This window comes from Oryctolagus cuniculus, chromosome 15 (assembly GCF_964237555.1).
Source record: "Oryctolagus cuniculus chromosome 15, mOryCun1.1, whole genome shotgun sequence".
In the NCBI taxonomy this organism is placed as follows: domain Eukaryota; kingdom Metazoa; phylum Chordata; class Mammalia; order Lagomorpha; family Leporidae; genus Oryctolagus; species Oryctolagus cuniculus.
In genome coordinates this window covers 43,219,368-43,625,152 of record NC_091446.1, presented here as the reverse complement: position 1 = coordinate 43,625,152, position 405,785 = coordinate 43,219,368, and the positions used below count along the sequence as shown (strand labels likewise).

The following is a 405,785-nucleotide window of genomic DNA, read 5'->3' as shown; positions in this document are numbered from 1 at the left end:
TGAGGAAGCTCATTACTCAGATATATGTAGTTTTTACTACATATATGAGGTATATAACACATATACATATATACACACAAACATATATAAACACATATATCATATGTATATACATATGTACTTTGTTATATGTAATATGTTGGTACAGTTTATAAAGCTGTTTTATCCTGTAAAAAGGATGGCATTTTGCCTAGTGTGTAGGAAGCCCACATGCCTTATCAGAGTACCTGGGTTTGCATCCTAGCTCTGACTCCCAATTCTAGCTGCCTGATGATGCAGATCTTAGGAGGGAGTGGTGATAGCTCAAGTAATTGAGTTCTTGCCACCCACATGGGCCACCTGGATTGAGTTCCTGGCTCCCTCCCAGCTTTGGCCTGGTCCTTCTTAGCCGTTGGTGGCATTTGAAGAGTGAACCAGCAAATGGGAGCTCTGTGACACAAGCTGGCAAAAATTAGGAAAGTTATTAACTCATATAACTAACAGTGCAAGGAAGGCAGCCCCAGAATTGGTTGTTTCAGCCTCCAGTGGTATGATTAAGGACCTAGGTCATTTGCTTGTGCCTGCCCTGTCCCTAGAGTTGCAGAAATTCTAAGCATCACATCTAAATACAACCTTACCAGGACAAAGAGGGCATTTCCAACTGTGGGTCTCCACGTAAGATCAAGAAAGCTTTTCTAGAAGGAAATCTGCTAACTTCCTGTGAAGGTAAACATACTGACACATTACCCACCAATTCTACACCTGGATATTCATTCATGAGAAATGAAAACATTTGTGCATACACACATGTGAGCACACAGACTGACATACAGAAAACCTATACAAAATATCCTGAGTTGTGTGGAAACAATCTGGTTTCAGTTTACAGAAAAGCACATAAACAAACAGTAGCACATTAATGTAATGAAATGTGGCTCTGTAATTAAAAACATGAATTTGTAATACACAATATAGATGAATCTAACAAAGACAGAGGGAAATAAGTCATACACAAAGCATGCATTTATAATCCATAGTAGGAGGGGAAAAAAACATGATGTGGAAAAAAAGGGTGGATACAACGGATGTTTACCTCTATGAGGGGTGAAGTGGAGTGCTGGCCAGCACTAACTGGGAGGAGGCCTATGGATATTTCCGGGGAGATAGCAATGTTCTCCGGATAGGTGTTTAGGATATACAGCTGCATGAATTTGTTAAAATAACACATGTGGGACCGGCGCTGTGGCGCAGTAACTCCCTGGCCTGAAGTGCCGGCATCCCATATGGGCGCCAGTTCAGTCCCGGCTGTTCCTCTTCCGGTCCAGCTCTCTGCTGTGGCCTAGGATAGCAGTAGAAGATGGCCCAGGTCCTTGGGCCCCTTCACCAGTGTGGGAGACCTGGAGGAAGCTCCTGGCTCCTGGCTTCAGATCGGCGCAGCTCCAGCCATTGCGGCCATCTGGGGAGTGAACCAGCAGATGGAAGATCTCTCTGTCTCTACCTAACTCTTTCAAAGAAATAAAATAAATCTTTAAAAAAAATACCACATGTACGCTTAATATTAGGCATTTCACTGTCTGTAAATTTTACCTCAAAGGAAAAAGAAACTTAACAAATTTTTCATCTTAGTTGAGGATGCGTATGTCAAAGTAAGAAGGAAATTCTTATCTTCAAATTACCTTGAAATGCATCCAAAAGTAAGACAGAGAGATGGATAACGTGTAAACAAATGGATTGATAAGTGGTAAAGGAAGTATAGAAAAAAATGGTAGAAATTAGATGTGGTTATGGCAATTGTTATTATTAAATTCTTACAAATTTGTCCTATACTTAAAAATTTCATAATAAAATATTAGAGGGAAAAGGGGTTTGTACAGAAAGGGCTAAGGTCAAATAAAGATGGAAGGATACTGGCCTATTGAAATTTTAAAAAAGGTTTCTTTAAAGGAAGATTTGTCAGTGTTAAATACGCTGATAGGCAGGCTGGTTTTATATACTTGTTAGTCTGCGTGTGTGTTCCCTGAAGGATTTTTATTTCCCATCAAAACCATACTGAAAGGATAGAGAACACAGAGTCTGTGTTCTCCAGCACCCAGTGTTCACCTGCTGTCCCCCTGTGCTTACCACTGAAAGACTCCATCCTTGGGGCTTCTGGTCTCATCCCACCAATTCATTTCCCCCATGTTCCTGGGCATAGGAAAGAAGCAGCTCCAAATCAGAACAGAGCCAGCAGGTCTTGTGGGTGAGCTGGGCGACTTTCTTTCCTGCTTTGACCTCCTTTTAGCAGCAGGAAGACTGCCATCAACTTCTCGTCATTGTTGTCAAGGAAAAAAGACTTGGATGTGGGCCCCCTTCAGTTCCAAGAAGAAAATGGATTTTCTGAGGCCTGGGCAAGTTCATTGTTGTCACTGTTTTTAATTGGTGATTTAACTCTGAACATCTTGAGAATTTAAGCCAGTTTTGCTAGCTCAGATCTGCAGGAAGCCCAATTGTCACAGTTCTTCATTCTTGGCATATGTTAAAGTGACATTTCAGATACCTTCCCATCTAATTTCGGTGACTTTTTGTTTGAATTTGCACTTGGTGAATGTTAATAGTACGTGGGGGTAATGTGTGCTGAATACATTGACATTTTCTCTCCTGGAGGAAGAATCGTTTTCTCCCTTCTCACACACCCCAAGAATGTTCACTACACAGCACCGTTGGGCACAATTGGAACAAAGGATTCTGGGACAAGACCTTCTGGCTATATTCTCCCTTCAATCTCTGCCCTGCTGCAGTTGGATCCCTCTGTGCTAAGGTACCAAGAGACCCTGGGAAACCTCATTAAGCAGCTACTTGCCCTGGGGGCTTCAGGGCATCCACTGTAAGTTGCATGGGAAGGGTGACAGATCAGCCTGTGTGGAGTCATCTGGTGTCATGAGCACAGGAATGTGCACCCGGATGAGTGCCAGTGATGTTTCCAAAGGGAACGGGTGCCAGTGGCACTAATTGGACACCACTCTTTTTCAAGCCATTTTCTGTACACGCTCATCCCTGGAGCCTGTGGAGAAATGGAGTTAGCAAATGCCTGCAAATTCATCTGCTGGCCTCTGGTATGGAGCCCGTGAGGCTTACTGAAGCAGATGTAATGTGCTCTGCTAATGCTGCCTGCTGTGAAAAGGAAGCTGGTGTTTGGAATACACACAATGTCCTCAACGCTTACCCACTGCCTCTCCTGCGTCGCCGCCCAACCCACCACAGCCAAGCAGCACACAGACATCAAAGGCTCCCCTGGCCAATGGGGCACATAATGAATGCACTTTCCACAAGCAGGGCCATGATGGGATTATGGCCTCTTGAAATGCAAAACCAATGATTGCAGAGAAACCTTCAAACAAACATTCTAACCACCAGATTTTGCCTGTTCCAAAATGAGTTTTGCATTTGTTTTTTGTTTGTTTGTTTGCCAAAACATCCTAAAATATCAGTAAATTGCTATACATCCACTAAAGGAAGACAAGATAGGTGCCTGTGGCCAGTGTTGTAGTACACCGGATGAAGTCACTGCCTAGGATGCTGGTATCCCACATGAGCACCAGTTCAAGTCCCAGCTGCTCCATTTCCAATCCAATTCCCTGATAAGGCACCAGGAAGGCAGTGGAAGATGGTCCAAAACCCTGGGCTCCTGTTACCCATGCGGGAAACACAGACTGAGTTCCAGGGTCCTGACTTTGTGATTGTGGACATTTGGGGAATGAACCGGTTAACAGAAAATCTTTCTCTCCCTGTCTGCCAGTCTGCCTTTCAAACAAACAAACAAACAAACAAACAAGATACCCACCTTTCCATGGTTGCAGGCTCTTCATTAGAAGAGAATGGAGGGACCAGAGCTGTGGCGCAGTAGGTTAATCTTCTGCCTATGAGGCTGGCATCCCATATGGGCGCCAGTTCTAGTCCCAGCTGCTCCGCTTCCAACCCAGCTTTCCACTATGGCTAGGAAGGCAGTAGAAGATGGCCCAAGTCCTTGGGTCCTTGCACCCACATGGGAGACCTGGAGAAAGCTCCTGGTTCCTGGTTTTGGATCCGCACAGCTCCAGTTGATGTGGCCATTTGGGGAGGGAACCAAGAAGAGCTTTCTCTCTGTGTCTCCCTCTCACTGTCTATAACTGTACCTCTCAAATAAAATCTTTAAAAAAGAGAGAATGGAGAAGAGATAGTGTCCTATGTAACCTTCCTCTCTTCCCCTTGCATGCTAATAAATACTATTAGCAGGAGATAATTCAGATAGTACCAGTTCTTTCATGAGATGCACAGAGCTGGCAAGTGGAACAGAAACCGGGTGCCAATAAATCACGGTGGGCACATGCATCTCTGCTTCATTGCTTTCCTAGCTCATCATCTAAAGACCTGCGTTGTGCTCTGTGAGGGTCCATCAGTATTTGAACATCAATCACCCACACATATCAGACAGCTATTTTTCCAAGGACACTAAGATATAAATGTGTCCAGAATAAGAGTGTATATTCAGAAGTTCAAATAAAGGTTGAATCTAGCTGGAGTCACCCTTCCCATTGGTTTGAACTTCTTTCTTGGCTTTACAGAGTGGGGCTTGCTCTCTCTCTCTTTCTCTCTCTCTCCTTCCCTCTTTATAATAATGAACAATGGGCCTTCACTGAGTACTGAGCCAGTATTCCCAGGCCATGACTGCTCCACATTATAGTCCAAGATGCATAAAATTGTCCCTATTTTCAAGTGAAGAAACCCAGAGAAGATAATCATTTTCCCAGGAGCACAGTGCCCATAAGCAGCAGAGCTGAGATTTGAATTTGCATCTGAGTTCCCAGCATGTACCCTTAGGGATACACCTGGTTTCCTCTACCTCCTTCTAAAGTTTCTGCCTGCCACCCCTCACCCCTAGTTACTTTATTCATAAAACAATGAAGCCATTCATTCATTGATTCCTTTAACTTTCCAATCTGTATTCAATGCCTATTATACAAGTTAAACAGAAAGATATTTCCTTTAACCATTCCCACAAGCCTTTTTGGTTCTCACAGACACACAGGTATTTACATAACCCACTATGGTCTGGAGATCCATTCTATTCCCATAGTGCACAGATAGCCATTAGCACCGATTTCAAGGGTTTCTTGTTGTGAAGGTGTAAACTAGAACAGATTCCAGGATCACATCTCTGGGACATTGATTGTTCTAGCAATGCCTTGAATGAGTCATGTTCTTTGAGGAACTGTCTGGGTTTATACTTGGAAATGACATCTCCAAGCACTACCAAGTCTTACTTAGACTCAGGTCCATGAGAAAAGATCTGGATAGAGCCCTAAGAGTGAAATAAGTGTGTGTAGTGTCCTGTTTGAAGTGATTGTTAGAAATAAAGTAGAATGGGGTAGCTAAAGGAAGAACTAAAGCAGGAGGTTAGCCTAGCAGTTAAGATGCTGAGGTCTCCCAGACCAGAGTGTCTCTCTTTGATACTAAGCTCCAGTTCCTGAGTTCAGCTACTAGCTAAGGCCGATTCTGGGAGGCAGTGGTGATGGCTTAAGTAATTAGGATCCTGCCATCCATGGGGAAGATCTGCATTGAGTTCCCAGCTCCTGGCTTCTGACCCAGCTCAGTTCCAGATGTTGCTGGTACTTGGGAAGTGAACAAGTGCATGGGAGCTCTGTGTTGAGAGGAAAGGAGAGGGGAGGGGAGGGGAGGGGAGGGGAGGGGAGGGGAGGGGAGGGGAGGGGAGGGGAGAGGAAGGGCGGGGAGGGGAAAAAATGAGAATAAGAATGACCGCTACTCTTTCATACTTCCAGTACAAAAAGCTTTGGAGAACCCTAGTTAGTTGAGACTCTGTCGTGGGTCACATAAGAACCATCCCCTGACAATAAGAAGCTTCACCCAAAAGAATAAGAGAAAAGGGACTGACTAAACAAATTGAAAATATTGTACACTATAACCTTGAGCAAGCATTGTACATACCAAAATAGGTCAAGCATTGCAGACTATAGGCACCTGATATGTGCTCTTAGTGTCCTGAAGCTCCTTCTAAGCAAATGTATTTGGTGCTAACCAATGTTTCTGACAATTCTTTGCAAGGCACCAGCTTCACACATAACGCACTGCTCTCAGACACCTAGAGTAGTCAAAACAAAGAAAGATTTAAGTTCTGCTCTGGTGTTTGGCTTCACTTTAATGTTGGAATTCTGTCAAATAAATGATTTTTCTTGCTATAGGCTTATTTCTAATCTCAAGGGACCACTTCCACCTGGAGACAAGGGACGTTGGAGGGAAATCCTAACACGCTTATTTTCCCTTGGCCTAGAATTTCCCATTACAGAAGAAGCCTGGGTAGTTATGAAATTGCCTAAAAGGAATTTTTCCATTAAGCTACAAAGATGGCATTTAGGATATTCCTTGCCTACCTTGTCAGAATGATCCCATACACCTAAGTTACTGAGTTACTATTAAAAGAAAATGAAGGGAGTGGGAGTTTAGCCTAGTGGTTGAAATACTCACCTCTCACATTAGAGTGCCTGGGTTCAACTGCTGGCTTCAGTTCCTGAGTCTAGTTTCCTGAAAGTGCAGAACACAGGAGGCAGTTGTGACGGCTCAAGTCTTTGGATTCCTGACACTCACATGGCAGACCTGGATTGAATTCCTGGTTCCAGGCTGCAGCCCTGGCCCAGCCTCAGGCATATGGACATCTGGAAAGTGAACCATTGGATTGGAGCTATGTGACTCCACTTCTTAAATAATAAAGAAGAAATGAAATTCCAAAATGGGGTTCTGTTACTAGCTAAAGCCTTGAACAGTTCAAAGTTTTTATTGTGACTCATTTCAATTTCAAAATCCTAAAAGTTCCAGATGATCTCCAAAGTTATATCTCAGGTTTTTTTTTTCACATTCTAGGGAGAGATGTAATCACCAGCCACCTGGACTGGTCCAGACCCTACTGCAGAGCAAAGCATAATAGCTCAAAAAGTACCCAATGGTCACCTTTGCTTCATTTTAATAAGCTCTCTGTCACATCAGAACTTAGGCCTTATTACTAAAACATAAAAACTTTATTGACAGATTTATGTGTCTGCAAGGACTTGTGTCCCCCCACATGTGATGACATGTAGAATTTTCCCTCTTATATATTCACTCCCCCACTCCTCAAAAAAGAAAAAAAAGGAAAGAAAGAAAACAAAATATGCCCATCTCCCCTGCTCAAGGAGGCACAGGTTTGGAAGCTGTTCCCCAGGCTCTCCTTTTTGTAGTAAAGAAATGACTTTCTGTGACAATTCCTTTGGGTATGTTTCTTAGAACTCACTAGGAAGTGGCACAAAGATTTGGGGTAGGTAATTATTCTACTAGGGAAGACACTAAAGAATTGAAAGAGTGAACTCATTTATGGAGAAGAGTCGTATCCATGGAAGAGAAACTGAACAGTACCTTTAGGTCTTGGATCACCCCCATGTGCATGAATGGGCTGGTGCCATGGTGTAATAAGCTAAGTTTCTCTTGCGTTGCCAGCATCCCATATGGGTGCCGGTTCGAGTTCCAGCTGCTCCACCTCCAATCCAGCTCCCTACTATTGGCCTGGAAAAGCAGAAGAAGATGTCTCAAGTTCTTGGGCCCCTGCACCCACATGGGTGCAGCTCCTGGCTCCTGGCTCCTGGCTTTGGATCAGCGCAGCTCCAGCCATTGCAGCTATTCGGATGAACCAGCAGATGGAAGTGGAAGACCTCTCTCTCGCTGTCGCTCTCTCTGTCACTCTCTAACTCTTCCTCTCAAATAAATAAATCTTAAAAAAAAAAAAAAAAGAGTATAGGAAGACTGGACTGAAAGTCTCAGAGTGGACACTTTTATTTTGCTTCTGCCCAGGGCTGGGACTTACAGACATTAGACAAACCCAGAAAGCAACTTCCTTTCAGGGAAGACTTTTCTGCAATTTAGAGCAGGAGAAATAGGAATTCTGTAAATGCTTTCCAAGACTCTCCCAAGAAAAAGTTATTCAGGCCTGTGCTGTGGCACAGTGCACAGTGGATTAAGCTGCCGCCTGCAAGGCCAGCATCCCATAAGGGTGCCAGTTCTAGTTCTGGCTGCTCCACTTCTGATCCAGCTCCCTGGAAATGCACCTGGGAAAGCAACAGAAGATGGCCCACGTACTTCAGCTCCTACACCCACGTGGGAGACCTGGATGAAGCTCCTGTCTCCTGGTTTCAACCTGGCCCAGCCCTGGCCTTTGTCTCTTCCTTCCTCTAACTCTTCCAAATAAATAAATATTACTAAAGAAAAAAAAAAAAGAAAAAGTCATTCTGGGAACAGCAGAGTCAAAGTAATTTTCGTTGGCAGCTGGAAGATGTTCCAATGTCTAAACATCAGCTCTCTCTGTCCAGCGCTGAAGACATATGTATCTAGGTGTCAAAGTTGAAGAGGAAGCCCAGGGCATCAAACGAGATTTTCTGAGTATTACACATTAGTCTAAAGTTGACCTAAACTTATTCCCATGGAAGTTTCTATTAAACAAAAGCTAACACAAAGAACTAAAAAACAGAGCCTGGAGCAAAAGGAAAAACAAAGGGATAAAACCAAGATTACAGATGCATACTCTGAAATTTGGCAGCTGTTAGGGATGCACAATAAAGTAGACTGAAGTTCCCAAACATCAAAGCAAAAAGAAAACACATTTAGTGTAAAACTTAATGTCCTGAGACAAAAAACAAACAGTGGCAGGGAAGAAAATCAGCTCTACTTTGTATTAAGGCTAAGAAAATTTACTGCCTCTGATGTAACACAGCAGTAGTAAACAAGTCTCTCAGAATCCTCTTCGATGAGTTTTAAAAGGACCTCACTTGTTGATCTGGCCTGACTGGGGTTGTGGAAATGGTAGCAACACAGACTATCTTGGTGTGACTCACTGCAGGTGATCTTTCATAAAATTCTGTCTGCGTGGTAAGTTACAACCGAGCTTCCGACCAAAGTGCAGCAGCTGAATGAGGACATACCTGTTGACTCTGTACCAAGAGCAATCTTGCCAATTACAAGGCACTCCCACTTCTGTCTTTGGATAATCAACCCTAGGGCAAAGACGGGATTTTATCCTCTTAGTGAAAACCAAGGTGGTTGATCAGGGCACAAGCCACTACCTTGAGGTTCCAGTATTTACAAAAACACTCTGATGCCTTCTGAGGCAAACACAGGACGAACTGCCAGACGTAGGCCCAAACACCCAGTTGTTGATAGCTGAGGCTTGAATCTCACTACAAAGGAGGCTCCCTCAGAGAAACTTTCCATTATCTTTAACCTATGTTGCTGTATTTCATGGCATATAGTCACGGCTCCCATCACAGTTACAGGGTTTTGATAATTCCAACTGAGTCTTTGGGAAGTACTATTTTCCCTTGATGAAGTTATTTCAGGAACATGGTTTTTCATAGAGCATTATGTCCCTACCTCTTTGTGTTAAGCCAATGGGTTTTCACTGGACACTTGGCTTGTACATAGCCCCTTCCTGCAAGAGTCATCAGAACACAAAGGATCTGATAAGCGTCAATTCCAGTGCATGTGAGTCAGAAGATACCTGAATATAACCTCTCCATCTTTGCTGTTTTCTCAAGTTCTTCTGGACATGTATGCTGAATTGGAAGTGATTACAGCAGCCTCAAAGAGCCATTTTTAGTTCTTCAACTGCTGTTAGGACAGGAAATTGTATACCCAGTTGTTATAGACCCCCTTTAGGTAACTGCTGATTTGTTGAATTCCAAAGGTATTTGACCATGAAAACTGTGTCACCAGGGCTTCTGGCATCAGCTTCAACATGGATAGAGCTTGGACATCAACTCTCCAACACTTAGAATAAAAAGCTGGATGAGCTGAGAAATGACTCACGCCAGCAGCAGGCATTTGGCCTATTGGTTAAGATCCCTGTGCCCCACACTGGAGTGCCTGGGTTTGATACATGACTCTGGCTCCAGCTTCTAATGCAGACCCTGAGAAGCAGTGTTGATGGCTCAAGGAACTAGATTCCTCCCACTTCATGTAGGAGACCTTGAGTTCTTGGCTGCTGGCTTTGGCTTGGCCCAGACAAGGTCGGTGCAGGCATTTGGCAACTGAAACAGTGGAAGATGGCCCAAGTCCTTGGGCCATTCTTCTGGGGAAACCCAGAAGAATCTCTTGGCTTCTGGCTTCGGATTGGCACAGCTCTGGCCGTTGTGGCCAATTGGGGAGTGAAGAAGTGGATGGAAGACCTCTTTCTCTCTGCCTCTCCTCTCTCTGTATAACTCTTTCAAATAAATAAATATTAAAAAAAAAAAAAAAGTGAACCAGTGGACCAGTAGATGAGAGCTCTGTCTTTCAAAAAAAAAAAAAGCATTTTCTTTTTTAAAAAATATTTATTTATTTGAAAGTCAGAGTTAGAGAGGGAGAGACAAAGAGACATCTTCCATCTGCTGGTTCGCTGCCCAGCTGGCTGCAACCCCCAGGTCTGGGCCAGGCTGAAGCCAGGAGCTTCATCCAGGTCTCCCACACAGTGGCAGGGTCCCAAGCACTTGGGCCATTTTCCACTGCTTTTCCCAGCTGGACTGAAGTGCAGCAGCCAAGATACAAACTGGCACCCATATGCGATGCCAGCCATTACAGGCAGCAGCTTTATCAGCTATACCACAACACCAGCCCCAGAAAACATTTTCAAAAACTGACCCATCATAGAATTGAGGCCACAGGTTCAAAGACCAAACCCAGAACTGGAGAGAAAGGCTTATTCACTGTCATAGCCAAGATTTGCTTACATGGAACAAAAATCAACCACGAGCCCTGCTCTGAACGTCTCCACGGTAATGGATGAGTTGCTGGAAGCTGCTCCTCTTACTCCATTCCCTCTGGTCTTTTCACGAGACTCTGGGAGAAAAAAAGAGTCAAACAACAGGGGTTAAGGCTGCAAAGAAATAGATTGTGAATGCTGCAGCCAGGGAAAGAAGTAGGGGATGGCTAAAGGGAACATTTAATGCCAGGCTGCTGCTGCTGCTGCCTTTTTTTTTTTTTTTTTTTTTTTTTGACAGGCAGAGTTACACAGTGAGAGAGAGAGAGAGAGAGAGAGAGAGAGAAAGGTCTTCCTTCTGTTGCTTCACCCCCTAAATGGCCGCTACGGCCGGCGCGCTGCACCGATCTGAAGCCAGGAGCTAGGTGCTTCCTTCTGGTCTCCCATGCGGGTACAGCGCCCAAGAACCTGGAATCCTCCACGGCCTTCCCGGGCCACAGCAGAGAGCTGGACTGGAAGAGGAGTAGCCGGGACAGAATCTGGCACCCAACTGGGACTAGAACCTGGGGTGCCGGCGCCGCAGGTGGAGGATTAGCCTAGTGAGCTGCGGCGCCGGCCAATGCCAGGCTTCTGAGTGTCAAGTCTGGAGATACAGGTCTACTGAAAGACTTAATCAGGAGGTTTTAAGACAACCTCAACCCACTCACCCCGTACCTTATCACCATACCAGTGGTCCTCTAATGTGAAAACCAGTGGATTAAACAAGCTGCAAGACACAGAATCTGAGAGGCCTACTCAACGTAGGGGAGGTCAAAGTTAAGAGGGGTAGTCAAAAAAGTGACTACAGGAATCTGGAGCCTCTGGCACCTACAGCGACACCAAGCACTGAATACAGCCCAACTCTCAGACTAACAAATCCTCACACAAAAGGCCTATTTACCTCAATTCCTATCTCCCAATACAGTATATTCATCGTTCACCAACAAAATTAGGAAGCGTGCCGAACTCCAAAGATACAAGTATCAAAATGAGACCCAGATAAGGCACAGACATCAGAATAACTAGACAGGGAATTTAAAATCACCAATCATCACTTTAAATGTGAAAGAGCCCTCTAATAAGAGGGATCACTTGGTTTCCTTCTGACTTGCACCCTGAACTAGAAGCCACATTATTTATGATACCAGCCAGTGAGTAGGAAAATCAACAATTTCAATTTGTTCAAAGAAAGAAGATAAAAGGAGATCAGTATGAAGCAATCCAAGCCACATGTTTTCTAATTAATTCAAAACCTGGTTGACTTTCTGCATGTGGTGTTCACATTAGGACTGGCATGCATTCTCATTTTATGTGGTACTGACTACATTTATGAGGTATTTATCTAATTAATCAATTTTGAAATGTGCTTGGGATACAAAGAAAGCAATGATTAGGAAACTGGCAAAATTCTCAACATCTCAAGATGTAAATTTCCTACCATTTCATCCACAGTCAGGTTTGTGCCCTTAACTACCCCCAAAGGCAGCCTTCTCTCAGTGCATACTCTTACCGTGGGCTTTAGGAAGGCTGACAATATTGGTGGAGCAGGGCAGAAACTTGGATCCCAGTTTCACCAATTACCAGTTGCATGCCCTTGGGCAAGTTCTTTAGTACTTCTGAGTCACCTTGGTGGGTGGTTTATGTGTAAGTTGGAGGTAATACCTACCCCTTGTGGCTGTGTGAGGGCTAACAAGCAACACACTTAAAGTGAACCAAATGAACGACGCTGTGGCCTACGGCCTTAGCTTAGGAAACTAAAACACACTCTGGCAGTTGTTACCAAGTGTACTACAACAGTCCAGAACACAAGGGTGATTTCTCTTTGTCTTTCTTGGGATTTGCAGACTAGAGAGCCACAAGACACTGTCAGTTCAAGAATCAGCAGTCAGGCATGAAGATCAACCAGCAGGGTGGATGTCTTGGTACATACATGGTATGGAAACTCATAATAATGAATTTTTCATGTAATTTTTCAACTTTCTTAGAAAACCAAGAAACTAGTTTTAGCAAGTGTTAATTCATTTTTAGTGACTCAATTTACATTCCCTTTCAATATGAAGCACCTGGTTGCACAGCTAACTACAGACTCATCCTAGCATGTCATACCCAAGTTTTCTTTGCCATATCAGGATTAATAAAAATCTTTCTCATTTTTAAAAAGTTCTCTTCCATGACTGCTGATTACCAAAGTACTAATACTCTATCTTTTCTGATTCACTTTTCCTTTCCATCTAAACTGGGAGAGCTACATTACTTCCAGTTACAGGGAGAAAAATTAAGTTACTAACTTGGTTAAGAATTCAGGAATTCAAAATTATTTATAAATAATAGTTTACAATTTGAATTTAACATCTCTGTACTTCTTTTAAAATATACTGGAAAAAAAAAATACATCCAATCTGTAAAGGACAAAGATTAGAATTCATTCTAAGAATCCCAAGGAAAAATTCAAACCAGATGATTACTAAAAGATCCTGTGTCAAACATGCAAATTCAGTGAAGCAGTTGTGAAGCTGGGATTCCTGTCTTGCTTCAACGACTTCACTTACTTCTGTGGAGAAATGCGAACACATTAGTCGTAAGAGCCATTTATTTTAAGTATCAGTTTTTATTAAAAAGTGCATTTTGATTAATTTATGGTCTAGATAAGCTGTAAGATATCAGTATACTCTCTGGAATAATAACTTTACAAAGATTTTAAACAAACAAAATTTTAAAAGCCTTTTTATTTCCTTCACCATTATTGTTTTACAATACAAATATCACCTTGTGAATACACAAAAAAAAACCCCTACAGAAGATAATTCTGTTGCACATAAAATACAGAATGGATATATATACTTCTTCATTCTTAAAAAACTATTGTGTTCTCCACATTGGCAAGTATAGAATAGAATACTTCCCCAAACATACGCATGTTAGGAGTGAAACTTAGAATTACATGCAGTTTCTGCACAAATATATTTTAAAGAAATAGATCTCTGTTTTGTTGTTCACCAACAAAATTGCCATGAGTGTATGGATAACTAATTCGTAGCTGTCAAGTTTTAGGTAAGTGATCATTTTCAAAACTCTCTTTAAAAAAAAAAAAAGATATTCATGGCTGTTTTCATTGTGTAGTTAAAATCAAACTAACTACCAAACAGATGACAAAATAATTTAAGTGGTACAATGTCATTGCCACCTGCTCACAATATGTGAACAGGCTCTGATTCTTTAATTAATATCCCCATTCTTTAATTCAGAGCAATTTTAAAACCATAAGCAGTATTTGATTAATTTAGCTATAAATGCAAAATTTAGTAGTGTATACATACATTTATGTTTTCATGGAATACTTTATTTTAAATAAAAACATTTAAGATTGCCTACTGACCATACAATCAAGACAAGAAAAGGCACTAGAAACATAGACAAATTTCTCTCCCAAGAAGCATTTTTATATTTTAACTCTCTTCTCTCTGACAAGTAAAAATCTTTAAATTTGGTTTTCATAACATCATTTTGAAAAATAAAGTTAGGAAATACTTAGAAAATCACTTTATAACAGAATCTTTTTTTTTTGCACTTTTTGACACACTATCTGTATTGATTTTACAAAACCCAAAGTTACCATACCTTTCTGTGTCTGTCATTTTTATTTGAATATCGGTGCAACAGGTAGAAAGATTTCAGAAGCGAACCCCATTCAGGTACTTAGAAACCTTCATAGAGACATTTGCTAGAAAATGGCTTACAGCCCAATCTTTGGGGCAAGAGATATGAAAAGTATGTTTTCCCAAGAAAATAATACGCTTTATTTCCAGATGTGACTGGAAAGACCAGAACTTATGATATAAAAGCTTACATTTATGCTGCTGCATCATATACAAAGGAACGTGGTGGTTGTGGGTTATTATGCAAATCCCAGACTATGAACAGGAAATGTGTACAGTGCATGATAGGTGAAATTTTCTTTATTGTTGTCCAACGCAGGTCCTTTGGAGAGAAAAAAAGATCACAGTGCTGACCAGGTAACTCGATAGGTTAAGTCAAGGTAACTGTTGAAAGGTAACAGGATAAGGGAGGTGTTTGTTTATGGCATCTTCTCTCATGGAGTTCTTAGCACTTCGGACAGTTCTTCCCCGATGTGTACAGCTGTTACGTGTCGTTCACCAGTCGGCTGTATTTCACTTGCCTACTGAGGTGCACCACAGGCCAGGGAAAGGGCCAATGGTAAGATCGAGGTACAATTCCTTGGACATTCTTTTCAAAGTACTGAAATGGCCTGTACCACCACACCCTGGCCAGGAGGTTCATCTGGGAAGCTTCCTTTAGCACCTAAGATAATAAAGAAACAAATCTTTTGCTTCAAGTTTAAATATTTCCTCTGTTAAAATTCACAAAGGACCGCAGACCTGTCCCATGCTCACCAAACAGCTTCACTCACATTACCACCATTCTGCCGTTCTCAGTGCTCATCCGGGAACTGAAGCCACACCACAAACAATCCCAACTCTCGGAGCCCAAGGAGAACTCGTGACTCACTTACCTGGCCTATCAAAACCTTAGCTAGCTTCTTATTTATTCACTTCCTATACTAAATATGGAAAGACTTAATTGTTACAGTATTATACTGGTGAGGGGACCAAGGTAGAGAGAAGAGGATGGGAATGGAAATCAAGCAATGAGTGGACATGGGCTTAGAAAATATTTTTTCATGGATAATGAAAGTGACAGTATTTTTTTTTTTTTTTGACAGGCAGAGTGGACAGTGAGAGAGAGATACAGAGAGGTCTTCCTTTGCCGTTGGTTCACCCCCCAGTGGCCGCTGTGGCTGGCACACCGTGCTGATCCAAAGCCAGGAGCCAGGTGCTTCCTCCTGGTCTCCCATGTGGGTGCAGGGCCCAAGCACTCAGGCCATCCTCCACTGCACTCCCGGGCCACAGCAGAGAGCTGGCCTGGAAGAGGGGCAACCGGGACAGAATCCGGCGCCCCGACCGGGACTAGAACCCGGTGTGCCGGCGCCGCAAGGCGGAGGATTAGCCTAGTGAGCCGCAGCACTGGCCTTGTGACACTATTCTTGAAAGAAGTAATCTCCTATTTCGTTATATTAACACATTTTTTCCTTCTTGATTCAGAAGAGGATCCGTATTGCAGAGGACAATATATCTGTAGTTGACAACACTTCAACAAACACTTAAGACATCTGCAGATTTGTTTGTGTGTCCTTACCTCCACCCCTTGGCCCAAGCAGGGAGTAAGAGAAGTTAAAATCTAGTGGGGGAAAAACTCACTTGCTGATTGGCCATAGTGTGATACCACCAGAAGAGTCTCGTGGTGATATAGTACGCCACCACCACGTCCACAGTGTAGTGGTCATGCGCTAAGAGAATACAGAAGATTCCAACTACGCTGAGAAGCCAGCAAATCCAGTGGTACCACCAGAGTCGTCGGGGGGAATCTGAAAAGAGGAGACATTTGCAATAGTCCCATTAGTCTAATAATGCTAAGGGTACCCAGCCATACCCCTACTATGACTTCTGAATCCAATTACCTTGAGTCTTTGCTTTTTCTTTTTTAAGACTGATTTAATTATTTGAAAGGTAGAGTGACGGAGTATGAGAGTGAGAGAGAGAGAGAGAGAGAGAGAAATCTTCCATCTGCTGGTTCATTCTCCAAATGGCTGGAAAAGCTAGGTCTGAGCCAGGCTGAAGTGAGGAGCTAGGGATTCCATCCTGGTCTACCATGTGGGTGACAGGGGCCCAAGTACTTGAGCCATCTTCTGTTGCCCTCTCAGGTGCATTAACAGGAAGCTGGATCAGAAGCAGAGTAGCCAGGACTTGAACCGGCATACAGAAGGCTGGCATCATAAGTGGCCACTTAACATGTTGCACCAAAATGCTGGCCCCAGATCTTTCCTTTTGAAAGCATACTTCCTGGGCTAGCAAATCTTCAGGGATTTCACTTATGCATAACCACGGTTAGAATGTGAACAACTTTTTTGCATAAAATGATTTCACTAGAAATAGTAATTAATATTTGGTTATTACTTTATTCACATGATAAATATAGTTTAAAGATGAGCCTAGCCAATCAAGGACATGACAAACCATGCTCCATTAAAAAACAAACAAACAAACAAAAACTGTTTTACCTGTAGCTAATTGGAGTTAATGCTCTATATAAGAATCAAAACCTATGAGCCCATAGAACCTTATACATGGACAAAGCAATTATAAATGATTCAATGCTCTTATCTTCTTTCCAAGTTGTGGAGCCTCATACCAACCTGAAGGTCTTTGAGACTTCCACATCTCAAATACAATTAGAAGAAAATGCAAATGCCTAAGAATTTTAGTCCAAAAGAGTCTTCCCAAAAAAAGGACACTAATAGATAAGTATTTGTCTGTACCCCCTTTTGGGAGATCACCTGAGAGAAGCAACAACATCTCCATCAGTACAGGCCTTTCTACCTTGCATTTTCTATGGGTAGGGATTCAGAGGGCCTGAAGTTTTTGGCCACATGTTAGAATGCCATCTACCCTGCCCACAACAGGGGAGAAAGTTTCAGTTTTTCTTGGGTTCTCAAGGGGTACAGGAATCAAGTCATTCCTTCAGTCACTAGTCAGCAAGCATCTACCATAGATCAGGCACTGCTCTGGGTACATGGATCAGTGAGGAAGAAAAAAAGAAAAAAAAAAAAAAAAGAAACGTGCAAAGAGCCTGCCTATGTGAGGAGATCCCTTCCTGGGAGGGAAGACAGGAGATAATGATTACAATAAATAACTAAATTGTATACAATATTAAAAGTTATTAAAAGCTTTGGAAAAAATAAAAAGTTGAGTATAATCAGGGGGATCAGAAGTAGAACAGGAGAAGTGCAGTTTGCAATGTTCAATGAGGTGATGAGGGCGGGAATATCTTCCAGGAATATTGGTATTGGTATTGGGTACCTTACCGATACAACAACAAAGGACACTCATTCTTTGAGCAACTCTCCTGGTGTTCATATAGGCCATCTATTTTAATCTTAGTCCTCTGAATCTCTTCTCCATCCATGAATAACTCATTCTAAAGATGAGGAAACCAGGACCTAAAGAGGTTCAGGTCTTTTTCTGGGGTCACACAGTTAGTACGGGATAGCACCAGGATTCAAAATCAGTTTTGTAACCCACTGCCTCTGTGTTTCCTGGTGTAGCACACTGCCTGACCATCAAGAAGGTTAAGCTTTGACCCCACTGAAGGACTTCAGGTATCAACCAGCAGGGACAGGAATGCCTTCCCAGGGTTGCTGATACCTGGCTCACAGCTTCCATTTTCCACACCAGGGTACATATGATACACAGGCTAGCTAAGCCCTAAACATTCTGAATGGACATGGCTAGAATTCACTCTATTTGGTCACATACTAAGCACAGGAAGAAAGAACATCTATTGCCCTTCTCTCTCTCTGTGTCTTAAATCCCACATGTTCTCCTCTTTCTGTGTTCCCTTACCTTAGTTTTTCAAGACCCAAACTGGGCTTTCACCTGGCCTTTCACCTCTGTCCTCTGCCCCCATAGTCCATCCTATTTTGTGCTACCTGTTGGATCTTCTTGGTCAGTCTCTCTCAGGACCCCTACTTCTCTCTAGCCTGATGCCATCATGCTAGGTCAGTTCATTGCCTTCCCTTCCCTTGATTACAGCAGCAACAAATCTCCTAACTTTTCTCCTGACCTCCTGTCTCACTTCTCTCCAAACCACCCTTAAATCTGCTGCAACAGTGCTGTCCTCTCCTCTCTCTGAAACACAAATAAGGCGCCACTGATCCTCTACAGGCACCGTTTCTATCACATGGCAACTCAGACTCCTCATTGCTTAGGATACCCTCCACGACCTGGTATTCCTACTTCCCCCTCCATTCCCATTCCTCAAAATGATCCCTACACCACATAAACCTCCAGAAAGTTCTATATGCTCCCAAGCTACCTCCAGATTGCAATGTGTGCCTTACTTTGTGAGCAAGCCTAGAGCAGCCTGGTTTAGTTTACTGCTGTTTGTGGAAATGGACTGTATAAGGCTCATTAGACTGTTTTTTCACAGTAATGTCGAGAACAACTGAATTTTCTACACAGTGAAAATACCAACAGCAATTAAAATGCAAAAACCAGAATCTCAAGTCTCAAAAACATGTTTTAGGAGAAAAAAGTGGCACAAGAACATACAAACATATATACATGTATAAATATGGCGCATATATACATGTAACCACTTATGTAAGTTTTTAAAAACCACAGAACAACACAGAAGTACAAAAAGATGCTGGGAAGTGATAAATGAAAATGGGAGAGTGAAAAGATGAAAAGGCTTTAATCATATATTACCATTTTATTTCCTCTTTAAAAGAGTTATTTGAATTGAATATAGCAAATATATATGAGTATCTGAAACCTGCACAGTATATAGTTAACTATTGTATCTTTTGTGTGTTTCATAGTAAAATATTTTAAGTACATCTCCAAAAGGAAATTTCCTACTTCGTGTTTCTGTCACCCACGGGCTCAGGGGCTTTCGCGGGCAGAGATGTCACAGGACCTTCCCGCACCCTCAGCGTACAGCACCGTGCCGGGGCGCGGCAGAGTGGCTGCTGAGCTAACATGATCCACCACCATCCCACTGGGTCTGATTCCGGATTTTTGTATCCTCGCAGGATTCCCTTCTGGTTCCTTACAGTAGCTGTGTAATTAGCTCACAACACAACCTGCATACTACACAGAATTGAAATTGCTTTCACCCCAACATTACAGGTGATGCTCCAGGAAACCAAGACATTCCTTCAAGAAGGGCAATTACGTCCTTGCTTCCACACATTTCCCTGGGTGCCGGCTGCGTGCCAGGCACGGTGAGGAGGTGGAGCTGCCGCCTTCCTGAAGCCCCAGTCTGGCTTCAGCACTTCCTGAAAATGTGGTTTACCAAAGACCAGGGGCCAGGGAGACGGTGGGGGAGGAAGTGACGGTGGAAGGCCATTCTAGACTTACACTCTTTGATAAATAAGTAGGTGAGTGTGAGCATGACCGTGTGGCCGCTGTATAGGTAGTCCCCGCACATGTTGTGAGAGCCGGTAATGGACAGGCCACCTCCAGCAATGAGCTTCATTATTCTCCGCAGTTGGGCTTCCCAGTCTCCAAAAAGCTGGCGGGAAAAGAGAAAAGAAGGTTCATTATTAGTCTACTTGAAAGTATACTCCAGGGGCCGGCACTGTGGTGTGGTGGGTAAAGCTTCTGCCTACAGAACCATATGGTGCTGGTTCGAGTCCCAGCTTCTCCACTTCTGATCCAGCTCCCTGCGAATGTGCCTGGGATAGCACTGGAAGATGGCCCAAGTGCTTGGACCCCTGCACCCACATGGGAGACCTGGAAGAAGCTCCTGACTCCTGGTTTCTGACTGGCCCAGCTCTGGCCACTGCAGCCATTGGGGGGTAAACTATAGATAGAAGATCTCTCTCCTCTCTCTCTCAATCTCTCTCTCTTTAATACACTGGCAGAGAAATACTGACTGATTTGGTTTAACTGCCATTTTGAGAAAAGAAAATTTAAATTTCCAGCCTAGGAAAAATTTAGAGATGCATTTTTGCCATGCTTGGCCTAGGATAACTGTTCTACTAACTTAGCTGAAGCCACTGGAGGCTGGGGTAAGTCAAATGTGTCATATTTTTTGGTGATTTTGGGGACCACACTGAACCAAGGGACAGAGCAGGCTGTGCTCTCAGTCTTCAGAAATTATGTGCGCAGCATTGGATGTTTCTCCTTTTACTCAGGGTGAGGAGTCCAGGGAATCATAAATTTACATGTCTATGATCTAAGTCTGGACCAGACACTAGAGTAATAAATGACTTAAAAACTCATTCATTGAGACTTTTATTTGCTCTGTCAAATACAATGTGTGATTGTCTACATGTTCTTTTGTCAGCACTTGGAATTTCTCAGTGGCCAACGTAAACATCATGATCCCTTTTGGACATTTAATTTACAATATTCCAGATCTGGGAAACACACACTTCACTGAATTTCCCTTTAAGGTTTGTTTTTCAAGATTTATTTATTATTCGAGAGACAGAGTTACAGAGGAGGAGAGAGACAGAGACAGAGACAGAGACAGAGACAGAGAGAAAGAGATTGATCTTCCATCTGGTGGTTCATTTCCCAAACAGCTGCAACGGCTAGAGCTGGGCCAATCTGAAGCCAGGAGCCAGGAGCTTCCTACAGGTTTCCCATGTGGGTGCAGGGGCCTAAGCAGTTGACCAGTATTGGCTGGTGACACATGCATAGGCTTAACCTACTATGCCACAGTGCTGGCCCCTGTAATTTCCTTTTAAAAAAGTTACTGAGATTTCTAGTTACAGAGGCAGGTGGAATACAGAACACAGAGGATATAAATCTCAAACCCAAAGGGGTCACACTGAAGGCGCTGCACAATACAAAAAGATCTACTTAGCAAGACTCAGCATCACCGAGTTTCAGAAACTGGGGACTAAGAAGAGATCCTAGTGTTTCCAGGGATGAAAGAGAAGCTTCATACAAGGGGTGGTTAGAATGAGACTTTCCAAAAGCAACACTGGAGAACAAGACTTTGGAAATATGTGTTCAAATTCCAAGGGAAAGTGATTTCCAAATTAGAATTCTATGCTTATCTGTATCACAACCAAGCACAGACTCAAGGATAAACTAAAGCCTTTTTGTACACGCAGGTCTGAACAACATCTACCACCTGCAGACCATGTCCCAGAAATCACCAAGCATATGTTCTAGGAAGCAAGGGAGCAAACATAGTGACGGAATCAAAGGACAGGCACAGATGCCAGCGAAGGGACAGCTGGGAGCAGGGGAGCAAGTCAGGAGCTCTGGAGGGGACGTCCGGGAGGTGAGACCAGCCCACAACCAGTGCCTCTGACGGGATGGGGAAGAGTCATCACGTGCAGGCAAGTTCATATAAGATGCTACAGCGAGGCAGCTGCCAAATCCACAGGAAACAAAATCCAGCACAGAGAACCAGGAGACGGCACGGCGTGGCTGTGAATAGCACCTACAGAACTGAGTAACGCAAGCCCTGGACTGTGAGCCAAACTAAGGACAGAGAGCTGCACAGAGATGACAAGACGCTTGAATGCAGGCAGCCACGACGGCAGGAGGGAGGGGGAAGGGAAGGAGAGGGCAGAGGAGGGCAGGAACGCTGTGTCTTGCACAGCAGGACATCAAGAATGGAGACAACCTATCTTCAAAGGTCCCCAAGCACCGAGCACCAAGTCGCTTAGGGACGTCAGAACACACACACACACACACACACACACACACACACGAAACATCTGTAAGCAGAGATAAAGACACGGAGGTAAACACCACAGGATGCAGGTAAAAGGCTGGGAGGGAAGTGAGAAAAGGGGGCCAGGGGTAGAGGACGATTGCTACTCAAAACACGGGGTGAGGAACCATTTTATTTTTGTGATTGCATGCAGCTATAAAATTTTTGAAGTTCCAAATGAAAAGTTTGCCTAGCTCTGCCCTAACGATGGATACTTCACAGGAGACAATGACGGCAAACATGCTTCATCTTCCTCATTGGAGTTATTCTTCCAAAACACCCTCCCTATTTTGAGAGCTATAGATTGTGTTCCTAAGACAGCATTAACCCATAATTCGTCCTCTCATCCTAACAAGAAAATCTGTGTGGGAAAACTGAGCCTGTTGAGGCATGGGATGAGAAACTAAGAAGTCAACATGGCTGAACTCTTTACCTAGTATAGAGTTGGTATTCTATGTACAATCGAAAATGGAGGGGCCGGCACGGTGGCTCACTTGGTTAATCCTCCGCCTGCAGTGCCAGCATCCCATATGGGCGCCGGGTTCCCCTCTTCCAGTGGCCTGGGAGGGCACCGGAGGATGGCCCAATGCTTGGGCCCTGCACCTGCATGGAGACCAGGAGAAGCACCTGGCTCCTGGCTTCGGATCAGCGCAGCGCCAGGCGTAGCAGCCATTTGGGGGTGAACCAACGGAAGGAAGACATTTCTCTCTCTCTGTCTATAACTCTACCTGTCAAATGAAAGAGAGAAAGAGAGAAAGAGAGAAAGAGAAAGAAAAAGAGAGAAAAAAAGAAAGAAAGAAAGAGAAAGAAAGAGAGAAAGAGAGAAAGAGAGAAAGAGAGAAAGAGAGAAAGAGAGAAAGGAAGGAAGGAAGGAAGGAAGGAAGGAAGGAAGGAAGGAAGGAAGGAAGGAAGGAAGGAAGGAAGGAAGAAAATGGATCTTAGTGGAGAATGGGACTGGGAGTGGGAGAGGAAGGAGGAGGAGTGTAGGTGGGAGGGCGTGTATGGTGGGAAGAATCTTAAAAAAATAAATAAAATAAAATTTATATTATAATAAAAAAAGAAGTCAGCATGGCATCATGGAAAATACAAAGAAAACAAAACTACATTTCTTGCAGATATTCTTTTTTTTTTTTTTATTTTTTGACAGGCAGAGTGGACAGTGAGAGAGAGAGACAGAGAGAGAAAGGTCTTCCTTTGCCGTTGGTTCACCCTCCAATGGCCGCCGCTGCAGCCGGCGCACCGCGCTGATCCGATGGCAGGAGCCAGGATCCAGGTGCTTTTCCTGGTCTCCCATGGGGTGCAGGGCCCAAGCACCTGGGCCATCCTCCACTGCACTCCCTGGCCATAGCAGAGAGCTGGCCTGGAAGAGGGGCAACCGGGACAGAATCCGGCGCCCCGACCGGGACTAGAACCCGGTGTGCCGGCGCCGCAAGGTGGAGGATTAGCCTATTGAGCCACGGCGCCGGCCTCTTGCAGATATTCTGAAAACCCCTCTGCTTTTTCTTTTCAAATACAAGTATTGTCTCAATCAGCTCTTAGTAAAGATAAAGCAAACTTCTGCAAGGAAAGCATCTTTAAGCTTAGAGGGGAAACAGGAAAAGAGGGTAGATATTTATAGCTACATTGAAAATTCAAATTATGTTTAAAAAAGCAAGCAAAGTTCAAGAAAAATTACAAAACAGTTGCACCAAGACATGTTAGTATCTTTTTTGTGTATACAGCACATAGATATCAAGTAAAATAAGACCAAGTTAGGGAACAAAATTCAACAAAGGACAAAGGAAGTGACTAGAGAAGGCAAAACCACTGTCAAATACACAGAAATAAAAAATAATGGGGGAAGGGGGCGGTGCTGAGGCCCAGAGGGTGAAAGCTGCGGCCTGCAGTGCAGGCATCCCATATGGGCGGAGGTTTGTGTCCCGACTGCTCCACTTCTGATTCAGCTCCCTGCTAATGCACCTGGGAAAGCAGCAGAAGATGGGCCAAGTCCTTGGGACCCTGCACCCATGTGGGGGACCCAGAAGAAGCTCCTAGTTCCTGGCTTCGGATTGGTTCAGTTCTGGCTGCTGTGGCCGTTTGGGGAGACAGGATGGCAGACCTCTCTCTATTGTCTCTACCTCTCTCTGTAACTATTTCAAATAAATGAAAAATAATTTTTTATAAAAAAATTACATTTATGAGATAAAGTTTTAAAAAAATAGAACAGAAGCTCATGTTATCACAAATCAGAACTTTATTTATTTTTTTTTGGTAAAGAGAGCTGAGAATGAGGCAGGTGGCATGACAATGATCTCCTCAATCAGGTTCCCCACAGGAGTGGACAGGTGAAAGCAGAGAGGCTCTCCATAGAGCAGTACAGGGAAGAGCAGGCCCTGGAAAGACACCAGGGTTAAGTTCACTGTGGACTGGAGAGAGCCAGACCATCCCAAGCCCTGATTTCCTCACCCACATCTTGGGATGACAGATTTATCGCCACTGGAAAACAATCCTCTAGGAAAGTCAGCATCTACAGTTCACCAGCAATGCCAACATAACCTCTGTCGCAATTACACTAGAAGCGTATCTCAAATAAATGATAGTGGATATGAAGGAAAGCTTTCCAGACAAACAACACATGACTATGACATTATGTTATAACAACAACAAACTGGAGACAACCAACAGGAACTGCTAAGTAACTACTCCCTGGGTATTCACAGCCTGGTTCCGGGAGAGTATCGGCAAGACAGGAGGCTGCTGTAAACACATCCTTAGCCCTGAGCTACACTTCCTGTCCTAGAATCTGAGGTGGCTCAAGCCCACGTCAAAGGTGGACAGCACTGAACCAGGCTACAATGCTGAAAAAATCATTAAAGCACACCTTTACGATGACTGTGTAGGAAACTCAGATCATAAATATGCTTGTCTGGTTTCCAGGCTCCTGGCTCTGGCCTGCTCCAGCCCTCGCTGTGGCAGTCTTTTGGGAGTGAGTCAGCGGATGCATGATCTCTTTCCCCTTCTTTCTTCCTTCCCCTACCTCATCCCTCTCTATCATTCTATCCTTTAAATAAATCTCAAAAAAAAAAAAAAAAAACTCACAAAAACAAAAACAACTATGCACAGAAAAAGAATAGGACGTGACATTCTAAATATTAACAGGATTGGCATGGACACTGGTGGGATTTCTACCAGTCTGTCCCAGGGCAGCTTCCCTTCCTCTTTTGGGGAAGAAAGAAAGGGATTCTTGGAGCGTTTTCTGTCTGTGCCTAGGGTGTGGTTCTGGGATTTGCAGGAGACAAAAACAAAACAAGATAGGAAACTCAAGGCTGGACCTTTCCAATTACGCATTTTGGCTTCCTTCCTGAACCTGTCACTTTTTTTGAGTCCTCCAAGAGCTGCTCCCTTTATTCTTGCAGCGTCCCCGGCTGCGTGCAGTGGAAAGGAGGGATGGAATGTGCTTTCTCCACTGCAGCAAACACTAAAACTTCCGCCCCGCCCCCAGCAGTGACATATCTGCGTAAAGGCTCTCAGCAGACACTCCAAAGCCATGACGAGACAGTCTATCTAAATTAACGACGTGAATTTTGGTTTCCTAGGGTCATAGAAAAAAATCAATTCACAATAAAAATAAAGCCACTTGGGAACCGGTGTTGTGGGGTAATAGGTAAAGCTACCGCTTGCAGCTGGAGTCCTGGCTGCTGCACTTCCAATCCAGCTCTCTGCTATGGCCTAGGAAGGCACTGGAAGATGGCCCAAGTCCTTGGGCCCTTGCACCCACGTGGGAGACCTGGAAGAAGCTCCGGCCATTGTAGCCAATTAGGGAGTGAACCATCAGATGGAAGACCTCTCTCTCTCTCTCCATCTCCTTCTCTTTCTGTGTAACTCTGACTTTCAAATAAATAAATCTTTAAAAAAAATAAAGCAACTTTCATCGTATTTAAATGAAGTCAATAACTGACAAAATCAGGTGAGCAATGCCAAAGCACAGAGAGAAACTGAGCAGAGGGAGGGTGGGCCACCAGGGAGCCTTGGGACCAAGGGCTCCTCGTACCACTGAGCCCTTGCTGGTCAGAGGACAGGATTCGCCCAAGAGTTTCTCAACACTGGGTCACACCATGGTCCCCACCACTGTCTGCAGATGGCCCCTGGGCACTGCTGCTTTCTAGTGGTACTCGAGGAGCAAGGGCACTTACTGCACTTCAGCCCCTCCTGGCAGGAGCGAGTGTATTGCCAGACCACCCTGAACACACCCGATCTCATCTGGGAGGAGGAAGAGGAAACCTGCAACTAAAAACCCATCAGATAATACTGCACAGACCCCAGCGGAACAACTCTGAGTGTGAAGGGGCAGAAATGCTCTTCAGGATAACCCTGGACTCTTCCTGATGCTTCATCTGAGGGTAGCCCAGAGACGGCAGCAAGCAGCTCCTACACCAGCCCTAGGCTTGCCAGTGTCATGGCTGGGGCTAGCATCCAAGTCCTCCGACTCCTTTTAGGTACTGCTGGCAAAACTACGTGGTACCTCATGCACTGCCAGTCCCTCACACTCTTGGATAAACTAGGAGCTGAATACATATAAAGTAACCATTTCTGCAGCAGCCAAGGTCCCTCAGGGAAGTGATACACTCGGCACCACAATCCAACCACCAGGAACAGCCGGGCAGCCCTCAGAAAACACATTCATTCAGGTCTCCTACCTACCAAGGCGATTCATTTGGTGTTGTTTCTGGACAGTCTTCTTCCAAAACACAAAACTGATCATCATCCATGAAACACCCCCCCCCCCCCCCAAACTGCCTGCAAACAGCTTGGTCAAGGATCAGACCTTCTGAAGGAATGGAGCAGTGTGAACACAGCTGTAAAACCCTCACCCATCCTTGTGCTGTGCAGCCTGCAACCGGGAAGCACGTGCTACATGCTGCAGTGTCCCTCAGCATCAGCTCCCCAGCGACCAAGGCCTCAAACAGCAGGCCGCCGCCGCCACCCTCCCGGATTCCAGTGGGTGTGCAGTCCTCTTGACCAATGACAGGTACTTAAACATTGGTCTAAGTTAGGGAAATTTCCTGTAGCCTGACCTCGGAGCCCCACTGGGAAGGCAGTATGTTGAAAAGTGTGACCAAGGCTTTAGATGTCATAGCAGCAGGGAGAGGCTCAGAGCAGCCCCCTACCAATCCTCCTGCCTTATTTTATTATTAGTTGGCTGGGCAGTAAGAAATAATAAAATAGGCAGGTAGCTTTTACAAAATAAAAAGATAGCTTTCCTTTGCACAGACATTCATACCTTTTTGAGAGTTTCGCACTGGTTATCTTCTGTCCTCACAAGCCTGCCAGTTCATCACCATGGATGCTCTACTTACTTTACAGATGAGGAAGTAAACGGAAGGTCCACTTAGCAGTACCTAAGGGCTGACCGAAGTAATTCAGGAGGACCAGAGCCCAAATGTCTTACCTCTCAGCCAATCTTGGCTTTTAGGTCCCTACAAAGAGCCTGCTCTTGTTGCTAACACCTTTTTAGGATGACAAGGAGTGTTCAACAATAGTCAATGTCTCCAAGGTCACTTTGTGCCATTGTTCTGGTAAGAGTTAATCAATTTTATACATGTAATTTAAATGCAAAGTTGATTGCTAAAGCAACATTTATTCATTACTCATTAAGGATCCATTTTTCATTTGGCATTTTCTACTTAAATCAAACTTCCCAATCTCTATAGAAGTTATTTTTATGGGATTCCTTCACAAATAAATTGCACATTTTCTGCCTTCTGTAGGCATTCTCAATTTGATTTTTAACTTTCTTTGCTTTATACTTAGATACACTGGTCTTTAAGTTTACCTTTTTTGTTGACAATTATTTATTTATTAACATTTGATTTTGACATTGTTTTAAATTTGCAAAACAAAAATTGTAAGATGGTAATACAAGAGTTCCCATTCAATCTTTTCCCCACTTCCCCTATTAACATCCCATGTTAGCATCTTCGTCTAAATTTAATTTTGCAAGAACAATAAAGAGCACAAATCTGCCAACCCCAGTTTTAGGTTAACCACGTAGGTGGCTCCAGACAAACCACTGTACCCGTTCTAGCCTCAGTTTTCTTACTTGTACAATGGCAAGAATAACACCTCCTCATGCTTAACTCTACTCACGAGAGTGAGATAAAACGTTACACAACAGCAGCATTACTATTACCAAGCTAGATCCATCTCTTTGGAAGTTCTTATGTGAGAAGGCAATGCCTGATAGCCAACAGGGAATTGAGATGATTCTCCTTAAACACACAGCCCTGCAGGAGGCTCTTCCATGAGCCTCTCTTGATCATTCACAAGGACTCCCGGAACTATCCCTCCATATGGTAACTGCTTCACTTCTGCAAAAATGTGGGTTCACCCCCAAACAGGCTGACCACAACTGATCTGAAGTAGATTTCACCATGTACCCTGCTTAGAACCTTTTTTCAAGACTTTTCCTTCCATTTTCCTCTTTTAGACCCTCTCCACTTCTGTATTCTCACAAGTACCCATTAATCTCTATACTACATGGGCTTGGAGGGGTGGTACCACTTGAGTAATGATTAGCAATAAAACATCAATTCCTTAGCAGCCTCTCGTTCTCCAGCAAAAACTGTTCCACAGGGGCTGGTTTTGTCACACAGTAGGTTACACCACAGCTGCCATCCCATATCAGGGTATGGGTTCAAGTCCTGGCTCCTCTGCTTCTGATCTGCATTTGGGCCAATTCCTCTGCTTTCCCAGGTGCATTAGCAGGAAGCTGTATCAGAAGTGGAGCAACTGGGTCTCTAACCCACCCTCATACAGGATGCTGGCATGGCAGGTGGAGGCTTAACTTGCACTCCACGATGCTGGCCCCAGCTTTTGTTTCTTTTAGATATATTTATGTATTTGAAAGGGAGGGAGAGGGAGAGGGACAGGGAGAGGGACAGGGAGAGGGAGAGGGAGAGGGAGAAGGAGAGGGAGAGGGAGAGATCTTTCATCTGCTAGCTTATTCAAATGCCTGCAACTGTGAGGTCTGGACCAGGTTGAAGCCAGGAGCCAGGAACTCCATCCAGGTCTCCCATGTGAGTGGCACGAACCCAAGTGCTTGCGGCATCATCTGTTGCCTCTCAGCCACATTAGCAAAAAAGCTGGATCAGAAGTGGAAGTGGGATTCAATCCTAGGCATTCTGATATCAGATGTAGGCACCTCAAGTGGTGGCTTAACCCAGTGTATTACAATGCCTGCTCCCGCCCCCAAATCTAAATCTAAAGAACTATAGAATGAACATCACAAACTCTTTGATTTGGCTCATTAATTAGCAGCATTTTGCCATATCCTCTTCTTTTTTCTCCAGGCCATGTGAGAATAAGTTGACTACATCACTAACATTTCCCTCTGACTATAAAAATTAGGACATTCTTTCTTCCATAAACACACTCACAAAATTTAACAATGATGTAAGATTACCACGCTTGACAGTCCATATTCAGACTAATCAACAGTTTCAACAATGCCCTGTAGGGCTTCCTTCTTCAATCGAGGCTCCACACAGAGAATATACATTGAAGTTTCTTGTTAGGTCCTGATTTTTTTTTTTCTTGATCAATTACAATTCTTCTGTTTTTGTTTCGTTTTTCATTACGCTGATGGTTTTGAGGAATACAGCTTGGTATCTTTGTAGAATAGCCCTCAATTTGGTTTTATAGCAATGTTGTCTTTTGTTTAAATTCAGGTTACCTCTTGTTAGCAGGAATGTTACCAAGGTGACGTTGTATCCTCCTCAGTCCAGTGTGTCTCAAAGCACTGGAAGTCATCCATCAGGCCACTGGTTTGATCATTTGGCTATGGAAGTGCCTAACAGACTTCTCTCCTAAGTGCATACATTTATTTCTGAATAATTAATAAGCAACTTGTGATGTTTTGAAGTTATGTAAATATTATGATTTTTAACCCTTTACTCAGTAGCATCCACTAATGACTATGAACTATGACTCTTGAATTATTACTACGATTGCAAACTAGCGTTTTTACAATTTTTTTATATTAGTTGATTTTTTTCCTCCAAAGAGCCTAATTCTCAATTATTTATTATAATTCCACATTGTCATTATTCATGGCGATGCTCAAATGTCTCAAATGTAGCCAATGGGAGCCTCTCCAACAGGACAGCATAGCTTCCGAATGGAGCCTACTGGTGCCCTGAGGTGCCTGGGAGCTCTGGCAGCCTGCCCCCGATCAGCGGCCCGCTGTCCATCCGCTTGCACTCCGACAGCCCGGATAATGTTTCCCACACACTCACACGCTGTCCATTGAGGCTCTCTGGGATTCCTCAGTGAATGCTTTTGACTCTGGTGGCCTCTTCACACTAGACAGCTGTTGTTCTCACCTTCCCAGCGTCTCCCAAACTCACCCCTCTCTGCCCTGTCTGGGCCTTCCTCACCTCTAAGTCAGGCAGCCATGCTAAAGTATCGCTTATCTTCCTCAAGGGGAGAAACAAGAACAGACACTTGGTCCATCTTTTTGCTTCTGCCACTTAGCACCTCTGAGGCCTGAGGCAGGTCAGTATCTCTGAACCAAGTACAATTTCCCCCCACTCAGTATTGCAGGAATGAAATGACAAGACATTTAGAATCGTATTTGGCACAAAATGGGTGGGCACAATCTGGCAGCACTGTAAGTCCGGCTCCTCCCTGCACCCTTCCCCAGTGCCCTACTATCTGTATTACTGGAGACATAAGCTTCTAAAAGACAGCGGTGATCCTATAATGTCCCCTGCTGGAATCTTTCCTGGCTCTCAAAATCTAAACTTCTTTGAAGGGTCCCATGGCCGCTGGCTACACCCTATCTTCTGGCTAAGACCTCATGCCCAGGCACAACCAGCCTCACCTTATTCCTCAATTCCCTTTTGCACCTTTATGTCCTCCACCTGGCAAACTCATCATCTCTCTGCATTCCACTTGGCTTACTCCTGTTCATCCTTTTGAGCCTTGATCATATGGCACCTCCATAGTGCTTGCTTGGCAAGTGAGCTCCACATACCTACTACAGGGAGAACTGAACAAGCCAGAGGGTGACTACTGAGTCAAACATTAGTTCTGGCTCCTGGGTGTCCATTTGTAAGAGAAGGGGATGCTTGTCTTACATGTATGTGTATCCTTAAAATTCACCCTTATTGGGGCTAACATTTGGCACAGCAGTTAGACACTGCTTGGGATGCCTGCATCCCAAATTGGAGTGTCTGGATTCAGCTCTGCTTTCAATTCCAGCTTCCTACTAACACCCGCTCTGGAAGGCAACATGTAATGGTTCAAGTATTTGGATCTCTGCCACCCACATGGGAGACCTGGACTGAGTTCCAGCCTCCTGGCTTCCATCTCACCCAGTTCCCACCATTGGGGGCATCTGGACAGTGAACCAGCAGATGGGAGTGCTCTCCCTCTGTCTCTCTGCTTTTCAAATAAATAAAAATTAATCAGTATTGTCCATAAAAAGCAAGTTCTCCAGAAATGTTTAGAAAATAAGCAACTTGCTTGTTCATCAAATGAAATCAGGTCAATATTCTGCCTGCCTCACACTCCCAGAGAATGGTGGTATCTTCCCTTCAGTAAGGAAACCATTTAGAAACGTTAAGGTCTACATAATTATATACAAACGTATGTAGCAAATGTTAAATATAAGGAGACAGGAATAATAATTGTATGGATAGTATGACCAGAATCATGTAAGAAATGTGCTAAAGGACGAATATGCTGAAGTATTAGCAGTATATAGAGCCATGAGTGATTCCAAAAATTTTTCTCTCAATGTATTGATAATGAACATGTGCTTTGTTTACAATGGGAAAAAAAAATAACCTTTAAGAGACAGAAATGGTTTCATACAGAAAGAAAAAAGGGAAAGTGAAGAAGAGACTTGGGATGGGCAAGGTTATCAGAAACTATATGCAGGGGCTGGCGTTATGGCACAGTGGGCTAAGCCTCCGCCTGTGGTGCTGGCATCCCATATGGGTGCTGGTTCGAGTCCTGGCTGCTCCACTTCCGATCCAGCTCTCTGCTGTGGCCTGGGAAAGCAGTGGAGGATGGCCCAAGTCCTTGGGTCCCTGCACCTGCCTGGGAGACCCAGAAGAAACTCCTGGCCATTGTGGCCATTTGGGGAGTGAACCAGTGGATAGAAGACCTTTTTCTCTGACTCTCCCTCTCACTGTCTGTAACTCTACCTCTCAAATAAATAAATTAATTAAAAAAAAGAAATTATATGCAATAAATAGAAAAAAATGAGAATAAATAAAGAGGAAAATGGTACTGATATTAAGAAACTAGGAGGCGGGCCGGCGCCGCGGCTCACTAGGCTAATCCTCCGCCTAGCGGTGCCGGCACACCGGGTTCTAGTCCCGGTAGGGGCGCCGGATTCTGTCCCGGTTGCCCCTCTTCCAGGCCAGCCCTCTGCTGTGGCCCGGGAGTGCAGTGGAGGATGGCCCAGGTGCTTGGGCCCTGCACCCCATGGGAGACCAGGAAAAGCACCTGGCTCCTGGCTCCTGCCATCGGATCGGTGCGGTGCACCGGCCGCAGCGCGCCGGCCGCGGCGGCCATTGGAGGGTGAACCAACGGCAAAGGAAGACCTTTTCTGCCTGTCAAAAAAAAAAAAAAAAAAAAAAAGAAACTAGGAGGCAAGCAGGAAATTAGATAAAACCAAGCACTGGTGATTTCAGTTCCTCAATGCACAAAGATGGCATGAAGTTATTTTGGTAATGGAACAGGAGTCAGGCTCTGAAAGGGTCAGCAGGAGCTGATCAGAATATCCAAATCTGTCAGTGAGAAGGGCACCTGGAATATTCCAACTGCCACCTGATAAAGGAAGAAGCAAGGAGAGGAGGTGATGAAGCCCTGAACGGAAGCGAGGCTTTTGCCTTGTGAGCCTCAGCTCCTGCCAGCAAAGGGACCTGGCAGGCTGATGATTAGTGTATCACTGCTCAGCTGCAGCTCAGCTGGCGGGCTCGTATTGCCCTAATCCGCGCTCCGTTCAAGAGCAGACAGCGGCAGAGAGCAATACCAACCGGGGCCTTTCTGCCGCTGCATTTGCCACCCACACGTGACTGGTGTCCGAAAGTGGGCTGTGTTCATGCGTTCAGGGCAAAAATCAGTCTTTCAAGATGAAGCGAATGTCACCAGAAACTCCATGGCAGACTAATGCATCAGCCAGCTAAGTGCTCTTGCTGGAACGTAATCTCTTTCCCAAGGTTTTCAAATCTAAGGTCACCATGGAGACCAAAATACAGAATGTATTATAGTATTGCTTAGTATTAAATGAACTCATGTGATTCTTAAAACTTGACTTGAAAACTATGTTACTCCTCTTCTTCCACTGGCATTAAGCTATCTGTATCTGGGGACTGGGTGAGTATTTTTTTTTAAGGAGTTTGCTAAAACAAAATAAAAACTTTGCATTGGAAATTTCTGAATACCAAAGAATTCTTATATGTTTCTGTCTCATTTCTTTACTGAATCATAAATGTTCACAGTTGTAACCAGAGAAGGGGTTGTTTTTAGGACAGAACGTATGCTCCCGGGAGAAGAGCTGTAATGAGACTAATGCGGGCTAATGAAGGAATCAAAATCTTGGCAAGCTCCAGTTCAGCCCTGCATGTATGCTCCCTAGAAAACAGCACAAGCACTTCCCAGAAACTCATCATCAGGGAAATGAAAACGCCTCCTTCCCTTTCCACGCCGCCCAGCGGCTCATCATTGTTGCAGTGCCATCGGAGGGGAGGCCTATCCTCCATCCCTCCTGATCATCTCACCATGATAATTCCTCCAAGCAGTCACATTTTGTGATGTGATCTGCTCTAAGATGAATGAAGAGTAAGACCAATTTCCATAATTACTATTGCATATTTGTGGGAGCACTCTTCTTAGAACTCATGTGTTTTGAGACTTGGTGTGGAGAAAAACAGTAGGTATACTACAATTAAGGGGAATACCTGATGGTGGAACAAAGCTTACGTTCATGTGACTTCAAAAAGTCACATTCTAAAGGTCCAATCTCTCGCCTCATGGTCTGGTGGAGACTGAGTAATGTCAGAGTATCTACCAACTGGCAGGTCTTAAATAGTGTCTCAAATCATGAGATACTCCATACTGAAAGCGCCATACCTTCCGTATCCAATCTCCAGGCCATCTATTTCATACCCACAGCTTTGAACCTCTCTCTATTGTACGATGATCACAAATCACAAACATTTAGTTTCTAGCCCTAGTTTTCCCTTCAACTTTAGACCTATGTTGCCTACTGTCCTAGACAATACCACTTAACTGTTTCACAAGTACCTTCAGCTCTGCATGCTTAACCCAAGACTCTAGTCCCTTTCATCCCAACCTGTAATCACCCCAGTGATAAAATCAGTCTCTGAAATCTTCCCATCAATTCTCATTCCCTATGTGAACCTTCTACCAGGTTGAACCCATCTGTCCTCTTAAATATTACTCCAATCTGTCTCTTCATTCTTAGAACCAGTGGTTGAGCATTTGGAAATTGATTAAATAAGGGGAACAAGTCTGTACTGGTGATTTTTTAAAAGATTTATTTGAAAGGCAGAATTACAGAGGGGCAGAGAGAGAGAGAGAGAGAGAGAGCGAGAGTGAGGCAGTTCTTCCATCCACTGGCTCACTCCCCAAATGGCTGGAGTTGGGCCAATCTGAAGCCAGGAGCTTGGAGCCTTCTTGGATCTCCCACATGGGTGCAGGGGCCTGAGCACTTGGGCCACTTCCCATTGCTTTCACAGGCCATAGCAGAGAGCCGGATGGGAAGTGGAGCAGCTGGCGCCCATGTGGGATGTCTGCACTGCAGGCAGTGGCTTTACCCACTACGCCACAGAACCGGCCCCTGGACTGGTGATTTCAAGGTGCTTCCACAAAGGCAGGAACTTTACCTACCTTGCTCTACTCTCTCACTAAAGCAACTCAAACACCCACATGCTTGCTACATCAGCTCCCACTGGATGACTGAAGGGACTGTGGCAGGACGACAACCCCAAGTTCCCTTCTGATTTCTGGATGGCATCTTATATCGACAGTGCCCCTGGATACTGTCTCCCTTCAAGTTGACAACTCCTTAAGACAGATTTTAAGTGCCATTAGTTTGGTTTTTTTTTTTTTTTTTTGGTTTGTTTGTTTGTTTTTGCTGATAAAAGAATTGAGGCGCTGAAAAGTTTAAAAGACCTGCCCAACGCATCTGCCACACAGCTAGTAAGTGGTCTCACAAGACCACCTTAACCCCGACCTCAGTGTTCTTTTCAGTACTAGATAAGTTTGTATTTTAGAGGGGTTAATAAGTCCCCTTTCCCATGCAATGGTTCTTTCTTTTCTTTTTTTTTTTTTTTTTTTAAGATTCGTTTATTTTATTTGAAAGACAGAGTTACAGAGAAACAGAGAGAAAAGGAGAGATAGAGAGATTTTCCATCTGTGGGTTCATTCCTCAAATAGTCACAGTGGCTGGAGCTAGGCCGGTCTAAAGCCAGGAGCTTCTTTGGGGTCTCCCATGTGGGTTCAGGGGCCCAAGCATTGGGCCATCTTTGGCTGCTTTCCCAGTTGCATTAGCAGTGAGCTGGATCAGAAGTGGAGCAGCCAGTCTCAAACCAGTACCTACAAGGGATGCTGGCACTGCAGGTGGTAGCTTAATCCACACCAATCCTCCATGCAATGGTTCTGAGAGACATTAATGATGTGGATATCAAGCTGAACATTGGATTGAGTGCCTTGTAATAAAATTCCTTTCGGTTCTGGTTCTCTAAGACCCAGGTAAGACTGTCAACTACACAAAGCTGGTCTCTGAATTCTCTCTCAAGTACTGCCCTTCTTCCCTCTGACACTGATCTCCAGTCAGCACGGATTCCTTGCCTGACTGCTGATTTCTTAAGCTTGACTTGCCAAGCATGGGGCAGTACCCAGCCTTCAAGGCCTTTTCCAACTCTTTGTTGGACATCTTTTCAATCTACCTGCAAAAGGAATCTGAATGTAATCTGAATTACTGAATGTAATTCAATCTCCAGAGCCAAACTGCAATTCAGAGGAACTATGGAGGAAAGAGGCACAAGCTAACTGGCACCATAATGAAACAAACAGGTTAAGCGTACCACATGTTCTCCAGGACAACTGATCTGATCTCCACAAGCTGCTGGCAGGGAGGAAAAAAGGAGAAGGACTGCTCTAGAGTTGAAGACTGAAGAGACAGAACTAGCAGTTGTAAAGGTTTTAGATTCTAATTTATTTAAACGAACTTTAATAATAATTCAAAAGGCATTTTAGAAATCAGTATTCTCCATGAACTGGTATTTGTGGATATCAAAGAATTAGTATTACTTTGGTTGAATACCATTAGCATTATGACTATGCAATAAAATGTTCACAGTATTGAGATGCATACTTACACAGAAATGAAATAGTGTTGCCTGGGAGTTATTTTAAAATACTTTAAAAAGAAAAAGAAAAAATAGACATTTACTTATAATTATTAAATCTAGCTGTTGGGCATACGAGGGTTCCTGATGGTAGCTCTTCCACTTTGGTGTACATTTAAAACTTTCTAGAATTGTGAAATTGTATCCCGAATCCTTTCTTCCAAGAGTCCTATTCTACCAAAGAGGGAATCAGATTTAGTGAGTTTTAAACACTAATTTTTGCTGGGATGTGCTAGTATTTCACTCCCTTCTGTCATGGAATGATGGGCTCAGTGGGGATTTCTGGCAACACAATAAATAAATGACACATTTGAGTTGAGCATTTGTGCATTGTTCCTGCTGTTACCTCTGCCTTTATCAAGACAACCACAAGCTATTCATAGCCACAGGATCTTGGTGAGATAGACCAGTGATTCATGCTCACGGCCTAAAGGTTCACCAAAGTCTGGGCCCTAACAGCAACTGGGTGGAAGTACAGAGGTTCTCACGAAGCAATAGGGCCAGACCAAGAGAAGCAGAAGGGCTGCATAGCACAGCCCCTCAACTTTTGAGTCCGTCTTCAGTGTGTACTTAGCCAGAACCCACATCTGACATTCTATCCCCTGGCAGTCAAATTTCCCAATGCACAGACTTTTTAATGTAGCTGCACTGAACTTAGACATGTGTCAACAACGTCGGTTCACTACCGACAAAATGCTGCTTTTATCAAGCCAGCCTCCCAGCGGGAGCCTACATCACCGAATTTTCAATGATACCATGAGATTTCCTGCGACCCAGGAATTGAAGATGAGCAAGTGCCTGAAAGCTTTCATAGAGGATGAAAAAGATGTGAGGCTGGCTTCTTCGGAAGGGCTCAGGAAACAGCAGGAGATAGAGACTAGCAGGACTGCTGACACAGAGGAAAGGAATGTTGGGAACATTCATTCTCCATGACAGCTTCTCTAGGGTAAAGGAAGCAGCGTTTGACAAAAAACAGACAAGAGTTCAGAATCTAGCCACTTGTGGAGGCACAAAAATAGCTCTAGGAAGGAAGGAGGACCACAGTACACAAACTAAAGGGACCCAACTTTTTCTATGATCACGACACCACTTCAAAACTTCAGGGAGGTTTTTTTCAGCTCCATTTCCAAAGCTCCTATCAGAAAGAATGTAAAAAAAAAAAAAAAAGAAAAAAAGAAAGAAAGAAAGAAAGAAGGAAGGAAAGAAAGTTTCTTCCAGAAAGTACAAAAGCACAGAGGAATGAGACTGAAGGAGACTGAAAGAGTCCGGCTCTTTTGCCAATACAGGTGCAATACAAAGAAATAATGTCAGACACAACAAAGTGTTCCATGCTTTCTCCTGCTACCATCAAGACGAGAAATTAGTTTCTTCTGTTTCTTACTGCATTACCAAGTTTTAATGTATGCAAACATTTTAAAATTTACAACCTTTGCTATTTCATAAAGTTCCAACCAGCTCCCTAGTTAAAAATCCTTCCAAAGTAAATGTTAGGGGGTAAAGAGTGCCATGGGGATCTGATGGGAAGCTAGAAATTGTAAGTGAGAAACAAAGTTTATTTTTAAAAAATTTCTATCCTACTAGAGAAGATCAACAAGGCAAAAGGTACCTCCTGACAATAGTGATCTTATATGAATTGGTGGAGTGTTGCAAAGGCATATGGATATTTTTCTCCTGCTTGCTCTACTGTGGAGATTAATAGAAGGAAAAAGAAAAAAAATCATTTGAAACTGAGCTTTCCATCTAAGAGAGGAAGAAAGCACACAAAGGCTCTGGATCTGTGTCAAGGGGAGTGAATGATATTTTAGAAGTCTGGCAGGAAACCAAAGTGCTACACCCACATACAAAGCTCCACTGCTTTCAACATGCTAACTAGCCCACAAATTTCTCCAGCTGGGAAGCAGTGTCAGGACTTGGAAATTGTGAGATGGGTGAGGCTGCCTGGCCCCATTGCTCACTAACACTCCAAAATGAGAATGGAGGGACTGTATTTTAAAGAAATTTTCACTTTTGGCCTTAGAGAATCCCAGGGAAAAAGGAGAAAAAAACAGAAAGGAAATTACAGTGAGGAATAATTTACCTTCGGAGAACAGTTGAAATGCATACCGGGTACTGGGAGTGTGGTTACATACATTGTAATACACCGATACAGGTACAGCGTGCCAACTATGCAGAAAAATCTTCTGCTAATAATAGACCTAGAAAAAGGGAAAAACAGGGCAGATTCTCAGTCAAGAAGTTCTGCAGGTTCATTAACTTTATGTTTGCAATGACCCAAAAAGACAAACAAATCCAAAAAAACTACTTGCAAGCTTGAAACCAGAATGCTACAACTACAAAATAGATTAAGACAGAGTTTGAGAATAATGTGAGGGGTGTGTGTGTGTGTGTGTGTGTGTGTGTGTGATTTTTAAAAAAATACTTACTGGCCAAAAGAGTTTAAACCACTGTCAACTGCCCAGGTTGCATGAGGGTTTCATGAGTTGTGCTTGGGTTTCATGAAACGTTAAATGTTATCTTGAGTTGACATTCAACTGATACACAAGTGGACCCCACTCTGTCAGGTCAGGCCCACTGAGTATCTACAGCTACACATTTAGAGAGTTTTTCTGTCATAAGAGGGAAGATGTTCAGAAAACCTGAGTAACAATAGAATGAGAATTTAAAACATTTATGCCATTTAATAAGTCAAAGTCATTAAGAAATTTTACTCACACACTTCAGACACTGACACTGATTATCTGAGGCAAGGTGATGCCAAGAAAAGAATCTATTCAACAACATCCAACTCCCATCCTAATCCCTACATACTACATGGCTGCATGACAGAAAACTTCTCTAAATCTCAATTTCCTTATCAGTAAAATAGGATTAAGAGCATTAAAAATAATGGATGGAAAATATTTACCATAAGGTAGGTATAAATGGTAGCTATCAAGTGTGTAAGTTATGTGGATGAATACAAAAGTAAACAACAATTAGAAATACTTTTGTAAGTGGTTTGCATTAAAATTATGTTGTATATACATGTAAACATGTATACTGAGTCTGATAACTTCTCCTAATGAATATCAATTTACTTAATCTCATGAAGGTAAACCTAAGTGAATCCTGGACAAGAACACTCTTTCCTTCTCTCCCTTTCTCCTATTCTGTTCAACCACAGGCCAGGCCAGAATCACTATCCTCTGGGTCTCCTCTTCCTCAAGCTTGGGGAATTCGTTTCGAGTTTTCCTTGGCCTAAGACCACCTGAGTTAAATAAACAAGAAAAATTCAGAAAGAGTAGATAGGCCTTCCTCTTACAATGTTCAGCATTCAGTCACTCTGTAATTGTATGGTATCGGAACATTATTATGCAGGACAGGCATGCCTACTCAGTATGGTAGCGAGAGGAGCATTTGTCTCACTTGAACAAAAGGAACAAAGTGCTACATTACTTGAGTGAAAAAAAAAAAGAAATTTAAAAAAGCATGCAACTATATCTATGTCACATTCCAACCTACTCAGTCCATGTAATGTCACTGGGCTTTTTGAGAAGAATTTGGGTATTTCATCACCTTAACTAGAGTTCTACCACTAGGTCAGAACTGTTTACCATGGAAGTGGTCTATTTTCTTCTAGTGAAGCTATGTATGACACCTCCAGACACAAGAAGCTATTGACATTAAGCTGTCTTAGAAAGGTACAGGTCTCTAATTTCAAGTATAATGAAAAGCACTTTATAATTGAACAATATAATGAGGAACAATACCAGAGGAAAAATTCTAGTCTATAAATGCCTCTGTTGAGAATACCAACAAAGAAATACAACCATGAGTTGCACAGTATAATTGTCATCTTTCTTAAAAACAAAATATCCCCTTTAGCCATCCTCTATAAACAAGTAGGAATTGTTTGCAATCTCATTTGAACTATACAAGAAACACTCAGGACAGGGGCTGGCATCCCATATGCGCACCAGTTCAAGTACCGGCTGCTCCACTTCCGATCCAGCTCTCTGCTGTGGCCTGGGAAAGCAGCAGAAGATGGCCCAAGTGCTTGGGCCCCTGCACCTGCATGGGAGACCCAGAAGAAACTCCCAGCTCCTGGCTTCGGATCTGCACAGTTCTAGCCATTGTGGCAAATTGGGGAGTGAACCAGCAGATAGAAGATCTCTCTCTTTCTCTGCCTCTAATTCCGCCTTTCAAATAAATAAATAAATCTTAAAAAAAAAAAAAAAGAAATGCTCAGGAAAAAATTGTCAAGTCTATATCTGTTGAACTTTTTAAAAGGAAGGATAATAAAATTACTGCACTTGGAAAGATTGTGAGCTTAAAATAATTTTGCCTGATCATTTCATACACAAAGATAGATATAAACCCCAATAAATACTTCTGTTCTTTGAAGTTACCCTTTTAAAAAAAAAAGATTTATTTATATATTTGAGAGGTAGAGATACAGACAGGGAGAGGGAAATACAGAGAGAAATGTCCTCCATCTGCTGGTTCACTCCCCAAATGGCCCCAATGGCTGGGGCTGGGCCTTTCTTTAGTCAGGAACCAGGAGCTTCTTCTGGGTTTCCCATGTGGGTGCAAGGGTCCAAGCACTTGGGCCATCTTCCACTTCTTTCTCAAGTCATAAGCAGAGAGCTGGATCAGAAGAAGAGCAACTGGGACATGAACTGGCACCCATTTTGGATGCTGGCGCAACAGGTGGAGGCTTAGCCAACTACGCCATAGTGCTGGCCCCCAAAAACTATTTCTTTATCTCAAATTTGAATCACATGTGAGTACCAATGAAATGATTTCAGAATTATCTGAGAATGAAGTAAATAAAAGGAAAATATTGATGGCTCAGTCCCATTTAATATTTGACTTGAAGTGAAAAAGTCAAATGAAGTTATCCATGTGAATTTGTCAATGTTGACAACAGGGTAACAAGTTGGATGAGGCTGTTTCTAACAAATTTTTGATCTCTGGAATTTATTTAAATCTTTTTTTTTTCAAAACCTTTTTGTTTAGGTTAAACAACAATCTGTTATCATAAACTTAAAAAGGCAGAGCAAAAAAGTGTTTCAAAGAATTGTATGAAACTGTGGGTATTCATTCCCTTAACCAAAAAATCTCATACATTTAGAATTCTTATTTACTTAAAAGTTTAAAAGCTCGACATGTGTTTTAAAAGAAAACCACAGAAGAAATACTAATGAGCTATTACTAGGCTTGAAGCAAATGCCAAAACAGAAGATGCATGATGGAATTCTCAGAAGCATATGATACTCTGCTGTGATGCACACCTCTCCTTTCATGCTGGGGAGAAGTCTGCTTCCCAGCTGCTCACACTTTACAGTGACTACTTCTCCGGGACCTATGCTTGGCTAGTTAGCTATTCTTCTCCCAAACTTGTTTTAGGGCACATGTTCATTACTACTTTTTCTGGGAGCAAAGAAAAACACCTATGAAATCTAATGTCAAGGGAAGATGAGTACAAGTACTAATATTCTATAGAGTATAAAGGTTTGCTATAATGGTAGATTATTTCCAGTACAGGTGACTTAAATATCTTAAATATCCCCTATTCAAAAAGGAAAAAGTGCTCAGCACTTGATTGAGATTAGTTTTAAAACAGCAGTGGTAGGGGTGTGGGTTCAGTTAAGACGTTAGTTAAGATGTCCGTATCCCACATCTGAGTACTTGGTTGGATTCTCAAGTCCACTCCCAATTGCAGCTTCCTGTTAACGTGCACCCAGGGAGGTGACAGGTGACGGCCCAAATACTGGGGTTCCTGACACCCACGTGGGAGGACAAAGTTCTCGACTCCTGGCTTTGGCCAGACCCGGCCTGTGGGAAGTGAACCAGTGGATGGGGGCTCTATCAGTGTCTGTCACTCCCTCACTCTTTACCTCCCTCCCTCCCTCCATCTCAAAACAAACAAACAAACAAATAAGGTAAACAGCAGTACTACAATGCTTTTGGTGTTTGGTACGACAGTCTAAAATTCTAACATACAAATGGTGAAAGAAACTAAGGTGCTGGAGTGAGACTAAAATACGGGAGGTCTGTTTTACACAACTTGTCTCTTCCAACAACTCCACGACAGGCAGACAGACCAATTCTTCATGCTCAGACCTGGTCTCTGAGCTGTTTAAGGAAGCTGTGGCTTTTAGAAACAAACTGGCTCCGCTATACAGCAGTGGAACAAAACAACAACTGAAAACCCGGGGCAGCACACGAGGCAGAGCACACGCAGTGGAACCCAGAGACGAGGAGACGGAAATTCAGGCAGCGCCGGGAAAGCCGGTGTGCGACTTAGCCAGTGACTTCGGTACGTGAAACACGGGCAATGCATCATCGAGCTGTGTCTGTGTCTGTACTCAGATGCCGGCTCTAACTCTAACACTTAGTGACCTTGGCCATCTCGATCAATGTCCTTCAAAATTAGCTTCCTCAACAGCGAGGGGGAGGAAATGGACACTGCTTATGAATCAGAGAAATGGACTAGAAATACGTAGAAAGGCTATGAAATAGGACCAAGAATGGGGCATCGGGCTATTCATTACGTATACTTTCTTTAAACATTTGCTTCTAAATGCAAGAGGTTAGAAAAACAAAGTAATTTTCTTTTGAGCCAATGACCACACAACTAAAACCTTGTGTGTTTTTTTTAACTGATATATTTCTTCAGGGGTGGTATAAACAGCAGCAACTGTTTTGCCAAATTTCTCCTATATGCCAAGCTCTGGGCCACTCAGTTCTTAAAACAAGCCAGCAATGCACGGCTATAATCCTGATTTTACAGCTGGGGAAACTGTAGTTCAGAGAGTTTAAATGGAAATACATCATGCAAGACAAAAATATCCAAGAAACTGCTTTACATTATGGAAGAAATCCCAATTTTGATGCCCTATGGATGAACATTCTTTGTATTTCAGATATATTACAAAAGCTACTTGACTCAAATTTTCACTAAGTTGGTGTTTTATGTCCTATTTTATACTGACCAGAATTCTGTGAAATAAGCAATTTGATACTTTAATAACTATATTAGTCACTAAAGTACTGAAAAGAATCCTTCTACTAACAGACATCCAAAATCAAATATGTCACTTTTTCACTGTTGACACCTGTGATGAGTTAATTTGCCTATTACTACTTCTATACATTGTTATTGAGCAGTATCACCCATTTCTCAACACTCTTATCTCACCTGAAACTCCAAATGACCTTCTTTCTACCTGTTGTCCCAATACTGCTTTAGCCACTGGCTAGGGTCCGAATGTGTGTCCCTTACAGGAGTAGTACCTCATAAAAGAGACCTAGCCAGCCTCTTCCACCATGCGAGGACACAGGTGTTCTCAGTGAGCCAGGGAGGGGCCCTCAGATGCCAACCAGTCAAAGCCTTGCTCTTGAACTCCACAGCCCCTGGAACTGTGAGAAGTCAATTTCTGTTGTTTACCAACAACCCAGCCTATGGTATTTTGTTAGAGCAGCATGGACATATCTCCCCAAAATTCACGCTGCAGAACAGCAGCCAGACTCCTAACAAGGCTCCTCCACGTGCCCCCAAACTCCCATGTTCTATGGAAGCTCACTTCTTTCCACCCATTATCTCATTGCTATTAGCTCACGATCCTTGGATTGTGAACGTCGCTCGCCACCACTCGAAGTCCAAACTCCCCACACTCCCCACAGGGCTCTAATTCGACATGACTCTGAGCTACCTCTCTGTCTGATATCTCATAGACAAGAATCGCTTGGCCCAGGACAAAAGGAATCATTCATGCTCCCAAAACACAACCCCAGTTTCTCCCACATGCCTGCCAGTCTCCTCCCCTCATTATCCTGCCCTCTTACAATCCTATCCATCCACTTCATGCCTTCGAGAAGTTACCATCTGGACAGAGCCACCTCATCCTCTGTTCACCCTGGCACTTTGTTTCTATTTTCTGGTACTCTTAATAGTGAGACTGGCATCGTCACTACCCACGAAGGCGATGTCCCAATCCCTTTATCAGAAGAAACTCCCACAGAGCTGTGGCTTGGTCATCCTGTAGTCCCAGTGAGACATGAGAGATCTGTAATACAGGGAACACCATACAGCTCCATGCTGTAGAGCTTGCTTTGTACTCACTCCCTCTGATAGTCTTTTCCTATTTATCTCCATGTTTGTCCTGCAGCCTTTCTCCTATACCTGCCCTGATGCTCACTCTGCAGTCACATTCTGATTTAAAACACTCACTGAGATCCCCCCACTCAACAAGCAGGAAGGTAAACCCCTAGAGACGGGGACTGGGCTCTGCTTTCTCTCTTCTCTCCTGTGTCCTCATGGTCCCGTGTGAGTTTTCCAGCCAGTCTCAGCACCTCCAGATAAAAGATTATGAAAACCCAGGGTTTAATTCAGGGCTTTAGGAAAAAAAGTTCCAAGGCCAAGTTAGTCAAACAAATAAAAGGACAGGGCTAAATGTCACAGAAAAAAAAAAGTCAAAATTAAGACTCTCCTGGAAAATTGAGAATTTGTTTAATATTCTTGGGTACCCACTGAACTCAGGGAGGTTGGCAGTCTGAGACACGCTCAAGCAACTAGCCCAGTAATGTATCCATACACACAGTGCTTGCTTTTTTAAAATCCAACTCAAAGGCACTTCCATCTCCTAAATCCTGTGTAGAAAGTCTGTAATACAGTCCAATAATTGACTAAGTTCAGGAAATAATCCATACTGGTTTGGGAAATCTGCCAAGAATAGATCCCATTATAAAACTGTTTCTAAATTGTCTTTTAAAAAACTATTATTATTTCGTGGGTTACTATAACATAAATTAAGAAAAAAAGTTACCCCATGATATACTAAAGAAAACATTATATACTTGAGACAATGAGTAATTAAAATTAGGTATTCTCCAAAAAATACCACATAAAATTGTACAAAAGGAGTAGTATTTCTTTTTGATATTTTAGGCTATCAACAAAAGTACCACAGCCAGCAGAAGTGATCAGTTAGTGTTTGCTCTTTGGCAAGTGGATTATCCTTAAGAGTAACACACTCTCATTTTAACAGTTTCTCAAACAGTAACAACCATATATATTACTAGCAGTTGCTAACATGCATTGAATTCTAGGCAAAATAACTAGCATGATGCAACATTCAGTATATATGAGCAGCTATTAGTGTTAGGTATTCATTCATAGAATGTGTGTGTGTGCATGTGTGTGTGTTTTGTAGGCATTACTGTAGGCACTGGGCTACAGCAGTGAACAGAATGGACAAGAAGCCTGCCTCATGGTGGTTATTTATATTCTTGTGGAGGGGACAGACAATAAACAAGTAAAATATACAACATGATAGATACAAGACAAAAGGTAAAACAAAGCCAGAGTGGCACTGGGGAAAGGGGGGTCACAATTCAGGGGTTGCCTGGTCAGAGAGTCTCCTCCTCTGTTAACCATGAAGAGGTCTGGAGCGGAGATACCAACGACTACCATGGTAGGTATCTGCTGAGCCGCGAGGGGTTCAGGGAGCAGAGAGCATCAGGCAAAGAGGTCTGGTAGGACTCCTCAGTCACCAAGAGGACACTGGCTTTCACACTGGGTGAGGTCAGGGAAGACTGACTTGAGTATGTAAACTCACTCTGACAGGGCCATGCTCTGTGTGTGCCCAACAGAGACGTGGCTCGGGGGCTCCAGGAGCAGACACAGAGATTATCTGTAGGAAGCTCCTGCAGTAACTCAGGTAAGAGAGGATGGTGGTCAGACTTTGGCTGCAAGGGGTGGTGAGAAGGGCAAAACCTGCAGAAACCAGATGTGGAGTGGAAGAGGTATCAAGACAAGACCCCAGTATTCTGCCTGAGAACCAAGAAGGCCAGAGATGCCATTAACTAACACGGGGACAGGAGTGGCCAGGCTTGGGAATCACGAGGATGCCAAGTTCTCTCAAACGCTTCAGATGAATGATTTCATTCAATTCTCACAATCAGCGAAATAGTCCACTCAATATATGTTAGCAACTAATTTGAGAAACTATTACAGTCGGTCCTCTCTAAGCTGGGCTCTGCATCCACAGACTGACCCAACTGCAGAGGGAAAACACCCAGTGAACTGAACGTGTGCAGACTTTGCATCCTTGTCATCATTCCCTACACAACACAGCATACCCAATACCGACACAGCATGTACACGGTACTAGGTATCAGCAGTCATCCCGAGATGACTTGAAGTGCATACAGGACCACGTGGGCACGTTATCTGCAATCCTAAGTTATTTTATGAAAGGACTTGAGCATCCATGGGTTTTGATAGGTGCATGGAGTTCTGCAACCAATCCTCTGCTGATACGGAGGAACAACTGTCCCTCACTGTACAGGTGAGGAAGCATTGCGACTATAGTAGCTAAGGAATCTGTCCAAAGTTACTGCAAGGGGGCCGGCACTGTGGTGTAGAGGGTAAAGCCACTGCCTGCAGTGCCAGCATCCCATATGGGCATCAGTTGGAGTCCTGGCTGCTCCTCTTCTGATCCAGCTCTCTGCTATAGCCTGGGAAAGCAGTGGAAGATGTCCCAATCCTTGGGCCCCATGCCCACGTGGAAGACCTGGAAGAAGCTCCTGGCTTTGGATAGGTCCAGCTCTGGCCATGGTGGCCATCTGGGGAGTAACCAGCAGATCGGAGATTTTTCTCTCTGCCTCTGCCTCTCTGTAACTCTGCCTTTCAAATAAATAAATAAAATCTTAAATATTAAAATAACAAAAAATAAAAAAGTTACTGTAACTAGGTGGCTGCCAGGATCTAAATTAAGGATGATCTTTAAGTGTTATGATTTACAATAAAACTGCATGCTTAACTCCTTCTGTCATGGAAACCAACAGGCTAGTAGGAGATGTGATGACTCCTAAATCATATCATGAATAATCAGACACCAGTGATGGTTTGCTAAGAAGTGGGAAACAATCCCTGGGCATGTCGTAAAACAAGAGGAAAATGAGAGCATCTAGAAATATGCATACACTGGTACACAGACTACTCATTTATGAGCATATACAGAAACCTGTCAGTAGAGGTATGAACCCAAGTATCAGCATTATTTGTCTCTGGTGAGTGATAGATCTCTTCTTTCTGCGTGTTGTCTGTTGTAAGAATGTCTGAGAACGCTGCATTTATAACTAAGTGTATTTGGCTCACAGTTCTGGAAGCTGGGAAGTCCAAGGAACACAGCTCCAGCATCTGCTCAGCATCTAGTGAGGACTCAAATCACTGCGATGTGGCAGAAGACGAAACACTGCAATGGCAGCAAGTGTGCTGGTGAGTGTGGCTCTCTTCCTAAAAGGCCCTTGATGCCTTCCCGGGGGCCCTACCCTAAGACCTCACCTAATCCTACTTATATTTCAAAGGTTCTACCTCCAAATACTATCAACATACTCGTAAGAATCTGGAGATTATGTTTCCAGCACATGAACTCTTGGGGGCACAATCAGGCCATGGTCTTTCTCTTCTAATCTTTAAGATTACAATAGTGGGTCTTCTAAAAGTTCATGGAAAATAAAGATTTTGAAAAAAAAAAATGACATGTGCTATTCAAAATGTTTTTTCTCCAAAATAAGCTTACCTGTTAGTTCTAATTTCCATGAACTTTTAGAAGACTCCAAATACACATGGATTTCAAAACTTTCTGCATGAATATAAGCTTACCTTTTTTTTTCTTTTTACAGATAGACTTAGACAGAGAGAGAGAAACAGAGAGAAAGGTCTTCCTTCCATTGGTTCAACCCCCAAATGGCCACTATGGCCGGAGCTACACTGATCCGAAGCCAGGAGCCAGGTGCTTCCTCCTGGTTTCCCTTGCGGGTGTAGGGGCCCAAGCACTTGGGCCATCCTCCACTGCCTCCACAGCAGAGAGCTGGACTGGAAGAGGAGCAACCGGGACTAGAACCTGGCACCCATATGGGATGCCGGTGCTGCAGGAGGAGGATTAACCAAGCGAGCCACAGTGCCAGTCCCGCTTATCTTTATTTTTAAAGATTATTTATTTGAGAGGTAGAGTTACAGACAGTGAGAGGGAGAGACAGAGAGAAAGGTCTTCCATCTGCTGGTTCACTCCCCAAATGGCCGCAATGGCCAGAGCTGAGCTGATCTGAAGCCAGGAGCCAGGAGCTTCTTCCAGGTCTCCCTTGAGTGTGCAAGGGCCCAAGGACTTGGGCCATCTTCTACTGCTATCCCAGGCCATAGCAGAGAGCTGGATCAGAAGAGGGGCAGCCAGAACTAGAACCAGCACCCATATGGGATGCCAGGCGCGGCAGGCAGAGCCTTAGCCTACTGTACTACAGCACCAGCCCCTAAGCTTATCTCTTAAATCCATGTTCCATTAATCTTTGGAAATACCTTCATATATTACTTAGTATTATGAATAAAAATTAATTCATGGAAACTATCATTTACTCTGTATCTGTTATTTTGCGCACGCTCTCTCTCTTTTTCCCTTTTATCTTTTCAATTTAAAAAGGACCATTGTAATAATATTTATGGTAACTTGAAAGTCAAATTGCTGGGACTACTAAATTTCAGAAGTGATCCAGGGTAAATTTACTTTCAGTATACTTCCAAGGGTTTAGGCCAGTAGTGGTCATGAGATCTAATGTGGAAAAAATGAGAAAATGTGAAAGCAGCTAAGATCACTCAGATAGCTAATGTGAAAAAAAAGAAGCAAGCAATAATCTGGGAGCACATCACCACTGAGTCCCTGGAACACTCTTCCCCACTCCACATGCCCCCACACCCCAGTAAAAGAACGGAGGACACAAGGCAGAAGCCCAGAGGAGACCTGGGAAGAGAAGGGGCAGGGAAGGTCCCAGGAAAGGAAAGGAAGGATCTTAGCCCAGACCCCGAGCTTGGACAGAGACAGGTCAGAATTGATGGGAGGGTTCAGGACTTGCTAGACATAGGAGGAGTGGGGAGTCAGTACAGCTATCATACATGGTCAGTGGTCCTCAGTGGGGAAGCATGACTGAAGCTGGTGGCAAGAGGTAGTTCCAGAACTGGCATGAACAGGGCCTGTGCCGCACCGAAAGGTTACAGTACACAGCAGCTAGGACAGAGCAGAGCGCATTTTCGACATCTTACAGGGAAGCGGCCAGATGTGACAGTGTTCAGGATGGGCAGGGCCATTCTGGGGCACATCCAAGTGTCTTTCAGATGGAATCCAACACTTAAACCTTAATCTCAGAAAAACTGATGTTTTTTTCTGTCTTTCCTATGTACACGGATTCTATGCCAAGGATCTGATAAGAAAATACGCTGACGAGGACAAGCACTTGTTAAACCAGGGAATTTCTAGACTGGATTTACACTAAGAGCACACAGTCCCCAACACAGGCCATAGTAGGACACTGAACAACTCAGTAGCTTCTGCGAGTCTTGGTTACCTTCGCTGACAGAAGAGAACAGCACTACTTAAAGACTGACTCAGTCAAGTGACACAATGCATGAGAAGAAATTCCTGGCGCTAAAACCAAAGCAGCTTTGGAATCTGTCTCCTCAACAGGGTGACAAAGGCTTTTGACAACATGCATGAAAAAGAGCAGAATGAAGCAGATGTTGAGGAAGTACACAAGTAACAGATGCAGCTACAAATGTAGAAGGACTAAAGACTAAGAGATGAGATAATGACAGCTTGTTGGCCAATTAAGTAACGGGAGAGGTGTCCAAAAATGCTACAGGCACTTGAGGGAATTTTGCCCTCCTGAGAGCTTTTTACCTGGATGGAGTTTGGACAACATGTTTTCAAAATCTAAAGTACTTCCCTAAGAACAAAAATTCCCCAGAATATCATTTCTATGCAACTGCTTTGCTTGTTGCTGCATCCCTAGCACACAGTTTCAAATAATTCTTGGTCACGAGCTAAAAACAAAGGCATTCTCAAGTTCCATTAGAGACCAGCCTTGTGGCGTACAGTAAAAGGCTAATTTATAACAAAGTGAAATGATCTTAAGGGGGCTCTTCTGGAACTTACAAAATAAACTCTATTTACTAGGAACCCTGAGAGACCTGCTTCTTATCCCGTGTTCCATATCAAGTGCTTTTAAGAACTTTACCTAATCACATCCATCAACGATATAAAAATAATGGCAAAAACATGACAGCATCTACAGTCATATAAACTACCTTTAGAATTGGAAGAGGAAAAAATATTCTAATCTAAGCAAGTAAATGTGAAAAGAAACAGTGTCGGAGTTAAAATTAGAGTAAGACAAAAAATAGATGTTAGTGGAGAGTCTGGTCTGCAGAATAAAACACAAACCCAAAACAATTAAATTAGCATAAAACAGAAACAGCTGCCAATCAGTCCAATGACTATGGTCCTGGAAATTAGATTTCCTTTAAATAAGAGAGGTAAATGCTATGTTGGCAGACGCCAACAAACAAGGCCCCCAAAGCACAGCCTTTACCAGAGATTAAAATACAAAGTGAGTGTTTCCCAAAATGACTGAACATAACATATGCAACCCTGGTAAACATCTTAAACTAACCCCCCTCCAGGCCCTCCCCAGTACTCTCAGAGTACAATCTCAGAAAAGCCACACTGGAAAGTTTTATCTGTTCCTTCCTGCAGGATCAACAAGGCCTATAAAACAGTTCCAAATATAGACATCACGCCAGGTCCTAGGCAGGATCTGTCAGCTCCATTTCCCTTCTTCAGTTCCTTCCCTTTTAGGCATGGGGTCAATTTGCAAAGAATCCACTCAGTGACCATTTCCATTCTCCTTGAGGACGTAAATGTTAACGGGTGAGATAGTTCTGCCCTATCACCCAAATCCCTCTCCCATTAAGCTCTCTGGACTCTATCCTGTATCTCCACTGTCCAGTAGTGCCCTTCTCTCTTCTTCACATCTTTTCCCCACCAAAGGATCAGTATACCTCCACAATATTTAATCATTCCTTACACAATCTACCCTACCCCCAACTTATTCTAGTTGATTAATGAGGAATCAGTTCTATCTCTCCATTAAATCCATTTTATAAAAATCAAGGGACCACAGAGACTCAAAAGCCTTCTATGAGAAAGACATGCAACAGAAGCCAGTCCTGTGGCTATAAAAGATAAGCAAATCTAAAAGTGTAACAAAAGTCATGGTTTCTAGAAACAGCTCATCCTTCTCACCACCCAGCACAAAACACACTCATCACACAAGCATTAACAGTCTAGGTTGCCATCCTCTCCCACCACCTGGACTACTGCAATGGCATCTGAACCAGTCTCGTTTTGACTCTTGCTTCCCTACTCTCTATTATGGCAGCCATAGTCATTCTCTCATTGCATGGATGTGATCATGTCTTTCTCCTCCAGCGACTTACCATAGCTGTGAAAAAATCCGCACTCTTGACCCAGGATGGTCTCCTGATCCGCTGCTCCCAAACTGCTGCCTGCTGACTCCCTGTGTCCCAGCACCCCCCAGCTAACCTGGCCACACAAGCCTTGCTGGTGCTCAAGCAAGCCACAGACATCTGCATTCACTGTGTCTCCTGCATAGGTGTCCCTTCCCTCAATGCCTGCATGCCTTCCTCCTTGTTTGATCCAGCGTCCGCTCAACAGTGACCTCACTGTAGGCCTTTGCTAATCACTGAATCTGAAATGTCACCCCCCTCCACACTATCTCCAATATTGGCCAGCCATTTATACGATCTTACTCTTCTCAATTTCCCTCATGCTAGTTAGTATCATACTTTGATTTGTTCCCTGCCTTGGCCATAATATAACCTGGAAAAGGGTGTCCTCTAATCAGTGGCTAGGAATTGAATGGGTTTTAAATGAGCATTTTCTATATGTTTCTATGTGCCAGGCTCTCTATCAGGCACAGTGGTATAAAGATGAATGAGGGATGGGATCCAGTGGTTTTCTCTTGTGAAACTGAGAATCCAGCAGTAAAGAAATTACACACACACATATACACACACACACACCCCCTAAAAGCCTGGAATGAGATATGAGTAAGATGTATCTGTGGAAAAGTGGGAAAGAAGGTAGGAGAGACTGGGACTGGACTACGAAGAACCCCGAGCTTCATGCCACAGAGCTGGTTCTTCATCTAAAGCATCCCCACGGGGCATTCTATAGGAATGGAAAGAGGAGATAGGCCTGAAATCAAAACTGGCAAAATTAGAACTGGCAGTACTTGGTGACTCCGGAGAAAAAGAAATGACTCGGCCGGCGCCGCGGCTCACTAGGCTAATCCTCCGCCTTGCTGCGCCAGCACACTGGGTTCTAGTCCCGGTCGGGGTGCCAGATTCTGTCCTGGTTGCCCCTCTTCTAGGCCAGCTCTCTGCTATGGCCCTGGAGTGCAGTGAAGGATGGCCCAAGTTCTTGGGTCCTGCACCCCATGGGAGACCAGGAGAAGCACCTGGCTCCTGGCTTCAAATCAGCACGATGCGCCGGCCGTAGCGCACTGGCCACGGCGGCCATTGGATGGTGAACCAACAACAAAAAGGAAGATCTTTCTCTCTCTCTCTCTCTCACTGTCCACTCTGCCTGTCAAAAAAATGAAGAAAGAAGGAAGAAGGAAGAAGGAAGAAGAAGAAGAAGAAATGACCACTTCTCCTAGGTTTCCAAGAAGTGTCACTGGCAGACAGGGGAAGAACAAGTTGGAAGAAGTCATTACCAAGTCTGGTTTTACACAAGTTGCATTGGAGGTACCGATAATCACCATGCCATATGGCAATGACTTCCCTGCTGTCTAGAGAACCTGTGACTTGGAAATTCTACTAGGTGGCTACTTGTCTGCCTTTTGTCAATGGTATCCAGGGTCCCTGACACAGGTGGCACCGTGTTAGCCATGATTCAACCATGCAAGAAAGTCCTCATGTCTTCAGGCTTTATCAAACATGAAGCTTAATTATTCTTCATAATGCTTTTTTTGTTTTTGTTTTTGGACAGGCAGAGCTAGACAGTGAGAGAGAGAGACAGAGAGTAAGGTCTTCCTTTCTGTTGGTTCACCCCCCAAATGGCTGCTACGGCCGGCGTACTGTGCCAATCCGAAGCCAGGAGCCAGGTGCTTCCTCCTGGTCTCCCACGTGGGTGCAGGGCCCAAGCACTTGGGCCATCCTCCACTGCCTTCCCGGGCCACAGCAGAGAGCTGGCCTGGAAGAGGAGCAACCGAGACGGAATCCGGCGCCCCAACCGGGACTAGAACCCAGGGTACCAGTGCCACAGGCGGAGGATTAGTCAAGTGAGACGCAGCGCCGGCCACATCATGCTTTCTTAAAAGAAGGGATACCTGTTTTACCATGAAGTCTGACACAGATGCAGAGACGTCTCAGGAATTTCCCTAGTCACTGGCATCGAAGTCCAAATTTAAATGTGGATACTATGTTGTTTACAATTTTAAAAACTAAAGAAATTCTCAAGAAAAGTATTATTGTGGCTTGACTCTGCAATGTCATGGAAATCCCATGTGGATATATGTGTATGTAAACATATACACATACAGACATGAGGACAGATGTTAAGAATGAAAAGAGGGGGAAATTTTTCCAGTACAAAAAAGCAAAACCTATGTTTAACAGTAACAATAACTGAATGCTACATAAGGATAGAACCAAGTATCACAATGTCATAAATTCAGTATATCAAACATCTGGTTAAAGTGTTTTTTTTTTTTTTTTTGAAAGATTTTATTTATTTGAAAGACAGAGTTACCGACAGAGGTAGAGACAGAGAGAGAGGGGTCTTCCATCCACTGGTTCAACCCCAGATGGCTGCAACGGCTGGGGCTGTGCCACTCCAAAGCCAGGAGCCAGGAGATTCCTCCAGGTCTCCCACGTGGGTGCAGGGGCCCAAGGACTTGGGCCATCTTCTACTGCTTTCCCAGGCCATAGAAGAGAGCTGGATCGGAAAAGGAGCAGCCAGGATCAGAACCGGCGCCCATAAGGGATGCCAGCGCTGCAGGCCAGGGCTTTAACCTGCTGCGCCACAGCGCCGGCCCCTGGTTAAATAATTTGTTGCTTGGAATGTTGCTTAAACATCTCTCTTCTCAATTAAAAAGTCTTCCTCTACAGTTTCATCCTGTGATTCTTCTCTAAAAAGTGAAAAAGAATAGGCTGATTTTTTGTATGGGCTCTAGGATTCTCAAAGTTAAAGTAAACTGTCCCAATGGGACAGTCTGAATTCTGAGACATTGTATAAAGTGTGCTCTGAGGTGGCCCACCTCTTAGGTTGGAGAGAAGGGTCAAGACTCCCAAGAATCCCACACAAAAGAGAAGGAGGTCAATTCTCCTTAAAAAGAATATAGTATAATCAGAAGTATCCATTTCTCCAAAATACTAGCAAAATAAAACTGCTATACTGCACCAGCCAGTCAACTAGAAACATGGGGGTCTCCCCAACACTACAAAAGATCTCAATGTTCTCTACAAGAACCAGAGAAAGGTAAGGTCATTAATGTCTACTTTTTCCACTTGCCCATTTATATTTTTCTCCATGTCTCTTAACAGGCTTGGTGAGCCACATACCTGAGGACAGGTTTCCTGGAGGGAGACTGGAAACCTGGGATGTGTCCAGTGGAGGGAGAAGGGGTAGGGGATATTCAGAATTCTTTTACCAATCTGCTTCCATTTTTCATGTTCCTAACCATGCCACACATAGAAATTAGAGAGAAGACTTTAAAGAACTCTTAGATGTATTCCAGACAAAAATGCTAAGAACCTGATAAAAGCCAAACATAACTGGTCCATCCAGTAATGTTAGGATCAGACAGAACACAGTTGTATACGACAACAGAAATCTGTTCGACTAAGAGGCCCTAATTTGATCTGCAAGGTCATGGCTGGGGCCAGAGCCCAAGCTGCCTGTTTCCCAGCACGAGGTGAATTTTTTCTAAGACACAATCAACTGGTCTACTGCTGCTCAACAATATAAAGAAATAAATGACTAGTTCTGGCAATAAGGACCAGAGAAACATGGAATTAGACAGCTTAAAGATAATGAGAGTGAGGAAAATTTTCTGCTGGGAAAAAAATACACAGTAATACACCTTTAAAAAAATTAGTTCTGGGGCTCGTGCTGTGGTGCAGTGGGTTAAAGCCCTGGCCTGAAGCGCTGGCATCCTCTATGGGCACGGGTTTGAGACCCAGCTGCTCCATTTCCAATCTAGCTCTCTGCTGTGGCCTGGGAAAGCAGTAGAAGATGGCCCAAGTCCTTGGGCACCTGCACCCTCATGGGAGCCCTGGAAGAAGCTCCTGGCTCCTGGCTTCAGATCAGCTCAGCTCCAGCCGTTGTGGCTAATTGGGGAGTGAACCAGCGGATGGAAGACCTCTTTCTTTCTCTTTCTCTTTCTCTCTCTCTCTCTCTCTCTCTCTCTCTCTGCCTCTCCTCCCTCTATGTAACTCTGACTTTCAAATAAACAAAATCTTTTAAAAAAATTAGTTCTATGGCGAGGACATGTGCTTTGTTAAAGAATAACATAACTTAAAAGTTATAGTTCTGTGAATGATTTGGACTTGTACATGGTATGCTTTACTCAAACTTACACTCAAGGGCAGTAAATTATTCCAGAAAACAAGTTCACAAAAACAAAACATCAGAAAAAACTCAGGAAGCATTAAATTGAGTTGGCCTTGCCTTTGTGGAAAACAAACAAAAAGTACTGGCATTTAAGGGGCATTTAAGGAAAAATTTAAAAGTCAAAAAAAGCAAGACTGAACCTTAGCAGCTGAAATAATGTAATTGAGGGGCCTGTGCTGCAGCATAGCAGGTAAAGCCGCGGCCTGCAGTGCCAGCATCCTATATGGGCGCCAGTTCAAGTCCTGGCTGCACCACTTCCAATCCTGCTCTCTGCTACGGCCTGGGAAAGCAGTAGAAGATGGCCCAAGCCCTTGGGCTCCTGGACCCCCCTGGGAGATCTAGAAGAAGCTCCTGGTTCCTGGCTTTAATCTGGCTCAGCCCTGGCCATTTCAGCCATTTGGGGAGTGAACCAGCAGATGGAAGACCTCTCTCTCTACCTCCGCCTCTCTATAACTCTGCCTTTCAAATAAATTTAAAAAATCTAAAAACAAAATAATGTATTTGAGAAAGAAATTCTAAGCATGTCATATAAGTCTATTCCTATTTATTCAGCCTCTTAAAACTAAAGCAACAAAAACAGACTTTCCACCAAATCAAATGCAGTCCAGATGCTTAATTCTATTTCAAATTTTGCTTAAACTCTAGGATTGTCAAACCAGCCCCAAATATACAGTGGCTACTTAAATGCCTCTCTTTGTACTTGTATAAGAGGGTCCTTCCCTGGCAGAGTCAGAACCTGCATTATTTCCTTTTATAGATAAATAATTTATAAGGTTAAAAAAACATAGTCCTTATAAAATATACTAGGACAAAACTCACTGTTTCTGTCAGAGAAAGTTGACTAAGGATTTATGGTCTGTTTTTGTTTCCTTAAGATGATGAATATTCAACCAACCCGTGGATCATGAAACACATTTGACCAAAAAGAAATGTGGTCTTTAAACAAATTGCTTCCAACCTCTATGCAGGGAAGCCATAAGAATGTTCCACTGAGGAGAGAAATCACACACCAATGACAAGGGTACTGTAGGTTTAATCTGCTATAGGCAACTCAAGTACTCAGCTTTCTTGAGGCAATCCATGCCGAGTTTTGAGCAAGGGATGTGAAAACTATGTTCACCTGATGTTAAAGGAGGTGCCTATGTACAATCCCAATAAACGAGAACAGAACAGCCACATGCTGCCTGAAGTGCCACACATTCTAGAAGATGGAAATCCAAGCAGGTTCATCTATATCACACCCACCCAAGCGACAGCATACCCCGAGGACATCATTTTCCCAACATTCCCAGTCACTCTGGAATAGCTACTCTAAGTTTTCTGTGTGAAATATCTTTATGTGCATATGGCTAAGGTCCCAGCTGTCTGACTATGTGGGAAAAGCTACCCAGCCAGTCATAGGGCTCAGGCCAATCGTCAACAATTTCATGGGTTAACAGCACCAATCAGGACTAAGTGGTTTATCTGTTGTTCAACAAGCTGTACTTTCTGAAGATGTTTGAAGGTTTTCATTCTTCGTAAGTGAAAATAAAAGCATCATTTCTAATGGTCCTATCCATTATTCTGTATAGAACTGGCAACAAATACCGCACTTCCTTAAAGATGCCAGAGCCTAATTTAGTTCAACAGGATGTGTTGTTCAAAAAGAAAAAGAAAACAGGAATGAATATACTTTACAGCCAATTGCTTGGTAAATGTAGCTTCCAAATAACAGTTAGATGTCTGTAATGCAAACCCTGCCATCATTGAATCTCTCTCTGCGTTTTACTTTACTTACTTGTATTTTAAGAGCAGCCACTGAATTAACCAGAGTCCTACAAGGATCATGCCGTTAATTTCACAAATAGAAAAGGCCCACTGCACCCGGTTAAAATGGTCAAAAAACGTGTCCGGTAGTGGAGGCTGCACCTCCTTAGGAGGTACTCGTTCATGGACGACCGAGATCATCACTGTGGTGAGAATAAAACAGGAAAGTGCATAAAGAAAGGCCAGAAAAGTCTTGCCCCACTCCATGGGGTACTGGGAGCGCTCTGGTTCTGGCATGGGGATCTTTATCATCTCTTTCCTATACCCATTTGGCATCCCATTGGGTTTAATCTTGATGCTGAAGCTGCCGTCAGGGGCGGGGAGGGCTACACCAATGTTGAGGTGCCCGTTGGCATGGCCGTTCTTGTGTGCTTCCATGTGGTGCTCCATTTTCAGGGTCTCTATCATGTCCAGGAGCCGCTGCCCGTTGTCGGAGGAGACCCGGCACAAGGGGGGTTTTCTGAAATCCTCCTGGGTTAGGTTGATCAAATCCCGGCCTGTAAAATGTCCCAGAGGCTCACAGTATTCTGGCATGGCATGCTCCAGCAGCCAGTCTGCCACCTTCTGGGGTGACCAATAAACCACTTCCTTCATTGTACTGGCAGACGACATGCAGCCTCCAGCTCGCTCTCGGCAGGTCAGCAGTCACTGTTCCTACAGGGCAGGACACTGTCCCTCCTTGGCTCATTCATGCTGTCAGCTCCCATGAGCGGAGACTTGTTTGGCAAGATGGTCAGGGCAGGTATTAAACACCTCATGTAGCTGTCCAGGGTTCCTGAGATCCCGAGCACTAATTCACCTCATTTTTCAACACGAGTCTTCCTTCTGCAGAGGCAAGAGAAAAGATCAAGATGGTGGGACTCGCAGACCAATCACCTCAAAATGCAAAACCTTAGAGGCAACATGGAAAATGGAAACTCTATGATTGGTAACCCCACAGCATTCAAACACATATTATTATTATTTTTTTTCCTAGGGACCATGGATTCCCTGGTTACTAGTCTTCCCTGACACTGCATCAAACTGGATCTGAATATGGATAAGGTCAAAGGGGACATGTTCTACAGGACTTCCAAGGGGATGTTTTCTAGGAAATAATTCAACGGTGCTTTAGATACTGTCCACACAGACCAGCAATTCTCTTTGGACTTACATGCTTCTGAGATAATCTGAAAGAACATGGAAAATTTGTTTATCATTCTTTCTGGTGAAGACTGTTTTACAATGTGCATAATCCTCAGCAACTTAATACAAAGGGCCTTCAAAAAGTTCAGGAAATATGTTTATAATGAACAAAAAACTATTTGTACACTTCAGTCTTTTTTGCACCAAAATAAACTTATCTTTTAATTCTCTTTCCACAAGTATTATGAAGAAAATTAATAGGAACACTGAACTTCAAGATTATTTGGCCCAATAATTCTGTACTCCTTTATGAAAAAAAAAATCATTGAATTCTCTTTTCTAGATGTTCTCAGGTCCTGACTGTGCAGGGTTATCAGAGCAGGTGTTTGGGTTGAAGGACAGGTGGAAGGAAGGGCAAAGGTCCTGCCTGCTCTGTTGATCTTTCTACTCCCAGCCCCTAGGATTTCTGTGGAACCACAGTTTGAGAATCCAGGATCTGACCTATCTCCCCATTTATAAATGAAGAATCTGACTTCTAGAAAGGTCAGGGAACTTGCCTTATTTCAAGTCACTTTTCAAGTGACAGAGAACCTGAACAAGGAAATTAAAAGTTAAATTTCTGACTCTTGGTTCACTTTACTTATTAAAATACTCAGCCAATAATATGGCAGTAACCAAATACATTCTGCTGTCCAAAAGCAGGATTAAACCATTTATAAAAAAATATTATAAATGTAGTATATATTACCCTTTCACACTGACACTTGGTGAACTCAACAGTGCATAAAACAAATGGAAAGAAATGCATCAGTTATTAATTGAGGTTAACATGATGGTGATTTTTGGAGTGTTTTCTACTTTTGTCCAAACCATTTTTCTTTAAAATGAAAAACAAGAAAAGTTCACAACAAGAGCCCTGATTCCCCAACAAAGCATCATGGTTAATGGCACAGGGCCTGTGGCAGCAGCCCATGCATAACCCATTAGGCAAGCTTCAGTTTTTCCACCTGTAAAGTGGGGAGGATCATCAATGTTTCCCTTACAGCGTTGTCAGTGCTTAACTATGAAAGCGTATTTGAAAGCTGATGAAACATAACCTAGCTTTCAAAGCAGTGCTTCTGAAGAGTCTGCCGGTACACATACCACTCTGTTCCTTCTTCAAATTGTCTATCAAATCCAACAGCCACTCTCTACTCTATCTCACTACGAAAATACCCTCAGCACCAGGGGCTGAAATAATCAACGTTAACTACAAAACAAATAGCACGGACAGATCTGAAGGTTTAAGAGCTGAGAATGACTAAACGACACTGGCTCCTTAAGTAAGTTCTTGTGGCGTAATCACCGGATAAAATGTTCCATGCTTTATTAAAAAAACTAAAGCCAAATAAGCCTAGGAACTGCACAGTGAAATCTCTCTTGGCAACAGCAGTACATTAATAGGATGTTAAAAGCTCAATGAAATTTTCCAGTAAAGAAACTTCTCACCAGGATTTCTCAAATTGATTCCATCAAGGCTGTCTTACATCTTCATCTCTGGCTCATCCCTACTAAACCCCAAAATTTGACTATGGAATGAGGACAAACACTATGTTTCCTGCTCATTTCTTCATCCAAATAACAACCAATCAGTGGCAGCAACAGTTTTCAAAGATATTCCAGGACATACAAAAGAACTGGGCATTCCCTCTGGCGAGCATCGCCAGTGTCATGTGCCCTCCCTAGTACCCCTTCTTGTGGCCAGGTGTTTGTCTAGACTTCCCCAGGAACCTCTGCAAAACTGTGGAAGAGCTATAACCTCCAGCACCACCACATGACTCACATGTCCAGGGCTCAGGAGGTAGTCAGTGTGTGCTCACATCTCTGAGAATCTGACAGAACCAGCAACGCGTTTCACAATCTCATGGAAAGCAAACCAAACCTATTGAAAATTCACTGAGGTAAAACAACTGCTTTTAAACAACCTGGATGGTCAAGGACAATAAGATAGGCATTCTCTGCAGGGAAATATATAAGCAGAGTGAACCTCTGACCACTTCTAGTGCCACCAGTACTGCCCATAGAGCGACGAGAAGACACTCCTGGCACAAGGTCTTGCAGGTAAGGGCATGTCCTTGGCATCAGACTCAAGGCATCTTCTTAAATTCTCCTCAGCAGGCTTTGAGTGACAGCCAAGGTAACCCCAAGCCCAAGATCTTGGGTTGGTGGAACATTCAGGCCCAGAGGAAGTGAACTCACAGGCTTAACACCTAAGCTCTTCATTTTTCTCCTGACCTCATAGAAACTCTGCCAGGACAAGAAACCCCCTCAGAGGCACAGAAATTAGACCTAGGCTAAAGCACTATTTTACTTCTCTCTGATGAGAGGAACAGTCACACAGTCTCCTCTTAATGACTAATAAACTTTAAAGCAGAAAAAACAACCACATAGGAAAAGACAATTTAATGTAGGGCATCAAGCATCCATCTGGCACTGCAAGCATCCAACTAATCTTGCAAAGGTGAGTTGTCAAGCAGTTTCAGAGAGCCAGAGGAATGCCCAAGAGACAGCAAGATAAGTTTGCGACGCCCATCAGTATTAAATCAGGCAACAAAATCATTGCCTCCTTTGGACAGTCCCTTTGCATCCCTCTGACTTTGGACTCTCCATCTCCTCCTCCTCAACAAGGCCCAAGTCTTCCCTTCATCTTTAATCGAGGCTCTATTCTGTACAAGCTTTTCTGGCCACTCCACAATTTCCTTTTCCCGTGCCCAGATGTCCACCTAAGTGACCCCTGTCAGGGAGAGGGAAGGGGGGGGGGGAGCAGGAGAGGGGGAGGAGGAGAGGGAGCGGGAACAGAGCAGGAAAGGGGGAGAGGATGAGAAGGTAAAGGCAAAGTATTATTTTTACATCTAGACCCAGCAGACTGCATGTGAGGCTGGGTTCAGAAAACAACCACTACACCATCACTGAGAAAAACACTGAATTTATTATTGGAAGAATGTTCAGAAATAACACATGGCCCAAACTATTAGATTTACTTCTCAGAACTGGGAAGAATAAAAGAGAAAAACAGTGTACATAAACTCTTCACCCCCAGATATCACAGAATTTGAGATATAAGAAGTGCTGGGACTCTTGTTTAACTATAATTTTGAGATAAAGAATAGTCCAGTGAGATTATAAATTATCTAAAATCTCATACACAGCAAAAAGTTGGCCCTGAGGCTACAAGAGACTCAAGATGCTTTTTAGCACGCTTCTACTGTAAAATAGTCAACAACTTCAGAGAAACAGAGTTCAAAAGTTCTTTTAAAAACGGCGATAGCCTATAGGATAGGAGGCAGAAACAGCAGCACATGTTCATAAACAACTAAGCAGGATTGTCTATCTGGCTTCAACTGAGTCAAAGAAAATTTACTCAAGTCAATTTGGCTCCAATTCTTAAAATAGATATTTTAGTCCTAACATTAAAAACTCATCAGATGATGTGCCATGACAGAGTATGAGTTATTTAAATTTAACTGTCAGTACAAGGCCTTTAAAACTAAAAAACAGGTTAAAGTAATTATTTTAGCAATGGAATAAAAATAGCCAAGCAAAATCATTAAATAATTTATAAATATTTGTTCACCTTTTTTAATGAAAGTGTTATTTAATTCTTTGAAAGAGTTACAGAGAAGGAGACAGAGAGAAAAAGAGAGATCACCTACTACCAGTTCACTCCCCAAATGGCCACAATGGGCCAAACCCAGCAGCCTGGAACTCCATCAAGATTTATCCTTTCTAAAACAATCTATTATCCTGTTATCTGGCATTGTCTAGAAATAAGACAGTGTTGTGCTAAAATAATCTACTGTCTGAATTACAAACAACCCAAGTTTTTGAGAATTAGAATGTCACAAAGTAAGCCTTAGAACTATCCATGGAGCAATTGCTCAGAAAACCCCACTGTAATGCTTGTTCTATCATTGACTTGTACTCCAACCCCAGTGCCTTATTCCAGCCTCTCATTCTATCAGTTAAGGGAACAAGTCCCTAAAGGTGATCTGGAAAACATAAATCAATACACAAAATATAAGAAACTATTATACTGAACATAACTTATTCTTTCCTTGAAGATTCAATGGACTTTTGAAATGGGTGCCATGAAGTTAAGAACTGAAAGTTAACATAATTTTCTAAAGTATGATGGACCGAAATCTAAGCAAACACAGCTGGCATGACAGTGAAGAAACTGCAGGGAAACTACAGGGTTCTGGAGGTCTCTAAATGCTGATCATGACAAACAGAAGTGGGAAGCAGTGCATCGTTAGTCTTAGATGCACACGTACAGTGAACAGAACTTTCCACTTCTCCTATCCCATCTCTAACAACAAAAGCAAAGCTAACACAGAGTATCCATATGCCTTTAACAGCTCATAATAATAATTTGGTGGGCATTAACATTTTGCTCAGACTTCATAACACACAACTATCTGTGGGTACTTTGCCAAGAGTGCAATAAAAATCAAGAATTGATGCTATTTTGAAACACCCCGGCTGCCCTATTGTAAAAGTTTCAATTTTAGATAAAGGTCTATACATTTACTAGAACCTTCTATAAAAGTCAGTAATAAGCTAAATGACCTTTTAAGACAATGCAGCCCACTGAAATACTCGTGAGATAAGTGTTTAATTTTTCTCTATTTCAATTTGGATAGCTCCTGGATGCCTTTCTCCAAACCAATCTAATAAGCTTATAAATTTGTTATTCAGCATTTGGAGAGTTAACTTAAATATGCAGAGCCCACAAAACTGTATGTATCTGAGCAACAAAAATGGTTATAGTACCAACCACTCAGTTTCAGCTGAAGAACTTACAAATTTATTTGAATCTGCAGTGGAGGAAGCTTTAGAAGATTACTTTTGATGCTTTAACCTTTAAATTGCCCTTTATTTTAAACTGCTATAAATGCAGTGTTCACAATTCCACAGTCCTTCTCTGGTTAGTAAATAAAATCATTGCATATGGAACAGGCTCCTTCAACTAAGTGTATGCTGACCTACTTTGCTTAGATATGAGAAGGGCTTGCTCAAATCTGCATGTTTGTCATCTGGTCTACTTGGGCTGTTAGGGCTCATGTGATACATCATTTGCTCTCCTCCACACCTTACTTAATAACGCTTAACATCAGATTTTGCAATATCTGAAATACACTCCTTCTCAGAAACCACCCTGTAAGTTACCCAATGGGTAGTCTTCCTCTCAATGTCCTTTCCCAAAATATATGCACTTCCCCTGGAATACAGTGGCCCTCAATGTTCCAAAAGGAAACAGATGAATTTTGGTTGACACGATAGATATAATGTCAAGAAATCAGCCATGCCAGTTGTATGTTGTATGCCAGAAATCATAACTCTAATTATTCTCCAAGGGCATGAAATATAAAACTGTTTTGTCCATTTCACAGAGTTCTTAACCAGCAAACACCAGCTAATTCTTTTCCATATCCGAGCCTCCATTTGAATCACTTTGTGACAGGATGCATGTAACCAGAAAGCCCAAAGAATCATCTACTATGGCAAAAAAAAAAAAAAAAAAAAAAAAAAAAAACAGAAAATAGGGCAAAGGGCATTATGGCACAGCAGGTTAAGCTGCTGCTTGAGATGCCTGCATCCCATACCTGAGTACCAACCAGAGTCCTGGCTGCTCTGCTTCCAGTCCAAGTCCTGGCTAACACACTTGGTAAGCAGCAGATGATGGCTCAAGTAGTTGAGTCCCTGCCACCTGCATGGAAGACACAAATGGAGCTTCTACCACCTAGCTTTCGCCTTGCCAAGCTCTAGCTGTTACTAACTTTTGGGGCGTGAACTAGCAGATGAAAGATCTCTATCACTCTGCCTTTCAAATAAATAAATATTTCTTAAAAATATCTAGAAGCAACCTAAAGGTTCCAAGGTGGTAATTAGAATATCATTGCACAATAGAATGTTAAGGCTCCACTACAGATTGTACTGTGTTTCTATATTTACAGGGATAAATATTTATAGTTTTGTTAAGTGAATAAACAGATTACAAAACACAGTATCATTTTTATAAATATCATAGGGAAAAAGTTCAGAAGTCTATATAACAACTTCTTAACTGTTAGCTTTGAGTAATAAGATTATGAATAATTTTGATTTCTTTTTTTACCCAGTATTTTCTGTTTCTCTGATAAACGTATATTACTTGTGTCTGGGGAGGGGATTGGTGTTTTTAAATGTATTCTGTTTTTTAAACATGTAGGCTGTGTTTTAAAAATAAAAATCAGCGCTTCCTACAACAGCTTTCTTTAAAAATATGAAATGGGCTTTCAGATTTCTCTAAGTAGTTGGAACATTTGCCCTCTGTGCATAATTAGGTTCCCAAATCCTTCATTCTGGTCTTGAGAATTGAGTCCAATCATCAACAAAGATGAAGCTAAAATCTGAATCTACATGCGTAACGTAATTTCAGTCTTAAATATCCCCCGAAAAACACCATCTGAATTACAACTGTTCTGTCATCTAGATTTTCTTCCATATCCATTCACCCATGTCATTACACAGTAGGAAAAAACTCTGTCATCATTACCATAAGGACAACTTTGCATAGCTCTGCTGATAACTAATCATGACAGTTTTCCCACAGGATTTCACTCTTAGATCTCACTCTGAGGATAATCTATTCTCATTCAATGGACGAACTGCCTCTCTGGGTCCGAAACCAGCAGGACTATTATAATATTTGCCTAGTTAATCTGAGAACTTGGGCACAGATCTTTTTAGCAGCACTCAAGAATGTTTGAGCAGAATCAGTGTTTCCAAATCCCATGAGCTCTCCCACGAGCTGATGTGCACAAGGCTGATCTCATTTGCCCTGAGAACCCTGGGAAAGACTAACACAAACTCTCTATCTCCAGTATAAACATTCTGTTCCTTTCTTTTCTTCCCATTATTATATTTTAAAATGGAAGCTAAAATGCTTCTAATTTACTACTCATTTAGCTGGAACAAAAAGATTTTGTGCCTCTGAATTAGTCATAAAAGTAAATCAGGGTTGTGAGAAGTCCAATGTTTTAGGTAAAGGATGTGTTCCACACTTTACTCTGCTGTTCTGAAGAAATTTCACCCTAGTCTCATGGGGTCTATTAGCAGTGCCCTTGGCTGACATTGTTCTACAGTAAAAGGAACCCTCAATTCCCACAGAGCTGCAAAGAAGATTAGAAATCTGATATGGAATTTAGTAGGTATATATTAACTGGAGCTTTTCAAGGCCTCTATGGGAGAAAATGTTCAAGTCCTTGCTCTGTTCTTCCCTTCCCTGCAAAAAATCCAACAATGATCAGTCAAGAGATTGGGGGTAGAGTGGAGATAGCAATCAGATGTTGGAGATGCTGACAGAGCCAGCATCAGGAGAGACAACTGAGGTCTCCCTGCCTTAACTTTTCTTTAGTCTTTAGGCATCTGTCTCTTCCCACATTCCCAGGACAAGCTGACAAAAATGGGGCCGGGGAAGGAGGGTGGAAAAGGCTGCCCAAGGAGGTCATTCTACCAGACTGTCAACTTCGGATACCTTCAAGGGACCAGGCACAGAAAGTCAGGCTGGTCACAGAGAAGAACAGGGAAAAGTGATGAGAGTAACAAAAGGGACAGGGAAAACCATACTCAATGCAGTGATATTTCATTTTCCTAAGTGACAAAAATAAACCAAAAACATGCAAGCTGAATGTGGTCTATGGATCGGCACTTGGCAACTTCACTCACTCTCCCACCCACTATGTCTAATCCACCATTAATTCCTGGAGATCCTACCTTGAAGGGTCTCTCAAATCTGCACTCCTTGTCCTATCCCATTTGCTTGTTTTGTTTTTTTTTTTTGCCTCCAGCCTGGCTCAACCACAATCCAATTGGCATCCTGTTCTCAGGTGGGCCTTTTTGGTGCTGTGCGTAATCCCAGCTCCTCACCTGACACTCAAGACCTGTGGTGGCTGCCCTCAACTCTAGGGACAATGTTCAGACTCCTTGGCCTGACCCCAAGGCCTTCCGTGATACAGCTATCTCTTTACCTTTACCTTTCAGTCTTTCCCTTTAAGCTCTGGTCCTGTGTTACACCCATACTCACACAATTCATCTGTTTCCCTCTCAAATCATTCACTGTACACTTCACCAGTTGTTCTTCCTATCTCTCAAACCATTCGCCACATACCTTGCCAGTTGTTCTCCTACCTTCTGCGACAGTACTTAAAAAGTTTCTGGAGAGTGCAATTAAAGGTAAGTTTAGGCACTGGTATTGTGGTATAGCAGGTTAACTCACTGCCTGTGACACTAGCATCCCATATGAGTGCCGGTTCAAGTTCCGACTGCTCTACTTCCAAAACAGCTCCCTGCTAATGTGCCCAGAAAAGCAGCAGATGGTCCAAGTGCTTGGGCCTTTGCCACCCAGGAGACCCAGATGGAGTTCCAGGCTCCTTGCTTCAGCCTGATCCAACACCAGCCATTGGGAACATTTGGGGAGTGAGCCAGCAAATCAAAGATCTCTCTCTCGCTCACTCACTCTGCCTTTCAAACAAATAAATAAATTTTTAAAAGAACTACATAAATATGTTTGCTTAAAATTTAATATCATAATAGGTTTCAAGATACAGAAAAAAAACTACTTGTGTATTGAAAGAATAGTCTAAAAGCCAAAGTGGGAAAGACAGAAGTGAATATTTGGGGTCCAGAGGGGCACTAGCCTTAACTCCAGGCGCTAGGGATGGGATCTCAATATTCCAACCAGACAGGGAACAAGGCCTGTGGCCAGATTCTGCAAGGGAATTGGTACTAAGACTCTTAAATAAAGTAGGCCAGCGCCGCGGCTCACTAGGCTAATCCTCCACCTTGCGGCGCCGGCACACCTGGTTCTAGTCCTGGTTGGGGCGCTGGATTCTGTCCCAGTTGCCCCTCTTCCAGGCCAGCTCTCTGCTATGGCCCGGGAGTGCAGTGGAGGATGGCCAAGTGCTTGGGCCCTGCACCCCATGGGAGACCAGGATAAGTACCTGGCTCCTGCCATTGGATCAGCGCGGTGCGCCGGCTGCAGCACGCCGGCCGCGGAGGCCAATGGAGGGTGAACCAATGGAAAGGAAGACCTTTCTCTCTGTCTCTCTCTCTCACTGTCCACTCTGCCTGCCAAAAAATTAAAAATAATAATAATAATAATAATAAAAAGACTCTTAAATAAAGCAAGGACCCTTTTAAGACCAGAAAAAATAGACCAATGAATATGGCACACAATGTAGAGTCCAAAGAAAGCAATATGGTGGGAGATTTTCATACCAAGAAATTAGTGTAAATGCAAAAATGCTCCTTGCAGTCCCTAGTAAGCAAGGCTCACAGGACTCCCTTGGAAAAAGCAACCCTGCAGGGGATGAATAGAGAGTTGAACATTGTTAAGTCATGAATAAATGACTGACCAGGAGAGATTTGGCTAGTATGACAAGCAAGAAGTTTATGAAATCATGAAATTGAAGAAAGAAAACAGATCCGAAAAGACTGAGAAATTAATATAACAATGAGATAAAAGAATTGAAACCATAAAGAACATGGCATGATTTAAAAAGAAAATATTTAAAGACAGAACAAGAAAATCCTATATTTTCTCCTCTAGCCTATGACCCGCAGATAACTCAGAAGGAAAGACCTGAGAGCAAAGCTTCCTTTAGAAGGTCAGTGGGGAGGACCCATCAGCAACAATAGTAAGTATGTAAACACAGTGGCAACTGGTAAGTTTTTCCAGACCTCAAAGATCCGGAGCAATCCAGCACCCCCATCTTCTTTATTCGTGGAGAAAGAGAAAGAGAAAATGAATCCATTCCATCAAAAGAGGATTCAGATTTCAAAAAAAAAAAAAAGTGCCTTGCCTCTGGAAACTCCCCTGAAATGATATGAAAGCAAAAATGGCAAAGTAAAAAGAGGAAAAACACAACTTGTGCAGTTGGGAAGCAGGTGGACTCATGATGAGTGATCTGGCAGACCCAAGAACAAGAACCCGAAGCCAGCAAAGCGGAAAGACAGGAAGCAATGGGATTTATGTATCCGAAGCCTTAGTAAGTAGATAAGGAATGGGTGGCATCAGGTAACTTTTTTTTTTTTCCCAAAGAAACCTTTTATTTAAGGAATACAAACCTCATGCATTTCATAAGTACAGCTTTAGGAATATAGTCATTCTTCCCGCTGTGTCTGCCCTCCAACCCACGCTCCCACCCCTCTACTTCTTTCTCTTATTCCGAGTCTTACTTTATACTAAGATCTATTTTCAATTAACTTTATACACCAAAGATTAAGTTTATAGTAAGTAAAGAGTTCAACAATTTGTATGAAAAAAGGAAAAGAAAAAAGAAAAAAAAAACTTTCTCATCAGCTGAGACAAGGGCTGTTCAAAATCATTGCATCTCGAAGTTAATTTCACCTTTAAAAAAAAAAAAAAACACAATTAACTTTAAGGAAGCACCCAAGAACGATAGATCTTTTGTGAGCACTTAGACATAACTGTAGTTTATGAGATGTAAGAACATCCTCCATTTAATACATTAAAAAAGAAAGTAAGTATTTGGGAATATGTTTTATCATTAATTAAAGAAGCACCTAAGAAAACAAGCAATGGGGTTGGACACTTTGGCATAACTAAAACTTAGAGACATAAGAATGTCCTCCACTGAATACACTAAAATGGAATCAATCTTTGAAAACAAGTTTTACTGCTAACTCTCCTAATAACTCTCCGCTTTGAGGGCAGAGGTCCTGCATGGAAGTTAAGGCACAGTGACTCCTGTTGTTAATTTAACAATTAATACTATTATGTTTGATGTCAGTGATCACCTGAGGCTCCTGACATGCGCTGACTAGGCTATGGGAAGCCTTCTGAGCCCACAAGCTATCAGGTAATTTTTGAAACAGAGCTAAAATCAGAAGGATTGACTGAGAGCATTCAGGAAGGTGTGGCTAGATTCTCCCTCTTCACAGCTGGGTAGTCACCTTTGCTGTACACCAAAGAAGACTGAAACTGACTATCTGGAAAGAGAAGCGGACAGTTTCTAGAATAGGGGATGTCAAACATAGTTGAAAACAGAGGTCCCTTGCTAAAAACAAGGGTACAAGTTACAAATAAATGTTCGGGTAGGATCTGCCCTCACTTGCAATCTCACTAGGCACCTGGAGTAACTTCCAAGAGAAAGATCAAAGAACACTGAACATCTTGTGTTGAAACCCATATGAGCCGGCGCTGCAGCTCACTAGGCTAATCCTCCGCCTTGCGGCGCCGGCACACCGGGTTCTAGTCCCGATCGGGGCGCCGGATTCTGTCCCGGTTGCCCCTCTTCCAGGCTAGCTCTCTGCTGTGGCCAGGGAGTGCAGTGGAGGATGGCCCAAGTCCTTGGGCCCTGCACCCCATGGGAGACCAGGAGAAGTACCTGGCTCCTGCCATCGGATCAGCACGGTGCACCGGCCGCAGCGCGCCGGCTGTGGCGGTCATTGGAGGGTGAACCAACAGCAAAGGAAGACCTTTCCCTCTGTCTCTCTCTCTCATTGTCCACTCTGCTTGTCAAAAAAAAAAAAAAAAAAAAAAGGAAACCCATATGCAGAGAGCTTCCAAACAGCTTTACTAGTGCCTATTTCAAAATACAAATTACAACTAAAACAAAAAGAAATCCAGACATTAGCTTTGTAATGCATACAAAAGCTAGAGATTAAAAGAACACAAAACCATTGAAAAATGGAAGAAATATATCCCCAAGGAGTTAGGTTTTCAACAGCAACAAGATGATACCAAAGGAAAGACAAAGAATACTAAAAAGAACCATCTCAGAAATTCATGGTAAATATGAAAAATTCAATAGGAAACAAAGCTGAAAAAAATCTCTTAGAAAGTAGAACAGGGGCTGGAGCAGGGCATTGGGATCATATTAGCATGCAGAAGACACTGTCCAGTTCCTGGGAGAACACACTTGAAGGGGCACAAATGCAAAGACTTCACATGAAGGGTTTTCCCAGGCAGATGCTGATACATTCTTGGACCAGAACAGCAGCAGAGGAGTTATAGAGCTCTCTGCAGATGCTCCTGGGAAAGGAGTGAAAGATGGCCCAAGTCCTTGGGCCTCTGGACCCATGTGGGGACCAAGAAGAATTTCCTGGCTCCTGGATAAGGCCTGGCCCAACACCCTGGCCATTGCAGCCATTTGAGGAATGAACTGGCAGATGAACGACATCTCTCCCTCCGTCTCTCTCTCTCTCTCTCTCTCCCCCCACTCCTCCCACAGCTCTGCCTTTCAAGTAAATAAAATAAATCTTTTTAAAAAGTAAAAAAAAAAAAAAGAAAGAAAAAAAAAGAAAACAAAACAAAACTATGGACTGGGACAGGTGTTAAGCCTCTGCTTAACTCTGAGACTTTCTAAGACTGATTTGGGTACTCCGTCACCATGTCTAACAAAGATAATAAAAAGCAACTATTGTAAAGTACACTTTCGGGTTTTTAAATTGGAGACTGCCTAGAGCAGGTAACAGATTGATAGAAGGCTAAAACAACATAATTTCTTGATTTATATAAAAAATTCTTAAGTACTATGTACAATTTAGTCAGTTTTTGTAGTCACTGAGGATCAGAAATACCCACTAACTTAACCAAAATCTCACAGACAAAATGTTGACCAAACTACACAGACAAAAATAAACTTGGCTCACTGAGGTGAAAGGAAATCTAATTTAAGGACCACGACCCTTGGGACTAACACTGTGTTTCAAAATTAGCAACAAATCATAGGTCCACATAGGAGAAACCACGTTTGTCTCCCTAAATAAATTCCTAATACTCATCTTGTAGACAGAAAAGTTCAAACTATTTTCAGATCACAGAGCATTCAATGGGAGTAAATTCTAAATTGATGGCACTTTGGTGTACATCTGGGGGGCACCCATGGCCATCTTCCCACCATGTACAGATCCTCCTGTTGCCTGGTCTCCTATAAGTAAAAAGCAATCATGAATTTTTTTTTTTATTTCTCCCAAACTTCTGTGGTCCACCTTTACCAACCTTCTTTATCTTTTTTTTAAAGATTAATTGATTTATTTGAAAGAGTTATACAGAGAGAAAAGGAGAGGCGGGGGGCCTTCCATCCACTGGGGGAGAGAGGGAGAGAGAGAGAGAGAAGAGAGAGAGAGAGAAGACAGAGAAAGAGAGAAGAAAGAGAAGAGAGAGAAGGGAGAGAGGAGAGAGAGGGGAGAGGAGAGAGAGGTGAGAGGTGAGAGAGAGAGAGGGAGGGAGGGAGAGGGAAGGAGGGAGGGAGGGAGGGGTCTTCCATCCACTAGTTCACTCCCCAATTGGCCGCAACGGGTGGAGCTGTGCCGATTCGAAGCCAGGAATCAGCAGCTTCTTCTGGGTCTCCCACATGGGTGCAGGGGCCCACGGGCTTGGGCCATCTTCTACTGCTTTCCCAGGCCATAGCAGAGAGCTGGATCAGAAGTAGAGCAGCTGGGACTCGAACTGGCGCCCATATGGGATGCCGGCACTGCAGGTGGCGGCTTAAGCCGCTATGCCACAGCACCAGCCCCTGCCTTCTTTATCAACTGACTGACAACTGCTAGCAGCAAAGCTTAACTTCCCAGAAGGGACATTCCTGATCCATGAAACAGGTCTGCATGGAACACAGGCTGTGAAGGGACTACATCAGGTTTGGAATAAGGTACATCACCACCAGGGGGCAGTATAAAGTCAATGAAATAACATCCCAGCACTCATTTCCAGTTAAAACCAATGCTGGAGTTAACTTCCAGCAAACGTCCTGGGCCAAATGACACCATTAAATAATGGAATTGCAAGAACTAGAACCCTGTTTTCTTAGTTATCAATTGATGCTATCTCCACCATACCCGTAAGATCTTATCGCACATCCAGTGGCTATAATTAGCAACATGGCCATTTCGAGTTTTTCTTGCAAACTTAATGCCCTTCTGAGCTATCCTGCCCTCCCACAAGACTGCTGAGGGTGTTAACAAAATAAACATTAAAGAGCACACAATTTAGCAGAAGGACTTATCCTATCACTATAAATATTTACTGCTGTTTTTATACAAAATTTTAACAAGCTTTATTCTCTGGTGTCTCTGACTATAACTTAATGCAACAAATTTAAAACCATGCAACTAATCAAAGATGACTGACAGATTGTAAAGAATTTATAAGAAAATGATCAGGAGAGGCAGCAAGATGGTGGAACAGGGAGGGAGTTTACTGCTCTGGTCTGGGGAAAGATAGTTAAAAAAAAAAAAAAACGTGGAGAAAGTGCAATTTCAGGAAAGAGTTAAGGAGAAAACAGCAGAGGAAACTCCATGCAAATCAAGGGACACTGTAGATCCACGTGGAGGGTGTGGACGTACACAACTCAGAACCAAGCAGCTGAGAGCCCCAGCACCAGCTCCGGATAGTGAGGTGAGACCAGATGGCAGATGGCAGCAGCCCAAGCCACTGCAGATAAAGCTGAGGGAAGAGCCTGGTGTAAGTCTGGCGTGCAGCCCTGTGGGGGACAGTGTACCTGCCAACCTAGAGGGAAAAAAACGGGGGCACGTTTCGCTCTCCCTGACCACCTGGCACTGATGTCCTCTAACTAGCACAAGCTTCTCTCCCTGTGCCCAACAACCAGCCAAGAGGAGACAGGGGCCTGGGAGCTCGTGACTGTGGCAGCCTTGTGTGCTGGGACTGTGAAAACACTGAGGCTGTGTGTGAAGGAGGAGGGTGAGGCTGGGACTTCGGGCAGTCACTGTGGATGGCTCAACACATTCAGGGCTCCCTGATTCCCTGGGGAGGATCACTGCTGCAGGATCTGTGCTCACGCCAAGGACTGCACGGATCATTTGTGTGGTTTTAGTGGCAGAAGAGGTGAATATCGTACCCAGCGGGGCTAGCGCCCAAGCATTGGTCTCCTTGGAGGTGAGCATGAGATTAGACCAACAGAGCTGAACAAATCTCCCCTTTTAGAAGGAAAAAAAAAGAGAGATTTACTCCTAATTTGGGAGTCACCTTGGACACTCCCCTCACCCTGGAGCACTGAACAGAGCTCCCTGGCCATACCCAGCACACACCTCACTCAGGGTATTCACTGAAAGAGCAGACACTCCACTAATCCACAGAAGCATAGTCCAAAGATAAAAGTCATCACAAGGAAAAAAAAAAAAAAAACAATAAGTATTTCCATAAATGCCTAAAAATAAATGCAGCAATTCAAGAAACAAGAATAGGGAAGACAACATGATGCCCACAAAGGACTACAACACTTCAATAATAGAATGTGAAAATGAAGAGACTGATGAAATGCAAGAAATGGAATTCAAAATTGATTGTAGGATTACTTAGAAGTAATCAGAAGCAAATCCACAAACTAAAGAAATCTATACATGATATGAAAGAAATTTTTTTCTTGTGAAATTGAGATTAAATAACAAAATACTGGAAATGTAAAATTCAATTAAAAAAAATGCAGTGGAAAGCCTTAACAACAGAATCAGTGAGGAAGAAGAAAGAATATCCAAGTTAGGAGAGAAACCTCTGGAAATTTTACAGTCACAACAAAAAAAGAAGAGGAAATTAGAAAACAAAAAAAACAGTGTTGGAGATCAATGGATACTATCAAACTACCCAACATACAGGTAATCTTAAGAGCTCCTGTAGGCATGAAAGAGAGAATGGATTAGAAAGCCTTTTGGGTGAAATCATTACAGAAAACTTCCCCAATTTGGAGAAAGGAAGGGACGTCCAAGTACAGGAAGCATATAGGATCACTAATAGACAAGACCAGAAAAGATCTTACCAAAACACATTGTAATTAACCTCACAGTAAAACATAAAGATAAGATTCTAAAGTATGCATGAGAGAAAGAACAGATTGCTTTCAGAGGATCTCCAATTAGACTCACAGCTGACTTCTCATCAGAAACCCTACAGGCTAGGAAAGAATGGCGAGATATATTCTAAGCCTTAAGAAAAAAAACTGTTAACCCAGAATATTGTACCCTGCAAAGCTCTCATTTATGAATGAGGGTGAAATAAAGACCATATGGAATGCTGGCACTGCAGGCAGTGGCTTTACCCACTATACCACAGCGCTGGCCCCTCCTCTTTTTCTGTAACTCTTTCAAATAAATAAATAAATAAATCTTAAAATAAAAAAAGAAGATTTCGACAAGCACAGCCAAGAATTCTATACTTTTAAAAAGCTTTGAACATTAGAGAGAGCTTTAAAAAGCTCATTGATATGTGGAATTAAGAAATGAACTTATTTTGGTGTGACAATTTTTTGAAACTCATGTACACTATTTGAATAATATGTTTTTTCCATAAACTTTTTTAAGATCATTCTGAAGCATGGATTTCAAAAAATTTTACAGCAAAATAAACTCATGTTCTAACTCCATTTTCCACAATACTTTCAAAGTACCCTCAAACAAGTTCACTCTGTTATGTTGTGCTGAAATATTTAAGGTTCAAAATGAGTTATATTTAAAAGTATTCACTCAAATCACACCATTTACAATAGATCTCTAATGGCAACATAGAATTGATATCAAGTGTATAAACCATAGATCTAAAAAAATGAAAATGTACAAACACTGCACACAGAATAAACCATTTTATTCTGCCCTTAATTGCAATATGAAGAGCTTTTAAAAATCTGATACGAAAAAGGTCTTTCAACAAAGATTACAAATAGGCCACACACACACAGAGACACACCCCACTAATAACTGGGGAGAGTACAATCTCATCAGTTTAAAAAACAAAAATTAAACAAGAGCATGATGCAATTCTTTAGCTATTCAGTTGGTAAAGATGGAAAACAGTCATATCGAAAGTAACCGGTGTCACAAAAGGATTCTAACTTTTCAATATATCACAAGTCCATCTACTTCACTTCCAATGCAGCCTCCATGGTTCAGATTAATACCACTTTCCTCTGAAATCACCACTAAAGCTTCCTCATTACTATCCTGGGTAAACTCCACCCCACGCAAACCTTAACTGTGTAAAGCAGTCAGAAAACTTTTTTTTTTCTTTTCTTTTTTTTTTTTTTTTTTTTTTGCCAGGCAGAGTTAGACAGTGAGAGAGAGTTAGAGAGAGAGTTATAGACAGTGAGAGAGAGACAGAGAGAAAGGTCTTCCTTCCATTGGTTCATTCCCCTAATGGCTGCTACGGTCGGTGCTGCACCGATCCAAAGCCAGGAGCCAGGTGCTTCCTCCTGGTCTCCCATGTGGGTGCAAGGCCCAAGCACTTGGGCCATCCTCCACTGCCTTCCTGGGCCACAGCAGAGAGCTGGACTGGAAGAGGAGCAACTTGGACTAGAACCCGACGCCCATATGGGATGCTGGCGCCGCAGGCGGAGGATTAGCCAAGTGAGCCACAGCGCTGGCCCAGAAAACTTTTAAAACGCCGTTTCCAATCTTTGAGATCTTGCAATGACCTCCTGCTGTTCTTAGAACAAAATCTAGAAATAAATCTTTTTTAAAAACTGCACTAAATTGTCACATGTAGTACAAGACCCTCTGCCTTTGGACAGCTGAATCCTCCCTGACCACACTCCACACAGCCTACTACCCATCACTGATCCCAGCCCACTTCACTGCCTGGAGGCCTTTGAACATGTCATTACTTCTACCTGGGACACCATCATCTCATTCTTCACACGATTGGCTTCTGCTCAACTCTAAGACCTCCACTCCTAGGCTGTCTCTTTAGGCCTTCTCTGATCATTTCCTTTACCCGAGTCCATGTTGTGCTGCTACAACAGAATAGAGTAAATTGCCTAACTAACAAAGAACAGAATTTTTTTCCTCCAGGCTGGCAAGTCCAGTAGCAAGATACTAGCATCTGGTAAGGGTCTTCCTGTGGCAACATCCATTGAAGAAAGACAAAGAGAGGTGGTAGGGGTGGGGGTGCAGAAACTCATGCCTTCATATGGAATTCACGTCCACAATATTGGCAGTAATCCACTCAGGAAGGCAAGCTCTCAAGACCTCATCACCTAGGCCGGCGCCACGGCTCACTTGGCTAATCCTCCACCTGCGGCGCCGGCACCCAAGGTTCTAGTCCCGGTTGGGCACTGGACTCTGTCCCGGTTGCTCCTCTTCCAGTCCAGCTCTCTGCTGTGGCCTGGGAAGGCAGTGGAGGATGGCCCAAGTGCTTGGGCCTTGCACCCACATGGGAGACCAGGAGGAAGCACCTGGCTCCTGGCTTTGGATCGGTGCATCGTGCCGGCCGTAGCAGCCATTTGGGGAGTGAACCAACGGAAAGGAAGACCTTTCTCTCTGTCTGTCTCTCACTGTCTAACTCTGCCTGTCAACAAACAAACAAAAAAACAAAACCTCACCACCTATTCAATGCCCCTTCTCCCAACACTGTTCCTCTGGAGATTAAGTTTCCAATACATAAGCTTTGGGTGACATGTTTGAACCACAGCACTCCTACCTGTATCACAGTCCTTGCTGAACATCTGTCTGCCCTACCAGAATGGAAGCTCCTGAGGGAAGCTCTTGGTTGTGCTCTTCATGATCGTATCCCCAGGAGCAACCACACTGCCCAGCACACAGCAGACACTCACTAGCTATTCTGTGAATGAACTAGGGAAGAAGGGGCCAACTACTTGTGACGCTAAGAACATGCTTTCTCAATTCCAGACTCTTCACAGTGTGAGACTGATCAAATTATTCTCTTTAAAACTAACTTTTCTCCACCTATAAAAATGAGTAGTAAACCACTTAGGGATTTCATCAAAATAAATTTTTAAAAATTAATCTCAACAACACAGCTAGTAATTTTCTGCTGGGGAAGAATGTTTCCTTTAACCAGACCATTTCTCTGTTCTAGCCTTGCTGTTGTAGCACAGGAAAGCATCAGTGAGCCCTCTCAGTCTCTGCTAACAACTTCATTTCTCAAATACTTAAAAGGAATCAGCTATCCAATTCTTACACTAAATGAGGTCTGGAAAGGTTTCCCAAATTTTTACTTTTTTTTTTTTTTTTTTTTTTTTTTTTTTTGACAGGCAGAGTTAGACAGTGAGAGAGAGAGAGAGAGACAGAGAGAAAGGTCTTCCTTCTGTTGGTTTACCCCCAAAATGGCTGCTACGGCCAGCGTGCTGCGCTGATCCGAAGGCAGGAGCCAGGTGCCTCCTCCTGGTCTCCCATGGGGTGCAGGGCCCAAGCACTTGGGCCATCCTCCACTGCACTCCCTGGCCACAGCAGAGAGCTGGCCTGGAAGAGGGGCAACTGGGACAGAATCTGGTGCCCTGACCGGGACTAGAACCCGGTGTGCCGGCGCCACAAGGCGGAGGATTAGCCTAGTGAGCTGCAGCACTGGACCAAATTTTTATTCTTTGCAAAGGAAACAAAATTCAGAGTCAATGCTACAATATAAAAGCTAATCATTTTTGCTAAATAAATAATTTATCAAGCAAATAATTTATCAAGAGGGAGCCCCCACGAAAGGTGCTGCTCATCCTGTGGCTTGCTGGGAGTCTAAGCATGCAGCTTACCTTGCTAAGCATCAGAATCAACTCTGAATCACACAGTGGCTCTCGGTGGCTGTGGATGAGTACAGGAAAATGCCGGAGCTGTGCATGCTAGACTTTGGTGTGTCTGCTTCCCCACCTTCCCTCCTCCTGGCTTTCACATGGGCTCAGATTCCAAAGCCTGCCCCTAGGGAGGCTCTGGGAGTGACCCTGCCCATCTCTGGCACCTCAGGCAAGCCTGGAAATGCAGGCTTGGCCCAGCTTCCAGTCCCGCTCATCAACCCTTCTTCAAGGAGGAAAAACTCCTTTCCATTCCTGGCCCTTCCTCCAGCTTAGGGGTCGGGTGGGGTGGAGGCACCCCAGCTGGGCTCCGCATCAGCAGCCAGAGACCTCATTACCACTCTGGACTTGTTCTGCCAGGGATCCTTATGCCGTACAGGCTGGGAAATTTTCATCCACTGCACCCAATTAAGCCCTTCCCTTACTGGCGGGGCTCCCGGGAGGTCTAAGGGTGCAGTGATGCCTGTCGCGGCGGCACTCTAAGATCCACAGAGACTAGAGCTGGGGCCACTGAGAGCTGGGGCTGGAGAGTACAGTGGTTCTCAAAGTGAGGGACCCGGCTGCAACATCCACACCACCTGCAACCTGTGGGAAACAAATTCCTGGGCCTCATCAATGACCTAGGTAACCAGATACCTTGCAACCTGGAACACAGGTATTAAAGCTATTTAAAGTAAAAAAAGCTTTTGGAGCCAGTGCTGTGCATAGTGGATAAAGCCGCTGCCAACAACACTGGCATCCCATAAAGGTGCTGGGTCAAGTCCCAGTTGCTCCACTTCCAATCCAGCTCTCTGCTAAATGTACCTGGGAAAGTAGCAGAAGATGACTCAAGTGCTTGGGCCCCTGCACCCACGTGAGAGACCTGGAAGAAGCTCCTGGCTCCTGGCTGCAGTCTGGCCCAGCTCTGGCCATTGCAGCCATCTAGGGAGTGAAGCAGCAGATGGGGGAATCTCTCTCTCTCTGTCCCTCCCTCTCTCTCTCTGTAACTGTGCCTTCAAATAAGTACGATAAATCTAAAAAAAAATTTTTTTCCCCCATTTTACTTAAAAGAGAGGGAGAGATCATCCATCCCCAAATGCTCACAACACTGGATCAAGGTGAAGCCAGAAATGATTTAGTTTTAGATAAATTTATTTAGCCAAAATGATTTAGTTTAGATAAATCAAAATTTATCATTTCACATTTCTACAATGTTGAATTACATTTATCCTCCCCTTCCAAATTGTATACACAGCCATTTTGCCTCCTAAAATCAAGCCCTCATACTTTTCAAAGTCACTAAAATCCTCCTCATTTGGTATCTAATCAGATTTTTAAGGGTATCATATGTAAGGGGAAATACGGACTAAACACAGGACCTCCCAGATGTTTCCCAAAAGCGTCTGGAGGCGTAATTTCAGTATCCTTTTGGGATGAGTTGTTCATTAATCTGTAGCAACAACTGAGACATTGGTAGGAATAATACAAGAATCACAGACACACCTGAGTGAACATAATACCAAGATGGTACATCTCTAATTATTCCTCATTTATTAAGTCCTGGATACTCAAAGAAAACTGCAGGCATCTCTCTCCCAAGTTGTTTTGTCAATGCCCAGTTCATGAAATGTTCTACTTTTCATAATTTTCTATGTATTGGTACCTAACTCACTGGACAAAAAGTCAACTTCACAATGAGAGCATTATGCTACTATAACCTGAGAAGGCAACACAGCTCATTCAAAGTACTTCAAAATCTTGTTAGATGATCTAAAGCTGCAAACTGGGAGATCAAACAATTTAACTTTCAAATGCCATCCATTATTTCAGTATAAAAGAGAAATAAAGAGCAAGGGAAAACATGGATTTCTTTTGTAAAAGAGCCACACGCCAGTCATGAAGATCAAAAAAAATGACTACGAACAGCAATTATGTACTACACCTGGAGGAAAAGCATCTTTCAGTAAGGAGGGTAAAATGTAACACTGAAAAATGCCAAATAACGGCTTTTTAACTTATTGCTGGAAACCATTTTCTTACCATAAAGTAATTTAGTGGCAGTCTATATCCTGATCCTGTTTTACTCCTGTGATGGAGGATTCATACTACACACACAATAAAAGGGTCTCATGGCCTAAAATAAGTTGTTTTTATAGAGCTAAGTATATACCATAGGGAGACCCTGTTCATTAGAGGAGCTTGATCTTCTGCATTCAGAGAACAGATTAACAGAGCACTCTGCCATGGCCAGAGCCACATCCATTTCACTAAAGGCACAATTCAAATTTATCTTCTATTTACAAACCTAATGAGCTTTTCTCTTTAGTATAATGAAGCTACTACTAAGGAGCTAAGGAATACACACACACACACACACACACACACACACACCTGCCAGAGAGTCGAATTAAATAAAACTAAATATTTATTAAGCAACTGTTGTGCACAATGCATCTGGGCATTCTGTGAGCCAAGAAAAGAACCACGGTCTCCATGGCTGCTGTCTAACTAAGCTAAAAGGTCCAAATGCAAGCTCTTGCTCTTCTCCCCCAAACTCTGCCTCTTGCATGCCTTCTTCAGCTTAGTAAACGGCAATTCGACCGTTCATTTTCTTTGGCAGAGACTCTCGGTAGTGAATGCTCACCTATTGTGTGCACCTCTGCCCATTCCACGCCTGATCCCATCAGCTTTACCTTCTAATCATACTCACCTCTAACATCCTTGTCATATGGTCTTCCTGCTTCCTCCTTTGTCCCCTCTGCTCAAATCGTTTCTTTGTTCAAAACTGTGTGTATTGGATCTCCAAGGAAAAAAATCAAAGCTCTTACTCATGAGGCCCCACAAAGTCCGTGAGATCTGGCTCCTGCTACCTACCTGACCTCATCCTCTTCCCTCCCCTCATCCTCACTCATCCAGCCAACTCGTTCTGCCCATTTGCCCCTTCCCTCTTCAACCACACTAGCCATGTCACTTTCTCAAATAGCCACACGTGCGTCTAGACTTGGGGCCTTTGCACTTGACGTCCCTACCCAGAAGTCCTCACAGCTCCCTCCTTTGCCTCCTTAAAGCCTCTGTGCAAAAGCCCTTTGTATCAATAAATCTTCCTTGACTACCAAGTTTCATGCTAATGTTCAATAAAAATTATAAGAGGCTATTCTTTTCAACTAAGCTGTTGCACTAGGCCTCAAAAGACCAGACGAAAAATCAAAATGGAATCATTCATGCTAAAGTTTTATTAAATTGAGCTGTTTACTTTCCTTTCTAAGACAATACTAAAGAGGTAACAGCCAAATTTCCTACACAGGCCAGTTTGAACTGGAGTGATACAAAGTTAATCCTTACATAAATGTTACCTGAAGTAATACGTTAACTGACCAATTATTTTTTTACTGTTTTGTCACATTGTCCCAGCCTTTTAAAGGAAGTAACTTTCAAATGACAAATCTACTTTTTTTCCTGTTTCTCCAGCCTTTCTCAGTGTACAAAACCAACCTCTTCTGCTCAGCCCATCAGAACATTTATTCTGTTAAATGAAGCACTGCCCAATTCTAGAACAAAAAGTAAAGCCAACTAAGATCTTGAAATTGTAATTTTCTCCTTTAACACTAATATTTTACTTAATGTCTTTGGAGTCTGAGGTAGGCAAAAAAAAAAAAAATTACCTTAGAGGTTTGGGACAACAGAATCTGCAGAATTCAGGACAGAGGCAACAAGAACTTCTAAGGCTGTAGTCAAGATGGTGTTCTGATAGCTTGGTTTTAGGAAGTCAGAGCAACCAAGCAGGAAGCAGTGAGGAACTGGGACTACAGTAACTCCTGGGAGGCTTGCCAAGAGAGCAGGCTGGATGGCTATCCTGGGAACTGGCATTACAGTAACTCCCTGGAGCTTGCCTGGAGAACAGGCTGAGTGGCTTTCCTGAGGGAGAGGTGGGAGGCAGACCAAGGTAGGGATTTCCACACCAGTGCTATCTATGAGGGAAAAACATGTAAGGGTGTGCCTGTTGCTTGTCATCCAACTCTCAGAGCAATGAACACAAGGATCTGTAACAGAGATCACCAATGATACTGAAAGTGTCAAAGATGATGCAGAAGAAAAAGCATCTTTAAGAGGTGGGCACTACCATGTAGCGAACGTGGCCCATCATGGTTCCTCAACCACAGTGGATCCAAGTGAAGACAGAGGGTTGGAGGACTGTAATTTAATAGTTGGCAAGGCACAATCCATGAGATGGAAGCCCACCCTCTTCCCATCTACAGAGCAGAGTATGAAGACATCAAGGGAAAGACTGAGCCGGGGACAACCTATTTTGCCTTATTCCTCTCAACACAGGATGGAAAAGTGAGGCACTGGGTGAGATCAGCTGGAGAAAGGCTTGCCTCGCCCTGCTCACAACCTTACTGAAGTTCAACACTGAAGTGAGAGAGGGGAGGTAGTGTAATATGGAGGAAGGCAAACTCTAACTTGCCCACATTAAAAAATTTGATCATAGGTGATAGTGTACACCTCAGAACAGCAAGTAACAGAAGAAAGAAGTGAAGACTTATTTTGTTGCTGTTGAGTTTCTTGAGCTCTTTGTAGATTCTGGATATTAATCCTTTATCAGTTACATAGTTTGCAAATATTTTCTCCTATTCTGTCAGTTGCCTCTTCACTTTGTTGAGTGTTTCCTTTGCAATCCAGACGCTTCTTAGCTTGATGTAATCCCATTTGTCTATTTTTGTCATTATTGCCTTGCGCTTCTGGTGTCTTTTCCAAGAAGTCTGTGCCTATGTCAATGTCTTAGAGTTTCCCCAATGTTTTCACTAGTAATTTGATGGCATCAGGTCATAGATTTAGATCTATCATCCATTTTAAGTTGATTATTATATATGAGGTATAAGGTAGGGGTCTTGTTTGATACTTACACATATGTAGACCCAATTTTCCCAGCACCATTTGTTGAAGAGAGTATCCTTTCCACAGATTGATTTCGGTTCATTTGTCAAAGATTAGTTGGTTGTGCATTTGTGGATTAATTTCTGGGGATTTTATACTGTTCCATTGGTTTATATGTCTATTTTTGTGCCAGTATCAGACTGTTTTGATTACAACTGCCCTGTAGTATATCTTGAAGTCTGGTATTGTGATGCCTCTGGATTTGTTTTTGTTGCTTAAGATTCTTTAGTTATGGGCCAGCGCCATGGTTCACTTGGTTAATCCTCCGCGTTCAGTGCTGGCATCCCATGTGGGTGACGGGTTCTAGTCCCAGTTGCTCCTCTTCCAGTCCAGCTCTCGGCTGTGGCCTAGGAGGGCAGTGGAGGATGGCCCAAGTGCTTGGGCTCCTACACCCGCATGGGAGACCATGAAGAAGCACCTGGCTCCTGGCTTTGGACTGGCGCAGTGCCGGCCGAGGCAGCCATTTGGGGAGTGAACCAATGGAAGGAAGACTTTTCTCTCTGTCTCTCTCTCTCACTGTCTATAACTCTACCTGTCAAAAAAAAAAAAAAAAAAAAAAAAAAAAAAAAAAAAAGATTCTTTAGTTATTTGGGGTCTCTTCTGTTTCCAAAAGCATGGAAGATTTTCCCATTTTTTGTATCTTCTTCTATTTCTTGAATTTTTTACAATTTTAATTGTAGAGATTTTTCACATCTTTTGTTAAATTTATTGCAGGTATTTAAAATATTTTGTAGCTACTGTGAATGGAATTGATCTTACAAGTTCTTTCTCAGTATGGCATTGTTTGAGTATACAAAGACTATTTTTATGTGTTGATTTTACATCCTGCAACTTTACCAAACTATTTTATGAGTTTCAATAGTCTCCTATTGGAGTCTTTTCGTTCTCCTGTATATATATAGAATAATGTCATCTGCAAACATGGATAATTTAACTTCTTCCTTTCCAATTTGATTTATTTTTCTTGCCTAATGGTCTGGCTAAAACTTCCAGTACTATATTGAATAACAATAGTGAAAGTGGGCATCATTGTCTGGTTCTGGATAGAAAAGGGCAAAGGACATGAACAGGCATTTTTCAAAGGATGAAATTGAAATGACAAATAGACACATGAAAAAATGTTCAGGATCACTAGCCATCAGGGAAATGCAAATAAAAACCACAATGAGGTTTTACCTTACCCCAGTTAGAAAGGCTATCATTGAAAAAAAAAAAAAATGCTGGAAAGGATATATGGAAAAAGGTACACTAATTCACTGTCAGTTGGAATGTAACCTAGTACAACTATTGTGGACGATAGTACAGAGTTCCTCAGATAACTGAAAGTAGACCTACTATATGACCCAGCCATCCTACTTCTGGGAATCTAAACAAATGAAATGAAATTAGTGTATGAAAGAGTTATTTGTACCCCTGCATTTATTGCAGCTCAGTTCACAATAGCTAAGATATGGAATCAACCCAGATGTCCATCAACTGATGACTGGATAAAGAAAATGAAGTATATATGCACTATGAAAAACCACTTAGATATAAAAAAGAATGAAATCCTGTCTTTTGAAACAAAATGGATGCAACTGGAAACTATTACATATGATATAATAAACCAGTCTCAAAAGGACAAATATCATTTTTTATATGTGGCAGTTAATTTAGAATACAAAAGAATGTATAGGAATGAAATGGTCATTTTGGGATATGATTGTTATTTTTAGCCCTTGTTGATACTTCTGTGGAACTGTGGTCTTCCTGCTTTTTATGTGTTGAATATTATGTTTAGTGGCAAATTAAGCCTATGAATATAGAGTGGATTAAAAGTATCTCTTTGCGGGGCTGGTGCCGTGGCTCACTTGGTTAATCCTCCGCCTGCGGCACCGGCATCCCATATGGGCACCGGTTCTAGTACTGGTTGCTCCTCTTCCAGTCCAGCTCTCTGCTGTGGCCCGGGAAGGCAGTGGAGGATGGCCCAAGTGCTTGGGCCCTGCACCTGCATGGGAGACCAGGAAGAAGCACCTGGCTCCTGGCTTCAGATCGGTGCAGCTCCAGCCATAGCAGCCATTTGGAGAGTGAACCAACGGAAGGAAGACCTTTCTCACTGTCTCTTTCTCTCACTGTCTATAACTCTACCTGTCAAATAAATTAAAAAATATATATTATATCTTTGCAAAAACTGATGAAGCAGGGAGGGGAGGAGGAGAATTGTGGGGAGCAGGGAGGTGAGGAAAGGGTAGTCATCTTCTTGGAAGTTACCTACTGAATGCATGAAATCAGTTCTTTTTATATTAAACAAAATTTAAAGAAACAGATTTTTTTAAAAGCCTTATTAGCATAGAATGAACAGAACATTATCCCTTTCTACTAACTAGTTTTCCTCACAAAATTTAAAAAAAAAATTTTTTTTGACAGGCAGAGTGGACAGTGAGAGAGAGAGAGAGAGACAGAGAGAAAGGTCTTCCTTTTCTGTTGGTTCACCTTCCAATGGCCACCGCAGCCAGCGCGCTGTGGCCGGCGCATCGCGCTGATCCGAAGCCAGAAGCCAGGTGCTTCTCCTGGTCTCCCATGCGGGTGCAGAGCCCAAAGACTTGGACCATCCTCCACTGCCTTCCCGGGTCATAGCAGAGAGCTGGACAGGAAGAGGAGCAACCGGGACAGAACCGGCGTCCTGACCAGGACTAGAATCCAGTGTGCCAGCGCTGCAGGCAGAGGATTAGCCTACTGAGCCTTGGCGCCGGCCCACAAAATGCTTTTGTACTTCTTTTTACTCTGTTACAAGTCAGAGGTTATATCTTTCATTTTCTTCCATTTATTTATTATTTTTTAAAGATTTTCATTTATTTGAGAGGCAGAGTTATAGACAGTGAGAGGCAGAAAGAGAGAGAGAGGTCTTCCTTCCATTGGTTCACTCCCCAAATAACTATATCAGCAAGATCTGTGCTGACCTGAAGCCAGGAGCCAGGTGCTTCTTCTGGGTCTCCCATGTGGGTACAGGGGCCCAAGCACTTGGGCCATCTTCTACTGCTTTCCCAGGCCACAGCAGAGAGCTGGATTGGAAGAGGAGCAGCCAGGACTAGAACCAGTGCCCATATGGGATGCTGTCGCTGCATGCAGAGAATTGACCTATTGTGTCACAAGGTCAGCCCCTTTCTTCCATTTATAAGATGGATTTAATAGCAAAGTCCAAGAGAATACTGGGTAAATTTGTTTTTACAAGGTGCAAACACTTTCATGTGTGAAGTGCCACAAGTCACGGCCCAATACGGTGTATGCAGTGTGGGGAAAGAGAAAAATACACATCAGACTACACACACACACACACACAGAGGATACTGCTCTGGAGTGAATTATCTGCAGCCAATTCCTAATGCTGTGCTATGTTCCTGCTGGTTTCTCCCTAACAGGGGTCTCCTTGTGACCGCGGACCTGAGAGTTCCTCAACCTGAAGGCTGTTAGCTAAGGCAGTCGGTTCTCTAAAGTGATTCTCCCAACCTCTATGGATAGGCATTTATGAAGATGGGTAGCTCTACTTACAGGATTCTATGAAAAAAGGCCACTCAACTCCAGAGTGACCATGCCACACACCAGGAATAGAGAAAATTATCAGTTGAGCAACTTCCTGCAACAGTCTCCTTTGGAAGGCTCTGACACATTCTGGCTGCCTAGTGGGTCTTCTATCCTCAGCTGTGTGCTTTCCTCACAGCAGTCACTCCCTCCTAGTCCCTACACTCCACTCAGATAGCCCGCGCACTCTGGGTTAAACTGCAGCGGGTTGAGATTTGGGGAATTTCTTAGGAGGTTTTTCCTGTGCAACTGTGACAACAAATAAAACTGCATGGGAGGCTTTATACAACAGAAATTTCTTCTCACAGTCTGGATTCCAGAACTCTGCAATCAAGGTGTTGGTAGGACGTGCTCCCTCTGCAAGCCCTGCGGCAGTACCCACTCCCTGCCTCTCAATCATCTGGCATTACCCGGGCTTGTGATGACGTCACCTCCATCCCTGCCTCTGACGTGGCACTGGCTTCTCAGGGTCTCAGCCTTCTCAGGTCTCAGCCCTGCTTTCACAAGAACACATGTGACTGCATGCAAGGTCTCCCTGGATAACCCAGGAAAAGCTCTTCTCAACAGCCTTAATCACATCTCGCCCGAGAGGCTTTACTCCTCTCCCAGGATATCCTGATACCAGTTCACAAAATATTTTCAGTGGTTTTGTTTCTACATCAGATTCCTTGGCCATAATTTCAAGACTAATGTATCCCCTTATAAAGCCATGTCTGTATTTACGCATTTCACGTGCATCTTTTACACTTCATTAATGGAGTCCCTCTTTCTTTCTTTTTACTTGATCCCTCTTACTTAGGGCAAAATGACCCAAACAAACAACTCTTCTTAAACTAAGGGCACACCAGAGAAAGATGTGCAGACCTAGACTAAGAATGTTAACTTTAGTTTTATATTTCATGGAGGGCCTAGTTTGGAAAACATACTCTCGATATAGACACGCATATATAGACAGGCAGGGACTGACAAGAATGAGCCTGAAAGTCTGTTGTAGGTAAAGCTTCTTCATTCACAGCCAACCACAGCAATAAACCTGAAAATGCTTTAAGAACCACTGGAAAGCACATCTGTATAAGAATTGGAAACTCATTCAGAAGTACTCCATACTTGCATGCAAATGCATACTCAAACTAAAACTTTCAGCAGATGAGTACAGCATTTAGGACCAAAAACAAGGTTCTTAATAAATATTTGTTAAATGGATGAATAAGTGCAATTAATCATTATTAATGTGTACCCAATCTGAGCACTTCCTCTTCATAGCTTACTTAGTTCCCATCTGATGGTTATTATTCCCAAATGATGAAGAAAGATTTGTGTTGCCAAACCGTCTATTGTACACTTACTACTGGAACATTGCGTATTGCTGACAATGAACAATTCACAAGCTAGGCAGGGAAACAAGGAAAACACGTTAAAAGCAGTATACATGGAATAAAATGTGCCAAAGTGTGAAACTGTAGATAAGTACAAAGATACATATTCAGATTAACTAAAGGCAAAATGTAGGTGATCATCTTTATGTTAGGAAGGAAAATTATTTACCAAAATCTGTAATATGCTTTCTGTCCAAGAAAGTCAATTTCTTGCGTATAGAAACACTGAAAAGTGAGTCAAGAATGTTCACTGCAGCCCCATTTATGGAACAGAATTTCCAAACCTCTACAACACACTCTTCACAACAGCATAGGATGCAGTAATTTCTAAGAAGGTATATGCATCCATACCAGCATGTTTTGATCCAGGAATACATATACTATTTTTAATATGTTTATCACTTGTGTGGTCATACACATGTACATGTCTGCATGTGTATATGTAAGCATACAAAGTCTAGAAATATACACATCCACAGGCTAGGGCAGGAGGGAACACAGATACACAATGAGAGAATAAAGGGAATTTCACTTGTTCACACTTGATTTGTATATAATTATGTATCATTCTTGGCTTTCAAAACAACAGAGATTAGAGAGAGAACAGGAGAAAAAGGAGGGGGAGGGGAGAGAAGGGGAAAGAAGAATGATGGGATGGCCTAAGAATCCTCGAGCCCCGAGTGAAGTATGTCCTTTTTAAAAAGTGGCCATTGGGGGGCCGGCGCCACAGCTCAATAGGCTAATCCTCTGCCTTGCGGCGCCGGCACACCGGGTTCTAGTCCCGGTTGGAGCACCAGATTCTGTCCCCATTGCCCCTCTTCCAAGCCAGCTCTCTGCTGTGGCCCAGGAGTGCAGTGGAGGATGGCCCAAGTGCTTGGGCCCTGCACCCACATGGGAGACCAGGAGAAGCACCTGGCTCTTGGCTTCGCATCAGTGCGGTGCGCCGGCCACAGTGCGCCGGCCGCGGTGGCCATTGGAGGGTGAACCAACAGAAAAGGAAGACCTTTCTCTCTGTCTCTCTCTCTCTCACTGTCCATTCTGCCTGTCAAAAAATTAAAAAAATATTAAAAAAAAAAGTGGCCATTGGGAATAGCTGCCATGCAGTCAGGAATTCACCTAGCCTTACAGCCCTATGTCCTTGGGATTTCCACTCTCCACCCTCTGAGAAAACCTGTGTTGCTTGGGAGCTGCCCAAATCTTGCTGGTTGTGGCAATCATGGCAGGAACAACAGGAAACAAAAGCAGAAGGCAAGTAAGGAGAACAGCTTGCTGCCCTCCTTCTAACCTTCTGCAGGTCCTGCCTCCCCAGTCCTGGGGCTGAGGTCACCCATCCATCCTGAGCCCTGCAGTGTGAGGGAGAGACAAAGTTTCCAGCAGACTCCCAGCAGTGTCTGGGCACATTTTAGAAAAACCCACCCATCCAGGGCTTATCATAGTCACCAAAAGAAACCTTTCTTTCTACTCAGGATCTGAGCTGGACCAGACAGGTTTCCAGCACACAGACTCTCTTACCCTTTTTTCCAATGTCCTGAGCAGTGAAATCATCATCAGTAAAACACAGCGGGCACCAACTCTAGAGCAAGTCCCTGGGAAACCAGGCTAGAAGGAGACCTGGGTTTTCTCAGCTTCGCCAGGTCCTTGAGCTGCTCCGCAGCCTTGAGTAGAGGCGGCAGTGGAGTGAGGCGCCAGCTACTCAAGACCATGCAGAAATGCTATATACTGGTATCCCAACCGACCACCTCCCTATACCCCAACTATTGGTATTAATGAATAATGTCATTTAAATTGGTTCACACTCTTTTTTAAAACCAAGCCTTGTTCTAGGCAACAATATGGGTGAAAACAGCTGTTGAATGTACTGTCTATATAATTTTTAAAGTAATGGGTATTAAATTTTACTACTAAGAACTTAAAAAGCACCCATGTCTCATGGTATATGAAACAGCGTTTGAGTACACTGCTCTAAAAAACTCACTCGGGGAGAATGTTCTGAAGTGCAAGCAGGAACACCACAGATAACTCTTGAAGGTCTATTTAAGCACAAGTGGGGTGCTCCCGCCTATGACTGCACAATCTGCCTTTAACCAAAAAGGTACTTGTAAATGGATAAAGAAGGGGCCAAGCTCTGCATCGGTTTCCTCTATCTCTATCCTCAGTTCACTTCAGATCAAATTGCTTTTGGCCCTAGGGACACATTTTTCTTTAATCTTTCAAAAAGATAGGTTCAGGGGTGGATATTTGGTGCAGTGGTTAAGATGCTGCTTGACAACTGCATCCCATATTGGAGTGTCTGCGTTCAAGTCCCAGCTCTGCTCCAGATTCAAGCCCTCTGCTAATACACAGGCTTGGCAGCAGAAAGTAGTTGGGTTCCTGCCACATACATGGGAGACTTGGACTGAGTTCTTGGCCACTGCCTTGGCCTGGCCCAGCCTCGGCTGTTGTGAGTTTGGGGAGTGAGTAAACTGATGGGAGACTTACCTGTCTGTCTCCCTGAACTTCAAATAAAAATAAAATAAAAAGATTCAGTTTGAGATGATGAAAACATTCTGGAGATGGTCATGGATGTGCAACAACACAAATTTACTTTATGCCACTAACTTGTGCACTTAAATGTGATTAAAATGGCAAATTTTATGTTATGTATTTTTTACCACAATAATAATTTTAAAAAGAGTTGCTTATACTTAGCAGATGAACTGAGGAGTTTGCAAAGAATCACCCCACAGCAGGCCTGGGAAGGTTCTAAAAGCGACCAGGCACAGATATGTGAGCACGTGTGATTAGCCTGCAAAGGTTTAACTACAGTGTAGAAGAGGAAATAGAATGATTCGGGGAAAGAGTAAAATGCAGCCAGCTAGCTGGCTGGATGGTGGCATTCCTTTGCTGCTGCAAGATTTACGGAAGAAGACAGGGGTATGGTGTTGCTCCCCCTCTTCGCGGAGGAACGACACAGGACCCTGCGCTGTTCTTTCGTCTGCTCGGCCCTCCCCGGGTTTGCTGCTGGTTCTTCCCGGGTTGGCTACTATCCCTTCCACCTCCGTGGAAGGGCAGTTCCCCCTGGCCGCATTCCCCACTTCCGCAGGGGAGCAGCACACCACCGGCCGGCTCTTCTCGGGGGCTGCACGGGTGTTCCTTCAGCTAGATGTTCCCCTTAGATGTTCCTGGTGCATGCCGTCTCTCTCCTCCTTTATAGTCCTCCTCTGCCAATCCCAACTCGGCTGCCCACACACCGAGTACGCTGCTCTCCTCCAATCAGGAGCAAGTCCTACAGTTTATTGGTTGAACTGGAGGCAGCTGTGCAGAAGCTGTTTACTTCTCTCCTAGCGCCATATTGTGGGAGAGCAGATGCATAGAATAAGTCTTAATTCCAGTAACTCAGTCTAGTCCGGATTGCTCCCCACAGTATGGTGGGGCAGGGCAGGAACTCCCCCCACCCTCCTCCAGCTACAGAGCATACGGTGGGATGCAGGTTATCTGTTTTGAAAATACCTTCCTGAGACAATGGAGGTTGCAGTTAAGCCATGAGGTTAGCAACCAGACTGTTAGGTCATTTTTAAATGGCAGCAGCTTTAGGAATGAAGAATTGGGATTAGATTTCATTGATCTCTGACTTGTGAGTTTCACTTGGTGGAGGAGGGCTACTTAGGAAGGTAGAGGTTTATTTCAGCTTAGGAGGTTCACAGTTCAAGACTGGGAGGCCCCACTGGTAAGCATCTGGTAAGCAAGAGCATGGCACAATCACATGTGAGCCAAACAGCAGAGAGAGAAGCTATGCCAAACCCAGTTTAAATAAGCAACCCTCACTGGTGCTGGTGGTGTGGTATAGTGCATTGAGCCGCTGCCTGTGATGCCAGCATCCCATATGTGTACCAATTCAAGTCCTGGGTGCTCCACTTCTGATCCTGCTCCCTGCTATAATGCACCCGGGAAAGCAATGAAAGATGGCCTGGGCCAGCGCCATAGCTCACTTGGTTTATCCTCCGCCTATAGCGCCGACATCCCACATGGACTCCAGTTCTAGTCCCGGATGCTTTTCTTCCAGTCCAACTCTCGGCTGTGGCCCAGGAGTGCAATGGAGGATGGCCCAGGTGCTTGGGCCCTGCACCCGCGTGGGAGACTAGGAGGAGGCACCTGGCTCCTGGCTTCAGATCGGTGTAGCTCCGGCTGTAGTGGCCATTTAGGGGGTGAACTAACGGAAGGAAGACCTTTCGCCCTCTCTCTCTCTGTCTATAACTCTACCTGTCAAATAAGAGAGAAAGGAAGAGAGGAAGGAAGGGAGACAGGAAGGAAGGGAGACAGGAAGGAAGGAAGGAAGGAAGGAAGGAAGGAAGGAAGGAAGGGAGGGAGGGAAGGAGGAAGGTAGGTAGGCAGGTAGATAGATAGATAGATAGATGGCTTAAGACTGTGGAACCTTGCACCCATGTGGGAATCCAGATGGAGTTCCAGGATTGTAGCTTCAGTGTGGCCCAACCCCAGCCACTGCAGCCATTTGGGGAGTGAACCAGGAGATGGATGATTCTCTCTCTCTTTCTCCCTCCTTCCCTCCCTCCCTCCATCCATCCCTTCTCTCTGTAACTCTTCTGAATAAATTATAAATAAATATTTAAAACAAAATAAGCGGGCCGGCGCCGCGGCTCACTAGGCTAATCCTCCACCTTGTAGCGCCGGCACACCGGGTTCTAGTCCCGGTCAGGGCACTGGATTCTGTCCCGGTTGCCCCTCTTCCAGGCCAGCTCTCTGCTGTGGCCAGGGAGTGCAGTGGAGGATGACCCAAGTGCTTGGGCCCTGCACCCCATGGGAGACCAGGAGAAGTACCTGGCTCCTGCCATCGGATCAGTGCGGTGTGCTGGCTGCAGCGCGCCGGCCACGGCGGCCATTGGAGGGTGAACCAACAGCAAAGGAAGACCTTTCTCTCTCTCTCTCTCTCTCACTGTCCACTCTGCCTGTCAAAAAATAAAAAATTTAAAAAAATTTAAAAAAAAGAAACTTTAAAACAAAATAAGCAACACTCTCATGGAGACTGCCTTCCAAGGGCAAGGCTCCAGTGATCTAAAGACTTCCCACCAGGCCCACCTCCTAGAGGCCATAATTAGAAAAAGTCTAATAACCATTAATGTAAGGCTTGGGGATCCAAGCCCCCAACACATGGGCCTTTAGAGGATATCAAAACTATTATTCAAAAGTCAAAATAGACAAGTCTCAGCTAGTCTCAGGTGGGAAAAAAAAATACAGTAAGAAATTAATCAAAGTACCTTATGAGCTAAGTATTGTGATAAGCAATCCATCCAATAATACACTGTCTTCTTGAAAAATGTTCAGGGAAGTGGAGAAACATGTGGTCTTCTATGTAAGTTAATTTTGAGCAAGTTTACATTTAGTGTATGTATGGCACAATTCAGGTATCGATTATCAGATATATATCCATAGAAAATAAGAAATTACATACCAAACTAATAAAAGTTACTCCTGGTGACTTAACAATTCTGGGTATCCTTTCATAGTTCAAAATTTATTGCACGAACACTTCATACTTTATAATCAATAAAAGACTATAAACATGAAAAGATGTTTTAAAGTTAGATGTCCTCCCCCAAAACACACACACCCACACCCTATCCTCTATTATAAACAGAAACTGAGATCAGAGACCTGGCAAGCTGAGAGACTAAATTTAGCAGTCAGATCTAAGTTACAGATCCTCTCAGAAACAGTCCCTGAAATAGTTCTAGCCTTATGAAAGGAAACTTCACAAGCCTACCACTCTGGGCTTCACTTTATGAGCCTCTAGTTTTATCAAATGGTCCCAGGAATTGATAAATTATTAAAAATAGCAGCACAACACGAGAGCTGACGCCATGTCCTGGCATCCAGCAACTTGTTTTCTGTTTCAGTGAAACACCTAACACTTGTGAATCAATTTAGCAAAGGTCAGAGGCTTTAGAAGCAGGTTAATAACTCTAGGAGTCATAAAGAAGGGTGCAAACAAATAAATCTTTTAAAAAATACGATTCATTTTGAAATAATTTTAGATGTACACAAGAGGTACAATAACGAATACAGAGAACTGAGGCATACCCTTTACTGTTTCCTCTGCATCAGCAGCTCAGATAACACAGTAGTACAGGGCTCACAACCAGGAAACTAGCAGTGTTATACCACGACCAACTAAAGAACACATCCTATTTGGATTTTACTAATTTCCCCCATAACATCTCTTTGCTTTTCCCAGAACCATGTTGCTTTCTGTCTCGTCAAACCCTGCTAACCTCCAGAAGTACCTCCCTCTTTCCTTGCCTCTGACACACTTTGACAGGCTTGAAGACTACTAGGTATTTTGCAGAATGTTTCTGAACTTGGGTTTCTCACACATTTTCTCATGATTAGAATATTCCAGAAGTGCTGCTTTGTTGTACTCAGGGCTATGCTGGTTGTCTTATTCCTGTGACACTGACCTGGATCCAGTGTTTAAGGTGGTAACCTCACAGAGTTGTTTTTGCAAACATGACTCTGGAACACAGAAGTCTGATCAGTGGCAAAAATTCGAATGGGAAAGCTCAGACTCAGAACAGAAGTTTCAGAATCAGGTAGACAGACTTGGGTTCCTATATACTTCCTTCTATTTTCTACCATGTGACCATGGGCACTTCCTTACTCCTCTTTCCGCTGGTATACCATAAAAACAAAGTTACCTGTGAAGCTGTTTTCTAAAACTGTTACAAAGATGAAATCAAATAATACAGGTGAAGCATTCAGTGCCTGTAATTTATAAGTGTTACATGAAATCAATCACGATTATTACTTGAGATCTGAGAAGGATGGTGATTTGGGGGTAGTCTGGGGGTGAGATGGAGGATATCAGACAGAAGGAGAGGGCACGGGAGAGCCCTAGCTAATAGCTCCTCTCTTACTCCTTATCTCATTTTTTCCTTGCACAAACAGGTTTTGTAATTAGAGCCCAAGAACACAAAAGGTATTCAGACTAGCACATTAATCACAAGATGGCAGAGTCAAACCCTTGCTCCATGCCTTAGAAGGTCCTCTCTCATTTGTTAGCTCTTGTAAAATCACTACCCTGTCTTGCAGGGATTTTTGGGCTGTGACACGGGGCATCAAAACTTTTCTTCTGCAGCTTGCCTCTGCTGTCTAGATGCTAAGGCAGCAATTCTAGAATGCCTAACTTATGGAGGTAAAAACATCAAAAAAGCAGTCCTTCCTTTTAAAATACAAATCTAACCCTTGAGAAAACAGGAAATAAAAACTAACATGGAGATCTGGAGAGGCAGTTGAAATTTTTAAACACTCTTCCATCAGGCTACATGAAGAACTATGACTAACCTCTGCCCCACTGCCTTTGTGGATTTAACCTCAACTTTGGAAACCCAAGTCATTATGTATAAACATGAGAGTATAAGAAGGCTGGCTGCACTGAAGGATGACTATGACTTCATGTGGCTTATAAGGAAATTACAACATCACTATGTGTTGAAGTAATTAAGAATCAAATGTCTTTCTCTATAGGCTTCTGTCATTTCCATCCCAAGCTCTTCAGCATCCACACCTTGAAGACCAGGAACTTAACAGCCATTTATGCTTTCCCAACACCGAAGTAGGAACCTATAAAATAAACGTATGCATAGTGCTTGGCATAAACCAACTGGGCACAGGAAATTAGTGCTCAGTTTCCTGGGCCAGGATCAGGAACACAGCCCATTGATTCCTCAATGACTTTGAAGGGCACGCAATGTTGAGAGGTCTACACTGCAGTTCAGGCAGACAACTGAGGAGGAGTTAAGAGTCCAAGTTCTCTTCTCAGCACACCCTGTCCTGCCTGTGGGATGCAGGGTCCATCACTTCCTTGCTTTCCCACATTCCTGCTCCTCCTCTTCCTAGCAAGGAGGAAGAGGTAACAGTTAACTGTCACCTGAGCTTTGTTCAGGAATAAACTTGTTCAAAATGCAAAGCAATCAGAGGTTAGGGACCCAGGCCCTGTGAAATGAGATACTCAAGGTCACAAACTGTCACAGACCCCAACAGTAGGCTCCCAAGCCTGTGCTCTCCCTTCGGGGAATGTCATCACTGCACTCAACTTTCACATACTGATGCTCTATTCCACTTCCTTAAAATGGGGTGCACTAGGGCTGGCATCGTGGCACAGTGAGTGAAGGTGCCACTCCTGATGCTGGCATCCCATATTGAAGTACAGCTGGAGTCCTGGCTAACTGGCTTCCAATCCAGCTTCCTGTGGACGTGCCTGGGTTGTTACATGGGCTCCTGCCAGCTCTGTGGGAGACCAGGATGCAGCTCCTGGATGCTGACTTCGGCCTTGCCCAGCCCTGGCTGTTGCTGCCATTTGGGGAGTGAACTAGTGGACGTTTACTCTGTCCTTCTCTCTCTCTCTCTCTGCCTTTCAAATAAATAAGTAAATCTTAAAAAAAAAAAAAAAAAAAAAAAAAAAGAAGATGAGGTACACTGCAAGCACAGCATGAGGTGGTTGTTTTCAGTACTAACAATCCCTCCTCCCCCAGCTTTCAGGTACACAGGGATGGATCAAACATCCTCCCAGGGCTCTCCTGATGCTCCCACTGTTCCAGGCTCATACGCTTCACTAGCCGGGAGACAAGGGCAGCTTCCCTGCCGAGCCTGAGCTGGGGACAGAGCCGTCCTTTCCACACTGCCTCCCATTCTGCATCTACCACACTATTCCTGAGCACGACCCACCTGTGCTGCAGCCTGGGACACAGCTGAGGACAAACCCTGCCCAGAGCAAGAAATTGAGTGGAGTTGCAGTGTCCTTAACACCAAGGCAAAGTTATGGAAACATTGCTAGAGGACTCTTTCAAAGACTACCCAGGGTCCAACAGCCCTCAGCAAACACATACGTTCGCCAATCTCTCAGGCTCTCAGTCTGGATCAAAATCCCAGCTTATGAGTGTTTGTGTAAATTTATCATACACTCTTTCTTTAAAAAGGACTTTCCTACTATTATCATAAAAACAACATATTCTCCTTGTAAAAAGATTCAAATAATACAGAAGCATATAAACTTAGAGCAAGCTTCTTCAACCTTACCCTACAGAGAGAATCGGTGCTAACTGTTTGGTATATATCCTTCAAAACAAGTTTAATTGTGCAATGGAAATAGCCAGGGTACAGATTTTTATGTATTATATGTACAAGAGGAAGGAAGGAGATAAACTGATACATCTACATGCTATTATGTATTATATATAGTTATTATGTGTCATATATATTAGTGTGTGTGTGTGTGTGTGTGTTTTAAAGGGCTCCAAAACTCAACATCCATTGCCTCCAGGGAGTAGAGCTAGGTGACAAGGGACAGGGTGGGAGCTATGCTTGTCACTGTATTTTTTTACCTCACGCTGTTCGAATTTTGTACCATGTGAATGTATAATCTACTCAAAATATTAACTGAGTTAAATATTAAAACAAAGAAAACGCTGCATTGGTTGAATGTCTAAAACAGTGCCTTGCATATAGCAGCCACTAAATAAACCCTGCAAAATCAATGAAAAGAAACCAGCCTCTATATTTATTTGAACATAATTGGAATTACACTACTCAGACGACACATGTAGTTTTAAATAATCTACTAGAAACATTTGATTACTGACATGGAACGGCATTGATGAGCTGTTTCTAGAGGGGAATGGTACAAATCAAGAACGAAACAATTTTAGATATCACCCACCAACTGGCAAAAACATCAACTACCATTCTGAACATTTTCTCTCAAGACTCCTATGGTCTGAGGGCAAATACAGTTGTCAAAAGCCTGGGTACATGGCCCCAAGAGGCTAATACAAGGGGTAGTTTTTTACATTTATAGATTATCTTGAAACTATACATTCTGTGTTTTTCTCTATAATACAGTCATGATTCTACTATTAAAAAAAAAAAACCTTCACTGTCTTTGCTTAACCTCAGCCTTTATGAAGCATGTGCTCTATGTGGCATGTGGTTTCACACCTCTTGGCCCATCTCCTATCTGGGCGAGTTGAAGCACCCTAACTTGAAAGTCACAGATGATGGCTGAATCTTCAAATTTTACATAAACTGGGGTCATCAAAGCAAAATGCTTTACTCCAGGTCGTAGGACAGACCCCAGCAAAGCTGAGAGTAGGCACTGAGAAGCAACTTCTCAGTGGGGACACAGACACAGCTCCTAGCCAGTTCTGCCACTCAATAGCCCCGATGTCTCATCCAGTTCAGAATACCCCAGCCTGTGTTTGTCCCCTCACTACAACTGGCTAACTCAGCCTGGCCATGCCTGCAGAACATAAAATATCTACCAAGCTTCACATCTCATTACACTTTCTATGATGCTTTCTGCTTTCCAAAACCAATCTGTGTGCATTTTAGCAACCATTTGGGCTGTACCATTTGCATTCTGTTCATGTATTAATTTCATATCTGCTTTAAGTATTTATGTGTAAAAATCAAAACCTTGGTTTGACAACATTTGGTTAACCAATCATTTTGTCTACTTTGTTTGAAAAGAAAACTGCCTATTATTTGAAAAATTCCAAAGGGGCCAGAGGCATTGTGGTACAGCAGGATTAAGCCTCTACTTGTGACACCAGCATGCCACATTGGAGTGCTGGTTAGCGTCCTGGCTGCTCAGCTTCTAATACAGCCTCCTGCTAAAGTGCCTGTGAGGGACGCTGAAGATGGCACAGATACTTGGGCCTCTGTCACTTACACGGGAAACCAGGATGGAGTTGTTGGTTCTTGGTTTCAGCCAGGCCCAGCCTTGACTGTTGCAAACCCTGGGGAGCAAATAAGAAGACAGAGATTTCTTTCCCTTTGTGTCTCTCTTCTCTCTTTCTGCTGCTCTGCAGAAATGTAAGTGTTGTTGTTTTTTGTGTGTTGTTGTTTTTTTTTTTTTTTTTTTTTTTTTGACAGGCAGAGTGGACAGTGAGAGAGAGAGACAGAGAGAGAAAGGTCTTCCTTTGCCGTTGGTTCACCCTCCAATGGCTGCCGCAGCCGGCGCGCTGCGGCCGGCGCACCGCGCTGATCCGATGGCAGGAGCCAGGAGCCAGGTGCTTCTCCTGGTCTCCCATGGGGTGCAGGGCCCAAGCACCTGGGCCATCCTCCACTGCACTCCCTGGCCACAGCAGAGGGCTGGCCTGGAAGAGGGGCAACCGGGACAGAATCTGGCGCCCTGACCGGGACTAGAACCCGGTGTGCCGGCGCCGCTAGGCGGAGGATTAGCCTAGTGAGCCGTGGCGCCGGCTAAGTGTTGTTTTTTAAAGATTTATTTATTTGAGACTTACACAGAGAGAGGAGAGGCGGGGGTGGGGAGGTGTCTTCCATCCAATGTTAACTCCCCAATTGGCCGCCACAGCCAGAGCTGCGCCGATCCAAAGCCAGGAGCCAGGAGCCTCCTCCAGGTCTCCCACGTGGGTGCAGCGGCCCAAGGACTTGGGCCATCGAAATATAACTATTTTTAAAAATATAATTTCCCAAACGGTCCATCAAAGAAGGAGGTACCTTTCTCTGAAGGGAGGTGAGAACTTCCACTTTGACTATGACCTTGTCTAAATATGATCAGAGTCAGTGAACTCAAAAGGCTTCCATAGCCTTGGCAACTCATGACAAGAGCCTAGAGTGATTACTGAGGCCATAAACAAGAGTGTCAATTTGTTAAGTCAACAACAGGAGTCACTGTGCACTTACTCCTCGTGTAGGATCTCTGTCCTTAATGTGCTGTACATTGTGATTTAATGCTATAACTAGTACTCAAACAGTATTTTTCACTTTGTGTTTCTATGTGGGTGCAAACTGTTGAAAGCTTTACTTAATATATACTAAATTGATCTTCTGTATATAAAGAGAATTGAAAATGAATCTTGATGTGAATGGAAGGGGAGAGGGAGTGGGAAAGGGGAGGGTTGTGGGTGGAAGGGACGTTATGGGGGGGAAGCCATTGTAATCCATAAGCTGTACTTTGGAAATTTATATTCATTAAATAAAAGTTAAAAAAATATAATTTCACTTGATTTTCACTAGCTTTTCTTCATATTTTCCAAAGCAACTTGAAAAATTACATTAATCCACTTTACATTAAAAAAATCCCTTAATGGGGCCGACACTGTGGTGTAGTGAATAAAGTTGCTATCTCCAGTGCCGGCATCCCATATGGGTGCTGGTTCAAGTCCCGGCTGCTCCACTTTCAATCCAGTTCTCTGTCATGGCCTGGAAAAGCAGTAGAAGATGGCCCAAGTCCATGGACTCCTGCATCCGCATGGGAGACCCAAAAGAAGCTCTTGGCTCCTGGATTCGGATTGGCACAGTTCTAGCCATTGCAGCCAAATGGGGAGGGAACCAGAGGATGGAGGACCTCTCTCTCTCTCTGCTTCTCCTTCTCTCTCTGTGTAACTCTGACTTTTAAATACATAAATAAATATTTTTAAAAATCCCTTAAATAACAGTAATGAATAATAAATATTAAGATATTGGTACTGAAATTATGTTCAATGCCTACTTAAACTATTTGGTACTGTAAATATGTGTAATGTCTCTAAATGAAATGCTTAAACCATGTTTTAAGAAATACACTGGCTGGCGCCGCAGCTCACTAGGCTAATCCTCTGCCTGTGGTGCCGGCACCCCGGGTTCTAGTCCCGGTCGGGGCGCCAGATTCTGTCCCAGTTGCTCCTCTTCCAGTCCAGCTCTCTGCTGTGGCCCGGGAAGGCAGTGGAGGATGGCCCAAGTGCTTGGGCCCTGCACCCGCATGGGAGACCAGGAAGAAGCACCTGAAGACAGGAAGGAAGGAAGGAAGGAAGGAAGGGAGGGAGGGAGGGAGGGAGGGAGGGACGGAGGGAGGGATGAATACACCTGCAATAGGCAGGGCTCTACAGCAGAAAATGAATATGAACTGATGAATACACATGTGTGTAGGTGTGTGTATGCACAGACATCTTTGAAAGAAACAAAGTATAGAAAATTTTAGATTGCTATTCCAATAAATAAATAAAAGCCTAAATAAAGCATAAATCCCCAAAGAATCATTCTACTCCCTCAGGGGATTTAAACCAATGGAATGGTTCATATCTATAAATAGTTGAAAAATCTTTTTTGGAATTCCTCTTTTTTTTTTTTTTTTTTTTTTTGACAGGCAGAGTGGACAATGAGAGAGAGAGACAGAGAGAAAGGTCTTCCTTTTTGCCGTTGGTTCACCCTCCAATGGCCGCCGCGGCCGGCGCACTGCGGCTGGCACACCATGCTGATCCGAAGGCAGGAGTCAGGTGCTTCTCCTGGTCTCCCATGCGGTTGCAGGGCCCAAGGACCTGGGCCATCCTCCACTGCACTCCCAGGCCATAGCAGAGAGCTGGCCTGGAAGAGGGGCAACCGGGACAGAATCCGGAGCCCCGACCAGGATTAGAACCTGGTGTGCCGGCGCCGCAAGGCGGAGGATTAGCCTAGTGAGCCTCGGTGCCAGCTGGAATTCCTCATTTTCAAAGAAACTGAGCAATTTGGTGCTGGCGCCAAAATTTCAATAGAGGTAGAGAAATTCTGAAATAATTTCTCTTTTGTATAAAATATCAAATACAGACATTTTAGGCTCAAGTAAATTCTACCACGATAGTACCTGGAACACCAATGTACAGGTCCCTGACAATGCTTAGAGCCCAAGTTTGGAGAAGCAGAGGACACAGCTGGAAACCAATGTCACTGGGGAGAGACTATGTCAGGAATCAAACAGCACCAAGAGAAGCTGTGCTTGCTGTCCTGGCCCTGCCATGGAATGGGATGCAACAGGAATGTGGGAACTCCTCCAGTGCCTTGTTAGAGGTATTGTGAAACTCTCAAACATCAGATGCCACAAGTGTGAAGATACAAGCACAGGGCTGGGAATTTGGCACAGTGGTTAAGACACCAGCTGGGACACTCATCCTATATTGAGTGCCTTGCTTGAGTCTAATCCAGCTTCCTGCTAATGCACACCACGAGAGGCAGGAAGATGATGGCTCGAGTACTTGGGTCACTGTCACTCACATGGAGGCCAGGACTGAGTTCCAGCTCCAGGCTTCAGCCTGGTCCAGCCCTGACTGTTGTAGGTATCTGCTGAGTCAAACAGCAGAGAGGAGATCTCTGCTTTTCTCCGTCTTTCAAATAAATTCAAATTTCAAAGCATATTCCAAAGCAACTCCTAACACATTCCAAAGAGACAGACATCTAGGCTACAAGACAGAAGGCCCAAAGTCAAGTCACCATCCTCTCATCTTTTTCTTCTCTCTTAACTGGAGGAATTTATTACTTTTCCTTATTTAAAAAATGCTATTTTGCTATTTCCTCAAAATATAATGTATACGGACACCATTTTTTTTAAAAAAAGGAATTTTTCACAAATACATTATTGTTGTACTCAAAGAAGAGAAAAGTCATAGGTGATCAATCTGTGATGTCAACAGTCTTCTTTACCTAGAAAAACACAGGATCTTAGCCACATCCTCTAGAGAATCCTATAATCGAAACTATATTCTTTGGTGAGTTTAAGAAATGATGCAAGTTACTAGAACTCAGACTTAATCTACATTTAAACACAACATCATGTGATTAGCCCAGCCTTCCACCTGACTTGACTAGGCAAGGAGGCACTCGCACCTCTGAGTTCCACCTGTCACTGAAATGTGAACCCCAAACCAGCAGGCCAACGTCCTCAGGACCTCTGCGGACAAGCCCATCAAGCACCATGCAAAGGGTAGCACAACCAGAGGAGTTCACCTCTGTAATCTCAGAGCACAGTCCAGGTGTTATTTCAGAAACGAGAAACAGAGAAGTCAACAGACGAAAGGTCAATAATTGAATAACAAACATGAGGACAAAGTCCTAGAGTGAAATGGTATGATGTTCGAGATTTACTTTTTTTTTTTTTTTTTTTTGACAGGCAGAGTTAGACAGTGAGAGAGAGACAGAGAGAAAGGTCTTCCTTCTGTTGGTTCACTCCCCTAATGGCTGCTACGGCCAATGCGCTGCACCAATCCGAAGCCAGGAGCCAGGTGCCTCCTCCTGGACTCCCATGCGGGTGCAGGGGCCCAAGCACTTGGGCCATCCTCCACTGCACTCCAGGGCCACAGCAGAGCACTAGACTAGAAGAGGAGCAACTGGGACAGAATCCGGCACCCCGACCGGGACTAGAACCCGGTGTGCCGGCGCCGCAAGGCGGAGGATTAGCCTAGTGAGCCACAGTGCCGGCGAGATTTACTTTCAAATACTGCCTCCTGCTCCCAAGAACCACAGAGATCTGATGACTGGTGATGCTGATGCCGGCTCATAAGGTCATGGAGTTCATTTTACTATTCACTCTAGCTTCTATATCTTTTTCATTATCATAATAAAATTGTTTTTAAACAGTAAATCAATCTGGTAAGAACCTAATTTGTTTTTAAAAAAAATAATACACACACAGAAACATAAAATACACAGGAAAGAAAGAACCAAAAAATTTATGGTAGGTGGTGGAAGAAATACAGCAAGTCAGCTGCCTCCACACAACCACGAAGCAGGGAGCCACTGCTCGAAGCAGCAGCAGCTCTTCCTGCCACACCTCACACCTTCACCGCCTTGCTTATGAACAACCCACCTTCAGCGAGGTGGGGCCTGACCTGGGAAGTGCACCACACCACCTTCCTATCACCTTACATGGTTAGTAGAGTTTTTACCCACTGGCCCCCTCCTGAAAGAAGAAGAAGAAACTACACCCAATTTCTCAGACTAAAAACCACAGGAAGTCCATGGAAGAGAAAAGAAAGGCAAAAAGATCAAACCCTAATGTACCACACTGTCACAGATGGAAGATAAAAGTCACAGAAGCCAAAACCAATGCATGCCAGTTAGTGGGAAGATGCTTGCACACACTGAAGTTTTACTCTACCTTCTTACCCTGTATTTCCCCACTCACTCTGTGTTTCCTTTGTAGCTCTAGAGGCAGATAAGACAGCCAGGAAATATCTGAGAAACACCACAATGGCAGATATGGAGGCAGGGCAATTTGACAGTATTCTTAGAAATTCCATTTTGTGAACTCACTGATTGATTACTCCATTGATCACCAGGGCTGATAAGGGCACTATGTTCTTAGACTAATTGCCAGGGGTATCTTTATAAAGACTGTGGACCTTTCCCAGTATCCAGCCTCCAAAGAGACAAAAGAATATCATAGAAAAATATTTTTATACTAGTGTGGACAACCAAGATTCAGCTAGCTTTGGCTGAGCAATCCAGCTTATGATTTTGTAGGTGAGCCAATGAAGGGCTGAAACCCAAGCCAAGGAGGCTTCTCTGATTTTTTTATGTCCTAGCAACAACATGCTCCGTTCTTCTTCCTAGAGAGCAAGGTACTCATTCCCCAAAAGTTGGGACTCCTGAGCTTTGCCATCTGAGAATTACACCCTATCACTATATCAATACTCGAAACAGAAGGGAACAACCACATAAGTCAACCCTCCGAGCTGAAGGGGAAAACTTACATCCCACTCTGACATCCTTCCTTTCCAAGTCTTAGAGAGAAGTTTGCTTTTCTTAAAAATCAGTCCATTCCTATCTTGTAGGTAATATGAAGCTTACGGTGTTTTTCATTTTGTGATATTTCTACCTTGTTTTGGTACAGTAAATCCCCAAGCCAAATGTGCCAGCCAAATCCAGCAACTGGACTGAACCTAAAGATTCAATGCAGATATCTGACTGGTCCTAAAACAAAACCTTCTTCAAGTACCATGTATGGTCCTAGTTTAGGAAAGACAGTGCCAGGGACAGTAATAACGTTTATGTGCATAAAGCATAAAGCATAAAGGATTATTCTCCCCTGAAACCATAGGTACAATCTGTGGCATATTTTATAACACATGATAAGGCAGGATCTATCCCTTATTTAAAAAAAATTCACAGCCAGTCGGAAACCCAATTTGCCGTTTCATTATCCACAACCGACAATACTGTGAGTTTTCTCAGAGGGTGTGGTCTTCAAACAGGTTTGTACAAATTCTGGTGCCAGGAACCATGCAACAGAAACCAAAATATATCTGAGGTTATAGTAAATAAATACGCAACAGCAAAAGACTAAGTTTTGCTTGCTTGATTTATATCAGCCTTTTGTCTTACTCATACAATTTAGTTTCAGGGGCAGGAGAACAAGGAAACTTTGACTCCAACTTTTGAGCTGTTAGAGCCACTCTAAATTGGTCCTCCCCCTGCCCTCCCCCGCCAACCAGGTTTTGCTTTTCATTCAATACCGAATTGTTTACAACTAATAACCAGTACGAATCTTTTCTACCTAACCTAAAAGGAAAAATTCTGAAATTGATGACTATCAATACTTCTTAAAGTAAGTCAAGTAATTAGCAAACTACTAAAGCCCTGCCTGAACTAATTATCACATTCAAAATCACTTTGCAATCTGCACAGATTCTTTGGAGCTTTTACATAACAGAGCTTGGTGGAAGCACTCAGGTGGCATTTGAGTAAGCTCACCTCTGACAAACCTTGAGATAATGGCAAAATATATTTCTTGTTCGCTGGTCATACATCTACCTTTTGGTGATTAGACCCAAAGAACACCTTCATGGGTGTTATGGTTTGGGTGTGGTTCATGAGTTGAAAACTTGTTCCCAGTGCGGCAATGCAGGCAGGTGGTCTGGGCCTTTTAGAGGTGAGGCCTACTGGGAAGATGTTAGGTCATGAAGAGGATTGAGGTTCCTAGTTTTTCCAAGTCTTGCCTGCTCACATAAGCTCTTCCTCTCATACACACTGCTGCCATTTGGATGCCATCCATCACAACCAGAGTTCAAACCAGTGGGTGTGCAAGGTCTTAGACTTTACCTTCCAAACTGGACAGGCAGAGTTGTTAGACAGTGAGAGAGACAGAGAGAAAGGTCTTCCTTCCGTTGGTTCACCCCCAAAATGGCCACAAGGCCAGAGTGCACCGATCCAAAGCCAGGAGCCAGGTGCTTCCTTTCCTGGTCTCCCATGTGGGTGCAGGGCCCATGGACTTTGACCATCCTCCACTGCCTTCCCAGGCCACAGCAGAGAGCTGGACTGGAAGAGGAGCAACTGGGACAGAACCGGTGCCCCAACTGGGACTAGAACCCGGTGTGCCGACGCCACAGGTGGAGGATTAGTCTAGTGAGCTGTGGCGCCGGCCTAAACCACTTTTCTTGACAAAGTAGCCTGTCCTAGAGATTTCCTCATGCTAACAAAAATGGACCAATACAATGGGTTACTGTTATCGTTTGTATATTAAAAGTTTACAATCCTAGATGCCATTCCTAATAAAAATCAAGCTAAACAAGCTGGGGGTGGGGGTGAGGTGGTCCATGGGTTAAATGAAATGCTTTTAACCATTCAGGAGCAGGGATGAAACTGTACAACAGTTTCAACTGTAACCAATCTCTACTTACTCCAACTGAATAAGTTACACCCTCCCAGAAGCCTGCAACTCTTCCCTTCTCTAGTACAACCTCCACTATCTTAGGTCCAGGCACTCTCAGCTGGGAGGTGACTCCAGCAGGGTATAGGCCAATTCACACTACATGGTAATTCTCTTTCCCTAGGATGATTTCATTTCACAAGCTCTACCATGGTCAGCATCTATAATGGTAACAGTTCTTAAGCAAACACAAGAGAAGTAGAAAATCCAGGACTGTGGGAAGGGAGAGATTTGAAAACCACAGAGAACAAGGAACAAATTGGATTAATTTTTCAACATGGAAAAAATTATTTATTTGAAAGGCAGAGAGAAAGAGAAAGAGACAGATACAGAGATCTCCCATCTGCTGTTAGATTCTCCAAATGCCTTTCATCAGCCTGGACTGAGCCAGGCTGAAGCCAGCAACCTGGAACTGAACGTGGGTCTTCCATGTGGGAGGCAGGGACCCAAGCAGATGAGCCATCACCTGCTGCCTGCCAGGGCTGCACTAGCAGGAAGCTACAAAAGGACACTCCAATACACTCCAATACTGCGGGTGTCCCAAGCAGCATTTAAAAGCTGCGCCAAATCCCACGCCAACAAGTTAGTTTTACGGCAAACAAGTTACAAACCAGACTTAAACTCCAGCCAGGTTCCCTGTCTACAAAAACATGGATAACATCATCTAGTTCATAGAGTTAAATGAGAGAGTAGCAAAATACCTAGTACACTAGTGGCACACAGCAGGAGCTCCACAATCCATGGCTGCTGTCGGTAGGCTACCTTCTCACATGAGGCTCCACCCTACTCCCTACTCTATTTCACAACTTGTTCCCTACTCCAATTTCAACGCCCAAATGTTCTCTTAAAAGTAGCTGGTCCCCACCTCTCAATGGCTCCTAAAAGCAGTAGTTTCAAAGGCTCTCTTACAAAGACGGTGCGTGGGCAAAGGTGTTACTACTTGAAGATAATGTTCTCTGCCTCTCAGCACACTCTTCATAGTTTTGCAGGGCACTCCAAATGTAATTATCAGTTAATTTATTAAATTTACTCAAAATTAATTTACAGTAAGAGCAAAAGCAAAAGCAAAAAGCAAAAAGCCACGTTATTCTCTTCGTGCCACAACTGCCAACCCATTCTATTCCAGTGAATCATCACGAAAGCTCTCTGCTGTGCTTATGAGATTTAGAGATCCAAGTTGTGCATTGTTGGCCAAGAGCAGATTATTGCCCTGAAATGGTTTGCTACACTCTCTGGTCTAGATTTCATTCAGTGCAGGTGTCTTTATACTGTCACCCCCATTTCAGGAGAAGGATCTCGAATCTCATATACACAGGCACAACAAAGCAAGATCAGAATGTTGAAGAGCATGGGAAAGAGCAATCACCCGAGCCACCACCTCCTGCCCTCCAGGGTCTGCATTAGTAGGAAGCCGCATCAGGAACCAGAGCCCAACAGCAAACTCTGGAATTCCAACTTGGAGCAAGGTGTCTTAGCTGGCATCTTAACTGCTAGGCAAACACTTGCGTCAGAAACCGATTTTTAGAAGTTCTGAAGGACAAAGTTTATTTACATGTCTGTATCTCTACTTCTGTGCTCCTAAGTTATCTTTTCAAGATAATCTTCAGTTGCTACTATTGCTTTGGTGTTCCCTTTAGAAGACAAACAGCAGCCGAAGAAGCTGTCTGTCTCATTTGCCAAATATGGTAAAATGCAACAGCTGTTACCTAAGCAACCATTCAGGATTCAAAGGTGTTCAAGATAAATCTGTTATTTCCTCTAAAAAAAAAAAGCTTTTTCCTCCCAGGTGTTGATTACTGATCCACAAAGAAGCCACCAAAAAAAAAAAAAAAAAAAAAAAAAAAAAAAAAAAAAAAGGGTTATGGGGCCCATGACAGCCAATGGTGACAGAAATCTGTCTCAAAGAAGTGGAGTGGTGTGAGAGCTGTGCTACCAAAAAAACCACCCCACTTGTCTGCAGCAGCTGACTTGTGAATACTTTCTGCATACTGGGTGCCTTTCCCCTCTCCCCCAAAATGTTTGTTTACAGAGGCAGAGGCAGAGGCAGACAGAGCTCCCCTCTAGTAACTCATTCCCCAAATTCTGGCATGGCTGAGGCTAAGCCACATGGAAGCCTAGAGCTGGAAACTTAAATCCCAGTTACATGTAGGTGGCAGGGTCCCAAACTACTTGAACCATTGGCTGCTGCCTTCCAATGTGCACGTCAGCAAGAAGCTGGAACTGGGAGTGGCTCTGGGACGTAACCGGTATTCTCATAGGGGATGCGGGTGTCCCAAGTGGTGTTGAAACTGCTACGCCAAATGCACCTTAACTAGGTGCCTTTCAAGACTACACAGAGAAATCTTTCCACCCCCAAACTTTGTACTCTGGCATGCTCCCAGTCTAGAATATGGTCAACAACATTCCACCTGGCTTGTTTTTTTTTTTTTTCCAGGAACAAAAGAGACAACAGGCTTATTGATTATTCCTCTACATTCTCTGAGCTTAAAAAGTAGAGGGCTCTGGAAAAGAGTAATTATCCACTTGAAATGACAATTAAAAATAAATATGCATACACTTCAAATAGAAATCTCAAAGCAGACTACAAAAAAAATAAAGTACAAGTGCAGAGTAGGCATCTAAAATACTTGCGGGGACCAGGTGCTGTGACACAGTGGTTAAGCTGCTGCTTGAGACACTTGCAGCCCATATCGGAGTGCCTGGGATCAAATCCCGCCTCTGCTTTTAACCCACCTTCCTGCTAATATGCCTGGGCTCAATTATTGAGTCCCTGCTACCCGTGTGGGAGACCTGGATCCTGGCTGATGTGGTTCTTTCGGGAGTCTACCAGTGGATGGAAGATACCTGTCTCACTCTTGCTCACTCCTCTCTCTCTCTCTCTCTGACACTTTTCTATTTATTATCAATAAATAAATGCTTAGAAACAAAATGCTTGCTGGATCTACAGAATGACTTCAAAACCTGCTTGATTCAAAATTGTTATAATAGCAATAGCAATTAAAATTTTAAAAACTATTTTAACATTATGAAGTTATTTAATCCAAAGCAGTTGTGCAACTTTTTTTTTTTTTTTGAGCAACTTTTCTAAGTGATGTAGAGATAACACTTAGTGCCAGAAACAGGTTTGGATTATCAGTGAGAACTTCTTAGCGTTACTTCTCACATGGGTGAGGCTGCAGGATGTTTTGGTAACATGTTTTCTGTGAAACCAACTCACATTTAAAGTAAGCCAAGAGTTTCAATCACAATCAAGCCATTACATGAATAAATTATTTAAACAAGCTGAAAATCATTCAATAGTTCGATTTTAATATGCAAGTTTTCCTGAGGAAGCCTTATAGCCAGAGGAGCATCGTTTCTCTGTGAAATGGGAGAAAAATTCTCCTTGGAATAAATTTATTCAAGATGGTTCTCAGTCCTAATGTAACCAACAGTTCTACCCAGGAATTTTATACAGGCCAAATTATTCAAAAGAATAAGATAAAGAAATATTTACTCATGCACATCAAATTCTTCTAAGTGACAGGTTATATGAAATGTACAGGACAGGCAAAAGTATACCAACAAAAAGATTAGCAGTTGGCTGGGCGTTGGCATGGGAATAAACTATCAAAGAGGAATCTTACTTTACAGATGAAAATGACCTAACACTGGCTCACAGGGCGGGATGCAGAACTCATTCAAGGGGCTGGTGCTGTGGCGCAGCAGGTTAACGCCCTGGCCTGAAGTGCCGGCATCCCATATGGGTGCCAGTTCGAGTCCCAGCTGCTCCACTTCCAATCCAGCTCTCTGCTATGGCCTGGGAAAGCAGAAGAAAATGGCTCAAATTCTTGGGCCTCTGCACCTATGTGGGAGACCCGGAAGAAGCTCCTGGCCCCTGATCGGCACAGCCAATTGGGGAGTAAACCATCAGATAGAAGACCTCTCTCTCTCTCCCCCTCTCCCTCTCCCTCTGCCTCTTCCTCTGCCTCTGCCTCTCCCTCTGCTTCTCCCTCTGCCTCCTCTCTGGGTAACTCTGACTTTCAAATAAATAAAATAAATATTTTTAAAAAAACAAACTTATTCAAGTTCCTACAAATCACTGAACTGTACACTTAACAAAAGTGACTTATACAGTAACTTAATAAAGTTTGCTTCTTTGTTTAAGTGACAGTTTGAGCATTTGTATGTAGCATTTTGAATGGGACTGGAAAGTAAGTAAAGAAGTGCTAAAATTCCCAGTTTTGAGAATGCTCCTCCCATACCTTCAAGTAATCTGAATTTCAAAAGAAGGAAATTATAATACTTTCATGCAAATAAATATTCAGCTATAGAAAATGATGTAGGGAAAAATATCCACAGGGAGAATGGCACACTGGGAACAGGCATTTAGTACAGTAGTTATGATGCTGCCTGGGATGCCAGCAACCCATTCTGAAGTGCCTGGTTAAGTTCCAGTTGCACTCCCAAATCCAGCTTCCAGCTACTGCGAGCCTGGGAGGCAGCAAGCCACGGTTTAAGTACTCAGGACCCTGCTGCCTCCATGACATACTCAGATGGAGTTCCTGGCTCCTGGCTTTGACTGGGTCCATCTCTGATTTTCGCAGACATGTGGGAAGCAAACTGCTGCATGGAAGATCTCTGTCTCTCTGTGCGTGTGTATGTATCTCCACCTTTCAAATAAGTAAAAAGTAAATTTTCAAAAATCAAGTGGTACACTAAAAGAAATGATGGTTCACCCATAACACAAAAATGGTACATTCCATACTAAGCAGTCAATTTAAAAATGTGTCAGATTACCTACAACAACATGCATAAAAATATGTCCAGAGTATATGGAATACACAAGAGTGTTTAACAAAATGGTATATACAGGATTCCTGTGAAATGGGTATTGATTACCTATCTATGTACAATGTGCACAAATGCACATTATATATTGGGAAAAGATAACAACACCACTTGGCTGTTCACTGTCCTTAGCCCTTGGACGGAGAAGCAGGAGAGGAGATGCTGGAGCCATATAGAGACTGGCTTTAAGTCTCAGCTCTTCTATTTACTTGTTGTGAGATCCTGAGCAGATTATTCAACTTCTGGGTTAGAGTTTTTTTGCTTATGTACATTAAGGATAATAACAGCACCTACACCATAGCTTGTGAAGTATATTATACACCCAGGGCACATACAGTGAGTTATGCTCTGCTAACTTTAATCAGCATGTATACTGTGTCTTTTTATTAAGATGAAAATATAAAAGCAGCTTTATTGGAGGGGGTAAAGAACACAAAAACACAGGCACTGACTGTTCTTGTGCTCCTAGTATGTTCATCATCAGCATGTGAGCAGTATTAGGCAACCAGCACAGACTGGACAGATGTGAAACCCTGCTTTATGGCTAACATTGATGTAAGCCACCTCCCTAAGGGCCACAGCCAGGCCAGAGAGTACCTGGGCAGGAAGCTCCCAAGTGTCATGGTTCAAGTGTTGTGACAGCAGTAGGATACCGCTACCCAGGCAACTGCACTGGCTCACAATGGCGATAATTAGCGTGTATGGCCAGACCAATGACAGAGGACTCCTGAAACACAAATGCTCTGATACAAACACATATGCCCAATAATTGACCTCAATGGGACTTCTGGTCTCATCTCAAGACATGCAAAATAAACCAGGGTCAATTATCTAAAACTTGAGCCAACAACAGAAAGTCATTAGTTGTCACATTCTAATAGCACAGAGTAAATCACTGCTTTGCTGAACAGCAACCTCCACTCTTGCCCTATGTCCCATACCACATGTTGGAAGAGGTATTTCCAGTTTTGGATAGTCTCAAAAAGATTTTCCAGTGGCCATCCTCACAGTATGTACAGCACTATATACCCTTTCTTAAAGGAATAACTTGTTTTTGAGTGATTGTTGTGTAGCAAATTTACCTATTCCTCTACAAAGTTTTTCAATCTCCATTTACACAAACGAAAAAACCCGGGGCTCACAGGCTGTGCCCCTTTCCTGGGCCCAGCAGTGAGCGGCAGCACTGAGAATCAACATTTCCAAAGCCTCTGCTTTGCCCCTCAACAAATTTCTGGAGCTAGACTCTGAAGTGGTTCGTGCATCTCAACTGCAATGCATTCCTCCAAAAGGTCCATCTGCCAGTAAAATCCACTGACCAGAAATACTGCAATAAAACTCTTGAAATTGTCCTGAATATGTCTGATATCTGTCGCAGTCAATACCAAAATTTGTTTTTCCTTTTTTTTTTCTTCTCCAAGGCCAAGTTTTCAACAAAGCACCAAGGTCTTCCCCATAGACCTGTCCTCACCAAGTACAACAAATCACAGAAATTCATGCTTCCAGAACTTCATTTTTCACAGTAGGTTTTATTGTCTTATTCATTTATATTCCTGTACAAAACACCAAAGACAAATTCACAAATGAACGTCTGTCAGCCTCCTTTAGTAAACGATCTATAAACTAGAGCTGAAGAGGCAAGGTGGGCCAAAGCCATAAGAGACTATTGGAATCAAGGAATCATTTGTGAACTTTCCTTTAACACACGGCATTTTAAGTATCCTCCTTTACCCTTCATTTCAGTGTGTTGTTTAGAAAACTGCCATGACCAGACTACAATAAACTTGTCTGGCCCAAAGCCTAAGTAACAGCAGCATTCATCAATTATTTCATCAGTCCACACTGAAATGGAGGCTTAATAAGCACCATGACGGTTCAAAACAGCAGCAGCAGGTTCTCTAAGGTTCTGGCATCCAATTATTTTTGCTTTGAATGAGATAGAACAGTAATAGAAGTCAATTCTTACCATTTGCTTTCTCAAAAATGAATCTATTTCCCTACTGTGGGCTTTTATTTCAGTAAATTCAAATTAAGAGCCAGCTGCCTTATGCAACTGTGTGAAGTAAACAAAGCTATGAAACATCTAATCTCAGGTCAGACAGCAAGAGAAAGAGGGCATGATCCTATCAGAACCAAGGATTTATTCAGTGTCAGGAAATGCTAAATACCAAACCAAGAAAACACTGCATCACAATATTGTCCCTTATAGGATATAGTTAAAGGGCTTTCCATACGCATAAGTAAGTATATAGAAAGAGATTATTTGAATTGTCAGGAAACTCTTAAACTCTTCTCTGGAGATATTCAATAAGGAACCAGCAAGCTATTTTCTCAAGAATGAGATTGAATCTAAGCTTACATAGTACATGTAACAAATCATTTGTATACTCAATCTTTGTTACAATCATTTTACATGTTCAAAGGGAAAGTGTGCTCTTTGAAGCAATCTGGAGAAAAATCCATTCATCTACAAATATAAAATACCTTATTCCTAACGAGTGACAAGTAGTTTTAATAACACTAATAGTTTTCACAACACTAATCCCAACAGAATAGATAGAATTATCTCACTGCCCAATCTAGACAGATAACCATGTAAGCACAAAGACAGAATAGGTTAAATCAAATAACCCTTAACACAAGTACACTGTTGCATACTCAATGTTCTATACAGATATCTTAGAGTCCACCCAGCTGACAGGAACCAGAGTAGGGTTATGAAGACAGGAAATGGAAGTGTTCCAGCTACATGCTAGCAGTACATTTGTGGAGCATATGTATATCAGGTTGACTAAGGTTATTCCAAAGTGAATCTTTACTTTTCTGTGTTCCTGCTCATTCTCCTCCCAATATTCCTTGTACCCATCATTCCACATAGTTTTATGAGCCAGGTCTTATTCTAGGTGCTCAAGAGTCACAAGGGAGAGTTACCCACAAATTCTGGCTGCAAGGAATGATTTCATTGGTGGCTAAATTCTGAAGTTTATAGACAAGGAGCTCATAAGTTGGCTTACTGTGGGGAGCAACTCGGACTAGACTAAGTTACTGGAATTAAGACTTATTCTATGCATCTGCTCTCCCACAATATGGCGCTGAGAAGGGAGAAACAGCTTCTACACAGCTGCCTCCAGTTCAACCAATAAACAGCAGGACCTGCTCCTGATTGGAGGAGAGCAGCGTACTCAGCGTGTGGGTAGCAGAGTTGGGATTGGTGGAAGAGGACTATAAAGGAGGAGAGAGACAACATGCACCAGGAACATCTAAGGGGAACATCTAAGGGGAACACCTGTGCAGCCCCCGAGAGAGCCGGCCGGCGGTGTGCCGCTCTCCCGCGGAAGTGGGGAATGTGGCAGGGGGAACCGCCCTTCCACGGAGGTGGAAGGGATGGTAGCCAACCCGGGAAGAACCAGCAGCAAACCCGTGGACGGCCGAGCAGACGAAAGAACAGCGCAGGGTCCTGTGTCGTTCCTCCACGAAGACGGGGAGCGACAGCTTACTCTTAAGAGACCCAAGAAACTAATGAAGGTCCACCAAGTGCAAAAGGAGGAGGACACCAGTGCCTAGTATTCCTTCAGAACAGTCTTGGTGAGATAATAGAAGGTCTCCATGGAACAGGACTTATCAGGATCAGCACAGATAACCATTAGTCCCAAACTACAACTGCACATCCTTAAAAACAGCAGAAAGTATGACCAAATTTCCTCAACCTACACCCTTTTCTTTTTTCAAACATGTCTAGTATTCTCTATATCATAATAAAAACAATGTTTTAGAGGAAAATCAAAGATTAAAGAAAACATGGGGGGAGTATTTGCAAACTGTGAAATAATACTAATTTCTCTAATTAAAAATGGATTTAAAGTCAGTATGATAAAGACAAGAACACATAGGGAAGAAAAGTAGGAAAAACAAAGAATAGGGACAAAGAAGAAGAAGCACAAAACAAAGGCCAAGAACAAAGAGTGACAGAAAAAAAGTGAATGGCTAACCAATCTATGAACAGATCCTAGCCTTCACTCAGAATTTTAGATAAGCAAGCAAAAACAGAGATACACTATTTTTAATTCACCAGATTGTCAAAAATGTTAAACCTTGGTGATATACAATGCTGGTGGGGCAGGGGACAGAATACAAGCTTGGCTAACAATACCATGAATATTTCAAAATAACTAGAAGGGAGGATTTTGAATGTTCTCTTCACAGAAAATCAATACACGGAAGAAGTGATGGATACGCTACATATCCTGATTTGATTACTACAAAATGTATATGAATCAAAGTATCATACTCCATCCCAGAAATACATATAATCACTATGGCCCAATCAAAAACAATTCTTAAAAGTAAAACAAAAAGGCTAACTTTTATACGATATAATTTGGCAATGTCTATCAAAATGCATTTGCCCTCTGACCTACTAATCTCATTATCAGGAATTTATGCAACAGACATCAGCAAGATGTTTCTACACAAGTATTTAAACAAAGGCAGACTACAGTCAATCCAATATCTAAAAACAACACTCCCTACAACCTGGTAACTACTAAAATAGCTAGAAATAAGGCAAAGGTGAAATCAATATTGTATATCCATTTAATGAAGTGTTGTATATCCATTTAACAAAGCATTATACCATCATTAAAGTGAAGAAGGAAGATTTGTATGTGTTGATGGGAAAAATTTCTAAAATACATTAGGGAAAGTACAAATAAAATCTACAGTACAATTTAATCCCTTTTATAAAAGGGACACAATTAAAAAAAAAAAGTGGCACAATAAGTTAAGCTACCACTTGGAACAAGGACATCCCATATGGGCGAGAAGGATCAAGTCCCGGCTACTCTGCTTCTGATCCGGCTCCCTGCTGATGTGTCTGGGAGGCAGTGGATAAAGGCCCAAGTACTTGAGTTCCTACTACCCAGAGGGAGACCCACATGGATTTCCTGCTTCCTGGCTTTGGCCTGCTGTATCTTTGGCTACTGCAGCCATTTTGGGGAATAAATCATGGGATGTAAGATCTCTGTCATTCTCCCTTTCAAATAATTCTTTCTTTTAAAAAGTATAAAAGACAGAGAGCCACATAATGCAAGTATGTGGCAAAAATATTTTCTTTTCTAAAAGAAATCACAAGAAATACAATATTTATATGTGAGGCTGGCTTTAACATCTCTTTCTGTATTTTGGCCTCCATTTGTATACTAACCACGTGTAAGTACTGTTTTCATTTATTTTTAATGCCATCATGGTTACCTGAATATAAGATGATGCACAATTATCTTCTCCCTGTATACTCTGTTTTCCACCAAATCTAATTAGAATAAAAATCAGAAAATTTAAAGCATTTATAATAAACCTTAACATATGAACCTCCCCAAACAGCAAGTGAGTTTAACTTTTTTTTAGGAGTACTCCAAGGAAGAGAACAAGAGGCAAAGTGGAGAAAAAGACGTCAATGCAGGGAGACAGAGATAAGATGTCAACCTGGGTTCAAGGACAAGGCTAAGTATTTCTCCCTTTCTGATGTTTTAAGCAAAATGATACATTATGCATCGTGTGGTGTTTTGGAGCAAGAAGCCACAAAGAAATCTAGCTGTTCTAAGCTGTGGAATGTGGAAAACAGCCTGGAGAAGAAAATCTTTCAAAGTCTTTCTGCTGTGTATCCCACTTCCCATGGCAGATGTCCTAAACAGCACTCTGGCCTCAGAATCAGCCCTTAAGGCACTCGGATCTGGCTGAAGAGCCCATGAGAGCATTTTAGGCATGGAAAGACAAGACACTCTGGAAAAAAGAAAAAAAAAAAAACCTAAATGAAAGATCTCTGCGAATGAGATCCCAGTAGAAAGAACGGGCCATCAAAGAAGGAGGTACCTTTCTCTGAAGGGAGGAGAGACTTCCACTTTGACTATGACCTTGTCTGAATAAGATCGAAGTCAGCGAACTCAAGGGGCTTCCATAGCCTTGGCAACTCATGACTAGAGCCTAGGGAGACTTCTGACGCCATAAACAAGAATGTCAAATTGTTAAGTCAACAACAGGAGTCACTGTGTACTTACTCCTCATGTGGGATCTCTGTCCTTAATGTGTTGTCCAATGCGAAGTAATGCTATAACTAGTACTCAAACAGTATTTTGCACTTTATGTTCTGTGCGGGTGCAAACTGTTGAAATCTTTACTTAATATACACTGAATTGCTCTTCTGTATATAAAGATAATTGAAAATGAATCTTGATGTGAATGGAATGGGAGAGGGAGCGAGAGATGGGAGGGGTGTGGGTGGGAGGGAAGTTATGGGGGGGGGAGCCATTGTAATCCATAAACTGTACTTTGGAAAATTATATTTACTAAATAAAAGTTTTTTAAAAAAAAGTCTTTCTGGAAGAACCATCATCCCAATTCATGAAGAAACAGTAAAGAAATGCACTCACCAAGTAAAAACAAAACCTATTGTGTACAAACAAAACCAAAATCCTAGGATACATTATGAAATCCTTTGAAAAATATTTATAAAGCCTAAGAGATAAAAATTCCAAATTGCTTTATTTCACATGCAACTGTAATCCTAGGGTGGGCTGCACATCTTCACAGCAGTGAGCAGAGAGCTGGGAACATCCCCCAGCTTTAGGTCACCTCACTGATGCAATGCTAGTGTCTGATCAGCCAGCAATTTGTCTAACATGGGAGAGGCAAACAATAAAACCAGGAAATTAAATCCTCAACAGTCTTTCAGTGCAGAGTTACTGTATGGGTAACATGGCTAACAAATGGAACCATAAAATGCTCACAGTGTGAGGAAAATAATGAAATATCCCTGGGAGAAAAACCCACCCAAGTCCCTATAAATACATCCTGGGCAAGTGTCTGGCTAAACAGAAGAAAAATAAAGGCTCTAGAAGGGTGCCCTTTTTTCTCCCTGTCCAACATTCAACTTACTGCCTCTCAGCTGCAAATTCACCCTTTGCTGCTTGATCTGCAAAGAACAGATCTGGGCTTTTCCAGATTTGTGATTTTGTTTTTGTTATAGTTGGTTGTTTGTTTTGAGAGAGGAAAGAGAAAAGACAGAAACTCAGTCCAGGTCTCCCACATGGGTGGCAAGAACCCAGTGATTTTAGTAACCTCTGCTGTCTCCCAGGATCTAAATTAGGAGTCTGGAGCCAGGGGCATGAATCAAATCCAGACACTCTGAAGTGGGACACAGGTGTCTTAACCGTGAGGCCAAACACTCATCAAGTATATTATTATTACTTTTAATTTGCTAGTTAGCATTCAGTTCTGTCAGTGGAAGGCTCTGGAGAGACACTGCTGGAGGAGGTTTTGCTTTCAGGCTCCAGTGTCATCTCCCAGCAGGCTCCTATAGCACATGTACCTTCTCCAGCATCTGGTGCTGTCACCAGCAGTTTCATAGTACAGTGCCTCCAGTCAAACACTTCCCTGTGAACAGCATTCCCTGGTACCCTAAAGGTTGGATTTCTAGCAACGTTGGAAAGATGGCTTATTACCAAGTTCCACTGGTGTGGCACCACAACTTTCCGTACACATTAGCAGGAAGCTGGATCAGAGGTGGAGAAGCTGAGGCTCAACCCAGGCACTTAGATATGGGATGCTGAAGTCCCAATTGGTGATTTAACAACTGTGCCAATGCCCACCTCCACAATTTTTCTGCCAGGAGCCAAGGCCATGTCCTCCCCAGAAAAGTATGGATCAAGATCTTGATCTCAGCACTGGGAGGAGGAAGAGGGTAGTCTCCTCGGATATTCTACCTCGGTTATGGTCAGGGGTAGCATTTGTTCCCACTATCTGCTATTCTATACTCTCTAGAATTCTGTTCACTTACCAAACTCTCAGTGCTCCAACCCCCTGTTAACAGTTCCTAAGTCTTACTAGTAAACTTCCCCTGATCAAATTATTGTGTAGTTTTACTGACTGTGTGAGATAAAACTGACACAATCCTTTTACCTACTAGTATTCCTGAACTAGGCTCCACAGCAAGGTGCACAAGTAGAAGAAAGAGCAAGGATTTATATTTTTTGAGTTGTGTCCCTAGCTGCCTGGCCTTTAACTACCTAACCTCTAGCAGTTTGCTAAGCATCAATGGAGGAGGTGTCAATGAAAACTCAAAGAAGTGCATAATCGTGCACACCTGAACAAGAAATGGAGCTGCTGCCAGGAGCACATCTCACCTGACCCTCTGATCAATGTCTGGATCTCCTTTGTGGCTTCAGCCCCATCTGCCCCATCTCCAACAGCAGCCTCCTCCTTTTGTCCCTGCAGCCCTTGGCTGATGGTGACTTCCTGTGACCACTCATCTCTTGGCTTTTGCAATTTCTTGGTTTCTTCACTGCACTGTGTTTGGCTTCCCATTACACTATCACTTTGGAAATAACTCCACTCAATTCCCTGTTTTAAATAAAGGTGGCTTTTTCCCTTGGTTAGGACCTGACTAATCAGATAGAATGGTTGTATATACAAATGTCCAAGAGTGACTCTGTTCTTGAAATCCATCATGCCCTGCTGAGAGCCACAGTTTAAACTTAAGGAAACCCAATATACTTTCATTTGGCCTCAAAGAACCAGAGTTAAGCCCTTGCAATGTGTTGATTTATATAGGAATTCCTTCAAAGTGAATCAAATGCCTAATAGTTATTTTATTTCAGGATGAAACTTTGTCTAAATTACCTTTCCCAAATTTTTATTCACCCATTGAAAAATTCATTTTATACAAGCAGCTCCCTTATTTAGCTAGGCTACAGCATAAGGCTGAAGGGAAGAAATTTCTGAGATGATGGAAATGTTCTGTTTCTGTTCTGCTCAACTCTGTAGCCAGTAGTCATGTGCGGTTATTGAATGCTCAAAATACAGTCAGTGCAATTAAGAAATGTGTCAATTTTAATTTATTTAACCAGAGAAGCATTTGGCCTGGTGGTTAAATGCTCTGAGGGACACCTGCATTCCATATTAGAGTGCCTGGGTGGGATTCTTAGCTCAGCTCCCAATTCCAGCTTCTTGCTAATGTGCACCCGAGAGGAAGCAGGTGATGGACCAAGTAGTTGGGTCTGTCCTACTCAGATGGGGAGACCTGGAATCAGTTTCTGGCTGCTTTAGGAAGTGAAGCAGCCTATTGGAGTGTTCTTTCTCTCTCTCTCTCTCTCTCCTTTACTCTCCCTTTTAAATAAATGACACACATTTTAAAAATAAAGAAGTATCTTCAGTTGGCTACTGACTTCCATACTGGACAGAAGTCTAACACAGGGTCCTAAATATTACAGAAAAGACTTCTGCTGCTGGTGCTGTTCCTGTGTGCTTTGCCAGGGAATGCGTAGAGTATAGAGAAGCAATGGTTAAGTTACCAGCCCTTTTATTCTATCTTGGCTTAAAAATATTATAAACACCCAAGCCTACCTACCCCATTCACTTCCAACCATAGCTACCAGTTAGAGGAAAAAAACCCATTTGAACACAACAGTAGCTCCAGAATGAAGGGTCAGGAGGAAACTGTTGGTGGAAGAAAGGAGCAGGCTGGAACCTGGACCCAGTACAGGGAGGTGCTGTCTTCAGAAAGAGGCAACGTTACAATTCTTGCTTTGTTTTTCCTGTTCTTCACTCCGGTAGGAATAACACCCTGTTTATTCCCTAATGAACCGTCCCAGGGCATTCCATACTCTTTTCCCAAGAGGATCGCCTTGGCGTTTTACTGGGTATATATGGCTTTCTCATGACCTCTCCCCATCTATGCGGGCACTGTAAATGGAAAGACACTCTCGTTGATCTCTTTGATGTGTAGTCCCTGAGGTAACAGTTAACTTCACTTCTCTAACCTTTATATGGACAAAGTCAAACTAAATGACATTAAGTTCTCAATGCTTCTGAGAATCTTGCCTAAAAGATGCTAAGGATTTATGGAAGTAGCTCTTCTAGAACATTAGAATCAAATTTATCAAATTACTGATCAATAAAAAAAAATCACTTGCTACCAAAACCACAGCAAAGTGTCGGTAGTAGAAATATAAGAACATTAAATGGGGCCAGCACTATGGCGCAGTAAATTAAGCATCTGCCTGCAGTGCCGGCATCCCATATGGGCACCAGTTCGAATCCTGGCTGTTCTACTTCCAATCCAGTTCCCTGCTGATGGCCTGGGAAAGCAGTAGATGGCCCAAGTGCTTGGGCCCCTGTACCCATGTGAGAGACCTGGAAGAAGCTCCCAGCTCATGGCTTTAGATCAGCCCAGCTCCAGCCATTGCAGCCATTTGGGGAGTGACCCAGCAAATGGAAGATCTCTCTGTCTGTAACTCTGCCTCTCAAGTAAATAAATAAATCTTAAAAATAAAAAAAAAAAACAGTAAATGGATGGTCATTTATGAATAACTTTCAAAGTATCACAGCTTCTAAGAACGCAAATGCCCCAGAAATTACATACAGCCTATTATCCTGAGAACTAAATAAAAGCATACATCAGAAATCTACAAGTTTTGCAATACAAAACCCCCACTGAAAAATTCTGGGAAATTTTGGCTATGAACTGTTCTCATGGGGATTTTCTATAGCTTTTAGGAAATTTGTCCAATTTAAAAGAGAATTATAGGACATGCTAACTAGCAAAGTAGGACTCAGTTAGTTTCCCTTGTAATTGTAACCATAACAATGTACTCTGGTTTGCTTTACTCATGCTTACATGAGTCACTGCCAGAACAGCACAGTACAGCTCACCACACCACACCACATTTCCAGCATGAGTAAGCATGCACTCAGGAACACTCATTTTTCTGCTCAGCATTTTATAAGTCGCACAAAGACAGTATTTTAAAGGTCATCACACTCATGTGTTGCAAGTTGAACAGAAAAGGCCACTCACAAAGAAGACACAAAACCCTGGGGAAGGCAGCCAGTCCTTGGAGCACAGCATCACCTTGGTGGATTCAGTACAGTCCAAGGTTGGCCCTTAATCTTGCAAATTCATAAACATGATGATCCAGAAAGGGCTCGTGCTAACAACATTCACAGTGACACTAAAGGAAAAATGCCAATTTAATACCTTCTGTGTTTCAGAAACAAAAACCATAATGTAGGTTGGATACCAGCACTGGAGATTCTGTGTGTCTCCCAACAGTATAACTACAAGAGGAGGGCAAATTACAATCAGACAAATATACAGTAGGCACGGGGCTGAAATACATTCTGTGGTTTCCTGCTGTGGCCTGACACCGTGCACTGTGAGATTAAGATAGGCTCACTACTGTACACTAGGAGGGCACGACCACACTTGAAGTCAAGTTTGGAACCCAGGCAGCCTGGTTTCAAAAGCCAAAAGAGAGACTCACCAAGGGGTAAGGTCTGGCTGTAGGCCTGATGACCCCACATCGGGGTGCCTTCTCTGCAGGCAGGCCTTTCAGATCCAGTTTCCAAGTTTCACTTGTTAAAATTCCTCTTCAAATAAATTCCCATTTGGAATAACATGTTAATTCCTTTAATTCTTTTATAATTCTGCTCTGTAAGCCATTTAATTACTTTACTTACTTTGTGTGTCTTTGCTGTGATCCATGCATGACAGCTTTGTTTTACAGGGATTTTTTGGGGGGAGCAGGGGAGCAGTGGTTTCTGATTTTTTTGTCCAATAAGAGAGGAAAGGATCTACCTTTTGGACCCCATATAAGGCACACAAACACTGCACCTGTGCTAAGAGCCAGTAATTCCACAGTGGAATGAAGGCGTAAGGAATTTCAGAAAAAGGTGAGGAACCTCTTGAACAGAAGAACTAAATCTATTTCCTGTATTTGAACAATACTTTAAATGCCAAGCTTAAACTCTAAAAACACCCAAGCTAACAGATCTGTGACATGGGCAATGAGGCATACTGCTCCACTGGACCATGACTTAAATCTCTTTGTTCTATGCCTACAACACGTACAAGCCTTTTGGTGATATCTTCACTTCAAAATGCAAAGAAACCCATTGTTACATCTGTTTACCTAGCTTAAGTCTAGAATTTGAGATTTTTTAAGTTAAATTTTGCAGCATTGTACCAAATTGATGCCTGCAGTCTTACAAATACATAATCAGACATCAATCACTTTCAGCAGCACACGGTAATCTCTTGTCTCACTCACATCTGAGAAATCAACGTTAACAAAATGTACCTAAAGTGCAGAAATCATCCACCAGGTCCCCAGAACTGTGATCATGGGCACCATCTACAAGTATAATTTGCCTAACCCTTCCTTTTGCTAATTTATTATTGATCTGAGTTTAAGCTTGGCTTGAATGTCAAGCTCTTGGCTTCTGATCCCATAGAAGCATGCAGCTTTGTGTGACTAGTTCAGGATTCTCTGCTGGAATCACTAAGTTCTGTTTAGCTTGGGTCAATACTGCTTATGCAGCACTTCAAGGGCAGTAGGAGGCCCTGAGAACGAGGCAGACCACCTTCTGGCTCTCTATGATCACAAGGGTAAAGTACACGTGAAGGTTAGCTTAATGAAAGCTCCAAAAACGAACAGAGCTTGCTCTGTGTTAGAAATTTCTCATTCCACTTGCCACCTGTCCTGCTGGGCTTCCTTCCACCTGGGCTGCCACCTCTGGGTGCAGCCAGGAACTCAAGAGAGGCAAGCTGCTGACGGGACAGAAGACTAACATTTCACCCAGGTGAGGGCTGGTTCAATTCACAGGTTTATGCGAGGCTTACACAATTCAGTTCAAATGCAACAGGCACAAAATTAAGGACAAACTCTTTAAAGAAAAAAAAAATCATTGAGCAACTGCAGTTCTCCAACCTAAGAGCCTTTTCCTAAGCCAGGCAACCTCATTGCTGAGCCTCTTACTCATACCTCCCTAGAAAATTAACAGAACTGCAAAAACAGATGAACCACGAGCATCCAAACCCCAACACACTCACAAAGTCACACCATTAAGTCCGTAACACGCACTGTCGACTAGCCTTATGGAGAAGCCACACACTGCTGCGGGTTGTTACAGATACACAAACACGGCGGGCCTCCAGACTCCAGTTCCACAGCTGACACACATGTAGACTTGATAATATGGAAGAATGAGCACATGAACACTTTATTTGCAGGGGATGGAGGCAGTGCTGAGGACAGTAAATCAGTAAAACAAAATCAACATATTTGCACATACGCTCATTGGGTGTGTTGCTTATTTCTTAAGGCACTGTAAAATGTATTAGGAAACATCAATACCAAGAGTAGGATAAAAAAACAGAATTATACAGCCTAAGAACAAACATTACAAGTTTTTACAGTGGGGCAATTCACAAACACAAAAACTCTATTCTCAGCTAGATCCAAACTAATCCCCTCCAACAATGCTTCTTACCTAAGGATACTGTTCATTCTTGTCCTACAAGGCCAAAGCAACATCTCCAGAGACATTTACCTCTCCTAAGATTTCATCCCCTTCTAAAGACAAGAACCTTTTTCATTTTTCATCTCTTACCTACTAAAAAACCCAACTTCTTTTTCCATCTTCCCTCCAAATCTTCCATTTTAATAAACACTACTCAACTCTATTAGCCTCCAAAAGAATGTAACTTTAAAAAACATTAGCTATCATTTACTACTGAGTCCAAGGAGATGTTACCAAATTTACATACATATCAGCACATTTCTCTCAAGTCCATGAAGTAGGGATGTGGTTCTCACTGATAAACAAAATTTGCCCCAAATCACACAGCAGGTGAAATCAGCAGGGCTGAGATTCGAGCACACAGTTATCCAACTACCAAATCATTGTAATATAGTCCTCCAGGGAGTGGAGCAAAGATATTTTGGTATGCTGCTGCTGATAAAATGTATGTGCTGTATATATGTGTGCATTTCAGAATACATTTCCTCTTCAAGGTGCTTTCATAATCATATTCTTAAAGCTACTCAGTAGGGCCAGCATTGTGGCATAGTGGGTGGGACTGCAGCCTGCAAACACTGCTGGCAGCCCACAGGGGCACCAGCTCAAGTTCCAGCTGCTCCACTTCTGATGAAGCTTGCTACCAATGGCAAGTGTTTGGGCTCCTGCCATGCATGTGGGAGCCTTGAACAAAAGTCCTGGCTTCAGCCTCGCCCAGAGTTGGCTGTTGAAGTCAACTGGGGAGTGAACCAGTGGACGGAAGATTTCTTTCTCCCTGTAACTCTTTCAAAATAATTAAGTGAATATTTACAAAGACTTTTTAAAATATTATAAAATACTACAAAAGTTTATATAACATATATTATAAAAATATATCTGAAAATATTATGTAAGAAAGACTTTTTGTACCCATGTGAGAGATCTGGAAAAAGTTCCTGGCTCCTGGCTTTGGCCTGGTCCAGCCCCAGCCACTGTGGCCATACAGGGAGTCAACCAGTAGATGGAAGACCTCTTTGTCGTTCTCTAAGATAAATAAAAATAAATCTTTTCTTTTTTTAAAAAAAAGCTACTCAGTAACACTGCTAAACAAAAGATCAGCATTCAAATTTCTCAAACAGAAACACATATGTTGAACTGCTAAAAGCCATGGTTTCTCAACAGCAATGCTCAAGACATGTTTTACAGGATAATTCTTTGTTGTGGGGACTGCCCTGTGTACTCCAGGCTTTTTCAGAAGCACCCCGGGTGGAAGGTCTTTGGCTGGTTGTCTCTGTCTCTTTGCCTTTCAGGAATTTTTTTTTAATTTGTTTTAAAGAAGAAGTACCCCTTACCTTGACCCACTGAATGCCAGTAGCCTAACACCCTAACCCCAGCTATGACAATCAAAAATGTGTCTAGATATTGGCAAATGTTGCTTGGAAGATAAAACAGCACCCTGTGATAAACCACGGAGTGAGGTCAAATGCCCAAGAACACACAACTCATGACTGTAATGATTCCAGGAAAGAACTTTGCCAAATCCTAGGTAGGGTAGAGGTCTCTTAACAGCTTTCAAGAAAGCACCAGTGAAACTGAACAAAATGTACAGAATTTAGAATAGGACCACCTCTATCACTGGAAACACTAAATAAATACCGTCTCAGCTTTTACACTAAGGTGAACATGCCCAGTGTTTCTGGACCAATGTGTCCACATAACGGTTTCTACCTAGACCCTCTCCCAAACGTGATAAGCCCGAGCTGGCCAGATGTTTAAGCTCAGATGCAGAAATGTGCACAACACTGCCTCAAGTAGTAGCAGTCAAAGCAGTAAAAGCAGTAGCAAGAACAAAAGACAAACAGCTAACATATCATTTACTATCAGACCTCACTTGAACTGTTTAATCATTCAACATCTTCAACAGCCTTATGAAGTAGGCCTGACTATTACCTGAAATTTATGAATGAAGAAACTGAGGCAGAGAAAGGTCACATAACTTGCCCCAAGTCTGGTTCTCGGATCCAGATTCTGTTCTTAAGCACTACCTACAATGCTTCTGAGAAGTGCAGAGCTGTCACCTCCTTGGTTGTAAATACTCCATCTAAAATAATGTGAGTTTTTCTCTATGTTTATCAACTTCCCTGGTCAAGGCACCCTTCTGTCACCTTGCTCAAGTCTGATGTGACTCTACTGATCCTTCCTCTTTGGAAGCAATGCACAAATCCACTTATCTGTACTGCCGTCCGACTCATCTTTTCCACTTTAAAAACAAGAACAACAAAAAAGATGGGGGCCAATGTTGTGGTGCAGTGGAGTAAGCTGCCACCTATGATGCTGACATCCCATATTGGAGCACTGGTTTGAGTCTTGGCTGCTCCACTTCTAATCCAGTTCTCTGCTAATGTGCCTGAGAAAGCAGAAGATGGCCCTAGTTCCTGGGCCCATGAATCCATGTGGGAGAACTGGATGGAGTTCCAGGCTCCTGGCTTTGGCCTGGCCCAGTATGGGCAATTGTAGTCACTTGGGAAGTGAACCAGCAGATGGAAAGTATCCACTCCACCGTGTGTGTGTGTGTGTGTGTGTGTGTGTGTTACTCTGCCTTTTAAAGGGAGAGAGAGAAAGATTGATTGATATAAGCATTAATGAAAAACGCAACAGAGAATAATGTACTTTCACAGGCACATCAGCAGGAAGCTAGAGCAGAATCTGCGTAGTCAGGCCTCGAACTGACACATGGGATGCCAGCAATGCAAGCGACAGTTTAACCTGCTGAGCCACAACACCAGCCCCATGTTTTCCATCTTGAGTAAAGAACCTGGCTAAACGTCTCACTGAGGCAGACACAGTACATCTACAGTGATGCCCTGGTATACTTGTCCAGTAACTAGCAAAAGAAAAGAGATTAACTGGATATTGAGGGATCCTCAGCAAATATGCTAGATACTGAACGACACTTTTTCCTGAGTGATCCCGATCCATTTTTCAGAAGTGTGACTTTTCATTCTGCTAGACATCAACAGAAGCTCTGAATCACAAATTATCAGGATTTACCACTTTCCATTTTTGAAAATTGAATCTTCCGGTACAATTCCCCCTCCCTATCATTTTTCCAAGATTACTCCCAAGTGGTGTATCATCACATCAGAATGTTTCTCTCAACATTCTCAAGAACTCAAGTCACTGAAGGCAGCTATGATACAGAGACTGAAGCAGGTGACAACACATCCCTGTTCCACCTGGCAAGGTGGGTGGGTGTTCTGTGTCAACCAGACAGGGAGGGCACTGAGGTGGGGCTGGAGCAAGCCCCAGGCCCAGAAGAGATGCAGGAGTGGATGGTTGTTCTCTTGCATTCTGACATCTAACAGATACTCCCAGCAGATGGATTCTCGCAGAACTGGCTGGCCCTGGTGAGACACAGTCTTCCCCAACTCCTTCTTTCAATAGGTGAAGTTTTGGCACATAAAGTATGCCTTTCATCTTATCACCATTCTTAAAAAAGGGATTCAACATCAACCTCAGTGCTAACAAAAACTTAAGATCAGTTCAAGTGGTATATAATATACGGCAGGGATGCCTCCCCGCAAGATCCAATCACTGGAGGCCCGTGGATTCATCCAGCTCTGGGTTTTCCCATCAGAGAGCCTGATTTGCACTTTCTGGGGAGCAGGAAGAATACATTCAGAACTACGAGGCATTCAGAAAAAGAGCAGCAGAAAATCAACAAAGATTGGCAACTCTAAGGCAGCCACGTGTGTTAACTGGCTCGTCCAAGAGTAGGGCTTGCTCAGTTAATATTTGAAAACCACAAACTTCCAGAGTAAATCTACCATCCCTTGAACTTTGCTATTTTGGCACTGGGATAATAAGGAGCTTTTAAATTACTTAAAAATTTGCTTTGAACCAAGAATGTCCTCTGGATCATTTCACACAGAAAAATTAACATTGTTTTAGGAGTGATTGGAGCCACATGGGAAAACCAACAACCTTTAAATGCCAACTTCTAATGTAAACTAGCTGTGCAATTTAGAGTAGGTTATATAACCTTTCTGAGACTGGTTTTTTTTTTTTTTTTTTTTCACCATAAAGTAGGAAATAATTCCTCCACCTTTTAGCACTGATGTGAAAACTCAAGGAAGTCACAGGTGCAAAGAACTTCAGTGTCTGAGTGAGACCTGGAGAGCCTGAAATGTTCAGCTTTGTCACAATCATTTGGTGAAACTCAAAAAAGCCCAATTTAGTTACCCTTTCAGATTCCCAGATATCTTAGATTGCTTAAAGTATTTTCTCATTTTCACCACTTGAGGGGGCTTTTCTAGTTGCCCCATGAACTTGAGAACAAGTCGCTTTACGGCCACTTCTCGCAGCATCACACTGTTTATTGTAAGGAAGAGGATTCCAGGCTGTCATCTTTCACACTGAGGCACTTTATCAGGTAAATGCAAAGCAATTGAGCTTAACAATTAGCTTGTGAGCTTGAAAACAGCATTCCCAGGAGTTCATGGCTGTAACTCAAGTTTCAACAATTTTCATTATTCCATTTAGAAGTTACTTCTTTCTAGTGAAATTCCCCACATAACTCTTAAAAAAAAAAAAAAAGAAAGAAAAAAGGAGATTGGGAAGACTTTTCTTTCCCCCTCTCTCCCTGACAGCCTGCCTATTGTCTGCATCAGGCTGTGTATTCATGAACACACATGTGTGATACCTCTCATAACCTGGTCATTTACGCTCGTAATCTTATAATCCTGCTTACAATTTTCCGGCACCCTTTATGCTACCAGACCGACATCAGCCTGCCTCTCCACACACCACCAGGGTCCCTGGTGATGATCACGTCTCTGTCACAGTTGTGTGACTTTACTTAGCCCAACACTGCTCTCTCCATCCCCTACTTCCCAATCTCTGCCAAGTCACTTGTACCATACAGATGCGCTCCCTAACTTTTGGCACAGGAAAGCAGATTTTTTGAAAGAAGCTCAGAGTTTCTTTGTACATTATATCAAAGTGATCATCCACTTAAATGAGTTAAAAGTGGGATGATAACTTGTAGCACTGAGAGGCAAAGAATTTATTAGGGCTCCTGATTCCTCTGAGTCCAATTTAAGTTAACAATTACACACAGCAAAAGCCAATGGGGGCAGGGGCAGATGCCATGCACTCTTTTCCATGAATTGATTTCTACAAATTCCGCAAGAGCAATTACCTGGGTACACTCAACAGAAAGCACAGCAAGAACCAACCAACCTGCTCACTCCAAAACAAGGGGAGCACGTGCTTCCCTCCAGCACTGGACACGGGGCTCACTCAGGAGCTGGCTTCTACGCACCCGGAGAACTTTCGTGCAGGGACAGTTTTGCCCTAGGTCCGCAGCTGAAGGAAGCGGGGAGTCCCAAAAACCTGGTCACCAGACTATAAATACAAACCAGCTCTCAAAACATCCATTGGGAAGCTGGTAATCTCAAACTGAGCCACCCTGATCCCTGGCTATTAGATCCCAGCAGTCGCTTCGCACAACACTGGGACCCTGGCCCCCCGTGAGCACCTGTGCGGGGCGTTCCCAGGTGCAAACCGCCCTTGCCGATTGTATCCTTAAAGAAGCGGGATCTCGTACAAAACGAAGGTTCCTTTCTCTTCTCCGGAGAGACCCAGCTCGGACTGTGATGGGGGTGTTTTCTGGAAGGCGAGAACGGTTGTTTCTTCCCTGCTTTTCATCAGGTCCCACCGCTTGAGTGCCTCCCCGGAGAGCATTTTAATGAACCACAACATCCCAGAAGGAGCAACACTTACGGTCTCTTCTCTCCAGAGGCAGCCTCTCCTGGAAAGTTCCTTGCGACTTGAAGTTGCGCGCGCTGCCTGCCTCGGCGCAGACCGTAAGGCGAAACGTGAGCAGCAGAGGCGCAGACCTTCTCCCCGAGTCTGCCCGGCCGGCGCGGTCCCCCCGCGGCGCGCTCGCCGGCGCTCGGGGCGGGACGGCGGGGCGGCGGGCGGACGCGCGGAGCCTCTCCCCGGGGAGCACTGCCTGGCGCTACGCCGCTGAGCTCCAGCAGCGAGGCCAGCGGGTGTGGCCGGACAGCAGAGGGTTTTTGGAATGCAGGGTGTGGCCCTCTACCGAGGCAAAAAAGGAGTGAGTCAGCCCGTTCAGTCCTAACCAATAAGCACGTTCTCTGTTGGTGAAGGCGGAACTTTCCCTTCTTGATTTATATCAGACTTAGCAGCTTTTTACATCCTTTTTTTTTTTTTTTTTTTGGTTTGGTTTAAGCCTTTTAACAATTTTATTGTAACTTCCAGAAAACGGTAGGTTGCCTTCTAAACACTCTTAGAAAACAACAATTAACCACGTTATGATAGATACATGACCAGTGGATATACATTCAGGTTCTATGGGTAAAAATTCTGGAGTGAGGCAGCGATGCAGGTGCAAAGTGTGTGGGATCTGACCTCTGAGACTGTATGACCCCGTTCCAGTTCACCGTCGGCAGCGAGGCGGATGAACTGCCCATTTAACGTTATGTGAAGAGATTTTATGTAATAATACAAGCAAAGCGTTTAGCACCATGCTGGACAGAGAATCCAAAGAATTTCAGAGCTGAACTGTTTCTTTGCTTTTCCCTGGTCCTAGTCCTTTATTTCACTGCTGAGAAACTTAAGAATTCTTGCTTTAGGTTTAGGATCCTTAGACTTGATATTATGATGCAACAGAAATTTTATTAGTAACATAAGCCCACAGGTAAGCCAACTTTTTAAAGAGTATGATTTTGGAACTATTTTATCTGGATAACTGTGCCTTAAACATTATTTTGGAATAAAAACATTTAAAAGAAACTTTAAGTAGTATAGAATTAGCCAATTATAGGGGATGATAGAACTTCTCTTGCTGAGGGCTCATTAAGAAATGAGTTTCTTCATAGGGCTGGTCAAGTTTCCACAGCGGAAGAAAAACTCTTCTTCAAGTTACCCAAAACAAAACAAAACTTTCTCTTTGGAGCAGATCTCAAATTCAACTTCCTCATATCTGTTTGGAGCAAGATTTATTTAAAACACTGTTTTCTCCAGAGCAGGACAGTGAGGCAAGCACACTGCAGCAGAAGCCCAAGGCCCCTTCCCAACCCCAGCTCGGCCAGTAAGCGGCTAAGGGAAGTGCCTCATTCCTTGCGGAGCATCCGGCAGGAGTTCCCCAGCTGGGAGATCAAGCTGTGGCCAAAAGGAGCAAAAGTAAGCTAGGCCTGTGGCAAACAGGCCCCCAGAAGGTGAATTTGGGATTGTGTCCTAAATGACAAAGCTGACAAACGGCTTGACTCATATTCCTCATAAAGGCAATATTAATCTCCTGACACTTTAAGGTAAATTCTGCAATTACCTGAGCTCCCTTTTTTTTTTTTTTTTTTTAAGATTTTATTTGAGAGGTAGAATTACAGACAGTGAGAGGGAGAGACAGAGAGAGGTCTTCCATTCACTGGTTCATTCCCCAACTGACCGTGATGGCTGGAGCCGAGCCAATCTGAAGCTTGGAGCCAGGAGCTTCTTCCAGGTCTCCCCGATAGGTGCAGGGGCCCACCGTCTTAGGCCATCTTCTACTGCTTTACCAGGATAAGACAGAGAGCTGGATCAGAACAGGGGCAGCCGGGACTAGAACCGGCACCCATATGGGATAGCAGCACGGCAGGTGGAGGATTAACCTACTGTGCCACAGCACCAGCCCCTCCTCTCTCTCACCATCAAGAGGTGTAATATGGAGGCTGCTTTCACATTGTACCATTTTTCCCATTCCTGGTTCAGGCGTTCGTCATCCCCTGACTCCAGGGGCACTGAAACTGAGTGGATCCTAACCTCTGTTCCAGCTCGCAGGCCCCACCTCCCGTGCCTCCCCACGCATCAGAACCATCACATGACAGATGTCAAAGTCCAGCGTGCCCTCATGTCATAAACCTTTCCTCTCTACATCAGATAAAGAACCGTAATTTTAGAGTGGAGATCAAAAGGAAAACAATTTGCTTCATGGACAACTTTACGCAAACATTCCCATAAAATTACTGTTTCTTTAAGAGCACTGATTTTCTCTTTGTAAGACTATTACAACTAATTACACTGGATGAACTAATAATATGTTGGCTGCTATACCAGGGACAGCAGCTCTTTAACATGAGAAGACTACATAAAACCCACGTGTATATGAATTATGAACAACTCAGCAAACTTCCTAACACTGCAGTCTGAAAAATGCAATGGTGTGTGTGTGTGGGTGTGTGTGTGTGAACACACAGATGTTCTGAGATGGGGCAGAGGAAGGGCAGGAAAGCACATATAGATACACCCCCATTTATGATGGTGTTATGTCCTGATAAATCCATTGTTAATCCAAAGTATCTTCAATCTAAAATGCATTTAATACATTTAACCTCCCAAACATCACAACGGTAACATGAAACACTGTAGAATACTGCCTACCCTTCATGATCACATGACCTGCTGGGGGGCGGTCAGCTCACTGCCACTGCCCAGCATTGTGAGAAAGTATTGTACTGCATCTTGCTAGCCCATGACAAGATCAAAATTCCAAGTACACTTTCTACTAAATGCATATTGCTTCCATATCACTGAAGTCAACACGTCATCAATTGAACTCTCCGAAATTAGGGAACGTCTGTAGTTTGTTTAGGATCCAGCCAAACTTAAAATTCAGAGTAGGTGCTCCATCAAGGAAGAATAAGACTCCAGAAGAGTAGCGCCAAGCCCTTTAAAGATGTTTGTAACAACCTTTGGTGCTTCAAAAAACACCATTAGCAATGTGGTCAGAACATTCTCAAAAGAGAAAAGGAGTAATCATTTATGGGATGCCTTTGGGACTTCAAGTCAAAACGTTAAGGTACAAGGCTGCTGAAAACATTTATTCCAAAAAAAGTAGCAGTTATCCACAGTCTCCCTGCCATCAAATTCAAAACCTGGCTTCCACCTCTCCAACCCCTGATCTTAAAAAAAAAAAAAAAAAAAAAATCCTCTGCCCAATGCCCCAACTGGCCCACTTGCATTCTCCTCCATACCATTCCCTCCTGAGAAGGACCCTCTCACCTTTTTACTAAGTGTCCCATTCCAGATCCACGCACTCTCTCCTCCTAAAGCCCTCGCCCCTGTAGCCCAAGCCCTGAGGGTCTCTCTTTCCTCCGAGTGCCTTCTTCATGCCTCCATTTTACAACTAACTGATGATGTCTGCACCTCCCTGACCTTTCGCTCTCTCACCAAATAACAAAAGCGCACCTGAGGCAGAGACTGTGTTTCAGAGGCTTTGTGTCCCCCAGCACCTCGCAGATTCTGAATAGTCAGTGTTGTTGATTGAATGATGGTTAAGTTATATAAAAGCCACAAAGGAGAAAGGAAAACTTTCCCTTTGACTGCTGACATATCAAGAATAAACAAATATTATAGCTGTTCAAACCAGTTGGCAAGGAGAGCCCAAGCAGCAGATGCGTTTCTGCGCTCTTCCCAACATGTTCCAACAATGCAAAATGCTACTGAGAAAGCAAATCCACACTTCCTAAAAGGAAGTGGAGTTTACAAAACAGTGTCATCACACAAAATCTCAATTCCCCTAACCATGACCCCCTGAAGAGAACGCAGGCAAAAAAAAAAAAAAAAGAAAAAAAGAAAAAAAGAAAAAAGGCATTCTGTCTTCCTTTTTACATAAGGGACAATACATACATACATATTTGACAATTTTGCCAAATTACTTCATGTACACGTCCTAACTCCAAACACCCATGTGTTTACCTACAAGTGCTCTTAACCATAAATGGTTAACAGAGGACAGTTCTTGAAGATAACTCAAAACTACCAGAACCATCATGAGGTAAGCATCTGTTTCAATAAAGTCAAAAGCTTTAGGGTGTTTCCATTAAAGCCTGTATCAAGATCATTACCCTCCCACTTCCAGTCAGTAGTATCTACTGATGACTACTGGTGCAATTGCTTTTATAGAGATGAGAATAAACATAACCACTAGTCTCAGAAAGCTACGTCATAAATCAGATGTTCTGCTATGCAATTAAATGCTTTATTATAATTGCCCATGACAAAGACACTGACTTCCTAAATAAATATTCCAAGTATAAACAATCAAATGGATTAGTCAGCACTGTTCAACTGGCAGTTAATAGAAATAGCACTTGAAGCAGCACAGGCAAAAGCAAGTTGGAACCGACTGATTCTAAATTACCCAGTGTGGGGCCAGCGCCCTGGCTCGCTTGGCTAATCCTTCACCTACAGCACCGGCATCCCATATGGGTGCCGGGTTCTAGTCCTGGTTGGAGCGCCAGATTCTGTCCCGGTTGCCCCTCTTCCAGGCCAGCTCTCTGCTGTGGCCAGGGAGTGCAGTGGAAGATGGCCCAAGTGCTTGGGCCCTGCACCCGCATGGGAGACCAGGAGAAGCACCTGGCTCCTGGCTTTGGATTAGTGCAGCGAGCTGGCCATAGCGGCCATTTGGGGGGTGAACCAACGGAAGGAAGGCCTTTCTCTCTGTCTCTCTCTCTCACTGTCTAACTCTGCCTGTCAAATAAAAAAAAAAATAAAATAAATTACCCAGTGATAGGAAAGACAGAGGGGTAAGCTAGGCTTTAGGGCCTACTAAAAACAGAACTCCATGAGGACAAGATGGCATCTTGGCTTCCATAGGCTGGCTTTGTTCTCCCTTCCTGAAGTTTGCCTTCTATTTAACTCTCAGTTCTGCCACTAAGAAGTACTATTAGTCCTCTTTTATACAGCTGTAATTTTCAAAATTTCCAAGAAAAACTCACATTGGTCCAGCTTAGAGCATGCACCAGCATGCACTGGCTGGTCTACACCGGGAACAACTAGTTAGATTGGTAGCAAGAACGAACAGTAAGTTCTCCCAAAAAAGGTAGCTTTAGTTTCCCAAAGGTAGGGAGAAGGGCTCATTTGTCTGCTGAAAAACTACCTATCAAGAAATTCCATTTTATGCCTAATGTGAGAGCTTATCCAAACAGTCTTCAACCTGGTAATAAATTACCTTTTAGAAGCTCTCTTCTAGAGTCTAAAGTCAATGAACTCTTATGTGGCACTTAGAGTACATTCACTTATGACAAGATATCTACATTGTAGATTATGGCTTCCTTGGCCAGTCCTTAAAAGCCTATTTAAGTCATGATTTATCTGAAACATAATATCAATATTTCTAATATTGTGTGCAAACTCAATTTCAACATTGCTCCTGAAGGAAAATGTATTTGAATTTCCAACTAGAACAAGGAAAACAAGCTCAACTTAATTCATTAACTGAGTACTACTAAACATAGTGTCTTCTGTTTTACCCAAGTATTTTGCATGTAATCCATATGTAACAATGCAAGGCAGGTGTTAACAGCTACATTGAACCCATGAGCATACGGCAAATCAGGAACACTATAAATGTCCAAGGCCAACTGTCAGTTTTAGGCCAAGCTAGCTTCAAAGCCAAAAGTCTGGCACCACTGCATTTAATGCTCAGAGCAGCCAGACAGGAGGGAGCTTACAGTGAGGAGACAGTGAGAATTTCAGACTGAATGCTTAAAGCAATAAAGTACTAGTAGGCAGTCCCATACACTCAGCAGACTTGTACCTTCTATTTTCTAACAGAAGGTATTTCACTAGGTAAGCTTTAAACTACCCCGACACGTCTAGTTACAAGAAGGTCAACTGAAAACCAAGGATTTGCACATAGTATTCTCATTTAAAAAATCTATTTTGTCTTTTTTAAAAAAGGTACCACCTGTATTAAAATACATGCCTAAAGTGTTTTAAAAGAAAATATAAATGGGGGGGGGGCATTGCAATCCATTAACTGTACTTTGAAAATTTATATGTACTAAATAAAAAATTTAAAAAAAAAGAAAATATAAACTGGAAAAACTGACAGTAAGGTGACTCAGATCTGCTAATATAAATGAAATGGACATGTTTAGCAGTATTAACTGTTTCATGCCTTTAAAAAATGTTTGGTTATTCAGTATTTACAGCCCCAACCTCAGCTGACCATTTATGATAAAACATGGCTGCCATCCGAGAACTCCTTCCCCTGTCTGACCTCGTGAAACTGACAACCACTTCTTCTTTTAAAAAAATAAATAAATAAATAATTTTTTTTTAAATTTGAAAGGCAGAGTTGGAGAGAGACATAGGAAGAGAGAAAGAGCTTCCACCTACTGGGTCACTACCCAGATGGTCACAATGACTAGAGCTGGACCAGGCTGAAGCCAGGAGCTTGAAGTTGCATCTTGATCTCTCATGTGGGTGGCAGGGGTCCAAGTACTTGGGCCACCTTCCATCGCTTCCCCAGGCACATGAGCAGGGAGCTGTATCAGTCATGCAGTGCAAGTGTCACACATGCAGCAGCTTAACCTGCTGCACCACAATGCTGGCCCCATGACAGCCATTTCTTTCCATGCATGTTGGACAAAGTATTTGAAACCATGACCCAAGACATGGCTTTACTAACAATCCATGCCTTCTGAAACCAAAGTAGAGCCAAGGTCAGAAGTAATAACAAACAGCTGAATTCAGCCATGAACGAAGGGGAACAGCTAAATTGTCTTAACACAGAAACTACTAGTCAGAGAGGGCTCTATAAGCTCTGCGGTCCAAAGTCAGGACTAGTCATTAAGAAAACAAAATTAAGTAGGTCTCTTTGACACATGTAAGGTCAATAAACATGCAACCTGAAATTGTAAGAGATCAACTCCAAATTATTCCAAACTGAGGCCAACAGCAATCGATTCTTCCATGACAGAGCCTTAAGCATCCTAAAAAGAAAACAGAAGGCGCTTCCCAATTAACAACAATAAACTTCACTTTATATATTAGTAAATCAAACTCACTAAGGGCTTCATATTTTGTGATTTATTTGGGATGTAGAGCTACTAGAGAGAGAGAGCTCCCATCTATTGGTTAACAGCTGGGACTGGGCTAGGTCAAAGCTGGGAGCCAGGAATTCCGTTCAGGCCTCCCATGGAAGAAGCAGAAGCCCCATCAGTTGAGCCATTATTGCTGTCTCCCAAGTCTGCATTAACGAGAAGCTGGAGTCAGGAACAGAAGCTGGGTACTGAACTCCGGTACTCTGATTATGGAATGCAGGCATCTTAACTGCTGGGCTAAGGGCTTAATTTTGTTGTAACAGTGTGTTGAGTAATTTATATGACAAGAAGAAAATTAACATGTCATCTGAAATTAAAGAACTTACAGTATACAAGGGTACTGCCAAAAGTACAAGAAAATGGGATTAAAAGACAAGTTTATTTTGATGTAAAATATAAAATCTATGCACAGTTTTTCATAACATACATTTCCTGTGTACTTTTTGAAGATCCCTCACATTTCAAATAAGGACACACACACTAAACTTGTCATGGAGTCAGTACCAACTGATTAAAAGCTACAATTTAAGAACATGGCAGTTTAGCATGCAGTACAAATTGAATGGCACAATAAATATTTACTAACAGAGTGGAAGAAAGGGAAGATAAGCTGATCTAACAGAAAGCAATGAAGCTTAGAGAACATCTTAGGCCAGCCTACAACGAGATGGGGATACCTGCGCGAACGGCGTTTATTGATTACAGCAGGGGGCTTTCTCTCCCTTAGCACCTGGCACTTACCGCCAGATTTTCTAGCTACGTGGATCCACAGGAACCACTGTACCATAATCTTAGATTTCTGAAGAGAAATCCAGACCTTGATGGGCTGTGTTCTATAAAAGGGTGAGGAATAAAATCAAGGGTCATCCTGGTGAAGTCTCAGGACTTGCCCAAGGCCCCAGCAGCACTGAGGTGAGCAACGTGTCCAACAACATGTGCACTCACCCACCTTAAGCAAGTCAGTCTTTGCAGCCTCTGTTCCACCTGCAAAATGGAGATAATCCTAGAATGGCCCTAAGAAGGTTGTTGTGAGAATAAATAAAATGATGTATTTTAAACACATAAGCCACATATTTGTACAAGCACTCAGTAAATGTAAAGTCGTGTTATGATACTTGTTCCTAATCCACATCTTTCCCAGATTATCTTTAAATTTTAATCATAATTTGTTACAATTCCTTCAGTATAAAAATAATTCATTGATGTTCCCTTCACTTTCCAAAACCTCTAAATTTTTTTCTACACACACACACACTTTTACCATGACCTGTATTACTTGTTCATGCTCTGGTTAGTTTCCTAAGGTTCATGAGAGTTTTAAACAGCCTCGTCTCAGGGCCTAGGCAATCAGGTTAAATTGCCACCTGTGCCACCTGTGGCACCCTAAGTTGGAGCACATATCTGAATGCAGGTTCAAGTCTCAGTTACTCCACTTCTAATCTAGCTCCTGGGTAATGCACCTGGAAAAGTGTAGAAGATAGCCCAAGTACTTGGGCCTCTGCCGTATTGGTGGGAGACCCAGATGGAGTTCCAGCTCCAGGCCTGGACCAGCCCAGCCCCAGATGTTGCAGATGTTTGGAAACTGAACCAGTGGATGGGAGAGTGGTCTCCTCTGTTTCTCTGTCACTCTGTTTTTAAAGAGAATAAAATAAATTCTAAAAATAAAGATGAAAGACCCAGTCTTTCTGGAAATTTCAAAGAATATTAATTATTTTTCTTTCTTTCCAAAACATGTGTAATTAAGGACAACTGAAGATTTTCAGTAATTCATTTAAAGTATGTCATGGATTCCAAAATGGCTCCCAACTGACAATGAACATGAGCTTACCATCAAATAGCCTCTTGTCTTCTATCTCCAGCCCTAATTAGCACTACTCCCCTTCTCTTTTCGGGATCTATTAAATTACAATTCTTTGCTTTTATTTGAAAGAGCTAGATAGAGACAGAGAGATGGAGAGAGATCTTCCAACTGGTGGTTCACTTCCAGTTGGCCACAATGGCCAGCGCTGGGCAAGGCTGAAGCACTTGACCCATCTTCCACTATGTTCCCCAGGCCATTAGCAGGGAGCTGTATTGGAAGTGGAGTAGCCAGAACATGAATCCGTGCCCATGTGGGATGTCAGCTTTGCAGGAGGCAGCTTCACCAGCTGCGCCATAATGCCAGCCCCTAAATTACAATTCTAACCTTTCTCAAGAATGTTTCTGGAGTGTCCCCTAAGCACTGCTCCCAACTATCTACAAAGATTCTGTATGGGGTGGGAGTTTATCCTTGCAGCTAAGACACCCGCAGCTCATTTCTGAACACCTAAGTTCCGTATCTGATTTCAGCTCCTGACTCCAGCTTCCTAGTAATGTAGACCTTGGGAGGCACCAGTGATGGCTCAAGTTACTGGGTTCTTGCCACCCATACGTTAAGACATGGATTGACTATCCAACTCCAGGCTTTGGCCCCACTATGGGGCTGTCTCAAGCACTTGCAAAATGAACCTAACAGATACATGCATGTTGGTGTTCTCTCTTGAAAGAAAGGAAACAAAAACAAAAACAAGGATTCTTTACAGATAATTAGATAAGTGCACCATGTTGGATGCACAAAGATGCTCCCCATAGTGGCTTTATAAGGATGAAAAGTTGAAAAGCAAATTGTGCAGTACCAGAGAACATTCTAAACCACACATGAGCACACATGGAATGTTATGTAACAACAACACTTACACAGGTTACATTTATTACAGGTGTACACTGTCTCAACGTATTGTCAATGGAAGCAAACTTCAAAACAATAGTTATACTTTGACCCATGGGGCAAGAATATGGCAGAAAACAAAAACTCTTAATGATAGCACTGACAGGTATTCATAATACTGATGAGTTTTTAATTTAATTATTTCTACATTTTTAAAAGTTTGTCCCAATTAGCAGTGTTAACATCTGTAACTTAATAAAGGGCATTTTGACAAAAAGGCATCACCTATTAAATAATCCAATGTCATCTGTTCTTGAAGCCCTCCCTGATCCAGCGCATTCCTCTTGCTACTCAGATCATTTCTCTCTCTCCTCTATGTCCTATGAATTTATGCAGCTTCTATAATATCTAGCACATTTGGTTTGAAATTATCATTTTCTATCTTCAGGCTTGATTATCAGCTCCTAAAGTATAATAAGCCTGCTTTAGTTGTTTTGGAATCCACTTTTAAAACCTGTGACTCCTATGTATCCAGCCAACCTCAGGGTTTGTAGATCTGAATATAATACAAGACTGTAAAGGGTACACATCTAAAGACTATCTACCCCTCACAGCTCTCAGATTGAAAAGTCATTTTACTGTGGATGTTCAGAAACAACCCAAGGTGCATTCGGGGGAAAGAAATGATAATATTTGTGAATAACAGAAATTTTTTACCTGTAGCAAAATTTCTGTAATTACTGTTCCCATGTTTGCTTTTAGAGTTGCAGAAACAGCCTACTGAACTTGATGAAGCCTCAGGGCATTATTTCATAACCTAAAGGCAGGTCTCTCAGATTTAATCATGAACCTTCACATGAAATGTGCAAAAATTACTTTTGCAATGCCTAATAATCCCCTGACTCAGTGGAAACTATAAAGACCTTTTGTTTTAAGAGGAAATAAAGCATATGAATGTTTTCTAAGTCTGATTCTGGGATCTGGTACAAATCAATGTTTTGAAATAACCAAGGCATTTTTTTAAGATTCAACAAAGAGTTTTAAGAACTAGGTGGGTGAGTACAAAAATAAAAACAAGCACCACAATCTCACCTGACACTTAGCAATTTCAGGCTTCAACTGTTCCTTTCTAAAGAGCAAATTAGAGAAGTGAAGGAGAAACTAGGCCCAGAAAACACTGAGATATCTGATCTACTTTCCATTCTTCCTCCAGTTTACTTCCTAATATTTTCATCAAGCCAAGATGAACTTCAAACTGCCTGGGTTTTCTTCTGTTTTTTTTTTTATCTTTCAGGAGGCAATTCACTTTTCATCAGCAATTCATTTCTCAATCAAGAGCAAAGCTACCTGTGCCTAGTCGGGAGCAACCCCGTCTATTCCTCCCAGAATTCAGATCTGAGGGAGCAGGGGAAGGAATAGAAAGGAGTGTAGGAGGTTGCCAGCAGTCTGGCCTATCTCCCTGTGTTCCCACTCCACAGCCCGAACAGGTAATGGATGAAGCTCAGTCAACACCTCAGAAACTTTGGTCAGAGTCGTCAGAAAATAGACATAAATTCTAAATTGGTCTTTGTTTACAAGAGCCCTTCAAAAAGTTTACAGAAAATGTATACTATGAAAAAATAATGCATGTATTTCAAAAATTCCCATACCACAATAAACTTATCTTTCAACTGCATTTTTCTGTGAGTTTTTAAAAGTCCCCTCAGGAGGCTGGTGCAGTGGCACAGTGGGTTAACACCCTGGCCTAAAGCGCTGGCATCCCATATGGGTGCCGGTTCAAGACCCAGCTGCTCTGCTTCCTGTCCAGCTCTCTGCTATGCCTTGGGAAAGCAGTATAAAATGGCCCAAGTCCTTGGGCCCCTGCACCCATGTGGGAGACCCAGAAGAAGCTCTTGGCTCCTGGCTTCGGATCGGCACAGTTCTGGCCGTTGCGGCCATCTGGGGAGTGAACCATCGGAGGGAAGACCTCCCTCTCTCTCTCTCTCTCTGCCTCTCTCTCTCTCTATCTTTGTGTAACTCTGACTTTTGAATAAATAAATAAATATTAAAAAAAAGTCCCCTCAGATGTTCCAATTTCAAACTTCACAAGCACAGAAACTTTCATTACATCAAACACTGATTTAAACCAAACCTTGTTTTAGAACCAAAGCAAACTCTCAACATCTGCCAAGACAGATAATTGAAGAATTGTGGCTTCCAAATGTCTTTCCAACAGGAAACCTACAATTAGTGTGTGCTAGACCCAGCTCATGTCAGTTTGCTGGAGCCAAATGTTCATTTATCAGGATTTTTAGCATTCCGATTATAAAACACAACCATCCCTAAAAGTTAAATTATGTAAAATTAAAAAGTGTTAATTTATTACAAATAAAGGTAATTCTCACAACTCATCCCTTTTTAATTATTTTACTATTATCTATGCTATTGCTGTTATTTGCAACTAATATATGTGATTGATAGAAAACTATTTAATGGCATGCTACTTCTTTCAATGAAGTATGAAAGTGAATGTATGAAGTGTGAATGTGAACTTTCCTTCACAGCTGGAAATCAGCCACGGTGGCAGTATTTACACATGGGAATTGGCAAGCACTAGAATCCTTTCTGGCAGAGTCTTCTTGTTAACATTTATCTGTGTACACTATCTACACCGTTAGCCATCACTGAATTCTATCTGGTCGAACTGTGCAGTCAGAATAAAGGCTTGTAAGTTGTAAAATCATAATATACATGTAAGGAAAGAAAGTAATTTCATTTACTGTAGTCCTATAATGCATCAGTCACGGCATAAAGTATTGCACACAGCTTCTCATTTCTTAGAAGTTATTATCAATTCCAATATATACATGAGTCAACTTAGGTTTTAAGAGGCTGAATAACTACTAAAAAGTACAAGAGCAAGAGTCAAAACTAGGGAGGCTGGTGCTGTGGCATAGCAGGTTAAGCCGCTGCCTACAGTGTCAGCATTCCATATAGGTACCGGTTCAAATCCTGGTTGCTCCACTTCCAATCCAGCTCCCTGCTAATGCACCTGGAAAAGCAGTGGAAGATGGCCCAAGTGCTTGGGCCCCTGAACTCACATAAGAGACCTCTAAGGGCAGGCGCCGCGGCTCACTAGGCTAATCCTCCACCTAGCGGCGCCGGCACACCGGGTTCTAGTCCCGGTCGGGGCACCGGATTCTGTCCCGGTTGCCCCTCTTCCAGGCCAGCTCTCTGCTGTAGCCAGGGAATGCAGTGGAGGATGGCCAAGGTGCTTGGGCCCTGCACCCCATGGGAGACCAGGAAAAGCACCTGGCTCCTGGCTCCTGCCATCGGATCAGCGCGGTGCGCCGGCCGCAGCGCGCTGGCTGCGGCGGCCATTGGAGGGTGAACCAACGGCAAAGGAAGACCTTTCTCTCTGTTTCTCTCTCTCACTGTCCACTCTGCCTGTCAAAAAAAAAAAAAAAAAAAAAAGAGAGAGACCTCTAAGAAGCTCCTGGCTCCTGACTTTAGTCTATCCCAGCAGTGGCCATTGTGGCCATTTGGGGAATGAACTAGTGGATGGAAGATTTCTCTCTCTCTCTGCCTCTGCCTCTCTGTGAATCCGCCTTTCAAGTTAGCAAATCTTAGAGAAAGAGAGAGAGAGAGAGAGAGAGAGAGAGAGAGAGAGAGAGAGAGAGAGAGAATATCAAAACTAGGAATTTCATATTCCAAGTATCTTATCTTTCCACTAAGCTAACCCATGTATTCATGTTATCATTATCATAATGAAACCAAAACTAACCATCTGTAACTGTTAGATAACTAACAAACATTAACAGCTTCTGATGTGTAAAAGTGACACACATAAGATATAGTTGCAAATATAGACAAGTATCTCGATTTTATTCATATTCACCAAGCTTGCTCATATTTATTTCTAAAATGCACCCACAAAAGGTATCTAAATAAGAAATAAAATACAAGGAAGTGCTGGGACCAAGAGTTGTGAATTTCAGAAGGATCATTCCAAGTTTAGCTATGGACCTTGTGAAAGTCTTCCTTAATCACTTTTTCAGATACTTACGTTCTAGCTCATCAAATCAATGTATCCAGCTTGAAATAATATACCCTACACCAAAAAAATTATGCGCACACAGTATTTCTCAAATGTTACCATCAATTTTCTTGAGTGCTTGGGTATTTACATTCAAGATATTTTCCTTTTATTACTTGAAGTTATTTGATTATAATATCTTTTTTATCATGGTTTCTTAAAGAAAATTCAATCAATAGTTACAAGAATTTCAAAGGACTAGCCAAAATGTACTCACGGATTATGTTTAAAAATTCTTGTCATCTTGGCTTCCTATGAGCTACTGGCTTCTCCCATGGTTCCAGTACATTTCCATCATCTGTCAGAAGAAAGAATCTGATTAGTTGCATGTCCCGTAAAAGCCGTCTCTTGATCTCCACTACGTTTGCCTTTTCTTTAAAGTACAGTCCTCTTTTTCCTTTTTTTTTTTTTCACAAAAGCAAAATGGAAGGAGAGGACAATAACATAGGTCACTTAAAAGAAGACAGGTAAAGGACAGTATTGCCACCATTGTGATGAGGAATCCTTAAAATGCCCTCCATTTTGTGTTCAGGAAGTGATTTTCGGTCTGTTTCCTGAACTAGTAGAATAACACACTTCTCTCTTCATGTCTCCTTCCCCACATCCTCATCCTTACTTATTCTCAAAACAGGATGAATAACTTGCCTGGGAGGATTAGCTTAGTGCTTGGCCACTGCTCTGAGGCAGGCAACAAGGGCCTCCCTCTTGTTCTCTCAAACACCCCTGGAGCAGCCAACTCCACTCAGTAGCCAGGACAATGGCTGCCTGCTTCTGTCTCTGTTCCCACTTCTCTCCAGTGGTCACTGGAGGACAGGACAGGGTTCCTAGTGCAGTTTCAAAGCAAGTGGTACTGACACTTCTGAGTTCTCTAATCCTGCTTTATTAATAATTAAGCCGATTCCCTTTTAATTCTTGCTCTGTTTCCCAAATTATTTAAAATGGATAAGACAGGGAAGGTGAGTAACCAAAACCACCACCATCTCCCAAAACTCATCACACAATTTAAAAAATCTTGGTTCAATGTGCTACCACTTACTAGTCATATGACTTGGGGAAAAATCATCCATGTTTTCCCAGCTTCAATGTCCTTATTTCTAAAAGGCAATGAACTACCTCCTACTACACGGTATGGTACTGAGTATCAAAACAAATTGAAAGAAATAATCCACCCAAGTCAAGTATGCTTTGTCCAAGGAAGGTTATCATCCCAGTACAAGGAACACCCAATGCTTAATGATGAGAATTAACACACTAACTGTCCAATTCATCAAATTTCAGATTCATATAATTCATGGAATAATGGAAATGTCCAGCCAAGTGCTTTCTTTTTTCCAAGAGGAAGTCATTTAGCCTATTTTTGCTTTTTAACTTCATAAGATTTTAGGGTCAACAATCTATGGGTAAGACTCCTGCTTTGTTTCTTTTCACAGAAAAGACCCAAACAAAAACAACCCACTTCCATCAGGTATTGCAACTATTGCTCATTTTATGTGAAGAGCGTCTGACTTCAAGTAGACAACAATGATTTAACAGCAACCTAAGTTAACTTTTGTCACCTGAAGAGTAAATGTTAACTCAAACAGAAGACTAGTATGTGAGGCCTTCAACAATTCATGGAAAATGAAATTAAAAAGCATCTTTTGGTGCAAAATTTTTTTGAAATCCATGCATTTTTCCCATATATATATATTTTTTTTTTTTTGACAGGCAGAGTAAACAGTGAGAGAGAGAGAGACAGAGAGAAAAGTCTTCCTTTGCTGTTGGTTCACCCTCCAATGGCCGCCGCGGCCGGAGCACCGCGCTGATCTGAAGCCAGGAGCCAGGTGCTTCTCCTGGTCTCCCATGCGGGTGCAGGACCCAAGCACTTGGGCCATCCTCCACTGCACTCCCTGGCCACAGCAGAGAGCTGGCCTGGAAGAGGGGCAACTGGAACCGAATCCGGCGCCCCGACCAGGACTAGAACCTGGGGTGCCGGCGCCGCAGGCAGAGGATTAGCCTGTTGAGCTGCAGCGCCGGCCCCCATAAATGTTTTTAATATCCCTCTTTTTAATTCTAATATGGCTCCATCCATACACTGAGGGAACGTGAGATAATATCACCTCAGTTATCTGAAGAACAGAGAGAAACATCAAGTCATCCAAACCATAAGGGGAGCAGGGTAATGTGCAAATAAAGAGGAGAGGGAACGGAACACACTCCCATAAATCTACAGCTTCCTTAGTAACAAAGAAAGAATTTGCCAACATTATTAAAATAGCTGGTAAGAGCCAGAAAGTCAAAGACCAGCAGAATACACCCAACTCAGAGAGGAAAATGTTCATTGGCTGGCTTTGGCTTTATATGCTGGGCCACAATCCATGAAGTCATTTTTAAAAGAATGAGGAATGCAGTAAGGTCTCATACAAACTTAAAATACATAGGCATGAACTACACATGGCCATTTAACGTTGCACAGTAATTTACTCTTTCCAAAGACTCCAGGTCTGTAACATAAGGACAATAATACCTACATTAAAGAACAGTTACATAAAAGAGATAACGTATGAACAGTGTCCAACAGAGAACAGGTTCTCAAAAGACACCTGCAATCATTGTGCCTCCCAGGACAATTACAGCAGTGTCTATTAAATTCTTGGTTACAATTGCAATTATGGTATATAGTCCATTACCTTCACAGACTTCTTCCCTAGGCAAACATTTTGGAGAGAGATTCCAACCATACTTTTGACAATAATGTAAAGTTTTTCTAACCTGATCTGAATGGAATGTTAACAAAACCCCCCACCTTCATTGACTACCATGTACAAACAGAAAGCTCACTGCATGACAGTCAGGATTCCTATTAAGACTTTTTTAGGGGGAAGGGGGTGATAAAATCTCTTTTCATACATGTTTACTTATTTATTTTCTTCTACTTGAAAAGCAGAGCAAGAGAGAGAAAAATATATTGTCCATTAGCTGCTTCACTCCTCAAACGTCCACAACAGGCCAAAGTCATGAACCGGAACTCCTAATGGGTTTCCCATATGAATGGCAGTGGTCCAAGCACTTGAGCCTGCCTCCAGGATGCATCAGGTTGGATGGGAAGCAGAGTGGTGCCTTAGTCTGCTGTGCCATAATGCCTGCCCTGATGATAAATTTGTAGAGAGAGAACGGCCCATTTCCATCAGTGCTAATTCTTTCTGGTGTACACTGTAATGCTGAGGACTCTACAGGTATGTGTGGGGATAAAGGCCACAATGATGACCACAAATAGCCCACCACCAAAGCTGTCCTCAGCACCATGTAGGTTCACTAACAGTTAAGACCTGTTGGCTATGAGTGGGTGTATCTTTTAATATCATCAAGGGGCTGATGGTGTGGCAGAAAATGCTAAGCTTCTACCTGCAGTACTGGCATCCTCTATAGGTGCCAGTTTTAGTCCCAGCGCTGCGCCACTTCTGATCCAGCTCCCTGCTACTGCTCCTGGGAAAGCAATAGAAGATGGTTCAAGTGCTTGGGCCCCTGCACCCATGTGGGAGACCCAGAAGAAGCTCCTGGCTTCCAATCAGCCCAGCTCTGGCTGGGACATGCTCAAGCTGACTTACCTCAAACGGTAGAGTTAGAAACATACCAGGGGATTCCAATTCAATCCCATCAAGGTGGCATGTCCCAATGCCATTTCACTAGTCCCGGTGATCAATTTCTGTTCCCAATTGATCATAATGATAGGACTAAGAGCCAAAGGGAGCACTTAAACAAGACTAGTGTCTGCAAATACTAGCTGATAGAATAAAAAAGGGAGAGAACGATCCAACATGGGAAGCGAGATACACAGCAGACCCATAGAATGGCAGATGTCCTAAATAACACTCTGGCCTCAGAATCAGCCCTTAAGGCACATGGATCTGGCTGAAAAGCCCATGAGAGTATTACAGGCATGGAAAGCCAAAACACTCTGGCCAAAAAAAAAAAAAAAAAAAAAAACTAAATGAAAGATCTCCGCGAGTGAGATCCCAGTGGAAAGAAAGAACAGGTCATCAAAGGAGGAGGTACCTTTCTCTGAAGGGAGGAGAGAACTTCCACTTTGACTACAACCTTGTCTAAATATGATCAGAATTGGTGAACTCAAAAGGCTTCCACAGCCTTGGCAACTCATGACAAGAGCCTAGGGTGATTATTGATGCCATAAACAAGAGTGTCAATTTGTTAAGTCAACAACAGGAGTCACTGTGCACTTACTCCTCATGTAGGATCTCTGTCCTTAATGTGCTGTACATTGTGATTTAATGCTATAACTAGTACTCAAAGAGTATTTTTCACTTTGTGTTTCTATGTGGGTGCAAACTGTTGAAATCTTTACTTAATATATGCTAAACTGATCTTCTGTATATAAAGAGAATTGAAAATGAATCTTGATGTGAATGGAAGGGGGGAGGGAGAGGGAAAGGGGAAGGTTGCGGGTTGGGAGGGAAGTTATGGGGGGAGGAAGTCATTGTAATCCGTAAGCTGTACTTTGGAAATTTATATTCATTAAATAAAAGTTAAAAAAAAATATAAAAACAAAACAAAACGTTAAAACAGCCTTTTAAAAAAGCTAAAAAAAAGAAGAAGAAGAAGAAGAAGAAGAAGATGATACCAATTGAGTTCCAGGCTCCTGGTTTCAACCTGGCCCACCCCTGGCTGTTATGGGCATTTAGAGTATGAATCAACAGATGGAAGAGTCAGTCTCTCTCTCTTGCTCTCTCTTTCAAATAAAATGAAAAAAGTAAAGAATATTTTCCTTTTTTGAGTGAACACTATCTTCTAGGACATGGACAAGCATGCTCCCCTATGTGGAAGGAGACTGGCCAGCCAAGAGCATCCAAAAGCTATGTGTACCTAAACCTAGAAGCTATTATGGATTCTTACCTTCTTTCTCTTGAAGAGCTAGTTCACTACAGGATTTGGGTTCCTCAGTGAGAACAATGTTGTGTGGTCATGAAAAACATGTGCTTTGCAGTCACACCTAATTCGATTTTCCAATTTGACCCTGAGAACCTTGAGCCGTTGATCAATTTTTTTAATACCATCAACAAATAAACCAAAGGGAACTTGCTGAAGATAATAAACACCAGCAGCTGGGATTCAAACCTAAGCATCCAATGTCAGTCCTGTTCTTAACCAGCACAGGGACTGTCTTCTATGCTGTGAGGGAGAGCCACACCCAAAGACTTGTCTTCTCTGCTGTGAGGGAGAGCCACACCCAAAGACTTGTCTTCTCAGCTGTGAGGAAGAGCCACACCCAAAGACTGAGACAAGGGTGGAGGAAAAAGCAAGAAACATTACCCAGCAGATGACTTCAGAGGAAAATCATACAAAAGAGCAGCTAACAGGCCAAAGAATAAAAGAAGGGAACCTGGTAATGACTCTAAAATCGAACAATGCAGTGAAAGCAAGACATCTTAAAAGGACAGCAGTGTATGGGACCAGTGCTGTGGTGTAGCATGTAAAGTCGCCACCTGAAGTGCTGGCATCCCATATGGACTCCAGTTCAAGTCCTTGCTGCTCCACTTCTGATCCAGCTCTCTGCTATGGCCTGGGAAAGCAGAAGATGGCCCAAGTCCTTGGGCTCCTGCACCCACATGGGAAGACCTGGAAAAAGCTCCTGGCTTCAGATCAGCACAGCTCTGGCCATTGTGGTCATCTAGGGAGTGAACCAGCGGATGCAAGACACCTCTATCTGCCTTTCCTTCTCTTTCAAATAAATAAATAAATCTTAAAAAAAAAAAAAGGGGGGGACAGCAGTGTAAAAGTTAGCTTGCTTTGGAATTCAGCACTGGCATAAAGAGAACAGTGACCAGCAGACAGCAAAAGCTGAAAAGACCTCACTTGGGTCCTTGACGCAAGAAACAAACATCCGGGGACTGGCGCTGTGGTGCAGCAAGTTAACACCCTGGCCTGAAGAACTGCCATCCCATATGGGCGCTGGTTGGAGACCCGGCTGCTCTACTTCTGATCCAGCTCTCTGCTATGGCCTGGGAAAGCAGTAGAAGATAGCCCAAGTGCTTGGGCCCCTGCACCCACGTGGGAGACCCGGAAGAAACTCCTGTCTCCTGGCTTCAGATCAGCGCAGCTTCGGCCGTTGCAGCCAATTGGGGAGTGAACCATCGGATGGAAACCTCTCTCTCTTTCTCTCTGCCTCTTCTCTGTGTAACTCTGACTTGAAAATAAATAAATAAATCCAGAAAAAAAAAAAAAAAAAAAAGAAACACACATCCGTGTCTCAGGGCCTGCAAGGCATGTGAACTACTTCCTAAGGCTGAATTTCTGGTTTTTGCTTCCCTGCATTTCTACAGCAAAAAAGAAGAGGAAAATAAAAGCACCTAGAGCCATTGAACTCTCTGTTGGCCAGAAGGAAGAAAAAAAACCTAAGGGATGAGGAACACGCTCCCACTGGGGTAGGGGAATACAAAGAGACTAAAGCCAAGAGCAGCCTCAGGTGGGGCCAACCCTAAAGTGGTCTCTGGATCTCTGTCCCTGATTATTTCTGCCTTGGGGAATAACCTCCTGTTAGGAAGGGAAAGGAATGTAGAAGGGGAGTGTGGTCCATGTGCCTGGCACTACTGTGTGTCCTTCTGAGAGATGAGAGGGAAGGAAGAGAAGGCGCAGGGTCCAGGACCCAGCAGAGTGGTCCTGCCTGTAAATCAGCACACACCTTCCTCTTCAACTATCTCTGATGCAAACCCTCCATGTCATCCCTTACCCTACAGGCCTTTCTCATACTGTCCTCGACATTTGGAGGATATAAAAATGTGCTGTTTTTACCAATGAAATAACAATCTTTTATGTGGTTCTCAGGCTCCCTGGCTAGCTTCAGTGGCTATTCAGCATGCCAAACACGGACACATTTAGAATAGCCAAAGAATTCTGACTATTTTATGGGCTGCACCATGACTTCACCCTTCATAAAACAAGTTTCTAAAAGATTTCTTTATTTGAAAGGCAGAGAGTGACAGAATTCTCTCATCTGCTAGTTGACTTCCTAAATGCCTGCAACAGCTGGAGCTGAAGCTGGAGCAGGTTGAGGCCAGGAGCCTGAAACTCCGAGTCTCCCACATGGGTGGCAGGGACTCAAGTACCTGGGTCACCATCCACTGCCTTCCCGGGAGCGTTAGCAGGAAGCTGGATTGGAAGTGGAATAGCTGGGACTCCAACCAGACATTCCAAGTGGTAGTTTAACCCACTGTGCCACAATACTCACCCCTTTCATAAAACAATTTTAGCAAGAGTATTTTTAATGTGACAGATCAGACTTAAACACTGTTCAACACATGTGTTCAAAGAGAAATGTTGGCGATATTCTATATTAGTTTTGAGAACTGAGCGCAAATTAAAACATCCAAAGTCTAATCTAAATTTTACTAATAGACACTTTTTAAAAAACCAACATATGTATTCTTCAATCTTCTGAACTACCAACAGTTTCTACAAATTAATTCAACTGACAATTCTCAACCACATGGTAGACAGCTAAGACTGACTCACTGAACCACAGACCTCATACGTCCACAGATGCCTGGCTACAAACAGAAACTGGTTAGGGAATCTTAATCATACCATTTGAAAGCTTCAATACTTCATTGATTTCTATGTCCAGCTTCTCCCTCAACAGATGACAATGCCAAGACCCACAGAATCTCAGAGACTTGTCCAGGGTCACTATGTTAGCAACACAATTTTGGCCTCCTATTGCGTCCACCAAACTCGAGTGGTAACACAAGAAATACTGAAACCACACAGCAAAAAAGAACTAACTTTTCATGACATTATGAGCTCCTATTTCTAAAAACTAAGCCTTGTGACAAGAGGGAAAAAAATAACGCTGCATAAAGCATTCATATTAAATGTTCAATCCATTTTCAAAAACAATGCACGGCATTTACTAAGTAAACTGAGATGTTCCTAAAATAGGCTGCCTCTTCTCATGAATGATCTGCGGCTTTTTTTTTAAATGAATATTAAGTAGGAATGAAAATCAAAAAGGGCTGGCATAGAAACTTGTGCAGGCACATCTATTCTGTTGATTTATATATCTAAATTCTTATATTTATCAACTCATTCAGCAGATATTTTGGAAACATCTCTGATCCCAAAGCACTGTGGTAGGTGCAGTGTGGAAGGAGCTTGTCTGGACACAAGCAAAGGATGCTTACCAGCATTTACAGCAGAAGTAACCACATCTAAACAGACAACCAATGCAGAAACATTTCCCGTATTTATTTTGGTAGGCTATTAAGAATGCAGACCAGAACTCTCTTTTCTCCCTGAAACATCCACATTTAAAATAAATAGCAGAGCAGACATGTAGTCCTGCAGTGAAGACACAACCATGCGGCACACTGGAGTATCTGGGTCCAATTCTCAGCTCTGGCTCCTGACTCCAGGTTGTAGCCAACGTGCACCCAGGTGTGAGGGGTCAAACAACTGGGTTCATGCCACCTTCATGTGTGACCTGACCAGGATTGCATTCCTGGCTCCTGGCTCCTGGCTCCCGGCTCCCGGCTCTGCCCTTTGCAGGATTTCCGGGAAGTGAAGGAGCAGAAGAGCAGATGGGTGCTCTCTTTCCTTCTCTAATAAAAACAAAATAAAGATAGCAATTCCTTTTTTCTAGGCAATGATATGCCATTAAGGTAGCAGCGGGAGTTTTCAAAACAAAGGGTTCAAATACCCTCAGGTGATCCCCCCCCCAACTCCTGTTAAGGAATTTTCTCTGAAAGCTAAGAGCATTTTTTTTAAAGAAAGTGGCCTTTTTGCCAGTGCTGTGGCTCACTAGGCTAAGCCTCCGCATGTGACGCCAGCACCCCCGGTTCTGGTCTGTCCCAGTTGCCCCTCTTCCAGTCCAGCTCTCTGCTGTGGCCCGGGAGTGCAGTGGAGGATGGCCCAAGTCCTTGGGCCCCGGACCTGCATGGGAGACCAGGGGGAAGCACCTGGCTCCTGGCTTCAGATCGGTGCAGCGTGATCACCATTTTGGGGTGAACCAACGGAAAAGGAAGACCTTCCTTTCTCTCTCTCTCTCTCTCTCTAACTCTGCCTGTCCAAAAAAAAAAAAAAAAAAGTGACCTTTCATTCAACACTGTCCTTCCTAGTTTAAAACAAACTAAAAATAGGGGCTAATTTTTCCCCCTAGAGCCAGCTGTTGTCTCTCAACAGGAACCTACACCTTGACAGAAATTACCATAACTTGGACATTATTTAACCTTTCCCTATTTTAAGTGCACCTGAATCCTTTGACCTGATGTCTCTAAGACTAATACTACTAAAGGTAAAAGCAGCACAAACTCTCTGTCACATGCTAGGCTTGTTTCTAAACAAGCTAATCCACGGGTGCTATTTCAGTTCATCTTGCTAATAGCGCCGTGAGGCATGTTACTATTGCTATCCCAGTTCTACAGATGAGGAAGCTGAAACAGACTTGCTGAGAAAACAGGCAGTTATTTAGCAAATAACAATGAATGAAATGCATGCAATGCATCCATTCAACAGTGAGTGGGCAGGCTCCACTCCTTCAGTTTCCTAGCTTCATTTGGAAGGTTTCCCACTGGCTTAACAGCCTGGTCTTCCCCCACCTTCTCAGTGCAGTGGGGAAGAATAGGTTATGTGGGCAGCGGATTTAGGAGAAGGGCCAGCCTGCCCATGCATCCCATGCTGCTCTCTCCCACTCTGTGACGGGAAAACCAGTCCCACTCAAGCAGGAAACACCAGAAAATCACTGGCCACAATTTACCAACAGTTTCTCAACTCTCTAACTCCCAGTGGTCTATCCAGTGGTTAAACCGGATAAGAAAGAAAAGTGTTCTTCAACTGTCCACTTTCCTAATTCTAACACAAAATAAGTTTGCATTTATTCATTTATTCACGAGACAGAGCACTCCCATCTACTGGTTTAATCTCCATAGGCCCACAACAGCTGAGGCTGGGCTGGGCCAAAGCCAGAAGCCAGGAACTCAATCTTGGCCCCCCACAAAGAGTGGCAGGGACTCAACTATTTGACCTATCACAGCATCTCCCAGGATCTGCATTTAGCAGAAAGCTGAAGCCAGTAGACAGCCAGGAGTCAAAACTCAGGCACTTTTATATGGCATGTGGGCTTCTTACTAGGCATGTAACCACTAGGCCAAATTCCAGTTCCACAGATAGAAAAGCTTTAATACCAGACTGGATGGTGATCAAGAATCTACAGAGGGGATCGTCAGTGAGCCTGTTCTCTATCTAACTCATTGCCAAGTGGCATCTAAAGGACAGGTTATGCCATTATTTTTCCTTACTATCTTTCACATGAACATACAATTTCTTTCCAAATAAATAAATGGACACCGGTTTAGCCTTTTCTATTGTAGTACCATAAATTAAAGTACTAGAAAATTCCATAGCAATATTTTCATTTTCACAAAACAAAGTACTTCAATAGTGCATGTTATATGACTAGCAAAGTCTATCTTAAATCACTGCATGATACTTCTACCATAAAGTACAGTGACAAAAATACTACCTATAACTCTAATAGAGGAATAAAAGCATCTCTAATCTATAGACTTAACATTTGATCCTTCCTGACACCCTCAAAACGCTTTGCTTCTGGTTTTAAAAATACAGAAAGACTTTCATACAGTAACACTGATTTGTAGTTACAGTAATATTTAATGCAAACAATTTGAGCTTCACACTTTCCTATTCAAGGTGCATTTAATAAGTACAGTTTCTTCACTGATATCTGAACAAAATTTTTAAAAAACAAGCCACATTTAGAAGTAAAATTCAGGGGCCGGCGCTGTGGCGTAGCGGGAAAAGTTGCCGCCTGCAGTGCCGGCATCCCATATGGGTGCCAGTTCGAGTCCCAGCTGCTGCACTTCCAATCCAACTCTCTGCTATGGCCTGGGAAAGCAGTAGAAGATGGCCCAAGTTCTTGGGCCCCTGCACCTGTGTGGGAGATCCAAAAGAAGCTCCTGGCTCCTAGCTTCAGATAGGCACGGCTCTGGCCGTTGCGGCCAACTGAGGAGTGAACCAGTGGATGGAATACCCCTCTTTCTCTCTCTCTCTGCCTCTCCTCCACTCTCTGTGTAACTCTTTCAAGTAAATAAATAAATCTTAAAAAAAAAAAAAAGAAGTAACATTCATTTTTTCATAGATGCGTGCAGGTGAAGGAAGTCAGCCATCCAGCACTTTCAGTGATAAATGACAGGCACACTCACACTTCGGTGCTCTGACCCTTACAACAACCCTGATGGAGGAAAGCATCGACATTTTTTGAAGAACAACCTGACATTTTCAGAGAAGCAAAGAGACATTCCTGAGTTAACCCATTTCTTAAGTGGCAGGACTCAACTTTATTTATTTTTTTTTTTCATGACTTATTTTATTTCAAAGGCACAGAGAGAGGAGAGAGAGAGAGGAGGGAGGAGAGAGGAGAGAAAGAGAGAGAGGAGTGGGGGCAGGGGGGAGGGGGAGAAGAGAAGAGAGGAGAGAGGAATCAGAGGAGGAAGAGGATTAAGAGGTAGCTGAGGAAGAGGAAGGAGGAGGAGCTGGTTCACTTCCCAAATGGTCATAATAGCCAGGTCTGCACCAAGCTCAAGTTAGCAGCCAGGAACCCCTGGTCTTCCATGGGAGTGCAGTAAACCAAGTACTTGGGCCATCTTCTGCTGACTTCCCAGGTACATCAGCAGAAAACTAGATTGGAGAGGCCAGCATTGTGGCCTAGCAGATAAAACCACTGCCTGTTATACCAGTATCCCCTATGGGTGCTGTTTCAAGTCTTGGCTGCTCCAATACTGCTCTAGCTCCCTGCTAATGCACCTGGCAAGGCAGCAGAACATGGCCCAACTGCTTGGGTCCCTGCACCTACATGGGAGACTTGAATTGAAGTATGTGGCTCCTGGCTTGGGCCTGGCCCAGTGCTGGCTGTTTTGGCCATCTGGGCAGTAAACCAACAGATGGAGAATCTCTCTTTCTCCCTCTTTCTCTGTAACTCTTTAAATAAATTCATCTTAAGCAAACAGACAGACAAAACCTGGATCGGAAGCAGAGCTCCATGGACTCAAACTGGAAGCAGTGGCTTAATCCACTGTGCCATAACATTGCCCCCAGCTCTCAACTTTAAATACAGTTCTTAAACTTGAGTGAAAGTTTTTGCTTTTCCTCCTCTCGGCCACTAAAAATCAGGAAATAAGGGAGAAAGGCTGATGTGGATGATGGAATGTGCTCCATCATCCCTGTTTATGTACTTATTAGCACATCCTGGGTTGATCACTAGGAAAGGAGAGTGGAAAAAAAAAAAAAAAAAAAAAGCAATGAAAGAAAGAACTGGGAGCCAGCATGCACCAGGCATCAGTTTAATTCCAAGCTGCTCCACTTCCGATCCAGGTCCCTACTACTGCCCCTGGGAAAGCTGCAGAAGATAGTCCAAGTGCTTGGGCCCCTGCACCTTCGTGGGAGCCCCGGAGGAGGATCCTGGCTTTGGTCTGGTCCAGCCCCGGCCATTGCAGCCTTCTGGGGAGTGAACTAGCAGAAGGAAGACCTCTCTCTCTGCCTCTACCCTCCCTACCCTCTCTAAATCTGCCTTTCAAAATAAATAAAATAAATCTTTAAAAATAAAAACGAAAGAAAGAAGGAGGAGCAAACACCAACCAGAAGAGAAATTACAGGGCACATTCGCTTATGCATTCTGCTGAGACCAGCACTCAGCAAGTGTTTTCTGTAAAGGAAGAACAAGAATTTTAGGCTTTGCAAGACTTACGGTATCTTTTGCAAATATTCAATTCTGCTGTTACAGTGCAAAGATAAACCTCAAATGATTGAGCATGGCTGTGTTGCAACACAACAGTATTTATAAAAACAAGTCTCAGATTCGGCCTCAGGCTATAGTTTGCAGCCACCTGGCCTTCACAGGAAACCTACTTCATAGTAGCAGCAAAGAAGATGGCATGGCCAACATAAAAAAATCTGGAGATATCATAGTCATTTAGCTGACAAGAACCCTGCGGTATGTGTAAAATTAATTAATTTTTATCTTGGTTTCATCCACGATCCCTGGCTTATGACTCCCCCCGCCAAGACAAGCCACAGAAACCAGAGTTTCTCTTCCCCAAGGCAGGTCATAGAAACTTCCTCCACCTAAAGCTGGCCGGAAAGCAATCCTCTCCCCACCCTAACAGTAGATCAAGTAGATCATTAGACCCTCCTCCTTCCTTAGGGTCCTGCCCCACATCCATGAGGAAGGACTGCTCAAGAATCTCAACAGACAGGCCTTGCATAGTTCCCCGACCTGGTCCATCAGAAGTCATGCCTGAGCAATGAGGTCTCCTTACAACCCCCACAGGAGAGGGCGTGGAGAGCTTCTGGATGGTTCAGTGTGTGGCAGTTCCTGAACTGCGAAGCACCCAGAGACAGCATGAAAGTTCCATGCCCCTTCCCTCCAATCTTGCTTGATAAAATCTCTTCATTTGTATTTGTAATGTCCTACGTAATAAACCAGTAAATGTAATTGTTTTCCTACATTCTGGGACCTGCTCAAGCAAACGAATGGAACCCGAGGAGCTAGCTGTGGGAATCCTGACAGCATCTAAGGTGGGATAGGACAGTTTCGGTGACTGAGCCATTGACCTGTGTGACCTTATACTACCTCCAGACAGACAGTGAACTGAACTGGAAGACACACAGCTCGTGGACACACAGCTTGTTACTGGTTGGCTGGAAGAAATCCTCACACCTTTTGGGGGTCCAGAAGTCTTCTGTTTGTTGCTATGTGAAAGCAGTGGGAAAAGGGTTGGTTTGTTCACTATATCCTCAGAGATGCAATTCCCATGATCACCTTGTCTGGGGTGCTTAGCAGGGCTGAGTGATTAGAACAGCAATGTATTTGTTCAGTGTTATTTTACCCAAAGCTACTAACATTCAAAGAACCATTCTGCAAAATATTTTTAGGCCATGATTCCCAGAACTGTTACACCCTTCCTCACTACTACTGTATATGGATGTATATGGGGAAAATCACTCCAATGTTCCAGAAGCAACGGAAGACAATGTTCTTGAATGGAGACGACTAAATGAATCTTGATTTCTGTCTGACAGCTCCCCTGACTTTCCTTGACTTTCCCTGCCCCGTTTTTCTACATAACTCCTTATTTAGGAGTCAATTTAAATATCTTTTCCTCCAGAAAGCTTCCCACAGACATCCCGGATAAGGTCAAGATACCTGTCATTCATTTCTCTGACAATGAACATCCTTACTATCAGTATCCATATAATAATTCCTTGTTCAGTGTCTCTGCTAGATAGCAAACTTCCAGAAAGTGGCCCTGATAAGTGCCCAGGCACATGGCTGATAAGGAGACATATCACTTGATTATCACTTATCACTTGACTTCAATACATAGGTGATCTTGCTGAGCCACTTTGGGACTTTCTCAGTTGACAGCCTGGAAAGGGTGGTAAGGCCAATGAAAGAGGCTGCGTCTAGATGCCAGTAGGCAAACTGCCCCCAGACCTAAACAAACTAAGGGCAGGCTACCCATTCTTAGGTTTCTTGGAGTAGAAGCTACAAAAGAGTTTCTCTCATGTTCTTTGACTTAAAAAAACAACAACAACAACAAAAAACCAAGCACTCTTTCAGTGAATGATACAATCTGCATTATCCTAAGCCCTAGGATATTCAAAGTTATTTGACTGCACAGATTTAAAATAAGTATCTGTGCAATTTGCTTTTGCTCAAGATACTTTCTTTCCCACTTTAATCAAAGTACATCTCCAAATCATGCAGTGCTTAAATAAGTATTTACACCATAAGTGCACAAACATTTGCACAAATATAGAACTGTTTGGGGGCCAGCACTGTGGTACAGCAGGTGAAGCCACCACCTGCAGTGCCGGCATCCCATATGAGTGCCGGTTCAAATCCCAGCTGCTCTACTTCCAATCCAGCCCTCTGCTATGGCCTGGGAGAGAAGTAGAAGATGGCCCAAGTCCTTGGGCCCCTGCACCTGTGTAGGAGACTCAAAAGAAGCTCCTGGCTCCTGCCTTCAGATTAGTGCAGCTCCAGCCATTGTGGCCATTTGGGGAATGAACCAGTGGATGGTTCCCTCCCTCCCACATTCCCTCCCTCCCTCCCTCCCTCCCTCTGTAGCTCGGCCTTTCAAATAAATAAGTAAATCTAAAAAAAAAATACTGCTTGAACTAAGTAAGGGAAGAAAAGGCAGTTTATAACATAAATACTCTGTGACTCACTTTTATAAATTAAAACAAAAATGATTTAAAGGATTTATATTCCCACAAAGTGACTGTATCTGTAGAGGGAGCAGGTTTACCATAATTTAACTTTCTTGTTAAACTTTGAAGTTATACTACCAACACATTTTTGTAAAGAGCTTCTAACAGTTATTTCAAATAAAAAACTCTGATCAGACAACAACTCAAAGATGTTTTAAAAAAACATGACATACAGGGAATACATGAAACAGGGCAATGCTGTTGTTGTTTAACTGAGCTTTGCTTGATTGCCTTAGATGCTCATCCACTGAAACTGGTACCTTAATAATGATGCACCTTACCACGGCAAGCAACAACAGACAAAATCAAGAAAGGACCAATGCTACCAGTGCTCATTTCATTTCAAACTGCACTCTTACTTTTCCAGGTGCATGACGTCTTTTAAGTTGGCCTAATTTCTCTGCTTCTGGACTCTGAGAACTGTGTCAACAAATCTGGCTGATTTTAGTGAATAAAATGTATTAGGGGCTGATAAGAAACTTCAAAAGTTAGCTCTTCTCTCTTTTTTTATTTGAAAAGCAGAGAGAGAGAGAGAGAAAGAGAGACTGGTTGAGCAAAGAGAATGATTCTGTCTACCTACCTACACCTATCAATAAATACCACTTTTGCTTCAAATCAGACACAGTGCTCATGATGTATTATAACTCACTGTGCTAGGAGCTGGAAGGCTTCCTAATACCAACAATAATTTCTTTCTAGAGTCACCTGGGGTAATGGAGAACACACAGATTGGACTGTGACAGATCTGGGTCTGAAGCAGAGGTTCAGCATTTATGAACTGGACAGGGCTGAGCAGAGGTTTTCGGCAGCATAGGAAAGGATCAGGGCCTCGCTGTGTCTCTTATCCCCTTTCAGAGGGTGCTGCTGTCCCAGATACAGCAGGGTCCCCACCTCCTCTCCTTATGTCCTTATCTGGATGTTTTCCTTCACACAAATGCCTTTCCTGGTCTCCCTATTTGATACTAGAGTGCTTACACTTGCACACCTGCACACATGCACAAGCACACACACACACTTACACTAGCACTATCCATTCATTTCTCTGCTCTACTTTTTGCTACAATCCCAATCACCATCATTTAGCACACACAGACGTTACTTACTCATCTCATTTATCACCTTCTACTAGACTGTAAGCTCCACAGTGAAAGGTTTGGTTGCTCCTTTTTCCTCTAGCCAATTCTGTTCACGAAAGTGTCTGAAAGAGGATCTATATATCAAAGTGTCAACAAAAATTTGTTGAACCAAATAAAAGTCCGTGAAAACTTTCAAGGTTTTCCACAGACATCATGCAAAAAAGACAGTTAAGAAAGAAGAGACAACTGGTTGGTAGCAGACATTATCTTTAAATAAGAGAGTGTATCAAACTGGTAAGAATTTATTTAAAGAGAGTACAATGTCAGAAATGATACAAGACAACCAATTACAGCAGAAAAAAAAAAGGAAAGAAGAAATATAGAAATTCATGGACTGAGATTCTTCTGGATTATTCTACACAGCAAAACTAAAAGATTTACACCCTCCATTAGCAGAAACAAAGTTTAGGGGATTTGAAAACAGATTATGAATTACAAGTAGATGCAGTTGATGTGAGAAAAAGAGAAACAGAGCACCCACCCACAGTCAGGCCCAATAGCAGAAACAGAAAACTAAGTATTAATTTACTTTCGATGCATTCATTTTGACAGCAGCAAAAAGCAACAGAATGTGAGATGTCAGAACAATAATCATGCCTTCAAGTGTTTTTCTTCACAACTGCTTTTCCTTGTGGGAGTTTGTAAGTGAATGCATTAATTAATATTTTTCAACCAAACGTCTTAGAAGAAAAGGATTCCACAAATGAGTTAACTAATCTTTGTTTTTATTTTAGTTTATTTCCCAAATTAATGAGTATAAATAAATATGTAAAGTCAACACAAAAACATTTTAGTGTGATATAAAATAATTATCAAGAGTGCCCCAAGATCTAAAATTCCCTGTAATAAAAAAAAAAAGGAAAAAAGACTTATCCACTTTAAGAAAACTTTCTTGGGACAGGCATGTAGCCTAGTGGTTGGGATGCCCGTGTCCCATATTGGAATACCTGGGTTCAGTGCCTCGCCCTGACTCCTGACTCCAGCTTCTTGCTGATGTAAACCCTGGGAGGTAGCAGCAATGGCTCAAGTGGTTGAGATCCTGCCAGTCACACGGGTGGCCTCCATCTTGCCAGGATCAGCCCTGCCCATTGTAGGCACTTGGGGGATGAACCAGTGGATGGAAGCTTTCTCTCCCTCTGTTAATCTGCTTCTCTGCCTCTCAAATAAATTAAAAAAAATTCAAAAGAAAACTTAAAAATTAAAAATAAATTTTCCTTGTCAATTTATTCAATTCATTAAAATATAATTTATAGGGGATGGTGTTGTGGTACAACAGATTAAGCCATTTACCTGTGATGCCATCATCCCAAATGAGCACTGATTTTAGTCCTGGCTGCTCCACTTCCGATTCAGCTGTTAACGTACCTGGGAAAGCAGTGGAGGATGGACCAATTGCTTGGGCCCCTGTATCCACATGGGAGACCTGGATGGAGTTCCAGCACCTGACTTTGGTCTGGTCCAGCCCTATGTGTTGCAGCCATTTGGGGAGTGAACCAGCAGAGGGAGGATCTCTGTCTCTCTTTTTCTCTGTGTAACTTTTCCCTACCAATAAATAAATCACTTTAATACACACACACACACATATAATTCATACTATTTTCAGAAATGCCCTCGTTACATGAAAAATTCAAACAACAGGGCAGGTGTTGTAGTGCAATGGGTTAATCTACTGCTTGGGATGGCCACATCCCATATCCACATGCCAGGTTCAAGACTGGGCTACGATACTTCCAATCCAGCTTCCTAGTAGGGAGGAAGCAAATGAACAGAAATGGGTCAAGTTCAAGTGAGACTTTGATAATTTTAAGATGCAATATATTCCCTGGGAGATGAAAATCAAGGACATTATTTTCATACAATTGCCTTTTTTTTTTAAATAGCATTTTTTTTATTTGACAGGCAGAGTTAGACAGTGAGAGAGAGAGAGAGAAAGGTCTTCCTTTTCCATTGGTTCACCCCCCAAATGGCTGCTGTGGCTGGCGCGCTGTGCCGATCCAAAGCCAGGAGCCAGGTGCTTCCTCTTGGTCTCCCATGTGGGTGCAGGGCCCAAGCACCTGGGCCATCCTCCACTGCCTTCCCAGGCCACAGCAGAGAGCTGGACTGGAAGAGGACCAACTGGGACAGAATCTGGTGCCCCAACCAGGACTAGAACCCAGGGTGCCGGTACCACAGGTGGAGGATTAGCCAAGTGAGCCGTGGTGCCGGCCAGAAATGATGTTCTAATGTAGTTATGTAGACTGACAGGTAGGCAAGTGTAACATGGGATTCTGAAAACAAAAAAGATTAATGGTCACAACAGAGCATGTGATTCGTTTGGGTGAGTGAGTGGCACACAGACATACTGCACACTGTCACCAGATATCAATACATCATATCACGTATACTTTTACTCAGTGCTCAGAGTATAGTCAGTTGAATTTTCAAATCACAAAACTAATTCTGCAGATGTGTGAATTGTACACTTAAATCATAACATTAAAAATATCTTCTCAGGGGGCCAGCATTGTGGCAAAGCCGGTCAAGTTGCTGCCTGCAATGCCATATCCCATGTGTGCTGACTTGTTTCCTGGCTGCTCCACTTCCGATCTACCTCCCTGATAATGGCCTGGGATAAACAGTGGAAAATGGCCCAAGTCATTTGCCTCAGCCTTCCTCATGGAAGACCTGGATGAAGCTCCTGGTTCTGGCTTTGGCCTGGCCCAACCCTGGCCACTGTAGCTATCTGGGGATTAAACCAATGGATGAAAGATCTCTCTCTGTGTCTCACTCTCTCTATATATAACTCTTTCAAATAAATAAATAAATATTTTAAAAAACCCTTCTTGATATCAATTTTTCTTTAAATCATGGGCATATTCTGCTAATTCCAAATATTTTCACTTACAAATACTGTCCCACTAATTCAGAATCAATTGAAATATCCCTAAACATAAGGACAAAAGGAATCAGAGCCTCTCTCAGGACATTGCTATATGGACCTACAGCGGATAGTGGATAGCATGCAACAAACAATATCCCTCATAGTTGGGCCATTAACTCAGAAATCCATTCCTATTTAGAAGGGTAAAACTACACAGTAAATCATTAGACAATGAATCAATAATTCAACAACAACAAAAAAATCTCATTTCAATAAAGAAAATCTCCAAAACACTGAGGTCTCAACCAACTCAGAAAGTGTATTACAAGGGATTATTCTGCACTTCATTCTTAACCTAAACCAATGGCATGTAGCAGATATTCAAAGTGAAAGAGGAGGCAGGGCCATACTTAAGTTTTTAATAACTTTTTAAACTCTGCTCAAAGGTATTTCCACCTTGTCTATCTGAAGCACTACTAAAAATGGAGCAACAAAAATAGGTCTTCCATTTTTGCAGAATGACACACTAGATACTTTAAACTATTCTCCTTACAACAATAATCAAAGAAGAGTAAAACAACACATTTTTAAATACACCAATGAGGTGACAATAAAGCAAAGGATAAACAGACCAAAACGAAGTAGAAACATCAAGGCAAGACTCTGGTTACCTTAAACTTCCATTACAATGATAACATAGAATAAGAGGAGAGGAAAAAAAAACTAGGACTGCTCAAGTTGGTAACTTAATAGACCCTAACACAGTCCTGCAACCTCACAAAACTAAACCCTCAGTATAAGGGTAACTAGAAATAAACCTGCTGAACCAAAACAGAAATCAATTTTTTTTTTGACAGGCAGTTAGACAGTGAGAGAGAGAGACAGAGAGAAAGGTCTTCCTTTTCCATTGGTTCACCCCACAAATGGCCGCTACGGCCGGAGTGCTGCGCCAGTCTGGAGCCAGGAGTCAGGTGCTTCCTCCTGGTCTCCCATGCGGGTGCAGGGCCCAAGCACTTGGGCCATCCTCCACTGCACTCCCGGGCCACAGCAGAGAGCTGGACTGGAAGAGGAGCAATTGGGACAGAATCTGGCACCCCAACTGGGACTAGAACTCGGGGTGCCGGTACCGCAGGCGGAGGATTAGCCTATTGAGCTGCGGCGCTGGCCAGAAATCAATTTTTAACCCTAGCTTCTTTGGTGAGTTGGGGCAAGGGTGGTGGAAATTTTTTCTTGAGAATTCATAACAACCAGTATCCATGCAGTTTTGTAGTCATGCTGTATGCTTCAAAAAACCTCAAGCACGTCATTTAATTTTAAGACTGTCCAGATTGATAGCGCACCTGGCAGAAGCCAACATAAATATGCTTTGGAAAAATCCACCTTCATTCTAGGACTCAAAGAACTTGCATTGATAAAACTTCCAAGGAATATAAGTTCCTGGTCAATGCTCGAAAGCATAAGGAAACATGACACCATGAGTGAGAACCAGCAGAAACAGAAGAGATTTCAAGTACTAAAATTGGAGGTGGGCATTGTGACACACAAGTTAAGATGTCTGTGGGATGCCTGGATCCCATATCAGAATGTGTATGATCAAGTCCCTGCTTTCCTTCTGATTCAGCTTCCTTCTTGCATGTACTCTGGCAAGCAGCAGATGACGGCTCAAGTGCTTGGGTCACGGCCATCTAGATAGGACTCCTGGATAGAGTCTGAGCTCCTGACTTCCATATAGTTCAGTCTCAGCTGTCGGAGGCATTTGGGAAGTAAACTAGCATGGAAGATCTCGATCTTAATCTTGAACTTGAGCTTGATCTCTCTCCCTCCCTGTGTCCCTCCCTGTCTCTCTCCTTCTTTCAAATAAATAAATAAATGAATTTTAAAGACTTTTTAAAAATCCTAGAACCATCACTAAAATATATTTAACCTATTTCAATAAGTAAGAGAGAGATATCTATTTAAACTGGACACTGAATATCAAAGAGGATTTACAAAGGGAATTTTAATGCAATAAATGGAAGAATTTTCCAGATACCTTGATCAAAGGCATTAAAATGAAGGAGAATAGAAAATCTGGATGTAGTTGAAAGTCTACACTAGGTAACAAAGCAGGGGTAAGCCTGGAGAAGCAGGTTAGGGCCAGATCAGAAGAATCTCAAACGCTAGGCTAAAGAGTCAGGTCTCTATCCTGAAACAAATAGGCAGTTATCCCTAAAGCCTTTAAAGAAGGGAACAGAATTAAGAATGTAGCATCAGGGGGGCAGTGCTGTGCATAGTGGGAAAAGTCGCGACCTGCAGTGCAAGCATCCCATATGGATGATGGTTCCAGTTCTGGCTATTCCACTTCCAATTTAGTTCTCTGCTATGGCCTGGGAAAGCAGTGGGAGATGACAAAAGTCTTTGGGCCCCTGCACCCATGTGGGAGATCTGCAAGAAGTTCCTGGATTCAGATTGGCCTAGCTTCACTGTTGTGGCCATTTGGGGAGTGAATCAGCAGATTGAAGACACCTCCCTTCCCTCCCCTCATCCTTCCTTCCCTCCCTCCCTCCCTCTCCCTCCCTCCCTCCCTCTCTCTCTCTCTCTGCCTCTGCCTCTCTGTAAATATGCCTTTCAAATAAATAAATAAATCTGAAATCTAAAAGAATGTCAAATCAGAAAATCAAACCCATCAGCTAGACCAGGAGCAGACATCAAGGCAGAGGCTATCATTCTAATATTAGACCAGCCTGAGTTAATAAGTGCTTCACTAGGGTGGAAACAGAGCAGTGAAAAGGACCAAGAAGAAAGAAACAGGCAAAGCAAAGATACTCTAAAAGGGGGAAAAATCAGTAAGATTTAGTGACCTACTTAACATTGGCAACAGTGAGTCTAAAATGCTTGAACCAATCCCAACCTTTATGAGCAGTACATTTTATCTTATCCTTAACAGATATGAAATTCCTTTTTATATGTTATAGCCAGCAATTAATTATTACATTAAAATTATATCTCAACAAACTGTTTAAGAAATTATGTAATTGCAGTTTTCACCACTAAATGGTTACTCTTGAGAAATATCTGAATTCCTTAATACTAAAAAAACATAGCTTTGATAGAGGAAATCTCACCCCTTCTCAAGGTTATTTAATGACAGAGTTGGCCAAAGTAAAAAATTTATTCTGTGGGGCCAGTGCTGTGGCATAGCAGGTAAAGCCACCACCAGCAACATATATGGGCACCAGTCCAAGTTCTGGCTATTCCACTTACTGTCCTGCACCTTGCTAATACACCTGGGAAAGCAGTAGAGGATGGTCCAAGTACTTAGGCCCCTGCACCAATATAGGAGAACTGGTTCCTGGCTTTGGCCTGGCCCAGTCCTGGCCATTGGCAGCCACTTGGGAGAGTGAACCAGCAGATGGAAGATGTCTCTCCTTTTCTGTAACTCTTTCAGACAAATACATAAATCAATTAAAAAAATGCCATGTAAGAAAAAAACAGCCAGGGCCAGCACTGTGACGCAGCAGATTAAGCCACTACTTGCAAAGCCAGCATCGCATATCACAGTGCCAGTTCGAGAAGCAGCTGCTATGTTTCCAATTTGGCTCCTTCCTACTGTGCCTGGGAAGGCAGCAAATGGCAGCTCAAGTACTTGGGCCTCTGCCTCCCACGTGGGAGACCAGGCTGGAGTTCCTGGCTCCTGTCTTTGATCTGGCTGTTGTGGCTATTTGGGGAGTAACCCAGCAGGTGGAAGGTCTCTGACTTGCCCTCTGTCAGGCTGCCTTTCAAATAAATAAATCTTTCAAAGCAAAAAACTAAAAAAGAAAAAAAAACTAAAAAATAGCCAGTAAGCACACAGATTGCATATTTTAGACCCAATCTATAGTGAGGTTCTTAGCCCAAAACACTGCTGCTCTAATTCGATTTGCCTTGCGCCATCATATCTGAAATGTTATTTATCTACTGCTTTATTACTGTCTCCCTGAACTGCCATTCCCTAACCCATGGGACTGTAAGTTCTACAAGAGAAGACAGTATGTCTGCCTTGTTTGTTATTGTATTCTAGTACCGAGAATAGTGGCCAGCACAGAGAAGCTGTTAAGTAAATGAATGACGGAGTGAATGAGTATGCCCAGGCCTGCAGCATTGCACAGTCCCTGGAGTGCCATTTGTTCCCATCTTGTTGATTGTGAATGTCACCCCAATGGTTGTTCAGTGCCCAAACTGTGGCAGGAGACAGGCCAGGAGCTGTGGCAGCCAGCCAGAGAACAGCTCAGGCCCATCTGATTCTAATGGGTCCTATTACATTTGCAAAGTGAGAATAATTTACCCCTCTTCTGAAGGGGAAAACAAAAATTTTCTCTCCAGTTTTCACCTCAGGTCTGAATGCATTTGTTGAATAACTGATGATGTACTCACATCAAGGTCTTCATATATGGATATCGCCGCGTCAACTGTTCTGTCTATAAACACCGGATACTTTGAACAGTTGATTAAGGAGTCTGAGCATCAAATGTAAATTAGTTACTGCGAGTTCTCTAGACAATTCCTCAGTCTTTGCTGGTTAAAAATATCTTTAGAGAAACTCCTTTGGAGTTAACCGAGCTGTGGTACAAACGCTGCTCAAGTTCCTGATTCGGGAGGGGTCCATTCTGTGATTCACTATTACTAACCTCCAGAGTAAGAGAGCCCACCAAGGAGCCGGCACTGTGGTACAGCGGGTAAAGCTGCCGCCTGCAGTGCCAGCATCCCATGAGTGCCGGTTCGAGACCAGGCTGCTCCACTTCCGGTCCAGCTCTCTGCTATGGCCTGGGAAAGCAGTCCTTGGGCCCCTGCACCCAGGTGGGAGACCAGCAAGAAGCTCCTGGCTCCTGACTTTGGATCAGCACAGCTCCGGCCGTTGCAGCCATCTGGGGAGTGAATCAGCGGATGGAAGACCTCTCTTTCTCTCTCTGCCTCTTCTTCTCTCTCTGTATAACTGTGACTTTCAAGTAAAATAAATAAATCTTTTAAAAAAAGAGCCCACCTAAAATGTTTTCAAAGGGTTCGGAAGTGACTCCTGAAGAGTTCACAGTTCTCAGGCTGGATTTCAGGTCCCCCACAACACTCTCTGATGGAGATAACCTTGTCCTGTGGTAACCCAATCATCTAGAATACAGAGTCCAGTCTTCTAAGCCTTTGAGAGTTTCAACTTTGTACAGCTCACCAGCCTCAACACCAAAACATTACTTTCTACCACCAGAACTTGTGGCACTGACACTGCATCTCTCCCAACCACAGGATTTCCAAGTTACCTCCATGGAAATCACCTCCCTCAAAGCAGGTCAGTCTGTGCGAAAGCCAACTGGAGAGCCTAAGATAAGCACCAAACCCACGGAGGCCCATGTCACCACCAGAGAATTACAGGTGTAATGGGAACTTGGAAGTAAGACTCTGTACCTCGATGCTGTCACCCTCCCAGAGGAGCTACATGCCACAGTGATTAACACAGTCTCTGCTTTCTTAGGTAGCAGATTACTTTCTTTCAAAAAAAAAATCTGCAGAAGTTCAAGCAGAGCTATTGGTTGAGGGACAACAAGGAGTTCAAAAGTCTTGTCCTCCTCCCTCAGCCCTTTGCCCCTGACTACCTCACCCCTTCCCCATGGCAATTTGGAATCACAAAGACTTTAAAGAAAAGCAACGGTGTGGTGAGGACCAGGAAGAAGATTTAACGTACTGACCTGTCTATAAGAGAGAATAGGTGGCATGCGTCACAGTTCTAGCATCCAATGAGCCTTTTCTAAGGTTGATAATTCCAACCCCTAGGGTACAGAACTCTTCAGTCCAGAAGAAACCAAATCTGCACTGTGTTGTGAATGTCCCTCAAAAATTCAGGAAAAAAAAAAAAAAGGTGGGGCTGGCACTGTGGTTCACTTGGTTAATCCTCTGCCTGGGGTGCCGGCATCCCATATGGGCGCCAGTTCTAGTCCCGGTTGCTCCTCTTCCAGCCCAGCTCTCTGCTGTGGCCCGGGAAGGCAGTGGAGGATGGCCCAAGTGCTTGGGCCCCTGAACCCACATGAGAGACCAGGAAGAAGCACCTGTCTCCTGGCTTCGGATCAGCGCAGCGCCGGCCATAGCAGCCACTTGGGGAGTGAACCAGTGAAAGGAAGACCTTTCTCTCTGTCTCTCTCTCTCACTGTCTAACTCTCTGTCAAATATATAAAAAAAGGCAAAAGTAGCATCACTCATGAGGTGTGGGGATTTCCCAGGTGAGTGGAGTGGAGCTGCCTGGCTCAGGGTTTCGGCCACGTGAAATACTGAGCCAAAAAAGAAGGTAGGAGAAGGTTTCATTAACCATGATAGTCAGTAGAAGGGCTAAACCACCTGCAAGTCAGGGTTTGAAAGTTTCATTTAACTGAAAAGGCGGAAGCTACTTGTCACAGATGGGCCAAAGAAAGAAAAAGGGAAGTTGCAAACGTCTTTCAGTCAAAGGAAAATTTCAGTGCTTCATTCATGCACAATATTCATACTGGGAAACTGACAAGTCAGGTTCTTTGCATGGTGTGACAGAGGATGTGATGAAAACTCAACAATTATTTTATAAAATGTGTTTAAACAGGTGGCAATGATGAAGCTCTTGCTTGTTTTAATACCTATGTCTGACCACGGTGGCCTACGCTGGAGAAGTTCTCACTGAGACCAGGGAGGATAAGGTCTGTCTCATTTTATGGGATAGCACTACAGATACTGTTACCCATAAGGAAGAGCCACTGAAAGTTTGTAACAACAGAATATTTAGGCTCATGGGGGAAAATTCTGCAGTTGTGCTAATAAGCAAAATCGTATCTGGAACCCTATGATTGTATATTTTTTAAAAAGCATACATATTCAGAGATAAATAGTGGAAGCATCTGCTTCAAAACATCATTAGTGGCTGTCTCGGGTGTTTTCCATTTTATTGTTTAACCTTTTCAATATTTGCCAAGTGTTCTGTACGGAACCAGGGGGAAAATATATTTAAAAACAGAAAGAAATTTCAGTTATTGAAAAGATATAGTAGCCTAATGCTGTTAAATTCTGAGGTTCATCTAGAAAAGCCAGAGCTGTCCTTCACCGTGTGATTGTGTGGCTTTGGAAGAAGCAGCTGTTCAAGCACCTGCCACAGTGAACAGAGCTGAACTGCTGCAGCAGTGTGGTGAACACAGAGTGGGGAATGAGGCACAGACTGAGGCCCACACCTCCCACATCACACAGGGGCTCAGCCCCTCAGGTAACAGAGCCGTCACTGTCCTGAAGCCCCGTCACCAAGCAGCACCACACGGAAGTCTTCCCTTCTATGTGGATGGGGCTTACTTCACTGTTTTAGAACTACTGTTGTATGACTGCAAACTTAAACAAAACAAAAATTCTTAGACATGTTAAGAGATCTCAATGCCACTGCTGGGGCAGGTGTCATGGAGCTGCAATTTGAGCTAATGCTTGGGATGCCTGCACACCATACTGGAGTACCTGGGTTCAAGTCCCACCTGTGCTGCTGATCCAGCTTCCTGCTAATGTGCATCCTGGGGTCAGCAGGTGATGGTTCAAGCCACTGGCTCCCTGCCACCAACATGGGAGACCCAGATGGAGTTCCCGACTCCTGGCTTTGGTCTTGCCCAGCCCTGGCTGTTGTGGGTCTTTGAGAAATGAACCAGTGGATGGAGAATTAATATCTGTCTGTCTCTGTCTTTCAAATAAAGAACATAAATACATTTCAAAATATATATCACTGCTTTGTGTAATCAGTGAGGCAGTGTAACTGTCAGAAGCATAGTCCATGAAATCAAACAGACCCAGGTTCAGATTCTGGCTCCATCACTTCCTACCCACATGAGCTTGGGCAAGTTTCATGATTTTGTAAGCCTCAGGCTGCTCTCTCTCAGTAAGACTCACCACATCTGACTCCAAAGATTTTATTGAAGCTTTAAAGTATTTATCAATATATGCAGCATCTGCTAATTTAATAAAAACACTCTAGAAATCTAAACACATATAATTTTTAAAACAAGTAACCCTTATTGAAAAAAATGGACACCATATATTCATAAACTTACAAACTTAAAATCCATTCTTCATGGCATCTTCCCAGCTACACTCACTGAAAGGAGTCACAGAACTCTCACTGAGCATGTGAATAGATCTTCTCTGTTTTAAAGGTTTCAGGCCCTAAACCACCCTGTGAAGTTCTTGAGAGGATTTCTGGCACCATTTTATCCTTTCTCTTCACTAATTCCATACTGACAGGAACCAAGCAATCATACAGATGATGTCACAGACACGCTCAACTACATTAAGAATAGAGAAGTCCCGTCTGCCTCCCATACAGGCCTCAGAAAGGTCAGAGGAGTAAAAGTATCAGAGCCCTGGTTACAAAGAGGCGTATTTTAATGATGTCACATACTAATAATATACTCTCACTAAGATCTTGAGAACAATGTTGAAAATATTTAATAGGCTACTAATTAAATATTGCAAATATAATTATAAGCCAAATCAGATGCCATAAAATGAATAAAAACTAGCAAATAATAGTGAAAAAAAGTCGAGATTTTTTTTTTATTTGAAAGTCAGAGTTACAGAGTAAGAGAGGCAAAAGTAAAGAGAGAAAGAGTGTGCGCGTGTGTGCACATGCAAGAGAGATCTTCCATCTGCTGGTTCACTCACCAAATGGCCATGAATGGCCAGGGCTGGTCCAGGCTGAAGCCAGGAGCTTTTTCCAGGTCTCCCATATGGATGAAGGGGCCAAAGAACTTGAGCCATTCTCTGCTACTTTTCCAGGCACATTAGCAGGGAGCTGGATTGGAAGTGGAGCAGCTGGGACTTGAACCAGCACCTATTTGGGATACTGGCACCCATAGTGCCAGCCCCCAAGCAGGAGATTAAAACTCAAGAATTAAAACTCAAGACAGTGGGGCCAGCATTGTGGTGAAGTAGATGAAGCCACAGCCTGAAGTGCAGGGATCCCATTTGGGTGCCAGTTCCTGTCCTGGCTGCTCTACTTCTCATCTAGCTCCCTGCTAATCTGCCTGGGAACAACAGCAGAAGATGGCCCAAGTGATTGGGCATCTGCCACCCACATCAGAGACCCGGAAGAAGCTCTCGGATTCAGCTTGGCCCAGCACTGGCTGTTGTGGTCATTTGAGGGGAGTGAATCAGCGGAGGGAAAAATCTTTGTCTCTTTGTCTCTCTCTGTAATTCTGCCTTTCAAATACATAAATAAATAAATCTTTTTATAAAAGAATTAGGATATTTTAAAAATTGCACTTCACAGAGCCAGTGCTGTGGTGCAGTGGGTTAACGCCCTGGCCTGAAGCACTGGCATCCCATATGGGTGCCAGTTCGAGTCCCGGCTGCTTCACTTCTATCCAGCTCTCTGTTATGGCTTGGGATAGCAGTAGAAGATAGCCCAAGTCCTTGGGCCCCTGCACCCACGTGGGAGACCCAGAAGAAGCTCCTGGCTCCTGGCTTTGGATCGGTGCAGCTCCGGCTGTTGCGGCCATCTGGGAAGTGAACCAGTGGATGTAAGACCTCTCTCTCTTTCTCTCTGCCTCTCCTCTCTCTGTGTAACTCTGACTTTCAAATAAATAAAAATAAATCTTAAAAAAATGGCACTTCACAAAGGGAGAGACAGCATCATATAGAATTTCCACAATAACATGGTTTGGGACAGGCCAGTTCCAAATCCCGTTTCTGCTACTTTGTCTCAGGGAAACAGTAGGGTGGTTATGTAAGTACTTGGAACCTCAGCTTCCTCACCTACAAAACAAGACTTGCTCAAAGCTCTCATGATGGTGTGACTATTCAAGACATAAAATACTCGCACAGTGTTGTGTATGGTGAATGAGAAAATTTAAAAGTCCCAGAAGGATCAAGGTGACACAGAACATGCAATAGGCTAGGCCTTTAGAAAAGAGCCATTGCATCAAAAGCCAGACATCCACCGAAGGTCACAGGGTATGAAATAATGGGTGACCCTGACATTGACAATAAATATCATTGAAGAGACAAAACTTTGAGACTACATCTAAGAAAATGAAGTCAATTCTGATTAATATTTCAACTTGGAAGGGTCAAGGAAGACAAGCAGGTCAAAGTACAGGACTGGCAGGGGATGGGTCATTCTGATGCAACTGTCAACCAATCAGAAAAGGCCTTGATGATGGCCAGGGTAAGAGTAAAGCTAATCAATAACAGTTGGTTCAAAGGGCACAGACTTGCTGAGCTTTGCCAGGACTTCTCTACATCCAGGAAGAAGGGGATGAGGTCTTTGGCTAAAAATTTGCCATCACTTTCATGTGGCCTGAGTCTAAAGTTACCTCTATGGGTCTTACTGTCCTGCAGGCCAAAGGAAGGACTCTGAAGGGGCTGAGTCAGGGCTGCTCCCAGGAGTGAGAGCTGCACCCCAGCACACAATCAAATATGCGGAAAAAACATGGGTGAATCTGAGGCCAGAGGGTCTGCCCTAAGAACAGTCTCCATTCCCTGGGAACGATTCGGCTGGACTCTCACCACAGAGCGGGGATCCATCAAGCACTCCAGTACTACATACCTCCAACTGCTACTGTTCGCATTTATCGATAGGCTCCTTTGAAATTATTCGCATGCACGCTTCCTGAGGCAGGGCCTTGTCTTGTATTTCATAAGCTTCCCAACCAGACACTTTTATGCATCCCAAAGAACTCAATGGTGTGCCTAGAACAGAGGAGTAATTGAAACATATTTACTTTGAAATAATTCTAAAGCTGCAAGAGAATATACAAAGTTTATTAACCTGGGAATAAAAAATTCACAATAAGGTCATAGGGGTCAATGCTGTGGAGTAGTAGGTTAAGCAGCACCCCATATGGACACTGGTTTGAGCCTCAGCTGCTCCACTTCCAACTCAGTTGCCTGCTAATGGGCCTGGGAAAGCAGCAGAATAGGGGGTACGTGCTTAGGCCTCTGCACCCACATCGGTGTTCCTAGCTCCTGGCTTTGGCCTGGCCCAGCCCCAGCTATTGTGGCCATTTGGGCAATGAGCCAGTGGGTAGAAGATTTCCCCAGTGGGTAGAAGATCGCACTCTCTCTTTCCCTCCCTGTCTGTCCTTCTCTCTAACTCTACCTTTCAAATAAATAAAACAAATCTTAAACATATGGATATACACATATACTAAAATATACTACTTAGGGGTAAAAAAGAAAAATGAAATCCTGTCTTTTGCAACAAAATAGTTGCAACTGGAACCATTATACTTAGTAAAATTAGCCAGTCCCAAAAACACAAATACCATATGTTTTCCCTGATCTGTGATAATTAACAGAGTATCCAAAATGTAATGTATAAGAATGAAATTGACTTTTTGAGATTCGATGATTGTTTACAGCCTTTGTCTCTACTGTTGAGGAACAGTGTTTTGTTTTTTCCTTCATATTATTTGTTTAATTCTTTACTTACTGTAAGGTTAATCTTATGAGCATAAAGGAAACTGGAAATAGATCTTAGTAAAAATTAAGAGTGGAAATAGGAGAGAGAGGAGGAAGAAGGGTAAGAGTGCGGGCGGGAGGGAAAGTACAGTGGAAAGAATCACTATGTTCCTAAATTTGTATATATGAAATGCATAAAGTTTGCATACCTTAAATAAAGTTTTTTAAAAAAGGTATTGCTACCTATTTTGATTACACTCAATTTAATCAAGAAACATTTTTTTTTTCCTGCTTAGGAACTTCTAGGTACAAACTTGTAGATTTAATTCTATTAAATTAGAACATTCTTAGAACAAAAGAAACTACTACTCTTGATCATCCTTAAGGACCTAGCTATACTAGGCAATTCCACCATTTATTCGATCTTTTTTTCCTATTTGTAAAAAACAGTGGTATGTCTGCAAATAATGAAACACAATCATTAACAACAGTTATCACAAACTAAAACCAAAAAAAAAAAAAACCTTAGTACCTTGCTACATTATCTTAAAAATGTTCAATTGAAGTTTCAAAGTAAAATATATTTGCATAAAAGGATATTTCTTAATGATACCAACATAGAGTTTATAAACACCAAGATAAAACCAAGGGTTTTTAAAAATTATACCTCAGTACTGTATTGCATTTTTTTTATTTTCTATTTTATTTTTTATTTAATGAATATAAATTTCCAAAGTACGGCTTATGGATTACAATGGCTTCCCCCCCATAACGTCCCTCCCACCCGCAACCCTCCCCTTTCCCACTCCCTCTCCCCTTCCATTCACATCAAGATTCACTTTCGATTCTCTTTATCTGTATTGCATTTTAAAACCTGACTAGGTTTCATAATACCTAAAGAACCTCAGTGTATTCAAAATAATGAAGCACTACTTGGGAGGGTAAATAACACTATCTTGGGCTGCTGATACAAACTGGATACTCGAAAGAAATTGGTTCATGACAAGAAAACAGAGAAATAGACTTAATTATTTTTGGGATACTGGACCTAATGATAGGAAATATGAGTCACCATTTTTAAAAAGTCATTTAAATATCATTTAAGAAAGCCATATGGGGATGAGCGGGGGAAAGCTGCCACCTGTAGTGCCGGCATCCCATATGGGTGCCGGTTTGAGTCCTGGCTGCTCCACTTCTGATCCAGCTCTCTTCTACAGCCTGGGAGAGCAGTGGAAGAAGCTCCTGGCTTCGGATCGGCAAAGCTCCAGCCATTGCAGCCAACTGGGAAGTGAACCAGAGGATGGAAGACCTCTCTCTGCCTCTCCTTCTCTCTCTGTGTAACTCTGACTTTCAAGTAAAATAAATAAATCTTTAAAAAAATAAAGCCATATGGATATGTGGGTTATAGATGGCTAATGGAATATACACACTTATCTCTGCTTCCTGATTAAAGCTTCAGAAAATGATAGGAAAGAGAGAAAAAGGATCTAAGTCCAGAAGGAATTTATATTAGAGCATATAATAGACACTGAGGGAATTTCAGAGGCTGAGGAGCAGAGGGCAGAGCAGAGCAGGCTGGAAACTTACTGCTTGGGAAGCAAACAAAAAGCCAGTGGATGATTCCAGAAAGACTCAGAAAATGGAGGTTGTGGTTCCTCAGAAAGACATGATAATGGGTAGGAATGAAAAGTCTGGGGTGTGAGTTTAGTCTGGGGGTCAAGAAACCAGATGGAGTGCCTGTATCCTCCATCGCAGAGCCAGGGTTTGATTGCAGGCAGCAGTACCACCCACGTGAGAAGATGCTGAGTCCCCAGCTCCCTGCTTCAGCAGCTAAGCCCCTGCAGCTGCAGACAGGAATTCTGCCGCTGTCAGTGTCTCCCCCTGTCTTCCAACAGATAAATAGGTTTGTTAAAAGATGAAGTCTGTTTAAAAGTCTATATAGAACAGGTAGGCCGTTACCTTATACCCTAAACATAAATTACCTCAAAACGGATAAACTTTCTAAAAGAAAGACCTGAAACTACGAAATTTCTATAAGAAAACATGGGAGAAAAATTTCATGACTTTGGATTTGGCGATGATTTCTTGGATGTGACACAAAAAGCACGCATGTAACAAAAGCAGATTAGACAAATAGGACTATAAAAAATACGTCAAATGTCCCAATATGAAACTTCAGAATTCTGAGGATAAAGAGAAGTGTTGAACAATTTCCAGACACATGAAATGTGTGAAATAGCTCACATACAATCAACCGGGAAGCAGACTGGCCAGAGACATCTCAACTTACTTGTGGCTCATCCATAAGGAAATAAAGTCATAATAAAGCAAACATTAATATTTACTCAAACACTAAGTGGAAATGACTACATTAAGAAAATAGACAAAAAGAGGAGGTATGTACTAAGGGTTGTCTGTGACAGGTGTATCTAGCAGGAGATCAATGTATGTCTAACAATTTAAAAGAAATCAATAAGTGGTGCTTAAAACACATAGTGTGTTGTTTAGAAACAGGTTGGCGAATACAAGAAATAGAATTGAAAGAGCAGAAAAGTGCTATCTTTAGACAACGGGACAATAGACTTATAAAAAGAACAGGGAGTAGAAATTACAGTACTTTTTGAATTATTAAACAATTATTATTTATTACTATTATTAATAATTATTTATTAAACAATTGTTTAATAATTCCCCCAAAATAAAAGAATCAATGACAGAGATTGGTTAAATAAAGCAGTTGTATAAACTATTACACAGCACAGATATCTTCAATAGTAAGCTACACCCAAAGAATGAAGACATGCATTCCCAAATATTATGTACATGATAACTTGTGGTGTGGAATAAAATGTCCAATTACAACATCACACATGAATTTCAAAACTGCTATATTACAAATAACTAAAATGATAACAGGGTGTGTAAAATGGTGTTGAATTCCTACAAAATGTCACTCTAATAAAGAAGAGACTGATGTCCAATATGTATTTAAAGAACTGGAAGAAAATTACTGTGGGGTAGGAAAAAGCATTAGTTATATAACATTCTGTTTTACATAAATACATGATTGTTGAATATATATTAACTATATTAATTAAACGGTATAAATGTGTTTGGCTATTTCTTCTATAGATCTAAAATATTTCTTATACATTCAAATTAGCTACAAACAATTGTTTAGAACTTCTGGTTTGGAAAACAACACAGAAAATAGAAACTAAGTAACAACATACATAAAGTAGTTAAAAATCTATTTACCTGAATCATGTTGTTATTTTTCTTCATCAGTCTTCTTACTAATCTAGAAGAAAACAATAAACATATTAAAGAGCATTAGTCTTTTTTTTTTTTTTTTTTGACAGGCAGAGTGGACAGGGAGAGAGAGAGACAGAGAGAAAGGTCTTCCTTTTGCCACTGGTTCACCCTCCACTGGCCGCCACGGATGGCACGCTGCGGCTGGCACACTGCGCTGATCCGAAGGCAGGAGCCAGGTGCTTCCCCTGGTCTCCCATGGGGTGCAGGGCCCAAGCTCTTGGGCCATCCTCCACTGCCTTCCCAGGCCACAGCAGAGAGCTGGCCTGGAAGAGGGGCAACCGGGAAAGAATCCGGCGCCCTGACCGGGACTAGAACCCGGTGTGCCAGCGCCGCTAGCTGGAGGATTAGCCTATTGAGCCGCAGCGCCGGCCAAGAGCATTAGTCTTGTAATGAGGTGTTTATAAGGAAAAAACTAAAATGCAAGGTAACTATTATTCATTTCTTGGTGTATATATATGGGGCAGAGGATGTTCTCCCCAATTTCCAGTTAATTTCTGGCTGCCATGGTGTTCACCATACGCCTCCATTAGGCAAAGCCAACCAGATATCAGCAGGTAAATCCAATGTGAATAAAAAACACCAAGGTCATCTAATGGCATGACATGAGTTTTTAAATCACATACGTTGTACATTATCTCATCTCCAGTCAAATCAATGATTGGTATTTGACAATAGAGAAAGGCATTCCTTTTTTTTTTTTTTTTTTTTTTTTTTGACAGGCAGAGTGGACAGTGAGAGAGAGAGACAGAGAGAAAGGTCTTCCTTTGCCGTTGGTTCACCCTCCAATGGCCGCCGCAGCCGGCGCGCTGCGGCCGGCGCACCGCGCTGATCCGATGGCAGGAGCCAGGAGCCAGGTGCTTTTCCTGGTCTCCCATGGGGTGCAGGGCCCAAGCACCTGGGCCATCCTCCACTGCACTCCCTGGCCACAGCAGAGAGCTGGCCTGGAAGAGGGGCAACCGGGACAGAATCCGGCGCCCCGACCGGGACTAGAACCCGGTGTGCCGGCGCCGCAAGGCAGAGGATTAGCCTAGTGAGCCACGGCGCCGGCCGAGAAAGGCATTCCTAATCCATTCTTCCATGCCTTCCAAAGACCCTTATTATGTTGGGTTTTCTGATAGTATCCCTTAGATCCAGAACATTATTTTTCAGTTTTCTAATTTCTTCCTGCAGCTTTATCATCAGTGGCTTGGGATGCTTCAGTCTCGTCTTAACTCACTCTCCAAAGCTGGTGCTGAAGCTCTTGGCTTCTGGGGTCCTGAGTTGTGTGTGTTCACACCCTCCACATAGATGCACACTGTCCCTCTAATTTGCATGCTTTCCTCTGCCATTTTCTGCATAACTTCTTCCCTAAAATTGCACTCTCTCCATGTTTGTTTAACTATCTTCCCCTAGACTAGAGCAATAAGCTTCCTCCCTATTCAGCCACCTTGGTGCCTCTCCACTATCATATTTTCTCAACAATGCCTTCTTATTTCATGAAATACTTTCAATTAAAAATGAAATATAACCCTCCATCTGTAAAATATACATGTGAATTAGGATATCTGCAGAAGGGAAAAGGGGCTCTTATAAAAATTAATAAACATCTCTATTAATGTATGGCATACAGACAGAAAAGTCAAGAAATCTTGAATCATGTAATAAATTTTTCTAAAATGAACACCACTCTCCCAAAAGGTCACCATTAACCTGACTTCCGATATTATACATTAGTTTTGCCCATTGGGCAAAGTATTATTATTCAGGGAATTTCTCTGAGAGCCTACCAATCCCTGTGACTAGACAAATAAAATGCTTTGAGGAGAGAGAAGCAAGTGGTAGCTGACTGCAGGATGGCATTATTTCCAAAAGATGCTAATTTGTGTGAGAAAGGTGTTTTCGTTGGCTGGTAGAGATCAACTTGCAAGTGCTTCAGATACAGAAAAGCTGTTTTATGGTAGTAGAGTGGAGAGGACCTGGTACAGGATGAAGGTACTCCTGGAAGTCAGGTGAGGGGAGGCAACCAAGGAGCAAAGAGGAAGAGAACCAGAGAAAGCCTTGTCTCTTTTCTTTAGGTACAAAAACACCTACCAGATGAGTACGTGCTACAACCTAGAACTGGTTACTAAGGTGTCACTGCACCTGATCTTCCACATCCTAGGGAGTGTGTTTCACTGCCCCAGCCCACAGCGGATGACAGTCTCACGGCAGCAGTGTGCCCTCTGAAGTTTGAACAGTTGGTGAAACAAAGCTATTCCTCTTCCCAGCTTATACGCAGGGCTAGAGATGTCACCCACAAAATGAGGAATGTTCACAGAAACAAAAACCATGTCATCAGATAAAGAACATATCACATCATCCCTGCCCACCAGTCACTGAAAGCAAGAGCATCAACTTATTCAGGATCCAAAAGTCTTCTGAATTACCAGAGAGTTCAATGATTTTGTCACTGGTAAAGTGGACCCATTCATCTTTCTGCATCTGAAAGGAGAGTTTCATAAGAAAGCATTACATTTCATGAAGTACAGTTTCCTGACATGCTAACTGGTTTTATTGCACTGTAGACTTCCCCACACAAGGGGAGAAATCAGAACACAATGTTCCTCAAAGACAGTCACAGATGCGGAGGGGCAAATTATCACCATAGAACTACTGAGGAACCTGAGAATGCCTCCTTTGAATGAAAAATGACACTTGCATGAATATTTATTTCCTACAAGTATATCCAAAATGCAGGGACCTGTGGGGAGCAACTCGGACTAGACTGTTACTCGAATTAAGACTTATTTTATGCATCTGCTCTCCCACAATATGGCGCTGGGAGAGGAGGAAACAGCTTCTACACAGCTGCCTCCAGTTCAACCAATAAACAGCAGGACCTGCTCCTGATTGGAGGAGAGCAGCGTACTCGGCGTGTGGGCAGCCGAGTTGGGATTGGTGGAAGAGGACTATAAAGGAGGAGAGAGACAACATGCACCAGGAACATCTATCTGAAGGAACATCTGAGCAGCCCCCGAGAGAGCCGGCCGGTGGTGTGCCGCTCCCCCGCGGAAGTGGGGAAAGTGGCAGGGGGAACCGCCCTTCCACGGAGGTGGAAGGGACAGTAGCCAACCTGGGAAAAACCAGCAGCAAACCCAGGGAGGGCCGAGCAGACAAAAGAACAGCGCAGGGTCTAGTGTCGTTCCTCCACGAAGAGGGGGAGCGACATAATGGTGCCGTGACTCGGATATGAAGCCTAGGCAGGGTCCTGTGTCATTCCTCCACGAAGATGGGGAGCGACAGGGACCAAAAGGAAAACACAGATCAAAAAGGGAACTTTCTGTCCTGCTACCTGAGAGAGCAAGGAAATTAAGACATATCTAAGGTCCTAATTATGTGCAACCAAAAAGGTCTTCTTGTTATCTTCACAGAGCAGTATGTCAGCAACAATGACTTGGCTTTCAGACATCACAGAATGATGATGAGAAGTCTGGAGTGTGTGTTTAGTCAAAAAAAAAAAAAAATCAAAAGCATACCATGGAATGAAGCTGGAAATCAGCAATTCAAGAATCTCTAGAACATATGCAAAAACATGGAGACTGAACAACATGCTCCTGAACGAACAGTGAGTCATCGAAGAAATCAAAAGTGAAATCAAAAAATTTCTGGAAATTAATGAAAACAATACAATATATCAAAACTTACAGGATACAGCAAAAGCAGTGTTAAGAAGAAAGTTAATAGCAATTAGTGCCTATATCAAGAAATTGGAAAGGCACCAAATACATGAACTATTAGTGCATCTCAAGGACCTAGAAACACAAGAGCAAACCAAACCCAAAAATAGGAGAAAAGAAATAATTAAAATTAGAGAAGAAATCAACAAAACTGAAACAAAAAAATTTAAAAGATCAGCAAAATGAAGAGCTGGTTTTTTTTGAAAAAATAAACATTGACACACCACTGACCTAACTAACTGAAAAAAAATAAATAAATAAAGAGAGGGAGAAGATCCAAATCAATAAAAGTAGAGATGAAAAAGGAAATGTAACAACAGACACCACAGAAATAAAAACAATCATCAGAAATTACTAAAAAGATTTGTATGCCAACAAACAGGGAAACCTAGAAGAAATGGATAGATTCCTGGACACATACAACCTACCTACATTAAGACATGAGGACACAGAAAACCTAACCAAGACAGAATCTGAATCAGTAATAAAGACCCTCCCAACAAAGAAAAACCCAGGACAGGATGGCTTCACTGCTGAATTCTACCAGACATTTAAAGAAGAACTAACTCTACTTCTTCTCAAGTTATTCAAAACAATTCAAAGGGAGGGAATCCTCCCAAATTCTTTCTATGAAGCCAGAAACACCTTAATCTCTAAGCCGGAGAAAGATGCAGCATTCAAAGAAAATTACAGACCAATATCCCTGATGAACACAGACGCAAAAATCCTCAACAAAATTCTAGCCAATAGAATCCAACAACACATCAGAAAGCTCATCCACCCAGACCAAGTGGAATTTATCCCTAGTATGCAGGGATGGTTGAGCATTCACAAATCAATCAATGTGATACATCACATTATAAACTGAAGAACAAAAACCATATGATTATCTCAATAGATGCAGAGAAAGCATTTGATAAAATACAACACCCTTTCATGATGAAAACTTTAAGCAAATTGGGTTTAGAAGGAACATTCCTCAACACAATCAAGGCAATTTATGTCAAACTCATGGCTAGCATCCTATTGAACAGGAAAATGTTGGAAGCATTCCCACTGAGTACTGGAAGTAGACAAGCATGCAACTCTCACCACTGCTATTCAATATAGTCCTGGAAGTTTTAGCCAGAGCCATTATGCAATAAAAAGAAATCAAAAGCATACTAACCAGGAAGGAGGAAGTCAAACTACCCCTATTTGCAGGTGACATAATTCTACATATAGGGGATCCAAAAGCCTCCACTAAGAGACTATTGTAACTCATATAAAAGTTTGATAAAGTGATAGGATATAAAATCAACATACAAAAATCAATACCCTTTATATGCACAGCCAATGCCACAGCTAAGAAAGAATTTCTAAGATCGATCCCATTCACAGCAGCTACAAAAAAAAAAAAAAAAAATCAAGTATCTTGGGACAAATTTTACCAAGGATGTCAAAGATCTCTATCATGAGAATTACAAAACATAAAGAAAGAAATAAAAGACACCAAAAAAATGGAAAAATCTGCCATGTTCATGGATGGGAAGAATCAATATCATCAAAATGTCCATACTACTGAAAGCAATTTACAGATTCAATGTGATATCAATCAAAATACCAAGGACATTCTTCTCAGATATAGAAAAAACAATGCTTAAATTCATATGGAAACACAGGAGACCCTGAATAGCTAAAGCAATCTTATGCAGAGATATAAGCTGAAAGCATCAAATTACCAGATTTGAAGAAATACTACAGAGCAGGTATAATCAAAACAGCCTAGTAGTGGTACAAAAACAGATGGATAGACCAATGGAACAGAATAGAAATGCCAGAAATCAATCCACACATCTACAACCAACTTATGTTTGACAAAGGAGCTAAAATCAATCCTGGGCAAGGGCAGTCTCTTCAACAAATGGTGCTGGGAAAACTGAATCTCCACATGCAAATGTATGAAACAAGACCCCTACCTTACACCTTACACAAAAAGTCCACTCAAAATGGGCTAAGGACCTAAATCTATGACCTGATACCATCAAAGTATTAGAGAACACTGGGGAAACCTTGCAAGACATTGGCATAGGAAGAGTTCTTAGAAAAGATTCTAGAGGCACAGGTAATTAAAGCCAAAATTGACAATGGGATTACATCAAATTGAGAAGCTTCTGCACTGCAAAAGAAACACTCAGTAAAGTGAAGGGCAACCAACAGAATGGGAGAAATTATTTGCAAACTATGCAACTGATAGAGGTTAATAAACAGAATATATAAAGAGATGAAGAAACTCAACAACAAAACAAACAATCCAGTCAATAAATGAACAAACTACTTAAACAGGCATTTTTCAAAAGAGGAAATCCAAATGGCTAATAGTCACATGAAAAAATGCTCAGGATCATTAGCAGTCAGGGAAATGCAAATCAAAACCACAATGAGGTTTTACCTCATCCTCAACAGAATGGCTTTCATACAGAAATCAACAAACAACAAATGCTGGCAAGGATGTGGGGGAAAAGGTACCTTAATCCACTCCTGGTGGGAATGTAAATTAGAACAGGCACTGTGGAAGACGGTATGAGGATTCCTCAGAAATCTGAATATAGACCTGCCATATGACCCAGGCATCCCACTCCTGGGAATTTACCCAAAGGAAATGAAATCAGCATATAAAGAGTTATCTGTAGCCATATGTTTATTGAAGCTAAATTCACAATAGCTAAGATATGGACTCAACCCAAATGCTGTCAACTGAAGACTGGATAAAGAAATTATGGGATATGTACACCATGGAATACTACACAGCAGTAAAAAAAAAAAATAAGTGAAATCCCATCATTTGCAACAAAATGAATTAAACTGGAAAACATCATACTTAGTGAAATAAGCCAGTCCCAAAAGGACAAATACCATATTTTCTCAATGATCTGTCATAACTTGCAGAGCACCTAAAAGGTAATCCATAGAAGTGAAATTAACACTTTGAGATACAATGACTTTGAACAGTCCTTGTCTCAACTGTTGAGGAACAGTTTTTTTTCCCCACACTATTTGCTAAAGCCTTTACTTAGCATAGGGTTAACTGTATGTGTATAAACTTAATTGAAAATAGATCTTAGTAAAAACAAGAATGGAATAGGATAGGGAGGAGGAAGGGGGTGGGAGCGTGGGTAGAAAGGCAGGTACAGTAGGAAGAATCACTATATTCCTCAAGTTGTATTTATGAAATGCATGAAGCTTGTATTCCTTAAATATAAGTTTTCTGGGGAGAGGGAAATGAATAATATTTCACCCTCGGGGTCATCTGCATACCAAAAAGGTGACATATATTATACCTCATCAGTATATATATATTTTTTTCTGCTGTGGCATTTCTCATTTCTTTTTTTCTATATCTTGTTCCAGGATAATTATTTAGATTTTATGATTAAAACATGTTTAAAAAAAACTGAATCAGAAGTCTGTTTTCCCTATACAAATCTTACTTAATAAATAACTTTTTATTGATGTCCAGATATTTCAAAATAATATTTAATCAGCTCTCCATATGTAGATTTTAAAAAATTACTCAGCATTCTTCCATGAATTCATTAAGAATTTATACAGTTATGATATAATCAAGGCATTTGTGTAAGACCCTATAACGATTATGGCACAATTCACCTCAAAATAGCCCTAAATTATAGTATGAAGGTGTTAACTGCATATTGGATAACTGTGAAATCAGATGGCAAAATATTTGATGGGAAAGCTACAAGTGTTCTATCAATTACCCATTATTCTCAGAACAAAGGGCAATAATAAAGGTACACAGAAACAATGAAAAAAAATCTGTCTAAGGTCACACCATAAGGAAGTGGGACAGGGTTCCAAATCAAGCCTGCTGGGTGCCTTTAGGACACTGTATTGAAAACAACAACGCCGGCCCTACCATACATGTATCTGAATCTGCTTTTCAATTCCAAATCACTTAGTGATCCCTTTTGCTATTTTCCAGATTTTTTTTATATCAACCCGAGCAAAGGATACCCCTTTCTCCTATGAAATGGAATAAGTGTCTTGTTAGCTAGTGGTTTGAGGACAGGGAACAAAAAACTGGTTTAGTTGGACTCTTTAGAGATGAGATCATCGCCAAAGCCACTACAGCACCCTGGTGATCCTCTTTATATTGGATCTCACACAGCAAATGACATATGCTGCCATAGAGACGTGCCACACAGATGGTGCAAGAAGTTCTTCCTGGGAGTCTATGGTTATGCAAGTCAACTGTGCTACTGTGCACAGTAATACTTTTAGGGGATACAATTACCTAAATTTACTTAAAAGGTCATGGCTCCAACTTTCCATTGGGACTAAGTAACATAAGGCAAGAATCTTTGTGAATATTGATCCAATGGCAGAAGTTTAGTGGGAGGAAGGGATACGACAGGGTATTCTCCCATTTCCAACAACACTAGTAATGCAACACTCAGACACCTATGTGTTTATGACTGGTGGGTTCCTCTCAAGAAAAACAAACTGGAATAAGAGAAGTTTTTAAGTGCAAAACCGGGTATATGCAAGAGCCAAGGCTGAAGAAGAAAAGGATAAAAGTTTACGAGATTCTGCAAGGCACTGGCAAACTCCCACTTACAAGCTTCCATATGCAGGGCCAGCCTTTCCAAAGGCTAATACTTTCTCGTGCAGCAGGCAGGGCAGTGGTGTCATCCTGGGGGCCCCTCTGATTGACTAGATAGGCAGTGTCTGGCTAGAAACAACACTGGGAGGCAGGGCCAGAATCAACTGGCATTGTCTGCAAGGATCATTGACATGGACATTGTAGCAGACAGCCTGTGTTTTTGACAGCTCTGTCCAAAACCATATTATTATAGTTTCATTGCTGCTTCTCAGGGGGACGATGGTGTGCTTTTAGACATGAATAATACAGAGACATCAGTAATAGCACATGATCAATTCAATTATATTTTCTATTAAAATTGCACTTCACTGGAATAGCAAGAAACACTGAAAACTTTTCCACTCTTACTCATAAACAGTCTGTTATGCAAATTAGAGTTTGGGTTAACAGAGTATAAAACACAAAGTTCATGTTTCCTTCCTTTAATGTCTAACTCTCCCTTTCCTCTGTTCTGAGAACCTTTGCTCTCTCATGAGGCTCCTGACTTCTGCAGAAAGTCTACCTCCAGCTGCTGGTGGCTGCAAGTTGCAGAGCCACACGCTGAAGCCACCCAGGCAATTCCTGCTGTGGGCAGTTAGAACCAGCTCCCTTCATAGGGCAGGCAGAAGGACTTTCATTACACTCAAGGAAAACCTTTGGAGTTTTCCAAAATGCAAAGAATAACACGACAGTAAACACAATATCTTCTTCTAGCCCTTCCTCAAGCCTGCCTCAAGTTACAGCCAGTTGTGATTCTCTTGAGTAAGTAAAGAGATCTTCTCCTGAGGCACTTAGCTAACGTGTTAAAGAAAAGCCAACAAATAAAAGATCATTGATTAACTACCCAGGGAGTTCAGCAACTTCCCAGCTTGTGTTTCACAGAGCTTTCCTTGTCCTCTGTAAAAAGGTGCATGAATGGAGGAAGAGGTTCACCCAGCCACAAAAGACAGATGCACAAATTCCAATCTACCAACACACAAGAGCCACAGACGAGAACTTGGGGGACACAGAGGTACGACAGGAAAAGACACGGGGGACACCTAAGGACGTGGTGACTCCAAGAGATGACAGGAGAGTGACAGCATCTATCCCCAGGAAAGGGTGGCATTCGTTCATGGGAACAAAACAAAACTGGTGAAAGCCTGGAAATGAACCCAGTTTTCAGTGAGACCTCACAGCAAACAGCTCCTGTCTCCTTCCCACAAACACTGCTGACACTTGATGCTTTCTTTCATTCAGCAGGCATCTACAGGTGTCAAGGCAGAATTATAGAGACAATGAGAGGCTTCCCAGAAGGCACTCACGGTTCAGCGAGGAGGATTACACTGATGTGGTGCCCTCAGTGATACCACTGAATTGGATGCAGCATCAACAATCTCAAGCCCTTCCCTGTAGGGGGATGCACATCATTGCCAGACCTTCCTGGACATGAGTCTTTCTGACCTTCACATACCCTTCCCCAGTTCACTGAAAGAAACATGGAGGTACGGGACCCAGAAAAGAATCTTTCAGGGGAAAAAAAAAAAAGGTTTTTACCCAAATTCAATCTTCAAGTTATACACCCTCTCCAAAGCCAAATCACAATCCCTATTTTGCTTCACATAGTCTGCCAGCGGCGTATGAGGTTCCCAGAACTTTTAGTGAGAATTCATAATGGAAGAAATAATGATTGAGGGGCTGGTGTTGTGGCATAGTAGGCTAAGTATCCCATATGAGCTTCATAAGGCCAGTATCCCATATGAGCTTCAGTTCAAGTCCCAGCTGTTCCACTTCCAAACCAGCTCCCTGATAATGGCCTGGGAACAAGCAGTGGAAGATGGCCCAAGTGCTTGGGCCGCTGCAACCACCTGGGAGACCTGGAAGAAGCTTCTGGCCCCTGGCTTCAGATGGGCTCAGGTCTTTCCATTGTGGCCATTTGGGGAATGAACCAGCAGATGAAAGATCTCTCTTTTTGTCTCTCCCTCTCTTTGTCTGTAATTCTGTCTCTCAAATAAATAAATAAAAAAAAAAGATCTAACATCCCAAGTACTGTGGTGGTAGACCACGTGGGCAATGCCTGCCTCCAGCTGAAAGGGAGCATCTGCGCTGCTTTTACATGCCCTCCCACAGATGTGGCCAGAATAGCTTCCCTTGTGTGCACAGTTTCTTGGGGGCAAAAGCCACACTACCTCTGTGCTAAAATGTTCTCAGTTCTCTGTCTCTCTAACTCTGCTTTTCAAATAAATAAATAATTTTTAAAAAAAAATTATAACCCAGGGAATGATAGCCATACCTTCTAAAAGTACTTTTGGGGGCTGGCGCTGTGGCACAGTTGGTAAAGTCACCGCCTGCAGTGCCAGCATCCCATATGGGCACCAGTTTGAGTTCCAGCTTCTCCACTTTCCATCCAGCTCTCTGCTATGGCCAGGGAAAGCACTAGAGGATGGCCCAAGTGCTTGGGCCCCTGCACCCACATGGGAGACCTGGAAGAAGCTCCTAGCTCCTGGCTTCAGATTGGCACAGTTCTGGCTGTTGTGGCCATCTGAGGAGTAAACCAGCTGATGGAAGACACCTTCTCCCCGCCCCCCCCCCCCTCCGCCTCTGCTTCTCTGTGTAACTCTGCCTTTCAAGCAAATAAATAAATCTTTTAAAAATTTAAAAATAAAAGTACTTTTAAAAATGGGGAGGGAGAGGCAGGAATTGTGGCATAACAGATAAGGCTGCTGCCTGCTTTGCTGGCATCCCATATGGGTGCCGGTTGGAATCCTGGCTGCTTCACTTCTGATCCAGATCCCTGCTAATGTGTCAGGGAGAGCAGCCGAGGATGGCCCAGGTGCTTGGGTCCCTGCACCCATGTGGAGGACCTGGAAGAAGCTCCTGGTTTCAGTCTGGCCTGGCATTAGCCACTTGGGGAGTGAAACAGCTGATGGAGGATCTCTCTGTCTCTCCTTCTTTCGGTGTCAATCTGCCTTTCAAATAAGTAAATAATTTTTTTTAAATAAGTAAATAAAATGCTCTCAGTAATCAGTCTAGGCACTAGTAGGCACTCAGCAGAAAACTATCATTTTCTTTTTAAAGATTTATTTATTTGAGAGGCAGAGTTACAGAGAGAAAGGGAGACAGACAGACACACACACACACACACACACAGAGAGAGAGAGAGAGAGAGAGAGAGAGAGAGAGAGGTCTTCCATTTGCTGGTTCACTCCCCAAATGGCCACAATGGGTGAAGCTGGGCTGATTTGAAGCCAGGAGCTTCTTCCAGGTCTCTCACATGGGTGCAGGGGCCCAAGCACTTGGACCTTCCTCCGCTGCTATCCCAGGTCATTAGCAGAGAACTGGACCACAAGTGGGGCAGCTGAGACTTGAATGGGCACCCCTTGGAATGCCAGTCCCATAGGCGGAAGCTTAACCTACTATGCCACAGTGTAGGCTCCAACCTATCATATTTTAAAAATGATGTCAGGAAAACCTGCACAAGACTTGAGAATGGTCAAAAGAGATTCCTGGGTGCTCCTACACTGGTCAGCCACACATTATTGAGAGGGACTTCTGGGGATTCCCTGAGAAAACAGAGCTCAATACATTTGACGTTCTTTTCACTGGCTATTTTAGCAGTTCGAGATAATTCTTATCCACAGCAATGTATATAAATGTTATCCAACAAAGATACAATTGATTTCTGCCTGGAAAAATATTTGGACTATTTTCTTCCACAGGTATTACTCAATTAGTAATTGAGTCAATTACTCAATTAGTAATAAATTTGTTTCAGCATTCCTGGATTTTAATAATCTCAGTTCCTTAAATTCTCCTTTAATTCCTTTATTAACTGCATTGAATAAAATCTTTTTTTAAATATTTATTTTATTGATTTGAAAGTCAGAGTTACACAGAGAGAGAAGGAGAGGCAGAGAGAGAGAAGTCTTCCATCTGATGGTTCACTCCCCAGTTGGCTGCAATAGCCAGAGCTGCGCCAATCCGAAGCCAGAAGCCAGGAGCCTCCTCCGGGTCTCCCTTGAGTGTGCAGGGGCCCAAGAACTTGGGCCATCTTCTACTGCTTTCCCAGACCATAGCAGAGAGCTGGATCAGAAATGGAGCAGCCAGGACTTGAACTGGTGCCCATATGAAATACTGGCAGTGCAGGAGGCGGCTTTACCCACTATGCCACAGCGCCAGCCCCATAAAATCTTATACTATACTCAATTTACAGCATACAATAAAAGTTGTTGATTTTTTGAAAATTACCCTTTAGCAAAAATGGCCATTTTATTTTTTTAAATTCTTAAATTTATTTGGAAGGCAGAGCAACCAAGAAGGGAGGAAAGGGGCAGGGATAGAGAAAGAGTACACCTCTCCACTGCTTCACTTTTCGAATGGCCAAAAACTAAGTCTTGGTTAGGCTGAAGCCAGGAGCCAGGAACTCCATCCTGGTCTCCCTTCTAGATGGTAGGGGGTCCATGTTCTTGGGCCATCATCCACTGCCTTCCCAGGCACATTAGCAGGAAGCTGGATTGGAAATAAAGTAGGGATGCCAACAATGAGTGACTTAAGCCGCTGCACCACAACATCTGCCTTGATGGTCTTTTTTAAATCATTCCATTATATCTGAAAAATACTTGTTAAGAGTTCACAACGAGTGGTAAATTTGTAACTCACCAGGCTGTGAGTCCATGTTATTTGGAAGCCAGATTCTTGAAATCAGAGTACAATATAGCTGATGATAATGACATCACAACAATTTTACCAGCAAAGCAAGTTACATGCTCAATTTTTTATGTATGTCAATCAGTAGTAACTGATGTATGGCCTTGAATTCCAATTACAAAGATAAGTATCATGTATCTGCTTCTTTATAGATATAATATAAAGAAAATCCAAGTAAGGTATCAAGATGTTATGGGTATGCATGTCTAATGCACAGAGCTAAAAATACAATCAGATCCATGCAATAAATACAGAACAAAAATGTGAAGTAATCAATTTATTAAGGAAAAAATATCTTCATCACAATCTAATGCCCTTGGTAAGTTTTCTGACTGAAGACCTACATACAAGTTTCATAGGCAAAATTTTTCATTCCTCCAAATCTTTAAATTCTCCAAAAATATGGCTAATAGTCTCTATTCATCCTTTGATAATGCCTTTTTAAAGGAAATATTACAGATGTTAAGAAAAAAATAGGAAAAATTGATTCTTCTTTATAGAAACAGTGCATAGGAGGTGTATCACTCGTGTTTTCAGAGTTACAAGAAAGCACTTCAACTGAAAATCAATAGGAGTTTCTTATTTTTTATTATTTTTATTATTTTTTGTTTCTTTGTTTTTTTGACAGGCAGAGTGGACAGTGAGAGAGAGAGAGAGACAGAGAGAAAGGTCTTCCTTTTGCCATTGGTTCACCCTCCAATGGCCGCCCCGGCCAGCGCGCTGCGGCCGGCACACTGCGCTGATACGAAGGCAGGAGCCAGGTACTTATCCTGGTCTCTCATGGGGTGCAGGGCCCAAGCACCTGGGCCATCCTCCACTGCACTCCCGGGCCGCAGCAGAGAGCTGGCCTGGAAGAGGGGCAACCGGAACAGAATCCGGCGCCCCGACCAGGACTAGAACCTGGTGTGCCGGAACCACTAGGTGGAGGATTAGCTTATTGAGCCGCAGTGCCGGCCTAGGAGTTTCTTATAATATATAAACAAACCTGCTGCATGAAAACACCTAACACAGAGAATTTACACAGCAAAAATCACAAAGATTCTTTCAAGTAACTCATTTCCTACTGAGATTAAAAGTTGGGATTTACTTATGTCATCTACAAAAAGTACTTTCTTATAAACAACTTTTCAAGTCTACAAAAATTTATTCAATTGGGAAGCTATTTCAAATTTCATGAATACACCAAACTGCCCCTGATGTAATCCCATAATTGAGCTCAGAGAACTAAAGATTTCATGTTACTCCCATACCTGAACAGGAAGCACCTTGATCAGTAAAGTTTCCTCTTCCTCTTCAATTTCTGTTCTTTCAGGAACCATTCAACTCTCCTTTTTGTCCCTAGTTGTCAGTTACATTCCCTTAAAACCCCTGAATTGGCTGCAATTACCCTTTACCTTTGCTCCTGAATTTTTCAGAGCCTTGACAATGGCCATGAGCACTGTAAATATCCAGAAATATACTGCTTCTTGCCTCTCCAAACTCCAAGGACCTTGCCTTGCATATTATGAGGTCTTCAAACAGCTCATGAAAAAACTGCAGGGAGTTCAAATATTTTTGCATCAAAATAAACTCACATTAACTTATTAAAACAGGTCTGAACAGGAACAAGCCTGAGGAAAAAAATAGTCCCTATCAGAGCAATGTGAATTCTGCTAAACTTGAAGCAAAAACAAACAGCAAACTGATGGTAGAGCTTCATAGTAGAATGATGAAATAATTGATGCTTTACAAAAGCTATGAAGACAATTTCCCCAGTAAATCAGTTGTTTACAAATAAATCTCTTGTTTTAATAAGAGGGACAGACATTTGATGCAGCTCTAATACGACTGCATATGATGCCTGTATCCCATATTGGAGTGCCTGGGGTTAGAATACCAGATTCACTTTCCATTCCTCCTTCCTGCTACTGTGTACCCTGGCAAGCAACTGGTAATGGTTTAAGCACATGGGTCCCTGCCACTCACATGGGAAGCCCTGCCTGAGTTCCTGGATCCTGGCTTTGGTCTAGAGTAAATCCGCAAACGTGAGAGATCTCTCTCCATCTCTGTTAATAACTAAAAAATTAAAGTGGAACAAACCTTCTCCTGGATAAGTAACAAAACTGATGGGCCCAGCTCAAACATGGACAAGAGCAGAGCATTCACTGGATATTTTAAACAAATGGGATTAAGATCCTGAAGCATTTCTTTGAAGAATTAACAGGAGATGAGGCTGGCGCCACGGCTCACTAGGCTAATCCTCCGCCTTGCAGCGCCGGCACACTGGGTTCTAGTCCCAGTCAGGGCGCCGGATTCTGTCCCGGTTGTCCCTCTTCCAGGCCAGCTCTCTGCTGTGGCCAGGGAATGTAGTGGAGGATGGCCCAGGTACTTGGGCCCTGCACCCCATGAGAGACCAGGAGAAGCACCTGGCTCCTGCCATTGGATCAGCGCGGTGCGCTGGCTGCAGCACGCCTGCCGTGGCGGCCATTGGAGGGTGAACCAACGGCAAAAGGAAGACCTTTCTTTCTGTCTCTCTCTCACTGTCCACTCTGCCTGTCAATAAATAAATAAATAAATAAATAAATAAAAAACAGGAGATGAATCATGACTTTATCAGTACAATCCTTAAGACAAAGCACAATCAAACCAATGGTTACCAAGTGGGTAGAAATGGTCCAAAGCCAACAGGAGGGCAGTCAAGAGCAAAAGACATAGCAATGGTTTCTGGGGGAATGCTCAGTGCATTTTGTTTGTTGATTTTATAGAGAGCCAACAAACATAGCATCTGTTAATTAACAGAGTGTTTTTGAGAAAAAGTTAAAATGTCAGTAGAAAAACTATTGGGAAATTTTCACCAGAGTCTTCCTCCACCATGCTAATGCTCACTGAATAAAGCAATATGATGAGAGCTTCAATGAGAAATTATCTAGCATACACCTCACAGTCCTTATTTGGCTCCTTCTATTTGTTTTTTAATCTTCAAAACATCTTTACAGGGCATCCATTATATTAGCAAATAAAAAAAAGACTACATGGACATGGTTAAATTCCCAGGACCTTCTGTTCTTTAGAGATAGACTAGATGCCCGGGATTACCTCTTATGAAAGTGTCTTGATTTCGATGAAGTTTATGTTGAAAAACAGAATTTATATATTTTTAACTTTCAATCCCATTTTCTGAGAGCCCTCTGAAGTCCCCTTAAATATATCATTTCATAATATTTTCATGCCATTCCTAGGTGGTTAATCTGCTAAATATTCTTCTATACCATTGTCCGGTTATCACCTCATACTCATCCCCCTACACACACACCTTTTCTTTTTAGGTTCACTATGAAATTTTAGAAAACACAGTTGGGATTTTACCAAATTAAGAGCACACATATATGTCATTTTGCAAATTCTTTTCACTAAGAGTCTATCTTGGACATTTCCCCATCTCCTTAGATATATTTTGGGGTATTTCTTGATTTTTAAAATAGGAACCCCTGGAATTCTATGTAATGTGGTCTTTATGAATTATCATGAAAAACATTATTATAATACACTATAGTTATGGGAACTGTTGATGTATACAAATCAGAATTAACAAACTCAACAAATGCCCTAAATCTGTTCTATTTTTTTAAAATGAATTTTCTGATATCAGTCTCTTTTTCATAAATATAAGAATAATTTAGGATAGCTCTCAATCCAGGCCTCTACCAAGTGAGTTAATAATACAGATTTTTCTGAAAAATGCTCATTTACCATGTAAGATTAAGAAGGAAAGGGAAGAACTGACTTGCATGATTTCAAATCAATCTCTACAATTTATAAATCACTAATGAAAGTCTTTGTCAACAGCTTCAGTGAACTTCTCTTTCCCACAAGCTGGAAAAAATACATATTTCTCAAAACTTCCAAAACTGCATAAGGATATTTGGCAAAAGTTTTTGCCAACACATGCAAATTCTTTCCCATCATTTATCAGAAGACATTTCTGCACCAGCCATAGATTCTTCAAGCGCTATGCTTACCTGACTATGAACCAATTTCTGGCCCAAGTACCTCCATGAGATAAAAGATGCATTCTAAAAGGATCTAATTGCTCAGCGGCCTTCCTGCATAATTAATCAACTTCTTCATTAAATCTGCTCCCAGAAAACATCCCATGTTCTATTAAACAAATGAGGCCAAACAGTCATGCAAGCAAGGATATGTTTATCAGAACTAACCTCTAACAACTCTGTTCTAGCGGATAAAAGCAAGTGATCTGTCAATTATCTTTCACTGAAAACGCAGAAAGGCAAAAACCTAAACCTGATTTCATCCAGAGCACTTACAAGTCTGTCTTCTACAATCAGAGACAGTCAACAAATTCTCCAAAACAAGTGAATGTTCTCACAGTAACATTTTTCGTTCACACAAAATTCTTTTTCTCTACAGGAACCCTCAAGATTAGCATATAGAAAAATATTCAGCCTGCCTTTTAATTTACTTAAATTCTGAGGGAGCCTGATTCACAAACACCTGCTAGCGTAGAACCGACACATCTCATATAAACATCCAGTTCTGTCAGCATTATAAAGCTGCTTAAATGAGAGACCATGTTTGAAATACCTTTTCCAAAATAGACACAAACTGGTTCTGCAGTTTCATGGTGCACTGTTTCAACTCAATTACATCAACCCGCCAAATGTCTCCCTTTGAAAGGTCAAAATCACTCACTAGAAAATAAACACAGCTCAGTCAAATACATTTGCCTGAAGCAAACTGGTAACAGCAAGAAAATGGCCCCAGCCTTGAGTTCAGAAACACAGGCAGAGTCCAGTCAGCTGCCAACTTGTTTGTGACATGGAGAAGGTCTTTATCATCTCGGGACCTTTGTGGGACAGTGAGAGAGATGACTGTAATCTACAAAACAGGCAGTTGGGTGAGATGCCGTTTCTCATATGTGATTCTGTAATACATGATTTGCATTTCCAATTATTCTAATTATTCTAACCATTCTAAATTATGAACAAGAGTTGAGTTTGATTACTGTTGATTTAAAAATTGCCATGGGAGGAAATGTAGTATAATGTTGGAAGACAAGCTTTGAAATTAAGAAATGTAAATATGACACCTAGTAGAAGGCATTTGAACTATGTCCCCACATAGTTCTAGATGGCACAGCCACTGGGGTCTCTGGTATTCAGTGGGTGGGGTTCAGGGAAGCTGAATGTCCTGAAATGTGTGGGGCAGGCCCAGGTGTGAGGTTCTCCCTTAAATAGTATCTGTGAGCAACACTCAAGAATCTGGGTTTCAGACCATAAGGTTTCTCATTAGCTGTGTCACCTTTAATGACCTATGACTGTGTCACTTAATTCTGAGCTTCAGGTTCCTCACAAGTAAAATGGGAAAAACATTACTGAGTTCAATGAGATCTTGCAGAGACTCAAGGAAAACATCCCGGTGTAGACTCTTAAGTAAATTCTGGCTCTACCACTCACTAACTATGGGTGCCTGTTTACTCAGCTTAACATCTCCAAATTTCCTCATCCACAAAATTCAGGCAAAAAAAAGCTACAGAGATTTGATAAATAGTAGCTCAAGACATGCTAGCTGTTACTAGTATCAGTACAGGCCTGATTATTAAGAGGGGTGCAAGAGGGTGTTTCTTCCCCTGGCCTCTGCGGTCCATGTAATAAAAACTAGATACTTTCAAAAGTTCATAACTATACTCATCACAGATCATTCTTGACAAAAACAATTAGAACAAAGGAATAGGGCTTATTCACTAGTGAAATTAGCTGACATTTTATAGCAAACTGTCTTTCAGAACAAATCTGCAAGTCCATGTCTAAAACATAAAACAGATACTAACAGATTGACCAGTGAGGCACAGTATACACATACATTTCTAGGTATATTCCACAATATAACTAATAGTCTACAGGATTAAATGGCAAGGCCCAGACTCCAAACTCCAGGTCAAATGCTGAAACATCTACCCAACAGCAACCATAATAATAAACCCAGTACCAGTTTCTCTGAACATCTTCACACCCTCACATTGAGAAAAAACTTTGGAAAGATGGTGAAAACTAAAGATGGTATTTTCAGAAACCCACTAAATAAACAAGAAGTTTAAGGCCTCCCTATCAGACTGGTTAACATGGATGAAGCTGGGAGAAAGTCTCAAGAATTGATGGCACTCAGGTGTCAAGGCACAGAACGATGCAGTCCCTTAGCTGCAAAGAGGTACAGAGATCCTCAGAAGCTTAGGATTTTACACTATTGGACATTCAGCACATCGCCATATTTAAGTATCAAAAGATCTGCCTCCAGTGACGGGAAAGGTCCCCATGCTCACCAGGGTTAGCTTGCAGTACTGAATTTTAATGGGGAGCAGGGTGGGGTCAGAACATTGTGCTGTATCTGTTGAGGGGTATATATGTGTGTGGAAGGGGGCCAAATTAATGATTAAACTGTAACTTTATTAAATAAAATTGGGATAAAAAACAATCTGGTGAGAAAATATTGAAATAGAATGTGATGTATTTTTATCAGTCCTTTTGCACAAATGCAAGCCGGATGGAAATTATGTTAATCAAGCTAAATGCTCTAAGATTACCGGTCATTTATGCAATAGCTATTCAAAACCCAGTTTTATAAAACCTGACAGTAAATCTTCCAAGATTTTAAATGTACATAAACTTTGACACAGAAGTTGATTTCACAGATATACTGAGGTGTTACAAATGCTTTAATGTCTAAATAAAGGGTTGATTAAAGTAAACTGGTCATTTCATACAATGAAATTGTACAGCTATTGAAATGAACAGTAAAGGGTCAGGCTTTGTGGTACAATGGGTTAAGTCACCACTTGGAACACCTAGGATCAAGTCCTCCTACACTTCTAATCCAGCAACTGCTAATATGCCTGGGAGGGAGCAGATTATGCCCCAAGTACTTGGATTCCCACCACCCACATGGGAGACCTGGATGGAGAAGGTCCTGTCTCCTGGTTTTGGCTTGGACCAGCCCTAGCTGATGCAGGCATTTGGGGAGTAAACCAGGAAATGGAAGATCTCTTTCCCTCTGTTGCTCAGCCTTTCAAATAAATAAAGCTTTTTAAAAAATGAATGATACCGATTTCTATGGGCTGACATGTAATCATCTCCAAGAAGAATTCGAAAATGAAAAGAGTAAAGTTTAGAGTGGTGTGCACATTATACCCAGAATATGCTTTCATCTGCAAAGAACACATGTGGAGGTATGCAGACGATAAGCGAAACCACCTCTGCAGAAAGCAAGGGAGAGTTGAGATTAAAGAGACGGTTTTCACTTTCTGTATTTTTGTTGCTTAGAAATTTTTTAATCCATGTGCATATACCTAATTCTTCAATTAAAATCGTAAAATAACTTCATATTTAATAAAAGAACAAGTGTTCTCTGAGTTTTTCTTTAATGTAGAATCTAGTGTATCGAATGGTAAGCATGACTAATATTACATATCACAGTTCCTTTGTTTCTGCAAAACTGCTAATCAACTTTCCTAAACTTGAGTAGATGAGGCATGTTCTTTGCACAGCTGCCTGCAGCAAATGAGCCTACAACCACTGGAAAAGTCTGTTTTTGTATTCTGGTATAAATAATGGCTCTCAATTTCTAACTGCCTTTATTGTCAAGCAGGTTGTAGTGCCAACACATTGTCTTGCTGAAGTAAACACCACAAAGAGCACTCTGCTGGTTGATAGCTGTTCTTTATTCCACAGCCAAATACCAAGGATCTGGTTGAACCTGTTCACATCAATAAATATCACGGGACAGCTTACTTGCTAAATAGAATCACTTCCTGCACAACCCCACATCAGACCCATCACCTGCCCCTACCTCCACTGCCACTACCAGACACTACCCAGAGAAGTAACAAGGCACATAGCACTGCTAAATGCCTCCAACTGGCTCCACTCTTCAACAAAACTCAAGCCAACCCAGTTGAAAATGGACAGCATCTGCCATCTATCCCAATATAGAATAGGTATGGCAACAGGTGCCCCATGGTTTCCACACCTCAGTTTAAAGACAACCAACCACCTGTACCTTCCTGTAACTCATTCCAGGTGACCACATGGCCTTGGAAGAATAAAAACAGCAGCCCCCTACCAGAAGCTAGTCCTGGCTACCATCCCTGATCCATTCAGGATGAGCCTCATTCATTCAACATATTTTCATCTGCAAAATGGTGCCAGTAATGCCATCCATCGATAGCTCATAATGCTGCCATAGGACAGGGCATGTAAAGCCTGGGGCAGGCATTATGATGCAGCAGGTTAAGTCCCTGCTTGAAATACCCACATCCCCTGGGATCAAGTCTCAACTCCACTTCTAATCCATCTTCTTGCTAATGTGCTTGGGAGGCTGTCAGTAATGGATCAAGTAGTTGGGTCTCTGTAGTCCACATGGAATTATTCCTGTCTCCTGGCTTTGCCCTGGCCAGTACCAGCCATTGTAGGCACCTGGGGAGTGAACCAACACATGAAAGGTCTCTCCATCTTTCCCTCCCTCTATTGCTTGCTTTTCAAATCAAAAATAAACCTTAAAAAAAAAAAAAAAAGGCTGTGGCACACAGGCAGACCTCTGTGCATGTCAGCCAGCATGGTTAGCATCACCTGTAACCACCAATCTGCAGCAGCCTCCTGTTGTGTTTTCTTAACTCCACTCTAGCTTCCACTCCTTTATAAAAGTAAACCTAAAAAGATCCTCGTTAGCTCTCCCCTCCATGCTCCACAAAAAGTGACAACAGCTCCTCACCGTCATGAGAGTGAGATCTAGGATTCTTGATGCCCATTTCTACAAGAGGCCCGTTAAGCATCATTAACTGAGGGAACTCTGACTGCATCCCCCTCTTCTCCAAAAGGTAGAGTAGCTTCTGCCAGATGCTCCCAATACTCCTTTGTTTAGATTCTGAATATTTCGTGATAGGGCCCATTCTGCACTAGAGAGCAAGCTCCACTCACCTCAACACTACTAGTACAAATACTGACCCATAACAAGTACTAGGACCCATGTGTCAATCCAAACAACCCCCAGCAGTGTGAAAGCTAGAAGGCGGGACAAAGGAGCTTCACTGTTCTGTCCCACTAATCTTTCCTGACTGGAGTTTAACACAGTGAGTTTCTGTGAGATAAAACCTCAAGTTAAGTGGGTATTAGTTGAATTCCAACCTTCAGTTGAGCAGCTCAGACTAGATGACTCATCGAACACCAGGCTTAACTGAAATGCACGATTTTCATTACAGGTTTCACTTTGGAGCTTGTTTTACCTACTGGAATATGAGCCCCAAGTTATTTCTGCATTTTGCTTTTGCTCTGAGGCTGAGAAAGCTGCTGCTAAAAACACTCAGAGTGAAAGTGTGCTGATACCACCCTCCAGGGAGTCCAGTTTTTCAAAAAAGCCCCACTCATTTTGAATTGAACAGGCTGAGCATTAGAGAAATAAGACCCTATGTCTCAATGACTTCCTACCACCCTTGCTTTTTCCAATAACTCTCCTTTGCTGGGAGAATTGTAATGACTTGATAAACATGTGACAGCATAAAATCCTTTGTATCCTCCAGAGGGAACATCCACAGTCCATCACTTCAATTCTTTATTTTTCCCTTTTGGTTTTTAACTTTTAGTTTCTTATTTAAACTTATTTGAAGGGCACAAAACCACAGAGGGACGGAGGAAGAGAAAGACCTTCTACCTACCTGTTCACTTCCCAGGTGGCCACAACAGCTATGCTGGGCCAGTAGTCCGGAGCAGAAAATCTATCCTGGTCTCTAACATGAGCTTCAGGGAGCCCTAGCAGTTCTGTAACTTAAGTACACTCGCACTGCAGTGCAAAACCATCACCATGGTTCTTTTCCAGAACTTTTCATCATCCCAAACAGGAATTCTAAACCCTTAACACTAACTCTCCATTCTCTTAGCCCCCAGTTGCAACCAGGATTCTACTTTCTGTCATTACGAGTCTGAATACTCTGGGTACAAAAAATAAGCAGAACCATACAGTGTTTGTCCTTTTGTGCTTGCCTAATTTCATTTAGTAGGCTGGCTTCAAGCTCTTCTATTCTGCAGCATGTGTTAGAATTCCCTTCTTTCTAAGGCTGAATAATATGCCATTGCATGTATATATCATATTTTGTACAGTCATCTACCAACAAACATCTGGGTTGCTTCTACCTCTTGGTAGAACAATGCTGCTATGAACATGGGCACGCAAATATCTCTTCAAGACTCTGCTTTCAAGTCCTCTGGGTATACACCCAGAAGTAGGATTGCTGGATTATACTGCATCTCTATTTTTAACTTTCGGAGGAACTGCAGCACTGTTTTCCAAAGCAGCTGCACCACTTTACAGTCTCACAAATAGTGTACAAGGGTGCCAGTTTTTCCATATCCTCACAAGCACACTTGTTGCTTTGTGGGTTTTTTTGGTAGTAGCCATCCTAATGACAATCTTCTGTTTAAATTTTCTAACTGGTTATCTGAATTAAACTTATTCATAACTATACATTTGGTTAAGAATGTCAAAAATTGTGATTTTTCTGAGTCTGCTAAATATTTACCTGCTGAGACTTTTTTTTTTTAAATGCATTTATTTATTTGAAAGGCAGAGAGAGTGGAGAAGGCATAGGGGAAGGGGAGACAGAGACAGAGAGATCTTCCAACTGCTAGTTAACTCTCCAAATGGCTGGAACAGCAAGGGCTGGGCTAAGCTGAAGCCAGAAAGCAGGAATTCCATCCAGGTCTACCACTTGGGTGGCAGGGGCCTGATTTCCCAGGCTCATTAGCAGGAAGCTGGATCAGAAGTGGAGCAGCCAGGAGCTAAACTAGCATTCCGATGCCAGTGTCACTAGTAACACTTAACCTACTGTGCCATACTGCTGACCCATGAGTGACAAGTTTAGTAACACACACACACACACACAAAACTTTGGACACAAAACCATCTTACATTCAAATCTAAGACAATTATTTCTTTTTTTTTTTTTTCTTTTCTTTTTGACAGGCAGAGTGGATAGTAAGAGAGAGAGAGAGAGAAAGGTCTTCCTTTTGCCATTGGTTCACCCTCCAATGGCCGCCGTGGCCGGCGCGCTGCGGCCGGTGCACTGCGCTGATCTGAAGCCAGGAGCCAGGTGCTTCTCCTGGTCTCCCATGGGGTGCAGGGCCCAAGCACCTGGGCCATCCTCCACTGCACTCCCAGGCCACAGCAGGGAGCTGGCCTGGAAGAGGGGCAACCGGGACAGAATCCGGCACCCTGACCGGGACTAGAACCTGGTGTGCCAGTACCGCAGGTGGAGGATTAGCCTATTGAGCCACAGCGCCAGCCTAGACAATTATTTCTGAAGTTAAGTACTCTTCCTAAATCTCAGTTTATTTGTAATGCTGTTAAGTTCAAAGTTTCCCTCTGAAGATTCAGCATTTAGTTGTTGAAAAAACTGACAACAGACAGATGAACAGGCAAAAAACTGCCACAGATTTATTCACATGCATAAATAAGCTTAGGACCCATACTAAACATGAAAATTCAAAGACGGGCCAGACGGCTGAGGCTTAAATATCCTCTTCATAGGAGAGAGAGAAATGGGAGATGTAGGCAACTTAAAGGAGTAGTGAAGATTTTCAGGCAGCACTAGGGAGCAAGGTAGAATTTCAAAAGAATACATAATTGTCTGGGACAAAGTTCTATGGGTTCTAGGTGTGTGATAAGAGTTTAATTTGCTGTGGTGAATGAAGTTTCAGTAACAAGATCCCCCTCAGAGGTTCCAATCTTTAGATGATAAGGCAGTTTCAGGGAAAGCTCCTTCCTGTGCTTGGCTGGACAGAGAAGATACAGAGCAAGAGGGACAGGGGACAGGGCAGATGCCAGCAAGACAGCCCTTTAGCTCAGCATGCCACAGCACCATACTTCATGGTATCTTTTTTGAGCCCCAAAACTGCAAAGAGCCACAGAATGGGTGGCATTGTGATATAACAGGTAAAGTTGCAGCCTGCAGCACCGGCATCCCATATGGATGCCAGTTCGAATCCCGGATGTTCTTCTGATCCAGCTCCCTGCTAATACTCCTAGAAAAGTAGCAGAAGAGGACCAAAGTACTTGGGCTCCTGCCACCCGCATGGAAGAGCCAGAAGAAGCTCCTGGCTCCTGCATGACCCTTCCAAGGCCATTGTGGCAATTTGGGGAGTGAATAAGCGGATGGAAGATTCTCTCTCTCTCTCTCTCTCTCTCTCCCCCTCCCTTCCTGTCCCTCTCCCTCCGTAACTCAGCTTTTCAAATAAATAAATAAATAATTATTAAAGGAAAGAAACAAAGAAAAAAACAGAGAAAGGAGTCACTAATACCCATTTCTTAAAAACTTCTGGGAATTAAATTACAAGGTAAGCACTTAGCATGGTGCCTGACACCTAACAAGCACTAAAGAAAGACAGGTGATGACTGCTGGAGTATCACTAAAATTAAGTCACAAAAAGATCTTGTATTTAGCATTTAAATGCACACATCCTTTCCTCATCTATTCAAGTGATCCACCCCCCCCCCAACCTCAAGGTTGTCATTGTAGCCAAGATAACATTTTCTTAAATATCAGCACTTTAAATATTTTTTCCACAATAGCCAGGATGTCAGAAAGTAAGCAGTGATAGTATGGCACAAAATTACACCTTTTTTCACGGTCTAAAAAGAATGGTGACAAGAACTTGTCACATACTTTAAATTATACTAAATCTAATTATAGCAAAAGGGAAGAGCACACCATGAGACAAGATTGTTTTTCCCTCATCTCTTGGTGAACTAATTAAAAAGTTAATGCCAAATGGCTGTCTTTTAAACGTATGGCTTAGACTAAATTTGCATACTGTATTTTCTTTTTTAAAGTGTGAGCTGCTGAAGATTGTGTAGTATCTTTGACTTGGAATCTTTTTCTAGCTTCTCCTGCAAATTCCCAGAACCTGTGGGGAAAGTCTTGGAAACTACTTATTCCAAACTCTCACCAACATAATTTACTAATAAATTATAATAAAATACTAAAAATACTTGAGAACCTGATACAGTAATAAAAGATGTATACATATTTTACATTTACACTATCAAATACATGGAAATAGATTTTAAAATCAAAGTTAAGTCAAAAGTGTGCTAATTTATAATCAAAGCATTCAAGACCTTTACCTGTGTGCACCAGGCATTTTTCTAGGCTCTTTACATTTATTAACACTTAGTTTCTACACAAGGATTCTGATTTGGGTTCCTTTAATACTACAACTCATTTTAAATTACTCCTTAAAAGTCTGACATATTTCTTCATTTGTATATTCAACAGAGAAATACTCATGCAAAATACCCAAAACTTTAATTATGTGCTGGCTTCAGGTTTCCAGACAATCTTCATCTTTCCATCTTGGCTGATATTAGCCCACACTAACCACTTTCTCTCATCCATCCATAGTGGTTCTAAACATTGGGATGCCCTGATAATGGCCATGGTTCAGGTTTAAACAGGAAAATGGTCTCTATTTCTATTTATGTTCTGTTAAAACACTTTAAAATTGCTCTCTTGTGTCAATAATTAAAGTATGTAAATATGGAATATTAAATCTTTCTTTGGTGGTTCAAGATTTAAGAAGGGATCTTAGCTGATTTTTCAAAGAACTCTTTAACCAAACCTAGAAAGGCTCAAGGTCACAATACCAATATTTACCCTCCAGCTGGCATTGTGGCACAGTTGGTTAAGCCACCACCTAGGACTCCAGCATACTAGTTCAAGCCCCAGCTACTCCACTTCTAACACAGCTCCCTGCTAATGCACCTGGGAAAACAGAGGAGGATGTCCCAAGTGTTTGAGCCCTTGCATCCAAGTGGGAGACCTGGATGCAGCTCCAGGCTCCTGGCTTCAACTCCGCCCCACCCCAGCCATTGTGGTCATTTGAGGCATGAACAGTAGATAGAATATATCTCTACTTCTCTCTCTCTCTCTCTCTCTCTCTCTCTCTCTCTCATGTGTCCCTCTCTTTGTAACTTTTTCAAATAAATTAAAAAAAAAAAAAAAAAGGACATGGGTGAGTTTCTTGGCCCAGACAGAAGGCTGCATGCCTCTGACAAACACACTAGCTATTGTTTGGATATGATTTGCTCCTACTTCAACTCAGGGTGGAGTTTGGGTATGGTTTACATCTCCCCACACCCCCAGAAGATTTATGTGCTGAAATTTCACTCCCATTCTGATGTATTATGAGGGTAGTTCAGAAGGGGGGGCCTTTGGGAGGTGATCCTAGTCAACCAGATAAGGTCATCCGAGAAGCCCCTAGGACTGAATATGGTGGTTTTTAAGAGGGAGAAGGATCAGAAGAGCCACACGAGAGCTCCCTGTCCCTCACCACAAGATGCTCTGCACCACTTTAGGACTCTGCCAGCACGGCCATCAACAGATGTGGCCCCTCAACCTTGGTCCAGAACCATGAGCCAAAAAAAAAGTCCTCTTCTTTTTAGCTTACTAAATCTGTGGTGATGTGTGATGAGCAACAACAAAAGGACCAACGCAATGCCCTATCGATGCCTGAAATTAGCTTCACCACTCGAAAGAACAGACATCACGTTCTCTCCAAAGCTGCAGGCTCTGAATACTTGGCCTCTCTCTTCCTCCTCCTCCCTCTTGGTTTTCGCTATAACTTGACCACCAAGGAAAAACCACTAAGAAAGAATATGTCAGCACTAACAAACTGAGTACCCTGTCAGTCACTGTGCTTACTTTCTCTCCCTTTTTATTGGCTTTCAGGATCCCTCTTGGGGCAGCCTGAGTAAATCCTTTGGTGTTGACATCATTCACCTAGGTCTTCTGTTCAGGTTCAAAGTCATGAAACAGGCAGAGAGTCTGAATCGCAAAACCGCAGCCTCTTAAGTGGAACTAAGGCCACATAGCCTGGACTAGAATCCAGCTCTTGTACCAGTGTATCTTTCTACTGTGTCCTGAGGCATGGCCCAAGCCACCTGGAGATGCCATGGCCTATCAATCCTGACCACTTCTCCAGGAAAGCTAAATCAGACCTCAGCTCTCACTTGCCCTCTGTTCCCCCTTTACATATTCAAGTTCATCAATTATCTTCATATCCTTTAGAGCAGTTTTCTTTTCTCAGTACCAGACCATAAACTGCATGTAGTCATTGCGTCCATCTAATCTCTGAACTAAAACGCCTCTTCATCTTTTGGGCAACTGATATTTTTGAAGACTGCAACCCAGTTGTTTTAGAGAATATCCTTCAGTTTGCATATTACTTACATCTGCTTCAATTTGTTTCTTCACAATTAGATTCAGGTGACACATTCTAGTCTGGGGTCTGACTTAAGAACATCTCATGATGCCCAGGATGTCTCCTTTGTGATATTAATTTGCCTCCCAGTTTAGGGTGTTACCTGGTTTCCCCATCAAATTGGTAATATTTGTAACATTCATCATCAATCAGTACATTTATGGGGAGAACAATAACACACTGATTTCAGAAGCTCATTCATTCATCGACTTGTTTACTAAAGATTCACAGAGCACCTGTAACGTGCCAAGTATTACGGTGGCATAGAGATACTGCTGTGGAAAAAAAACAAACTCTCTACCCTGGGTGAGTTTACATTCTAGCTAGGAAAGGCAGACAATGAACAAGTAAACAAAGCAAGCATATACTGTGCACACTGGTGACAAAAGCTTCCAAGAAAACAAATCGGAGATAGGCGGCACAGGGAGTGCTGTAGCAAGAGATTTGATCTGCAACTGTTACCGTGGCATTTGGTCCACTAAAGAAAACAACGCAGAAGAAATCTCCCTAAGCAGAAGTTGACTCTTTTCACAGGCCAAAGTCCCCTGTAAGCATTCAGGGTTCCATGGAATGTCCCACCAGCCTCCTCGACATTCAGCTCTTGTCATCCTCTCTTGCAACTGATGGGTTTAACAAACATACCCTTAAAAAAAAAAAAAGGCCAGCACCATGGCTCACGTGGTTAATCCTTCACCTGCGGCGCCGACATCCCATATGGGCGCTGGATTCTAGTCCCGGTTGCTCCTCTTCCAGTCCAGCTCTCGGCTGTGGCCTGGGAGGGCAGTGGAGGATGGCCCAAGTGCTTGGGCCCTGCACCCCATGGGAGACCAGGATAAGTACCTGGCTCCTGGCTTCGGATTGGCATAGCTCCGGTCATAGCAGCCATTTGAGGGGTGAACCAACAGAAGGAAGATCTTTCCCTCTGTCTCTCTCCCTCACTAACTCTAGCTGTCAAATAAATAAATGAAAAAAAAAAAAAAGCATACCCTGCTGTGGCCCCCCTCACCCCACTTGCAGTAACTTCTCTTTCTCTCTCCCTCCCCCTTGCTCCTCTTCCACCCTTTGATAACATGTCCCTAGACAGTCCCTCAATTCTAAGAAGTGGAGAAAGGGAGGGAATGACAAGCTGACAAACTCCAAAATCCCAACAAATGAAAATTGGGCTAACAATTATCTGATAAGTAGAAAGGCAATTATTTACATGATCTATTTTATATACTGTATACAAAACTTTGTATGATGTACAAAGGAACTTTATTATATTTAAATTAGGGAGAGCACTTGGTGAAACATGTTTAATTTTTCCTTCTTCTCTGAGTTCATTAAGAGAATTAATTTGCAAAGACAATTCTATGATTCACACACAGACTAAAAAAAAAAAAATAACAGGCAACTCTTGACTAAAAGAGCTTGTAAATAAACATTGAGAGTACGGACAAAGTGTAAACACTCCTAAGACAAGTACTGCAGAATCCCACCTACATAAATCTGAACCACACCTCAAGCCAACAAATCACCTCTAGGTACTTACAGGGGAGTCTTTCCTGTGTACCTCCTACAGAGTTCCCATAAAGTGCATGATATGAGCACCACTTTCAAGAAGCTAGAAAATGTGATAATAAAACACATGGTCTCATAAGTACATGTATGGGGAGAACAACAACGCACTGATTTCAGAAAAAGGAAAAATAGCATAGGGTAACTTTTTAGGTGATTAGACTTAATTACAAAATAATGACAATTTTAAGTGTGGGTATTTAGCAGAATTTCACATCTTGTTTCATGGTCCATTTCTGTTGCAAGAAATGATTGCTGGAGGAAGGAGAAAATGGGGTTTTTGTTTCTTTGCACAGAGCCAGGTTTCCGTCTTCACGACATACTATATTTGCATTTTAGAAACATCTGAAGGAAGACAGTTAAAATGCCAGTTGAGAAATCCGTGTCTAGGAGCTGGCGTTGTGGTGTACAGGATTAAGCCATCACTGGTATAAGATGCTTAGCCCAGATCAGTTTCTCCCAAGATAATGCAAACAGAAAGCAGAAACAGTTGAGCCAAATATGAAGTGGAGTGCACTCAACTATCAACATGGAACCATGACACACACACACACACACACACACACACCCCGCAATGGCTGCCAGAGTAAATGCTGTCAGTCTTCACAGAATCATGTGAGAGAAAACCAGCCCCACTCCATCTGTGTAGGGGCAGGTGGGGAAGAGGGTAAAGCACCTTCCTGAAAATGAGAGCCTGTATCCACAGAGGTGTGGACTCCCCTTGAAATGTCTACAAAATCCTCAGCCCTAGGACTCAACTTTTAAGTGTTCACCTCCCTTTTCATTGGTGGAGCAACCGATTAGTGACCGCCTGGTCCAAAAGGGGAAATGAGCTTGCAAATTTTTGTGAAATCAACAAAGTGCTGTTTTCCCAGAAGAGTTGAGTAAGAACAAGTTGTTGCAAGTGCAGTGCAGAGAGACACTGCTTCCTGGTTCCCAGCTCTCCCAGGCAGGAAGAGCAGCTCTGTGGGCCTGGTGGGCTGAGCTCTGAGAGACTGGACAGGAACAAGGCTGTCAACACGTGTCCACCATGTCATTGCATGTATAAAGAGCAACTTATCAAGAATGCAAAGCTTTGTGAAGGGAAAGGCAGGCAGCCAAGCCAGCAGAAGAACTTCAGTGACATGCTACTGTCTTGTAGCTACACATCCTCCCGTGTTCCTGGGAACCCGGGTGCATACTACATCTGCCTGATAAGAAGAAGATTCCGAATAAGATGCTCTACCTAAATGGGGATCATACTTCCCGTCTGAAATATGGGACACAATCTGACAAGTGAGAGCACACATATGGGATTCATCATGCCGAGTTATCTGAAAGCAGGACAGGCTCATGAAACCCAGGTGTGTTATCACCAGGCCTATGTAGCAAAGTTCCCAGGCCCCTCCTCTGAAGAGCTGAGTCAGCCAGTCTGGGTGGTGCCTGAGAACCTGAGTGATTAACAAGCACCCTGAGGGAATCTTAAATCTCAGGCAAGTTAGGGAAACAGGGTGGACCAATTATATTGTACCCTCTAACACTCAGTTCACTGTAAGGTAAATTACACTTAGTAATAGCATCAATTATGATAGCTTATAAATGGTGACGATAAAGAACATTTGCCTTCTCCTAATCCCCCAAATCACAACACTATTGTGATAATATTCATTTTAAACAAAGAGGCTAAGTAACCCCTGTGAGATTACAAACGCAGTGATTAAGGATTCAAAGAGTCTAACAGTTCTACTAATGATTACTATATACACCAACCTTCAAGAGCATAAATTCTGTTCCTTTGTTATTTTTTGTTTATTTGTTTGTTTTGAGAAGCAGAGAGAAGGGGCAAAAGAGAGGAGAAAAGTGGGGAGAGGGAAGGACAGTGAACTCCCATCACCAGTTTTCTCCCAAAATGCCTGCCAAGATCAGTGCAGGGCTGGGTCAATATTGGGAGCCAATAATTCAACCCAGGTCTCCATGTGGAGGGGGCAAGGACCTAACTACTTGAACCGTCACTCCTGCCTCCCAAGGTCTACTTTAGCAGGAATGCTGGAATCAGGAGCTAGAACTAGGAACATAATCCAACACTCTGATCTGGGATACCACAGGATGCAGCAATTTTAACCACTAGGCTAAACACTCACTCCTCCGATCTTATTCATTTCCTTTCAAGGAACAGCAGTTGATTTACTGTAAAAAGTCAAAAAGATTTAGAAAATATTTTTTGAATTATTAGACTTTTCAAATTACTATCTATGTCTACACTCAGAAATTCAACAATCTCAGGGCTGGTGCTGTGCCGTTACTGGGTAAAGCTGCTGCCTATGACACCAGCATCTCATATGGTTACCAGTTCCTGTCCTGGCTGCTCCACTTCTGATCCAGCTCCTTAATAATGGCTCAGGCAGGCTGGCGCAGTGGCTCACTAGGCTAATCCTCCGCCTGCGGCGCCGGCACCCCGGGTTCTACAACCAGTCGGGGAGCCAGATTCTGTCCCGGTTGCTCCTCTTCCAGTCCAGCACTCTGCTGTGGCCCGGGAGTGCAGTGGAGGATGGCCCAAGTCCTTGGGCCCTGCACCCACATGGGAGACCAGGAGAAAGCACCTGACTCCTGGCTTCGGACCGGTGCAGTGTGCTAGCTGCAACGTGCTGGTCATAAGCGCCACTTGGGGGGTGAACCAATGGAAAAAGGAAGACCTTTCTCTCTGTCTCTCACTGTCTTACTCTGCCTGTCAATAATAATAATAATAATAATGGCCCAGGAAAAGTAGCAGAAGATACCCCAAGTGCTTTGGTCCCTGCACCCACATAGAAGAACTGGTAGAAGGTACTGGCTTCAGACTGACTCAGTCCTGGTCATTATAGCTAACTAGGGAGTGAATCAACAGACAGAAGATCTCTCTTTATCTGTCTTTTCCTCTCTTTAACTCTGATTCTCAAATAAATGAATAAATAAATAAATAAATCTTTTAAAAAGTAAAGGAATGAAGGAAGAAAAGAGAAAAACAGAGAGAGAAAGAGAGGAAGGAAGGAATTAAGGAACTCAACCATCTGGGGGCCGGCACTGTGGCACAGCAACACAGAGGGTTAGGCCACCACCTGTGATGCTGGCATCACATACAGGTGCCAGTTCAAGTCCCGGTTGCTCCACTTCCAATCCAGCTCCTGCTAAAGTGCCTGAGAAAACACTGGGTGGCCCAAGTGCTTGGGGCCCTGCCACATGTGTGGGAGACCTAGAAGAAGCTCCTGGCTCTTGGCTTCAGCTAGGCCCAGCCCCAGCCATTGGGGTCATCTGGGGAGTGAACCAACAGATGGAAGGTCTCTCTCCATTTCGTCTTCTCTATAATTCTGCCTTTCAAATAATAAATCAATCTTTAAAAAAAAAAAAAAAAGGAATTCAACAATCTAACAAGTTGCTTTTTAACTTTTACTTACGTATTTAAAAGGCAGAGATAGAGAATGCCTGTTGGTTAATTCCCCAAATGCCTTCAATAGCTTGGGCTGGGCCCAGCTGAAGCCAGAAACCAGGAATTCAGTCTGAATCTTCCATATGGGTGGCAGATGCACTACTCAAGAGTCATGACTTGCTTATTCCCAGAATGCACCTTAGCAGGAAGCGGGAATCTAGAGAAGAACTGCTACTCTAACTCAGGGAATGTCAAGTGGGATGTGGGCCTCCCAACTGGCATTGTAACAACTAGATCAAATGCCTACCCCTCCAAAAAATTATTTTTATTGAATGCTGCCTTAAATTTCTCCCATATCTATGTTTGTGGTATATCCTAACTGCCATGCTTTTCCCCAGAATGTAAAAATATGTCATCAAAAAATCACTGGCTCCTCAAAAACAACATACTAACTTAAGGCAGGAGTTTGGCATATAGTAGTTATTATTATAGTGGCTATTATTATGTCACTTGGGAGCCTGCATCCTACATCAGAGTTCCTGGGTTCAAATCCCAGCTCTGCTTTTGATCACGCTTCCTACTAATGTACACCCTGGGGAACATCATGTGATGACTGAAGTACGTGGGTCCTGGCCACCTAGCTGGGAGACTCAGAGTTCTAGGCTCTCAGCTTGGGCCAGGTCCAGCCCTGGCTGTTGCAGGAATTTGGGAAATGAAACAGCGGATAGAAGATCTCTCTGTCTCTTTGTGTCTTTTTCAAATATATAAAATAAATCTTTAAGAAATTTTAAGTAAATAAGCTCACTATTTTCAAAATTAATATATACAAATTGCAATGTGTTATAATCTAGCCCAAAAATCTGGTATCAGGTGAACGACTAAAACAGAATGTCTCTGACTTAGAACTGCTCAACTTATAATTTTTCAAATTTATGATGACACAAAGGATACACACTGAGTAGAGACTGTACTTCAAATTTTGAATTTTGACCTTTTTCTGAGCCAACAATATGCAACACAGTACTCTCCTGAGATGCTGGGCAGCAGCAGCTCCCAGGCAACCCCAGCACCATGAGAAACAATAACCAACACTCTACAGTGTACTGTATTGCTAAGCTAGGATGCTGGATATAGGTCAGGTGCAGCAAAGGCATTTCTTACAACAGTTTTGAGTTATGAGTTTACTGACACATAATCACATCATAAGTGGTAGAGCATCTCTATTCAAACATTCTTCTCTCCTATCTAACACTGAAATCTTAAAAAGGTAGAGAAGGATCAATCTTCTGAGCTCATCCTGCCTTAAGGAAAAAACAAACACCTGATATGTTAACAATACACCTACACTCATGCCTTCTCAACATCAGGGTAATTTAAAAAGTCATCCAAGTGTGAGAAGGACAGAGACCAGAACCAAAGTCAAACCCATGATTCCTTCAGCAGGTAGTTAAGGGTCTCTAAATGCCATACAGCGTTCCATGAACTACAGATACAGCATGGAACAAAACAGAAACCTCCTGTACCCCAGAAGCTCCCATCCTGAGGTTGGCATAGGCTATAAACCAGGAACAAACACAGCAAACAGTCTGCCAGGCAGTGACCGGTGGTGTGGAGTAAAAGAGAATGTGGCAAGGGGTGGAGCCTAAGTAGTCAAGGAATAAGGGTCCACCTAGGCAAACCCCTGAGGGAAATGGGGAGCAGGCCACACAGTATCTGGGGGAAGTGCATGCCCCAAAGAGGAAAGACTGTGCAGCTCACTTCAGTCCCCCTGGCCTGCCATCTTCTGCCTCCCATCCTTATCCTTCAACCTCAAGCTTGAAAGTCATTCCCTTAGGATGAGGTTTCTGACTTCTCATTGCACACAGCTCCTCCACTGCACCTTCATCATCGCGAAGTCATTGTTTCTGTAACTTACACTCTACCCTACTCCAAGAAACTGACGTCCTTCAGTGCATGAACAATACAGGTTGCACTCATTTTTGCATCTCCGATGCCTGAAAACCAGTAGCATTCCATAAACATTGGGGAGAAAATTAATTTTCTTCCTCACGCTTTCATGTTTTCACCAAGGAACACAGAGCAGTGTTGTCTCACTGTATCATCCAAGCCACACAAGTTTCCTCCCTAATAACAAAAGTTGGGAGCTATGAAAAAAGCCAGGCTGAACTAATGAAGCTCTCAACTGAACCGTTGAGAGCGTTTTGTGCTCAGTTTCCTTTCATGTTACAAAGCAGTAACCTGAAAGCGAGGCCAGCAAAGACAGCTGCCCACTCCTAAGATCAAGGGGGCCATCACCAGTGCTCCTCTAGGAGCAAATTAAAGTGATGTGCCTGCTTGCCCGCAATCATCAAAAACAGAAAGGAAAGGTAATGGGAGCCACTTAGTCTGCCAGGAAGTAAAGGGCAGTGTGCTGCAAGCCTCCCACATACCCCATAATTTCCTCGTTGACAGTAGTGTCTGCTGGCTGCACCCATACCACCCATGACCTTCTAAGTGCTTCCTACACTTGCCCCCCCTCCTCCATGGCCCAACAGAACCTGTGCAACCACACTGCAACCGTCCTGAATCAGTGCTCCACCCAGGAGCAGGGAGTGGTGCTGTCAGGCTCCCAAGCCTCCACAAAGCTTGTCAGGAGCCCGTGTTCTAGTATGGGATATACCAGCACCCAAAGCACAAACCACTCAGCTGCTCTAAGCCAAGTTTCAGGTTCAGAGACGGCAAGTGACTGGCACAAGATCACATAGCCAGGGTAGATAACTAGGTCTGGACAACAATCCAACCCCTGTCAGGTCATCCTTCTGAGAGGCTGAACCACCCCTCACAGAAGGTCCCTAAAACCCTCAGAATAAGTGCCCTCTAAGTCAAGCATTCCCAAGGAATATTGCAGTGTTACGAAAACCCTTAAAGTACTGCTGAGAACTGAGCAAAAGCCAAACAGAAGGGCTTTATCACTCTGCTCTTGTGGCTGCCATTGGTCTGAATTTGCACAAGGAGCCTCTTGTCTCTGTGCTCCCAGGCAGCCCTTGAGCAGCAGTAGCCCAGGAACACCGAGGTCCTGGGCCCAGGCCAACCAGAGCTGAGCTCAATAGGCTTAAAGCAGGCGGCTGTAACACTCCTTTATCAAACACTCGGCAGTGCCAGAAACACAATTTTGCGCACACTATCACGTATCTGTGCAACAAACAGCAGGGCCAGTGTGAGCCAGGGGTTTACTCCTCCACCCTGCATGACACCCTGATTTTTGCGATCCCCACAGCAAATCTTTTTCATTTGCACTGAAGTGAAGGGACTGTGGAACCCACCTCTCCCTCACTGCTCCCCCAAAGTAGCCAGGAAGCAGCCAATAGTCTGGGATAATAACACTGCTTACCAACAGCCACAGGCCTGCCAGGCCACACTAAGCTGCCAATCATACACTCTTGCTGATAAGCTTTCAAGGAGAAGTCATCCTGAATGGCCTCATGCCATCCAAGGGACTTGAAAGCCAATACGGTAGCACCCCAGAGTGGCCAACGTCCAAGAGCAATTTCTGTTCAGCCTAGAGGCTTCAAACAAGGAGGTGCCCTGGGTACGGAAAGGCCCAGCTTAGCCTGATGCCTGCTTAATGCCACACATCAAATCTCATCAACAAAGATTCCTTGAGTATCTGCTAAACCATGTCCCACTCCCACTCCCATGGGCCCCAGCCACTAAGCCCAAGCCCCCACGTCAGGCTCAGGCAACACATAGATCCCCCAAGGGTGCTATGTAACAACAGCACTCTATTTACAACTACAGTCACTTAACACGTGAGTTATTTGTTGTTTTTTTTTTTTTGATTGATTGATTGATTTGAGAGGCAGAGAGGGATCTTCCATCTGCTGGTTCACTCCCCAAATGGCAACAACAACTCGGGCCAGACCAAAGTCAGGAACCAAGAGCTTCATCTGGGTCTCCCACGTGGGTATAGCGGCCCAAATACTTGGACTGTCTTCTGCTGCTTTCCTAGGCACATTAGCAGTGAGCTGGATCAGAAGTGGAGCATCCGGACTCAAACCAGTGCCCATATGGGATGCCAGCGCTGCAGACAATGGCTTAACCAACTGTACTACAACGCTAGCACCTATTTGTTGCTTTTTTAATAAAAAATCAAGGAAAAAGTACCCAAAAACACTGCAGATTTTTTTATAAAATGATTTCATTTATTTATTTGAAAGGCAGAGTTACAGACAGAGAGAGGGAAAGACAGAGACAGAGACAGAGAGAGAGGTCTTCCATTTGCTGGTTCACTCGTCAAATGGCATCAATGGCCGCAGCAAGGCCATTATGAAGCCAGGAGCTAGGAGCCTATTCTGGGTCTTCCACATGGGTGCAGGGGCCCAAGCACTTGGACCATCTTTTACTGATTTCCCAATCCATAAGCAGAGAGCTGGATCAGAAGAGGAGAAGCTGGGGCATGAACCAGCACCTATATGGGATGATGGCTTAGCCTACTGCGCCACGGCGCTGGCCCTGAGCATGGCAAACATTGAAAGAGCTACACAATTTAAGAGCAGGGCGAAAGTCATCCCTCAGGATGCTGACCACGCCTGAGGATGCAGATGTAGGGACACGAGTTTCTGAGGTCTCTTTCTAAGGACAGAAGATGTAGTCTAACACCGAATGAGTCCTAGAGCTGCACCCTGCAGCAACTGGCTCCAGCTTCTGTCGTCCTCTTCTCCAGCAACAAACTGGGCTTACATCCCTCCTGGTGTCACAGTGAAAAACCAAGTGAGAAAAAACAAGTCACTGCTCCATCATAGTGTATGGCACAGAATCAGTCACCCCATTAATACTCTTTGCTTGCAACACTTTTAAAAAACTTCCTTTCTGGCCGGCGCCGCGGCTCACTAGGCTAATCCTCCACCTAGCGGCGCCAGCACACCAGGTTCTTGTCCTGGTCGGGGTGCCGGATTCTGTCCCGGTTGCCCCTCTTCCAGCCCAGCTCTCTGCTGTGGCCCAGGAGTGCAGTGGAGGATGGCCCAAGTGCTTGGGCCCTGCACCCCATGGGAGACCAGGAGAAGCACCTGGTTCCTGCCTTCGGATCAGCACAGTGTGCTGGTCGCAGCGCGCCAGCCGTGGTGGCCATTGGAGGGTGAACCAACGGCAAAAAGGAAGACCTTTCTCTCTGTCTCTCTCTCTCTCTTACTATCCACTCTGCCTGTAAAAAAAAAAAAAAAAAAAAATTCCTTTCTTCCCTATTGAACATTCCTATTCTTTTCCTGATTATTAATTTCTCAAATTCTTTCAAAATTAACAAGTTGGAGCTGGCATTGTGGGCAGTGGGTTAAGTCACTGCTTCCAATGCCATCATCCTATATTAGAGGGCTAATTGAAGTCCTACCTTCTGTACTTCCAGTCTACCTCACTGCTAATGTGTCTGGGAAGGCAGCAGAGTATGGCTCAAGTAGTTGGGCCCCTGCCACACATGTGGGAGACCTGGATGGAGCTCCTGGCTTCAGCCTGACTCAGCCCTAACTACTTCACCATTTGGAGTGTAATATAAGCTCACTTACTCACAATCTCTCTCCTCCTTTCACTCTTTCAAGTAAATAAATAAATATTTAAAAACAACTAACAGTCCACAAATCCTCTTATTTCAGCAATTTAATGTCTGCTAAGGGTAGAAAACTTCCAGTCCTCTGTGTCTGTCAGTTCTGCATCCATGGACTCACCCGATAGTGAAAGTACTCGGGGAAAATAAATTGCATTTGTACTAAACATGTATTGGCTGTTTTCCTTGTCTTCACTCCCTCGACAACTTACTGTGACAACTACGCACATAGGATTTACATTGCACTAGGTTTTATAAGTAGTCCAAAGTGATTTAAAGTGCATAGCTATAGTATAATCTATGGAAGGATGTGTGTAGGCTATATACTAACAGTTCACATTTTACATAAGAAACTTCAGCATCCTTAGGTTTCAGTAGCCTGGGGAGAGGGAGGGAGGTCCTGGAACTAATCCTCCAGAGATACTGAAAGCCAACTGCTATGTCATTTGCTGGTCACTCCACAATCGTTTGTGACCTTCACTTAAAAAAAAAGAAAGACCCACTAACTACAATACTAATGTAATACTTACAATTAAAAAGGTAGTTCATTTTGAAGACACCAGTTCTAGGTATAAAACTGTGGATATTTTAAAATTCCCCCCAACAATTCTACATTTAGTAGGCTGATTGTCTGAATAGTTTATCAGTGGGAATTGAAAATGGAGGAATACAGATTCAAGACTGTGGTAGACAAAATCATCACCCCAAATTCCACAACCTAACCCCCAGAACCTGTGAGCATATGTGACCTCACAGGGGTCACAGGGTGTGGCTGATGTGATTCAGTAAGGATCTTGAGATGGGGAAGAGCAACCCGAGTTATTCCCATGGGACCAATCCAAACACGTGGATCCTTCAAACCAGGGAACTCTTCCTGGATTTGACCACAAGAGGAAGGATCAGAAAGAAGTCAGGGAAAGATGGTGGAAAGGGACCTGAGCCCAGGAACACTGGTAGTCTCTACCTACTATAAAAGCCTCGCCTAAAGCCTAGATTGTAACCCAGGGAGGCCCATATCCTGACCTGCAGGAGCCTAAGATAATAAATGTGTGTCATTTACAGCACTCAACGTTGTGGGGATTAGCTACAGCAACAATAGAAAACTAACAGAGAGAAAACACAAGTTTGTTAACTTATAATTTTAAATCTTTCCAGAGGGTCTGCATCTTTACTGTATTTGCACTGCTGTAATTTTAACTCTTCCTTAGGCTTTCTCCCTTCCACACCTCACCCAATCCTACTTGTGTGTTCAGGAACTTCCTCAAGAGTCACCTCCTAAGGAATGATTTCCACTTTTTTTTTATTTTTTATTTTTGCCAGGCAGAGTTAGACAGAGAGAGAGACAGAGGGTTATAGACAGTGAGAGAGAGACAGAGAAAGGTCTTCCTTCCGTTGGTTCACTCCCCTAATGGCCACCACAGCCGGTGCTGCACCAATCCGAAACCAGGAGCAGGGTACTTCCTCCCGGTCTCCCATGCGGGTACAGGACCCAACCACTGGGCCATCCTCCACTGCCCTCCCGGGTCACAGCAGAGAGCTGGACTGGAAGAGGAACAACCAGGACTAGTACCCGGCACCCCAACCGGGACTAGAACTTGGGGTACCAGCGCTGCAGGCAGAGGATTAGCCAAGTGAGCCACAGCGCTGGCCAATTTCCACTTTTGGGCTCTCCCTGTCACTGATTTTAAGCTGTCTGTATGTGGTTTGGTTTGGTCCATGCCGTTGGATGGGAAATTCTCTAGAAACAAATCTTAAGACACTTGTCAGTGTAAACTCAACACCCCTTAACTAGCTTGGTGTATGCTTAATGATTGTAAGTGCTTTACTGGATAGCATTAAAGCCAAGCCAATTGAGTAAATCCTGTTTCAAATTAACAGTCTCCTGTTGGGGTCAAGACAGTTATGATCTCCAGCATATTATCCAGATATCCGTTCCACAACGGTGGAAATCACATACATATAACTTCTCTGGCCTCACAAATCACAGCCAAGAGTTCAGAGTTTAAATCCTTCAAAATCACAAAGGATGCTGATTATCAAGAAACACAGCTTAAGAGCTCCAGGGCATCAGATTTCTAGTTTGAATCCTCCAGTTGGTGCTGTAAAGATTCTGAGTTATATTTAAATGAGACTACTGGCTATAATATTGAAATTAGACCTCCTGCCTTCCACCAAGTTAAACATGTTGGTTTTCCCAACAGGACATCTTATAATCCTTTCAACAGGCCAGGAGGCAAGGTCACAGCACAGTTGTTACGACTGAGATTAAAAACAATCTAAAATTCTAACTCTGCAAGTGATGACTCTTTCAATGGCAATGAACCAGGAGAGGAGACAGAGCAAGATTTGACAAATGCTCACATACTAAAGGCTGCAGCCACTAAAGCCAGAGCAAGCAGCCTTTGTTTTAACTTCTCAGCAGCATTCTGTTACACAGGGGGTCATTAGAGCTTTTGCCATTCAGTAATAGTATTTTCTACTGTTCAATCAGAGACAAAAGTACTGAAGGGGCTACACCCTGTCTTTCAATCAGGCATTCTGTATAACTGATGACTTAATAAATCCTTATCCAATCACTGACAAATGGCAGACAGTGAATTCTTCTTGGTTATTTTAAACCAAAACCCATCATTAAATTTTAATTCTTGTTGTTGTTTTCATTGTACAGTCACATCTATTCAGGTATAATCTGCATGCAGTAGTCTACCCTTTTCCGTGTGGAAAGCTATGAATTTTGACAAACACATAATTACCACCACAATCAAGATACAGAACATTTCATTCATCCCAAAAAGTTCCCTGTGCCCTTTACAGTCAATCTTTTCCCACATCGTCTGCTCCTGGCAGTCACAGTCTGTTTCCTGACTCCACACCCCTCCCTTTTCTAGAATGTCATTTATATGGAATTACACAGTATGTACGAAAGGGTTTGGCTTATCTTACCTAACAATGCATTTGAGATACATCCAAATAATTAAGTTGTTCTTTGACAGAGATGTGCAGTATCCCACTGATAAACATACTAGTTTGTTTATGTATTCACCAGCTGAAACACATTTGGGTTTTTTCAAGTATGGACAGTTATTTTAAAAGCTGGGAGCAGGCATTGTGATACATTGGTTAAGCCACCACTTGGGACACCCACATCTCATATTGGAGTGCAGGATTCTAATGTCTTAAAGACTATACAAGGTATGCGGGAATGGACCATAAGATAGGTGAGTCTTATAGAAAAGTAGAAAAGTTATCACGGGGGGCTGGCATTGTGGTGTAGCAGGCAAAGCCACCACCTATGACACTGGCAACCCAAATGGTCGTCAGTTCATGTCCTGGTTGCCCCACTTCTGATCCAGCTCTCTGGTAATGTGCCTAGAAAAGCAACAGAAGATGTCCCAAGTGCTTGGGCCCCTGCTACCCACATGGAACATCCAGATGCAGCTCCTGGCTTCAGCCTGGCTCAGCTCTGGCTGTTGCAGCCATTTGGGAAGTAAACCAGCAGATGGCTGATATTTTCTCTCTGTTTTTCCTCTGTTCGTAGTAACTCTTATCTGTCAAATAAATAAACTTAAAAGAAAGAAGGAGAGCAGAAGAGAGGGGAGGGGAAGAAAGGAGAGGGGAGGGAAGAGGAGAGGGGAGGAGAGAAGAGGAGAGGGAAGAGGAGGAGAGGGGAGGAGAGGAGAAGAAGAAGGAGAAGAAGAGGAGGAGGGGAGGGGAGGGAAAAGGGAGAGGATAGGCAAGGGGAGAGAAGTTACCACTGGGAGACATAGGAGAAGCAACCCAGTTCAAGGAGTGAACCACACAGTAGCAGGTGATGGTTCAAGTACTTGGGTCCCTGCAACCCATGTGGAAGGCAGGAGTTCTAGGCTCCTGATTTCAGCCAGGCCCAGCCCTAGCTGTTGTGAGCATTTGGGGAATGAAACAGTAGATGGGGGTTCTCACACTCTCTCAAATAATAACAATAAAAAGAAATCAAAACATTAGAAATAATAGCTTAGAGGCTTTTGTGTGAACAGAGGTTTTTGTCTCTCATAGATAAATATGTAGGAGTGGAATTGCTGGCTTATATGGTACATATATGATTTTCTTTGTAAGAAAACTACCTGCTTTAAAGGCAGCTGTACCATTTCACATTCCGATCAGCAATGTAAAAGAGTTCTAGCTGCTCTTCTTTTGTCAGAATGTGGCATTACCCAATTTTGTCTGTTCTTAACCTTTTAATAGGTGTACAGTAGTATCTTACTGCTGGTGGGGTTTTTTTGTTTTGTTTTGGAGGGGTTAACTTTGATTTTGAAATTACTCTAAACCAACATAGAAAGCGAAAGATAGTATAGGGGTTAGCACTGTGATATAATGGGTTAAGCCGCTGCCTGCAATGCTGGCATCCCTCATGGCCATTGATTTGAACCCTGGCAGCTACACTTTTGATCCAGCTCCTTGCTAATGCACCTGGGAAAGCAAACGAGATGACCCAAGCAATTGGGCCCCTACAGCCACATGCAAGACTGGGATGAAGCTTCTGGCTCCTGACTTTGGTCTGGAAGAGCCCTGACCATTGTAGCCGTTAGGGAAGTGAACCAGCAAATGGAATCTCTCTCTGCTTTTCAAATAAATAAATGAATAAATAAATCTTTTTTTTTTAAAAAAAAGGAAAAACAGTGAAGTGTTCCCATGTATGCTTCACCCAGCTTCTCCTCCGTCCTCCGGATCTTACATAATCACAATACAATTATCAAAAACAGAAACTTGACACTGAGTACCATGCAATTAAATAAAATATGGGTCTGTTTAGATTTCACTTGTTTTTATGTGTTCTTTTTTATTGCATATAGTTCTGTAAAATGTAATTGTATGTTTAGATTTGTATAACCATGACCACAATCAGGATATGAATCTGCTACATCAAAGCATGTATATGTTGATAAACATCTGCTGGGGACTTTGATAAGTGATGATGACTTTCTTTTGCCCTTTTCCCTGGCCAAGTTAAAAACCAATGATCTCTTCTCAGGCTGCCATGTGCAAACCACAGTCAACGGAGAAGTTCACCCATCCATCCTGTTCATTTTTCCTTTATGAGAACAGGATGGAACAGTGAGCAAAAGAACAGATCTTGCCTTAAAGAAAAAAAAAAAACTTAGGGTAGGACAGACACCCATGCAATTATAAACTATGAAAAGTACTTTTCATGAATAAAAAGTACAATAAAAGATTACACAGAATAGGCAATTACCCATGTGAAGTTACCTTAGCACCCATAGGCCCCCAAAAAGTTTTCTCCATCCAGCCACCACAGGGAGCCAAACTCACCACAAGAGTGCCTACAGTTCCACAGTTCCAGAAGTCTTCTATATAGACAAGCCACAGTGAGATCCCAGCAGACTGGGGCACACAGGAACCACCACTGGCTTCTGGCTAACATCTGGTCATGACCCTCTGCTCTTGTCAGAGGGACCTATACTTACAACACCTCTCCTAATAGCCTATATCTAGTTTTGTTATTAATCCCTAACACTATCTGTTCCCATGCATCTCTCTCTCTTCTAAACCAATAGTCCCAGTAGTCTGATTCATCTCTGTATCTCCTGGCATCTGTTCCCCAGTTCCCACACACACAGTAGGTAGTCAATAAATGTCTTGAGATTACACAAGGTGTGACTCAGATTATAATGTTCACAGTAGGGCTTTGGGGGAGTAGACTGTAATATGAGTGGGTTTCAACAGGAAATCCACCAATGGGAGGCATGGGACAAGCAATCCAGTTCAAGAAATGGAGCACAGTGTACATAAATCTAACAACAGGATGCCCGGGCACCTGAGAGAGGATGGGAACAGGACCAGAGGATATGGCAGGAAACAGACATGGTCATGCACACTAAAGCTCAGGACCACCCTAGCCTGGCACCTGTTGGGAAGCCAAGCAGACACACTGCTGGTAGAGAAGGGGCTAGGTAAGGGTGAGCTCTGGCTATACGACTTTGTTTGAAAAGGCATTTGCCAAGAGCTGGGCTAGAGAAGACCAGGAACTCAAAAAGCAGCAAGCAATTGCAACAGCTGCAAAGGCAGTCAGCTAGGAAATCACTAAGAAATGAAAGCAACTAGGGGGAAAAAAATCTCTCAGAACACAGGTAGTTAGTTATACATATGACTGGCTTTTTCCCCCGACAGGCTCTAATCTTCCCTAAACTATCAGGCTCCATTTCCAAATCCTCTGAACACAACGACTGGCCTGGGTAGACCCCTCCTGCAAGGCCTCTTGGGCCAGCCAAGCGAAACTCGCAGCCATGGCTCTCAGCTCTGCACTGGTGGAGCCCCCACACATAGAAACTGTTTATATTTAGTGATTAGTAAGCCCAAGAATCTCTCAAACCAAATCACTGAATGCTCTGCAATTTTAAAGTCTCAGAAAATGATTCCAGCCTTTGTTTCCAAAACTACCAGCAGTTGCAGCATCACCACACAGCCTGGATCCAAGACTCTTCATAACCAGGACGCTGAGCTTTGCCACCTGCCACGGCCCAGGGTGCTCTGTGGACTTCTGAGAAGAAGGCAGGCCCTGCAGCCAGCCAGAACCCCCCTCCCGGAACATCTAGGAGTTGTGAGATCCCATACAACCTGCAATATACCCCCAAGATGAAACAAGGATGCCCTTGTACCAATTTCGCTTATAATTTTTCTATTACACCCATATGTGGGTAGAAAATGCTACCATTATGTTGCTGTTTGCTAAACACACTGAGCTCCTCAGATTCAAGGTGTGAAGTACCAGCCAGTCCCAGTCACACAGGTTCAAGCTACACCAACTGTTTCAGCTCTCACTGTGTAATGAAGGTTTCCACAGAGAAAGACTAGCTTCCCGGTCACACCATGCACTGCAAGGTAAAACAGAACCTGGCAACTCTAAGAGGGTCAGTGGCTTCTGAGCAAGACAGCGACACAACTGCCCTTCTGAGCTCCTGTGGGAAGGTCCCCAGGATTCGATGCAGGCCTCTGTCCACCGCAAAGACCCCAGCTGTGGCTCCCAAACCAGTGCCCCCTCCTCCCACAACAGCTCCTGTCTCCAAAACTGCCTTCTCTGACCCTATCCCAAATCAAAACGGCCCTATCTCAACCATTCCAGTTAGGAAACAATCTACAGTGTGAATGACACAAGGGCTTCAAGGTCATAGACAACACGTTAACACCCCCTCCCAGGCTCTCGCTCACCCAAAAGCTGCATAATAATTAACAGTGAGGATAACACTGAAAATTCATTAAGCACATACTCTTCAATTTAGAACATTATCATTCAGCTTTATACTAAACTCAAAATGAAGCCACATAAGCCCAAACTGCTGAATTGTATTTAAAATCATTTTTAAAAATACAAGATACTTCTCACAGATATTGCTGTTATTTCACATCAGACACTGGAACTGGGTTATTCTGCAATGGCACAACACTGCCAGAAATCGGCAGAGACTGCGTACAAAATGACCCCAAAGGAAATGTTACACACCCTATGTATTTTAAATCACAAAGAACAACTATGACTCAAAGCTGAGTTTTAAAATCTCATTTGAATCTCAACTCTCCTCCTACCCAAGAAAAGGAAACATATTGTTGAGTTCAAAAGGCCCAAACAAGATATCAAAAAGCTCAATGTGAACACCAAATAAAAGAGATTTTTTAGAATTTATCTACAAATGCTAAAACCACAGCTATGCCGCTGCCTACATGCCACTGTGTTTTATCGTAGGTATTTCTGCCTGATGCAGTCTAAGTGAAATGCCCATTTTTTCCTAGCTATCCAAAGAGCAAGGAGAAAGGACCTAACTTGTTGGTGATTATCAACTGCTATAATTGAATGTGTCAAGAAAATCCTCCAATTCATGTTTTGTTAATGATATTTGGAAGTGGGGTCTTTGGGAAGTAATTAAGATAGGTCCCCCATGATGGTGTTAGCAGCTGAAAAAGAGGAAGACAGACCAAAGCCAGACCACTCACTAGGTCTTGCCATCTGATGCCCTCCATCATGGCGACACAGCCAGAAGGCCCTTGACAGATGTCTGAGCCATTTTCTCACACTTCTCGACTTCCAGAAGTCAGAGCCAAGTACACTTCATAGATTATCTGGTTTCAGGTATTGATCTGAACAGAAAACAGAGTAAGACATCAAACCTTGGTATGACACATCTTAGAGACTGCTAAATGCCTCTTAATATCCATTCTCTTCTCTTCCTAAATTACAGAACCCCCAGCTGGTTTATTGTTGTTGTTGTTGTTATTTGTTTTTCTAACTGATAACCAGCATAGGGATCTCAGCTTTCAAGCTCTTGCAGCAGGGTGTGGTAACCCGGCTGGGAGTTAACCCAGCAGTTTTCAAAGAGTGGTCCAGGGCCGCGAGAGCCCCCAAAGCTTTTTTTAGATAGTCCCTGAGGCCAACATGGTTTTCAAAATAATACTAACACAGTATTTGTCTTTTGAATGCTCATTCCTTGCTGAGTGCACAGCGAGGTTTCTGAGGCCACTTGACAAATGGTAACCACAACAGCCTGCGTGCAGCAGCAGGCTGGACAGTTCAGTTGTCTTCTGATGAACAGATACTAAGGAGACTTACAGAAACGCCACGGAGACACAGTCTTCTCACAGTTGGAAAGTCGTTATTTTTCATTAAAAATATAATTTATGCACATCTGTAATGGATTTATGGTTATTTTTAAATGGATTTTTAAAATTTCTCATTTGATTTCTAATATGGAAAATACATGTATTTGCTTCCAACAGCTGTTTAAAATTTCGTGGCTTAAAAATAACACATATTTATTATCTTAGTTCTGGAGGTCAGGAGTCTAAAGGAGGGTCTTACAGAGCAAAAGTCAAGGTGTGGGTAGGCTGGGTTCCTCCTGCAGGCAAGAGAGAATACATCCCTTGCAGAACTCTGAGTTTGTGCTCCACCTTCCAGAAATAGTATCACTTTTTTTTAATGATTTATTTATTTATTCAAAAGTCAGAGTTACACAGAGAAAGGAGAGGCAGAGAGAGGTCCTCCAACTGATGGTTCACTCCCCAACTGGCCACAACGGCCGGAACTCTGCCAATCCGAAGCTAGGAGCCAGGAGCTTCCTCCAGGTCTCCCACATGGGTGCAGGGGCCCAAGCAGTTGGGCCATCTTCTATTGCTATCCCAGGCCACATCAGAGAGCTGGATTGGAAGTGGAGCAGCCGGGTCTCAAACCCACATCCATATGGGATGCCTGCAGGCCAGGGCGTTTAACCCGCTGCCCCACAGCGCCGGCCCCATAGAAATGGCATCACTTTGACCTCTGCTTCTATCCTCATGTTGCCTTCTCTGTGACCCTCTGCCTCCCTCTTACAAGGACTCTTGACTATATTGGGTCCACCTGGCTAGACCCCATGTCAAGATTCTTAACTTAATCACATCTGGAGTCTCTTTTGCCTGGTGAAGTCACATGTTCACAAGTTTCAGGGATTAGAATGAGGATATATTTGGAGGCCATTATTCTGCACTGCTATAGGCTATATACAACCCATACAAGTAAAACTCCTTGGGGTCCTCAGTATTTTTTAAGTTTATAGAGGGGTCCCAAAATCAAAACATTTGAGAATCATTGGTTTAGCATTTGAATAAGAGTAAGCTGGTTATTAAGTGGGAAAAGGAAAGCTCAGAAAAATTAAGTGATTAGCCAAAGTCACACAGACTGTTGATTGAACTTCAACTTGAGCCCATGCAGTCTGGCTACCAATCAATCTAGTGCAGATCCTTCTGTGCCATGAGGCCAACCATCAAACATCCAAGAGTGTAGCAAAAGTGAATAAAAATTATTCCGTGGGAATTTTTCTAGGCATCAAATAAAGAGTACAAAACAAGTAAATATTCAGATGTAAACTTGGTGGGCAGGAGAGAGAACAAGTTGGAAAGGAAAGCATTTAAAATAATCCAAACTTTTCAAATCTTTATTTAGAAATATACTAATTTATTACCTCAAGTGAGAAAGGAGGTCAATGACGAGATTGGCCAAGTGCTCCAGGGTTGAGGCAGAGACACACACCTAACTATACTCAGTCCACAGGTACACATTTATTGATCAGTGCCCTGAGCCTCAGGAACTAGGCACAGGAAAGCGCTGTATGGGGTTAGACCTGGAGACCACAGCAGATTCACAGTCACTCACAATACTGATGTCAAGCCCCAGTTGTTAACAGTCTAACTGACTGTGACATCTGAAAGATCACCTTCTTGTGCTGTCTCTCCCAGCTGTTTTGGTGTGACCAGAATCACAATTCCACAATTGGAAAGAAACTGCACTCAGCCATACTCTGTTAAAACCATGCTAATGATCCAAATCACAATCTTCAGAGTTTACAATAAAATAAAAATATTTACAATAAAAGAGAAGATCTAGAAGGCGCAAAGGGCCACATACAGTGTTCTCAAATGAACAGCCTACACCAAGCCAACAGAACCAGAGGAGGGGTGATTGGGTCCCCGTCCCCACCCCTGAGAAGTGTACACTTGTGAATGACAGCTCCTGCCCAAGTGAAGCTTCTCAAGTACTCAGCTAACCCAACCATTTGGAAAGTAAAAACCAGCAGAAGATGCTGAACTGAGAGCCAACAAAAAACATATTTAAGGAACTACAAGGAATTTGCTATCCAAGGTAGAAAGAGCCCCAAACTAGCTAGTTTGATACCAACATTTTCTACGTGAACATATGAGGCTAATGCCTATGAAATTTTTCAGAGAACCTCTAGTCACAGAACTCAGTATTTTTTACAAAAAGAAGAAACGTGTAGCCTGTCTTATGATTACATTAGTATCCCTCTAACCTACAAAACATAATCTGCTGTTTAGAGACATCCTAATGTGTCATTTTCATCACAAAACCCCTGCACACACCTGTCAAATCTGTACAGCCTCTAAAAAGGTCTATAGGCACATATTCTGCTACAGATTAATTGCTTGACATTAATTTTAAAATAACTCTTTTCATGTGCCAAAGCCTAAGGCAACTTAACATTTTGTAGACCAAAAATTTCATGCTGCTTTCTACGCCTATTAAGGAGATGTAGAATGTAAGGACATGGAGCTTACAGGAGATGAAGCTGTTAATTCACAACAGCAAACATCTATTTTTTGCACGCCACAACTAAATCTTTTAAATCCAGCATCCCATATAGAAAGAAAAATGACACTTTGACAGAATACAGATTAGAGGTATAATGAATTTATGCTGATAAGTACTCTGTTCTAGTGAGTTATTTCAAGAATAGTAATTCTGATTCCCAAGGGAGTAAATGTTCAATAGATTAGCCAGAAAAAGAACTTGGACAAAACTGCATAGATATACTATGTGGTATGAATACAGATATGGCCTAGTAGTTTTCAAAGAGATCACTATTTCGGTATTTTCTTTATCCTTAGGTGAAATAAATGAAAGCAATGTACATGTAAAGTATGAAGGATTTAAGAACATTGGTAAAGGCATATTTTAAAAATCATCTGAGGAGCTGGTGCTGTGGCATAGTGCGTAAAGCCATCGCCTGCAGTGCCAGAATCCCGTATGTGTGCCAGTTCGAGTCCCAGATGCTCCACTTCCACTCCAGCTCACTACTACACCCTGCGAAAGCAGTAGAAGATGGCCAAGTCCTTGGGCCCCTGCACCCACATGGGAGACCCAGAAAAAGCTCTTAGTTCCTGCCTTCAGATCGGCGCAGCTCCAGCTGTTGCAGCCAATTTGGGAGTGAATAAGCAGATAGAACCCCTCTCTCTTTTTCTCTGCCTCTCCTTCTCTCTCTGTGTAACTCTGACTTTCAAATAAATAAATAAATCTTTTTTTAAAAAAATCACCTGGGCACTCATGATTCAGGAATTATGGGCATTAAGTATTCTCAAGGTCCTTCTACTATACTATACTACAATTAAATTCTGAATGAACCACTTTTAAAAACACTTTTAAAAATATTTTATTTATTTATTTGAGAGGTAGAGTTACAGACAGTGAGAGGGAGAGACAGAGACAAAGGTCTTCCTTCCATTGGTTCACTCTCCAAATGGCTGCAATGACCGGAACTGCACCAACCCAAGGAGCAGCTGGGACTAGAATTGGAGCCCATATGGGATGCCAGTGCCGCAGGCGGAGGATTAACCTACGGAGCCACAGTGCCGGCCCCTAAAAATACTCTTTAATAAAAAGTTTTTTTAAAAAGATTTTTCATTTATTTATTTGAGAGGTAGAGTCAGACAGAGTGGGAGAAAGAGAGCCAGAGAGAGAGATCCTCCATCCACCAGCTGGAGCTGGGCCAATCCGAAGCCAAGACCAGGAGTTCCTTCCGGGTTTCCCATGTGGATACAGGGGCCCAAGGACTTGAGCCATCTTCTACTGCTTTCCCAGGCCACAGCAGAGAGCTGGATCGGAAGAGGAGCAAGTTTGACACAAGCCAGAGCCTATGAGGGATACCGGCACTACAGGTGGCGGTTTAGCCTACTACACCGCAGCACTGGCCCCTAAAAACCTACTTTTAATGAAGTGGTTAGTTCCAGGTAGAGAAACAAATACAATGAGAATATGGCAAGAACCATGGACTCAAACCTATGCAAAGAGTACTGAAGGGTAAACGAAGGCTGGAGTTACCTGGGTGGCAACTATGAATATAGCAATGGGACGGGGAGGCTAGCCCTCCAGCTTCCAGCAAGGTAGGAAAGCCCAACCTGGATACCAGGTTTCAGAAGGGAACAAAAGTGGTCCCGGGCCGAGAGTGTCCTCCTGGCCCCAGTACAAATTCAAATCTTGCAAAGTAATACTTCAAGATTCCAGGATATAATTATCAAGGAAATGTTAACATGTAAACAAAATTTACCATGCACACCAAGAAAGAAGCACAAACACAGATTTAAATCATCAAGGATTAAAGAGACTGGTATTATCAAATATAGGGTATGAAATAACTCTGTTGAATGTTGTTTAAAGATTAAAAAAGTTAAAAAATGAATAAGCAAAAAAACTATCAAAATATATTCAGACAGATTTAAAGCGAAGCTAGAACTTATAAAAATAAAAAAGAAATCACTGAAATTAAAAATTCAATAGATGGATTAAACAGAAGACTCAACAAAGCTGAAGAAAGAATAATTGAACTGAAAGCTAAATCTTAAGAAATCATCCAGAATGCAGCAAAGAAAAAACAAAGAAAGCAAACACATTAAAAGACGGGAAGAGTAAAAAGAGATCTAACATCCACTTAATCAAAATACAGAAGACAACAGAGAGTGAAGAAGAGACAGTATTCAAAAGCATCAATATCTGAGAAATTTTCAGAACTGATAAATGGCATGAATCCACGGACACATGCAACACACGGAATACAAACAGGATTTTAAAAAAAAGAGATACATAAATACACTGTAGTGAAACTGCAGGAACAAAGACAAATAGGCAATCTCACAGTAAGTCAAATCTACCAAATAATGGCAAATGAAAGCCCAACAGATGTCCTAATAGCAAAAACAGAAGTCACAGGGCAATACAACAATATGTTCACAATGCTGGAAGAAAATAACTGTTAACAAAGAAGTGTAAGAGTGAAATAAAGGTATTTCAGAAACCAAAATTGACAGAAATTACTACAAAGAAATTGTCAGGAGAGAAAATTCTGAAGGAGAGGACAGGGACAGTGTAGAGGAAGCAAGGAGCAAGAAATGGTTTACATATAAAATTAAACAAATATCTAAACAATAACAAGTCCCTAATTTTTCTTTTTTTTTTTTAACAGATGTATTTATTTGAAAGAGTTACACAGAGAGAGAAGGAGAGGCAGAGAAGAGAGAGAGAGGTCTTCCATCTACTAGTTCACTCCCCTATTGGCCACATCAGCTGGAACTGTGCCAATCCGAAGCCAATAGCTTCCTCCAGGTCTCCCATGTTGGTGGCCTGCTTTCCCAGGCCACAGCAGAGAGCTGGATTGAAGTGGAGCAGCCAGGACATGAACCGGCGCCCATTTGGGATTCCAGCACTGCAGGCGGCAGCTTTATCTGCTACACCACAGCGCCGGCCTCCCTAATTTTTCTAATACAAATTGTCTAATTGTATGGTGAAACAAATAACAGGACTGAAATACTGGAAAGAACAAATAAACACTGAAGGACAAAGCATTCATTAGGAATCCTATGCGTTTTTTATTATTGTGAAAGGGGATCAGAATACCTTATACACAACCAACTTCAAAACTGTTAAGTGTACACAGTGATCTTTTTTTTTTTTATTTTTTGACAGGCAGAGTGGACAGTGAGAGAGAGAGACAGAGAGAAAGGTCTTCCTTTTGCCGTTGGTTCACCCTCCAATGGCCGCCGCGGCTGGCGCGCTGCGGCCGGCGCACCGCGCTGATCCGATGGCAGGAGCCAGGAGCCAGGTGCTTTTCCTGGTCTCCCATGGGGTGCAGGGCCCAAGCACCTGGGCCATCCTCCACTGCACTCCCTGGCCACAGCAGAGGGCTGGCCTGGAAGAGGGGCAACCGGGACAGAATCCGGCGCCCCGACCGGGACTAGAACCCGGTGTGCCGGCGCCGCTAGGCAGAGGATTAGCCTAGTGAGCCGCGGCGCCGGCCAGTGTACACAGTGATCTTGCAGGGTAATCATTTTTTTTTTTTTTTTATTTGACAGAGTTAGACAGTGAGAGAGAGAGACAGAGAGAAAGGTCTTCCTTCCGTTGGTTCACCCCCAAAATGGCTGCCACAGCCGGAACTGTGCCAAACCGAAGCCAGATGCTTATTCCTGGTCTCCCATGCGGGTGCAGGCACTCAAGCACTTGGGCCATCCTCCACTGCTTTCCCGGGCCAGCAGAGAGCTAGACTGGAATAGGAGCGACCAGGACTAGAACCCGGCACCTATATGGGATGCTGGCACTGCAGGCGGAGGATTAACCAAGTAAGCCACCACGCCAGCCCCTCCAGTGTAATCATTATAACAACAGAAATAAAATGTATAATCTCCCAACCAGCAAAAAGAAAAAAAAATTGAATGAGAATATAAACCAACAAGATCTTCAACACCCTCCCCACAAAAAGAAGGAACATTAGCAATGAAAATGGACCACACCCACACAGTTAAAAGAAACTGTCAAACTGTCTTTCCAAAAACAAAACAGAAAGAGAAACAAAATACATTAGCCATACAAGTAAAGACTGAAAAATCTGCTTATATTAAGTCATAAACATTACTTTCCAAAGATGTTCAATCTTACTACAAAACAGAAAAAGCAAATTAAGACAATGATATGCTGGCAATAAAATCCCCCCAGATCCCAAACACTGGTGGGCGGTGAAACAACAGATCAACTGTGACATATTTTCAAAGAATTTTATTGCTAATTTATTATATTATATATAATATATAATTTATTATCATTACACACACATAACAAGTAAATCTTACAACATAATCGTATGAAAAAAAGTGCACACTATACCATCTTCATCAAACTTAGAAACAGATAAAACCAAGCAATATATTGTATGTATGTAGACACACGGAGAGACATAGTAATCGTGTGCTAGAATGGAGAACAATGATTAAAAACACTATTTAGTTCAGCTGGCTTTTATGTTCTAGGTCAAGCTCTTTATCTCATTTCAGACTGGTACTCTGAGCAGCACTGGCCTACACTGTTCAACTCCAGGAAAGGCAGGCCTGTTAACTAATATTCCAAGATCAAAGCCTCAATCAAAAGCAATTCCAGATTAAAGGAAAAGGTCTGGTCCCAAACAGCACTCCCAGGCCTTCCTGCAGCCTTTCTACCAGGTTCATGCAAGTTCAGAGCCAGCAGCACTTGTTTCTGCCATTTTCAGTGACTCAAGTTGATATGATTTCCCTGTGTCCTTTGTACATTACTACCACCCTGGGCCACACTGCTTGCCTCTCCAAGTGGGCTTGGGGGGAACTGGCCTCTTACATTCTCTTTCCTCTTTTCCCCATACCACACTGGCCTTTTGCAGCTGATTTTGCCTGGGAACCAAGTTAGTCTAGAAGTCCCTGGATCGTATCAGAGCCTCAATCTCGGAACAAAGCAAGAGCAAATACAAGGAAGTTCAGATCCAGGAGTTCTTTGAGAATGGGTGACTTACGTGTGTTGTCTTTTCTACACCCTCTGCTGTGCTCTAACTTCACTGTTCTTGAAATTCACAGTCCACAACTCCTTCAGTCCCTGATGTGTTGCCTGGAATAACAAAGGCAGGAAATGAGAAAGGAGGCAACCAGAAGGAACCAAAGCGTCCACTGGGAAAACAAACTCTCTCCTTCAATCAAGTAAAAACTTGACCTTTAAGAAGGACAGGGGCCACCTAAATTAAGGAAAAGCTCCACCTTATAATAAGCCATTTTTCATCTTTATCCAAAACTATTAATAGAAACTTAATGTTTATAAAATTATTATTTATAAAATGCTTTTACATGCATATTCTCTTTTTAAAAAGACATTTATTTATTTGAAAGGCAGACTTACAGAGAGAGAGAGAACAACAGAGGGAATTTTCCATCTACTGGTCCTCAACGGCCAGGTCTGGTCCAATTCGAAGCCAAGAGCCCACAACTGTACTCTGGCCTCCCCTGTAGGGTATCAGGGGCCCAAGTACATGGGCCGTCATCCACTGCTCTCCCAGGAACATTGGCAGAGAGTTGGATCAGACACAGAGCACCCAAGACTTGAACTGGCTCTTAGATATAGGATGCCAGCTTAACCCAGTGTGCCACAACACCATCCCCAAGCCTTAGAATCCTAATTAACAGGCAAGCATTATTTTTAAAGGCAGCAGCTGAAGTTCCCAAAGGGTGGGGCATACCCTCCACCACCATCACCACACCCCCCCAATACCTAGCACTAAAGAAGACGTAAGCCTAGCTCTACGACCCCTTCTTCCAAACTCCTCCATGACACCAATAAGATGATAATGTCAACTTGAACCTCAATATGGTCATTTCTTCTAGCACCAAATATGCTTTCTTAGTCAACAGTCTTGGAGTGGGCTGCCAAGTGATGGAGATATCGCCACAGGATTGCTAACTTTTTAAAATATTTCTTTATTTTTTATTTGAAAGTCAGACTTACATAGAGAGAACAAAAGACAGATAGAGAGCGAGATCTTCCACCTGCTGTTTCACTCCCCAAATGGCCACATCAGCTGTGGCTGGGCCAGGTAGAAGCCAGGGGCCAGGAATTTCATCCAGGTCCCCCATAGGGTGGCAGGGGTTCAAGCACTTGGGCCATCTTCTGCTGTTCTTCCCAGGCCATTAACAGGGAGCTGGATAGGAAATGGAACAGTGGGACTTGAACCAGGGCCCATATGCGATGCCAGCCTGCACCACAACACCAGCTCCAGGATGGCTAATTTACCACAGACAACCCCAAGGATGGGAAATCAGCACCAAGGTAGGTAAGAAGCACCTGCATCTTTTTCACACACCCTCCTTTCATAGGTCATAACTCTAATTGCTAGGCTTATTATTATTATTAAATAGTTACAAACTTTCAGAAAAATTGCAAAATAATAATTCAATGAATGTTCAAGTACTGTTTACCTAGATTCACCTGTGAACATTTAACCCATTTGCTGAATCGTTCACAGGCTCTCTCCACATACACATTTTTAAAAATATATTTATTTATTTATTTATTTTATTTGAAAGAGCCACAGAGAGAGAAGGCGAGGCAGAGAGAGAGAGGTCTTCCATCCGCTGGTTCACTCCCCAATTGACCACAACAGCTGGAGCTGCGCCGATCCAAAGCCAGGAGCCAGGAGCTTCCTCCAGGTCTCCTACACAGGTGCAGGGGCCCAAGGAGTTGGGCCATCCTTCACCACTTACCCAGGCCACAGCAGAGAGTAGAGCAGCCAGGACTCGAATCGGTAACCACATGGGATGCCTGCACTACAGGCGGCGGCCCCACCGGTTACACCACAGCGCCAGCCCCTCCACATACACTTCAGCATTTTTTATTTTCTGAGCCGTATGGAAATAAATGCCATCCATCACGACCTTTTCCCTCCAAACACTGCAAAATTTACTTCCTGAGAATAGGATGTTCTCTCACACAACCACAATGCAGTCATCAACCTTAATAACGGCAATATTTATATAGGACAATCCTTTAATTTACTGTCATGTTCAATTAATCCCAAATGCTCTTTGGGCATTTCCTTTCCCCCCAGTTCAGACTGTAAGAAAGGAATGTTACAAAGGGCATGCAGTCACCATTTTTTGTCTGCTTCCTTTAACCTGGAACACACAGCCTGCCTCGGTCTTTCGTGACGTTAACACACTTTAGATGGAGACAGCCTCTCTCCTTTTTATATTAATAGAAAACCTCCATTTGTGACTTCTGTGACGTTTCCTCAGGTGATTCCGGAGGATTCAGTTCGGGTTGCACATTATCAGCCAGAAAACCACAGAAGTGCCACTGTCTTTTTCCAGAGGTCACACCTCAGACACAAAAAGCCTCCACCACAGACTGATGATGTGCACTTTGATTAACCAACTAATGTGTTGTCCAGTTTCCCCAGTAAAGCATTCTTCTGTCCCTTGCAAGTAGTAAGTAATCTGGCTGGATCCTTTAAGGCCATGCAAATATTTTCTCTCACTAAAGCTTTTCTCTCAGATTTATCATCCATTGGTGATGCTTGCCTGACTTTAATACTGTGGTGGCTACAACACACTGATTGTCCCAACTCCAATTCCCTCCATGTTCCCATGCGTTACTCAGCATCCTACATTATTTATGCATCTATTTATCTATTTATAAGCAGTGCCATACATGAAATTCTATTTTTTTCAATGATTTATCATTTGTGTACTTAATTACTTTGGTGCTAAAAATGTCTCAGATGTAGACAGTGGCAGCTCCTGTCAGCTCACTGCTGTATCTTTGTGACACACTTCATCTTCGTTTTCTTGCTTCTATTTCCTTAACTTGCTGACATTGAAAAAAAAAATACATTCTACGCTCATCTTGTACCTTCTGTGCCTCTGTCCTAAATGCAGACACTTCTTCAAAAGTGCCTGGTTCCCTTCAGTGCAGAATGCTCTGAGAGAACAAGATGTGGTGTCCCATGTTGTACAGGCATTGACTATTTCTGGTGGTTACTTTCAATTTTGAATATTATAAGGCAGACAATTAGAGGATATTTGGTTTGGGTCTGGAGGCTAAGTTTTGGTGGATCCTCTTGATCCTGTCTGGCTTGGTTTTATACTTGATCGAAGCAGGTCTTCGTCAGTTTTGTATATACTCCTCCGATAAGGCCAGTCTGAGGTATACGGTCCATATTCCTGGGATGTGGATGTCTTGGTGTTTCACAGCATGGCTGAAGTGCTGCTTGGCAAGGTGCTCCACCAAGGCTAGGCAGAACCCAGTCTCTCTCAGTAATGCCAAGCACTGGCACTGCCACTCTCCTCTTGGCCTGGCAGCAGCTGCCCCCTGCTAAGCCCCCCATATGTAGGAAGGACCCTCTCCTCCAGCAGCTCTCTCTTCTCCAGTGCCCTTGTTTGCCGGCCTCTGCAGCAGCTCTGAGCTCCAATGTGTGTCTTCTCTGTGCTATGAGACCACCAAGCTCTGCCAGGATTCAGCTCCTTGTACCTCAGCAGCGGAAGAGCGCAAGCAGAAAACTAGGGCAAGCTCAAGTGTCCCCTCCTGGGATCCTCTTCTCTAAAGGACTGCAGTCCTGGCTGCCTGAGGTCGGCTGCCAACTGCCACACAGATGGCTGCCCCGTTTCCTAGCTGTTCACCACAGCGGGGCAGGACCAGCACCACCCACATTTTTCTCTTCATGCCTTTAACATGAAGGCTCTGTTGGGAAGGGTTAAGAATCAAACACTTTAGCATATACCAAATGTCCTTTTTTGAAAAAAAGACTTTATTTATTTATTTGAGAGGTAAAGTTATAGACAGAGAAAGAGAGAGACAGAGAGAAAGGTCTTCCTGTCCTTAGTTCACTCTCCACAAGGCTTCAATGGCCAGAGCTGGGCTGATTGGAAGCCAGGAGCTTCTTCTGTGTCTCCCACGTGGGTGGCAGGGGCCCAAGAACTTGGGCCATCTTCTACTGCTTTCCCAGGTCATAGCAGAGAACTTGATTAGAAGAGAAGCAGCCGGGACTTGAACCAGCATCCTTATGGGATGCAGGCACTGTAGGCGGAGGCTTAGCCTCCTAAGCCACAGCAGCACTGGCCCCCAAATGTTCTTTATTTAAACATGTCAAAAAAAACTTGCTTTATAAAAACCTGTTTTTTAGGAACATGCATGTTCACTTTGTGGCAACAGAAACACTCTGTTGCAATGAGGAGATTCCAAACAAGATGAAAGTGAGGTGCTTCCTCTGGCCTCAGAATCAGCCCTAAAGCCATTCGGATCTGGCTGAAAAGCCCATGAGAGTATTTCAGGCATGGAAAGCCAAGACACTCTGGCAAAAAAAAAAAAAAAAAAAAAAAAAAACCTAAATGAAAGATCTCTGTGAGTGAGATCCCAGTGGAAAGAACAGGTCTTCAAAGAAGGAGGTACCTTTCTCTGAAGGGAGGAGAGAACCTCCACTTTGACTATGACCTTGTCTAAACAAGATAAGAGTCGGAGAACTCAGAGGGCTTCCATAGCCTTGGAAACTCATGACTGGAGCATAGGGAGATTACTGATGCCATAAACAGGAGTGTCAATTTGTAAAGTCAACAACAGGAGTCACTGTGCACTTACTCCTCATGGAGGATCTCTGTCCTTAATGTGCTGTACATTGAGATTTAATGCTATAACGAGTACTCAAACAGTATATTTCACTTTGTGTTTCTATGGGGGTGCAAACTGTTGAAATCTTTACTTAATGTATACTAAACTGATTTTCTGTAAAAAAAAAAAAAAAAGAAATTATCAATTCCCAACTTGACTCTCACTGGGATTAAACATGACAATAGGTCTGATCTGATTTCATCATCATTTAAAAAATCATCTATTATTTTTCACTTTATGTTTCTGTGTGGGAGCAAATGGTTGAAATCTTTACTTAATGTATACTAAACTGATCTTCTGTATATTAAGAGAATCGAAAATGAATCTTGATGTGAATGGAAGGGGAGAGGGAGTGGGAAAGGGGAGGGTTGTGGGTGGGAGGGATGGTATTGGGGGGAAGCCATTGTAATTCATAAGCCGTACTTTGGAAATTTATATTCAATAAATAAAAGTTAAAAAAAAAAGAAAAAAAAAGAAAGTGAGGTGCTTCTATCCCTTTCAGGAGGTGGACACTCACTTCCACCAACAGGCTAGCCGCCATTTTGACACACATATCCAGGACTCTCTCCAACTCCTATTCCAAAAGGCTAAGCAAAGCACCACAGTCTATCAAGCAGTTACCATGGGCTGCTGTTCTTCATTTTTCTTGATTATGTGCATGTCCTCAGGAGCAAAGAGAAGTCTACAGTTCATTTAAACCTTTCTCTGGTATATTTCTAATTCCACTTTGAACTACTGTTGAAAAAAGATCAGGAAATAAAATAGTCAAAACGAAAACTTGCAATCCCAAATACAAAATTAATCAAAATAAAACTGCCAAATAAAAACAGTACTTCCATCACACAGTGAGAAATAATGGATTTTGCCTTTCCTTGCAGAAGCCAGTAGACTTGTGCCCCTCACATGTGGATACCCACATGCACAGTGTCCCAAACAGTGTGCCAGGCAGAAACAGGGAATAGCCTCTTACTACTACTTGTGCAGATTTTTCTGCCTATTAGAAATCCATGTTATAAACAAATAAGTAAAATTAGAAGAAAAAAAAAAGGAGGGAATCCAGGTTGCAGTCCATCTATCTAAATCATATTCTCAAGAGGAATCTTTTGCCTAACAAGTTATGCCTCTCTCTGGTTTCATTCCAGGTCCTCTGGAACTAACACATCAGCATCTGATGTAAATATAATGCCCATTTATCCTGCTGCCCTCCTGTATCCAGGCACGCCCCCATCCAGGACCTCTTCCAACAATCATCCCACAGGTCTCAGTGTCTCCCACAGAACTTGTTGAATTCTGTGTCCACAAGTCACCATATGTCCAGACCCTAATTAAGTACAAATTCTTCTACAGGTGCCCAGTTCTCAGGAAGTAAGTGGGAACCTCTAGGCTTCATAGAATAAGACTTCCATGATCTGCTCCCTGCCCCCTTTTCCATTCCATCTACCAACACTTCATGCCCCACCACCTGTGAAACACTTGTAGCCATTTTGCAGGGTGGGTGTCTGGTGTCAATCAAGATACCACTTGAGATGACTGTGTCCCATCATAGTGTCTGTTCCAGCTCTGCTCCCAATTACAGATTCCTGCTAATGTGCACCCCGGGAAGAAGCATGTGATGCCAAGTATTTGGGCCCCTGATGCCCGTGGATTGAGTCCCTAGCTTCATCCTGGCCAGTCTCAACTGCTGCAGGCATTTGAGGAATGAATAAGCAAATGGAAGATCTCTCTATAAATTAAAAATAAATAAATGTTTAAAGATTTATTTATTTGAAAGGCAGAGTGACAGAGAAGTATATTTGTGTGTGTATATATGTATACATATTCTTTTAATCCTCACATATCCTTTACAGTATTACTTATCATTCCTAATTTACAGATTCTGAGCTTCTCAGGGGCTATGTGATTAGTTCCAGTTCACACCACCAATAAGCAGAAGAAATGTTGCTTAAAACTGAAAGACACACCAGTGAGGCAATCAAGGACATAATCATGGCTGCAACCACAGCCATTCCTAAAAGCATTTCCTTGGCACCAATCTGAACTTCCTTGAGCAACAGTCAGTGTAATCAATCTATGCTTTCCAATGATGTGTACTGTGCTTCTACACCTGTCACATGTAAATCACCAAGAGGTCATGATAGGTCACCCACCAAGGTGACAATCCACTACAGATCTCAATCTATCATCCAGTTTAGTCCTGATGTCCTACAGAACAGCCTTAACACACGTGGCCAAATCAGTAACTCCTACTTTTTTTTTTTTTTTTTTTTTTTTTTTGACAGGCAGAGTGGATAGAGAGAGAGAGACAGAGAGAAAGGTCTTCCTTTTGCCGTTGGTTCACCCTCCAATGGCCGCTACGGCCGGCGCGCTGCGGCTGGCGCACTGCGCTGATCCTATGGCAGGAGCCAGGTGCTTCTCCTGGTCTCCCATGGGGTGCAGGGCCCAAGGACTTGGGCCATCCTCCACTGCCTTCCCGGGCCACAGCAGAGAGCTGGGCTGGAAGAGGGGCAACCGGGACAGAATCTGGTGCCCCGACCAGGACTAGAACCCGGTGTGCCGGCGCCGCTAGGTGGAGGATTAGCCTATTGAGCCGCGGTGCCGGCCTCTACACTCTTATTTAAGGAAGAAAGCAACAGTTTACTGTGTAAATTCTAGGACTTTAGTCTGCTGCTAATAGTTCTAGAAAGAAATATCATCCCTACTGAATCCATGTTTTGGCCACCAATGTGTCCCTACCACAATACATAGCCAAGCATATGAGGGTACTTCAAAAAGTTCACAGGAAAAGTACAATTAAAAGATAAATTTATTATGGTGCAAAAAATTTTAAATCCATGCATTTTTAACAATAAGCATTTTCCACAAACTTTGCTTTTTTCAAAAAGGTCTACTTATTTACTGGAAATGAAGAGTTACATAGAGAGAAGGAGAACTTCTATCCACTGGTTCACTCCTCAAATGGCTATAACGGCCAGGGCTGGGCCATGCCAAAGCCAGGAGCCTGAAACTCCATCCAAATTTTCCACATGGGTGGTAGGGGCACAAGTACTTGGGCCACCTTTTTCTGCTTTAGGCACCCATATGGGGTGCAGTGACATCACAATGCTGGCCCCTCCATGAGCTTTTAAAAGACCACCTCATAAGCATGGGCTCCAAATTTTTGTTTTTACCAAAAGAAACTCATCTCTCAGTTTCATTTTCACGAACTTTTTGAAGTACCCTTGTACCAGAAGCCTTCAATCAACATGGGTGGATGTTCACACCTTGATACAGTACAAAAATGGAGAGGAGAAAAGGTATGAAGAGCTGCCTCAGAAAGGATTACTCACCCCACTGAGGGAAACCTTGGCACCAAACTGCTGTCAGGAATTTAACACTTACAGAGACATGGGTTGCAAGGATAAATTTCGTGAATTATGATTTTTTTTAATGAACATATATCACACTCTGGGATTGAGAATGCCTCCTAACTATTCAAATATTTTCCAATATTTTGAAATACCAACAGACCCAAAAGTGCCTTCTAATGCCCTATTTCAGAAATATGAATCAGCCAAGCACCACACTTTATAGACAAAGAACAGGGCTGGGCCAGTTAGAGTTTAACAGAGACAGATCATAAACAAATAATTAGAATACCATACAATTAGCACTTTCAGCAAAGAAGAGCTAAGAGTGGGAGGGTGCAGAAGAGGGAATGGTTAAACTACTGACATTTCAGTTCTGTGTTGTGAGAAAGGGGCTTTCTTCCTCTAATCTCCTTGGCTACCTATTGAGCGATCCTACTCATTTAAAGTGACAAAGCATCACAGTCCATCTACATGGTACATTCTCCTAAACATTCAGTATGCTCCTCAATCTTCATCCCCCAGAGAAAAAAAAACTGCATATTGCCTTAAGGTAGTTTCTCAAGTAAGCATATGCCACACTACCACACACAACTTGAGTATTTAGCTGAGTTCTATCCAAATTTTCTGGCCTAGTATTTCCTCCAAAACCTTTGACTACCTTGTAATCAATTAAACCTGTATGTAATTGGCTATGCAAACATCTTAAAGACTCAGCCAAACAAATGGCTTATCTAGAATTATGCTACTATCATTAGCAATTTTATTAAATTAATAATTTTCATTTCCAAGAAAGATTTAAGACAGCATACAAGAGAGTGCACTCAGAAGATACAGTCAAAAATGAAAACTCACGCAATAAAGACAGAAGTTAATTTTTCAAACACAAGATAGTATTCTTGGTATGACTGGACATTAACAATGGTTTTAAATTTCTGATAGGAGAGAAGGGGAAATGGGATAGGCCACAGAATTCTGATTGGAGGAAAAATATACAAGGGCTTTCCCCCTTCAGTACTTCAAAATAGACTTTTTTTTTGGACAGAGTGGACAGTGAGAGAGAGAGAGACAGAGAGAGAAAGGTCTTCCTTTTGCCATTGGTTCACCCTCCAATGGCCGCCGCGGCTGGCGCGCTGCGGCCAGCACACCGCACCAATCCGATGGCAGGAGCCAGGTACTTCTCCTGGTCTCCCATGGGGTGCAGGGCCCAAGTACTTGGGCCATCCTCCACTGTACTCCCTGGCCACAGCAGAGAGCTGGCCTGGAAGAGGGGCAACCGGGACAGAATCCGGCACCCCGACCGGGACTAGAACCCGCTGTGCCGGCGCCACAAGGCGGAGGATTAGCCTAGTGAGCTGCGGCGCCAGCCTCAAAATAGACTTTTATGAATGTTTTGTACAATACATGCAAAAGCAGCCATCATGTGGATTTCTATGTTTTTACTAAAAACTATGAGCATGATATTAAAATGTATCTGAGAGAAAAGACACTAGAAAATGTAGAAATAAACACTTGCCTTATTTCAAATTAAAAAAACACTTTTAAGGTGACTGAAAATAACCGAGCAAGATGTCTCAGAGGTTGGTCCCCAAAATAGAACCTTCTAGGAAAACCATTTAGATGTGGCCTTTCATTTTAGTGAATCCTAGAAATACTTAAAGAGTTCTCCAAAACTTCAACAACGAATTCCTTGTTTAGAAAGTTATCATCCTGCTTGGCTGACCCAGGCACCATTTATATGGTAGCCCCATCATCTGTAGATTAAATCTCAAATTTAGAGCAATCCTACAGTGTGCTTGTGAGTTCCCTTCATATTTTAAAAAGAACAGATTATTGGCTGGGCCCTGCTCTCTTTACTCAACTATTACTTTTCTGAATAGTAACAAAGTACTCTATTCATTTGGGGGAGGTGCCATACTTTACATATCTGTTTTTTTATTATGAATTTCCTTATCCTTGTATTTCAAGGGAATCAAATTCATTTTACAGGGACATGGAGCATATTTAAAATGGCTCAAGTGTTGGGGAGACAAAAAACCTCCAGATCGGTGCTGCACAGGTCTATCATGTCAATGCTGAACCCAGGGCTAAGAGCAAGTCACGGCACTTCTCAAATCCCTACAATGTCATTAAAACTAGGATGTGCCTAACTTCAAACCTCTTCATCTACTTACTCTATGACTTGCCCCTTGCCCTGTAAGGGAGGTTTGATGGGATCCACTCTTCCTACCCAGTGGTTTGGCTTCTTTCACATGTCTGCCACTGCCAGGACTCACCCTAGTTACCTACTACTTGAGTGTATGTTTTGGAGGTTCCTACCTGTAATTATCCCACCATCTCCACTTACTGAGCTCTTGGGATATGCCAAATAGGCTTAATCATAGCCACACCATGATAAGGCAGATAGCATTCTACTCTTACAGATAAAGACACTGAAATTCAGAGAGGAAGTTACCAAAAGCAGCTTGCAAGTGGGAGAGCCAAAATTGCAAACCAGATTCTGAGACCAAATTCTGGTTAGATTTACATTCACATGTACAGGGAAACCCTGTAAAACTCAATTTATTTTTTACAGCTCTAAAGACACTAAAACCTTTTGATTTGTCTCTGTAATCTTCTCCTCAAATTCATTACTTAGAGGGTAGCTTTTATGCTCTTTAGGTGATAAAATCCAATTTATGTTACTGTTATATGGATCAACTTTGGGTTTCCTCGACCTGCTAATGGCTATAATAATAGTTAACTAATTTTGAATGTCTAAGTCACTATTTCAATTCAGTTAAGGAATTCACTGAGTGCAGTTACTAGGTACCAAGTGATAAATGCTGACAACAGTCACAGCAAGACAGTTTAAACAGTTTAAAGCTCCTAGTTTGTGGAGTATACACATTATGCCCACAAATAAATGAGATAGGAAACACATTGATCCAAAGGATAAAATATTGATCTTTATGAAAAGCAATCTAGTAATACATAATCATAAAAAAGGCTACTTTTAAATGTTCTTCTATTTTGAGCAAACTCTTTTTTTTTTTTTTTTTTTTTTTTTTGACAGGCAGAGTTAGACAGTGAGAGAGAGAGACAGAGAGAAAGGTCTTCCTTTTGCCATTGGTTCACCCCCCAAGTGCCCAAGTGGCCGCTACAGCCAGCGTGTTGCGGCCAGCTTGCTGTGCTGATCCGAAGCCAGGAGCCAGGTGCTTCCTCCCAATCTCCCACACGGGTGCAGGGGCCCAAGGACCTGGGCCATCCTCCACTGCACTCCCGGGCCACAGCAGAGAGCTGGACTGGAAGAGGAGCAACCAGGACAGAATCCGGCGCCCCGACCGGGACTAGAACCCGGGGTGCCGGTGCTGCAGGTGGAGGATTAGCCTAGTGAGCCACGGCACCGGCCTCCATTTACTTTTTCTAAGAGCAGAAATACTGCAATCCTTGACCAAAATGATTCATCCAAAAATTCTTTATTTTACTTTAGGTCTTAATTAATTTATTTGAGAGGCAGAGAGACAAAGAAAGAAGAGAGCTCCCATTTGCTGATTCATTCCCCAAATGCTCAAGACAGCAAGGCAGGCTTGACACCAAAGCCTGGAACCATCACTACTGCTTTCCAGAGTTTAAATTAGCAGGAAGCTGGAGTCAAGAGCTAGAGTTACCAAACCCAGGCACTGATATGGCATGCAGGCATCTTAACCACTAGGCCAAACATCCACCCCTATTTTTTTAAATTATGATATAAATAGTAGATTAATGAGTTTTCCTGTAAGTCAAAGTTGTGTTAAGATGTGATTTTTTTTTACTTTAATAACAATGACACTTTGCTCTAGTTTTCCATACAGTTATTCAAAAGTACTCAAAAATATTGGTCAGTAGAGAATTATAGGCTACTTACATATGTGTGTGTGTGTGTGTCAGAGCAATATATGCATATATATATATGCATGCATATGTGTGTGTGTGTGTGTATATATATATATATATATATATGTATATGCATTTGACAAGCAGAGGCACAGAGAAAAGAGACAGAGACCTACAATTAGTTCACTCACTCCCCAAATGCCCATAAGAGCCAGGGCTGGGCCAGGCCAAAGCTGGAGCCCAGAACTGAATCTGGGTCTTCCACATGGACAGCAGAGACCCAAGTACTTAAGCTGCCTCCCAAGTTGTACATTAGGAGGAAGCTAGAATGGGAAATGAAGCCAGGACCCAAACCCAGGCACTACAATATGGGACCCAGGTGTCCCAGGCTCTCTGAAAAGACAGTGAACAAATACATTTGCTAATCACCTCCATTTTAATTTATGAATTTAAAAAATGAGAAATAAGTCTTTTTTTCACGAATCTTATTTGCATTATCAACTGTTAACATACATTATTTTGCGGGGCTGGCGCTGTGGCGCAGCGGGTTAACGCCCTGGAGCAGAGGGTTAACGCCCTGGCCTGCAGAGCCAGCATCCCATATGGGCCCCAGTTCATGTCCTGGCTGCTCCACTTCCAGTCTAGCTCTCTGCTGTGGCCTGGGAAAGCAGTGGAAGATGGCCCAGGTCCTTGGGCCCCTGCACCCATGTGGGAGACCCAGAGGAAGCTTCTGGCTCCTGGCTTCAGTTCAGCGCAGCTCTGGCCATTGCAGCCAACTGGGGAATGAACCATCAGATGGAAGACCTCTGTCTCTCCCTGCCTCTCCTCCCTCTATGTAACTCTGAATTTCAAATAAATAAATAAATCTTTTAAAAAAAATACAGTATTTTGCTTTATCTCTTCAGAACCTTTCTAAGATTTATTATTCATAAATGGATACATACACGCTTACACAATTCTATAATTATGTACAAGGAAAAGAAGCAATTCATGGCCAGCGCCGCAGCTCACTTGGCTAATCCTCCGCCTGCGGCGCCGGCACACCGGGTTCTAGTCCTGGTTGGGGCGCTGGATTCTGTCCTGGTTGCTCCTCTTCTAGTCCAGCACTCTGCTATGGCCCGGGAAGGCAGTGGAGGATGGCCCAAGTGCTTGGGCCCCTGAACCCGCATGGGAGACCAGGAAGACGCTCCTGGCTCCTGGCTTCGGATTGGTGCAGCGCGCCAGCTGTGGCGGCCATTTGGGGAGTGAACCAACGGAAGAAAGATCTTTGTCTCTGTCTCTCTCACTGTCTAACTCTGCCTGTCAAAAAAAAAAAAAAAAAAGGCAATTCAGTATTATACAAGAGAATATATAAATCTATTTTAGAAACTAACACTTGGCCGGCAACGCGGCTCAATAGGTTAATCCTCCGCCTGCGGCACCGGCACACCAGGTTCTAGTACCGGTCGGGGCACCGGATTCTGTCCCGGTTGCCCCTCTTCCAGCCCAGCTCTCTGCTGTGGCCAGGGAGTGCAGTGGAGGATGGCCCAAGTCCTTGGGCCCTGCACCCCATGGGAGACCAGGAGAAGCACCTGGCTCCTGCCATAGGATCAGCGCAGTGCGCCGGCCACAGCGCGCCAGCCATGGCGGCCATTGGAGGGTGAACCAACGGCAAAAGGAAAACCTTTCTCTCTGTCTCTCTCTCTCTATCCACTCTGCCTGTCAAAAAAAAAAAAAAAAAAAAAAAAAAAGAAACTAACACTTGAATAGAAAAAAACAAGTAAGATATAACATTAAACATATATACACACACATGAATAAGCAAAGTAGAAATAGTTAACACATGCATTAAATGAACAATGGTACACTGGTTAAGATGATATCCTAAGCACCCGGTGCAAACCAGGAGAGTCATGTATTTTAGAAAGACATAAATTAAAAATTTTTAAAAACCATAAAATGCCCCTAAAAATACACAGAATGTAACTTTTTAAATTCTTACAAAATTGTATATTTACACACATGCACACACACACACACAATTATGTACAGAAGACAATTCAAAGTGTGGAGATCATTTTTTATTTTTGACAGTCACACACAGAAAGCTCCCAAACACTGTTTCAAATGTCCACAATGACTAGGAGGCCAAAGCTGAGAGCTCAGTCCAGATCCCCCACATGGGAGGAACCTAGCAACCTGAGTTAGCAGCCCTGCTTCTCAGGGTCAACAACAGCAGGAAACTGGAACAGAAGGCTGTTCCAGAGGTGGGGAATCAAACCCAGGTATTCTGATGTGGGATGCTAGTGTCCTAACTTGCATCTTAACCACTAGGCCAAACACCACCTGTTTAAATCTTTTATCAGGTATATTCACAATTACGATTTATATAACTAAAAATATTCAAAATACAGTAGCTGGTATAGAGTGGCCTAACATAAGCTGAATGTCATCTAGTATCAGGGAAAACATAAATTGAACCAAGCAATTGATATTTTTCCTATAAATAAGCACTTTAGAGTGCTTAATGCTAACAAAAATAAGAAATAACAACATAATTTGTCATTATGTATCAAGAGCCTTAAAATGTTCCAACCATTTTACTTAGCTCCAGTTTTAATTTATCTTAAGAAAAAAAAATAAGAACACTGTTTATCACTGCACTACAAAAATGCAAAGTTATCTAACTGTTCAATAACTAGTTGTTTTAAAATCTGAAGCCCAAACAAAATTTTTTTTAACTGAAAATCTCTCTTTACATTGGCTTTCTATATTCCTGGGCTCCTAAGTTTGGAAACCTACAATGTAGTTGGATGAAGTCTTAACTCAGAATTACCTCCCTATACTTAGTCGCTTCTGTGTCACAGCCCCAGCAGAATCAGGGCAGCCAGAGAAAGCAACCTGCGAACATCAGCTCTAGGCATGATTTTCTGGTAAGCCCAGGCACACTGCAGTGCCTGTAGGCAAGGGGAGATGGGTAGGGAGTCAAGGCTGGCTCACAAAACTGCTCCTCCAGCATTGGGAGCAGACAGGCAGCATGGGATGGGATGCATCAGCCAGGACCCTTCATCTGCAGCGCATTACCAATGGCCTCGCCCTATTCTTCCCAAGAGGAAGTGAGTTGGAAATCCTGTACCCCACCCCTTGTTGTATTAATAACACTTCAGGAAGCAGAGAGTTTTAGATAGTAATAAATATTATTAAAGCAACAATAGAAGAGGGAGGAAAAGAGATTAAAATTTTTATGTATTTCTTGCAAACATTTGCCATTTGAGTTTTTTTTTTTTTCTAACAAAAACAGAATCCTAGGCCACAACCAGTCTCCGTAAGTTGATGATCAAGCAAACAGATGCTTACTACTATGCAAATTCAGGCCCCCTTTATTATGCTTCCAAAACGGTGAGTATTCCTCATGTGGAAGTGAAGATCCAATCCTGCATTTCTCTGGTGCCTCACCCTGGAGTGTACCTGAAACTCTCAGCTCTAAATTCCCAACAAAAGGCCACTCGATACTCACACTGGAGAACATCCATCTTCACCTCAAGAATAAAAGTCCTTACATGAAAATTAATGTTTTCCTTGGCTAACTAATTTAGAAAACCCAGGGTCAATCTAAATTCAAAATACGTCTTTTAAATCAAGACTTCTGGAGCCCTAACACACATACTGTGGGATGTGCACGGAACATGGAAGCAGCAGGACACGCTGACCTATACCTTCTCATAAATCTCTTTGTCCTAACCCACCCCCTTTTTTTGTTTTTGCTCATGGAGCCATCTCATAAGAAGAATGTCCCATAGCCAATTCTGAGAAGTGCTGCTTTGAGTTTACATAGAATAAGACCTAAATTCTTCACAAGCTGACCCATTGATACAGCCCTGTATCATAGCCTAGGCCTTAGGCTGAAAACCCGCCTTCTGAAAGTCAGCTCTAGCACCTGGATGCTCTCATGCCTCTAGACCTGTTCACTGTGGACACAAGGGAGCCAGTCCCAGGCTTGGGGGCTGTTCTGCAGCCACACAGAGACATGAGTATATGATCTTCTGGTAGAAAATTTCCTAGGCAGAGTTTCAAAACAGGAAAATTCAGTTAGTACTACCATATTGGACTTAGTTTTTTTTAAACATTTCTCTTAAGTATATTGATAGCGCTTCTTCCTATCCCTTAATTGACCCAAGTTCTTCTCCCACCTACATTCATTCTTTGTAATGAAAACACTGACTTCCTCTGTGCCAACACTAACTCATCCAGAACAAAATGTGAAGGACTAATACTGAATACCCACTACCAGGAATATTCAGATTTAAAATCACTTAATTTTTAATTATTTTTACCTAAAAGGATTAGATTTATCAAGAATATTTGGAGTAAAAGATTGACAAAGCGCCTTTTAATACATTAGATCATATCTTTATTTAGTATATTAAACTGCTTTGTTTTCATTACAAGAATAATTATACATGCTCATGGGAAGCACTATAAATACTAAACCCTAAGAAGAAAAACATTACCTGGAATTGCACCACTCAAAGATAATCCAGGGGAACATTTTGATTTATGCCTTTCCAGCCCCCTCATCAAGTTTATATAGCTTCCTTATGAAAATGTTAACCTTGTATGTCGTATCATAGCCTATTTTTCATACATTTTGTCCCATGCCAATACTTTCTTCAACATCATTTTCACAGTTACACAATATTCCAACATTTTGATGAATCATAACACACTGATCCAAACCCTTTTGGAGGCCATCTGAGTTGCTTCCAATGTTCAGTTCAAATCATGCTCACTGAGCAATCTCAGAGCTAAATCTCTCTAAGTATTTCCTTGGAAACTACACCTAGAAGTAGGCTCACTGAGTCAAAGGCTCACGTTGTTTCTCATCTGTTCATTCCAGACCTTCCAGGGCACAGTGTTCTCAAAGTCACTTCAGTATTTGCATTTCTTGCAAATGCCTTTTGGCTAAGTTTTCCCAATCTGTTTCTGTTGCCTTTACTGTTACCAAATTATTACAAGCATTTCAAGTTACTCAAATCCTACAGCCCAGGCTATCTGACTTAATGTAAAATGTAAATCCTTTAAGAGCTAAAGCCTTTCTTATCTATTCATTCTTTCTTCTTCCTAATTGTTCATCCAGCTCTCATACCTCTAGTGTCCCCAACTGAATGATATGAATCGATAATTATCTGGGACCTTCTACCAATCTTGTCTGATCCTTAGTTGAAACCTCTTTTCTCCCCACAGTAGCTTTCTGGTCCATGAACAAAGAAACCTTTTCTTCCAAAAAGTCTGAGAGTTTGAAACTTGCTCCTCCATCTCTCAAACCCTCCTACCACTAAGAATGACAAGCTAGGTTGGTGTCAGCAAACAACACTGAAGTTCTTGTTCCTCACCTCTTTCATGATACTAACAATTTTACTTAGCATCACCCTGTCTTTTGTGGAATCACAGTGCCAGAGGGTGACACAGCTGTGTTATTTTTTGAATTAGGAGTGTTTCCTGAATGGAACAGTAACAGGTCAGGATTATCCACTTGTCATAACTTGTCAACATTTTGCCACCAGGAAGAGTGAAGCTGCAAAGTAGAATCCAACAGGACTGTACCATGACTGTCGGAGCACCAAAGTCATCCAGTAAGATGCCTTCAACCACTTGTTTACCTTGCCTGCACATAAGTAATGTCACACTGCATCTAGAAAGCCACACAAACTCTGCATATTAAATATCTGGTCTACTATCAAGGAGGCATCGGACAAGACAGAGACATGCCCAAAGAGCTTGATTGTTTTTCACTGCAAGTGCCACCAGCATTCTGGATAGAATAACCCCTTCACTGTGTGGGACGGTGCCTTACCCTCCAGAAAATGAAATGTGCGCGCACACACACACACACACACACACCCTTCTCATCATCATCATGACCACCAGACATGTCCCCACACATTTCCAAACAGCAGAGGAGGGTTGACATCCTCCTTCTCTGTTTCTACTTGGTGAAACAGAATTAACATTCAGGAGATTACAGCACACGGTATTAATCCAGAGATGAATTGTGAGGTGCAAGCAGCAAGCATCACAAAGTGGTCAAAGGAGACCTGGAGAAACAAAGCAAGCTTTGATTTGAACAGGAACAGGTTACTGGAACCTCCCTCCGGCGTCAAGTCCAGGGTTGCAGTTTGCTGTGAAATGCTTTCTCATCAACACCCTGGACTTCCCCTGCTTTATACTACTTGCAAGAGCCAATACCAGCAAAGCCCTGACTCACTAGCAGCATATGCCTGACAAATGGTAATGCCAACTTTCAGAACCCTGTCATTGTTCCTGTCCCTTCAACTAGCACAAGTCTTCTACTTGTACCTTGGACATCCCAGCAGGGCAGGAGAACAATGATAGCGCTGGTGGAGGTGCTGGGCACTGCTGTCCAGCTCTGCTGGGCTTCTCCACACAACTGTCTGTTCACTGCCAGACCAAGGAGGTCAGCAGTTCCTTTCCAGCCACGTCAGCTATGGTCAAAGGGCCGTTGTTCCCGGAAAGCTAGTGTGTTTAAGCCTCAGGAACAATGCCCCTTGTTGATCTTCTGCACTGTAGTTGAATAAGGTCATTGACTGTTTTTAACTTTAGTCACAATCAATATCATCACCTTTTATTGTACAGTGTTGGCAGTGGTATGTTTTCTGATGAAGACTTTGTGCTCAGGTGAGACTGCAAAGGTCAGTGCAGGCGCCATCTGTTATGGACTGTGATCAAAATGGATTATGGATGGATGTACTATATGCTAGATGTTATGTGAGCCCTGGGTCACAAATTTCTGGAATTTATGGAAAGCACAGAGCATCTTTTTTTTAAGTATTTATTTATTTACTTATTTATTTGAAAGGCAGAGTTACATAGAGACAGAGGCAGAGAGAGAGAAGTCTTCCATCCACTGGTTCACTCCCCAAATGGCTGCAGTGGTCAGAGCTGAGCCGATCCAAGGCCAGGAGTCAGGAGCCAGGAGCCTCCTCTAAGACTCCCACGCGGGAAAGCACTTGTTTAAAATACAGATTTCTGGACCTCAGAAAGTCCATTCCTGTAAGTTGTGGGGGCAGAAAGCTGCAGTTCCTGATAAAGGTGACCCATGTGTGTACTTTGTGGAACACTGCCACAGAGTGACAGTAAACTAAATAAAAAACTTGTTGCAGCTGGTTGGCATTTTATATTCTATCTCCTAGAAGTGGATTCTTCCCTATAAAAATAAGTATCAAGTAAAAGTCAAATGAAAACAAGAAAGCAATCTAATTCTGAAAGAAAATTAGAATCCCTGATTTAAGGTTCCTGAATCCATAAGCCTATGCAACTAAAATTCACATTTATGCATATGTAAGATTTGCATTTTAGCTCCATAAGAGTACCTGATCACAAGATGATTATTTATGTCAAAGCACATTGAATGTAATTATACAACCTTATGTTTAGATAACCTTTGCCAATCTTTCAATATTTATTACTTTATCCTTGTGAAAGCCTATCTTACCATTGGGAGATTTGCACTGCAGTAACAGAAAAACTAAAGCATAAAGAATTTATGCAATGTATAACACAAGAACCTCAACATCTGGAAGGCTATGTCTTTTTCTGCTAGATTAGAACTGGCAAATAGGATTCATGCCACGTGCCAGTTCAGATAGACCAATAGATCAGAAACAGCTGTCTAAGCACAACAGGAAAGCCAGACATGGAAAGGGTGTGCTGGGAGACTAGCAGTGACACCTATGACCCATTTGTGCTAGATATGCCACCTCCCAGAGTATTTAGCAGCATGTATATTATTCATAAATTGCATTACTTTCATTCTCTCTCCCAATAAATATGATTAAGTGTCTCTTGTGTCCTAGGCACTAGGAATATGCCAGTAGAACTATGAAGGAGGTAGATATGTTGTGATAAGGTGATTCTAACCTAAGGTTTTCCCAACAAAATGAGACTTAAGAAGGAACTGGACAAAGAACATAAGTCACCAAAATGTGAAAAAGGAGAAAAGAAAGAAGAAATGAATGCTATAAGGAAGTGAGACTAACCCTCTATGCTAGATCACAGAGAGGGAAGAGAACAGGAGGGTTGGGATGAGTGGGCAAAACCACCAGATCACGGGAGACATTGAGGTATGAAACCCCGACTTCAACTTGAGATCATGGGGAGTCCTGGAAAGGCTGGGTGTTGAACATTTACTTGTTTCCTGTTTGGGTGTTTTGTGGGAAGGAAGTAATTAGCAGATTTGCATTTCATAAGGAAGACACATAAGGAGTCCCAGCGAATGTGCAAAGTGACCAGACCTGGAGGGCGACACCGAGCTAGTCAGTGATCTGAGACACTTCTTGTTGGCAGTAAACTTTATTCAGTGAAGAATACAGGAAGTGGCAGAATGGCGAGAAACCAAGACACACCCTGACTGAAGTGCTTACGACACATTCAGTTGGAAACTTTCCAAGGCAACTGGACCAATCAGGGTTAAAGAGCTTCAGAAAGAAGCAAGTTGAAAATCTGGGGATTTCAGGCATAGAAAACGATAAGATCAAAACCACAAAATCTTTATCTTCTGTTTTCCAATTCTAGTTAAATTTTGTAATATACACATATAAAGATGAAATCCAACAGAGCTATTATCAGCTAAGTCTCCGATTTTCTCAACTATAGCACTTACTAAAATTCCTTCTCTGATGGCAATTTAACTCAGGCAATCATGAAACTCTTCTGAATGAAAATATTCCTTGAAGATTACTGCACTTTCCTGTCTTGTGAAGAATGGTAAAATGAATGACATAATCTCATCTTTGTTTGAAAATGTAACATCTTAAACATCTTAACATCCTCATCAGGAGTATTAATTTTATATTCCAGAGTTCTGCCCACAACGTGACTCTCCCCAAAGCCCTCTGATTGTATGAATGGTGAACACCTAGCCCAGCTTGCTGTGTCATTGAGCCACACTCAAAGTGCACTGAGAGACACTGCAAATTGCCTCATTTGGGGACAAGAGGAGAGATGGGCCAAGATCTCTGAAAATGGAATAGAGACACTGGCCCTTGGCTGCCACCCACTCTGAGATACGTTTTAGAAAAGAATTTGTTTCTAATTCAACCAAGAGAACCAAGTAGAGCCTCCAGAAATCATGACTAGAACCAAACTATGGGGCTCATCCATTATTTTATTCCTAGAGCTGAAGCCTCCTTTCTGATAGATAAAATCTAAGTCTACTAGGAATAAGGCACTGGAACTCTTGGCAGTTGTTTTGATTTGGAGACGAGTTTCCAATTCTTTGGTACTAACAAGTTTTAACAGGAAAAACCAAGATGCTAGTGTAGGGAAGTGAAAGAGGCCATACACCTCACTCCTTTGCCAAAAAACTAACAAAAACCATTGCCTTGGAGCCGGCGCGGTGGCTTACTTGGTTAATCCTACACCTGCAGTGCTGGCAACCCATATGGGCACCGGGTTCTAGTCCAGGTTGTACCTTCTTTCAGTCCAGCTCTCTGCTGTGGCCCGGGAAGGCAGTGGAGGATGGCCCAAGCGCTTGGGCCCCTGAACCCGCATGGGAGACTAGGAAGACGCTCCTGGCTCCTGGCTTCGGATCAGCACAGCTCTGGCTGTGGCAGCCATTCGGGGAGTGAACCAACGGAAGGAAGACTTTTCTTTCTGTCTCTCTCACTGTCTATAACTCTACCTGTCAAATAAATTTTTAAAAATTAAAGAAAAAAATCATTGCCTTTCCTTCTTTTTAAAGATTTATTTTAGGGGCCGGCGCCATGGCTCACTTGGTTAATCCTCCACCTGCGGCATCAGCATCCCTTATGGGTGATGGTTCTAGTCCTGGTTGCTCCTCTTCCAGTCCAGCTCTCTGCTGTGGCCCAGGAGGGCAGCAGAGGATGGCCCAGCTCCTTGGGCTCTGCACCCACATGGGAGATCAGGAGGAGGCACCTGGCTCCTGGCTTCGGATCGGCGTAGCTCCGGCCATGGTGGCCATTTAGGGGATGAACCAACAGAAGGAAGACCTTTCTCTCTGTCTCTCTCACTGTCTATAACTCTGTCAAATAAAAAAAATAAATAAAAATTTAAAAAAAGATTAATTTTATTTGAAAGTCAGAGTTACAGAGACAGAGACATATACAGAGCAACAGAGAGAGAGACAGAGAGACAGAGAATCTTCCATTTGCTGGTTCACTCTCCAGATGGTTGCAATAATTAGGAGTGAGCCAGACCACAGGAGCCAGGAACTTCTTCCAGGTCTCCCACATGAGTGGCAAGGATCCAACCACTTAGGCCCTCTTCTGCTGCTTTTCCGAGGCCATTAGAAGGGAGCTGGATTGAAAACAGAGCAGGAAGGACTTAAACGCGAACCTACATGGGATGCCAGAGTTGCAGGTGGCAGCTTTACCTGCCGTGCCACAAAACTAGCACCTGTCTGCCCATCACCCCTGCCATCAAGATAAGAATCTCAAGACAGCTTTGAAGTTCCAGCAACCACAGAAAACCTTTTTGTGGGAAAAAAAACTGAAGGTAGCCACACCCTGGAACTTCCACTTTTCATTCTTCAAAAACTTGTATGGCATAAAAGAGATTTGTAAACAAACACTTCCAGGTTCCATGGTCAAAAATAGCCGGAAGTACACTTATTATTTCCCTTAAAATGATTTCTAAAAATTCAAAAAAGATCTTAAGCTTATATATTTACAAATCGCTGTTTTGAAGTGCTGCCACTCATTTAATTCTTGGATATTTGTTTAGGAACAGATTATGGGATATCTGAAAGATTGAGATAAAGAAGAAAAACTGAAAAAGAAAATATGCATACTTGTCCATACCAAAAACAAAAGCAGTTAAGAGAATGAGAATCTACAAATAAAACAAATTTTTAAAAAAGGTTAAAAACAAGCAGAGGCAGGTGTTTGGCACAGTGGTTAAAATGTCGATTGAGACACCTGCATCTCTAATAGCATGCCTAGTTCAAGTCCCAGCTATTCTGTGTTCCCAATCCGGATTCCTGCTAATGCACACCATAGGAGGCAGCAGGTACTCAAGTAGTTGGGTTCCTGCCACCCAGGTGGAGATCCAGACTGAGTTTCAGGCTCCTGCCTTCTGCCTGGCCCAGCCCTGGCTGTTGTGGGCAACTGGAGAGTGAATCAGCAGAAAGAAGCTCTCTATCTCCCTGTCTTTAAATATAAAAATGAATATAAATATTTTTTAAATTTTATGGGATATGGAAATTGTGTATTCACACACACATATAATAAATGTGAATAATAACAGCTATATATAGTACCTATAAAATATTACACAATAAAGTCCTAATTTTTAATTGGGTTTGTTTTTCAGCAACCATTCATGCAGGCTTTTTGGTTATTGTAATGTAATGGCAAATGTAAAAAGAAAAAAGTTTTCTCTAATCTCCCAGCTTGTTTTGTTTTTCACATGTAATCTACCTGCTTCTTAGACCAATGGTTTGCTATCAGTACTTAGATTTGAACCTGCTTCCCTTATACCCAGAGTGTCAATATGTCACACTTGGTAAATTTTAACATTAGGCATCCACATCTGATCTTCTACAATCCAGAGCGTACAGAATAAAGTTAGCATTCAAATTATCTTGGAGATCAAGTGCTGACTTTTTGCAAAGCAGTGACTGTGTGAAGACAAACTTAGATTTTTCCATTACAATATGCTCAGCTGGAAAAAATGAGTGTATAGCAAAGCTGGCAATTCAACTCACAAATGACTCTTAACTATGTGGCTGGTTTTCACATCACTTCAAACTGTGGAAAAGGAAGAGGACAGCAGAGACCACAGAAAGTATACTTGAACACGTTCATGTAACAGGCTTAAAGGCTGGCCCTCCATCAAGTTATTTAAGAAAAAATAAAAATAAAAATAAAAATAAAAATAAAAATAAAATAAAAATAATAGCAGCCAGCACTGTGGCACAGTGGGTGAACGCCCTGGCCTGAAGCGCTGGCATCCCATATGGGCACCAGTTCTTCTAATCCAGCTCTCTGCTATGGCCTGGGAAAGCAGCAGAAGATGGCCCAAGTCCTTGGGCCCCTGCACCCATGTGGTAGGCCCGGAGGAAGCTCCTGGCTCCTAGCTTAGGCTCAGTGCAGCTCCAGCCATTGCAGCCATCTGGGGAGTAAACCAGTAGATGGAAGACTTCTCTCTCTGTCTCTACCTCTCTCTGTAACTCTTTCAAATAAATAAATCTTTAAAAATAAATAAATAAAAATAAAAATAAAAATCACAAGATGAGTGGATATTCTCAAGTACTTCAAAATCTGTGGGAAAATGGAATTAAAAGACTGGTTTATTTTGGTGCAAAATAATGTGAAGTCCATCAATAGTTTATTCATAGCATACATCCATTTTCCATAAACTTTTTGAAAACCTTTTGTATGTATTGGTTTGAGAAAATTTCAAGCCAAAATAAACTTATCCCTAATTCTTAATCCTTAGGTTCCATGAACTCTCACATCTTACCTAGTTAACATATGCATATATCTAGTTGCTAAAATTTAGAGACCACTAGAACAAGGGTTTGGGGTAAAAAACAAATCTACAAGTGAGGCAGAAAATAATCAGGTAAATTCTAGAAAAAGGGGGTTTCTTCTAGAGATTGTGGCCTGTACACCAAATTAAGCCTGAAACAAAGTGCAGCTGATGGGACCAGCATTGTGGCACAGCAGGATGAACTGCCACTTGTGACACCCAGCATCCTACTATCAGCATTCCATATCTGAGCACTGGTTCAAGTCCTCGATGCTCCATTTCTGATCCAGCTCCCTGCTAATATGTCTGGAAAGGCAGCAGAAGATGGCCCAAACACGTGGACCCCTGCCACCCATGTAGGAGACCCAGATGGAGTTCCAGGCTCCTGGCTTCAACCTGGTCCAGCCCTAACCACTGCGGCCACTGGGGAGTGAACCAGTGGATGAAATATTGCTTGCTGGCACTGTTTCTCTTGCTTTCTCCCTCTCTGTCAATCTGTCTTTCAATAAACAAACCTTTAATAAAACCTGTGTGACTGATGTTCCATTTACGGAGGAGACAGGGTAGATAATGGGGTTTTGAGGTCAAAATAAGTAGGCTTAGAGCAGCTGCTTTAGCAAGAAGTCGATGTGAATTAGTGACTCCCAAAAGCCAAAAACCCAAAATACACTGCAATTGAAAATGAAAAACTCAGCTTAATGTGGCCCAATGACCTTGCTTATGAATGAACTTCACAGATAAGTTTTAAACCAAAACATTTTCTTTTATTTAAATGTCCTTGAGATTAAAAAAAGAAAAAAAATTAAAACCCATATTCCACCAAGGAATAGAAAACCAGCTCCTACAGAGCCATTTTTAAAATGTGGTTAGTTATCCAGCCTCCAAAGGTGTTCGTAGGAAAGTCATCCCCAAACATACTCTATGTGCAGCATTACAAAAATCTGATTTTCCAAGAGAGATCACTCTGAGAAAGAAAAACTCCCTTGGATGTGTAGCTTCTGATTTATTTCTTTAAAAAAAAAAAAAAAAAGATTTACTTATTTATTTGAAAAAGAAAGGGGAGGGGGGGAGCGAGCTTCCATCCACTGGTTCACTAACCAAATGGCCGCAATGGCCAGAGCTGGGCCAGACCAAAGCCAGGTGCCAGGAGCTCCATCCTGGGTCTCCCACATGAGTGCAGAAGCCCAAGCACTTGGGCCATCCTCTGCTGATTTACTAGGCACATTAGCAGGAAGCTGTATCAGAAGCAAAACAGCATTCGCCTACATGAGATGCCAGCATCACAGGCGGCAGCTTTACCCACGGTACCACAAAACCGGCCCCTGATCATTTATTTCTTAACTGTTTTAATCACACAAGCTGTCATAGTATGTGAGAATGTAATGCCATCAGCAGGCTGCTACAGAACACCAGGAACTGTCTGAAGTACTTTTAATGTCCTGTTTCAGGAAGGATGAAGTAAGGTATCCAAAGTCGCACAGAGAGGCAGAGAGCACATGAACCAGAGCTCACTGTAACAGACACTATCATAAAGCCAGAGCTCTAAACAAGGTCTTCCTGCATATGTAATAGGGTCTTCAAAAAGTTCATAGGAAAGGCATGCTACACACACACACACACACACACACACACAAAAAAAAAAAAAAAAAAAAAAAAACCTATGCAAGAATTTCAAAAAGCTTACACTAAACTACTCTTTCAATTTCCCTTTTCCAGTTTTTGATATACTCACGGATATACAAATGTTACACTGACCATGACGCAAGCTTGCTTCAGAGGAGGCAAGTATGTTAGCCTGCTTCACTCCACTGGCATTGCTTCTGTATCTAAGATAGGATTTGCAGCAGCAACTAGGAGTTCATTTTTTGCTCAATTCCATTTCTGCTTAACAGAAAATGTAAATCAAAAACTTTTACTAAAAAGTTAATACAATCTATCAGCTCCAACTGCCAATTCCAGAAAGTAAAACTAAACAGATTCTTTGTGCAACAAGAAACTAAAATGCAACCCTGCAGTTTCAGGTAGTAAAACATTCTGAAAACATTAAGAGGGACAATCAGAAAGTATGTAAAAGGGGCCAAACCAATTTTGGAGAGTGCCTGCAGCACACAGCATTTGTCCTATAAACTCAGACCCAAAATGCCATGAGCCCCACCCTAAGCACGCCTCCCCCTTTTGTTCAAAAAGACATGTTTGCCACTCATTTCCATTTATGTGTTCTATCTGGTGAAGCTACTTTCATCTTTGATTGTTGGCCACCAATAGTTTGGTTGGATTACTCACAGCTTCTACCTGAAAGAGGAACAAGAGAAGCAAAACGTACATAGCCCTCTGTTGCACAAAGGAAGGGATGGTAGCATGCATACCATATCTGGCAGAGCAAGAGGCTGCACAACTGGATTTGAGGACTGCAGGCAGCTATTTCATGGAAACAGCTGGAGATCATTCCTAACCTGCCTCAAGAGGGAGTTGTGCAATATTAAAGCAAAGGGCAGGGACCCAGCATAACTGAGACTGCTCCTGTCACAGAAGCACAGAGCAAGGGACCATCCTCAGAAATGACCAAAAACTCTTCTCAGGTTTCCGTGAACAGTGAGTTCTAAAAGGGGTGGCCAATTCTGTTGGTTGGACAACATGGGAGGAGGCCAAATAATCTTTCTGCTCCACAGTGCTCTTGGTTCTGCTTCAGAAAAATCTCTTGCTAAATAAACTCTGTAGAAACAAACATAAGGCACAGCCACTACAGTAAAAATCAATGGCATGTTAAAAGCAGATTGTGCTTAGAACACACAGTGCTTGCTCTCATCCCTTATACCTACTAGGAACTTCAAAGGTAGGCATTGTTAAGCCTCATTTTACAAATAAGCAACTTGGAATTCTTCAATGAAATGTTGTTTCCATCCCAAAATGGGTATTGCTTTTCAGACAGGAGCTTAACAGAGACTTCAGGTTTATAGAAACACGCCAGTGGACACACGATGAGGATGCTTTTTTCACTAAATTAATTCATTCTCCAAGACTGATGTGCAAACAAGGCACAGGAGATTTATTCTACTGTTTCTATTGAACCAAATGCACCAGTCACAACAACTGAGGTTGGCTGCAGTAAATGACACAAGATTCTACTCCAGAATCAGGAGGTTTGTATCCAAAAGAGCTTCAAGAATAAAAGGGCCATTTGTAAAGGTCAGATCATACCATTAATTTGGTGAATATGCTTCCCCTCCTATAAAGCACAAAGATTAACGTGCAGTAGCGTATATCCTCCCAGTGATATGCAAACAAAATGGCAAGCTGAAAATGGCAGCAACCAATAAAAAATAAATAAGTATCCCCAGGCTCATTCACAGCAACAACTGAGGCTTTAAGAGACCCCCTCTGTGCTGTGAATGATCTCACAAGTACCACCACTGTTAAAAACAACATAAAACCACCACCTCAACAGGGCAAAGCAAGAAGTTCACAAGGAAGAATCGAGAAACTCACTGGAGACACCCTATAAAAATCAAATAAAAAATTCAGGCTTCAGTGACTTAGATTGTATGACCTTCCAAGCTGGGTGGAGCTCAAGTTCATGTTTTAATATTCTCTAAGAAAAGGAGGCTCCACAAATTAGTAACCACAATAAGGCAAAGTAGGTATCTTAAGACAACCTACTTGATTTTATTGTTTGTTTGTAAGAAAACAGATTGCTTAATCACCAACTCCTCTCTTTGTTTCCCTGACAAAAGAACTTAATGTATACAGAAGGACTTGGTGGGGAATTTACTGATCCCTTGAGTCCTGTTTTCTTTACCATTCCTCAGGCACCCACATCTAGATTTCCTAGTGAAGCCACAGCAAAGTCTACCCCCCCAACCCATCCCATTTATGGAAGATTGAAAACTAATCCTAAAGCTCTGCTTTCATCAGGCCTAGGATAAACCTCTCCCGCAAGAGTCCTACACTATCCATCCTGGAACACTGACTTAAAATGGCACACTTGACCATTCTTTTACCCAAAACTGCATATGCCTCTCAATCTGTGATGCCAGAATACTATCCTACCCTGTGCTTCTCTGACTGCTCCTCCATCTCCTTTGACAGCTTTCACCTTACACAGACTCCGTGCTAGGAGGCACAGCATCATCCCCTATTTCTTACGTTGACTGCACATAGTGATTCCTTCCAAGAGGGAAATAAAGTAACTTTATAGTGAAGAAATCTGACAAACACTATCTCAGCGTGATCAAGGTCAGTATCAATAGCAAGTCATGTTGATATGATTTCTAGAAATGAGGGCACTTCAAAAAGTTCATGGGGAAATTCAATTAAAAAGTAAGTTTAAGGGTGGGTATTTGGTACAGGGATTAGGATGTGCTTGGGATGCCTGCCATCTCATATTGGAGTGTCTGGGTTCAAGTCCCAGCAGTATCCCTGATTCTAGCTTCCTGCTAATGCTCACTGGGAAGCAGCAAGTGATGGTTCATGTAGTTGGGTTCCTGCCACCCAACTGTGAGAGACCTTGATTGAGTTCCCACATCCTGGCTTTGGCCTGGCCCAACCCTGACTGTTACAATCATTTAGGAAGTAAAGTAGCAGATGGAAGATGTCTCTGTATCTACCTGTCTCTCTATCTTTCAAACAAATATTTTATATTTTAAATATAAATAAAAGAAAGGGTAAGTTTTTTGAACCCCATGCATTACTTTTTTTCATAAAACACATTTTCCATGAACTTTTTGAGGACCAGGTGTGATGCAAATGGCAATTCCTTTCTGTGACCTCGATCACAAAAGCTCATACCCCAGACTATTCACGGAAAAAACATGAGACCAATCCCAACTGAGGGACATCTCGCAAAATCCCCAAGCAGTACTCCTCAAAACCATCAAGGTCATCACAAACAAGGAATGCCTGAGAAACAGTCATAGTCAAGGAATGTAAAGAGACATGGCAAGCAGCTGTAACATGGTATACTGAGTAGGACCCTTAAACAGAGCAGGGACATCAGGTGAAAACTAAGGAAATCTGAATAACACATAACTTGAGCTAATATTAATGTGCCAATATTGGATCACTGGATATGACAAATTATCATGCCAATTTAAGACATCAGTGGTAGGGGAAATTGATCGTGGGGATTATAGGAACTCTGTGCTATCCTCACAATTTTTCTATAAAGGAAACTTCTAAAATTAAAAGCTTATATTTTAAAAAATTGTCTTTGGCTCCTCCCTTACCCCATACCCATGCTGTAACGGGTTCTATGTCCAAAATGTCTCTCTCTTCTGTTCCCTTCCCTGTGCCATTGCCCTATTCTCTGTATTCAATCCATCATCCTCAGACATGACAAATATCTCTCTAATCAAAAGCGTTTAACAGTTCTTCATTCCCCAAATAAGAGTTGGCAAATTTTGTGTGTAAATGACCAGTGATTATTTTAAATTCTGCATGACTATCCCACTGTGCCTTTATAGCAGTAAAGCAGCCATGTGCAACAGATGGGTATGTTGTGTTCCAATAAAACTTTATTAACAAAAAAACAAGCAGAAGGCTGGATTTGGCCCACAGGTTGTAGTGTGCCAATCCACATCTAAAGAATCAAATCCAAACCCCTTGGGCTGACATCAAAGAATGATCCACCTTACCCCAACCCTCTCTTTCCAGGTGAGTTCTTCTTTCCTTGGCTAATTCATTTGCTCCCACATGAATACACTCTACTTAAATGAGCACCCTTTCTCTGTAAAGTGTCTTTAGCTCACCACATGGCAGAACCGTTTATCCTATATCACAAGTCATAGTATATCTGACCCTATCGTCACTCATCTAGCACAACACCAACTCTTAGAATGTCAAATCTGGAGCTGGCGCTGTGGCACAACAGGTTAAAGCCCCAGCCTGCAGCACCAGCATCTCATATGGGCACCAGTTCGAGTCCCAGCTGTTCCACTTCTGATCCAGCTCTCTGCTATGGCCTGGGAAGGCAGTGGAAGATGGCCTAAGTGCTTGGGCCCCTACACCCACAGGGGAGACTCAGAACAAGCTTTTGGCTCCTGGCTTTGGATTAGCCCAGCTCTGGCCATTGCAGTCTTCTGGGGAGTGAACCAGCAGATGGAAGACCTCTCTCTCTCTCTCTCTCTCTCTGGCTCTACCTCTCTCTGTAACTCCATGTTTCAAATAAATAAAATAAATCTTAAAAAAAAAAAAATCAAATCATCATTTAGCTCTGTAGTGTTGTCTTGGTTTTCTTCTCTCCAATCAATTTCAAGGATGTTTAAGTCACTAAAGTAAGAAAGAGTCAGTTGAAATATACTCTAAGCTTTCAAAAGACTAGCAGGTAACATATGACTCCATTAGAGCTTCCTAAAGCATATTTTAAATACTTCATGATCAGATGTTTGTAGGTGTACCCTTTAAAACTAAGTGTGTTGTAGCCAATTAAGTTGGAGGAATTCTGAGGTCAACAATGTTAAGCAGCTTTCTTTGCCACAGGAATTCTCAAAGCCTTCATTGTACATTGTGAACTTTTTATTTATTTATTTATTTTATTTTTTGACAGGCAGAGTGGACAGCGAGAGAGAGAGAGACAGAAAGGTCTCCCTTTTGCCATTGGTTCACCCTTCAATGGCCGCCCGGTGCACCGCGCTGATCCAAAGCCAGGAGCCAGGTGCTTCTCCTGGTCTCCTAAGCAGGTGCAGGGCCCAAGGACTTGGGCCATCCTCCATTGCACTCCCGGGCCACAGCAGAGAGCTGGCCTGGAAGAGGGGCAACCGGGACAGAATCTGGCGCCCCGACCAGGACTAGAACCCAGGGTGCCAGTGCCGCAGGCGGAGGATTAGCCTAGTGAGCTGTGGCGCCGGCCACATTGTGAACTTTCTTAAAGAAGGATATATTACCCAACAATTCTCACGTCCGTTTGACATGGAATTATTTTACGTTTTTAACCTTTGTGTCTTGCAAAATGGCTAAAGTGGTTATCCAAATTAAGTAGAGCTGCTATAAGACAGGCCAAAAGTTCTAATGCTACTTGCCCTATTAGCAGGCTGAATACAATGGCCCCCTTAGACACACCCTTATCTCTAGAACCTATGAATGTTACCCTATATGGTAAAAAAAAAAAAAAAAAAAGGCTCACCAGTGGGATTAGGTTAAGGATACTGTGGTGAGATTATCCTAGTGGGCCCTTAAATGCAATTAAAGTTATCCTTAGAAGAAGAAGGTAGAATATGACCTGATTCCAAATGGAACAGAAGGCAGAAATGTGGCCACAGACGTTGGTGTAAGGCAGCCCAAGTCAAGAAGTCAAGAAGGAAGGGATAGCAGCCCCCAATAAATTGCAAAAGACAAGAAAGAGATTATCTCCTAGAACCTGCAGAGGGAACATAGCTCTGCCAACAGCTTGATTTCCACCCAGAGAACTGATCTTGGATTTCTGGCCTCCAGAACTGTCAGAAAATAAATGTATGTTGCCTAAGTCACCAAGTTTGTGGTAACTGGTCACAGCAGGTTAAGGAATAAAATAATAGCCACAGGGCCAATCATAGCTGTGGTGCTTTTATCTATGTTGACATTAAATATTCTTAAGTGAAGTCAAATTAGCCTTGTCCACAATTAGGTCACTATTAGCCTTGGTTAGTCAAGTTGCATCATGAACTTAAGGCAGGAGTACTGGTTAATAAATTCTGGACCTGGGTTGAAACCCAGGACTCCAACACCAGCTTCAACATTTACTAGCTAATTACATGGCCTTGGTCAATGCACTTATCCTCTTTGTGACACAATTACCTCATCTGTAAGATGGAATGATATTCACAAACTTGCTTTATGGATGAGATCATGTACAAAAAGTACTTAGTTCCTGACATACAATAAATGAAAATTCAGTAAATGAAACTACTATTACATTAAAGTATCACCAGTATTAATTGGGGGGTGGGAATTCATCACCCTAAGCTAAATCTCAATATACTCCTTATTTTCAATTTGGCAAACAACAATTTAAGAAACAAAATATTTATTTATTTTAAAGGCAGTTATAGAAAACGAGAGGGAGACAGAGAGACAGAGAGATCTTCCATCCACTGATTTACTTCCCAAATGGCCACAATAGCCAGGGGTGGGCTAGGCCAAATCTGGGAGCAAGGAACTTCATCCAGTTCTCCCATGTGGGTGGCAGGGAATCAAGCACTTGGGCCATCTTCCACTGCTTTCCCAGGCACAGACAGATATATCTACCCTGGTTGAACATTATACATGTATGCAAGTTTCAAAAACATAACATGAATACATACAACCTTCATCTGTCAGTTTTAAAAAATCTTCAATAAAAATGCCCATTTTATTCTTCTTGTATGAGTCATCTATGTTAAACCACAGTGCTAACAAAACTTTATTCTCTTAATAACATGCTGCTGATGCTCTACTTGATAATGTTTATGTTAATGCTTAGTTATGCTCACTGTAACAGGTAAAATTACTCTAATAACCTTCAATTTAAAATATGGCGCAAGGAAGACAAAGGTTCTTGGTATAATGTACAAGTATTCACACTATCCGCCTTTGGTACCTTTTCACACCTACCACTAAGTCTCCATCACCACTAAGTCTCCATCACTACTTGAGCACCCCTGCTACCCTGAAATACCTACTCCAGCCCACACAGGTGATTTAGGAGTTACCAAAGACCAGGCCTGATTGGAAATACTGGGACACCACTGGTACAGAGGTGTTTGCGACTCATAATTTTGGTGCCTAAAGCCTTTAAGAGTCTTCTATTGGCCGGCGCCGCGGCTCACTAGACTAATCCTCCGCCTATGGCACTGGCACACCAGGTTCTAGTCCCAGTTGCGGCGCCAGATTCTGTCCCGGTTGCCCCTCTTTCAGGCCAGCTCTCTGCTATGGCCGGGGAGTGCAGTGGAGGATGGGCCAAGTCCTTGGGCCCTGCAGCAGCATGGGAGACCAGGAGAAGCACCTGGCTTCTGGCTTCGGATCAGCGCAATGCGCCGGCCGCAGCGCGCCAGCCATGGCGGCCATTGGAGAATGAACCAACGGCAAAAGGAAGACCTTTCTCTCTGTCTCTCTCTCACTGTCCACTCTGCCTGTCAAGAAATAATAATAATTTTTTTAAAAAAAAGAGTCTTCTATTAAAAGGGAAGTTTCCCTAGGAAAGTTAGAATTTTAATTCTTTATTAGTTACATACTTTAGTGCTCATTAGTACTAAAAGAACCAAAGTTTGGGTTGACACAAGGTGGAAAGAGTCAAGAAAAGAACATGGAAAAAAGCACCATCTTCACTACACTTTTGGGCGCCACAATCAAGAATCCTTAATTATAGAAAATTACTCTTGTGTCTCAAGCAACCTAATCTATATTCTAGAATCCTGGCAAAGCCAGATGGGCTATGAAGACGAAGGTTTGCAAGAGAAAACACTTGATACCACAACAACAACAACAACAAATTGTCAAATCCTAATTAAAACACTGGGCCCCAAGAACTTTCAACAAAGATGAACAAAGGCCACCCAAACTTCTTGTGCTGTCCTAAGTCAACAAGGCGCCCACTAAAAGAGCATAAGAGACAACACATGAACAGAGATTTCCCTCCCCTGATCAAGAGTCACAGCCCCAAGAGCTACCAGGTCACAAAAGATGAGGGTGAAGAAAGAGTGACATCAACACGGCCAACACATTCCCCCAACACCCCACCCTTAAGTGCTGGTCAAAGTTGGTCTGTACTAGCAAGAGTGACAAAGAAGCAATAGCAAAGGCCAGGATGTAGGCAGGGAGAGTTCATCTATAGGACCAAAAGAACAGGAGAAGTCACGAGCCATCCCTCAAACCTTCAGAGAAAAGCAGACTCAGCAAGGAGCTCAGAGGGTAGAGGTCCCAGATGGTAGCTGGAGAGAGCTCAGAGTCTACACACTCATTATCCTCAGCAGGCCACTGAGGCTCTATGGAGACACAAGCCTACCATAAATTTAACCAGTTATGTGGAATCAAGCCCAACTAAGGGGCTATGGAAGCAAAGAAAACCAAGTCACACCTCTGGCCACATTCAACAAACAGGGATAACACCATAGACACAGAACCATACAGCATACCTAAGAGGCAGTAAATACAGAAAGCTGTCCTGTCAGGCCAAGACTGCTCTGATACACTAAAACCTCATTAAGGCCTGTAATTCAGAAAAGCAAGCCTCAGCTAATGAAAAGTTAAAATGGCATTGATTTTTACAAAGCACCTCCCTTTGTTAATTTTAAAATCAAGGGTGTAAATCCAAAGGCCAGTGGAGCCAGGCACAGAGAGTAAATGGTTGCAGCTGGCAGCGAGGTAAAAACCAGAAGGTGCAGAGTCCGGGCAGGTAGCCACTTCACAGCTCTAGCCAGCTGCCATCCTGGGACTGCAGGTACAGGAGCAGGCTGCAGGCACCCCTGCACAGGCACCTGGCATGGTTTGGGGGCTGCCCCCCCACAGTTCATCTAGAGCAGGGGTAGGGAATGCCAGGCCTGTGAGCCACATAAGGCCCATGAAATCATTTGGTCTCGTCCTACCAAGGCAACTGCAGGCGGAACTAGAAAATCAATAACTCCATAGCAGGTTTATTTTTAAGTTGATAATTTTGTATGGCCCATGAATTATGTTATAAATATCCACATAGTCATTGGCAGAAAAAAAAGATCCCTCCCCCTGATCTAGGGAACCACAGAACCTCTGGCTATTTGGTTGCTTTTCTTTTAAAATTATAAAAGTCATCTGAGGGAATAAAATTTAGTTTCAAGGGACATAAATTAAGAAGTCAAAGTCCGTCCCTTCAACTTTCCCAGCTGCTCCAAGATTAGATTGCTGGTCATTCCTCTTTTTCTAGATACACAAAATGTTCTACAAGTTGCTTTTCTTTACTCAACAATATATCTCAGACATTGTTCCACATCAGTATGTTCAGATGTACTGCATTCTCGTCACCAAGTGCACAGTTAAAACACAGAATTTCAATGCTGGAAGACAACTGAGAGCCTCTAGCCAATCCCTTCCACATAACAGACAGATTCTTCAGGGGTCTCGGAGCACCTCTCGCAGCACAGGAAAGACACCGGACACTCCCTACCTGGGGCCACTCCAGCAGGTGTCACCAGCACCATGCCATCATCTTTGCTTTCCAAAGAGGCTGGAGCCTCAGAAAAGAATCAAGGTAAAGGGGAAAAAAAAAAAAAAAAAAAAAAAAAGAACCACGGTAAAGGCTTCCCACACGGCAGGTGAGAAACAGGAAGGGGACTAAAATTATCTTAGAACAAAGTCAAAGTCAATAACTGTGATCAGTGAGAAACCTTACATATATCAACTTTGGTTTTTATAATCAGCAAATACCAAGAATCACTCTAAAGTCATCCAAGTCACTAAATTAGAATTCACTTAGTCATATTCTACCAATTTCCAAAACACATTTGAAATGAAGACAATACAGAATTTAATGAAGTTCACCATTCTGCTTCCAGGCCGGGCAGGAGCAGGCTCACCCACAGGCTGCTCATCCAGACCAGCTAGAGCTGCGGGAGTCAAAGAAAGGATGTAGTTGAGGCCTCTGCTTCAAACGTTCCTTAATAAGGGAACATTTATTAAAAGGAAGAACTGTAAACTTCATATTTAAAATACAAATTCAGTTAGTGACTCAAGGTACTGAAAAGCTAATGAAGTATTCATACCTTCAGAGATTCCAGCTTCAGTTCCCAAATATAGAAAAACCTCTCTATCTAAAGACATAAACTCTCTGGAGGCCAAAGCCTGCCTGCATGGCTGGCTGTTAAAACATTTTAGGAAACTTGACCTCAAACTAAAAATCAGCATGTCAGTAAGGCTTACTTAGAGCTTTTAAGAATCCGTATTTCAAACAAACACAAACTTCACAAATAAATTTTTCACGTGTCCTATTAGTACATACATTTTGCTATATAAAAGAATATTTCTCTATGATTCTTTATCTTAGCTAAATGCAAAGACCAAATCTAATTGCCAAGCTGTAAACAGGAAATATTCCAGACTGTCCCCCTTCTTTCTCCTCCATTCCCAGATGAGATTTCACGCACGCGCACACACACACACACACACACACCCCCAAACACACACATCTAACCACCTGTCTCTTGATTTCCTCTTTCCAAATCTTTGGTTTAGGTTCTCACAAAATCCCGAGGGGCTGAAGGCAATTGCTTCCTGAAACATCTTTCTGTCACCAGTCTGGCTCCACTCCCATCCGCCCCCTACAAAACTACCTGAGAAACCTCAATCATTCCTTCAGCAAGTATTTACAGAGTTCCCACCAACTGAGAGGCACTGTTCCAGGCACTGAAGATAAAGCCATGTACACAATCCAGTCCCTGCTGTCAGAACCACCCCACTGTGGTATCAGGGAAGGGCGAAGAGCCTGGAGAAAAGCAAGCAGACAGGAAGCCAGGGAGTACTTGGGGACTGGGTCACTTTATCAAGAGTGGTGGACAAAGGGGACAGATGAGCATGTCTTGAAGGAAGATGAGGAGTTAACACATCGGGGGAGGAATGTGGATCACAGAGACAAGGGCTGCACACAGTCACAACTGGGAAGCTTGTTTGAGGTGAAACTAGAATAGTGTGTCCATGCAGTAACTCCTTCCCAGAATTTCTTGGAAAACTTTCAAGTATTCCAGAATTCCAAGAAAAATCAGTCAAGAAACAGGGAAAGTTGTTAAATTCTGTTTGTTCAGCACTCAACATAGAATCCACTGACATAAAATTCAAATTAAGAGCAGGAAACACTGGCTTGCAGAGTTGAAGGTCAAATCCAACATTTCTAAGAACTGGGACAACAGCATGTAGAAAACAGGCAGCCTGATCCAACCACTCAATTTTGCTTGTAGCTGTTACCCAGGTTCTAAGTGTATGTTCAGGGTTAGTCCAAATTGCAAATAAGCTGTGTACAGGAAATTTTATATAAACACTGATTCTATACAGTTCTGTTAATCTTGCTCGAAGATTGAAATGTAGTAATATTTAAACACCACTGGGGCCGACGCTGTGGCATAGTGGGTAAAGCTGCGGTCTGCAGTGCTGGCATCCCATATGGGTGCCAGTTAGAGTCCCAGCTGCTCTACTTCCAATCCAGCTCTCCTGGGAAAGCAGTAGAAGATGGCCCAAGTGCTTGGGCCCCTGCAACCACCTGGGAGACCCAGAAGAAGCTCCTGGCTCCTGGCTTCAGATTGGCACAGCTCTGGCCGTTGTGGCCATCTGGGGAGTGAACCACTGGATGGAAGACTTTCTCTCTCTCTGCCTCTCTGTAACTCTGCCCTTCAAAATAAATAAATAAATAAATCTTTAAATAAATAAATAAACACCATGGGATAACCTTCAAAGGTTTTGTCCAGAATCTGAATACTCTCTGTAGGGTACAATTCTTTGTAATCATTAAACTTGGCATTTCTTATTAAGTAATTTTCAGGTATCCATAATAATGAGTAAAGTCTAAGAAAAAAGATTTTAAAAAGCCTTTTGCTAATAATGTTTTAAAATACAGAAGTATAAAGCTTCATTATTAGTCATTTAGAAAAGCAGAATCTCTGAGCAGCATCCTTTTTTTAAAGATTTATTTATTTGAAAGGCAGAGTTACAGAGAGGCAGAGGCAGAGAGAAAGAAAGGTCTTCCATCCACTAGTTCACTCCCCAGATGGCCGCAACAGCTGGAGCTGTACCAATCTGAAGCCAGGAGCTTCTTCCAAGTCTCCCACATGGGTGCAAAGGCCCAAGCACTTGAGCCATCTTCTACTACTACTTTCCCAGGCCATAGTAGAGAGCTGGATCGGAAATGGAGCAGCCAGAACTTACACTGGCACTGATATGGGATACCAGCACTAAAGGCAGTGGCTTTAGCCACTACACTACAGCACTGGCCTGAGCAGCATACTTTCAAAAAGAAATTAGTAATAAATTGCTGAAATACATGGGGGAATATCTAGTGCCCCTTATTACATATTTAAGCAATACTAGGTTTTACATGAGGTTGAAAAGAACTCTTTTTTATTTTATTTTAAAAGATTTTATTTATTTATTTGAGAGGCAGAGTTATAGACAGAAAGAGGGAGAGTCAGAGAGAAAGGCCTTCCATCCCCTGGTTCACTCCTCAAATGGCTGCAATGGCCAGAGCTGAGCTGATCCAAAGCCAGGAGTCAGGAGCTTCTTCCAGGTCTCCCACATGGATTCAGGGGCCCAAACACTTGGGCCATTTTCACTGCTTTCGCAGGCTATCAGCAGAGAGATGGATCAGAAGAGGAGCAGTCAGGACATGAACCAGCGCCCATATGGTATGCTGGCGCTGAGGCAGAGGCTTAGCCTGGTATGTCATAGCACTGGCCCTGGAAAGAACAACTCCTGCTTTGGCAAAGAAGAATAGCTTATCAACTCTTTTTTTTTTTTTTTTTTTTTTTTTTTTTTTTTTTTTGACAGGCAGAGTGGACAGTCAGAGAGAGAAACAGAGAGAAAGGTCTTCCTTTGCCGTTGGTTCACCCTCCATTGGCCGCTGTAGCCGGCGCGCTGCTGCCAGCGCACTGCGCTGATCCTATGGCAGGAGCCAGGTACTTATCCTGGTCTCCCGTGGGGTACAGGGCCCAAGCACTTGGGCCATCTACCACTGCCTTCCCGGGCCACAGCAGAGAGCTGGCCTGGAAGAGGAGCAACCGGGACAGAAGCCGGCGCCCCGACTGGGACTAGAACCCGGTGTGCAGGCGCTGCAAGGCAGAGGATTAGCCTAGTGAGCCACGGCGCCGGCCTCAACTCAAATTTTTAATGAAGCATTTTAAAAGAAAAAGGTGCTTTAACAGTAGGACAAGAAGTTGTATAAAGGGTGTTGTAGAAATCAGAACCTGACCTAAAATATGAACAAGTAAAGAAATTCAACAGTAAAACCAAATCATGCAACCAGGAAAAAAATACTTTATTGTTAAAAAAGGGGAAAGAGTTTTTACACCAGTGGGGGACCCAAATCTTTTATATAGTAGGCAGTAAGCATTGCTGACCTTTGTTTCAAAGAACACTCTACATTCTGTCTCATTCTTCTAAGGCTGTTTAGTACAAAAACAACAGAATTATTTCCCACCATAGGTGGGCTGAGAATAGGAAAAGAAAAATGGGAAGAAAGGGGAACTTGGAAGGTTTTGAGGTTACAGAGGTAACTTACATAGATATTAACTTAAGTGCTATAGTTTGAACAGGATTTGGCTCCCCCCACCATCATACAGACATTTACATCTCAAAGGCTTAAGTTAATGGTACTACAGAGGGTGAGGATTCATCCAATTATGGTATTGAAAGTTGGAGCCTTTCAGAAGTGACTGGATTAGATTAGGCCATCGGGGTGGAGAGCCCATGATCAAATCATGGTGGCTTTATAAGAGACCCCACAGACATGCACGACCATGGGCCCGGCCTCTCTGCTTTCTGACTTGTGACTCTGCCCTCTGCAACAGTTCCACACCCACCACCCTCATCAGATGACAGACTAGAGGAGTTAGCCAATCTTAGACTGTAAACCTCCAAAACCATGAACCGAAATAAACCTTCTTCCTCCAAAAGTAGCTTCTCTCAGGTATCTGTTATACTGACAAAGAGGTGACTCATACACTTAGCTGATTAATTTATATTTATTTATGTAATTCGCACAGCCACTCTAAGAAGCAGATGCTGTTATTACCTCCTATTAAAAATGAAAGCACTGAGACAGAGAAGGTGGGCTACTTGTAATGCAGTTAAGTGGTAGAGCCACAGGCACACCCAGACTCTAGATCCAGGCCCCTGCTAGTAACCACTCCTCTTTCCTGCCCCTATACTCCTTCAACTGGACTCTGCAGTTTCTGAATATAAATGACAATTATGTGCTAATGATTCAATCAACTCCCAGAAACCTATTATTATTACTATTTATCTAATGGGGTTTATTTTTTTAAAAGAGATTTATTTATTTGAAAGTCAGAGTTACACAGAGAGAAAAGGAGAGGCAGAGAGAAAACAAGGTCTTATATTTGCTTGTTCACTGCTTAATTGGCTGCAAACACTGGAGCTGCGCCAATCCGAAGCCAGGAGCCAGGAGCTTCCTCCGGGTCTCTCACACGGGCGCAGGGGTCCAAGGACTTGGTCCATCTTCCACTGCTTTCCCAGGCCATAGCAGAGAGCTGGATTGGAAGTGGAGAAGCAGGGTACCAAACCGTTGCCCATATGGGATGCCGGTGCTTCAGGCCAGGGCTTTAACCTGCTGTACCACAGCACTGGCCCCTATCTACTGGTTTTTTAAACTCTAAGTATTTTTTTCACTTATAGGCACCATCTGAGTTTATACCATCATATTCTGAATCTAATTCCTAGACTAGAATTCTCTAGGCCCGCCATAAAAAAGGAACAAGTTACGACTGGTTGCTTACAATTTCCTGCCTGAAATAGCCCAGATAAGCAACTCGGAATGAGCCAAATACCACAATGCAAAATAGCATCTGGCATTTTTTCCTGATTAATGGAAGAGCTGGATGCCATTCGTGTTCAACAATAGGAAATTTCAAGGCCTTGGAAAGCTTTCTTGTAAGTACATATTGACCTGGAAGCTACTGAGGACCAGCCCATATAAGTTCATTCAGACAACCCCAGGGTGAAAAAAGAGAAATATTCACTTAAAACAGACCATAATGCCTCAGGACCATGGTAAACATGCAGCAGGGTACACATCACATATCGAAGACCCGTCACTGTAACTAAGTGGGATGGACAAGAAAGCCCCCAAATGTTGCTTTACTTGGCACAGTACTTTACTTCAACCTTCTTTTCTTTAACATTAGTTCCAACCACCAACCATTAAACAACACAGCCCACCTGCATCTAGCTGCCAGAAGTGCACCTGTGACTATCATTCCAAGTCATTTGGCTCACTCATATCCTGTATTTCTACACACAGCAAATACCCAGGCTGCTTTTGTTAGGTAGGAAGTCAGATATGAGCTTATGTGTGTGTGACAAAGGCCTAAAGAATTGACATCTAGGTCCAACATATGCATCTCAAAGTCATACCAATAACTTTCCAGGGGCAGCCCAGTATATGCATTTCAAATATTCTGCTCCAGATCCTGATCCTCCAGGGGGTCCTGACCATCCTTCCTCTAACCGGGGCAGCACCAGCCAGGCTTCCTCCTGTCTGATAACTTCACGGGGAAAACTCAGATAGGAATTTTTCTATTTAAATCCAAGAAGTCCTTTGTTCCAAGAGGAGCAGAGGTGGGGAGGCAAGACCCATCCTCTTAAAAACCCCCAGCCTCAACCAGACTGTGTGCTCAGCCCTCTGCCTCTATGCTGAGCCACCCACCTGGCCTGGCCAGGTGTACTCTCTCCACTCAACCATGTAACCCAGCTCTCCCCCAGTCTGAGCGACTGGGCACTCTCTCTTTCAGGTCCTGTCTGGAGAGGTGCCCATCCGTTCTTACGGATGTCCCTGCCCTGATAAACCTTGCTATTTTACTTTCTACTACTCTGTCTCACACCTTAATTCTTTCTTGCGCGAAGACAAGGACCCTGCCTTTCACCGGTAACACTTTGGGAGTGAAGAAAAGGAAAGGATTAAATACGGTTATTTCTCTGAACAGTGATGATCATCAGATATAGGTATATTCTAGAATTAAACCCATTTTGCTAATACAGAAACTGATCCTTAAAATAGTTAAATAACTTCCGAGGCCACACAGGTCTGAGTGTCACTGCTCCCCTGTACTCACTATTACTAGAAACATTTTAGCAGCTTTTCTCAAAGGACTAAGCCTGCCCAGAGGCATAGGAAATACATCTGACAACACAGAGGAATGAATGGTCTCACCTGAGGAGCTCCAGGTGGAGACCCACAGCGTGGAGAAGGTGTTCACCAGGCACGCAGGCATATGTACACAGTCCCAACACTGAGAAGTTTTTACAGGCAAAAGCCATCCCTTCCTAAGTAAAGCTATATGAACTGCAATTCAACTATGTCAACAGGAGGAAACATCCAACACCTCTTCCTTAAACACCGGAAAGCTTATGCAGACAGAAGAAAGGAAATAAAGCAGATATAAATAGTTCAGTGAGCATGTCAGTTCTCAGTAGGAACTTTCACCATTTTTCCTTCAATTTGTTACAGACACATACATAGTCTCATGTATAAATAAGTACCCATTAAATAGATGTATAATGTTTCTCCTTGCTGACCTAGCAATATAACTGCCAGGTGTTAATGCCAGGCACTGAGCAAAGCGAGGAGAGCATTACCAATGACAGGGACAAGTCAAACGTATAGAGTGAGAAGGGCTTTGTCCACACATTCCTGGCAGCTTACCCTTCCAGTAAAACAATCCTGCAATTATAAAAGCACCAGGCCCTTTGACCTCGTAATCCCGAACATGCCACGATTGTTTTAATGAATTCCCTTCTACTTCCCACAATCTGCTTTGATCTAGTTGTGATCACGGTTTCCATATCCTGCTCGCCAGTTTTCCTAACAGCCATTTAAAAAAGCTGCATTACTCAGCAAGGGACCACAGTCATTGGGAGAGAAGATTCCGGCTGCATCTGTTAACCTTTTTATGTTGTATCACACCTTGTTAAGTCAAGAATAGTATCTAAGTTCTGTGGCTAAGCACAGCTCCAAAATGCTAGTGCTTTTATGAGGTGGACAGAAATATTTAAGCCCACAGTTGACTGGTACAGTTGATAGAAACAAAATTAGACTAGGTGGGAGCTAAAAGGCCTGGTTTTTGAACCTTGAACTATTTAACATGACCTTCAGCAAACCATAATTGCTCTGTTTTTCTCACAGGTTTTATGGCATGTCTGCAGTGTTTGTGGCACTAGTTCAAGCATTTTGCAAATATCAACACGCTGCAATCCCATAACAACCCTAGGAAGTATCTCCACTCTCATTTGACAACTGAGGAAACTGGGGCACAAAGTAATACACCAGCTAGTATCAACCAGCAGAGTGTGAATGGAACACAGACCATCTGGGTCCAGAGCCCAATCCCCTAACCACTGCCACTGCTAGATTAGAGGATTTCTGGGTTTTCTTCCAGCTGAGACCTTCTATGATTCTGAAATTCTAAGAATGTGCTGTGCTTACTCGATCACATTTATGCCAATTTCTTGAATTTGCTCAATGCCCTTCATGATACATTCTTGATCTTTAAACACTGACAGATTTAAAGCAGCTACCAAAGACACTGACTTCAGACACTTGCTTTAATGAAAGGTCAAGCAGAAACAAACTAGAAAGCCATGTGGTGCTTCAATTCTGGTTTATTCAGAATTAAACTAACTCAACTGAAAGGTGGAAGGATGCGAGACACAGAAGCATTTTGCTTTTACAATTACCAAGACTGCAAACACCAGTTTCAAGGCTCTCTAACATTTCAGGTGGGCCTCTCGCCCCCAAAAGGATGGAGGTTGCAATGACATCTCTAAGCCACCAGAGAGCGTATCTTCATACAGGTTCAGAACATTTACAAACAAGCCAAGTTAAAACTTTAGTTTTCCAAGATGGTGTTAAAAACCCACCCACCCTGGGTCTTTAACACCTGGCACTGTGGTATGGTGGGCTGGGTCTAGCCTTCATTCTGCGGTGCCAGCATCCCTTGTGAGTGGCTAGGTAGTGCTCCTCTTCCAATCCAGCTTTCTGCTTCTGGCCTGAGAAAGCAGTGGAGGATGGCCCCTGCACCCACATAGGGGACCTGGAGGAGTCTCCTGGCTTCCCGCTTTGATCAACTCAGCTCCAGCGTTGCAGTCACTTGGAGAGTGAACCAGTGGATAGAAGACCCCTCTCTGTCTATAACTCTCTTGAATAGATAAAATATTAAAAAAAAAAAAAAACTCACCCTGGTTTATGTACCTTTTTATTCAAATCAATTAAGGCTGAAGTGTACCCTTTCATGTCCTCTATGAAATTGCAGTCTCACCCCTTGCCCAAATGAGTGAATGAAATCACCACTTTCAAGATCAGATTCTAGGACTCCGCTATGGACAAAACCCGAGTTATCTCATTAAAATGCAGATTCCTGTCCTCTACACCTATATAGATCATGGTTTTGTGAGTGTGGTCTGGGGCTCAGGAATCTACATTTTTTTAGGATTTATTTTTATTTATTTGAAAGTCAAAGTTGGCGGTGGCAGGGGGTGAGGGTGTCTTCCATCCACTGGTTCACTCCCTAAATGACCACAATGGCTGGAGCTGGGATGATCAGAAGCCAGGAGCCAGGAAGCTTCTTCTGGGTCTCCTTCATGTATGCAAGGGCCCAAGGACTTGGGCCATCTTCTGCTGCTTTCCCAGGCTCATTAATAGGGAGCTGGATCAAAAGTGGAACAGCTGGGACTCGAATTGACACCCATATGGGATGCCAGTGCTGCAGGCAAAGGTTAACATGCCACACCATAGCGCCAGCCACCAGTAATCTACATTGGTAACAAACCTGTTGAGGATGTACATTTAAACACACACATACACACAAACACACATATACACATACATACACATACACCACCAAAATCTTTCCCAGTGCCTCCCTGACTGGCACAGATGTTTTGTGGACCACAATTTGCAACACTGTGATAGATACTACAAGAACTAAGTTATATTTCCCTTAAATCCCAGCCCAGGGACTGGCATTATGGCATAGCAGGTAAAGTTACTGCCTGTAATGTTGGCCTCCCATAAAGGCATCAGTTCCTGTCCCAGCTGGTCCACTTCTGATCTAGCTCCATGTTAATGGCCTGGGAAAAGCAGCGGAAGATGGCCCAAGTGTCTGGGCCCCTGCCAGCCACATGAGAGACCCAGATGAAGCTCCTAGCTTCAGCTTGGCCCAGCCAGTATGAAAGATCTCTATCTCTCCTTCACTCTCCATAACACTTTCAAAACAAAAAAAAAAAAATTTTTTTTAAAATCCCAGCCTAAGGGCCGGTGCTGTGGCGCAGCGGGTTAACACCCTGGCCTGAAGCACCAGCATCCCATATGGGTGCCAGTTCGAGTCCCGGCTGTTCCTCTTCCAATCCAACTCTCTGCTATGGCCTAGGATAGCAGAAGATGGCCCAAGTCCTTGGGCACTTGCACCCATGTGGGAGACCCGGAAGAAGCTCCTGGCTCCTGGCTTCAGATCGGCGCAGCTCAGACTGTTGCGGACATCTGGGGAGTGAACCAGTGGATGGAAGACCTCTCTCTCCCTCTCCCTCTCTCTTCTCTCTGTGTAACTCTGACTTGCGAATAAATAAATAAATCTTTAAAAAAATAAATAAAAATAAAAAAATAAAAATCCCAGCCTAAATACTGTCTCCACAACCTTTAGGAAAGGGAAGGTATTCTGTGTCCCTCTTTCCCTGTGCACCTGCTGGTGATTTCAAGAGACCTCCTTGTCCTCAACTGGCAACAGGATTAGCCCTTGCTAGTGAGCTCAAGCTCTTCTTCTAAAAAGGAAACCCTCAAAGCTCCTAGTAGCTTCAGCAACTCATTCTCAGCGTCAATTACCCACCCTGAAAGAATGAAAGCAGTGGTTTCACTCTTGAACTAGTAAGTAGCTCACCAAGTGCTGGCTTCCTGTTAAGCATTCCAGGCCTTCTCAAACACATGGCAGCACAAGGTGGGTCATCAGGGCTCATGGCAGTCCCTGATTATCACCACTTCAGAACCCATCATTCTCTAAGCAGATGGGAGGAGGACACAGCACACTCCCAGACCGTGCCTACAGGAAGCACTCTGCACACACAGGGCAAGCTGTCTTGTGGCTACTGACATAAAACAATGCTGACAGGTTGCTGCTTCTATTAAGGGAAGGTATTACACCACAGTTAAAACAAACTCCTCCAAACACTATGATACTGAAAGCCATGGTAAACCCTCTGACGTAAGAAACCCTTTTTATGGAATCCATTTCCTGTGCGATCAGTCCCATAGTGACAGGGGTTTCAGTTACAGGAATCCAGACCCAGGGTTTCTGATTACACTCATGCATGCTTCGGAATGAAAGTAACAGACAATCCATCTCCAAGTGCCAGAGGCAGCTTGGATGCCAGCTCTCAGGGCTCCCAGACCAGCCTTTACGTCAGATCCTGCTTGGTAAAGGACTCCAGGAGACCCAGTGGCTCACCCTGAAAGAAAAGCAGGCACCAACCAGGGCTAAAAGACATCAGACATAAGGCCAGACAAAATAATACATCGTCCAACCTGATGTTAAAGTGTTGAATGCAACACCCTTACTTCCCACACTCCTGGACCAGTCACATTAGCGTGAACTTTCACCACTACAACAACTTGGGAAACTACATGAGAGAGTCCACTGGCTTTCCTGAGGTCATGGATAGGATACTGTTAGACAGTCAGCCAGGGAGAAGGGATCTAGCACAGTGAGAGACAGAAAGCACATGCTGCAGGGAAGTGACTGGTCAGAGCAAGCAGTAGTTACTTTGGAGAGAAGGGAAAGGGTCATGATGTTGATGGGTGTGCTCCTAGACCTGCAAGTCCTTCTTGGGGCAAGCAGTGCAGTAGTCAAGATGTCACTTGCCATGCTTGCTTTCCATATTGGAGTACCTGGGTTCTAGGACTGGTTCCGCTTCTGACTCCAGTTTCCTGCTAACGTGCACCAGCAGCAGGAAATGGCTCAAGCACTTGGGTCCCTACCACCCATGTGGGAGACCTGGATTCAGTTCCAGGCTCCTGGCTTCAGCCTGGCCCAGTCCTGGCTACCACAGACATTTTGGAAGTGAACAAGCAAATGAAGACTGACCTCCCCATCTCTTTCAAAAAAAATATTTTTAATAAAGAAACAAACATTTGTTTCCTGTTCTCAGTGTGACTTGTGTTCCCTTTTGTGGTCATGAATTTTTGTTTTATGTACTTTTAATGAAAGTACACAACATTTTAAAAAAGCATCTGCAGGGGGCTGGCACTGTGGTGCAGCAGGGTAAAGCCCTGGCCTGAAGCGCCAGCATCCCTTATGGGCGCCAGTTCTAGTCCCAGCTGCTCCTCTTCTGATTCAGCTCTCTGCTGTGGCCTGGGAAAGCGGCAGAAGATGGCACAAGTCATTGGGCCCCTACACCCATGTGGGAGACCCAAAAGAAGCTCCTGGCTTCAGATCGGTGCAGCTCCAGCCGTTGTAGCCATCTGGGGAGTGAACCAGCAGATGGAAAGCCGGCCTCTTTCTGTCTGTCTCTCTCTCCATAACTCTGTCTTTCAAATAAATAAAATAAAATCTTAAAAAAAAAAAAAAAAGTATCTGCATTGTGACACTACTGCAAGCTCAGCAATCTTTCCTTTCCCCTGAAGACCACACATCCCTCATGGCCACGGGGCCAAGACCACAAGCACATGCCGCAATCAGAACTCAGCCATGTTCCCACTGGCAGGCACACACCAGTAGCAGAGTTGTTTGTTTAGAGGGTTCTCCCAATTCTACAACTCAAATGTGGTAGGGTAGCCAATGTGATACTCTATAAGCAATAGAGAACATATGAGAATCATCCAGTTAATGCAGGCCAATAAAACAGTGTTTTACCCAGTGCAAAAACTGGCAGGGAGAAAGCTTTGAAAGGTTAAACAACAAAAAAGTTGAAAGCTCAATGAGGAGGGACCAACATTGTGGCATAGCAGGTAAAGCCGACCCCTGTGGTACCAGCATACCATATGGGTGCCAGTTCATGCCCCGGCTGCTCTGCTTCTGATGGCCTGGGAAATACAGTAGAAGATGGCACAAGTGCTTTGGCCCCTGCTACCTATGTGGGAGATCCAGATGAAGTGAGGAGCCAGGAGCTTTGGCCTGCTCAGCCCTGGCCATTGCTGCCCTCTGGGGAGAGAACTAGCAGATGCAAGATCTTTCTCTCTCTCTCTCTCCCCCTCTCTCTTTCTCTCTGTAACTCTGTAATTGAAATAAATAAATGAATCTTTAAAAAAAAAAATGTTCATTGAGGAAAAGCAGGAAAGAGCATGTGCTAAGCCTTCCACAAATGGGCACATTACTCATAACACAGGATGGGGACAGTGGGTGTCAGGAAAGAGACAAACGCTATAGCCATCCAAGGAAGGGGGAGAGGCACAAAGATCACAAAGGGCAAGAGGGAAAAGCTCATTCTGCAGGCTTTTTAAAGTAATTCCACTGTCTGCCCTCTTCTTACCCTCTGCCATTCTATGACTTTAAACATCTATTTAACCTTCCAAAGCATTCCTTCTGTTTATTTTTTTAATCAATAAAACAAGACATGTATCCAATGTTGCTTACCCTTTTCTTCTCTCTACAGCAAGTAAGAAAGGGACTGCAATCATCTTCCTCAATTCAGCACCCAAGTTTTAGTACACAATGGCTGGCACCCAGCAGACACATGACCAAAACCACTTTGAAGAACTAAGCATAAGAAGATACTTATACAAACCCTCTGTGCCAAACCACTCACTGACATCGAGCAATTTCTCACTGCTGCAAAGCTGAAGACGACATCATCAGTGTGGCACTGACTACTACATCTGCTCAGAATGAAAACTAAGCAGCACCCCCAGGACTTGAAAATTGAAAATGCTGCCCTTCATGTCACATCAAACATGTTCATGTTACACCTGGGATATGAACTAGTTAAGACCACGGCCTTGAAAGTTGGGTATAGGGGTCGGCGCAGGGTTCACTTGGTTAATCCTCCACCTGCAGCGCCGGCATCCCATGTGGGCGCCGAGTTCTAGTCCCGGTTGCTCTTCTTCCAGTCCAGCTCTCTGCTGTGGCCCAGAAAGGCAGTGGAGGATGGTCGAAGCACTTGGGCCCTGCACCCGCATGGGAGACCAGAAGGAAGTGCCTGGCTCCTGGCTTCAGGTTGGTGTAGCTCCGGCCGTAGCAGCCATTTGGGGGGGGTGAACCAATGGAAGGAAGATCTTTCTATCTGTCTCTGTCTCTCACTGTCTAATTATGTCTGTCAAAAAAAAAAAAAAAAAAAAGTTGGGTATAAATGAGTTAAAACCCAAAATCTACCATCAAGGGTCCTGGGCAAGTAATGTAACCTGGGACCCTCTACCACAAGCCCTAGGAGTGACATGGCCTCCAACTTCTTCTGCCTCTAGTCGGCTTCAGAGCCCTCCATTCTTCTCCCCTGGGAGCAACTTGAATGTTAATACAATGGTGTCTCCCTGTTGGGGGTGAGTCTAAGAGACAGGGCCCCAGTCCATCAGAGATACCAAGCAAGCCATCGCTTTCTCCATGCCTGGCACCCAGCATTTCCCCATGATCATCAGATGCTCCTCCCAGGATTCTGGACTGGAGCAAGCAGCACAGCATGACAGAGGATGCCGCTGCTTAACGATGGGGAGGTGCCCACAGGGTCATCGTCCCCAGGGTGTCCATGCAGAGCAGGGGCTTGCTGTTCCAGTGGTTCATCTTAAGTCATGGTTCTGGCTACTTAATACTCCTTCAGTAAATGTGGAGTGTTCTTCCAACAAATGTTTTTTTCTGCTTCAAGTTGTTATGTGCACCCAAAAACATACAGACAAGGGTGTGAAAATTTTGACAACCTTTGGCTTCCCTAAGTACAAGAGGATGACAAAAATAAAACATCAAAAGAAGTCAAGCTGGAGAAGTGACAGTTTAGAAAACGAGACTGAGCAAAGATACATACTACAGAAGTGGCTTTCAATGAGTCTGCACAAGCCACTGTTTTCCCACCTTAACTTTGCTGTTGGTCTTTTGTTTCTGAAACAGACTCTCTATTTGCTTGACACAGCAGTGGATGTTATGTCCAGAAAACATATTGATTTTCTTTGCTTTTCTCTTTTGACAGCTTCTTCTGTTTTCACATTTCTCTGATTCTTCTACATTGTAAGGCTATGAGTTTTTAAACTCTTCAGCATTCAATCCAGTTAAACAAATCTGTATTTAAGTCCTACTGTGTTCAAGGCACCATAGGTATGCATTTATAGCTAATCTCATAACAAATGGAGAAAGTTCAAGTCTACTGGAAATTCTGTAACTGACATTTAAAATTATCCATTTTTAAATGTCTAAGAAATCATTTTGTGAGCCTCTAGGTTCATCACATATAATACATTCCAGCAATACAAAAGCTAAAGGCTCCAAACAGTGACCCAAATGCCAAGACAGTAAGTCAACAATAAGCCAAACACCAAGTCACAGACAGGTTGTATCTGACCCACATGGCATGGGTGCTGTTCAAAGTTTTTAATCAGTTACTTACAAATCTGCATCTCCATGAAAACCAAAAGGTCTTCCCTCCTGCCACTCCCTACTGGAGCAGCCACCTGGCAAAGAGAAGCAGGCTTCAAACAGCCAGGGCTCCTGTTCCAAAGGACACAGAGCTTCCAGTCTATCATAGTGCCCAACCTCCACCGTTACCTAACATCCGGCCCACTTCACCAAGTTGTCTTATCTGCCTGACCCAGATAAATTTGGTCTTCTTATTTTAGACAGATCATAAAGTGGACTGTAAAAAATAACACACACACACACACACACAGCTATTTCAAATGCTTCAAAATTCCATTCTCCAGGGTTAAAAGAGGGGAGAAGATGTCCTTCCTACTTTCTAACAAATAGTCCCTGGATTTTACCCATTCTAGAAATATCAAATTTCCAAAGCACAATAACTCTTATTTCATTACTGATTTTTTTACTTAAATGTTTGTTTACAGGAACTTATCAAATGTTCTTATGATGACTCATTTTATTTACCATGCAACTTTTCAGGTGTGGGTAGCGGTTTCTGGACACTTGTCTAATTGGTAGCAAAAAAAAAAAAAAAAAAAAAGCAGAAGTAAGACTCTCACAGTATTGTAAACATTTTTGCCTCAATCACCACATTTCTAAAATACACCACTACAACACCCTACCGTTATCAACAGAAAGCCTCTAGTACCGCTAGAGCAGAACTTTTCCAAGGTCCCAGTAAGTGTTATATCTTCCTAACTTTCCATTAAAAGGAGGCAGATAAAATTTCCCACACTATTCGTTCTTACACAGCAGTACTGAACAGAGCTCAAAAATAGTAGCCATTCAATAATGCTTGGGAAACCCATGAACATGCGAATAGAGGAAGGAATGCAGGAACACAAACACCTAGCACATTATCTTTGAGCCAAGGGACCATCAGGATCCTGTGCTGCCTGCCTTCTGTCCATCTAGCTAATGGAACTCTCCTCCATGACTACAGCTAGCCAGCCCTGTCAGAACGCCCGTCATCCCCAACCAGTGCATCATGCCAACTCATCTTCCTAAAGACTACTGAAAATAAACACTGGCTTCAAAAACAAAAGCATACACAAACTGCAGTTTGCACTCCTATGAGCACTTTTCCCCTACATAAACAAGAGAAACCATCTATAAAGAACTGAAGTGGTTATCTCTTCGTCCACAAGAGTTGGGGTCTAAGTGCTACCTGGGGCACTTCAGATGGAGTACATAGTGTGGATGGGAAGTATGCTTTTTCAGAAGGGATGAACAGTAATGAAGTCAGGGAAGGAGGAACCAGAGATTTCAGAAAAATACACATTCCAGATTTGGTAAAAGGGTATTTTCTACCACATGTTCATTAAGCATAGACTTTGGAGACAAATGGGCCTGGGGTCAGTGATTTCATCATGTTTTGGAATCTGAACAGGCAGCTTCCCAGCCTGCAGTCTTCATGTACCCGCTGAAGCAGCTGGAGTGATCCCACATTAGGAAGTTGGTTTAAGAGTCTGTGATGGGGCCAGCGCTGTGGCTTAGCAGGCTTAGCTGCCTGCAGTGCCCGCATCCCATATAGGCGCTGGTTTGAGACCGAGCTGCTCCACTTCTGATCCAGCTCTCTGCTATGGCCTGGGAAAGCAGTGGAAGACGGCCCAAGTCCTTGGGCCCCTGCACCAGTATGGGAGACCCGGAAGAAGCTCCTGGCTCCTGGCTTTGGATCAGCTCAGCTGTGGCCCTTGTGACCTTCTCTCTCTGTGTAACTCTGAATTTCAAGTAAAATAAATCTTAAAAAAAAAAAAAAAGAGCCCTGTGACAAGGCTCCAAGATGGCATCCAGCAGCCAGTGTGCCATAGGGTCAGCAACGTGTTTCATCTCCCTGGCTCTTTTTCAAGGACATCTGCTACCTTCTAGGAGTATATGGGTAAACTTCTTAAAAATTCTACACTGGCAAAGTACTGCTAACTGTGTACTCTATGAAGAGATTATATGAGAACTAACTAAAGTTCTTCTTGATTTCCAAGCTTCTTATTCCCAGAGGAAAGCCCTGGAAAAACAATGGAAGGTACTATCCTCATTGTCTTTATTATTCAAAATAGCATTTCTGGCCGGCGCCTGCACCGCGGCTCACTAGGCTAATCCTCCGCCTAGCGGTGCCAGCACACCGGGTTCTAGTCCCAGTCGGGGCACCGGATTCTGTCCTGGTTGCCCCTCTTCCAGGCCAGCTCTCTGCTGTGGCCCAGGAGTGCAGTGGAGGATGGCCCAAGTGTTTGGGCCCTGCACCCCATGGGAGACCAGGAAAAGCACCTGGCTCCTGGCTCCTGCCATCGGATCAGCGCGGTGGCCATTGGAGGGTGAACCACCGGCAAAGGAAGACCTTTCTCTCTGTCTCTCTCTCTCTCACTGTCCACTCTGCCTGTCAAAAACAAACAAACAAACAAACAAACAAACAAAAAACAGCATTTCCTAATCGCAGAAAGTATCATGTGACAAACATCTTGTCCTGGTCCCTCAGTACCAAAGGTTATAAAGAATTAGATTGAGGTCAGTTATGTGAAATCACTGAGTCATACAAAATCACTTCCAGGAAGTCCATTATTAAGCCTCAGGTCAATCCCTGCAATGTTAATGATTCAAAGGAAACTGACATTCCTTGTGGACTTCACCTATTCTGAACTTATTCTTAAAAAATGCTGGAAGAAATCAGCATAATGTGGTCCTTTATAACACTATTTGTAGTGACACTGCATTATACATGGAATTCTTTCTAAAAGAGAGTTTTAAAAGTCCCAATGAGTACAATGAGAGGCAGACACAAGCAAGGTGTATGCGTTACTGCTCTGCATCCACAGTTCAGGTGTGGTCCTGACAGCACAGTTCTAACGAAAGGTCCCTCAATTCTCTGTTATTGCAAAGGGTAAAAGAAACCGACTCCGTATTCTTCTGGACAAGCTATCTGCCAAACACTCCTTGCCCCTGGCAAAAATTATACCAAGCTCAACTGCCAAAACCAGCCCTCTCTTGCTGACCAAGACTCAATCAAATTACTGACACAAAGTGGAAAAATGAATGACCATCTAATAAATTCAGTTTGTTTTATAAACAAATTCTTTCTCCTGTACACTCCATGCAGGGAAAGGAAACCTAAAACGGTAAAAAGATTAAGAAACACATCTTTATGAGGCTACTTTGCTCATGCCCAGACATGAGCACATTTCCTGGGGCACATTCCCTGCCCCAGGAGAGAGCCATGAACAGACCACTATCAATTTCATAGTTACAGCTTTAAGAGAACACAGTGGACATTAGGAAAAGACAGAGGCTTACGATTCACAAAGATAAGAACTGACAAAAGCACACTGGAATCCTGGTGCACTGCACACAAAGTCTGGCATCTATTCCTGCAGTGAGCACAGTTGCCTGGGAGGGTGGCACGTGAAGAGTGGCAGCATGTAGTGCTGATCACGTCACGATTCTTGAGTATCACTCCGGCACAATAATACCTAACAGGATGACAGTCACATCTGCTGGGCACTAAGCACCAGTGTCTACTGAGGCGTTTCCAAAAGAGATTAGCAGGTGAGTCTGAGTGGACTAGGTGAGAGGACTGCGCCCTGAGGTAGGTGGGCACCATTCACTGGCTAGGGGTCTGGAGAAACTAAATACAGAGGGGAATTTGTCTCTGGCTCTGAGAGCTGGGACACAGCTATCTTGCCTCCAACATCAGCTTCTGGCCTTACACTAGTGACCCCCTTGTTGGCACTCAGGCTTTCAGCATGGACCTGAGAGCTATACCCTTGGATTGCCTGGTTCTGAGGCTTCTGGACCTTGGCATCCCAGGGTCTCCAGCCTACAGATGACAGTGAGATTTCTCAGCTGCCATAAACACACGAGTCAACAAATACCCCTTAATATATCCTATTGATTCTCTCCACAGGACCTGGCTAACACAGAGAACACCTATCTCCTTACCTAGAAAGACAACTGCATCAGTAAAGTATTCCCTGGCCAGCTGACCACAGTTGTTCTGTAAATCAGGCTCCAGGGCAAAGCCACTGCCTTCAATGCTAGCATTTCTTCTTCTGGGCAAAATGAAGCAACTCCTGAAACTCATCACCAGGATGGGACTGCAACCATAAACGCTAGAGTACTGCAGTACACAAGGGAATCCACCTAGCACAAGCTTCTCAGATAACACGGAGAGAAAGTCTGGGCAGGCCTCCTTGTGTGAGGGCAGAGGATGGTCTGAGGTCAAACTACCTGTTCCTGGCTCCCCAACACTAGCATCTGCCAGCACCTAAAGAAGTCACAATGCCTTGCCCATGAAACAGTAACAGTGCAGGGTTTCAAGTGTGCTCTGCAGTGCTCTGAGGTTCTCTTCAGACTTGGGGCAGGGGAGAGGCCCTTCCACCACTGTAGCTCCACAACCACGTGTTCATACCAAGATCTTCCATAACGAAGTATTTGACAGTTTCCATTGCTAAAACTCTGATTCAGGCCGGCGCCGTGGCTCACTAGGCTAATCCTCCACCTAGCGGCACCGGCACACCAGGTTCTAGTCCTGGTCAGGGCGCCGGATTCTGTCCCGGTCGCCCCTCTTCCAGTCCAGCTCTCTGCTGTGGTCCGGGAGGGCAGTGGAGGATGGCCCTGGTCCTTGGGCCCTGCACCTACATGGGAGACCAGGAGAAGCACCTGGCTCCTGGCTTCGGATCAGCGCGGTGCACCGGCCACAGCGTGCCAGCCACAGCGGCCATTGGGGGAAAGGAAGATGGAAAAGGAAGACCTTTCTCTCTGTCTCTCTTACTGTCCACTCTGCCTGTCAAAAAAAAAAAAAAAAGCAAAACTCTGATTCAAAGACCTTGCCAAAATTAATAAAAAACACAGAACTGCAAAGATGCCTAGCTGTTTGCTGATTTTTTTAAACTAAATATACATAAGCTGCGAATGCCTGCCAGTTAGAAAGGCATGCTTTTTGTTTTCCTCTTACTTTAGCTTCCCTTCATCACTCTATTCTGGTCTTGTTCGCTACCTTCTGCATTTCTCTTTTCTAGTATTATTTATGGAAAGAAAATAAACTGCAGGCCCTGTTTGCATTATTTATAACGATATAGACCAAGGTTTCTTTTTTAAAAAAAATGTATTTATTTACTTGAAAGGCAGAGTTATAGAGAGAGAGAGGCAGAGGCAGAGGCAGAGAGAGGTCTTCCATCCACTGCTTCACTGCCCAAACAGCCACAACAGCCACAGCTGGACCAATCCGAAGCCAGGAGCTTCTTCCAGGTCTCCCACGTAGGTGCAGGAGCCCAAGAACTTGGGCAATCTTCTACTTGGCCACAGAAGAGAGCAGGATCGAAAGTAAAGCAGCTCAGACTCAAACTGGTGCCCATATGGGATGCCGGCACTGCAGGCAGTGGCTTCACTCCCCACACCACAGCGCCGGCCTCCATACCAAGGTTTCTAACATGAACAGAGAACTCTACAGAAGACACAGCACCAGACTACCTTTCCTCTGAGAGCTCTCTGCACACCCCTTTGTCACTGTGGCAGGAAGAACCCCAGGACACACATTCTACTTGAAAACTATGGCCCTAATCACATAACCATCTCAATACATGCTGAAAAGGCACCCAAAATTCAACACTCTTTTCTGTTAAAAACTCTCAATAAAATAAGTATAGAAGCAAACTTTCTCAGCAATAAAGGCCACTAACTCAAAGACCACAATTGATGTCATACACTCAATGGGGGGGAAACTAAAAGCCTTTCCTCTAAGATCTGGAACAAGATGCCCATACTCACTTTTATTCAACGTAAGCAGAAGTCCTAATCCAGAGCAATTAGGCAAGACGAAGAAATATAAAAGGCACCCAAGTTGAAGAAAAAAAAGTAAACTCATCTCAGTTTGCAAGTAATATGATCATATACATAAACACTAAAGACTCTACTAAAAAAAACCCTGTTAGAATAAGAAAACTAAACAAATTTACATGACATGAAAATATACAGAAATGAGTTGTGTTTCTATATACCAACAGTGAAAAACCCAGAAAGGAAATTAAGAAAAGGATCCCATTTACAATAGCACCACAAAAATAAAATACTTAGAAACAAACCTAAACAAAGAGGAGATATATTTGTATACAGAAAACCCTAAAATACTAACAAAGGGAATTAAAAAAGGACATATAAAGATAACCCTAGGTTCCTGAACTACAAAAAAATTACTAAAATGTCCATATTACTCAAAGAAATCTAAACGATCCCTCTCAAAATCCCACAGATTCTTTTTTACTTCTGTAAATAGAAGACAACAAACATGAAGTTCATATGGAAACACAAAAGACTCTGAATAGTTAAATCAATTTTGAGCAAGAAAAACAAAGAACAAAATAATATGGCACTAACATGAAGACAGACATATATAGATCAACTGAACAGGAAATCATCCAGGAAAAAAAAAAAAAGCCACGCATATGCAGTCAACTGATCTTCAACTAAAATGCCAGGAATATACAATAAAGAGAGGACAATCATTTCAATAAACTGTGCCATATCAAAAGAAAGGAAATTACAATTACTCAAAATGGATTAAAAATTTGAACATAAAATCTGAAATCAGAAAACTCCTGGAAGAAGACAGGGATAAAACTTGACACTGTATTTGGCAATGATTCCTTGGATATGACATGGAAAACAAACAGGAATAGCAAAAACAATTAAGTGAGCTTAATAAAGAAAAGCTTTTGCACAGCAAAGGAAACAATCAACAGGGTAAGACAGTAACCGACAGAATCAGAGAAAATATCTGCAAGCCATACACACATATGTGTATGTGATTAGAATATATGACAGGGACTTCAGAAAGTTTATGGAAAATGCACATTCTCTTTTAATTCTATTTTTCTCTGAACTTTCTAAATCCCCCTTGTATAAAGAATTCCTAACATTGAATAGCAATAAATAAATAATTCAATTACAAAATGGGCATAGGAGTCAATAGATATTTTTCAAAGAATACATACAAATATCCAAAGGCACAGGGAAAAATGCTTAACATCACTAATCATCAGGGAAATACAAATTAAAATCAAAATGAGATATCACCTCACCCCTGTTACAATGGCTATTATCAAAATGACAAACAAGTAGCAGCAAGCTCACAGAGAAATCAGAATCTTGCATAATGCTGATAGGAATGCAAAAGCTCCAGCAGCTATGAAAAGCAGCATGGAGACTTCTCAAAAAACTAAAAACATAACTACCAACTAATCCAGCAATCCCACTTGGGGGCGTAAGTTCAGAAACCATGCCAGTTCCTGGATACTTCCAATCCAGTTTCCTACCAATGTGCCCGGGAAGTCAGTAGCATTTGAACCCTTGTCATTCAAGTGGGAGACCCAGATGGAGTTCATGGCTCCTGGCTTCTACTTAGCCCAGCCCCAGAGGTTGGGGAATTTGGAGAGTGAAGCAGAAGATGAAAGATCTCTCTCTGCTCCATCTCTCCCTTTCTTCCTGTTATTTTGCCTTTCAAGTAAATAAGTAAACAAATCCTTAAAACACATGCCATGGCCAGTTGGTCCTCATTATGGACCAGCAGTAAATCTCTCAGTGTTGCAACTGTGTCTTCCACACAAGGCACTGCATACTGCGGCGTCACGTGAAAAGCCAGTACTCTCAAGGATGCCGATTACAGAGCACCTGACCAGTCATCCTTGTCCCTGCTGCACACTCCTTTTGGCAGAATAGTCAAATTCCAATAATGCTACCCTTTCTTCTTACCACCCTCCAAAAGCTGGGGGAGTCTCACAATAGATAGAATATTTCATTCATTCTTTCTAAAGGACAATTTTTCCCACAGAGAAACCGGGTAGTTAAATTCTCAGCCAGATGAGGGGCCTATTCATGACAATCTCAAATGACAAATGACAAAGCTGTTTTCTGTCTCAAAATAGTTTACATATTTTTTGGATCACAAAAGTCATCTACGTCACAAATTGAATCCTTCATTTTCCAATAGCACTTTTGATGTCCCATATGTTATAATGTATATATAAGATAAGCTTCTCCCAACAGAAGTTTATTAAAGAATATAAATGATAATTAGCACATATTAAGTACAACATTATATTGGCAATAGAACAGAATTCTAAACATTGGTTGTCCCGTGGGCATATAATCTAAATCCAGTGGGAAACCCTATGTATTTGGTTCTTGTTGGCTTTTTCATTTGGCAGTCTATACATACTGCATGGAGCTGGGATGTCGAGCTCTGGGGGTGAACTGTTCTGGCGATATCAGAAACTGGTAGTTTCTGCAAATAACAGTTACAGATCTTTTAATTAAAAAAAAAAAAGATTTAGTCTCCTTTGCTCACCTTCACAAAGAGTTGAGAAGTCTTTTGGAAGTCACCAGCTTCTTCAGTTAGACTGATAGTAACGAGAGCTATTTTGCTCATGCTTGGGCTACAGCTTTAAAAGGGGGAACTGTGGGAGAGACAGCAACTGAGAAAATCAACCAGGATGACGCAACTCAGGAAACCCAAGCTGGGCACTAGACAGCTAAGCCATCATTATCTGCAGGGTTCCCTCTTGGCACTGAAAACCCATGTCTATGTTTGCTAAGTAATGGACATAGCTCCTCCGGTTTCTTTCACCACCAGATACATACAGAAATAAGAACACATATTTGGACAGCATCGGCAAGAGTCAAAAGTACAGAGAAAGGGAAGAGTTGCTAATTAAACAAAAATGTCCTTTTCCTAACATGTAAGGATTCATAATTTAAACAACCAGGAGTCTCTGCAGTACTGTACTGCTTCTTCATTTTAATTCCACCTCAAGAAAATAACTGAAATTCACCCTCTACCGTCAGCACCTTCAATAACCAGAGTGAGCTACTTCCTAAACTTGGGAAACCTATAAATCTGATTTCCTCAAAGCTTCATAAACAGGCCAAGCCTTTTCAACAGAAAGTAATCTCTGTGTTTTGCACATAGCTCTGCACAGCCAAAGGGAAGAATCTTGGGCAAGATTCCACAGCAATCAGCAGGGAAGCTGCCTGCTTTCCTAGGGATGGAGCTACTGAAGAGCTTTTGAAGAGGGTTCCTGTTATCTAATCAAGGCGAGGGTCAGGAGCAACCATCTCAGTCACTGCACAATAAGCCAGGACTTCCTCAGAAGGAAACAAGGATATGTGACAGAAGACACACAGCTTCTGAGAGCACAGAAAGGAGCTGGGTTTATCACCATCTTCTTGGAACTGTAACTATGGAATGCATAAAATCTGTTCTCTTTATATTAATGAATAAAAGGGCAGGGGGACATTTAGGGGCCAGCATTGTGGCGTAGCAGGTAAAGCTGCCACCTGCGACACTGGAATCACATATAGATGCCCGTTCAGTCTTGGCTGCTCCACTTCCAATCCAGCTCCCTGCTATTGACATGGGAAAAGCAGCAGAAGATGGTCCAGGTGTTTGGGCCCCCTGCCAGCCACATGGAAGACCAGGATGAAGCTCCTGGCTCCAGACTTCAACAAACCATTCTACCCTCCTAAATTAACCTCCTCGTTTTTGCAGAGACCTGCTGTCAAAATTAAAGCTAACAATAGTTTTCTCCCTACTCTGATGGTCTGAGCTTCAATGCTTTATTGAAACATTTACTAGGGATCAATATCACAAATACAGCTCCACTCTCTATGCTGCATTTATGCCCAATCTCTGTGGCCTGCAGGAATGTCCTTTGTGGGTGGTCAAGGGCAAACGGCATTAAAGCCTATTATTTGGCTTTTCATGAAAGGTTTAATGTGTCAGCTGCATTTTAATCTAAGGATTATACGCTTACCCTCAGAAAATTCCCTTTAGAAACACCACTGAGGTGTTTTTTTTTTTTTTTTAGAATTCTTTAATCACAAGGCCCAATTATCATTTATAAATTTATTGGTATTTTAGCACCTGAAATAAGTGCCTTCAGCTGAAAAAAGAGGCAGTTACTGCAGACTTAACAAGAAAGCCAAAGTCTCTGCGGAGACCATCTAAATATATATCATGCCTTAAAAATAAAAGAACACCAGCTAATGCTCATGGCAGCAGGTGTGCAGCTGACCAAACCACCAACACTACAAATCCTGACCTGAATCTTTTAAAACAGTAGATGAACACACATTTAGTTCCTCATCCTCTTAAAATCCCAATACAACAGCAGCTATTTCTTTTTAAAGGCAAAAATCTACAAGGACTGAGAAAACAGGAGCAGATAGCAAAATGTTAAAAACTTTAAAGTTGGAAATCAGATAACAGCAACTGACATAACAGACCCAAAGAAGCTAAATTTTGCAATTTATGAAGCCATATGCTTAATCATAAACAGACATTCAAGGATCATCAGACACATAAAAAGAGGATCTAATATGAAAGATAGAAACAAATGGGAGGAAAAAGGAACTTGAAAGAAAAATTACCCAGAAAAAGCAAGCTTAAAAAAAAAAAAAAAAAACAACTTCAGGCTAACAGAGCTAAGAAAAAATATTCTGTCATAAAATAACAGGATTGTGTCCGGTGCTGCGGCTCACTAGGCTAATCCTCCGCCTTGCGGCGCCGGCACACCGGGTTCTAGTCCTGGTCAGGGCACCGGATTCTTTCCCGGTTGCCCCTCTTCCAGGCCAGCTCTCTGCTGTAGCCCGGGAGTGCAGTGGAGGATGGCCCAAGTGCTTGGACCCTGCACCCCATGGGAGACCAGGAGAAGCTCCTGACTCCTGCCATCGGATCAGCGCGGTGCGCCGGCCGCGGTGGCCATTGGAGGGTGAACCAACGGCAAAGGAAGACCTTTCTCTCTCTCTCACTGTCCACTCTGCCTGTCAAAAAAAAAAAAAAAAAAAAAACAGGATTGTATAAAATAAAAGCATTCAGAGAAAAGCAACAATAAAAGAGTTGTCAGAAAACAGAAAATAAATAAAAGGAAAATTTAATAGGCTAAGAGATAAATTTAAGAAACAGCTTAAGGAAAAAAGCGTTAAAGCAGAGACAGAAAATAGGAGAAAAGAGAGGTGGGACATAAAGCAGAGACAGAAAATAGGAGAAAAGAGAGGTGGGACAAGGCAACATTCAACAGGATATTCCAGAGCAAGACAACAGGGAAAACACATACTTCAGAAGAATTTCTAAAACATGAAGGCTGTGACCTTCCAGACTGAAAGGGTCCGTGGGACCTCAGGCCAAGAAATGAGAACAGACTACCCACCAAGGAATATGACCATGAGATTTCCCAACACTGAAGATAAGGAGAAGAACCGGGAACCTAGGAGAAAAAGCACGAAAACAAAGCCACCTTACAAAGGCCTGGGAGTCAACGTGTGCCCCATGCCGAGAGACAACAAACAGCGCCTTGCCTACTCCACAGCTCAGTGATTTCCCACCTGGAATTCCACACCAAGCCAGGCTATGAATTATATATGAATGTGACATTCTCAGGTATATAACACCCAAAAGTCTTACCTCCCATGTGTAATTTGTTAAGATGCTTCCCGAAAATGTGCTCTGCCAAAATAAGGGAATAAAACAAGAATAGGAGATGAGGGACAAGGAAGCCAATGCAGGAACACAATAAGAGACATCCCCAGAACGGAACCAAAGGCAGAGTCCCAGGAAACAGTGCACAGCGGGCCTACAGACAAGTGGAGTCTAGACAGGAGTGAGGCAGGAGATGCCATGTGAGAGCTCTTCCAGAAAAGGCAATTGTCAAAACATGTGTTAAGGTATGGAGAGAAGATTCACATGCAAGGCTATTTGTCATGAAATTAATGCTAAGTGCAAAGAAAGTCACATTGCTAAAAGCAAGACAATTATTAAATCCAAGGAAAATGAAATCTACATGCAAGAAACTTAAATCAAAATGTGCTATTAGCACACCTGTGAATCCCATTCACACAGTACCAGGTAAGCAATGGGTAAGAAACAGGGGAGGCAGAGGTGAAACAGCCTAAGCTTGTGGGAGAACACCGCCCTTCAAATACAGAGTGGATATTACAATCTGCACTCCCTGGCTTTTTTGTACACTGTCTGAAAACTGACAAAACACTTTCACCTGTGGGTAAGCATTTCCCATTTCCCACAGCTCTGCAAACTAGGTTGTTCCCCTCTATACAAATGAGGAGACCACTTCAGGGAAAGTGAGCAACGTGATCAAACCCACACAGAACAGCAAGGTGGCAGAGAAAGGACCACGGGGACAGGGTTAGTTGGAGATTTACAATCTGGCCTATATGAGAGGAGCCAAATCCAGTTTTAGGGGCTCAGCAGTTCTCAAATTTGAGTCCCCCTGACACTCTACTTACAGGAGGTATACGAAGTCATCAAATTCATGAAAACAAAGTCAAATGATGGTTACCAGAGGTTAGTGGAAGGGAGCTGTCTAACGGATATGGTATTTCAGATCTGCATGATGGAAAAACTTCTGGAGATTTGTTGCACAACAAAGTGAATATATTTTACCCTACTGAAATGTAACACTCTTAAAAATGGTTAAAATGGTAAATTCTGTTTTCACAACAATAAAAAAAAAAGTCGGCAGGAGAGCTCATTAATATACCGGTTGCTGGCCCCAGCCTAGGAGTTTCAATTCCTCTAACAAGTTACCAGGTGATACTGATGCTGCTGTCTGCAGGCTCCGCATTTTACAAACTACTGCTCCAGTTCAAAGATTCCCAGTCCTGAATGCATAGTAGCTTCACCTGAGACACCAGACTCAGTAAACGAGAACATAAAGGGTGGGAGGGGGTTGGGTAACTGGGCACAGGGTGCTTGTTCAAGCCCTCAGTTTTCTTCAGATATCTGGTCAGTTTTAGAGCTCCGGTCTCACCACACTGGCCCACATCAGTTGTGAGTATAGTGTATGTATGACTGCTAATAGCAGGCTTGTGGCTATCCAACCATACCTTGGCTATGCCTCCATTCCCTCTCCTACAGAAGAAAGGTAAGAATGTTGTCAAGAAACCAGGGTGGTTATTACTTTTGTGGCTGACATTACAGGAAATAAGGTCAACCCTATTTTCTTAGCTTTAAAATGGGGTCAGGTTAAAGGCTATGAAGAAACTTTTAATATTCAATCCCAGACTACTTAACAAGGCAAAAGGCTCCAGAGGAGCTCAAAACAAAGTTAGGTAGGATTAAATGAAGAACCTAGTATGGGCCGGCGCAGCGGCTCACTAGGCTAATCCTCCGCCTGGCGGCACTGGCACACCACGTTCTAGTCCCGGTCGGGGCACCGGATTCTGTCCTGGTTGCCCCTCTTCCAGGCCAGCTCTCTGCTGTGGCCAGGGAGTGCAGTGGAGGATGGCCCAATTACTTGGGCCCTGCACCCCATGGAAGACCAGGAGAAGCACCTGGCTCCTGGCTTTGGATCAGCGCGGTGCGCTGGCCGCAGCACGCTGGCCGCAGCGGCCATTTTAGGGTGAACCAATGGCAAAGGAAGACCTTTCTCTCTCTCTGCCTACTCTGCCTGTCAAAAAATAAAAAAAAAATAAAAATAAAAAGAACCTAGTATGATTTCCACAAGTGTTTGGCAAATTTAGGATCTTTCCACAGAATTAGTAGCTAATCCCTTTACTCTCTGAAAAGGTGTTGGTATTTGGAATATCCATATCATTGTAAAACCAGGTGTTGGAATCAATACTTAAATACCACCACCCCCATCTAAAGAAACAACAAAAACTATGGTGTTTTCAGGCAAATTGTGATATAAGACTCAGAGCTGAAATTCTTGCAGAATCTACAGGGTAAACAGTTTCTTTTCAAAAGAAGTTGCAAATGAAGGCAAAGGCCTAGTTCAGAAGGGTTTATTCATTCAAGAAATAGCTGAGGTCCTCCCACACAAGAGGCACAGTTGCACTGGGGGAGGAAACAGTAACTGCAGGGCACAGCCTGTCATCCAGGGAAGCGGGTGGGCCTGGCCACCAGGCAGCTTTGCCAATACTGAACAGCACCATTTTTTCCTCAAAAGCACCGCAGGGAAAGCCAAAACTGTGTGTGCTGCTAAGTTTTTCCTGCTTCCAGAACTGCATATTTGGGGAGTGTATCATGCATTACACACAGCAATACTTTAAGTATTCCGTGTCCTGAGTCCACAGTAAATACAAAGAAACCATTGTCACTACCTCAGAACGAAACACGACCCTCCTGACATGTCTGGGTCATATCAAAGTCTGAGTCCCAAGAGCAATCCTCCTTCATTCATTCACTTGACCAATTCTCACAACAACATTCTCAGTGAGGACACACTATTAGGGAGGAAAATGGTGTCTTCTTTCTAGACAGAACTGGCTACAGGCCTAGGAAAGCAACATTCTGCTGTGAGCCCAACCTCTGGGTCAGTCATTATGTCCTCCCCACACTGACAGGTTCAAGTCAACTCCCACCAAAAAAATCTTTGTTTCCCCAAAAGCTTGGAAGACTGGATCTGATTTAAACAATCAGCAAGTATTTCCTGAGTGCATGCCAACCCTTGATTTCCCTGATTGTCCCAAGCATGTACCCACCAAGGGGTAACAATCCCAGTGTGAACTTCCTCATAGCTAATGTTATCCTGAGTATATCTGGAGGCTCTCTTCATATGGGCCGTGAAAGACCAACTTACAAGGGGAATAGGCAGTAATACACATGGGTACTTCCACAAAGCAGGCCTACTTTGCAGTGGTTTTGGTCTCTGCTTCCTTGATTTATGATTAATACAAATGACCCAGAATCCCAACACAGCAACACATGAGGGGACAGACTGTTGATCCTCATAGGACACGTGACTTTAGATTTCCACACCTGTCAAATGAAATGGATAGCAACTGTACCCAGAGACAGAGAGACCAGCACACATAAGTCTCTGTGCTAAGTGCCCAGCAAATGTCTATTAATTTGTTCCTCCTAGAACCCTTGAAGGTCAGTGTCTTTATTCCTATTGCACAGTTGAAGAAACTGGAGTACCGAGAGGTTAAATGATTTGTCCAAAAGCTTATGCAGTTTATAATCAAACTCAGTCTGGCACCAGGATCCATGTGCTTAATCACTTCTTTATTCTGCCTCCTTGACACATTTTTCACATCAAACAAGAAAATACACCTGGAAATGCATTGCAAACCATAAAAAGATGCATTAATAATAATTATAATAATTAGGCTACCTTCCTGCACCCACTGACTCTCCTGGTAACTACCTTGATTTTCCTTTGGAGGGAACCTTTCCTCACTGCCCATCGACCTGTGCTTCATCTTCAACTGAAGTTGTAATGATCTGAGGCTCTAGGGCTGAAGCATATGAACTAAGCAATGCAATCCCAACAGGCCCACAACCCTCGCCACGGTGACTGGCCCAGCACTAGGCACATGGCCAGTAGGGCCAAGAATGTTGCTTATGTAGTACCTTGGATGATCGCTCAATAATGTGAACTGGAGGCTGGTGGGGATCTCCATTTGTAGCCTACTGACACACAACTAGAATGTGTCCTCATGACATCATTTGGATTCCCAGTCATACGTGTCCTGAAGGCAGCCCCATCTCTGGACTTTCAGTTAACCTGTGCTGACACATTTTCACTAAAGAGTCTGACTTGGGTTTTCAGTCACTTGCACCCAACAGAATATGATTTTACTCTATCAGGCTACCTTTATCTGTACTTCAGTACTTTCCACATCCTTGAAAATAAAATGGAAAGACTGAAAAAGAAGTTTTGATTAGATAGCCTTGACAAAACACTTCTGAGGCTGGAGTTCTTGACAAGAACTTTACACGTTGCAAGATTCATCAAAAACAAGATTCATTTTCTCAAATGTTACAGGACAATGAAGCCGATCATCAAATTTGTTTGAGAAAACTTTTTCACCAAAAAGGGTAAGCCTGCAGTTCCCAACTTTGCAAGGAAAAACAACTGTGACATTTATTTTCTGTCTTCTCAATTCTCATTTTACCTCTAAATCAAAACCACCTTTTTTTGAAGATTTTAATTATTTATTTATTTGAGAGGTAGAGCTACAGACAGAGAAAGGGAGAGACAGAAAGGTTTTCCATCTACTGGTTCACTCCCCAAATGGCTGCAACAACCAGAACTAGGCCAATCCAAATCCCAGAGCCAGGAGCTTCTTCTCAGTCTCCCACATGGGCTGCAGGGGCCCAACCACTTGGATCATCTTCTACTGCTTTCCCAGGCCATAGCAGCGAGCTGAATTGGAAGAGGAGCAACCAGGACTTGAATTGGCACCCATATGGGATGTTAGCACCACAGGCAGTGGCTTTACCCGCTAGGCCACATCGCCAGCCCCAATCAAAATCATTTTTAAAACATCTTAGAACTTAAGAAGAGGTGGCATTGTGAGAAAACCGGTAAAGCCAAGGCTTGTGATGCTGCCATTATATATGGGCATTGGATACTGACTTGGCCGCTCCACTTCCAATCCAGCTCCCTGCTAATGGCCTGGAAAAAGCAGCAGAAGATGGCCCAAGTGTTAAGGCCCCTGCCACCCACATGGGAGTCGAGGATGAAGCTTCTGGCTTCAGCCTCATTCAGCCCTGGTTCATATGACCATCTGGAGAGTAAACCAGCATATGGAAGATCTCTCTTTGTCTCTGTCTCTCCCTCTATATATATAAATTTTTCAAATACATAAATAAATCTTTAGGAAAAAGAAAAACATCAGAAGTAGGATAATGGAAATGGATATAAATTATTCCTTCTGCCTAAAGATCGGCTGCACATTAACTTTATCAACAAAACATACCATCTTGGAGATTTAGTCACATTCACTAAATTATCTATTGTACTATCTAATGAGGCATCTCTAGAAGCTCTTCCTAGAAGAGCCTAGGATTTCAGAGAAAAACACTCTTTATACCCAATTACTGTCTCAAAAGGTAGCAAACAACATTCCAATTGATGCCTGATGGCTCCTAAGGCAAAATGTAAATACCATGCATTTTCACATCTTGGAATTATTTTACATAGCTAAATGACTACAACTACCATATCCAACCAGGTAGGATCTTCAAGAAGTTAATGGAAATATCTATTATTAAAAACTGTGCATGAGCTCTGGCCATTGCAACTATCTGGGGAGTGAACCAGCAGAAGGAAGATACCTCTCTCTCTCTCTGCCTCCCTCCCTCTGCCTCTCTGCCTCTCTGTAACTCTGCCTTTCAAATAAATAAATAAATCTTTTTAAGAAAAAAACTGCATGGATTTCAATTTTTTGCACCACAAAAAGTTATCTTTTAATTCTATTTTTCTGTGACATATCCTTGGAAATGTCCAATCTCACTTCCTAAAAGACCTCTGGGGCTACAAGAAAGCACTGCAGCTTTTATGGTTTATGATGGTTCACTGATGTGATCTGATTGTGTTTCTTGTTTTCAGCAAGTCTGGGGTGGTAAATGGGCAGTCACACAAGTCCCAATATACACCTATAAACCCTTTATGAGCACATATGAAAATGCTGCCTGGGTTAAAAAGATGTCAAAAACATGTTTCAAATTCCTTAGAGAAATGTAAAAAAATTTCCATATTTTCTTTGTTCATTGCAATGTCCCCTATAGTCTCCTACAAACTTGTATGACCTTGAGTAAGCAAACAGATAAGCATACCAACAGAGATTTGTTACACCACATTCCAACTGTATTATCTTGGTTTGCTGTTCTTTCTGTTATTATTTATTACTAAAGCAGCATAAGATTAGAGGTCACTTGGCTTGCTGTGATAAGCACTTCAAAGTTCATCAGCCCTTCTCCAGACATAGCTGTCTCAAACAGTCTGCTGCTACCACATGCAGACATTCGTGACATTTAAGACCCTAATAATCTGTGTGTATGGGGCCAGCACTGTGGCGTAGCGGGTAAAGTTGCCATCTGCAGTGCCAGCATCCCATATGGATGCTGGTTCGAGTCCTGGCTGCTCCTCTTCCGATCCAGCTCTCTGCTATGGCCTGGGAAAGCAGTGGAAAATGGCCCAAGGACCATGTGGGAGACCCGGAGGAAGCTCCTGGCTCCTGGCTTTGGATCGGCACAGCTCCAGGCATTGCAGCCAATCAGGGAGTGAACCAGTAGATGGAAGACCTCGCTCTCTCTCTGCCTCTGCTTCCCTGCAGCTTTGCCTTTCAAATAAATAAATAAATCTATTAAAAAAATAATCTGTGTGTATCATACTACATATGCCTCCTGACTAAAGTCATTAGATTATATAGGATACATATTTGTCAAATTTACAAAATTAAAATAAATAGCCATAGGCCGGCGCAGCGGCTCAGTAGGCTAATCCTCCGCCTTGCGGCGCCGGCACACCGGGTTCTAGTCCCGGTCGGGGCGCCGGATTCTGTCCCGGTTGCCCCTCTTCCAGGCCAGCTCTCTGCTGTGGCCAGGGAGTACAGTGGAGGATGGCCCAAGTGCTTGGACCCTGCACCCCATGGGAGACCAGGAGAAGTACCTGGCTCCTGCCATCAGATCAGCGCGCCAGCCGCAGCGGCCATTGGAGGGTGAACCAACGGCAAAGGAAGACCTTTCTCTCTCTCTCTCTCACTGTCCACTCTGCCTGTCAAAAAAAAAAAAGCCATAATATTCATCTTAAATGCAGGATTTGGTAATTCTCCTTCCATATGATTGTTCTGTTTGACGCACAGAAAGCATAATCCTAGAGTGGGCCTCCAAATTCATAGGAGCCTCCTGCAAATTGTATAAAGGGAAGAACATTATCTGATTATCACCATCTTATGCCTGAAATGCAACAGCCACTCTGTAAATACCTGTTGGATGAATGGATAGATGAATGCATGAATGTATGAATGCGCTGAGACTAAACTTAATGGCTCAGATTTCTGCACGACTGTAGAGATTATGATTACTATACCCTTGCTCTTGTGAAGTAAAGCAGGAAATGACAACATTTTTTGGTCAGGGTAAATATTTCAGGTTTTGTTAAATATTTTATGACTTGTGGACCATATGGTCACTGTTGCAATAACTCAACCCGAGTCTCTTTCGCAACTATTCAACTCCATTGCTACAGTACAATATGTAAACAAAGGAACATTTTGTTTGAATAAAGTTGTTTGAATAAAATTTTATTTACAAAAACATAATTTGGCCATAAAACCAACCAAATTTCATGGGGGAGCACTTTCTTATAATGAACCATCTATTCCCTACAGACTGGAAATTTGTAGACTTGCTCAATTCAGCCAGACATGTTTTGTCCAGCCAAAATTTGGCAGGGGATATATACTCAATCTCCACAGTGGCCGTTATTCCTGAGAAACCCATGCTAATTTGAGTCATGTTACCAGCCTTAGCCATGTAAGCCTCTAAGATTACATCCCTGGATTCTAGAGTATAACTGGGATGTGGCCCATTCCTATGAATCTATCTATAACCACAAGACAAGCTCCTTAAATGTAAGACCACAATTTCACCTAATACCTAATATCAACATCTAACAAACTTTATTTTCTGATGGTCTGTCATTTGATATGTTCTGCAGAGTCTCCCTGGAGAAGCTGTAGATGGAGTAATAATGACAGAGAAAAAGATATAGAAAAGCAGTGCCCACAGGGAACAGAGTCAAAAGGGACAATGGTGAGTCACAAGAAGAATAACTTCAAAGGACTGAAGAAACCACACAGGCCTTCAAGTGTGTTCCAATCTCCTAGCTGTAGTTTGGACCCCTTCATGTCACAGCAGAAGGGAGCCTGAGGTTGGACAACTTGCAACTACCTCCACTCTAACTATGATGGGTTAAAACCTTATTTATGGCCGGCGCTGTGGCTCAATAGGCTAATCCTCCGCCTTGCAGCGCCAGCACACCAGGTTCTAGTCCCGGTCGGGGCACCAGATTCTGTCCCGGTTGCCCCTCTTCCAGGCCAGCTCTCTGCTGTGGCCCGGGAGTGCAGTGGAGAATGGCCCAAGTCCTTGGGCCCTGCACCCCATGGGAGACCAGGATAAACACCTGGCTCCTGCCTTTGGATCGGCACGGTACGCCGGCCACAGCGCGCCGGCCGCAGCGGCCACTGGAGGGTGAACCAACGGCAAAGGAAGACCTTTCTCTCTCTCTCTCTCACTGTCCACTCTGCCTGTCAAAAAAAAAAAAAAAATCTTATTTAATCTCCATTCATGCTGGAGGCGCTCTCAATGAACAAACCCACCAAAAAAAACCTGCATCTCATAGAATAACTTATTGTATTCTCATGCAATGGAACTCTCCATAGCAATGAAAATGAACAAATCTTGGGGCTGGCATTGTGGCATAGTGGGTTCAGGCACCCTCTATGACAGCATCCCATAACAACAGTGCAGGTTTGAGTTCCAGCTGCTCTGCTTCCAATCTAGCTACCTACTGATGTGTCTGGGAAAGCAGCAGAAGATGGCCCAGACCCTTGGGTCCCTGCCACCCACATGAGAGATCGATCCATATGGACTTCTGGGCTGCTTGCTGGCTTCAGCCCAGCATTGCCCTGGCCACTGCAGACATCTGGGGTATGAACCAACAGAAGGAAGATTTTTTTCTCTTTCTCTCTCCATCTCTCCCTCTCTGGCCTATCAAAAAATTAAAGTAAAACTTTTTAAAAAGAAGATGAACGATATGTAACTATATGCAACAATATGGAGGCATCTCTTTAACACATTGTTGAACAAGAAGCAGGCAGAAAAGAGTACAATCTGCATTATGTAACAGGAAACTTCAAAAAAAACCTGCGGAAAAATCAAATTAAAGATAAGTTTAGGGGGCTAGCGCAGTGCCGTAGCAGGTAAAGCCACCGCCTGCAGTGCCGCCATTCCATATGGGTGCCGATTCAAGACCCAGCTGCTCCACTTTTGATCTAGCTCTCTGCTATGACCTGGGAAAGAAGTAGAAGATGGCCCAAGTCCTTGGGCCCTTGCATCCATGTGGGAGACCTGGAAGAAGCTCCTGGCTCCTGGCTTCAGATTGGAGCAGCTCCAGCCACTGCAGCCAACTGGGAGTGAACTAGCTGATGGAAGACCTCTCTCTCTCTCTCTCTCTGCCTCTGCCTCTGCCTCTCCTTCTCTCTGTGTGTAACTGTGACTTTCAAGTAAAATAAATAAATCTTTTAAAAAAAAAAAAGATAAGTTTAGGGGCCAGTGCTGTGGCACCATAGGTTAAGCTTCTACCTGCAGCACCAACATACCACATGGGCGCTGGTTCATGTCTTGACTGCTCCTCTTCTGATGCAGCTCTCTGCTTATGGACTTGGGAAAGCAGCAGAAGATGGCCCAAGTGCTTGGGCCCCTGCCACCCATGTGGGAGACCCAGAAGACACTTCGAGCTCCTGACTTCAGATTGGTCCAGCTCTGGCCATTGCAGCCATTTGGGGAGTGAACCAGTGGGTGGAGGACCTTTCTCTTTCTCACCCTTTCTTTGTAACTGTCTCTCAAATAAATAATAAATCTTGAAAAAGTAAGTTAATTTTGGTGCAAAAAAATTTTGCAACTTTTTTTTCCTAATACACATTTCCCATGAACATTTTGGAAACCCCTTGTATTACATACACACACACACACACACACACACACAAAGAAAAACTAAGAAAGCTAATTTATGCTGCTAGAGGTCAAGAGAGTAGTTATGCACAGAAAGGGGCAGCGTGTAGAGAGAGGCATGAGGCTGTGAAGACAATGTTCCACAATGTTCTTACTCTGGGTACTGGCTCCATGGGTGTGTACTGCAAAATTATATTGAGCTACACTCTGTATATATGTGCAACTTCAACAGACAGGTCTTAAAAATTACTCCATATCTAAGGGTTGACATTGTGGTACAGTAGGTTAAGCCACTGCCTGGGACACCATCATTCCATTTGCATGCCAGCTCGAGACCCGGCTGTTCCACCTCTGATCCAGTTTCCTGACAATTCACCTACGCAGGCAAAGATGGCCTGAGTGCTTGGGTCCCTGTCACTCATATGGGACACCCGTATGGAGTTCAAGGCTCCTGGCTTCATCCCAGCCCAGTGCTGACTGTTGCAGCCATTTGTGGAATGAATCAGCAGATGAAAGATTCTCTCTCCCCCTCTCCTTCTCTATAACTCTTTCAAATAAATAATTCATTTTTTGAAAAAACTAACTCACATCTAAGTGGTCTGAGGGCCTGCCAGGGCCCAGACGCCTTCCCTTCATTCCTCTTCCAAATTGCCTTTTGCCTCATGTGAACCCCCACTTACTCCTCCCCATCTTCCCTAAGCATAACCATACCGAGGCCAAACCTGATGATTCCAAGCTACCTCTGACCCCAGACATAGCTTATCTGAATGTATCTTTCCAAGAAACTTTACTGCTGTTACTAACCTTTTACTCTAAATCAGAAATGAGAGTACAAGAAGTTATCATTGCTCTAAATGGCTTTAGTAAAATAGACTTCCCTTAAAATATGTTCTCCATAGGCAATTCTAGTTCATAAACATCTATAAAGAAATGCTTAGACACATAGGGACCACCTGAGATGGGGCTGTATATAAACTTGAATACAGAATACTTAACAGCCACCATGCAAGGACTGCAGATAAGTTTGTGTCATTGGCCATAAAGGGCAAGCATCTTCAACGATCATCTTATTTGAGCACATCTTTTAGGTTTCACATAAAGTTTCAATCTAGGTAATCAAGTTACAAGGATGGTAATCATGTTTAATCTCTCTAATACTGATTTTAATACACTAACCACAACTTCATTTGATCAGTCATATTCTTTCCACATTCTCCAACAAGTTTAGGTTTAAAAAAATCAATTAAGAGGCCGGCGCTGTGGTATATCGGGTAAAGCCACCACCTGCAGTGCCAGAATCTCATATGGGCACAGGTTAAATTCCAGGCTGCTCCACTTCTGATCCACTCTCTACTATGGCCTGGGAAGGCAGTGGAAGATGGACCAAGTCCTTGGGCCCCTGTACCCACATGGGAGACCCAGAAGAAGCTCCTTTGGATCAGCACAGCTCCAGCCATTGTAGCCACTGGCCATTTTAGGAGTGAACCAACAGTAAGACCTTTCTCTCTCTCTCTCTTTCTCTGTCTCTTTCTCTGCCTCTGTATCTCTGCCTTACAAATAAATAAATAAATCTGTTTAAAAATCAATTAAGTTCTCTGATTACATTAGATCACATAGACTGGTCTACTTGTGAATGCTGACCAGGAAGAAGGCAAGAATGGTATTGGATCCAGTGCTATAACCGTAAACCATTAGCTACAGGGGATGGTACAGCTTATAGCACTGAGTGAAGGAAGTCCAAGAATCCTCTTTAAAAAAAAAAAAAAAATTTACTTATTGATTTTGAAAGACAGAGGTACAAAGAGAGAGGGAGAGACAAAAAGAACGTTTCCATCTGCTGGTTCATTCTCCAGATGGCCACAATGGCCAGGGATGGGCCAGGAGCCAGGAGCTTCATCCAGGTCTCCCACAAGGGTAGCAGGGGCCCAAGGACTTGGGCCTTCTTCTGCTGTTTCTCCCTGGTGCATTAGCAGGGAGATTGATTGGAAGTGTAGCAGCCAGAACAGGAATCAGCACCAATATGGAATGCCCAGGTCACAGGCAGCAGCTTTACCCACTACACCAAACGTCAGCCTCAGGAATCCCTCTTTCAAACAAAGAATACACAGAGTGCAAAGAATACACAGAATACACATCTTCATGTTTAGACAGCTCTCGTATCAAACAAATTCACATTGCTTAGCTACCCATTAAATCAATCACTATTTAGAAGCATTTTAATCTGACTTTATTTCTATCAACTCTGAAGGGAGCACAACTCAAAGTTACATACTTCAATTGAAAATTCTGGTTAATTAAATGATTCTGTGTCACCAGAGTTTACGAATGTTCTAAAATGTCTCTCAAGGGAGAATATCTTTATTTTTAGCAGCTATATTCCCAAGAATTTAGAAGAAAATGTCATGATGTCTGCAACTAACTTTCACACGTTTCAGCAAAAAAAAAAAAAAAAAAAAAAAAAAAAGTACAAACCTACATACACATTGAAAATGTGGCAAAATGCTAACAAATCTTAACTTTTCAGAGTGAGTACACAGGAACTCATTGTACATTCTTTCAACTCTTCAGGGTGTTTGAAAACTGTTATACAAAAAAGAAATCTTTACTCACCTTTCCAGTGTGGGTGGCTGTTCTCTTTGTCCTAATCAAAAGCCTGTTAAATATGCCCAAAGGCACATTCAGGAATCACTCATGCTGCCTTCACCCTGCAACAATAAGCAGAACAACGTGTTATCACCAAGGAGTTTTATTAACTTAATGCTATTCGGTTGAAAAATGTTCTTAATATATAGCAAGCCTCTAGATTAAAATATTGCTATAATTCTTTTTTTTAATAGGGAGAAAAATGAAAAGAAGAAAAACCACCCCACTACATATTGACTGTGGGGAACCGTCACAGCCCCACCCTATTTAGGAACTTCTAGAACAAAGAAACTCCATGTAAATGTCCTTTTTTTTTTAATTTGCAGCTTTACTTAAGTATGATTGACAAATAAAACTGCAAATATTTAAGGTGTCCAACATGATGTTTTTGATACACAAAGGCACTCCAAAAACTCTGTAGAAAATGGAACTAAAAAGATAGCTTAAATTCGATGCAGGAGCCTGTGTTACCGTATAGTGGGTTAAGTTGCCACCTGCAATGCTGGCATCCCATAAAGGAACAGCAGTTGGAGTCCTGGCTACTGTGCCTCCAATCTAGTTTCCTGCTAATATGCCTGGGAAAGCAGCGGAAGATGGTCCAAGTACTTGGGACCCTGCCCCCAACATGGGGGACCCATATGGAGTTCCTGGCTACTGGCTTCAGCCTGGCTCAGCCCCAAACCTTAAAGACATTGAGGGAGCAAACCAGTGGATGGAAACACACATGTGTGCGCTTTCTCTCTGTTCACTCTGCCTTTCAAATAAATAAATCTTTAAAAACTGATGGAAAAAAAAATTTGAGATCTATGTGTAGGTTTTGCATAATACACATTTTCCATGATCTTTCTGAGGAACCGTCATATGTATATGCTGTTCAATCAAGCTCATTAATATTTCCTTCACCTCACATAGTCACCTCCAGTTCTGTGGTAAGAACAGCTGAATTCTACTCTGTCTGCGAATTACAAATATACAACATATTATTATTAAACACAGTCACTTCAGTGTACATTGGGTCTCCCATACATTAGGTCTTCATGTTCTTCACTCTGACTGAATTTCTGAGACCAGGCTTTGTAGGCATCCATATGCACTCATACAACCCCATCAGAATTCCTGAACATTCTTTCAGGCAAAGATCCAATCTAAGGTACATTCAACTACAATATCTACACATTGCCCAGCAACATGGCATCCTGGTCTAGCCTAACAGTCACATCCACACCACCACTCCCACGCCTTTCACTTTGCCATGATCTGTGACATTTGGTGCTCCCCACAGCCCTGTGAGGCAAGAAGACTTTCCTGATGCCATTTTCCAGAGAAGGCAGCAAAGTTCTGAGATGCTGTATGACAAGGATATTCAATAAGCAAACACCAGAAATACTGCTTAAGTCTCTGACCTAAGCTCAGAGTTGTCTCACTCTACAGATCCTCCTCACCACCCCCTCACCTGCAATATGATGCTCTCCTAAAAACCAAGCCCAGAGCCAAATGGCCAAAGACATTCTCATGTGGAGGATGAGAGCTGTGCCATTGATTCCTTGAGTATACATATTCATAATCATTCTTAATAGTGCCATTAGTGCTACACTCATTATTACCAATTACTGTAATTACTGTTGGTAATTATACTTCCCTTGTAGACACAATAACCCTTCACATATTTTTGGCATTTCATATATGTGTACTTCACTTTTTCCCCTTCTCAAAAGGGCACTCTGTTGGCAAACTAAAATAAAATAGGCATTACATTGCTCCCCTGGTAATTTTTACCTTCGCCATAATAAAAGGCAGTTATCATTTGCTGTTGAAGATTTTCCTTTCATTTTTTACAAAATGTAAACCACAACAGAATTCAATGGTACAGACACAAATCCATATGGGAGCAGCATCATAACTAGAGTTGGGGCTACATGAGCTATTTCCCCATGCGGGCCTGATAGGGCCTTTCATCTGCTCATCACCAAAATTCTGTACCCACACAAGGCTGGGGCTATTGATGTTGAACTTGTACAGCGCTGGCATACAAAACCCCCAGGAAAGCCGATCCAGGACCCTCATGCATTTGGCTTTCAGTCCTGTCTTCTCCACTTGTTAGCTTGATTAAAATCGAAAGAACATCTCTGTGCTGCTCCTTCACCTGAGGATTGGAACATCTGCTCACAAGGATGCTGGGAATCCACAAAGGAGAAAGACCATGACTCACTGCCTCACAACTGGAGCACTTACACCCCCAGGAATACTAACCAAGGAGTTATGCCAAGAGCTACACAAAACTAAAAGAAAAAAAAAAGAACACACAAGATGTACTGCTCAGAAACTTCAATTTCACTTAAAGATTTTTATGTAGGAGTAAGTAAATAATAAAAGTTGTTAATATTGAAACAAATATATATTATGGAGTAGAGTGAAATTATTGCATGCATTTTTTAAGTTAAATCTCTTATCCTTACTTGTGCAGATCATTTCCAGCTTTGCTCTTAAACTTAAGGGTAAGAACAGACGGATGAACCCTCTGACTTTAAAAAGATGGTCTTGGGGGGCTGGCTGTGGCGTAGTGGGTAAAGCCACTGCCTGCAGTGCTGGCATCCCATATGGGCACTGGTTCTAGTCCCAGCTGCTCCACTTCTGATCCAGCTCTCTGCTATGGCCCGGGAGGGCAGTAGAAGATGGCCCAAGTCCCTGTACCCATATGGGGGAGCTGGTAGAAGCTCCTGGCTCCTGGCTTCGGATTGGAGCAGCTCTGGCCACTGTAGCCATTTGGGGAGTGAAGATGGAAGACCTCTCTCCCTTTCTCTGCTCTGTCTTTCTAACTTTGCCTTTCAAATAAATAAATCTTTTTTTTTAAGATTTTATATTTTTATTTGAGAGGTAGAGTTACAGACAGAGAGAGAGAAAGAGACAGAGAGAAAGGTCTTCCTTCCGTTGGTTCACTCCCCAAATGGTCACCACGGCTGGCGCAGCGCCAATCTGAAGCCAGGAGCCAGGTGCCTCCTCCTGGTCTCCCATGCAGGTGCAGGGCCCAAGCACTTGGGCCATCCTCCACTGCCTTCCCAGGCCACAGCAGAGAGCTGGACTGGAAGAGGAGCAACCAGGACAGAATCCAGCGCCCCAACCAGGACTAGAACCCGGGGTGCTGGCACTAAAGGCGGAGGATCGGCCAAGTGAGTCGCAGCGCTGGCCCAAATAAATAAATCTTTAAAAGATTTTAAAAATAAAGATGGTCTTGGAAGAAAATGTGAGGCTATCAGGGATTTTTTTTTAATTTTAAAATTTTGTATTTATATAAGGTGAACAGATTTCATATATACAGATTTCAGAGTGTAGTGATACTTACCTACTCTATTCTCCCTCCTGCCCATGCTCCCACTCTCCTTCTTCCTTCCTTATTGTAATTTTTATAATTACATACTTTCAGTTTATTTTATAATCACAAGCTTATGCCTCCAACAAATAAAGAATATACTGGGGCTGGCACTGTGGCATAGCACGCAAAGTTACAGCCTGCAGTGCTGGCATCCCATGTAGGCACCAGTTCAAGTCCCCACTGCTCCACTTCCAATCCAGCTCTCTACTTTGGCCTGGAAAAGCAGTGGAAGATGGCCCAAGTCCTTGGGCTCCTGCACCTCTGTGGGAGACTCAGAAGAAGCTCCTGGATCCAGCCTTCGGATCTGCACAGCTCCAGCCATTGAAGCCAACTGGGGAGTGAACTAGTCAATGGAAGATCTCTCTTTGTCTCTCTTCCTCTTCTTTTTCTGTGTACTCTGACTTTCAAATAAATAAATATTTAAGAATGCACCAGGGGCCAGCGCCGTGTCACAGTAGGTTAATCCTCCGCTGTCGCTCCCCGTCTTCGTGGAGGAACGACACAGGACCCTGCGCTGTTCTTTCGTCTGCTCGGCCCTCCCCGGGTTTGCTGCTGGTTCTTCCCGGGTTGGCTACTATCCCTTCCACCTCCGTGGAAGGGCGGTTCCCCCTGGCCACATTCCCCACTTCCGCAGGGGAGCGGCACACCGCCGGCCGGCTCTTCTCGGGGGCTGCACAGGTGTTCCTTCAGCTAGATGTTCCCCTTAGATATTCCCTGTGCATGCCGTCTCTCTCCTCCTTTATAGTCCTCCTCTGCCAATCCCAACTCGGCTGCCCACACTCCGAGTACGCTACTCTCCAATCAGGAGCAAGTCCTACAGTTTATTAGTTGAACTGGAGGCAGCTGTGCGGAAGCTGTTTACTTCTCTCCCAGCGCCATATTGTGGGAGAGCAGATGCATAGAATAAGTCTTAATTCCAGTAACTCAGTCCAGTCCGGATTGCTCCCCACACTCCGCCTGCGGAGCTGGCATCCCACATGGGCACTGGTTCTAGTCCTGGCTGTTCCTCTACCAATCCAGCTCTCGGCTATGGACTGGGAAAGCAGTAGAAGATGGCCCAAGTGTTTGGGCCCCTGCGCCCATGTGGGAGACTAAGAAGAAGCACCTGACTCCCATCTTCAGATCAGTGCAGCTCCAGCCACTGCGGCCATTTGGGGAGTGAACCAGTGGATGGAAGACCTTTCTCTCTGTCTCTCCCTCTCACTGTCTGTAACTCTACCTCTCAAATAAATTTAAAAAAAAAAAAAATGGTCAGCATCTTTTAAAAAAAGAAAAAGAATGTACCAAGTAATAAGTAGAAAAACAACTGTTCCTCAAGAATATAGACAAGGGCTATAAACAAATCTCAAAATGTCAATTTTACTCATATACATTATATTCTTTTTTGTGCTCTGTATATTAACTACCACAAATCAGGGAAAACATATTAGCCTTTTTGAGAGCAGGGATTTTAATGTAAAAATGGCCCACATTCTGAAGAATTCTCTTTAAAATCAGAAGCAGCAGATTTTTGCAAGCTCTAGGTAGGCAGATGAAGTCTAGCATTAGGTCAGATCCTCTCTAGACCATGTTTTCTGGTACAAATGTCACTGAAGGTCCTTCCTCATCCTGTCCCACCCACGTCCCAGTCTGCCTTGGACACACTCCAGTCAGGCAGGCTGCTGCCACTGAGGTGCCCAAATTGAGATCACTGAAATTTCCTCTGTCCCACACTGACTGGTAACACATTCAGTATTCACAATAATTCTCATTGAAATGGATATCTGCCTCACTACAAAATACATCTGAAAGTGCCTACTCTTGGAGGCCAGCTTCCATGAGGAACCCCATGATCCCCTCCCTCTGTGACTATGTGGCCCCTCCCATGCTCACCAGGTCAAAATGATGGAGTGGCACTTTTGTCTTGGGAGGGGGGAAGCTGTCTGCCAGACATGAGGACACTCGAGATGCTCCACAGAGAGGTCCACGTGGTAAGGAACTGAGGCCTCCCGCACCAGTCCTATGAGTGAGCCCCTGTGGGGGCATATCTGGTAGCCCTAGCCACCCTTTCAGATCTTTCATGGCTCCTTCAGCGGACGCGTTCACCACAACCTCATGCAAGACCTCAAGTCTGAACTCCCCGGCTAAACTGCGCCCAAACCCCTGACCCACACACAGAAGCTCTGTGAGGTAAGAGATGTGTCTTACTGTTTTAAGTTGCCGAGTTATGAGTTCATTTGTCACACAATGATAATATAATAACGTGTCAGCTTAAAGAATCATAACTAAAAGGAATTTCATTTACCTAACACCCAGCTAATGTGTGATTGCATCACCCCCACCCCATACCAACATTCATCACCAGCTTGAATTTTCAGTTGTTCTCTTGCTCTTTTTTAGGGTTTTACCACATCCGTATTCTCAAAATGTTGCATTCTGCCTGGTTTTGAACCTAATATAAATGAAACCACACAGTAAGAGTATGTGCAGATTACAAAATTTTTTGTACCAAAGTAATCTCTTAATTCCATTTTCCACAAGCTTTTTGATGTGCCCACATTTGTATTCTTTTAAGATGTGCCTCTGAAGATTTTGATATTCATCCCTTTTGACTCATGTAGTCGTAGTTCATGCATTTTTTTTTCAACACTATACAGTTCTCACTGCATGAACACACCCACAATTTATTGCTCTGTTCTACTGCTCAGGATCCTCTGGGGATTTTTTTAGCTTTTCATTATTTTGAATAATGCTGCCATTTGCATTCTAGTGCTTGTCCTAGTGCACATAGAGAAAAGTTTCTGTAGGATATACACTTCGGAAAGGAGAGTTGGCCTTGGGATGGCAAATGTTCCACTCCTCTAAGGAATGCCAAATTGTTTTCCAAAGTGGTTGTGTACAATTGACTCTTTAGCCGCCTTTCCAGTCTCTCTCCAAATAAGAGGCCTGCTTGTTTTGCTAATTACCAGGAAAGCTTTCAACCCACAAAAGGGAAAGCTTTTCCTATTTGCAGCATCACTACTGCAAATAAATAGTACTCCAAAACACTGACCCAGACAGCTGGAACATATTAGTCACAGGACATCAGTACAGACTTCAGAATAATGATGAGACCCAGCCAGCACCATACACTGCCCAGGGGGACAAGACAAATGTGATTTCTAGGCCTACGATAAATTCAGAGACTGCTTTCTTTCTGGTAGTTTCACATATGATAGTCCTACCTTATTGCTGTCTCTTGAAGGTAGAAAAAAAAAAAAAAAAAACCTCACACACACACAACCCAATTCAAGATTAAAGCAAGAGAGCTAAGTCATTTCCATGAGATAATGTTTGTTTTTGTTTTAAACAGAGAGCTGTTTGTTTTCATGTTTCATTTTTAAAATGGAATTGTCATTTAACATACTGAATTTTATTTGTGGGAATGCTACAAAAAATTCCCAAGTATTTTCTTTCCAAAATATCCTTTGCAGATGTCCTTAATCCAACTTTTTAGGAGGTCATCGCTAATTTTTATGATAATTCAATCTGTGTTTCTAGTGAAAATGTGACAGCAAATGTTTTTATTGGCACTAAATACAAACAGTGAGCAATTCTTCCAATATGCACAGGAAGGAAAGAACAAATACTACCTCAAAGAGGCTCATACCATCTAATGGAAAGAAAAACAAGCGTACCAAAGTAGCACAAAGCTAGGTCATTCGAACTCAACCTCTTGACAGTTCTTTTTGTCCCTTAAAGTCACTTATCCCTCTGATATAGGAAATGTTATTAAACCCATTTTGCAGATGGAGAAAACTGAAGCCCAAAGAGCATTAAGTTGTGCACAGTTACACAGCTGATAACTGTAGAACCAGGGTTTTAGCCCAAGCAGTTCACACCAGAGTCCACATTCTTTTTTCCCCAAAAATACTTACTTATTTATGTAAAATACAGAGCAACACCGGGATTATAGGGGATGGAGAGAAAGACAAAGACAGGTATCTTCTCTCTACTGGTTTGACCTCCCAAATGGCTGCTACAGTGCCAGATTGAAGCCAGGAGCCAGGAATTCCATCAAGGTCTCCCACATGGGTGACAGTGACCCAAGCACTTCAGCCATCTTCCACTGCCTTCCCAGGCACAGTAGCAGAGAGCTTGTTTGGGCAGAGTGGCCAGGACTCAAACCGGATCTCTGATATGGGAAGCCCTGGTATAGTAAGCAGCAGTTTACCCTGCTGCACCACAACGCGGGCCCTTAGTCCGTAAGTTTTAATGCAACACTCATTTCAAACAGCAGCATCTCTTCAAAGTATCCCCAGTCTCCTGGAAATCATTCTAAATTATCTGGCTAATATTTGATTAAATGATGGCTGATTAAGTGATGCATTCTCAATTAGAAGCTGTAAATGACAAAAAAAATCCATTATTATGCTAAACAGTTTCTTCAGACCCACAAGACCAGTCTAAGGCCCTGATATGGTTACTGCAATAATGGATACCAGTTATTAAGTATCTACAATGTACTAAGCACTTGCTAATTATTAACTGCACAATTTCTAATTCTTCCCACATCTCCCCCAAGTATGTATTACTCTCATGTTCACAGTTGAAGAAATGGAGGCTCTGAGAGTTTAGATAACTTGGCCATAGAGAATGAAATAACATGACAGAGACACCATTTGAATCTTGTCTCTGATTGCAGAGTTCATATTCCTTCCACAGTGGTTCCTTCGGACAAAATAAAACTACCTAATCCCAAGGTGTGAGGTAGGCAAGTGTGAACCTTAGGGCCTGGAAACAACCCAGAAGGAGGTGCTGGACTTCGTGGTGAACAGCAGGCAACAGCACACTTAAAGCAAGGGACATAGTCAGAACCAGGACACAGTCAGAACCAGGGCTCATGACCACCTCCTTATAGGGCAGGTTCAAATGGTCTCACCAAAACAATGTTTTTATCTGCAAAATGGGGATATCTTTTGCTTTGATTTGATAATTTTTTCACAGGCCACACTTGTATCATGGTTTTTTTTTTTAGTATTATGACTTCCTCATTCTATTCTACTCTAAACAGAATAACCTTGCCAACTACATCAACCCTTTATGATATGAGGAAAAGTTAGACACTTTTATATAAACATCACGGCTGGAATGGACTCAAAGTAAAATATTTGGCTCATTGAATTTTTCTGTTACTGACTTTAGAAATTCATAAACACTCGTTTCAAACAGCAGCATCTCTTCAAAGTATCCCCAGTTTCCTGGAAATCATCCTAAATTATCTGGCTTATATTTGATTAAATGATGGTTGATTAAGTGATGCATTCTCAACTAGAAGCTGTAAATGACAAATAAAAAAAAATCCAGCAGCCCCACAAATATCAGAGCTATGAGATATACAGTTCCTCAATAATGCCCTTTAGTCATACATGACATTAGTTATTTAATATCTGAAATGTGGGTTTAAGAACAGAGCGCCCAGGTTGGCTCCCAGCCATCTCCATGGTAACCTTTTAGCACTGAGGGAAGGATGAGCAACTGAAGCATTGTAGGTCTGCTTTGCACAATGAGCCGATCCCATCTTTCTTGACCAGCTGATGTAATCCATTAGTGAGCTACACAGAAGACCATGTTTCTTTACAGACAAAAATCTGTATCTTCCGTCTGTCCTGATAGTCAATTCCAGAGTGGAGCAAGGGCACAAAGAGGCCATTCTCTACATGGAGGCAGCCAGTGAGGGGAAGAAACCTCCTCAGAAGAGTGGGACAGCCAGCGCCGCGGCTCAATAGGCTAATCCTCTGCCTGTGGCGCCGGCACCCCGGGTTCTAGTCCCGGTCGGGGCAACGAATTCTGTCCCGGTTGCCCCTCTTCCAGGCCAGCTCTCTGCTGTGGCCAGGGAGTGCAGTGGAGGATGGCCCAAGACCTTGGGTCCTGCACCCCATGGGAGACCAGGAGAAGCACCTGGCTCCTGGCTCCTGGCTTCAGATCGGCGCGGTGCACCAGCCACAATGCACCAGCTGCAGCAGCCATTGGGGGGTGAACCAACGGAAAAGGAAGACTTTTCTCTCTGTCTCTCTCTCTCACTGTCCACTCTGCCTGTCAAAAAAAAAAAAAAAAAAAAAAAAAAAAAAAAAAAAACAGTGGAACGTATTTGAAGAGAACAGAAACAGCCACTGCTAACACTGCCTCAGCATCTGCCCTGGGCCAGACCATCTGCTCTTCACGTATCCTGCATTCTTCCTTCAAACCCCTTACTCAACAACCCTGAGAGGACACACCGCAATACAGATCTCTGCTTAATAGATAAGGAAATTGACTCAGAGGAGTTAAATGACTTGCCCTCAATTATACAGCAGGTAAATGCGTACAATAATAGGCTCATAACATATGGTAGGAACTTAATAAATGAACCTGGAAGTCCTAGTTGAGATGTATCATTGAATCAACCATTAGGTAAAAGAAAAAAAAAAACTAGAAAACACTTCTGATCTCATTAGGATGTTATAAAAATAAAATGGGATTATGTATATATAAAGTGCCTAGCTCAGTGCCATAATCTTTGGTATATGTTATCATAGGTGGGAAACAGTGTTATAAAAGCAAAGAATGTTAACTACCTAGAACAGAGCTATAATCATGAGTACAACAAATATCATAATCAGTCCAAGATATACAAATGGTAGTTGAGTACATGAAAAGATGTTTAAGATCTAATCATTAGGGAAATGCAAGTCGAAATCAGTGAAATACCACTACATACCTATTAGAATGTCTGCACTTATAAGACTCAATATAAAATGCTGGTAAAGCAGCAGCTCAGGGGCCGGCACTGTGGTGTAATATTACGTAAAGCCTCTGCCTGCAGTGCCGGCATCCTATAGGGCACCAGTTCAAGTCCCAGCTGCTCCACTTCTGATTCAGCTCTCTGCTATGGCCTGGGAAAGCTGTAGAGGATGGCCCAAGTTCTTGGGCCCCTACATCCATGTGGGGGACCCAGAAGAAGCTCCTGGCTCCTGGGGCTGGCGCTGTGGTACAGCGGGTTAAAGCCCTGGCCTGAAGCTCCAGCTTCCCATATGGGCAATGGTTCTAGTCCCGGCTGCTCCTCTTCCCATCCAGCTCTCTGCTATGGCCTGGGAAAAGCAGTACAAGACGGCTCAACTCTTTGGGCCCCTGCACCTACGTGGGAGACCCGAAGGAGGCTCCTGGCTCCTGGCTTCAGATCGGTACAGCTCTGGCCGTTGCGGCCATCTGGGGAGTGAACCATCGGATGAAAGACCTCTCTGTCTGTCTCTACTTCTCTCTGTAACTCTTTCAGATAAATAAAATAAATCTAAAAAAAAAAAAAAAAAAAAAAATAGAAGCTCCTGGCTCCTGATCGGTGCAGCTCTGGCCATTGTGGCCCTCTAGGGAGTGAACCAGCAGATAGAAGTTCTCTCTCTCTCTGCCTCTGCCTCTCTGTAACTCTGCCTTTCAAATAAATAAATAAATCTTTTTTTTTTAAAAGAGGCAGCTCAACTCACACTTTTAGACTTCACTGGTAAGAATGCAACAGGTTAATAGGCAAGCAAACCACCTTACATCCCTACAATGGAGTATTCTTAACCAATTATGTCCCATTGTCCCTATACATGAGACTCCTATAAAAACTTAAATTGGATCGGAAACTCTTTCCCAGGGACCACACAGGGAATAAGAGAGGGAGGAGATGTACAATTTGGGACCTGCTCAATCGGACTTGCCCCAAATGGTGGAGTTAGAAACGTGCCAGGGGATTCCAATATAATCCCCAAGGTGGCATGTACCAATGCCATCTCACTAGTCCAAGTGATCAATTTCAGTTCACAATTGATCATAATGATAGGTCTAAGAGTCAAAGGGATCACACAAACAAGACTAGTTAGTGTCTGCTAATACTAACTGATAGAATCAAAAAGGGAGAGAATGATCCATCATGGGAAGCGGGATACACAGCAGACTCATAGAATGGCAGATGTCCTAAACAGCACTCTGGCCTCAGAATCAGCCCTTAAGGCATTCGGATATGGCTGAAGAGCCCATTAGAGTATTTTAGGCATGGAAAAGCCAAGACACTCTGAGAAAAAGAAAAAAAAAAAAAGACCTAAATGAAAGATCCCTGTGAGTGAGATCCCAGTGGAAAGAACGGGCCATCAAAGAAGGAGGTACCTTTCTCTGAAGGGAGGACAGAACTTCCATTTTGACTATGACCTTGTCGGAATAAGATCAAAGTCGGTGAACTCAAAAGACTTCCATAGCCTTGGCAACTCATGACAAGAGCCTAGGGAGATTACTGACACCATAAACAAGAGTGTCAAATTGTTAAGTCAACAACAGGAGTCACTGTGTACTTACTTCCCATGTGGGATCTGTCCTTAATGTGTTGTCCAATGTGAAGTAATGCTATAACCAGTACTGAAACAGTATTTTACACTTTGTGTTTCTGTGTGGGTGCAAACTGTTGAAATCTTTACTTAATATATGCTAAACTGATCTTCTGTATATAAAGATAATTGAAAATGAATCTTGATGTGAATAGAATGGGAGAGGGAGCGGGAGATGGGAGGGGTGCGAGTGGGAGGGAAATTATGGGGGGGAAGCCATTGTAATCCATAAACTGTACTTTGGAAATTTATATTTACTAAATAAAAATAATAATAAAAAATAAAAAACTTAAATTGGGCAATAAATATACTTATAGTAAATTTGAAATAAATATGTCATTGAAATATCTGCAAAATTGAAAACTTGAGACTTAATGGGTTAATAATAATAAAGAACAAATCATTGATATGTACAACATCATGGATGAATCTCAAAGCATTAAGCTAAGTGAAAGAAGCTGGTCTAAAAATAGTCTAGTCCCTTTCTATGATATCTGGAAAAAGCAAAAATTATAAAGAGAGGGAACAGATTGGTGTTGCCAGGCGTTCAGAGAACGGAGGCTTTGACTACAAACAGGCAGGGCCATGGAATTCGAGAGGGATATTATTGTTCTGTATGCTGTTTGTAGGGGCTACATGAATAATGTACATATTAATATTCCTAGAACTCACCATGGACCAAATATTTGTGCCCTCTACCCCCAAAATTTCTATGTTCATCAATATGTTGGTATTTGGAGATGGGCCTTCAGGGGATCATTAGGTCATGAGGGTGGGGTCTTCCTGGTGAGCTTAGTGCCCTTGTAAAAAAAGTCAAGACAGGAGAGCAAGGCTCTTTCTGCCATGTGGGATTATAGCAGAAGGCATCCATCTGTGAACCAGGAAGAGGGCCCTCACCAAACCCTACCACGCTGGCTGGCACATTGACCATGGACTTTTAGCCTGCAAAACTATGAGAAATAAATGTTTCCTGTTTAAGCCATCCAGCATAGGGTATTCTGTAACCCGAATTAAGACAAATTATATAGCCCAAAATGTTGAACTTCACTGTTGATCATTTAAAATTATTTTTAAGTTGCACTTAAAAATTCTACAAGAATTGGTGGGTCTTGGTGAATGACTGGACATCTGACATCGGTGGAGAAGAAATGGAAAGTCAGAGTCAAACAGCTCTGAAGTTCCCTGACAAAGGAAAAATAATATGGCTGGAGACTCTCAGGAGTCAGGGTGAGAGCAGAAGTCAACAGAGGCTTTGAGAGATGCTGCGTATCAAAGACCTTGGCTTCCTGGGGCTGGCGCCGTGGCTCACTTGGTTAATCCTCCGCCTGCGGCGCCGGCATCCCATGTGGGCACTGGTTCTAGTGCCGGTTGCTCCTTTTCCAGTCCAGCTCTCTGCTGTGACCCGGGAGGGCAGTAAAGGATGGCCCAAGTGTTTGGGCCCCTGCACCTGCATGGGAGACCAGGAAGAGGCACCTGGCTCCTGGCCTCGGATCGGTGCAGTGCCAGCCGTAGCAGCCATTTGGGGAGTGAACTAACGGAAGGAAGACCTTTCTCTCTGTCTCTCTCTCTCTGTCTATAACTCTACTTGCCAAATAAATAAAAATAAATTTTTTAAATATTTATAAAGACCTTGGCTTCCAGCCTGACTTTACCAAAGAACAACTCTTAAGTCATGCAAGCCATATCACTTCTCTGAGCCTTGGCTTACCTAATAATGAGGCAAATATTCTTGAAGGTCCTTTCCTGCTACAAACTTCTAAGGTCAATCTTTTTAAGCTATGGAATCTAGGAAGACAGGATAAAGAAACAGAAAAACCTAAATGTGGAAAAATGAACATACCTCTGCACAAATGCTACCGGACGGTATGGGGGGGAAAGCCATTGTAACCCATGAGACGTACTTTGGAAATTTATATTCATTAAATAAAAGATAAAAAAAAAAAAAAAAAAAAAAAAGAAAACAAAGTGAAAATCACCAGCAGACATGAATGATAAGGTGATGGCAGAGAAAAAACAGGAGTCTCAGAACACCACCCTGTTGTGTGATAGAACAATGATAAGTGATGTTTCAAAGTGGGTGAGGGGTAGGGAGCTGGAGTGACTCAGACCAATCGTTGAAACAGTCAAGAGGAATAGATGTGACAACACAACAAAACCACACAGACTTTCAAGAGATCCATAGAGTGACTACCCAATACAGTAACAGAAAGGCTTAGTGCCTAATCCAAAACTTAAATGTCATTTGAATATCTTGGTTGTGTCCCAATTCTCTGTGCACTTACATTTTCAATCTCACTCTGCCTTTAACTTTGTTGTTAGAAATACAGAATATCATAAAACCTAGGAATAGTTCCTCTGTGACAGCCCACTGTCAGAGGCTGCAATCTTAAAAATCTATAAATATCTGGAAATGAAGAAAATGACCATTAGGTGCTGGTGAGCCAGGTTTTGGTCCTATAGAAGTTTATCCAGAACTCTAGAAAGCAAGAAACCATTGCACTGTTAAATGAGTTAACAGAAAGTATGCAATTTAAGAAGTACTAACATTTTATTGTTGTCACTTTATTAGCCTGTGAAGCCATAAAATAGCTTGGAGCCAATAACATTCCCAAACTGACCATCTGAAATGTGACAAAACCTTCATCTCTCTTCGGGGAAGACCTCAAAACACCATTTAATGGGCCTCAGCTATTTCAGCCAAATGAGCCCAGGGAGACATAACCACTCTGAGCACTGATGGGGATTAAGGAAATTAACAGTTAAAAAAGAATACCCACAAGCAAAGTTAGCACACAGGAAACTCTTCCAACACAACTACTTCTGCCAATTTTCCTTTTCCGACGAGCTGTACAACCCATTTGGCGGAATCTGCTTCTAGTAACTGTGAAAGAGCAGAAGGAGCGGGAGACCTCAGCTGGAGGTCCGGCCTCTCCCACCACCAGCAGCTCACTAAGCGGGCGATCCTCCCCTTTACTTGTCTCCCCTTCTCCATCTAACATTCAGCCTAGATAGTGACACGAGCCTGATGAGATCACGTCTGTGGAACCCCCTAGGAGAATACAGGTCCAATGGAAGGTGCTCTCTTGCTATTCTGTCTGGGGAGGGGCAGGCAAACTTCACACACATACAATCACATCCCAACCGCCTCTTTCCAGCCTGCCACACGCTTCTCTTCCATCACAGCTGGGCTACTGAGCAGATGTCGGAAGTGATAAAGGCGGAAGGTGATGAGGAAAAACACTTGGGTTACCAAGCTTCCAGCAGCCTGGCTGTGGCAAGATAAAAAAAAGTCACTACTTTTTTACTTACATTCTATTTATCTTTGTTGAGAGCTTCCTATGTGTCAGGCACCATGCTAGCTACTAACAAAAAGGAGATTTTTCTTTAAAGAACAAGCTGTGTCCTCAAACATGTTCATTCTGGAAACAGTTGATTAGCCAACCAGCTAAATAGAAATGGCTAAGAGCTCAGTCTAGAAAGATGAGATGGAGCCGGAGCTGTGGCATGGTGGGTGAAGCTGCCACCTGCAGCACGGGAATCCCATATGGGCACTGGTTCAGGTCCCAGTTGCTCCACTTCCGATACAGCTTTCTGCTATGGCCTAGGAAAGCAGTGGAGGATGGTCCAAGCCCTTGGGCCCCTGCACCCATGTGTGAGTCCTAGAAGGGGCTCCGGGCTTCAGATCAGTGCAGCTCCGGCCATTGAGGCCAACTGGGGAGTGGGCCAGCTGATGGAGGATCTCTATCTCTTCCTCTCCTTCTCTCTCTGTGTAACTCTGACTTTCAAATAAATAAATAAGAAAGAAAGAAAAGAAAGGAAGAAAAGGAAGAAAGAAAAGAAAGAAAGGTAAGACTAAACTAGATGAGTGAAACAGGGGAAAGGCCCTCTAAGGGCTTTCTAAGAACAGCATGGGACCACAGGGAAAGGAAGGTGGGTGAGAGGGCGTGACAACAGATAAATGGTAGGTAGGAACCGTGTGTCCAGCTCTGACACTCAGGTTTTCTCCTATGGACCATGGGAACCAAGGAGACATTTTTAGTGGGGATGAACATGATCAGCCTTGCAGTGTAGAAAAAAACTCATTTAACATTTAACTCATTTAACTGCCCTTAACTGTAAGGGCAGTTGGGAGAATGGAATGAAGAAAGGGCAGGAGGATAGATTTAGTAGGAATACAAGCAGGAATGCGTTTGAGAACATGCACAAATGCAGGATAACCAAAAGGTAAAATAACATACTCTGGCTACTGGAAAAGGAAGTGTGGATGACTCACTGGTTCAGTCTTGATGGCCAAACAGGATGGTTGGCTTTTTCACAAGATGCAGATTCGGTAGGCAAGAGGAGTTAGCTCTGCGCCTGTGCCACTCTGTGCATAACCTCGTGTATGGCAAATCACTCTACATTTGTGACCAGCATTTAGCTGCCTATTTCAAATTTCCATAGGCAAGAGGACCTCTCAGGATAGAATGGAGTGCCTGGGTAAGAACACAAATCCCTGCTCTTAAGAACTCTAAGGAACCACAGTGAAACCATCCATCCCCCACAGCAGAACCAAAGCTCAGAGAGGTTAAGGGACTTACCTTAGGCCACACAGCCTGAAAAAGAGGGGACTGAACTTCAATCCAGGTGGTCTGTGTGACAGGGAACAAAACCAAAGCATTTCTCCTTCTTTCACACACCACCCGATACAAGCCTTCTGCCACCAGCTGTTGTTGGAGGACTCCTCCCATGCAGTTCTCCGGCAGACAGACACCAGCTGAGCATCCTCTCACTGCATTCTGACATGGTATCTGAAGACCATGTCACATCACCCCACCTAAGGGCAGGGTCACACGAGACCACTCCCCACTTCAGCTGCTAGTCAAGAGCCCCATGTTGTTTTGCTCATGCCCCTGACTAACCAACTATAACCGAGGGGTCCCCATGACCCTTCCTAGGTTTGGTTAGTTTGCTCCGATGGCTCACAGAACCAAAGGAAACACTCACTTTGGTGGACTGGTTGATTACAAAGCACATTACACAGGATATAGCTGAGCAACCAGAGAGAACAGACGTACATGGCAAGACATGTGGGAGGCACACAGCACTTCCCTACCCTCTCTGGTGAGCCACCCTCCGTGTATTCAGAGCTGGAAGCTCTTAGAAGCCTACCCTTTTGAGTTACTATGGAGGCTTCACCACATAAACATGACTACAGGAATCACTGGGCACTGATGACCAATTCCACCTTCAGCCCCTCTTCCGTCCCCAGAGGACTTTCTGGTGACCAGCATACATCCTGACACTAAGCAGGCACCCTCAGCCACAGAACATCTCAACAGCACACAGAAGACACTCTACCACACTAGAGTCCAAGATGCATGTGCCAGGAAAACAAGGACAGAGACTAGACATACATTTCTCCTGCATCACCATCTATTTCAAGAATGTCAGCTTTTCATCATCTGCCATGCTATTCTGCTCCATTATCTAAGGGCCTATCACTATACACCATATGCAATAAAGGTTCAACAGCCCTGTTCTCTGGCCACTTGATTCCCATCTTAATACTCAGGCAACCCTAAACTTCTTAATGTTAATCTCTAAAAGTGCTAACCACACAGCTGAGCCTTGGTTCAACTGTCCTGAGGTCCTGAAGTCAGCTTCTTAAAGTTCATTCCAGTGGCTCTGCCAATGTAAAGGGATGTTCTGGTTTCTACAGAAGCTATTTCTCTCCTAGCTGAGAGCATGGCATTCAAAGTTCCCCGAGGGCAGTCCTTACCTAACTGACATTTATACCACTGGCTGGACCTAGCATGACACTGCTCCCAGCTGGGTGGCTTTCTGTGTCAGTGTTACATATGGGAAAGAAGAGAGGAAAAAGTGCTAGAGAAGACACAGTGTTTGTTTGGAGCCTGTCACTCACCAAGTACTGTCCTAGGCACAAGAGAGAGTAGGGACTGATGCAAGGTCCCTGAACTTATAGTTCAGTGAAAATGCAAATATATCTGTGTGTGTGTGTGTGTGTGTGTGTGGAGAGAAAGAAAGAACATATCAAAATGTTAGTATTTGATAAAGCTGGGGTTGGGTATGCATGTGTTCACTGTATTATTCTGTTTTCTTTTTCTGCACATTTAACACATTTTAATGACAAACAAAATTAAATGAGAAAAAGATAAATGGAAGACTCCATTCTTTGGGGTCATGAGACAGAGAGAAAGGTCTTCCTTTTGCCGTTGGTTCACCCCCAAATGGCCGCCATGACTGGCGCACTGCACAGATCCGAAGCCAGGAGCCAGGTGCATCCTCCTGGTCTCCCATGCGGGTGCAGGGCCCAAGGACCTGGGCCATCCTCCACTGCCTTCCCGGGCCACAGCAGAGAGCTGGACTGGAAGAGGAACAACCGGGACAGAATCCAGCACCCCAACCAGGACTAGAACCCAGTGTGCCGGCGCTGCAGGCGGAGGATTAGCCTAGTGAGCCGCGGTGCCAGCCCAGACTGATTCATTTTTGAAGGGCTCTGGATGGATAAATTTTACTGTGATCTAGGTTGTTCTTAATATCATGCTCCACAGCTACAAAAGCAATTACCAGAAAAGATAGAAATGAACAAGTTTAAACAACTGAATTCTTGCTAAGTCTAGAAAGTCCTCATTTCTAATTCTGTCTCTGGAATGGTAAATAATAAAAGAAGATAACAGAAAAACACAGCCATTTTCTAATACATTTTTGCCTCCAAAGGGTTAGCTCTAATAACACCCACTACTAAGTACCCTTTACCCACAGCATGCTGGGAGTTCACAAATATGGTCCTATTGTAAATCTGCAAGGTGAGCATTACCAATCTCATTTTTACAGATGAAGAAATCAACATTCAAATAACCCAACAAATTGCTCAGCATTCACTGGTCCCATCACTAGATACCAGAAGAGCTGGCACTCAAATTCATAACCAACAGAGTCAAAAGCCTTGGTTTTGTTTTCGTTACACCCTGATATGTGCCTCTCACTGTCTGGTATTTCCTCTCATTTCTCATAACGTTCTTACATAGAAAAAAATCGCCAATGGGTAGTTTAATAAATTTGAAAAAAAATAATAAAGTCCCAAAAATCCCATTCTTGAGATACACAGTATCAAAAACAGCACCTCTAAATATTAACTGAAGTCAATATAAGAAAACACAGGGGTAAAGAAAACTCAAATGAACAATATACTGCAGTCATAAAAGAAAACCTGTGTGATGATTTTAAATTGGACAGTCATAACATTTGAAAGGACCTTAACAATGCAATCAGCAACAGAATTGTCAAAGAAAAAAACGAGGTGCTGGTGCTATGGCGTAGCAGGTTAAGCCTCCATCTGCAGCACTGGCATCCTATAAAGAGGCCAGTTCAAGACGCAGCTGCTCCACTTTCGATCCAGCTCCCTGCTAATGTGCCTAGGAAAGCAGCAGAAGATGGCCCAAGTCCTTGGGCCCCTGCATCCACATGGGAGACCATCCAGAAAAAGCTCAGGGCTCCTGGCATCTTCCTGACCCAGCCCCAGCCATCGTGGCCATGTGGGGAGTAAATAAGCAGATGGAAGATCTCTGTCTCTCCTCTCTCTGTAACTCTGCCTTTCAAGTAAAATAAAACTTAAAAATTTTTAACAAAAGAAAAATGAATTTCTTTTGTTACAAAAAGATTCCATTCATTTATTTTCATTTTATTTGAAAGGCAGAGAGAGACAAAGACAGACAGAGATGGTCATTCTACTGGTTCACTCCCCAAATGCCCACAACAACCAAGGCTGGGGCTGAGCCAGGCCAAAGCCAGGAGCCAGAAACTCCACCTCAGCCTCCCACATGAATTGCAGGAACCCAAGTTCTTGATCTAGTTAGCAGCTACCCCCTAGAGTGTGCCTAAGCAGGGACTTGGAACAGAAGGGGAACTGAGACTCAAACCCAAGTACTCTGGTAGGAGACATGGATATCCCAAGTGATGATTTAATGCTGTGCCAAACACCTACTCCCAAAATAATGAATTTGTAAAGATGCTTTCTAATGCTATTTATCTTTAAACACTTGTCACTGTGAAAAGTATATAAAGTTTGCCTTCTGCAAATCTGTCCTGTAGACAGAAGGGCAGGACAATCTAGGGCATGTGAGCTGGTTGTGATGCTTTGTTTACTAAACTCTAAAAAATTATGAAAAGCATAAAATTTGAAATACATGCCATTGATTGATTATAACAGGAGTTACATTAATCATTCTAATAATGAAGTACAGGTCAGAAAGTGAGACAAGTCAGATTCAATCTACACTTCAATAATCCTGAGCCCTAGAGTTTACTTCTAAAATACAGGCCCTGGTACAAAGAAGGCACACCACTTTTTTCTCCACTCCCTAACACACAGTCTAAGATGTAAGGTCCTCAACTGTTTGACCATACCTCCCAGACAGGAGAGAAATTTCTGGATCACAACAATATAATCAGTACCCTCTTCTAACTACACCTTATGCTCCTGGCCACCCAACTAGGTTTCCGCACCTGAGCCTGCATATCCCAGGCTGCTCAGCTTGCAGGCAGAACCACAGATAACATTCCACAGACATTCAGGCAGAGGTGCGTGGCACAGAGGCTGAGAGGAAACCAGGAGGAAGTTAAAAGAAGCAGAAATGCAGACAGCCTGGAGGAGAAGGAAATGCCAGAAGCTGTTCCACCAGAGAAGGAGGAAGAGGATGAAGAAGGGCTCAGTGCTGTAGGGTTGGAAATACCAAAATGGCAACCTCAGGGGTGTGGCAGGGGAGGGACAGGACAGAAGGCACAGAGCCCTGAGGAAAAATGCTCTGAAGACATCTGCTCCTACTTCTCTTTCATTCTTATCCTCCAGAGTGATACCTGCTTTCTTCTCCAGCAGCACAGCAGTGAAGTCCCAGACCACTGGGCATCAGGAAGCACCAGCTATCCCCAAGCAGAGCCATAATCAGGACTTACCCAAGTCTTGTAACAGAGCAACAATTCTGTGCCTCCAAGATCACACTTCTTGCTAGTGGCCAAAAGCAGAGCGTGCAAGAGACGTCAGTGCAGACAAGCAACCATTTGCCTGGGTATCTAGTGCAGTGCCAGGTGAGTTCGCCACACTCGAAATGTGAATGGTATAAAAAAGCCCCAATTATCTTTTTTCCCTGCGATGCATCTCTCTGATTACATCTTGCATGCCAAAACAAAACAATGTGTTCAGATCGAATTCTGCTTATTCTTTGAAATAAAGTATCTGACTGATTGCCAGAATTGCCTAAATGTAAAAATTATATGGCTGTGTTTAAACGTGCACGTTATTTTGTTCCAGAGGTCACCTTCTTACATCAAGGACCTTTTTTCATCATCCATTCCACAAACGGAACAAAGATCACTCAGATCTACAAATCTACACACTCAGCAGTAAAAAGATCAAGGCAGACCCCCAAAAATGAGAAGGGAAGATCCTGCAGCAAGAAGAGAGATTTTATTAGACAAATCCAATCCACAGTGCTGTCAGTGAACTTACAGATAAAATCTCCCCTTTCAAATAGGTCATATGCCTTTAAAAAATGCACACAGTGTAAACAAGCAGATGTGATGGGCACTGCCTGAAACCAGGGGTAATCATAGTTGATTCTTATCAGGCCTATAAAGGTAAACAACATTTCACTTTGGTGACCACAAAACAGGAAGTTAATCTCAATCTCCTACACGCCTACATTTCTATACCAAAAAGTGCCTACAAAGACATCACTGCAGCAGGACTGGGTACAGTGAAGCCACTGGACCCTGCAAGCAGCCAAAGCGCATGAGGTGCTCCCTAGCCTCCATCGGGCCTCCCTACCGCACAGATCTGGCACTTGTGAACACCTAGACTGCTTGCTGTACACACACGGCTTGTAACCTGGAACCTCAGCTGCTTCTCCAACGGACTAATGGTGTGTCCTACACAGAAATTTCACAGCTGCCACACTCAGACAAGCTCAGAGATATGAACACCCCTTACAACAGTCGGATCCACGTTCCCTGAAAGAATTCTGATGAGAATTTAACCAGCTGAGACTGAAACCAAACACTATTGTCAGATTTCCCTTCCTGAGGTACTGACAGGCCAGAGCTATCAGCAAAAGATAGGAAAACATCAGGCTGTTTTCCAAGTACCCTGACAAGCCTCACTCAAGGTTGCTGCCAAGTTTGCTGGTGAGACTCTTCATTCCCCTCTGTCACTATGCCTTACAATTAAGTAAATCTTTTTTATAAATAAATAAAAGATACAGTGTTTAAAAGAAAAGTATGCGGCTGGCACTGTGGCACAGTGGGTTAAAGCCCGAGCCTGAAGCGCCAGCATCCCATATGGGTGCCAGTTGTAGTCCTGGCTGCTCCTCTTTCGATCCAGCCCTCTGCTACGGCCTGGGAAAGCAGTAGAAGATGGCCCAAGTCCTTGGGCTCCTGCACCCGCATGGAAACCTGGAAGAAGCTCCTGGCTCCTGGCTCCTGGCTGCGGATCAGCGCAGCTCCGGCCATTGTAGCCATCTGGGGAGTGAACCAACGGATGGAAGACCTCTCTCTGTGTCTCTACTTCTCTGTGTAGCTCTGTCTTTCAAATAAATAAAATAAATTTTTTTAAAAAAGCAAATTATATCTTTGGAATACTCTCAATCACATTTTACAAATACTGTAAAACTGTATAAATAAAATACATATGCCTATGTGTGGTATATTTAAGAAACAACCAGTGTTACTTTCATTTTCCATTCCTGGCCAGACTATGATCTCTGATCTTAGTCTGGAAGGCCAAGAAGCAGAATGCCTCTGCAAACATCACTGCTGGCCTCCTTGAGCTGCTGGTGTATGCTTGGTGGCTGCATCACCATGTAGGTCACCACACCAGCATGACAACGTCAGTGACAACGAAAAGGCATGTCATTTGAACATTCACTCTTACCATTTGAAGACATTTAGACATTTTCAAATGCTGATGAATGTTCCAAATGCAGCCTGGAATAAAAATCTCCTCCAGCCAATGGCAAACTACAGACACCAAAGGATGTGTTCGTGTATTTCCACAAGGTAGTCAAATATAGGATAGCTGGTTACTATGTATTTTAAAAGGCTGCTTGAATAAAAGAAAGCTGAAATTCACACTGTCCTTTGCAGATAACAGCACTGACATGGCATGCCACTCACAACCACGCTTGCAGGGAAAGTGGTTGATTGTTTCAAACAGAGGGTATCTTGAGAAAGCAAACATTTCTCACTTATTAACTCTGGAAAGTTCTTCTGTCTTCCATCTCCAGGGAAGATGTTGAAATTAGTGTGCAGGCAGTGAAAGTGGAGATAGAGATGGAGATTCAAGAAACAGCTCTGTTATCTTGAAAACCAATTATATCACCCCACTGCCACACTTCTAGAACCAAGGATTACAGACACATGTCTCTCTCAGCTGGTTCAGTGAAGCAGCAGAGCAGGAAAAAATAACAAGGAAAATGTGTACCAGGCAACAATCTCACTTCTGTTTCAGAGATGATCCAGATAAATTCCTTCAAGCAGTATACAAAACAAGGGGAAGGATCACTACAACAAAACTGCACCATCACAGCCCAGGAAATCTCCAGCTCCAGGAGTTAGAGAAGAGAGGTTAGTGATTTCAAAAAGAGTCTAGTGAACTGGAGGCACACTACCACTCACAATGTATTACACTGAGAGAGATGGCCAAGTTAATAACACAAACTAAACAAATAAATACAAGTCCTGTACCCCCAATTCAGCTCAAAGTGACCTATCCAGTATGACAAGAGTTCACTAAGACTGATGCTAAGAAATTAAGATCCTGTACCACAATGCCAAACTCTATTATAATATTAATAAAACTATAATAATGTCTATAAAATTTCAGACTTATACTTGTATGCCAAAAGTCCATTCTAAGACAGTGAGATTTAGCTTTGGCAATACCGTTCCTTTTAGCATTCCAACTTTCAGGATTTGGTCAAAATCTTCACTTGGCACATATCTAACATTTATAGAAAAAAAGATCAGTAGGATATACACCAGAATGACATAGTGGTTACCCATGAGTGACAGGGCTATGAATTTTTTTTTACCTATACATTTTCTAAATGGAAGCCAAGAAAGAGGAAGAGCAGGGGGAAAGGGAGGAAAAAGAGGAAGTGGTAGGGAGGGAAAGAAGGAAAAGAAAAGTCACTCTTAAAGGAAGACCCAAACTTAGGTTAAAAGGCAAATATAGAACAGCCTTGACCAGTAAGCACAGGATATCCACTGCCAGACCCCAGGAAGTGCCATTCACAGAGACACTGGTGTCAGCACCTACTCCTGTAACAACCATACCTGCACCATATCCTTAGAGCCTCGCACAGTGCTGGGGGAGAAAAGAAGACAGTGTAACAGGAAGGCCTTGATCAGTATGACATCCTCAAGATACCAGAAAGTCAATGGTTTCAGTTAAGTGATGCAGCTAATGGCAGGTACCTGACAGAACTATACAGTGAGTCTCTAAGTAAGTATCTACCTTCCCCTTTTAGGTAGGCATGCCCAATTAGTTCCTCTAATGGGGGAATGTTAATAAGGAAAAACTCAATAATGCAATTTTAACTTCTTATCCACTTTCACAAAATGTACCTTTCAGATACTTAATGAAAGCTTTAGATAGTCTCCCCCAAAATATACACTTAAATATATACACCTGAAATGATCAAATTGAGTTCAGTGGCTTTATGAAACCTATCCATGGATCCCAATAAGAACTTCAGGACCATCAAACAAATAATCAAAAGGAGGCTTGAAAAAATCCTGAATGTTCTCATGATCCTGGCTCTGTTTCTGAAATCAAAATGAGGAAGAAGGCCACCCAGGCTGAGAATCTTATGGAAACTCAGAACACTGCCCAGTCAGCTGCTGGTAGCTTTTTATGGTCTTTCAAACTAACTCCGGTATTGCTCTATGAGCAAACGGCAGCAGTGAAGCAAATGTCAAATCACCAACCTTGTGACCTTATGACTGGGTGGCAGAGGCAGGGATGAAGCTCCTGCCATGCTACTTACGTGTTGACTTGGTTATTGTTTGCCCCATTACCAAGAAGACTCCATGCAAGGTGAAATTCTGCTTTGTTCACACACATATCCTTAGTCTTGTCCAAAATTTAAGCTGCTGGCCCCAGTGATCCTGAAGGCCTAGGCCAGAGATGGAAGACATCCACAAAGACTTCTACAAGGACATCTGTGGGATGCTCTCTGCACTTGGGAATGGAGTGTGAGTAATGAATGGGCAGCCCGAGGCAACAATAGGGACAGGTTCTGTAATAAGGCCAGAGAGGCACAGGGAATGGAGAATACATTCCACAGGGTAAAGTTGGGCACAGACAGGACATTGTCGATGTGATAGCACCAAGTCCTACTTGTCGTCCATCCAGCCAAGTGAATGGTCAACACACTATGAGCGGAAAGGGAACAGGTACCCCCTCCCCTCACGGAAGATCTCTAGGGTATCCTATGCTGCCTCTTCCCAAGGTCACCTCAGGAACTGCACAGCAATCCTCTGCAGTACTGCAGGCCCAGGCCAAGGGTCTTCACATGACAGCACTTGTGACACAGTGGTCCACTTTTAAACAAAGGAAAGCCAGTGCCCCCAAAAAGGTTTAAACTTGAACCCACTGCTCTGTCACTTCTCAGCCGGCTTTCAGAATCAGGGCCTGGAGGGCGGAGCAGAGCAAGACAGTGGCACAGTAAGATGCTCCAGTGATCACAGTCCCCAGAGAGACACCAATTCAAAGAGCTATTCAACACCAAACCACCTGCACAAGAACCAAGGAAACCAAGTAAGAGACCACCACTCCTGGTTTTAGTATAATAATAAGAAAAAACACAATGAAGAAAGCAGGAAGGAAAGTTGCCTGTATCACTTACGGCCCAGCCTCAAGTCACACAGAGTAGCAGGAGAGAGAATTAAGTCCAAATGGTTGACTTGAAACCCAGTACCAGGCCCAACACAGTGAAATCCAGTGCCAGACAGGTCTACAACCTTACCCCCAGGCCAATACTGACAGAGTGAGCCTGTGGAACCTCCTGAGCCAGGCAATCAAGGAATTTCCTCCATCACCCCTCGTCCAATATCAGGCAGCCAGTGAGGAGCAAGACCCCAATCACTGAGAGTACAGCAGGAAAAGCAAGCACAGGACTAGGCCTGGGAGCTCAGTGCCAGGCCTATCACAGTGAGACCCAGCACCAGGTAGATCCTCAGGCCATGTCTCCAAGTCAGTGTCAACAGAGCCTCTAGACCCACCCTGGCAACAGGCAGAGACCAGCACCCCAGGTCAAGGCCATTAGGGTATGACCAGGTGTGAATCAGGTATGACCAAGCTAAATGCCAGCCCGGGTGGTCAGTGGACTGTCTCCACCAGCCCTCTCCCATGCTGGAGCAGAGTGCAGAGTGAAGTCTCCAGGCAGAGGGGAATAGGAAAGGAAAGTGAGCATGGGACTTGGCCTTGGAGTTCAGTGTTGGCCCCACAGCAGTGAAACCCAACAACAGAGCTCAAAAGTCCCTACTCCAGGCCAGTGCTTGCAGACGGAGCCTTCAGACCTGCCCCAGCATTCAGCAGTAGAATGGACTCATGTCTCAGCCTGAATTACCACCAGCCATGTACAGGCCTGGCACACACTTCCAAGACTTTGTAGGTCTCCACCGCTGTGAGACCCAGGTGCAACCCAGCCAATATCAGCCTGAACAGCTAAGTGACTCCCTCTCCTACCCCTCCTCCAAACTCGAGCAGATAGCAAGAAGCAAGGCTCCAGTCGCTGGGGAGCAGGGTAGGAAAGTAAGCACAGGACTGTGTCTTAGAACTTACTGTTGTGCTAGTAAAACCCAACACTGTGCAGATACTAACAGTTCCTGTCCCCACACCAGTGCCTATAAAATTAGGAGCCTTTGGACACATCTTAGTGCCAGGTGGAGACCCATGGTCCCAGTCAATCAGCCTTATACCCCAGCCAGTATCACCTGTGACTACTAACAAGTTTAAACTCGGCAGTAAGCAGCCCTTGGTCCTACTCCCATGCTGTGCTGGTCTTAGCAGGCTATTAGCTCTGGTATGACCTAGCATTGTAGCACTGACGCCACAGGACTGCCCATATCATTCCTCTCCAACCCCAAACAGCACAACACAGAGTAATTGTCTGCTTAGGGAAGAAAAGGGAAGTGAGTGCCAAGCTGCTACCCAAGACCTTCAGACGAGTCCCTCCACAATGAGGCTCAGAGCAGGGCAGAATCCTGAAGGGCCCAATCACAGTGGCTGTGGATGAGGTGTCTGAACCTATCCTAGTCTCCAATAGGGGCTGGTGGGGATGGACTACCCTTTTCAGATACTCCATCCAGAATATACCGACAAAAAATTTGAAACAAATTTGGCTTGGGGCACCCTCTAGTGCTGAAATAACAACACCACACTAACAGCGGACTCACAGCAAACACGTACTTAGAGCACAATCTAGTGCTGAAATAGCGGAAGTGCCCACAAGCCGAGAAAATAAGCAGACTGCTTAAAATTCCTGGAAGGAAAGGCACAAACTAAGCCATACTATGAAGACTTGAATAAGGTTCTAATCCTTCAAGGTGCAGATGACACTGTATACCAACAAGCATCAGGAATTTTCAGGGAACCATGACCTCACCCAATGAACAAAATGAGACACCAAAAACTGGCCATGGAGCAACTGTTATCTGCAAACTCTTAAATGCAGAATTCCAAATAACTGTTTTAAGAAAACTCCATGAATTTCAAAAAAGGAGATGGAGTTAACATTAAATATTTCTTAAAAACTAAAGTTTTTAAACAAAACTTCAAAATGCAATAGAAAGCATCAACAGCAGAATAGATCAAACAGAACTGCTGAACATGAAGGCAGGCTATTTGAAAACACACAGCTGGAGGAGACAGAAGAAAAAACTGGTGGCATCCCAGTTTTTGTTTGTTTTTGTTTTTGTTTTTAATCAGAGAGCCAGTTAGGAGTTTGGCTGTTCCACTGTATGATTCAAGTTCCTGTTATTGTGCCTGGAAAAGCAGCTCAAGATGACCCAAGTACTTGGGCCCCTGATACACACGTGGGAGACTCATATGGAACTCCTGGCTCCAAGCTACAGCCTGGCCCAGCCTTAGCTGTTGAAGCCATTTAGGGAGTGAGAGAACCCAAAACTCCATCTGAGTCTCCCATGTAGGTGGCAGGGGCCAAAACACTTGAGTTATCGTCTGCTGCCTCCCTGGAGCATTAAGCAGGAAGCTGGATGAAAAGTGAAGTAGCCAGGACTCTATGCAGGCATCTGGAGTGACAGCTTAACAAACAATACCATGATGTCCATCCCCTCAAAGGGCCCTTTTGCTTCCCCTATCACAAAACTGCCTCAAGAAGTTCAGCACAACCTCAGAGGCGTGCCCAGGCAGCCAGGTCAGTCTGCCTCCACCGCCCTCCTCCCCCTTTCCTCCCTCTCCTGTGATTAGGACAGACCTGTTTGGGCAGGCGGCCATCGACCAGCCCACACAGGGCACGCCTCTTTCACAATGACATCTCGGTCCCGAGACCTTTCCTCCGGCATGCCAGGCACACGTCCCTACTCCCTTCTCCGCCAGTCACTACCCTGCCCCATCCTCACACTCTCTCCTTTCCCCTACTTCCCTCAAGAGTAATAAAGTCTTAGGTTCTTCTTCAAAGTGAACTCCCTCCAAAAAAAAAAAAAGTAATAAAGTCCTACCCCCTTGGCCTTGGCCTCAGGCACACCCACACCTCTATTTCCAGCTCAGTCTTCTGCCCCCACAGGAAGCCTGTGGGCAAAATCTCCTTGCTGGTCCTGCTGTCTCCCCCTGCAGCCAGATTTCCCCTGCCTCTGTCGCTGTGTGAGGGTCACCTCCAGCCAACTGCCCCACTTCTTTAGGAGACAGGCTCCCTGGAGTCTCTCCTCCACCATGCTGCCCTTAGTACTTCCTTCAATCCCCAATCTTCACTTAAACCTGTGGCTCTTAGGAACTCCATTCCCAATTGTTTTGTTAAAAAGACTTTATTTTATTGACTCAAAAGGCAGAGTGACAGAGAGGGAGAGGGAGAGCTTCCATCCACTGCTTCATTCCTCAAATGGCCACAATGGCCAGGTCCAGGACAGGCCAAAGCCAGGAGCTCAGAACACCATCCAGGTCTCTCAATGTGGGTCTCAGGGCCCCAGGCACTGGGGTTATCTTCCACTGCTTTCCCAGGCACTTCTGCAGAGAGGTGGATCAGAAGCAACCAGGATTCAAGCCAGCATTCACATAGGGTGCCAGGATTGCAGGCAGTGGCTTAACTCATTGCACAACATCGGCCCCCAATTTTTTTAATTCCTCACTTTGTTGTTTATTTTAAAGACGGACATAGCCAGAGATAGATCTTACTTCCATTGGGTTCACTCCTCAAATACCAACAACAGTTGGGTCTAGGGATGCCAAAGCCAGAAGACAGGAACTCAGTCCAGGTCACCTATGTGGGTGGCGGAGACCCAAGTATTTGAGCCATCATCTGCTGCCTCCAATGGTGTTCACTGGTTAAGAAGCTAGAATCAGGAGTAGAGCAGTGACTCAACCTCAGGTATTCTGACATGGGATGCGCTGGTCCCAAGTGGTGTCTTAACAGCTATGCCATCCACCTGCCCCGGATTTATTATTGTTGTTTCTTATGCACTCCCTTCATACAAAAAAATTTTTTTCTACCATTTATTTCTCCCCACAGGAAAAGTCAGGCACAGAGAAATTAAACTTGTGTTAACATACACAGCTAGACAGTGAAAAGGCAGACAATCTGATTTTACTGGCTTAATTACAGTAGAAAACTATGTTTGCAGGAAACAAGAGCTTTGCTTGCCTCTTCTGCAGCTACTGGGAAGTAAGATAGTCACAACGCATGCAAAACTCAGCACCTGAACACATGGATCTCTCAAGAAATAGCAACTATCATTATCATGAAAGTGAAAGTTTGCTCTGTGGCACTTCAGACCATGCGTTTCCTATCCTAACAGCATTGCACACAAAGCCATGGAATGATAAACTTTTAGAATTGAGAGATTTTCTAGGGGAAAATTTTCTAGGGCTGAGGGAATTAACTCAGTGGAGAACGGTGTGAGTAAATTTTGTCTGGGAAGAACCGCTGCTCCAGATGTTTATCTGCTGGTTATCAGGGCTCTCCTGCTCCCGTCAGCCTGTGAGGGGATGTGGCAGGGCAGACGGGAGGGAGAGACTGCCAGGGAGACTACGGAGACACTCTCAAGTCTGCTTGGATTTACTCTGCCAGTTACAAAACACCAGAGAGCATCTGCTATGGACTGGGGCCCCTGTGAAGCCCTGAGCTCCAGAATTGAGCAAGATGGGTCTAGGACCTCAAAGGGTTAGTGGGATACAGACACGTCCTCAGTTCATGTCATCACCAAGTAACAAATGAGTGCCTATCACAGCTGCACACTGAGCCAGCTGGACGGAGAAGGTCACCTGCTGCAGGTTCCCTGTGTCGGCAGCATGCACAGAAGCAGATAACTGATACCCGAGCACAGTGTGAATGAAGCCAGTGGTCTTTTTCAGAGTTTCTAGTTAGGTTTGAAAGTTATGTAGGTTTTCATTTTCAGTGAGTGTAGGAAGGTGTGTGCAGCAGGCAGTCTTGGGCGATGGGGGATTCAGGAACCAGCCAGTTGACGGGACCACATGACAGTTTGCTGTCTTTAAAAAATGTGGCTGGGGGCCAGTACAGTGGCCTAGCAGATAAAGCTGCTGCCTGTCATGCCAGTATCCCATATGGGCGCTGGTTTGAGTCCCAGCTGTTCCCTGCTAATGAACCTGGGAAAGCAGGGGAAGATGGTCCAAGCTCTGGAGCTCCTGAACCTATGTGGGAGACACAGATGAAGCTCCTAGCTCCAGTCTGGCCCAGCCCTTGCCACCACGGCCACTTGGAGGGTGAATCACCGGATGGAGGCTTTCTTCCTCCCTCCCTCCTTCTGACTGTGCCATTCAAGTGAATAAAATAATCCTTTTTTTAAAAATGTGGCTGAATTTTTACCTATCTCCTAGGAATACAAAACCTAGAGATTAATGATTTTCTATCATTAAGGCAAATCAGCTTTTTAAAGAAAGGCTCCTTATTAAAAAGAAAGTTATGCTTTATTTTCTCTCAATTTTTGCCAAGGGCTATATTCTGCTTGGTTCCAATCTCTCATTCCTCTCCCCACCTCCTCCACCCCACCAACTTGCATCTTCTTCTGTGATACCTTCACAAATAACATGCGAGCTGAGATATACGAAGGTACCTCAGAAAGTCTGTGGAAAATGGAATTAAAAGGCAAGTTTGGGGAAAAAAAAAAAGTGAAGTCCCTGTGTGCTTGGCTGTGCCCACAGAGTAGCCTGGGGAAACCCAGGCCCTTGCTTCCTTGTCTGCAAATGCCAAGTTTGGATTTGCTGATCTCGACTCATCTTGTCCCCAGATTCCAGGTGATCAGGAGACACCTGGAAAGAGTGGATCTTGCACTGTACAACGCCCACTGTTTACTGACCCTTACTAAAACCGCTTCTTCCTTCCTTTCTGTCGGCCGGCAGCCATGAGAGGTGAGCACACAAGTCTCTGGGGAAACGGGCAGTGGGATGGCATTTGGGCTTTCCTGAGGTCTGCTGCTGGTAGTGCTGCCACCTTGCCACACTCTGACAAGGCAGGCGACCTGGGATACAAGGGCAACCAACACTACGTCACAGAGATTTGTGTGTGCTCTGGCACACACACACTTCCCAAGGTGCAACCTACAGCAAGCCTGCCCATCACGGTGCTCAGCAGCTACGGTGTGCACGAAGCATTCAGTCTACTGCCAAGGAGCAAGCTGAGCAAGCCCTGAATTCTTTCTGGCTTGGTGAAGATGCCACATCCCAATTATTTGACGTTATCTTCTTGGATCCATTCCATAAAGCTATCAGAAGCCATTGTGACACCCAGTGCATCACCAAGGCAGTTGTAAGCAGAGGGAAACATGTGAGCTAACACCTGTGGGCTGTAAGAGTCATGGCCTAGGAAAGGGCCATAAGTCCCACCCCACTCTTGGTGGGCCTCATCGTGCAGCCTGGAGCAGGCACAATACCCTCCAGCTGCAGGGTTACTGCAAATACAGGCAACGTTCATAACATTCACACCTCATCAACAATTTAGGACAGTCACAAATAAATGAAACTTTTTAAATTACATTAAAAAGCTTATTTCAGCACTGCCTTCCCCAGTCCTATGGAGTTGTGTGTCCAAACCACTGTATAGAAACACCAAATATATGCTTGATTTTTCAGCCATTTGTATTGGCCAGGCTGTGACTGATGTCCTTCCTGGCAGGCCATCTCTTTTAAGGCAGCAAAACGTAGACATCCCGTTTTCCAATAGCTGCACGCAGGTATACCAGATGAGCCCATGAAGGTTAGGGGATAACTAATCTCAGGCTGTGGGGTGGGGTGGGGGCTCCCCAGTGAAGCCTGGCAGGAGGGTGATGCTTAAACTGGGAAAGGAGGGCCATGTGAGCAGAGGTAGGAAGCTCTTGTGATTTCTAAACCTGAAAGCATCCCACCTATCACTACAGGGAGGTGCACACAGCTGGTTCCTCGCTGATGTGGATACTGCCTGTAGCTGTGGTTGGCAGAACAGTCCCTGGGCCATGTCAGACATGTATACAACCAGCTGCCGCCTGCCCCAAGCTTCTTGCCTCACAAACTCCAGCAGGTGTTGGCAAGAACAGACTAGGTGTTGTAACCAGCTGTCCAGGTGATCTGATAAACACTGAAATTTGAGACCACTGGCTGAGGCTGATAAACATCCAAGGTCATGGGAACACCGCAGGGCTGACCTGTGTATCACAGCTCTTTACGTAACTGTGCTGGCTCCCCACCAGCTGCACCTACTCTGGGTACTTTTGCCAACTGGCAAAGGCCCCAAACACTAACCTCCTTCAGGACATTTCTTCTCCTACTTTCTCAGGTAAATTATGTGTGCTTCACTCTCTTTATCACCAAAAAGGAGAAAATATAAGAACCATCTTATAGAATCAAGGACTGCAAAAGTAACTGTCATGTGCTCAACACTCACCCAAATCTGAATCCCTAGGACTACTACATCTCTGCCCAAAGGTCCAACCCGAACTAGGAATACAGCAAAATAAAACTTGCTTCCTGCATGCTTACCTCCCTGACTTCTCTCCATTCCAGAGTTCTGAGCAAGGATTCCCAGGACCAAAGACTGTACCTGGTTCCTCTGTCTTTCAAACATGTACTTGTTCAGTCTACAACCTAAGCACCCACCACGTGCCTGCCTACCAATGTGCAGATAAAGCCCAAACTATAAGATTTTAACCAGCCTTTCTGGACAAATGCCATCCAACTCTGGGCCTAAAGCCTCATACACAGGAGGAACCTGATGAAGATCAACAAATAAAAACAGTTCACATTTCCATTGTGAGGCACTCAGGAACTATCAAATATAAGTTTACACAGTTCTCACGACAACCCTGTAAGGCAGGTTACTATACTCAAACAGCTGGGGAAGCTGAGGCATGGGTCGTCTACATAATTCCTACACAGTGAGGCCAAGATCTAAACCCAAACACTCCAACTCCAGAGTCGGTGACCTTACCACTGTACTCTAAGTCAGAGAGCTCCTGGCTATCCAGGTATCTACTAGCCACCTAACACTGATCCCAAAGCATTGAGTTAAATACACTTAAGCCTAGGTACCATATCCATTGTCACAGGATTCAGTATTGAGTTTTCACATGCCAACTACACCTGGTTTCTCTAGCCCCTTCTTGCCACCCTAATCTAATTCCATCCAAGTCAAATGAAAACTCACCAAGCAGGATTTCTCTCTTCTCATAACTCCCTTGGCACCTCACCACTTAACCCCTAATTATATACCATCTGCCTCATAGAGTTCTCTAATTGTTTCGTATATTATTAGTGCTTTCTTCCCCACTCAACTGGAAAATTCTTTGGAAATGTCCATACTTTCAGTGCAATCCAACAAAACCAGGCAGAAGTATGGGCTTGCACAGGTAGTGAGTGAGAGCTACACCATTCCTTGGTTAGCTTGTTCACATTGTTTTTTTTTTTTTTTTACAGTTCTTTGCTATGAATCCTTAGAAACAGATAAAAGTATGACCTTTATGCTATTTACAGCCAGTGCCAGGGGAGGTGTGATACCAGCATTCTCGGTGTAGCAACTCTGTTTCAAGCTTTGTACCCCAGGTGTCTCCTACATGATCTCTTCCAAACCCTGAAGCAGCCTTGCAAGGGAAGGTTATTGTTTAAGGAGGAACCTATGGCTGCCACAGGGAAGTAAACTGACCAAAGTCACTCAAGGTTGATGAGGGAAGAAGAGATTTTAAAAGATACTCCAAAGCCCCTATCTGTCTGCCTTTGTGGGAACAACGATGCTCAGACTCAAATTCTCAAAACAACACATTACTTTTGTAAACACACACATTTGTTATCATTGCAGAAAATTTTTAAACTTAAATAGCTTTAAGAAGATAGAATAATGACCACATTCATGGATAGAATTACAACAGCAAGATAGAAAAAGGTGCCAAGTTTCCCCATAATAGCCTACACTTGATGCCAACTGCATCTCCTAAAGTTTGTTGAGAACTTAAGAAGTATTCCAAAATGTTTATGAAGCACAAAGGTTCACAAACAACCAAGTCAAAGTCTGAAAAAGACCAAAGGAGGGTCTCATCCTGCCATATAAAATATGCTGCAAAGCTATGACAAGAACAAAAACTTGGGGGTGGATGTTTGGCACAGCAGTTAAGACACAGCTTGGGACATTCACAGCACGCCTGGGTTCAAGTTCCAATTCTACCTCCAATTCTGTCTTCCTGCTAACTTGCACCCTGGGAGGCAGCAGTTGACGGCTCAAACATCTGGGTCCCTGCCACCCATGTGGGAGGCCCAAATGGAGTTCTCATCTCCTAGCTTTGGCCTAACGCAGCCCCAGTTGTGGGCATTTGAGTAGTAAACCAGTAGATAGGAGTTCTCTTTCAAATATTTAAAATACCAAGAATAATTATAGTAATAATAATTTGGTATAGAAACACGCATGACTGGAACATAATGGAGAACTAAAAAATAGACTTCCAAGATCATTACACTGAGTTTAGTAAAGTTTCAGATTCAGGTGATAAAGTTCTGAAGATAATACAGCAGCAATGGTTGCACAAAAATATGAACATACTTACTGTCACTGAGTTGCATGCTTTAAAATGGTTGAGTGGTCAGCTTCATGTTGTATGTATTTTACTACAATTAACAAAGTTTTTTTTTTTGTTTTTGTTTTTTGTTTGTTTTTTTACAGGCAGAGTGGACAGTGAGAGAGAGAGAGAGACAGAGAGAAAGGTATTCTTTTGCCATTGGTTCACCCTATAATGGCCGCCGCGGCCAGCGCACCGCGCTGATCCGAAGGCAGGAGCCAGGTGCTTCTCCTGGTCTCCCATGGGGTGCAGGGCCCAAGCACTTGGGCCATCCCCACTGCACTCCCAGGCCATAGCAGAGAGCTGGCCTGGAAGAGGGGCAACCAGGACAGAATCCGGCACCCCGACCGGGACTAGAACCTGGTGTGCCGGCGCCGCTAGGCGGAGGATTAGCCTATTGAGCCACGGCACCGGCCCAACAAAGATTTTTAAAATCAGTATGTGGAATAAAAGGAGCCAGCCATCACAAAAGTACCACGCTGTATGGTCCATGGAGACAAAATTCTCAGGTTAACTCAAAGTCTGCAGTGATTGCCTGATGCTGGGGGCTGAGGCAGGGACAGGCTGTAAAGGAGGCTGAGGAAATGTCCAGTATCTTGGCTCTGGCAGGATCACAGGTAACGTACACCTGTCAGACATAAGCAAATTGTATACTTTAAATGAATTTAGTTTACATATGTAAATTATAACTCTCAGTAAGGTCATGTATGTATGTGGGAAGCCAATGAATGAGTAAAAAGTTGCTCCACAGAAAAATAAGGGAAGAATACACTGTTTAATAAAAGGGAAAACTGGCCGGCGCTGCAGCTCACTAGGCTAATCCTCCGCCTTGCAGCACCAGCACACCGGGTTCTAGTCCCGGTCAGGGCACCGGATTCTGTCCTGGTTGCCCCTCTTCCAGGCCAGCTCTCTGCTGTGGCCAGGGAGTGCAGTGGAGGGTGGCCCAAGTGCTTGGGCCCTGCACCCCATGGGAGACCAGGAGAAGCACCTGGCTCCTGCTATTGGATCAGCGCGGTGCGCTGGCCGCAGCGCGCCAGCCGCGGCGGCCACTGGAGGGTGAACCAACGGCAAAGGAAGACCTTTCTCTGTCTCTCTCTCACTGTCCACCTGTCAAAAAATCAATCAATCAATCAATCAATAAATAAATAAATAAAGGGAAAACTGTCCCACAAAATGGAAAGGAAAAAATAAAGCTGGGTTTGGTCCCTATGTCATACATGAAGATGAGTCTCAAATACACCTCCACATGAAAGAAAAAATTGAAACAAACAGAATGTCTTTGTAACCTAGAGTGAGGAAGATCATCTTAAGACTCCTGCTGTGCAATAACGCTTTGAGCCCAATCAAAATAAAGTATTTCCGCAAGTCACTACTAAGTTAATAGACAGCTGAGACCTAGAACACACAAGAAACATTTGCAAATCAACACATTAGAAAAGCAGAGAAAGGCTGGCCAAAGAAGCTGCCATTGCTAACAAATACATTGGAAGAGCTCCAATTCCCTACAAAATCACATAAATTGATATTAAAACAATAAGATTTCTCTTTGTGGCCACCAAACTTTATTAAAATGAGGAAGATGGTTAATATCAGACATTAGCAAGGATATGGGCAGTCAGAAGCCCTCAGGCACCGATGCAAGCACAACTCTGAGTGCAATGTGGCTCTCAGCCTTTCCCATCACCAGAATCTCAGGCCCAGCTTGTTGGAACACTGACCAATGAGGCTAATGCTGGTCTCTGATTCACCAAGTCTAGAATCTGCATTTCTAACAAGCTACCAGGGGATGCTGCTGCCTCTGCTAAACACAATCCACACCCTGAAAACCACTACTCTCAGATAGGCTCCCGTCCACCCGGAAGAGAATGAGACAGAATGTTCATCACAGTTCTGCTGATTGTAGCAGGAGTGGAGATCCGTCACTAGGGAAGTGGGTAAGTAAAGTAGTGGACATACAGCAGATCAGCCCTACAAAACTAAACTGACAGGAACCTCACAAACAAAATGCTCAGAGAAATGCCTTCAGAGCAGGCATTTGGTACAATGGTTAAGATGCCACTTGGGAGGCCCGCATCAGAATACCTGACTGCAAGTCCCATCTCTACTTCCAATTCCGGCTTCCTGCTAATGTGTATGGTTGGAAGCAGCAGGTGATGGCTCAAGTATTGGGATCCTGCCACCCACAAGGGAGCCCCAGATTGAGTTCCAGGCACCTGGCTTCAGCCTGGTCCAGCTGTTGTGGGCATTTGGGAAGTAGACCAGCAGATGGAAGATCATCTGCCTTTCAAATAAATCAAGGTAAATAAGAATGTTAAGAAATCCCTTCGGCTTTGATTAATATCTGTAAATTTCCATAACAGAAAGTGCTAATGTTGAATGAAAAAGAAGCATAATGAAATCTGTAGCATGGTACCACTTATGTAAATTAGAAGCACACAGGAATTAACATCTTTAAGAGGACACACACCCCAGACATGGCCAACACATGTGGGAAGGCAAAGAGCGGAATGGAGTATGAATGAAGCAGGAAAAATAAAAAAGGGGCATTGCACAGTGACAGGATCCTGCATCAAGAACTGAGGAGTGTTAACTCTAAATATAAGAAGTCTGAAAAGTAAAAAACTTGCAAGTTCTCTAACCCCTCAATCATCTGCATTCACCTACAACAGTTCCTTTAGGTCAAGGCCCCAGCAGCTTTGCTTCAGTAAGCGGGCAGATCAGCTTTCCACCAAGAAGCAGGAGGAATTTTTCTGAAATACAAGCATGGGGAGATTCCAGGCCCCCAGAATCCAGCCCAGCTACTAAGACCTAAATCCTGCCTTTCTGAGATATCGGTTTAAAAAGAAGTTGTGATTCTTGGCTTTCAGCTATGTGTCTCTCTCTTCTGTATGTCTCTGTTCATGTATGTATATCTGTGTGTCTCTGTGTCTACACATGAATGTGATAGGTCTATACATGGAGATAAAGACAACTTGGGAGGGGAAATGAGAGGAGGGGAGAAGAGAGCAGAGCACTACAGTGGAGAGTGAGCCACACTTATTCATTAGCCACTCAGTTTGATTTTATTGAAACCAGAAGTCAGTTATTAAGCCAAGCTATCTTCTTGAGGCCTCACCCACCTTTCTCTTCCCCTTTCTTCACTGCCACTCCTCCTCCACCACCACCATCCAATACTACCTCCCAACCCCATGTCCAAGAGGGCTGATCCAAAACATGGTCCTCTGGTGACTGGGTGGCTGCATCAAAGTGACAGCAAAGCTTTTGGGATGTAGGAGGAGATAATAAACACTTATATTCCAGATCAAGAGCCTTTAATAGAAAACCCAAAGTCTTCGAGGCATGCCATGGCAGTTTTTCCAAGAGACTGTTGTGGCTACAATGACCAGCCAGAAAAGCAGAGATAAAGGCATCTATAATGTCATACCTTGCAAGGGCACCTGAGCCACAGTTTATCTAAGAGCCACTGAACAGCTGGCCTTACAGAGTGGTTGGAAGGTAAAGGGGGAAATTAGAAAACAAAAATCACCAATGATCAAATTCATGTGAGAAAATGCAACAGGTTCTTCCAGCAACAGCTTTAAGTAAAGCCTGTGCCAGAAACGTTGTATCTTTAGGGGAAGAAGAAATAGCTCAATAATTTGGAAGAAAGAGTAGAATTGCAAAGGTAAGTGGCAAAAGAGTACACCAGCTACACACACCCTGCCCCCATCCCCAGTGACTGGAGCCTTTTTCTTTATGCAAACACTCCCGAATTCTTAAAACCAACACAGCGCCCTCTTCTCTACAACATGGCTTTCTCTTTTCATTGAATGATAAAAGACTGGGAATTCTGTGGAATCATGCTTTGTATAAAATGGTGTTGTATATCAAATGTCCTTTAATTTATAAAACAGGAGTACTTCTCCGTTCTAAGTATGTATATAAACAGTCATATGGGGGAGTCCTTCAGATTTTCTTGAGATAGATTAGCAAAGCATGCCTGTTCGAGATCTTGAAATTGAGGATTTGTCACAGGTCAAAAATGAAGGGATTTAACCAGAAGAAAAGGAGAATCGTGTTTTCAAACTAAAATTGAATCTCTGTAGCCAAACACATGTCTACGGCCAACAAAACTGAATGTCTATGGTCTTAAGAAAATATACAGAGTTCTTTAAGAGTCAAGCATCCATAGGCATTGTTTGTACAGACTTCATTCTAACCACATTTACAGACTTGGAACAAGTGAGCAACTTGGTGAGTACTGCAAGCTCTTCCATTATGAAGAATTTTTTAAACTTCAGCTGAACAAGCACTTACCAAGTACAAGTCAGGCACTATGCAAAGACGCTAAGGATTCCCCAATGGATGAAGTATTTTAGTAACGCGCCCCTTTAATGACAGTTTACTCTGTCCTTCGAATCAATTTCTTTTTAAAAAGTAATGCTTGCAGGAAAAGGTCCCTATAAGCGCCGAAGAACTGCAGAAATACATCTAAACTATTTTACCAAAAAAGGTCACGTTTCTAGTCTCTGAATCAGAAATGGAAAGAGAAGGTGATTTCGCGGCTTTGCATACCGCTATCTCCTGCACAACTCACTGCCTAAACTGCATAACTGCATGTTAGTAGCTGCCACCTCCAGCTACCCAGCAGGTTATAGAGATGCAGAGACTCACAAACATGTTTCACAGTGCAGGAGAAGCAGCGAGAGGAAGCTCAAAAGGAGCAGGGCCCCCACACCTGAGGAGGAAGTAAAATCGGAAAGTGAGCTGCTATAGGCAGAAGGCAGCTCTCAGAGGTTTCCCTGACGTTGGCACCTCTGACAGCAGGCACTGGCTGCTGCTGGCTTGCTTGCTCGCTCCGCCAAGGCACGGCTCCGGAGCTGGAAGGATGCCACCTGCTGAATCACCAAACATCCCTGGGCTTCCCTTGAAGCACTGACCAGACAAACTCCCATCCCCCAACAGGCTTCTCCCGTGGACATCTTACACCCTGACCTAGGAAACGCCCAGCCCTCCCCTCCCCTCCCGCCCAGGCCGAAACAGCAGCCAACCCCATTACGTCTGGATGGCCCTCGGCGACTCCCATCGTGTCGCGTGCCGACGTCACCAGCCCCACTCCTCTTTTTTGCCCAGTCCCCTCGGATCGCTCAACAGCCCGAGCCAGGAAGCGTGGGGCGTTCACAGCACACCACGACAGGCACTCACCACTTCCACATCCAGGCAGCCAACCAGAAACACCCCCAAATCTGAAAGCAAAATACCCTGTCCAAACAGCTTGAGAGGTCCAGGAAGGTAAATGTCAAGGGAGCTAAAATAGTAGGCAGGCCCCCAGAACACAGAAAAACAAACTTCTCTTGCAGAAGGCAGCCGGCACTCCTGCTTTCACAAGCGCGTGCCGCTGAAGTCTGTACGTTTTTGAAGGTGAAAAAGCAGCACCTGAGAAGCACCTGCCTGGCTTCTCTCCGCTCCCTCCAGCCACGGCAACTCTCATTCCGATTTTTACTCACAACACCCGAGAGGGAAACAAGCGTTAACCAGAACGCGCCAGCTGAATCCGTTACCGGGACCGGGGCACCCCACCCGACCACAAGAGGAAGCCGCATGCCCGGGCTTGGCTTCAGCGGTGGGAGAGGCTGCCGCTGCTGTCGCTGCTTTGCCCTTGACAAGACGCCTCGGGATCGCGCAGACCCCCTCAACTCGCGAGGCCAGCGGCGTGCGGGAGACGTTCGCCAGGTCCGAGCTGCGCCCTGGGCCCTCCAGGCCTTACCCAAACGCCGCCCCCCCCCCAGTCGGCGGGGGACACACCGCGGGGTCTCAGAGCCGCGCGCAAGGGCCGGGAAGCTGGTACGAGGCCTGGGGAGAAGCTCGCTCCTCCGAGAAGTGGGTCCCACCTGTCCTGTCGTCGCGGGGCACCGAGGGGCCGCGACAGGGGGAGCCGAGACCGTGCGCGCCTGGCCAGCCGCGATCTGCACCCCGCGGTACCAACTGTCAAGCTGCCGCCTGGGCCGTGGGGGTGGGGCCGCGATGTGGACTCAGCCCCTCCGGGTCTCCAGACCCTTGCGGCCCCCGGCCCGAAGCCGCCCCTCTGCTGGCTTCTCAGGCTGCCCCAGGGGTCCGCTCGCCCCAATCTGACTCCAGGCAGCCTTCCAGCCCGCACGCAGCACCTCTGAAAGGTGCCCACGGACGCCCCCGCCTTCCTCCCCGTCGCGACTCGGCCAGGGAGTCCCGCCGGCGGCCCGCCCCCTCACAGCCCCTGTCTCGGCCGCTGGCCCGCCCCCCGCGCCCACCCCCGCCAGCGGCAGAGCCGGGGGAGCGCCCGCCAGGTATGCGCGCGGCACGGCGCGAGCTGCGCTCACGCCCCCTCGCCCCCAGGGCTGCCCGCCAGCCCACAGCTCCCTCGCCACAGGCCAAGCCCGCTAGACCGATGTCCGATGGGCATCTTCCGCGACCCCGAGGCCAGCCTTCGCCCCCAGCCCCACGACTCACTTGCATGGGGAGTCGCGGCAGCCGCCGGAATTCCGCTCTCCGAGCCCCCAGCCGCGGAATGAAATCCGGGGCAGAGCAGCGTCGGGGCTTCGCACCCCAGTCGCGTTCTCTGGCCGGCTCGTGGGGCGCAGGGCGAGAGCCGTCTGCCAGGGCCGGCCCTTCCTGTTCGCCTCCTGCCTGCCGCCGCTGCCCGGCTCGCTGGTGCGAACGCTGCCGACTTGCCACCGCGAGCCTCCCGGGCTGCGGAGCATGCCCAGTCCGCGGCCGAGCCGGCCCGGCTTCCCGCGCGACGAGAGTCCGCTCCTCCGGGTGTTCGCGGCGGCCGGGGAGGGGGGCGGGCCGGGCTGGCCGGGCGGGGTCCGCGGGGGACCACTGGGGGCTCTTCCTGGGACCGAGCGGGACGCGGACGGGGCTACACGCCGTGGAGTGACCGGCCTTTGAACCCCTTTCACTGTACTTTTAAGGAGCGGAAAACTGGGGAGACTGACGCTTTCCTCAACAGTGAGCGAAGTGCACGTTCCTAGGGGGCCGCTCAGTGAGGCCCGACCGGAGCCGGGTTTTGCCGACAGCGGCAGCCGGCGAGCGCGGCAGCCGGGGCGGGCCACAGAGCAGGATTCGCAGACTCAACCCTCGGGGCATGACTTTGCCAAGTACTCCTGGATTCTAGAGCCCACCGTCCCGAGGGCTGTGCGGCCCGCGGTTAGGTCCCGATTGATCACTCATTAAGCAAGGGCGGACCTTAGTCAAGCCCTTCGGGCCGTCTTCAACCCTCCATAGACTCGCCTCTTCTCCCCGCCCCCAAAATAACAGCGCTTCAGCGCCTCAGGCCCAAGAAAATCCGACTCCAGCTGATGAGGCGTGGGGCGGGCCCGGGGCCTCCCAACCCGATCTGGGCTCCACCTCCTACCCCTTAGAGCTGCAGAGAAAACCCGGAGAGCGGCGACCCACGCGAGAGCAGTGCGCATGCCCAGTAGCCAGACCTGGTGCGGGGTCGCCCGAAGGAAGGTCTCCCTCGGTTCCTTGAGCGGAATCCCCGCACCCGGGGTGGGGGCCTGCGGCGGGCAGACTGGCCCTTGGCCGCGGCGCCCTCCCTGGCCGGCCCGCGCAACACTTCCGCTACCGAGAGGCCGCCGGAGGCTGAGCCTGACTCGGGGTCGGGCTCCGCTAGCGGGGGAGGGGGCGTGCGGCGGTGTCGCCGTGACACGTGACTGTCCGCCGCGCTCGGGGCAGCCATCTTCCGCGCGGCTGTGGTGCCGCGGGCGATCGGGACGGAGCCCGGAGCGGACCGAACGGGAACGCGGCGTACTTCACCCTGCCGCGCCATCCCCGCAGGCTCCTGCCCCCGCCTCGCCCTGAGGTGCCGGAATCGCCGCAGCGGACTGGGACAGACTCACCAGGGTTGGAAGCAGAACGTCCGCTAAAGAGAGCGAGCACAACTCCGGCGGCGGGCGGCTGGCCCTTGCTTGTCCCTAGGGTGCCCTTCCGTAAGACGGCAACCTACCGCTGCTCCGGCGGGTGTCCCCGGTCTAACCGAGTCCCCCCAGCGGAGGTGTGAAGTGTGGGCAGCGACGCCTGACCCGAGGCAGGCTCTGCCCTGTGACGCGGGACTGCACGGCCCTGGGGGCTGCTGGGCCGAGATGTTCACAGTGGACATGGATTGCGCTCCTGCCAGGAGTCACTCGGGTCCCCATTACCTCGGGACCGGCCGCCGCATCATCATCACGGATGGAATCAGAAACTACGGGTGGGGCCTGCCATCTGAGGAACAAACCTTCCAGGTGGTTCTGATGGACGCTTTACTTCTTTCAGCCTTACAGGGCCCGTTTTCTAAAGGACTGTATTGAAATTTTATGTAGTTTGCCCCCAAAGCACAGCGAAAAGGGAGGAACTCAAACTGTCCTGGTGCGGGTGTATTTTTGTTTTTTGTGGGTTTTTTTTTGGGGGGGTGTTTTTAATCGTACCCTCCACTCCAGCTTCCTCACCCCTACACTATGTAACTTTTCTCAGTGAGATTGCTATGGATTGCATTTGCCACACGCTAGGGCTTTAAAATAACAGCGGAAATTCAGTTCAGCCACATGTTGGGAGTGTCCGCTGAGGGCAAGGCTCTGAACTGCAGTAAACCTAGTGAGTCTACTGTGCCCCGCAGGGGTCAAAGGCAGGCTTGATTTCTTGAGAGGTAAAGTTCTCTAACTAGGGGAGTCCCAGAAAACTGCTGACTGGTTTCTCTCCAGTGTTACTTAGGCAGAATGTTCTGTAAGCCATGGACTTTCTGAAAAATCAGGCTTAAGTGGACATCTGGTGTAGATTTAAGGAAATTTTTTTTTTTTTAAGATTTATTTACTTGAAAGGCAGAGTTAGGCTGGCGCCGCGGCTCACTAGGCTAATCCTCCGCCTGCGGCGCCAGCACACCGGGTTCTTGTCCCGGTTGGGGCGCCAGATTCTGTCCTGGTTGCTCCTCTTCCAGTCCAGCTCTCTGCTGTGGCCCGGGAGGGCAGTGGAGGATGGCCCAAGTGCTTGGGCCCTGCACCCGCCTGGGAGACCAGGAGGAAGCACCTGACTCTGGGCTTCGGATCGGATCAGCGCAGGTGCCGCCGGTAGCGGCCATTAGGGGAGTGAACCAACGGAAGACCTTTCTCTCTGTGTCTCTCTCTCACTGTCTAACTCTGTCAAAAAAAAAAAAAAAAAAAAAAAAAAAAAAAAAAAAAAGAAGGAGAAGAAGAAGAAAGAAAGAAAGGCAGAGTTAGAGAGAAGAAGGAGAAACAGAGAGAGAGGTCTTCCATCTGGCTGGTTTACTTCCCAAATATCCACAACAAACTAGGCTGGGCCAGGGGGAAGCCAGGAACCAGGAGCTTACTCTGGGTCTCCCACTTGGGTGCAGGGGCCCAAGGAATTGGGCCATCCTCTGCTGCTTTCCCAGGCTTATTAACAGGGAGCTAGATCAGAAGTGAAGCAGCCAGGACCCAAATGGAATGCCAGCACTGTAGGCAGAGGCTTAACCCACTGCACCAGAGCACTGGCCCCTGGAATCTTAATTCCAATGTATCCATACCACCACCAAAATGTAAAGATGAAATCAGTTTTGCAAAATATCAAGAAGTTGGATATAAGTAGTGTGGCCAGGGTGCTCACTTTCTAGTCTTCTGTATGTCTGAAATGCTTGAAAAGTAAAAAGCTTTTCTATGAGTGATTTTAGAATGAATACATGGGAAAGAACAGAACATAGGAGTATTTCCATTAATGCCAATTTCATAAAATAATTCAGAAAAAAAAGCCATAAGTAAACAGTGGAATGGGAAGAATCCGAAGAGAAATCACAAAAGCAGTAAAAAGTAAATTCTGAGGAAGCTATTAAAGGAGACACTTCAGAGTTGGCTGTCCTTGAAATTAATTACTTAGGGTTCTTAATCACTATTATTGTAACCAACCAAACAATAAACTTTAACAAAGATAATTCTGCAGTTCACCAAACCCTAAAGAATTTTACCAGTGCATCTCTTACCAAAATTGTAATAACCATCATTTTTGTTTGATTATGAAATACTAGAATTCTCAGGTACATAATATGAACTGCTGTCAAGACAACGAAGAAGAAAAATAAAAATGAATCACCTCCAAGTTGCAATCTGTCATTAAAATATCATGTTAAAAATAATGCTAACAGCAAATACTGGGCTAAAATAGCTATACTGAGGTAGGTGGTCTGGTTACAAATGAATGACTCCTCTGCCTTTAGAAGGCAATCTACCTGGTTTTAAATGTAGCTGTTTCATCCAGTTGCTCTTTCAGCCGCAACCATCATTCACCAAACCGTAGTCCAAGTTCAAACAGTGCTCAGGGAGCCAGGAGGCTTCTCTGTATAATGTGTCTCAGAAGAATCCAGAGGCACATAGCCCGAGTAGCAGAAGCAAGACCTTATGAGATCTCACCTCCCCACCCCCTTACCCTTTAAACTCAGCTGGCCAACCCACAACCTGACTTCCAAACCAAGGCTGAACAGGAAAGCCAGCTGGACACGACTTGTTTCCAAGTATTTGCCCTGAGGCTTACATCTGATACTAGTCAGTTTTTCTGTGTTCATTCCTGTGTCCCTCACCAGGATTTCTGGCTTCACTAACTGCCTTCTCCTATTGGTCAACAAAAAACAGGAACTTATTTGAAGACACTGAAGTCCACTAGGGATGCAGCTGAAGCCTAGGAAGAGAAAAGAAGCAGGAATTGGAGTATGGACAGGAGACCAGAAAGTCCGCGTCTCTTCCAAACATCTGTTTATCCTGTCTGCCTGCAGTCTAGCTTTCCCTGCCCTCAGTTCACATAGTAGGAAAAGATGGCTTGAGAACTCCTAAGTCTGTCTCTTCCAGAAAGTAGCAGAAAGGACCCTACTCATACTCATTAGCCCATCTGTCTACTTCAATCCTGTTTCCCCAATGCCCACTGTCCACTTGAACCAATCTTTCCAATATTTCAAGGCCCATCACCAATTGTACCTTTTTCATAAAAAATGTCTCCTTTCCAGGACACAAAAGACTACACATTTTGGCATTTGTTCATGCTTTTATAGTTCCCTATAGTTCTTGCAGATAAGTTTTAACTTTCCAACTATGTATTAAATGGCCATAATAAGGATATATGAGAGGGCTTCCAGAAGTTGGTGAAAACAATGAATTTAAAGGTAAGTTTGGGATGAGAGTTTGGCCTAGCAGTTCAGATGTCACTTGGTATACTTCTTCCTACATCTGAGGGCCTGTATCTGAGTCTTAGCTCTGCTCCAGATTTCAGCTTCTTGCTAATAAGCACCCTGAGAGGCAGCAAGTGATCGCTCAAGTACTTGGGTCCCTGCCACCCACATTGCAAGACCTGTATTGAATTCCTGGCTCCCAGCTTCACCATGGCCCAGCCCCAGCAGTTGGGGATATCTGAGGAGTGAACCACCAAATAGAAACTGTTTCTCAAGAAAAGAATAAACTTTTTAAAAGATGTTCATGTGGCAGGGGTTTGGCCTACTGGTTAAGATGCTGGTTGGGATGTCCTTGTCCAACAGCAGAGTGCCTGAGTTCAACTTCTACCTCCAGTTCTTTACTCCAGCTTCCTGCTAATGCTGACCCTGGAAGCAGCAGTGATGGCTCAAGTAATTGAGTTCCTGCTACTCGTGTGGGACACCTGGATGCAGTTCTTGCCTCCTGGCTTTGGCCAGAGCCATTGTGGGCATTTGAAGAGTGAACCAGCAGATGGGAGCTCTCTGACCACCTTTTTTTCTCTCTGCCTCTCAAATAAATAAGTAAATATTTTTAAAAGATGTTTATTTTTGGTACCAAAAATTTTTGAAATTCATGCCTACATTTCATAATATGTTTTCCATGAACTTTTTGATATTCCCTCATATATTTGTCTTCATCCTTTCAGTGTATCTAGTTCAGAACTTGGCACCAAATACTTCATAGCAAATTGTTATTTACAGGCCAGTGATGTAGCATAACAGGTTAAGCCACCACCTTCATTGCTGGCATCCCATATGAGTGCCAATTCAATTCCCAACTGCTCCACTTCTTATCTATCTTCCTACTGTTGTGCCTGGGAAATCAGTGTAAGATGGCCTAAGTGCTTGGGCTCCTGCACCCAATTGGGAGACATAGATGAAACTTCTGCCTCTTGCCTTCAGCCTGGCCCAGCCTTGGCTGTTGTGGCCAGTTTGGGAGTTAATCAGCAGATGGAAGATTCTCTCTCTCCCTCTCTCTCTAATTCTGCCTTTCAAATAAATCTTTAAAGAAAATTTTAAAAATGTTTATTTAACTTAAATTGTTTTTTACTTTATACTTTTCTGTGCTATTTAAAAAGGGTAAATAAACCACTAAGCATGGAAATGTCCTTGCTGTGTTACCCTTTTCTAATTAGCAACCACTCTTTATAATCTGCCATGTACATTTTCAAAGTTTTTAAAATTAGACATTTATGAGTGGACACTAACCAGGGTCTGAATCAATACTGTGAGCAGGACACTGTGCTGGCTGGAAGACATGGCACCACAGTCAAGACTTGGAATTCACTCAATGTGTAACTCCAGGCAAGGTTTAATTATTGCCTCTTAAAATGGAAATAATATGACCTAACCATCTTTGCTTCTCATGGGCATCATGAGAAATAATTAGGTCTTTAATATAAATATATGTCTATAAAATGTTTTATAGCTAATTAGAGGTAAACATAAAAACAGGAGGTCTCGTTCAAAGTATTCTGTTTACTGTTGTATTTAGCAATCAGCTTCCTTCAAATACAGATACTATGGCAAACATAGTAGTACTCAAAATAATGAATCTGTGTGGAGGCCTCATTTTCAACAACTCCCATTTGCAAACTAGTCCCGGTTGGCCAGCACTAATTGGAAAGTTAAAACAAAAATTATGTCTCCCACGCTAAAGGAGGAGATATTTACATAGCACAATCACACAAATTTTATAGTTCCTGCATAAACTCTTCAAAGGCCCCAAATCTAGGCCATGCTACAGGGAAAACAGCAAGCAACTGAGGACTGGCACTAATGGAATGTCAACAGCACCTCTCTTATTTAGCAAGCTTTTGAGGAACACTTCAAAAATTTTCCTACCATTTCCTTTACAACAAATCGGAGCCATTCTCTCCTCCTCATTGACAGCTGGCAGAATGAGATGCCAACACACTCCAGGACAAGGCTGGAAAATTTTGGTGAGGGATTTGTTACATCCTGTTAGCTACTGTCTGGACCAAGGTTTCTCAATCTCATCTCTGTGGACCTTGGAACCACATAACTCTTGGTTATAAGGGGATGTCCTATGCATTGTAGGATATTTAGCAGCAGCCTTGCCTCAACCAGCTGGTTGCTGGTGACACCTTCTCAGACAATAACAAACAATAAAAAACAATCCTGGGACCTTAAGTTAATCAAGAATCCTTTGAAGTCACTTGGTAGTTTAATATGCTGTATTTTTTATCACATGTATCTACACAGTGTTTGTTGAGCTCTCAATGCACAAGGCTCGAGATCAAGTACCTCTGTGTATCCATGAAACAAATGGACAGGGTATTTTACAGATCTCCACAGCAGACACCTGTTTTATTCCCATTCCAATACTTACCCCAGCCAAGGTTGTCAAATATCACCTACTTAAAGTACACACGAAAAACATACATTGATTTGAGAATCAAATTTAACTGGTTGCTGTGTATTTTTATTTGCTGAATCTGCAAACTCTACCCTGATAGACCTAAATTTCATGCTCATCTATGAGCTTTACAACTTAATTAAAAACAATAAAAAAGAGTTGTTGCCTAGGCTTTTAAAAAATACTGATAAGAATGAGTGGATTGAGTAAATTAGAGGATGGTAAATTTCTTAAGATTTATTTATTTCAAAGTCAGAGTTACACAGAGAGAGAAGGAGAGGGAGAGAGAGAGATCTTCTATACACTGATTCACTCCCCAGATGGCCACAAAAGGCAGTGCTGTGCCGATCCAAAGCCTGGAGATTCCACCGGGTCTCCCACAGGGGTGCAGAGGCCCAAGGACTTGGGTCATCTTTTACTGCTTTCCCAGGCCATAGCAGAGCGCTGGATTGGAAGTTCAGCAGCCGGGTCCCAAACCAGCACCCATATGGGATGCTGGCATTTCAGGTGGCGGCTTTACCAGCTATGCCACAGCACCAGCCCCAAGTAAATTTCCGTTTTAAAATGTTTATTTTTCTAACAAAAATTGTAATAAGCACCCAGAATCCATTCAAGGGTTGAGTTGCATTGTGGGAAGACATGAAGGAAACACATAAACCTCTGTAACCTCATAGGAAGAAAAGAAACTGAAGTTCAGGCCAACTTTATCGTCATTCACCTTACCTTCCCAATTCTCTAGATTTGGTCTTCAGACCAAGAACACAACATCACCTAGGAACTTAGTCACAATGTAAACCTTGTGCCTCAATCCAGACCCACTGAGTCAGAGATTCTGTAAGTGGGTTTTAGCAACCCGTTTTGACAACCTTTTCAGGTGATACTGGTGTGTGTTCAAGTTTGAGAACCATCACTTTAGAGGCCTAGTTTTGACAATAACTACACAGAGGAAGCACTTAAGAAGTTTGAAAGTACTGATGCCTGCTTCCCACCACTGGAGCTTCTGGTTTAACTGGTATGGGATGCAGCCCAGGCTTGAAGATCTTTAAAAGTCCCTCAGTGAGAACCACTGCTCCAAAGAATTCTCAAATGCCATTAGGAAGTCAAACTCCTGACACAGGAGTGCTTTCTGCTCCTGGCCCAGCCAATGTTATACAAAGGCAGATTGGACAGGCATTACATGTTTTCATTTGGAGAATGTCGAAAGCCAACCAATCCAGATATACTCCTCAAATCCCTAAGTTCATTCATTAAGGATCTAGTATGGCCCATCAATACTAAGATGTAATAGAAAAATAATTTCCTGTTCATCATACCCTGTCCAAATATTCATGAGATTCTCAGGCTTTATTTTCTCATGTCTACACTGAGGACAATGTTAGCTCTGCAGAGAATTTGGGAATGAAAGATTTTGCGAGTAAAGAAGACAGGGAGATTAATAATCAGTAATCACATCTGGACCTTAGAGTAGTTAGCACCATGGAAGTGAGAAGAGAATTTTGACAGACAACATGGTAAATCCACAAATTTCAATGTGCCTTTCTATAATAACTATTTAGAGTGTTTTCTCTTTTCATTCTTTCAAGTGCCTCTGCTCCTGCTACCACCAATCAGTGCATGCCTGTTTTCAGTGCATGCCTTGGTGATCAACTTCATTTTTTGGCCAAGCTACCTCAATAGCACTGAGATTTGTAGATTTAAAGACAGGTAGTGGTGACACACTGTTTGATTATTCCTGGGGTTTTACCAGAGGAAAAAGGATTTATTTCTTAAACATGCACATATGGGGCTGGCATTGTGGCACAGAAGGTTAAGCTGCTGCCTGTGATGCCAGCATCTGATATGGGTGTCAGTTCAAGTCCCAGCGGCTCCACTTCCAATCCAGCTCCCTGCTAATGTGCCTGGAAAAGCAGCAGAAGATGGCTCCAGTGGTTGGGCCTCTGCTACCCTTTTGGGAGACCTGGGTGGAGTTCCTGGCTCCTGGCTTCACACAGTCCCAGCCATTGTGACCATTTGGGAAGTGAATCAGCAGGTGGGAGGTGTGTGTGTGTGTGTGTGTGTGTGTATGTGTCTCTAATTCTGCCTTTCAAATAAATAAATAAATCTTTAAGTAAAACGCTCATCGAGCAAACCATTCATTTTAGGCCCCTCATGCACCTCAGGAAGGATCCTACAGCTGTTCCTGTGAGCAAAATGTCCTTGAGCCCCAGTAGACTGAGACAAGGTATCTTAGCCAGAACCAGGGAGGAGACTGGGCAGAGCTTCTCTTCATCCCAGACTCAAAGAGATTCTGTTTAGATGCAAGGGGGCAAGAATGAAAAGGTGCTATACCAATTTTCCAGCATGGTTGTTAGGGGAAAATGAAGACCAGAATGAAAAGGACTATTCAGAGAAAAAGTTGCAACCATAACCAGCCTAATAAATGTTCCCAAGCCAGAACCATGAACCCAAATAGCAGAGCTACCAGAATTAAAGGTGTGCAAAGGGAAGCCCCACTCCTACAGTGATTTACCTCTGGAAACCTTGACAATTTCAGGAGTTATTGCAAAAAGCTTTCTTCACCAAAAGTTTATTTTATACATTCAGCAAAATGAGGCCAGTGTTTTTAAAAGTATAATTTTACTACAGGATAGGGGGACTAGGTAGGGATGGTGGTATAGAAATGAAAGGTAAAGGAAATTATTTAGAGTCTTCCAAGATAGCTGAGTAAGCAAAAATGTGCTGATTCTGACCACAGGAAGATAACAGGAGGTGAGGAACTGCATTTCCAGAGTAAAGCTGGAAAGAAATCTACAGTGGAAATTCTACAAAAAGAAGACAGACACCATGGAACAGTGGGAGCATTACAATCACATAGCAGTGAGCTGAAAATCGCTGAGGACTCCTGTAACCAGCAGCCTGAGGGGATGCCATCTTCTTGCTGCCTACAATAAGTATACGCACAGACTGAAAGTAAATGGATGCAAAAACATACTCCATTCTAACAAAGCAAAAATGAGGAGGTGTGATAGACCTTGTGATAGACCTTATCACAAAAAAAAAAAAAACCTGTTAAGAGACAAACAAGGGCATTATCTAATGATTAAAGGCTCAATTCAACAGGAAGATCTAACTATTATAAATATATATGCACCCAATGCAAGCACTCCTGACTATTTAACACAAATGTTAATGGATCTACAGGGAGTCATAGAGTCCAATACAGTAGTAATGGGTGACTTCAATATCACACTATCTTCAATGGACAGATCAACTAGACACAAAAATCAACAAAGAAACAACAGACCTAATTGACACTATGGACCACACTGGACCTAACATATCTACAGATCATTTCATCCCACAGTTGAAGAATACACATTCTTTTTATCAGTACATGAAACTTTCTCTAGAATAGAATATATGCTAGGACAGAAAGCAAGCCGCAGCATGTATCTTTTCTTTTAAGCAGCATGTATTTTTTTTAAAGATTTATTTTGTATTTATTTGAAAGACAGAGTTACAGAGAGAGGTAGAGACAGAGAGAGAGAGGTCTTCTATCCGCTGGTTCACTCCCCAGATGGCTGCAATGTTCGGAGCTGCGCTGATCCGAAGCCAGGAGCCAGGAGCTTTCTCTGGGTCTCCCAAGTGGGTTCAGGGGACCAAGGACTTGGGCCATCCTCCACTGCTATCCCAGGCCATAGCAAAGAGCTGGATCAGAAGAAGAACAGCCAGCACTAGAACCGGCGCCCATATGGGATGCCAGCACCTCAGGCCAGGGCGTTAACCCGCTGCGCCACAGTGCCAGCCCCAAGCATGTATCTTTTCTGACCACAATGGAATGAAGCTGGAAATTAACAACTTAAGATCATGGGGGGGGGGGGGGGGGGGCGGCACCATGGCGCAGTAGGTTAATCCTCTGTCTACAGTGCCAGCATCCCATATGGGTGCTGGTTCTAGTCCCGGTTACTCCTCTTCCAAGCCGGTTCTAGTCCTGGTTGCTCCTCTTCTAATTCAGCTCTCTGCTATGGTCTGGGAGAGCAGTAGAGGATGGCCCAAGTCCTTGGGCCCCTGCACCCATGGGGGAGACCAGAAAGAAGCACCTGGTTCCTGGCTTTGGATCAGCGCAGTGCCAGCCGTCACGGCCATTTGGGGAGTGAACCAAAGGAAGAAAGACCTTTCTCTCTGTCTCTCCCTCTCACTGTCCGTAACTCTATCTCTCAAACAAAATTAATAAAATCTTTAAAAAAAAAAAAAGAATCCTGGGAATTTACCTAAAGGAAATGAAATCACCATATGAAAGAGTTATTTGTATTCCCATGTTTACTGCAGCTCAAGTCACAATAGCTAAGATATGGAATCAACCCAGATGCCCATCAACTGATGACTAGATAAAGAAAATATGGTGTGTGTGTGTATATATGTATATGTATATATATATGATGGAATAATACTCAGCCATAAAAAAGAATGAAATCTTGTATTTTGCAATAAGATGGATGCAACTGGAGACCATTATGCTTAGTGAAATGCATCAGTCTCCAAAAGACAAATATCTATTTTTTCTCTGATATGTGGTAATTAATATAGAATACAAAGAAATATATCAAAATGAAACTTACATCTCACAATTTAATTCATAGTCCTTTTCTATATGCCTGTGGAATTGCGGTCTTTCTACTTTTTGCTTGTTTAACATTATGGTTAGTGGTGCATTAAACTTGTAACTATAGAATAGATTGAAATTATGTTTTTGCAAAAAGTAAAGAAAGGAATGAGTGAGTGAGAAATGGGGGAGGATATTATGGTTATCTTAGAATTATATTTATGAAATAGAAGAAATCTGTTCTATGTTAATAAAAATTTTTAAAAAGAAATTATTTAAAGTTCTATTTTCTACACACTGGTATTTTGTGGATCTGTGGCCTGAGAATCATAAAATTCCAGAATTTGCAATATCTCAAAGTAGTTTTAGAAAACATCAATTATTGTGTATTGTTGGTACTCAGAGAATGATACTCCCAAAATAGAGCTTTTTTTTTTTTTTTTTTTTTTGGCATACTGAACAATTTGTTCTAAAGGAAATTAGAAGGCCATAAAAGCAAGATTAGAATCAACATCCATCTAACTTTGTCTTGCTTCTCCTCCCTACCCACACACATGGGGGTGGAGGGAGGGGACCCTCTGAAAGTTCCCTATTGGCCTGAAATCCAGACCCCCCACCGTGGAAGAAACAAATACCCCTCATCCCTTCTCTGAGCTTTCGCTAATTGAACTCTTATCTAAGGAAGAAAGACTGAGTCTGCCAATACACTTAGACTGTCACATACCATCTTGGTGTAATAAACAGTCATATAAAACCCATTGTTAGGGGATAGCATTGTGGTACAGCAGGTTAAGCCACTGTCTGAAATACCTTCAGATCTAACTCCCTTGTTAATGCACCTGGGAAGGCAGTAGCCGGTAGCCCCGATGCTTGGGCCCCTGTCACCCATGTAAGAGATCCAGATAAAGCTCCTGGCTCCTAGATTCTGCCTGGTCTGGCCAAGATTGCCATGGCCACTTGGGAAGTGATATGGGACTATCACTATAACAGGCATCCCATATGGGCACCAGTTCGAGTCCCGGCTGTTCCACTTCCAATCCAGCTCTCTACTATGTATGGCCTGGAAAAGCAGTGGAAGATGACCCAAGTCCATTGGATGAATGATATCTGTAACTATTTATTTCAATTAAATAAAATATTTTTTTTTGACAGGCAGAGTGGACAGTGAGAGAGAGAGAGACAGAGGGAAAGGTCTTCCTTTGCCGTTGGTTCACCCTCCAATGGCCGCTGTGGCCGGCACGCTGTGACCGGCGCACCACGCTGATCCGAAGGCAGGAGCCAGGTACTTATCCTGGTCTCCCATGGGGTGCAGGGCCCAAGCACTTGGGCCATCCTCCACTTCACTCCCTGGCCGCAGCAGAGAGCTGGCCTGGAAGAGGGGCAACCGGGACAGAATGCGGTGCCCGGACCGGGACTAGAACCCGGTGTGCTGGCACCGCAAGGCGGAGGATTAGCCTAGTGAGCTGCAGCGCCGGCCATTAAATAAAATATTTTTAAAAATTGTTTTTAAAACCGCTGTCTGTTCTGCAACCCTAGGGGCTTTGTCCCAGGCCATCGAGTTCCCTGAAAAATAATTTACACTGCTCCCCTGATTTACTTCACTCTCTTCTTCCCCCATAAAGTATAAGTTTCCGAATCATGTTGGGCAGGCATCATTTTTACCTGTATGCTGTGATTTTTTTCCTCTTTTGCATGTTAAGAAACTTGTATGCCTTTTCCCTATTTAATCTATTGTGAATTCCTTTCAGTGAACCTTTGGAGGGCCAAAGCAACATCCCTACAGGTCTCACACTACAAGTGGTTCAGCCACCAGTTAGAATGCCCACATTCCCCATTAGAGTACCTGGATTCAGCTCCCAGATCCTTCTCCCGATTCCAGCTTCCTGCTAATGTGCACCCTGAGAGGCAACAGTGGTGGTTCAAGTAATTAGATTCCTGCTACCCACCTGGGAGACCCGGATTGCATTCCCAGCTCCTGCTTCTGCCTTCAGCCTCTTGACTGTTGCAGGCATGTGGAGAGTGGGCCAGTGAATGAAAGAACTCACTCTCTCTCTCTCTCTTTCCTCCTCCCTTCCCCCTCTTTCCTTCTGTCCATGGGGTGGGGGTGCAGAGGTGGGGGTATAAATCTTCCTCTAAAAAAATGTTGATGTAGATGCTGAGAGCAGGGGATGATAGGACAGAACAGTGTAAGGTGTAAGAATACCTTGGGATTTGCTGGCTTCCTATCCACTAGGAAGTATCTCACTCACCCATTAACATTAAGGAGCCACTATGGCTTGATGAACAGCTCAAGAGAGACTCCAGGCAAATAGTGGTTGTGAGGTCACAGGCTGGCCTCCAGCTTTTCTCCTTCTCCAAAATCTTGTTTTCCTTTTCCTTTCTTTGTTAGAATCTTTTTTAGCTATATTTGAAACATTTTCTAATATTTCTGCATGAGTAAGAATTTGTGTCATTTCAGCCTCCTTGTCAGTTTCTGTTTCACTGTCATCAAGTTTGTTGTCTGAGCATGAAGAAGGAGGCACTGCCATCATTTTCAGATTTTATTCTTATGGGTTAGCTCCCTCTTGGAACACTGTGATCTCTACTGCAGTTGAGTAGCTGCAAGGAGAGCTGAGATGAAGGGAGGCACCTTCTCTCCTTGGTGGATCCAGGGAGGCAGGAAGAGAGAGCAGGGAGTTATTCTATCTCCCCTCCACTCACTCCTTTGCTTCGCAAATACTAAGCACCTCTTGGATGACAGACAGGATTTAAGTGCTAGAGACGCAATGGACAGCAAAAACAGACCTCATGGAGCCTATGGTTTGGTGGTGAGACAGACTTAAATCAAATAAACACACTAATGAATGTCTAGTTGCCCCCAGAGATCCTGATTTAATTGAGCAAGAATAGAGCAGGCATCAATATTAAGCTCCATGGGTAATTCTAACAGGCTGCCAAGGCAGGGAATCACTAGGCAAGGCTACAGGAGTTCTAATCACACAAGTCTTAGTCAAGCATTGCATTTTGATTTAACCTGACAAGCAACCTTCTTTTTTTTTTTTTTTTTTTTTTAAGTTACTGCAAAGAAGTCATTTAAGATTTGTGGGGTTTTCAAAATTAAACTTTGTCTTGAAATAATTATAGATTCATAAGCAGTTTCAAGAAATAATTTGGAGTGATTCTGTTTATCTTTTACCCAGTTTCCCCCCCCCCTTGATTACATCTTATAGAACTACAGCACAGGGGCCAGCGCTGTGGCATAGCAGGTAAAGCTGCTGTCTGCGGTGCAGGCATCCCATATGGGTGCCAGTGGTCCCAGCTGTTCCACTTCCAATCCAGCTCTCTGCTATGTATGGCCTGGAAAATCAGTGGAAGATGACCCAAGTCCTTGGGCCCCTGCACCCGTGTGGGAGACTCAGAAGAAGCTCCTGGCTCCTAGCTTCAGTCTGGCCCCGCTCTGGCCATTGCAGCCATTTGGGGAGTGAACCATTAGATAGAAGATCTGTCTCTTTGCCTCTCTGTAACTCTGCCTTTCAAATAAATAAATAAATCTTAAAAAAAGAAAAAGAACTATAGTATAGTATCACAATGAAGTTATTGGTCTTGATATAGTTAAGATATAGAAAATTTCTAATATCACATGGGTCACTCCTGTGGCCTTTTAATTGCAATGCCAGTTCCCTCCTGTATACCCTTAACTTCTGGCAACCACTCATATGTTCTCCACTTGCACAATCTGTCATTTCAGCAAAATTTATAGAGGGAATCATATAATTTATAACCTTGAATAGAGATGCTATATATGTTTGTATATAGGAGTACTTGGATGATTTTTTATTTGCTTGCTTGCTTTCTTGAAGATACAAAACGAGCTCCTATCTGCTGGTTCACTCCTCAAATGCCTGCAGTAGCTAAAGGGCCAAAGCCAGAAGCCAGGAAATCAATCCAGTTGCCCCATATGGAAGGCAGGACCGAGTTACTTGAACAAGAGCCAGGAATCAAACCCAGGTACTTAAGCATGCAGGTGTCCTAATGATTTCTTAACTTCCAGACAAAAACATCCACCAGATATGTATAGGTTTTTGTGTGATTAAGAGTCTTCACTTCTCTGGGATGAATTTCCAAGGGTACCATTTCTGAGTTATGTGATAATTACACACAAAGTATTATACATAAAGAAACTGTCAAACTGTTTCCAGAGGGGCTCCTACTGGCAATTCCTAATGGCACTGTACAAGGGAATTTCAAGAAGTTCACAAAAAAATTGAACTTAAAAATTCAAAATAAAGGGGAAGACACTGTGGCACAGTGGATTAAGCCATCATTTGGAATGCCCACATCCAATATCAGAATGGCAATTTGAGTGTTGGCTACTGTGCTTCCAGTCCAGTTCCCTACTAATGCACCTGGGAAGAAACAGATGATGATTAGAGTACTTGAGTTACTACCACCTATATGGAGACAGACACACATGGAGTTCCTGGCTCCTGGCTTCAACCTGGTGTAGCTGTTGTGGCTATTTGGGGAATAAACCAGCAGATGTACTATCTCTCCCTCTTTGTGTGTTACTCTGCCTTCAAAATAACTAAGTCTTTAAAAATTACAAAAGAGAACATTGTATATTGTGACACAATGAGTTAAGTTGCCACATGGGATTCCCACATCCCATATCAAAGTGCCTAAGATTGAGCCCCAGCTTCTCCATTTCTTATCTAACTTCCTGCAAATGTGCCTGGGAGGCAGTGGATGGTGGTTCAAGTAGTTGGTATCCTGCCACCCATGTGTGGGATCTGGATTGAGTTTCCTAGCTTTGGCTCTCCAGCCATTGCGGGGATTTGGCATGTGAACCAACAAGTGCTCTTTCTCTCACTCTGACTCACCCTGTCTCATCTCTCAAATAAATACATAAAAATAATACATTTCTCAACATAAGCCCTGTCATGTTTAAGAAACTTTGGTAACGAATGATCCCAATCATTTAATCTATTCCTGTAAAACTGAAGGTCTTGGGAATTCAATCATGTCAATAAAGTCTTTTTTACATTATTAACTGAAGAAGTAGTTGCACATTAAATTTTTTTTATGTTTAAGAAACAAAAGAAGTCACAAAGGGCCAAATTAGAACTGCAAAGTGGATGCCTGATGATTTCTCATTGACATTCTCACCAAGTTGCTCTTGATCAATGGGAAGAATCAGCAAGAGCATTGTGAAGGTGAAGGACTCTCTGCTGGAGATTTCCTGCTAACATGTTAGCTAACTTTCTCAAAACACTCTCATTATAAGGAGATATCATGTCCTTGGGCCACCCAGGAAGCCAACAAGCAAAGTGCCCTGAGCATCCCACAAAACTATTGCCATGACCTTTATTACGACTGGTCTGCCTTTGCTTTGACTGGATCACTTACACCTCCTGGTAGCCGTTGCTTTGATGGTGCTTTACCTTTAGTATGTACCCAAAAAGCCATGTTTTACCTATCATTCCAACTCTTTAAATAAATGCTTCAGAATTTTAGTCCCACCTAAAATTTTGATTTTAGTCAAAACCTCCATTGAAAGCTCTGCTCTTTTCTGAAAATGATTTGGGCACAATAGTTTTGGAACCCATCAAGAAAAAAGGTTGCTGTTCTGGGGCAGGCACTGTGGCACAGCAGGTTAAAGCCCCTGCCTGAAGCACCGGCATCCCATACAGGCTTCTTAGGTTCCTTGGAATTTTCTATGTAGACAACCATGCCATATGCAAATTAGGCCCATTTTATTTCTTTCTTTCTGATCTGTAAGACTTTCATTTCACTTTCTCATGTTAATGCACTCAATCGAACTTCAAAAAATATTTTGAATGCTGGGGCTGGACATCCTTGCTCAGTTTCTGAAGTTGGGGAGAAAAGATTCAGTCTTCACCATTAAGTATGCTGTTTGGAGGTGCTCTTGATTAAGTGGAGGAAATTTGTTAGGTGTTGTGGTGGAGTGGGTAAAGCTGCTGCCTGCAACACCAGCATCCCATACGGCACCAGTTCAAGAGGGCTATCCCATCTTCCACCTTTATCCCTCTTGTTGCATATAACCTATGTATATCATCCCTAGGTTACTTATAATAGCAAATACAATGTAAATGCTAAGTAAATAGTTGTTATACTGTATTGTTTGAGAATAATATCAAGAAAGAAGTCTGTATATGTTCTATACAAATGCAATTTAAAAAAAAATTCCAATCTGCAGTTAACTGAACTCCTTGGTGTGTTACCTATAGATGGAAGGGCCAACTGTATTGGCAACAGGATAACAGACTCCTCATGTTTAGGTAAGAAAATTATTAAACTGGCCTCCACAATGCCACTTTCCTTTCAACCACATATAATTTGCCCAGGTACTAGGACTTGCTTCCTAGATCCTGTAAAAAATTTTTTATGTAAAATGAATAATCAAATGTAGCTTCTTTAGTTTTCTATGCATTGAAGCCATGTCTCATGACTGGGTTTAAATAATTATAATTCATAGGTTTGCAACCCTAGCTCAACATTAGAATTATCCAGGGAAAAATAAAAAATTTCTTGTGCCAGGAGTTCACTCTTAGAAATTCTTATACCATTAGTTCAAGGAAGGGCGAGGTTTGAATAATTATTTTCTAAAGAGACATCATCATTCACTAGCTTCCCGAAATAGAATCATTAACTTATGGAGAAATTACCAGCGGCTGTGGGATTGCCGCCAAATCTATAAAGCTGTAAACCTTTAAAGTTCACAACTGGCTGCCTCTTTCAGTCACTGGGGAACTTACAAGAATCCTGAGGCTGCACCCCAGCTTCACCTCAGGGGCCAGCTTGCACCCCACACCAATTAAATCATAACCTTCAAAACAGGAATTTAAGCATCAGCTTGACAATCTTTGTAGCCAAGACTGAGAAGGTTTAAATGGGTGGCTTTCTTATTAAAAGTGTTCCATAAAAGTTAAAATGGAAGATGTTTAGTGTCGCTCCCCCTCTTCGTGGAGGAACGACACAGGACCCTGCGCTGTTCTTTCGTCTGCTCGGCCCTCCCCGGGTTTGCTGCTGGTTCTTCCCGGGTTGGCTACCGACCCTTCCACCTCCGTGGAAGGGCGGTTCCCCCTGGCCACATTCCCCACTTCCGCAGGGGAGCGGCACACCGCCGGCCGGCTCTCTGGGGGGCTGCACAGGTGTTCCCTCAGATGTTCCCCTTAGATGTTCCTGGTACATGCCGTCTCTCTCCTCCTTTATAGTCCTCCTCTGCCAATCCCAACTCGGCTGCCCACACGCCGAGTACGCTGCTCTCCTCCAATCAGGAGCAAGTCCTACAGTTTATTGGTTGAACTGGAGGCAGCTGTGTAGAAGCTGTTTTCTTCTCTCCCAGCGCCATATTGTGGGAGAGCAGGTGCATAGAATAAGTCTTAATTCCAGTAACAGTCTAGTCCGAGCTGCTCCCCACAGTTTAAATCTTTGGTTGTGATGGAAATGGATCAATCAAGACATTTCTTTAAATTTCTACTGAACCTCACTATTTCAGTTCTATTAGTTGTTGCTTTTCCTCTGGGGCTTGTGAGAAGACAGTGACTACCCTAGGATACTGGTCATTTCAACACCAGTCTTCCACATGTAAGGCATCTCTGCTAAAATTCATCAAGATGCTGTTGTGTCTAAGTTGTGAAACACACTCCCCTTGGTGTTGACCTAAATTAGACCTCTGGTTAGGAACTTCAAGACTGTAATCTATAATTTACTGCATGCTTATGTAATTAAAGGACAGAACTACCTATCTTATGAAATAGGCAGTGAATGGAAGAAGGACTTATTTTAGCAGATATTGCTATATACATGAGTGCAGTTAATGAATTTGCTAACAGTTCATTATTTTTAGGAACAAATAGCTGTGCACAACACTAAATCTATGATAGAGTCACCCTTTTTCAAAAGAAATATTTCTTTGTTAAAGAGTGATTTTGTTTAATAATACAAAGCAATTTTCCACAGGCATTGTTCTGAGTTGCCTTTGTTCTTTTCAAAGCAGTCAACACATTTTATAACAGTGAAAATCATTTTAAACCCAATTTATTCCAATTCACTATAAATACAGCTTTGTCTGTGCACAATAATGAAAACAAAAAGAACACCCCCATTTAGTAAAGATACCCAACAATAAATTGGATTTCAAACTTAGAAAAAGGAAAGCAGAGATAGAAAAGCACTCCACTTTCATGCGGAAGGCAAAAACAGGAAGACAATCTAGACTAAACTGAGGTGAGGGTTTCCTCACCCTCCAGGAGCCTACATGGTGCTTTAAGCCGCTCTTTGAACTTTTTATTTCCTTTCAAATCTTACCTTTAAAACAGAATTGGTTCTTTATTACTTGCTCCTTAGTAGCAATGATCATGAGTTGAATGAACCCTTTTCCAAGGCTATTTACATGCTAAGAATTATCTTTGTTATTCTTAGAATAACAATGTTAAAAAGGAACAGTCATATCCTGAAGGGAGAGAGTGTAAGTAATCTTGAATTAGTCGGTTTGTCTGGATTCCCAGACTTGCCTTGGGTGGGTGGGAAGAATTATCCATCATATGTACTTATATTTAAAGAGAAATAAGCTACTATAAAATACCCTAAATGTTCTAACAAAAAGAAAAATAAAATTTAGAATTTTACAAAGAAAAAGGAGTGAACTACGTATCAAAAAGGGAGAAAGAAATATTGTCCAGGCTACCATCTAGAATGAATAACAGACACACGAGATCTGGGCACTCTGAGAGGCAGCAATTATTACAAATTCGCAGGCGTGGTGGTGATTCTGCAGAGATGGTAGAACCCAAGTTAGATGTCAATGGGAAAATTTTCATTTCATAATTCAGTTCACCTGCATATTTAATTTCACATGGACTAAAAGTATAGATGATTGATTTATTAGACCTAGACAAATGGATTTTAAGTTTTTGTAGTTTTGCTTTAAGAAGATGCAGGAGAGGACAGGTGTTGTGGCTTATAGGGTTAAGCCACCGCCTGCAGTGCCAGCATCCCATAGTGGTGCCAGTTTGAGTTTCAGTTGCTCCACTTCCCAATCCACCTCTCTGCTAATGCTCTTGGGAAGGCAGCAGAGGATGGCTCAAGTATTTGGGTCCCTGCACCCACGTGGGAGACCTAGAAGAAGCTCCTGGATTCCGGCTGTTGCAGCCATTTGGGGAGTGAACCAGCAGATGGAAGCTCTCTGTCTCTCCTACTCTCTCAATCTCTAACCCTGCCTTTCAAATAAATAAATAAATCTTAAAAAGAAGATGTAGTATGAAAACACAAGAAAATTCTTGCTCAGAGGCAGAGACTTTTGGAAGTGAGGAGATACAAAGGTTGTTAATTTTGTCTAGCTTCTATCTATGTAGATAAGACTATCCTTTTAACCTGAGCATTTAATAAATGTCAGCTCTTACTGTCCTGACTTTGAACACTGATACTTCCTTGTGTCACCTCATGGCTTCTCTTGCTCCTCTAGACTGCTGACCCCAGGATTTAACCTTTTTCTCATGTCCCTTTTTTGGCAGTCACTACCTCTACTTCTGAGTTATCCTTTAACACTCTCTGCAGTCTCATGACCGCCACCACCATCCTGGTAATATTTCTCTGGAAGAGAACATCAAAAGCTGTCTCCCCAGAAATGTTAGCTGAAACAAAGGATTAAAAGACACTGTCAAGGGTGTAGGTGATAAGTCTACTGGTTAAGAAGCCTGCTTCTCATATCAAAGCACCTGGGTTCCTTTCCTGGCTCTGGTTCCTGACTACAGCTTCCTGCTAATGAACAACTGGGAGGTGCTGGTGTTTGCTCAAGTAGTTGGGTCCCTGAGACCTACCTGGGAGGCCTAGACTGAAGTTTGGCCCAGCCCCAATGGTTGTGAACACTGGAAAGTGAATCAGCAAACGGAAGTGCTCCCTCTCTGACTGCCTCTCCCATACTCTGCCTCTACAAAAAAATACTAAAAATAAAAATACATAGTGAAGGGTGAGCGGGAGAAGAAGAGGAAGATAAGACACACATGGTGTGAGTACCCACAAAGCAGGATACAGTAGAAGGGAAAGGACTGTACTGCCACAGCAGCAGGGAAGGACTTCTTTCTGGCTTGTCCTTCTGAAATCTGGACTGAAGCAAACAGCTCTCCATCCCCCCAGTTGGGCACCATATTTCCCCATCTTTAAGTGTCTGCTCACTCATGGCTTTGCCTCTCATGTCCAGTCCTAGCCTATCATCTCTACCTAACAAAACCCTGCCCTTTAAAAGACCAAAAAAAATTCTACTTATTCTTTAAGCTCAGTTTAACATTTTAACATGTAAATGCATAACTGAAAATTCCAGTACAGTCCTGATGGCAGCACATGGCCTCGTCTCTCAGTGTGACCTGAAATCTGCCTGTAGTGCTGCCCTTGGAGCAAATCAGCCCCACACATTTTTTATTGACACCCACAGAAATTCTCATAGTTCATGTTATCAAATGTCTAAAGGAAAACGTGAGCTCAGTTCCCATAACCCAACCATAAATTTCTTCTGTTCGTATTGCAGATATCAAAAAGTGCCTAAGACTTTCTTTCTGAGCTACAAAGTCTCAGTGCCCTGCCCTTAGCTTGTATTTTCACCTCTTCTATTTATTGATTTAGTAGCTTTCTGGTCCTGGTTTATGTGGTATAATCCTTTGGAGAATCAAGTAGATTCTTCCAATTAGAATCATTACAAGTTCCCTTAAGAAACTATTAGGAAGGTTAGTCCCAAGTGGCTGGTTCCCTCAGTAATAAACACCAGCAGGATTTTCAGGTTGCTTGCCAACACCAGGCTAGGGGTTAAATGCCACATTTACTCCTTTATCACCAAAGGATCCTTGGAAGCTTGGGAAACTGTGGGTGCAAGTGAGCACTAATTTGTACTGACTGAATTTCTTTATAGGCAATATAGATGAAAACAGAAAAATAAATGCCTCAGTGGAAGACATGGTGGTTAATTAGCGCACAGACTCTGTGGTTAGATGGTACTGTTTTAAATTTGTGTCAGCTATGGGACTTTGGATGAGTTTCTTAACTTCTCTAAGGGTCAGTTTTCTTGTCTATAAAATGGGGGCACTAATAGGGCTTTGGGGAGAATTAAATGAAGTCAGCAGAGTACTTGACACATAGAAAAATTGGCAGCTATTGTCATTGTAATGGAAATTGAAACTCCAACAGATCATTTCCAAAACCAGGGCTTACATAATTACAAAGTTGTACAGAGATGGAAAGAAAGACAAAGGGGAAAGAAAGGGGGGATAAAGAGGTTTTCCTATTTTCGGTGGGCTCCAGGTTTTCTTTGCTGCCCAGTTCTTTATACAAGTATAATAGAGACAATATTTTGAAAATATTTTTCTTTCTTCTTCTTAATGAATCTGGTTACTGCTAAGTTATGCCTCACATCAGAGTCAGAGTGGGCCTGCTTATGCCAGCCTAGGGAGAAGGCCTCGCTGAGACTCGGCGAGTCTGCAGTCCCGGCAGATGTGAAGTGGGGTGGATCTCACTGACCCCAGGAACAGCAATGCACTTGAGGAGGCACCTGACAACAGTGGCCAAAGACAGGAAATGCCTTCACATCAAGGGCCATTTGTTCTGCAACAGTGGGGTCCACGTGTCCAGATACATCTGGTAGAGACACGGGAAACAAACAGGGAGCAAACTGGAAAGATGACTTCTCTACCATGTGTGGGGAAAGAGTTAGCTTTGTACAAAGAGAGGTCTGGTCTTCCGCCCTGAGAGGTAATCTTTATGGCTTTGGAATGTTCTGCCTGATAAGAATGTCTTTGTTACCCAAGAATAGCATGGCATGCCAGACATGGGCCTCTGGGTCATATACTTCATAGTATATCATATCATATGACTGCTGGAGGGGCAGGTAGTTAACCTTATCTACTGGTGGTCAACCATATCTATATGACCAAGCCCCAGTAGACTCTGGACACCAAGGCTCAAGTAAGTTTACCAGATCTGCAATCCTCTGTGCATTTTTAAAAGATATATTTATTTGTTTGAAAGTTACAGTTACAGAGAAGGAGAGGCAGAGGCAGAGAGAGACAGAGAGAGAGAGAGAGAGAGAGAGAATGTCAATCTTCCATTTGTTGGTTTGCTCTCCTAATGGCCACAATGGCCAGGGCTGGCCAGGCCAAAGACAAGAACTTCATTTGGGTTTCCTGGGGTGGGTTGCAGGGGCCCAAGGACTTTGGCCTTCCTTCCACTGATTTCCCAGGGGAATCAACAGAGAGCTGGATCAGAAGTGGAGCGGCCAGGACTCGAATTGGCATGGTGCTGCAGTGTGGTGACTTTACCTGCCACACTACAGCACTGGCCCCTCCTCTGTGCATATTGTCCCACATCACTGCTGGAGAAGTTAACACTGTCCACAGCTCCACTGGAAGAGATCAACAGGAAGCTTTGCACTTAGACTCCTGGATTCTGCCTTGTATCCTCTTCCCTTGGCTGATTTCAATGTGTAATAAACCATAACTGCATTTTATAAACACAGTGGTTATACTACTTTCAGTGAGTTTTAAGAATCTTCTTATAAATTGATGTATCTGAGGATGATCTTGGGGACTCCTGATCTCCACAGATCACAAAGACACTAAGCCAACTGCCATGACTGGTGGGGGAAGATCGTATCTCAGAGCAAATTGAGAGAGCTCATGGCTTATACTGAATTTGTGTGGCATTTTATGACTATGTGACCCTACCACTTAAACAAGTAAGGATTCCTTACTGCTTCAAATGAGGCATGGAAGAAGGGAGAAATTGGGGTTGGTAAGTCTTTCTCTCAGCATAAAGAAGGGGACAAGAGCACTATCTTCTAATATTTTTAAATGTTTGACAAAGGAACCAGAATTAGTATTTACCTAACTGGAGTGTTATATAGACCCATCCTATGGAAGTTATAAGGGGCCATATTTCAGCCTATTCTAAGCACAAAATTAGTGACCACCAAAAGCTTCTAACAACATAAGGGGCTGGCTGAAAGAGTTGAGTTCTCCATCACCTTGAGGTACAGGCTGGTCTTGAAGGAGAGGCTAATGACTACTTGTACTGAGTGTGTGTATGGAGTAAGAGTTTACCTTTGCATTACATTCCAAGCTGAGGCACTGTGATTGGGAAACAAGAGAATGTGACAAAATGGCAATAATTGGTGATAAGTCCATATATAGGTATATTATTAACTTTTATGTAGGTTTGAAAATTTTTATTTTTTTATTTAGTAAATATAAATTTCCAAAGTACAGTTTATGGATTACAGTGGCTCCCCCCCCATAATTTCCCTCCCACTCGCACCCCTCCCATCTCCCACTCCCTCTCCCATTCCATTCACATCAAGATTCATTTTCAATTATCTTTATACAGAAGATTGATTTAGTATATATTAAGTAAAGATTTCATCAGTTTGCACCCACACAGAAACACAAAGTGTAAACTACTGTTTCAGTACTAGTTATAGCATTACTTCACATTGGACAACACATTAAGGACAGATCGGAAAACAGAAAAGGAAAAACATTTTTTGGAAACTACTTGGTGGCTGAAAATTCTTAGTCATTCTAGAAAGCAGCGACTTTTTTTTAAACATTAAAAAATTAACACTAGGATTAACATTAAGGATAATGGGTATTTCATCCAATGAAAATATTTAATAGTTTCCTATAGTATCACATTACTGGTACATCTAGATATTTAGTTTTAAGTTAGTGACTGCAATGGACTGAATTATGTTCCTTACTCTCTACCCCTGCCTCAACCTGCCCATTCATATGTCAAAGCCCTAATCTCCGATGCGCATTTAGGAGGTTACTGGGTTAAATGAGATAGATCATAAGCATAGAACCCTAATTTGATAGGAGTGGTGGCCTTATAAAAAGAGGGAAGGAGGGAGGGAAGGAAGCAGATCTAGCTCTTACTCTCTGCCATGTGAGAACTTGGCAAAAAGGCAGCCATTTTCAAGCAAGGAAGACAGTCCTTACCAGAAGCTGCTGCCAGGATGTACTCTTGAACTTCTCAGCTTCTAGAACTGTGAGAAAATAAATGCCTACTGTTTGAGATTTGTAAGTAAGAAGGTACTGAATGAAGTAAGAGTGACTCAGGTAGGTGCCTGCTGATAAAACCAAGATTAGGATTTGCTGTAAGCACTACCTTCTGTACACATATCAACATCTAAGGAGATAAGGTTGGAATTTTACTACAGTAAAAATCCTATCTGTTCAGAATTGTAAACAGGATAGATGGCATCAAAGGAAACAAACTGACTTTCCTACTCCCTCCTGGAGCAGCACATCTGCTGATTCCTTAACAACACCATATCTTCAACTGAAGGAACTAAGCAAAGGCACCAGACCCCTCCAACTGATCTTTTCTGGATCCTGATGCCCTACCTCCCTTCCTGTTTCTTGATATCAGCTGACACTTCCATCCTGTTCTCATAAATATACATGGCATGGCCTATTTATATTTCTTGTTTCCTGGAGATTTGTTCCCCATGTATAATGTATGTTAGGAGAATGTAACGTGAAGACTCTGTCAGGGGGTTTTTAATAAGGGAGCTAGTCTTTAATTTTGCAGGTAGGGTCTTGGAAAGGAAAGCACGTTTAAGTGCATAGGGCCCCTTAAGCTCAGTTCTTTTCCCATATACAGTGTGTGCGTGAAAAGTATAACTTGTCTACTTTCGTGTCTCTGTATCTAACCTACTGAGAAGACCTCCAGACTCCAAATCTTCTTTCTTCATCCTTCTATACCATTACCTACTTCCATCTTTCCAGACTCTGAGACTAATCTTTTCCTTAGCCAGACATGTTTAACTAGCTCCACACTCAACACTAAGTTCTTATGTAAGCCCTCATCTTTACCCCAGTCCTAGCAGATGGAGTTCTCAGCTTTATAACTGAGCTCGCTTCTTTTTTTTGTTTTGCTTTGGTTGTTGTTGTTGTTTTGTTTTGTTTTTGTTTTTGACAGAGTTAGATAGTGAGAGAGAGAAACAGAGAGAAAGGTCTTCCTTCCACTGATTCACCCCCCAAAATGTCCGCTACGGCCGGCACTGCACCAATCCGAAGCCAGGAGCCAGGTGCTTCCTCCTGGTCTCCCATGCGGGTGCAGGGCCCAAGCACTTGGGCCATCCTGCACTGCCCTCCTGGGCCACAGCAGAGAGCTAGACTGGAAGAGGAGCAACCAGGACTAGAACGCGGTGCCAATATGGGATGCCAGCGCCGCAAGGTGTAGGATTAACCAAGTGAGCCATGGCGCCGGCTCCCCTGAGCTGGCTTCTGACAGCTCAATCTCCAGCCCCCACGCTATGCTTCGCCCTTTCACCCTAATCCCTGTATCCCTTTCTTATCTTCCCAGATACTCTACTTTCTGAAGATCTCACTGGAGAAAACTGTGGGGGAGAAAGAGCTAAATCAAAGAACATGTAGGTTGGCTAGGAGAGGGTTGAGAAGTAAAATCACGTAGGATGTGTGACAGCACAGCACAGTGCTCAGTTCCCTGGGGAGCCATGGATGCTATCCATGTCTTGGGGATTTATTAGGGGGCTCCTTTGTGATCAACATCTGTGGAAGAGAATGGAAAGGAGCAAGATGGAATAGAAAGGGAGAAGTCAAATGACACTGTAGTCCCAAGGGTGGCCTCAGGTGATCCTGTGGGGAGTTCTGAAAATTAGACAAACCTGCAGAGGTGACTTGACTGGGGACCAGCCCAATCTACGTTACCCCTTTTCTATCAGCCACTGGCAGCTCCTCAGGTAGGGGCCATGAACTCGAGTCAAGAGGCTTCTCTCCTCTGAGACAGTGTCCTACTGGGGCTGTGGGACAGTATCGTCCAGCAGCAGGCACAGTAAGTCCTAAGGAGACCTGGTCTTTCCCAAGGGAGAGCAAATCTTCCCTGAGGAGGCACCTGTGCAGTGTGTACCAGCATCCTCTCACCTGACACCACCGTCAGAAAGCACCACCATTTCCCCTGCCTAGCACAGCAGCACTGAACCTTTATATCCTCTCATCCCTAATTCAGACATTAGTACAAATCCCAACCCCAAACATCAGGAATTTTACACCCCTCCCCCCCGGTGACAATCCATCCCTAGAAAAGCTGGACAGACAGCACTGAGCAGCAGAGGAAGAACTGGAAGGGAACACAGTGAAAAGAGGTCAGAATCATCTGTTCCAAGGCAGCTCCAAGGCTCCATGCATTTCACGGAGCACACAGCGTGAAGGAGAAAAACCCATGAGAAGAGAGAACCTGGGACAGGGGGACATGCAGACCACCCTGCAACTGAGAAATGACTATACCAGGAGACAATAGCCCAGAACACGGCCATTATCAAAAAGCACAAGAATGACGGAAAGGAAAACCAGACAGAAGATTGATGAACAGTAACCATCCTCACCACACTAGGTTAATGGTATCCCTTAGTTCCCTTAGAAAAGACACAGAGTGGTGGGAGGATGAATTTCCTAACTTTCCTTGCTGCACAAGTGATTTGCTATTGTAGGTCCTTAGTGAGAAGGAAAAGAAAAAAAAAAAAAAAACACCAGAATCTCCCGTTCATTTGATAAAATTCCTGGTAAATTGGATCCTTTCCCTACATCATTGACAAAGACAGGGTAATAGTTAATCTGGTCATCTCTGTAAACTTCTGTGTTCAAGACCTCTCCCAAGTATTTGCATGGTTCTGATCTGTTGAGCTAACTCCCATTCTCTTCCTTATCCAGAGAAGTCCAACTTAATAGATCTCCTTGTTGCAGAAGAGCATGTTAACTGGATTCAATCCTCCCAGAGTAGGTCACACAGAACACAAACAGAAGGCAGGCCCAGGAATGAAATCACCAGAAAGAATGGTTTTAAAATGATAATTGAAGCATGCATTTAGCCTAGTGGTTAGGACATCTATATCAAATCCCACATAAGAGTGCCTGGGTTTGTTTCCATCTCCAGCTCCCAATGCCAGAAAACCACCAGTGCAGGTCTTGGGAGGTTCCTGCCACCCATGTGGAAGAGTTGGATTGCATTCCTTGCTCCCAGCTCTAGCCCTGGCCATTGCAAGTATTTAGGGGAGTAAACTAGTAGAATCTCCCTCTCTTTCTTCCTCTCCCTCATAAGTAAACAAATAGACAATTTAGAAAAAAAAGCACCTTATAAAAAATAATAATAAGCTAATATGCCTGGGAAGGCAGAAGATAGTCCAAGTACTTGGGCATCTGCAACCTAAGTGGGAGACCCAAATGGCATTCCTTGTTCCCAACTCCTTTCTGGCCCAGTCCTTACTGTTGCAGCCATTTGAAGAGTCAACTAGTAGATGGGAGATCTCTCTCTGCATGTCTCTCTGCCTTTCAAGTGAATAAATAAATCTTTAAGAAAAAAATAATGATAAAGAAATCAGAAAGCCCAATAGTGGCCAGCACACAGAGCTGTAAGCAAGCTCACCCAGCATAAAGGGGGGAGCAAACAATTCAAATCTTTGACCCTTTGGGGCTTACCCCTACATAAACTTTATTTTTTTTTTATCTTTTATTTAATGAATATAAATTTCCAAAGTACGACTCATGGGTTACAATGGCTTCCCCCCCCCATACCGTCCCTCCCACCCACAACCCTCCCCTTTCCCACTCCCTCTCCCCTTCCATTCACATCAAGATTCATTTTCGATTATCTTAATATACAGAAGATCAGCTTAGTATACCTTAAGTAAGGATTTCAACAGTTTGCTCCCACACAGAAACATAAAGTGAAAAATAATAGATGATTTTTTTTTAAATGATGATGAAATCAGATCAGACCTATTGTCATGTTTAATCCCAGTGAGAGTCAAGTTGGGAATTGATAATTTCTTTTTCTTTTTTTTTTTTTTTACAGAAGATCAGTTTAGTGTACATTAAGTAAAGATTTCAATCGTTTGCACTCCCATAGAAACACAAAGTGAAATATATTGTTTGAGTACTCGTTATAGCATTAAGCCTCAGTGTACAGCACATTAAGGACAGAGATCCTACATGAGGAGTAAGTGCACAGTGACTCCTGTTGTTGACTTTACAAATTGACACTCCCGTTTATGGCATCAGTAATCTCCCTATGCACCAGTTATGAGTTTCCAAGGCTATGGAAGCCCCTTGAGTTCTCCGACTCTTATCTTGTTTAGACACGGTCATAGTCAAAGTGGAGGTTCTCTCCTCCCTTCAGAGAAAGGCACCTCCCTCTTTGAAGACCTGTTCTTTCCACTGGGATCTCACTCACAGAGATCTTTTTGCCAGAGTGTCTTGGCTTTCCATGCCTGAAATACTCTCATGGGCTTTTCAGCCAGATCCGAATGCCTTTAGGGCTGATTCTGAGGCCAGAGTGCTATTTAGGACATCCGCCATTCTATGAGTCTGCTGAGTATCTCACTTCCCATGTTGGATCACTCTCCCCTTTATTTATTCTATCGGTTGGTGTTAGCAGATACTAGACTTGTTTATGTGCTCCCTTTGACTCTTAGTCCTTTCATTATGATCAATTGTGAACTGAAATTGATCACTTGGAATAGTGAGATGGCATTGGTACATGCCACCTTGATGGGATTGAATTGGAATCCCCTGGTATGTTTCCAACTCTACCAATTGGGGCAAGTCAGCCCGAGCATGTCCCAAATTATACATCTCTTCCCTCTCTTATTCCCACTCTTATGTTTAACAGGGATCACATTTCAGTTAATTTTCAACACTTAAGAATAACTGTGTGATAATTACAGAATTAAACCAGTCATATTAAGTAGAACAGACAAAAAAAAAAATACTATGAGGGATAATGTATTAAGTTGTCCATTAGCAGTCAGGGCTATGCTGATCAAGTCACCATTTCTCATAGTGTCCATTTCACTTCAGGAGGTTTCCTTTTTGGTGTTCAGTCAGTTGTCACCGATCAGGGAGAACATATGGTATGTGTCCCTTTGGGACTGGCTTACTTCACTCAGCATGATGTGTTCCAGATTCCTCCATTTTGTTGCAAATGACTGGATTTTGTTGTTTCTTACTGCGGTATAGTATTCTAAAGAGTACATATCCCATAATTTCTTTATCCAGTCTACCGTTGATGGGCATTTAGGTTGGTTCCAGGTCTTGGCTATTGTGAATTGTGCTGCAATAAACATTAGGGTGCAGACCGCTTTTTTGTTTATCAATTTAAACTCCTTTGGGTAAATTCCAAGGAGTGGGATGGCTGGGTCGAACGGTAGGGTTATATTCAGGTTTCTGAGGAATCTCCAGACTGACTTCCATAGTGGCTTGACCAGTTTGCATTCCCACCAACAGTGGGTTAGTGTCCCTTTTTCCCCACATCCTCGCCAGCATCTGTTGTTGGTAGATTTCTGCATGTGAGCCATTCTAACCGGGGTGAGGTGAAACCTCATTGTGGTTTTGATTTGCATTTCCCTGATTGCTAGTGACCTTGAACATTTTTTCATGTGCCTGTTGGCCATTTGGATTTCCTCTTTTGAAAAATGTCTATTGAAGTCCTTGGCCCATCTCTTAAGTGGGTTGTTGGTTTTGTTTTTGTGGAGTTTCTTGATCTCTTTACCCCTACATAAACTTTAAAAAAAAGTAATTAGGTGCCAGTGCCTGCGGCTCAATAGGTTAATCCTCCGCCTGCGGCACCAGCACTCCGGGTTCTAGTCCTGGTCGGGGTGCCGGATTCTGTCCTGGTTGCTCCTCTTCCAGTCCAGCTCTCTGCTGTGGCCTGGGAAGGCAGTGGAGGATGGCCCAAGTACTTGAGCCCTGCACCCGCATGGGAGACCAGGAGAAGCACCTGGCTCCTGCCTTCAGATCAGCGGGTGCGCTGGCCTCAGTGCACCGGCACAGCGGCCATTGGGGGGTGAACCAACGGAAAAAGGAAGACCTTTCTCTCTGTCTCTCTCTCTCACTGTCCACTCTGCCTGTCAAAAAAAAAAAAAAAAGTAATTAGGGGGGAGGCACTGTGGTGTAGTAGGTTCATCCTCTGCCTGCAGTGCTGGCATTCCATATGGGCACCAGTTCTAGTTCCTGCTGCCCCTCTTCTTATCCAATTCTCTGCTATAGCCTGGAAAGCAGTGGAAGATGGCCCGTCTTTGGGCCCCTGCACCCATGTGGGAGACCCCTCAAGAAGCTCTTGGCTTCGGATTGGCTCAGCTCTGGCTTTGCAGCCATCTGGGGAGTGAACCAGTGAATGGCAGACCTTTTTCCTCTTTGAGCGTCTCTCCCTCTCACGTCTATAACTCTATCTTTCAAATAAATAAAATATTTTTAAAAATAATAAATTACTTAACTCTTAAAAATATCTATCATCAAAAAAAAGTATCATTTACCAGGTACTATGTGTTGGGTGCTAGAAGAGATTTGGGAATAAAATAAGCCAAAATGTCTGTCCTTGTGGAGGATTAGATTGCAGTCTAATGGAGAGGAAAAGATAATAAGCAAATTAAAAAGGAGAATACAAAGGATGTTGATGGAGAAGAGTACAAGAGACCAAGTAGGGTCAGTGTCAAACAGGGTGCTCAGGAAAACCACAATGAGAAGGGGACAGCACAGCAAAGGCTTGTAGGAGGTAAGGTAGGGAACTATTTGGGTCACTAAAGGAGGTATATTCCAGGAGAGGGGATGACAGACTACAGGCAGAGAGCAGTATCACTCCTGTGTGTTGAGAAAATTAAAGGGGCTAGAGTGGCTGGGGTGGAACGTGTGTGTGAGTAGCGAGGGTCAGGAGGCCCAAGAGGCAGCTGCATGAAGAGTGTGGACAAGGAGGCATGACGAGGTCACCAGATGACCTGGTGTAAGGCCAGGCTTGGGAGCTGCTGCTGCAAAGCCCCACTGCCCAGAGGGAGGCCCATGTACCAGTAGCATTGGCATCATTTGCAAGCTTATTAGAAACGCAGATTTTTGGCCCTGCCACTGAATCCCAACTTGAATGTTTTTTACAAGATTCCCATATGATTCTTAGAAAGTCTGAAAAACAATGGTGCAGAAATCCATAAAGGAGATGAACCAGGGACTAGTGCTGTAGCATAGTGGATAATGCCACTGCCTACAGGCCTGACATCCCATGTGGGCATCAATTTAAGTCCCTGCTGCTCCACGTTCAATCCAGCTCCCTCCTAATGAGCCTGGGAAAGCAGCAGAGAACGGCCCAAGTGCTTGGGACCCTGCACCCACATGGGAGACCTGGAAGCAACTCCTGGATCCTGGCTTTGGTCTGGCCCAGCCTCAGCCGTTGCAGCCATTTGGGGAGTAAACAAGCATATGAAAAATTGTGTGCGTTGAGCCGGCGCCGTGGCTCAATAGGCTAATCCTCCACCTTGCGGCGCCGGCACACCGGGTTCTAGTCCCGGTCGGGGCGCCGGATTCTGTCCCGGTTGCCCCTCTTCCAGGCCAGCTCTCTGCTATGGCCAGGGAGTGCAGTGGAGGATGGCCCAGGTGTTTGGGCCCTGCACCCCATGGGAGACCAGGAAAAAGCACCTGGCTCCTGGCTCCTGCCATCAGATCAGCGCGGTGCGCCGGCTGCAGCGGCGGCCATTGGAGGGTGAACCAACGGCAAGGGAAGACCTTTCTCTCTCTGTCTCTCTCTCTCACTGTCCACTCTGCCTATCAAAAAAAAAAAAAAAAAAAAAAAAAAAAAAAAAAAAGAAAAATTGTGTGCGTGTGTCTCCCTCTCTAACTCTGCCTTACAAGTAAATAAAAATAAATCTTAAAAGAAAAAAAAAGTAGATGAATCATGGTCTCAGCTCCTTTGGAGAGAAAAGAGACCACTGGAGGGATCTGAGCAGAGACGTCCCAGGGAGGGTAAAATGAGAGCAGATGGAGGGGGAAAGACCCTTCACAACTCAGGGAACAGAGACTCCACCAGTCTTTTCATGTTCCAGAGAATCATGTTTCTCCAGTTTCTTTTGAGTTCTAGTGAATTATGGGGCTGAGTTTATAGAGATTAGAACAACTTCACTTGCTTTCAAAGCATTCTTTAGGAGGTAGAGGGGTGTGTGTGTGTGTGTGTGTGTGTGTGGTTTTCCTACTGTGGTAAAATATAAGTAACATGAAACTTATTCTAAAGCTTACAGTCCAGTGACATTAAGTGCACACTTAATGCTATGTAACCATCACTGCTTTCTCCAGATTATTTTCACTATTCCGAATAGAAACTCTGTGCCCATTAATCAATATTCCCTATTCTCCCCTTCCCTCAGCTACTGATAAACCACTATTCTGCTATTTGTCTCTGAATTTGTCTGTTCTAGGTACTTCATCATTGGAATGAGACAATATGTGTCCTTTTTGTCAGACTTATCTCACTTAGCAGAGGAAATAGCATTTTTAAAGAGACTTTTGATGTTGAGTCTATTCTATATCTCCTTCCTTGTTTACAGGTGAAGATACTAAAGAACTATGAGGATATGTACATGTGTCTTTATATCTCTTTGCATCTGCCCAGTCAACAATGGACAGAAAGTATTCAGAAAACAAGTTGATCTGTACTGCATGTGTACAAAGGTTTTTTTTTTTTTTTTTTTTTTTTTTTTTTTTTTGGACAGACAGAGTGGATAGTGAGAGAGAGAGACAGAGAGAAAGGTCTTTCTTTTTCCATTGGTTCACCCCCCAATGGCCGCTGTGCCGGTGCACTGCAGCCGGCGCACCGCGCTGATCCGAAGCCAGGAGCCAAGTGCTTCTCCTGGTCTCCCATGGGGTGCAGGGCCCAAGCACTTGGGCCATCCTCCACTGCACTCCCAGGCCACAGCAGGGAGCTGGACTGGAAGAGGGGCAACCGGGACAGAATCCTGTGCCCCGACTGGGACTAGAACCCGGTGTGCCGGCGCCACTAGGTGGAGGATTAGCCTATTGAGCCGCAGCACCGGCCAAAAGGTTTTTGTCTTACCATTATTCCCTAAATAATACAATGTAATAACTACTTACATAGCATTTATGTTATATTAAGTACTATAAGTAATCCAAAGATGATTTAAAGTGTACAGGGAGGTGAACATAGGTTTCATGCAAATACTACACTATTTTACATAAGAAACTTGAACATCCTAAGATTTTGGTATCTGCAGAGGTCCTGGAACCAATCTCCCATGAATATTAGGGGACAAGTGTACATTTTGCACACATACACACACATACATGTACATGAGGAGTCTTTAAAAAGTTCATGAAAAATGCATATTATGAAAAACTATACATGAATTTCAAAAATTGTTTGCATCAAAATAAATTATTTTAATTTCATTTTCCATGAACTTTGTGAAGTCCCCTTGTGTTTATACCTGTACGTATATCCTGCCAACAACTCTATAAGGCAGAAATTAGTATTTCCATTTTACAGATGAAGAACTCAGTAAACAATATAGTACACAGACAATGTAAAAGTTCAAGGGTGTTACGACCAGGTTGTCAGCATCACAAAGCAAAGAGCCTACTGCACTCCCAGATCTCTGGCTAATGTCCTGACAGAGACAAGAATTATTAATTCCCCAGCATCCATGTCTCCTAGCTCTCCTAAGACTCTGGGTAAAGTGGTCTCAAGGACAAATCCAATTTTGATTGACCCAAGGAGTGAGGGGTTGGTGTTCTATCCTCAAAAGAGAGTAGAGGGGCTGGCACCATGGCTCACTTGGCTAATCCTCCGCCTGCGGCACCGGCATCCCATATGGGCTCTGGGTTATAGTCCCAGTTGCTTCTCTTCCAGTCCAGCTCTCTGCTGTGGCCCAAGAGGGCAGTGCAGGATGGCCCAAGTGCTTGGGCCCTGCACCTGCCTGGGAGACCAGGAAGAAGAACCTGGCTCCTGGCTTTGGATTGGTGCAGTGCCGGCCGTAGCAGCCATTTAGGGAGTGAACCAATGGAAGGAAGAACTTTCTCTCTATCTCTCACTGTCTATAACTCTACCTGTCAAAAAAAATTTTTAAAAAAGAGAGTAGAACCATAAAAAGTTGAACACCACATCTTTGCCCTACTTCCTGCTTTCTTTTCCACCCCACTAACTGAAGGCCATTTGGGTTCTACATAAAAAGCTCCCCTGTTCTTCTGGCCAAAGCTGGTCACTATTTGGATCAGAGACTGGCTGCACTACATCTTTCTATTGCCACAAGCCCTAAGGGATTTAATTCTGTTTCCCTAATAATCTCTTTTCACACTGAATTGCAAGGAATACACCTTGTTAGATACCGTGTCTTCTGTACCTGGGACTGATGCCAAGGCTGAAATGCTGAAAAGGAGTTGTATGTCAGTTGGGGTAGGATATGGGCAGACCATGGAAGACGTTTCCCAAGGCTTTGTCATCAGAGAGAACCCACTGTTCACAAGGCTTCTTAGCAAAATTATTTGGGGTGAAGGGATGGGAGGGGACAAATTACAGTGACTGCAATTTTTTTAAGAACTCTGTTTCCATTTACAAGATGTTGTATCATAAAATTAAATTAAAATATGTTCATTTGGTATATTTGCTCTTCACTTCTTACTGGGGGGAGGAAGAAGGAGGGAGATGGTACACAGGAAAAGGCTTTTATTTCTCCCCTGTATCAGAGGCATCATTCTGAATCTCATAGGCCATCACACCATTATGAGTGTTGATTATTTTCCATTGATTCTACCCTGCCAGGAGATAAAATAAATAAATTTTTGAAACTTCATTCTTCAGTCATGGCAGTTTTTTTTTAAACAAATAAAATAGCACATGTGTCGAGAAAAATTACATGCTTTAAAATCTGTCCCTGACATTACTTTTGCATAAAGAAGTACTCAACAACTGTTACAGCAGCATTTCTTTTGTTGGTGCTCGAAATAATGTATGAATAGCTATGTGAATTGAGGCATTTTTCAAATTTCATGACCACATAAAAAAGCTAAAAGTAGTTCAAGAGGCAATGTTGTCATAGGAGTTGCTGGTAGACATTCTGGTTGATTTATTCTATCTTAACAGACAGGCATGATTAAAATGAATGAATGTATATGCTATACATCATCATAATAGCAAAGCACACAGATTACATTATTGACTATCTTTGGATTTTAAAAATAAAGATTGCTATTCAGATTAACACCATTTCATTATTGCCTGCCCTGCTGTCAAATTATAAACTACAATAGCTACCTTTATGCTATTTTAAAGTACCATAGTCATCAAAATGTTAACATCTATCACAGTACATTAAAGAGAAGTCATTTCTGTGGGTGAGTTATACAGTACAGCAAAGGCCTCCCTTGGGAAAGTCAATACTTTCATAGACACCTCAGAACCTTATTTGACATAATTCAGCAACAATGCCACAGCCATTCTCAATTCCACATTTGTTGCTAGAGGCACCTCTCCCCAGGTTTCAAGATTTTGTGTATAGGGCAAGAGGAGTGTTAAAAGTATCTCTTATCTTCAGCAAGGTACTTTAGCTTATACATTGTAAAAATTTACTTAAATTAGCTTACATAAGAAATAAAATTCTTACAGAGATATAGGGATGTTTCTACACTGATAACTGGAGATGTAAAGTTTGATCTCATGAGGGATTAAAACTTGGAACTCTAAGGTAAACTCTAAGATAAACGTAGGCAGCTACATATCAGCTTCTGTACTCTTCTGAGATTGCAGACTATTGTATCTGACTTGCTTTGTGCATGGGCATCATTCTCACTGTGAAAAATAAGCTTACAAAAGAACAAAGCCTTACTCTAACCCAGCAAACAGAGCCTGCCCCCCGCCCCCACTCCACCCCCACTGTCTCACTTACAAGTGTTCTTAACCTGGGTCCATGTGGAATCTGGCAACTTTGCATGAGATTAAAACAATACATGTCCATTTCCACTAATCTCTAACTGAAAGCTGATGTTTCTTCAGTTATGAATGTAAGCCACGGCCGGTGCCGCGGCTCAATAGGCTAATCCTCCACCTAGTGGCGCCAGCACACCGGGTTCTAGTCCCGGTCAGGGCGCTGGATTCTGTCCCGGTTGCCCCTCTTCCAGGCCAGCTCTCTGCTGTAGCCCGGGAGTACAGTGGAGGATGGCCCAAGTGCTTGGGCCCTGCACCCCATGGGAGACCAGGAGAAGTACCTGGCTCCTGCCTTCAGATCAGTGCAGTGCGCTGGCCGCAGCACACCAGCCGCGGCGGCCATTGGAGGGTGAACCAACGGCAAAAGGAAGACCTTTCTCTCTGTGTCTCTCTTTCACTATCCACTCTGCCTGTCCAAAAAAAAAAAAAAAAAAAAAAAGAATGTAAGCCACAAACTGCAGCACAACTTGCAGGAGCTGTGATTTTGCCACTGGTGGCCACTATGATGTGCCTCTCAGATCCTCTCTCAGAAAGGAGGGCTTCCCCCTAAGTGCGGGGAAAGCTGTCAGCAGAGTACCCCGCTGTCAGCCCCCCGGGAAATGGCCTCAGTTCTAGAGAGCTTCCTCATGCCTCCTGGGGGCCACCTGTGTTGAATAACTGATCAGTGCTGAAACACTGGGCCCTCTCCTGACCCAGGGCAGTTTTGGCTGTTGGTGTATTCTTCAGACCTCTCACAGGGTTCACTGAAGCCCTCTGACAGCATCATGGCTCACTGTCATCCTGTTTTGCCCCATTCTGCATTGCTTTCCATCTGCCCTTGCAGTGTTGATCCCAGGATAACTTCCCCAACTGCCAATCTCCAGCTTACATTCTGCTTTCTGGGACACTGATCTGTGCTTGTCTGCAATACAAAGTGTCGCTCCCCCATTCACGGAGGAACGACACTAGACCCTGCGCTGTTCTTTTGTCTGCTTGGCCCTTCCCAGGTTTGCTGCTGGTCCTTCCCGGGTTGGCTGCCGACCCCTCCACCTCCGTGGAGGGGCGGCACCCCCCGCCACTCTCCCCGCTTCCGCAGAGGAGCTGCACAGCTCTCTTGGGGGCTGCTCAGATGTTCCTCAGGTGTTCCTGGTGCATATTGTCTCTCTCCTCCTTTATAGTCCTCTTCCACCAATCCCAACTCTGCTACCCACACGCCGAGCACGCTGCTCTCCTCCAATCAGGAGCAGGATCAGCTCCTGCAGCTTATCAGTCAAACTGGCGAGAGGCAGCTGCGTAGAGGTTGTTTGGTCTCTCTCTCAGCACCATATTGTGGGAGAGCAGATGCATAGAATAAGTCTTAATTCCAGTAACTTAGTCTAGTCTCAGTTGCTCCCCACAACAAAGGATTGGGATTTTCATATCACATCCTGCTTTGTAATCTTGCAATAAATGTACTTATCTTCACTTCAACATTTCAATCGTTATTAGGATGCTGCATCTTGTTACTTGCTACGCTTAAACATTTTGCTATATCAAAATTTTTAAATATTTTCATATTCAGTTTTCAGTGTATTTTGTTTTATCTTCCTATGCATCTTTATGCATTTTAAAATATTAATCTGGGGCAACCATTTGTTTAGCCTGGTGGTTAAGATGCAAAACATCAGTTAAGATTCCCATATTCCGCATCAGAGTACCTGGGTTCAATTCCCATTTCCAGTTCCTGACTCTAGCTTCCTGCTAATGCAGTCCCTTCTAGGCAGCACTGATGGCTCAAGTGACAGGGTTCCTGCCACCTCCATGGGAGACCTGGATGGAGTTCCCATTTCTTGGCTTCCCAACCCTGGCTATTGCAGGCATTTGTGGAAAAGACCAGCAAATGGGAGTGCGCTTTCTCTCTCTGCCTCTTAAATAAATAAATACATAAATATATCACTCTGACATGGGATCCATGTTTCATGACTGCTAAGGGAGTCTGCTATGGTTTAAATTTATCCACCAAATTTCATGTATTGGAAACATAATCGCCAAAGCTGGCATGAGGGTGAGGCCCCTGTGATGCAACTAGTGATTTTATACAAGGAAGAAAGGGCTAAGCAAGCAGACTTGCTCTGTCCCACCATGTGATATCTTCCATCATGCCACGACCCAGCAGCAGGCCCTTACCAGATGCTGAGCAGAAGCCAGCACTACGATCTTGGACGTTCCAGCCTCCAAAATTGTGAGTTAAATAAACCTTTTTCTTTATAAAGTATCTGGTCTCAGTGTGTTCAGTTATAGCAACAGAAATGGATTAAAACAGAGCCTATGGTAAGAGGGGGTGGGTGATATCAAGAAGGCCTGGGAACTCTCTCAAGAGCCCCTGTTCTTTTCCAGAGCCTTAAGCATCATCCATATGCCAGTGCCACCTTCATCTTCATCTGCACCCTGGGCTTCACTCCTTCTCCACCATTCCACTGCTCCTCAGCTGAACCCCAGCAATAGCCTTGTAACTCCTCTTTACATCATCATCCCTTGTTTCCATCCATTCTCCACACAAACATCAGGATATAATAAATACTTCCAGAGTTAACTAAAATAACAGTTAATACTCTCCAAGTGTTCACTATGAGCCAGACTATTTGTGATTATCATATGTGATTTTCAAACAGGCCTATTAGGTAGATACTGTCATGATCACTTATGTCATATTCCATACATATGAAAAGCATTAGAGTCATCAAAATGTTGACATTGACTACAGCATATTAAAAAGATCTCATTTTGTGGGTGAGTTATAAAGTACAGCAAGAGCTTCCAATGAAAAACTCAATACTTTCAGAGAGATCTAGGTTGAATTTGACATAGCACAGCATCAATTCTTTAAGCACTCACAATTCCATGTTCAATGCTAGATGCATCTCACCCAAAACTCCTGTAGATTTCAAAATTTATGATTCTTAGAAAGTCTGGAAAGCACCAGTGTAGAAAGCCATAGAGTAGATAAACCAAGACATTCACTCCCTTTGATAGATAGGCAACCATTGGAGAGTTTTGAGCAGAGAAATACGAATGAGTGTAAATGAGAACAGATGGAATTGCAACCAAGAGATAGAGGGGGAAAGATATTTCACAACTCAGGGAAAGGGGACTGCAACAATCACAGTGCCCATTACACTAGTTTCTTTTGAGTCACAAAGACTCATGGTGCTTAGTCTATATAGCTTAGAAAAACTTACAGATAAATGGTACATATGTAATTTAATTAATAAATGTTATTACATTTAATTTTTAACAGGCCTGTAAGGTATATAATCATTACCACTATTCCACAGTGTGAAAGCTATGGATTGTAGGGCAGAAATAATTTTTCCAAAATCAAACAACTATTAGTAAGTGTCGGAACTGAAATAGTGGTTTCAGGATCCCAGATCACTCCTCCTGTTTTTATAAAGTAAGTTTTTATTATGAAACTTTCAAACATTTGCCAAATTACAGATAAATGTGTAATCAGCCTCCATGTACCTTTCACCCAGACTCAATAACTTTCAATTTTTTTTAAGGAATACAAATTTCTTAAGTACTTTATAGTTTTTTTTTTTTTTTTGGCCAGGCAGAGTTAGACAGTGAGAGAGAGAGAGAGAGAGAAAGAGAGAGAGAGTTATAGAAAAACAGAGAGAAAGGTCTTCTTTCTGTTGGTTCACTTCCCTAATGGCCACTATGGCTGGCGCTGCACCGATCCGAAGCCAGATCCGAAGCCAGGAGCCGGGTGCCTCCTCCCAGTCTCCCACGTGGGTGCAGGGACCCAAACACTTGGGCTATCCTCCACTGCCCTCCTGGGCCACAGCAGAGAGCTGGACTGGAAGAGGAACAACCAGGACCAGAACCCGGGCTGCCAGCACCGCAGTCAGAGGATTAGCCAAATGAGCCACGGTATTCTTCCCACCATACCCGTCCTTCCAGCCCTCTTCCTCCTCCCTCCCTTCTTGCCAGTTCTATTCTCCATTAAGATTCATTTTCAATTAGTTTTGTACACATAAGACTAATTCTATACTAAGTAAAGATTTCAACAATTTCAGGTGCACACATACACACAAACTGTTTGAGAACTAGTTTTACAGACAATTTTATCTACCATCCTTTCCCTTGCCATTGTCACTTTTTTCTTTATATCTGAAGTGTTTTAAAACAAATGCCAGGCCGGCGCCGGGGCTCACTAGGCTAATCCTCCGCCTTGCGGCGCCGGCACACCGGGTTCTAGTTCCGGTTGGGGCGCCGGATTCTGTTCCGGTTGCCCCTCTTCCAGGCCAGCTCTCTGCTGTGGCCAGGGAGTGCAGTGGAGGATGGCCCAAGTGCTTGGGCCCTGCACCCCATGGGAGCCAGGATAAGTACCTGGATCGGCGTGGTGCGCTGGTTGCTGCGCGCCGGCCGCGGCGGCCATTGGAGGGTGAACCAACGGCAAAGGAAGACCTTTCTCTCTGTCTCTCTCTCTCACTGTCCACTCTGCCTGTAAAAAAAAAAAAAAAAAAAAAAAAACACCAAATGCCAGACATCACAGAGTTTCACCAAGTACAATGGAAGAAGTAGTAGAGCCCAGTAGGATACTTCAGAAGAACAACACTTTGAAAACAATGTTCATGTGGTTGTACCATTTTTCTTGTTTAAAATACATGAACAGATTCTTATTCTTCATAGGCTAAGTCCTTCACAGGACGTCCAGAGTTCTGAGTCATGTGGCTCAGGCCCACCTCACCAGTACCAGGTAAAGACTATGTTTTGCTCAATAAAACTCAGGGCAGACTGATGATCTGTCATAACTGACACTTTTTCATTGAGTCAGGGTCTTCCTACAACTTTTCTTAAACCTGACAAGATTTTCTCTCCAGTTCTCCTATCTAAATGTTCCTTCCTCAGAGAGATGTCCCATGCTGACTTAGATTCCAAGTTCTCCCCAGTCTAATTCTCTCTCAGCCTCATTCTTTTTTATAACATCCTCTTTGATTTCATCCCATTTTTGACAGTGGACAATTTGGTGTTTATTTACATGTTTGTCTCTGATCCTGGGTTATTAGAGACTTGCCAGTTTTGCTCACGCATCTATACTTAGTTTCTTTCTTTTTTAAAAAATTTATTTGAATGAGTTACAGAGAGAGGTAGAGACAGAGAGAGAGGCCTTCCATCTGCTGGTTCACTCCCCAGATGGCCACAATGGCCGGAGCTGTGCCGATCTGAAGCCAAGAGCCAGGAGCCTCCTCCGGGTCTCCCACCTGGGTACATGGGTCCAAGGACTTGGGCCATCCTCCACTGCTTTTCCAAGGCCATTAGCAGAGAGCTGGATCAGAAGAGGAGCAGCCAGAACCAGAACCGGCGCCCATATGGGATGCCAGCGCCTCAGGCCAGGGCTTTAACCCGCTGTGCCACAGCGCCGGCCCCTATATTTAGTTTCAACACAGTACCTGGCACATAGTAAGCACTCACTAGAATGTAAAATGTGTGTTTATCTATATATAATGCATAAATATTTTAGCGAGTGTATTCTCATATTTTCTCTCTATATGTATATATAACAGAGCTAAAAGTGTAAGTATAAAAGGAAGAGTTATATTAAATTTTGAAAATGATAACCTATCTTATTTGAATATCAAATTCTCTATTGTTTATGGCTATATTAATAGATGTGACCATTCTTCAACATGGACTGATAAAAAGATTGATAAATTATTTCAGACTATCCATTAACAAAAGATACACTCTTTCTAGTATATAAAATCTCTCCCCTTTATCCTCAGAGTTAGAACTTTATAACACACTTCTCTTTTGGTACTATTTTTTTTTTCCTCAAATATGCTTTGAAGTGCCTGAGATCATAAATAAACAATCCAAGTGCCTTTCTTGGAGAATTTTATGAGTGAGGTCCTAGAAACAGGTCTCTAAGGGAGTGAGTATAAAATGATCATTTTCCATTACCATGAAGCACCAAAAGTCTGGCATCTATTTTATCTGAAGCAACTCCCTGCTTCAGACTGCTATCTTGAAATGTCTTTCCAGGCTGAGTGCCAATTGCACCAAGTACAAAATGGAATCACAGTTCATTGCCACATTGCTGTAGTTATTTGTGATAAATTACAGGTACTCAACCAAGAGTGCATTTAGCATTTTGGTTTAGTAAACAGGGGAGCATTTGTTAACTTTGCTGTACAACAGTGTTTTTATTAGAAAGTTATATACTTTTTAAAAATTTGGAATGGCCAACAAGAATGAAAATGAAACAATCACCATTAATATTTTATCTTATTTGCTTTCAGATTTTTCGCCATTATGAGTTTTCTTATATTTGATCCTTTTGATCTGTTAATTTTTGTTTACCCTAGTATCTCTAAATAATGTCACAGATTTTTTTGTTCTAAAGAGCCTACTTAAACAAATTGCTTTATAGATTCTTACTTAATATAAGTACTTGCTCATAACTTAAAAACTGTTTGAAAACATTATTTTTTTTACTTTTATTTAATGAATATAAATTTCCAAAGTACGACTCATGGGTTACAATGGCTTCCCCCCCATACCGTCCCTCCCACCCACAACCCTCCCCTTTCCCACTCCCTCTCCCCTTCCATTCACGTCAAGATTCATTTTCGATTATCTTAATATACAGAAGATCAGCTTAGTATACCTTAAGTAAGGATTTCAACAGTTTGCTCCCACACAGAAACATAAAGTGAAAAATAATAGATGATTTTTTAAATGATGATGAAATCAGATCAGACCTATTGTCATGTTTAATCCCAGTGAGAGTCAAGTTGGGAATTGACAATTTCTTCTTCTTTTTTTTTTTTTTTTACAGAAGATCAGTTTAGTGTACATTAAGTAAAGATTTCAACAGTTTGCACCCCCATAGAAACACAAAGTGAAATATACTGTTTGAGTACTCGTTATAGCATTAAGCCTCAGTGTACAGCACATTAAGGACAGAGATCCTACATGAGGAGTAAGTGCACAGTGACTCCTGTTGTTGACTTTACCAATTGACACTCCTGTTTATGGCATCAGTAATCTCCCTATGCACCAGTTATGAGTTTCCAAGGCTATGGAAGCCCCTTGAGTTCTCCGACTCTTATCTTGTTTAGACACGGTCATAGTCAAAGTGGAGGTTCTCTCCTCCCTTCAGAGAAAGGCACCTCCCTCTTTGAAGACCTGTTCTTTCCACTGGGATCTCACTCACAGAGATCTTTTTGCCAGAGTGTCTTGGCTTTGCATGCCTGAAATACTCTCATGGGCTTTTCAGCCAGATCCGAGTGCCTTTAGGGCTGATTCTGAGGCCAGAGTGCTATTTAGGACATCTGCCATTCTATGAGTCTGCTGAGTATCTCACTTCCCATGTTGGATCACTCTCCCCTTTATTTACTCCATCAGTTAGCGTTAGCAGGTACTAGACTTGTCTATGTGCTCCCTTTGACTCCCAGTCCCTTCACCATGACCAACTGTGAACTGAAACTGATCACCTGGAACAGTGAGATGGCATTGGTACATGCCACCTCGATGGGATTGAATTGGAATCCCCTGGTATGCTTCCAACTCCACCACTTGGGGCAAATCAGCCTGAGCATGTTCCAAATTATACATCTCTTCCCTCTCTTATTCCCACTCTAACTGAAATGTGATCCCTGTTAAACATAAATTTTCAACACTTAAGAATAACTGTGTGATAATTACAGAATTAAACCAGTCACATTAAGTAGAACAGACAAAAAAAAAATACTAAGAGGGATAATGTATTAAGTTGTCCATTAGCAGTCAGGGCTATGCTGATCAAGTCACCATTTCTCATAGTGTCCATTTCACTTCAGGAGGTTTCCTTTTTGGTGTTCAGTCAGTTGTCACCGATCAGGGAGAACATATGGTATGTGTCCCTTTGGGAATGGCTTACTTCACTCAACATGATGTGTTCCAGATTCCTCCATTTTGTTGCAAATGACTGGATTTCGTTGTTTCTTACTGCGGTATAGTATTCTAAAGAGTACATATCCCATAATTTCTTTATCCAGTCTACCGTTGATGGGCATTTAGGTTGGTTCCAGGTCTTGGCTATTGTGAATTGTGCTGCAATAAACATTAGGGTGCAGACCGCTTTTTTGTTTGTCAATTTAAACTCCTTTGGGTAAATTCCAAGGAGTGGGATGGCTGGGTCGAACGGTAGGGTTATATTCAGGTTTCTGAGGAATCTCCAGACTGATTTCCATAGTGGCTTGACCAGTTTGCATTCCCACCAACAGTGGGTTAGTGTCCCTTTTTCCCCACATCCTCGCCAGCATCTGTTGTTGGTAGATTTCTGTATGTGAGCCATTCTAACCGGGGTGAGGTGAAACCTCATTGTGGTTTTGATTTGCATTTCCCTGATTGCTAGTGACCTTGAACATTTTTTCATGTGCCTGTTGGCCATTTGGATTTCCTCTTTTGAAAAATGTCTATTGAAGTCCTTGGCCCATCTCTTAAGTGGGTTGTTGGTTTTGTTTTTGTGGAGTTTCTTGATCTCTTTGTAGATTCTGGTTATTAACCCTTTATCTGTTGCATAGTTTGCAAATATTTTTTCCCATTCTGTCGGTTGTCTCTTCACTCTCCTGACTGTTTCTTTTGCAGTACAGAAACTTCTCAATTTGATGCAATCCCAATAGTTGATTTTGGCTTTGACTGCCTGTGCCTCCCGGGTCTTTTCCAGAAATTCTTTGCCTGTGCCAATATCTTGAAGGGTTTCTCCAATGTTCTCTAATAACTTAATGGTGTCAGGACGTAGATTTAGGTCTTTAATCCACGTTGAGTGGATTTTTGTGTAAGGTGTAAGGTAGGGGTCTTGCTTCATGCTTCTGCACGTGGAAATCCAGTTTTCCCAGCACCATTTATTGAATAGACTGTCCTTGCTCCAGGAATTAGTTTTAGATCCTTGATCAAATATAAGTTGGCTGTAGATGTTTGGATTGATTTCTGGTGTTTCAATTCTGTTCCATTGGTCTATCCATCTGTTTCTGTACCAGTACCATGCTGTTTTGATTACAACTGCCCTGTAGTATGTCCTGAAATCTGGCATTGTGATGCCTCCAGTTTTGTTTTTGTTGTACAAGATTGCTTTAGCTATTCGAGGTCTCTTGTGCCTCCATATGAATTTCAGCATCATTTTTTCTAGATCTGAGAAGAATTTCTTTGGTATCTTGATTGGGATTGCATTGAATCTATAAATTGCTTTTGGGAGAATGGACATTTTGATGATGTTGATTCTTCCAATCCATGAGCATGGAAGATTTTTCCATTTTTTGGTATCCTCTTCTATTTCTTTCTTTAAGGTTTTGTAATTCTCATCGTAGAGATCTTTAACGTCCTTGGTTAAGTTTATTCCAAGGTATTTGATTGTTTTTGTAGCTATTGTGAATGGGATTGATCTTAGCAGTTCTTTCTCAGTCATGGCATTGCTTGTGTATACAAAGGCTGTTGATTTTTGTGCATTGATTTTATATCCTGCCACTTTGCCAAACTCCTCTATGAGTTCCAATAGTCTCTTAGTAGAGTTCTTTGGATCCTCTAAGTACAGAATCATATCGTCTGCAAAGAGGGATAGTTTGACTTCTTCCTTCTTGATTTGTATTCCTTTGATTTCTTTTTCTTGTCTGGTGGCTCTGGCTAAAACTTCCAGAACTATGTTAAATAGCAGTGGTGAGAGTGGGCATCCCTGCCTGGTGCCAGATTTCAGTGGAAATGCTTCCAACTTTTCCCCATTCAATAGGATGCTGGCTGTGGGTTTTTTATAAATTGCTTTGATTATATTGAGGAATGTTCCTTCTATACCCAATTTGCTTAGAGTTTTCATCATGAAAGGGTGTTGAATTTTATCAAATGCTTTCTCTGCATCAATTGAGATAATCATATGGTTTTTCTTCTGCAGTCTGTTAATGTGGTGAATCACATTGACTGATTTGCGAATGTTGAACCATCCCTGCATACCAGGGATGAATCCCACTTGGTCTGGGTGGATGATTTTCCTGATGTGTTGTTGTACTCAATTGGCCAGAATTTTATTGAGGATTTTTGCGTCTATGTTCATCAGGGATATTGGTCTGTAATTTTCTTTCAGTGCTGCATCTTTCTCTGGCTTAGGGATTAAGGTGATGCTGGCTTCATAGAAAGAATTTGGGAGGATTCCCTCTTTTTCGATTGTTCTGAATAGTTTGAGAAGAAATGGGATTAGTTCTTCTTTAAATGTCTGGTAGAATTCAGCAGTGAATCCATCTGGTCCTGGGCTTTTCTTTGTTGGGAGGGCCTTTATTACTGTTTCAATTTCTGTTTCAGTTATGGGTCTATTTAGGTTTTCTATGTCTTCATGGTTCAATTTTGGTAGATTGCATGTGTCCAGGAATCTATCCATTTCTGATAGATTTTCCTGTTTGCTGGCATACAGGTCCTTGTAGTAATTTCTGATGATTCTTTTTATTTCTGTGGTATCTGTTGTTACGTTTCCTTTTTCATCTCTGATTTTATTGATTTGGGTCTTTTCTCTTCTTTTTTTTAGTTAGTTGGGCCAATGGGGTGTCAATTTTGTTTATTTTTTCAAAAAACCAGCTTCTCGCTTGGCTGATTTTTTGTAATGTTTTTTTGGATTCAATCCTGTTAATTTCTTCTCTGGTTTTCATTATTTCTCTTCTCCTACTAGATTTGGGTTTGGTTTGCTGCAGTTTTTCTAGGTCCTTGAGGTGCGCTGAAAGCTCATTTATTTGGTACCTTTCCAATTTCTTGATATAGGCACCTATTGCTATAAATTTTGCCTCTCAATACTGCTTTTGCTGTATCCCATAAGTTTTGATATGTTGTGTTGTTGTCTTCATTTACTTCCAGAAAGTTTTTGATTTCTCTTTTGATTTCTTGAATGACCCAGTGTTCATTCAGGAGCATGTTGTTCAGTCTCCATGTGTTTGCATACTTTCTGGGGTTTCCTGAGTTGCTAATTTCCAGCTTCATTCCGCTGTGGTCTGAGAAGCTGCATGGTATGATTCTAATTCTTTTAAATTTGCTGAGACTTGCTTTATGGCCTAGTATGTGGTCAATCCTAGAGAAGGTTCCATGCGCTGCTGAGAAGAATGTGAAGTCTGTAGATGTAGGGTTGAAAGTTCTGTAGATATCTGTTAGATCCATTTGGGCAATAGTGTCAATTAAATCTGCTGTTTCCTTGTTGATCTTCTGTCCGGATGATCTGTCTATTTCTGAGAGTGGAGTATTGAAGTCCCCCAGTACTATTGTATTGGAATCTAAATCTCCCTTTAAGTCGCTTAACATATCTTTTAAATAGACCGGTGCCCTGTAATTAGGTGCATATACATTTATAATAGTTACATCTTCCTGCTGAATTGAACCCTTAATCATTATATAGTGTCCCTCTTTTTCTCTCTTAACAGTTTTTGTATTAAAGTTTATTTTGTCTGATATTAATATGGCTACACCTGCTTTTTTTTGGTTTCTGTTGGCATGGAATATCTTTTTCCAACCTTTCACTTTCAGTCTGCATGCCTCTTTGTTAGAGAGATGTGTTTCTTGTAGGCAACAAATAGTTGGGTTGTGTTCTGTGAGCCAGTCAGCCAAACGGTGTCTTTTAACTGAAGAATTCAGACCATTAATGTTCAATGTGACTATTGATACGTAGTGACTTTGCCCTGCCATTTTCCCGGAAATATTTTCTAGTATATGCTTTGAGCTTCCCATGCTCTTTTACTGGTAGGTGTTCTTCCTTTCCCTTCTTTCATATTGATGGCCGTGTTTCTGTGTTTCTGAGTGTAGCACATCTTTAAGTATCTTTTGCAGGGCCGGACGAGTGGCCACAAAGTCTTTCAATTTCTGTTTGCTATGAAAGGTCTTTATTTCACCTTCATTCACAAATGAGAGCTTGGCAGGATATAATATTCTGGGCTGGCAATTTTTCTCTCTTAGCACCTGTGCTATGTCTCGCCATTCCCTCCTAGCCTGTAGTGTTTCTGATGAGAAGTCTGCTGTGAGTCTGATTGGAGATCCTCTGAGAGTAATCTGACGTTTCTCTCTTGCACATTTTAGGATCTTTTCTTTATGTTTCACTGTGGTAAGTTTAATTACCACGTGTCGTTGTGAGGATCTCTTTTGTTCATGTTTATTGGGGGTTCTATGAGCTTCCTGTACTAGGATATCTCTGTCCTTCTCCAAACCTGGAAAGTTCTCTGCTAGTATCTCACTAAAAAGGCCTTCCAATCCTTTCTCTCTCTCCATGCCTTCAGGAACTCCTAGAACTCGAATGTTGGTTTTTTTAATAGTATCCTGTAGATTCCCAACAATATTTTTTAGATTTCTAATTTCCTCTTCTTTTCTTTGGTTTGACTGTATGTTTTCCTGTGCTCTATCTTCTAAGTCCGATATTCTCTCTTCTGCTTCACCCATTCTGTTTTTAAGGCTTTCTAATGTGTTTGTCATTTGATCTATTGAGCTCTTCATTTCATTTTGATTTCTCTTCACTATAACACTTTCCTGTTCTACTAGTTTCTGAGTTTCATTTTGACTCTTCCTTAAAATTTCATTTTCACGAGAGAGATTTTCAATCTTGTCCATTAAGGATTTCTGTAGTTCAAGGATTTGCTTTTGAAAACTTCTAAATGTTCTTATCATAAATTTTTTGAAATCCGTATCTTGCATTTCTTCTATCTCATCATCTTCATACTCTTGGCTTGGGGTGTTTTGCTTATTTGGAGGCATCATAGTGTCATCGTTGATCTTGCTCCCTCTATTTCTGTGTTTGTTACTCGGCATAGTTAAATCTTCTTGCGTCACTGTGCGTTTTTTTTTTTTCTTTTTTCTTTTTTCTTTTTTTTTTTTTTTTTATACTGTGTCCGTGTTAAGTGGACTGCCTGCTGTTGGAAGAGCCTTGGAGGCTTGAGATGGGTGCGGCCTGAGAGCTCTGCCTGGTTCATCCTCCCCTTCCAGCGCCGATGTGTGGACTCGGAGCCCTGGACGTCGCAAGTCTCCCCGCTGTTGTCTGTGTGGCATGCACTCCCCTTCGAGCACTGGCGCCCAGACCCTGGGGCTTCCGCGGCTCGGTCCCGCGACTTGGCTTTGGTGCGGTGGGCGACCTTGTTCTGCCAGTAGGTCCTCCGATTCACGGCTACTCCATCCAGAAGGGTTTCCCCTGCAATATTTTTCTGGTTCTTTTTTCTGCGGCTACCGTAACTCCCCTTTTATTAAACTAAATTTTCCCGGACTATCGGTGAGCGCCCTCACTATTCCGCCATCTTGGCTCCCCGATGCATTCTCTTTCTGAAAACATTATTATAAACAACTGTTATGTTCCAAGATATGAACAGGTCACAATTTACTTGATGATTTCCTTATTATTGGGTGTAGTTGTTTCCAATTTGCCACCATTACAATTATGTTAGTTATCCCAAGGTCTAACAAGTGGTATTTTTTTCACTTCTCAGCCTCTCTCATGTATCATCAGAGATTTATATGTCTATATATAGATATATAATTTAAAGTATGCCTTAAACTTAGAGTTCCCACCTGGGGCCATCCAGTGGGGCTAGGGGTTTGTGGGCCCCTCAGACATAAGTAAATGTCCTTTACAAGCAGGCTGCCAGTTGTGGCTGGAAAGCTTATTTCCAGACCTGCCAGCATCTCCCCCACTAAAGGGACTGGTTTTCCTTTAGGATATGGCATGGGTTAGTTATCTTGATATTCAACCCATAACTCTGGAAAGCCTGTCTTTCCCTTCACATATCAGACCAGTTTACATGCCCCATTCATCACTATGGGGCCAATCGCAGGTAGAGAGTAGGTGGGCCAGCATAAATGCAACAGTGCAACCGAAACTCAAAACTCATGCCTTATTGAATATAAATTAACTCTGTACAACATAGAGGGAAGAAACCGTACTCTCAGTTTCTCATTGGGAGACTTATAGAATACAATTGAAATGACTTTATAAGCATTAAAATTCTACTTCAAATATGGAAAGTTAAAATCCAGAAACACTCTAACATCATAACAAAAAAAAAAAAAAAAAAAAACACCTAACTTTGGGCTTTGAATCACGAGAAGTTAACAGAGGAAACGATACTCTGAAAACTGGACTATGTCTTCCATGAGCAAGTGTTTTGACATTGACATCTCTCTGATTTCTTCATCTTCTTAGTGCATACTCATTGTAAAATATTTGGAAAATACAGACGCAACAGTAATTTGGCTGCGTTACAGCTCAAAGTGTTTAATCACTGATAAATATGTGGCATGAGACAATACTGCCCCCTAGAGGCCCTTTGTGTGCTGCAGCCCAATCCATCACCCAACTGCCAGAAAACACCCCATAGTTTCTTGAAGGTCTGTGGACACTGAAGCACATTTAATAATTTCAAGGAGGATTAGGAGCCCTGTTGGTCCTCCTGGTTCACAGAAGGCTTCACTAATGAACAGATTTGCCTGATGGTTTTGGGCTCCTCCTGGAGGCTGAAATGGAGGCAGAGTCTTCAGTCTCAGAAAAACATTGTACAAGAGACTCTTGTCTATAATGTCAGTAAGACAGTGGTCAGAGGGAGTAGTGCTAGACATGCTCCTCTCAAAGAAGGGGCCATCAAAGAAGGAGGTCTCTTTCTCTGAAGGGAGGAGAGAACTTCCACTTTGCTTATGGACCTGTCTAAATAATGATGGAGTTTGTGGACACAAAAGGCTCCCATAGTCTTGGCAACTCATGACAAGAGCCTCGGGCGATCACTGATGTCATAAATAAGAGTGTCAATTGTTAAATCAACAATAGGAGAATTGTGCACTTGCTCCACATGTAGAACCTCTATCCTTAATGAGTTGTACTATGAGAATTAAAGGTAAAACTTATCTTCAAACAGTACTTTATACTGTGTGTGTCTGTGAGGGTGCAAACTATTGAAATCTTTATTTAGTATAGAGTTGATCTTTTGTATATAAAGATAATTAAAAATGAATCTCAATGAAGAATTTATGGGAGAGGGAATAGGAGGTGGTGTGGGGGTGGGAGTGGGAGGGCGGGTATGGGAGGAAGAACCGTATATTCCAAAAGTTCTACCTATGAAATTTATATTTATTAAATAAAAGCTTTCTAAAAAAAGATATTCTCCTTTGAGCCCTAATTCAGCTCGCTGGGCCTGTGAAGAATGGAAGGAAAGGTGTTACCAGGAGTCAGATAAACAGTGAGACTTCTCCTGGTGGCCAAGGTCAAAGAAAATACTCTAGGATAGTGGTTCTGAAGAAGCTTCTGGAAGCACTGGAAGCAAGTTGGAAACAGCACAGCATAATGGTCAACAGAGGGGTGGAAAGAGGAATTCAGATAACAGAGTATGGGGGCTTCAGAGATGCATGAAGCCATTCTGATGTCATGGATCCACTTCTGCTAATGAAGGGCTCCCAGGACCTGACTAAATAGTTGAAGTTTACAAGTGGAGTAGGGCATCTGATCATATGAATACTTGATAATTTTTATACTTTTTTAATCCATTGCTTAGTGATAGGATACAGAGCTTACACAGAGAAGATGAAAATCCAACCTACAATCCAATCATAGCAAAACAACTACATTTTATCATTTTGATATATTTTCTTGCAGTCTTCTTTATATGGATATTTTGTATTATATACACAATTTTATTTCCTGCTTTCTCATTTATAAATTAAACATTTTTCCTTGTTATTAAAGTTTTTTTAATTTACTTATCTGAAAGAGTTAGAAAGAGAGGTAGAGACAGAGAGAGAAGTCTTTCATCTGCTGGCTCACTACCCACATGGCCACAATGGCTGGAGCTGAGCCGATCCAAAGCCAGCAGCTTTTTCCAGGCCTCCTACCTGGGTGCAGGGGTCAAGGATTTTGGCCATCCTCCACTGCTTTCTCAGGTACATTAGCAGGGAGCTGGATCAGAAGTGGAATTGCCAGGACTCAAAGCAGCGCCTTTATGAGATGTGGGCATTGTAGGCTGGGGCTTTAATCTGCTGGTCCACTCCCCAAATGGCCACAATGGTTCTGAGCTGGGCTAGGCAAGGTCAGGAGTTTTCTTCTGCAAGTCTCCCATGTAGGTGCTGGGGCCTAAACAGTTGGGCCATGCTCAGCTGCTTTCCAAGGCACATTAGCAGGGAGCTGGATCAGAAGTATAACAGCTGAACATGAACCAGGGCCCATATGGGATGTCCAAGTAAAAGGTAGCAGCTTAACCTGCTATACCACAATGCCAGACCCTTGATAATTTCTTATAAAGTTAACACTTATCAAATGACACTGATAGCCCATTTCAACATGTTTATCCTACAGAAATAACTATTTATGTTTATATAAAATTAAGTATGTGAATATTTATACCAATACTATTCCTCACCAAACATTGGAAACAACCCAAGTATTCTTCAATGGGCAGTCTATCCATGCAATGGAATATGACTCAATAATAAATAGGTATGAATCACAACAACAATGATGACTCTCAAAGGTACTAAGCTTAACGAAGTCAACCTCAAAAGATTATAAAGAAAAAATTACATTTGTATGACATTACAAAAAGGAAAGACTATAGATTTAAATAAAAACAGCTCAGTGATTTCTATACCTTAGAGTGTGTGACTATGAAGGAATAGCATGAAGGGGTGTTTTGGAGTGATAGAACTGTTTTATATTGTATTTATATTCCTGGTGGATGTACCAATCTATACATGTTCTAAAATTCATAGAACAGCATACATAAAAAGTCAATTTCATTGTATGTTAATTTAAAAATTAAATAGGCTTCAAACATCTTTAAAACATAAAATAACTTTTTAAAAATATTATTTATTTTGAAAGGCAGAATTACAGAGGGATGGGGGGCAGAGAGAGAGGTCTTCCATCCACTGGTTCATTCTCCAAATGTCCACAGTGACCAGGGCTGGGCCAGGACGAAGCCAGGAGCCAGGACCTCTTCCAGGTCTCCCACATGGGTGCAGTTGCACAAGCACTTGGGCTGTCATTGCTGCTTTCTCATGTGCATGAGCAGGAAGCTGGATCAGAAGTAGAGCAGCCTGGACATGAACTGGTGCCCATATGGGATTCCAGCTCTGTGGAGGTGGCTTGACCCGCTATACCACCACACCAGCCCCTACAATAACTTGTAAATAAGCATTCCACCAAGAGACTCATCCCTTTCCTCCTCCCTTTCTTCTCCCCTTCCCCTGCTGCTGGATTGCTGAATTATTCCTATCTCTGTATAAATATACCTGTATTGAAAACTTTAGGGGCATCAATCTTTGTTCCTACTTCAGATGTTTTTGTTAAGATAGACTCCCTGCAGAATTACTGTGGCAATGGCTGTAAATACTTTCAGAACTACTGATGTCTCTGCCAAACTGCTCTCCATTTAGGAGTATGTCTACTGCCCCTCCCACCATCAGTGTCTGAGATTAAGTGGTATACACACTCTTAAATATAAGAAATTAGAAAAGATATTCAGTGTTGGTTGGGGGAATCGTTGGAGAAGAGAGAAAAACAGATGGGTTAAGTATCTAGGCCAGGAGAGAAACTAGACCTTCAGACCTAAGAATCATCTGCTTCTTATTTTTACACTTTCACAATAACTCCAACTTTGCTCACTACCTGTTTGTTTTGCAATTCATTCTTACTTTCTTATTTTTAATTTCCTCCCTCTCTTTTATTCCTAAAGTAGGTGGAAAGTTGGGCTACCAATATAGTAAGGCTAATATCTTATATAATTAACCTAGCAATGTTTCTTAAACACCAACTGTATGAAAGGCATTGTGCTAGCCAAGCGAGGAGTAGCTAAGAAACACAAACACTGTCTCTGCCCTCAGGAAACTTACAGCACAATAGAGAATGGAGAAGTTACTATTACTCCTCTGCCACCTTTCTTCCTCCTAAGTTGCTAATGATGACAATGAAAATGATAAAATCAACAGGTACTGTTTAGCTGTTTGAATTAAGAGCTTCTACTCTTAGTTAATCAAAGAACACATCCTAGACCATGTGAAATTAAGCCATGCTTTGCAGGATGGGTACATCCAATTAAATGCATTCCAGGTATGGGATGGTCATGTGTAGAGGTAATAGCCTTTGGTACTGGAGTGTGGACTGTGACTGTTTCCCCTTGATCACTTAGTTATTGTTATACAAACAGCATTTGCAAACTCCTCTCCTGGGGTGAATGGAAGCTGACTCAACAGCCTGTCTCTATGCATCAGCTTGTTGGCAAAAATGGGAAGGCTTTTATTCCCCAAAGCAGTGTTCCTCTTGCAGAGATAGAGATATCATGTATAATAAATTGGGAAAACTTGTGAAATGAAACATCTGTTCTGTATGCTAAAGTGCCAAGCCACTCTCAAGATATGAATTTCCACTCTATATTCTAGGTGCTGTGATAATGAACTGAGAATGAGTTTGGAAGGTTCATCTATTTTCAATAAAAAATTTCATCATTTCTCTGCAACTTCTGTAATAATTATTTTGGAACAATTTAGATAGGAAATTGAAAGAGACAGAAGGAGAGGAATGATGACAGAACTCAAGAACTGGTGAAAGAATCAATAAAGTTAAGGAACATTGAGAAATGAATTTTAATGATGTAATCAACAATGCCTTCAGCTAATTTTACCAGATCAACAAAGCCATTATATTGTATAGATGGTGTTTATTTTGC

The 405,785-nt window shown here is 43.2% G+C and overlaps 1 protein-coding gene and 1 long non-coding RNA gene across 17 annotated transcripts; both read right to left on the bottom strand.

The window, feature by feature from the left end:
• Positions 1-5,957: 5,957 nt before the first annotated feature.
• Positions 5,958-7,530, bottom strand: LOC138845353 (uncharacterized). Its single transcript, XR_011382387.1, has 3 exons — positions 7,399-7,530; positions 6,478-6,534; positions 5,958-6,094 (listed from the first exon to the last, which is right to left on the bottom strand). It is a non-coding gene; the product is annotated as an uncharacterized lncRNA (long non-coding RNA).
• A 5,802-nt stretch (positions 7,531-13,332) lies between these two features.
• Positions 13,333-351,126, bottom strand: SGMS1 (sphingomyelin synthase 1). 16 transcript variants are annotated; one of them, XM_070057669.1, is made up of 13 exons: positions 349,068-349,205; positions 308,173-308,267; positions 269,323-269,387; positions 233,541-233,632; positions 225,409-225,552; positions 178,536-178,578; positions 174,424-174,566; positions 144,826-144,906; positions 57,781-58,634; positions 38,567-38,684; positions 19,744-19,897; positions 16,021-16,187; positions 13,333-15,064 (listed from the first exon to the last, which is right to left on the bottom strand). In XM_070057669.1, exons 9-13 carry the CDS (start codon positions 58,419-58,421, stop codon positions 14,885-14,887), a joined length of 1,260 nt encoding a protein of 419 aa, XP_069913770.1. In that variant the 5' UTR covers positions 58,422-58,634; positions 144,826-144,906; positions 174,424-174,566; positions 178,536-178,578; positions 225,409-225,552; positions 233,541-233,632; positions 269,323-269,387; positions 308,173-308,267; positions 349,068-349,205; the 3' UTR covers positions 13,333-14,884. The 16 variants fall into 16 exon arrangements, with proteins under 16 accessions (XP_069913770.1, XP_051679874.1, XP_069913771.1 ...); XM_051823914.2 differs by lacking the exon at positions 225,409-225,552; XM_070057670.1 differs by lacking the exon at positions 269,323-269,387.
• Between the last annotated feature and the right edge of the window lie 54,659 nt (positions 351,127-405,785).

What these genes read in the sequence shown, in the direction of transcription:
- SGMS1 (XM_051823915.2), bottom strand. Translation starts at nt 58,421, where the DNA reads ATGTCGTCTGCCAGTACAATGAAGGAAGTGGTTTATTGGTCACCCCAG. An exon ending in ATTTCAACTGTTCTCCGAAG is followed by an intron (nt 19,898 to 38,566) that starts GTAAATTATTCC and finishes TTTTCCCGCCAG; the next exon opens with CTTTTTGGAGACTGGGAAGC. An exon ending in CTACTTATTTATCAAAGAGT is followed by an intron (nt 16,188 to 19,743) that starts GTAAGTCTAGAA and finishes TCCTCTTTTCAG; the next exon opens with ATTCCCCCCGACGACTCTGG.